Below are 531113 nucleotides of genomic sequence, written 5' to 3' on the forward strand. Positions count from 1 at the left end.
AAAGCCCTGTGTGAAACAATGGTGGTGTCAGGGTGTGTGGGCTAATAAATTAGATCTGTCTTTTTTTACCTTTCTATGTTCCTCATGCATTTTTGCAAATAAGGCAAATACTGTAGGATTTTCTACTGGTCTGTAACAGAAGATAAACCTGGCAGTGCTGCTCCTAGAACAAGGATGCAAACGTAATTTCTGAGCCCAATGTGAATTTATAGCACAGGCGACACCACCGGATGCATAAAATGCAATGATGTGTAGGCTTGCCAATCCCCAGGTCCCAGCGGGGGTTCTTCCACTTTCCCAGGCTCCTTCCCGCCCCCAGTCAGCTGGCCGGCAGAGGGAAGCCCTGCCCCCCACAACCACCATGTGACTTTTCACCTCCGGAGGCTTCAGTCTCCAATTGAAAGGCTTCCCCTTGGGATGGTGTGTCTATGTTCCTTTGAAGAAGTTGGCAGCAACTCGTGAGTAGAGACACCAATCCCTCACTTAAGAGTCGCCAGAAATGGGGGAGTAGGGGGAAGGGAAATGTCTGCTGGGCACTTCATTATTCCCTATGTGAAGATTGATTCTCATAGGGTATAATGGAGAATTGATCAGGAGGTATCGGGGGCTGTTTTTTGAGGTAGAGGCACCAAATTTTCCCTATAGTATCTAGTGCCTCTCCCCAAAATACCCCCCCCCAGTTTCAAAACAATTGGACCAGGGGGTCCAATTCTATGAGCCCCAAAAGAAGGTGCCCCTATCCTTCATTGTTTCCTATGGAAGGAAGGCGTTTAAAAGGTGTGCAGTCCCTGTAAATGTGATGGCCAGAACTCCCTTGGAGTTCAATTATGCTTGTCACACCCTTGCTCCTGGCTCCGCCCCCAAAGTCTCCTGGCTCCACCCCCAAAGTCCCCAGATATTTCTTGAATTGGACTTGGCAACCCTAATGATGTGGGTAATTTTTCTGAAAGACATTATTTCTGAAATGACTCAAAAGGGTCATATCATGGCAAAGGACTTGTAACAAGGCTACCCCCACCTCAGTACCCTGAATCTCCAGGTCTCCAGTGAGGAGTATCCAGGGCTGGCCCTAGACTGTCTGGCACCCTAGGCAAGGCTAGCTTCTGGCACCCCCTCTGCACTGCTAACGTCTCCGAGTCACATCTCCGAGCCAATCTGGGCACCCCCAGAAGGTCGGCACCCTAGGTAATTGCCCAGTTTGCCTAGTGGCAGGGCCAACTCTGGGTGTATCTATTCTTCACCCCTCAGAATTGGGTACTTTCTGAATTGTCAGCTTGGGAAAGCTGGAAGAATGTGACAATACATGGAAATTCTATTTAGATTATTAATTTAAAAATATACAAAGAAGACAAGTTAACAAAAAGAAATGGGTTGGAAATCATCAGACAGCTTCCGACACAGAGCTGATTGCTAATTATACTTGTCAGATTTAACTCCAGCAGTTTCCTGAAAAGGCTTTTATCGTTTGAATCAGGGCTGGGGGACTCTGTGGAAACAAAACATTTGATAAATCCAAGAGGGGTAGCAGTGTGAATTGGCTGGAATCCAACTAACATTGTCGTGGGCCCTATAATCATGTTCTACATGTGTTTGGCTCCTAGGACCAGGGCTTTCTTTGTAGCAGGAACCAATGTTCCCTCTAAACTGTGGAGTCTTGTGAGCAAAAATTCTGCTTTGTGAGCTACTAGAATTAAAGTGGTGAGTTACTGCATAAATTAGTTTGCTCTGGGGCCATCCTTCCTGAGCTAAGACAAAAATGTGTGAGCTGGAAGCCAAAAAATTGTGAGCTAGCTCACACTAACTCAGCTTAGAGGGAACACTGGTAGGAACTCATTTGCATCTTATGCCACACACCCCTGTACTAAGAGCCCTGTAAACTCTTGGGGGATTGGCTACATCAGGGGTGTGTGGCCTAATATGCAAAGGAGTTCCTGCTACAAAAAAAAGCCCTGGATCTCTAGATAATAAAAATCAGTTCCTCTGGAGAAAATGGCTGATTTAGAGGGTGGGCTCTATGGCATTAAAATCTGCTGAGGACTCTGCCTGAGTGTCATGGGTGCTGGGGACCCTGCAGAGGAAGTTGAGCCTGCAGAAGAAACTGTGCCCCTGCCACCTGCACCAGTGCCCCTGACTCCTGCTGGAGAAGATCCCAGCCCCCCTGCCTCGCCCTCTCGGGTGGCGCGTGTGCGTGACCGCCTCCGTCAGGACCTCAGGGATCGGAGGAGGGCGGCACGCTCACAAGCAAGACGCTCCCTGAGCCCTGAGTTTTGAGAGGATTCTGGCCCTTCTAAGAGCAAGGATGCTTGAGTTGCAACAGGATCCTGGCTGCCTCTCTGAGCCAGCAATTAACCCAAATGGGCAACAGCCAGCAGAGGGCTATATAGCTGTAGGCTTTGGGAGGAGGCTTTGGGAAGCAACTAGTCATCTCCCTGATGTTCTAGCATCCACTCCAGCTTGACTTTGGTTTCTGGACTCCCTGACTTTGGCTTGTGACTTCTGGACTCCCTGACCTCGGCTTCTGGACCTCGGACCTGCGATACTTGTACAGTGATTCGGATTTGGCGCCTCGGACCCTCCTGCTTACTGGCTACAGAACTCGGACTGCCCCTGGACTTTGCCTGACCCGGCCCCAGCTGTGACGGATTGCTTCCACCCGACAAACACCCACTCCACAGGATGGATGCTGAAGCAAGTGAAACCACAGGACTACTGGCTGCGCTCCAAGCCCAGGTACAGCAGCTAACACAGGCAGTGGTGCACTTGCAGCAACAACCTGCGGCCAGTGTTCCAGCCAAGTGCCCAGTTCTCCCACCTGACAGATTTGGGGGTGCCGTGGAAGAATTTCCTGCTTTCCTAGCACAGTGACGGCTGTACTTCGAACTGATAGCACGGGACTTCCTCAACGACAAAACGAAGGTGTGTTTCATCATCAGTCTGTTAAAGGGGCAGGCGGCCAAGTGGGCCACACCCTTGCTGGTTGCGTCCTCTCCCCTACTGACTGATTACCAGGGGTTTGAGGCCCACCTGTCTGCTGCCTTCTCAAACCCAGTCCAAGCAGCCACAGCCAACCGGAAGATCAGGGCGCTGAAACAAGGCAACTCCTCGGTGGCTCAATATGCCACTGAATTCAAGCCCCTGGCCCAAGACTTGGCGTGGAATGAGGCTGCCCAGATGGACCAGTTTACCGAGGGGTTGGCAGAGGAAGTCCTGGATGAACTGGCCAGGGTAGAGCAACCACCCACGCTCCAACAACTTATCACCCTCTGCCTCCGCATCGATGGCCGCCTGGAAAGTCGCCGCCAAGCCAAGACCAGAAGGCGCCAGCTCCCTGCGCCATGCCACTTGGCTCCTCGCCCATCCCCAACTGGTACCAGCACCGAGGATGAGCCTATGCGGCTTGGAGCTGCTCGACCCCGCCTGACCCCAGAGGAAAAGACCAGACGCCGCACGCAGAATCTGTGCCTCTACTGCGGCACGGCAGGCCACTATGCCTCTGGCTGCCCCGCTAAGCATCGGATACCCGGACATTCACTGCCACCGCCGCCAAAAGGGCAGCCCCAGGCGTAAGTGGACCCCCCAGCCTGGGGCGACTAGCTGGGTCCTCCGAACAGCGGGCTGATACCCCGGGGCCATTCCTGCTACCAGTTAAACTCCGTCTGCCAGACGAACGCTGGCTGTTCGTGTATGCCATGCTGGACTCGGGAGCGGCCCACTGTTTCATAGATGCCGCCTTCGTAAAGCAGCACCAGATCCCGGTGCAGACAAAAAAGATTCCGACGCTGGTGGAGGCTATCGATGGGCGCCTCCTTCGTTTTGGGCCCGTCACCCAGGAGACCTGTCCCATCACCTTCCACGTCCAGCAGCACCAAGAACAGCTGCAGTTTAATGTCGCCCGCATGCCTCGCTTCCCGCTGATTCTGGGCCTTTCCTGGCTGCAGCTGTACAACCCCATCGTGGACTGGGCCCAGCAGGAACTATGTTTCCGAGACCCATGTCCTCATCTGACTCCTCCCAACACTCTAGCAGCCAGCATCCCGAGTGGTGGTCCTCAGCTCCCTCAGAAGTATGCGGATTTCACCGATGTCTTCGAAGAGACGGGAGCGGATCAGCTTCCCCCTCACCGGCCCTATGACTGTGCCATTGACTTGGTACCTGGGGCACCACTCCCGGTGGGGCGTCTGTACCCTATGTCAGAGCCTGAGTTGGCAGCTCTGCGTGACTTCCTGGACAAGAACCTGAAACACGGATTCATCTGACCCTCGACCTCTCCCCTGTCTGCTCCAGTCCTCTTCGTGAAGAAGAAAAGTGGGGAGCTCCGGCTGTGCAATGATTACCGGGCCCTGAACAAGATCACCATCCGCGACCGGTACCCTCTACCACTGATCCCTGAACTCTTGGATCGCTTAAAGGGGGCCCAAATCTACACCAAGCTGGACCTCCGTGGAGCATACAATTTGGTGCGCATACGACCCGGAGATGAGTGGAAGACCGCGTTTGGGACCCGATACGGGCAGTACGAGCACCTGGTGATGCCCTTTGGATTGACCAACGCCCCCGCTGTCTTCCAGAGGTTCATGAATGACATCTTCCGGGACCTGCTCGACCGCTTCGCGATCATATACCTAGATGACAGCTTAATTTACTCCAGCGATCCTGCCCAGCACACCGAGCACGTCCGCCAGGTCCTGCAGCGCCTATGAACCCATGGCCTCTACGCCAAGCTGGAGAAGTGCAACTTCGACCTGCGCTCTGTCGAGTTCCTCGGTCACATTGTGTCACCGCAGGGGATCCTCATGGACCCGAAAAAAGTGGAAGCGGTCCTGACCTGGCAGGCTCCTCAGAATCGCAAAGACCTGCAGCGATTCCTGGGTTTTGCCAACTACTATCGGCAATTCATCCCGGCCTATGCATCCCTGACAACACCCCTGACTCAACTACTCCGCCCCAAAGAACCCTTCCGCTGGTCCCCAGAGGCCAATAACACCTTCTCCAACCTGAAGACCCGCTTTGCTACCGGGCCACTCCTGAGATACCCTGACCCCCAGCTTCCCTTTACGGTGGAAGCTGATGCCTCCAACGTGGCCCTGGGAGCAGTGCTGTCCCAGCGTGAGGAACCGTCTCAGCCACTCCAGCTCTGCGCCTATTACTCGCGCCAGCTTACTGCTGCGGAGAGGAACTATACCATCTGGGAGAGGGAGTTGCTCGTGATCAAGGCAGCTTTTGAGGTTTGGAGGCATTACCTCAAAGGGGCTCGCCACCCTGTTCAAGTGCTCACTGACCACCGGAACTTGGAGCACCTCCAGACCACTCGCCGTCTCAACCAGCGCCAGATCCAGTGGTCCCTCTTCTTCTCCCGCTTTGACTTCTGGATCTCCTACATCCCCCATACCCAGAACCGGAAAGCAGACGTGCTCTCCTGGAAACCGGAATACGCCCCTGCTTCAACTGAGACCGTGCCCGCTGCTCCCATACTGCCGCCCTCAGTGTTTGCAGCCACCTCCACTTCCCCCACACTCGTGGAGGACATTCGTGCTAGCCAGGCCAACGATCCCTGGGTCCAGCAACACCTCCAGGCACTCCAAGATGACTCGGCAGGCGAGTTCACGACTCGAGGCGGCCTCTTGCTACACCGCGAATGCCTCTATGTGCCGCCCGGGCCCTTGCGGGCAGAAGTGCTACGCCTGACCCATGACTCGTTACCCGCCAGGCACTTTGGACAGCATAAGACCACCCACTTGCTGACGCGAGAATTCTGGTGGCCACGAGTTCGCTCCGATGTTGCCCATTATGTCAGCTCCTGTGACGTCTGCCGACGGGCCAAAGACGTCCCGGCCAAACCCTCGGGGTTGTTACAGCCCTTGCCCACACCCTCAGGACCCTGGGATACCATCTCGATGGACTTCATCACGGAACTTCCACGATCCAAGGGTCAGACTTGCATCTTGGTGGTCGTTGACCTATTTACCAAGATGGCCCACTTCATTCCGTGCCCGAAACTTCCCACAGCTCAGGAGACAGCCCAGCTCTACCTGCAACACATCTTTCGTCTGCACAGACTCCCAGCCCACCTGATCTCAGACCGGGGCCCCCAGTTCTCTTCTCGGTTCTGGCAAGCCCTCCATTCCAGCCTGGGGACTCGAGTGCACCTGTCCTCAGCCTACCACCCACAGACAGATGGTCAGACAGAGCGCACCAATGCCACGCTAGAGCAATATCTCCGCTGCTACACCTGCTACCAGCAGGACGACTGGACCACTCTGTTGCCTCTAGCGGAATTTGCATACAACAACGCGGTCCATTCCTCCACCCAGATGACCCTGTTTGCTGCAACCTACGGATACCACCCTCGGTTCTTCCCGGCGATCCTGCCACCCACGAATGTCCCCGCCGTCGAGGCCTACCTGCAAGAACTCCGCGCCAGCCAAGACTTGCTCCGAGAGCAGCTACAGTGAGCCAAGGAAGCCTATATACTGGCTGCGGACCGGAAGAGGCAGGAAGGCCCCCCCCCCCAATCCAGTCGGGGGATCAGGTGTGGCTCTCAACTCGCTACCTGCGCCGGCCTGGTCAGTCTCACAAGCTGGATGCGCGGTTCATTGGACCCTACCCCGTCATAGAACAAATAAACCCTATCGCCTTCAGGCTCCAGTTGCCACCCCACCTCCGCATTCACCCCATGTTCCATCGCTCCCTCCTTGTTCCAGCTGCACCCCCTGACCCAGCTCGGCCTCCTTGCCCACTGCCGCCACCACCGGTGTTGGTGGATGATGAAGAAGAATACGAGGTGTGCCAGGTCCTGGACTCCCGGTACCATCGTGGAGGCCTCCAGTACCTTGTGGACTGGGAGGGATACGGCCCAGAAGACCGGTCTTGGGAGCCCGTGGACAATCTTCATGCCCCGGACTTGGTGCAACGGTTCCACAACGACCACCCCGACCTCCCAGGCCCCTCGACGGAGGGGGGCCCTGGGGGGGGATAGTGTCATGGGTGCTGGGGACCCTGCAGAGGAAGTTGAGCCTGCAGAAGAAACTGTGCTCCTGCCACCTGCACCAGTGCCCCTGACTCCTGCTGGAGAAGATCCCAGCCCCCCTGCCTCGCCCTCTCGGGTGGCGCGTGTGCGTGACCGCCTCCGTCAGGACCTTAGGGAGCAGAGGAGGGTGGCACGCTCACAAGCAAGACGCTCCCTGAGCCCTGAGTTTTGAGAGGATTCTGGCCCTTCTAAGAGCAAGGATGCTTGAGTTGCAACAGGATCCTGGCTGCCTCTCTGAGCCAGCAATTAGCCCAAATGGGCAACAGCCAGCAGAGGGCTATATAGCTGTAGGCTTTGGGAGGAGGCTTTGTGGAAGCAACTAGTCATCTCCCTGACGTTCTAGCATCCACTCCAGCTTGACTTTGGTTTCTGGACTCCCTGACTTTGGCTTGTGACTTCTGGACTCCCTGACCTCGGCTTCTGGACCTCGGACCTGCGATACTTGTACAGTAATTCGGATTTGGCGCCTCGGATCCTCCTGCTTACGGGCTACAGACCTCGGACTGCCCCTGGACTTTGCCTGACCCGGCCCCAGCCGTGACACTGTGCTTCCCAGGCTCCTTTCCCAAAACGTCCAAGTATTTTCCAACCCAGAGTTTGCAACCCTGGACTGTGGGCAGGCAACAGCAAGCAGAGCCTAAGACCAAGGACTGGTAAATGGAGATTCTAACATTTCAGTAAATGGAAGGGGCTCAGTGGCAGAGGGCTTGCTTTGGATACAAAAAATTCTGTCCCTAGCATCTCTAGTTAAAATATCTCAGATAACAGACCTTTCTCTGCCTGAGACACCAGACAGCTACTGCCAATCAGAATGAACAGAACTGAGCTGGACCAACCAATGATTCGGCTTCTTATAAGGCAACTTTGATGTATATTCATAACTCTAATATTCTACTACTGCTCTATTTACAGTGGAAGATGGTGCCTGCTATCAAGCTTTAATGTCACTTCACTGTATGTGGAAAGGAAGTGGAAAGGAAGTGGAAAGGACCAGACTTCAGCAGAGTGATCAGCAGATGAGACGCTCTCAAGGCACAGGGACGCTGCTGGCTTTGTAATCAGCTATTCCAATTGTCACAACATGAGATTCTATTTATGCAAACCCATCAGGACTGGGGAACAAGAGCAAATTCCATGTGACGCATCCTAACAACTTCCAGAGGCCTCTCTGAACTCTAAATCTTTACAAATCCAGCTGCCATGATTAATGAGCGTGAGAAACTACATTCCAATTCTGGAGGCCTAAAATAGAGAGTCTCTCAGGGGAAAAAAACCAAAAAACCCTCTGTATCAGCAAAATTTTCCACCTCCACTCCAAGTCATCTGTTAAGGAGTAGACAGACGGAGATGAATTTCTCTCTGCCAGTTTATCTCTTAAAATGTGAGCCAAAGCCCAAATGTTCCAAGTTTCTGAATCTGGGTGGCTGTCTGGCATTAGACCCTCAGGTCCATGCCTAATGCTTCAAACTCTTCCACCAGTTAGTCCCAAAGAGAGGCGGTGCCACGGAGTTCTAAGGATTCACTGTATTTTATCTACAAGAGTCTAAAGAGAGAATTTTGATCTGTTTACTGGTTTCTCCCCCTTCATCCTGGATGCTACGGGAGCAGGTTGTTAACTGACTTTCCAAGACATTGGACAGATTTCTCCCCTTCGACTCAGTTGTCAAATGAGGGGTTCCCCCCTCATGAGGGGTTCTCCCCCCTCCATATAATGTAAAGAACACCTAAAAGGAATGATGTCATGATCAGAATGACGCAGACTAGAAAATCCTAGTCTGGATTTAAGAAGGGACAGTGGCTCAGTGGCAGAGCATCTGCTTGGTAAGCAGAGGGTCCCAGGTTCAATCCCCAGCATCTCCAACTAAAAAGGGTCCAGGCAAATAGATGTGAAAAACCTCAGCTTGAGACTCTGGAGAGCTGCTGCCAGACTGAGTAGATAACACTGACTTTGATGGACCAAAGGTCTGATTCAGTATAAGGCAGCTTCATATGTTCATATATTCATCTCTTTATCATCGTCATTTGTCAACTCTGGGTGGGGAAATTCCTAGAGTGGAGCCCAGGGAGGGCAGAATTTGTAGGAGGGAGAGACTTCTGCCCCCTCTGCAAAGCAGCCATTTTATCCAGGGAAACTGATCACTGTAGTTTGAAGAGCAGTTGTAATTTTGGTAGAACTTCAGGACCCAACTGGAGGTTGGCAACCATAAACTGAGTCATTCTGATTAAACTGAGTCATTCTAATGCCTTCTCCCACCTCGATTTTGTAGCAAGTACCTGGTTAGTGGGTCTCATCTTTGTGGGGAGGCCTCAGCTAGAGAGCCCACTCCTCTGATGTCTGCCTTCTACAAGTTGGCAACCTACTACTGGTGGGAGGGAGTGACACCTTGTGAGGGAAGCCTGGCTCAAAGAAGCCAGACCAACTCCCTGCCCGGCTGCTTTCACCTTGAAGGTGAGAGCAGCCGGGCAGGGGGTGTTCTCCTCTGAGCCGGGCTTCCTTTATGAGGGAAGCACAGCTTGGAGGAAAGCACTTGCCAGTGTGCCTTCCTGCCGCTCCCAGCTTCATGAGTCTGTGACCTAGGAAGCCAAGAGCAGCGGGGTGGGGGTCAGGGGCACCCAGAGGCGAGGTGGCGCCTCAAGTGGCTGTCTACCTCACCTACTCTCACGTGCCATCCATGTAGGCAAGGGTACTAATTCTGTGAAGTCCTGTGCAGCCTTATTTTAGTCAAAACCAATTAATGGATTGCAGTTAGCATACATATGTGCCAAATTGCTAGCGTCTATTATATAAGAACCTGTCAGATTCTAGCATCAGTCTGGAGTCCAGGGCTGTCTCCTTCTCCAAAGTTCCTTTAGTAGGGCTTGCCCTTGGGGAAGAACCTAAGAAAAGAGCAGAAGGAGTTACAGCACCCACACTCATAGTTGCTCCCTAGTTGCTTTAGGTAAGTGCTAGCCCTACTTCTCTGATTCTCGCAGGGTGCATATTTTAAAGGACAGCCTGGGGTGCAACAAATCTGGTCTTACCCACTTCCTCTATCCTGGGGGGGGGGAGGCTATGGGAGTGGCAGGTCCTAGGCCCAATGGGCAGCTGCCTGCCTGGGCTCCTATTTCCCTTACCCCTCCCCCATGTGAAACCTTATAAGGCTTCTCCTCTGGCCCCTGCTGGCCTAAGCAGATCACTGCAGTTTGTTTCTTGCCCTGGCCTTCCTAGCACCCACAACAAATGAGGGAAGAGCCATTGCATGTGGTGGGTTTCTCCTGCTCCTTTGCCACCCCTTGTTGCCTCATACCCTTGCTGCTGGTCCCTGGGGGTTGGCTGCTGGCCAGCCCCTGGCCTCTCTGGCATTTCTGGGCTTTGTGGCAAATTGTAAAGCTGATCCTGCAGCATTATATTGAGCTTCTGCAGCCTTCCTTGAATGGTTCTCTTAGCACAGTCTGGAGGACCTCATCTCTCCTTGGACAGGGGCAGGATGTCGCACCCCGAACAGAATCCTTGGAGCTTCCTAAGTGACCTTGTGCACTGTCCAACCTCACAGGGTTATTGTGAGAATAAAATAAGAAAGGGACAGCCACATACAGCGTCCTGCATTTCTAGGAGTAAAGGTAAGATCGAAGTTTAATCAATAGATAGAATTGGGTCCTCAGATTGGAAGGGAAGCTATCCTAATATTCCCTCTTTCAAGCTCTTTGTCAGAAGAAGCAGACAACATATGCATGAACTTTCTGTGTGTGTTGCGCAGAGGTATATTTACAATTTTAATAACCAGTAAGTGAGACCTGAAAGCCTTCATAAAAAGAGATTATATTATAAATAAATGTCCCTTATTAGCAGCCTCCATTGCACGAGGCTTTCTATCAAACAGTGTTAAAAGAAAAAAATGGAAATGGCTTGCCGTTGTTGCTACTGATTCAGAAACGAGTGAAGGAGTTGAGAGAGGAAACTCTCCAAGAATTTGAATTTTTATGTGTGCACATAATCATTAAGAAGGTGCACAGAACTGCCAACGGTGCACTGTTGCTGGAACCAGTGTCCACTTTCCGCTCTTGATGACTCTTTAGCAGATTATGTGCAGAAATTGCTGAGAGGCGCAACTCGTCCAAACCTTCCCATTGTTTAGCAATGACCATGTCATGCCAAAAGGAGAGAGGCTGCATAATCTCATAGCAGAGCAATTTCGGCAGTCATACTTTTTTTTAAAAAGTGCCATGTTTGTTTGGACTTGCAATGACCCGAGCTTTCTCCAGATTAGCTTGTATACTGTTTGGAATCACACCTGTTTCGCACTCCACTGTGTTAACAAATTGCCAGCTGCAAGGAGAGAGATAAGTTCTTCTTTTAAAAAATTATGGACAGCAGATAAATCCTCAGTGAAAGAATTGCAAGACTGTCCCAAGCATGAGAGCTGGCGTGGATTTCTTCACCCAAAGGATAAATTAACACATGGAATTCACTGCTGCAGAAAGTGGCAGCAGCTACAAGCATAGGCAGTTCGAAAAGGGAATTGGGTAAAAATGTGGAGCAGAGGTTCATCAGTGGCTGTTAGCCACAGGGGACAGATGGAACACTCTGTCTGGGGCAGTGAGGCTCTGTATTCTTGGCGCTCGGGGGGGCAATAGTGGGAGGGCTTCCGGAGTTCTGGCCCTGCTACTGGACCTCTTGGTGGCACCTGGTTTTTGGCCACTGTGTGACCAAATGGGTTATTATATTGTATTGTGATATATTATAGCCATGGGATAAAGCAAGACAGTCAGGGTATCATAATGGGTTGACTCACTTGCATGAAGCAGCCCCCTCCCCCTCCATAAAAAGATGTGACCCAAATACCTGTTTGTAAACTGGTAAGTGTTTTGGAATCCATACGTAACTGTTTCCAACATTTGAGAATGGCCTGAAAACTTCTAACCTGATCGTTATTCTGTTGAAAATAGTCTATGAACCACCAGAAAAACTGGCTTTTTTTTTTAGTAGGAACACACAGGAACACCGTTCCAGCTGGCTTGACATCAGAGGGTGTGGCCTAATATGCAAATGAGTTCCTGTTGGGCTTTTACTACCCAAAAAAACAAAAGCTCTTGCAAAGAGGCATTTTATAGCTCTTGGTTAGCAAATTACCATCTGCACATCCCTAAGCAGCGGCAGGATATCAGAGAAGGTCCAATCGCTCCGCCACGACTGCCCTGTCAATTTAGATGCAGTACGTGAACTCGAGGCCCAATGCGTGTCTTCTGATTTAACTCTGGATTGCTTCGACCAGCTCAGCTTGGAGGAAGTCGACAGAATTCTTGGCACTGCTCGATCCACAACTTGCGATCTGGACCCATGTCCCTCCTGGCTAATTAAGGCCTGCCAGGAGGAACTAAGATGTCCTATACGGGACATCATAAATCGATCCCTTTCAGAGGGTGCTTTTCCAACACCCCTGAAAGAGGCAGTGGTCCGCCCTCTCCTGAAAAAAGCTACATCAGACCCGGACGAATTGGCACATTACTGACCGGTCTCAAATTTGCCCTTTTTGGGCAAAATTATTGAGAGGGCTGTGGCATTGCAGTTAAAGGACTTTTTGGAGGACGCTTCCACCCTGGACCCATGCCAGTCCGGCTTCCGCCCGGGCCATGAGACAGAAACAGTCTTGGTCGCCCTCATGGATGACCTCCGGCGACAACTGGACTGAGGCGGCTCGGCAGTACTGCTGCTGCTAGACCTATCGGCCGCGTTCGATATGGTCGATCATCGGCTGCTGACCCGCCGCCTCGCCGACGCAGGAATTCGGGGGCTAGCCTTACAGTGGCTCTCCTCCTTCCTTGAAGGTCGGGGACAAAGGGTGGCAATTGGGGGGGAACTGTCTCAGAGACACCCACTTTACTGTGGGGTGCCTCAGGGGGCAGTTCTCTCCCCGATGTTATTCAACATCTACATGCGCCCCCTTGCCCAGATTGCACGGAGGTACGGGCTTGGCTGTCATCAGTATGCTGATGATACCCAGCTCTATCTAATGATGGACGGCCGGACTGGCGATGTCCCTATAAATCTGGACCAGGTGTTACCAGCCGTGGCTGACTGGCTCAGGCTGAGCGGGCTGAAGTTGAATCTGGCAAAGACTGAGGTTCTTTGCGTGGGCCGCGGCGGACCAGGAGGGGAGATCACCCTACCGGCTTTTGACGGTGCGCCACTGATACCAGTGCGCAGAGTCAAGAGCCTGGGAGTGCTACTGGAATCCTCTTTATCAATGGAGGCCCAGATAGCCGCCACTACGAGATCCGCCTTCTTCCACCTTAAGAGGGCGAGGCGGTTGGCTCCCTTCTTGGAACGCAGCGACCTAGCAACTGTGATCCACGCAACGGTCACCTCGAGATTGGACTACTGCAATGCCCTCTACATGGGGCTGCCCTTGTACCGAACACAGAAACTCCAGTTAGTGCAGAACATGGTGGCCAGGCTGTTGGTGGGACTACCTCGGTGGGAACATATACAGCCTGGGCTGCGGGACCTGCACTGGCTGCCAGTTGTGTACCGTATTCGCTACAAGGTGCTGGTTATTACCTTTAAAGCCCTATATGGCCGAGGACCTGCCTACCTTAGGGACCGCCTCTCCCCATATGCTCCCCAGAGAGCACTGAGATCTAGCTCTCAAAATCTTTTAAAAACCCCTGGGCCAAGAGAGGCTAGATTGAAGACAACCAGGGAGCAAGCCTTTTCAGCAATGGCCCCTCGATGGTGGAACCAACTTCCAGAGATGGTGCGAGCCCTGCGGGACCTGAATCAATTCCGCAGGGCTTGCAAAACCTTTCTCTTTCAGCTTGCCTTTAAGTTAGAACCTGGCTAAACCGACCTGTAACCATCTAGTCATCTTATGCATGATTGTGATCTATAGCACCTTATAGTACCTGTTTTATCTATTTTAATTAACTTATGTAGTTGAATTGTATTTTTAAAACTCCTGTTTACATTGTATTTTATCCAAATCATGGTATTCCATGTCTGTGAGCCGCCCTGAGCCCGCCTTTGGCGGGGGAGGGCGGGATAGAAAAATAAATTTACTGTACTTACTTTACTTACTGTGGTCTGATCCCTGCAATTTTACAGAAATCAGGACCATAGTTAACAGCAAACTGAAACCCTAATCTCTCCAACCTAGAAAAACATATTATCTTCAAACTGAATAAATATGTAATGTAGATTTCAAAACTATTTAATTATGAGACACAACAACTGTTTAGAAAATAAAAGTGGAAGGAAAACATATCAGTGAAGATGCTAGGTTGGGTGCCCAGACTTTAAAGAATGGAAATAGGATATCGGCCAGCAATAAAGCAGATACCACCACCGCCATCATCACCCTGATCACTGAACGCTTATTGCAGAGTTGATCATGCAAAATAGTTTCATTCTGCTGGAAAATGAGCTGGGCTGTTGTGTTAAAGTAGGAAACAGAAAGAGTCTCTAAAAATATTCGAAGCCAAAGTTTATTACGTTTTTTTGGCTTGCTTATACTTGGGTGAGAGAGGGGAGGCAGCGTGCAGGGCCAGCCCTAGACTGTCTGGCACCCTAGACGAGGTAACTTCTGGTGCCCCCCCCCCCAATCGATAACATCACAGTCACATGGGGAGATGCCCAGTTCGGCACCCCCAGAAGGGGGTATGGCCCAGGGCCTTTTTTTGCATGAAAAGCCCAGCAGGAATTCATTTACATATTAGGCCACACCCCCTGACAGTACCATTGTTTTCACACAGGACTTGTCTGTAGAAAAAGCCCAGCAGGAACTCATTTTCATATTAGGCCATACCCCCTGACACCATGCCAGCCGGAACTGTGTTCCTGTGCATTCCTGCTCAAGAAAAGCCCTGGTATAGCCCAATCTTATCAGATCTCAGAAGCTAAGCATGATTAGTACTTGGAAGGGACACTACAAAAAAATAAAAAGACTCTGCAGAGGAAGGCAAGGGCAGACCACTTCCACTTCTCACTTGCCTTCAAAGCTCTGTGCTGGAGTTGCTGTAAGTCACCTGAGGCTTGATGGCAGCAAGGCTTTTTTCGTAGAAAAAAACCCAGCAGCATTCAGTTGCATATTAGACCATACCCCCTGATGTCACCATTGTTTTACACAGGGCTTTTTCTGTAGAAAAGTCTCAGCAGGAGCTCATTTACATATTAGACCTGACACCAAGCCAGCCGGAACTGCATTCCGGTGCATTTCTCCTCAAAAAAAGCTCAGGATGCAATATAATAGCTCATTTGGTCACACAGTGAGAGAAACACACATATCTGGGTGAAGAAATACAAAATAGAATACTTCTCAATCCTTTTATTTTGTTTTTTTAGCACCAGTCATTTTTTTTCTTCATTTGCTAACAAAGCAAAGTAGTGAGTAGGCAGACGCAACGATTGACAGAGGGTGATACAAACAAAAAACTGGCTGTCTGAAAATTTCCCTAAGAACTTTCAGCCTTAGAAATGCATGAGAATTGTTTCACTCTGAATATCAGATGGCAGAGACAGTCTGGTAGCTTACTACTTAGAGGGTGTGTTCTTTTCTTGTGTCCATTGGAGAAAGCTCATATTTGAAGGGATTTATGGAGACTAGGCAAAGAATCAGGGCTGCAGAGAGCTAACCTAACCCAGTTCCTAGGTCAAAATGTAGCCTTTGCTCCCTCCTGCACCCCTCGGTGCTGTCTGTGGGAAAATGGAACTTGCAAGACTTTGTATCAGCTAGGGTTGCCAATCCCCAGTTGGGGGCATGGGATTCCCTGGTTTGGAGGCCCTCTCTCTGCTTCAGAATGTGGAGGGGAGGGAATGTCTGCTGGGCACTCCATTATACCCTATGTAGATTGATTCCCATAGAGTATAATGGAAAATTGATCCATGGGTATCAGGGGGAGGGGGGTTTTGGAGATAGAGGCACCAAATTTTCAGCATAGCATCTGGTGCCTTCCTCGAGACACCCCCCCAAGTTTCAAAAAGATTGGAGCAAGGGATCCAATTCTATGAGCCCAAAAAGAAGGTGCCCCTATCCTCCAGTATTTCCAAATGGAGGGAAGGTATGTAAAAAGAGTGTGGTCCCTTTAAATGCCCAGAACTTCTTTTGGAGTTCAGTCGTGCTCGTCACATCCTTGCTCCTGGCTCCACCCCCAAAGACCCCAGATATTTATTGAGTCAGACTTGGCAACCCTAGTTTCAGCTCACATGGGAGTAAGAAATTCACTTAGTTGATCCAGATCTCCTGTCCAGCCAGGCTTCTGTCTCTGGACTCCCAACATCTGCACACACTCTCCCTCAGGGTATAGGGCTGCTGAGCTGCCACAGGGTGTGAAGGATCTCCTGTCTCCAGCAAGCTTCTTCTGCTGTCACTCAGCCAGGTAGCAGGGGAGGAATGAGAGGGAAATGGGGAGGTGGGAGGAAACTAGCACCCCAACATGCTGACATCACTTCCAGCATAATGTCAGCACAATGAGCGTTTTCGCACTGACCTTTTACTGGCGCGACCACCCTCTTGACACCGGAGGATCTGCCCGGATTTCGCACAAGAAGCGTCGGCGCACCCAAAAGAGCCGGCTACTTCCGTCGCGAAACCCGCTCAAACAGAAACCGCCAAGAAGCAGGAAAACGTTTGAGCGGGTTTCGCGACGGAAGTAGCCGGCTCTTTTGGGTGCGCCGGCGCTTCTTGTGCGAAATCCGGGCAGATCCTCCGGTGTCAAGAGGGTGGTCGCGCCAGTAAAAGGTCAGTGCGAAAACGGCCATGTTTTTCAGGTGCATCCCCACTCCAGTCTGTCTCTCCCCGCCCCCCTCCATGTGCCATTGCTGGACTGGCAACCCTATTAACCCACTGGAGAGGTGACACTTTGCCATGTTCTGAAAAGCATCCCAATTCAAGGTAAAAAAGGTAAAGGTAGTCCCCTGTGCAAGTACCAGTCGTTTTCAACTCTGGGGTGACGTTGCTTTCACAACGTTTTCACGGCAGACATTTTACGGGGTGGCTTGCCGTTGCCTTCCCCATTCATCTACCCTTTACCCCCAGCAAGCTGGGTACTCATTTGACCAACCTCGGAAGGATAGAAGACTGAGTCAACCTGGAACCGGCTACCTGAAAACCCAGCTTCCGCTGGGGATCAAACTCAGATTGTGAGCAGAGCTTAGGACTGCAGTACTGCAGCTTTACCACTCTGCACCACGGGGCTCTTATCAATTCAAGGTACCGTTTCCTAATAAATTAGTCCCACTGCTAAAACATCCAGAGCCGTTAAAGAACAGTTAAGTTCCAGGCACTTTAGGCCAAACCATATTGAGAAGCCCAGTTCACACTGATCAGACTTTCAGTCATAATTTACAGAGAAGACAGAAGCAGGCAGTATACAAAGATTTATTTGGAAATCCCTAAATCCTTTATATATTGAGACAGCAAGAATGAACTGCTGACAGGAAGCTGTATTAAGAGATAGAAGGCTTCATACACTTATGCACACCCCCAACGTATTTGCTAGGAGTGTGATTCTTCTTACAGTGAGTCTATATCTCTTTTCTTTTTGGACTGGACATCAGGACTGGCCAATCTCCCCATAAATATAATGGACCCTAAGCATAAGGAAGAAAAAAAGATGTTATTCAGATGTCAGTTTAACAATATAAGCATTGATTTACAACTTTTAGTGAAAGAAATGCCAGAAATTCTAAGCAAAAATATCCCCAACTAAATGGCTGTCTCTAGACTTTCAATAAGGGAGAGTTCTCTCCACTCCAGGTAACTGGTTCCATTGTCAGAGAGTGTTTACCTTTCAGTAGTTTCTTCTAATGTTCAGCAGAAATCTTTTTTTTTTTTTTTTGCTGTCAAGTCACAGCTGATCTAAGGCAACCCAATAGGGTTTCAAGGCAAGAGACATTCAGAGGTGGTTTGCCATTGCCTGCCTCTGTATAGCAACCCTGATCTTTCTTGGTGGTTTCCCATCCAAATACTAACCATGGTCTACCCTTAGCTTCTCAGATCTGACAAGATAGGGTTAGCCTGGGCTATCTAGGGCAGGAATCAGCAGAAATCTACTGTATCTGAAGAACTATATCTGAATCTGAAGAATCTGTACCTGAAGAAGTGAGCAATGACTCATGAAAGCTCATACCCTGCCACAATTTTTTAGTCTTTAAGGTGCCACTGGATTCCTGTTACATTAAGTCTAGAACTAGTCTTTCTTTCTGGAGCAGCAGAGAGGGTCTTTGTTTTTTTCTATGGGACATACCTTCAGGTATTTCAGATAAGAGACTGGGAGCGTTTTCGCACTTACCTTAAGCCGGAGTGACGTCCCTCTTCACCACACAGCGTCTGCGCGGATTTCGCACTAATTGCTCCGGAAGAGCCACAAAGTCCCGCGGCTTTTGCGTTGCAAATGTAAACTGGTTTTTGGCGGTTTACATTTGCAACGCAAAAGCCGCGGGACTTTGCGGCTCTTCCAGGTTCTGCGGAGCAATTAGTGCGAAATCCGTGCAGATGCTGCGCGGTGAAGAGGGACGTCGCTCCAGCTTAAGGTACGTGCGAAAACGCCCTCTGTTTATATCCTGCCTTTCACTACCCAAAGGAGTCTCAGAGCGGCTTACCATCACCTTCCCTTCTTCTCCCCACAGCAGATACTCCATGAGGTAGGTGGGCTGAGAGTTCTGAGAGAACTGTGATTGGCCCAACGTCACTTAGCAGGCTTCATGCGGAGGTGTGGGGAATCAAACCAAGTTCTCCAGAATAGAGTCCGCCACTCCTAACCAATGTTCCCTCTAAGCTGAAGAGTCTTGTGAGGAAAAATTCTACTTTTGAGCTACTGGCATTAAAGTTGTGAGCTACTGCATAAATTAGTATGCTCTGTGGTCATCCTTCCTGAGCTAAGACAAAAATGTGTGAGCTGGAGGCTAAAAATCTGTGAGTTAGCTCATGCTAACTCAGCTTAGAGGGAACACTGCTCCTAACTACACCACACTGGATCTTTGAAGAGTTTGAAGAGTACAATCATATCCCTGCTCATTTTTCTTCAGGAAACCCTGTTCCTTCAGCATTTTCTGAAAGACCAGTTCCTCAGACTTTGTTGCCCTTACTATTTGGTTGCAATCCTTAAAACAGGAGGGAACAAAACATGGTATAGCCCAGTTTTGTCAGATCTTGGAAGCTAAGCAGGGTTGGTTCTTGGATAGGGGAAGGCTCTATGGGGGAAGACACTGGCAAACCACCTCTCCTCAGTTGCCTTAAAACCCTTAGCCAGAGTCGTTATAAATTGGCTGTGAGTTGACAGCACTTACATACATATGTAATCCTGAAAACAACCCCGCATGAATGTCAGCTGAGATAGCTAAGGATGAGGGAGAGTAGTTTGCCTATATCCATCAGGTGAGCTCTGCTCAAAAGCAACCCCCCTCCCTTGTTTGGCTAGCATAAAATAGGGCAGGTAACACTTTAGTTCCCCAAGACAGGAATAAGACAATGTACCTATTTTCATTTTTTAATCTCTCTGTAACCTTTCCTTGTCATACACCTAATTATGCCAAAGAAATGTTTTGACATTACTGACATTCAGATGTCAAACGCTAGGATTATAATAAATTCTCTTCCATTACAGAACAAAAAAATCATTAAAATACATTTATATCCAGGTCAATGGATGTGCTACAGCAACTGTTTTATTGCTCAGGGTTGACTTAGAGCCCTTGGTTTGTTCTGTAGGAGTCTGTGCCTTTCACAACATCATAGTCCTTCCTTCTGAGGTTTATTCATGTAAAAAAAAACCCACCCTTGTTTCTGACTTTTGTATAATGAAAATGAATGGGAATAACAACCAATTAAATAGTTCATTCATTTTCATTAATTTATCTGGTGCCTGGCACTCTGGGTGACAGAGTTCAAGGACTGCCTGTGTACTGATGGGCTACATTTGTCCAGCAGAGCAAACAATGATTTCCTGGTGCCATTTCTGGTCACCAAAATAGTGTGTGACTCAGGGTGTTTTCGCACTCACGTTTTACTGGCGCCACGACCCTCCTGACGCCGGCGAATCTGCATGGATTTCGCAACAGAAGCGCCGGCGCTCCCAGAAGCGCCGGCGCTTTCCGTCGCTAAGCCAGCGCAAACGTTTTCCTGCATCTTTGCGATTTCCGTTTGCGCTGGCTTAGCGACGGAAGTAGCCGGCGCTTCTGGGAGCGCCGGAGCTTCTGGTGCGAAATCCATGCAGATTCGCCGGCGTCAGGATGGTCGTGGCGCCAGTAAAACGTGAGTGCGAAAACGGCCTCAGAGACAGACAGGTTAGACCCATAAACGATGTATTGCATCAGTCCTGTAGTGTCTGATAGTTTCCCAGCTCATGTCTCAAGACACCCCATTCTGATATTTGAAATTTAGCTGGGTTCTATGAGAAGCCTGTAAAGTTTTTTTTTTCTTTAAAAGGGCTGTTAGGTAGAAATTAAGAGGAAAAAATAGACTTCAATGTGGTGAAGTCCCCTAGAGGGGAGGAGTTGAAAGGGGAATACATAGACTTGCCAGCCTCCAGATCTCCCAGGATTACAACTGATCTCCAGGTGACAAAATTCCTAGGGCCCAAGTCAGCTTGAGGGCCCAATGAAGTTGGAATCATCCAATGCATTTCTGTTGTACTGCAGCCACCAGGGACACAAGCAAGGCAGAACAGAGCAAACAAACAGATGGTGTGGCTTCCTGGTGACATTTGTCTCCTCGTTTTAGCAGCTTTTAAAAAGAAAACTATGGCTGCAATTTTTTTATCTACAAGGCTGAGGCAAAAAAATTACCTACTCCGGCTGGTGAGTTAAAGCCTACTTAATAGCAGCATAGGAAATCTCTGTTCATAATTAACCATGTGTATATGTGTCAAGTTGTTGTTGTTGTTATTCATTTGCACAGCTGAGTTTGACTCTTCACGACCCCATGGACCACATCATGCCAGGCCCTCCTATCTTCCACCATCCTAAATTCACTCAAATTCATGTTTGTTGCATCGATAACACTGTTTAACCATATCATCCTTTTGCCATCTCCTTCTTCTTTTGCCTTCAGTCTTTCCCAGCATCAGGATCTTCTCCAGTGAGTGCTCCCTTCTCATTTGGTGGCCAAAAAGTACTGAGCTTCAGTTTCAGTATCTGACTTTCCAGGGAGTCTGGGTTGATTTCTCTTAGGACTGACTGATTTGATCTCCTTGCCATCCAAGAAACTCTCAAGAGTCTTTTCCATCAACACAGTTTGAAACCATCTATTCTTCAGTGCTCGGCCTTTCTTATGGTTCAACTCTCACAGCCATACATTCCTACTGGGAATACCATTACTTGGACTATAGCGACCCTTGTTGGCAGTGTGATGTCTCTACTTTTTATTATGCTGCCTAGGTTTGCCATAGCTTTCCTCCAAAGGAGCAGGTGTGTCAAGTTAATATTTCCCAAATATCAAAGTAGTGCAAGGGTGATTTCCCCCTCACACACACTTTACATGCATTGTTAATCCGCATTAGAGGTTATGACTGCGGAATACTGGTTGCCTTAGTTTCAGTTTATATCAAAACAAACAATACTGTAGCTTAAAGAGGCGACTGTAATTTGTATTTGTGGTTTTAAAATCCATTTGTTTTAGACTTAGTTAAAGCACATGTGAAGTCTGAGGTTAGAAGATAGAATGAGAAGCGTATCCTGTATTGGTAGACTCATGTGTGTGTGTGTGTGTGCGTGTGTGTGTGCACGCAAATATAAAATACAAAATCAGACACAAGGCCAAAGAGAGAAATATTGAGAGACAAGGATGTGCACATTCAGTAGCTGATACAGAGAATCCTCAGGGCTGATGATACAAAAGAGAACGGAAGATTTGAAAATCTGTAATAAGCAGAAGAGGAGGGCTTTTTTTTTTTTTTTGGCTGGGAAAAAGTGAGGAAAGCTGAGCATGCTTCTACTACACAATTATGAATGCTTCTATAGAAATATAAGCTCTGTAAATATAAAGGCTTATAAACTACTGAATGAGGTGAAGTAAAATCTATTCTTTAATAAACCTATTCCTTTTCCTGTAATATTTCCTACCTAATGAACAAATATTACTGTGTTCACGGTAAAAGAAAGCCAAGTGATTTGTTTCATTATATTTGTTTTGGATCAGGGCCAGATAGTGGCAGCCCTGGTTTTTTTTTTTTTTGTTTTGTACTCCAAACTAGAAGTGGGTGGCCTAACATGTGGCTCATTCACAAATATTGTGTGACTCTCGAAGCTCCCACTGCCTCATCACTGCCCTATCAGCCATTTCTCTCTTTAAATCACTTCTCCAAGCCTAGCCAGATGGAGGCTTGGAGAATGCATTTAAAGTTGCTTTCTTTCTACCTCCACCTCCCTCCCCATCTATCTTCCTTCCTTCCTTCCTTCCTTCCTTCCTTCCTTCCTTCCTTCCTTCCTTCCTTCCTTCCTTCCTTCCTTCCTTCCTTCCTTCCTTCCTTCCTTCCTTCCTTCCTTCCTTCCTTCCTTCCTTCCTTCCTTCCTTCCTTCCTTCCTTCCTTCCCTCCCTCCCTCCCTCCCTCCCTCCCTCCCTCCCTCCCTCAAACATCTGATCATATCTTGTGGCTCTCAAACATCTGAAGTATATTCTATGTGGCTCTTACATTAAGCAACTTTGGCAACCCCTGTGATGGACCATCCTTCAGTACCGTTCTCTGCTTCTGGATTTCTCTGTCTAAATTACGGTCTTGCTAAAGCATGGCTTTGTCATATAATTGGTATAAACTAGGGATGCCAGCATCCATGTGGGACCAGAGGAACCCCAGAATTACAGCTCATTTCCAGACTACAGAGAGCAGTTCCCTTGGAGAAAATGTATACTTTGGAAGATGGACACTATGGCACTGTACTTCACTGAGGTTTCTGTCTTTCCCAGGCTCTGTCTCCAAATCATCAGGAATTTCCCAACCGGGATCTAATCCTCATTCTGTGCAGATGAGCAGGAGGGACCTAGTGTGGAGAATTCTGAAAGGTGTGTGTGTAGGGAAGGGAAATCTCCCTTTCTGATAATATTGAATACCAGGGCTTTTCTTGTAGAAAAAGCCCAGCAGGGACTCATTTGCACATTAGGCCACACCCCCTGACACCAAGCCAGCCGGAATGTGTTCCTGTGTGTTCCTACTAAACAAAAAGCCCTGCTGAATTCAAGGGTTATCCAATGAAGGCAGTTGCCAGGAAATACACAACTAATTTGTGGACCACTCTCCAAAGATATGGTAATGGTCATTAGTTCGGGTTGTTTTTAAAGGATTAGTCAAATTCATAGAGAATAGATCTGTCATCAGCTGCTGATCGTGTCAGCTAGGTGAAAATTCTATCAACAGAAGTAATCTGAATATCCAGTGATGAGTGACAAGACAACCCTGTCTGTGGGCTTCAGGGTACTGCTTGTCTGGCTGGCTGATTGTTAGAATGCTGGACAAGAAGGACTTTGGTTTAGCCTACCAAGGAGGAAGCTATAGCTCCATGGTAGAGGATATACTTTGCATGTAGAACATCCAAGGTTCAATTCTTGGTACCTCCATAAACACATGATGCTGCCTTCTACTGAATCAGACCTTTGGTCCATCAGAGTCAGTATTATCTACTCAGACTGGCAATGGCTATCCAGGGTCTAAGGCAGAGGTTTTTCACATCACCTACTGCCACATCTTTTAACTGGAAATACTGAGGATTGAACCTGGGACCTTCTGCATGCCAAGCAGATGCTCTACCACAGAGCTACAGGTAGGAACAAACATGGTCTCCAGTAGTAAGTATTGGAAAGACCTGCCTGAGACCCTGGAGAGCACCTGCTGACCCCAGCCAGCAATACCGACATATAGGCCATTGGAAGAAAACTTATCATTTTCTGGGGGTTTTTTGGGGGGGGGCTACCTCTTAGATCTTGAGTTTCAGTCAGGACTATAAAACATTCTCCTGCTGATTAACTCATAGTTTTCCTCAAGTTGGTTTAACCATTACTTTGTGAGAGGAGCTCTCTCCAGCGTGCCAGAGACCACACCTTCTATAATGTGCCTTTTGCTTAATTCAGTACTAAAGTCTAGCCATTAATCTCCCAGGCACGTCAGCTTGTGACATTGCAAGTTGCATGAGATACACATAATGTGTTGTTGTTTACTTGGTTCTGACTTTCTCCCCCACTGCTTTCTAATTGCAGATAGCTCAGAGCATGTATCATATACTCAGAGGTAGTTTTGCGCAAGGCAGGCTTGGAGGGCTTTGTCTTTTACAGCGAGAGACTCTTGACCTTGCTTCAGGCGCAATTCCTTAATTTTTGTTTGTATGTGACTGCCTGCAGTTATCAAGGAACATTGGATTTCTTCGCTTCGATGCTCCAAGAGCACTGGGCAGAAATCACATTGGTATAGTGCTATTACAAGAAACCTGGGCAATAGATGAGGTAAACATTGATGGTCATTGTGCTGGCAAGGCCCTCCAATGGCAAAGTCAAAGCCAGTAAGCTGCTTAGCTTCTCCACATGCATCTCCCTTACTATATAGAGATCCATTGGTTATCGCAATACTGGTGCCATTTTAATACAAAAAGTTGGTCCTATTGATATTCCCCCTTCTATCTCCAGATCAGATAGCCAAGGGGCATTTCAGCTTGACCTTCACATTAACTGTGGCCCTTATAGAGTCTGTCAAACCAGGATTTGAAACCATTGTTTGAAGTTGGTTTGGTAGCCCAAATTAGTCTTAACCATTGTTTCAAGCAAGATGTAAATGCAAACATCTTGGTTTCACTGGCTTTTTTTCTGGCATCCACTCACATATTCGCTGGCCTCAGCCACAGCAGGTCAGAGCTAAGATGATGAAAATAGCATCTGTCAAGGCAACCCAGGATCTGAGTGTCATCCACAAGGAAAGTCCTTGTTTCACCAACAGTAGCTAAGAGAAACCATAGTTCTACATGACATCTCAAGCAAGCCAAACACTCCTGCTTGAAAACTATGGTGATGGGGAGGAACCCTCAATATAAATTCTAGCTTTCCCTTCCAGGTGTCAAAATGTACCAGAGAGCTTGCTTAAAATTAGGTCTAGCAACCTCCATATGAGGCCTGGAGATCTCCCATAATTACAACTGATCTCTAGACTATAGAGATAGATTCCCCTGGAGAAAATGGCTGCTGTGGAGGGCAGATTCTATGACACCCTGCTGACGTCCCTCCCCTCTTCAAACCCCACCATCTCCAAACCTCCCCCTCCATCCCCAAATCTCCAGGAATTTCCCAACCCAGAAATGGTAGCCCTAATCAGAATACAGATACAATATTAGCTCCTGAGTCCCCGATTTTATTACTTGCAGGTTACCAAGAGCTTTGCTAAGGTTTGTCTACCATTATGTCAAATTATCAGTAATTTGATGTGGAAGTTTCTGTAAGAAAAATACTGATTGTGTAATTGCTAAAAATAACAGTGATTTCCCCCTCTTTATTGCAGCCACTATTATTTCCTGAAAATGAGCTGTCACTCATCCTAATCCCCAATTTAAAGCAGCAGGTTAGTTTAGACAATTTGATTTTAGCAGGGATCATAAAACAGTAAAGCAGGGATTTTTTTTCTTTTTTGCACTAAGCACTGGTTGTTAAACGTTATAGAGTCAATAAAAAGGGATTTTCTTCCCTGTTTTCTTCAAGGATATTATGCCAACAGCAGCCACATGGTTGCAGGATCCATTTAAGTTCCACAGCTCCCTTTTCTTTACATAATATCCACAGAACCCATAAGTCTTCCAAAAATGGCAAATTTCTTGGGGGTCCACATCCCACCAGATGTTTCCTGGGGCGTTTGTGTCTATGGCACATATAGTTTTAAGCACTACATTTTAAATGGGTGCAGTGAGCAGAATCACATAGGTGGGCTGCATCCTGATATCCCCAGGATAAGTACCATAAGTATGCAATGTAGGGTCAATTTGTGTTAAATGACCATGACCATTATCTAATAATGTTTGTGATAGTAGTCCTACTACAGGTAGCAATAGGAAAATTGGTAGTAGCATCCTCCCTGTTCCATCTTGCTCCTAAATAATTTCCAGGAGTTGAGCTATGCCCTTCTCACTGAGATAGGGCTGCCAAGCCCCCAGGCTGGAGGTTCCCAACCCACATTGGGCTGGCGGGGGAAACCTCCCCCGACGTCACTGGTGTGATATCACCCATCGCTTGCCGGCAGCTCTAGGTGTTTCTGGGAAAACTCTATGGTTTTCCCGGATGCTCTAGCAATTTGAAAGGAAAAACTCTATGGTGCCGGAGGCCGTGGGGGACTTGGGAACCCTACACTGAGAACCCATATTCACACATTACATTTCTAGGTATAATAATTAATAATTAAGTGCTGTCAAGTTGCAGCCAAGTTATGGCAGTGGCTGATGGGGTTTTCAAGGCAGCAGATGAGCAGAAGTGGTTTACCATTAGCTGCCTCTGCATAGCAACCCCAGTCTTTCTTGGCAGTCTCCCATCCAAGTATTAACCATGGCTGACCCTGCTTAAGCTTACCAGCGCTGGCTAGTCAGGGCTATTTAGGCTACCATTTCTAAGTACTTGTCTTTTAAAAAGAAAAAATAACTATGAATGCCACAAAAATATCAGTGAACAGGCACTACTCCCTATGAAGTCTACTTGGTGACAAACCAAACTTCCACAGGGAAAAGGCAGTTGGTTTTTTTTATTTTGGGCATGGTGCAATCAAATGAACTGGCACAAAATGAACCACAAACTGGCCTGGTTCATGCTTGAGCTGTGGTTCCTTTTTAGGTTCATGCCCACCCCTACTTACTACATAAAGTGTGAAAGGGCCCTGAGGTAGATTTTTAGACCATGCACTTTGCCCTCTGCTTTCCAGTTATAAGTCTGCTTCTTGGACATCTTGTCTCCCTGACTTTAGCTCTTAACACATCCCTGTATAGTTAACAAGGGAGTAGAAATGAACAAGCTGGCCCTGCCCTTTTACCTAAATGTGGGCACAGCAGCCATGTATGTACAAGTTCCATTCTCATGATTGGGAACAACTGTTAAAGGTCACAGAGATGAAGAGACTGGGTTGAAATCCACCCAACTTGTTCAGTCAGTCTTACCCAATTCCCCTCCACACTACTGCCCGTATCCCACATGGCTTTTGTACATACCAAAATGGACACCCATGTCAGGACATTCAGGCCACGTATTTGATTCAAGCACTGCCTTCCTTCCCTTGCTTTATGTACTTCTCCATTACCTAATCTCAGGGAACTATGATTTATAGCAACATACCTGTTGAATTATGCTTCAGGATAAAGAGGAATGGCCGGTTAGCCACAAACTGGTTCTGTGCCATGCTCATGATCGCTGCCATATGCATTCCTGAAATATATAGAGTTGTTTTTTTAAAAAAAACAGTCATTTGCAAACAACATTGCCATATTAGCTTAACTGCAAAGCCTACATTTCTCTCTTACCCCAAATTATAACCTCTAATGATTTATTTTAAGCATTTATATTTTGCTTGCCTCATACACAGAGGATTCAGGGAGACTTACATACAAAAATGACAAACACACACACACACAATTAAAACAGATAGTAGAAACAGATACTTGGGGGTCTCTTCCAGCAAGTGTTAGGAAATGAAGTCACCCTGGGCTGATGCGGATTCTTTCAACAGGGCCTCTATAGGCAGCAAGCCTATAGATTGAAAGCCAAGGACAGATTGAAAGCCAAGGACCAAAAACACTTTGGCTCTTGCCCTTGGTCTTGTCCACCTTGGCCATGCACCAAAGGTGCCCTCCTTTGGATAAGCTCAGCCTCAAATTACCTGCAAAGCCAGCTCCCTACTGTTCACCATGTCTTTCATGCCTGCTTGAGGATCACATGACATGACATGAAGCTGCCTTATATCAAGTCACTCAGTGGTGTTCACAGACACATCACCTTTGTGTCTGCAGGGAGCACCCATTCAGAAACAGCTGCCTCTATCATAGGATCATTGGCTCCCAACATCTCAACAACTCGTAATTGGCCCTTGCATCCCATGGCAGCCGTCTTGTGGTGGCAACCACTCCCCCTTCTCAGAAGTGTCCATGGGCTCCACATGACAGGGGATCATTGAGCTAAGGAGATGTGGATGCAATGGCAGCAGAGGGATTTAAGAACATAAGAACAGCCCTGCTGGATCAGACCAGTGGTCCATCTTGTCTTGCGTCTTGTCTCACAGAATGGCTAACCTTTGGAGGCCCCAAAACAGGGCATGATGTTGCCTCCTGCCATGGTTTATGTGAGTTATTTGGGCAGTAGACAGCTGGACCAGAAGTAACAGGAATTAAGGCATAAGTTAAGATGACAGAGAAGACTGTGGTAGTCAAGGGGAAGGGAGAGGATTGGAGAATATACAGAAGTTGAGCTAGGAAATCCGTAGATGGATTTTACTATGCTGTACAGACAGCAGTAAGTCACGGTATGGTTTGACAACAGATTGAATGGGGAGAGCAGGAAAAGACTGAGAAATCAAAGATAAAATCAAAAGTTTCAAGAAGTTGGATGATGATGTTTCCTATGAATATGGAAAGCAACGGAGGAGGGGAAGATTTGGGAGGAAAAATGAGCAGTGAAGTCTTGGGCTTATAAACTCAAGTGATGATTTATAGTGAGCTGTGAATCTTTATGAATCCCATAGAATTTTACCGATCTAGGACTGTGTGTTTTATAGAACCAGGGTCGTTTTGAAATAAGCTACATTTTCTAAACTGTAAGCTACCTAAAAAGGAGAGTTTGAGCAGTGTTGCCTGAATACAGAACGTTTTTCAAGGGTGACAGCCCTGCCTGGCTAGGTGCAGTGCATAGAAACACTTTTGTTTTGTTTTTTACTGAAACATGGAATTTTGTACCACATCTCAAGTAACTGGAGGAACCAGTGATTGGGAGTGAGGGAGAAATAGTGCAGCCAGTGAAAGAGGTTCAGAAGAGAAGGCCATTCAAAATTTGGGTCGCCAGCTCTGAGTTTGGAAATTCCTGGAAATTTGGGAGTGGGGCCTGGGGAAGGTGGGGTTTTAGACAGGGAGGGACCTCAGTGGAGTCCACCCTCCAAAGCAGCCATTTTCTCCAGGAGAACTGATCTTGGTAGTCTGAAGATCAATTGTAATTCTGGGAGACCTCTAGGCTGCACCTGGAGTCTGCCAACACTATTCAAAACCTTCCTTCTTTATTTGGGATGCTTTTGTTAAAGAGTCCCCCCCCCCCTTCCCTCCCTCTAGCAACAGTGTGGGATTAGCTGATCACTTTAGGGTTGTCAAGTCCCCTTGCCATCACAACGGGGGGTGTGCTTGGGGGCTGTTCTGGGAGAGGGCAGGATGTTGTGTGTGATGTCCCTGATGCAATGACATCACCCGGAAGTGATATCATTGTATGAGCAATGTAACACATGCAATATGCTGGTTTGGGGGCAAAACTCTTATGGTTTTTTGTCTTCAAAACCATAGAGTTTGCCCCCAAACCAGTCACTGCACGGCATCTTTGTTTGGGGGTGAGGTTTCCCCCACTGGCTGCTGTCTGGCGGTGGATCAAATCCCTCCAAAGCAGGGATACACCCATTATGACCTGGGGGCTGGCAACCCTAGGTTTCAGTTCAGTTACCTTTACTGGCATAAAAACCCTAGGTTACCTCTAGCCTGAACATGAATTTCTATGGATTCCTGTATGATTGGTTGAAGATAATGAACCTTTTATCTCCTGCTTCACATTTATTGTTTCAGGCTTGGGTTATATAACCAGGCTTAATCCTGAGGGATTGATTAGGGCCTTAAATGGGGTTAGCATAAGGTTGTCAGCATGATTTTAGTTTTAGTTTAGTTTATTTATGATTTATACCCTGCCCTTCCCACCAAGTGGCTCAGGGCGGCTTACAGCATATAAAATCTAACATAAAAATATAAAAATTTAAACATTTTACACAATTTACACAGTTAAAACATTTAAAAAAACATACGGCGGTCTAATAAAACTACACTCAGTTTCGGGTGCCGGTTAGTTATAAGCCAGCCGGAAGAGGGCTGTCTTGCAGGCCCTGCGGAACTGGGCAAGGTCCCGCAGGGCCCTCACCTCTTCCGGCAGCTGGTTCCACCAGGAAGGGGCCATTACGGAGAAGGCCCTGTCCCTAGTAGATTTCAGGCGGGCTTCCTTTGGCCCGGGGACAACGATAAGATTTTGGGTTCCCGATCTCAGTACTCTCTGGGGAACATGTGGGGAGAGATGGTCCCTCAGGTAGGCAGGTCCTAGGCCATGAGGATTCCTTCAGTGGAGGAGGCAGTCTCCATTTCAGCCACTAATGGCTGAATGGTCCCAGAAAGTTGGGGAAGGGATTGATCCCGTGATGCTGTGCATCAGTATTTGAACTATATAGTGTATAGGGATGGGGCTCATGGGCAACATCCCTCTGCCCATGGGCAGGTGATAAAAAGTCAGCGTACTGTCAATGAAGAAACCAGAGTGGACATCATAGTTAAGAAAAACAGAACCACTTCATGCATATTACTTAGGCAGCAACCCTATCTGCACTTATCTGGGAGTAAGAAATAATGAAATAGCTAGGACTTACTTCTAAGTAAACACTTAGGGCGTTTTCGCACTTACCTTTTACTGGCGCGACCACCCTCCTCACGCCAGCGGATCTGCAGGGATTTCGCACCAGAAGCGCCGGCGCAGCCAAAAGAGCCGGCAACTTCCGTCGCAGAGCCAGCTCAAACGTTTTCCTGCTTCTTGGCGGTTTCCGTTTGAGCTGGCTCCGCGACGGAAGTTGCCGGCTCTTTTGGCTGCGCCGGCGCTTCTGGTGCGAAATCCCTGCAGATCCGCCGGCGTGAGGAGGGTGGTCGCGCCAGTAAAAGGTAAGTGCGAAAACGCCCTTATTTTAAGATATTTACTACAGCCTTCTTCCTAGAGGAAGATAGGGAGCTCTAACAAGACATGGTTCTCCATTTTATCCTCATAGAAAGTAGGAGAAAATGAAGTAAACCAAACTGAGAGAGGCCCAAGGTTAGCCAGTGAGTCCTTCATGGCAATTAAGTATTTCAACTACTGTCTCCGCAAGCACATTCCAACACATTCCACTCTAGCTCACACCACATCAGCCATTTGAATTATTGTCAAAGCCTTCTTCCATCCCAAGACAAGTTACTCCAATGGTAAAACTGTTTCACAGTCTAAATATTCACCCATCACATTTTTGCCCTGAACTGAATTCATTCCCAAAGGAACTCGGATGGCTGTGTAATAACGTAACTGAATTTGTCACTGATTAGTTTTGACTGTTTTTATATATATTTTATTAACCAAGGAGATTTCCTGTAATAGATCAGATCACAGCATGCCATCAGCTCAGTATCCAAAATATGACGTAGAAGAGAAACAGACGTTAAATCCTGTTAAATACCTTTCACTTTACAGATCACCAACTGTTCTCAACTGACTCTTAGCAAGTGGAAAATGAATTACGGCAGTCCTTTTTTTCTTCTTCTTCCTCTTTAGTTACAAATCATCAAAAGGCAATTGAGCCATTACTAGAAAATTCTCATACACCGTGTCGTTGTTTTATAATATGGTATTTTCTTTGGGGATTTAGCAAAAGCTATCAAGGATAATAACCTGCTAGAGATGCATTCGGCTGAAGAAGTCGAAATCTCAAGATGTGGCTCTCCATTTTGAAACTCGTTTCAAGGGCATATTTGTAACTACATTCACGGTTAACTATAGTTATTACCTTCCCCACAGGCATTTGTCAAGCAGAAAGTTGAAAATGGGCCACATAAACTCCAGAATGTGCTTGGGAAGAGTGGCTTAAATACATGGCCATGAGGAGAAGAAAAAAGATACAGTGACAGCAAATTGTGCTGTTAAAATAAAATCATTGAATTTCAAAGAAGAAGAAGAGTTGGATTTGTATCCCACCCTTCACTCGGAATCTCAGAACAGCTTACAGTCTCCTTCCCTTCCTCTCCCCACAACAGAGACTGTGAGGTGAGGCTGAGAGAGCTCTGAGAGAACTGTGACTGACCCAAGATCACCCAGATGGCTTTATATGGAAGAATGAAGACTCAAACCTGGTTCTCCAGATTAGAGTCCACTACTCTTATAACCAGTACACCAAACTGGCTCTTTTTGCTAAGTATGGGGATAATTTGTAATGAGGAATAATGCAAACTGTACGATGCCTGTGCCTCTTATATACAAAAGACACAATACAAATAGCCAGCAGCATATGTAAGTATCACATCCAAGGCCCATGTAGCCCCTTGAGGCAAATTCTGTCTTGAGAAGAGCCGGGGAATAGATATGTTTTCAATATTTGCAGTCTTGTAGCACTTGCTGTGCTGAATCAGTGAATTATAGGAATGGTGGTTCACATATGGATGTTCTTCATTACCAGATAGCCATGGCAAACAAAACTTGTGTGTTACCCAGTGGAGAGTCAGTGTATTTTTAGTGGCTAGAGAGGACTGGGGACTTAGGTTCAAATATCCTCACTCAGCCATGAAGTAACTTTGGCCCAGTCAACCTAACCTATTTTACAGAGTTAAGAACGTAAGAAAAGCCTTGCCATATCAGACCAGTGGTCCATCTAGAGCAGCATCCTGTCTCACACAGAGACAGCAACAGGGCATAGAGGCTGAGGCTTTCTCCCTCAGAGGTTGTCGGACATCTCTGTGGGTTATTCCTACTGTTCCTTCAGGGAGGCAGGAACACTTTTTTCACCTTCCTGTTGGCGCCTTCGGAATAACCCCGCCCTCAGTTTTGTTCCTGCCTCTACAGGGAGCAGCAGCACAAGGCTAGGCTCAGCCTTTTTTCTCTGTTTCTTCTTCTCATTTTCCCTTCCATATCTTCTCTTTTCCATATCTAATTTATCCCTCCCTTCCTTCTGCCTTTTGCTGGCCAAAGAAAACTGAGGGAACTTCTCTGGGTCGTTCAGAATGGCCTGTAGTAGGAACGGTTTCCTATCGGACGAGGAGGGAGAGTCGCGCGCCGCGCTTCTAGCAGCGCCGACTCACGTCGAAGGAGCCGACCTGCCTTCGCGGCTTGTTTGCGCCCTTCCCGACGCGGCCGCAGACGATTCAGCTGCCAGCGCCAAGAAACGGCGCGTAATGGAGGCCCCAGCTACATTCCTCGGGGTGGCAGCAAACAGCGGCGGCCATTTTGGAAGTGCGGAGCGTAGCTCCCAGACCTTCCAACCCCCAAGAGCAGGCACTCCGGAGACTCGGAACTACCTGCAACCACACATCGAAGGCTTCCAGGACGGGGGTAATGTACAAATGGGCAACCCTCTGAACCCAGAGACTATGCTTTTTATTAGAAGAGCTATGCAGGAGGAAATGGGCTCCTTTTGCGCCCGTATGGGGCTTCTCCCTCAAGGACCAACCTTTCCTTCAGATCCTCCCCGCCCTTTCTCCTGGCCCACCAAGGCAGCGCGAAAGGCCCCAGTGCAGTCTTCCCAGTCCTTATCCTTTGAGCCTGAGTCTGTAGCATCTGGCTCTGACCAGGAAGACAGGGAAGAGGGGGAATGTTTCTCTGAGGAGGAACAGGAGGAGGTTAAAATTCCTGAGTAGGCTAGTCGTTTCTTCCGTCAGGAAGTTTACCAGTTTCTCCTAGCCAAAACGCTTTCAGCATTAGAAATTGAGGAGGGGCCTATTGATGAGGAAGCCAAGGTAGCTAAATCTAAGAAGTTTAAGTCAAGAACAAGCGGAAATTCTGAGTTCTTGCCCAGGGGGGAAACTTCTGAACAAGTCTTCCCTTTTCCGGAATACTTTGAAAAGCAGGTTAGAGCAGAATGGGAAAAGCCAGCTTCCCTTAAGCAGTTTCCTCACTTAGTAAAGAAGTTATATGCACTGCCTGCCTATACCAATGAGTTGTTACAAGCTCCAACTGTGGACGGCCCAATAGCAGCTCTACAGTCCGCGGGACTGGTTTCAGAGGACGGCCAGGGTTCTCTTAGAGATCCCCTGGACAAAAAAGCTGAGGCGACCTTGAAAAGATTGTACGAATCCGTGGCCATGATACTCAAGGCATCCTCTGCGGCCTCCCTGGTCTCCAGGGCGTCCATTGTTTGGGTACGTAAGTTACTCCAGATGTTACCAGAGGACAACAGACGTATGTTAGAGGGCGCCTCACGCATCCTTAAGGCAGCGTCATTCACAGCTGACGCAACCTTAGATATGCTGACCTTTGCCTCCAAGGCAATGGCTTCCACTACTGTGGCCAGACGCCTTCTGTGGCTTAGGGCTTGGCAAGCTGACTTTCTCTCTAAGTCTACAGTGGCAGCTTACCCTTTTCAGGGGGATCGTCTCTTCGGGGACGCTTTGGACAAGATCCTAGTAGAGACTAGGGATAAAAAGAAGGCCATGCCCAAATCCATTTGGAGGAATGAAAAGAGGGGCCCCCAGTCCTTTCGGACCCAACATTCCTTGGCCAGATATCGTTCTGAATCAAAAAAGTTTAATTGGGAAACGCCAAAGAATTCCTTCAAAAGAGGTTCATTCGGCTCCAAATTCAATCGTAATAACTTCTCCAAAATGGACAAGTCTGACAGAGAGGCCAAGTCCAAGCAGGCATGACTACAATCACTTACCGGTGGGAGCTCGGCTACTCCACTTTGCAGAAACCTGGGAGGCCTCTCAGGCAGACCAATGGTCTTTAGAAATTGTACAAGAGGGGTATTCAATAGAGTTCCACCGCATTCCACCAGACAGATTTGTCAGATCACCTACCCCCAAGCAGGAGCACAAGCTTCTCATCACCACAAAAGCAATACAGCATCTTATCGACATTCGAGCAGTCGAACCGGTCCCAGGGTTGGAGAGGGGGAAAGGTGTGTATTCCATCCTTTTCACCATACCCAAGAAGAATGGCGACTGGAGGGCCATCTTGGATCTCAAGTTTCTAAATCGCTACGTCAAAGTACGTCACTTCAGAATGGAAACTTTGAGATTCATTATGGACTCTCTCTTGACAGGGGAGTACCTCACTTCCATAGACCTGACCAAAGCTTATCTTCACATACCTATCCACCCTTCTCACCGTCGATTTCTAAGGTTCGTGGTACTGAATCAACACTACCAATACAGGGCCTTACCTTTCGGCCTGTCAACAGCGCCCAGAGTTTTTTCCAAAATGTTAATACATCCGATAGCCCAGCTGAGGAAGCAGGGAATTCACATTCACCCCTATCTGGACGACCTCTTGGTCAGATCCAACAGCAAAGAGAAATCCCTTCGGGGTACAACTCTGGCTATTCAGTGTCTTCAGTCACACGGATTCCTGGTGAACACAGAAAAGAGTTCACTTCAGCCGAGCCAGAGGTTGGAACATCTAGGTGCAATGATCGACTCCACCTGCAATTCGCTATTTCTACCTCTGTCCAAGGCCAGGGCCATCAAGGATTTGGCTACCAGGGTCATCCAGAGCAAATCATCACCACTGATGTTGCTTGCCAAACTAATGGGACTTTTGATATCTACCATAGACATGGTTCAATGGGCCAGATTCCATTCCAGACCTCTTCAATTGTTCCTATGACCATTTCAACTTCAGATAATGGAGAGAAAGGTCATAAATCTGATAATTCCGCCAACAGTCAAGAGGAGTTTGCAATGGTGGACGGACTTGTCTCATCTTCGCCAGGGCAAATTATTCCATCCTCCCTCATCCCTAGAGCTGTTCACAGATGCCAGCCTGGGGGGCTGGGGGGCCTCTCTTCAGGACAAACCAGTCCAAGGCAGGTGGTCACAACCCGAAAGTCTGCTTCCCATCAATCTTCTGGAAATCAGAGCCATACGTCTAGCTCTGGTTGCCTTCAGGACCCAATTGCTCCAGAAGCATGTGCTCGTTAGAACGGACAACATCACAGCCAAGGCGTATCTGAACAACCAGGGGGGCTCCAGATCCTCGCAGTTGCACAGGGAAGCATCAAGGATTCTGACATGGGCAGAAAAGAATCTGGCCTCTCTAAGGGCGGAACACATCAGAGGCCAGGACAACATACAGGCAGACTGGTTAAGCAGACAGGAAATCTGCGAGGGCGAGTGGGCCCTCAGCTCAGACATATTCGATCTCATATGCCAGCGTTGGGGTCAACCAGAGGTGGATCTTTTTCGCTTCAGACACAAACTCACAGCTACCAAGGTACTTCACAAGGTTCTTCCATCCAGAAGCCGAACAGACAGATGCCTTCACAGCCATATGGCCTCCAGGTCTCTTGTATGCGTTTCCTCCGGTCCCTCTGGTTTCTCGAGTTCTGCGGAGGGTGAGAGTTCTACAGGCGGAAATCATCATGGTAGCTCCCTATTGGCCACGGTGTCCGTGGTTCTCAATGTTGACAGAGCTATCAATAGACCTTCCGATGTCGCTACCAGTTTCTCCCGACATGCTCCATCAGGGTCCGGTGTGGCACCCCAACCCGGAGTGGTTTCATCTGACCGCGTGGAGATTGAGCGGGAGACATTCAGAAGTCTAGGTTACTCCCCGGAGGTGACGGACACTATGCTAGCGTCAAGAAGACCCTCCACAGTTCGCATATACAACACTACCTGGAAGGCTTTTGTCCGATGGTGTCGTAGAAAAAAGGTTTTTTCGCTTAATCCCTCTGTGGTGGAGATACTAGCGTTCCTGCAGGAGGGCCTAGAGTCCAAGTTACAACCAGCTACGTTAAGAAGACAGATAGCTGCCCTGTCCACTGTCTTACCGGTCGTGGGAGGGTTCAGGCTGTCTCAACATCCACACATCCAGTTGTTTTTGCAGGGGGCAAACTTGAAGTCTCCTCCAACAGTCCATCGTTTTCCGTCTTGGCGGCTCCATACCGTTTTATCAGCGCTTACTAAGAAACCATTTGAGCCTCTTCGAGAGGTGGACTTAAAATGGGTGCAAATGAAAGCTCTCTTTTTAGTAGCCATCACATCTGCACGTCGAGTTTCGGAACTGGGGGCCTTATCAGTGAAGGCGGGTCTTTGCGTGTTCCACAAAGAAAAGGTTGTTCTGCGCATGGATCCCTCCTTCCTTCCTAAGGCTGCTTCTAGGTTCCACCGCTCACAAGAAATCTACTTACCCACTTTTTGTCCAGAACCCAAACACCCCAAGGAGGTAGTCTGGCATACGTTAGATGTGCGCAGAGCCTTGAAGATTTTCATTCTAAGATCAGAGTCAATTAGAAAAACTGACTACGTGTTCATCAACATCTCTCCTCCAAGAGCTGGAGACAAGATGTCTAATTCATCAATTAGTGCAGTTCTGAAGGCCTGTATCAGTGAAGCATATAGGGCATCAGGGTTACAGGTACCTGTAGGAATTACTGCACATTCACTTAGGAGTGCCTCCACAAACGCGGCACTGCTGAATAGGGCTTCAGTCGAAGAGGTGTGTAGAGCTGCTACTTGGTCCTCTCCGTCTACATTCATAAGGCATTATAAGATCCATTCCATGGCATCGGCAGATGCAGCATTTGGGAGAAAGGTATTGCAGCATGTTCTGGGGGAGGTCAGCGATGAAGACCCACCCGATTAAAGGGGACTGCTCTGGTAGGTCCCACAGAGATGTCCGACAACCTCTGAGGGAGAACGGCCCATTGGACTTACCGTGAGGGGTCCTTCTCAGAGGTTTGGAGGACATCTCGCCACTCCCAGATTCATTTTCATCGCTTAGGTTTCTTTCTACAGCCTATCTCCCTTGTACTGTGTTACTTTCAGTATTATTGGAGTTCAAGTTTACAGTTTGCATTTTAATACAAGTTGTTAGTTCTGTTTATAGTCCTTCTAGTTAGAGGGAAGACGATACTGCTTTCGGAGTCCCACAACTGAGGGCGGGGTTATTCCGAAGGCGCCAACAGGAAGGTGAAAAAAGTGTTCCTGCCTCCCTGAAGGAACAGTAGGAATAACCCACAGAGATGTCCTCCGAACCTCTGAGGAGAAGGACCCCTCATGGTAAGTCCAATGGGCCGTTCCCCTGCTTTTGCCCCATGGCACTGGTATTCTATGTTTAAAATGTGAAATCTGCTGCCAGAGGAGGTAGTGATGGCCACAGGCATAGATGGCCTGAAAAAGAGATTAGACAGATTCATGGAAGATAGGTCTATCAGTGGCTACTAGCCACAGTGACTAAAAGGAACCTTCACCCTCAGAGGCTACACCCTTCAAATACCAGTGCTGGCGGGGAGACAACAACAGGAAGAAGTGTTGGCCTCTATGCTCTTCCTTCATCCAGGAGAATAACTGGTTGGCCATTGTGTGAAATCAAATGCTGGACCATTGCTATGATCCAGCATGACTGCTGTTATATTCTTTTCTCAGTACAACTAACATAATTTTTGTACTCCTGTCTATTCATAGGGCATAATATTGCATCCCATATCCAGCCAACCAGTCTCATAAAAGCAATCTGCCTGTTCTTGTGCTGTTCTCATTAATTTTAATCTAACTGGAGAACTTCCCTGTGGATTGTGCTACTTCGGGGCAACTGCTAGACATTTCTTCGAAGATTCTGGAAACGAACTTCTCAAAAGATGGTGACTTAGAAGAATTGCATCCTACAGCTAGGAATGAGCAAATATTCTTTAATTTGCTTTTTAAAAATTGCTTCTTTTTATATTTGCTTATCTTTTTATCCACCATTTCAGTTCTCTGATTTTTTTTTTTTTTTGCTGTTGGTTTTGTAGATCTGTTTTGTATTCACGCACCCCACCCCCACATACTTATATGCAATTTAAACAATGTTTATATATACATCACATATACACAAGTAACATAAGTATAAATGCTGATGTTTTGATGTACAAATAGCGCTGGAAAATGCACACACTTGATGAGGAAAGCTCAGTGTGGGGAAATGGTATAGGAATAAAGAATTGTGGAAATGCTTTGTATATAGCAGATGCAGAAAATGTCAAAATGTGGGTTTTCAAGTCAAAACAACTAATTCAGAAAGCTCAAGATCAATTCTAAGTAGACGTCCTGCTGTGGGTGGTGGGGCTTACTCCCAAATAGCATTTATTTACTTCATTAACATTCCCCTTTCTCCCAGTGGGGGCTCCATGTTGGCTTATACAGGGCTTTATTTGTAGAAAAAGCCCAGCAGGAACTCATTTGCATTTTAAGCCACACCCCCTGATGCCAGGTCAGCCAGAACTGCATTCCTGTGTGTTCCTACTAAAAAAAACCCCCTGGGCTTATATCATTCTCCTTTGCCTCATTTTATTCTCAGAACAACCCTGTGAAGTAGGTTATGCTGAGAGCGAAGGATATGCCCAGGGTCACTCAGAGTGGGGATTCGAACTGCATTACCAAGATCCTAATCAACTACCCTAACCTCCATACCATTCTGGTTCTCAATGTATGCTCTCAATCTCTGTGTGTATATAGTGCCAGCTGTACAACATAGATATTCAGACAACATATTTTATGCTGTCCCAGACTGATGAGAAGCGCTAAACATAACGTGATGTGTCTGTATGGGTACAAAGTCATTAATTATCAAAATCCTTTTGCAAAAACAGCTCCCTCTGGGTCCTGACCCTTAGAACCTTTCAGTTTGGGGAGAATGTGTTCTGCCTTAAATGAACTGCTGATCAAAACAAGAAGGCTTCAGAAATTACATCAGTGATTGTCTCATCTTAAACAGGAACCCATTTCTCATATTAACATCATCCTGGAGTGAATTCTCTTCTCACTTCCTTTGGGACAAACCTTCCTTTTAAAGGTCAAATGGGCTACAGCTTGATTATCAAGCTCTTCCACTTAAAAGAAGAAGAAAAGTTGGTTTTTACAACCTGCTTTTCTCAACCTTAGGGAGTTGCAAAGTGGCTTCCTCTCTCCTCCAGAGGAATCTTGTGAGGTAGGTGGGGTTGAGAGGGTTCTGAAAGAACTGTGACTGGCCCAAGGTCACCCAGCAGCCTTCCTGTGGAAGACTGTAGAATCAAACCCAGTTCTCCAGATTAGAGTCCGCCACTCTTAACCACTACACCATACTGGCTTTCTTGAAAGAAGATTATTTGTTAAACATCAACTATCCAATGTGGCTGCTCTTCCACCTCTGAGCTAAATGCATGTGGGGGATTAGATTAGGGAAATGGTATAAAATGAAATCCCCATTTCATGGCCATTTCCCCAGTCTTCAATGCATTGTCGGTTTTTAAAATTCTTCCAAATCATATCTTGATTGGCCTAATACCCTTATCCAATATCTTCTTTGAGAGAAAGGTTTTTAAAATTCTTCCAAATCATATCTTGATTGGCCTAATACCCAAATCCAATATCTTCTTTGAGAGAAAGGTTATGCAGTGGCAAACCTCCTTTGCTCGCCTCTTGCCTTGAAAACAAGGGGTTGCTATAAGTCAGTTGTGACTTTGACAGCACTTTCCACCACCAGAGAGAACTAGGGATGCTTGAACACCCATTGGTTCAGCTCACGCTATTTTGCCAATTGTGAACAGGGAGCCGATTTTTTGTCTAACCACTCATTGTCCCATCTATGGCAAGGATCATCATTATATTATTTCTAAAAGCACAGCACAATGGGCTTTTTGCACATGTACCTTTTCATACAGCCTGATTGAGTAGGAAATTGTCTAAATAGTTTGCTCCCTCCCCACTCCCAGCAGCAGAAGACTTTTGTGTGTGTGTGTTTTTGTAATGGCACTTGCTATTTCATAGTAACATTCGTATGATCTATTTGTCATGATATGCTAGCTCATCTTAAATCTCAAGCCTTAATGCTTAAAATTGTCTAGCCCTTTACATTGTGGAGATAAAAAGGGAAGTGTTTACAGGAAGCCATGAGAGTACTGATACATGAGTGAGCTAGTTTTCCCTCCTTTCCTGAAGCAGTAGGTAAAGAGTTCTATTATTTTAACCAAAAAAATAGAGCCTTTATAAACTCTGAGCACATATGCCATCCCCAGTGCATACCTTACTTTACTCTGATGCTTTCAACACTTCTTTTCCCAGCTGGGAAAAAAATGCCTACAGCTATGAAGTTCAATATAGGGTGGCCAGTCTTTAGCTCCTCTTATCTGCTTGTTCTGGCTTGACTTAAAACACACACAAACATTTTTTACTTGTGAACACAAAGATACCTGGCTTTTCACCTTACCTGGTAGAAGGTTATTTGAAGGTGAAAAGAGGTTGGTGGTTTGCTAGCTAAACCTGAAAATCAAAGGAATTTAATCCTTATCACTGATCTCTCCTGTAGGCATGACACTAAACTCCACTCATGAACATGAGTTTCCAATTTTAGGATTTCTGGGTTTCTACTAAACTGTGAGGGTGGAGCTGTAAAACTTGCTGTATAAACTGGCTATATGATGCAACCCCTATTCTACCTGGTTCCTCTTTACAGTGCAGACAGCTCCCCTGCTAATTCAGCAATCTCCTAACAGGGCCTGGCCTTAGCCCTAACTACCCATTGGTTCCAGACAGCTTCCCTTCTTCTTTCTCACTAGCCGCATTGATTAGCATCAACCCTGATAGACTGAATAAGCACTCTGTCGTGGCCTTACCAGTCGATGCTGCTGCTTCACTCCCATTTTCGTTTACTTCGATGCAGACTTTCTGAATAGCCTGCGAAATGTGTACATCAGCAGCATCTGATGGATGAAATGAACAATGAAGAGTTGGTACGTGGCAGAAATGCAAGGATCCATTCAATTCTTTCCAACACAAACACCCTCAGTAAAACACTAATGGTTAAAAATGAGAGTCTCCTTCATTGTTCTCCAGTTCACCACAAAGAGTCCAAAAGAAAGAGGTGAACGCAGATTAGTACATGACAACATCATGTAGAATGGATTTCCACCACATGTATGCATGTGGAACAAGACCCTCAGCACATGCCCACATTAGATTAGGTTGGACTAGATGGACTGTACAGCCCCTTCCAACTCTATGATTACACCCTCCCATATCCTATTTCAATGCAGCTTTTGTTGTTTTTTCAAGACACAAGATATCAAGGGCTGTTGCCATGATCACTTTTGTACACAGTAGCCACAAGAAAAGCCTTCTTATCACTGATGGTTTACTCTTCCAACTGTGGGGCCAAACTAGATGCTATGGTGTGTTGGAATGAACCACACAACATGCATGTTGAGAAAATGCTTCTGTCTTGCCTCTCTGAGCAAGGGTTTATTTATCTCTGCATCAGTTGCGCCAGAAATAAACCAGCTTACAACGTCGAACAGACAAAAGCACTAACCGGAAGACATACCCCCCTTTACCATGAGGTCGTGTCTGCCTAGTCTACAGAAACTAATACCAGCTCAGCAGTTGTCAAGAATACATGTGTCAGCAAAAGGAAGCGTGAATACGAGTGTAAGATGTCTGCGCCCTTTTAGCCTTTCAGACACAACGTGGGCGGCTCAGGTTGATATGCCAAATGCGTGATCCACCCACATTTCTGTCTTCAGGCTTTGTGGGGTCTGGGGGCTCAAGCGCGTGAGGCCCACAGTGGTGTCCCCAGGGATGCCTTGATGCTATCAACATTTTACCTCAGAAACTGCAGACACCCATGAGGGCCTGATCTTACTCAAAACCACAGTATGGATTCCTATCCCCATCGCAACATTTCCAAGGTATTTGACAATGGTGGAGGAGGGACAGGAGCTCATCTCCCCCCCCCCCCCCCCCATGTTACAGTCCCAAGCATGATCAGACCTCTTCAGCATTTGTAAAGTGAGGGAATTCTTGCAGTAAAATGGCAGTGTTATCCCTGGGGACACAATAGTCTGTGAAACCTCCCTCAGAACTTTCATATTGATGCTGTTTGGTTTCGTTCAAAGTTCTTCAAAAGGGTTTCTTAAGGAGGAAGCCCCCATTTTGCCTTGAATTGTATCCAGTGACAACCTTGAGGTATGAAAGACATACTTGAGAAACAAAGCTAATCCTGAATGTACATTTCTTTGTTTCTCCCAGCTTCTTCAGATGAAGCCTAAGAAGGGAATGACATCCCAAATTTGGTCTGAATGTCACTTCAGAAAATAACAATGTACAGAATCCTGTGATGGTTTTCATTATTAAAATGGTTTGGTTTCTCTCAAAATTCTACCACCAATGAGGAGTCCACAAATTTTACTGAAAAATTCAGTGGTCATTGTATTCTGAACTCAGTTTATTTCCATATTTTAACTTGCAGTCTAAAAGAAGCAAAGATTCTAATGCAGACGAAAAAGCTGCACTGCACATTCACACATTATACACCCATAGACACGCATAAGGAAAAACACAGGGCTTTGCTATGCCCTTGAGCAAACGCTGAAACACACAGTTAAAAGTACATTATTATAGCAGGCAATGAGGACTGAAAACAGAGATAAAACTTTTACAATAGCAACATCAGCACAATGAATCAAAGCACCTGTTAATCCAGAAAGGTCACATCCATTATTAAATATCTCGATCACGCCGAGAGCTTGGAGAGTTTCTTTCAAATCCAGTTTTTGCTCTATTTTAAACCTAGAGGAATTGAAAATATAATATAGAAGGTGATTCCACAAGAAACCTGTTGGTCTGCCATGCTGTGGGCACGATCCAGCCAACATGAAGCACTCTGGAGGCCATCGACTTCAGTGGGAGGAAATCAAGCACAGGGTGGTTCATAATTTGTCACAAAAGGTATGGCATGCAATCAGTCATGTTTATCTCCAAATAGTCAGGTCTGCACACAATATAGTGTGTGAATTTGATGTTCGTGGATACTGTTGACATTAGGGTTGCCAAGTCCCCTGCAGGCTCCAGCAAGGGGCTTATTTCGCACATGCAATAGGTACCATAGAGTTTCCCCCTACCAAATCGCTAGAGCATCCAGGAAAAATATGTTTCCCCAGAAACGCCTAGGGCGGCCGGCGAGCAACGTCGCCTGCGCAATGACGTCACTTCCAGTTGACATTGCAACATCAGGGGAGGTTCCCCCTGCTGGCCTAATGTGGGTCGGTGGGTTGGGTAGCTCCAGGGTGGGAGAACCCCCACCCAGTCCGGGGATTTGGCAGCCCTAGTTGACATGCTGCTCACAGCAGGGTCCATGACTCCAGTCACAGTTGTAGAAGTTGTGCATATGTGCATATCTATTTTGTACATATCATATCCATGACTAAAGGAAGACAGTAGGGTTGCCAGCTCCAAATTGGAAAATACCTGGAGATTTTTTTGGGGGGGGGGGGTGGAGCCTGGGGAGAGGAGGGGCTTCAGTAGGGTGTAATGCCACAGAGTCCAAGGTGGCCATTTTCTCCAGGTAAACTGATCTCTGTTACTGGATGGTGCGTTCACACTACACTAGTGTGTTTTACATCCCGATTTTTGCTATTCTTACACAGTAAAAATCTGGATGTAAAACACATTGTTTAGCGTAGTGTGAATGCACCACCAGATGCAAATGGTGTGTGTAAGGATGAGTGGCATGTGTGGCAATGAGGTGTGGCAGCAGACCATGGCAGGTTACAGGGCCCATTCCTATCCAACTGCCACCTCCAAGTAGGCAATACTAACTGCTAATCAGTGATCTACCAAAAACACAGTGTAAAGTGTTTAAAGATCAGCTTATTTTTTTCTGTAGATAGATCCAAGTGGGCAGCCGTGTTGGTCTGAAGTAGTAGAACAAAATAGGAGTCAAGTTGCAGTGCAGTGAGCAGAGCCTACCAGCTATGTGTGGCTTTTCTCACTGTACTGGATTCCTCATCTGATGAAGTCTGCTTAGAGCACATGAAAGCTTACATTCTGAATAAAACTAAATTGGTCTTAAAGGTGCACTTGACTTCTATTTTGTTCTATTATTTTTTTCTGGTTATACTTTGGGTTGAATCTTGGATGATTTCTTTTGTTGAATTTTTTTTCTTTCTTTCTGTCTTTTTTTTTGGGGGGGGGGGAGCAGGTAATTATCCTGTTCTTATGGATTTCTTACTGGTCTGGGTCCTAAGACACTTCAGGGATCATTTCTTGGAATCGGTTCCCTTTGGAGGAGACAGTAGTGTAGATATGTAGCATTTTGAAGCCCAGAGTAGCCTGAGCTTGTTGGAGCCTGAAAGGAAAGCTGGGTAAGCCATAATTAGTAGTTGGATGGGAGACCACCAAGAAAGACCATGGTTGCTATGCAGAGAAAGGTAATGCAAATCACCTCTGCTTATCTCTCGTCTTGACAATCCCAAAGTTCAAGTCCAGTGACACCATAAGACCAACAAAGTTTAATTCTGGGTATAAAGATATGTTTGTACAGGGCAGTTACCACACAACAGATGCTGGAGAAAGAGATTATTATTGGGATCTAAATTTACCTCTAGCAGAAGGAATGGGGTAATTTTCACCCATTCCCTATCATCATCACCATTTGCCATTGTGTGTAGAACAGCCAGGACATCCTAATATTGTCTGGCAGTTAGAAGTTCTAGCTCTTTTAGCATTATGCACCAGTAGGGGGTGAGCTATACTTGTTTTTAAGGTAAAAGATGTCTCAGAGGTTGTTTGCCATTAACTGCTTCTGTGTCACAACCCTGGTATTCCTTGAAGGTCACCCTTCCAAACAATTCGTCAAGGCCAATCCTGCTTTAGCTTCCGAGATTGGGCTAGCCTGGACTATTCAGGTCAAATCACCCATCCCCTCTTCCTGATGCAGACCCTCCAATTTACCCCTCATGCTACTCCTAGGGGTCTCTTGTCCTCCAAGAGAAGCATGCCAAGGACATCAGAGGGCTGCAGTGGGATGGGAAGGGGGAGGCAGGGACGTTTTGTTCCACTGAGAATGCTGTGCATGAGCAGAACATTGAGTCTGGATCCCTGCCCCTCATTTCAGCCAATTCCCAACAATCGCTGCAGAATCTGAATTACTCTTTCTTCACAGAGGCATATATCTTCCTTTCCTATCACTCTTTAAAAAAACAACAACCAAGCTCTGATGGGTACTTCCTACAAACAAAATGTGAAGAACATCACTAGAGCCAGTACGGTGTAGTGGTTAAGTGTGTGGACTCTTATCTGGGAGAACCGGGTTTGATTCCCCACTCCTCCACTTGCACCTGCTAGCATAGCCTTGGGTCAGCCATAACTCTGGCAGAGGTTGTCCTTGCAAGGGCAGCTGCTGTGAGAGCCCTCTCCAGCCCCACCCACCTCACAGGGTGTCTGTTGTGGGGGAGGAAGGTAAAGGAGATTGTGAGCCGCTCTGAGACTCTTCGGAGTGGAGGGCGGGATATAAATCCAATATCATCATCTTATTATTATTCTTTTGTCAAAGGCTCTCCCCTCTCCTGGCAACTTGCCACTGAGGCCCAAACCCATTGGACACACCCTTTCACAGTCACCAAACTCACAGCCCGGTTGTCCATACAAAGGGGCTCAGATAGCTAGACACTTGGGCGAGCCATTGCTTTGTTTTTCTGTGACCAGAACCAGCCCATTAACGTCCTTGCGGAAAATATTTATGTAGGTCTATGGAAATTTTATGGCATTTTTAATGAAGTTCAGCTTTGGCAGCTCTAATGATGCTAAGCTGATTTACTATTATTGGACAAATTTGGATTTCCCCCTCCCCTTTTGTAAACATTATATGACAGAAAGGGACAGCCACAGTTTGTCAATTTCATTCAGAGCAATGTGTTGCCATAAATTGCCCTGACTGTGTGTGTAGACAATATTAATTGTTGTAGATCAGCATTGTTCCTCTGCTTATATTTTGAGTAATTTTTTTTTTTTGGGGGGGGAGAGTAGGATTGACAGGTTCAGGTTCCTGGATATTTGGAGGCAGAGCCTGAAGAAGGAAGGGAGTTCAGCAGCGATGTGATGCCATCCAGTCCACCCACCAAAGCTGTCATTTTCACTATTGCCTGGTGGTCAGTTGTAACTCTGGAAGAGCTCCAGCCCCCTCCTGGAGGTTCACAACCCCAGGGAGTTTAGTGTACCTACATAGAAGAAGAAGACTGCAGATTTATAACTAGCCCTTCTCTTTGAATCAGAGACTCAGAGCGGCTTACAATCTCCTATATCTTCTCCCCTCGCAACAGACACCCTGTGAGGTAGGTGGGGCTGAGAAGGCTCTCACAGCAGCTGCCCTTTCAAGGACAACCTCTGCGAGAGCTATGGCTAACCCAAGGCCATTCCAGCAGCTGCAAGTGGAGGAGTGGGGAATCAAACCCGGTTCTCTCAGATAAGAGTCCGCACACTTAACCATTACACCAAACTGAGACTTGTCCTGACCTTTGACTTTGGGTCTGATCATCAATAGTATTTCTCCAAGTCCTGTTTCCCATGTTTTAAAGACAAACGAATCCTTCAAAAACTGTAGCCTCACTTATGATGTTTCCATACTCCAACAATTCACAGTGAGAAACAGGGATATGGTTCTATTATCATAACAATTTTCATTTTATTCTAAGTGATCACAGTCTATATGCCTCAACGTTTCAACAGATTGACTTTTTTTTGGTTGATATATGAGAACCAGTCTATTAACATCCTCAACTAGGAGCCTTACTCTTCGATCAGAGCCACTGAGAACTAGACCTTCAGTCAATAATTCCCTCTGAGGGAAAGATTCCTTCTCCTTCTCAGATGCCACTTCTGAGCCTCTCTCATATTCATAAGAACATAAGAGAAGCCATGTTGGATCAGGCCAGTGGCCCATCCAGTCCAACACACTGTCACACAATGGCCAAAAAACCGGGCACCATCAGGAGGTCTGTCAGTGAGGCCAGAACACTAGAAGCCTTACCACTGTCCCCCCCCCCATAAATACATACACAATTTCCTGGGGCCCAGAACAAACTTGAAACACAGGTCCCCATTCCGAGTAGATCGAATTAGGAAAATGTCCCCAGAGTGCAGTTCAAAAAATCCATACAATATGGGACTATGTACAAATTGGACAGGTTTTTGTTACAAAACTGAGGGACCAGGTTTACAGAGAAATCTGAAAGGCAAAAAAAAAAGTGATGGGGAATATAAAAATCTTGAAGTTACAGGGGGAAAAGAGATATGATGATTCTGCATTACAAAATCTCAGCTGCCATCTTCTGAGTGGCCTAGTAATCCCCAAAATATATGAGCAGGACTGGAGGGAGAAGGGACCAACAATAGTCACTGGGAAGGAGAGAGAAGACAGATGGCAAAGAAGCTGGCTTTTGCCTTCAGCTTCCTTCCCTTTCCCACTGGGGTTGACAAACCAGCCAAAAGTGGTAATTTGGTATTCAGGTGTAATGCCAACCAACAAATACCAGGCATCTCAAATAATCAGGGTTTGGTCAAACCATGGTTTATTGTCATGTCTAAATATAGCCAAAACAAGGTTTCAGAAAAGAGGAGCTTCCAAACAGACAACAGGAATATATTTCTCATTTTCTGGAACCAGGGTGGCTACTCTAATTCTCCAGTTTCATCTAATTCTCCAGTTTCATAGTGTCCCTCAGCACAGAAATTGGTACCTGACAGCTCTAATATAGGTCTTCGCCTCACTGACACTCACTGGAGAAATTACTAAGCATAAACGGCCATTAGTTTAAATAAGTGCAAAGCTCCAAGGTCAGTAAATCTATTTGCCCTTTTCAGTGTCTTAATTCCCCAACTCTCCCACTAGTGGGATTTAAGATCAAAAGGGATAATGAGAAAACACAGAGCACCGACGAGTTCATTACACACCTAGGAAGGCTGATTTCTATTTCATCATCCTCTTCCATCTTGGCAAACCAGTCTTTTATCATCTCCACTGTAATGAGGTTTTCTACCTCTTTGATAGGCACGTCTTCTGCAGGAAGGATTAGAACTAAACTGAATTCCTCCCCTTTGTAGGGCAGCTCCAAAACCTGGTAGCTCACATTGCGGTCAGAAAAGTGGCCTGAAACAAAGGAGAAAGTATTAAGTCTCAGCTGGCAAACTTGAACTTATGTTTATATGCACGCATAGATGCAGCTTCTTCTGTATGTTTGAAGTAGCTGGCCAATTGATGAAAAGCAATACAATATTAAAAATAATTATAAAATCATAGTAGCAACAGCCTAAAAATTATTCTTGGTGTGATCCTGGACAGAGTGGTTGTTGGTAGAAAGTGCTGTCAAGTCACAGCTGACTAGCGGTGATTCCATAGGGTTTTCAAGGCAAGAGATGCTCAAAGGCAAGACATGCTTCTGCATCATGCCCCTGGTATTCCTTGGAGGTCTCCCATCCAAATTGCTTGTGAATGGTTCCTCAGCATCTTGGAGAGGAATGACAAGTGGAGTGCCTCAAGTGTCTGTCCTGGAACCTGTTTTGTTCAGCATCTTTATAAATGATTTGAATGAATGAATGGAGAGAATGCTTATTAAATTTGTGGATAATGTTTAATTGGGGGGGGGAGGGTCACAAATACAGTAGAAGACAGAGACAGGATACAGGACTATCTTGATAAGCTGGAAAACTGAACAAAACCAAATGAATTTTAATAGGGATAAATGTAAAGTTCTGCATTTAGGTAGGAAAAATCAAATGCATAATTATACGATGGGGGAGACTTGGCAGTAGTATGTGCAAAAAGGATCTAGGGGTCTTAGTAGACCATACACTGAACATGAGTCAGCAGTGGTAGCTAAAATGGCCAGTGCAATTTTGGGCTGTATCAACAGAAGTATAGTGTTCAGATCATGTGAAGTGATAGTATTGCTTTACTCTGTTCTGGTTAGACCTCACCTAGAGTATTGTGTTCAGTTTTGAGCACCACAGTTTAAGAAGAATATAGACAAGCTAGAACGTGTCCAAAGGAGGGCAACGAAGATGGTGAGGGGTCTGGAGACTCAATCCTACAAGAAAGACTGAAGGCACTTGGTATGTTTAGCCTGGAGAGGAGATGACTGTGATATGATCACCATCTTCAAGTACTTGAAGGGCTGTCAAATAGAGGATGGCGCCGAGTTGTTTTCTATTGCCAATGGGATGAAATTAAATCAGAAGAGTTTTCAGCTAAACATTAGAAAGAACTTCCTGACAGAACAGTTCTTCAGTGGAACAGGCTTCCTTGGGAGGTGATAGGCTCTCCTTCTTTGGAGGTTTTTAAACAGAGATTAGATGGCCATCTGACAGCAATGCCGATTCTGTGAATTTAGGCAGATCATGAGAGAAAGGGAAGGAAAGGTTGCATCAGTGCTTAGTTCTTGTGGCCCTTTCTTACATAATCAGGGAAATGATGATTGTCACTTTGAGATCAGGAAGCAATTTTCTCCAGGTCAGCTTAGCCAGGAATCCTGGAAGTTTTTTTACCATTTTCTGGGCTTGGAACAGGGGTCACTGGGAGTGTGGGGGGAAGATATTTGTAAATTTCCTGCATTGTGCATGGAATTGGTCTAGATGACCCTAGAGCAGGGGTGTCAAACTCATGAGGGACAGATCTGACATAAATGAGACCTTGTTGGGCTGGGCTGGGTCGTGTCGGGCTGGGTCATGTGTGTATCTATTTAAGATTAGGTAGCAGAGATACAAACTTTTTAAAGGACACAGACAAACACAATTAAAGATTTTTTAAAAAAAATTGTTAAAATGTGCTTTAAACATTAGCACTTGTTTTTCTTAAAGGGGCTTTCTTTGTATTTCTCTCATGGGATCCAGGGAACTGGGCAAAGGAAGCTCTCGCTCTTTCCCTCCTTCCCCAGGAGACCAGAAGGAGAAGCCTCAACCAATGGAGAAAAATGAGGTTTTGCTCTGTAGCTCCTGTTTGATTGAGCAAGTTGAGATGCAGAAGGAAGCAAGAGAGAGAGGAAGAAAGAAGCAGGGGGGCTTGATAGGAGCCTTCCGGGGGGCCTGATTCGGCCCCCGGGCCGCATGTGTGACACCCCTGCCCTTGAGGTCCCTTCCAATGCTATGCAATGCTGGCCAGGGCTGACTCTGCTTAGCAGCTGAGATCTGATGAGATCAGGCTAGCCTGGGCTATCCAGGTCAGGGTGATAGATTTAGAAGGGTATAACTCTGTTTAGGATTGCACTGTTAACCTATCAATACAAGAGCACTGTCTCAGCAACAAAATCAGATTAATGTTTTTGAAGTCTTTTGGATTTACAGTGTTTTAAACACTTTGTGAAATCTAAGCTGGAAAGAGACCCTATAGACTTTTGGGGGAAAGCAGCCATTGCAAAAAGCTGGTCCCCACCCCTCCCTCCACCACAGGCCATCTCACCACGGAGGAACAGCTTGTCTCATAAGCTAGAACTGAGTGGTTTAATAAACAGAAACCCACAATGGCCTCCTGATTGAGATTATTTTTAAAGTTCCATATACTTAGTGCCTTATTATTTCATACTTCTGGTTAGAGGCAGGGAAAAGAGAGAGGTGACAAGCTGAGATCTTGAGACATGGAAATTACTTGGCATGGATGGGAACAGGCAATTTAATTGGAATGTCACTGATATTGCATTACTATTTTGACAAAAGCACCATTGACGTATTTTGTCATTTAGGTTTTAAAATGATCTGTGTTTGCATGAAAAATTCCAACATAAAGTACATTTTAAACCTATCATGTCACATAAGATGTTCTGGTGATGGGGCTTATAATGGAAAGAGCTGTGCCACTAATGGATTAAAGTAAATGGAAAATAAAACTGAAAAAGGAAATTATAACATCTTACAGGAAGAAAGGGGTCACCTGTCACAGCAGAAAGAGGAGTTGTACAACAGTTTGTTTTTATACTGCACTTTTCACTACCCAAAGGAGTCTTGGAGTGGCTCACAATCACCTTCCCCTCAAGAAACACCCTGTGAAGCGGGTGGGGCTGAGAGAATTCTAAGAGATCTGTGACTGACCCAAAATCACCCAGCTGGCTTTATGTGGAAGGGTGGGGAATCAAACCTGGTTCCACTGCTCTTAACCACTGCACCACACTGGCTCTACATCAACAGGCTGTGAGTGACAATATCAGCTCTGGCACACCGGCAGAAAAGCCTCTTCAATCACTGGAAGACTGTTTATTTGTTTGCATTTCTATCTCGCCCTTCCCGAAAACAGGCTCAGGGTGGGTCAAAGCAATAAAACAATGATTACATGATTCTAAAACAACTAGCTAAAAACAAACAGACAATTTCCAAATTAACAAATTCAGATGACAGGCAAGTCAAAAACCTAAACCCTGGGTGACACAAAACAGATGACAGTAGTCAAGACCAGTTCCTGCTCTAAGTAGAGTTCACAAATGGCCCTGCATGCAGCAGGGAGGCCATGTTGGTGTTCAGTGGTGTTAGGGTTGCAAGGCCAATTCAAGAAATATCTGGGGACTTTGGGGGTGGAGCCAGGAGACATTGGGGATGGAGTCATGAGCAAGGTTGGAACAAGTACAATTGGACTCCAAAGGGAGTTCTGGCCATCAAATTGAAAGGGACTGCACACCTTTTCAATGCCTTCCCTCCATTAGAAATAATGAAGGATAGGGGCACCTTCTTTGAGGGCTCATAGAATTGGCTCCCCTGGTTCAATCCTTTTAAAACTTGGAGGGTGTTTTGAGGAAAGGCATCAGATGCTATGTTGCAAATTTGGTGCCTCTACCTCAAAGACCATCCCCCCAGAGCTCCAGATACCTGTGGATCAATCCCCCATTTTTCCCTATGGGAATCATTCTCCATAGGGAATAATAGAGTGCCCAGTAGACATTCCCCTCCTCCACCCCCGCTTTCTAAAGCAGGGGGAGCACCTCCAAACCGGGGAATCCCCTGCCCCCCCCCTCTCTCTCACATACACACACGCACTTACTGGGTCTGGTTCCTCCACAACTTGCTCTGAAAATGAAAGCAAAACAAATGGAGGGTCGAAACTGCTGCTAACCCTTCCTAGGGTTGCCAAGTCCAATTCAAGAAATATCTGGGAACTTTGGGGGTGGAGCCAGGAGACTTTGGGGGTGGAGCCAGGAGACTTTGGGGGTGGAGCCAGGAGCAAGGGTTTTTTGAGGCAGAGGCACCAAATTTGCAGTACAGCATCCGATGCCTCTCCCCAAAATACCCTCCAAGTTTCAAAAGGATTGGAGCAGGGGGTTCAATTCTTTGAGCCCCGAAAGAAGGTGGCCCAATCCATTATTTCCAATGGAGGGAAGGCATTTAAAAGGAGTGTGGTCCCTTTCAATGCGATGGCCAGATCAATGAAGCTTGTCACAGGGGGGTGAGGGGAAGCCTGTAAAACTGGGGGATCCCCTGATGGGACCTGGGGATTGAGAAGCCTAAGCGATGTCCATTATCTCAACTAAAGGCCTGGCAGAACAGCTCCATTTTACAGGCCCTGTAGAATTGCAACAGGCTCCACAGGGCTCAGATCTCCAATGGGAGCTAGTTCCACCAGGTAGGGGCCAAGAAAGAAAAAGCCCTGACCCTAGTTGAGACTAACATCAGAGGAATATACTGGCACCAATAGAATGGAATCCAAAGAGAGAAATATATATGAATTACCAAGTCTTGTTCTGAGCTGAAGATGCATCATGGGTATATTGATTACTGAGCCATCGCTCTTTGTGAAATCCATCAGACTCGTGCTCTCTGTTTTGAACTCGTGTTTCCAGTTTCCCTTGAAGTAAATGGCATTCACCAGAAGAAGTCGAGAGAGGGGACCAAGGTCTTCACTTGAAATGAAATTCTTTATCTGACCTAAATGGGAAAAGATCATCAGTGCATTCAGCTGCCTCCTTAATCAGTTAAGATATATTTGCTAAGAAGAGGTTGCGATATCAGATGCAAAAAAAATAATCTGCCTACAGGGTGCTAAAAAAACCCATCATGAGTGTAATGCTGAGGGCAGGACTTGGGGTTGGGAGGCTGGAGTCAAATCCTCTTATAGGCAAAGGCTAAGTGTTATAGCACATGGTCCGTGGCCACCAGAAGCAGCTGCCCCAAGTCTTCACCCTGTCTCTCTCCTACAAAATAATGATAGCCAAGAGACCCAAGGTTAACGTTCCCTCACACCATCCAGACCCAGCCCAAACATTGTAACAAAATAAATCCCATAATTTGTTGACTAAGAGTTTGTTCTCATCATGCCACCATATTTTTCCATTAGGTCCTTCCCCAAGGTACTCAGGTCAGTGTACATGTACCCCAGATTTCATGGCAGTGGAGACTGCTCTCAAGCTGCAGCCAATTTATGGCAAACCCATAGCTTTTTCGAGACGAGACATTCAGAGATGATTTGCCATTGCCTGCCTCTCCACAGCGACCCTGGACTCCCTCGTGGTCTCCCATTCCAAGGACTAGCCAGAGTTTGATGGACCAACAGTTTGAATCAGTATAAGACAGCTTCATATGTTTAAGTGTGTGTGTCCAAGTTTTCCCATCCTCCAGTTTACATGACTGACAGCTGCTTACAGGAGTGGAGAGACTCACAGCTTTGATAATGTCATGTCATGCATGGTTGAGGGCAGACAGGAAGAGGGGTTACAGCTTTTTCCTTGGATATGAAGGTATCTTATATTAAGTCAGCCCATTGGTCTTATCTATGGTATTGAACATATGAACATTCTATTCAGACTGGCAGCGGCTCTCCAGAGTCTCAAGCTGAGATTTTTCATGCCTATTTGCCTGGACCTTTTTGAGTTGGAGATGCCAGGGATTGAACCTGAGACCTTCCGCTTACCAAGCAGATGCTCTACCACTGAGCCACCATCCCTCCCCACAGTATTCTGACTGGCAGCAGGTCTCCATGATCTCAGGTGGAGGTCTTTCACATCACCTACTACGTGATCCCTTGTACTGGAGATACCAGGGACTGATCATCCTGCATACAATGCAGATGTTCTCCCACCAAGCCACAGCCCCTCCCTTTGTGTCTCTAGAGAAACATCATATTGGTAGATGATATTGGCAACATTAACTGACGTGCTTATATTGTTTATTGATATGTGTTGCCAAACAAAGATGAATTCTTTTTTTTTAATGTATCACATTAGCAATGATTTCCTGTGAATATGAAAAAAAAATGCAGCGATTTTATCTGACAGATTAAACATCCACCTCCTTTCTTCTTGGAAAGAATAGATATGCAACAACGATTTTCAGTGACAGAACAGAATAGGGCAGCTTTAGTGGTTTAAATCCTTAGAGGGGGACGTGAATATCAAGGAATGTCATGATTTTGTATATGGAGACTCTGCATCTTTAACAAGTTCCTGAGAGGCAGAAAATCATTAAGTGCAACTTACAGATCATAACAACAAAAAAGCAATTGGAGGAAGAGAACTAATATTATATTAGCACTAGCCATGCTCGATGGTGATGTTGTAACATTTACAGACCAGCTTGACATTATTTCCTTCACGAGTTTGGCAGAGGGACTTGTATCTATCCTGAGCCAGTGTGTTGTAGTGGTTAAGGGCAGTGGACTCCTCTTCCACATGAAGCCTTCCAGGATGACCTTGGGCCAGCCACAGTTCTCTCAGGACTCTCTCAGCCTCCCACAAGGGGCATCTTGTGGGGAGAGGAAGGGAAGGTGATCATAAGAAGAAGAAGACTGCAGATTTATATCCCGTCCTTATCTCTGAATCAGAGCCTCAGAGCGACTTACAATCTCCTTTATCTCCTTCGCCCACAAGACACGCTGTGAGGTGGGTGGGGCTGAGAGAGCTCTCACAGCAGCTAACCTTTCAAGGACAACTCTTGTGAGAAGCTATGGCTGACCCAAGGCCATTCCAGTAGCTGCAGGCAGAGGAGTGGGGAATCAAACCCGGCTCTCCCAGATAAGAGTCCGCACACTTAACCATTACACCAAACTGGCTACTTTGAGACCTTTGGGTACAGAAAAGTGGGGCATAAAAACCTACTCCTCTTCTGCTGCAGCTGCAAGTCACTGTGGAAGCTCATGTATAAAAACCAAAGATGAGTCTGATTCTGATCAGGACAGCAACTCTGGGAGGAGGGGCTTCTGCCTCCCTCCCTGGGCCATTTTTGGTTAATGAATCAGTAACACTGTAGCCCCAAGGTCATTTCAGCTGCCAAAAATGGCACGGGGGTGGGGAGGCATGAGGCCCTCATCAGTGCTGTTCTGTTCAGAATCAACGCTTTTTTCTTTTTTAAAAAAAGAACACAGTTCCAGCTGGTTGATGTCAGGGGGTGTGGCCTAAGATGCAAAAGAGTTCCTGCTGGGCTTTTTCTAAAAAAAAAACAACAATGGTGACATCAGGGGGTGCAGCTTAATATGCAAATGAGCATGTGCTGGGCTTTTTCTACCAAAAAAGTCCTGATTCAGAGTCATGCTCACTTGTGCTTTTTACACACAAGTTACTACAGTGCCCTGCAGCTACAGTGTGGCTGCAAATCCCTGTGGTGAAGTCATGGAAAAAATGATAGGTTTGGCTCTTAGGCACTTAGCTGCAAAGGAAGAGGGACAAGAAAGTGCCCATTTGGATGCAGAAAGTCCGGGTTCAGTTCCTGGCATCCCAATGAACAGATCTTGGAGAGCAGGCACAGAGAAAGAACTTTCGTCGCCTGGAATACTGGAGAGCCTCAGCCAGTTGCAGTAGACAAAACTGAGCTAGACAGACAGATGATCCAACTGAGTATAAGGCAGCTTCATGTTATACTTCAACACCCTTTATTTATTCCCTGTGGGAAACAGAAGAAAGCGCCCTGAAAGGGAAGGAATCTGTCTGGCCCAGCAGCAGTCATCCATAAGAGGGCTCAATGGGGAAACTGAGGAGGCTGGGCTCCACCTTTACTGGAAGTCCAAACAGCCCATTTGTCAACAGGCTTCTCGATCCCTACTGGAGGGAACGTGACTTTAAAAATGGCTTCCAGGGGATGGGCTGAAGAGAGAGTTGTGTATCGCTTGCAATGTGATATACTACTACTCCCCCCAGGGGGATACAATCAGTTCATACAGTGAAATGACTGTAGTTACGATGGAAGGTGCTTGAGAAATAACATTGAGAGAACACACAGAAATGCAGCAGTTTAGGAAGGGCAGCACCTAGATTCCCAGGAACTGACAAGTAGGTCAATAGTGTCAATACCAGAGAAAAGAGCTAACACAGCAGCATCCAGGATCTCTCTGAACTGATCTTGGAAAAGCTCTGCCTGATGATTATCCCGGTACCTGGGCCCCCGTTAAACATGCAGGCTTCATCTAACAGATGACAGCCAATACTGCCAACTCAGTCTCATCTTATACAAAATTCAAGACACCATGGGAGGCTCCGGGGCTTTTTTAATAGCAGGAACTCCATTACATATTAGGCCACACACCCCTGATGTAGCTAATCCTCCAATAGCTTACAGGGCTCTTAGTACAGGGCCTACTGTAAGCTCTTGGAGGATTGGCTACAGGGGTGTGTGGCCTAATATGCAAAGGAGTTCCTGCTACAAAAAAAGCCCTGGGAGGCTCTAACCTGAACAGAAAGCATGAGGGTGGCGAGTGATGCACCGCTACAGTCACAGGCCCTCTCAAAGGCCAGGGTACAACTGCCCATCAATGCCTACTCCTCGTGCCAGCCCTCTTTACAGAGATATAACCCCAAAGCGAAACTGTACCGGGTGAATGCACACCAGCCCAATGTTTTGTTTTTTTTCCGGTCAAATGCTCTCTTAGCTACCACCACCACTGGGCTTGGAAGAAAGCAACAAGACCGAACCATCCAGCGCGGCGAAGCAAACAATGAGAGAAAGCTGCAGCGAGAGTTCTTACCATCTGTTTTGTTTTCTACCCAAGTACTTATGGCCTCCGCGGAAGCTTTAGTATCTTGGAAATTCACCAGCTTTACAGCCGTCTGAAAGAATTCCTTGTTGCTATGGAGATACTGTTCTTTCACCATGAATCCTTCTTGAAGGTAAAGGGCATTGGCAAGATTAAATGTAAATTCTTTTCTTTCGGAGGTGATGGAGGAAAGTGTCTGGAGTGGAGTGAAGCCTTCACCTGCAGAAAATAAGTGTTAAGAGTGAATGTCTTTATTTGAAGAACACAAAAGCAGCTGGGTAATAGGTAGTTATCCAATGCAGCCATTTTTTTTTCCCCGTGAGCCCCCCTGGAGTCTTAGGTGCTCTCTGAAGTCAGGTTGCTTTGCAGAGGAGAGGTAGTTATTTCTGATGTATGTGTGATAACGGTGACCGTTATGTTTGGAGAAAGCACGAGAAAGAATATGAATGGCAGAATAAATTTCCCAGGGAACGGAAACTTGTGTGTTTAACGTGACACGCAAGACGACTGTGCAGCCTTGATAAAAATGGTAATGTCCCGAGCTTTAAGCTCTTTTCTAAGAACTGGGGGAGGCCTAACAAATTGAGATGCCTGGAGACCTCCACTTGAATCCTCCCTGGGACTTCAAAAAGGCAAGAGCGGCTCTGCAGAACCTTTTTCGGATGGGGGAGGGATTTACTGGCTGTAACCAACCTGGGGTCTACCAGCTCTCGTGTGTTTAGCTTTGGAAGAGAAGAAAGACAGGCACCTTCTATTTGTCTTGTCTTATTTTCCTTTTCAGTGCAGGGGATTTAAATTAAATGGAGGAAGAAAAAGGTGGGAGATTGACATGCCACAGTATTGTATCACTGTCGAAATATCCCCTAACCCTAATTAATTGGGGAGGCTGTGGTTCAGGGGTAGAGTATCTGCTTGGCATGCAGAAGGTCCCAGGTTCAATCCCCACCATCTCCAGTTCAAAGGACCAGGTTGTAGGTGAAGTGAAAGACCTCTGCCTGAAACCCTGGAGAGCCACTGCTAACCTGAGTAGACAATACTGATGGATCAAGGCAGCTTCATGAGAATTTGGGTGCTAAAGCATTTGTTCTCCCAATTAAGACATAGATCAGTCCTGCATTGAAGAGTTTGAGACAAATAGCCTTGAGATAGTATGTAATTCACTCCCAGCATGATCAGCACTGATGTTACTCACCCCCCACTCCACCCCATTGCACCCCACCCCCCAGTCTAATGTCAAAGCTTGTGCTTTCATGGTTGCACACACTGGTGCAGCAGCAGCCACTCAAGGCATTTTTTTGTAGCAGGAACTCCTTTGCATTTTTAGGTCACACACCGCTGATGTAGCTAGTCCTCCAAGAGCTTACAGTAGGCCCTATAACAACAGCCCTGTAAGCTCTTGGAGGACTGGCTGCATCAGGGGTGTGTGGCCTAATATGCAAAGGAGTTCCTGCTACCAAAAAAGCCCTGGATGTAACTGTACCAGAAAGGACTCTGCCATTCTTGTAAGGGCCTATTAATACAAATGAACTCAGGAAACTGCCTTTGACTGATTCAAACCTTTGGTCCATCAGGGTCATGACTATCTACTCTTATTGGCAGCAGCTCTCCAGGGTCTAGGGTGGAGATCTTTCACAAAGCCTTTCAACTGGAGATGTCACTCATTGAACCTGGGGACCTTCTCTACTACTTAGTAGCGTGTCCCCACTTAGAACCTATGCTCCTTTCAGGGAATGCATGTGCAGCTTTGAGTTGACGAGTTATGAATTCCCGCCTCTGTTTACCTATTCCCAGCCACTCCATGCGACTCTGTCATTGTTGTACTTTGAGGGTTGTTTTGCAGTCTAAATCTCTCTCTACAGAATATTTGTTGCTGGTCTTGACTGTCAATAAGTATTATTGGCCAAGCCTGCCCCCACCCCCGCCCCCATGCCCAGACTTGGCAAAATGCCTCCAGCGGCATGATTCAGCTCTTCCATTTGTAGCCCTGATTATGCCAGAGCCACAGCGGGACTCTGAGTAGAATGGCAGCATAGACTTCAGCGATGCTACGTGTACGTGCAAAGATTTCCTTTTTCATTGAAAAGTTTCCTTAGCAGTGCCGCGTTGAAAACCTCACATATGAGCGAACATCATCACATTTATCCTTTCCAATATATAATGGAAAACAGTCCAGTTTTCAATAACCATATTACTTTGCTGTCTTTTATGTGCTCTTAATAAAACGCTTCCAACTCGGGGAGTAAAAGCTATTGACCATATCCGCTGGTACCATTTAATTATTGCAAGCACCTTACTTCCATATTCGTAATAATCTTGAAAGTTTCCTCCTTTTTATTGCAGGATCAAGTTCCTCACACTTAGTAAAAGCACCTTTAAATTTATGTTCAAAGGTCATCTGGCTGTGTGCATAATCCATTTTTTCCCCTGTGTGAGGCTTGAAATTAGGGTTGCCGGGTCTGTGTTGGAAAAGACCTGGAGACTTTGCGGGTGGAACTGGGAGAGTGCAGGGTTTGGGGAGGGGAGGGGCCTCAGCAGGGTCCAATGCCATAGAGTCCACCCTTCAAAGCAGCCATTTTCTCCAGGGAAGCTGATCTCTGCCAGCTGGAGATCAGTTGTAAAAGCGGGAAATCTCCAGCCCCCACCTGGAGGCTGGCAACCCTACTTGAAACATGTGCATGCACAGGAACTCTTGAGGGGCCAAACAAGACTTGTTTATCACGTATTCTCCCCCAGGCCTAGTGACCTTAAGCCAGCTGTGGTCCCCATTAAGAACTCTCAAAAAGAACCACAAGACCCTAATTCTGGTTGGATCAATGATGCAGGTAAAGGAGGGGCTGATACCCACCCCCTCATTTCCCTGATCTGATATGGCACTGGGATGCATTATTTGCCCCATCCAGCAGCTGTCCTTGCATACACAGTGCCCAAGAGGGCAAATAATGTCTCCCAATGCTGTTTCATGTTTGGGAAATGGTGTGGGGGAAGGCAGGAGCACATTCGCGACCCATGTTGCAATGCTGGCCAAAACTGAGTCCCTACTGTGCTTTTAAAGACAATTCATGGGGTCCCGCAGCTGGTGTATGATTGTGTAGCACTTTAAGGGGGCAGGGGTCTTGAGATCACCAGCTCAGTCACTAATTCCTTGCGTGAGTTGTTTTGTTCACCAGTCCACCCACCTGAAGTTGTGGTTCACTTCATTCACCTCAGGGTTATGGAGGAGAAGAGCCCCAGCACTACAAAACACGTCCTGCATATTCTCCAGCCAGCTTCTTCCCACTTCCCCTTCCTCCCTTTGTGTAGCCACAACTTCCCACTTGGCCTTCGAGCTGAGCTCTGCCCTCCTTTTCTTTATTCCCTGCTCTCCAGCCACGCCATGCCTTAAAACACCTGGGTCTAGAGAGCCACTGTGCTCCTTCTCAGGATTGTTCACTGCCTCCACACAATTTGAGCTTCTCTGGGACAGATTGCCAGGGCTGCCCTGTTGCTTAGGCTGACTGCACCTTCCTACCCTTGTTCCTTGCATCATCTGGGTGAGCCTTCCTAATGGACCCAAGGGCTTGTCCTGCCCTGCCAGGCAGTTCATTGCTGGGTAGCCTGCCACAGGGTGCCAGTCTCTGTGGGGAACACGTGACAAACTTCACATCAGCCCTGAACATCAGCGGCAAAACTGAAGCTGATTTATTTTATTTCTTTATATCCTGCCTTTGTCCCCAGTGGTGACCCAAAGCAGCTTACGTCATTCTCCTCTCCTCTGTTTTATCCTCACAACAATCCTGTGAGGTAGGTTAGGCTGAGAAACTGTGACTAGCCCAAGGTCACCCAGCAAGCTTCCTTGGTGCAAGTTGGGGCTTGAACCAGAATTTCCCAAATCCTAGTCTGATACTTTAACCGCTACACCACACTGGCTCAAAGAGACAGAAGAAGCAAATGAGACTGAAAGGTCTTAGCCTTGTCCCCATAATAAAAACCAGGGCTTTTTGTTAGCCACCCTGTTAGCCGCCCTGAGCCCGCTTCGGCGGGGGAGGGCGGGATATAAAAATAAAGTTATTATTATTATATTATTATTATTATTATTATTTGTAGCAGGAACTCCTTTGCGTATTAGGCCACACACCCCTTATGTAGCCAATCCTCCAACAGCTACAGAGCTATTAGTACAGGGCCTACTGTAAACTCCAGGAGGACTGGCTACATCAAGAGGTGTGGCCTAATATGCAAAGGAGGTCCTGCTACAAAATAAACCCTGGTCAAAACCATTCGAAATGTAATTCATGTACATAAGCTGGTTGATTATTTAAAACAGATATGAGATGCAGACGGTGGTAGCAGCTCGCATGCAGTCAGATCTGAAAAACGTCATAGAAATAGCAAGAAGGTGGTTAGAATAACTTCCCAGATGAACAACCCAAAGTGGTAGGAAGGGTTCAAATGGTGCTTCAGTTATACCAGCAGACAGGGATGGAGACCAGAGAGGATGATGAGAACTTCAGCACAAACACCACTGGAAGCCAAACTTTCCTTGATCCAACTTCTCACTTGAGTGCCTTCACAGAGAAGTCTCAATACTGGTGTCTGATGAACAACTCCAAAGCTGTACCAAGCAACTTTGTGGCTACACAACAGTCACTTCTACTACAGAGCCATAGCTTGGTTGTGCCTTATTAGGAAATTTTTGTTTAATTCTGTGCTGCAGCTTGCAGCTGCTTTTATTCACTTGCGTGTTCAGGAAATTCCATCTTCTCAATCACTAGAGAAGATTTCAGGTATCCACTGGGATCCAGGTTGGGTCATCAGAGTGACATACTTTTCAAGCACTAGCTTACTCTCCGCATCTGTCAAAAAGAGACTTACAGCATGCCATGAGACACATCCCTTTTAGTAGTTAAAGTTTTCAAAATGAAGGGATATTTTTTGTAGTGGATGTGAAGGGAGGGAAAGGTGTGAAAATGCAGAAGCTTGAATTGATCTGGACAGCTCAGCAGCTATTAACAGCCTGCGAGTTACACTGTCATAATAAAAGACACGCTGCCACGTTTCAACACAAAATGTATAAAATCTTTTGCCTATTTTTAACCATGATAAATGGAAGTTGGGAGCACCAGATATGAGGAGGGGGGATGGCTGCTGTGAGAAAGCTCTCTCCCTCTACCTCATACTGCTTCTTAACTTATCCGTTCTAAGCAGATTACTAAAATATAGAAAAAGCTAGACCCCCATTTGAATGGCTGCAAAAATCTATCACAGATGCATAAAAATTTCACAGCTGAAAGAGTGATAGGATTGTTATTAAATTCTAATAAAAGAGGTAATGTCTCCATATGATCTATATTTTGGAGCAAAGGAAGAATTAAAAGATTTCTAGGCTTAAAAAAAATGATTGCATTCAAAGGTCATGTGATATTGGGTGTCTACACTACCTGCACCACAGTTGCATATGGTAGCTTAAGATATCTCCCTTGCAAAACTCTAGATGGTAGAGCATTAAGGCATGCCAACTTAAAGGCATGCCTATAGCAAGGGACAATCATATTTGAGCTGTAAGTGGGGAGCTCTCCAGGTGGAAGGATATCAACAAATTGAGTAGAACAAACATGTTGTGCTCTACAGATTCTAATGTTGTCATTGTACTTAGATTTTTCTGGCTCATTCTTATCGTTTCTAGCCTGGTAACTGAATAAAAGGAGACCAAGGAAATATTGAGGAACTGTAGTTGTTGCTCAACAAGTTTATCCCAGTGGGAAACATAAGAGTCCTTTCTGACTAAGCCAAGGTAGCCCTCTTGGATTTTGGAGAGTATAATTTTAAGAGGAAAAGCCTTCATCCAGGTTGGAACTTCAAGAGATGGTTGTCCCAATTCAGCTCAGGGGGCTACCCCCACTAGACAATTTGGAATTCTGCAGATGGAACATAGAAATTCAAGAAGAGTTGAATCAAAGGACTCCCTTTTTTGTCAATCCAGATACCAGCCCCAGATAAACTTTAAACTGCATGGCCACCTTGGGATCAAGCAGTTTGACGGCAGCTGGGACATACTAAGCCCCAGATGAATAAAAGAAATGACAAATAATATTTGATGTTGCTGTAGCCGATCTACTAATATGAGCAGCTTGCACTGACCAAGTTAATCCATGATCAAACCAGACCCCTAAGTATTTAAAACAGGGTACCTTGTCAATATAATTACCATGAATTTTCCACTTGTAGGGTACATGAGATTCCCCATACACGCACAAAAAAAAAAAATCCAATCTTGTAATTTTTTATAGTTAACTCAGGTGTTCTTCCAGACAGTAAGAGTCAAAAGCCTCTATCACTGAGGACAGTCCTGACATTGTTCTTGATAAGAGAACTACATCATCAGCAAAAAGTAGGATAGAAACTTTAATGTTAGCAATGGATGGAGAATAAAAGTCCTGGCCAGAGACAGCATAAATCATACTGTTCATATGGAAATTAAACAATAAAGGGGTCAGCATGCACCCCTGACACACTCCCTACTGCAGGGAAATTGCATTGGAAAGTTGGCCATTTAGCCATAGCGGACTTGTGCAGTGGATTAGAATACAGAATTTCAATTAAAGCCAACAGCCTCTGGTCCGTAGATGTTCCTTTTAGCTTGTGCCACTATCGGGCATGGGGTACAGTATCAAAAGCCGCCTTCACATCCATGACAGCAGCAGCAAGGATTCCCCGACTTTTGGTTGTATATTTATTAAGAACTGTAATGTCAGTGGATGATCATCCATACCAGCCTGTCACCTAAATCTGGCCTGTTCCCTTCCTAGGATTTTATTAGTCTCCAGGCAGTCCATGAATCGGTAATAAAGGGACAGAGTGTAAAGCTTCCCGGCCACTGATAAAAGGCTGATTGGCTTGTGGTTGGCTGGATCTGTTTTGTCTCCCTTCTAATAAGCTGGCATTATGATGGCATGTCTCCAAGCGAGTGGCATAACTCCTGTAGTGTTTATCCAACTGAATGCAGTTGTCAGTGTATCCTTCTACCGCGAGATATTGGCTTCGAAGAGTTCTGGGGGAATTGAATCTGCACCGAGGCCTTTCCCATTCTTCATTTGAGAAATTAGAAAACTAATTTCAGCTGGTCGAACAAGGGGCCAATCTGGTCGTTCAGCTCAGTTCCAATTACTCTGATAACCAGAGTTACTACAAAATGTAGTGATGATGTTAGCAAAGTGTTCTTCCCAGGTATGTGAGGAAATTATACTGTGAGAAAGCACATAACACAGCATGTGGGGGCATCTTTTGTTTGCGAGTAGACATGTCTGAGCTGTTTGGGTGCAAACAAACAGCCCTTTCTCGTGGCCTTTTCTTACACACCCAGGGAAATGCTGATTGCCACTTTGAGGTCAGGAAGCAATTTTTCTCCAGACCAGTTTGGCCAGGGATCCTAGATGTTTTTTGCCATCTTCTGGGCATGGAACAGGGGTCACTTTATGGGGGGGGAGGTAGTTGTGAATTTCCTGCAGTGTGCAGGGGGTTGGACTAGATGATCCTGGAGGTCCCTTCCAACTCAATGATTCTATGAATGTTCTGGTTCATCCCTGGAGGTCCCTTCCAACGCTACGATTCTATGAACGTTTTGGTTCACTACACATGGGGGAGATGCAAGCTGAACCACACAGCATCATGAGCATTCCGGATAGAAATTAGGATTGGAATCTGAAACAGGACAAAAAGTCCACTGTTTCCCTGCTTTCTTGGCCATCAAATTGCAGCTAACTTATAGAGACCCCATACGGTTTTCAAGACAAAGAAAATGTCCAGAAGTGGTTTGCCAATGCCTGCCTTTGCATAGCAACCCTTGACTTTCCTGATGGTCTCCCATCCACTAACAGGTGGACCCTGTTAAATTTCCAAGATCTGACAAGATCAGACCAGACCAGGCCATCTGCATCAGGGCTTCCAAATTTGAACTTCACCCTTGAGAACCAGGCCACAAAGCCTCTCCAGCACTGCTGTGCAACAGCTGCATAGGATCAAGGCTGAGGTATATACTGTTTTACAACCCACGGCATTTAAATTACTTATTGTTATACAGAGAGTACGATATTGGATTTCTGCATTGATGGAAGGTCCTAGGAGTTCCAGCAGGGATTCAAATGGACTTGAATAAAGGTAAAGCAAGTTCTGTTAAATGTAAAAAAAAAGAGAGAGAGACAGAGAGGCTGATTTGAGCATTGCTCTGATGACACAATGTTTGCTTTCAATGTGTTTCTCTGCATGTGGTTCAGAACTGGTAGTGCAGGACATAGGCTGGAGATAGTTCTTTAATTCACTCCAGGGTGTTTTAGCTCTCTTTATCCATCTCGAAAGTTATTTCATGTACAGAGCATAATGAGGGCCCTCCTGCTAAGGACAGAGACTTTTTAAAGCTACAACTTTATTGCTTTCTTATTTGCCTCTCCCTCTGCACCCCACCAACTTACTGGTGCCTAAATAATGTCTTGAAATAAGCTCCACAAATGTTTCATCTGTGCCTGACCACTTGGAGGATGGAACTGGCATGTAACCTTTGGTAAATAAATTCCCCAGAATGGGACAAGATGAATATAAAGTCAAATAGTTTTGTTACAACACATGATCAGAATACAAGAGATAACAGATAAAAACACCGAAACTAAAAAAACAAAAATAATATATAATACTATACATTGATATAGATTGGCAAATTCCATCCAAGGAAAAAGCTTCTAAAACTGAACTGGCTTTATAATATTTATACTAATAAAAAATCTACTAACCTCTAATCTCAGTTGGATAAATGTAAAATATGCACTGCTTTAACTAGAATAAAATCAAGATCCATTAAATGTAAAAAGAGTTCTTACTTTTAAGAGTTAAATCCCCTTTTACCAGGGTGGGTAATGTGTGCGACACGATTAGAAGAAGAAGACTGCAGATTTATACCCTGCCCTTCTCTCTGAATCAGAGACTCAGAGTGGCTTACAATCTCCTGTATCTTCTCCCCCCACAACAGACACCCTGTGAGTTGGGTGGGACAGAGGGCTCTCACAGCAGCTGCCCTTTCAAGGACAACTCCTATGAAAGCTATGGCTAACCCAAGGCCATTCCAGCAGGTGCAAGTGGAGGAGTGGGGAATCAAACCCGGTTCTCCCAAATAAGAGTCTGCACACTTAATCACTACACCAAACTGGTTTTTTCCAAGATTATTTAGGGAGGGGCTGTGGCTCAGCGGTAGAGCACCTTCTTGGCATGCAGAAGATTGCAGGTGTTCAATCCCTAGCATCTCCAGTTAAAGGATCTGGCAGTAGGTGATGTGAAAGGCCTCTGTCTGAGACCTTGGAGAGTTACTATCAGTCTGAGTAGACAATACTGACTCTGCAAGACCATGGGTCTGGTTTCGGATAAGGCAGCTTCATGTGTTTGTATGAGATGGTGGTGAAGCTTTCTCTTGGAAGCTGATTCTCCCCCCTCACTTTTCTCCCCATAGTTTTCCCAGACAGCAGGAGCTGGTGGAGAGAAAAGTGTTACTGGGGGAAACTGATTTTACTGTGATTTTATTATTTATGTTGTGCTCCACCCTGAGCCCCTATGAGAGAATGGGGAGAATATAAATAAACTAATAATAATAATAAATAGTAATAATAATAATAATAATTGGTAATGAAGGAGTTTGATATCCTGTCCCACCCAATGAATCTTGCAAATTCCCTGTGGTGTTAAGGTTAGGAAGCCAATAAAGGGTCAGGAACATATTACCAGGAGAGAAGGACAAAATTCTGGGCATTCATGGAATAGGAAAATCATGTGATTATAGGTTTTCCTACTGTGTTTTGGTTGGATCCAGGGAGAGTAAAGGGTTCAGAGAGAAACTTTGTGGTTCATGGCAGGTCTCAGAAGTCTTGCCTATTACAGTTTCATCCTCAGAGAATAACCTTGAGTGTAACACCTAAATATATCTCCCTACCAGCTTTTAGTATTGAAAGCAAAATCTAGTGGTGTTGATGTGCCCCTGCTGTATTTTGTTACCAAGATCTAGGGAAGGGGGGCAGTTAAATTCTGGTAGGAAATTCTGGTAGGTCATCTGAGCTTTCATTTTATGTTTTCATTTGAAAAGGTAGCTAGTGCTAGCCCAGAGGTGGCCAAACTTGTTTAATATAAGAGCCACATAGAATAAACATCAGATGTTTGAGGGTGGGATGAAGGAAGGAAGGAAGGAAGGAAGGAAGGAAGGAAGGAAGGAAGGAAGGAAGGAAGGAAGGAAGGAAGGAAGGAAGGAAGGAAGGAAGGAAGGAAGGAAGGAAGGAAGGAAGGAAGGAAATAGATCAGGAGAGAGAGGTAGCAGGAAAGCAACTTTAACTTTAAATAGATTCTCCAAGAGCTGCCAGCTGGCTTGCCTTTGAGAAGTGATATAAAGGGACAAATGCCTTCTCCAAGATGGCCAACAGGACAGTGAGGGCTTTGAGAGCCACACAATAATTTTTTAAAATTATTATTTACTTTAAATTTCTATCCCGCCCTCTCCACAAGCGGACTCAGGGTGGCTAACAACATTCATATTTACAAGTTAAAACTAATAAAACATAGTTACAATTTAAAACCATTTCACATTAAAAATGTGAAAGAGCCACACTCAATTTGGCCAGCTCTGGGCTAGCTCAAGGATTTTGGGGCCCCAAGCAACAAACCTCCCACCTCCCAAGTCTGCCACTTTTTATGGCTGTCCCTGATGCTGCAAGCTAGTAGGATGGGTAGCAGCAGGGCTGGTTGGCGCCCCTCCATCTCTGATGCCCTAGACAATCACCTAGGTGCACCTAGTAGACTGGTTGTTCCTGGAGGTAACATCATTTGCTAGTTTCTCTCTATGCAGCCTCATTTTGCAGCATATGTTTATTTATCCAGGATATTTTTATTCTGCCAGAATCCTGCTTGAGGCAGTTTGTAATTAAAATATTAAAAACAAGCTATTAAAAGCAAGGTTTTGGACATAAATAGCATAAAACTAACCATAAAGCAGAAGCATACCATTAAAAAGCTAGTAAGATTAAACTTCTGATTGAAAGCCCAGGGTTTGTTTGTTTTTTTTAAAGATGTATGATGGCTTGATAGCTAAACAAAAGTAAAGTCAGTGCCAGGGAAGCATCATGGGGAAGGGTGTTCCAGACAAAGGTGCCTCTGGGAAATTCCTTATTTTAAGTCACTGCCTGCCTCACTTCTGAAGGCAAGGGCACAGAGAAGAGAGCTTGAGAGGCAGGTCTTAACTGGTGGGCTGGACTGCATTTAAGAAGACACAGTCCTTCAGGTTTAGCCATTTAGGGCAGGGGTGGCCAAACTGAGGCTCGGGAGCCATATGTGGCTCTTTCACACATATTGTGTGGCTCTTGAAGCTGCCACCACTTCATTGGCCTGATTGGAGAAGGCATTTCTCTCTTTAAATCACTTCTCCGAGCCAAGCTAGCCGGCAGCTTGGAAAAGGCATTCAAAATTGCTTTCTTTCCACCTCTCCCTCCCTCCATTTTCCTCCTTCCCTCCCTCCAAATCTGATGTACATATCTTGCGGCTCTCAAACCTCTAATGTTTATTTTATGTGGCTTTTACATTAAGCAAGTTTGGCCACCCCTGGTTTAGGGCATTAAATGTAGGATTGCCAGCTCTGGGGGTGGAGCCTGAGGAGGGTGAAGTTTGGGGAGAGGAGGGACTTCAATGACATATAATGCTATATAGAGTCCGCCTTCCAAAGCAGCCATTTTCTCCAGGTGAACAGATCAGTTGTAATCCTAGAAGATTTCCAGCCACCTCCTGGAGTTTAGCACCCTTACTTAAAAGGTAAGAATGAGCACTTTGAATTGGGTCCAGTAACACATGAAAAAAAGCTATTATACTTGGATGGGTTAGTGGCAAAAGAAAACCAGGCCACCAAAGAACTCGGTGGCTAGACAGCATAAAAGTCGACACTAGCCAGAGCATGGAACAACGCAAAGGAACAGTACAAGATCAGAAAAGATGGAGAGAGCTGGCCCATAGAATCAACAAGAGTCGAACATGACTGAATGGTTAACAACAACAACTACAACAACACTTTTGGCACTGGGCTACTGCATTTGAGACAAGCTGGAGTTTCCAAACCATTTTCAAAGGTAGACCCACATCAAGCACCTTGCAGGGATCTAACATGGAACACTGATTACAGTGGCCGGATAACAGCTTTTTGAGGAATGTCATAGCTGATGAATCATCAAAAGCTGATAAAAGGTGCTATGTGTCATGGAGGAGACTTGTGCCTCTAGGATCCTGTAGCCAAGATCCTGTAGCATCCCCAAGTTATGAATATGCTCAGTCAGAGGGCGTGCAACCCCCTCCAGGACAGAATGACTCTGCAGTCCCTGAGCAGCTTCTCTGTTGACCAGCAGTACCTGAGTCTTGCCAGGACTGAGCTTCAATTTATTGGTCCTCATCCATCCCAGTACCTTCTCCCAGTGTTACCATCAACAGCATCTTTGGGAACACAATCAAACATGCTGTCCACATTGCCAGCTGAGTCTGTTGGCTCTGCTCTTTGCCTGCATGCATTAGTTCAAACACTACAGACTGCTCATGTATGTACAAACTGATTCCATCCTTGTGATTAGGAACATTTAAAAAGCTGAATTCCTGAACATAGGGACAAAGCCTATGAGCATACAATAAAAAGAATGTGCATGAGGACAGGACTATAATACTCATTTCTGTTTTCCCTCCTGTACTTGTTGACCCAATCATGTTTTTATATAGAATCCAACCCCCTCACTAAGCCTATGAGCCAGCAACATGTCTGGTGCAAACATCACATTAGAGGATCTGAACTATCAACACAATTTTCTCCTGTAGCAAGATTTGTGTGCAGCTCTGCTGACTGGAAATCCTCCCTGTCAGTTAAGTATCTACTGAGTCATCCTCTAGCTTTCTAGAACTCTTATCCAGAAAGACACTGGATCTGAACATTTCTGGATATTATCAGTTGTTAATATTTGGTTAGTGACAATTATTAATTAAGGCATTTATGATTCAGAATTTTGATTAATTAATATCTGAATGCATATCCCCAACTACAATTCTATTGAAAGACAGAAAGGTTGTCATACAACAGGTCTTTATACAGAAGGGACAACATCAGATAGAACACTGGGATGCAGTGATATCTGTAAAAAACTTCCTGAATGCTTTACTTCAGTGATAGAAAAAAGGCTTGGCTCTTTTGAAAGAGTTCTGCATGCTGTATGTTTGGTGTTCAGATTACTTCTTTTTCCATGAAAACTTTTGTTGCACAACATCCCAATGGAAACCACTAATCTAGCGCAAATGGAAAGTTTAGTGGGAGAAGGAGGGAGCTCTCTAGCAGAGACTACAGCGCATGGAAATCATTCATAAGAGAGAAGCCTCTGTTAATAGCATCAATGGAAGCTATTGGGGTGATAGAATGTACAATTTAAAAACCTTCCCTTCTGTTTTACAGTATTAAGAAACTGGTAATTTGTGAATGCACCCTAAGATCAAAAGACCTTTGCTTGTTTTAGAAAAGGCTTAGAGACTAATGTGCAAGATATGTTAGTTGCTGCTCATATCAACACTGTTTTAAGCCATTTCATATGGTGTCAGAAGTAGAAAATGGGAGAGGGCACTAGATTAAACTAGAAGTCTTTATCTGAGGACTCAAAAATATTCAGTTGGCAGCTATCTGCTGTCAAGCATGTTAAAATTCCAATGGTAATTAATTGTTTTAGGGTCCTCCATAAAACTGGTTTATGAAACATCATGGAGGACCGAAGTACTTTGGCTCTGTTATTCCTTCCCCCTCCCCCTTCTTGCTTTATTGCTTGTGAAGTAGAGTAGTGAGAAACGAAACTAGTAAGAGAAAGAATAATCAACACCTTCCCATACATTCCTGCCCGGGAGTGTAAGACATCTGGGGAAAGCAAGGACAAGATACTGATAACATTGTGAGAATGTAGACATTTATGAAAGTTTATGTGTTAGAGAGCATTCCTTGCCCCCTCCTTTGGGAATCCTTTGAAGTATGTCTTAAAAGAAGTGTATCAATGTATTTCTAGTATCACTCTCAAGGACCTGTACCAGGAGAGCATATCGATCTATCAATAAACGTAGTTTTGTATCCACTTGACTCATTCTTTAAAACCGCATGCTTGACATCTGCTTCTTTGAATGTGAATCAAGGCACAGGCAATTGGGAGTCAACAGTGGAGATAGATAAGAAATGGAGGGCTCTGCTTAATCATTGGCTGGTTCCAGAAGAAATGACCACAAAGAGCATTTTGGTTGTCGCTGACTTGTGCAGGAAACAAATCAGCAGGTGGTACCACGGATGCTGGCCACACAACATCTGTGACATTCAAAATATGACCCTATCAAGAAGAGTTGCCTCCAGGATAACAAATGGGAGTCTTCGAGACTGACCTCTTTTTCCCTCATGCCCCAAGCTCATCTTATTTCTTTCTTATATCATTGGGTGCTACATTTTTTTCCCAAACACAGTGCTAGGGAATGAATTAAGGAATAAGACTGCGAATGTCCACTGGAAGCCGCAATTGCACATACCCGACAGATGTTCCCAAGAACTTCCATCTTGCACGTGACCGACAGCGAGATTTGATGGAATTTTGAAAAGGCATTAGGAAAGAGAATGTCTTCCCTCTAAAGGGAAAATTGAACCATAATGGTAGGCAATCATCTGCTCGAACGGATGGATTTACATCATTTGTGAAAGGTCTGAAAAATGTGCTGCGAGAAAACTCCCATCTTTTTCTCTCGTTTGAAGACAAGGGATTTTAAAAAAAAAATAGCTCCCTCATTCTGTTTGTCTCCCTGTGTATGTGTGTGCATTATATAAGCACAAAAAACACATGGCACACTGTTGGATTTGTTCCTTGTACGTTCCCTTTGAGCAGCAGATTGCATTTTGTCCAGATTGCATTGGAATGGTGCATAATTATGTCAACTGCAGTTGAAAAGCAGCCTTCAATTACCTTCTCTTTTAGCTGTGTAAGAGGCAGCCTTTATAGCCACACACACACATATACACTGGTACACAAGATACAAAAATCAAAATATCATGTTACCAACAGACAGGAGATAATAGCTTTGTCTTCCTTGCTCTGCAAGGCATTCACAAAGAGAAGAATATCAAAACCAGCTTCCTTTAGAAATCTGCATTCGGCAGTAGCTGAGCAGACTTTCACAAAGCTCATGGCATCTGGAATAAGTAAACCCCAAAGCCACCAGAGTTCAGAATGATTTCAGAAAGTTCTAAACCATACTGAACAGCTCTGGTTGCCCGCAGCCTGCATGATATTTCTTTTGCAATTGCTCGCCCAGATGACTGGCTGGATCAGCGTCCACCAACATGGTACCATCAGTGTCCACCAATATGTTTCCTGGCTCCCACATGGTTCTTCCCCAAAGCAAAGAACCAATCTTGGCTTTCCCACCTACTTCACTGGAGTAGGAGGTGCTTTAGAAGAGCCCAGAGGGTGTCATTTTTTACAGCAGTCTCATCCTGGTGGGTGTGCTTGGCTTACAATCTCTTAATGCTATGTGGTGCCTCCCATTGTTTCCCACTGTCCCATGGCAGCATTTTGTGATGGCACCAAACTCCCTCTTCTCAAAACTCCAAAAGCACCCTCAAATTCAACAAGGGGACTTCTGGGCTAGGTAACTATTATTTTATTTAGTTATTTTAAACATGTTTATGCTACCATTTCCCTTGATCAATGCCCCCGAGTTTTGTGAGTAAAATTCTACTTTGTGAGCTATTTGCATTAAAGTTGCGAGCTACTGCATGAGTTAGATGCTCTGGGGCCATTTTTCCTGAGATAAGACAAAAATGTGTGAGCTAAAAAACTGTGAGCTAGCTCACACTAACTGAGCTTAGAGGGAACACGGCCCTGTAAAGATGCCAGCCTCCATGTGGGATCTGTGGATGCCCTGGAATTACAACTGATCTCCAGACTACAGAGATTAATGAAATTGGATGCTTTGGAGGGTGTACTCTATGGGATTGTACCCCACTGAGGCTCCACTCCCAAATCTCCAGGAGTTTCCCAACCTGGAGTTAGTGATCCTAGTTCCACTTCTTGCAGGTGGACAAGGGGGACTGGGCAACCCTTGGACCCCCAAAGCAATAACCAGAAAAACATTTGAACATTAAAACAGCATTTAAAATTATATATTAAAAATTCAATAAAAACATATAAACACATTTTTAAAAAACAGAGAGGAGGGCAAATAGTTATTGGGGGTGTGCCAAGCTTACCAAGTGTCAACCGCAGATACTTACGGGCATCGTTTTTCAGGTTCAAAAGCCGACTTATCTCCTTTTGCGCTTTCCCCTTTGTCCCCAGATGTGCCATTCCCAGAGCTGCCATTGCCCCAAGTGGGGAATAGAGAATGTTCTCACTTCTCTGGGATAGACGAAGAACTCGGTAGAGGTTCACAGCGAACTGTGTAGTTCCATCAGCCGCTGGGTTGGTGATGTGGCTGCTTGTCAAGCAAATCCTCGTCATGGCCAGGAGAAGTTGCAGAAAGGAAACCTTTCCCATTGTAGGAGCACGCTCAGTCGGTCCTTTTGCTGTCAAATGATTGGAAATGAAGTTGGCTAACACGGAGACAATTTTTTTTTTTCCTGAAAATTTATCATTTATTGAGGTTCAAAAAAAAACAACAATACAAACAAACAAGAAAACCAAAAAAAAACACCAACAAAAAATACAAGAAAGGAAAACAGAAGAACATATATCCCATACCCACCCATCTTCCACCACCACCTGTGAAAGGAGCTTTAGGAGCATATAAGGATATTAAGTCTACTGTCTCATATCATATCCCATACTTTTCGCCCATATATACACTGGTTCCCAAGTTTTTATACATTCTTGCCAGTTTCCATCTCTCAACCTTATAGTTAAAACATCCATTTCGGCAGACTCCAGTAATTTAAACAAAAATTCTTCTTTACACGGGGTTTGGGGGGATTTCCAATATTTTGCAAAGAGGATTCTGGCTGTTGTAATCATATATATTACCAGTTTTTTCTCACCCTGTGTTAAGTTTTCTCTACATACACTTAACAAATACAGTTCGGGTGAGTGTTTCAACCTTTTCTTTAAAATCTTTTGGATCCATATACTTATTTGTATCCAAAATTTTCTAGCAATCTCACAGTTCCACCAAATGTGGTAAAGTGTCCCTCTAGCTTTTTTACATTTCCAACATTTGTCGTTATAGGTTGGGTTCATTCTGGCTAATCTCGCTGGAGTCAGGTACCACCTATACATCATTTTATATAGGTTTTCTTTGAAAACTACTGATTTGGTCAATTTAATATTATATTTCCAAATCTTTTCCCATTCTTCTAATTCGATCGAATAGCCAAAGTCCTGTAACCACTTTATCCAGCTCTCTTTAACCGTTTCCGACTGCATTTCCATCTCCAATAACCAACTATAGATTTTTGAAATAAGATTTTTGGGTTCATGTATCATTGTGTCAAATTCGTTTACTTTGGCATCTTTAGGAAAGCCCACGCTTTTGTCAGATTGATATCTTGACGTAATTTGGCATCTGACCCACCAGTCCGGGATTATGTTTGTTTCCAGATTTAAATTGTTTTTACTGTCTAATAGGATTGAATAGTTTTGAGAATTTTCCCAGTCATATAAATTAGGGTGGGTAGTTGCTTCCACTGGTGAGACCCACAATGGAGTATATGTATAAATTTTCTTTTTAATCTCAAACCAAGTCTTGTAAAGTGCTTTTCGAACTTCATGTGCCTGGAAATTGGTGTTTTTTGGGGAGGTCTGATACCAAATGTATGCATGCCAGCCTTTAGTTAAGCCTGCTCCCTCTAAAACTAGTAACCTTTTGTTTTCTAACAGACACCAATCTCTGACCCAGGCTAAACAAGAGGCTTTATAATATAAATACCAGTTTGGTAAGGCCATGCCCCCTCTTAATTTGCTCTCTTGGAGAATTTTTAACTTAATCCTTGGCTTCTTGTTTTGCCATATAAAAGTCAAGATCATTTTATTGAGTTTTTGAAAGAACGAGTTGGGTAGTTGGACAGGGATCATCTGGAATAGGAATAGGATTCTGGGCAGAATGTTCATTTTTATTGTGGCTATTCTTCCCAAAAGGGAAATTTGCAAGTCTCGCCATTTCTCCAGATCTGTTTCAATTTCCTTTAAAATCTTTTCGTAATTGTCACAATAGAGAGATTTCACATCATTTGTTAAATAAATTCCCAAATATCTAATTTTCTTCTCTTTTTTAAAGCCCGATTTATCTTCTAATTGTTTAATTTGTTCTTTAGTCATATTTTTAGTTAGAAATTTGGTTTTCTGTGTATTCACCTTGAATCCAGAAACTTCTCCAAAGTGTTGCAAATTCATTTTTAGTTTATCAATCGAAGAGATAGGGTCCTCCAGAAAAAACAGCAGGTCGTCTGCAAATGCTTGAATCTTAAATTCTTCGTTCTTTACTTTCAGGCCTCTAATTTCAGTATCCTCTCTTATTTTTTGAATCAAAAATTCTATTGTAGTTACAAAAAGGAGAGGGGAGAGAGGACACCCTTGTCTGGTCCCCTGTTCTATTTCCACAAATCCAGAATTGTTTCCGTTTATGTTAATTCTTGCATTTTGCTTAGTGTATATGGCCTCAATCAGCTTCTTAAAATTTTTGCCACAACCAACAGCTTCCAATACTTTGCTCATGAAATTCCAGTTCACGTTATCGAACGCTTTTTCGGCATCCAATGAAATTCCTGCAAATTGTTTGTCCGGATGATCTTTATAGTATTCTAAGATGTTCAAAAAAATCTTAAGTTCTGCCGCATCATTCTTCCGGGTATGAAACCCGTTTGATCTTCTTGCACTATGTTGGTTACTGCTTTCTTGAATCTATTTGTCAATATCGTAGCGAAAATTTTATAGTCTGCATTTAGGAGAGAAATTGGCCTATAATTCTTGATTTCCTTAGACTCTGTTCCTTCTTTATGAATTAATGTAATCAACGCCTCTCTCCAGGATGTTGGAATTATTGCTGACTCCTGAATTTTCTCCAGCAATTTTTTGTAGGGAATTAAGAGTATATCTTCAAAGGTTTTGTATACTTCCACCGGAAGACCATCCAGACCGGGCGTTTTATTGGATTTCTGCTGCTTAATTGCTTCAATTATCTCGTGGATTGTGATAGAACTATCCAATGCATTCTGTTGTTCTTTCGTAATTTGTTTCACATTAATACTTTGAATATATTCATCTTGCCGTTGTTCTTCAATTTCCTGTTTTTTGTATAGATTTTGGTAAAAACTTTTGACTATTTGTTCCATTTGATCTTCCTTTGTAGTTTCTTCACCTTCTTGATTTATAAGTGATCTTATAATTTTTTTTTCCTTTTCCTTTTTGAGTTTGTAAGCTAGCCATCTGCTTGTTTTATTTGCATTTTCAAAAAGGTTTTGCTTGGTCCATTTCATTTTTCTTTCCAGTTCTTCTGTTAGCCATAAATTAATTCTGTGTTGCGTAGCTTGTATTTTTGCTTTTATCTCTTTCGTATTCTTAATTTTCTGTTGTCTCTCTTGCTCTTTTAAGTCTTTCACTAACTCATTAAATAATTTCATCCGTTCCCGATTTCTTTTTGCCGTGAAGCTAATAGCCATCCCCCTAAAAAAGGCCTTGAAAGTATCCCAAATATTTTGGATGCTGGTATCTTCTTCCACATTACGCTGAAAAAATTCTTTTATTTCTTTTTTCGCCTCTTCCAAGAAAGTTGTCTCTTTTAAAATTTGGGTGTTCAAAGTCCAGCGACTATTCCTTGATGGGCAATGTATCATCACTTGCAATGGATTATGGTCGGCAAATGTTTTCGGGAGAATATTGGCTTGCGTGACTTGCGGAATCAGGCCTATCATCATCCAGCACATGTCGATTCTGGACCAGCACCTGTGAGCTTGTGAAAAGTGTGTAAAATCTTCTGCTTGTGGGTTCTTAACCCTCCAGATATCAATAAGACTTAACTCCTCAACCATCTTGAAAAAAGCCTTTGGCAAGACACTACGTGATGGATTTTTCTTTAACTTTTCAAATTTTTTATCTTTATGAGCGTCAAATACAGCATTAAAATCTCCTATAATGCAACAGGCTTCCGTTTGTAATTCCACTAGTTTCTCATGCACTTTTTTATAGAAATTTTCTTGCTTGTCGTTCGGTGCATATATGTTTACAAGCAATATCTTTTTTTTGTTAATTGTTGTTTCTATTATCAGGATCCTTCCCATTTCATCTTTATAAATCAGTTTGGAATCTATATTTTGATGAACATATATGGCTACTCCTCTCCTCTTTCCTTCATCACACGAATAATATAACTGTCCCAATCTTTTATTTTGTAGAAACTTCTTATCACTTTCTTTTATATGCGTTTCCTGAAGGCAAATTATTTGGGCTTTGGTTTTCTGAAGTTGTAAAAAGGTTTTCCTTCTCTTCTTTGGTTCATTTAAGCCGTTCACATTTACCGATACGATCTGTAGTCCCGCCTTTTTATTCATCCTAATATCGTTTTACTTCCTTCTGTTGCTCTTTGGTCTCTTTTAGTAAATTGTCTTGTTCTGACTCCTTCTCTTCTAAACTTGCAGCTATCTTCTGCTTCCTTTCCACACAGATCTGTTTCTTCTTCTTGATCTTCCCCTATATCAGAACTCTGGTTACTTGAAGCTACAAAACTGCTCCAGAAGTCTTCCATTTTTTCCAGAGTAGTAATGTTATGTCTCTTGGCCTGGTACGTAAAAAAGATTCCTTCTGGTACCAGCCATCTAAATTGAATTGCCTGCTTCAATAGCCAGCTGGTCAACTTCTTATATCCTTGTCTTCTTTGGCGAATTGTCCATGGAACATCTTTCAAAGCTTTGATATTAATATTTTGCCAGGATAAGCCTTCGTCTCTTGCCTTTTTTTGGATCTTTTCACAAGTCGCTCTTCGAACAAACCTTACTAAAACTTCTCTTGGTAAGTTATGTCTTCTGGAATAGGAGGAAGATATTCTCCTTACCCAGTCAATCTCACTCTTTCCTCCCTCCAATAATTTCTCTTCCTCTGTATTTAGTATCTCCAGAATTTTGTCCTCCAAGTTCTCTCCCCTAGCTTCTGGGATATTCTGGAATCTTAGTACATATGCCGCCTTCTCCATTTCTAATTTCGCTACTTTGTCTTCCAACTCTACTAATTCATTTTGATTCTCTCGCACCGTCACTGTGGTGGCTTTATTTTGATCTTCCAGTCTTTCCACTTTAGCAACCAAGCTATGCACTTGCTGTGTGTTAGCTAATAGCTGTTTTTGAAAATCATCCATTTTGTCATTTGTTTTTTTGATCTCCCCCATCAGATCCATTTTCATCGCTTCCAGAGCTTCATGGCTTTGCTTAAAGCTTGCCACCATTATTGCTTGCAGCTTCTCTATAGCTTCCTGATTATCTGTTGATGGTAAAGTTCTTTGACCTCCTGGTGAGGTACCCTGGCCCACTTTTTTAATTTGGCCTCCATCTGTCTTTCTTTTTTTTCTTTATCTCCCATATCCTTAGTCTTTCTGGTCACTTAAACAACGTAGAGTAACTTTCTCCTGTCTTTATATTGCTTCTGTTCAATTGTTATTATTCACCGCACAAAGCACCAATCTTCTGTTACAATTATTGATCACAGCCCAAAGCAATTACTTCAGGATATTAGCATATATTGGCCATTCAGAAATTATGTGCCGTTTTGACTGCTACTAATAATTACTTAAATCAAACCCCCACCATTTCATTTTGTTGTGTCTCCCCCAAAATCAATAAATCAATTTCATTGGTAAATCAATTCCACCCTTCATCAATACCTAAACAAGTAATAAATTGTAAATCAGTATCTCTTCCCCCAGCCTTTCTTCACTTTAACAATTCATTATTTGGCATTAATATAATATTCAAAATTCATCAAACACAACTCACAATTCAGCAGCTAAGCAGTATGAACATTACAGCTAAGAACCACTGTTAATTTAAGGTCCAGTCTTATTAGTTTTACTTTATTTTCTTTCTTCTTTCTTCTTATTGTCTTCTTATCTTCCTCTTCCTTTCTTCTGTCTTCTTTCTCCCCTTTTATTCAACCGCTTACAGTCTACTTCAGGAGAGTTATTATATATAGTCTTAGTCTTAGTCTCTGTCTCAGTTTCTCCGGTTCTTATATCCTTTTATTTCTCACCCTTTCTTCAAGGGAGGGACAGCCGCAGAGTTCCCTGCTAAAAACTGTCTCTCCCTCACTTGATTAGTCCTTGATTCTATCTCTCCTTCTCTTTCTCTCTTTCTCTCCTTCTCTTTCTCTTTCGGTCTTATTAGCCGTTCTTCACTTTCCAGACACCTTCTATATTCTCATCACTAGTCTTTAACTCTTAGCCCGCTCTCCGCCACCGCTCTCTCTTTCACTCACCACTCTGCGCCATCTTCCACCATGCCGCCTCGCTCCACACCATACACCAGGCTGTTACTCCCCAACTCTCCGTTCACCACATCTGTTCAACAAACCCGTTGCTGTTCCTCCGCTTCACCGCTTCATCATTTCGCCGCCCGCTTTCGTATCTCCTCCCGTCCACTCGCCCCGACGCCCCGGCACCTTCTCCAAACTCTGCTCCGCCGTCTCCGCCTGCGTCAGGCCGCCGATGCCTCGGACTCTAGTAAATGTCTGATCCGCTCAGCCAGAGCTATTCAGCCGCCACCGCCGCTCTCGCCCGGTCAGACCTCTCGTACGGCCCCTTCCGCCTCTCCGTTGCCGCACCGCGCCGCCAGCCGCTTCCGATCCGCCTTTCGCTTCCCCACTTCTCCGCCGAACGGTACTTTTTATATTCTTCAGTAGACTCTCTTTTGATGTTTCGTTTGTGTTAATAATTAGCAGTTTTCCAATTTAGTCTTAGCTTAGGGCAGTTCGTCTGAGTTCGGTCGCCCCCTCCGCTCCTGTTCCGGAGGCCTGGTTGTTGCGCAACGCGTTAGAGAGCTCCAGGCGAGGGACAGGCTGGGGTAAAAGGGACGCCTCCGCGTTCCTCCTAAGCCCCCAACCAGCTCCCCCAAGCTTCGATGCGTCTTTCAGACGCTTCTTAAGAGACCCCCTGCGAAGAGGGACCTCTCTGGAGCGCTCCAAATCACAGTGCACGCCGGAGCTCAGCAATGCCCTGTGTCTCACCACGCCATCTTTCCGGAAGTCCAACACGGAGACAAATTACCTTCAATTTGGTGTGATTATTTTTCTGAAACATTTTTCCTTCATGTGACTTCAAAATATAATAGTGATTGTTGTTCTCATCGCAGAGATGAGACTAGAGATGTGAAAGCCTCCCCCTCAAAATCCCAGAACTATTGAGGAAAGGGGAATAACATTAAATCCCATAAAAATGCGAAATAGTACAATTTTTTGTGTTAAATAAGTTGCAAACAATGCGTTTTATGGTGTTATGTAGGAAAAACTAGTTTAGATTTGATAGAAAAGTAAGCATTGCATGCATTCCCCAAAATTTCTGTTAAGGGGGACTTTTTTCCATGTGGCTTCAAAGTTTCCAGAAACTTTTTATCTCTTTTTATATCTAATTTTAACTGTGCAATGATCCAAAGCAGATTCACACTGTTCTAACAGATTCCAGTCTGCTCTTCTTATCATTACAATTCCATATCCCTAGATATCATCATCACACCACAGCTCTCCCATGTTTCCTCATTTATTTCCCCCTTCCCTTTTCCCAGTGGACCTCCTCTACTATTCTGTTCACAGATCAAGGTACTCTTCGTAACACTGCAGTCCGTTCCCTTGTCAGCCTTTTTGCTGGGGGGGGGGAGGGGAATGGTGATAGAAGAGGAAACACACTGTGGTTGCCTAGCAACTAAAGGCAACCATTTTAAGGTTCACTCCTTCATCTAGATCAGCAGCAGAATGGTGATCCAGTAGTGAAAAATGAGATGGGGAGTACCAGGTCCCAAGCTATAGCAGAACTTCCCAGTATCCTGCTTTTTTGCCCACTAGCACCTCAGGGACTAGCAAGAGAAAATTGAGGAGGAATGTAGTATGCACTGGCATCACACGATTGCACTGTTGTCACTTGCAGTGGAAACCAGAAGTGACATCATGGATGTGCCTTAGCAGCTGCTTCCAGGGATTGTTAGCTGTAGCCTGGCTACCTGGTCAAATTTACATTTTTTCCTTTGGCCTATTTTATTTATGTTCTCCTCCCATCAAAACTGGTTTTTGTTTTCCGCCTGTTCCACTGATCCTATGGCTGTTGACTGTTTTTATTCTTTTATTTTTAAATTGTTTAATTACCATGAAAATATTTTTATATGGCTAGATTTTAGATGTTTAATATCCCAAGCACCTGATATCTGAAGGTCAGCATATAAATCGCAGAAGAGTAACTGAGTATTCCGTGGCTGGACTGGCCATAAATGGGGGCAGCAAGATTCGCCAGAAGTCTTGCATGACCAGAAGCACTAAGTGCTGGATGAATGTGTTCCACCACTCCCGTGGTGCAGCACAAAGAGAAGCAAGGTTTACGATCCAAGGCCTGGATTTCAGATTACATAATCTATTCTTGCAATCCTAAATACCTCTTGCTATGAGTGAAGCCCCATTGGGTTTTTTGTATGATTTACTTTGGCAGAGAAGATACCATTTATTTATCTTTGGAGTAATCACAGTCTCCCTCCAGGAAGTCCCGTGTTTCTCCGACGAAGCCCCTTCTTTCCTTTAAGAGAGCCAGCAGTGGTTAAGAGCAGGGACTCTAATCTGGGAGAACCAGCTTTGATTCTCCACTCCCCCCCCCCAAATGCACCTGCTGGAGTGACCTTGGGTCAGTCACAAGTTCTTTCAGAGCTGTTTCCTCAAGTTCTTTAAGAGCTGTTCTCACAGGGTGTCTGTTGTGGAGAGGGGGAGGGAAAGGAGATTGTAAACCACTCTGAGATACTGAGTGAAGGGCAGGATATAAATCTCCTCCTCCAGCTCTATCGCCACATGTCTTTATTGTATCCATAAATTAAAAACCCATTGAAAAGATGGGACCAGTCCAGACCTACTGGGCAATGTAAAACTGATTAAAGCAACTTCACATTCTCATGTACAGCTCTTCTATGCAATTGTTTACCATCAACAATTTTTATTTTGGTCATTAAAAAACCCCACTCTCCACCCCCCCCCCCAATTGATTGAAATTACCGGGCTGGAGTCCCTGACACTAATTATTGACTAGTGAAGGTTCATTGCTGGTAATTTACGGGTTTGTGGTAATTAATGGATGCAGCTGTGGAAAACCATTTTGCATCGGAAATGGAAAGTCTACTTCCCAGGGTCAATAAAACCAGCATTCCTGCACAACCTCTGCTGAAGGATATGGGACTCCTGTCACTTCAAGTATGGTATGGAAAAGGTGCAGATTTTTGCACAAGGCTGCAAAAGTGGTCCAAGGCACTTGAATGTGCAGCCTGGGCATGATCAGGGCCTTTATTTATCTCATTTATACCTCACATTTCTCTCCAATGGGGACCAGTGTTCCCTCTAAGATGAGTTAGTGTGAGCTAACTCACAGGTTTTTAGCCTTCAGCTCACACACTGGGGTCAGGAAGGATGGCCCCAGAACAAACTGATTTATACAGCAGCCAAACCACTCACTAACAACTAGGGATGGGCACAGACCAGAAAATGCTGGTTCGGTTCACGAACAGAACCGGACCAGTTCCTGGACCAGTTCGCAAACTGAACCACAGCTTGGTTCGCGAACCAGTTCGCAAACTGGTCCAGTTTTTAAAAAGCCCCCCACAGGGCTTCGAAATGGCAGGTTGTCTCCAGATCACTCTCCTCAATGTACCCACCAAGTTTGGTCCACATTGAACTTCGGGGGGCTGAGTTACAGACCCCCAAAAAAGGTCATTCAGTGCAATGCTTTTCAACAGGATGTCACCTCTCCTGGTTCAGGAGTGACAAAAACTGTCCTGGGTGAGCTAGAGGCCTTCAACACACACAATTCCTCCCTGGGGTGACCCTCCACATGGCCCACGTGTTACATGCATGTCAGATTTGGGGGGATCCAAGTAGCAGACCACCAAACCAGGGGCATCCAGGAAACTCTTTTTGGGGGAGTTGTCCAGCGTCAGTTTGAGACACTACAGTGTGAACCTGGTTAAGCTACAGGCATCAGACTCCCAGAGTACATCTCCAGGGATCACCCACATGGCTGCAGGTGGCTGTGTCTTCCTGGGACCAGCCACCCAGCCCTCGTGACATGATGACTGATTGGGGCCAAGCCTTCCATCCTACCTGGGAAGGTGACAAGGACAACCAAGCCTGGCAACTGGGATTCACTGCACAGATGTGGGAAGGGGCACTGGTGGACTAGTTAAGGGAATGTGTGGGAATATGTGGCAGAGGAGAAAGGATGCTTTTTTTGGAGGAGCAGCAAGGATACCCCACAGCCGGGGAAGAGGGCAGTCAAGCCCCTCAGAAATCTGTAGGTAGTTTGGGGGATACCCCCCAGGCAGAGACTCAAGCTATGCAGGAAGAAACAGGGTGCTTTTTGGAGGATCAGAAAGGGGACCCCACAGCCAGCATGCAGAGAAAAGGGCAGTTTTCAGAACTTGCAAAAGTGAACAGTCTATCCCCAAATCAAATCAAAAACATGTTTTGAATGAAAAAAAATCTATCCATGTTTCCCACTCCTCCCAGTAAAGAAAAAGACCGGGGGAGGGGGGGAGAGAGAAATGTAGCTCTGAATGCAAGGCAAGAAGAAAAAAGAGAGAGGTGATGCTTTTACTCTGACAGTTTGTATAAAGGCCAGGAAATTCAACAGGTTTCTCATTTGAGGAAGGGACGGTGGCTCAGTGGCAGAGCATCTGGTGGGAAGCAGAAGGTCCCAGTTTCAATCCCTGGCATCTCCACTAAAAAAGGGTCCAGGCAAATAAGCGTGAAAAACCTCGGCTTGAGACCTTTGAGAGCCGCTGCCAGTCTGAGAAGACAATACTGACTTTGATGGACCGAGGGTCTGATTCAGTATAAGGCAGCTTCATATGTTCATATGTCCACCCACCCCTGTAATTCCCCCCCCCCCAGTCCATCAAAAGATATTCTTTCACACGCAAAAAGAACAAGACTCACAAAAACCAGATGCAAACCGAGGACAGGAATGCACCTCCAGTGATTATATACATCCCCACCCCCACTCTCATCCTGAGGAAGACAGATCAATGCCTGGTATTGGAAATCAGACTTGCCTGTCATCTTCAGACTGTCACTACTGGTCCCTCGATGGCTGGAAATATCCCACTCATACCCACTTTTCAGTACAAAACTCCATGGGTGGAGTTTCTTTACCAAGAGTGCACAAGAGGTTCCAAACCGGGCAGAAAGTTCGAAGAATTCCTGGTCTGAACATGTGACTTTCGAAGCAAACTGTTCGAACCTCGAACAAGGTAAAGTCCGGGCCAGATTTTAGTTCGGGTTCGGGTCTGTGCCCATCCCTACTAACAACTTTAGTACCAGTAGCTCACTAAGTAGAATTTTTGCTCACATGACTCCACAGTTTAGAGGGAGCATTGATAGGGACCCCAAAGCACCTTACTTTACAACACCCCTGGGTGGTAAGTTTGGCTCAGAATGACTGGCCCAAAGTCACCAAGCAAGCTTCTCTGGCAAATGGAGGATTTGAATCTGGGTCTTTCAAGTTCTAGTCCAACAATCTAACCTGGAGGGAGGGGGCAGAGGAAATGCAGGCAGGGGGCAGCGTAGAATTTATAATAATGGGCAGAGAAGAGAAAAAAAATCACGCATACATATCTCACCACTTTTACTTGTCCCTCTCCCAAAGGTGCTTTTTCATGGAGTAAAAAGCCATCAGAGGTTACCCATAGCGGTGGAAAGTGCTGCCAAGTCACAGCCAGTTTATGGCGACTCCTTATGGTTTTCAAGGCAAGAGTCGTTCAGAGGTGGTTTGCCACTGCCCGCCTTTGTGTAGCAACCCTGGACATCCTTGGTGGCCTCCTATCCAAACAGTAACCAGGGCCAGCAAGGTTATAATTTGTATAATATCATTATCCATACATTGTGTATAATGTCAAACTAGGCCATTAGAGTACTCCTATAACTTTAAGTTATATAACCAGATATAGTAATATCATCTGTGGCTTTTCCCATCGAATGCCAAATTGATGCTCATCCTAACACTAAATGACATTAATTTAGCTCTGTGCAGTTTTCAGGCCACTGATCTTTGCAAAAGCAATTAGCCTTCTTCCTTCTACTTTTTCCTCCCTCTGCAGACAGATAAGATTGTCAGATACAGCAACTGAGAGGATTCTTCACATTTTTGTAATCAAGTCCTAATCCTGTTTACTCTGAAGTAAATTCTGTCAATTTCGGTAGGACTTACTTCCAAGTAAATATATTTGACCTAATCATTTATTTGCATTTTTAAAAATTCTTATCTCTTTCCCAATAAGGATTTAAGGTGGTTTACATGAGAAAAAGCCCTATACCTGACTTGGATAGCCTAGTCTAGCCTGATCTCACCAGATGTTGGAAGCAAAGCGGGGTTAGCCCTATTTTGTATTTGGGTGAGAGACCACCATGGGAGTCCAGGGTCACAAGCAGGGTTTGGGGTTTTTTTGTAGCAGGAACTCCTTTGCATATTAGGCTACACCCCACTGATATAGCCAATCCTTCAGGAGCTTACAGAGCTTACAAGTACATTGTGTCTTGAGAGCATTTTCTACCAACAAGTCCCACTGAGTTTGTGGAGCTTACTTCTGAGTAAACAAGCAGAGGCTTGGGCTATAGCAACTGCACAAAATGGAGAATACTGGCAGGTGCACATGAACATCTGGCACTGTCTTTTATCGAGTTAGATCATTGTCCATTCAGCTCATTATTTTCTACTCTGACTGGCAGAGAATCCAGGCATTTACTGCATTTTCTTGTATAGCCAAAAGTAAACCCAGGATGAAAAGAAAAGTATGATAAAACAACACCCAGTTATTTGTGGAGCCAATCTGGCATTAATTCCCCAGGGTCTCAAGCTATGAAAGGTCATCAGATGAGATTCATTTAGAAAACCCAGAATGCTGCTTGTGGCAGCTGGCAAGTAATTCAATAATGCAAACAGCATTAATTTATCAATATTTTTAAAAAGCCAAACGTAACAGGTATGGAACAGGAGACCACCTGCACACAAAAGACATGGTCTGCAAATGGCATTTGTTTATTTAGGGCTTGCCTCCAAAACAGCTCACAATCTTCTCCTCTCCTCCATTGTATGCTCACAACAACCTTGTAAGGTAGGTCTGTCTAAGAATAGTACAAGGTCACCCAGGAAGCTTCTAGAGCAGAGTGAGGATTTCAAAACTGGGTGTCCCAGAGCTTACTCTGCCACTCTAACCACTGCACTACACTGGATCTCACACTGGTTCATCCCCCAAAAGGCTATAGACAACTGCCTGAAGCAGAATATCTGTGGCTCAGGCACCAGGGATTCCAGCCTCCTAGGTGGGACCTGGGGATCTCCCAGAGTTACAGCTCATCTCTAGACTACAGAGATCAGTTCCCCTGGAGAAAATGAATGCTTTGGAGGGTGGGCTCTATGTAGAGGTGCCAAGTCTCCTGGTGGAACCTGGGGATCCCCTGGAATTACAGCTCATCTCCAGACTGCAGAGATCAGTTTCTCTGGAGAAAATAAATGTTTTGGAGGAAGGACTCTAAAGCATTGTACACCACTGAGATCCCTGTCCTCCTCAGACTCCATCCCCAAATCTCCAGAAGTTTCCCAACTGAATCTGGTAGGGCTGCCAGCCTCCAGGTAGGTTCTGGAGATCTCCCGCTTTTACAACTGATCTCCAGTTGGCAGAGATCAGCTCCCCTGAAGAAAATGGCTGCTTTGAAGGGTGGGCTCAATGGCCTTGTACCATACTGAGGCCCTTTCCCTCCCCAAACCCCACCCTCTCCCAGATCCAACCCCAAAGCCTCCAGTTATTTTCCAACACAGATCTGGCAATGGCAACTCTAAGATTTTGGCGAGCCTATCTGACCATCCCCTGCTGGTGGCCAGATACTCCCAATTAGAACCATACAACTCTAGCTCTATGGCATTGTACCCCGCCGGAGTCCCTATCCTGCCCAGCCTTCACCTTCCAGTCTCCAGGAGTTTCCTTCTTATCCTGGATCTGGCAACCCTACCCCTCCACACTCCCCACTGGTAGCCGGGAGATGGTGCTGGCAATCCTAGCATCACCAGAGCTGTTAAACATACACTCCTCTTCAGCACTGTACCTCATAAAATATATCCCCCTTCTATGCAATCTAAAAGGCAAAGAAGCTCTCTCTCGAGGTCTAAACCTGGCCAAACTACATGGTGTCATGTAGTTGACACCAAAACGCTGGTGTCAGTGCACATGATCATACAGTAATAACAGGGAATACAGTAATACAGGGGAATGATCATACAGTAATAACACTCCATAAATGCTAACACTGGTAAAGGACTGTGGAGCATTCAAAGCACTTCTCATAACACAGAACTGTGTAAGTACTGTTATTCTCATATAGCCGATCCAATGTCAGAGGCACAGACAGCCCACACCTTGAGCTAATAGGAAAGGACTGGAAGATACAGCAGCCCAGAGCCGGAAGTGCTTGGGAATGGATCAAGCATTATTGGGCTCCTGTTAGAGCTGAATGCATTGCGACCAAGTCTGGTCCTTAATCACTATAATTCTATGGTGAGCCAGTCCAGTTGCAGAGGTTAGAGGTTCAAATGGGAATATGAAAGGACCCAGGTTCAAATCCTAGCTCTTCCGTGGGTGCCTGTAGGCCACAAGCTCTAAACCTTATCTACCTTACAGGGTCATTTGGAGCTAAAGCGAAGGAAATTTGCCCAGAGCTCCTTCAGAGGGTGGGATAAAAATTAGAAATTTGCCCAGAGCTCCTTCAGAGGGTGGGATAAAAATTAGATACAAAATGCAGGCGGCAGTGAAAGGGGAAGAAAAAAGGCATTGCTAGCCTTCAACTCTTCTGTCTTCGTGGATGGAACTAAATTAGTCCACTCTTCAGAACAATCGCCTGCCTTCACTTCCTGGTTTTTATACACAAGGGAGGCCATTTAGATGCTTTGGGCAGAGCAAACAAACCCAGGGTCTTACAACGCTGGCTAGAACATCTTCATCACTTATTTAGGACAGGAGGCTCACGTGAATTCCTCAGGACTGAGATCACTTTCTGTGTGGTAAAGAGCAGATTAGAAAAGTACAGAATGAGAGGGCGACGCTGAGGTAAAAACGTTCTTTAGAAAGTCAGCTTGTTTGTGTAAATAGCTGTCACAAATCCATTTATTTCCCCCCACACACATGCTTTTTGATGCTTTATTAATGCATAGAAAAAGGGACATACCTGGGAAAAACAACATTGTCACCATTCAGCGCGGGGTCGTGTGCCTAGCTTAGGCTGTCTTGTAACTATAAAGGACAAGGGGAAGGCTATGGGTGTTTACTCAGTAGAATTTATCAGGAAGAACAGCTTGATTAATGCAACAGGCACATAACAGGTGGTCACCAAACTTTGTTGTGAGAGGCTGCTTTTTTTCTCACAGTCGTGGCAGAATTATATATGAACCCAGCGGCCTTGGCTTCAGAGAGGCTTTAATGGCCTAACATTTAAGAGTTCCGGCTGAGCAAGAAGGAAGAACCATGTAAATCAAATGAGAAACCACAGGGCCCATTCCGATTTGCTATTGCTTAACTAGGGCGCGTTGACTGAAAAAGTTATTTTTTATGAAGTGCTCCCAAAGCGAACACTGGGAAACAAATGGCCATCTTTGCCACTTGGTGACCGCTAGCAAATGGTTTCATAGTATCGGCTCACCGCCTTCAGTTCCTGGTTTTATTTCCAGGTTTTATTTCCAGGGCATTGCCAGCTTGAGTTGGGCTTTGAGAATCCATCCCTGGGTTTCTGTTGTAACATCAAGGAGTCCCATGACAGATTCATGGTGGCTGAAAATTAGGGTTGCCAATCCCCAGGTAATCCCTTGTAATATACAGCACAAGTGGAAGATACAATACCGATGAAGTGGGAAACACGAAACGTGTCTATTATATTATTAACTAGTTGTTTGTATGCTGTATCAGTTAATCACTATGGGCTCTGTTTATAAGGATTTGTTTTTTATGGTTATCAATGTGAACTTTTGTGTTAAACATACTAAGTATGAAGCAGTTTTATATTTAAAAAGTATGTAAACATATTTTAAAAGTATTAAAAAGTTTGGTAGTTTATTCAAATCACAGAGATTTTTTTGTTGTTTGCATAAACCCCAGGTAGAGGCAGGGGATCCCCAAATCTGGAGGCCCTCCCCTACTTCAGGGTCATCAGAAAGGCATGGGGGGGGGGAAATATCTACTGGGCATTCCATTATTCTCTATGGAGACAGTTCCCATAGGGCATAATGGATAATTGATCCACAGGTATATGGGGCTCTTGGAGGCTGTATTTTTGAGGTAAAGGCACCAAATTTGCAGTGTAGCATCCAGTGCCTCTCCTCAAAACATCCGTCAAGTTTCAAAAGTTTTGAACCAGGGGGTCCAATTTTATGAGCTCCAAAAGAGGGCACCCCTTTCATTATTTCTAATGGAGGGAAGGCATTTAAAAGGTGTGCGGTCCCTTTAAATATGATGGTCAGAACTCCCTTTGGAGTTCAATTGTACTTGTCACAACCTTGCTTCTGGTTCCACCCCCAATGTCTCCTGGCTCCACCCCCAAAGTCCCCAGATATTTCTTGATTTGGACCTGGCAACCCTACTGAAAATGCTGCCAAGTTGCAGAAAACTTAAGTCACCCCCATAGGGTTTTCAAGGCAAGAGATGAACAGAGGTGGACTGCCATTGCCTGCTTCTGTGTAGCAACCTCAGACTTTCTTGGACATCTCCCACCCAAATACTAACCAGTGTCCAAAGCTTCTGAGATCTGACAAGATCAGGCTAGCCTTGATTCCCCACTCCTCCACTTGCAGCTGCTGGAATGGCCTTGGGTCAGCCGTAGCTCTGGCAGAAGTTGTCCTTGAAAGGACAGTTGCTGTGAGAGGCCTCTCAGCCCCACCCACCTCGCAGGGTGTCTGTTGTGGCAGAGGAAGATAAAGGAGATTGTGAGCCACTCTGAGATTCTGAGATTCAGAGTGGAGGGCAGGATATAAATCCAATACCATCAACATCATCATCACCATCTAAGTCAGGACGACAGATTCATAGGGTGAATTCCTTGACCATAGGAAGTCTGAAAACCTCTGGTCTGTATAAAATCCAGAATGCCGAGATAAACTTTTAGAAGCTGTTGAGCCACAAGGAGTGATCGGATAACACTTATTTGAACTTAAAAAAAAATCTTTTCAGAATGGTTACATATTTACATCATTGGAGGAAGTACATAAATTGCTTTATTGAAGATGTCAGGTAAGGAAGATAACTTTAAAAATGACTTCTGAGTCTTGCACGTCAACTTTTTCTATGAGTACATAAGAGGTAGGATTCATGGGGCATTCAGCTCTACAGTGCCAATGTTCTTAATACAAATCCGGTAGTAGGTCAAATATTCCCAAATAGAAATATACAGTTATTTCTTTTAATAACAATATAAAATGGAAGAAAAGAAATGAAACTGCTACTGTAAGGCAACAATAGCTTCCTCCATGGTTCTGATTTAAGGTGCCCATGGTTGTCTGTGCGAATTCATGCCTTCTTCTATGGTTCCACTAACAAAGTGCAAAATCTTTCCCTAGAAAAGAAAAGAAAACACAACAAATATCGAATTAATGAGGATCCAACGTTCACGCTATGCAGCAGCTTCTCATTCTCACAAAATGAAATTATTCACTGTTGCATTTATGAGAGGGGTACCTAGGCTTTCCTGTAGCATCACAACTAGCTATGCAATCCCAGACGTGACCGAAATTCTTTTAAACTCACTGACTTCAGCGGCCCATTGCACTGTAAGAGACTTGGCGCTGTATGAAGATGGTGGGATGGATCTGAAGAGCAAATGAATACAGCTCCAGAGGTGGAACAGATCCTTTTCATCACTGTCTTCTGCACTACTGAAAAAGAGCTGCTTCTGAAAGAGGGAGGCCCCGAGGGCAGGATGTGAACTGCAATGCGGAAGGCTGCACCTTGAACAGAGAACTTTGCAAATCTCTTCTTTGCACAAGCCAAAGCACCTTCTGTTCTCAGCAGGGCACCTTCAGATAACCTCAGTTCATAGAATATGCCCTGCTTAACTCTCAGTGAAATCAATGAGAGTTGTAACCAACTCGTCACCTATATTCTAATGAGAGGAACGTTAGATGGACTCAGGTTTACTGTACCCCTTCATGCCGTTTGGTTGCCTGTGCAATTCATACTGGCAGCATCAAATTTGTGATAAGCCACAGCTGTTTTGACCCTCCTTGCATGGAGAGAAATATTGCATTCAAGATTTTGATAAATAAAGCAAATAGAGTGGGTGGGTGCACATGCTTTGCCTGCAAAAGACTCTAGATTCAATCCCTGGTATTAGCAGTTAAGACTCAATATACTCCAGCCTCCTATATTCAAATAATTGCTGTTCCAAGCTTTTTTCATGGTTCAGCCATGGCTCAATAGCGCTTTGCATGAAGAAAATTCCAGATTTGATTCCTGACCTCTCCAGTTAAAGAATCTAATGTCGCAACTGCTGATAAAGACCTCTCCCCCCTGCCACTGACCTATTGGAGGACAAATGACTCAGCCAGCATGCCTCGACATTGGTGTGGCACAATATTTCCCAATGCACTAAAACCACACTGTGTGGAAGTGTGATGCCTCTCTTCATCTAAGCTAGAAGCTTCTCTCTGACTCCAGTCTCTTCCTTTGCCTTTGGACTCTCGCCTCATGGTCTTATAGGAGGTAAGAGGCTACTGAAGATCTTTCCTGTACAAGCGATATAAGTTATATTGGAAGGATAGGGAGGGAAGGGTTGGAGGTGGGGTGGCTCTGTATGTCAGAGAGGGTATACAATCCAGTAAGACTAAGGTAAGAGAATTAGATTCCCTTCTAGAAATGCTTTGGGTCGAAATAGAGGGCCCAAAAGGAAATTTAACTATGGGAGTTTATCATCCACCAAATCAAAAGACAGAGGACTATTATAATATGATGGAAGGATTAAAGATAGTCGGGGGGGGGGTTGTAAGAGAATTGGCTACATCAGGGGTATGTGGCTTAATATGCAAAGCAGCTCCTGCTAGAATTCCACCCCTGCATCCCATCCAATGACTAACCAGGGCTGACCCCGCTTAACCTCCAAGATCTGACAAGATCAGGCTAGTGTGTACCATCCAGGTTAGGCACATTAACCAATAAAGATAAAGGTAGTCCCCCTGTGAAAGCTGCAGTCATTTCCGACTCTGGGGTGACATCACATCATGACGTTTTCATGGCAGACTTTTTTACAGGGTGGTTTGTCATTGCCTTTCCCAGTCATCTACACTTTACCCCCAGCAGGCTGGGTACTCATTTTACCGACCTTGGAGGGATGGAAGGCTGAGTCAACCTTGAGCCAGCTATCTGAATACAGCTTTCTCCAATACACATACCCAATACAACCACACCCTACACAGGCACTGCCGGCAAGGGTAGATGATATTGACCTAAATGCACCCAACAGTTTTACTCAGTATGATAGCTTCAAGCCCTGTTTCATATCAGTAGCACATATATATCCTCACTGAATGAAATTTGCTTCTGCTCTTCTGAGCTAGGAACTGGCAGCAGTCATGATCAGGAAAGGTGAGAGGAGTCCTTTATGCTAGGCAACAGACCCCCAATGTTCCTCTCTAGAACTTCCATATATTCCTTCTGACACTTGTAGTTGCTGCCCTGTGGGTTTATGTGAAAAATTCATGTTTAAAGTGCCACCCACAGTTCTCTTAAGTCCTGTCTCTATTAATAGAAGAGATCAGAAAGTCCAGACAGCAAAAGGATAATGACTGCTTTGAAGATTCATATACCCCCCAGGTCAAGCCAAAGTGGGCCAGAATGGGTATAAGTATGCCTTCTTTGAGGGGGAAAACAGAGAACCCAAAAAGGAAGGGAGTTGGGTTCAAAGGACAAGGGAGAGAAGAAGCCCTGGATCAGCACTCAGCCACGTCCATCCATCTGAAAAATGGAAGTCAAGATTCCCGTATTGTAAAATAATATTGTAGTAGGACAAAATGCAATATTAAAGGACTGAAGTGGAGGTTATGTATCATGTATTATTTAATGAATGGAAGATTCAGAGTTCCTTTGAGGCAGGTAGTATCTTTTTTACTTTAAGTGCTGGGGTGACAACATGCTGGCTATTTTAACACTCCTTCTCACATGCCCCTGTTGAGAAATGCCCTTCACTTGCAGTCAGATCCCAATATGGTCTAAAGCTTTGCAACCCCCCTACAGTTCTGAGAATCTTGCAGGAGGGTAGGGAGAGGGGTGGCTGCCCAGTGGTTGCTCGTGGGGGCAGAGCTTGGTATGGCGGCTTCCTCCACTGACCAGCTGACCACTGGCAGACTGGAGCCCCTGAAATCGGGGGATTCCCAGCTCCCACTTGGGGACTGGCATCCCTACAATAGAGTCTAGGAAAAATAGAAGTCCTTCTGCAGGTTCCACCCTCAAACCTCCAGGAATTTCCCAAAGAAGAGTTGGCAACAGTACTCTTGAGTATATGCAGAGCATTTCTCCATCATCTGTGAGCAACTGCAGTGTCCTGTCTCCTCACACAATTAGGGCTTACAGAGCAATGATATGTGAGCCATACTGGTTTAAGCCTCAACACCGTTCACTTCAGAAACTAAGCAGTGATTCCACTGCCAATGCCATTAAATGCATATGCTCCTCTCTGTGAACAAATTCTCTCTCTTCCCCCTTTGCAAAAGACCTTCACAAAAATTGTTTTTGCAGCCCTCCTCTCCAGCTACCATTACATTTCTTGTAATAGGGAAGTATGGTGAAATACCTTAAACCCCAGGATAAGTACCAAAATTCGCAATGTGAAAAGTGTGATCATTGTTTCTGCACTCTGCACAGGCTCATAGTTTATAAATACCTTTCACTGGCTGGCCAGCGGAAGAAGAAAAAGGAATGAGGAAAACTCCCCTCCCAAGTTTGGTGTAGTGGTTAAGTGCACAGACTCTTGTCTGGGAGAACTGGATTTGATTCCCCACTCCTCTGCTTGCAGCTGCCAGAATGGCCTTGGGTCAGCCATAGCTCTTGTAGGAGTTGTCCTTGAAAGGGCAGCTGCTGTAAGAGCTCTCTCAGCCCCACCTACCTCACAGGGTGTCTGTTGTGTGTGTGTGGGGGGGCAGTAAGGTAAAGAAGATTGTGACCACTCTGAGACTCTGAGATTCAGAATACAGGGCGGGATATAAATCCAATATCTCCTTCTTCTTCAAGTACAGAACCATTCAGTGCCACAGAAATGTAGATGGCCCAAACAAGAAGGGCAATAGGCCCATCTAATAGCATAGTCACAACTTGGCTATAGAGCTGCAGGAGAGAAAAGAATAGAGAAGGCTTTCCTACAACAGGAGGGCAAAAAGGCTCTGTGGGAGGAGGGCAGGAGAAGATAATAAAACCCTTGAGCACATCAAAGTTTTTTTTTTAGAGTTTAGCTTCTGTGGTTTGTAGCCATTTTTTTGCACCTGATGTCTTTGACCATTTTAAAGCCCCTGTTCAGTCCATGCATTACAAGAACAGAAGGGAGAGGGGACAGTAGTTACCCTACTCCCATAAACAGCAAAAGTAAGTAACCAGTGCAAAGGGAGAGGGAGAAAAAACACAGAGGAGAACCTATAACAGCAAAGCTGCAGAGGGTGCCTGGTGGAATGTACTCCAGTAATGGGCTTGATGGTAATAGCAACAGAGAGAGAGAGAGAAAAAATGAATGAATGAATGAATGAATGAATGAATGAATGAATGAATGAATGAATGAGTGGAGTGGAGTGGAGTGGAGTGGAGTGGAGTGGAGTGGAGTGGAGGTGAAAAAAGAGAGGCTTCACTGGGCAGTTAACGCAGGACACTTACATAACTTTCTCATTCCAAATGGGCAAAAAATGAGTGCTTGCAAGACCCATTTCTCCACAGCAAGCATCTTTTTTTCCTCCCAGACTTCATTTGGGACAGGACTAAACCCCAGAATCTGTTTGCCATGGCAGCACTGGACTATAAGAAGAAAAGTACCACTGCACATGTGCAGAAGGCATGCTTCTTTACTACTGAATAAGCTCTGTTTCAAAGTTTCCCTCACACTTAAGATTCAGCAGCAAGTTGCCAGACAGTGTTCATCACAAGGACTGAGCCCACAGACTGCTCTTTCTACCAAGGGAAACAAAATCAGTTCTTGGTCTCCTCTCTTCTCAACCTGCTTCCTTCCAGCAGACCCATCACACACAAAAATGAAGGTGCCCTTTAAAAAAAAAATGCCAGTACAATGGAAAAAGCCACTTTTGAATTTTTCATGTGTCAAATATGTGTGATTTCCTCCCTCAAAAAAGACAGTAAATTGTAAAAAAAAAATGAATAATTAAATAGCAATAAATTAGTAATATACAAATCAAGGGAGAAACGTGCATAAATGATAAAGGCAATGCTGTACAATTGCTTAATGACAGGAGTTAAATTAAATATTGGAATAGATCTATAATGTGCGAGTCCAATGTCGGAAGTCCTAGGGATTCTGTTTCCCAGAACTCACTGTCTCCCAGATGTTGTCAAGGCAACATTCGAGAGTCTTGAAGAAGCCTGAGAAAGGGGAGACAAGCCAATGTCAAGAGCCCCCTCCAGCACCTGGGCCGTCGATGCTGCTGTAGCCCCCGCAGGCAGATAGGTTTGTAGGTAGAGGTAGGAAGGGGGAAGCATTCTTCTCTGACTTTGATGTGAGCTGATGAGGTTCATATTCCAAGTTTCAAAACATGAAGAGCAGGAAGGAGGAGAGAGCTGGATGATTAGTCCATGTACAGGAATAGGAAATGGGCATCGTAAACCCAGCTCAGACTTCAAGGCCTCCACCTTCGGCTCTCCATCTTCAAGCCTAGCAAACTTGTGCTAAAACCACCAGATGTGGAGCTTCCATTCCTTTTCTCACTCTCAGGGCTTTTATTTTATAGCAAGAACTCTTTTGCATATTAGACTACACCCCCACACACACCTGCTGTAGCCAATCCTCCAAGAGCTTACAGGGCTCTCTTCTTATAGGGCCTACTGTAAGCTCTTGGAGGATTGGCTACATCAGGGGGGTGTAACCGAATATGCAAAGGAGTTCCTGCTACAAAAAAAAAGCCCTGCTCACTCTCTCCTCTTCACTCCCACCTTCCCCTTTTTCAGCAGGCATGAGGAAGCAGGACTATCTGGCCAATACTAATAGTATCTAATTAGCATTTGGTAGTAAATTATTAGGGATGAAAGCTGGAGTTGAGTGTTCAGTATTTATATTTTAAAATACAAGCTTGTCCGTTTCTTTGGTTTACACAATGGCACCAAATACAATAAACAGGATCACCATAAGACCAAAGACATCATGACTGAAAATGTTTATATATAAGAAGAAGACAGAAGATAGATATTGGATTTATATCCTGCCCTCCACTCCAAATCTCAGAGTGGCTCACAATCTCTTTTATCTTCCTCCCTCACAACAGACACCCTGTGAGGATACTGGATTTATATCCTGTCCTATACTCTGAATCTCAGAGCGGTCACAATCTCCTTTACCTTACTCCGCCCCCTCTACAGCAGACACCCTGTGAGGAAGGTGGGGCTGAGAGAGCTTACAGCAGCTGCCCTTTCAAGGACAACTCCTACAAGAGCTATGCCTGGCCCAAGGCCATTCCAGCAGTTGCAAGTGGAGGAGTGGGGAATCAGACCCATTTCTCCCAGATCAGAGTCTGTGCACTTAACCACTACATCAAACTGGCTCTCTTTATACATTTTATACATGAAGCTGTCTTATATTGAATTAACCAGTTGGTCCATCAGTGTCAATATTTTCTATTCAGACTGGCAGCAGCTTTCTAGGGTCACATCACCCACTGCATGATCCTTTTAACTGAAAATGCCAGGGTTGAGCTTGGGACCTGTATGCAAATCAGATGTTCCACCACTGAGCTATGACCTCTCCCCTAGCTTTGAAACTGAAGCTATGTCCTTAGCTAGGAGACATATATAGGATTAATAAAAACAAAACCTGTGGTTTTGAAATCAAGATGGGGGTGCTCTGAAAATTAAAGCCTTCCCAACTAAATTGGGACACCTGTAAATTAAAGCAATAGCATTCATGCTGCTAAAGGCAGAAGCAGCTGGCATGGCTGAGTTTTAAAGACTTGCCATAAGTTTTAAAGACTTGGGTATCTTTTCACAACTGGAGTGAGAGAGCAGCAACAATTTCTCACTACTGGTGTTTTGAGTCAAAAATCCCAGTCTGACTCATATTTCTCCACCATTTCTATTTCGACAGTCTTTCTGATAGGTACCACTATGTTGAAATTTTGCCTATATCTACCAAATATTACACAAACCAGTGTTATATTTAATATGTGGGGGACTTGCAAAGACTTCTGCAGGAGAGGGGGACATCATGTTCTCCTTACTATTGTATCTCACTTCCCCCCTCTGGCTTGGGCTCAGGTTTCCCTTCCTCTCTCCCATTGGTTCCATATCCAGGCCTCAGATTCGGCAGGAGCTCACAGGAGCATAGCTCCTGAACCTTTCTGAGGGTTCCCCCTCTTCCTCCCCACCTTGCCCATTGAATAATAGGTGCAGCTGCATAACAATCCCTGGATGAGCTCCACCACCTATTTTTCTACAAAGCGACCCCTGTCCATATCTATCATCTTCCCTGCCTGTAGCTGGGCTTTCCCCCTGCTTCCTGCTGCTGCTGGTGGTGGCGGCGGCTGCTGCAATGTCAGGTGCCATTTTAGGTTGCTAAGGCAACCCAAAAGGCTGCTCAGACTGCTGGGTTTTTGTTTTTCATGATATCTGTGCATCACTCTGAACACTGATTGTGTGTTGAGGGGTACTTTGAACTACACATCTGGGGGTTAAGAACATAAGAGAAGCCATGTTGGATCAGGGCAATGGCCCATCCAGTCCAGCACTCTGTGTCACAGAGTGGCCAAAAAAAAAAGGAGGTTCACAAGTGGGGCTAGAAGCCCTTCCACTTTGCTCCCCCCACACCCAGCAAGCACCAGGAATACAGAGCATCACTGTCCCAGCTGTGTTCCAATAATATGCTGTGGCTAATAGCCACTGATGGACCTTTGCTCCAGATTTTTATACAATCCCCTCTTGAAGCTGGCTATGCTTGCAGCTGCCACCACATCCTGTGGCAGTGAATTCCACATGTTAATCACCCTTTGAGTGAAGAAGTACTTCCTTTTATCTGTTCTAACCCTACTGCTCAGCAATTTCATCGAATGCCCACGAGTTCTTGTATTGTGAGAAAGGGAGAAAAGTACTTCTTTCTCTACTTTCTCCATCCCATGCATAATCTTGTAAACCTCTATCATGTCACCCCGCAGTCGATGTTTCTCCAAGCTAAAGAGTCCCAAGCGTTTTAACCTTTCTGCTAACCTAGGAGTTCCCAAATACAGAATAACCCAAAAACAGTCATTAATGGAGGGCAGCTATCATGCTAAGAGCCGCTGATGGATATTCAACGAAAGTAGATCTCTGAATACCAATTACCAGGACAACAACAGGAATTGCTATTGGATTCTGTGTTCCCAGTATGGGCAATCTGGGGCATTGGATAGATTGCTGAGTGAAACAAATAGATGAACTAGTGGGGCCACTGGTCCGATCCAGCACTAGTGTTCTTATTTTCTTAAAAATGAACAGACAACTTTTACCCATTCCCAAGGGAGAGAATAAAGCTTTTAATACTCCTCTAACATACTTGTCTCTACAGAAGCAAAGACCATAAACATCTGAGGTCTCTTCTCCCTGCCTTGTTCGCACACTCCTCAAGAAGTATTGATGTTTCCACCTGCCAAGATTTACATGTTTGAACTAGGCCCTATGGGCATGCCTTTAACCACAGTTTGATCTGTAGCAATTAACAAGTGACCATGTCTATTTCCATGCTGTGAACAGCCTTGCTTGCCTATTCCAGCAGATGCTGAGAATATTAGAGTAGGAAACCAAGTTGTTATTGCTGTTTTCCAATCAGTTGGCAACATTGTCCATCTCCCCCCCGCCCCCCTCCACAGCCCAGAGTTTGTCTGGGTCTCCATCATGGAGTCAAAGTTGCCAGATCAGCTTCCCATATTTTTAAAATAAATGCAAAATGTATGATATAGCTCAATCTAACAATGCAAGATGGGATCCATGATATCAGCTTTAATACCTTCCTTACCTGGAAATGCAAAAGAAAAACTGAGTGTGACAGCTGGAAAAAAAAAAAATTAAAACAGAGCACTTCGCATCTGATTAGATCTAAATACATAGTGATTACTTGCACAAAGTGGTTTGTGAGTCATAAAAACATGTAAAAGAAAACTCTGGTGCAAAATTCGTCTTTGTGTTGCTGTCAATTGGAAAACAGACAAGACTTCTTATGCTTTGTTAATGGTACATGAAGATTGCATTAGGGTCTCCCCCTTGCAATGTATTATTCCTTTAAAGAAAACAATTACATCCTTTTCTGGAGTAAATCAGCTAAGGAGCATGCAATCTGGGAACCATTTTCTTACAATCCCCACTTTCAGTAATTTAAAATAAGGCCAAATGAAGCATTAATTTGTATCTTATGAAAAGGAGTTTGGAAGGGAGAGGCAGATCTGGGGGTTACAAATAAGACTTTTCTGCTAAACTAGGAGCTCTCAATAGAAAATAATACAAAGATAGATGTTAATGGATGACAGCTATCATGCTAAGAGCCACTGATGGGCCAAAGTTCAGCCTCCACATTCAGAGAAAGTAGATCTCTGAATACCAATTTCCAGGGCAACAACAGGAATTGCTACTGGATTCTGTGCCCCCAAAATGGGGATTCTGGGGCATTGGATTGATTCCTGAGTGAAACAGAGTGAGGAACTAGTGGGCCCACTGATTTGATCCAGCACTAGTGATAGAGGTTTACAAGATAATGCATGGGATGGAGAAAGTAGAGAAAGAAGTACTTTTCTCCCTTTCTCACAATACGAGAACTCGTGGGCATTCGATGAAATTGCTGAGCAGACAGGTTAAAACGGATAAAAGGAAGTACTTCTTCACCCAAAGGGTGATTAACATGTGGAATTCACTGCCACAGGAGGTGGTGGCGGCCACAAGCATGGCCACCTTCAAGAGGGGGTTAGATAAAAATATGGAGCAGAGGTCCATCAGTGGCTATTAGCCACAGTGTGTATGTGTGTGTATATATATATATATATATATTTGGCCGCTGTGTGACACAGAATGTTGGACTGGATGGGCCATTGGCCTGATCTAACATGGCTTCTCTTATGTTCTTATGTTCTTATTATTTTCTTAAAAACAAACAGGAAACTTTTGCTCATTCCTAGGGGAAAATAAAGCTTTTAATACTCCTCTAACATACGTGTATCTACATAGAAGAATTGCAGATTTATACCCCGTCCTTCTCCCTAAATCAGAGACTCAGAGTGGCTTACAATCTCCTATGTCTTCTCCTCCCACAACAGACACTCTGTGAGGTGGGTGGAGCTGAGAGGGCTCTCACAGCAGCTGCCCTTTCAAGGACAACCTCTGCCAGAGCTATGGCTGACCCAAGGCCATTCCAGCAGCTGCAAGTGGAGGAGTGGGGAATCAAACCCGGTTCTCCCAGATAAGAGTCTACACACTTATCCACTACACCAAACTGGCACTGCACCAAACTGGTAGACGTGTATGTACCATAAACATTTGATGTCTCCTCTCCCTGGGTCTTTTAAACCCTATGGGTCTTTTAACCCCATAGGACCATTTCACATGTTACATAGTGGCAAACCTCTGTTTGCAAATGAAGAGCATGTTCCTCTGTGACTAGTGCACTTCTTTTTTTAAAAAGCCTTTTGTCAATTATCACAGTCATGTGTACTTACAACCCAGCATCCACATGTACTGAAACCCTTTTTGGTGATTACAGTCACGTGTACTTACAGCCTGGCATCCACGTGTGTTGGAAGTGTACTACATGCAATCTTCCGAGTATATGAGGGTCATTTTGTCTAAAAGTATTTTCAACTTCAGTACATGCAAACCAAAATCAAAGTTCTCCTGTAGCGAGGCTGATAATACAAGCGCAATTGTGTATATCGGGAAGACTGTGTATAGTATGGTTGTCAGGTCTGAAGGACAAGCTGGCGGGGGACACTTCGGGAGAGGGGAGATAAGAAGCACACCATGCTTGCGTCAACTCTGGGTGACGTAGGCATGTTGGGGATGTTGGGAAGGGACGGTGGCTCAGTGGTACAGCATCTGCTTGGGAAGCAGAAGGTCCCAGGTTCAATCCCTGGCATCTCCAAAAAAGGGTCCAGGCAAATAGGTGTGAAAAACCTCTGCTTGAGACCCTGGAGAGCCGCTGCCAGTCTGAGAAGACAATATGACTTTGATGGACTAAGGGTCTGATTCAGTATAAGGCAGTTTCATATGTTCATATGGAGGACCAAAAACCAGAGCATCCTCCCCTCCAGATGTCACTAACATGCCTGTGTCACTTTCAGGTGGTGTAGGCACATCATGTTATTTCTGGCTTCTTGCCCATTTGGGGAGTGGGAATTACCTGGTGGAAGGAGCACCTAGCAGCCATTTCCTCTCACTTTCTGATAGTCCTGAAGTAGGGGAGGGGCTCCAAACTGAGGATCTCTCACCCTCAACTGGGGACTGGCAACACTAGTGTATAGGGTACATGTGGTAAAATCTAACTTCTGAAATTGGCTCTTTTCAGATATCACTTTGTCACATTAGGTGTACACATGAAATATCTCAGATCTATAGCCTTGATCACTGTTCAAAGTAGACCTTTGTCTAATTTTTTGCCCCTAAGTATCTCATTCTGAAAACATACCAGGTGTTTCTGAATAGCAACAGGCAGGCGAGAAGAACAGGGAGATGAGGTCATGGCAGTCTATCCATCTATCAGTGTGCCTCTTCCAACAGTCTGCTAGTTTTGAATGTGTGCTCCTGAAGATGGGAGACTGGGATGGCTAGTGATTCTTCTGGTGCACCATTCACCCCACTGTCCAGCTGGTCTCTCTTCCTGAACTGGTCTTGGGTCTGCTGTTGGTCTTGGGTGAATAACATCCATGCCAATCCTAAACTATGTTTTTATATATATGTAAGCTGCCTTAATATTGAAAGCTACCTTGAGCTCCATAGGGGAAAAAGGCAGCTAACAAGTGTTTTAAATAAAATAAATACCTGTCTGGTGCTTATCCAGCTCCTTTTTTGTAGGAAATCAAGGAGGGACACTCCACAACTATCCTGGGTTTCTCCCACTGCTGAATCCCCCTAGCATTTTTGCTTCTGAAGCTTAGAAGCCTATATTCCCCACAACTTTAAAACCTCTACATCCAGTTATTGCATTTAAAACCTTAGCTTGTATCAGACCCGTAGCTACGAGGCACAGCCCCCCGACTTCTGAGCAAGGCCTCCTGACTCAGGACCCCCAACCAGCCCCCGAGGCTTCTGTCATGGTTCCTGGGGGGGGGAGAAGATGAGGAGGGGAAATGTTTATCCGACTACTGTGTGCTTCGGTGGAGGGGGGCAATTGCTCTGGTATTGCTCTGCAAAATCGTTTGAACTTGGGGCAGGGTGTGGTGTGTATGTGTGGGTTGTGAGCAACTGAGGATGGTTGGCCATGTTTCTGCTCATTCCTTAGTGTATCTGCTTCCTGCGCAGAGCCTCTTGTGCTGGGAAAGGGGAAAAGAAGTGCCAGTTTTTACCCCCCCTCAAAACTATATAGATCCGGCCCTGCTGCTTCTGCCCCTGGCCCGAAAGCAATTGGGGAGGGGGAGGGCAGCAGCAGAAAGGCAGGGAGGGAGGGCAGGGAAGTGACTAGAGGGAAGGTCATGTGGGGCATCAGTGCCCCCCGAAAAATGTAAATGCCCCCTGACCTTCCAAATCCTGGCTATGGACCTGGCTTGTAATAACCATATGCAAGAAAAAGGCTCAGATGGCCTTACAGGGATGATGCTGAATGGTAGGACATTCTTTCTATCATTAAACTGAGCAGTTTCCATATTATGCTCTAGGACACTGTGAGGTTCCTTGGGAGCTCATTAGGGGTTTGTCCATGAGAAAAATCAATAAAAACCGACAAGCAATCCAATCCTGAGAGACACAGCTTGCCCGTTACATCAATCTTCCACTGAAAGATACGGCCACAGGGAAATATTTTCTAGGACATGCTTTGGATTGGATCCTGCGGATCCATTCTGCAAATGCGGGAGCTTTTCTCCAGACCAAGGAAACTTCTCCTGATGCAAGAAGATGCTCCACCAGAAGATGACCTTTATACCAATGCATTATAACATTCCTTGCACTGGAGGTAGTCACTGCCACTGGCAGAATGGGCTTGCAGGATCCAGCATTTTCAGTTCACATGGGGCAACCATGGAAACAACTAGTCTTAGCCAGTCCTTGACTGGCAAGTCAATATTGTTGCATACACCATCAGTGCCAAGAGCTGAGTCCCCAGCCCAATTTAAGAGACTCAACAGCCAGAGATCCAAGTGAGTTGATCCAGAGATTCCTTTATTGCCACCAGTGACAGAAGGAAAAGCAACACACTCTCTCTGTACCAACATCCTTCCTGCGTTTTTCCTCAGAGCCATTTTCACAACGCCATAACATTTATATGTTTCTGATAACAAAGCAAGTCTAGTTGATTGTTCACAAAGTTCTCACTTCTGACCCTTTGTGGTATCTCACTGGTCAAATGAATCCCATCCCCCATTTTATAAATGAAAGATGAAGTGATACCTCATGGGGTCTTTTTAATCAAGACCCTCCCCCCCCCCCCAAAAAAAACCCCTTTACTTCCTAGTATTTTGCATTTGTGGTTTTCTGGGGATGTGCAGATGGCCAAGGGGTGTTTGTTCAGGTCCTTTGTCTTCTTTGTGTGGGCACTTGGCCTAATTCCAGAAAATGTGTAAGAGGCAAAACTTCTACCTTTGTGATATGTCTCTGGAAATAGGGAGAATGTTTACTTTCTCTTAGATGTTTACAGAACATGATGATAGCATATTCTTGCTAGCGAAAAGGGCTTTGTGATAATATGCTTTCTTTCTTTGTTCTCAAAGACTACTGTGGGCCTGTGTCATGTATATTAAGGCAAGTTCTGCAAATATAGTAGTTAAGGCAAATATGTTCTATGATTAGGATTAGTGCAAATCTATCTGGCACTCTGTGCATGTTCTAGTGCAAATCTAAATCTACATTCTACAATGTGGAGAGAGTTGCCTGAAGACTGGCAATAGGAAAACTGCTGATGTCATGGCAGGCCATTCCTGATAATGATCCATTCTTTTTCAATGGACCTTTGTTCTTTCTCTTCTTTTGGACTTTCTTTTTCCAGTAGTTGAAAACTGCCATCAATACCACTTTAAGCACAGTACACTGGGGATTTCTCCTAGACAAGCTACATGGAAATGTACATTGAGCTGTGCCCTGTTATCAGTCCCTTGAGTCCCTTTAGACAGGGAGGAGTCATGGTTCAGTGGCAAAGCATTGGCTTGGCCTGCAGAAGGTGCCTGGTTCAGCACCTCCGGTTAAATAAAGCACCAGGCTGCAAGCGATGCAAAAGATCTCTGCCTGAGTCCCTAGATGTCCTCTGCCAGTGACAATACTGTTTTGATGGACCAGTGGCCTGATTCAGTATTGGGCAGCTTGTTCTGTGTGTTCCTCATAAGATCTCTGAATCCTTTCTGTGTCCTCTGATCATTTCTCCATAGACGTAGGGGTGCAGTTAACCTCACAAAGTCCAGCTGAATTCTTGGTACATACCTTTTTTCGGAGGGTGGGAGCAGTGTTAGAATCATTTTCCTTTCGGCTTCCCCGGCTTCCTCCCATTTTTAATCCTGGCTTCATTGCTCATCTCTTCCCACAGCTGCCTTGATTTTTTTTCACGGTCCAGAATGTCTTTGGGGAACAGGTTCTTTTCAATGAATGGAGCTTTCAGAGCTATAGAATGAGAAGCAAATCTGTAGGGAACTGAGTCTATTTCCCTGGACCCAAAGGGACCAGTTAATCCCACCACTACCTTTCTGAAGAGTGATGCTCCCATTACAAAAGCCAGCATAGCACCAGATTTAAAATTGGCCAATTGCTGATTGGCCTGGAGCACACACAGCCATACACCAACCCAACCCATTTCCTAGCATAGCAGAAGCAAAAATGATCCCTGTACCATTCCAGAACCGTGATCAGGTTTCCTATTAGGTGGCATCTTTCACAGTGTTGCCACCATTTCTTATTGGCTACAGAAAGGCTGTCTTGGGTTTATATATGCAACATTCACACACACACCAAGCCAACATCTCATAACATCGACTTTTGTTTCTTTTAAGACTGATGTTTCACATTCCTAATGGCAATTTGCATGACTGATGTGTGTGAGAGACAAACAGAGAGAGACAGAGAGAATTTTCCAAAAAATGAGCTAGTCTGTGAGATTTATTCATATACATCAAGGATTGGTTCTAGTGTAAATCTGTCTGTTAATCTCCTTGTGTGTGACTGTGATTATCTGCAATACACAAAAATTCTAATCCCTTGTATGCTATCGCAGAGGATACATGCACAATCAAAGTGATTTCCACCAAGCAGTATTACTGTAGTGCTGATTTTCCATGAAGGACACAAAGACCCCAATTCTAAGAACACTTTCCTGGAAGTAAGCCTCACTGAATAAAATGACACTTACTTCTGAGTAGACTTGTTTATGGTTGCTCACATACTGTTCGAGCAATGCAGGTCTCTCTGCCTGATCCACCACACTATAACTGTATTCTTTGAGCTGCCAAACTCTATTTTACTTCCTAGACTGCCTAATGAAAGACTCTTTCTTTAGGGGGTGGGGGCAGAGAATGCTAAATCTCAGTCTGCTAGCATTGCCAATATCCAGCTGGAACCTGGAGTTCTCCCAGAATTACTACTGATACAAAAACTACAGTTCCCCTAGGAAAACATGGCAGCTTAAGAGGGTGGACTCTATAGTATCACTGGCTAACACAGTATCACATCCTGGCTAACCTCCCCCCTACCCAAACTTTGCCCTCACAGGCACCATGAAGGTTGCCATTTTACAGACTTGCCAGCCCCAGCCTGGCAACCAGCTGGAGACTGGAGGGATATTGGGGGGGAAGCCATCAGTGACAGTGTGATGTAGGTTTGCCAGACTCCCTGATGGAGGTGGTGGTCCCTCCATCACCAGCCCCCCCACCACCACTGAACAGCTGGCCAGTGGGGGGGGCTCACACGGAGAAAGAGGAGGCCCTATCAACATTAAAGAGATATGTCATCATCATGTCAGCAACATCAGGGATGATGCTCTTGTATTTGGGGAAAATCTCTATGGTAGAAGTCAAATTTACCATGGAGTTTTTGCCCAAGTTAACAGACCATCACCAGACATCACTGCATGATGATGTCACTTCGGAGTCATGTTGGAAATTATGTAGAAATATCAGTGCAACTTCAGCTGGGCCTCCATCCCATTCCCAATAAGTCCCTTCTCATTGCCTGCTGGTTGCCAAGAGGGACCCGGCTGCCCAAGTGTGACATCACATCTAGGGAAAAACTGGATATGATGCCATGATTTCCTAGAAATCACCAGAAGCTCTATGGTCAGTGCTGGGTTTTCCTTATAAATGGCATGAGTTCTCTCTAGTATCAATGGGGGAGGGGAGTTTCAGGCAATTCCTACAAAGGCATGATATCACTTCTGGGTTTTCCCCCAAAGTGACATCACACCATTAGCCTGACAGACATTTTCTAATTTTTTTTGTCTGCTGCCACTCCAAGCAAGTGTGGGAAACAGAAGGTGAGATTCTGAACCCTAAACCCACAAGGGGCTTGGTACCTCTAGATGCCAACCTCTGGGTAGGGCTTAGAGTTCTCTTAGAATTTCAACTGATCTCTAGACCAGTTCCCTTGGAGAAAAAAGGCAGCTTCAGAGGGAGGCCTGTATGGTGTGCCCTAGGTGAAATCCTTTCCCAAATCCCCCCACAGGCATTGCTTCCAGATCTCCAGGAATTTCCCAGGCAACCCCCAGGCCCTGCCTCCAAACCTCCTGAAATATCTCAAGCCAAAGTACTGGTATAATGTTTTTACCCCCACTGAAACAAGCAATGCAACAATGAAGCAAAAAGAAAAATGAACAGAACGCTTAAAAATGAAAGAGATGGCATTTCCTTCCTTGGGTATACTGACACCCCAAAGAGCAAAACCTCCCCAATATCTCTGACATGAGACAGTCTGGCTTTCCCTGATGCTGATTCTCCCAGACTGCATCCTTCCAGAGCAGTTGCAACAGAGTCCCTGGAGATTGACTGCATTCCCCCAGGACTCTCGAAATATATAAGCGTTCCAATCAGGCATTTTCCCCAAAAGGTATTTTGCTGGTTTTTAGCAGAAATTACTGTACATTATTTTGAACTAGCAAAAATGCTTGTCATTATTCTTTGCTTTTCAACCTGCCTTCGTGTTACACATGCAAACCCATTTGAGTATAAGAGCTTTATGTACACCATATAAATCTCACATCAGAAAGACCTGGGATCGAATTCCTGTTCAGCCCCAAAAGCTTACTGAATAACCTTTGGCCAGTTACATATTTGCTGCAAGAATAACCACTAGTGTGAATTATTATGTACTCATACTGTTTCCCAGAGAACCAGTGTGGTATAATGGTTACAATGTCAAACCAGAACTGGAGAGAACTGGAGAGAAATCCAACTTGACACAGGTTTAGAAGTATGAATGGGCACTAGCTGGCTTACAAACCTTTGTTTGTGACAAATTTGGGCCAGTTCATTGTTCATGAACTGCATCAAGCCATGAGAAAAAAGACAGTGAGTGGAGGTTTGTGGGGAGCAAATGCAAGCATTAAAACCCCTGCTTTCTCCTCTCCAAGAAAGCCACCAAAACAACTGAGCAGTGGGAGCAGGCTGCTTCCAGATCCTCAGCTGTTTAGATCAGAAACAGTTGACCAGTGGGGCAGCTTGCTCACACTGCTCAGCTACTTTGGGGTGTAAATGGATGAACATTCTCTCATGCTCAGCTGTTTAAAGGGGTTTCCTTGGACAGCCACACCCTGGGACTCACTGTCCAAAAAAGCATTTTTAAACTACTAAGCCATGTGGAGCAAACTTGTCAGTGTGACTCAGCTGTTTAAAGCGGCTTTTTTGGGTTCAGCTCTGACCCATTTAAACCAACTACTAGTGGAGAACTACTGATCAGCTGTTTGTTTTAAATGGGTCCAAGCTCTTTAAACTCTTACTTTCTGCTCCCTGCAAAAAGCAGTGGGGAGTAGAAAGCAGGGGTCACAAATCCATATGAACAGGTTCAGCTCATGAAACAACCTTCCAGTTTGTATAGGTTCATGGTTCAACCATAAACCATGAACCAAACCACAACAATGTAGTTCATGCCCATCTCTATTTAGGAAATGGCCAGGACTATCAGCCTCAGAGGTTTTTAGGGAAAACAGTATGGAAAAGGGATGTACCACATGACCCCTCCTCAAGCTCCTTGAAGGAAAGATCAGATAAAAATGTAATTAGGGTTCCCAGCCTCCAGTTGGGGCCTGGAGATCTCCCGCTTTTACAATTGATCTCCAGCTGGCAGAGATCAGCTTCCCTGGAGAAAATGGCAGCTTTGAAGGGAGGACTGTGTCATTATACCCTGCTGAGGCTCCTCCCCTCCCCAAACTCTGCCCTCTCTCAGATCCACCCCCAAAGTCTTCAGCTATTTTCCAACACAGACCCGGCAACCCTAAATGTAATGGAGAGAAATTTTCCCAGAGGCAACAATATATCTTATTTATGGTCACTAAGTTTTAAAATTATGTTACATATGGAAAACATCTCAGCGAATCAGTGTTTTATAATGCTTACAGTGTCTGACTAGAACTGGAGAGACCTGGGTTCAATCCTCACTTGTAGCCTCAGAAGTTCTTTGGAAAACAGAAAAGATGAGGGGCATTCCATTGGAATATCCTGAGCTCCTTGAAGGACAAGTGGCATAGAAACGTAACAGAGGAAAAAGAAAATAACTGATTTACACAGCAGGTGATTAAAATGTGGAATTCACTGCCAGAGGTTGTAGTGATAGCCACAGGCATAGAATGGGATTAGACAGATTCATGGAAGATAGAATGGGGTTAGACAGGCATAGAATGGGATTAGACAGATTCATGGAAGTGGCTACTAGCCATGGTGACTAATTTCTGAATCTCAGAGCCAGAAGGCAGCGTCAGGGGAAGGCCTCAGCCTCTATGCCCTGTTGTTCACTGTCCAGAGGAACTGATTGGCCACTGTGTGAGACAGAGTACTGGAATAATGGACTACTGGTCTGATCCAGCAGGGCTCTTATGTTCTTAACAGAGAGATCTTCTCCAGAGGAAACCGGAAATCTTCTTTACAATCATTACATTTTATGACAGTATTATACACAGGAGTGATCACTTATGTGTGGTAAGCAGCTCTTTAGCTAGCACCAAAAATCTAAATATAAAGACTACACTAGGGTTACCAATCCCTACTTGGTGGTGGGGATGTCTGCTGGGCATTCCATTATACCCCATGGAGACCAATTTCCATAGGGTATAATGGAGAATTGATCCATGGCTATCAGGGACTCTAGGGGGGCTGTTGTTTGAGGTAGAGGCACCAGATTTTCAGCATAACATCTAGTGCCTCTCCTCAAAACATCCTCCAAATTTAAAAAATATTGGACCAGTGGGTCCAATTCTATGAGCTTCCAAAAAGGTGCCCCTATCCTTCATTATTTCCAAATGGAAAGAAGGCCTTTAAAATGAGTGCGGCCTCTTTAAATGTGATTGCCAGCTATTTCTTGAGTCGGACCTGGAAACCCTATTCCCACCCCATGCTTGGCCTCCCCCCCAAAAAGTTATAAATGGACTGCTGCAAACATAATAGTCACATTTGCTTAGTTGCACAATGGGAGAGGAAGACTTCTGTATATTCACAGTGTGTGTAAATAACACTTCTCCATGCATAGCTGCGGGGAAACCAACACATGGAAGACCCCAGGTCAGATGCCACAGACCTTTCAGTTCCTTCTGCAGCACAACATAACAAGAAATGGAAGAGAGGAAGGCGAAAGGCGTGTGGGTTTTTGCTGCTTCGTTTAAGGCAGTCCTTTTAATTCATTTTAATTCCTTTTCCTCTGTTCACAGTCCACCAGCTCTTATCCTCAAATTGTTGCGTCAAGAAACAAGACAATTAGACTGTTACTGATTGAGTTTACAACTAAACAAAGATGCCGCTCAATTGCATACATCTACGATTACAACAGAAAGCCTCTTGAGAAAGATTCACAAGAACGATGCCTGTTCAGGTGTTGGCAGTAACAATAAAATCTTCCAAAAGCTTTTATTCCTTCTGTCATTTAATTGCATGCTTTTGTTAAAACTCAGAACTAGCATTTCTGCTTGAAGAGTATGTAGAGAATATATTGAAGCCCATGGTTACAATATATCACAGATAGAAAAATCTGTGCATGAGATAGTGGAGCTAGAGGAAGAGCTAGGCAGCCCCATGGTATGGCCTCATCAACAATGAAGGCAACACCATCCAGACTCTGGTGTATCACAAAGCAAAAGGAAAAACTAAAAGTGCTTGTCCTATCTCCTTATCCTGGACAATTAAGCCCTTTGGACATTCCTGAAAATAGTAGATTCAGGGGTGGAATTCTAGCAGGAACTCCTTTGCATATTAGGCCACACACCCCTGATGAAGCCAATCCTCCAAGAGCTTACAAAAAAGAGCCTTGTAAGCTCTTGGAGGATTGGCTACATCAGGGGTGTGTGGCCTAATATGCAAAGGAGCTCCTGCTAGAATTCCATCCCTGATAGGGTTGCCAAGTCCAATTCAAGAAATATCTAGGGACTTTGGGGGTGGAGCCAAGAGCAAAGTTGTGACAAGCACAATTGAACTCCAAAAAGAGTTCTGGCCATCACATTTAAAGGGACCACACATCTTTTAAATGCCTTCCTTCCATTGGAAATAATAAAGAATGGAGGCACCTTCTTTGGGCACTCATAGAGTTGGACCCCCTGGTCCAATCCTTTTGAAACTTGGAGGGTATTTTGGGGAGAGGCACTGGATGCTATACGGAAAATTTAGTGCCTCTATCTCAGAAAACAGCCTTCCCCCCCCCCCCAACTGAGCCCCAGATACCTGTGGATCAATTCTCCATTATCCTCTATAGGAATCGGTCTTCATTGGGAATAATGGAGTGCCCAGCAGCCATTTCCCTCCCCCTCCCACTTCCTGATGACCCTGAAGTGGGGGAGGGTCTCTAAACCAGGGGATCCCCTGCCCCCACCTGGGGATTGGCAACCCTAACCCCTGAGTAGAATCATTACACTACAACAACCATTCACAACTGGATCATCCTGTGCAGACACTCCAAGCCAGCTGCAAATGTTTGCTATAGCATAACAATTGTGCAATATCCAGCAGTGTGCAAAAGCGCAGGAACCACTTCTGTGTTCGGCACAGTGCCTTGAATCCCATTAGCAATGTGGTATTTGCAGTTAGGCCTCTCAAATATTTATTACTTAATCTCATAATACTAACATTTGTTATTGAATTGTCCTTGGAACTATCTTAGTTCTATGAAGGGAGCTCCCAGCGCCTCTTCCCCTTTAAAAATTAGCACCTGCGGGTGCCCAGTTCCACTTTGGATCAAGGTACATAGTAAAGGAGGGATTAAGATTCCCTTCCTGCACAGTTTCCCTTATCTGAAAGAGCCTCATGGAGTCCCATTTACCCCTCTAGGGTAGGGACGGCAGCCTCCAAGTGGAGATCTGGGGAGCCCCTGGAATTGCAGCTCATCTCCAGACACTGGAGGTCAGTTCCCCTGGAGATCCCCAGGTCCCACCTGGAGAAACTGGATGTTTGGAGGGTGGATTCTACGGCACTGTACCCCACTGGGGCCCCTGTCCTCTCCAGGCATCATCCCCAAATCCCTATTAATTTCCCATCTTGGAGCTAGAAGCCCTACCCTCTCCATTTCCCCTGCAGGTGGTCAGGAGGAACCTGGAAACTCTAGCACTCAATTAGAAGAAGACTGCAGATTTATACCCGGCCCTTCTCTCTGAATCAGAGACTCAGAGCAGCTTGCAATCTCCTATATCTTCTCCCCCCACAATGGACACCCTGTGAGGTAGGTGGGGCTGAGAGGGCTCTCACAGCAGCTGCCCTTTCAAGGACAACTCCTGTGATAGTCAGGGGTTGTTTTGGAGAAAAAGGGTGGTAGAGCTCATCCAGGGATTGTTATGCAGCTGCCCCTACTATTCAATAGAGAAGGTGGGAAGGAGGAGGTGGAACTGTCAGAAAGATTCAAGAGTTGTGCTCCTGTGAGCTCCCACTGAATCCGAGGCCTGGTGATAGCTATGGCTAACCCCAGGCCATTCCACCAGTGGAGGAGTGGGGAATCAAACCCGGTTCTACCAGGTAAGAGTCCGCACACTTAACCACTACACCAAACTGGCTCTTATTCAGGACCTGCGAGTTTGCCCTAGTGTGTAAAATAGCAGCTCTACTTAGCTATTTCCAGGGCTTTTTTTGTAGCAAGAACTTATTTGCATATTAGGCCACACACCCCTGATGTAGCCAATCCTCCAAGAGCTTACAGGGCTCTTAGCGGAGGGCTTATTTTAAGATCCAGGAGGACTGGCTATATCAGGGATATGTAGCCTAATATGCAAAGGAGTTCCTGCTAAAAAAAAAAAAAAAAGCCCTGAGTATTTCACATTGGGAAACTAGCCTGAGGAGGGGAAGACCTTATTCCTCCCCATCTTCCCTTGCATTTAAGCCCTGATTAATATTGCCCCCACCCCCCAACCTATATATTTAAACAGGGAGGAAATGGCATAGTCTCATGCAATTCCTCTCTGACTGTTAAAACAAGGGCCCTTTGAAATTTAAACATCTGCCAACTTCTTATGGAAAGAGTTAAAATGAAAGCTTACCTAGTGTATATCTTGTCCAATGTCCCAAATAGGAGTTTCAGGAAGATTAATGAGAAATTTCTGAAGTGCTTCATATAAATTTAATAATAGCATTTTATATCTAATGCTCCTGGGAAAGGAGGAGAGATCCAGCAGTCTGGCAAGATTAACGGCAGGGAAGGAAACAGGCATTATTGCCAACTGAGATCATGCACCTGGCTAGTCAGAAAAGCTCTCTGGGAATTGATCCGGCCTCAAAAAGGATTATATTTTAATTTTTTTAATTGCTTTTGGAGCCGTGTTGGGCTGTCATTTGGCAATGCTGAATCATCAGCGTAAGCTCCCCATTTAATTCTCTCTTTGTTTCTCAAGGGGTTTTCTGTCTAATTCTCAGTTCCCTTCTTGTTATCCAGCTCAGAAAAACGAAATGGCTGCCTGAATATCAAGTGAGAGATGGGCGGATGGCTTTGTGTGACACCAGCTTTACTGGGTTAGCCCAGTGTCTTTAGAACTTGGAAGCTGAGCAGGATCAGCCATGGTTATGATTGCGATGGGAGATATTCAAGGAAGTCCAGGCTGTCTATGCAGAGGTGGGCAATGACAAACCACCTTGGAAGGTCTTGTGCCCTGAAAACCCTAGGGGCCGCCATAAGCCAGCCACAGCTAGACAGCACTTTCTACCACTAGCTTCACCAACAGAGAAAGTCTTGGAAGGACATGAGGGAGGCTTTGGGCTAGATGACAAAGGTAACAACAGTATCTCATGAACACATGAAGCTGCCTTATACTGATTCAGACCCTTTGGTCCATCAAGATCAGCATAGTCTACTCAGACTGGCCATGGCTCTCTAGTATCTCAGGCAAGTTGTCTTTCATTTCACCTGCTACCTGATCCTTCACTGGAATGTCAGGGAGTAAGCCTGGGACCTTCTGGATTCCAAGCAGATGCTCTACCACTGAGCCACAACCTGTCCCGAGCCTGAAAGTGTGAAAAAAGTTGATAGAGGAGGAAGCAGTCCTTCACCTTCATGTCTTAATGTCATGTCTTCTTGACATTAGAACTGCAGCAGAGTGCTTAATGCTTTGATGGCAGGTCTTAACTGCATCTGCCTTCTTTGCCCAGTGGTTAGTTGTTGGGTCTTGAATGTGGGGCCTAAAGGTTTAAATCTAGCCTCTGTCTTTTTTCCTTTACTTTTCTAGAGAAAGGGCTAAGAGAAGGGATGGTTCTGTGTGGCCCACACTTTTGCTGCCAGTCAGATCCTTGCTGGAGAATAATGGTCCATCTACCATTTTCCCTGTGGGCTACTGGGGGGATGCTGTTTCAGTTTATTTCAGTTTATATCCCGCCCTTCCCACCGAAGCGGCTCAGGGCAGCTCACAACATAAGATCTAACATTTTGGTTTTAAAAATACATCAATTTACAACAATTAAAACAGTAAAATAATAAAACAAATAAACAGCAATCTGTCAGAATACTACACTACAACCTTCTATAAAGTTTCCAATGCCAGTTAGTTATAGGCCAGCCGGAAGAGGGCTGTCTTACAGGCCCTGCGGAACTGCTCAGGTCTCTGTTGGGGATTTGCTGTCACTGCTTCTTTCATCCCTCTCCTCTTCCACTCAAGGGAAGGGCTAGGTCTCCACTGGCCACCCCCACTGCAAGCTGCCATCCTGCCAGCCAGTGGGAGAAAAATAAACTAAAAAATCCTCATTGGAGCAATACTGTTACATCACTTCCAGTGAAAACCTGGAAGTGACACCATGCCACTCTAGGAACTGCCAGGAACTCTATGGTTTTCCACTAATGGTGCCCCCATGTCCCCTCCCAGATTCCTGCTGGTTGCCAGCCACTGGCAACCCTAGGTGTGGTGTTGGGGGACAGCTGCTGCATCAGAGACAGTGATTGGCTGCTCCTATGCATGCCACTTAGAAAAAAATCATTGGATGCCACTGCCTGATTGGTGGGTTGCTATGGACTCCAGCTTGCTTGGTATGCAGTCTGCATCTTTTGGAGGGTCTTCCCATGAAAAGCCCACAGGGATCCAACCAGCACCATTGCTACCACCACTATCATGGTCCTCAGGATTGGGCTGCATCTATAGGGGTACCCTAGGATGGATTTATTTAAACTTCTGGATCTATAGGGGTACCCTAGGATAGGTTTAGTTAAACTTCTGACATGCCATCACCTTGTGCAAAATAAAGACTTGGATTTGAGCCAGTTTATAGTACTCAGGGGAATTGTATCTAAGTTTGGACCTTCTAAATTTGGGGAGAATCAAGGGATGGAGATGTGATTGGCCTTGCTCTTCCACATGCTTATCCAAAGTTTTGCACTCTGCCTATGCTACTCTTGTAGGCTCTGTGCTATCATTTCAGAGCATACATGCATACAGCTTCTATGGGCACCAGCTCTATATGCACAACTTCAGAGAAGATGCGGGAGAAGGGCCAACATGCAAGGTCTGATCCCCCTTCCATGTGTTGATTCTGCCCAGATTTAGAACAAGACTAGTGCAAAAATTTGAAAGACCCTAAAATCAAACCCCGGGGTGGGGGGGGCGGTAGAATAGGATCCACACCCCTATCTTATGATTTACCTGCACACTGGAGAAAGAGAATAGGGAGAGAAAGCTCCCCATTCTTGTGGGAGTGGGGAAGCAGGCTGAATGTGTCCCACGTGCTTTGTTTTATCTACTCCTATCCTTGCCAAAACCCATTACACAGTAGAGTTGCCACCTGTTCATAATTTCTGTGAACTGTTTGCACTGCGGAAGGTTTGTCCATAATAAACAGAAAACTTATTATGGATGGAGTTTATCCTTATTTTCTCATATGAAACACAATCCCCCAAGGAGAAGAATAAATTTCACATGAACGGTGACTCACAGATGATGTATTCTGCATTTAAATAATACATCTTTAATTGGTACAGTACAACACAACATCGCCACCAACCTCATGCTGTCTTGATGCCGGATGGGAAATCTCCCTTGGCACAAAGAAAGTGGAGCACCAATTTGCACAAAGAGGACAAGATACGGTTTCAAGGGAGAAGGTTGCAAGGTGTGGCGATCTAGGGATCTATGAGACAAGCCCCCCCACCCAAATTCCTTCCCTGCGTATAAGCTGTTGAAACATATGTCAACTCTGGCAAGATCCAGAAAAATCCCAGGATGTAACCAGTTGGAAGGGCAACAGCAGAGGTGCAAATGATCAACCCAGTTCTTGATAGCCCTGTCTAGCCCAGTCTCATCAGAACTTCAAAACAAAGCAGGGTTGGCCATGGTTAGTACTTGGATGGGAGATGTTATGTATTGAACATAAGTTACCTGGCCGCATGGCGATCGCTACTGATGGCGACCCCCTGCGTCCCCGGATGGAGCTCGCCAGTCGCCCCGCCCATCCAGACCTGTGGCGGGAAGTTTGACCAACCAGGATTGGCCTGGTCGGATAAGGGGGCTGTTCCGGGTACTGTATATAAGCGGGACCCGGCCTGTGTGTTCTCTCTCTTGTAATGTGCTACTGAATAAACTATGATGCCTTCAAACCGTCCCGGTTCTCAGTACATTACAGGAGACCACCAAAGGCTGGGGTTGCCATGCAGAAGAAGGCAATAGCAAACCACCTCTGCACCTCTCTTGTCTTGAAAACTCTATGGTCCTGGGGTCACCATGAGTTGATTACAACTCGCCAGCACACTATTATTATTGAAACAAACAGCCTCTGGCATTGCTTCTTTCTTCAAGATGAGCTTTACAACAGCTCACTGCCCTACAGCTGAAAGGGTCAGAAGGGGATCTTCAGCAGAAAGTTAAGCTGCAGGAAAAAAATAAGCCAACATAACAATGCGGTTTCAAGATTTGAAGAAGTTATGAAAGCTGAGAGCACCTTTTGATATTCTTCTTCATTTGGAAGATGAATTCAAGTTCAATCATTGGCTACACCATTGATCCAAGGAAGCTGGGACTGCAGGGAGAGACTCCGGTGAAAGCCAGCTTAGCAAACCCAGGCTTTCTTTCTGGTTATTTCCTTGGGTGGAATCTGCATGCTATCTTGACTTCTAATCCAATTTGCTCATTTCGACCCCCCAGTTCTTTATCATGTTTTTTATTTAAAAACACCTGAATAAACTCTTTATTTTTCTTTAAAAAAACTGACAGAAGGGGCTACAGAGATTTGCTTCACCCTATACATCCTCTGAAACAGGTCTGCAAAGCAAGAGTTAATCTTTGGCTAGTTTTCTGTCTCTTGTTTTGTGCAGGCCTTGGGTGATACTCAGAATTCATCCCTTGGATTAGGGAGCAATGTCTTGCTTGGGGGCCTCTTTCCAAGGGTTGCAAATCCTCAGTAATGAGCAGGGGATCCCCCAGTTTGGAGGCCCTCCCCCTGCTACAGGATTATCAGAAAGCAGGAGGGGGAATGTCTGCTGGGCATTCCATTATACTCTATGGAGACTGGCTCCCATAGGGTATAAGGGAGAATCGATCTGTAAGTATCTGGGGCTCTGGGAAGCTTTTTGAGGTAGAGGCAGGCCTTGAATTCAGCAGGAGCTCACAGGAGCACAACTCCTGAACCTTTCTGGGCTTTCCCCTTCCTCCTCCCCACCTACCTACCTTGTTCATTGAATAGTAGGTGCAGCTGCATAGCAATCCCTGGATGAGCTCCACCACCTGTTTTTCTACAAAATGACCCCTGGGTAGAGGCACCAAATTTTCAGCATAGCATCTGGTGCCTCTCCTCAAAAAACACCCCAAATTTCAAAAAGATTGGATCAGGGGGTCCAATTCTTAGAGCCCCAAAAGAAGGTGCCCCTATCCTCCCATTATTTCCAGTGGAAGGAAGGAATGTAAAAGGAGTGTGGCCTCCTTAAATGTGATGGCCAGAACTCCCTTTGGAGTTCAGTCATGCTTGTCAGAACCTTGCTCCTGGCTCCACCCACAAAGTCTTCTGGCTTCACCCCCAAAGTTCCCAGATATTTCCTGAGTCAAAACTGGCAACCCTGTTCTTTCCCAAAAGGAATTTGCAGCATTTCCTTCTCTCCATTATCACTGAACTCGAAGTGGGGGGTACAGAATCCACCCCCTAGATCATCACACAGGGAGATAGGAGTCTATCTTTAATCCAGAACCCTATGCTAGTTTACAGAAACAAGGCAGATCCTATATGGAGCAATCTTATGTAGGACTACTCAGAAGTAAGTTCCATTGTATTCTGCTAGGCTTACTCCCAGGAAAGCATTCTTAGAATTGCAGGCTTAAGTTCTTTGTTGCCCCCATTTGTCTTGCCATCCTGATATAACAATAGTTAGACTGCTATAATAAAGTGGGTTCCACGCAATGAAGAGGCGAGGTAGTAGTGATCATAGCTCTTTTATTAGGTACAGCATAGTACAACACTGCACCCAAAAGACTGAAGACTGGGCCAATGGGGCCAACTATACATACACTCAAAGTTCCCACGCTAGCGTGCTACTGGACCATTCAAACCAGCAGGGGGCTCGTGATTTGAGCAGGGCAGCAGGGATTTGGATCCTGCTGCCTATTGTTCCTGAGTCCCCAAGCTCAGTGCTACAGGCTCCAATGAGCCAAACTAGGACTCTATATAATAGTCACGATTCAGAGCACATATACAACAACTGCCCAAATTTTGTCAGTTTAAAAGATGGCAACCTTATTGCCCAGAACAGGGTCCCTGACTTTCAAATATTCTCAACAGGTTAGCCAATTATTAGAAGTGGGCTGCATACAGATCGGCAGTTTAAGCTGCCCCATGTCAAGAGTGGCTCTTGCCATTATGTATTGTTCTGCCTGTATGACCTGTGTAGTAACCTAACGTCTTGCTTTTTGCCTGCTATCTCCCTGTGCAACATGCATAAGTATCTTCTGCCTGAGTACCAGATGGACCAAGATCAATCGTCTGGTTCTCAGTGATATGCTTGCACCTGGCTACAGGGGTCATTGGGTATGAACTTTGAGGGGAAGTACAGCCAGCTTTAGCACCTTTAGCTTTGAAATTGTAATGGTCATCATAAGGTATACGTAGAGGGGCATTTGTCTGCCAACCCCAGTTTTTGCAAGAAGCCTCTTGCCTAAAGCGTCTCAGTATTTCAATAAAGCTCTTTTCAATCAAGTTGGAGTGCATTGTTAACTGGGAACCCTGTGGGACCTGACACCCCAGGGATGGCAAGTGAGCGGATCTAAAAAGTGCAACCAAATGCACACATCTGCCTGCTGTCCCTGTCCCGCACTCACCCCATCCTCAGCCAGATGGGAGTCACTTTGGAAATTTCTGAGGTGGCTCCGAGGCACCTCCCCAACTGTCTGGATAGCCGGGAAGCACCCTAGGAGCATCTGGGGAGTGGCAGACGGGCCCATGAGCATTCTGGGTACTCCTCCAGGGCGCCCACAGCCTGTCCCTGTTCCAGGGGTGGGCCACACACATCTGGATGCTCCCAGGCACTCTTTTCCTGGATGGCTGACTTCTGGGGCAGCTTGATGCTGCCCTGAGCTGGCGGTATGTAAGCAGCCATTGAAACCCCTATTAAAAGAAAACTCCAATGGAGCATGCTAATCAACCACATCATTGACAAACAACATCAGCATATGACACTTTAGTTATCCACATGGTATCCCATGCTGATGTGGGACAAGGATATCTTCAATTTTAAGGCAGTGCAATGCAGGTTCTTGAAGGGAAGACAGCTTAGTATGGCCTGATCTTATATCTCAGCAGCTAAGTAGGATGGGAAACTTCTCATTTTCCTTGAAAACCCAGAAGTCACTGGTAGGTTGATTGCAACTTGACAAAATAAGTTGCCTGATCCCCCCTGGCAGGGGGGTAGAGTTGCCAACTATAGGTTGGAAAACTCCTGGAGATTTGGGGGTGGAGCCTGGAGAGGACAAATACCTCTGTGGGATACAATGCCCTCGAATCCACCCTCCAAAGCATCCATGAGCTTCAGGGGAACTGATTTCTGTAGTCTCGAGAGGAGCTGTAATTCCAGGAGATCCCCAAATCCCACCTGGAGGCTGACATCCCTAACTTACATATGAAAGTAAGAGTGGCCCAACAAGTCTGTGGGAAAGCTTGCTCTGAAATTCTGCTGTCAGAAGTAGCACATCCCTAATTTTCATTAATCTGTAGTTGTGGTGAACTCTTGAACTTGTGGCTTGTAGGAGCTCATTGCAACTGGATGGCCTAACTGTCTGCCCGTGACAAGCTATAAATGTAACATGGCAAACCTTGTTTACAACTTTGGAATGCTTGCTTCTTCTAACTTCAGGCTTTGCTACTTTTTCAAAGGGTCTGCTAGCAGCCAAGAAATAAATTCTACCATTTCCTATTACCTTTCCCTCCTTTTAACACCAATAAGCTAGTAACCTTTATTTGAGCCTCTCGATAGCAAGAGCTAGAGAAATGAGAATATAATGAAGGTCTGCTTACTTGCTGAAAGGGTAGGCAGCTTTAAATCTTCCGAACGTTTCTCCACTGACTTTTCCCCAAAGTATTTATCAGGGTGCAGGAGAAAGTCGAGCTTCTTCATTTCTGTCATCTCCTTCAGGGCTTCAATGTTTAATGACCTAAATACAACTTAAAAAAAAAAGATTTTTTTAAAAAAAACAAGACCAGAGGATTATTTTAGATGCAGAAAATTATTTCACATAACAGCGCAGTTGCAACCGAAGCAGAGTTAATTTTTCCTCGTCTAATCATGCTATTCCATTTGTGCATCTGAGAAACAGAGAGCTGAGTAAATACAGATATCTATGCAGAGAGACACTTGGATTTAAAAAAAAAATTCAGTACAACCCAGGAAAGAGCTCACAATCCTCTGCATTTTTTAAAAAAATCTTAATTTCAATTAAAAAGTAACTTTCCCAAGGAAATGTTGGAGAACCTGTTGCATACGTAAGTTAAACATGCCATTCAGGGTTGCCCGTTCCAGCGTGGGAAATTCCTCAAGGTTTGAGGATTATGCCTGGAGAGGTTAGAATTTGGAATGGGGCGGGTTGCCAGGTCCAACTCAAGATCAAGGGGAGCTGGAATGGAGTTTCATTTAACTGCTTTCAAAAGTGAATGCAACTGGAAAGAAAAATCAGAAATGTTCCCCTTTCTGAGGCCCATGAAATCTTTATTTTTATACCCCACCCTTTCTCCCCAACAGGGACTCAAAACAGCTTAAAGCATTCTCTTCATCTCTTCATCTCTTCATCATCATTTTTCATAAATGATTTAGAGTTGGGAGTGAGCAGTGAAGTGGCCAAATTTGCGGATGACACTAAATTGTTCAGGGTGGTGAGAACCAGAGAGGATTGTGAGGAACTCCAAAGGGATCTGTTGAGGCTGGGTGAGTGGGCGTCAACGTGGCAGATGCGGTTCAATGTGGCCAAGTGCAAAGTAATGCACATTGGGGCCAAGAATCCCAGCTACAAATACAAGTTGATGGGGTGTGAACTGGCAGAGACTGACCAAGAGAGAGATCTTGGGGTCGTGGTAGATAATTCACTGAAAATGTCAAGGCAGTGTGCGTTTGCAATAAAAAAGGCCAACGCCATGCTGGGAATTATTAGGAAGGGAATTGAAAACAAATCAGCCAGTATCATAATGTTAATGTTAGTAGTTTTATTGTTGATGTTTTATATTGTTGGATTTAAATGTTTTTATAATATCACTGTATGTTTTGTAATATGCTGTTAGCCGCCCTGAGCCCGCTAAGGTGGGGAGGGCGGGATAGAAATAAAATTTATTATTATTATTATTATTATAATGCCCCTGTATAAATGGATGGTGCGGTCTCATTTGGAGTACTGTGTGCAGTTCTGGTCACCGCACCTCAAAAAGGATATTATAGCATTGGAGAAAGTTCAGAAAAGGGCAACTAGAATGATTAAAGGGCTGGAACACCTTCCCTATGAAGAAAGGTTGAAACGCTTAGGACTCTTTAGCTTGGAGAAACGTCGACTGAGGGGTGACATGATAGAGGTTTACAAGATAATGCATGGGATGGAGAAAGTAGAGAAAGAAGTACTTTTCTCCCTTTCTCACAATACGAGAACTCGTGGGCATTCGATGAAATTGCTGAGCAGACAGGTTAAAACGGATAAAAGGAAGTACTTCTTCACCCAAAGGGTGATTAACATGTGGAATTCACTGCCACAGGAGGTGGTGGCGGCCACAAGCATGGCCACCTTCAAGAGGGGGTTAGATAAAAATATGGAGCAGAGGTCCATCAGTGGCTATTAGCCACAGTGTGTGTGTGTGTGTGTGTATATATATATATATATATATATATATATATATATATATATATATATATATATATATATATATATTTGGCCGCTGTGTGACACAGAATGTTGGACTGGATGGGCCATTGGCCTGATCTAACATGGCTTCTCTTATGTTCTTATGTTCTTATGTTCTATTTTATCCTCACAATCCTATGAGGTAGGTTAGGTTTACAAAGTTATGACTCATCCAAGGTCACCCAGCAAACTTTCACGGATGGTATGGGATTCGAATTTGGGTCTTTCCGATCCTAGTCTGAAATTCTAACCACTAGACTACACTGATTCACACTGTGATGCAGTGGTTAAAAGCAGCAGACTCTAGTATGGAGAACCAGGTTTGATTCCCCACTCCTCCGCTTGAAGCCTGCTGGGTGACCTTGAGCCAGTCACAGTTCTCAGAATTCTCTCAGCCCCACCTACCTCACAAGGTGCCTGTTGTGGAGAGAGGAAGGGAAGACCAGTGTAAGTCAGTTTGGATTCCTTAGCATAGAGAGAAGTGGGCTATAAAAACTCTTCTTCATCATCCCAGACTTGGTATCAGACATCTCATGTACCCTTGTTATGGCAGCTCCATTCATTTTTGAGGATCTTTGAATCCTCTTGATTGAAATGAATGAGAACGATCACATATTCAGGAGTTCCACGTGTACAAGAGGACACCTGTGAAGCTCTAGGCCACAACAACAAAATCTAAACATAACTGAATACATTGAAACCGTTGCATACCTGTTGGCTTTATCCTAGCTGTTTTATTGAAGAGGGTGTATTTTCTTCCTTTCTGGTCGTGCTTCTCTTTATACTTTTTACCCAATATTGTGTTCTCCCATATATTCACCCTAGATGGACATAAACAAAATGAAAGCTGACATTTCTGTGGTTTTGCTGAAAGATTCTTCCTTTAGTTGGAGATCTTCTCTTGTGTACAAAGGATCACAACTTTAAAAAAAACACACACACACATTCTGTGTTTACTGCTACTAGGATAATAGAGCAGCAGGCTCAGAAACCAAATGGAATATTTACCCTGAAGTGGAGTTCACTATCCATGCACTTCAATTGATTCATCTGGGCTGAACAAGACAGATGAATTAATCTACTGAAACAACTGAAGATAATACTCTAGAACACCACTTTTGACTGTTGTGAATTACTTCGTAAGGGCTAGTTAGACACCCTTGGGAAGTAGTGGTGAAGCATCCAGTATTGTATGATATCATGTCATAATTCACATTAAATATAGGAAAATCAAACTGCAGAATTATTAACTGCAGAAGTAGAAGTCTTTAACTGACATCATTAGTAGTGTGTGGTGCAATCCAGTGCTAAATTACTCCAATCTAAAGCCCATTTCAAATGGAATAAGTTTGCACAGCCAGTGTGTTGTACCGGTTAGAGGGTTGTCTAGAATCTGGGAGACTCAGGTTTGAATCACTGCTTGACCATGCGCATTTGAGGCCAGGTACATACTCTCAGCCTAACCTACCTTGCAGGTTTGTTAGGATGAAATGGAGAAAGGCAGATCCCCATTGAGGAGAAAAGTGGGTGTAAATGAAGTAAATGAAATATACAACATTGCATCATTCATCAAGGAAGGGGAGGGGACGATGAGCATCCAGAAAAATAATTGTTAAGAGGACACAGGCTTTGCAACTGCAAATCATCTGACTACTTGCTGTCTGTATGCAAACAAAATTTATGGTCCCGGTGTAGAGGCAACTGCTGCCATTGCCCTACTGCAGAAACCCTTGGGGGTAATTTTAATCTCTGAAGGCGACTGTCCATTGGCAGGCCTGCTAGTTAAGGGCACGCATGCATAATTTTGGTTCTAATCGCTGACTGAAATAAAGAATAAATACAATACAATAACCTTTATTGGCATGATATCGAACATGACAGGGAACCAATTAATCCATCAAATGCTAATTTGCAAACACCTCCTAGACGCTAGATATAAAAAATTTGCAACAGTTTCAATTACCAGTTGGTTCCGAGTTGACAACAAGAAGACAATTCTATATTTGTCGGGCTTTGCTGTTTGCTCAAACGGGTCAATGAGTATGGAGCACAGGTCAGAGTAAAAAGTACAGTTTAAGAACATATGCTATAAAGTTTCTATTTATTCCAGATCATAAAATAATGTTAAAGATGGCTTACCACTCTGACAGCAAGAGGTAGCTTTTATTTATTGGGCTTTACAGTTATATACTCTGCAAAGATGCTGGTCATGAGATTTTGATAATAGATTCAGGGTGTACATTTAACCAACCATTTAAAAGGTGCTGCATTAATTACGGTAACTAAAACATTCTATCATCATGTGGCTAGCCAAACTGTCTTTGAGAAGACATTTAAGCAGACGGCAGAATGACAGGACTAAACCAGAGAAGATACTCAGAATTCTACATATGAACGAGGCTTTTTTTGTAGAAAAAGCCCAGCAGTAACTTATTTGCATATTAGGCCACACACCCCTGATGCCAAACCAGCCAGAACTGCATTCCTGTGAGTTCCTGTTCAAAAAAACCCCTGCATATGGAGCTCCCTTTTAAACAGTTGGCTCACGGCGCCCCCCTATCGGCCTGCAAACATTCAACAGGATCCGAATTAAGGTTGCCAGCAAGAGGCTTGTGAATTGAGATAGTGGCTGTGGCACCACATCACTTCTGGTAAAAACACACACACACCCAGAAGTGACATGGGTAGCTCTAGGAATAACTAGAAGCTCGATGGTTTTTCAGCAATTCCTAGAGCTACCTTATGTCATTACTATATTTTTTACAGGAAGCAGGCCTTGAATTCCGCTCCTGAACCTTTCTGAGGGTTCCCCCTCCTCCTCCCCACCTACCTACCTTGTCCATTGAATACTAGGTGCAGCTGCATAGCAATCCCTGGATAAGCTCCACCACCTATTTTTCTACAAAATGACCTCTGACTGGAAGTAATGCAGTGCTGAATGTGAGACTGCAGGATTTGCTTTTCATTTTTCTCCTGCCACAGCTCAGAGAGATGGTGGGCAATGCGAATGTCTCACTCCTAATCTGTATATGTGTCCAATTGGGATTTTTGAGGTTTGGGGAAATGGTGAAGGATGGAAGGATTAGCCCCTCCCCCACACTCTCGTCCCAGTCAAACCAAGGTCCTATTCACAGGTTTTAAAAAATGCCAGGCACTCCATATATGGAACTCTGTACCATTTGAGCTCATTTGGCCCAAAATTGCATTAGCAAAGCACTGGTATATTGCAAGTGTGAAACAGTACAAATATATTTTACTTGAAATAGATTTAGTACCTTCTTATTTTACACTCAAGATAAAAATCAACTCATCTGTTCACGATATTTGACATATTTGCATATCTCTTTAGAGAGATTGTTGGAGGAAAAATAAAATCATGCCATATTGGAATGGGGCTGGAGCTATATTTGCCAGGTTTCCATTCGTTAATTTATTCCTATCCACACCTCAACCAGTCTCTGAAGTTTGAGGGCAGAGAAATGTAGTTTTAAATATTTTTTTTTTAAAAAAAGAGAGATCCGAACAGATGTACCCACCATATTCTGAGGATCAGCTCTTATTTTAGAGAAGTGGGGAGAAAAGCTAATGAGAATAGCAACTGAAAAAAACGATCTCTATCAAGGCCAACTATATGGAAAATATATGAAACAGGGGACCTTTTAAAACAGGTACAGCATAAATTTGTCAATGTCAGTGAGTGACATGGCCAAGCAGAACCTGTATTTTCAGAAGTAGATAAGGGTTGTCAGTTCTGGCAACCAGCAAGGGATGAGAGGGGCTTACCGGTAGTGGGAGGGAAGCCCTGGCAAATTTGCCGGTGATGTGGAACACACTGGAAGTGATGTCATCATACTGAGATGTTGCTGTGATGCTCTGGTATTTGATTAAAAGCTGTCTTCTGCTATAGAGTTTTTGCACAAATACTGGAAACCACAGAACTAGAATATGTCTGAATTCCAGCTGCTCGGTGCAGGCTGTGCCTTTTTGTGTTCTTGATCACAGATCATAGTGGGCATCATGTTAACCACTGTAGGAAACAAAATCCTATCCTAGATGGACTACTGGGCTGTCCGTGTATTATATTTCATCTGATCCAACAGGGCTCTTTATATGTTCTCATGAAAATGAGCCTTCATCATTAGGGTTGCCAGGGCTGTGTTGGAAAATACTTGGAGACTTTGGGGGTGGATCTGAAAGAGGGTGGGGTTTGCAGAGGGGAGGGGCCTCAGCATGGTACAATGCCATAGAGTCCATTCTTCAAAGTAGCCATTTTCTTCAGGGGAGCTGATCTCTGCCACCTGGAGATCAGAAGTGGGAGATCTCCAGGTCCCACCTGTAGGCTGGAAATCCTATTTGCCCAGGCAGAAGAATTGGTTAGATCTGACCCTTAAAGGTCTTTTGCCCTTGCCTGGTCAACAGAGCAGTATCTTCTCTTTGCTGTACTTGATCCTCATTCAAGCTAATATTTGGCCTTGTGGATCCTAACCTGGAGAATTAGGGTTGCCATCCTGCAGGTTGGGCCTGGAGTTCTCCCAGAATCACACCTGACTTCCAGTTTATGGGGATCAGTTCCCCTGGAGGAAATGGCAGCTTCAGAAAGTGGACTCTGTGGCATCATACCTCTGCTGAGCTTCCTGCTCAAACTCTGTCCTCCCCAGAAAGGGACAGTGGCTCAGTGGTAGAATATATCCTTGGCATGCAGGATGTTCCAAATTCAATCCCTGGCATCTCCAATTAAAAGGATAAGAACATAAGAGAAGCCATACTCTGTGTCACACAATGGCCAAAAGAACCAGGTGCCATCAGGAGATCCATCAGTGGGGACAGGACTCTAGAAGCCCTCCCACTGTGCCCCCTCCCCAGCACCAAAATCTGGTAGTAGGTGATATAAACGCCTCTAATACCCACTGCCAGTCTGGGTAGATAACACAAGAATACAAGAACTTTTGGACACTCAATGAAATTGCTAAGCAGTTGGGTTAGAACAGACCAAAGTAACACATGGAATTCACTGTCACAGGCAGTGTGGCAGCTATATGCACAGATGGCTTCAAGAGGAGTTTGGATAAACATATGGAGCAGAGGTCCATCAGTGGCTATTAGACACAGGGTATATATGCAGCTCTGTGACTGGGGCAGTGATGTTCTGTACTCTTGGTGCTTGGGAGGGGCAGCAGTGGGAGGGCTTCTAGTGTCCTGGCCCCTCTAGTGGACCTCCTGATGGCACCTGGTTTTTTGGCCACTGTGTGAAAGAGTGTTGGACTGGATGGGCCATTGGCCTGATCCAACATGGTTTCTGTTATGTTCTTACTGACCACAATGGATCAGGGGTCTGACTCAGTATAAGGCAGATTCTTATGTTCACCACCCTCAAATCTCCAGGAATTTCCAAACCAGAATTGGCAACTCTTTGGAGAACGTACCCCAGAGGTCAAGATTTGGGTATGGCAGCCCACAGCTCCTCTGAACCCTGACAGTAGCTTCCTCACATTCTTGGATTTGCTAGGATTCAGGTTAGAACTGATAAAAGGAAGTACTTCTTCACCCAAAGGGTGATTAACTCGTGGAATTCACTGCCACAGGAGGTGGCGGTGGCTACAAGCATAGACAGCTTCACGAGGGGATTGGATAAGCATATGGAGCAGAGGTCCATCAGTAGCTACTAGCCACAGCGTATTGTCAGAACTCTCTGTTCGGGGCAGTGATGCTCTGTATTCTCACTGCTTGGGGGTGGCACAGTGGGAGGGCTTCTAGCCCCACTGGTGGACCTCCTGTTGGCACTTGATTTTTTTGGCCACTGTGTGACACAGAGTGTTGGACTGGATGGGCCACCATCCTGATCCAACATGGCTTCTCTTATGTTCTTATGCTGCAAAACCAACATGGATTTGAAAAATCCATTGTTTCTGAATAATCCCCCAGATGTGTCAAGCAGTCCCTAGGATCTTGGAAGGCAGGGTGGGGCAATACCCAGAGCAAACACTGCTCCTGAAACTGGCCCGTGGTACCCAACCTGCATTGCGGGTCAGGCTAGATGTTTGCTCTGCCTAACTGCACCACAGTCGCTGCAGACGGGTCATCAGGATTATCCTTATGAGTGTGATGTCTGAGTGTGAAGGTTACATTCTGTTGGCCAAGGTTATTAAAAATGTTTAATAATACAAAAGCTTCATTATGTTACATCAAGGAAGTTATTTAAAACTGGGGAAGCACTTAGCCAGAGTTTAATTCTACTGTTTTTATGCTTGGGATAGTATATATTACAGAGACTCATGCAAGATTTATGCATTTTGCAATATATGAGCTCACTCAGAATCAGCCTCACACCTCTCACTTCTCGGTGTTGGAAGTGCAAAATTAGAACAATTTGTAATAAAATGTATTTATATCATGCTGCTGTGTTATGAGCAGCCCTGTAGCTTTCAGCTGTATTGCTAAAGAACTTATAACCTCTTTTCACATAGCTGGAAACCATGAGCCATTAAAAAAAAAAAAAAACGTGGAGGGGACCAGATATAATCCCATTTCCAACAAATTATCCCAGATAAATTATCCCAGTTCCCTCCCCCCTCCATCTGTGCATTATCTCAGTCAGCACCAAGCCAATGAATGCATGGAGTTAAGGAACCATGGGACAGAGGAGGAGGAAGAAGAAGAGGAGGAGGAAGATGAGGATAAGGATAAGGATGATGATGATGGTCACATCCAGTTTATGGCAAGCTCTCATGGGATTTTCAAAGCAAGGGATGAACGGGGATGATTTGCCACTGCCTGCCTTTGCACAGCAACCCTGGACTTCCTTGGTGGTCTCCCATCCAAGTCCTAACTGTGGCCGATTCTGCATAGCTCCCAAGCCCTGGCAAGCTGATCAGGGCTATTCAGGCTGCTGCAGCTACAAGCAGGGTTGTCATATTTTTAACTGATGGCAAAATTAGACCATACCATGTCCACAAGTCCACCACAGGGACACAGCATGATTTAAGAGTCTGGTTTTTAACTTTTCTAAACACCACAGGGGCCCAGTCTCGTCCCTGGACCCTTTCTAGGGTTGCCAATCCCCAGGTGGAGGCAGGGGATCCCCCGGTTTTGAGGCCCTCCCCCCGCTTCAAGGTCGTCAGAAAACGGGGGGAGGGGAGGGAAATGTCTGCTGGGAACTCTATTATTCCCTGTGGAGATTTATTCCCATAGAAAATCATGGAAAATTGATCCGTGGGTATCTGGGGCGCTGGGGGGGGCTATTTTTTGGGGTAGAGGCACCAAATTTTAAGTATAGCATCTAGTGCCTCTCCCCAAAATACCCCCCCAAGTTTCAAAAATATTGGACCAGGGGGTCCAATTCTATAAGCCACAAAAGAAGGTGCCCTTATCCTTCATTATTTCCTATGGAAGGAAGGAATTGAAAAGGTGTGCCGTCCTTTTAAATGTGATGGCCAGAACTCCCTTAGAGTTCAATTATGCTTGTCATAGCCTTGATATTGGCTCCACCCCTAATTTCTCCTTGCTCCGCCCCCCAAAGTCCCCAGATATTTCTTGAATTGGACTTGGCAACCCTAACCCTTTCATTGCCCTGTGCCACAGTCCCCTGGCGGAATCAGCCCCCAGCAGCACTTTGAAAAGTTAGCAAGGTTGCAAAGTGGTACCATGGCCCCATAACAGGCTCAGGGATGTGGTATCATCTAGTTTGACCCTGAACCTTCTCCGTTGTCCTGAACAGCCACTGCTGTACAGACATTTAGGAGGTGAGCTTTAACTGGCTTGAAGACAAGCAGTGAGGAAAGATTCATTGGCTGCCTTTCTCTGGACCAAGCTGGTACACATCAAGCAAAGTGGGAGGAGCAGTGTTTTTTAAAGATGGCATATGCATCCCATAAGGGGTGAAAGATGCCTTTTTGCAGGTAATATTCTTCCTTGAGCAATAAGGAGGCTCTGGGTTCAGGTAGCTGGCACAAGGTTGACTCAGCCTTCTATCCTTCTGAGGTCGGTAAAATAAGTACCCAACTTGCCGGAGGTAAAGTGTAGATGACTGGGGAAGGCAATGGCAAACCACCTCATAAAAAACATCATAATGTGACATTATCCCAGAGTCAGAAATGACTGGTGCTTGCACAGGGGGACTACCTTTACCTTTATTTTTAAAGAACTGTTTTCTTATAGGGAAAGAGGACTAGAGACTTTTGGTGTTTTTCTACTGTCAATTTACAAACTAAGCACAGGGAAGCATTTGGGTAGCAGCAGTTCGTTCCTCCTTAAGCAAATAAGCATTAGCACCTCCCATCTCAAGCAAAGATGCAGCTTGCCACCCAGCTATAAAAGTTCTGTTTCCTGCACCGGCAGGATGGGTTTCCCTGTGTTGTTGTGGTTGGAATGTTGCACTAAGATCCCAGTTCTTACTTAACCAAGGAATCCTGCTGAGTCACCCTGATCCAGTGAGATTCTCAGCCTAATCTACCTCAAAGGGTTGTTGTGAGAATTAAAATGAAGGACAGAAGACTGAGATAAACTATTCTGAGTTCCCAGTGAGCAGAAGGGCAGAGTACAAATGAAGAAAGCTCTGACTTGGGTGGCCCAGGCTAGCCCAGTCTCATCAGACCTTGGAAGCTAATCAGGATTGGCCATGATTCATATTTGGATGGGAAACCAGTAAGGAAGTTGAGGGTCACTATTCAAAGGTAGTTACTGATATAACATGAATTTGAGTGGACTTCAGAGGATGATGGAAGACAGGAGGGCCTGGTGTGACTTGGTCTATGGGGTCGCAAAGAGTCAGACTTGACTGTGTGACTGAACAATGACAACAACAACTCAAAGGTAGGCAATGGCAAACCACCTCTGTTTGGCTCCTGCCCTGAAAACCATGGGAGGGGGCAGTTTCAACATGACTTGACAGTACTTTCCACCACCAAATGAAGTAAACAAACTAACAATCTAAGCATGTGGATAGTATCAAGTAGCCAACAGGTAAAAATTTAAGCAAGTGTCTCCAAGCCCTTAATGCCCATCAAGAAAATATCTGGAGCTATGAACTAAACATGTGCTGAGAGAAGAGCACACCACCTCCTTTGACAAGCGCAGTGCTACCATGTCAAATCTTCTCCACCATCTTTTTTTTCTCCCTTCCGCTTTCTGATTCAGGACCTTTAAAAAGTGATGCCAGCATTTTTGTCATGACAAAAGATTCATTTCTTAGCCAGTCCCAGTTTTTAAAAGCCAGTGTGTTGTAGCAGTTAGAGATTTGGACTGGAAATAGACATATCACGATTTCATTCTGTGGTGAAATTCGTGAGGTGATTATGTCAGTTACCCTACCTCATCCGGTTGCTGTGAGAATGGAAGTGGAGAAGGGGAAACCACACCCTGCTCCGTGGATGACAAGTAGGGTTCCCGGCAACCTCGGGGGGGGGGGGGAATGCCTTGCCTGCTTAAAAGAGGCTGAATGTGTGAAAATGGGCAACTGAAGCTTTTCATGAGGTGAATAACATCATCTGGTAAATAATACCGCACTAAGCCATCATTAAAAGGGCAAGACTGTTTTTCTCCAGGTTGTTGGCAACCCTAAGGAAGGATAGGATTTTTTTTAAAAAAAATGTAAAATATTATTCCCAGAAAGAAAGCTAAAGATAATAACACTACTATGGCTCATACTTAATGGCCTACTCTCTCAAAAAGTGTCACAGTAAATCACCTTTTAGAGAAATTACTTACGTGTGTGAGAAGTCTTCTTTATCCTCTGTAACAGGTACATCTTGTTCCACTATATTAGGAGGTTTCTCTTCCTCCACAAAAGGCACAGAGACAGAGCTGTTCTCTTTTATGTCATTCTTCTCTTCTGCCTGGTCCTTGTTTTCACCTTTGGGGAAGGATGGGACATAATTTCCAATCCTCCAGTGTCCTTCCTTAAAAGGAACAGAGTATAAAGCCTATATGTTGCAGTGTCATGTACCCTTGAGGTAAGAGAATGAGTTGTAATCCAGAAAGTCCTGATTTCAGTTTTTTCTGACACAGTATCATTAGGGTCTGGCCACAGTGGCTTAATGGTAGAGCTTCTGCTTGGCATGCAGAAGGTCCCAGGTTCAATACCCACCATCTCCACTTAAAACGATCAGATAGGAGGTGAAGGGTGTGAAAATTTGACAGTGAAGGAAGCTGACTGGAACAAAACTGATTCCGCTCAAATGGGATGCTGGAGAAGAGTTTTATAGAGACTGTAGACTTTTGAAAGTCAAATCAAGTCAGAACTCTCCCTAGAAGCAACCCCCCCACACACCACCCTAAACTGAGGCTATTATGTTTGGGGAGGGGCTGTGGCTCAGTGGAAGAGCATCTGCTTGGAACACAGAAGGTTCCAGGTTCAGTCCCTGGCATCTCCAGTTTAAAAAATCTGGCAGTAGTGGATGTGAAAGACCCCTGTCTGAGACCCTGGAGAGCGGCTGCCAGCCTGAGTAGACAATACTTTGATAGACCAAGAGTCTGATTCCATAAAAGACAACTTTATGTGTTCAATAAGCAGTTCCATCCTAAGCAGAGTTGCACCATCTTGAATCCATCAAAGTCATTGGACTTATAAGGATGCTTAGAATGGCACTGTCAGTCACCCATCAGTAAAACTGGAATAGGACAAGCCTCCCTTACAGGGCTGTTGTCAGGACTGCTGTGATAATGTGTGCAAACTGCACTTAGAAGGCCATAAAATTGCTAAATACTATAATTATATCCACACCTTCCCTCTCTGGCCTCTCTCTGGCCATGTGTGTGCCTACCACTGCTACAAGGAGCTGTGGAAGAATTTTTTTAATGGTGGCATCACATGTGCCATGACATCACTTCCAGGGGAAACCCAGAAATAACATTGGGTAGCTCTAGAAATTGCTGAAAACTCTATGGTAAAACCAAAGTCAGAGTCAGAGGCCCACAGAATGGCAAGCAGATGATTGCTATTGCCAAGCTAGGACAGCAAAGAGGCTCACCAGAATTAGAGTGCCAAACAGTTGTTAGACAAAAAGAACATTTTATACTATGTACCAATAGAGTACTATTAGTCATCCTTTTTGTTTCAGCGTTGTAGACATATTTTATTACCTTGTCCTGAGCAAAAAAAAAAGGAGGGACTGATACATTTCAGGGGGGGAAATCAAATAAATAGAAACATTTCATGATATTGCAATATGCAATATACAAAGCATAACCTAGGGAACCAAGGGAGCTTATTAGTAGCTGTAAGAGGCAGGGTAATAGGTACTGTAGAGCAGGTGCTCTAGGGGAAAGCAAGAGGAGACAGAGGCATGCATTGGCAAATTTGGGGAAGCAGTTTCCTTCTATGCCACTGCCCTCACCTCACCCATGCTACCATCTTCCCCCAAGAAGCTGCAGTGCAATATATCATGTTCTTTCTCTTTTCATTCCTCAGGGATCTTTAATGTATCAAAGGCAAGCTGTACAATTATCTCTATATTAATTGTTGCCTCCTTCCCCTCTTCCCTTTTTAGTTGACCTGTTACTTTCATTTGTGTCATGAATCAGCCAGGATTCAGCAGCAGTGAGGACTCTTCAGGAGAGGAGGACACCTTAGGAGTCCCATTGTAGCCCATCTTGAGTTAACAGAAGCTGACCAGCAGGAAAATGAGCTACAGGCTGGTCAGGATTCACAGCCAACAGCTGATACAGAGCCACCAACACCCTCCAGCCCTGATTCAGCAGGTGAATGTCTGTTGGCCATTCCCAGCCCACCAGTATCACCTACATTCTTAGAGCACCACAGACTAAGGCTGAAATAGAGCTACGGACAAGACAGCAAAGTGCATGCATCCTGATCTGATGTCAGCTGTTTCCTAATAATGAATAGTTGCAGGATTACTTCCGAGTAACTGGTTGCAAGCATGACCCTTAGGCATGGGGCTATAAAATCAGCCAAGAGATGCTGTTAAGCATGGATGTACAATAGACACTATGCCACGGACTCGCCTAACTTCTGTACCCTTGACTTTGGACTGAAAGATTTCTGGCACCTGATACTTGGAGCTTGCAAGCCAGTACAATGTGTTTGGTATCATATACTTTTCCACATAAATATTTCTTGGCTACATCATTCTAGTGTCAGTGTTTGGAAAGCCTAAGGGTAGGGCTTGGCACAGTATTCCTCACATTATTCTGAAACATAATTAAAAGCCATTTAGTTGCTCTTGTGTATTCTCTGTGGGGCAGCCCTTGATGGCTGTTTGGAGAACAGAGCTGGTACAGTTGTGTGCTGTTCAACTCATGCTTCAGTATCAACAGAACTGTGGCTTTTGGTTGCCTGCTTTCTGCAATCCAAATAGCTCACATTGTTACCTAAAAAGTCAATGAAGAAACCAGTAGGAGCTTCTTCATGTTTTAGATGCTACAGATGTTCTCCATACTTTAGATAAGACTAGGAAGCATGCATGGAATGGATAGTAGCTGTGATTCAGGATTTCTTCCTCCAAAGCGACGTAACGTTTGTAGGAATTAAAGTAGCTGCAGTTAAGAATGAGGTTATTTCTGTGCTCTGTATGCTTGACATGTTTTATAACTGTTAGTACATGTCCTGAATGTGCCTATCTAGTATATTTTTACCCCACCCTTCCTCTAAGGATCTTAGAGCGGTAGGTGTAGTTCTTTCTTCCTCTGTTGTGTCCTCACCAAAACTCTGTGAGTTACGTTACACTGGGAAACAGAGAAAGTGATTGGTCCAAGTTCCACAAGGAGCTTCATAGCTGAGGGAGGATTTCTCCTAGTCTAACAGTCTGACCACTACACAGCACTGAGGCTGCCATCAGTGACTTTCTTGTGATCAGAACAGACTCCCATCCCCATGAAGAGGAAAGTCTGGGAGGTGAATGATTTCAGTGATGCCACATCCACTGATGTGTGGGTCCGTTGTAATTCCTCATGGAGATAAATGCAAAAAAGGAGCACAGAGCAAAAGGTGGGAATGTGGAGTCACCACCAGAGACAGAATCAACATAATCTCCATGTGAAACTCATTTGTCAAAGCTAAGTATAGGAGTGGGGACTGTTAATAAGTTCAAATAGGACACATATTTCTCTTCTATTGCATAGGAGGACACTTCAAATCTGCTGACATAGTAAGCTTCTGTAAAAGAAATGTCTTTGGTAACAAACTCATAATACAGCCGCTCCAAATTGGTCTATGAGGCCCTTATATATAACAATGTGAATTGTGTGTGTGTCACAGCCAATTTAAAAGCAAGAGATGCAAGAGGCATTGAGAGGTGTTTTGCCACTGCCTGCCTCTGTGTAGCAACCCTGAACTTCCCTGGTGGCCTTCCATCCAAATACTAACCAATCAACCAATGCTTCTGAGAGCTGACAAGCCAGGTTAGTCTCTGGGCTATCCAGGTCACGGCACTGAATAGCAATAATAATTGCTGCCTCTGCTCAGCCAAGATATGCATAAGGTCAAAGAGGCAGATATTAGATCAGCAGTATTTCACTTTCACCTTGACCTGGATGACCCAGGCTGGCCTGATTCCATCCAATCTCAAAAGCTAAGCAGGGTCATCCCTCAGATGGGAGACCACCAAGGAAGTTCTGGGTTGCTATGCAGAGGCAGGCAGTGGCAAAAGTACCTCATTTTTGTCTCTTGCCTTGAAGAAGAAGAAGACTGCAGATTTATACCCCGCCCTATGGGCCAGCTGCTAGTTGACAGCACTATATACACATGCGAACACCCATTTTGGATTCAAGTTTTGCAAGTCTGTTTACTTAGACAAATTATGGTCTTCACAATATTATTTCTTTGAGCTGTATGTCTGTGCTTTGAGGAAAGATTGTACCTCTCTGTGATTTTGAATGATGCCTCCAGCACATTCAAAGGGAGGATATGAGGGTAGTCACACACACATTTATGGACAAAGGACATGGCACCTTGTAATCATATTTCTCCCCTGGTGAAAAATTGCTGAAGGACAGCCATGACAAAAGGTTATTCTTAAATTATGATGAGAAAAGGAATGCAAATAAACAGGACACAACAGCAGCCTTCATACCTGTCCAAATGTCCCTAAAGGTACACCAGAAATGTCACTCAAAACAACGCTGCAGTCCGTCGAGGATGACAGGATGAAAAGGCAACCGTTTCGCGTGCAGGTTTCCAAATAAGTGATACAGTCTTCATGGGGCTGGAATGATCTTATGACAGGTGGCAACTGGGTTGTTACCATGTTTTCAGTAGAAGAAAGGCAATAGTCCTGGAGTGCAAAAGAGATAAGTCCTAAAGTTATCAGGGGAAAGAATGAGAGTTGGGAACCATTTTTTTTTTGTATGTGTCTAGGAGCCATGTTGCCACTCTAAAGCAGGCTGGTGAGTCACACACAGAGGGAAACAGCCAAACACAGAAACACACATACAGTGGAAACAGCCTATACCAATTAGCAGTGCCAACCTCCGGGTAGGAGAAAAAGCAACAACTGTGTATACAACCAATAAAGAATTTATAAACCAATATAGAAAAGTCTCTGTTTGTTCTTCAATGATACCTCATACACAGTACAAAATCCATTTCCAAAGGAAGTAGGTTCCAGAGTATGGGTATTTTCATCCAATTCTCTTAAAGATATTCCAATTCCTATGTAGAAAATTTCATTTGAAACATACAGTAACAGTCTTTTCCAGTTCCCTTAAAATACAGGCTCCAAAGGCTTCTTTCTTCTCCTTACATGCCTGTCGACCAATGGATCACATTTCACACAGAAGTGATTTTTCATAGAGCCATTCTGTTCTGTAATATCAATCAACTGATGTCAAGCTAAGACATCTTCATGTAATTCACATTAGGCACAAGCTCATCCTGAAATTGCAACCAACCTCCAGAAAACAAAGTTCAGATCCCCTGGAGAAATGGGAGCTTTTGGAAGGTGGGCTGCATGGTATTATACACCACTGAGGTCTCTCCCATCCCCACACTCCACCCTCCCTAGTCTCCATGCACTATAATCTCCAGAGCTTTTTTAAAAGCAGGAATGCACAGGAACACAGTTACAGCTGGCTTGGTGTCAGAGGGTGTGACCTAATATGCAAATGAGCTCCTGCTGGAATTTTTCTACCAAAAAAACCCTGATAATCTCCATTGCATATATCCATAGCTACACTCCCCTGTTGTCTGACAAGTCTGCAGTGTGTGTGCAAATTATGAGGGCAAGGTCACTTAGATTGCTCTTTCCTATTCAAATACTGCCTTCACAATGAGAAAGTGAATGGAAAAGACCTGGGTTATCAACCCCACCCACACATGACATGATATACAAGAAGAGCTCTGCTGGATCACACAGAGATCCATCCTGTTTCCCTCAGAGGCAAGCAAGATGCTTCCAGGAAGCCCACAAATAAGGCACAAAGACAACTGACTTCTCCTATTTTTAATCCAACAGCAATTCAGAGGCTGATTGTTCAAAGGAAGCCTCATAACCAAGAGCCGTTGACAAGCTATCCTCGATGACTATCATTTCAGAAAAGGAGTCATGCCAGTCTGTTACATCAGCATAAAACAGAAGTCTTGTGGCACCTTAAAGGCTAACAACATTTATTCCAGCATCAGCTTTTGGGATTTAGAGTTCTTTTCTTCAAAGAAATGCATCTGAAGAAAAGGTATGATTCACCACTGAGTAATGAGTATAAACACCACTGAGTTTATAATGGAGTAAATGTTGTTAGTCTTAAAGATGTCACTAGATTTCTGTTTTATTGTCCTCACTGAACAGGAAGTATCACCTTTGAACGACATTTACACACACGGCCATCACCATGTATCATGCAAATCCTGAACCTGAGAGACCGAATTATTCTGGTTCATCTAGACTAGTGGGCTCTGCCACGGTGCCCATCAACATCTTTCTTGCTGCCCACCAAGTATTTTTAGAAAGTGGGTGGGGGCTGGTGAGGCTTTTGTCCAGCGGGGCTTCTGACTGGCCACTGAAGATCTCAGCTGTTCAGATAAGCTGTGTGTATTCAAGAAAATATTAATAAACAATATCATTTTTAAAAGGATTGTGTTAAACAGAGCTTCTGGTTTTTATCTATCTTGCTTTTATTAATTTATGGTTTTAATTTTACTTGTAAGTGTTTTAAATTGTAGTATTTGAATTATCATGTTGTAAGCCGCCCTGAGACACTTCGGTGCGAAGGGCGGGGTATAAATCCCAATATAAATAAATAAATAAATAAATAATAAATGTTGAGAAGTTACTTTTAGCACTATGCCTGACTTCCTTCTCTGAGATTTTATGGGTGACTCTGCCTCTTGTGACAGACATTTTGTGGTTCAATCTGCCACTAGTGGCAGCCATGTCAGAATTCCAAAGGCGCTCACTGGCTGAAAAGGTTGCACACCCATCATCTGTACCATGCATTGGATCCAACCAGCTTTTCTGCTGATGAAAAAAGGAAAGAGGGTTCCCTTTTTGCCCACTAGCAAAGGATATGCTGGAAATCATGCGACTGGTGTAGGCAAAAGCCATGGAAGACAGAAACAGTAATAGTAAGGGGAATGGAACTGGACTAAACAAAAAGGATTTCGGGATCCAACCCCATTACTGCTAGTGACTGGAATTGACTGAGAACAGAATTTTCCTAGATCTGCTACCTACAACTCATTAATTGGAAATCTCTGAAGGTTTAAACCTTGAATCTTTTGCATATACACCAGCTCTGGCTCCTCCATTTTTTCCCCCAGCAGCATTTCAACATGAGTATTAGCAGGGGTAGAATTCTAGCAGAAGCTCCTTAGCATATTAGGCCACACACCCTCTGATGTAGCCATTCCTCCAAGAGCTTACAAGGCTCTTTTTTGTAAGCTCTTGGAGGATTGGCTACATCAGGGGTGTGTGGCCTAATATGCAAAAGAGTTCCTGCTAGAATTCCACCCCTGAGTATTAGTATGAAACCAAACGCTCACTGTTGGGCCATTATTTGAATCTCTGCTTTATCTCTTTTCAAATATATCCACTTACCTCTATGTTCCACACTTTCACCCATCCAGCCAGATCCCCTGTTATCAGGTATCTGCTTGTTTTATCAATTGTCATAATAATAGTTCCCATTCCACCATGAGCTTCAAACTCTCCCAGAAGTTGGCTTTTCTGTATATTCCAAAACCTAACATAACCAGCAGCTCCACAAGACACTAAATTTGCTCCTCCTAAGAAAAGAAAGGTGAATTAGTTTGGGTGACTTCCAGAGACATTTAATCTAAAACTGCAGGGGATGGGATCAAATTAAAATCAGTAGGACACTCTCTAACTTTCCCACTACCCTTAAGACAAATGCAGAAGGTAACTGGCTACAAAGTTTAGCATTACAGAATGCAAGGGAATGTAGAGAGGATTGATCAGGGTCTGCTGGTCAACTGCTGTTCAGTTGGCATAGACTGGGAAGAAGAAGAGGAGGAGAGGAGGAAGAGGAGATTGGATTTATATCTTGCCCTTTACTACCTGAAGGAGTCTCAAAGCAGCTTACAATCTTCATTCCCTTCCCCTCCCCACAACAGACACTCTGTGAGTTACATGGAGCTGAGACAGCCCTCCCATAACTACTCTTGAGCAGAACAGTTCTGAGAGAACATGTGGCAGACTCAAGGTCACTCAGCAGGTGTATGTGGAAAAGTGGGGAATCAAACCCAGTTCCAAGATAAGAGTTCACACACTTAACCACTACACCAAACTGGCTCTAACTCCCTTCCTCTCCCTTAATTCTAAAGGCATGAAGACACATTAAGCTGCTTTATACTGTCAGCCCATCATCAGTTTAGCAGGATCAGCATTGTCTTCTCTGCCTTGCAGTGGCTGTCCAAAGTGGAAGCCCCTTACATCATTTGATCCATTTACGAGGAAATGCTATGGACTGAACGCAGGACATTCCACATGCAAAGCAGATGTTCTGTTACTGAGCCACAGCCCCCATACATGGTATATGTATAGTGACAGAGGAATTAATTTCTTCCATTCCCCTGTGCTACAGCTGTAATCTGATCCACATACACACACCTATTATTAGCAATTTTTATAAAGAGTACAGAAGATCAAGTCACTTACCTCTTGATATCACTTAGCTGCACTCTGAAATTGAACAGTTTTCTAGTAATTTTGGATAATGATAGATTTACATCAGGGATATGTGGATTCAGTTCCTTATTCAGTCCTAAAGCTTATTGCATGGCCTTGGGTAAGGCACTATCTCTCAGCCTAACTTGCCTCAGAAGGTTGTTGCTCGGACAAAATGGACTGGGAAAAACGGTACATGCCTCTCTGAGCTCATTTGAGGAGGGGAAAGATAAAAAGATAAAGTAGTAGTTAGTGATGTGCATGAATGTCCTAAGTTAGCCCTAAGAGTTGGGAGGGGGGCACTTGAAGCTCTCTCGGCTTGTGCGTGCAGCACTATTCTCACACAGTTGTTGTGAGGACAAGAAACTAGGATGCTTCCTTCAACACCTAGAAGGCAGGATAGCACAGAAATAGGAGATGTAAATATATTTGATAGGAAGTGACTATGTGGAGAGAGCTCTGTTCGTGCATGTCAGTTTAGTGAGCCAGTCTGGTGAACTGGGGAGCCATTTTATTGCAGTGGTTAAGAGCAGCAGACTCTAAACTGCAGAATCGGATTTGGTTTCCCACTCCCTCCACATGCAGCCAGCTGGGTGACTCTGGGTCAGTCATTATTCTCTCTGAGCTGTTCTCTCAAGAGCAGTTCTCTCAGAGCTCTCTCAACCCCACCTACCTCACAGGGTGCCTGTTGTGAGGAGAGGAAGGGAAAGAGATTGTAAACCACTCTGAGACTAGGGGTGAAGAGCAGGGTATAAATCTACTCGAACTCCTACTCCTCTTCTTTGGTGTGGAGACCCCCTCTGCTTCTTGGCTCCCCACATTGCATCCATCAGTCCCAGTGGGGTCACAGATGTGCCTTATACAGATTCTCACACCAGCCAACAGATCCATGCTGGCTGGCCCTTTAAGAGTTAGGCGGCAACTGAGACTTGGCCTTTTGCCAGTGAGCTGCCTGACAATCAGCTGCTGGGAAGCTCCCCACTGGGGTTGGGGAAGGAGAGTGACAGGGCAAGAACTTCTCAGAAGATCCCTCACAGGCTTGGCCATGCCCCTAAAGGGGTTCTGCATAGAGGGAGGCCACTGGGCATGCCCCAGGCCTGGCTAGGGCCTTGAAAAGGCTGGAGGGAGGAGGCTGGTGAGGACAGACCAGCCCTGGCTCCCAGCTCAAATGGGAGTAGAGCCAGAGGAGGGGATGCGGAATAGAGTGGTGCTCCCATCCCTCTCTGAGGTGAAAGGAAGGCACTTTACCCAGGGCCTGGGATCCTTCAATGCAGAATAAGCATTGGCTTGTGTCCTCACAGAAATGCAGCATGCTTCCATTCTGCAGTGCAAAATGCAATTTGTATGTAGCATAACCCATAATCTAGTGGGACAAAGAAGATAGTGTGGGGTAAACCCACATCATTTTGACATCCTGCAGGGATGAAAGAATCAGTTTGGGATACATGTGGTTGGCAGCAGTGTTCCCTCTAAGCTGAGTTTGCGTGAGCTAGCTCACAGATTTTTAACCTCCAGCTCACACATTTTTGTCTTAGCTCAGGAAGGATGACCCCAGAGCACAATAATTTATGCAGTAGCTCACAACTTTAATGCCAGTAGCTCACAAAGTAGAAGTTTTGCTCAAAAGGCTCTGCAGCTTAGAGGGAACATTGGTTGGCAGGTGTCAGGTCGCCTAGTAGCAAAAACGATCAGCTCCACATGTCCTAGAGATGATGGAATCATGAACTTCCATTCTAATGTGCCCAATCCTACACATGTTGACTTGGAATTCACTGTATTCAACAGGACTTGTTCCCATGTAAATTCACAAAAGACTGCAGCCTTAATCCTGAATCTTGTAGCATGTCCTACACATGTGTGGTACAATTTGCGCTCTTTCCTTAGCTCATCTTGCAATGGTTCTAAGAGAATCAGAAGTGATTTCCCACTATGTGCGAACTCATGAGATAGTGCATTTCTTTATTTAACTTTAGAGTCCATACTGAATCTTTCCAATGGAGTAAAACATGATTCAGTCCATGAAGTCACCAAACTTACCAAAGTTCTAGAAATAAGAAAGTGGTTCATGGGAACCGGGGGATTTATGAGACTGTAAATCATTATGCAAATACCTGGCAAACCCAACATCTGCGTCAATTGTATGCACTTTATAAACAACAAACAATCCTGAATAAACCCTTCAGGGCAACAGATTTCCCAAAACCTAGAAGATATATCTGCAGAAAGATTCCAATTTGCCTTGGAGGAGGCAATAATTTCTTTCAGAAAAACATCTGGAAAAAGCAGCTGATAAATGATTTTATACACTCAGGATTAGCAGCTGTGAAACTCCCCAGCTGAACAAAATTTCACCATGACTTAACATCCCGCAGTGCCTTGCTAGCTCGCCCTGGATATAAATCAATACTCTGTTTGGCTTTCTGCATGTAAGCAGCCTTCCACTACAGTCTTGTTCATTTGGGTTATTGGAACTCGCTGTCAATATCGGACAAATTCAACTCAATCCTGCCCAAAATAAGAAAGGGCTCTTATTTGCTACAGGTCATACATCTTAAATGTCTCTACAGAGCCTGGATTTTTTCCCCCTGTTGAAAAAGATCTCAGCTACCAGCACGCAAGGAAAGCAAATTGCAGAAGCTCAGATGCATTTATTTTACCTTTGCTTTTGTTGTCCATTAAGTGGGGGTTCCCTCCAGCATACCAGTCACATGGGTTGACAACCAATATCAAAGCATACACATGCACAGATTTATTGCTGGAATCCCAAGAGAGGATACCAACCCATATTAACCTTGAGCATGCAATGGCAGGCTTCCCATAACCCCAACCACCATTTAGCCTGGCAAACTTTAGTTGTTCCAAAGTGCTGTTTGCACCTAGCTAAAATTGCATAGAAGATGTGAAAAAGGAGACCTACAGCGGCAAGAGATACCCTGATTTGGACCCATGACTGTAGGTGCCTGAAATCCATACAAAGATTGCTCTGGGCTAAATCAAAGTTGCTGGAAGGTGAAGCTATCTAGAATTTATCTATTTTACTGCCCAAGCAGAAGCTTTGGATCTCCCAAAACATATGGATCCAATATGGCCAGACTAAACCACTTCAGCAATGACATAATGGGACTTACCAGTTTAAGAAACCCCATTTGATAAAAATAATACCTGTGACTGACCTAAGGTCATGCCAGCTCCTACAAGTGGAGGAGTGAGGAATCAAATCTGGTTCTCCCAGATTAGAGTTCACGCTCTTAAACACTACACCAAACTGTCTCTCATATCCCTTTGTAAATGCTACTTTAATATCCCTTGGTAAATGCTACTTTGCTACTGTAGACACTAAGCTTCATGTTATAGGATAAATGACAATCTTTTTAGAAAATGTGTTAGTAAAGTCAGTCCCCAATGATCCCAGTACTTCTCAGCCAGCACCGCTACATAATTAATTTGCCCTTGCTTTTGTGTTAGGAAAATATATAAAAAGTAAACTTATTCTAACTGATTTGCTTACTAAAGATTTGTGTTATTAACTTTTTTGTGAACTGCAGCCCACTTCAGCAGATGTTAGAAGTGAGTCCTGTATTGGTACACATGTATATGTGTATACAAATATAACATTACAAATTTAGATGCATGATTTGGTTCAGGGTCATATGGGGAATCTTTGTCCAGAGGCCCGTGGTGGCTTGGCAGCCCTGAAGCTAAAGAATATTACCCATATCTGAGCAAGGTTCGAGGAGCACCTTAAAGACCAACCAGATTTCCAGGATGTAAGCTTTCAGGAGCCAAACTCCTTCTGTCAGAGGTGCGATCACAGACACCACATAATGCACTTTCAATCCACTTTCAATGCACTTTCCAACTGGATTTTGCTGTTTTTGAACTGGCAAAATCTAGTTGGAAAGTGCATTGGAAGTGCATTATTTATTGTGTGTGACTGCAGCAAGAGACTCTCAAAAGCTCATACCCTGGAAAACTTGTTGGTCTCTAAGGTGCTACTGGACTCAAAACTTGCTCTTTTAACACAGATCAATATGACTGCCCACCTGAAACTATCCCATACCTGTTACTGACATATTCTCCCGGGCCTTCAGAAAGAAGAGCCTGGTAACAGTGCAGCAGTTCTCTGAGCCAGAGGTGGAGTACCAGGAGGCAGATAAGGCGCGTCTTCTAGAGGACAGCCAGCCAGTAGAACTCCCTTTCTTTGAATCTACAGAGGAAATTCATGATTAGAGCCTGGAAAAGAAATACACTTTTTTTCATTATGCCAACAATGCCTACAATCTATAAGGATATGCAAGCTTCTCTTTCAGCAGCCGCTTCCCCAGAGGCCCAAATAAGCTTTTGTGCTCCTCTGCATTGAAAAACCTGTTCAGAGAGGTTAGCATACTGAATGGAAAACCCTGGGGAGAAAAACATATGTGTGCCACTGGCAATTTCCTTTTCAGTCAATTCCTTCCCTCAAAGGCAAATAAATACAGCCATGAGGACTGGGGACTTGCACAGTTTGTAATGGAATCTAAGACCTTCAAGAGCTAGATTTAAAAAAAAAAAAGATATGCACTGAATATGTTGTTCTAAATGAAAATGCTTGAGGCTTATTATTGTAGTAGTAGTAGACCTTTATTGGCATTGATATAAGAGTACAGTATACTTTAAAACTGACAGTAACACTATAAAATATAGTAAAACCTTAGAAAAACCAGCAAAAGTTAAATGACATAAAAATAGCTGAGGGCTATGCATGAGTAAAAGCCTCTCTGATTTGGATTGCAACCTGTAAAAAGCAAGCCACGTGAGTGGTGACAAAGTTGTGTTTCCCGTGGAGTAAAAAGCGAACTTTAGCATTGACAGAGAGGCCTTGATGGTCAAAGAGCAGAGCATCTAACTATCTTGCTCGTGGACTGCTATAGAAAGGGCAGTCCAAAAGAACATGAGAGACTGTTTCGATGACTCCTTGGCTACAAGGGCATCGTCTAAGATTGCCGGGGATTCTGTGGTATCTTCCGGAGAGGATGGCCGATGGTAGTGCATTAAATCTGGCCAGCATGAAAGCTCTTCTTTGGTGAGGATCAGTTAAACAGAGGAAATAGGGAGCTAAAAACCCACGAGTCAGGGATAAACTCAAATAGCTTGGGGAGCAAAATCAGTGGAAAGTAGGGTTGCCAAGTCCAAGTCAAGAAATATCTGGGGACTTTGGGGATGGAGCCAGGAGACTTTGGGGGTGGAGCCAGGAGACATTAGGGGTGGAGCCAAGATCAAGGCAGTGACAAGCATCATTGAACTCCAAAGGGAGTTCTGGCCGTCACATTTAAAGGGACGGCATACCTTTTCAATTCCTTCCTTCCATAGGAAATAATGAAGGATAGGGGCATCTTCTTTTGGGGCTCATAGAATTGGACCCCCTAGTCCAATCTTTTTGAAACTTGGGGGGTATTTTGGGGAGAGGCACTAGATGCTATACTGAAAATTTGGTGCCTCTACCCCAAAAAACAGCTCCCCCAGAGCCCCAGATACCCGCAGATCAATTCTCCATGATTTTCTATGAGAATAAATCTCCATAGGGAATAATAGAGTTCCCAGCAGACATTTCCCTCCCCTCCCGCTGCTTTCTGACGACCCTGAAGCGGGGGGAGGGCCTCCAACCCGGGGGATCCCCTGCCCCCACCTGGGGATTGGCAACCCTAGTGGAAAGTATTCCAATCATTGCATAAACCAAAATGAGTCTTGTGACATTCTAAAGAATAACACAGTTTTATTCTAGCATAACCTTTGATGGACCCAATATGTGCATTTTTGAGAAATATGGAAATTTTATGCACAAACCATTTGACCTTGAAAAAATATATAAAGAATTATTCAAAAATCTAAACACAAATTGAGATTAGTGGTTTATGCAAGGCATCTGTTTTTATAGCAGTGTCTATCTACAAATAAAATTTTCAAAGAGGAACAACGTGAAATGTGAAGCACATTTAGTTCACATAATGCACAAGCTCTCAGAATCTTTCATAAACTGTACATACAAAGTGACAGAAATCAAGGCATGCTTGGCGTTAAACAGTCAAAAGGACTATTAGCTAGTGTAAAGGGGCACATGATTTGGCCAAGATCTTGAATTTTCTTTCTGAGAGACACGGGAATGTTTTTTGGCTCTTGGCTGATGATAGTTTAAAAATGCTGAAACTGGTTTGAGAGAGGCATTGCTTCCCCTGCTGTGCAAACATTTCCTGCCCTACTGTTATTTCTGGTCAAACAGATCTTTGATATAACACCCCCCTCCCAAAAAACCCCCCACCCTTGCTTACCACAGAAAAAATGGGGCAAATATGTAACACAAACATCAGCTGCTCCAACTAGGGTGGCCAACCTCCAGGTGGGACCTGGAGATCCCCCAGAGTTCCAAGTGATCTCCTGACAACAGATATCAGTTGCTCTAGAAAAAATGGCTGCTTCAGAGGATGGAATCTTAGGCATTAAACCCCTCTGAGGTCCTTCCTGTCTCCAAACCCTGCTGTCTCCAAAGTCCACCCCCAAATCTCCAGGAATTTCCCAGCCTGCATCTGGCAATTCTTTCAACTCACCTTCATCCCTCTGAGGAAACTAGTGTCTATTTCAACATAGACAGACAAACAGGGAGGATGTATTTAAAAATATAAAGCTAGTTTTTGTCAGTATTCTCAACACAAGCTCCATTTAGAGAGCAAAGAAAGATGTGCATTAACTCAGCTGTGCCCAGGAATCCATTTCACTTCTCCTGACTTTTCCTGCAGATCCTGAGGAAGGAAGCCTGGTTTAAAACTAACCCCTAGTTACATTGCACTGATCTGGATGGCACAGGCTAGCCTGACTGCATTATGTCTCGGAAGCTCTTGACTTCATGAAACCCTTTACCTTACAACAATGCATCTATTATTTGGATAGGGACCATGTTAAGTCAGAGTGGGGAGGACAGAAATCAACATCCTATCCTTTACTTTAGTAGAAAGGTGATGGACAGAGAGCAACACCTGTCTGAGAGGGAATGTTTGGCAGGAGTGTGGGTCATAGGTAAGCTGAAACCATACCTATGGGGGAGGAAATTCACCTTGTGCACTGACCATTAAGCCACAGTGAAGAGTACAAACAGTAAACTGCTAAAATGGAGTTCAATTTTGACATAGCACACATGAAAAAGGAAGGAGAATGTCATTTCAGATGCACACTCCAGAATCACCTAAGGTTGTAGGTTGTTAAAACAGATTGTTAAAAGCATTTTATATGATGGTGTATAAACTAAACAAAAAGGTAACATGCACCCATGTGCTTCACCCATGGCTTGTGAGAATCTCCCCTGAAGCAATGAACTCAAAGTGTGGGGCATGTGAGAGACTACACTTTTAAAAGCTTAGAAGCATTTATTTGTTTGTTTGTTTATTCTATTTCTAAACCTCCCTCCCCCTATTTGGGGCTCATGGTGGTGTACCACATTCAAAAATACAATCATAAAAAGATTTTAAAAGTTAAAAACAGTAAAACAAATACAGTAACCATTCCAGATGGAGTCTAAAACCAAATTTATCCTTACCCTAAGGGGAGTGAAAGGAAGGACGGCCAGGCTAAATGTTGTATAAACAGATATAGGACTGTTAAGGGTTAATTCTTCACAGAAACGGAGAGCCTTGAGTGACAGGCTGCTTCAAGAAATCTGGCAAGTAAGAGTGGATGATTAGGCAAAGACTCCTGTTTGGGCCAAGGAAAGGGGACAGATCTTCTAGGGAGAGAAGGAATTTCTCTACCCAGTCCAAACAGAGAGGTAGCTCTGAAGAGAGGAAAGCAGAGTCAGCCCTGGCTAGAATTTGGATGGGAGACCTTCATGGAATACCAGAGTCATGTTGCAGATCCAGGCAATGGCAAACCACCTCTGAACATTTCTTGCCTTGAAAACCTCATGGGGTTCCTGATTGTCAGCTGTGACTTGATGCCACGTTCTGTCACCACCAACAGTTTTTTTGGTGTTCAGTTGCACAGTCAAGTCTGACTCTTTGTTACCCCATGGTCAAAGTCACGCCAGGCCCTCCTGTCTTCCACCATCCTCCGAAGCCTGCTCAAATCCGTGTTTGTTACATCAGTAACGCTGTCCAGACATCTCAACTTTTGCTGTCCCCTTCTTCTTTTGCCTTCTGTCTTTCCCAGCATCAGGATCTTCTCCAGGGAGTGCTCCCTTCTCATTTGGTGGCCAAAGTATTTCAGCTTCAGCTTCAGCATCTGACCTTCCAGGGAACTGTCTGGGTTGATTTCCCTTAGGACTGACTGATTTGATATTCTTGCAGACCAATGGACTCTCAAGATTCTTCTCCAGCACCACATCTCAAAAGCATCTATTCTTCTCTAGATATGCAAATATTGATAAAGTGAGTACTAGTCCACAAGAGACAACCATTGTAGCAACACTGTATGAATGCTGGCACACAGGTTAACTGGAATTAGCTTTGCTGCCTTCACCCCCCCTGCCCTCCCCCCCGACAGGATTTCCTCCTCACACTTTGAGTGGGGAGGAGTAAGGTGCATGCACACACCTGGCAACAAGCCAAATTCATGCACATCCTGGCTTCATGGCAGCTTGCAATGACAGCCAAAGACTGCAGCTGAAAAGAAATCTACATTGCAAAACATGATTTTGGTTTTAATCATTTGCATGTTGCTTAGATATTTCAGTTGTGGTTCCAGTTGCTTGTGCAGAATTCTGTTTTCATCTGTTCAGTCAGTTCCATTGCGGCTTATGGGTCAAACCAATAAATTTTATGATTGCCACTGCCTCATGAATCAGGATAAAAGCTTATGAAACATGGCCTTGTTAGAAGACAAATTAAACCGCCAGCTCTTCAGCCTTTTTTTTTTTTAAGGAGGCAAGTTTGTTTAGGATTCTTTAGGAGGCCTCTTCTGAAAAGGAATCTCTCAGACAAATCCATGAATTTTGCATGCACATGCCTCCCAGAAATAACAAATGGCTTCTCTTTTCTTTTTTACTTTTAAGCCTTTGACTTCTACTGTTTAGTAGCAGGAGATGCTTGGATTCTATCTGCAGCAATTTGACTGAGGACCATATTCTGCCACATGCGCTTGCATGTGCATTTCATGTTACGGCCAGGATTTAAAGAGTGCCTTTCAGCACTTCCAAGGGCTTGGGTGCACCTGGTGAAATCCTTTTACAAACAAGCAAACTGAAAACTGAACAGCAGACTCCCGTGCCCAGAAGCCTCCATTTCAAAAATGGTTGGCTATGCAGAAGGGGAGGGGAGCAGTTTGCAAAACGCATGCCCCCCAGCTCTCTTTGGTGGCACGAATACTTGCCCGGTTCTTTGGACTCCAGCCAGTGAGGATTACCAGCCCCACAAGTAAACACGCTGTCATCGTTTGGATGATGCAGAGTGCTAATTAATACACAGCCTGAGTGAGAAAGGAAGAAGAAGGAAGCCTTTTGAGATTTCTTGCTTATAAGCAAATAAACAGAAGGAGCAAAGATGAGACCGGCTTTAAAAAGATTAAAAAGATGAATTTCCTAAATCTGTTGAAGCATAACATTTGAATTCAAAATTCTGAAAGCCACCAAGGAAATTAATCCAAAATGAGGCACAATGGGAGTAGGATAGTTAATCTTGCTGGTCCCATATTCCATAGTGAGAGTAGAGGATTCCTGCCAAGTGTGACCTCTCTGTCACTCCCTTTCTTACCTTGTTGGTAGGGAAGGTAGCAAGCCAGGTGGAGCATGGGGACCTCCCGGAATTGCAGCTCATCTCCACACTACACAGATCAGTTCCCCTGGAGAAAACAGATGGTTTGGAGGGTAGACTCTATGGCAGGGGTGGCCAATGGTAGATCTCCAAATGTTTTTTTGCCTACAATTCCCATCAGCCCCAGCCAGTATGGCCAATGGCTGGGGCTGATGGGAGTTGTAGGCAAAAAACATCCGGAGAGCTACCGTTGGCCACCCCTTCTCTATGGCATTATACCCAGGGCTTTTTTTGAGCAGGAATGCACAGGAACACAGTTCTGGCTGGCTTGGTGTTAGGCAGGCCCGGTGCTAGGGATTCTGCTAGGGATTCTGCTGCACCCCCCAGCACCGCCCCCCAAACTACCTTAAGACAGGTCACTAGTGACATCATCGTGCAGGGCGGCAAGTGGGGGGAGAGAGCAACAGGCAGCGTACAAGAGCCTCCTGTGCCTCCTGGCTGCTTTCAAGCCAAAAGCGGCCCCCATGCTTTTTGGAGGCTTCTTTGGAAGCCTCCGAATAGCGTGGTGTTTTAGCAGCACCTGGCCGCTTTTGGGTTAAAAGCAGCCAAGCGGCTCCTTCATGGGGAAAACACTGCAAAGGAAGCCTCTGAATAGTGCAATGACCAAGCAGCACCTTCTGGGGAAGGGGCAAGGGGAGTAAGGCGGGTAGCACCCTAGGCAGCCGCCAACCCAGCCTACTCCCATTCACCAACCCTGGTGTCAGGGGTGTGTGGCCTAATATGCAAATGAGCTCCTGCTGGGCTTTTTCTAAGAAAAAAGCCTTGATTATACCTCACTGGGGTCCCTATCTTCCCCAGGAGTTTTCCAACCTAGAGCTGGCAACCCTACCCCTCCACCATCCCCCATCAGTAGCAATCCTAGTTGTGGTATAGTGGTAAATTTCTCAGACTAGAGTTTGAGATACTTCTAGATTCAGTTCAGATCATAGCTACTAGTTGATCTCAGCCTAATCTCTCTCTCCCTGACCTAGGGTTGCTAGGCCCAGGTTGGAAAATGCCTGGAGATTTTGGGGTGGAGCCTGATGAAGGAAGGGTTTGGGGAGGGGAGGAGCCTCAGTGGGATATAATGCCATAAAGCCCACTTTCCAAAGCTGCCATTTTGTCCACAGGAACTGCTCTCTGTTACCTGGGAATCACTTGTAATCCCAGGAGATCCCCAGTCACCAGAAGAGCTACCAACTGAAGCCATGGTTGCCACCTCTGGGCTGGGAAATACCTGGAGATTTGGGGGAGTGGAGCCTGGGGAGGATGGAGCTTGAGGAGAGGTGAGACCTTAGTGGGATATAATGATCTCTGTCACTTAGAGATCAGTTGTAATACCAGGAAATTTCTAGCCACCACCTGGGTGTTGACATCCCCAGTCTAACCTTTTTCACTGGATTGTTATGAGGATAAAATAGAGAAGGGGAGAACCACATACATTGCTAAGCTCCTTGGAGAAAGGGCAGTATAACAATGCGACAGAGAGATTTCCCCGCCCCTGTTCTCCACAGCATTATACTTTGAATTTTAGTCCTTTCCACTTTCAGAAATCTCTGCACAGCATCTCAGTCATGCCCATTAGAAGCTTTTTTGAGCACATCTAAATCTAGGGGTTATTTATCCAGTGAAAATTAGTCACCCTCCAATTTGTGACTTAAAAAAAAAAAATCTCCCTTCCCTGGGCTGGTGCGCAAGCAGTAGATCAAAATACCCCTTTTTCTTCTCTTTCTGCCTCCTGTTTTATAGACATTCTAGATAGCAGGATTCCAGAAGATTAAATATATGGTCCCTTTAAAACTTATCTTGGGGGAAAGCCTCAAGCAAGCTCCCTAAGAAACATAAAACCAGCTTGCCAAGCCCTTCTGCGAATATATTAAGTTATGTTTTTCCCCCCCTTGCCATAATATACCCTTTCTCCCCTCCCCACCTTATACACACCAGTATTTCTTCCGTAATGGAAGCGGCAGTTTGTAGAGTAGGGAACAATTACGAATTGCCTGCCGGCGTGGTGCTTAATATATGATAACCATTAGTGTGTGAAGACTCTCAACCAAATGAAATTTTTCAGGTTATGAACGGCCTCGAGAGGAGGCTCAGTGGTAGGAGGGCTGCCTGCCATTATTTATCACTCTGCGCCAAAACAAGGCAAAAATTAAGGGAATGCTCCCTGCTGAAGGTAATAATATATTTTTAAAAATGCTGATGCGCATCCGGGACAATAAACAGAAGCAATAGCCTTGAGAGCAAGGGAAGATTATCAAGGAAGACTGATACCCCCACTGGCCCTTTGTCACTCTGACAAGGGAAAGGCATAAACAACCCCCTAGCTGGAAACTCATTATTAGTAATTTCATAGATCAAAGTTTCCCTAGCCTCGTTGATCCCACAGAATGAGAGACAGAAGGAGCTGCTCGGGATAGCAAACAGCCAATCACCATGCAGAGACTTTTACTGGCAAGGGGGCTTTAGAACTGCCTAAGGCGCTAGTGGTCTGGAGATGTCCACCCACGTGACCCCTCCCTCCCCTTTGCTCCCCTGGATTTCTGATACGCTAAAATTAGCCTCACTCTGTGGGCAAACACTGCAGGCAGTCAGCTCCTTGTGCAAATAAAAAGCCCCATGGGGTGTGTGTGTGTGTGTGTGTGCTAAAATACATGTGATGCTGGGATTTCATTATTAGAAATGCAGAGGTGTATTGTGGCTCCCTAATGCAGTTGTAGGAAAAGGAAAATGTGGCTCAGATCTGCAGTTCTTGAAGAGTGAGGTCCTAATTCTTTCCAGCTTTCTTCTCAAATTGGAAATGCTCTCCAGATGCTATAGTTGTTCCCTACCACACACACCAATAGGGCTGCCAGGTTCCTGGTGAGGAATCCCTGGCTCCAGATCCTGTTGTATACCACCACTCCAAGTGGCAGTGGGGATTTTTTTTTTTTTAAAAAAAGAACCTTCATTCATATACTTAGAAGAAGATACAGGAAGTGACAAGGGTAGCTCTAGAACCACCCAAAACTCTGTGGATGTACCATAAAGTGTTGGGTGATTCCTAGAGCTACCTTCTGGGGTAGCTCTAGGAATTGCTGAAAACACTATAGTTTACCACAGAATTTGTCCTCTCCTGTGTGAACATCTGGTAAGTGCACAAAGCTGATTTTTTTGAAATCTTTCTCTTGCATCCCCCTGCTGGTTGCCATGCACTGCCTGTTACTTTGCTTACCAGGGTCTTGACACTGTCAGGGAGCATTTATTATTGGGAAAATAGGAAGAAGTTAACTGCTCACCTGCAGCTTCCTGAGGCTGAATTACACATCTGGCGGTGTTCTGATCATGGAACTCCAGCACTACCTATGTCCTCCCTGAGTGTGGCAACTTGCCCATTATATGATCTGTATTCTCCTAACTTCTGCCTCAAGTTAAAGCTGGTACCCCTTTGGATACCAGCCAGGTATCTAGAGTGGCATACTCCAGCCTCTCCCTGTCCTCCACCAGCTCAATTCTGCAAACAAGCATTAAGTAACCTTGAGAGATGCCTGAGGTATGTTACCACCACCACTCTATTGGCAGCCTTCTACTAGGGTGTGATCCTTTTATAGGTTGCCAATTAGAGTCTGCAGAGAGTACAGTGTGGAGGCAGGAGAGAGCTCAGTAAGGAGTTCACTTTCCAAAGTTGCCATTTCCCACTGGGGAACACAGGCCCAGCCCTGCCACTAGGCAAACTAGGCAATTACCTAGGGTGCCAGCCTTCTGGGGGCACCAAAGTGGGCACACCCCATGTGACTTGGTGACATTTTCAGTGTGGGGGAGGGGTTCTAGAAGTTAGCCTTGCCTAGGGTTCCAGATAGTCTAGGGCTGGCCCTGGGGGAACTGATCTTTTGTTGTCTGCAGACCAGTTGTAATTCCAAGGAGAACACCAGGCCCCACCTGATGTTTGGCAACCTTATTTTAACATGCCAACGCCCCAGGAAAATTCTTCAGTATCCTCCTGTGTCTGGGTGCTTTTCCTGTTTCTCCATAAAGCAAAGGAGTCCTCTGCTCTCTAACACACGTCCCCTGATGATTTACACTAACCTGAGCTGCATGTTACAGTTTTTCCTGGATTCAGATTCAGTTTAATGTAAGCATTTTCTGTACTGTTATTCCATACAACGATTTCACCACCGGAACTACCTGTATCAAATAAAAAGTCAACATGCTATTTAGGAGGGCTGTGTGCAAACATTTGACTTTGTATTACATATTTTCTTTTCTTTTCTTTTCTTCTCAAGGGGAAAGATGTTGCTGAAACACGCTTTGCTAGCTCCACAGAGGAATACAAATCAGTGCTGCTCGAACAGCTATAAAAACCAACCTCAGATGTAACAAAAAAAGTCTATCCTGGAAATTAGAAGAGAACTTAAGTCACACATCACAGTTTCTACAAAACTTACTGCCTGTGTTGTTCCTCTCCCCCCCTCCACACCATCTCCAAACTTCACGTCTACCAGAAGCCTACTCCCCCTAGGCAGCAAATACAGATTCAGCCACTGAATATCAATCAACTTCTTGTTAATTCACAAACAGATTCTGCAATAAAAACAGGTTAATTGACTCAGTAACTTAACCAGAATGTGCTGTGCCACTTCACATGGTAGGAGACATTCACTCAGTTTTTCACCTTCAAAACCAATCTCAAATCTCATTGGCTTTCGGGGGTACATCCTGAAGCTGTCAGTAAGGTTAATAAGAAAGAGAAAGAAAAAGTACATGCAATGGCCTCTCAGAGAGTCAACCCTAGAGCAAAGCACTATGTCAGCTTGCCAGCTGCAGGGTTTGGGATTACATAAACTTTAAGTATAGTTGAACAGATGCAGCTGAAAGATACAACCTGGGCACCCACACCCAGGGCTTAAATTCAGGGTAGGCTCCCTCCAGCTATCTCTTCCAGCAAAAAATGGAGAACTACCATTTCTGGTAGAACTGGATAGGCTAAACATTTATGATCAGCCATGCTGACTCTTGACACCAGCTTTAATAATACTTGTATGAAGAAACATTGGCTCTCTTGAACTTTCCCTATTCTAAGTCAAGTGCCCTAAAGGTTGGCCAACCTCAAAGTGAACCTGGGAGATTGCCTGGAAGTATAACTGATCTTTAGAGGCATTATACCTTTCTGATGTCCCACCCCCCTCCTGAGGTTCCACCCCCAAATCACTAGATATTTCTCAACCCAGAGCTAGTAATCGTAGTTCCACCAGGAAGCTCCCATGCTTGAGAGAAGAATCAAGCCCATAGTTTTATAACTCTCATTCCTATCGCAATCTTTCTTTTGTCTCCTTAAGAAACCCTAATTTGTCCATGTCTTGTAACTAATTCAGCTCTTCCAAGACCGTATTAGCTAAGCCTGCCCAGGCAGCAGTAGACCAAACCATGTATATAGATAATGAAGGCTCTACTTCCAATCTCAGGATGATGCAGTAGGCAATAAATGTCCTCCGCCCACCTGTAACTAGAGTTTGTGGAGGTAAAAATGCTGCACATAAGATGTCATCCTGGTGCTGAACTCCTCCTTTCCAGTCTGAGGGCTGAACAAGATTCTGTGTCAAGCTGCTCAGGTGGAAGACAGTAATCATCCTAAGAAGAGAGACAAGCACAAACACAATAGGAATCTCCTGTCATTTCTGACTCCCTTTGCAGACAATGCTTTATCAAACCTGTGGTCTATATATTCTATATATCTCAGATTCAGATCTCCGAAGGTCAAGATGTACTTCTGGGAATACTTTTGAGGAGGGATGGTGGCTCAGTGCTAGAGCATCTTCTCAGTAAGCAGAAGGTGCCAGGTTCAGTCCCTGGTATCTCCAACTAAAAAAGGATCCAGGCAAATAGGCATGAAAAATTTCAGTTTGAGACCCTGGAGAGCTGCTGCCAGTCTGAGTAGACAATAGTGACTTTGATGGACCGAGGGTCTGATTCAGTATAAAGCAGCTTCATATATTCGTATATGAATCTTTAAAATGTAATTGAATAAAAGTGAGGTTTTTAGCCCTCAACTGCATTGAGAAAAACGTTTTGAAGTGCATAGACAGTGAGATTTGGCTAGATCAGGTTTAACTGCTAGTCAGTGGAAATAGGATCTAACCCAATCCTACCACCTCTGCATTTCAGAACTTTATTCTCAGCATGTACATGTTTGTTTGGAAGGAGGAATAGGTGCACATGTGCATATCTGTCCATCTGTATCCCATATTACAGGTGGCATTTTTGGCAAGGCCAGCATAAGACTAGCAGTTTGCATGCCAAAAGAGCTCCATCAACTCTGCACACTCTTGAATTAATAGCCTGTAAAGTCATGAGAAGCACTAAGTCACGAGAAGCTGTCCTTCTGTATTGCATGTACACAATAATAGAGCATCTTCTGCCATGGATATTGTCAACAAAACTGGCATTCCATCAGAGCTCAGAACCAAAGAAAACTGAGTCCTGTGACCTGTACATATTACTCAAACAGAACAAATTTGCCTGCCCATAGGGAAAGGGGACAAAGCACTTCAGCACCCCCCTCCCCCCAATTCAAGCATTCATTTCTTATATGTATATTAGGGATGGGCATGAACCAGCTCACAAACGAAAGTTTTTTTGTTTATTTATTTATTACATTTGTATCCCACCCTCCCCTGACAGGCTCAGGGCAGCTAGCAATAATAAAAACAATATAGTGCTAAAATAAAATCACAATAAAATCATTAAACATTTCATATAATCTTGTACAATTTAAAACAATCCTTCCAATTTCAGCTTCATTCCCTAGAGTCCAAGATGGTGTGGTTAGTTCTTATTGAGCACCACATGTAATAATGATGTTAGGTGTTGTTTAGCACTCTACATTTATAATGGGATGGGTTCAAATACCAATGCTGTGGGATGGTGGAGTAGTGATCACCTCCCCATTAGATGTTAAATGCCAGCCTAAACAATTACGTCTTGCAGGTCCTGCGGAAAAGTTCATTATTCATTTTGGACGTTTGTGGTTCGTGAAGTGAGGTTCAAGTTTCCGTGAACTTTCAAGCTGTTTGTGATGGTTCATGAATGGATACATTTCCAGACAGACTGTCTCTACTCAATCTAAATGTATAGCAAAATTCAAAGGAACAAGGGGGCAGGACTTGGAGGGCATGTTGAGGTGTATCCAGGGGAGGTCCCCTGCAAGGTTGGTATCTCTAGCTTGCAGAGGATCTGTTCTATACACCCCTTAACCTCTTGAACCTGCCACTGTCATTTCCCCAGAAAGTACTTTCCTGGGGGCAGTTTCTTTGGAGTGCTGTAACACAGAGCCCATACATCCAATCCTCATCAAATTTGGAGGGCAGGTAGAGGAGAGTCATCTGGAGATCCCCTGTGAGTTTGGTGTCTCTGGCATGCTGGAGAGGGTGTTCTACTGTGTCACAAACCTCATGAACTGAACTGGTTAATTTGGTGACTGAAAGTTCCTGGTGGTTTGCAAACCAGGCACATCACAAACCTCAAATCACGAACCAACCCACATGTTCACAGTTTGTGCATGTGCATGCCATTCTTTTTCCAAAAAGCCAAGAGTAACATTGGAAAATCCTCCCCCCCCCCTCACCGCCCATAACAACCTTGTTAGGTTAGACCAAGGCAGAATTCCTTGCACAAGTCACAGACCATGTGGGACTCTGATTCCAGGTCTAACACATTAACTATTGCAGCTTCTCTACAGAGTATTCAGTCCTCACTCACATGAAGACTCCCCTAGAGCATGTTATTTATTCAGCCTTGCACCTTTGTTCAGTGCACATATTGCCCATTTGAGCCTCTTATGTATGTATGTATGTATGTATGTATGTATGTATGTATTTACATTAGACTTTTATCCCGCCCTCTCTGCAAGCAGACTCAGGGCGGCTTACAACAGTCATTTACACGATTTAAAACAATAAGTCAATAAAATCTATAAAACATTAATACAATTAAACTTTAAAAACTATTCCACAGTGCTGTACCATTACTATGTTGGCGGTTCTGCTTTTCAGATGGTTGGTCACCGGGAACTCTAGCTGATGTCAGGTGGCAGCTCTCGCTCAATTTAAGCATCGAAGGCCTGTCGAAACAATTTGGTCCTATAGGCCCTGCGGAATGTAAGAAGGTCCCACAGGGCCCTTATGGCCTCTGGGAGAGCATTCCATAACTCTGGTGCTGCCACCGAAAAGGCCCTGGCTCGTGTCAAACGCAACCTGGCCTCCTTTGGTCCAGGGGTGGACAGCAGATTTTTTATCCCTGAACGCAGTGCTCTCTGGGGGATATATGGGAAAATGCGGTTCCACAAATAAACAGATCCCTGACCATAAAGGGCTTTAAAGGTCAATACCAACACCTTGAAACAGATTCGGAACACAATAGGTAGCCAGTGCAGCTCTTTCAGCACTGGCTGAATGTGCTCCCATCGAGGGAGCCTCATGAACAGCCATGCTACAGCGTTCTGCACTAGCTGTAGTTTCCGAGTCAGTGTCAAGGGTAGCCCCATGTAGAGAGCATTACAGTGATCTATTCTTGAGGTGACCGTAGCATAGATCACCATTGCTAAGTCATTCTGCTCCAGAAAAGGAGCCAGCTGCCGCACCCGCCGAAGAGGGAAAAAAGCGGATCTAATAGTAGCTGCTACCTGGGCCTCCATTGTAAGGGAGGACTCAAGGAGCATGCCCAAGCTCTTGACCTAAGGGCCAGTATCAATGGCACCCCGTCTAGAGCCAGCAGCTGGACCCTCCCCTTGGACCACCCCAGCACACCACAAACTGATTAATTTATTTACTGATTTATTTGCTTACTTTATTTATATCCCACCTTTCATTCCAATGGGGACCCAAAGCAGCTTACATCATTCTTCTGTCCTCCATTTTATCCTCACAACAATCCTGTGAGATAGGTTAGTCTGAGAGTGTGTGACTGGCCCAAGGTCACCCAAAAGCTTCCATGGCACAAGTGGGGATTCAAAACCAAATCTCCCAGGTCCTGGTCCAGTTCTTTAACCGCTACACCATGCTGGCTCTCGTATGGAGAGATAGGGCTGCCAAGCCCCCGGGGGGGGCAGGGGTTCTCCCACCCTGGACATTCCCAAAACATTGGGGAACCGGCCCACACTGGGGAACCTCCTCCTCTGATGCCGGCACGATGACGTCACCTGGAAGTGACGTCATCATGCCGGTGACATCACTCACCGGCCCCTCTAGCGATTTGGGAGGGAAAACTCTATGGTACAGGGGACTTGGCAACCCTACGGAGAGATCTTGTAAATCTGTCCAATGTCACATACAGAGAGTAATGAAGGACTTCATGGATGGGTGTGAAGAGAAAGTCGGGAAGGAAGCAGACCATACTGTTGTTTGTAAAAAGAAAAGAAAAAACACAACAATTGGGATTTGCCAAATTCTAGTCCCATTTCTTTTTTGCATGAAACAGCAGACCATGCCTAATCCTGGCTGTTATTCCCAGCCTACTTGTCCTCTGGCCTTTTCTGGGCATAGCCTCTTTGTCAAAATAATGCAATATGTATGAAACCCCAAAGCAAGGAAACCCCAATGCAATATAAAATACAGCCTGGAGGAAGTTGACAGGATTCTCTCATCTGCACGCCCAACAACCTGTAATCTGGACCCTTGCCCCTCCTGGCTTATTAAATCTTGCCAGAGGGAGCTTAGATATCCTATACGGGATATCATAAATAGATCCCTGATGGAAGGGCATTTTCCAATGCCGCTCAAAGAGGCAGTGGTCCACCCCCTCTTAAAAAAACCAACTTTAGACCCGGCCCAAATGGCGCACTATCGGCCGGTCTCAAACTTGCCCTTTTTGGGCAAGCTTATTGAGAGAGCAGTGGCGATGCAGTTACAGACTTTCCTGGAGGATGCTTCCATCCTCGACCCACTCCAGTCCGGCTTTCGCCTGGGTCACAGGACGGAGACGGTGTTGGTCGCCCTGGTGGATGACCTCCAACGGCATCTGGATCGGGGCGGCTCGGCGGTGCTGATGTTGTTGGACCTGTCAGCTGCATTCGACACGGTCGACCATCGGTTACTGACCTGCCGCCTCGCCAACGTGGGGATTCAGGGGTTGGCTTTACAGTGGCTTTCCTATTTCCTCGAAGGTCAGGGACAAAGGGTCACGATTGGGGGTGAGCTATCCCAGAGGCGAACGCTTGATTGCAGAGTGCCTCAGGGGGCGGTTCTCTCCCCGATGTTATTCAACATCTATATGCATCCCCTTGCCCAGATTGCTCGAAGGTACGGGCTGGGTTGTCACCAGTATGCTGATGACACCCAGCTCTATCTACTTATGGACGGCCGACCAGTCTCCGCCCCAGAAAATCTAGACCGGGCATTACAGGAAGTGGCTGGGTGGCTCAGACTGAGCGGGCTGAGGCTAAATCCAGCGAAGACAGAGGTCCTCTGCTTGGGTCGTCGGGGCCCAGGGAGGGAAATCCCCCTACCAGCTTTTGAGGGTGCGCCGCTGATAGCGGCGGACAAGGTCAAAAGCCTGGGGGTACTATTGGAGCCCTCCTTAACGATGGAGGCTCAGATAGCAGCCACTGCCAAGTCCGCATTTTTTCACCTTAGGCGGGCAAGGCAGTTGGCCCCCTTCCTGGAACGTGACGATCTAGCAACAGTGATCCATGCCACGGTCACCTCGAGGTTGGACTACTGCAATGCTCTCTACATGGGGCTGCCTTTGTGCCGAACCCGAAAGCTGCAGCTAGTGCAGAATGCCGCGGCCCGGCTGTTGTTAGGGCTCCCAGGAAGGGAGCACATCCGGCCGGGGCTCTGGGACCTGCACTGGCTGCCGATAGCTTACCGAGTCCGGTACAAGGTGCTGGTTATTACCTTTAAAGCCCTATATGGCCTAGGACCTGCCTCCCTGAAGGACCGTCTCTCCCCGCATGTTCCCCAGAGAGTACTGAGATCGGGAACTCAAAATCTCCTAGTTATCCCCGGGCCAAAGGAAGCCCGCTTAAAATTGACAAGGGACCGGGCCTTTTCTATTATAGCCCCCTCCTGGTGGAACCAGCTGCCGGAAGAGGTGAGGGCCCTGCGGGACCTCACCCAGTTCCACAGGGCCTGTAAGACAACCCTCTTCCGGCTGGCCTATGACTAGCTGGTACAAGAAACTGAGCGTAGTTATACTGGATGTCTGCTGCCCCTAATGTTTTTTTCAATGTTTTAAATGCTTTAAATGTTTTAAATGTTTTAAATGGTTAATGTTTAAATTTAAATGCTTTATGTTTAACGCCTATTTATGTTAGATTCCTGTGTTGTAAGCTGCCCTGAGCCACTTGTTGGGAAGGGCGGGATAGAAGTCATAAAATAAATAAATAAATAAATAAATAAATAAATAAATAAATAAATAAATAAATATGAAACCCCAAAGGGCAAGAAAAGGAATAATGTTCAAGACTTGGGGGGTGGGTTCCCTTGGATCTGTTCCACTAGTAGTCGGTTTGGTGTGAGAGCCATTTTGGTGTAGTGGTTAAGTGCACAGACTCTTATCTGGAAGAACCAGGTTTGATCCCCCACTCCTCCACATACACCTGCTGATGTGACCTTGGCTCAGCCACAAGTTCTCTCAGGGCTGTTCTGCTCAAGAGCAGTTCTGGGAGAGCTCTCTCAGCCCCACCTATCTCACAGGGTGTCTGTTGTGGGGAGGGGAAGGGAAAGGAGATTTGTAAGGTGCTCTGAGACTCGTTTGGGCAGCAAAAGGCAGGGTATAAATCAAATCTCTTCTTCTTCTTCTTTCCTACACTGCAAAAGGGTCATTCCCTGATATACCTGAAGCAGAGGAAGGCTTATCACACAACATGAAAATGTTGCCAGTAGCATATTGCCAGATCCAGCCCACTGTTACTAATAGGAGTATTTGCAATATGAAGGGAAACGTTTTAAGGTTCACTCTTGTTCTTTTTTCCTTTCTTTATTGATTTTTTTTTTTTACACAGTCTATATTGCAAGTATCATTCTGGGACTTTTTCATCACCCATTGTTCCATTGTACTTCTTCGCTGCCAAAACATAATGGCAACTGTCTCTGTCGCAGCACACTTTGTTTCCTGCCATCCTAGAAAATGAGGGGGATAATTACTACACTCTTCTCCTCGCAGTGGTGTTATGATGAGTTGTGTAGGTGATTTTTTAGAAAAACAACAGCATATTTTTTTTAAAAGAAAAACCCAGATTTTAAAATGTGAGATACTTCAACAACCCAAGTTATATACTGGGATAAATAGAAGGTTTTTAACACCCCACTGGCATAAGTTTGAAAATGACAAATGCCCTGGATTTATGCATATGCTGGATTCTTGTGGTATTTACTCAATGGAAGTCCCCTAGAGAAAAGGTAAAGGGAAGTTGCAATTAGTGGTACATTATCTCTAACTTAATGAACTATCTGTAATCACTAGCAGCTGCTTAAAGATTTCCACCACCACCCCGCCCCCCGTTGGATCTCGGTTATTGGATTTCTCATGTTTTCATCCCAAACTTTCTCTTCAGGGTAGTGTACTTGATGTCTTGTCCCTCTTTTGTCCTAACAACAACCCTGAGAGAGCATGAATTGAAGGTAGGGTTACCAACCTTCAGGCGGAGTCTGGAGATCTCCTAGCTTTCTGAGGATTTTTCCAGGGAGAAAACACCTGCTTTGGAGAGTGGCCTGTATATATGTGTGTGTGTGTGTCTGCACTTAGCAGTCATGTCAACCCCTGGTGACTGACCCCTGCTGGGGGCTTGGAGGATATTCAGAGAGGTGGCTGAACAGAGCCTGCCCCCATCCCCCAACTGGATATTTCAAAGATGTTTCCCATCCATCAGTGGCTATTAGCCATAGGGTATAGATGGAATTTTCTGTCTGGGGCAGTGATGCTCTGTATTCTTGATGGGGTTTTTTTTTTGGGGGGGGGGACACTGCAAGGGCTTCTAGTGTTCTGGCCCTACTGGTGGACCTCCTGATGTTGTTGTTGTTGTTTTGGCCACTATGTGACACAGAGTGTTGGACTGGATAGGCTACTGGCCTGATCCAACATGGTGTCAAGCATGGTAGAATTCCATTGGTAATTGATTGTTTTAGGTCCCCCATAAAGCTGGTCTGTGAAATATCATGGAGGACCAAGGTCTGTTAACTCTGTTATTCTTTCCCCCTCCCCCTTCTTACTTTATTGCTTGCAAAGTAGAAGTAGAGAGAAACGAAACTAGCTTGAGAAAGAGTAATCAGTACCTTCCCATACATTCCTGTTAGGGAGTGTGCCACATCTGGGGAAAGCAAGGACAGAATCCTGATAACACCATGAGAAGGTAGACATTTATGATAGTTTATGTGTGAGAGTGCATCCCTCGCCCCCACCTTTTGGAATCCTTTTGAAGTATGCCTTAAAAGTATTGTATCAATGTATCTTTAGCATCACTCTCAAGAATCTGTTACACTGAAAGTATCGGTCTATCAATAAACGTAGTTTTGTATCAAACCTGACTTGTCATTGGAACCACATGCTTGACATTTTGAGAGTGATGCTAAAGATACATTGATACAATACTTTTAAGGCATACTTCAAAAGGATTCCAAAAGGTGGGGACTCCTTTTCCAAATAGGCGCACTTCATTCCTTGTGCGCAATTGCCGTCCGCTAAGAGGCTAGCTTATTTGTTTTTCCACCATATTGTGAAACTCCACTCATTCCCCGATAAGATCATTAGTGACAGAGGCCCACAGTTCGTTGCTAACTTCTGGTGGGAGTTTTGTAGACTGATGGGTATAGAACAGGGGTTGAGCTCAGCGTACCATCCACAGATGGACGGACAAACAGAACGGATGAACGCACTTTTAGAACAGTATTTATGGTGTTATGTGAACCACCAACAATCTAATTGGGTGGACCTCTTGCCGTTTGCCGAATATGGTTACAACAACAGTGTGCATTGCTCAACCAAAGCTTCTCCATTTCAGATTGTAAATGGATACAAAGGCAAGCCTATCCCGTTGTTGCCGGGGGGAGAGCGAGCCCGGGACCCCAACTCTTTCGAGCAATGGTGGGGCAAATTGGAGGGCAGCTGGAAGGGGATCCAAGAGAATCTAGAATTGGCCAAGGAAGCTTATAAAAAACAATAAAGTGGGTGATTCTGTGTTTGTGTCAACAAAAACCCTTCCGCTGAATCAGCCTTCAAAGAAGCTGGCTTATAGATTTTTGGGTCCATTCAAAATCAAAAGGGTAATCAATAAAGTGACAGTAGGACTGGAGTTACCCAAGATGTTTAGTAAAATACACCCTGTCTTTCATTGCAGTCTTTTGCGAAGAGACCCAGGTGATACTCCTTGGCACCCTCAACCACCAGCTCCACAACCTATCCAGATTGGGAATCAGAGTCATCATGAAGTAGAAGAAATTTTAGATGCTAAAGTGAAACGTGGAGTGTTGTATTATCTGATTAAGTGGAAACATTTCCCTGCCAGCCAAAATGAATGGGTAGCAGAACAAAATGTCTTAGCCCCTGATTTGGTAAATAAGTTTTATAAAGCATTCCCTCAAATACCCCGATGTTGATGTTAAGGGGGGCAGTATTGGTAATTGATTGTTTTAGGGTCCCCCATAAAGCTGGTCTGTGAAATATCACGGAGGACCAAAGTCTGTTAACTCTGTTATTCTTTCCCCCTCCCCGTTCTTACTTTATTGCTTGCAAAGCAGAAGTAGAGAGAAATGAAACTAGCTTGAGAAAGAGTAATCAGAACCTTCCCATACATTCCTGTTAGGGAGTGTGGCACATCTAGGGAAAGCAAGGATGAAGTTCTGATAACGCCATGAGAATGTAGACATTTATGATAGTTTATGTGTGAGAGCGCATCCCTCGCCCCCACCTTTTGGAATCCTTTTGAAGTATGCCTTAAAAGTATTGTATCAATGTATCTTTAGCATCACTCTCAAGAATCTGTTACACTGAAAGTATCGGTCTATCAATAAACGCAGTTTTGTATCAAACCTGACTCATTGAAACCGCATGCTTGACACATGGCTTCTCTTATGTTTTTACCAGAATCAACCCTGCTTAGCTTCCAAGATCTGATGAGAATGGGCTTGCCTGGGCTATTCAAGGTGGCCTGTATGGCATTAAATTTTGCTGAGCTCCCTCTCCTCCTGAAACCCAGCCCTCCCCAGGCTCAGCCCTCAAATCTCCAAGAATTGGCCGACCCAAAGCTGGCAACCCTAACTGCAAATCCTTCCTGTAAAATCTGAATGCATGTCTCTTGCCTATTTACCCTGAGTTTGTTATATCCAAAATGAGCCCTGAATATGTCTTTCTGAAAAATAAAACTTAGAGAAAAAAGAACCTTACTTTGAAGAGAAGAATTTTTATCAGCCTTCTGAGAGAACAGAAATTTCCAAAAGAGAGACTGAAGTCCTTCAGGCCTATCTAATCTATAGTTTATAAACTGCAACATTTATCCTGGCTAAAGCAGGCTTTGTGTAGTATCCAGTACAGGGACATTCATGTATTTACACTGATTTTCTATTTCTTGTGCCAATGAAATTTGTTCAAACATAAAAGACGAAGCATTGGTGGTAGCAGATGGGCAAAATCAGGCAGAAATAGGCCTGATGGAAGGAAACATTAACTTCTATATGGTTAGTGTCACTGTTTAACCCTGATTTAACCCTGATTCTAATGCTCAAAAATTTCAAGAATGGTATCCTCAGCCTCAGGCTTGCCAACATCCAGGTCAGGGCTGAAGATCTCCTGGGATCACAACTGATCTCCAGCCAACAGAGATGAGCTCCCTTGAAGAAAATGGCAGCTTCAAAGAAAAGAAGAAGAGGAGGAGGAGCAGGGGGAGCAAGAAGAGGAGGAGGAGAAGATTGGATTTATACCCCACCTTTTACTACCTTATAATATAGCGAGTTCTTAGGCATTGAAGAGGTGAGGTGGTAGTGAATAACAGCTCTTTATTTGGTAAAGCATTGTACATGGCTGCACAGTAAAGACTGAGAATTGGGCCAATGGGGCAAAACTTATATACAACTCCAGGTTTCCGTGCAAGCACGTTATTGGATCATTCAAACTGGCAGGGACTTGTGATTGGTGCAGGGCAGCAGAGATTTGGATCCTGCTGCCCATTGTTCCCAAGTCCCCAGGCTCAGTCCATATGGCTCCAATGAGCCAGGCAGGAACACTCATTAGTCTTCAATTGAGTCCACATACATAACAACCTGGAGGAGTCTCAAAGCAGTTTACAATCTCCTTTCCCTCCCCGTCCTGCAGTTGTGTTTCTAAAATATCAAATGGCTCCTTAATCTCTTAATAGTTGATAGTCTTATTTTATTTTGATTAAGAGCCAATTCCCATGTTTGTCATATGATAACTGTAACCACCACTTGATAAATGCTTAACACAGCCTATATCAAGCTAGCTGCTGTGAATACAGCTTTATTAAATGGAGACAGTATCCTTTAGCAGATACAAGTTTGAAGGATGAGCTTACATCTTCCATTTAAGCAGAGGCGATAGAATGCACTTGATAATCTTATCACCAGTTTGGCACCTATTGTAAAATAATCACACGGTACAATAAGAGGTAATGATCCATAGTAACTGGTAGTAGAAGGTTCACACATCCTGTTTATCAAAAGATATCTACAATTATCATGTGAATAAGATAATGCATAAAAGTAAGCTCTAAGTGTTTCTGATAATTACTACCTCATCAAATTTCACGAGGCAACCTTGACATTTTAAACTACATTGTTCCAAAATTTTGGTTATGTAAATAGCATTATCTGCTATAATTAATGAGGGTTTTTTTTATTACAGCAGTTCTTGTTCTGTAAAAAAAAAAAGCATTCAGGAGTTTCAAAGGAGAGGGAAACACACAAAAGCAATTTATTCCATCCTAATTTCCAACTCCTCAGCATAATTTTACAGTGAACAACAGGCAATGAAAATTACCTCTATAGAGGAAGCTATTTCTGTGTGTTGTCTACATTTTCAAATTTATGGACAGAAGGATTTCTAATTAAGTCTGCTATAATTTCTTCCTCAGCATCTGCAAAGCATCTCGGTGTAGAAAATACAAGTCCTTCTTTACAGAATCTCTAATGTTTTTAATGATTTTTCAGCTTCCAATAGCCTTTGGTTGAGGTGGCGGATGTCAAATAACATCAGCCTCCCTTGTTTTAAGTGCCCTATGGCACTATTTACATCTTGGGTGCCAGCAGCAACACAAGCTTCCATCAGAATGATTTGCCACCCCTTTCCTGGCATGAATTTACTGTGTGTTGGATTGAAATCACCGACATTATTAGGTAATTTAGATTAGTTATTTTAATTTTACTTATGTTAGAATATAATTCTATATTGATGTTTTAATGGATTATTCCTATGGAATTTATATAGTGTTTTTATGACATGAAGTAAGCTGCCCTGAGCCTGCTTGTGGGGTAGGGTGAGATTAAAAACCCTTCCTGTAGAATGGCTCAGGGCAAGTAACATCAAAGAAAAAGACAATCAACAGTTAAAACTCCACTTTGGATAGTGTAACATTGGGAGTAATGTCAAGGAGCAACTGGAATTGCTTTGGCCACAGTTTATAAGACTATAGCTAGACAGCCATTTTAGAAAAGCACAGTCCAAGGAGTACCCCTCAATACTATAGGAACTCTATTTTCCATAGAGATTTACCATATTGGAGTATTCCTAGAACATTGTGGGGAACAGTGATGTCACTTCTAGGTCTTCACCCAAAAGTGATGTCAGTGCATCAGTGATGCTTCCCCTTTCTAGACCCCATCTTCAGACAGACATCACAGGTATCACAGGGGAGGATCTGGAAGCTGTAAACCAAAGGACTGAATTTAGTGGACACTTGAAACAAAGAGGCTTCATGAGCAGTTGAGTAGCTATGCCTGGGCAAGTTAATCATCATGTGGTTTCACTTTAAAACCTCTGTCCTAATCAGATTCACAAACCACATAATTCTGGCCAATTAACAGAGGAGAGAAGCATTAAATGTGGTTTATCTACCTGCATAATTGGAAAGATATCCTGTTTGACCTTTAGATTTGCCACTAAATTTCATCTCAAGAGAAATTCAAGACAAATGTGTAGGGTCCTTTCCAGACAAAGAATGTGAGGAGTTTCAAGGGAAGGCAAAAGAAACTTGATATGATGAATGATGTCACTCAGGAGAGCTTTTTTGCCTTTTCAGAACTGCTGTCAAATTTTAGCCACAGTGAAACATGAGGTGAATTTGGAGGGTCCCATTCAAGGGAGAGATGTCTACAAAACTTGAAGTAAATTGAAATGATCTGAATAAGATAAATGAAATGTGTGTCATAGTAATATTAGGATGAGGCCATCTTTCAGTGGGGGGGGGGGGGGCAATATACCAAAGCTGAAGACACAATTCATTTATATTTTCTGCTTATTGTTCTGTTCATAGTACTCCTTTGTACCAACCCCTTCACTGACTGTCTCCTCATTTTTACCCAGTATTTTCAGACAAAAAGTCATGACATATACATTTCAAGCTCAGTTGGTAGCACCACTTCAGTGATGATAAAGTACAAAACAGCAACTGTAACATATAGCCCTACTATATGCTCATAAAATATAACTCTTCTATTTTTACAATTTAATCTTGAATCTATTACATCTTGCAAATAATCCTTCTGCCCTCTATACTGCATTCTAAAATGGTGGCCCTGATCAAGACAGATGAGATCCTTTCTTGCTACGCTGCACCTTTGAATAGCACATCCTTCCTTGAGGGACATCCCACCATTACTAAATCTTTTCTTAGATTCGGTTATCAAACAGCTCTTGAATTAGTCCGACAGCTTGGAAAGATAAGCATTAAAAGATTTTATCTCCAGGAAATGGAAGCAAGGAACACGCTTTCATAACTTACAAACTTCTGTAGACTGCAGTATAACATTTACAGTACCTGTCCCAGCCTACAACCAATATTGTTCGGCTTAGAACCAAGATCTGGGAAATTTCAACGGCTCGGTCTCTTCCAGCATTAAGTTGATGGTGACAGTGTCCATTAAAGTCCCAAATCTGTAATTCAAATTTTAAAAATCAGTAATAATAGCTAGGCCAGTCTTACCTAGTTATTAATATCTTGAAGTCTCATTTAATCTTTGACATTTTAAATTTGCAGATTTTAACCTTTAATTTACAACAAGTTTACAGAAACCAATACACAGATTTAAAAAATTAAGTTTCATTTTTTAAAAAAAAAAAATTAATAGGTAGACAGATGCGGTAGGGTTATCAGCCTCCAGGGGATGGGGGTGGAGATATCTGAGATATCCAGAGATCAGTTCCCCTGGAAACAAATGGCTGCTTTGGAGGGTGGACTCTCTGGTATTATACCCTGCTGAGGGCCCTTATCAGATTCCACCCCCAAATCTCAAGGAATTTCCCCAACCTGGAGCTGCCAACCCTAAAATACAAACACACACACACATTGTTAACAATACTACTGTTATTATCCACACATTTCTAGTTCTTGTGCCATATTGTAGTAGTCTAAATTATGACAGGTTGAGACTAATGGTTTCATATTATCTGTGGAAGCCAAATCTTCTTCTTGAGTTAGAATTCTACCCCTGACTTGTTGCTCTAATGCAAGAGTTAGCCTTGTTTTTTTTCTACAGCACTTTGGCACATAGCATAGTTCTGGTAGGTTCCTGGACTTTTCAGGGGTAGATTTAGAGAGAATAAAGCAGGGAGGGGAAACCAGTACAAACCATTTCTACGAACTCACTCCATTCATGAAAGCTTGGATGTAAACCACTGACAGAAAACAGATTAATTTCATTTAAGGCAGGTATGAAATGACAGGATTAGAAAAGAGTATATTTACAGGACCCAGTTCAGATAAAATTAATCAAGACTAAGTCCTGTTCAGAAATCAATGGAACGGATTAGTAGTCATGTCTGACTTAATAACTATTTCTTGATGCATGACAGTCAGAACTAATTTTAACTGGATTTGTGGCATTTTCATTCAATGCCAGTAATCCTAACCCAGAATAGTGGACCTATGGTATTGTTCCCCTCATCCTTTCTCTGTCCACTGTGGAGGATGTCTTCTGCTGTGGGGCTGGCTTCTTCTGCACAAGGTCAATGCTTTTTTAATTCAGCTTTGTTCATGCAAAAATGCTTATAACAAAGAATGTGAGTTCTCAGGCAGCCTCCACAAGAGAAATGTGAGGAGAATGATGTCACAGGATTCAGGCTACTTTGTGTGACACTGTGTTTGAACTTTATGCTCCACAGTGTCCATGCAAAACAGTGTCTGTAGGAACAACAAGTAGTCATCTAAAAATAAGAAGTAGGAAACATATTGGTCAACATCAAAATGTAGAATTACCAGTAATAAAACTTTGAGTGGGCAAATTCCATAGAAACTTAATTTTTTTCTGTTGTAGGTAAATATGTAATTTTTAAAAAATAAAGAAGTGAATGATGTAAGCTGCTTGGGAGAATAAGGAGTATAAATGAAGCAAATAAAACAAATTTAAGACAAAGCTCTATCAGGGGTGGGGGAAAGAAGCCAGTTGGATTTTAAGACTGAATACCATGACTCCAATCTGTCCTGGGGAAACTCTTGATAATCCTGTTATTGTGAACCTATAGTTGTTTTTTCATTTGTTTGTTGCTGGTTCATGAAATATCTCACCTCTAGACTCAACATCTTTTATTTACAGGCATACTTGATATCACATCAAATTAGCTCTGTGATATCATCAGCAAAATCATCTAGGGTTCAACAGTCAATCAGATTAAAGGACAATGAGAACAGAGATAGCATGAGTAAAGAAATGGGAAACATGAAAAACATCCCAGGGAAAAAAAATGACACAAAATGTTGGGTTGCCAACTCTAGGTTGGCAAATTCCTGAAGAATCTGGGGATAGAGCCTGGACAGGGTAGGGAAGGGGAGAGGAGGGACCTCAACGGGGTATAATGCCATACAGCGAACTCTCCAAAGCATTTTCACCAGGGAAGTGATTTCTATCATCAGATGATCAGTTGTAATTCTGGGAGATCTCCAGGCCCCACATGGACATTGGTGACCTTTTTAACAATATATCCATAAACAGAAAACTAGAATTAACAACACTACACTCCTGCCTTCAAAATATGACTTGTGTAAAAACTACCATGAGTTTGGGGCATATTTTATCTTCTTCATTCCAATAAATCCTGGGGGAGGGGGGGGGTTGCAACATTACAACTTGTAATTGCCTGCTAGAGTAGCTGACAATCTAGAAATAAATAACTGGCATTTATCGTTTGTTTAGATTTCTTTTTTTGGTCCTTTGCTAAGAGGGTGCATGAAATTACATCCCATACATAAACCTGTTTGAGCACTGGAACCCCGAGGTCTTTCTAATTGCATCCAATTAAAGCTGGAAAAGGTTTCTGAGCATCCGATGGAATTAAGTGCTGTATTAAGCAAAGCTTATCCAAATGCTTGAACTGCAGTTGTGCATCTGCATAGCTTTTAAGGCACTGTGAACCAGAGGTCAAAAAACATAAGACAAGAAAACACTACCTTTTGGGGATGCAGGTGGTTGGCTGCAGGACTGAATACACCTCCATAGCAAAAAAATAAAAACCCAAACCCATTGCTATTTGTGGATAATAAGCATCTTGGGTGAAAATTGCAACTTGGAGTAACCAGTTTGGTGTAGCAGAGAGAGTTGGGGGTGCCCAAGAGCTGGGGATGCCCAGATTCAAATTCCTGCTTTCTATCGAACTTACTGGGAGATGTGGGGGCAGTCATTTTCTCTTGGTCTAGCCTCTTCTGAAAGGACATGGAGGAGGGGTGAACCACATATGCCAGCTTGAGTTCCTGAGAGGAAGATCAAGCTTAAAAAATGTAAAATTCCCTCTGATGAGTCAACTCTCTTCATGCAGGGAGAGCCAGTTTGGTGTAGTGGTTAAGTATGCGGACTCTTATCTGGGAGAACCGGGTTTGATTCCCCACTCCTCCACTTGCACCTGCTAGCATGGCCTTGGGTCAGCCATAGCTCTGGCAGAGGTTGTCCTTGAAAGGGCAGCTGCTGTGAGAGCCCTCTTCAGCCCCACCCACCTCACAGGGTGTCTCTTGTGGGGGAGGAAGGTAAAGGAGATTGTGAGCCGCTCTGAGACTCTTCGGAGTGGAGGGCGGGATATAAATCCAATATCTTCTATCTTCTTCTTCTTCTTCTTAAAATGGTGGCCTTCAGGAACATAATCCCCTGTGGCATTCTGACAGTCTCAGAAGGTGCTGCCATGCATTTTATGTACTCTGTAGATTGGTTCATTATCTATGTCCTTCATTTATACACCACTTTCCTCCCCTCAAGCCGTTAACATCATTCTCTTATCCTCCATTTTATCCTTACAGCCCTGTGAGGTATGTTAGGTATGTGAGGTATGTTAAGATTCATGAGAGTGACTAGCCCAAAGCATGTTTTCATGGTAGAGCAGGGATCAGAACCTGCCCCCCGATCTTTGTTCGACACTGAGCACTACACCATGCTGGCTATCAATAACAGTTTATTTATATCCTGCTTTCCGCCCCCCCCCCCCATGGTGCACCAATGTAGCTTACATTATTCCCCCCTCCTCCAGTTTATCCTCACAACCCTGTAAATTTGGTTAGATGAAAGAAAATGACCCACCAAAGGTCACCCAGCAAGCTTCCATGGCAGAGTGGGGATTCGAACCTGGGTTTCCTAGATCCTAGTCTATCACTTTAATCATAATACCAAGCACAGTTTGTCCTTTTCCCACAGTTTTGCAATGCCAGCACCTGGTTGCTCTTGACTTTACTGAAGGGGAAACCCCCTGCCCCCCACAGCAGCCTGATGTACCCCCATCAAAATCATATCTTCTATGGTCAGTAGACCCTCAAGAATAGTATGAGGGGTGGAGCCACACATTGGAAGAGGAAACTGCTGATAATCGCTCTCCTCCCTTCAGCAGGCAGAGGTGCTTTCTGCAACCAAAAAAGAGGATAGGAGCCAAACCACAATACCTTCCGTGCCACTCCTGTGGCAGATACGCTTCCCACTGTGAACACATTGTCAAGCGCGCTTATTTATGTAACATGGTTGCGCTTATTTCTGTAACATGATTGTTTCTTAGATACTGACCAGCTCTCGACTGCACCCTCCTTATTTACAACCATTGGGCAAGTAATAAATCCATCTGGCCCAAGGATGTTTATGCTACAGCCTAGCTGGTACCTGTCCTGCCCGGCCCGGGCGAGTACTGCACGAGGGAGACCCCCCTATGCTCACTAGCCATTCCCCCCCATCGCCGCCCCGAGAGCTTCCCACACCTTTCCAAGCCACCGCGGCGGCTGCGCTGCTCACCTGGGCCGATGGAGCCCAGACGGCGGCCCGAGCAACGCCCCACAGCCAACGTGCTCGTCTCTGGGACCGAGGAGCGTGGCGAGAGTGAGACATTGGGGAGCAGGAGGGAGAAGCCAAGCCCAGCACCGGGCAAAGAGGAGGAGAGCCGCCTGACCCGCAGCTGCGAGAGACGCCACACCCCAGCACACTGCAGAGGCCCAGGATGCCCAAGGCACGCCCAGGCAGCCCAGCCCCGGCACGCCTCTCCCGGGCATCCGGGGCTTTGAAGGGGGGTGAAGCCAGGGAGGGGTGGAAGCCAGGAGGGAGGAAGGACTGGGACGGGAGGATAAAAGGGAGGGAGTCAGGAGGTCGGGAAGGAAGCTGGCCTGTGCTTATTGAGGCTGCCTCCAGAGAGAGAGGGACAGGAGCCAGAAGGGGAATGGGGGCCTGTGGTGAAGTAACCTGGCTCCCACCCCTGTTTCTGAGACCTCCAGGGAACACCCACAAAGTACCCGAGGGGGGCTGCCCAGGATAGAGGGATGGCAGCTGCACCAGGAGACCGGAAGGGGCGCCCAGGGTGCGACAGTACCACTTTCAAGTCGCCTCTCCCACAGGTTCACATAGACAACTCTTACCTTCTGCTATAGAAGTGTGAGAAAGGGAGATGTTTTTAATAGCCTAAATTCCTTAGTAATAAAAAAGATAGTGTTTAGCAATCTTTGAACCCGTGACTCAAGTATGCATCTGTAATGTAACCTTTGAAGATATCCTATATAGCAACTGTGTAACCCTGTATACGTCATTACTACCAAGGCTTGTGTCCTTAGTACAGTTTCTGAGATTCTAACAATAAAATAGCTTTGATTTAAAACAAAAGACTGCTTATTGAGAAATATCAGCGCTTGACATTTTGGGAGTAATCTCACTTGGGGACGTAACCGAATTGGAAACTTTCTACCCAAATGGCAGAGAGAGCTTCAGATAACAAAGAAGCCCCCAAAAACCCAGAACAACCACTTGGCAAAGATCAAGGACCCGACACAGCCCCGAAACAACCTTCATGTCACGTACTCGACGCCAGGAGGCTGGCAGGGTGAGGGTCTCCGCTGCACATACAGCGACTGTTTTTCACCCTGACAGATTGGGACCCCAGGAGGTTCATCAGCCTAATGGATGAAGCAACCGCTCTAAGAGAGGCAATCTTGGAGCTGCCCCCGCCACACACATGAATGGGAGATGACAGTGACCAGGGAACCTCGGAGGTGAGTGGGGGAGATGGTCGGGAAGAGCTATGCTCCAGTCCGATCCCAGATGAGGAGGAGGAACAAGACCCCGACCCAAGCGAGTGAGTGCCATTTAACGAAAGGGTAATGTTTTCACTTCTGTTTAAATCAAACAGCTTTGATTTAAAACAAAAGACTGCTTATTGAGAAATATCGGTGCTTGACACATATCTGTTGTGCAACACGGCGCCTCTGGTGCTCTGAAATGGCTCTTTTCCATACCTTCACTGTCCCATCAGTGCTCCCAGTGAAGAGTCTTGTCTCACTCTCATCCAGAGCCATGGTGCTAATTTCAGCATTCCCATGGCAACGTGTAAACTCTTTGGTTTTCTGCCCGGTATCAATCAGCCAGAAAATAACAGTTGACCCCGTATCGGAGGTGATTACCTAAGAAAAAGCAAACACACACATATACATAAAAGTTGCTAGCGAGCCGATTTGGCATAGTGGTTGGAGATTCAGATTAGGATCTGAGAGAAAGGCAAGGTATTAGTGAAATAAAAAAATAAATTGAAGTCCCATTTACTTCTCATTCCTTCATTACAACCACAGATGTATGTGCACTTCACTTATATAATTGCCCACAGCTGAAATGCAAATCCAAACCAGGAGCGGGAGGGAGGATGGACATTGATTTTCTCATCTTCTTTCTTTCAACTCATTAGAAGATTTATCTTCTTTCCCTATTAAAGTTTATGGGCTCGTTCTTATCCCATCTTTAAATACCTGCCTTCACAGCGAGCGCCATTTAACGAAAGAGTAATGTTTTCACTTCTGTTATCATTCAACAGAGGAGAGCCTTGGTCCCTCAAAAGATAATAATTGGGATTCAGAGGGGAACAAAGTGCCCTTCGCATTGAGAATGCAGTGCCTTTCCAACAGGTCTTTGGAGGGTGTGCTAGACAAACAGCTCTGCAGCCTGTGGCGAGATAAGCCATCCCCACTTATCTTAGCAAATCGATCCATTGAGTAATGGATCTTAAAAGATGATCTAGGGAATGCCTCAGAATCCATTAGTTTCAATTTGGATTTTACTCGTGTAGTCAGATACTATAAGTTGGCAAGAAGACCATCTGGACAGATTACGCAGTGTCCCTGCTGATGTCTATGGCATGTTTTGTTGCTCATGAAAGCACATTCCCTTCTTGCCATGTCTTGCATGATTTATTATGGTGCAATCAATTCCCACCAGCCATATCTGATAATTATTTATTCAAACATTATATTCCTGGGAAAAAAAGCCCCCAAAGTAGTTTACACTAGCACAGACAAGAACTATATAATCTGTAAGGACTGACTTGGACACTGGCACAGTTGCAAGAATGCTGCTTCCATGTGGTAGGGTCTGTGCCATTCTGCTAATATACATAAAGAACCACATCATAGTTCAGTGTGTATAAGTTCCTCTTTACTGATGTTTCAGGACAAGAATGGGAAAGCGGTTTTAAGGGCATCCATGGTGTTTTAAAAAAGAGTCTTCCATTCTTAAATTAATAGACTTCTTTCTTGGTCCATTTAACTAGGTCAGAGATAAGGGCTCCTATTCACTGAAGGCTATTTTTACATTTTTCAAAGATATTTGAGGGTTCGATTCAGATTCTATCAGAACCTTCCTTCAGCTTTTGCAAAGGCATTCTCAACCACCTTAAAATAAACCTTTGAGCTTATGTCTTACAAGATGATATTCAGCTGTATGTTTCTTTTTTTGGTATTTTTGTATTTTTTAAAATGTATGTGTATGTGTCTGTCTGCACCTGGAAGTCATGGCGACCATGGGTGATTGACCCCAACTGGGGGCATGAAAAATATTCAGAGAGGTGGCTGAATAAAGCCTGCCCCCAGCTCTGGTATTTCAAGGAGGTCTCCCATCCAAGTACTTGCCAGAGTCACCTCTGCTTAGCTTCCGAGATCTGACAAGATTGGGCTTGCCTGGGCTATCCAGGTCAGGGCAGCTCTAGGTTTCTTTAACAAGACTCAGGGCTGGCGCGTAGGCCAAGTAGGCGGCCACCTAGTGTGCCACCTGACTTAGGGGCACCATAAGGCACCCCCTCTCCGCACGCCCTCAGTGAAGTCAGGGGGTGTGGCAGCAAGCACGCTCAGAGCCTTCTGGACATTGCCAAGGCCTTCTGAGGCTCAAGAAGCCTCTGCGAAGGTTGGGGGGGTTGATGACATCATCGGGGCATGCTCGCTTTGCGCACACAAATCAAACACTGGTGGGGGGGGGGCGAAGGAGCGGCATTCGGCATGGGGCTCAGGAATCCCTAGCACCGGGCCTGAGTCAAGACCTCCTGATGTGGTTGCCTGTATTCTACATCAGTGTCCCAGCTACTATGGCTGAGAGCGAACAAGCTGAAATTGAATCCCATTAATACAGAGATTATACTAATAGGGAAGGAAGAGTCATTAGGTTAGATCTGTCCTTATAGGTGGAGTAAAGTTATCCTTGTCAGAGCCTGTTATGAGTTATGGGATGCATCATGACTTTGCCAGATCGTTGGAGATTCAAGGTGGTGCAGTGGCCAGAAGTGACATTGGCCACTCATAAATGGTCCTTAAAATGTTTCTCTGCCAATTTTGCCACAGTGATTCATGCATCTCTAAACTCTTCAGCTAGACTACTGTGGTGCTTCTGTTGAAATTATTACAGAAAATTCAATTAGTACAAAAGGCGGCAGGCTACTTTTTGTCAAGCATTTCATGTTGTGAGCACATTACGCCAGAGTTAAAAGAGCTTGACTACTTTAATATTTCTGAGCTCCATTCAAGGTGCTGGTTTTGACCTAGAATCAATGTATTGGAAGAGCAGTACCTTCTTGCTAGGGTTTTGTTTTGTTTTGTTTCCGTTGCAGCTGATGTACATTGATCCCATAGGGCTTTCTAGTCAAGAGACATTCAGAAATGTACATTGATCCCATAGGGCTTTCTAGTCAAGAGACATTCAGAAATGGTTTGCCATTGCTTGCCTCTGTAGAGCAACCCTGGTCTTCCCTGTTGGTCTCCCATCCAAATACTAACCAGGGCTGACCTTCCTTAGCTTCTGAGATATGATAGCTTGGGCTACCCCAGTTGCAGCTCTTGCTTGTTTAGATCAGCTCATAAAACTTTGTTGGTGGTTCCTTCAGGGAGAGCCTGATCTTTCTCCATTGTTATTCCAGCATTGTAGAATGTCCTTCCAGACGTCTGGAATGCTCTCTCATTATTCTAGATGGCATCCAAAACTGTACTTTTAATGGAACTTGTGTTACTTTGGGCTTTGATGGTGTTTTATGGGCTTTGAGGGTTTTTTTTATGATGCAGCAATGCTTTGTTTAATTTAATGGAATTGTGGCAAACCGCTCCGTCTTGGAGAAGCATACATTTTGAAATAAATTTGGACATCACAGGTCAAGTGCCCTTCCTTCCAAAACAGTGGCAAGTGTATAGAAACTGCTTGTCATCATAACAAGAGTTCTGACCCACACAATGGTGGTGGAAAATGTCATCAAGTTGCAACCAACTTATGGCAACCCCATGGGGTTTTCAAGGTAAGACAGAACATTTGCCATTGCCTGCCTCTGCATCCCATCCAAGTACTCCCATGCAAGTACTAACCAGTTCGGGGCTGACCCTGCTTGGCTTGTGAGATCTGCTGAGATTGGGGTAACCTAGGACACCCAGGTCAGGGTGACTGCACAATATCTGTGCTATCTTATATGGTACCTATGCTATCTATACTTACCATATTGGGTTGAATCCAGACTTTTTTTTCCACTCGATCACACCCAGTTCCCCTCTCTACGGACATGGCTTTGTCTATGCTGGTGTCATGATCCCCAGCATAGGGTTGTTTCTTTCCCCTTTCCCCCCTTTTATGTTGTAAGAAGGGACACCCTTCTTCCTTTTTTTACATGCTGAAAATCTAGTTGATCCAGACCATTCTAATATTGGGTTGAACCTCATAGATTCATTCTGCTAGAGATGACATTTTCCTCCAGTGCAAAGAACATTCCACTGATGCAAAAGGTTCTTTATAAGCCTCTTGTCAGGCAAAAATTCCTTGCGCAGGGGAAATGTGCCACCTCTGGTGGAGTAGCTGCCTTGGATCCAACCCGCTGCTCCAGAAGCAAGTTGGCAGGTTGCATTTGAGTGCTTTGATTTTTTACAACCTTGTGCTCTAAAGCCAACAGATATCACCTGAATGTAAAACTATAAAGAAACTATGGCAAGATAAGGAAAGGGGGTCAGCTGCCCTTCAACTTGGGTAATTAAATGAATCTGCCTTGCTAAGCAGCGATACACTGCATACTTATTGTGTTAAATTAGCTGTGCTCCTCTCAAGCCCTAAAAACATCATTACAAATGGTGCCCAAGTAGAATTTTAATTGCAACTCGAAGTGCTTTAAATAATAGAAGTATTACCAGTGGTCTCTTCTGTTATAGACTCTCCTTCAAAAGTGTAAGGAGACTGCGATGGAAGTGTATGCTGTTGCATCGCGGTAGCTGAAATTAGACTACCTGTGTTTTGCTCTTTTAAATGACTGAAAAGGACCAACCTGAAACTTGTACCAAAGGGTACCCTTCACTATGTGTCTGCTCAGGCCCAGCATGAAGGGCTTGTTCCTTTTGTTTTTAGAAGCCTTCTTTCTTCTTTTTCTGTCTGGATATTTAAAGTGGAAGGGAGACAGCACCACTTTTTTTAATAGATGGGGACGGGGAGCTTGGGAGAAATAGACAATGGTAGTTTGGAAAGCCAGAGAATATCTCAGCATTCAGTGTGCGTTGGTTAAAGAAGGCCCAGTAGACAGTATGCTCACCAACAGGGGTGGAATTCTAGCAGGAGCTCCTTTGTATATTAGGCCACACACTCCTGATGTGGCCAATTCTCCAAGAGCTTACAAAAAAGAGCCTTATAAGCTCTTGGAGGATTGGCTATATCAGGGGTGTTTGGCCTAATATGCAAAGGAGCTCTTGCTAGAATTCCACCCCTGCTCACCAAGTCTGAATTGTATTTTATGATAGGACTGTCTGTCCTTACAATTGTATCAGGTGGGTACCCATGTTGGTCATTAGCAGAAGAGCAGAATCAAGTGCAGAAGAGGAAGAAATTAGATTTATAGCCCACCCTTCACTTGAGTCTTAGAGCAGCTTACAATCTCCTTTCCCCTCCCCTCCCCACAATAGACACTTTGTGAGGTATGTGGGACTGAGAGAGCTCTTTCGAGAACTGCTCTTGAGAGAATGGCTCTGGGAGAACTTGCAATTGACTCAAGGTCACACCAGCAGTTGCATGTGAAGGAGTGCGAAATCAAACCCGATTCTCCCAGATTGGAGTCCGTGCCCTTAATAATAACCACTACACCAAACTGACTCTCCAATTGGACTTTACAGTTAACAAGATTTTACAGTTAACAATTACAGTTGCACTTTAAAGACTAACAGGTTTTCCAGGGTATAAGCTTACAAGAATCAAAGCTCTGTTAGTCAGATAGGTAGAGCTTTGACTCTTGAAAGCATATAACCTGGTAATTTTTGTTGGTTTTTAAGGTTCTCCTGAATTCAAATCTTGCTCATGATCAAACTTTTCTTTAAAGGAGAGGAAGAGGTTTTAGTGTCATGGGAATTATGCTTTCCTTTGTGGGAAGTATAAGGACTTCTTGGAGTTGTTTCCTATTTTATAGCACCCCTATACACTCCATTATAGACTCACCAATGCCCAAGCCTAAGCAATTTTCAGAAGTATTATGAGCATTTGGATAAACTTTACAGTTCAAGGATGAGTTGGAAAAAGGGGGGAGACATTTCATTTAATACAGTGAAATCTTATTCCACTACAATCATTTTGGATTTGTTACCATCTCTGAGCCATTTGAGATGGGACAGGATTGATACCTAAATACAGAAAGCACATGGAAATTACTTGAGAGGACATTGTTTTTTCCTGCTTCTTTGCCTTCCTCTTCTCATGGAGAACTTTTGACCTATACAAGGCACACATCTATTGTACGTACATACTCTCTCTATTTTGGCCATATACACTTCCTCCCTTATATAGCCAACCCCCGACACTCATTGCTTCTATTTCCAGTTTATGGCATTTGTGCTTTTTAGAGCCATGACCCTTTTGACTGCTGTACATTTCCTACTTCTCTTCTTCCTTCATTGTTTCCATCCTGTTCCGCTGTTGCTTCTTTAATGCTTCCAGTTGAAAGACGGCTCATTCACTGAGACTGACTGCATCAGCCAACCACTGGTACACCCGAAAAACATTTGATCACCTTTAAATGTCCTTTTTGCCAGTGAGTTGGTGGCTCTTTGCACATTAAGCAGAGGCAAAACCAAGTATAGCACAGAGCATGAGCTCAGCAAGGAGCTGTGGCAAATCACACCTCTCAGAATGTATGTAAAGTGCATGTTTGCAAATATTTGACCAGGCCTTGGATTCAGCAGGAGCTCACAGGAGCGCAGTTCCTGAACCTTTCTGAGAGTTCTACCTCCTCCTTCCTCCCTTGTCCATTGAATAGTAGGTGCAGCTGCATAACAATCCCTGGATGAGCTCCACCACCTATTTTTCTACAAACGACCCCTGTATTTGGCACATTTCACATGTTTCAGTCTATATTTAAAACATCATAGGTGTACACATAACATGTGAAGTGGCCCCTGGCTTTTATCTTTAGGCACACTCATAAAAATACCTGGGTGGTTTTTGTTTTTGCATTTTAGAAAATGTTATCCTGCCAGCAGCAAGCAAACTTTTTGCCTAAGAATCTGCAGCTTCATTTCATCTTTTGCTGTCATACTTATTCAGATGCCAGGTGCTTGATGCACACAAGTATACAGGATGAACTGTTATATGGAATTTCACACACACGCACCTGGCACTGGTTTTATTATACTGCCATTTTGAAGAGGGAGTTGGAGGAAGCATGTCAGATTTCTTAATTTATGTGTCTGTAAAGCCCTGTTAAGTCACAACTGATTTATGGTGACCCCAGCAAGAGATTTTCAAGGAAAGTTATTAAATAGAGGTGGTTTGCCGTTGCCTTCGTCTCCGAAGTCTTCCTTGGTGGTCTGCCATGCAAGTACTGCTTAGCTTACTACACCATTCCACAACACTTCTTAATTGATGTAGAATGCATGGAAAATGCAAGCAGACGAGGGACTGTAAAACATGGTTTGCATATGACGCTCAAGCGATCTACATAATAAGTTTTTTTTCCCTAGCAACTACAAGTACAGTGAGGACTTTCCCTGCACGCTCTTCGCCTAGAAGCCCTTTCTGATTCCTGAAATCATGGTGCTAGATTTTGTGAGACTCATGTGGACAAAAACCCACCTGACCTAATCTCACATGGACAAAAAGCCCAAACTCACACCATAATTTCATATTGGCCGTTTTCGCACTAGCGTTTACTCCGGCGTAGCACCCCATTTACCTCCGGATCTTTTCCTGGTTTTCGCACCTGTTGCTCCAGCGCTGTGGTTTGCTCCGGTGCTGCAGGGGTTTCACGCCGGAGTATCTTGATCCACCTGTTTCCGGAGTTTTTGAAAACCTCCGGATCCACTCCGCGGAGTTTGCTGTGGGAAATCCATCCACGCCGGATCGACTGCTTTGTGGGCGTCACCCTCTCCCTTTCCGTCCTCCCACCCCATCCACCCCCTTGGCCAATCATCAGCCCTTCGCGGCGCTTCCCAAAAGTGCCCGCACGGCCATTTTTTTTTTAACTTCATATTTCTTGCGTAATAGCGATATTATTGCTTTTCCGCTGTTGCGTTATTTCGTTAGTTCGTTAGGTCCCCATTGCAGCTGCAAGCGCCAGCTGGGGAGGGGGAAGAGCGCGGAGGAAATCCCAGCTTCGCCACCCGGGAGGGAGCGAGGCTGGGAAGGGAAGAACCTGCCACACACACACACACTAGTGCTGGGAGGCTTAAATGTAAAAGCTTTCTCCAGTTTGAACAACGTGTAGTGTGTCGCCATAACCATTTCGTTATAACGCAACCATTTCATTATGGCGCAACCATTTCGTTAGTTCATTAGGTCGCCGTTGCAGCTGCAAGCGCCAGCCGGGGAAAGGGCAGAGCGCGGAGGAAATCCCAGCTTCGCCACCCGGGAGGGAGCGAGGCTGGGAAGGGAAGAACCTGCCAAACACACACACACTAGTGCTGGGAGGCTTAAATGTAAAAGCTTTCTCCAGTTTGAACAACGTGTAGTGTGTCGCCATAACCATTTCGTTATAACGCAACCATTTCATTATGGCGCAACCATTTCGTTAGTTCGTTAGGTCGCCGTTGCAGCTGCAAGCGCCAGCCGGGGAAAGGGCAGAGCGCGGAGGAAATCCCAGCTTCGCCACCCGGGAGGGAGCGAGGCTGGGAAGGGAAGAACCTGCCAAACACACACACACTAGTGCTGGGAGGCTTAAACGTAAAAGCTTTCTCCAGTTTGAACAACGTGTAGTGTGTCGCCATAACCATTTCGTTATAACACAACCATTTCATTATGGTGCAACCATTTCATTAGTTCGTTAGGTCGCCGTTGCAGCTGCAAGCGTCAGCCGGGGAAAGGGCAGAGCGCAGAGGAAATCCCAGCTTCGCCACCCGGGAGGGAGCGAGGCTGGGAAGGGAAGAACCTGCCACACACACACACACTAGTGCTGGGAGGCTTAAATGTAAAAGCTTTCTCCAGTTTGAACAATGTGTAGTGTGTCGCCATAACCATTTCGTTATGGCGCAACCATTTCGTTATAATGAAATAGCGTTAGTCCACGCAGCCAGCGGAGGCGACTGGGGACACCCAGACGACTCCGCGGAGCGCGCTGAGCACCCGCCAATCACCATCAGTGGCGGGAAGTTGACATCCAGATTCTCCACTGTGAATGCTTCTGTTAACACATAAAGGGCTGTGGAGGATGCTACAGCTGCAGCCAATCCATAAGCAGAAGCGGCACACGTGACGCTCTTGTTACGTTGTTACGTATTTACGCAACCAGACTTGCGCTTAAAAAAAAATGATTGACAGGGCATCGAACTCAAGTCGATGCTAGTGCGAAAACGATTTGAGCCGGGGCTTCATGGAAAGCGACTCCACTAAAGAGGCAATGTGCGAAAACGAGAAAAATGATCCGGACATAATTGCGCCGCGGAATAAGGGGAGCAAACGCTAAGTGCGAAAACGACCATTGAATTTACAGCACTTTGTTGCTCCAGAAGGCCCCATGCCAGCGCTACAATTCAGTATCTGCTATTTCTGCAATATATGCTATATCTATCCAGTTTGGACACATCTCCAACTGGTTGTCCAATTCTCTTATCGACTTCCAAGCTATTTTGCCAATTACATAATTGAATAACATTGGCCCCTAAACTGATCTTTGTCTAAAATCGATTTCCGCATTTAATTTTTGGACCACTTGGACATTGTGCGTAATGAAGCAGGAGATCCATTCCAGATTCCATTTCTTTTATTAGTGGAATGTATTTCTTTAGTATTCCATCTGCTTGTAGGAAGCTATAAATTCTCTCTCTGCCTGGAAAAATCAAAAGAGCATGCTAAGCCTAGAAAAATGATGTATAGCATTTGCCCATATCTGATATACATTTTTACTAACCATATGTGACAGAATTTATTCCATCATAGAACTCCTTGCTTTTATGATATGGTATATTTTTACTTTAAAAAAATTAAGACATTTATTAGCTGGCTTTCTACCTTATATGAACTCAGGGTGGTTCAAAAGGCAGAGACTCAGTTCAAACATCATGTCAAACTATGGCTTGTCCCAAGGTCTTTTTTGTTGAAAAAGCCCAGCAGGAACTCATTTGCATATTACACCACATCCCTTGACATCACCATTGTTTCACTCAGGGCCTTTTTGTGTAGAAAAAGTCCAGCAGGAACTTATTTGCATGTTAGGCCACACCCCCTAATACTAAGCCAGCTGGAACTGTGTTCCTGTGCATTCCTGCTAAAAAAAAGCCCAGGCTTGTCCTACCATCAGTTGTATTTTACCAATTGCTATGGGAGAGAGCGGAGATGCTATGGTGGCTCAGTGATAATCTGCTTGGCATACACAGCATTCCACCTTCAATCCCCAGCATCTTTAGTTAAAAGAATCAGGTAATAAGAGATGTGAAAGACCTCCAGCTGAGAACCTGGAGAGCTGCCATCAGAATAGGCAATACTAAGCATGATAGTAGACATTCTGATATATCAGGTAATTTTTTAAATGTATTAATTCTGTCCTTTTATTATTTCAGGAGGTAGTCATGCCAGTCTTCAGCAGAAGAGCTAAGCTATAGCCCTGTAGACACCTACAAGATTTTCAGGGTGCAAGTTTTCAGATGTCAAAACTCCCTTCCTCAGACAGAAGTAGCTGCCTGCATCTGTCAAAGAGATCTTTGATTCTAGAAAACTTATGCCTTGAAATATCTTACGGGTCTCTAAGGCTACCGGACTCCAATGTAACTGTCCTTTTATTATGTGAACTTTTAGGTTCTGAATTGTATTTAGCTATGTATCGCACATTACTGAACATTTGTATTGGGCCTACCCTCTATAAGTCAAACAAACTGAGAATGAACTAAAGAGACAGATCAATTGTATAAGGCAACTTTAAGAGTTTCTGTGTACCCATTAACAAAAAGTCATGCAAGTTCAAGGCTGGAGTGTGAAGAAGGGATGTTGGGAGTACTTGCTCTCTCCTGTATCACTGGATTTTTTAGGTTCTATTGGCTGGAAGGAACAGTTGCATTCAATACTTCTTCCTTATTGTAGCCTTGAATGCAAGTGGCTTTTGTCCTGTGGGTCTTTCAAACTCTAGCAAGACCTTTTTTCAGGCATCAATAGCTGCTCCTGGAAGAATAAGAGTGCAAGAAAGAACCTCATTGTGCTGGCGAGTGCTAGGATAAAATCTTGTGTTTTAGATCTCAGCCCATTATTTGAGCCTCACATACTCACTACAGAGTTGCTTTTCTGCTTTTTTCCCCAACTTTCCAGCACTTGGCTTCGTAAGTTCCAAAATTTACTCCACTCTCTGGGAGCTAGAAGTCTTTGGATGTGGAGTAAGGGCCATCATAATGGTTGTCAATTTAGACATCACAGTAACCTATGGTTCCAAGTCTATTATTGTTGTGGTTGTTGTTGCCGCCACCGTTATCATCATCATCATTTTACCCAATCCCTGCTAATGTAGGGCTCTGGGCAATGTACAAAGAAGATGTACAAAGATTTTTTTAAAAAAAATGTGGCTTGCTAGACAATTATAACCTGTGGCTTATAACACCAGACAGCCTGACCTGGATGCCTAGACTTGCCTGATCTTGTCAGATCTTGGAAGCAACTCAGGATTAGTTTCAGATAGAATTTGGAAGGAAGACCACCAAGGAATATCAGGGACATGACCAGTGTTCCCTCTAAGCTGAGCTAGTGTGACCTAGCTCACCATTTTTTAGCAGCCAGCTCACACATTTTTGTCTCAGCTCAGGAAAAATGGCCCTAATTTATGCAGTAGCTCACAACTTTAATGCCAGTAGCTCACAAAGTAGATTTTTTGCTCACAAGCTTAGAAGGAACATTGCTCATGACACAGAGGCAGGCAAAGGCAAACCACCTCTGAAAGTCTCTTGCCTTGAAAACTCCATGAAGTCACCATAAGTCAGTTGCGACATGATGGCAAAACAAACAAACCCAGATATCACACCAAGCCTCATTAACCATGGCTCATTGTGATGATTGAAATGAGCCATAGAGTTCTTCTCTGTGCATACATCTCATACATCCTTTGCCCTAACCGCTGAGGATTTTAACACAATAACGTATTTGTGATTTAGATACATGTGACTCATCTACAATTGGCTGGACCCCTGATGCTGTCTTCCTTCTGTGGCATTGTGTAGGCTCAGCTGCCTACCTCCTTCCTGACCCAATTCAAAGTGCCATTATTGATCTTTAATGCTTTATGGGGCCAAGGTATACCTGTATGCTTTTTCAGGCAAGATAAATTGTAACTCAAGGACAAGGAGATTAAGGTTGGGGAGGAAGAGATGAATCCCACCCCCACCCCCCACCCCCGCTGTGCTCTCAATCCAGAGCAGCATCTCCTTTCTTCTGTGATGTCTTTTAGTCCCTTTAAAAAAACTGCAGGGGATCCTAATCACGGATCTCCTGGTTGGCATATAACTTGATCCTTAAGGAGAATCTTGTCTTATCTCCTCCATGTATTGATAAATTTCCATCCACCTTGGCTGAATGACTATCCAGGAACCACTGTCAAGCACTGATGCAGTTGCTGGAGTTTATCAGTCTTGGAACAGAAGAGGTTTAACACAACATTTGGTTTCTTCTCCTCCTTTCATGACTCACTAAGAGCGCAGAGCAGAGAATCCACTGGGGAAATCCTCCCTGGCTGTGCCTCCTTTGCTATCCAAAGCATCAGGGCCAACCATGCATGCTCTCCCTATTTAATGCCTCTAAGTCCTGCAAGTCCAATTAGTCTTGGAAAATGGGGTCTTTCCAGAACAGTCAAAGCCCTTGGTGCCTGCAGTGTGTACTGTAACAAGGGACACGGAATAAGCCCATTCTCTGTCATTGCGCAAAAAGAAATGTGCACTTAATGCACACAGGGCCCTCGTAAAATGTCTTCATTACCAGCTTGCTTGGTCCTTACATTTCCTGGGTTAATCTTGGTCTGTTCCTCCCTTGTGGACTCTGCATAAGGTTTTCTGTCTACCTCCCTCCATTGATTCCTTCACGGAGGACTCCCTCAGGGCTTCTCTGGTATCTCTATCAGAGACAATAACTCGCACCTTGGGATTCTCCTTTCTCTTCTGGTTTCACTGGCCACAAGCAGGCTGCAAAAACAGCTTGTGCTACGGTAGGTTTGATTGGTATATAAAATCAATCGCACCTCGATCTTTCCATCTAGAAGAATCCTCAGGGGATTTTCACAAAACTGGAATATAAAGAAGAGCTGGTCCCCCCCCCTCCCCTCTTCAACAAAAATGAAGGCACCACTTGTAGTGGAAACAAACAACAGGACTTGGGAGGTGGGGGATCTCACAGCGTCAGTATGCAGCAGGAAGGGGAAATACTCTGCCGCTGAAAGGCCCCGAGATAAATAGGCAGAAACAGATAAGTGGAGACAAAGCTAAGCAGAGAAAGACGGCTAAGTTAAGCAACATTTCTTCAAGAGATTCCATTAACTACTTAATGCTTGCGAGAAGATTAGGCTTTCTGCTTCGGCTCTTGCAAAAGCAGACTGTGTATGGTTGATTCTGAAGACTGTTGGGAAACCGGTGAAGAATACTGCAGCCCATTTTCTCACTGGGTTGAGATGCAAAGAACACGTTGCTTCCATTCTAGCTCAGCTGCCTACCATCTCCTTCCTGACTCAATTCAAAGTGCCATTATTGATCTTTAAAGCTTTATGGGGCCAATGTACACCTGTATGCTTTTCCAGGCAAGGTAAATTGTAACTCAAGGACGATGAGATTGAGGCTGAGGAGGGAGGGATAATTACACACACACACCCCATGCTGTGCTCTCAATCGAGATCAGCCCCTCCTTTCTTCTGTGACTGCTTTTAGTCCCTTAAAAAAACTGCAGGGGATCCTAATAACAGACCTCCTGGTTGGTGTATAACTTGATCCTTAAGGAGAATCTCTTCTTATCTTTAAGATATCGAACCACTTAAGAGACAGTCTGCAAGAGGGCTTTCTGAAGCACTAAAATAGCAATATGCCAATAAAATTATCATCCCAAATAAAGCAGCAGCATAGAATCCAATAAAAAGAACTGTATCAGCATAAATCACAGAACTAACTACTACAAAAAGTTCAGGAACAGAATGGTGGCTCTTAGAACCAAACTAAACGTGACAGAGACATTGTGGCTGCCACAAATTTGCCATCACCATGTTAAAGTGGTTAAAGGATTGGGCCCACATAAGAACTTAAGAGAAGCCATGTTGGATCAGGCCAACGGCCCATCCAGTCCAACACTCTGTGTCACACAGTGGCAAAAAAATTGTATATATACACACACACTGTGGCTAATAGCCACTGGTGGACCTGTGCTCCATATTTTTATCTAAACCCCTCTTGAAGGTGGCTATACTTGTGGCCACCACCACCTCCTGTGGCAGTGAATTCCACATGTTAATCACCCTTTGGGTGAAGAAGTACTTCCTTTTATCCGTTTTAACCTGTCTGCTCAGGAATTTCATCGAATGCCCACGAGTTCTTGTATTGTGAGAAACGGAGAAAAGGACTTCTTTCTCTGCTTTCTCCATCCCATGCATTATCTTGTAAACCTCTATCATGTCACCCCACAGTGGACGTTTCTCCAAGTTAAAGAGTCCCAAGCGTTTCAATCTTTCTTCATAGGGAAAGTGCTCCAGCCCTTTAATCATTCTAGTTGCCCTTCTCTGGACTTTTTCCAATGCTATAATATCCTTTTTGAGGTGCGGCAACCAGAACTGCACACAGTACTGGCCCACAGTTGAGAGCTCTTTCTGCTCCTTGTCACACCTTTTAAAAAGCCAAAATAGCTATGGGCAGCACAACTCACCACCAATGGCTGTAGCTGGCCGTTTGTCACCAAAGCCTATGGAGGTTCAGGAGGATCAAAAGGATCATAATCTGTGTTTTCCCACAGCAAAAGTTGTCAATCAGGGTGGAAAAACTTGCTTCATTTTTCCATTAAAAGACCTAACTATATGTTAAGTTTTAGAAGAAGAAGACGTACTTGAAGGGCTGTCATATAGAGGATGGTGTGGAATTCTGTTCTGCGGTCCCGGAAGGTAGGACCAAAACCAATGGGTAGAAATTAAATCAAAAGAGTTTCCGGCTCAACATTAGGAAGAACTTGACGGTTAGACCGATTCCTCAGTAGAACAGGCTTCCTCGGGAGGTGGTGGGCTCTCCTTCCTTGGAGGTTTTTAAACAGAGGCTAGAGGGCCACCTGACAGCAATGAAGATCCTGTGAATTTAGGGGGAAGTGTTTGTGAGTTTCCTGCATTGTGCAGGGGGTTGGAATAGATTCTATGAGTCTATGATTCTAAGAAGAAGAAGATAATGATGACTGCAGATTTATAGCCTGCCCTTCTCTCTGAATCAGAGACTCAGAGCAGCTTACAATCTCCTATATCTTCTCTCCTCACAACAGACACCCTGTGAACATATGAACATATGAAGGTGCCTTATACTGAATCAGACCCTGGGCCCATCAAAGTCAGTATTGTCTTCTCAGACTGGCAGCGGCTCTCCAGGGTCTCCAGCTCAGGTTTTTCACACCTATTTGCCTGGACCCTTTTTTGGAGATGCCAGGGATTGAACCTGGGACCTTCTGCTTCTCTACCACTGAGCCACCGTCCCTCCCCGTCCCTGTGAGGTGGGTGGGGCTGAGAAGGCTCTCACAGCAGCTGCCCTTTTAAGGACAACTGCTGTGATAGCTATGGCTAACCCAAGGCCATTCCAGAAGCTGTAAGTGGAGGAGTGAGGAATCAAACTCGGTTCTCCCAGATAAGAGTCCGCACACTTAACCACTACGCCAAACTCCTCCTAGATCTGCCCCAAAGTCCTCTGTCAGAGGTCAGGTGGGAGTTTCCCACAGAGAACTCAATTCCCAAAATGTGCAGGGGCCCAATTCAGATCAGGGCTGTGGTATGCAGGGTCTTCAGCCTCCCTCATTGTCCCAAATTGAAATGGTTCCAGAGGTGCTATACATTTAAGATTGCCAGCCTCCAGGTGTGCAGCAGGAAACAAGGTACAAACCTCCGCGAAAAACCAGCCTCAAATATATATATATTCTGAAGTTTTGCTCTATTGTAAAATGTGTGACGGTTTTCCAAAGCTTGTAGAAGCTTGTTAGTGAAACAGGGGACCAAGTATGACCCTGTCACATTTCTTGTGCCCTGCTGCACTGGATTATTTCATCTAAAAATCCATGAAGACGTCTTGGAGTGTTGGACTCCCTAGAAGAACCTACGTTTGCCACGACTTGAACTGCTTATCTTTTGGGCGTTAATTCGCTCATTAAGAGACTTGAGTGTGAATGCAGTCTTTGTTCATTTCATGATTAATTTCACTTTATATAACTTGTTTCTATTTTCTGGGTATTTATAAAACATTTGTGTATATATATATATATATATATATATATATATTTGAGGCTGGTTTTTCACGGAGGTTTGTACCTTGTTTCCTGCTCCATTTTTTCCACGATTCTCTATTGGTTACCTAACCTCCAGGTGTGGGCTGAAGATCTCCTGGAATTTCAACTGATCTCCAGACAACAGAGATCGGTTCCCTTTGGAAAAATGGCCAGTTTGGAGGGTGGACTCTATAGTATTTTTTTCTTTGTCTCTTTGCTCCTATTGGTGTGGCCCTTTTTGTAATAGGAACACCTTTGCATATAAGGCCACATACCCCCTGATGTAGCCAATCCTCCTGGAGCTTACAGTAGGCCCTGTACTAAGAGCCCTGCAAGCTCTTGGAGGATTGGCTATATCAGGGGTGTGGCCTAATAAGCAAAGGAGTTCCTGCTATGAAAAGTCCTGATGGTTACCAACCTCCTTGTGGGGCCTGGAGATCTCCAGAATTGCAACTGATCTCCAGACAGCAGAGATCAGTTTCCTTTGGAAAAATGGCCAGTTCAGAGGGTGGAGTCTATAGTATTTTTTCTTTGTCTCTTTGCTCCTATTGGTGTGGCCCTTCATTCCTTCCTTGTTCAACCCTCATCCTGTTAGGAGTCTGCTTGTGTACTGATGAGCTATACCTAGAACCCATGTGTCGCATAGCAACTCCAGGCAATATCACATCTATACAGTGGTGCCTACAGGAAGGCAGGAGCTCCTTCTCCCCATATGTCATGGTCCTGATCCAAACTGGGTCCCAAATTTAGTTGAAATTGAGTTTCCAGGTGACATGTCTAGGGTTGCCTGGCAACTGACAGAAAAGCCGGGGACCAGGACATGGGAGTGCACACAACATCTTCAGCATTGCTACATCACTTTCACTTTCAGCCCTTTTGGGAAGGGTGGGATAGAAATGTGAAATAATAAATAAATAAATAAATAAAACCCAGAAGTGACAATGGGTAGCTCTAAGGATTGCTGGATAAACATATGGAGCAGAGGTTCATCAGTGGCTATTAGCCACAGGGTATTAATGGAATTCTTTGTCTGGGGCAGTGATACTCTGTATTCTTGATGCTTTGAGGGGGCAACAGTGGGAGGGCTTCTAGTGTCCAAGCCCCACTGATGGAGCTCCTGAGGGCACCTGGGTTTTTTTGGCCATTGTGTGACACAGAGTGTTGGACTCGATGGACCATTGGCCTAATCCAACATGGTTTATGATGAGCCATGTTTGGTGTAGTGGTTAAGTGTGGACTCTTATCTGGGAGAACCAGGTTTGATTCCTCACTCCTCCACTTGCACCTCCTAGAATGGCCTTGGGTCAGCCATAGCTCTGGTGGAGGTTGTCCTTGAAAGGGCAGCTGCTGTGAGAGTCATCTCAGCCCCACTCACCTCACAGGGTGTAGGGGAGGAAGATAAAGGAGATTGTGAGCAGCTCTGAGATTTGGAGTGGAGAGCAGGATATAAATCCAATATCATCTTCTTCTTCTTCTTCTTCTGTTCTTATCCTATGGAAAACTACAGAGTTTCCAGCAATTTTAAAGCTATCCTATGTCACTTTCAGGTCCCACCCAGAAATGATGTAACAAAATTAGTGCCATTGCTTGTGTGTGTGGGGGGGGGAATGTTTTCTAATTTTCCTCTTTGGAGTGCTTGCTGATGGGAGGGGACTTGTCATAGTGGGAGCCCTGGCAAGCCTACATGTGACTAACTAAAAGTAAGTTTGGGGGAATCTAGACACAACCCTTGGAATTCCGTTATGTGTTATTCAACCTTAATTCTCACTCAGTTCAATGGCACTTATTCCCGACTGACCGTACACAGGACCGTAGCCAAAGCTAGGGCTTCATTTATTAATCTGTAGAGCTGTTTCCTTGACAGCATGCGATGAATCTATTACTGTGGTCCGACTGGCTTCAAGATTTCTGCACTCATCCGTACCAAATAAAAGATTACAGGGTTCTGTGTGTTTTTGTTTAGAAAAAGTTGATGATCTTCCATCTTGCCTTGCAGTGTGTGTTACGAAAGACATCTGCTTTGACGGAATCTCAATCCGGAGATTAAAAGATGCTACTTGGGCACAGCTAAAGGAGAAGTGGTGTGGGGGGTGGGGAGGGAAGAAATCAATCACACAAGCCTTTCCCTGTCTATCGAGGGTGGCTCTTCATTGAGATTCAGGTAATGCTCCGATCGCATAGGCCATAGTGCTGCGCAGACAAACAGCACTCCACTTGCATACCAAGTGGCGTTGCATTTAACCAACATGTTTTATTATAAAAATAAGTCATAGTGATCCTTGGCCACCATGCTGCAAAGTCACTTTAGGGAAAAGGTGCCTGCAAAAAAGGAGGCTCTGGCCTAGTTATGCTGCATGCCTATTTTCCAACTATATCCAGACAAGTGTCATCAGGTGGCTTCTCAGATAGTTTCCAAAGCCAGGTTCATTTGAACCTGTAAGTGAGAATCAAGGTGATCCTTTCATTAGAACTTGGGGGTGGGGGGGGCACAGGTTTAATCATAGAATTGTAAAGAGTTACAAACCTGCACTATGGTTACCAGGGCTTTTTTTTTTTTTGTAATAGGAACACCTTTGCATATTAGGCCACATACCCCCTGATGTAGCCAATCCTCCTGGAGCTTACAGTAGGCCCTGTACTAAGAGCCCTGCAAGCTCTTGGAGGATTGGCTATATCAGGGGTGTGGCCTAATAAGCAAAGGAGTTCCTGCTATGAAAAGTCCTGATGGTTACCAACCTCCAGGTGGGGCCTGGAGATCTCCAGAATTACAACTGATCTCCAGACAGCGGAGATCTTCCCCTGGAGAAAATGCATGCCTTGGAAGGCAGGCTGTATGGCATTATACCCCACAGAGTGCCCTCCCCTCACCAAACCCTGTCCTCCCCCATCGCTACCCCCAGCTATCTAGGAACTTCCCAAGTTGGAGCTGGCAACCCAGGCACTGAGGGAAAATATCAGCTATAACAAGAGCCAGGGTGGTAGTTTATGTATCTACTTCATTTATAAGCCAAAGGGACCCAATGTGGCTTCCTTCTCCAATGTTATCCTTACATCAGCCATGGTGTGAGGCAGGCAGGTGAGGCTCAGCATGAAAACTGGCCCTAGGTCACCCAGCCTCCAGGGGAGAGTGGGGATTCAACCAACATCAACCTCCCGGTGTCCAGTCTGACACTATAACCACAACACAAGCACACACATTTCCCAATGAGCATCTGGGCTACATAATATCATCAGGTGTAGCGTAGCAGCCATAAGCTGCTCTATATAGGAGAGCACAAGTTCAAATCTCACTCCTGCAACACATACCTTGGGCAAGCTTCAGACATCCCCGTCTGTGGTATGCAGGGCCAAGTCTTCCACTAGACAAACTAGGCAATTGCCTAGAGCACTGGCCTTCTGGGGGTGCCAAATTGGGCATCCCCCCATGTGACTCGGTGACATTATCAGTGTGGAGGGGCAGAAGTTAGCCTTGGCTAGGGTGCCAGACAGTCTAGGGCCAGCCCTGGTGGTATGGGGGTTGTGATACTAACTTACTTTATAGGGTTGTTGTAAAGATTTCTGAAACACTGCAAATACTATATAGAAGCAACATACTACTATTGCTCTGTCTGAATTATACACCAAGTAAACTGTACACCAGAAAGACTGATTTATGAATCTGAACAAATTGCTGTCAAATATGTGTTGGTTTACATTGCAAAGTATATCCTGTGCAGTCCTCAGTAGAGTTACACGCACCTAAGCTCATTGATTTTAATGGACTTGGAAGGATGTAACTCTGCATAGGATTGCACTGTCTCTCTGTTAATGATGAGGAAGCTATGGAAGAGTAAACACAACCACCTGCTACCTCTCCCATTTGGGGAGGGAAGGGCTCGTGGTCCTTCTTTCTTGCATTTTTGGCTTTATCTGTGTCATACATCAAGTGTCTTGATCTGAGCTGAAGTCAATTGACCAGAGATATATTGAATTCACTGACATTTGCCAGGGAAATAAAACTCTCGGGAATCCACAAAGCTCCCACTTCTTTCCAGCAAGTGCGCAGAAAGCCAATAATGAGTATACATCAGTACAAAATCATTTCTCATCCCAATTCAGTGCTTGCCGAAATCCCATTAAAGTGAATCGGATACTCAAACAGCTTATCTGACTAATGCAAAAAAGGTTTTCCTCTCTCTCTTTTTTTTTACCTGCTCAAAAACCGAATTGTAAAGAACACACGTAACAGCTTTCCTGTGACTCGCCACTCTGCTCTTGCCTGTCTCTGGCTCCATTTCCAGTAAAGTCAATTGGTTGTTAAATGAGATGAACAGACGCCCACGAGGTTCATCAAAGTAAAGCAGAGAATGGAAGTCTAGGCTTTTGGGGAAGGAACCGGCAATCCTCTGAAGGCAAAGCTGATGCTGAATATCCCAGATCCTTAACACCTGCACAGAACAAAAAAAAAAAGGAAAAAGGAAAAATAATCAGAACCAGGTTTCAGAATTGAGTGTCAAGAGGGTTTTTTTTTAATTCAAAGAGTGTAGAAAAGGATATTTGATAGAATCCAAATTCATTTTTTTTTTTATTGTGGTAAAGCAGCAATAATGCAGTACTGTGGTCTGAACTCTCTGCTCTCTGAGTTCGATTCCAGCGGAAGCTGGATTCCGGCCCAAGGTTAACTCAGCCTTCCATCCTTCCGAGGTTGGTAAAATGAGTATCCAGTTTGCTGGGGGGGAAAGTGTAAAAGACTGGGGAAAGCAATGGCAAATCAACCTGCAAAAAGTCTGCCGTGAAAATGTTGTGAAAGCAACATCACCCCAGAGTCAGAAACGACTGATGCTTGCACAGGGGACCTTTCCTTTTCCTTTCCAAGGAGTGTAACTGCTTTGGGGGATTGCTTTGAATTGAGTTTCCTGTCAAGGGGGAGGGTGTCACAAGGAGTTGCACTGACTTCCATGATGCAGCCATTGTTTCCTGTTGGGAGGGAGGCTGACAGCATGCAGGAGGGGAAAAGATAAATAGTGCAAAATCCTTGGAAATAGTTTATGGTGGGTCGCCATGTTGGTCTGCATTAGGCAGGGGTGGAATTCTAGCAGGAGCTTCTTTGCATATTAGGACACACCCTCCTGATGCAGCCAATCCTCCAAGAGCTTACAAAAAAGAGTCTTGTAAGCTCTTGGAAGATTGGCTGCATCAGGGGCGTATGGCCTAATATGCAAAGGAGCTCCTGATAGAATTCCACCCCTGTTGTAGGAGACCTAGATTCAAATAGATGAATCTGTCTGAGACAGTCAAAGCTCTCTGATGAAGACAACTTTGACTCTTGAAAGCTTATACCCCCATAGAGTTTTTATATATTTATTTACTACTTGGACTTATATCCGGTCCTTCCCTGCAAGCAGGGCTGAGGACAGCTCACAGTAAGTTTAAAAGGCAAGAGATGCTCAGAGGAGATTTGCCATTGCCTACCTCTGTGTATCAAACCTAGGCTTCCTTGGGGGTCTCCCATCCAAATACTAACCAGGGCTGATCCCTCTTTGCTTCCAGAGCTGAAGAGATTGGACTAGTTTGGGCTATCTGACCCATTTTTTTTTATATAGACCTACCTCCAACAAACCTCTGTACAGATACTGAGAAACTAATTGGTACTCTGGTGGCTCTGAGTAATCTACATATCTGTTTACATCCCTTGGACCACTGCTAGCTTTCCTGACTAGGCAAGATGGCAGTATCTCCAGGTAGAGCCAGATAGGGATGTCATCCTTCTCACGGGACCTGGGAATTCCTCAGAATTACAGCTCATCTCCAGACTAGAGATCAGTTCCCCTGGAGAACATGGATGCTTTGGAGGGTGGACTCTATGGCACTGTACCCCGCTGAGGTCCCTGTCATTCTCAGACTCCACCCCCAAATCTCTAGGAGTTCTCCAATCTGGAGCTGGCAACCCTTCTCCCCATCCCCCACCAGTGGCCAGGGGGACCTAGCAACCTTAGGGCCAGAGCGTCCCTTCCCTAACCAATATATAAAACTTGGCCAGATAGCTCCCAACCCTGGGACAGCTGCAGTTCACTATGCCTGTTTACGTCACCCTGTGTGTCTTTAAAACAATTTGCCATGCTCACAATTATAGTGGTAAGAGAGGGGGGGGGGGGAGTGTCTCAGATTTTTCTACTGTAAAAATAGAATCTTACTCCATAAATAGGAACAGTTGTGTTGCATAGTAAAAGCCTGTTTGTGTTTTACAAGACTCAGGGCTCAAAAAGATGTGATGCTGGGAGTTCTGTGGATAGAGCTCCACATGGGAAAAGGTTTCCCTCTTCAAATCAGGCATACAGGGGCCCAGCTGGTACCGAAACTGTGGTGCAAGAGGATCAGAAATTTAAGACTTCCCCTGCACAATTTTTCCAACCTGGAATGGCCCCAGGGAGCTAATATTTGCGCCACTGGCAAGGGTTTCCAGCCTTCAGATTCTTCTAGAATTACAATGGCTTAATGAGATTATTATTGTTGTTGTTGTTGTTATGAAAAAGCTTTGGCTGTCGATTCCCACATATGAAACTTCTATTAAAGGGCCAGGACATTTTCCTCCACCTTCATTGGCACCCCTATGTATGCTTCAAGGAAATTCTCATTTTTTAAAAAATCCTCAGACTGAGTAGGGACGTGTTCCCATTAATATAGATGGTCATTCTCTTTCCAACGAAGGCCTTACCAGACACAAAGAATCAGCCAATCACTAATTTATATACTACTGCTTCCCCCCGAGTTGTCAACTCAAGGCTTTTGAAAATGGAAGCCTTTTATCTTTCCGGTTTTCTTCCTTGTCCAACATGGCATTGCAATAGTAGACATTTGATTTGGCTTGGCTGGCAGTCATTTAGAGATTGCTCTAGCAGAGCAGAAGGGCATTGTATGCAAATACCTAAACTAGCTCAGGTGCCTGCTCATCCATCAAAGTGAAACAAATTCATGCTCATGCCAAGAACAACACAGGGCTGTTTGTTAAAAAAAGAAAAAAAGGCTGAGCAAACAAAGGTAAAACAATGTTAGTGAAGCTATTGAGAGTCCTAGCGGCCAGCTAATGCAATCTGTTCAGGTCAGAATGAAAAGATATTGTCTTGGTTCTTGGGATGTAATGTTGAAGTATCAGATGTGAATATAGAACAAGAAAGAGCAAGGGCGAGGGATGGGCGCCAACCAAACTACAAAGCAAAATTCATGATGGATTTTGCCCTGTTCATGGTTCGCAAACTGAAGTTTGTGATGGGTCTATTGTCACAAACTTCTAGTTTGTGGACAGAGCAGAAAGTCCCTCAGAGTCCCTTTAAACCCCTGCTTTCTGTTCCTTGAAAAAGGCACAAAAACAGCTAAGTGGTGGGGAGCAGTCTGCTACCTGCTGCTCAGCTGTGTCAGGCTGTCTTGTGCAGTCCCTTTAAACTTTCCACTGTTCAGCTGTTTTTTGGGCTTTCTTGTGCAGTCCCTTTAAAGGGACTGCACAAAACAGCCCAATAGCTGAGTGGTGTGGAGCAAACTGCTCCCTGCCGCTCAGATGTTTTTCAGACTTTCTGCAAACTCTGTTTAAAGGGACTGCAGTTCCTTTCATTGGGGTTTGTGGGGCCATAAACCACAAACTGGTTCATTTTGTGAATGAACCTCTGGGTTCGGTTTATGGTTCAGCCATGAACTGACACCAACCGCACTTTTCTGGTTTGTACCCATCCCTATGAAGGGGCTAAGCTTAAGGTTCCATTATGACCTTCTGCTGTGGTTTTAACAGCAGTCAGACATATAGATAAAGAGAGGGGCTATGGCTCATTTGTAAAGTATATACTTTGTATGCAGAAAGCCCTGTGTTCAATCCCTGGTATGATCTATGTATTTATTTAATTCATTCTTACCGTACATTTCCCACCAATGGGGACCAAGGCTGCTTACATCATTCTCCTCTCCTCCATTTTATCTGAACAATCCTGTGAAATAGGTTAGGTGGAAAGAGTGTGACTGGCCCAAGGTTACCCAGGCAGCTTCCCTGACAGGGGTGGAGATTTGAGCCAGGGCCTCCCAGATACTGGTCCAACAGTTTTAACCACTACACCTCACTGGGTCATAGACAGCAAGCACTGGGAAAGAGCTCCTTTCACTCAAACCAAATAGGCCTATGGTCTGACTATGGAAAGGGTAAGTTTCTCAAATAAAGCCTCAAATGAATCAAAGACTGAGAAAAGGCACTGCTTAAAGGACAAAAGCCTGCTGGTATAGGGAGATAAGGAAATTGTTCTTGAGATTCAGTACTTCTGTTCTTGCTGTGTGACCTACTGTACGGTTAGCCAAAGGACAGGTGGGACACACCAAAAAGCAAAGAAACATAACTACTGAATAAAACAGCTGTTGCTTAGGCTGCCAGCTTCAAGGCAGGTTTACATAAATATGTCCACATGTAGGGTAACCTAAGATCTTATTCAGTGCTAGTCTTCTGGAGGTGCAGCAGCTGTAACACACCTGGATCATGGCTTTAGAGAGATACCAACAACCTTCATTGCGCTCAAATGGTGTCAGTTGAATTTCCACTCTAAGGTTGTCAGCTCTGGCTTGGGAAATTCCTGGAGGTTTGGGGGTGGTGCCTTCAGGGGGTGAAGTTTGGGGAGGGGAGGGAGCTCAGCAGGCATGTGCTGTCACAAGCAGGTCAAAGGTCAGCTCCTCCAACCCTCCCCTTGCTGTGTAAATGTTCTGCCTTGTATTACTCAACCTGAAAAATACTTCCTAGTTAACTTCAGGTTTTTCTCAAGGTTAAAGAGACATTAATCCAATCTGAAAACCCAGAGGGGCCACCAGCAGCCCCATCACTGTCTTGATCACCATCCTCTAGCCTTTAATGTCTTTACAGGCAGCTATCACTCAGTTTTTCTGAGCTTCCAAGAGAAATGCAAGTCTTAGAGCATCCACTCTCTGTAGCCTCTCTAGGATTTCTATTTCTCCTAGAGTTTATGATTCATTCTGGAAAGCTGATCACTGAAGTTCAATTTTAATTCAGGGAGTTCTCCAAACCCAACCCAGTGGTTGGCAACCCCACCCTTTCCCCAGAAACAAAGAGCAAAATAAAGCATCTCTGGAAATTAGAATTGAAGCTGATTTAGAGTCAAGTCACTTTACAAAATCTTCATCCCTCCCCCTCTATATTCAGCCAACAGATATGGTTTGTGCTTAGAAATGATGTCTTAAGGGAGCACAGGCCTGTCTCCAGGGCTGCCAGCCTCCACATGGCAGCTGGAGATCTCCTGAGATTACAGTTTATCTCCAGGCAACAGAGATCAGCTCACCTGCAGAAAATGGTCACTTTGGAAGGTGATTCTATGGCATTATGTCCCATTGAAGATTGAAGTCTCTCCCCTCCCCAAACTCCAACCTCGTCAGGCTCCCCCTCCAAAATATCCAGGAATTCCCTAAATTGGAGCTGGCAACGCTGCATGTGAGGGAGGGGAGTTCATGCCTTTCTCTGGTGCCATTTTCCTCACCTAAAATAGCCCTGGGGGGCTGCTGTTTGCTGTCTTGGGGAATCTTACATGAACTGATGGCTACATGTAAGTTTTCCCAACAGGGAAAGAGCAGATCCCTGGGACTGTTCCAGGCTGGAGAAAAGGAGCACTGGGGAGTTCTTCCTGCACACCATAGTCTCAATCCCAATCAAGCACATTTATGCCTGGGAAGGGAATTAAGTTCCAAGCATGGAATTTCCACTGCACACCTGATTGAAAGTCTTTGTAGTAACCACATGGGGCACATAAGGAAGGACTTTGTAAAATGAATTGGTTCTGGTGGGACAGCTTAAATGGCATTTCTAAAGGATAGAGTGAAATTTAATACACTTAAATACTAGGATTTTTTTTTTTAAGTAGATTAAAATGCACTTCGATTGCCTCCATAGAGGTTTCATTTCACACGGAGGCTCCAAGTGAGTAATCAGTTCTGTTTGTATGATATAGATGTTGGCCAATTGAAGCCCTCTTGGTGTAGTGGTTAAGTGTGCGGACTCTTATCTGGGAGAACCAGGTTTGATTCCCCACTACTCCACTTGCACCTGCTGGAATGACCCTGGGTCAGCCATAGCTCTGGCAGCGGTTGTCCTTGAAAGGGCAGCTGCTGTGAGAGCCCTCTCAGCCCCACCCACCTCACAGGGTGTCTGTTGTGGGGGGAGAAGATATAGGAGATTGTAAGCTGCTCTGAGTCTCTGATTCAGAGAGAAGAGCAGGGTATAAATCTGCAGTCTTCTCTTTTTTTCATGAAAAATCACAAAGTGAGGCATTCCCAGTTACAGAGAGCAGAAACTATTTAGAAAGTTATATTATTGGATGGAGAAAAAAAAAGAGTTTTAAGATTCTAGCTACATGGCTGACAGGAAGGGGCAGGGCTAGGCTTCCCAATCTCCAGGTCCCAGCGGGGGATCCCCCGGTTTTACAGGCTTCCCCCCTCCCCCAGCCAGCTGGCCGGCGGGGGAAGCCCCTCCCCCACAGCCATTATGCACCTCCATGAACGATTCCCATAGGGAATGATGGGGAATTGATCCGTGGGTATCGGGAGCTCTGGGGGGGGGGCTGTTTTTTGAGCTAGAGGTGCCACATTTTCAGTATAGCATCTAGTGCCTCTCCCGAAAATACCTCCCAAGTTTCAAAAGGATTGGAGCAGGGGGTCCAATTCTATGAGCCCCAAAAGAAGGTGCCCCTATCCTTCATTATTTTCTATGGAAGGAAGGCATTTTAAAAGGTGTGCTGTCCCTTTAAATGTGATGACAAGAACTCCCTTGGAGTTCAATTCTGCTTGTCACACCCTTGATCCTGGCTCCGCCCCCAATGTCTCCTGGCTCCACCCCAAGGTCTCCTGGCTCCACCCCCAAAGTCCCCAGGTATTTCTTGAATTGGACTTGGCAACCCTAGGCAGGGCAAAAGAAGGAAGTCACCTGAGAGCTGCATTCTGGAACAAACAAAGAAATAGCATTTAGTGGAGCAGAAAGAAAGAAAGCACACATATCTCTATCTAACTAGGCTCACTCCTCTGCTGCACCCTGCAGGAGTGGACTTCTTTTGTACATCTGACTTAGTATATTCCATCCTGAGATTGAGAGCTGGTGTGGTGAACCGGTTAAAAAATGTCAGACTAGGATCTGGGAAACCCAGGTTCAAATCCCCACTCTGCTGTGGAACCTGGCTGGGCAATCTTGGGTCAGTCACACACTCTCAGCCTCACCTAACTCTTCACAGAGTTGTTGCAAGGATACAATGGAAGAGAGGAGAATGATGTAAGGTGCTTTGAGGAGAAAGGTGGGGAATAAATAAATGAAAACAATCAGGCAGGCTGCAAACTTCACCAGGAACGTGACTGACAGTCAAACTTACCAGATTTGCAGGTTTCAGTCATGCATTAATCCATCACCCAGTCTGTTAGGTTCATGCAAAACAGCCATAAATGCCTGCCCAAGAGCAGGGCTTTTTTGTGGCAGGAACTCCTTTGCATATTAGGCTACATTCTCCTGATGTAGCCAATCCTCCAAGAGCTTACAGTAGCCCCTTTAAGAAGAACCCTGTAAGCATTTGGTGGATTGGCTATGTCAGGGGGGGTGTAGCCTAATATGCAAAGGTGTTCCGTGCTACAAAAAAAGCCCTGTCCAAGAGGCTTCCACTATGTATGTTTTTCAACACTCCACATGTGCCAGACTCTGCCTTTAGAGTAGAAATGCCAGATCTCCTTCTACAGCAGAAAATCTAGCAGCCTAAACCTCCACCCATGCCACTTCCCAACAGAGTGGTGGGAGGAAAAATGGGGTGAAGGGTTTTGCTACTGAGCCAATGTGTGACATCCGTAAAACTGGAAGTGGCATCATTGTGTCAGCCCAGCACAATGAAATCATTTCCAGTTTCTGACAAGAAATGATGCCGCACACTGACGCTATGCCAAATAGCTTGTCCCTTGCTGAGAATTAAGTTCTCTTGCCAGGGTGCCAGTTTGGAGCTGGAAACCCTCCATTAGTGTCACTAGGGACTATATAGTTGAATGCAGGCAGGTAGGGTTTTATTAAAAGCCAGCATTTATTTATGACCGATTTATATGATTTGCAACTGTGTTGTCTATTATTTTTTTAAAAAAAAATGCCTGCTAAGCAGAGCCATTATGCAGCAAGGATGGGAGATAGTAATAGAACTCAGTCAGGCTGTGCGAGAAAGCTCAGGCACAGAAAGTCAATTGCAATGTGCTTGTGACTGAGAAGGAATACAGTGAAGAAGCCTGCCAAAAAGGCATAAACAGGTTGATGAACAGTTAAATCAATCAGCAGAAACCAGTCCCTTGTTCACAGCCAGTAAACAGGCTGTTGGGTTATCAAGCAGCCCTCGATTTAGTCTAAACCGCTGCAAAGTGGAACAGAACTGGGGAACTGCGGCCATTTGGGTTTCATTTTATTAGCCTTGCTTAGAGACCCAAAACTAACTGTCTCTGATTGGCTCCTACTCACCTTATCCTTTGCGAAGCTGAAAAGCAGTTTGCGCTCAGTCATGAACTGGACAGCTAGGACACTGTCTGAATGGCCTTCCAGGACTCCGGCGGATTTGGAGGTGACATAAGGGTTCCAAAGGCAAACACGGCGATTAATCCCTGCAGTTGCTGTTCAATTTCAAAGTCACACAATGTTACAAAAAAAAAAAAATTCTTACTAAACCAATAAATTAACCTCAGCTGTAGTAACTGCAAAAACAAAAATAGAATCTATCACATATATCCCACTTTGTTCCAAGGAGCATGCATAGTTCACTTCACATTAGAATCAATGTGAAGAATCAGGCATGGTTTTTCCACACATCTGTTCTCCCTCTGCATTTTTACTAGCGTGGAGTCAGTTTATTTTCTTTCGCACCTAATCAGGATTTTCAAGCGAGAGTGCTATAATCATCGGTGGCACCATCAGGGCTTTTCTTTTGTAGCAGGAACTCCTTTGCATATTAGGCCACACACCCTGATGTAGCCAGTCCTCCAAGCAGTGGCAGACTGGGTCTAAAAATATTGGTTGCCAGGAGACAAAGGAGGCCCCCCCACAACTATCAGGCTATCATTTAATTTTTATAAGAAATAAATAATTTTTTTCAAAAAATACATAAATGGAAAAAAGGTACAATTAAAACTTTTGCGAAATAAATGTGTATTATATATGTGTGTGTAATTACAGTGTACATATATTGTACATTTTAGTGGCAGTATGCAGTAGATATTAAATGTAAATACAGATTGCATTTTCTCCAGGGGATGTGATCTCTGCCGGCTGAAAAGCAGGAGATCCCCAGGCCCCACCTGGAGGCTGGCAACCCTAAATGCAATGTAAATTTTATTTGCATTAAGTAATAATACTGGAACTTCTATTATATTTTCAGGCTACTAAGAGGACATTAACATTTTTAACATATTGTCTAATGCAGGAATGGCCAAACTTACTTAATGTAAGAGCCATATAGAATACACATCAGATGTTTGAGAGCCGCAAGACGTGAACGTCAGATGTTTGAGAGCCACCAGGAAGAAAGGAAAATGGATGGGAGAAAGGTGGGAGAGTGGGGGGGGGAGCAACTTTAAATGTATTCTCCAAGCCATTAGCTGGCTTGGCTTGGGGAAATGATTTAAAGAGAGAAATGCCTTCTCCAAGATGGTCGATGGGGCAATGGGGGCTTCGAGAGCCAAATAATATGTGTGAAAGAGCCACATGTGGCTCCCGAGCCACAGTTCGGCCACTCCTGGTCTAATGTTTAAGGGGGCCCACTTCATCAAGGGCCCACTTGCCATTGGGCAAGATGACACCCTGGCCAGTCTGCCACTGCCTCCAAGAGTTTACAGGGCTCTTCTTACAGGGCCTACTATAAGCTCTTGGAGGACTGGCTACATCGGGGTGTGTGATCTATTATGCAAAGGAGTTCCAGCTACAATAAAAGCCCTGGGCACCATTGGTGGAATCACAGCACATACACACACCCTTTATTTTTGGAACATGCCTATATCAATATATCAATAACGTAGCTGCCTTTTAAAAATAGCACAAAAATATTGATATATCGATACAGCATTGTAATGATAGGCCAAGCAAATTCCCTGAATTCTCAGTCTTCTTCTTTTTTAGGAAAGTCTCTCTCCTTCCTCCTCCTTGTCTCTGTGAAGGAAGAGCATAGAGACTTCCTCTTTATTAAAAAATGAAATCTGGGAATTCAGAAACCCTGTTTGACCTGTCATTACAATGCTATATTGATATATCAGTATTTTAGTGTTGCAGCCATTCATCATCAGTGCAGACAGGGTGCTGGAGAAGAAGTGTTTTGACTATTTTGATAGGGCAGTCATCAAAAAGTGAGCTGTAGGTGGGCATGAAGAGTGAAACAAAGAAAACTGACAGAAACATTATGCATGAATGAAAAGAAAAAGATTGGGGCAAAAGTGGTCTCAAAAGGAATGGGGGGACAGTAAAAAAAATGATATGAAAACAAAAATATGTGCAGAAATCAAGGGATAAAATGAAGCAGCATGGGAACCAACAAAATAAGTGGAAAACCCCCCAACACAATTCAGCAAGCTTCACACAGTTGAGGACAGATTTGAACGTTGGTCTCCACAGTATGACACCCAAAGTACTACAACAGCTTTATTCCCTTCCAGATATGATCACGTATATTACAGGGCTTTTTTTGTAGAAGGAACTCCTTTGCATATTAGGCCACACAACCCTGATGAAGCCAATTCTCCAAAGAGCTTACAGGGCTTTTAGTACGGGGCCTACTGTAAGCTCCAGGAGGACTGGCTGCATCAGGGGAGTGCAGCCTAATATGCAAAGGAGTTCCTGCTACAAAAAAAGTCATATATATACAGAGAGAGAGAGATTGAATGTCCAAGGGGGTTATTTACTGTCATCCTAAAAACTGCTATTTTTGCAATAGTTGGTTTTGTTTAGAATAACCATGATCCATAGAAGAAAAACACACAAGACAGAGATTCAGATTCCATCTCCGTTAAGGAGTCAACTCTATCCCCTTTGAAAGTTGTTTCAGGTCCAGGTTTGGGAAAGTAGAATAATAATCATCATCTCACAGAGTTCAGAAAGAAAGTTCCAATAAAGATCTTGCAAATCAAAAGTACTGCATGGAAAGATACACAATATTTAATGCATTATTTAAATTGCTTCTTTGCCCTATTGCTTATTCATGTTTTTTTTAAACACCCTTAAAATGTAAAACCTATCTAAACTGAATCTCATTCTAATAAAGCATTTGGTCTGGGGTTTTTTTAAAATAAAACCTTGCTTTTTTGATGCTTACAACTGGCAAACCTCCAAAAGAAATCATTCTACAGTTAAGAAGCAACCACCAATGTTTCCCTGCCTCTCTGCCTCTCTGCCCTCTCTTTGCACATTTATACCATAGACCTAAAGTGATTCAATAGTCATTTGCTCATCCTTGGCTGATAACAGATGGGTAGTTTGGGATGAATGGGAGGCGTCCCAAATTGGGTGGGCTCAGAAAGAACCGTCCCAAAACATTCACATGCTCCATCACAAGGTGCCCTTATCCCGCCCGCAGGGCGCCTTGGCACGGTCAGACAGTTGTAGTGCCCCATTCCCTTGGTGTGGTTTGGTTTTCTTTTTTCCATACATTCTAGTGGTCATTCAAAAGTGGTAGCTTTCTGAGCCACTCTGAGGACACCAGAGGACAGAATGAGTATGCAATGGGGACGGGTGCCAGATGTTAGCGTTTGGAAGGATTTTTCATGTCGGTTTCTGATGTGTCTCTGTCAGCTCAAACTGTCCATCCGTTATCAGGGAAACAATAGGGTCAAGCAGCACAAGACACAAAGAGATCTGTGCCTGGAGCTCCCCAGTGGTTTTCATCGGCAGACATCCACCAAGAGCAGAATGATTTGGATCAGGACCACAGGAGGAGGGGAGTAATCCCTTCCCTACTGCAGCACGGAGTTGATATTGGTCACATTAGGGGAAACAATAGACAATTTGTACGTTTCTGCAGCAGGTCCAGTGGCGATTCCAAGGGCTACATCAAGTCAGGAAACTGGTGCAGCAAGCAAAGGGTTAGTCCGCTCACCATCTGCCATGTGCCAAGCCAGGCCTGACCTGACCCTGTAACTCTCTATCAGTTATAACCACTCAGAAATTAAAAAACCATTCATGAATCTCTCAGCCTTTCCTCCAGTCTTCCTCTATATTCTGTCAGTCAGGAGGGCATGAGATCTGTAATGAAAAAACCTCCCATCCTCACAAAAAATGCCAGGGTTTACACCGATTAAATTTGTTCACAATATGAGCATGTGGTGTAATAATTATCATATGTCAGGGTGTGTAGTATAGCCAGGAGATCCTAGGATTGTCTGGCAGTCAGAAGCTCCAGCTCTTTTGTGATGAGCTAGGCTTATGGTGGATTGAAAGAGCTCTGAGAGAACAGTGACTGACTCAAGGTCATTCAGCTGGCTTCAAATGGAGGTGTGGAGAATCAAGTTCTCCAGATTAGAGTCCACCGCTCTTAACCACTGCTCTTAACCACCGCTCTTAACCACTTAGCATTTATTGTGGCAGCCAATGAGAGGGGGGACAAAATTCCAAGGCACCTGGTCACCATGGGACTGTGAAGCTGAAGAAATCATTGTTTCCATGCAGTGGTCTCTTTGGTTCTTGTAATATCAGGGGGTTACAATTCTTAAATAATAATAATAAAAAGATTCCCTGAGCCTGTGAGATTCTGAACAGCCCTGAACTGCTTTAGTTCAGAAATTGATGTTAGACAGTTCTCCACTGTGCAAGCCTTTAAATGTTTGCATAGGGTCTACACCTCTATTCCCCCTTGCAATTTGCTCTTCTTGCTCTTCTTTCGACTTGCTCTTCAAAACTATCTTGAACTGTATAAGATGCTCTATACCAGATAAGCTTTCACACTTTGCAGCATCCTCTCCGATCCCTGGCAATATTTCTTTATTGGCTTTTCTATCCATGGTTCGTCAACACCCCATTCTGAGGCCCTCAGGCTCCCTTTGTTCCATTTTTCACCTGTCGTCCCCATTTCACATCTGAACTCCAACTCACGGTATGAGATTCTCTTTTTTTAGCGCTAAACTTAGATTCCTCCTGTCAGCAGGTGTTCCTCTCAACACGCTCTTACATTTGTATCTGACTCATGAAGGGCACCGCAGAGAGAGTTCCCTCTAGCCATTTCTGAGCTGCAGAGTCAGTGGTGAGAAAATAGGAGCAACAATTCACCCCTTAGCCCCAAAACTGGTGGCATTATGGTTTTTTGCCTCAGAAATATAGAGAACTGGGATTTTATGAAGGGAATAAGAATCCTCAGAGCCTCTGCAAGACAAAAGTTTGTAGAACTTCTCTAGGAAAGCCACAATAGTTATAAAAGGGGAAAGAAAGGCAGTCCCCTGTGCAAGCACCGAGTCATTACCATCCTGTGGGATGATGTCACATCACGATGCTTTCTTTGCAGACTTTTTATGGGGTGGCTTGCCATCACGTTCCCCAGACATCTACACTTTATCCCCAACAAGCTGGGTACTCATTTTATTGACCTCAGAAGGATGGAAGGCTGAGTCAACCTTGAGCCAGCTACCTGAACCCAGCTTCTGCCAGGATCGAACTCAGGTCGTGAGCAGAGCTTGGACTGCCAGTACTTCAGCTTACCACTCTGTGCCACGGGGTTATCTAAAAATCTACTCACATTTGTAGCACAGTAATGTTGTGCCATGTGATGTGGTGGTTAGAGTGCTGAGCTAGGGCTGGGCAACCATAGTGCCCAAAGAGATGAAGGCAGAAGTTAAGGAGATGATAGTCAATGTGGAGAAGCACTACTTAAAGCTAACTGAAAATAGTAACTTTGTAATGAAAGATCTCAAATGCCAGAACAGGGAAGCCGTTCAAAAGTTCAATTGAAAGCAAACTTTGAAATGTCTACCGGACTCTCTTCAGTGTTATCTTGAAACCTGAAATAAAAGATAACACCTTGTTTGTTTAACCCTGTAGGCTGGTTGTCTCAGGGAAAGAAAGACACACATGAGCAAAGATCTTGGTCTATTTATTTTAGGATATGAATAAATGGTGGCAGTGTGTGAATGAAGCAGTGCTTAAGTCCCTAATGCCAAAAGGCTCTGGGTGTCTGTGTGGAAGGCAATTATTAAAGGGGATTGGGCTACTGTGTCTGTTGATATCTGTGAGTAAGAGGGATGACCTGTTATGCAAAACAGGCATGCCTCTCTATATATTTTAAATGAGGCAAGATGAGTAGTGATGTGTGATTCCCTGACCTACCTGTTACCCTGAATCCTATGGGGGAGAGGTTGTGGAGGGTGTCAGGCACTCAATGAGTGAGAAAAAGGTTATCACACTAATGTAACTATCGGGTTTTGTTATGAGGAAAAAAATGAGTTTTGCTGCCATGAGCTCCTTGGAGGAAGGGTGACATAAACATGAAAGAGATATATAGATCTGCAGGCATTTAGAAAATTGAAGACCTGATCACTGCTAGGTAAATGGCGTATTTTATAACCTCACCACAATTTACTACAATTTGCTGTAGGAAATGCAGCCCTAGCAAATGACACCCTGATTTTATCACACTTACATTCTATATGAGAACCGCTCCAGTATTGCCACTTTCTTTGGACAGACCTACTGGGATTGTCTACCCCTTTTACAAAGAACACCAGTAAGCATCAGAAATCTGATCGGGTTGCCAACAGGCCTGGACAAAAATGTCCTGTTCTTTTAATAAAGGCTTAATGTATGGAAATAGGTAGCTGAAGGTTTTCATGGCAGAGTAGTAAATAAAATCACCTGGAAAATAACATCACATTAGGCCTCTATTCAAGGGAGAGGTCTGTATTTTTAACCAGGCATCCCTAGAGTCTGGTCACAGCTGGATTTAAATGCCTGGAAAAAATATCCATGCAGCCATTACCATTATTTTATGCATCTACAGTGACATTCTTAGCAGACTCATGCCCTTACAAACTGATTGACTTTAATGCACCTAGAAAAGCACAACACTGTTTAGGATTGTGCCACTGGTTTTTTTTTTATCTTACAGGTGTATAGTCAAGACCTGTATGATTACGGCTATTTATATACTGGTATCTACTTACGGTGGGAAATTTGGAAATATAACAACAGTGCTGTCTGGGCCCAGGATTTTTATTTTATGTCAACTGACTATATATATTTTGCTGATTCGTTTCAGAGCAATTTCTGATGCCCTGGTGATTGGCTCACAAATTCAATTGCACATTACAAGCAGCCTCATCAGGCTCTCAAAAAGTTCACATTTTCAAACACTCAAGACTGTTCTGCATAATTCCTTAAATGATTTTCACACATGCAGTCTTGTCCTGCTCACCCATGACTGTCCCTGTTACCCATTTGCCATCTTTCTAACCCACCTGATGCTGGGGAGCAGGAATCAACTAACAAAAGAAGGGCTTTCTTGGATTATCTTTGGGAAGGGCAATGCTACCTGGCTTCCCACTTTAATATTCCTAAATGTTGCTCACATTGCCTGCTCAGCTTCCAAAGCTGAGCATGACCATGTTAATCAAGGGTCAGAAACTGGACCACATTTTTGTGCTGCCACCAGCTTGGGAGTTGGCCAGAGGCTAAGAGAATAGGGAGGGAAAACTAAGGGAGCACCTTATTGTTAGGGTTGCCAATCCCCAGGTGGGGGCAGGAGATTCCCTGGGTTGGAGACCCTCTCCTACTTCAGAGTCTTCATAAAGCAAGGGGGATAATGTCTGCTGGGCACTCCATTATTCCCTATGGAGACCAATCCCCATAGGGTATAATGGAGAATTGATCTGCGGGTATCTGGGGCTCTGGGGGAGCTGTTTTTTTGAGGTAGAGGCACCAAATTTTCAGCATAGCATCCAGTGCCTCTCCTCAAATCACCCTTCAAGCTTCAAAAGAATTGGACCAGGGTGTCCAATTCTACAAGCTCCAAAAGAAGGTGTCCCTATCCTTTATTATTTCTAATGGAAGGAAGAAGAAGAAGAATTGCAGATTTATACCCCGCCCTTCTCTCTGAATCAGAGACTCAGAGCGGCTTACAATCTCCTATATCTTCTCCCCCCACAACAGACACCCTGTGAGGTGGGTGGGACTGAGAGGGCTCTCACAGCAGCTGCCCTTTCAAGGACAACCTCTGCCAGAGCTATGGCTAACCCAAGGCCATTCCAGCAGGTGCAAGTGGAGGAGTGGGGAATCAGACCTGGTTCTCCCAGATAAGAGTCCACGCACTAAACCACTACACCAAACTGGCTCCTATTTAAAGGCATTTAAAAAAGGTGTGCGGTTAGGATTGCGAATCCCTAGGGGCAGGGGATCCCCTGGTTTGGAGGCCCTCCCCCCGTTTCAGGGTCATCAGAAAGCGGGGGGGAGGGGATGGAAATGTCTGCTGGGAACTCTGTTGTCCCTATGGAGATTTATTCCCATAGAATATAATGGAGAATTGATCCACGGGTATCTGGGGCTCTGGGGGGGCTGTTTTTTGAGGTAGAGGTGCACCAAATTTTCAGTACAGCATCTAGTGCCTCTCCCCAAAATATCCCCCAAGTTTCAAAGCTATTGGACTAGGGGGTCCAATTCTATGAGCCCCAAAAGAAGGTGCCCCTATCCTTCATTATTTCCTATGGAAGGAAGGCATTGAAATGGTGTGCCATCCCTTTAAATGTGAGACCCAGAACTCCCTTTGGAGTTCAATTATGCTTGTCACAGCCTTGATCTTGGCTTCACCCTTAATGTCTCCTGGCTCCACCCCCAAAGTCCCCAGATATTTCTTAAATTGGACTTGGCAACCCTATGTGCAGTCCCTTTAAATGTGATGGCCAGAACTCCCTTTGGAGCTCAATTGTGCTTGTCACAACCTTGCTCCTGACTCCACCCCAATGTCTCCTGGCTCCACCCCCAATGTCTCCTGGCTCCACCCCCAAAGTCTCCAGATACTTCTTGAACTGGACTTGGCAACCCTAATTACTGCCGACACCTACATTACCAGCTGTGCTTTTTCTGCTCTTCCTGTCTTGACCATGGCCAGAGGCCTGAGCCCTTGGGCAGGAACTGAAGCATAGGAGCCAAAAGGCTCTTAGTCTATGAATAAGTTGAATCACTGGTTCAAGACAGACCTGAATTAGAGTTCATTATTTTCTGTTTGTTTTATTGAAATGCTCTGTGTGTGTTTCTGTTATATTTGCTATTGGAAACTGCCCTGCCCCCTCCCAGAATGCCTCCCAAATCCCCCCACCGGGAAGAAGATGGGACTTGGCAACCCCATTCTATGCCCACTGACTAAACCCTTCAGTGGACTTTGAAGGTGTCATGCTGCTTTGGATGGTGCTGCAAACATCATAGCTCCCCTCCAAAGAATCCTGGGAGTGATAGAGATTCCTACTCCACTCCTCCAATAAGTTGATATCTCAAAGGGTTCTCTGAAGAGAGGAAATGGCTGCTACCCTAACACATCTGATGTGTAGACATATCTTCAGACATGTCGTTGTCATATTAGATCTTATGATAAAGCAGAAATCATTAGTTACATACCTATTAAGTTGAGCTGGGAATGGAAGTCAAAAGCATTAACGCCTTGAGTGACATTAAAGGTTGTCATTGTAAGACGAAGACTTAATTTCTCTCTCCAGGCCAACACTAGAGTGTTCGTGCTACTTGTTGTAACAGAAATAAAGACATCTAAAGAGGAGCTGTATGCAACTGAAATTGGAGATGGGAAAGAGAGAACATCTGAATTAAATTTAACACAAAGTAAGAGATAGATCAGATATCATGAATCTTTTTTTAAGTGGATGCCTTCGTTTGAGAGGAAATTTTCCAAATTAAGATGCTAGATGCAGGTGTTTTTACTTGCTGATCTGGGCTGTTTCCATACAAACATTTTGCTCCACCTTGGCTTCCTTTTCTGGTGTTGTTTTGGGGAGTATCCACATGATCAGTCCTTTTTGTCCTGCTTTTGTGATCTTCCCCACTTTATTGTAATCTTTCCCAAACCTGGTTTGATATATGCATTTTAGGAAAGTTTGCCTTGGATGTTGTGTATTTCCATAACCCTCCCAGAATTGTGACATTTTCTTCCTTCAGTTAAGCCATACCTTCCATCAACAGAGGGCTTTTTCTTTAAAACAGTTAATAGCTGTATTGCTGTAGTGTCATAATACTGTTACAATCTAGTTGCAATAATGTATTAGTTCTCAGTGTTCATTTTTAAAATTAAGTCTCCAACCCTTTAAATTGCAGAATTATAAGGGGAGTGGGAAATTAGGCTGCATATTTCTCCATATAACTTTGCATCAAAAAGGGCCAGAGACTTACTTTTTCCCTTAAATGAAAGCTTAGAATTAGTTAAGTTGTTGCAATAGATTGTTATTATACAGCTATTACCATTAATAGCTATTAATAACATTTATATAGCTATTACCCTTTATTAAAAGCCTCTGTTGGCAGGTGGAAATGGCAGCCATGGAGCAATAAGGAAATGAAAATGTAGGGCAAAGTTCCATGTGGATGGTTCATTATCACTGCGCAAATGCTTATCCTGGATCTGAAGAAAAAGCAAAATGGAACTGTTACCAGTCATATTCCCAGATAGCCTCTCCCAACTCTTTCACATAGATGGGTGATGACAAAACTGAACATTAAGGAACTCCACAGAACAATTTGCAGAACAACACTGGGAACAACAGTCTCCCATGTCCCATCTTCTGGAATCTACCCTCTAGACAGGAGTGGAACCATTGCAAAGGACAGCTGTATTCTGAAGAAGGGAGCACTGACTCATGAAATCTCATACCCTGCCACACATTTTATTAGTGGACTCTTGCTGTCTTCTGCTTCAACTACACAAACAATCTAGAAGGGAACCACAGTAAACACCACTGAAAGCAGCTAAAAAGTCAAGGAGACTCCATAGAATCACTGGCCCTCTTCTACAGTAGGCTATAAACAAGGAACTGTATTTGGAACACACCTGAATCCAGATTCAGATAATCAAGTTCCTCATGAAATAGGATTGCTTAGTTGCCTGCTTTGGTCTGTTTTAGTGGAGGGGAACACCATCAGTTCCAACCTGGTAACTAGAAGTCATGTCACCACATTACCAGACACTTCAGGACGTGATATCATGACATTACAAAATGTGTTAGACTCCGCACCAGTCTCCTGAGAGTGACTGGCAACTGTATCCAATGTTGTTTGGCTCTTAGTGAATCAATTAGGTAAAGGTAAAGGTAATCCCCTTTGCAAGCACCAGTTGTTTCTGACTCTTGGGTGACATTGCATCATGACATTTTCACAGCAGACTTTTTTACGGGGTGGTTTGCCATTGCCTTCCCCAGTCATCTATACTCCCCCCCTCCCCAGCAAGCTGGGTACTCATTTTACCAACTTGGAAGGATGGAAGGCTGAGTCACCTTGAGTCAGCTACCTGAACCCAGCTTCCGTCGGGATCAAACTCAGGTCATGAGCAGAGAGCTTCAAGTGCAATACTGCAGCTTTACCACTCTGTGCCACGGGGCTGCTTAGCTGTGAATCAATTATCTTCTACTAAAATGGCAAAGTCAAAAATTATCCCAATCAGAAGAGCCAGGAGGTTACTATTTGCTTAGAAAAAAAAATATGTTAGCTCTCCAGGGAACATACCCAACATAGCTTACAAAAATATAACCTAACAAACACAAATTAAAAGCTGTTAATTAAAGTCAAGCATTAAAAAGTGAATTTGAATGGTGATTTGATTCAAAATGTAGTGGCCAGACTATTGTCAGTGGGTGGATACAAGGATCTTATCAACTTGGATGCTGAAAAATCTGCATTGGTACTCTTTTTCAGGCACATTTCAAAGTACTGTTTCCTATACCTATGGGTTATCATACATTACATTTTTCTGCATGCACGGACATGGTTTTATGCAGGGCTTTTTTTGTAGAAAAGGCCCAGTGGGAACTCATTTGCATATTAGGCCACACCCTCTGACATCACCATTGGTTCACACAGGACTTTTTTGTTTTAAAAGCCCAGCAGGAACTTACTTGTGTATTAAGCCACACCCCCAGACACCAAGCCAGCCGGAACTGCATTCCTGTGTGTCCTGCTCAAAAAAAGCCCTGGTTTTATGGACTTACCTTAAAATGTGTAATGTGTGCAAATGGCCCTAGATAAAGGAACGGTGAAATACAAAACTAGCTGTTATTCCTTCACAAACACCTGATAATCCTATACTAAATTACTCTTTTTTAAAAAAGCATAATTGTCTGGGAAATTGGTTATATTCTGTGGTAAATTTCGCTTTACAGTCCATCTGGAAAGACAGATTAGAATAGCTTTAAAAAACACCTCAGAGCCTTGCTTCATGACCAGACTCTTTTGGGCTGCAGGGACATTAATGAGAGAGAAATATTATGAGGTTTAGGAGCCAAGTAATCGTCACAGTTCGTAACAAAGACATAAAGTTGTTTCTGACTAAATTATATTGTAAGTCAAGCTTCTTGGAGGATGTCAGACTGAAAAAAAGAATGTTAGAGTAATTTCCGTATCAGGAAGATATATAACGAATTAAAGTGTTCTGTTGCATGAAGAAAATATGAAAAGAGTAGAAGAGTTGAAACAGAAATGGTCTGTTCATTTCTAACATTTAAAGAACGAAGCAAAAATTAAAACTAGCATGGGAAGGGGGGAGGGAATCTCAGCAGACGCCAGCAGTCAAAGCTTCATATGAACGAGGTCTCAAAAAGGTTTAAGTTCAAGAATGTGTTTCCAGATATTGATGGGATGTTCGAAGGAAATCAAAAGCCAGAGAGAACTGGTCCCCTTTACTTTTAAAAGATTGCAGTTCAGATTCCTGAGGGAACTGCAACTTCTCCTGGATTAAAATTGGAGCGCCCTCTCATACTCTGTTTGCTTTTTTCACCCAGGAAACTTTATTTTTAGAATGTACAATGGCTCACCCTCAATAAAACCAACCCACTGGGTTTCTGCATGAGTCAGTGTTTATAAGCATGGGTCCTCTTGATTGGAAGGAGGCAATGTCAGAGTAGAGTGATACAGCAATGCTATTGGCAGCCTTCTCAGAAAGCGGGGAATTCTGTTGCATTAGATGAGATTACAATAGAGGCTGACCGGAAGAAGAGAAGGCCATAAGAGAAATCATACAGACACAGCAGGCACCATTCACTATGATGGCTAAATGGAAGCTCCATTTTCAGAGGAAAGGTGCTTCTGAATACCAGATGCTGGAAGACCTCAACTTGGATCTATCTACTGGAGATGAACTGGAATTCCAGAGGGTCCCCAGGCCCCACCTGGAGTGTGATATTCCTCTTCCTCCCTTTACCAGCAGCCTTATTTTGAGAAATAAACATGATGCTTCTGCAGTGCCAACATTACAAAAAGCATGATCAGCTTCTAATACCTGCAAATGTAGCTGCTCTCAAAGGCAAAGGAACCAGTTTAAAAAGTTAGCAACCTTAATCACTTTTCTTATCTTGCATTTTGCTTTGACCTTTGAAAATCGGAACATAAGAATTCTAAAGCTTGTTGTTTTTAATCCCCTTCTCCTTTAAAAAAAATTACAAAGACCTTTCTTCCTTTGTTTTCATCCTTGTTGCAATTCTGCTACTTCTAGACTCTGCCAGCACTGTAATGTTTTGAAACTGTATTTGTTGACTATATTTTCTTCTGCCTCTCTGCCACATATCTGCAGTAGCTACCTCGCATATATTTGATGATCTTTAAACAGGTCTAATTGTTCATGAGCTTCCACTTGGTTGGTTTTTTAAAAAGACATTTGACAACACATTCAAGATCAAAACACTAAAAATTACTGGTTTTCAGTCTGAGAAAAAGAAATGACAATCTCTTTTCAGGGCTTTTTTTGAGCAGGAATGCACAGGAATGCAGTTCCAGCTGGCTTGGCATCGGGGTGTGTGGCCTAATATGCAAATGAGTTCCTGCTTCTTTTTATGGATTTGCTGTAGGCATGGAATCCGCTGATGGGTTTATCACTATGGCCTTCCTTACGTCAGAGATGTCCCTGCTTCTGTATTCTTGAGGCTACTGTACTCTCAAGATAGTAGGATGGGAAGAGCAGTAGGGCATTGGGTTGCCAGTAGCCTAGAGAAGGGGGAAATGATGCTGCTTTAACAGAGGTTTAATGTGTGGAAATGGGCAGTTGGAGCTTTTCATGGCATGGAGGTAAATAACATTACCTGGTAAAGAACATCCTATTAAGTTTCTATGAAAGGAGCAGGATCGTTTTTCTCCAAGTTGTTGTCACACTTAGGGAGGAACATCTATTTTGCCACCCAAGTTGATCCCTTCAATGAAACTGAACAAGTGTTCTATCCCCAATTTAATTAAAGCCTCTGAACCAAACTTGGAGCCAGAATAAAACTACTTCATGGGGCAGACCTGGGCCTAAAAGCTGCCAGTTGGATGTTCCCACCTTACATGAATTTGAAAAGGAGGAGACAACCACAACTCTCATATTGTTCAGCCTGCCAGTTAAGATCCTCTTCTAAACCCTTGCTGTCTGTCTCTTTCTCACACACACACTGCAAAGGTGAGGCAGGTTACAGGAGGGTTGCCAGATCTGAGTTGGGAAGTTAAGAAGAGAAGCTACGTTGGATCAGGCCAATGGCCCATTCAGTTCAAAACTCTGTCACACAGAAGACAAAACCCAGATGCCATCATGACCCACAATTCCGCAAGTCCACCCTCCAAAGCTGCCATTTCCTCTAGGTGAACCGGGGGATGAGTTGTAATTCCAGAAGTTTTCTAGGCCCCTGGAAGTTGGAAACCTTAGGCAGATGTTGACCAGAGATGAGACTTTTGCAGTGATGACACCTTGATTTGGGCTGCCATTCCTGTACAAGCTCACCTGATGTCTTCCTGGTTTTTTTAAAAATGTGCCACGCTAATGCATTAATTTTTATTTACGCTTTTACCAAAGGGGTTTTTATCCCCTTTAACTTGAGTGAAAGTATGGGTCAGGAAGGCCCTCATCCTTACCAGGTCATTAGTAATCTAGCTAGGAGCTCCTTTGCATATTAGGCCACACACCCCTGATGTAGCTAATCCTCCAAGACCAGATCTCTGGAGGGGTAGCATATACATTACCCACAAGGGTGGAATTCTAGCAGGAGCTTCTATGCATATTAAGTCACACACCCCTGATGTAGCCAATCCTCCAAGAGCTTACAAGGCTCTTTTTTGTAAGCTCTCAGAGGATTGACTATATCAGGGGTATGTGGCCTAATATGCAAAGGAGCTCCTGCTAGAATTCCACCCTTGGTTACCCAAATAAGTAAGTAAAGTGGACCAGGCAAAAAAATCATTTCCGGCTGTCTTGGCATCAGGAGGTGTGGCCTAATATGCATATGAGTTCCTGCTGGGCTTTTTCTTTTAAAAAGCCCTGTGGGAAACAATGGTGACATCAGGATGTGTGGCCTAATATGCAAACGAATCCCTGCTGGGCTTTTTCTACACACACAACCCCCCCCCCCCTATTTAGCACTCTGGCTTTGTTCCCCTCACAGATGCTCAGGATAGCAGCTTGAACTCTCAGGGTGTTCCACTAACTCACATGCTTTAAGGCTTCCTTTAAGACTGTTATGCTCATCAGCTTGTGAAAACTATTCCACCAGTAGAGTAGAGATGAGAGACAATAATTTGACACTAAGAGCTGAACTATGGTTTATGTTTAGCTCATAGTTATCTTCAATCTTCATTTTTTTTTAAATCGTTTATGAGGTAAATGTCCATCTTTCCAAAGCCACAGGGTTGTGGCTATACAATGGGATATAGTGGAAGAGCTGCCTTACTGCTACTATTCATTGCGATACTGCCAGACCTCCCTCCCCCTATAAGCCTCTGGGATGGGGATGCTAGGCACCTTGCAGCCTATCCTGGGCAAGATGCCAGCCAGCAGTCTTCCACTAAGTATGCTACTGACACCTCTTCTCCTTATACATACGCACTCACACGCCCTACATACTTGCCTGAGATCAGTGCCAGAAGGACTAACAGGAGCCAGAAATAGTTGCAACTCTCATAGCAAACTCCAGCTTGAAAAATTCCTGGAGCTTTGGGACAGAGCAGCAGGGATATGATGGGAATCAAGGACTGCCATTTCTCCTCGTGTTGTGTATGAGGACTAATGTTGCTATGGCCCATGTTCCTGCCTGGCTCATTGGAGCCTTTAGGACTAAGCTTGGGGACTCAGGAACAATGGGCAGTAGGATCCAAATCCCTGCTGCCCTCGTCCAATCCCAGGCCCCTTTCTGGTTCAAATGACCCAATGGTGTCCTAGTGTGGAAACCTTGAACTGTATATAGTTGGCCCCGTTGGCCCAGTCGAGCAGTCTTCTAGTTTACCCATTATCATGCAGTAACTAATAAAAAGAGCTGTGGTCACTGCAACCACATCTCCTCTCTGCATTGAACCCACTACATTATACCTAGACTCTCTCTTCAGAGTCTGATCTCTGAAGTTGCCATTTCCTCCCAAGGAACTGATCTTTGTAGTCTGGAGGCCCCACTCCACTGCTTTGCACCCTCCAACATCTCTCCAATCAGGAAATGAGAAATTGCGCTAGAGGTCCCTTCAACATCGTGACAGGACATGTCTTTGGGTTTCGAAGGTGTAGTCTTGTTTGTCTCTTGCAGCAAAACAAAGCAGCATTCCAGAAACACCATAAAGACTAACCACGCTTATTTCAATATGAGTTTTCATGAGTCACCATCACTGCTCGCTTCTGAAGATAAGTGGAAATTAAACTGGGAATCCCACTTTAAGGGAAAGATTACAAGAAGAGGAGGAGGGGTTAAGCCTGGAGAAGAAGAAGAGGAGGAAGAGGAGGAGTTGGTTTCCTACTTCACCCCTCAGTACATGAAGGAGTCTCGGAGCTGCTTACAAGCACCTTCCCTTCCTCTCCCCACAACAGACACCCTGTAACATAGGCGGGGCTGAGGGTTCTGAGAGAGCTGTGACTGGCCCAAAGTCACTCATCTGGCTTTATGTGGAGGAGTGGAGAATCAAAACCAGTTCTCCAGATTAGAGTCCGCCACTCTTAACCACTACACCAATCTGGCTTCTGCTATTAAATGTTATATAAGGCCAGAACACTGGTGTGCTAGGAAAGGGAGCTATTCTTTCCATCAGACTAAGAAGTCCATCAATTATTCAGACCTGAATAGTTAGAGGTATGCCATGCATGCAGAACACTTTATCATTTTTAAAATTAAGGAGCCAATCTTCATGAGACGCGACACGGCCTTAGCTCTCGGAACAATTGTGATGATCTTCTGCAGTTTTGATTTCAGAGTTTAAACTGCAGGGCAATGAGTTTGGGTATGAAAGAGACTCTAAATGAATGTGTTCTGTCTGCGTGGAGCCGAGCATTAAAGCCAGTACTTAGGCTTGGATCTTAATTAGCACAAGTGGAGTTACACTATTTCCATGCCTTCCCTTCTCACAGCATCCTTCTGTTCCAAGGTTGTATGAGTCTTGGGACTGCAGACATGAGGGGGCAGCATCCTATACTGCCAAGAACCACCATGGGGCCCCTGACAAAAATTGTGTCTGGTCCTGCCCCATGGCCCTGATCCATTGTATCTTTGAATACAATGGCAGAAAGGTGGCCTATAAAACTGTCCACAAAAGTAAATTGATGAGTGGTGCAGTGGTAGGAGTGCCCAACTACAATCTCGGATACCCAGGTTTCAAGCCCCACACTGCCATAGAAGCATTCTGGGCAAACTTGGGCCAGGCAAACCCTCTCAGCTTAGCCTACCTTACCAGTTTGGTGAGCCAGTCTGGTGTAGTGGCTAAGAGCATGGACTCTAATCTGGGAGAAACTGGTTGATTCCCCACTCCTCCACATAAAGCCAGCTGGGTCAGTCACATTTCTGTCAGAGCTGTTCTCTCAAGAGCAGTTCTCTGGGAACTATCTTAGCCCCACCTACCTCACAGGGTATCTGTTGTGGGGAAAGGAAGGGAAGGAGATTGTAAGCCGCTTTGAGTGAAGGGTGGGGTATAAATCCAATCTCTTCTTATGGGGTTGTTGTTGCAAGGATAACATGTCAAAGGGGGTAACAATATTATAAGCTGCTTTGAGTCCCCATTGGGAAGAAAAGCAGGGTATAAATACTGATAGTAAATAAATAAAACTCTGTTCATAGAAGTCACAGTGCCTGATTTGAATTATGAGCTGTTGGGGGAAAGAGTTCCAGAATCCAAGAATAACAGCAGGACATCCCTCGTTCTGATATGTTATCCAGTACCCACAATATACAACATAAGGCTGGTCTAGAGGTTTTAAAGCTCCCTCCCTGAATAGTTTCTCAGGTCCAGTACCTTGTCTAACCCATTCCTTGTCATGAAGTCTGTGCCTTAATACGTAGCAGCATCTGTGATATCCAGAGACCAGCTCTTGCCAATTAATTGTCATTGTCACATTTTCATCTTCATGGGAATTGGAAGGTCGTTCAAACAATGAGATCAGGGCAGTATTGAAGACAATTGCTTGAACCTGGGAGGGAAAGAATTATTATTTTTTTTTTAAAAAGAGCTGTATTTTTACCACTCTCGACATTTCAAAGCAACCTATTACTGAAGGCAATAACCAGACTTTTGGACAAAGCCTCTGCTTTGTTATAAATTCATAACGTGCAGGCATTTAAATTTCATAGCCACTGTGATGGCTATTTCTGTTAATGAGGCTGCCGGGATTTGCTTAGGAAGGGACAATGGACATCAGTTAAATAGGTATAGCTTGGCAATGTATATAGCTTGGCAAGGGTAGGAATTTGACAAAGAGGAGGGTGACCCAATCTAAAGGGAAATGAAGGGAGCAAAACCTTGGACAGCCAGAAATAGTTCTGTGGAATTCATGAATATGAATACAAGAAGTGAGATAACAATAGACTTTTATTTCAACAGGGAGAAGAAATCTTGACCAAACCAGACTTCTGACAGCCAAATGACAGAGGACACACACAGGGACTCTGGAAGAACATCCCCTAATATGTTCATTTCTAAAAAGAAGCAGCCACAGTTGGATCTGAATTGGAGCAAAGCTGCATCAGTGGTAGAATGGGGGTTAATCTCCTCATCGCAACACACTGTTTCTCCAATCTAAATATCAGCCCAAACTATTACCTCCACAGTGGGAAAACAAAGTCTGTTGGATTCTTGGAGAAATGTTGACTGAGGGGTGACATGATAGGGATTTACAAGGTTATGCGTGGGATAGAGAAGGTAGAGAAAGCAGTACTTTTCTCCCTTTCTCACAATACAAGAAGCCATAGACACTCAATGAAATTGCTGAGCAGTTGGGTTAGAATAGATAAAAGGAAGTACTTCTTCACCCAAAGGGTGGTTAACACATGGAATTCACTGCCACGGGGGGGGGGGGGGGGTGGCAGCTACATTCATAGACAGCTTCAAGAGGGGATTGTATAAACATGGAACAAAGGTCCATCAGTGGCTATTAGCCACTGGATATTGCTGGAACTCTCTGTTTGGGGCAATGATGCTCTGTATTCTTAGTGCTTTGGGGCGAGGGGCAACAGTGGGAGAGATTCTAGTGTCCTGGCCCCACTGATGGATTTCCTGATGGCACCTGGGTGTTTTCGGCCACTGTGGGACATAGAGTATTGGATTGGATGGGCCATTGGCCTGTTCCAGCATGGTTTCTCTTACATTCTTATTCTATGAATGATGAGCTGCTAGCATTTGAGCTCCAGATCTCTCACACATGCACATTCAGTAGTACCCTGAGATCTCCAAAAAGCTGATACTTGAAGTGATGGGCTGCCCATGGATCTAAATAAAAAGGGACATGAGGAACTGGTGGTGATCCCTGCACTTCCCTCTTGCAGAGACTGAGCCTTTTGGATTAGCAGAAACTCCACCAATGGAAGAAAAGTGTTGTTGAATTCCTTTTCCATACAGCCTCTTGGGTCTTATATAATTTTGTTCATAGCATCAACTTTTCAGATATCTCAGGAGGCTTCTGGGAGGAGAAAGAGGTGCAATAAGTCTATAGGTGGAGGTAGGCAGTAGGTGGAGATTTAGCATGCTGGATCCTAAGATTCCTTCCACTTTCAAAACCTCTCCAGACCTGGACTTCTGAGGGCCAAGAGATACACACAAGAAATATTTTCATTTCTTTAAAAAGGCAGTCAGAAGGAGTTCTGAGTTAGATCAACTCTGCAGTGTTGTGAAAGGGACATTTCGGCTCACACAAGATTTCTGCCAATTTCCACTCCCTCTTCAGGGCCTCTCAAACTGTTACCAAAGCTCTGCAGATATCCCCCCCCCCCCCCGCCAGCTGCATTTCAGCACAACAGGCTGTAGCAGGAAAGAGAAAGCGGGAAGGTTCCATTCTGCAAACACAGCACTGGCTGCGACACTTGGATCTTAGCAGGGAGAGAAAATTTAGACTGAGAAAATGGTGGGGTAGAAGGTTAACAGCTTCTGTTCCCACTACTGCTGCTCCATTCCAATTTGAAGCCATTCATGGCTGCTTTTCAGTTAGCATAAAAAATCAGGAGGCCTGATCAATGATCTCCCACGTCCCTTGTAAGTTTGAAAGCGTGTTCTACGATATACAGAAGAAGTTGGCTTATTTTGATTCAGGTCATTCCCTCTGAGTCAGTTTTGTCTCCTTTGAATGGCAATGGTTCTCCAGGTCCTCCGTCCAGGGATCTTTTTAGTTGGAAGGGTTGAGGTTCAAATGGGGCCTCCTGCTTTTAAACCACATTCTCTACCATTGAACAATGAGCAGTCCTTAAATTGCTCTGATAATACCATGTCCTTAAAATTTCTGTCTCCCTCTCAAAGAAAAAATATTGAAAAATTTGTCCCCCCTATGCCATGGCCTGAATCCAAACTGATACTCCCTGACTGGGTATAGATGGGCAGTTTGAGGCAACACAGGGATGGCCCCCAGACAGATTTTAAAAGAAAGTTTAGATGCAAACATCTGGAGACCATCCCACACCCGTGCTCACCCTGTCCTCCACCATTGCTGAAGCCTGAGCAGTCTGACTGCTCCTCCAGAGCATGCGCAGCCTGTACCTGTCCAAGCAGTGGGCTACTCACAGTCTGACCACCTCCAGGATGCTTTCTCCTCTACCAGCTTGCTTCAGGATGGGAAGCTGCCCCCACAAGCTGCCTGTCTGGACCCAGTCCCTGAGGTCCTTTTGGGCTTAAAAAAATCCCTAGAACAGGGGTGGCCAGACTGTGGCTTGGGAGCCACATGTGGCTCTTTCACACATATGTCTCTTGAAGCCCCCACCACCCTGCCAGCCAGCTTGGAGAAAGCATTTGTCTTTTTAAATCACTTCTCCAAGCCTAGCCAGCTGGCAGCTTGGAGAATGCATTTAAAGTTGCTTTCTTTCCACTTCTCAATCTGTTTTCCTTCCTTCCTTTCTGACATTCATGTCTTGTAGCTCTCAAACACCTGGTGTTTATTCTATGTGGCTCTTATATTAAGAAAGTTTGGCCACCCCTGCCCTAGGAGATCCTTATAATATTTTTTTGCATAGTACTTTACTTTTTTGTCTGAACTGGATGGGATGAACTTTTGTGCAGAATTTTTCATTGCCCAGCTTATCCAAGGCTTGTACAATGGAATGTTTCATTGCTGTATACTTATAAGCCCCAGTGGAGCAAAAATACAGTGTTTAATCTATGCATATTCTGGTTCAAGCCCCGCAGTGCTTTTTTGAGTGAAAGGACGATGGTTCAAAGGCAGAGCATAAGCTTTGCAAGCAGAAGATATAGGTTCAGTCCCCAGCATCTTCATATAGAGCTGAGATCCAATCTTGGTGAGCCTATTGAAACTTTTGGAATGTTGACAACAGGAAGTGGTTACCTTCACAAAATGGAGCTGGAGTGAATCACAAAATGGCTGCCGTAAAGTGCTGGGGCCAAGAGATAACGAGAGTAGCATCCTCCTATGATGAAAACAGCCCTTTCCAAATTAGTGTTCTCTGGAAATGCAAAGGTGATGCCTCCTGGATTTTCCTGAAGCTCCTCCTTGTGGAGGAAAGCCAGGAGTGGCTGTTTGCTTTGAGGAAGAACTACATGGGTGCCTGGAAACCCACTAGCAGACATAATGGGTGCTATGTTGGGCATTATGAATATAAATGATCCCAAGGAGCAGGTGTTAGGAAAGACTTGCCTTTGGAGAGTCACTGCAATCAAAGAAGACTAATGATCTAACTTGATATAAAGTAACAATTTCAATCATTGCTAGATTTTGTGCTGTACTTGCCTGCCCGCAGACATTCCCCAGTGTCAAAACGGCTTCATTTCCATCATGAGGATTGTACCAGTAGTTCATGCATATCACTGTTCCTTCCAGGCCTTGAAGTCTGTACTGACAAGAGAACCCTTGTTTGAAATTCAGCTCAGCAAAGTAAACTTCTTTGCTTGTAAATGCAACAGCTACCTATAAGAATGGAAGAAAGTTAAGGGGGGTGGGGGTGGGAGAACTCCTCCAACCTAAGTCACCCAAAGGTTTCTAAAAAGGCCTGTCCATTTCCCCATGATGCCCCTTCTGTTTCTGATCCCGTGGTATAACATCAACACAACATGGTATTTGTATATTTATGCAAAACTGGTAGACATCCAACTTATTAGTATGATGCCTTTATTAATAGTGCCTTGCTATATCTCATTATTCCCATGCTGAGTTGATCAGAACTCAGGTGTTATGACAGTGATTTCAAGGTAGTTGTGAAGATTCGGGAGCCCCACATGACTGGCAGATGTAGTATGGGCTGGACCAGACAATTCTAGTTCACACTTCCTCCTTTTCCTAGGATGGTATCATGCAGGGAAGAAGAGTGAATGCCATATTTGTTCTTCCTGCTAAGACCATGGATACATCCAACTTGGCCTACTGCAGCCCCTCTTGCAGCACACTAGCAATCCCCATGGCACCACACATTTTGGAAATTAATGCACAGAGCTGACACAAGAGCAAGACATCGGTAACTCCAAAGTGGAGAAAGGCAGTTCATGAGATTCCAGATAAGGATCCATGTCCTCCTATTCTGTATGAGTGGAGCAGCGATTGTAGAAGCAAACTTTTTGACCTCCTTTCCCTCTACCCTGAAGCTTGCTACAAACCCCAAAACCAGGCCCCTAGAAGTTGGTGGATCCCTGGGAACAGCATGGGGATGAAGTGGGGGTCTATCTCTGTGTGTAAGTTTAACTGTGTATAAGTTTAACTGATGTTTGTTGTAATGGTTAAGTGTGCGGACTCTTATCTGGGAGAACTGGGTTTGATTCCCCACTCCTCCACTTGCAGCTGCTGGAATGACCTTGGGTCAACCATAGCTCTCGTAGGAGTTGTCCTTGAAAGGGAAGCTGCTGTAAGAGCTCTCGCAGCCCCACCTACCTCAAAGGGTGTCTGTTGTGGGGGGGGAGGGGAGGTAAAGGAGATTGTGACTGTTCTGAGATTCAGAGTATAGGGTGGGATATAAATCCAACATCTTCTTCTTCTAAAGTGCCGTCAAGTCGCAGCTGACTTATGGTGACTCCAGTAAGGGGCATTCAAGGCAAGTGGGAAGAAGAGATGGTTTGCCATTGCCTTGAAGTTGGGGTCTACAGGGGGGAAATATTAGAAAAAAATTATTGCCCCACTTTTCTGCTGTGCCTTCTTCCTGTGGAAATCACCTAAGCCAAGCAGTGGAAAGTTCTTCTAACATTTCAGCAGCACTATCCTACTTTCATCAATACATCTACACACCTTGTTGACATTTGGTAGTGCGACAAGAGAAGTCACCCACAGGTCTTTTGGTTTGACAGCTTCTGTTGTGATCTGAAGAGTCTTCTGTAACGTTAAACTCTCTGACCAGATGCCAAGCAATCCACTCCTACTCACAGTCAGGTAATCATTAAGGCTTTTCAAAAAAGTTATGTTTTCAACAGTGTCTTTATGGATTGGTGGGATCAGACGAAGATCCTTCCACTGGGGGATGACAGATAACTTGGTTCGTTCGTCTCTTTCATACAGCTCAAGGAGTACAAAGGAGGTCAGTTTGTCCCAGTTGATAAGACCATCTCGGGCCAAATCTATCTTATCAAACAGGTCACCGTATTCTTCTTTGGTGCCTTGCCTAACCACTGTAGACATTTTCTCCATGAATTCTTCTCTAGTCATAACGATGTCCTCATTTAAGTCTGGGGACTTGAAAGAAGAAAACTGTGAAAACATGAGAGTCCACAAACTTGCTAAAGTTTCATTTCCCCTATATCACTCAGCAACTCTCAGCTGACTGTATGGACTACTTCCCTTGTGTCATGTCTGAGATAACCTGAAAGTTCTGTGGTTGCTGCTCCTTATGGAAAAATCATTCACCGTATGACAAACATATTTTTACCTCACAGTGCCTCCAAAGAGCTGGAACAGAGTACATAGACCTCCCCCCCACCCCCGCACATTTATTTTCACTACAGTCTTGAGAATGAGCCCCAAAAAGTGAGTCTTAGGGCCAAAGCCTGAGACCTGACAATCCCAGTCCAGATCTCCACACTTTTGTAGGAAAATAAATGTGTGAAATCTTAATGGCATGTATCCTATCACTCCAGGAGCAAACTTCATCCTCCAATTTCAGCAGTTCTTCCTCCTAAAAAAGAAGCACCCAAAGGTTTAAAAAAAAAAAAAAAAAAAAACCTTAGGCCTATTATGCACTGGTGTTTTTCCTCACTTCCACCATGCATGTCCATTGGATTTTCTTTGTCATTCTGCATCAATTTTCCTCCTTTCCATGCTCAGTTTGCTTTCTGACTACTGCTTCTCTGGGTTTTCTGGGAATGATTTTGTGCCAATTTCCCCCTTGTTTCACTTCCAAGCCAAAGCTAAATCAAAAGTATACAGATTCCCTAGGATTTCTCCCCTTTATTTTGCTACCTCTTGAAGGTCACTCCCCACTCATATTGAGGTTGTTCCACCCACTCAGCACCTCCTGCCATCCTCCCCCCTTCATAGCTGCACAAGTTCCATTCCCCCCATTTAAAAATATATATTTTTATCTTACAAGCAAGCATGAGTCTAGCAATATGAGACTATCACTACTCTTGGATCACTAAATAATACAATTAAAACACTGGTTGGTGGGGGGGAGGTTAAAAGGTGTGTGAGGTTTAGCCCCTGCTGGTGTTGACATGAAAGGAGGATTGGAGAGGAGGCAAACGGCAGCATCCCTAGTGCAAAAAAAAAAAGGGGGGGGAGGAATTTCAGTGCTCATGCAAACCAAATAAAGGGAGGTATAATATAGTGGGTTCAATGCAAGGAAGAGGCGAGGTGGAAGTAATCATAGCTCTTTATTCCAGCACAACATAGTATAGGGCTGCACTCTAAGACTGGAGAACTGGGCCAGTGGGCCAACTTGTATACACTTTAAGGTTCCCACACTAGCACACCATTAGATCATTCAAACCAGCAAGGGGCCTGTGACTGGTGAGTGCAACAGGTATTTGGATCCTGCTGCCCATCGTTCCTGAGTCCCCAAGCTTGGTCCTTATGGCTCCAATGAGCCAGGCAGGAACACACATAATAGTCTTCACATTGGTCTGCATACATAACAGGGGGGTTGTCAGCACAGAATGAAATTGACATGAGGTGTAAAGAGAGAGAGAGAGATTGGGATGGAAAGCCTAAAGCTTTGAAAACTTCTTCCCCTTTATTGCTTTAGTGAACAAAGTTTGAGGAGAACCATTTTGGCAGTCTCTGGAAGCCTAACATTAAAATGGCACCGGGGCCACATGGACCTTCTGCAAACCACCAAATTTAAGAGTAATTTGGAAACAGTATTTTTGGATAAAGAGTGCAATCTAAAAAACTGCCAAGATCATGACCAGCACACAGGATCAAAGTAGAGAATCACACAAATTAGAGAAAACCTTTCAAATTTGCAAGGAAGGACAGAAAATTAGGATTACTCTGCAGCTGTGCAAGGACATCAGTGAAAATACACCTTTTTTCATTTTAGTGGCACAAGACTAAAAAACCTCTCCAGAGCTTCTGCCAGAGGACTGCTCCCCCATGCAAATTGCAGACCTGTGCAAAGTGTGGTGGAGTTGCAGCCGACTTTGCACAGGTACACACACATCACCACCAATCACAATTTGCAATACCATTGTCAGTGAGTCTACCATGCATTCTGTACATCAACATGTTTCCCCATATTATATTGTGTGACTCTCCCATTTTTCACAGGGGCCAACAACACAGCAAAGAATCCCCTAATGCTTGGCAATATGGAAAAAGTGGCTTGGCAGCTGCTTGTCAGTTTCAGAAAAACTCTGGTCAATTTCAACAGTGGGTTTCCTTTCTTTGCTTGTGCCCATTTCTGTTCCCTTTCATTCAAGGAACTAATGCTAAACAAGGATTTAAATGGAAAATGCTTGCTGGATGCTACTGAGCAGCCGTGATAGGGCAATTGCATGTCATTGTTCTTTTTAAACCCATTGGATGTTCCACCCTGATTTTAAAAAAGTGTGTTTTTAAAATTGTAGCTGAAGAATAAATATGCTGGAGGAAAAAGAATGGTGCATAAGGCAGAATACAAAGTTATAATTAAAGGCTTACTGCTCTGAAAATCTACAGTAAAATGTGTGTGTGTGATGGGCAATAGACTGGAGGAACTTCCTCTATCCTCAAGTAGAATACTTGTCCTTTTTTTGAAGGTGAAGGAAGGATAGCATTAAGACAAATTCTATTCATTCATTTTTACTCCATTTTCCCCTGAGATCCAGCAGTCCATTTATTTTCCTCATTATAGGAATGTGGAGTCAGTTTCTAATCAATTCTGTTCTAATCTAAGAGATGTTTGAACAGCGATGAGGCAGCAAGAGAAGTTCTGCAACATTTCAGAATTTCACTCTATAGATGCTCAGAGCAAAGCAATATCTTCCTGAACCTTCTTGTATTCTTGCAAGACCATCACCTTGTGGTATGTAACATAAAACAACCGCTGGACAGTTACAAAAGGTTTACAAAAAAGGCGCATTGATTTCTCTACAAAAAGAAATGAAAAAGAAACCTCTCTTTTAAAAGAATAAAAGCGAGTATGAAGAATCAATGGCTAAATAAAACATATAACGACAATATCAACACTAATGGGGAGCAGTCTGAAAATGATGGAAGAGCAGCGGGACACAACTTTCTGACCAGAACAATTGTTGGAATGTTTGTACCTCTGTAATGCTGGGGAAGGGATAAGACATCCAAATGAGGAATAAATGGTGAGAGATCGCCAGTATGGACTTGTGCAATTTTCTATAGATGAGACAGAACGACTTTCCCCAAGCCTCTGGTTGAGTTTCGGGACCAAATGAAAATCTGAACCAAAGTGTGTTCATTTTGTGCTACATCTGAGAAATAGAAGCACTCCAAAAAGCTCCTGATTTTCAGTATGATCACTTGACTTTCTTGTTTTCGTTATATCTTCATTAAAGAGACTTAAACCAGATAACTGGTGGTTTCACATGCACTTTCAAAAGTACACAGATCCAAGTGGGCAGCTGGGTTGGTCTAAAGCAATAGAAAAAAGCAGTAGACAAGTATCACCTTTAAGACCAATTAAGTTTTATTCAGAATGTAAGCTTTTGTATGCTCTAAGCAGACTTCATCATGAAGTCTGCTTAGAGCATACGAAAGCTTACATTCTGAATAAAACTTAGTTGGTCTTAAAGTTTCAAAAGTACAGAGATGGCTAGAATAAAGCAAAGTATGTTGCTAGATTACTCAAACATAAGTAGTGCAATCAAAGCAGAACTCTGCAAAACTTTGTTGTAACCAGTGTCGGTTTCTGTGCTGCACTGCTGTCTGGATCTTATCCTAAATGAGTAATGGAAAGCTGGTTGTTTTGAATAGGAACTTAGAGTAGATTTCAATGGGATTGACTTGCTAATAAACAGAAGCAAGCAAGAGTCTATGTACACATTTATTTATTTGAATTTCATCCTACCCCTTCCTTCAGCAAATGCAGTATTGCATATGTGGCTTTCCTCTCAACTCTAATACCTATTTTATCTAGAAAACAGTCTGGGCCAGACTGAGTTAGTGACTGATCCAAGATCTGCCAGTGATCTCTATGGGCTTTGATAATAGGCATCTCCAGTCCTAGTTTGACACTCTACACCGCATTGGTTCTTGTGCTCAAGATCAAGGGTTCCAACCCCACCCCGCCCCCCCACACACACATGTTTACCATTATCCTTACAGCTTGATTTTATGCTCATTTATTTAGAACTAAGCTTCACTTACTCTGAAATAAGTATGCCTAGGATTGTAAATTCCCTCAAAAAAGCACTACCCTCCAGTCACACAAATGAATAAATGGTTTTGGATCATGCCAGCTTTTCTGCTGGAGCTATGAAGAAAGGGTGCTTTTTTGAGTTCCCAAAAGACTATTCCAGAGACTGCGGGACCCATGCGGGCAAAGAGGCATACAGAATGGAGCAGGAAGCATTTACTCATGGTTGTTGCTGTGGTTATTACCATGGGAGTTAATATGCCACCTCTCCAGAGCATTGCTCAATTTATTTATTTTAGATCTTTATAACCTGCTTTTCTCTCTAGGGGAGAGCCAAAGCAGCTCACAACATCATTTTGCCCTTCTCCATTGTACCCTAACAGCCACCCTAAGAGGTAAATTAGACTGAGAGAAAGTGACTGACCCAATGTCACCCAGAGAGCATGCATGACAGAGTGGGGATATAAACCTGCATTTCCAAGCTCCTGGCCTGACACTTGATCCCTACATTGGCTCTTGATGAGAGAAACTGGGTAATATGCCCTTTCTTCCCACTTGCATCAGCAGAAAAGTAAGCAGAACCCAACGCCCTTTTTTCCCATTATGGGTAGAACTCCCAAAATACGAGCTGTCTTTAAAACTTATAGACGTATGGCAATCTAAATTACAATCCTGTGTCCAAGTCAAGTAACTGCTGCCTTCCTTAAGCAAAATGCAATAATTAATAGCCTCCCTCCGCTTTGGTAGCTGATTATAAAGGACTTTTTGTTGATGCAAAGACCTGGGGCCACAAACTGATTTCATAAACTGTGGGAATAACGATTTTGGCTGGAAGCAAGACTCTTTATCCTGTTTAATAATCACCCTATCCATTTTTTCCTCGGGGCATTTTTTTATATAAAAGAAAACCTTCTTTACATTTTTTCATATTAAAAAAAATGAAAGCAGTTGGGGGAGGGGGGAGGGAAATGTTGCTATGTATAGAGCGTCTCATCTTGATCCGCTGTTGTAATTAGTTAACTGAATAGCAGACATTAAAAAGGCACTTCAGTTTTTATACTTAATGCAGAGAAGGGGGCGGAATCTAAAGTGTACCACCATGATAACTTTGCAGAAAATCAGGTTTAATTAATTTTCACATAAAAATCCCATTATTATTTCAACACTCTCTATATCCCACTGTTCCATATAGTACTTTAATGAAACAATGTCTTAGAATGAAAATCATGTTCTGACTCTTAAATTCTATTTTGGAGGTTTTTTGTTTTTTTTTAAAAAAAAGCAAGAAACAAGCATCTGTATCAAGTCAGTGTTAATTTTTACCTTTTAAAAATTACATTTTCGGGGTTGGAGCTAATCAGTTTTCTACTAGTGAACGGAGGAAGCAAAAGCTGCAAAAACAGGAGCAGGCCACAAAAACAGCCATGCTGGAAATCATGAGACCTTCATGGATGGGAGCTGCAGTGATGGATGTAGTCTGGAGATCAGTTGCAATTCCAGATCTCGAGCCCACACATGGGGGCTGGCAACTCTACCCCAAGTTACATTTTGGCCCACCACAAACCAAACCTTGGAAACATGATATTGGTGGAGTAAAATCTGTTGTTGTGAACTCGCTATCCAAGTACTATGAATAGATCTGTCTGTATGCATTCGTCGCAAGTGACACACCTGTTTGGAAATTCGTCCTATGACAAAATAATGTCATTTGTTTAAAAAACAAAACATTGTAATTGAAGTTTCCTCTACGGGTGCTCATGGTTAGGATGGCATCCAAATACCCACTAGAGTTTGGAGAAGGTGACCCCCCCCCCAACCCAAGCTGTAAAGCAGGTTCATGTGTGTATGTGTGCAAAATAGTAAAACAGCAGCAATTTTTACTTGGAAGCAGAGGAAGTGTTCCCCAAAGAGGCAATCTCCTATTTAATAGGGGGAATTAGCTTAAGAAGACAGAGTGACAGGTGGGTAAATGGGATCTCCACCAACGCATACCATGATTTTTCCCCTTTAAAAGAACTCTCAAATAAACCAGGCAGATGTTTAACTAGAAAGGTTTTTTTTTTACTAAAAGAGGAATAAAAGGGCAACATGCACACACAAACACATTTAAAACACACAAGATATCATAGCTAAGAGAAAAACAAGGAGAAGCGGGAATAGTTATGGGGGTAATGCCTATAATTACAAGAACTTGTAGAGGTCCATGGAAGTAGCAGCAAAATGAACAGCATTTCATGGGGAGAAGAGAAGAAATCTACAAAGCAGGGGTGCATGTTGTTGTTACCAGAAACACATACACACTGACATGGAGCAGCATGCTTACAATTATAGGGAAAACATTCTCTGGAGCAGTCTGACATGTTTGCCTGGAAAAGTAATTACTTGATTGTTTTTCTGAGGATGAACAATAATCTTGGAAAACTTTGATGATATCACCTAAACTGAACTATAGATGTTGATGTTTCTTGAAGACCCTGAATACCGGATGGAAAACTACCAAGATTTTGTGAATAGCGTTAAACGCAGAATAATTAGGGTAAATAGGTAAGGGGGAAGTGAGGCTGGGCATGTGATGGGATTAGTCCAAGATGAGGTGACCTATTGTGGAAGACCCATTGTCCTGGAATTATGCATCTACTCATAGTATGGAGACGGTCATTAGTCAGCCACCAACTTCTGACTCACCTTCACAAATATTTTCCCAGGTTTGTCTCTGGCTAGCATCCATTTTGTGTCATTTTGGGGACAGGCAGTGTACATTGACGATTTTTAAGGTGATATTATATGAAGGGTGTTTATGTTTTTTGTCTCTCACACAAATGACCCCGCTGTAGGAGGAGTTTGGCTGCTAACAGAAGTGAAGAGGAATCTGTAAACTGGATGATGGTAAAAATTTAACATGACACCTTCATGACTAACAAACTTTTGCAGACTAAAGCCTGCTTCATCAGATGCAAGTGTTGGGCATTTGTATGTGAGGTTATAAAGAAGAAAATTATAAACCCCATGGTCAAAGCACTTGGGGGTGCAGGTAAATAAAGCAACTATTACAAAAATTACATAAGATTCCAATGCTGTTTCTTCCATAGAAAGATTACAGTACTTATTCTTTATTTCTAGATATTCGGAATCTTTTTGAATTATCTTTCCTTTTTTGGTATTATGATATGCAGAATGTAATATTTTCATATTCATTTTTACTTTTCCATCCCCTCCCTACCCTCCGTACCTCCTTCCCCTTTATTGTAAACCTAATAAAACTTTTAAACATCAACATTAGCTCAGACAGCAAAGATCTCCTCTTTAGAATTTTTTTTTTTAAATTAGCTCCAGCAATGAAATCCCCTCTTCAGAAATATTAAAGGAAGAGAAGTCACATAAACTTTGGATACAATGATTAATTAAATTTGCTTTGCAAAACTCCATGTCCAAATTCAAAGGCACACATATCTATACATCAATTTGCCTTATATTGAGTCAGACTTTTGGTTAATCAAAATCAGGGTTGACAGGCCCTTTCTTGGAACTGAGGGACCCACACACACACACACACACCCTCTCATGATTCTGGGTTTTGTTTAGAACTATAAACCTTCTCCTCAGTTACAAGATGTTATTAGGATAGCAGCAACTGTAAAGGCTTTGGGTTCGCTGCCTTGAGATACGTTTTGTGGTGAGTGAGAGGAACATGGAGATCACTGAAGCAGGAGTTGTATGTAACAAAGAAGATTTATTTATTTACAATTTGTTTTTAAAGAGATCAGCCACACAGGTCTCCAGATAGTCAAAAGAGAACACCTTGCTAAAGCACGTAAGTTTAAGATAGTTTGGCTTCAGGCTGTGGTTTGAATTTTCTTTAATGCTTGCAGGTACAAACATGCTGTCATGACTAACCACTAGATTGGATCCTTTCACACACACACACACACACACACAGAGGGGGCGGGAATTCTACCCACACCAGCCTTCCCTTTTCAAAGAGTCAAACTAAATGGTACAAGGTCTGCTTATCACCAGAGACAAGCCTCACAACTGGGTACCCCTCCTAGAAGTAGAGTTAAACCACGCTGTAATGCTACTGGGCAGAGCTTTTCTTCACACTGTCTATTCTTTTCCTAAGGCAGTCCCAGACAATCACTGTCCTATCCCTGAGGCAGAACTGTCCTGAAATATCCCTATTGTGTTTCCCTCCAACATTCCATCCTCAGCTCTGAAAGGTGATTGGATGCTGGAACCATGCTCCCTCCCATAGGCTCAGGAATAAAACAGCTGAATGGCTGTTTTTCCTCTCAGGGACAAGACAGCCTTCTAGTCATCACATCAGTAAGTTTGACTTTGTGTAGCAGCTCTCCAGGGACATAGCCAGAGGTCTTTCACAGCACCTGCTGCCTGATCCTTTTGACTGGAGATACTGGAGACTGAAACTGGAACATTATGAATGCAAACCAGATGCTTTGCCACTGAGCCATAGGCTCTCAAATTAATTTTAGTAATGGTTGAAGCCAGGGCTTTTTTTAGAAAAAGCCCCACAGGAACTCACTTGCATATTAGGCCACACCCCCTGACATCACCATTTTTTCACACAGGGTTTTTTTTGTGGGAAAAGCCCAGCAAGAACTCATTTGCATATTAGGCCACACACCCTGACACCAATTCAGCCGGAACTGCATTCCGGCACGTTCCTGCTCCAAAAAAAAAAAAAGCTCTGGTTGAAGCATGATTACAGATTTCATCCTCTGGCATTTACGATTAAAAAATTCTCAGGACACAGAGCTGGGAGAGATGTCTCAGCTGCAGAGAGGCTAAAATAAGTTTCAGGCATTCCTTAAAGAAGGCAATTGACATTTTCTAGTTCATAAGCAGTAGCTTTTCTGTTACTATCAGAATGGCTGCCTTGATGGTTATGAGGTTTAAGCCATTACGGTTGTTGGCTGTGAGACAACTCTAGGCTGGATCTTAATTAAATCTTCCTCATTTGACCTTTCCACTGCAACCCAAATACCCCCTGGTCTTGGAAAATCAGAGAACAGCAATGAAGGCTTGCTACAAAAGGAGATAATTGGCAAATGCAGATCTTTTTTTGATGAGGTCCAGTGCTCTTTATCATAGCCAACATGACTGTCATTCTGATAACAACAGAAAATCTACCATCTGTGTATACTAAAGAAGGCAAGGGCTGAGGCTCAATGGCAGAGCATCTGCTTGGCATGCAGAAGGTCCCAGGGTTCAGTCCCCGGTATCCGCACTTAAAACGACCAGGCAGTAGGTGATGTAAAAGACCTCTGCCTGAGACCTTGGAGAGCCACTGCCAATCTGAGTGGACAATACTGACTTTGATGAACCTAGGGTATGATTCAGTATAAGGCAATTTAATGGGTTCAAAACAAACTTTGCTTCCTTATGGCTGAAACCGCCACAGCCGCCAAAGTAGCAGAAATCTTTCAGAGAAATATTAAACTCAATCCATTAAAGCAATCGGTTGAGCTGAGCCTACAAGAATCTTGCACAAAAGCAAACTTCTAAGCACTAAAACCAAGCAAGGGACTTCAGATGGTACAGAAGAAGTATGTGTAAAGAGCTGATGTGTGTCAAGTTGCTGATTTGTGATTATTTTTAAAAATGCTTCCTCATTGGGAAAGGTTTAGCTTCATATGGAGGTGGAACCTGGTAAGTTTGGAGGCAGGCCTGGGGAGAAGACCAGTGGTTTGGGATTGGTCATTGATGGAACCTGCCCTGCCCTGGATAGACCATGCTAGCCTAGTTGTGTCTGATCTTGGAAGTTAAGCAGGATTGGCTCTCATTAGTTTCTGGATGGGAGCAGGCCTGGCATGTCCCAGTAGGCCAGGTAGGCAGACATAGGGGTAGGGATAGGTGCCCCCTCCCCGCAAGTGTCTGCCTTCTCAGAGTCTGCCTTCCTCAGAGCCTACTCTCCTCAGAGTCTGCCTTCCGTTGCCAAGGAAGTCTTCCGTGGCAAGGTAGAGCAGGCTCCGAGTACACCATTGTCACCTTCCTGGGTCTGCACAGGAAGGAAGGTTCTGAGAAGCACGTGTGCCCCAACCCACCGCCCTCAACGTCCTGGGGGAGGAAGATCTGACTTTTTTTTCCTTCCAGCAACACCTCCTCATGACTGCTCTTGAGGATCTCCTCACTTTCAGGGGCCTGCAGGAGAAGGAAGCCTTTGGCATCAGAAAGTGGAGACCGAAAATCTCCAAAGCACACCAGTCTTTGGATCCTGGCCAAGATCTTTCACTGCTTCTTCCACTTGTCCAAACATCAGAAGAGACATAGCTACAAGCCTAAGAGATTTTTTTCCCTTCAGATTTTCCTCACTTTGTTATCTCTGCCTTTGAAATTTCAAGCTATCCTTCCTTGAACTTTTCAAAGACCTCCTTTTAAAAAATGATTTCTATTGTCCATCTGTTTAAAGCTGCCTGTTTGACAGATTTTGTAAGATCTACTCTACATTTTTCAAGCACCACAGACTCAATGTTCAATGAAGCTGGGACAGTGGCACTATTTCTAGTTCAAAGGCCTGATCTTCAAGATATTCAAGGCTGAGGATCGCTTTAAATGTAACCCTGGAGATGTTACATTTAACAGGCCCTTGAAAATAGGCCCTTGAGAGATTCCACATGGCCAGTGTCTCATTGAAGCTGGGTTTCCAGTACCCACACATGCAGAATTGCCCAGCTGTGTGACATGTTGCCTTTCTATAAGTGCAGGCTGAAAGAACCACTAACACACATGAAATGAGACACTGTTGTTCAAGTAAGCATAGGGTTTCAAGATCCAACTCAGGAAATATCTGGGGACTTTGGGAGTGAAGCCAGGAGATTCTGGGGGTGGAGCCAGGAGCAAGGTTGTGACAAGCATGACTGAACTCCAAAGGGAGTTTGGGCCATCACATTTAAAGGGACTGTGCTCCTTTAAAATGTCTTCCCTCAATTTGGAAATAATGGATAGGGGCACCTTCTTTTGGGGTTTATAGAATTGGACTGCCTGGTCCAATCTTTTTGAAACTTGGCAGGGTTTTTGAGGAGAGGCACCAAATGCTATATTGAAAATTTGGTGCTTCTGTCTCAAAAAACAGCCCCTCCAGAGCCTTAGATACCCACGTATCAATTCTTATATCCTTTGGAGTCTGGTCTCCTTAGGGAATATGGAGCATCCAGTGGACATTTCCCCTCCCTCCCCTGCTTTGTAATAACCCTGAAGTGGGGGAGACCCTCCAAAGTGGGGGATCCCCTGCCCCCAACTGGGGACTGGCAATCCTAAGTGGCTCATTTAAACCAGGCCTGAATTGAGCAACCTGTAGAAGAAAGTACTGAGGTAACTTTTTAATATCTCATTATATCCAGGATGTTATTTTTGAGAACTGATCTCATACTGCCTGAAGGACCAGGGTTTCCAGCTCCATGTTGGGGAATACCTGGAGATTTGATGTTGGAGTCTAGGTAGTAGAGTGGGGAGAGCAGAGACCTCAGTGGGGTATAATTCTCACCCTCCAAAGCAGCCATTTTCTCCAGGGGAGTCTGAAGTAACTCCAGGAGATCATCAGGCTTCACCTGGAGGTTGACAACCTTACCAATGGTGAAAAGACAACACCCAAATAAAAATAGGCCTCAGAAGTTGACAAAAGTCAAGTCTAATGGAATTGCTTTCCAGAACACAATAAAATAGTATTCCTAAAAGAAAAAGGGAAGGGCTATGGCTAGGGTTTCCAGCTTTGGTTGGGAAATATCTGGAGATTTTGGGTGTGGAGCTTGGGGCATGCTGGATTTGGGCAGGGGAGGAGCCTCAGCAAGATATAATGCCATAAATCCACTCTTCCATTCAGCCATTTTCTCCAGGGGAACTGATGTAATCTGGAAATCAATTGTAATAGGAGATATCCGGATGTCCCCTGGAGGGTGACAACCACAGCAGTGGCACAGTACCTGTTTGCATCCAGAAAGGCCCAAGGTCAGTCCCTGGTACCTCCAGTTTAAAGAAGCCTCTCCCACTGCATCCCACTGACCTGTGGTGTCATATCCTCCCAACAAGAACCCTGTGAGAGCCAGTTTGGTGTAGTGGTTCAGAGCAACAGACTCTAATCTGGAGAACCGGGCTTGATTCCCCCCAGTCCTCCACATGAGAGCTGCTGGGTGATCTTGGGCCAGTCACAAGTTCTCTCAGAGCTCTCTCAGCCCCACCTACCTCTGGAAGGTGACTGTAAGCCACTCTGAGACTCCTTTGGGTAGTGAAGAGCAGAGTATAAAACCAACTCTTCTCCTCCTCCTCCTCCTCAACCACCTTCCTTCTCCATGACTATGGTAGGGCTAGATGTGGGTCCACACAGGGAGGAGCCTCAGTCTTTTCGTAGTCGTAATTCCAATCAATCAGGCAGCTGCTAAATATTGGCAAGTGCAAATGTAACCCCATCGTTTAAGAATAAAATAAGGCAGAAAATATTCTCCTCGGCCTCCCTGCGGTCATTCCATCTGCAGAATCACACATTTACATACAAATGCAACACTAATCTGAGAGCTAATAGAGAACAGCTTCTCCCTCTGAACTTTTTTTTAGAATCCTCATCTAGATGAGATAGGGCTCTCTGGTGAACTGCCTTGCATTTAAACCATTTGTTCACTGGGCAGCAAAGTACTAAGAGGGCTACCTGCTGGAGTGGTTCTTGCACAAAGGAGACACAAGCCTGCTCTCAAGACAACTGAACTGCTTATGTATTTATCACACTGATACAGAAGGGAAGACATTTCTGGAGAAACTTACAGACACAAATCATTCATGGACTACAGTCTGGATAGCTGGGGGCAGCAGTGCACAGGCAGTCAAACAAAGCTCTTGGAGACTGGCATTACCACTGATGGAAATGCAAACCCCATGTTCAACTTATATAGGATTGCTGAGCCTGGCAACTAGTGAGAGGGCTGGGGAGGTACTCATCCCTTCCACTTAAACCCTTCTTTCATGGCTTTTCCTGGGGAGCTGAAAGCAGGGCTATTTAAATCCCTGACCGATTTCCCACTAGCCTTATGTCGTTCTCACTCTCCTCTTCTCTGGAGGGCTTCCATTGGATTTCACACTATCTGCCCCGGGGCTGCAACTTGCTCCACCTCTTTTGCGCAGCAAACAAGATCCTCTAAAAACCGGTTTCCGTTTGCTGCGTGAAAAAGGCTAAGCAAGTTGCAGCCCCGGAGCAGATAGTGTGAAATCCGATGGAAGCCTCGTAGTGAAGAGGAGTGTGAGAGTGGCATAAGGCTAGTGGGAAAACTGTCCCTGTTTTTCGCTCCTGGCAGATAGCCGTAGGGAGCAGAAAGCAGCAGTGGTTTAAATGGCTCTGAGCCATTTAAACCCTGCTTTCTGCTTGTGTGAAAAGCTGCAGGGAACTGAGCCATTTAAAGCAAACACCTGAGTAGTGAGGAGCTCCCAGTCTCTCAGCTGTTCCTTGTGAATAGCAGAAAGCAGGGTCTGCTCTTCATGAACCATCATGAACCACCACAAATTGTTCCAAAAATAATGGTAGTTTGTCCTGGTTCTTCAGTTCATGAATCCCATTTTGCTAACCCCAAACAGGGCAAAAATTGTGATGAATTCTGGTTTGTCACCTGTTTTGCTCACATCACTCCTCTCTCCTCATACTTCCTGGGGAGAAGGAAAGCCTGAAGGGGAACTAGAACTGACTAAAGAAAACCACAATGCTTACCAGTGCTCCAAGGGAAAACTTTGGATCTCCAATTATCCCACCCACTTTCTGAAAAACCTGGGGGGCAGGGTGCCAAGGGAAGTACTGGTAGGCACTATGATGCCCATAAGGAACCCTGAAGTAAATGAACACTTCCAAGAAGTGGCAGATTAGTCATTAGGGCCACCAATAAAAGTCTGGGCAGGTAATTACGTATGTAGCCTGACCCAGTCCTGTACTGGGCAGGGAAGAAGGAACACGACTGAGCCCTGCACAAGAAAGAAGACAAACAGCCAGGCCACACAGGGCTGGCTAGCTCTGACTGATTCTCACCAGTATTTGCTCCGCCCCTGCACTTCTCCTTGCATCGGCTCAAGCCATCGATTCCCCACCAGTTTCTCCACAGTGCCTCTTGCTTCGGGGCTCCTTCCCAATCCCATCACTGCAACCGGAATGCCAAAAAACCAGCATCCTGTAACTGTGATGGTAATGGGAAGGAGCCGCAACGCAAGAAGCATCTCCTGGGGGGGGGGGGGCTTTTCCCAGGCAGTTTTTTCCCCTCCAGTCCACCCCTCTCTGCCTCAGAACTGTGTTGCAAAGTTTTCTCCTTGGTGTGCTAGCTTACAATATACTGCAAGGTTTTGACATGGGGAAAACATTCAAAAATATGATACACCCAGTTCAGAAGTGGTAGTCTAGAATTCTGCTTTCTCACTCACCCACTCTAAATTAGCTTGGCTACAAGACTCTTGTCTGTGAAACTTTGAAATGTATCTAGATTTTTTTTGGTGGGGGGGGTGGGGGGTGGAGATCATGAATCAACCTGACATCTCAGTTTATGCTTTTGAAAGCTCAGCCCTGAAAATTGTTGCTCCCAGATGCAAGTCATTGCCAAATAGGAAAGTCATTTTAATTTGCATTTGGCTTAAAACACATCCTCTGTTCCATGAAGATACTGCTCAAAACTGTGCATTGGGGCTCAGACATATTTGCTTCTCAGCATGAACTATCTGTTATTCTACATTCATATGCCCTTTTATATTGCTTTTAGGCTCAAGAGCATGTGATGAGGCCTATCTATCTATCTATCTATCTATCTATCTATCTATCTATCTATCTATCTATCTATCTATCTATCTATCTATCTATCTATCTATCTATCCATCCATCCATCCATCCATCCATCCATCCATCCATCCATCCATCCATCATATCTCTCTCTCTCTGGTGTATTTTGATGTAATTTGATATATTTGGCCCTGACTTTTGATCAGATCAATCTAAAAGGTGGCTGACAATTTTTAAAAAATCCACAGTACTAATAAAACAAAGGCAACAATTGTTCAAATGTACAAAAGCATTGCACCCTCCTCCCCTCCTCCCAACCAAAGGTTTCTCAGGTGAATTCCATAAAGTTAATTAAAATGTTAATTAAATTTCAATTAAAATATTAATTAAACGCAATACAATAAATAAACACCATGAAAACCTTGCCAATTGACAAAAGTATGGTTTAGGACAACACACAAACAAGAGAAGGAAAAGCACACATCCACAATCCAACTAGCCAATCAAAATAGTTCCCAGGCCTAAATGAATAAAGAAATCTTTGACTGAATGCCCTGTTAACTGTGGGAAGGAAGTTCCACATCTGAGCCACCACCAAGAAAACCTTCTTTTGTGTAGCCAGCCACTGATCTCAAGTCAGATGATGGACTTTTCCAAAGAGCCTCTGTGGGACATCTGTGGGGAACACCAGCTTAGAGTTTTCTACTGATGGTTGATTGGATTGGTTGCAACCAGGGCTTTTTTTGTAGCAGTAACTCCTTTGCATATTAGGCCACACACCCCTGATGTAGCCAATCCTCCTGGAGCTTACAGTAGGCCATGTACTAAAACCTTTAAGCTCCAGGATTGGCTACATCAGGGGTGTGTGGCCTAATATGCAAGGGAGTTCCTGCTACAAAAAAAGCCCTGGTTGCAACCACCATCACTGCACATGTCATCTATGACATTTGGCCAGGCCAGGTGGGGCAAGGGCCCCAGACTATGGTTTCCAGACTCTCTGGGCAGTCAACGGGGAATGGGGAGTGGGCTTACCAAGAGCCAGGAGTCTCACCTGGTGTTTCAGCAACACGCCCATGTGTCTTCCAGTGTGACTTGGAAGCAATGTAGATGTCAAGTAACGAAGGTGTCAAGAAATGATTTTATATCAGCTAACCTCCAATGTTGATCTGGATAAATGTAACATGATTTGCCTTTTGTAATTCATTTTGCTGATCAGTTATGATTTTGCTTTGCCTAGCTTTGTTCACTGTTTAATACATGTAGCGCTACAGCCTCTCTTTTTCCCTGATCTTGAGAAACAGGCGCCTTTTCAGAACTGCTCGAAAGAATGGTTTGGAGTGTCATGTCCAAAGAAAAGTCACTTAGCAACTTGGCACATATATTTCAAATGCTTTGCCACCACTTTTTCACACTTTGGATTGCTTATGTTATGAACTGCCATGCCTAATGTATAAGTATCTGGCCCTATCCTATTAGGTCAGTTCTAACAAAAATGTCTTGCTGTAAGCATGTATCTCTTCAATAAACTCCTTATTTGATTCAAATCAAAGAGGCTGAGTTGATGAGAGCTGCACAGAACCTGACAGTAAGCACATCAGGGATGTCAGGGCAATGCTTGGTTTTGGGACAAAAACTGTGGTAGAATTAGCTTCTACCATAGAGCTTTTGCCTAAAAACCAGAGTGTTGCCTTGACATTCCCGATGTGCCTACCTCACTTCTGGGTCATGTTGAAGTCACATTGGAGTGTTGCTAAAACATCAAGTGTCCCTCTCTCTCTTTTTGCAGTAAATCCCCCTGTCAGCCAGCGGATTGGTGGTGGAGAAATGAGACCTGGAAGCGGGAGGCTCCCACCCTCACTAGAAGAAGAAGAATGTAGATTTATACCCCACCCTTCTCTCTGAATCTGAGTCTCAGAGCGGCTTACAATCTCCTTTATCTTCATCCCCCACAACAGACACCCTGTGAGGTAGGTGGGGCTGAGAGACCTCTCACAGAAGCTGCCCTTTCAAGGACAACTCTTGCGAGAGCTATGGCTGACCCAAGGCCATTCCAGCAGCTGGAAGTGGAGATCGGGGAATCAAACCCAGATAAGTCCGCACACTTAACCACAACACCAAACTGGCTCTCCCAGACTCATGGTGTCAGATCATGCCTGTCTGTACTTTTCCCTGCGGCCTTCAATGGCCAGTCTGCCCCTATTGCTATGAACAAAATGATCCACAAGGTAGGAAGGGAGGTAGAGCAAATGGGGGCAACAGATCTATCAAGGTAGTGCCAGGACTGCTTGCTCTTCCACCTGAAACCCCGGACCCCCAAACCCATCCAAATAACATTCCCATTCACTAGTTCCAAGGGGGAGGGCATTTCAAGTCAAACCTCATCTCTGTAGCGTCCTACCATTATTGGTGTCAATTTCTATTCGTTGGCTTGAATGACAGGCAGAAGGGCTACAGCTTCCCAAGGAAGAATTATGAGCCACTTCTTTCTGCAACTGTAAATATAGTGGAAAGTCTATGTACCGTAAATCAGACCTTTTGAGAAAACATTCTGCTCTCTGTTTCACTCTTGCTTGCAGCTACCGTTAGCGGCAAGGGAGCTGCTTTTGCATCCACCCATGAATTAACAGTGGGAGCTATTTTGTCCTGCCAGTAAGACTGTCTATCATATTCAGAAGCCACAGAATTCATCGGGCCAAGAGTGATCATTCTCCAAATGCAAGCCTGCTGAGACTTCACAGTTATAACCTTACAAGAATTGATTGAATAAGCAATCCCCCCCCCTCCCTTCCTGCCTGTGCAGAGAGGGGAAAGGAGATGGGGGAATGCTTTTTACTATAAGAACGGGGAGGGAAAGTCCCAACTGAAACAGTGTCCTAATAAAATGGAGCAGGCAGAATGATGCATTCCACCCTGAACTCCTTGGAGGAAGGGCAAGATTAAAATGTGAGACAGAATCCCAGCAGAGTTGCAGAACTCAGTTAGGACCAATTAAAAACCACAGCTTAACAGAAATCACAGTTTGACTGTGTGAAGAAATGCGTTTTAATTTGGAGATCTGGGGCGTACAAAACCTTCATATTTCATTTTTTTTAAGTGTTTCTCTTTCTAAAGAAGAGGACAGAAAGGAGAGGGCTCTCACAGCAGTTGCCCTTTCAAGGACAACTCCTACCAGAACTATGGCTGACCCAAGGCCATGCTAGCAGGTGCAAGTGGAGGAGTGAGGAATCAAACCCGGCTCTCCCAGATAAGAGTCCGCACACTTAACCACTACACCAAACCCTCCCATACCTTTTTCTTGAACCCAGGAAACTTTATTTTTAGAATGCACAATGGCTCACCCTCAATAAAACCCACCCACTGGGTTTCTGCATGAGTCAGTGTTTATAAGCATGGGTCCTCCTGATTGGAAGGAGGCAACGTCAGAATAGAGTGATACAGCAGTGCTATTGGCAGCCTCCTCAGGAAGTGGGGAATTCTGTTGCATCAGATGAGATTACAATAGAGTCTGACTGGAAGCAGCCCCATAGCTAGGGGGTGTGGGGGGAGGGGGCCATGGGGGTGCAATAAGGGAGGGGCTGCGGGGTGGAAGTAGGAAGCTGGAGAGTCCAGGGCTGTCCCTCTTCCTCTTGTATGATTTAAATCACATGGGAAGGGCTTGCAGGAGCACCCACCACCACTCGTACATAACTTAAATTGTGTAAGAGAGAGAAGATTTTATATTCCACTTTTCTCTACCTTTGGGTGTCTCAAAGCAGCTTACAATTGCCTTCCCTTCCTCTCTGCACAACAGACACCTTGTGAGGTAGGTGGGGCTGAGAGAGTTCAGAGAGAACCATGACTGGCTAAAGGTCACCCAGCTGGCTGCATGTGGAGGAATGGGGAATCAAGCTGACTGTCCAGATTAGAGTCCACTGCTCTTAACCACACCACCATCCTGCAGAAGCAGAGGAACCATTTGTTTCACCTTCTTTTGTATTCCTTGCTCCGTCTGTTGCTATGCTGAGACTATAGGAATGGACATTTTATTTTTAATAAATTCTTTACTACATTAAATGCTAGTAGTTGTTTTCCGTACCAGATAGACCTCCTGTGTTTGAACACACTCTGTAAAACAGGCACCAGGGAAGGGAGGTGATCAGTTGGTAAACTGTGAATTCCCTGGGAGTGTACAAGTGCAGTAAGATGTCCCCATGGTAAACAGTTGCCGGGTAGCAGGAGATGCAGGCCGAAGGTTGACCCTTAGAACAGCAATGTGGAAAGGAAAGCTGGGAACACCAGTCCTCTTGGTGGGTCATTCCTAAAATGGCCAGTTGGTGGCAGTGGTACTAAAAGAGGAAAAGAAAACTGCTCCAAGGGTTAGGCAAGCTGGGAGACTGGTGCATCACCAGGAGGTTTGGGTAGCAGCTGGTTCATAGATGCCTTAGAGGGCCAGACAGAGTGGTGCTCATGGATCAGTAGGGCTGTTCTACCATAGACCAAATGTTTTTCATGTTTTAACAGAAGAAATTAACAGGGACTGGTGGAGAAGATATTCCAACAGACTAAATAGACTAGGCCCAGCACAAAACACGGTTTGCACCACAGAAAAAGGTAAAGTAAAGGTAGTCCCCTGTGTAAGCACCAGTCATTTACGACTCTGGGGTGATGTCGCATCACGTTTTCATGGCAGACTTTTTATGGAGTGGGATAGTGGGATTTTGCCATTGCCTTCCCCAGTCATCTACACTTTCCTCCCAACAAGCTGGGTACTCGTTTTACCAACCTCAGAAGGATGGAAGGCTGAGTCAACCTTGAGCCAGCTACCTGAACCCAGCTTCCATCAGGATAAACTCAGGTCATGAGCAGAGAGCTCGGATTGCAGTACTGCAGCTTTACCACTCTGTGCCATGGGGCTGCTCTACAGAACCCTGGGATAAAGCAACAATGGGCACTCTCTCCCAAGAGCTGATGTGGCGCAGCAATTACAGCACTAGCCTAGCCAATGGGGGACCCAGGTTCGAATCCTCTTTCTGCTATGGAAGATTGCTGAGTGACTTTGGGTGAGAAATTCTCTCTCAACCTAACCTACTTCACAGCATGACTGTTTGAGGGGAGAGAACAAGGCTATAAGCTGCTTTGAATGTCCACTGGGGAGAACATGGAGTATATATTTTGTTTTCTATTGCAGGCCAGGTTTATTTTCTATTGCCACGCATCCCTGGTGTGAAAGGCGTCATCTGCTGCTTTCTCCTTGCACAGCAAAAGAGCTTTCATTAAAAAAATAACTTGTCCACCCTAATTCCCACTAAAGCATTCCATAATTAGCCATTTTGGGTGCCATTTTGGCAAAGCAGAGGTTTCATATTAGCCAACACACACGGCTGCTTCTGTCCCCACTGAAAAATTCTGTGACGGGAGCACTTGAACAAGAATTCGGCAGGTGATATGGCAGGGAGGAAATGACACTTTATTCGCTCTATTAAAGCTGAGAAACAAGGCCTCTTGTGGTCTATTAGTTTTCTCTTTGCTCTGCTGAAGAGGCTATCTTTGCTTTGCCCAAGAAAAAAGGTAGCCAGAAGATGAAGCCGATGTGGGAAGGGATCTGCACCTCCTTGACCCGGCTTTGTCCAGGGCTTCTGCTCAGCGAAGGATGCGAGCCATGTTCCCCTCATTTCCTGCCAAGACACAGTCCGTTATATCTGGATGCCGTCAGCTCCCATTAGCAGGCCAGCTCTCAGAGGGGAAAAGGGCAATTCGAGGAAGGGAAGCTATTGTGATGGCAATCATCTCAATTAGACCCAATTTAAACCACAGGCCTGACATGCTGCAGTAATTAGAGATCAAAAGTTATGTTTGCCCTGCTCATGTTCATTCTCTCTGTATCTTTCTCATCTCTCACTGAGGGGTAGGGTTAACATCTGAGGTCCTCTCGCTAGAGGATTACATCTGTGCTATGGCTGCAGAAAGGATCAGATCGAAGGACAGACACGCCTCCTTATACACAGTGGTACGGACTCGACTGTGCGGCAGAACAACAACAAAAACAGCTGCGTAATTCTAGAATGTGGCCTTCATGGTCTTATGTGGTCCCCCCTTATATCTTGCAATGGATACTCTGAATCAGTATTCCCTCTGAGTGTGAGCTAGCTCACAGTTTTTTAGCCTCCGGCTCACAAATATTTGTCTCGGCTCAGGGGAAGTTGCCCCAGAGCGAACTAATTCATGCAGTAGCTCACAATTTTAATGCCAGTAGCTCACAAAGAATTTTTGATTAGAAGACTCCACAACTTAGAGCAGGGTTGTCAAACATGTGGCCCGCAGGCAAAACCAGCCTGCCCATGGCTTCACTCAGGCCCACAGGGCTATCTTTCCCCCGCCCCCTCCCTCCTGTCTTCACCCTGTGAAGCTCCAAGGCTGCTGACATTCCCAGCTCCTTCTGTCTTCTCTTTGCAGAGACTAAAGCTGAAAGCAAAGCTGCAAAGAAGATGCGGAATGGATTTTCTTTCAGGCTTCTGGGCAGAGCAGATGTGAACAGAAAATCCACTCCAAGACAACTTCTTTTTTAAAAAAGAAAGAAAATCCACTCCATGTTTTCCTTGCAACTTTGTCTGTGTGTTTCAATGAAGAAGAACTCTAACTTCCCAGCATTCCTATCGCCAACTGAAGCTTCCTGGAGTTGTGTCACTGCAAATCAAGCACTGATGCTTTGAGCCAGCTTTATCTCTTCTCGACAGAGTGAGAATTAGTACCTAGTGAGTACTCTAACTTGGGAACCCACAGCCAAAGGGGGATATTACACTGGAGAGCCATTGCTAATCTGAGTAGATGGTGGGGGGGGGGGAGAGAGAAGCTTGCAATGCCTTGCCATTTCATGTTTTCCCAGGCTGAAAGCATTTTATTTTTTTAAGTTTCTGCTGTGATTCTTGTGCTTTTTCTTGACGTTTTATTTTTAAAATTGCATTGCAAAATCCCACTATCCTCTCCTTTCTGTTTTAAACAAAATATTGCAAGAGTTTTAAACATGTTTTTATTTTTAAGTTAAAAAATGATATCTTTTAATTGTGTTGACCTGTGTCCTCTATAAAGTCTATATCTCTATCATTTGCATTACATTTCAGGACATGCACGGCTAAGCCCCACAAAGGCCCATTTATGTCAGATCCGGCCCTCCTAACAAATGAGTTTGACACCCCTGCCTTAGAGGGAGTATTGCTCTGAATACAAAGCTACAGCTGGGTTTTGAGGAACCCTCTGCGGAGTCAATAACCCAGGCACTCAGATATCCTCCCCACAGTGGCTGTGGCAGCACCACCACTGCATGCAAACAGTGGCAGTCATCAACTCCTTGGTGGTGGTGAAAAGTACCATCAAGTTGTAGCCGACGTATTTTAGCCCCTTGGGGCTTTCAAGTCAAGAGGTGAAAAGAGGTGGTTGGCCATTGCCTGCCTCTGTGTATTAACCCTGGATTTCCTCGGTGGTCTCCCATCCAAGTACTAACCAGAGCCAACCCTGCTAAGTTGCCAAGATATGACTAGATCAAGCTAGCCTGGGCCATCCAGGTTGGGTCTGACTCTATGGTACACACTCCCAAAGCTTGGATTTTGCCAGTAACATTGTAATGCCTCATTTGTGTAAAAGTTACCTGTTGTACTCCTGTGCTACATAATAAAATATGGTCTGAAAGTGCATAATTCAATGGGCCTGTAAATCTAAGATGCGAGATTTCTTAGGAGCCGAACATACCTAGACTTTCACAAATGAGAGGTGGGACAGAAACATAATGATGGTAGACATTGACAAACATGTTAAATAGCTTGCTACAAGCTTTCCCACCTTCTGGGGGTATTGACTAGTTCAGTTTTCACACCTTGTGGGGCACTGACTATTTAATCGAAGTCTGCATTGCCTATTCAGACTGGCAGAGGCTCTCCAGGGTCTGAGGCAGAGGTTTTTCACATCACTTCCTGCCTGATTCTATAACTGGAAGTGCTGGGGATTGAACCTGAGATCTTCTGCATGCCATGCAGATGCTTCATCACTGAACCACAGTCCTTCCTGGACAGCTCAACAAGACTGTTGGTGTCTTAAAGGCTTCTTGCCAATGGCCTTGCAGATCCCGGATACAGTAGTGCTTGTTAAATAACAACTGTTATTCTAATGACAACCCAACCCTAGAAAATGGCTGACTGTAAGAGAGGGTGAGTAATTTAGGAAGTGGGCTAGCCCAATCTTCTTAAAGAAACACACTCTGTCCTGCTGCTCCCCTTGCAAGTCTTAGACATTTCCCTTCCTCTGCCATCCTTCAGCCCCCTTCCCTGTTACCTGTCTGGATTACTGGCCAAGCCCCACCACCTCTTGCCCCACGGAGTCCCCTTGTGAAGTTTTCTGGAAAGACTTCAGTGACATTTTCCTCCCTGGAGAGCCATGATTTGTGGCTAAATGCTAGATTTTCTTCTTGTTCCTGGGTGTCTAGTGAATTCTACTTTCTCCTTTTATCTCCTGTATTTTTTAAATTAGAAATCAGTGTGTGTGGTGCAGTGGTTACCGTTCAGTCTGTAGATGCCTCGGCTCTGACCTCCACTCTGCCATTAAATTTGCTGGGTGACCTTGGATCAGTCACACTCTATCAACCTAACTTACCTAACTAGATTGTTGGGAGGATTAAAAAATTGAAGAAGGGGAGGAGCGATGCATTTTTCACTGAACTCCTTGGAAGAAGGGTAGGATGAAAACAAGACAGAGTAGACACAGCAGCGTTCCCTGGTATTGTGGCAACTGCAGATTCCCAGTTCCCTAATGTATGTTTAGTGAATGAGTAACAGATGCCTAAGTTGGCTCCCCCACCCCACCACCCCCAAACTGGAAGAGTTGTGCACAAAACTTCCTCTAAGCTGTGGATGGAGTCTTGTGAGCAAAAATTCTACTTCATGAGCTACAGGCATTAAAGATGTGAGCTACTCTATAAATTAGCTTGCTCTGGTGCCTTTTAGGGGATAGAGGTGTAGAGAACCAGTTTGGTGTAGTGGTTAACTGCACAGACTCTTATCTGGGAGAACCGAGTTTGATTCCCCACTCCTCCACTTGCAGCCTTGAGTGAGCTACAGCTCTCACAGAGGTTGTTCTTGAAAGGGCAGCTGCTGTAAGGGCTCTCTCAGCCCCACCTACCGCACAGGTTGTCTGTTGTGGGTGGGGAGGTAAAGGAGATTGTGAGCAGCTCTGAGACACTGAGATTCAGAGTATAGGGCGGGATATAAATCCAATATTTTCTTCTTCTTTTCCTGAGCTAAGAGGAAAATGTGTGAGCCATAGGTTAAAAAACTGTGAGCCAGCTCACACTAACTCAGCTTAGAGGGAACACTGGTTGTGGATCTTTCCTGAATCCCTGTATCCCCTCCCTCAACAGTCTTTCCGATCTCTGAGAAAGGGTCAGAGGCTCACATGGGTTAAAAGCCACATGAGAAGATGAAGATGATATTGGATTTATATCCCGCCCTCCACTCCGAATCTCAGAGTCCCAGAGCAGCTTACAATCTCCTTTAGCTTTCTCCCCGACAACAAACACCCTGTGAGGTGGGTGGGGCTGAGAGAACTCTCACAGCAGCTGCCCTTTCAAGGATAACCTCTGCCAGAGCTATGGCTGACCCAAGGCCATTCCAGCAGGTGCAAGTGGAGGAGTGGGGAATTAAACCCAGTTCTCCCAGATAAGAGTCCACACACTTAACCACTACACCAAACTGGCTCTGGAGATGAGCTTGGAGATGAGCTTGAACAAGAGGCTGTGGATGGTGTTAGTTGCTCCCTTTTCTGATGGACGAGGCAAGGAGGAGGATTTCATCCACTTCCCCACTGCAATCTCCCAACCTGTATAATCCTCATGGATCCCACAAGGGGTGGAATTCCAGCAGGAGCTCCTTTGCATATTAGGCCACACACCCCTGATGTAGCCAATCCTCCAAGAGCTTACAAAAGAGAACCTTGTAAGCTCTTGGAGGATTGGCTACAACAGGGGTGTGTGGCCTAATATGCAAAGGAGCTCCTGCTAGAATTCCACCCCTGGTTCCCACCATTCCAGGAATAAACTTTTCTGGGTTTGGAAACGACTGCTGTTGGGAAGAGCATGCTGGAAATGTGTATGACCGTAAGCACTTTGCTCGGACAGACCGTAGAATCTAACCCCATGTTGCTTTCCAGGTAGCGTTGCTAGGTCCTTCTGGCCACTGGCAGAGGATGGAGATGTAGGGCTGTCAGGCCCAGGTTGAGAAACTCCTGGTGATTTGGGGATGGAGCCTGGGGAGGATAGGGACCTCAGTGGGGTAAATGGCCATAGAGTCTACCTTCCAAATTATCCACTTTCTCCAGGGGAACTGATCTATGTAGTCTGGAGATAAACTGTAATTCCAGGGAATACCCAGGTCCTGCCTGGAAGCTGTCATCCCTGTTTCCAGATCATCTCAGTATCTCCAGCAGGACTGAACTGTTTTTTGCTTGCTCCCTTTTCATTTGAAAAGAAGGGAAGCGTAGGACAGTCAGTAAAATAGCACCAGACAGCAAGATGGAGGCTGGAGTTTTACAGGTCGAGTCGGAATTTTACCCTCTTGGCTGATTGCCAGGATGAGAAGAGGCAAACCTGGACACATTTCCGTCACTCAGTCTGTTCAGAGACCCATTACTGAGTGCCTGCAAGTACAACGGCATCGCAGCTTTTCAATTCCACGGGCCGTAAAAGCTTCCTCTGAGGGCTGTTCTTGCTTTTAGAGCAAATGGCACCCATGGGCCCTCTGACGAGAGCATTCAGGGCAGAGCCCCCCCCCTCCATTTCCAGAGCACTGCTCTGTTAGTATCTATCTGCAGTTCTGTGTTGTGCAGCGATCTTTGCTTAGAGGCACACTTCAGATTTTTTTTTGGGGGGGGGGGGGCGGTTTGTTTCAGACCGTTCCGCTCCTCTGGCTTTTGCAACCCTTTAAAAATAGATGGATGCCATTTTTCTTCCTGGCACAAGACACAACCGAAAGCAGCCATTTATTTTCATTGGGGCAGCCGCTGGACTCTTATTGGGTGTGCTTAGATTACAAACTACAATCACCCACTCCTTTTAGGACTATCTGTCACTGTCCTCTGATCACTTGGGTTAAAAACTGACCTGGAAACCGTACCCTCTCACCTGGCATCTGTTCCTCATAACCTCAGATATGATATGGATAATCCTGCCCAGAGATTGCTTTTCTTATCAAGGTCCTTCATTTGCCCTGTCAGACATGAGGTCCACGGTCACAAGGGTCTTTTCGGTGACTGTCCCTTGGCTGAGGAATATCTTCCTTTTTGCTCTCTGCCTCACAATTGTTCCAGCTTTCCTTTGACTGATTTATGCCATGATAACTTCTGTTTGCTATTTCTTGCTTGGTGGGTGGCATCTAGGGCTGCCGACTCTGGACTGGGAAATTTCTGGATATTTGGGGGCAGTGCCTGTGGGGGAGTGGAATTTGTGGAGGGCTTTCACCTGGACACTTCCTCTCTGAAGCTGCCAATTTTTTGCCAGGGGAGCTGAACTCTGTAGGTTGGCAATTAGTTGTCATTCCAGGAGGCTGGCAAAACTTCCGCTTGTTTTCGTCTCTGGTTTTATTGTGTCGTAACTGGCATTAGTATTGGATTGATATTGTTATATTCATTGTTTGGGGGAGCGGGGTTCAGACTAACATTTGTTTGTTGGTATGTTTGCAGTTTGTTTTAAAATATATTTTTGTATTTTTATGTGCATGCGTATTCTTGTTGAGGGTGAAAAAGGAGACCACAAAAATAGGCTTGAAACTCAACATTAAAAAAAAAACTTAGCTCATGGCATCCGGCCCCATCACTCCTTGGTAAATATAAGGGGAAGACATGGAAGTAGTGACAGACTTCACATTCCTGAGATCTAAGATCACTGCAAATGGTGACTGTAGCCATGAAATTAAAAGACGTTTGCTCCTTAGGAGGACAGCTATGGTAAACCTAGGCAGTATAATAAAAAGTAGAGACATCACCCTGCCAACAAAAGTCCGTATAGTCAAAGCGATGGTATTCCCAGTGGTAATGTATGGTCATGAGAGTCGAACAATAAAGAAGGCTGAGCACAGAAAAATAGATGCTTTCGAGCTGTGGTGCTGGAGAAGAATCTTGGGAGTCCCTTGGACTGCAAAAAGATCAAACCAGTCAGTCCTAAAGAAAATCAACCCTGACTGTTCCCTCGAAGGTCAGATGCTGAAGCTGAATCTCAAATACTTTGGCCACCAAATGAGAAGGGAGCACTCACTGGAGAAGATCCTGATGCTGGGAAAGACAGAAGGCAAAAGAAGAAGGGAACGGCAAAAGATGAGATGGCTGGACAGCGTTACCGATGTAACAAACACAAATTTGAGCAGACTTTGGAGGATGGTGGAAGGCAGGAGGGCCTGGCATGATTTTGTCCATGGGGTTACAAAGAGTCAGACTCGACTGTGCGACTGAACAACAACAACAGTGCGTGTGCCTGGAAATCATGGCAACCTCTGGTGACTGACCCCTACAGGGGCCTGGAGGATATTCAGAGAGGTGACTGAATAAAGCCCCTGCCCTCCTGATATTCCAAGGATGTCTCCAATGCAAGTACTTCCCAGAGTTGACCCTGCTTAGCTTCTGAGATCTGATGAGATTGGACTTTCCTGGACTATCCAGGTCAGGGTAGTATATTTACAGTTTTATTGGGTTGGATTTGCAGCAATCCCCCCCCCCCCCGAAAGGAAACCTTTTCAAAGGCAAAAAGCAAAGTACAAAGCACAGAAGGCGGTGACACATAGGCATGTGACATTATCACACAAACTACCTGCATTCCCAAAACAATACTTAAGATTATGACTGTGCCATTTGCTGCCAATGATACAACAGTGCACCAGCATTCTATACACAATGCAAATGATGCATGATCTCCGACACAATATCTGAAAATGCATATTGAAAAGCAGCAGTGTGCCAAAGAACAAGATGGGGGCTGAAAAAGGGAGAAAAATTGTGTTATCCAAGCAGAATCCCTTGCATCCATAGATCCAAACCAATGATTGCATATTACCAGATGATGGATGGATAGAGGAGGGAGGGAGGAGATGACAGACAGACAGACAGATAGATAGATGTGCATTGTTTTAATTCTTTCTACTGCATATGAACATATGAAGCTGCCTTATACTGAATCAAACCCTCGGTCAATCAAAGTATGTCTACTCCGACTGGCAGTGATTCTTCAGGGTCTCAGGCAGAGGTCTTTCATGTCACCTATCACCTGATCCTTTTAACAGGAGATCCCAGGAGTTGAACCTGGAACCTTCTGCATGCCAAGCAGATGCTCTACCACCTCCTGAATTCACAATCCTTTCCCCTAATCCTAGGTGTATGAAGAGCTGGGGGTAACAGGGAGCTACTGTAGTCATTAATGGTGCAGGAAACACATTCCAATCATGCTCAATGAGATCAGCCACAGATCCCACACATCCCACATTGTTGGGTATTGGGCCATCCATGTGCTATCATTGCTCTATAGAAGAGCTAGATTTGAGTCCAGTAGTACCAATGTGAGATGGATGGGCTCCATCAAGGAAGACGCAGCCCTCAGTCTGAAAGACCTGAGCAAGTCAATTAACAACAAGGCATTTTGGAGATCATTTATTCACAGGGTTGCCACAAGTCAGGAGCAATTTGATGGCATTTAACACACACACACACACATGCTGTCTGAATTCTCACTTTCCCCATATGCAACAAAATACTAATTGTTGTGAGCCCCAAGTCAGTAATAGCTTTTTAGAGTATATCCATTTCTGACACATTGTCAGGTAAATGGATACGCTGACAGATAAGTATTTGTAAGTTTCCCAATAGGTACATACTCATTGATCTGCTTTTCCCCCTGTGAGTGGGAGGATGTGATCTTTCATAGAGTGACATTTCAAAAGCAATAAAAAAAATCCTTCCACTTTACTTGTAAACACACTCACCAGAAAAAGCTCTTGCATTTTCATAAAATCGTGAATCGTCAATCTGTCTTCAAGCTGTTCCATACTTCTCACAGAGCCTGCATCTTCAGTTGCATTCAGTGGTTGTTCCTCGGTAGTAACCATGGCTTTTCTTAGCACAAAAGGCATGTTTGTTGCTAAGGTCTAGTTGGCTTTTATGTACATCACTAAGTCTCCGAGTCGTCCTTTTGTATTGTTCCCAAAATCTTGTTTGGCACGACTGTTAATCCAAGTTATAGGATAAAGTCTCCGGAAGGTCAAAAGGGCTTTCACGGGAGAAAACAAACAGAAGAGCTAACTGCAAGTTTCAATCAGGATATTTTAATTCTTATTTAGTCTGGACTGTACACTGGATTTGAACCATGCTGTGTAAATTGGAGAAAGCAAGTGACTCACAGTAAAAGTAAGCAAAGAGAATCAAGCAAATTTATAATAATTTACTATTTGTTCCTGTAAATGAAATGGAAGCTTTTCGCCCATAGAAAATTCATTTTGCTTACCTTGTCACTACTAACTTGTTATTTACTCTGATGAAAATTCTATGTTCAGAACACACTTGATTAGCTCCAATGGTCCTTTTAACTTAACTACTAAAAAGTTTACACTCTGGGTATTCATGGGACTGTCTGAGGAGCTGGATTTCCTTTTCTTAGAGCTTGCAAGTGTTTCTTAGCAACCTGACACAACATAACCTCCTTCCCTTTCCCAGTCAGTGGTCAAAATAAAGAATGGGTTGCGCTATCCTTGGGGAGAATCTTGCAAAAGAACCCAGGAAAGGCAGACACATTGCAAATTAAAAGGCTTGAAGGCAGATCCTTCAAGAATAGGAGTTTCAGCACAATAAAGAGGGAGATCACATTTTGCACGGTTTTGCATGCATGCATGCACGCACACACACAACTTGGACTGGAAAAAGAAGAAGACTGCAGATTTATACTCCACTCTTCTCTCTGAATCAGAGACTCAGAGCAGCTTACAATCACCTATATCTTCTCCCCCCACACCCTGTGAGGTGGGTGGGGCTGAGAGGGCTCTCACAGCAGCTGCCCTTTCAAGAACAACGCCTGCAATAGCCATGGCTAATCCAAGGCCATTCCAGCAGCTGTAAGTGGAGGAGTGGAGAATCAAATCCGGTTCTCCCAGGTAAGAGTCCGTGCACTTAACCACTACACTAAACTGGCTCTCAATGGCTCAAACTGGCTAATGGAACTGGTTCCACTATAATTAATGGAACCATTGTGATTTTTTGATCTCTAGTGTAGGTGAATGGCACCATCGCAGATTAGTGTGCAGATCAGTAGCTCTGCATCAGCACAAACTTTTTAGACCTGTATGGTGTATCGTCCTCTTCCCTCCCTCGCGCACAAGATTTTTCTCCATTTTTTTCTTTCTTCCTGGCTGTATGAATGATTCATCTTTCATTCTTACCCAGGAGACAGACTACCTTGAGAGTGATTCAGGTATATCTCCAGGAAAGCTCCTTTATAATAATAATAGGGTTGTCTCTTTCCTGTTTCCAAGCATGGTGTTCCCGTGTGCATACACTTGATATAGGACATGGGTGTGTCTGTGTGTGTGCAAACGGGACACAAGTTGGTGTGGTTTCCTGAGGGTGCCAGAGGATAGTTAGGATTCAGTCAACCCCATTCTACCTTCCACTCTACAGAAGACATCTTGCCTGGGCTGTGAGTACACTGGGATTTTCATCTTGTGGCAGCTGCAGGAATTCATCTGCATGCTCATTCATCAAACTTTGTGATGCTCACCTGGATAAACATGGATTCTAGCACTGGACTGAGTGTTTTCAGGGAGAAGAAACAGGAGTTAAAAACAACTAAAAGTAGAATGTTTTCCACTTTCAGGTGTTTAAATTCAGACTCACTAGGGGCTGATCGTTCGCCAGAGGACCATGAGACTACATTGTGGTTTATATCCTCCCTTTCTGTCTGTTGTCCCCAAAATTCCCCAAGGTAAAACTGATCAATTTTTAAAATTCAAAATTCATATTAGAAAGGACAAAATATGTAGCATCAGCATGAAAGACGCAATTAAACCAAAAGTGTTCTTAACTTGTTCCCCAAATTTTTAGTCATTAAGGAGATTAGAGCTAAGCTTTGAAAGGGCAAGATGTGTGTGTGTTAAGTTATGATGTAACCCGCCCTGAGCCTGTTCTACGGGAAGGGCGGGCTAAAAATCGAATAAAATAAAGTGCCATCAAGTCAGCTCTGAATTATGGCATGCACCCCTATCAATTAATGGCCTCCAAAATATCCTATCATTAACAACTTTGCTCAGGTCTTGGCAATGTTAAGGAAGGTAAGCTATGCTTCCCTAAAATTACGTTACTTCTGTGGGTTAGAACAAAAGGTTACTCTCCATCCCTTCCTATAGACCTCAGTACCTCCTTATGCTTAATAGTGGTGCAGTCTAGTCTAACCCAATGACCACGCTGAAGATCCCTGGCCACAGTCAGTATGTCTATACATATAGGTGAAAATTAAACTAGAGAACAAGGATGCAAACAGGGTTGATGAACAGCGAGAATTTTCATAGAAGCATACAGTTGGAAGGGTCATCTACACACCAACCCCCTGCACAATGCAGGAAATTCACAAGTATCCCCTCCCATGACCCCCATTCCATGCCCAAAAGATAGCAAAAAACCCAACCCTCCAGGATTCCTGGCCAAACTGGCCTGGAGAAAAATTACTTCCTGACCCCAAAGTGGTGATCAGCATTTCCCTAGGCATGTAAGAAGAAAAGATTGGATTTATACTCTGCCCTTCCCGCGGAGTCTCAGAGTGGCTTACAATCTCCTTCCCCTCCCCACAACAGACACCCTGCTGTGAGGTAGGTGGGGCTGAGAGAGCTCTTTCCAGAACTACTGTTGAGAAAGCAGCTCTTTCAAGAACTGTGACTGACCCAAGGTCACTCCAGCAGTTGCATGTAGAGGAATCAAATGTATGCAGTGGGGAATCAAACCTGGTTCCCCCAGATTAGAGTCTGTGCACTTAACCAGTACGCCAAACTGGCTCTGGGCCGTGAGAACTAAGTCCTCATGCAGCCCTTCCTGCTCTCTTTCTTATGATCTGCCTGAGTTCACAGAATTTGCATTGCTGTCAGATGGCCATCTAGCCTCTCTTCTAAAACCTTCAAAGGAGAGCCCACTGCCTCCCAAGGAAGCCTGTTCCACCAAGGAAGCGCTCTAATTGTCAGGAAGTTCTTCCTACTGCTTAGCAGAAAACTCTTGTGCAATTTAGTTTCAACTTTTTGAGGTGCCTCTTCCGCTGGCTATTTAATCAAAATGTGAAAGTGCAGAAAAAAGGAACAAAAAGTATCAGATTGCTTGGTTTAAAAGAGAACAGGAGATTTCTCCAGCTGAGTTGAGATTAGGGATGGGCATGAACCGGCTCACCAACTATTGCCCTTGCTTTTCATGCTGTTTCCACCCACCCCCTCCATTGGAAAAAATGGAGGCACCTTCGTTTTGGGGGGGGGGCATAACTTGGACCCTGTAAATCTAATCGTCATCAAACTTGGAGGGCAGGTAAAGGAGAGTAAGGTGGAGATCCCCTGCAAGTTTGGTGTCTCCAGCATGCTGGAGGCTGTTCTACCACAACACAGTGAACTGGTTTGTTTAGCTCTTAAAGTTTGAGGAAGTTCCGTTTGCGAACTGGGCATCCCATGCATGAACCAAACTGCATTTTCCCAGTTCGTTCCCATCCCCTGAGATACATAATCAGTGCTTGCTCGATCAAGGCTGCAGTCCTATGTGAATATGGGGGCAAGGCTCAATGAAAGCAAGGGGACTTACTTTTGAACAAACAGGCATAGTTGTACATGTGCTTGGACACCTGAATATAGAAGCTCGGACAATACATTAGATGGCTTAAGTGAACATCCAATCTCATTAGTACTGTAAGAGGATCTTCCTAACTGCAGTAGCAATTTGACAAGGGAACCAATTTCCTTGGTTTGGTGAGGTCACTCTTTAAGCTGTAGAGAATGCTGTAGTTTTGGATTTCTTGGACTGAGCAAAGGGTTGGACTAGATAGTCTATATTTTCTATCTCACTGCTTCAAACTAGAAGGATGCAATGGCTCATCAGTCTCTGACGGCAACATTCAGACTTAAACAGAATACTTTGATCCTATCCTGCCCAGCACATCAGGAATCCAAATGATACTAAAAATACAGAGTCCCTTCATCATACTTGCCCTGTTCAAGATGGCCTTTAAAGGTTAATCCTTCTTCAGAAGTCTAGAGTGGGGATCAATTCCTGGCCTGATGCAGACAGCAATCCAGGGCTTTGTGGATGTTCAAAAACAAAACAGAAAAAAAAGCAATAGTCTCAAAAATCAAAGCTTTACACACAAAGCGAGGCTACTTAGGTCAGGATCTACGTCCCCGTGAACCCCAGCCTCCCCACACCAATCAATTTCATTCACAGCCAAAAGGGAAATTAGTCTTACTGCAGTTTGCTTTGATTCTGTTGGTAGGAGAGCAACAGATAATAAAAGGTTGACTCCTCCAACCCCATCAGGAGATGAATCCCTTCCACCTTTTAGGAGATGCTATCCAAAGCACAGGAAGAACATGAAAAAAACAAAACATTGTTTAGAAATAGATCTGAAGATCCTGTGACTCTTGAAGTTCCAGCATGCATCACAGCCTGTTGAAATCAAACCTCATAACACCAACATGGCTCCATAAAGCAGCACGGTATAGTGGTTAAAGTTCCAAACTTACACAGATCTGTCTCAGGTCAAGCTTCCATCCTCCTGCTGATGTTTGGGCCATGAACATTCAGACAAAGTTACCTCATAAGGTCTTTAAGAGATAGGAGAGGAACCACGCACACCTCCCTGAACAATTTGAATAGAATAAAACTTTTGGAGCCCATGAAAAAGATCCATGAATGCAAGGGAGGGGCAGTTTTTGCAATTTCCTCTTCCCACAACAGCCTTCTAACTCTCCATGCTGTTTCTAGGAGTCCCCCATCCTCCAGCAGCAACAATGGGGTACATGACACAAAGAAGGGGCAGGCAGAGAAGTTGCCCTTTCATGCACAGAAGATCTTCCATACATGGAAGATTTAAATGGAATCCAACCCATAGAGCACCCATTGGTGCTCATCTATATTCCCACTTCAAAATTTCCGGTATTCCCTGTACTAGTGGCAGTTTTCAGTGCGCAGGTCCTGTAAATTAAATTTGGGAGGGGTGAACATGAACCATCCTAAATCAGATTCACATCTACATTGCATTTGATTTTCAGTTCCTTCAACAGAATTTCCCCAAAGTAGATATCCCGGACTGGGCATTTACGGAGGAACTTTCTCACCTCTGGAAGGGTCCTCACCTAATAGCTGGTGGTGGTGGAGCAGGATGAGGTATTGTTGCAGTTGAAGGGTCTCAACCAATGGTAAAGAACTTGGTTAGGCTGTCTTCAGGAGTTAGTCTTGGTTATGCAGTCTTCTGCATCAAATTGTCTTAAGACCTTGGTTTGACTGCTGAGAGCTGTTCCCCTCATCCTATCCATTCTCTCCTGAAGAATAAATATGTTGCCTTGAGCAGAATTCATCGTAAGCTGCAAGTAAGGAATGTACTGAATTGTTGCCAGTATAGTCTTCATACTGTTCTGAGTACCCTGGTCCATAGACAGATAGTGGGATGATTCCAACCATCCTCACGCTAAAGGAAGGAGCCTTAGATTGAAGTGACTCTTCCTGCAACAGAAGAGCCACTTAAGTTGGAAGAAGGCTCATTAGGCTAGAGAATGGCTTCAAATTTTGCTCAGCGGAGTGGTAGGATCAGGGTAGAACATGTCTTAGGGGCATCAAGGAGCAGATTGGACTAGGCAGCATATAACAACCTTTCCAGTTCTGTGATCTTAACACAAACATAAATAGTGGAAAGCAGACCAATGCTCCTAAACAGCAGGCGCCTGTTTTATTGCAAGGGAAGGGTCCATTTTTCCTAGTCATAACCCTCTTGAACTGCTAAAGTTCACAGATCTTTTGGACCAAGCACAAGGCTGTATTCTGAGATCTCATACATCTAACATTAATTCAACAAGGCGCTGACAAACCAGTATTTGAAGGGCTTCATACATACAACCCTGTTGGAGTCTCTAATATGCTGCCCAGTTATCCCCATGTAGCACTTGAGATGAAATAGGATAGCTTGCTAAAGACCACATAGCAATTTTATGGCACAGATGAGATCTGAAGGTCTCCTAAACAATACTTTGCTCTTAGCTATTATGCTTCAACAGCCTTGAAATACCATCTCCAGAGTCCATATTTAGGGTGCTTTCACACCCAATGAATAATGCACTTTGCAACTGCGTTTTACAGTGCAAAACAGCAAAATCCACCGGCAGATTATCAAAGTGGATTGTGAGTACATTATTCAGATGTGAGTAAAATGAGGACACCCCTAAGACATCACAGCTCCGATACAGTAGATCCTTGAAAAAGGACGGTCCAGAATTTTTGTATACTTCCATGCAGAATTCACCATTCAAACATGGGGAAGAGATCTGTACTTGCAAAATGTAAGCACGGGAGCTTCAGAGAACAGAGCTTTGGATCAGGCTTTAATCACCTATTACCTCCCAAATTCTGTGCATCTGTCAGATCCGTGCAATCAGGGTTTTGCAAGGAGAGATAAGCATCTCCCCCGCTGCACCGGCAATCTAGTTTCTCAACTGCAATTGAGTATACGGAACATTTTGAAACTAGGTAGTTTACACACCATTGACTTTCAGGTGTTTCCGCAGTACTTCAGAGCAAGAAGAAATGCTTTTTAAAGCGAGTGCTAAAGGTAATACAAGTTGTTTACTGCCATAAGCAAGGGGGGGAAAAAGATTCTGAAGATGCCTGCTCAGGAAAGTAATCTCTGGATGTACGCACATGCAGAGAGAGGATAAATCTGTCCGTTGACTTTGATCTTCAGCCGCATTGTCGTAAAAGAAGTTTGCTCGATTTCTTACAACTTGCAATATTGTATCAAGGTGCATTTCTAGTAATGTAATATAGGCGGATAAGCTGTTTGTCATGGCTGATCAATCCTTCCTCTTCTGACTGTCCATATTTTAAGACTGTACACTCTTGGGGACAGGGACAAATTGCTTCACTAGCGTTACACTGTCAAGCACCATGTATGGTGATGGTGCTATCTATATGCAACAAAGCCAGTTACCAGGATTATATCACACAAAGAAACAGAACCCGGAGTAGTACTGTTCCACAGGGTTACCTTGTTACTCAATGGGTAGGGAGCATTAGCAACCTTCTAAACCAGGGGTGTCAAACTCATTTGTTATGAGGGTCGTATCTGACATAAACAAGACCTTGTTGGACCAGGCCATGTTGGGCCATGTGTGTACTTATTTAAGATTAGGGAGCAGAGATATAAACTTTTTAAAGAACACAGACAAACACGACAAAAGATTTGAAAAAACAACAAATAATACATGCTTAAAACATTAGCACTTGCTGGCTTTAAAGGTGCTTTCTTTGTATTTCCCCCATGGGATCCAGGGAACTGGGCAAAGGAAGTTCTCGCTCTTTCCCTCCCTCCCCAGGGGACCAGGAGGGAGAGGAGCCTCAACCAATGGAGAAAATCGAGGTTTTGCTCTGTAGCTCCTGTGCAATTGAGCAAGCCTTGAAAAGCAAGATGAGATGCAGAAGGAAGCAAGAGGGAAGGACGCAGACAAGAGCCAGTTGCTTTGGCCCCTGGGTCGCATGTTTGACACCCCTGTTCTAAACTATAATGGTGTTCAAGTAAAGCTATTTATTTATTTGCATTAGTCCCCCTTTCTCACTTGAATTCAAGGCAGGTTACACAGAGTGAGTCAATATAATCCACAGGATAGGACATTCAATGAACAGTACAATAGGAAACAGGAAGAGCTAACAAGCTCAGCACTGATGTTACCACCGGCAGCAACGTTCTTTCCCATCTGCTCTCCTTCCTTTAAGAAGCCTGACTTTCTGCAGCTGACCATCCTTAGGAGGAAAGACCAAAAGGCTTAGTAGCTACAGAAGACAGAGGGACATCCACTCTTTCCTCCGTGGTTTGAAAGGGAACAGATCACACAGATAATCTAACAGATGTAAACTATTTATTGAATATTTGCCACCAATATTATTAAATACATAATCTTGCAGTTTTTCGCTTTCAAGTTAAAATGTCAGAAACAGAACACCAAATATTTACAATTCTTATAAGGAATGTTACATAATGACACATTAAGGCGTAAATTCTTTTGGCTTATAATTCTGAAAAGAATGATAATAGCAAAAAAGTGATGCAAAATCTTCATCGTGAGATTATGATTAAGCTACAATGTTTTTACAAAAATATGGTGTAAGATGGCAATAAATCCCATTCAAAATCCTGCATTATGTCCCTCCAACAGGGACTGATAATTTATACAGTCAAAACTTTAAAGTTTACATATAAAGGTATCCTATCCACCATTGAAAAGTACAGCTCTTGACATATACAGTTTTTTTGTTTTGTTTTTTTCAGGCCACAGTTTTGAAGGTCTGGAGTATCAAGTTGGTTTGATGAATTAGTCGGTTGGCACTTATGAACACATTTATTGCCCTGTTGTAAGAAAACAAAGCATAATTCAGCAGCGAGACACAGACCATGAAACCATCAGTTGACTTTTGCATACATTCCATCATAAATCTAGACCAAAAGAGATGCAGGCAGTCTGACTCCACAATAAGCAAATGTGCCATGCCCCCAGGGGAATGAGACTTCTGCGGGTGAAGAAGAGGGGTAATTTTTGCAGCTTTCCCCCTCCCTATGGCAGACCCACACCACGACCTGGGTAGCCCCAGGCTAGCCAGACCTTGGAAGCCAAGCAAGATCAGCACTGACTAGTGCTAGGATATGAGACCACGAAGGAAGTCCAGGGTCACTACACAGAGGCAGGCAATGGCAAACCACCTCTGAAGTCTCTTGCCTTGAAAACCCTATGGGCTTGCCATAGGTCAGCTGCAACTTGATGACACCCTCCCCCCCCCCCCCACACATCTTTGTGCTTAAGAGACCACCTAGGATAATTTCAGGGGGATCAGTGAGCTGCAAAAGGAAGGGAGAGTCTGGGAAGTACCACTCCACCTGTTTTACTACACCAGTGGCGCTTGGGATCAAATGTGCTTCAGCCTCTTTCAGCTTGCAACTAACAACTGTCCTGCATTCAAGTAGAACAGTACTAGCATGAGAACAAGATTCAAGTCCTTTAGCATGAGGTTACAGAGTGACCCACTGAGCTATGACTTATGACAGATTATACCCTGGAAAATATTTTTGGTCTATAGTGCTACCAGAATTTTGTTCTACTACTACTGATCTGGATAGCCTAGACTACTCCAATCCCATCAAATCTCAGAAGCTAAACAGGGTCAGCCCTGGCTAGTATTGGATGGGAGACCACCAAGAATGCTAGTGCTACTAAGTAGGGGCAAGCAATGACAAACCACTTCTGAACATCTCTTGCCCTGAAAACCCTATAGATGTCACTGTAAGCCAGGAGGTGTCACTGGGACCTGACTGCACTTTCCACCATCAACACAGTCTAACATGGCTACACACCTGAAACAAGTATTGGCCTCAGAAACTTCCCCACAGCCTTTTCTTTTAAAACTAGTACTTCAAGCACAGGAGTGTTATCAAGTGATTACTGTGCCTCTTCTCTTCAGTGGTATCATCTTTACCGATTACTACTATTTTTAATGTTAGTTTCTTTATATATAAATCAACTGAATGGATTACATGTATGAACCGTGGGTACAAACACCACACACAATAGCAGACCTCTCAACACCCATGTCGCAGAGTGGTAAAGCTGCAGTACTGCAGTCCTAAGCTCTGTTCACGACCTGAGTTCGCTCCCTAGCGGAAGCTGGGTTTTCAAGTAGTTGGCTCGAGGTTGACTCAGCCTTCCATCCTTCCGAGGTCGGTAAAATGAACACCCAGCTTGCTGGGGGGAAAGTGTAGATGACTGGGGAAGGCAATGGCAAACCACCCTGTAAAAAGCCTGCCGTGAAAACGTTGTGAAAGCAACGTCACCCCAGAGTCAGAAACGACTGGTGCTTGCACAGGGGACCTTTCCTTTCCAACACCTGAGCCTCTGAAATAAGAGATTCTCATAGATGTGGAATGCAGAATGAGATTCTCCTCAAGGCGAGGGAGCAACAATGAATACTTTCCTCTTAAAAACAAATTCAGAAATATGGTGGCCTCACTGTGCAGCACTACCAGAGCGGAACGTACACCCTCCCATAAAAATAAAATCAAACACCTCCTTGCATTTATATTTACAGTACTCAAAAGCTACTTTTACAAGTCATATGCCATTTAAGCACCACAATCAGATAATTAGTCACCAAAACAGCAAATTATAAACCAGGCCGAAAATAAGCCAGTCAAATTCCTGCCAAAATAAGAAGTTGGGAGATTCTTAACACAAGATAGGCAGGGGCTTCTCCACATATCTAAAGTCATGTCATTCCGAAGTCTGAGAACAATCACAGCAAGAGCTCCATTTCTCATGGTCAATGTTCTCACTTCTTGCAAACGGGGGGGAATACAAAGCAAAGCAGAAAAATATATAACTGTTTGTTAAGCATGGGCTATACAGCACTTGAAATCTGGCTTGGACTAATCCAACACAATACAGGTGGAATATACAAGCACAAGGCTGCCTATAAGATGAGAAGCTTGATTTTGTACCTGCTGAATCAGCAGAGCAGTCTGCAAAGGACCTCCCCATGCACAGCATGCTGCAGTAATGCACACTACAATAATAGCTCCATAGCCAAACACAAAGCCTTTGATTCAGACAGCCATATTGGGCCAAGGGCTTGCTCCTGCTTATTAGACTTTCTGACCCTCAATAGCAATCCCCCCTCCACTTTTGAAGTGACCCTGAGGTTCACTTCCGGAGTTAAAGCTTCGTGAGCTGACCTGCTTCCCTGTGTGGAACAGACCAGGATCTTTGTTTTTGGACAGAAAAGGCTTTATAAAGCCTACTGTCTACTTTTTCCAGTAAAGGAAATTGTCTACGGCATGCATGTTTATTTCGAGGGGGATTCACTTTGGCTGACGAACGATCCCAGGAGGGGTTTTTTTCGGCTTTGAAGATTCCCCCGATGAAGAATTGCATTCTATCGCCTACAAAGAATCCTTGGAGTCATTAAATTGACATAAACTCACTAAGGCTTCAACTTCCTATGGACTATAACAACATCTGAGATAAAGTGGACGGTATTATGAGAGAGAATAGACGTCGTTAAATAAGGTAACGTTATCTACTACTCCGGGTTGAATTTAAGCTTGTTAAAAGGGAAGATCTGGGACCCAGAACTATTTTTCAAAGTGGAAAATCAAGGAGAAGTGGAAGGGGGTAGAAGTGGGTTTTTGGATTCAAAAGAAAGCAGAAAAGTGCAGAAAAATACTTGCTGTTTTGAATTCCTGTGGCTTCGGAAAAAAACCCCAGTCATAACAAAGCTTCAGTCTCTCTCCTCAAAACAGGAAGTGACGTTTTCTGCAATCATTGTAAGACTTCAATACTAGAGAGTCAGGAAGTAAGTGTGGACTGAAGAGGAGCATCCAAGTATCCGGATACTTGCAAGAGTCAGCAACCATAGAGAAACATTGGAGGCTAATTACAGAAAGGCCAAAATATTTTCACTAAATAACTTGAAAGTAGACTATAAAAGGGTTCAAAATATATATAAACAATCCCCTAAGGGCTAAATAACATGGACTGTGTGCTTGAAATTGGAAAACAAGCCCTAAAGGGTAAAAAGAAAACTTTTTAAAAAGAGAGGCTTGGAACTTTAAAAATTAATATCTTGAGCTAGGAAGCTCTGAGGACGGCGTTTTTAGGCTTGTTGAAAAGGGCATGCTCTGTTCTGTTAAATGCAACTATCAGATTGGGGATTGAAGATACCAATTAAAAGCCCATTATTTGTAATGGGCAATCAGTAATGTCTGAGAAGAAGTTGGAATCAAGAATTACAAGGTTAAGAGCTGCCTTAGTGAGAGAAGGTAAAATGTCTAAACAAGTTCATGAACAACTATGTGCTATGGAAACAAGAATATTGAAGGCAATGAGTGATTTAATAACTGGTAGTGAGAAGAAATTAACCAAGGAAATAAAATCCAGTGCTGAAGAGGTAAAGAAAGATTTTAAGAAGGAAACTGAGGACCTAAGGAAAGAGTCTCAAGCAATAGCTAAAAAGATTGTTGACACAGAAGTGAAAATTAGAGATCAAGATGCCACCATTAAGAAAATGCAAGAAAAAGCAAAACTACAAGACTGTAAGTTGATGGAGAATATGATTCGGCTAAGAAGAGTGCCTGAGAATGAGCATGAGGATGTGAAGACTCATATTGTCACAATTACAGTTGAATTTTTGGAAGAAGATCCCGAGGAGATGGAGCGTTTATGTGATTATGCATACAGAGTCAATTCAGAGCTTGCCAGAAAGCGTAAACTACCCAGGGATGTAGTGAAACAATTTTGGAGAATGATTCAACAGGAGATCTCGAAAATCTTGGGTTATAATATCAGAAGAGCACCAGATGTCTTTCTGGTGGGATTACAAATGGAAAGCTTTCCGAAGCAAGACAGAACATTGTTGTGGTATTTGCTTTCAGCCACGGGAACACTGTATGCGCAAATGTGGGAGCAAGATAGAATACCTGAGAAATGGGACTGGGCCTTAAAGGTTCTTAACTGGAGTGAAATGGACAAACTTACTAGAATCTTAAATGACAATAATTTGGAGAAGTTTAAAGAAGACTGGAGTAAATTCCAAAGTTACGTGGAAATATAATGGAGGGTGAAGAGTCACTTAGTCATCTATGACAACATTAATTGAACTTTAAATGATAAAGAAGAATTGTGATTATTGAGTTAGTAGGATATAGTTACATGGTAATTATATATATATGAGTTAAGATAAGAATAAGATAGCTGGAATTCCGGAGTTGATTTTATAACTATGAGTTTTGTGCATAAGGAATACCAAGCGAATTATAGAGAAAAGGTTATTGAAAAATTACTCTTTGTATGAAAAATTTATAATGGTGAAAAGATATTTAGGTGTGTTTGACAACATTAATTGAACTTTTAATGATAAAGAGGAAATGTGATATTGTGATAAAAGTATTAGTAGAACATGGTTATTTGGTAAGCATATGTATATGAGAGTTAAGATAAGACTAAGATAGGGGGAACTCTGGAACTGAATTAACAATTATGAGTGTTGTGTTTAATAAGTGCTAAGTGATTATTAGAAAATAGGTTAGTGAATGATAATTTTTTTTTTCTTTCTAAAGATTTTATAAGTGTGAATTTACCTTTAATATGCATTTAATTTGTTTTAAGTACCGGCGGAGGTCATGAATAAGAGTAGGGGGGGGGGAAATATGTAATGTATTGGAGAAATAGATTTGAATTTGTAGAGATGAATTTATTTCAATATATTGCAAAATAAAAAGTTTGGACACAAAATGAAGTGACCCTGAGGTTCAAAATTGATTTACCAAAATATGGTGGGGTCCTGTGTAAGGAACAAGAGCCCAGTTCTTACAACTGTTCTTTAAGTTATAGCAGCTGTTCTGATTATGCCAGACACATTAGGATTGTTTTCATTTACTTGGTAGAATCTCCAAACACCAGAAGCAGATATTAAAACACAGATATGATTAAACCACTAAGTATATATAAACACACTAAAATTTATGTACAAATGGCCTGTAAACTAAAACTGCAAGCATGAAATTTAGCTGGTGTGTTTTAAGTACTGCTAGAATCAAAACAGCAGCTCATATAGGGCAAATGCAAATCTGCAAACTGCTGCCTTAAGCTTCCCCACCCTTCATGTCTGTCACAGCAAGCAGCAGGACTGAACATCTATTTTGCTTTCAGCATTTTGCCCACTCTGCTAACACATTTCGCCCTTTCTGGTTTACGATTATCCTTGGTCAGAGCATATGTTAATTTTGTTTCTGTTGATTGCTCAAGTTCTGGGCTTCTCAGGGTTTAATCAGGAGACTGTCTTAACGTAACTTTAAATAAACTGCTCAGTGTGGAACTCTAGAAAGGTTTGTGTATTAGCACAGCTGGGTTAGCTTTAAGGACTATGAACCAGGTCAAGGAACAAATGGGATTACTTCCTCTTCACTTCTCAGAGTTAAAACTGCTGTTCACTGGCTTCTGTTACTGTTGCCTTTAGAAAAGTTGGAATAAGCCTAGTTCTGCATGCCAGTTCCACAAAAGCAAGTCATTGCTTATGGACCCCTTTCTCATGCTCACACAGTGGTATGGACCTGACAGGGTGATCCCAAGATGCTGGGGAGACATACGGCATTAAGCAGCCATTTAGGTGGGGGCCAAAGGCTACCTGGAGCACTGGTCAGGTGGGAAAGTCCTGCATGACTCTCTGCACCCGTGCATTTAATTCACATACACCCAGCAACATGGGGAATAATTCCACTTACAAGCATATCCTTCTTCACTGTATATATGTGTGAGAGAGAGAACAAAGAGGATATGTTAAAAAATGCTTTAATCTGGCCATAAGTGCTTTCTTGCTGAATCAGATGAAGTCCACTAACATTCCTTCCAGCAAAAGCTGGTAAGATGCTTTTAGGTACTCAACAAGAAGAATTTGACAGTGATAGTTTTTCTACTAGTTAGGATCGGGTATACAGAAGCACATTGCCTCTCTATATGGAGGTTCCACTTAGCTATCACAGCCGAAAGCTTGGCAGACTGTCACTTACTTGACCATGCATGGCAACAGATGCCAACCTCTTTGAGCCTGTGGGCACTTTCGGAAAATAAAACCAGGTAGTAGGTGCAACCATATAACGGCTGCCAGGGAAATGGGCAGAGCCAACCACAAAAGGTTGGGGACCAACCGCAAAAGGTTGGAAGGTTCTAGACTAAGCGTCATTCTAGATTCACCACTTCCCTTCTTCAATGCAATGCCACAACAGCACCTGACAATAAAGTTTCATACACGATTTCAGATTGGCCTATCAGTTTGCTTTCAAACTGTATGCTACGCACAGAAATAAGGCTCTGGATTCCTTAAGAGATTTAGGGGCAAACAAGCATGGTTACCGGGCATGCCAAAAGAAAAGCAACCACTTTACAAGCAGGATGACAATACCTCCCCGCCCCCCGCCCCCCACAGTTGCCCTAACTGATAGCAAACGAGCAATAACCAGTGCTATGGATAAACTTAGATGGCATGAAGCAGAAAAAAAGAAAAAAGAAGCAAAGCTGAACCAACTTCATTTCTTTAAAAAATACTTACTTTCCATCTTTAAAATAGGTTTTCAAAGTGTCGCTGAAACTTTTGGAGTATTTTACAAATTCTTTCTTTTGGTGCTCAAGTGCCTGAAAGATACATGTGTGAAAAGTAATTCAATCAAAATCTCATGCTGTACCTCCTCAAAACATCCTCCTTTAGCAAATACACACAAAAGGCTAAGGAGACAAACCAAGGAAATGATATTGTAATACCACAGCAGTGGAATTCATCCATTTAAGAAATAAGTTTCCTTGCATAGATGCTTCTGCAAACTTTGCGTACATATATAAAACTGTAGCATTCATATAATCAACACAGCATTTTAAAATTCTACTAAGCCCTAATGTAGCCATTGCAAATTAGTAAATCCACATATTCTAAACAGTCATAAAAACTATCAGCTTAGCGACAGAAGATTGATTTTCATTATATTTGCTTCTTCATCTGAAAAATTTGTCTCAGCTGCCAGTTATTAGTGTTGAAATGATATATTGCTCCCACTATCTAAGCAGAAAGACTGCAGAATCCTTAATATTTATAGTTAATACATTTATATTTTTGACAAGACAGCACCGTAGATAAGAGCGTAATTCACATACCCTCCGGTTCTGGTATTGATATTTCTTGAAGACGTTATTTACTGTGTCAAGAAGTTCCTTTATTGCACTGGCAATGTCCCTGTTTGGCAATGAAAAGATAATTGCAACATCTTTTAGAATGAGACTCACTCAATGCAGAATTTTAATCACTTTCAAAATTATGTCTGACATGTATTTTTTCTAAAGGATTGGCTGTTTTTACTGAATGAGTTTTAGATATGGTACAGCGAGACTGAACATTGAGAACTAATTAGATTATCTGGCACTTCAGAGTCCAAATTAGGTTTAATGCAGTCTTCGTATACAGAGAGCTGGCACCTGCCCAATATGGAAATCTATGCCATGCAGCACCATTAAACTGCAGAATCTCTTGCCCACTTTTACAATCAAATTCTTCTCTCAGAACAACCTTGAAAATTATACAAATGCACAGAAATGGCATTACACTGCCAAGAAAAAAAAATGACCCCTGATTTGCCTTGAACTGTTTTGTAAGCATCGATCTCATGATCTCTCATGTCCTAACTGAAGTCTCTAGACATTTAAATAAAGGTAAACCACCTGGAAGAAAACTGTCACAGCAAGTATCCTTGGAAGTAATTTGATGTCAGCCGTTTCCTCTTAGGAGCAATGGATGTAATTTTGTCTGGTTTTTAAGATAGAGGGATTTAAGGTCACTTTATAACAAGACAAAACAACTTTTAGTGAGCCAAAAGCGAAAGAAGTTAGGGAATGCCATATTCTTTGCATGCAACTCTGACTTTTCCCACAATTACAGTTAAACCATAAAAGCTCTGCCAAGAATCCCTTTCAAGATTAAACTTATAACAAAGACAAGATCCAAACAAGCATCCCCACATAAAATGGGATATTCCAAGAATCTTCAAGTGACCAAACATATTCAGACAAGAGATTCAACGTCAATTTTATTGCAATTCATGTTCTATTTCCAGATGGGGCCAATTAAGAAGCTGCATTAATTACCATGATGAATCCAACACCACACACAAAAAAACGACCAAGATTCTTTGATCAGCTTACAGCGACAAAACTTGGGAAGCTTTAAAATAGAAACCGACTCCAGTCTTGCCCAAATTTTCCAAATTTAACCGTCACAAGGAACCCCAATCAAGCTTTCAATTACAGTGACAAGAAATGCTCAAGGGATAGTTCCCTCCAAGCCATTCTGAGTGCAAAGCACAAAGCCAGCTCTGGTTGAGTTATACTGAGAACAATAAAATGCTGCCTACGCTGAAAAGTTATAAATACCGACTCTAAGCATCTCTGGGTTCTGCACGAGAAGAACGCTGAAGTGCTTCTAGAAGCTGAAAGTTCATAGTGTGTCAATGGAAGCAGTTAATACGCAACACAGATATACTGTTCCTAAGTGAGCAGGCACACCAAACTGTTTGGAGGCTTATTATCGAGGCAGCCTTCAATATTAATCTGAACCTTGAAAAAGACTGGCTGTAATCCCAGTACAGAATTACACACACTTAAACCACTGACCACAATAGGCTGGCAACTTTATACTGTGCTGTCGGGCAAATGAGATTTTCTACAAACACAGAGGCATAAAAAAAACTAATCCCCTGCTTGGAAATGCGAAAGCCTCAGCACCAGGGTGCTCCAACAGCTAATATCTCAAAGTGTTTTCAAGTTAATGTCACAAATCAGATGCTGAAGAACTGCATGTCATCGCAAGATATACTCTTAGACGATGACAAAGCTCCAAAGAAGGTATGAATGGAGACTGACGGGCACTACACCTGCCACCAGGGCTTTCTGAGGCGCTGCCAAAAGCAAGCTGTGCCATAACAACTTCAGAGAAAAACCTGACTGTGCACGTAGTTACTATCGACAAGTATAATTAGTCATTTGGTGTTGTGGACATTGTCACGATCTAGGATTATTACAAAGAGATTGTAAAATTTCAGCTCCTAAGATTAAGACCTCATACCGTACTCAAGACACCATTTCTTAGCTGAATTCTTTATTATTCCCTTAGCCGGAACAGAAGGATCCAAGATCCTGACAATCTGGAACACTTTTTATGCATCTCACAGTGTGCTAATAACACATTACAAAGTAACATAGTATTTTGCAACAGATGCCTATTTGAACACCTGCTTTGAATTTTCCCAGGACACTCACTAGTTATATTGCGTTATGGATCATTTGCAACAGAACTGTACATGCAGCCAAGGTTCTCTTGAGCCCTGAAACTTTGTGCTGGCATGAAGGCTGCCTTTTGGCCAATCAGAAGATCAACTACCCAATCATGTTCAATTCAATGGTCAAATATTGGTTGAGTATTCAAAGTATAATCTCATTAAAAAAAAGGCAGAAGCACTGTACAACACAGCATCTAAGAAAACCACCACACAGTCTTGTCAAACGTATCACGCAAAATGATAAAACCACCTTTACAGTCCTCTTATTAGAGTGAAGCTATAGGGGAGGCAATGTGTATGTAAGGGCAGTACTCTACAAGTACAGCAACTACCTCTATGTAAATTTGTGCTGCCAATGCCAGATTTGATAGCTGTGCATATTTGCTTCATGTTACCTCTAAAAACCCATGTTTTTGTTAAGAGGGGCCTGCAATTAGAAGAGCAGTAGAAGAGTTGGCTTTTATACCCTGCGTTTTTCTCTACCCAAAGGAGTCTCAAAGAGGCTTACAATCACATTCCCTTTCTCTCTCCACAACAGCTACCTTGAGTGGTGAGTGGGGCTGAAAGAGTTGTGAGAGAACTGTGACTGGCCCAAGGTCACACAGCAGGCTTCATGTGGATGAGTGAGGAATCAAACCCAGTTCTCCAGATTAAGAGTCTGCCACTCTTAACCACTACAGCACACAGGTTTAAACAAGCAGCCAATCATGTGGATTAACTGGGAGTAGAACTTGCAGGAGGAATTCCTTGCCGAAAGTGATAGGACAGGGGACTTCTCCTAAAGGAAGGGTGTGTGGATCCATGATTCCTGCAAGACTGGGAAGCAAAGGGCTTTCTTTCTTACCTATTACCCCAAGAGGGGAAAAAAAATTAGGTGCTCAGTGACCCAAGGACATTCAAGGAGCATTAGGCAATATTTGACCTGTTAATTGATCAGAATCCTCAACAGCAAATTCTGCAAACAATTAACTTTGATCAGCAAACGCTGATCAAATTGTGTTTATTTTTACTGTGTAAATTATTAATGTATTTTAATTCTTGATTTTATTGTTAGAATTCTGTGCTGCGAGCCGCCCTGAGCCCGCTTCGGTGGGGTAGGGTGGGATATAAATCGAAATAAATAAATAAATAAAAATAAAACAAACTGATTTAAGCAGAAGCACTTACTTGATTGTCTGAAGAAACCTCACTCTGTCATTGATTTCGTCTGGAATCTTACTGAGGATCTGTTTAAGTGCTCGTGCCTTTTCATTTAGATCTTGGAATTCTGGTTCTGGCCTTTCAATCATATATTCTGAAGGAGGAATAAAAGCACTAGTTTGAAGAAGATTTCAAAAGACACTAAAAAACTGGACAAACTCCATCAGTTCCAAGCATGCTCTAAGTGACTGGTACATAAAAACTGAGCTGTGAACTGATTCCAAGCTTGCACAGGAAAGGACTATGTATACAAGTGCAGTTCGAAAATTGCATTCTGACAATGGAATACCTTTGACTCATAAACTGCATAGTGCAAGGGATTTCACAGGGTGTAAGGGACACTTGAAAGTTAGTGAAGGCAATGCACAACATGGGTCTTAGGCTCAAGCCTCATCTCTATAATAGGCACACTCTATAGCCTTTGGGTGCAATTCTTTCAGTCTTAAAGTGTGAATTACATTTATCTGGAAAAATTTACTCTGCTTTTTTAAACAAAGATTTTCACTAGCACATCAGCCAGAGGCTTATCTTCCACCTTTTTTTCCCCAGCCACCACTGTATTACACAACCACCGTGGAAGATGGCTGCAAGCATTTAAGATTTGGGAGTTCTTACATAAACATTACTCACATAGCAAGTATGTAAGGGGAGGGGGCAATGGCAATTGGCAATCAGGGATTCACCACTACTTGCAGAAACAAAGCCTCCATATCTCTGATCAAAGATTTGGAACCTTGGTTTGGGAATAAAACACCACCAAGCAACAGATTTATAACCATAATGGGAATTACCTTCTACATCATCAGCTGCCATGCGCAAAAGAGACTCAGTAAAATTAACTTCAACACTTTTTTTCTCCAATATTTTTATGATGATGTCTTGCGTGAGACCTGGATTTTCCTTTTCAGCCTGCATTTCCAAAAACAGTTTATTTAGTGTGCAAATGGATATCCTGAAGGCAAATAAAAACAACCTAAACACAAGCCGTCATTTCAAGGCAACGATTTTACAAGACAATTTAACAATTACTTCACCAGAAGCCTGCCACGGCATTCTTTCTCAAATGGGAGACCCTTATTTCTTAGAAGACACCAATATTTTCATTGACAACTTTTGCTCCCAAAGGCATTTCACTCATTCTTCTGGGGCATACTGTGTACCCGACACAGCCGTTCCTTTTCAGTATTAATTGGAATTAAGGGAGCAGATTTATACATGTGTATTTAATACCTATACATTACAAACTCCACAGGATTAAGGACGCTCAGCTTGTCATCATAGTTTTATCTTTCAAGATACATGAGAATTACTTTTCCTATCACTAGCAAAACATTAATCTTTCAAGAAGAGATAATATACTCCATGAAGTGTCAAAGGGAGCTGCAAAACCTCGATTTTCCTACTTCCCATTTCACTCTTACATCTTGCACATTCTTCCAAGTGCTTTTATAGTATTGATTTTGTTCTCCCAAAAGCTAAAACACGTGAAGTACCAACATAACAGGAAGCACTAAAAGCCAACCACATTAGTAAAGGCTGTACTTCAGAGGAAGGATTAAGAGTCACATCTGCCCCTATTTAATTTTTATCCATCCAAAAGTAGGAAATTGCCCTCTTCATGTTATATACTTATTTCTCATCACAGAATTAGAGTGTGAAGGTCTTAGGTGGTGAATTGCATCAAAATCCTGCACTAGGCAGGATATTCTGCTCCAACAAAAGCCATTGATGCATCTCCAGAAGCTTAGCCACGGAAGGACCACCCCTCCAGGCTCAAGAAGTTGTCTCTTATCCTTGATTCAGCGCGGAGGGAAGGTGACCCAAGAAAGACTGGCCTCTCTCCACAAGGGGCTCTGCCAGCTCAGAAGTGACATCTCCCATAAGCCTATTAGCACCACTTTCTGACAAATTTGCCTGAGGCATCTGTGGTCAGCATACTTGAAACATCTCTGCCTGTTCTTTTTCCAACAACATAAAAGAAGATTCTTCTGGACAGCCAGTTCCTCAGCTTAATTGTTCTTTATGAGCCTCAGTCCAGAGATCCAGATGACTAGCTCCAAAGTAGCCAGCACAACTTGACATTAGCAGACCCTTTCCATTCACAGGAGATACATTCCCTGGATCACTGCAGATGGAAAAATCTGTGAACAGTGGCTGGTAGAATACTGTTGCCTTTCCACTAGCAAATTTTACTAGGTAATCATTCTGATGATGGCCAGTGGGAATAAACACAAGCTGGAGACTGCCTCATGTGACGGGACCCCAAGTAAGTGAAACTATGAACCACCAATGGCAAGGGTCTATTTGTACTGCACAAGAAGCCAACTGTCAACCCTCAACATTTCTCCTCCCTGCCTCCGGATAAACACAAGAGTAATTTTATTCAAGAGTTTCTCATATCTTTCACTTTAAGTCATTCTTGTTGACCTTTCTAACTTCACCCAAGCCTTTTCTTTTCAATTTATAGACATCCACCTACCTAGCCAGTATTTTAAAACCAATCCTGTAATTGTCAAATTGTAATCAAATTGTAATTTGATCCTGGAAGCCAAAGCCTAAAAACCACTGTACAGCTACCAACGGGGAAAAAAAAAATATTGGCTGACACTGCCTGTGATGGCATATTCATGCTCCAGTAATTCTAACTACCGACGTGACAGAATGTAGGACATCAAGTTTACCAAGTTATCCTCTCCCAACATTTTTTTTAAAAAAATGACAAACAAATCTAGATATACCCTGTTTTCCGTGTAATGCCATAAATGCAGCAACTTTTTATCCATAAGCAAAAGAAAGCCAACCTCCACTAGCTGATAAAATGTGCACCAGATTTATGCTAAGTACAAGTGTTGTGCGATATATAGCTATGAAGGCTACAGTTAAAAAGCAAAAGATTAACAAGGGAAGGGCACTGTAAACTTCTGAACTGTATAATACTAGGGTGGACCCTAAATAAGTGGAACAGCACTCATGGAGGCAAACACTACAGCTTCCTATGCCCTTGGCAGTTGACGGATCTCTGGGAACAGAAAAGGGTGGAAATTAGGGGATGATGGGGGAAGGAATCTGTGAAAATCCTATCCTCCCTGTACTGCCAGAATGAAAAATACGGTTGAGATTAAACATGTAAATTTGATAGCAGTTATTGTCACACAGCAGGAGACCAGGAAGGGCCTTCTACTGGCTGCCACCGCTCTGGTAAGGGTCTGTATGGGTGGGCTAGGAGCACTAACCACCCCTGTATCTTCCTTTTTAGCAAAACCGTTTAGCTGTGACTTAAGAGACTTGAGGACCCCTGGCAGTTTGACAACAACAACAACAAATTTATTATAAGTGTGTTGCAAAACTTCTTAGTGTACAGTGAACATAGAAACAGTGAAGGTTGGTATAAAGAAATAAATCGCCCTAACATGCCTAAATAAATGCTCCCTTTCTCTGATTCCAAAGACTCACCCTCCTTGAGTGAGGGAACCCTCCTGCTGCTTTCTCTCCTGCAGCCTTTCCCAGAGAGAACTTCCCTCTCAGGTCCCACCCCTCTGGGCTAGTTATCTCTCCAAAACTCTGCCACCCAATTAGAGGGACACAAGGGATCCTGGAAAACGTAGGCCCACTAGCAACTCCTACACAGGCTTCCCTTGAGCCTGCAGGCCATACTAGGCCTAAAATCATGACAACACCCAAGCAGCAATTGACTTGAAAGAAACAACAGCGGCACATCTCACCCCTCTTTCAACAATTCTAGCACTGTTGCCCAACGGAAGAAAAAGTTCTGAGGGGAAATGACAGCTGCATCTCTGATCTCTTATGAGGTGTAAGCCCTGCTAGTCCAAAGCAATCTCTCCATTTTAGGGGAGGGGCCGCTGCTCAGTGGCAGAGCCTCTGCTTTGCATGCAGAAGATCCCAGGTTCAATCCCTGCACCTCCAGTTCAAAGGATCAGGCAGCAGGTGATATGAAAGACCTCCGGCTGAGACCCTGGAGAGCCATAGCCAGTCTGAGTAGACAAGACTGACTTTGATAAAACTGATGGTCTGATTCAGTGTAAGGCAGCTTCGGCTTTCTTGGAGAAAGGGGACTTCTGGACTACTCCATCTGCCTCTTCAGGCTACACACACAAACTATGGGGTTAACTCTTCATGGCTCTCACCACTGCTTCAAAAGCTGGCTTTGAAGGTGACAGAAAGACCTAGGATGATCCTGCATGCCATTTCACTACAGAGCAGATAATAGAAGGTGTAATGCACAAGGGCAGCAAGGCTGGGATACCTTATCACTGCACAACACTGGGCAGACTTTTGTATGCACATATGAGCATTTAATATTTAATATATGAAGCTGCTTTATACTTCAGTAGACCACCGAGTTCAACATCATCCACTTTGACTGGAAGAGGTTCTCCAAGATCTCAGAAAAAAGTCTTCTTCAGTCATCTTACCCGATACCCTTTTAATAGCCAGGGATTTTGCCTGGGACCTGCATGCAAAGCATGTGCTCTGCCACTGAGCTATGGCTCCATGGTAGATGGGTTTCTGCTAGTCTCAATAAGTTGTTTGCTAATTAGAGTAGGAATTTTATTTAGGGTCTCGAGGAAGGAGGAAAGGAGAAGAAGTGGTGATGGATTCAGAACAGAAGAGCATGACCTGAATCCACTGCATTATTTAATCTATTTTTTACATTTTAGTTTTGTGTGAGCGTCATGCAGAGACACAATTGTAATTAATCTTACCTTAATAAAAGCTGCTCTCAACGTCTGAGCTGCAGATAAATTTACTCGTTCTAGCTGCAATTAAAAAAAAAAGTCACACTAAAAAACAAAGGATACAATCACTTTTTTTTTGTTCTGAGACAAAAAAAGTAATGTAGGGTCAATTCATGGCCACTTTCAAGGAAAAAAATCAGGCAGTGAATTTTCCACATGCTAAAATGGCTCTCCATAAATTATCCCAAGACTGACCACCATATTCTGCTGGAATTTAACATACTAAGTGCTAACAATGAATAGTCTTCACAACAGTGGATGCTTAGTCCCACACAGGGCTTTTTTTGTAGCAGGAACTCTTTTGCATATTAGGCCACACACCCCTGATGTAGCCAATCCTCCAAGAGCATACAGGGATCTTAGTACAGGGCCTACTGGAAGCTCTTGGAGGACTGGCTACATCAGGGGAGTGTAGCTTAATATGCAAAGGAGTTCCTGCTACAAAAAAGGCCTGGTCCCACACAAGCGTGACAATGTGATAGTACAATGATTCAGATGGAAGAAAGAGACAAAAGAGTGGAAAAGGTTAGAGAAATAATGGCTATTGGAATATGATTCTATATTTTGCAATTCTGAACAGATTGTCATATTATCAAGATGGTTATACATGCAAAGGGAACTTTTTCACACTTACATATGTTAATTTACCAGTATATGGCTTTCTGGGAAGATTACCAAAGACAGGCTGTTCCCCTCTATACTGACATTAATCAAATCCAAGTCCCAGTTTCCCATGTTGCCATTAGGCTTTGGCAAGGCTTTTTTTTTTTTTTTTTTAAAGCAGGAACGCACAGGAACGCAGTTCCGGCTGGCTTGGTGTCAGGGGGTGTAGCCTAATATGCAAATGAGTTTCTGCTGGGCTTTTTCTACAAGATTTCACAATGTTCAGTGGAGGTCACTGCTGTCAACCTGCAGTGTCCGCAAATGCACAACACAAGGAACTCTCACTTCTTAGTCTGTGGCTGCCTTAAACTGGGACACTAATTAAAACCTACCAAGTTTACATTACAGAAACTTGCTGAATGCTGGAAGCATCTTGCAAGCCTGTATTTTCGGAAAGCAAAGCCAGAATTAAGGAAGAAACTGGGGCAAACAAATAGTTAAAGGTTATAGATGTTACTTCCAGGGAGAAAAAAAGCTAAAGAGATATAACTCATTAGGGCTGTTTGAAGGCCAAGGAAGAAAACTTCAGCATATCACCATAAATGATGCATGCTGGGGTATTATTTGACATTCTGAAGGCAACCTTATGTTTCCCAACACTATAATGCGGAGAAATAAACTAGGAAGGCACATTACCTCATTAAAGACAGGATACATAATGGCATAGAGGGGCATGGAAACCATAGAAGTGGTCTCTGCTTCATTCTTCAGCTCTTCCATTGTCATCCTCATTCAAAGGCCCACTCTCGAGGAAAAAGGCTATCAAAGCAAAGGATTCCTCATTCACCGAAGGGCTTCTTTTTCCTCCTTGTGCCACAGAGTTTAGAGCATTTAAAAAAATATAAACCTGAAAGGTGAACAAAAGGCTGCATTAAAGCCAGTCCCTGTTTCAAGAAGTACTACCAAGATTTTAAGGTATTAAATTCAGAACTGCCTCCACTCAGTTTTCCCTCTAATCAGATCTGCTAGCTGATAATTTGTATGTAATTAAGGCAGCCCTTAAAAATTTATCACAAGTTCTTATTCATTCTTTTTTTTAAAGCTACGGAATGTGAGAAATAGTGTCTTTAAAATGCTAAAGGTCACAACTATTTTTATACTTAGCACAGGAATTATTCACCAATGCTAGTTAACTTCGTCTTTCATTTACAATTACTCTCTTGGAATATCAAATGACAAGAAATATGCTAGCTAAAAGTGTGAAGATTTTGCTCTTCGATCCTATACAGAAGTCTTTGACTTCTGGAATTGCTTTAAGTTTATAAAATACAGAATGATTCAAGCGTCTGTAACCAAAGTTGTTTTAAGAAATCAACAGTGGTCTAATGTTCCATTTCCATACAGGGTGTGCCAGCAAATGTTAGCTCAACAGCACACACAGCTCAAGTAACTGAATCTGGCTTGAGAGGTTCTCCACCCTGCCCAACCCATTAAGCTTAAAAAAATATTAAAAAGTGACTAGAATGTCTAGTATTGGCACGAAACATATCAGCAATTTATTTTTACAGAGCATCCGAGAAACTGGAGAAACTGCCATTCACTATTTTTGGTCCCAGGTGGAATTGGTGTTTTAAATTCACATGCTGATTCCTCACACATTTCTGATATTTTTCCAGCCCTTTGAGAAACCTGCAGAAGAGACAGCAGTTTGGAAGACATGGTATGTGTCTTCACATTCGCATAAAATAGCAGCTTAGAGATTCTCATCTGGTGAGTCAGGGCACGAAAAACACCGTACCCAACCTAAAGCAGATTGTTCAGGGGCAGGAGTCCCCAACCTTTTTAAGCTGCGGGGAAAACACCTTCTTACTTATTTTGCAACATACTGCATGGCAACCACACTGAATACATAAAACGGCCTTATTCAGAGTCTGGCCATTGGTCCATCAAAGTTAGTGTTATCTGTACTCTGGTTGGAAGCATGGTCCAGCCACTAGGAGGACAGTAAGCCTGAAGAAGAAAGAGGATAGGCCTCTACTGCTTAACACCCTTCATGCAACAGCCCAGGTCACTGGACTCTGGAACAAACCTCCCTCTGTTTTGGAAAGAAAGCTCAAGGCAATAGCAAGTGAGGCTTAAAATAGGAATGAAGCCACATACTGGCTAATGAAAGCCTAGAAAGCCCTCCTGATCTTCCAGTGACTGCTACAGCAGTCATGGAAAATGCTTTCACCTGTGGACAGCCAACAAAAAGCCCTGGCTTATAATAGCCCTGCCCACATTCTGAAATGCTCAGTGGGGAAGGAGTGCCAGGCACTGAGTTGGGAAACCCTGGTTCAGGGTTCTTGCTTTTGAGGATGGAGTAGTTAAGTGCTGGTCAAGGATCTGGGAGAGCCAGATTCAAACTCTCTCTCTGCTATGGAAGCCTGATGGCAAGTCGGCCCTGCTCTCTCTATCTCTTCCTCCCATAGTTGTTGTAAGGAAAAATGGAGGTGGAGAATACTCTAATACTGGAGAGCCAGTTTGGTGTAGTGGTTAAGTGTGCGGACTCTTATCTGGGAGAACTGGGTTTGATTCCCCACTCCTCCTCTTGCACCTGCTAGCATGGCCTTGGGTCAGCCATAGCTCTGGCAGAGGTTGTCCTTGAAAGGGCAGCTGCTGTGAGAGCCCTCTCCAGCCCCATCCACCTCACAGGGTGTTTGTTGTGGGGGAGGAAGGTAAAGCAGATTGTGAGCCGCTCTGAGACTCTTCGGAGTGGAGGGCGGGATATAAATCCAATATCTTCTTCTTCTAAACCAGGGGAGTCAAACATGTGGCCCGGGAGCCAAATCAGGCCCCTGGAAGGCTATCAGGCCTCCGAGCAACTGACTGTCATCTGCTTCCTTCTCCCTCTCTCTTCCTTCTACATAAGTTTGCTCCGCCAGACTTGCTCAATCACACAGGAGCTACAGAGCAAAACCTCTATTTTCTCCATTGGCTGAAGCTCCTCCATTGGAGAGAAAGGGAGGGAGGCAAAGTTTGCTTTGCCAGGCTCTCTCAATCACACAGCAGAGCTACTGAGCCAAGCTTCTCTTCCTTCAATTGGCTGAAGCTCCTCCCCCTCCCAGTCCCCTGGAGAAGGAAGGAAAGAGCCAGAGCTTCCTTTGCCCAGTTCCCTGGATCCCACGGGAGAGATACAAAGAAAGCACCTTGAAGACCAATGAGTGCTAATGTTTTAAGCATGTTTAAGAGGTTTTTTTTAAAAAAAATTACTTGTGTTTGTGTCCTTTATAAAGTTTGTATCTCTGCTACCTAATCTTAAATAGGTACACACATGGCCCAGCCCAACATGGTCCAGCAGACAACCCTCATGACAAATGAGTTTGACACCCCTGCTCTAAACTGCTTTGGAGGTAAAACAGAGTTAATAAATCAAAGTAAACAGAAAAAGGCAGCAAAGAAGGGGAGAAAAGGAGAGGGCAGAAATAAGGAGACAGATAGTGAGAGAATACTTAAAATTAGAATCAGGTCCCGTGTCTTAAGACTAAATGAGGGTCCTAGGTATGGAAAGAGACCACTATGCAGACTACTTCTCTAGTCTATTTCAAACCTTTGTACAGATTTAGCTAACACTGTTCAAATGTTGCCGCATTCAACAGCTTTAATTTGCTCCTTTTCTGTACACAACCTCTAGAATATCATGTCTACTTAATAAGATACTGAAAAATAGCGTTCATGAATAAACCTAAGTGCTACATTACAATTAGGAGTTCTATACAACCCCCCCCCTCCCCCAAACAACCCAACAATCTTCTAGCGCCAAGTCCTAAATATAAATGCAGATTAGGTTAAGTCCACAAGGCCTTAGTTCAGGAAGTGTAATCAACTTAAGTGTCTGGAGGCAAGACCAACAACACACAGCGTCACCCCTTGCCACAAGCTTCATGAGCTGGTTGGCCCAGTCTTAACTAAGCAGGAGATGTTTTACCGAAGTCATGTGGGAGTAGCAGTATTGTCGCCTCCACTCCAGTGAAAGATGAAAAGCAGCATCCCAGAAAAAAAGTCTTCACTCATCAAAAAGTCCCTCACAAATATTGGGTACTCCAGACTTCAAAGTTTTACCATTTACCACTAGAATCCAGGAGCAGTCATTGAATTCAAGGTCCAAATCACAATGCTCTGCATTGTTCTGCTTTATATTTCAGCAAAACCTTCAAAAGCTTCCTCAGGTGGTAGTACCCGCTATCTGCTCTTTCCCTGTTACTTTGCTTCAGTCAGTGCTTTGCTCTTACCTCTACTGCTTTTCCCAGTGTGTGAGACCATCAATGCCTTCACCTAGAGTGAGACATGGGAAATTTCCTCAGGCATTACCCACTTATAGCTAGGCAACTAAGACCTCATTTCAGAAAGAGGCTACACTGATGAACAGGGAAGACAGAAGACAAACAGGGAAAGCACAAAGCAATCCCTAGATCCTGCTCCACTCTTTATCAAGATTTCGAGTGCCGCATCACAGACAGCTAATAGGAAACCATCCATGTCCTTTCGCCCCTCACTAGCCAAACTTACAAGTTGGTTTTAATTAGTTGGAGTACTCTTGTGTGTTCTGGAGCAGAAAACATGCATAGCCTGCTCCACACAATTTCCAGAGAGGTGACAGAACCAGGGTAACAACAATGGTGGCAAACTTCCTACACGAAAAGAGCTTTTTATCCATTCTGAAGCTCCCTGAGGGTTTGCCTGGAATTAGTTTTGTTCCTGTATTTCCAGATGTAATTCCTATAAACACCAAGAAAAAGAAGAACCCGCACATGCTTGATCGCATTCTCCAAGTACTTCCGCTTAACTGCTATTTCACTTCTGAAGGGATACGAAAAAAAAGAATCTCTGCTCCTCTGTAACTCTAAGAGATGCTTTACTCAGGTCATCGACTACTCTTGTAATGCATGAACATGAAGGAACCCTGAAAAACCATTAACGTGTTGACCCAAGCTTGAACAAGCAAGCACACTTCATTTATTGAGAATGATGCGATTTTCAGAAGGTCTGTGGTGGGATGCAAAACTACACTTCCTTAGGCAGTAACTCAGGCAAACCATCTGTTACAAACTGGAAGCTGCCTCAAGAAAGAACAAAAAGGGACCACAAGAAGAACAGTGAAAAGCTCCAGTGTAACATGCATTCAAAATGCATGTTACAGTGTTCACACAGGTGTACTAGGCCAGTGGTCTCTTCAAAGCTTTCGTGGGACTTCCTGAGAAGTTTACTTGCAAGACACCACCATTCTTCTCCAGCAGGACAACAGGTTGCAGCAAGTCAGTGAGGCTTACCATGTGCCCCAAAACATATTGCAACAAAAAGGGGCTGCCTTGGCACAGAAATGAACAGAGAAAATATTCCCAGAAGGGCAAATGTTTGAACGTCACTTACTGTACAGTTAAATGCAAAGACAACTGATTTCTAGCTAGTGAAAGTATTTTATTTAAGTTGTACCAGCCCAAGGAGCATGTCACAAATCCAGTCTAAAATCTGAGTATGTGCAGTTCTCTAGCATATAAATGCAGCTCCTGCTACTTTGAAGTGGCTTAGCCACTAACGGAGGGAGCAGGCAGCAGTGCAAAGCTCAATGTCCCCACCCAGAGGGTAGACTTTTACCACCTGTGGCACATCTTGATTAAGTCAGATGCAATCTCAGAAGTTTTGAGGAGCATGCAGTAAAGTAAAAACAGTCTCATCCAACAACTGAATAAGAAGTCTGGTTCTCCCCTTCACAGTGAAGAGAGCCCAGAGGCAGCCCAGGCCTTCTCATTGCTTCCTACTGCCTCTTGCTGGTGGAAACTGCACTCAAGTCACAACTGACTTATGGTGACTCTGCGGGGTTTTTGAGGCAAGAGATGTTCAGGGGTGGTTTGCCATTGCCTGCCTCCTCATCATAACACTGCAATACCTTGGAGGTTTCCCATGCAAATACTAGCCAAGGCTAACCCTGCTTAGCTTCTGAGATATGATGAAATCAGGCTAGCCTAGGCTGTCAGGATAGCAGTGGTTCGGAGAGACAGAACAGGAGGGACTGGAAAAATGGGTGGGCAACCAGTATATCAAGTAAACGTTTGTTTGCAAGGCTGCTTTTAAATAACTTCAAATAGAATTCAGCATTTTTCCTATAGAAGAGAGATCAGATTTGGAAGACATATGTATGATCATAACAGTCTAGCTAAAGTAAAGGTAGTTCCCTGTGCAAGCACCAGTCATTTCTGACTCTGGGGTGACGTTGCTTTCACAACATTTTGTAGTCTAGCTACACAGCAGCAAATTCAGTGAACACCCTAAAGCTTATGGGAAGCCACAAGGTAATTAACACTGACCAATTTTCCAACACATTCAGCTCACTGGGCAAACCAAAGAGAAAAGCAAACAGAAGCAGGCAGCTGCGTATTTGGCTAAGGCACAAGCACACTGTTAAGCTGAGCTGGCACATACCATTTCTACAGCTAACTTTTGACAGTCTCTAGTCTGGAGTTCCGACTACAGGTATAGGTGGAATTCAAGGAAACATTTAAGCTAAAAAGATTGTGCTCCCTTCGGCTTCCAAGGAAGAGCATTTGAGCAGTGACTGACCTTCTATATTCACTATCATTGTCTTCTCAGAGTATCTTTAAGATCTAACCAAAGCAGCAATTGAAAAAACTATCAACATCTTCAACATAACACAGAACTATACAGCAAACCCTTTCTTCAGTAGTAAGGCTGAAACAGAAAGCAAGCTTTCCTAGGCAAATGAAAACAACATGTCTTACCTCTCCGCTGAGCAAGGTCTGAAGCTTTCTTCCAGCCTAAGGAACCCTTCCTCCAACTTAAGTGGCTCATCCTCCAATGGGGAGCCACTTAAGCTGGAGGAGGCTCCTTAGGCTGAAGGAACTTCCTCCTGCCTGATTACGTGCCAATGCCCACAATAATTATGAAACAAGATTGATATTTTGTTCCTATGTACCAGCTTAGAAGTTCCAGGTTCTCTGGAACTTTTCCAGTTCTACATTTGAAGTTTACAGCATAATATCAAGACGGCCAAGAGAGAAATACTCCGTTCACTGAGAATTCTTTGTTTCACACTTTATGAAGATGCAGCAGGCACTTGTAGGAAGGCAGAAAGAAAAATTCACAGGAAGGTTGCCAAGAATTTAAGTTCTAAACACACCACCCTACCTAGAAAGCATCTACACCAGCCCTGCGTCATAGCGTGTGAACAGAACAACTGCCAAATCTTGGCTAAAGCTCTTGTAAATCCCAACCTCTAAGCCTATTTGGCAGGGAGAAGGGAGAAGAGAGAGGCAGGAATGTTTTCAGTTCACCAAACGTAGCTTAGCATTGCTATAAAAACGATGCAGACATTATTACATGATATCAAGATGTGCAAGTTAATTTAAAAACCTGTATGAAACATGTGTTAAAGAGCTCATCATTGGACAGTGGAGTCTCTATCCAATGAGACTCCATTCAACAACCATGCTCCAAAATAACTGGAGATGGGTGCCACCAGCAGACATAAAGTATCACTGATGAAGCCTTATCCCACGACAACAGCATGTGTCTCTTGAAGCAACACATATTTCTACATAAGCAGTCAAACTACCTTAAGAAAATGCCAGTACAAAAAAACTATTTAACAACTTGCAAGTGTCTATGTCCAAAAGAAGAGTACGCAGTCCAATATTTAGATGAAGCCAGTGTTAAGTCTCCTTGATCTACAGTATAGCCAAAATTTAAAGGCAAGTCTAAGTATGAAATTGTTGCATATAAGAACAGTAGTTTTCCAAATGTAATCCAGGTATATACAAACTGAAAACACATGATGCACACAGTGACCAGGATCCAATTAGTTCCATGTCCCAAAAAGAGCACTGGACTTGTATTTCTTGAACTGCAGCCACCATGGCAAATGACTTTTTGAAACAAAAGAGCATTTCAAAGCCATGATGTAATATATAGCAGGGGTGGCCAACGGTAGCTCTCCGGATGTTTTTGCCTACAACTCCCATCAGCCCCAGCCATTGGCCATGCTGGCTGGGGCTGATGGGAGTTGTAGGGAAAAAAAAACATCCGGAGAGCTACCGTTGGCCACTCCTGATATATAGCATGAATGTCTGTTGTTCAAAATTAAATCAATGTTAGACTAAACAAGCCCTGTGTTAACTTAGGGCAAGTTCTGGATCCCAGCTACTACAGAACTATTTTTTAAAAAAGATAGCCCCCTGTGCAAGCACCAGTCGTTTTCGACTCTAGGGTGACATTGCTTTCACAACGTTTTCACAGCAGACTTTTTACAGGGTGGTTTGCCATTGCCTTCCCCAGTCATCTATACTTCCCCCCCCAGCAAGCTGGGTACTCATTTTACCGACCTTGGAAGGATGGAAGGCTGAGTCAACCTGAGCCAGCTTCCGCTGGGATCAAACTCAGGTCATGAGCAGAGGGCTCTGACTGCAGTACTGCAGCTTTACCACTCTGTGCCATGGAGCTCACTATAGAACTATTTAGCAGAATTCTAAACCCAGGATTGCCAGTTTAGCCTTTATCTTCTTCTTACTATTCTTCATAGAGGTAAAAAGTCCCAGGTACTTAAAATATTTTTAAAAGCTTTAGACAGAAATGGAATCTGAATATTGCATGTTAGTTCCAAGAAGTCAGAAGCAGTCTTCTACCTCAGGTACACGTACACACACAAAAAAAAACCTGAGTTCAAATAATTTTCAGGACCTCCCAGTTAGGATGCTTCCTTCTAGGCAAAAGAAATGAAGTTTACATGCCCAAGAACAACTCTTGTCACCATGTTTAGGGGAAGGGAAAAAGAGGAAGCAATATTTAAACAGGCCATAAGGAGGTCACTGTTACTCACAAAGATAGTACAGCTTGACTTGATCTATTCAGAAGTATCCTTGTAATAGGTGGAGTTTGCCACATTTGCCATCGTACAAAGCTATGGGTTGGCATTTAGATTTATTAATTCAAAGTTTGATCCTAGGCCTTATTCCACTCACATAAGCCAGTTATTCCCACTTCAAGATCTCCACTGATTCCATCCTCCAGCTATGAAACCCCCAGAAGGCTTCCCCAGTTTCCTAAGGTTCAGTAGTCCTCACAAGCAGAATTTTGGGGAGACACAACAGGAAGGAGATGGTGGGAAATGCCCATTCCATGAGCACAAGTGAACATGCAGTGCACAAGATTCCAACCTAAGGTGCTTCACCCAGCTCTATTAAACAGAATATAACTAAACAGAACAAACTAAATATAGCTAAATAGAAGCCCTTATTATAGTCCAAAAGAAAGTCAGGTCTTCTGTTTTTTTGTTGAATGTTATGGATACACCCTACTCCTGCTTGTGTACACAACTGCCTCTCTGCATAACAATTCATACACCAACCCCAGAAGTCATCTAGCCTTTATAATTACATCCACGATACTTAACATACTTCTGTAGTTATTCTTTGTGACCTAGTTTAGTTTAATGTGCTATTACCTGCTGTTAATGTAGTCCATGTGAAAACTCTCTCGCTAGAAGAAGGATTCCTGTTTTCCATCTGTCCCTCTACATGTCCACAGAGAAAGATGTTGGCTTAACATTTGACATAAACTGTGAATGTCTTCCCTTGACTTCTTTATGCAGTTCACTTTTCAGCCAAGAGAAATGCATTCCCATTTAAGTGTGATAGTTCATCTTATCAAGACAACTAAAGTGTTGGACTCATTGGGCTTTAACACCTGGGGCAGGTACTGCCAAAATGAATCAGATCACAACCCAGTCTCCTACTTCTGACAATGACCAATGACAGATACTTAGAAAGTGATACAGGAAGCAATGTCTCTAGTAGAACTTCCTCCTTCTCTGTAGTAGGGATGCTATCAGTTTAAAAAGCTAGCATAGTGCTAAAAGACAGCATGCTGAACAGGAAATTGGAAGGCTACAGCTGAAACTGCAGTGATTTTCCCTCATTCTGCCTGTATCTGTAACAGAAAAACAGTCATATCTAGGTAGAACTCCTATAAACAGAAACAGGAATTGATAGTGTAGATGCCAACACCAACAGACTGTTTCACCTTTATGTCAGATCTTATCAACTTGGCTAACAGGAAAGTGATTTAAACACTAAGCAAAAGTTCAGCAAAAGGGCTGCAAGGCTTTTGGCTCTTGGTAAAAGTAAAGACGTTGGTCTTAACTGCTACAGTGTGAGAAATCCCTTGATGAGACTGTTTCTCCAGTCAGCTATCTACAAGTACTCTTTGTTCCAAAATGTAACTCACTAATAAATTTTACTGAACACTAGAGCATGTTTTCCTGAAGTTTCACAAAGTCAGAGAATTTTTTAACAGTGATAAAAGTTTGCTCTTGCTGGCCTGACATAAGTTGGTTTAAAGATACATTTAGTGCTAAAGTTAAGAAAAAAACAAGTAACTAGATGGTACTTAACACATATATAAGGTTAAATTGTTTGTTTTTTTTAAAAAAAAACCTAGTCTAACTTTGGTCCATAAAATAGCCCAAAGAAATCTGCCAATATTTTACTTCTCTCTTTACCCACCATTCATTTCAAAATAATTCTGACAGGAAATAACAGCCATCCATTTATACCATCAACAAATGATTCCACAGCTAGGTTGGCATCAAAGGCAACAATAATAATTTTGTTGCTGTTGTTTTGGTTAACTCACATACAGGCACTGTTAATTTGTGGAACATCCAACCATGTCTCCTTTAAGGGTATCATTTATATTCCAAGACTTTGTGTTTTCCCTGTACATAAAATACCGTGACAGTACAGGTGTGCGATTCTTCCATTAATTAGTGCATCCCTTTGGGCATGCTGGATAGAATCTAACATCACAAAATTTCAGGGCCTACTGCTACATATCCCATTTTTTTGTGCAGCTTTATGGGTTTGGGGTTTTTTTTAACCAAGAAGCTGATGAACACCAATAAAACTAATTTCACTCTCAATAATTGCAGTGACCTTTACTTGTGGTGCAGTGGTCAGAGCACTTGACTAGAATCTGAGTTCTCCCAAGTTCAAACCCCCCTTCTTCCACACAACTGTGCTGGGTGACTGTGGGCCAGTCATACATACCTAACCCAACCTACCTCTCAGGGCTGTTGTGAGAAAAACAGAGCAGAATTATGTAAGCCGCTCCGGCTCTCCATTGTGGAGAGGGACAGAGTATAAACAAAGTAAATGAAAAACAAAATGAAATGCTTTCCTGAAAAAACAGGAAACAGATATGTCCTACCAGACATTTATTTGTTCAGATGCAGCAATATACACATATATGTGTATGTATGTATAGGACAGTATCAGTTTTGATCATTCAGCAGGACTAATACTAGTAATACTCTAAGAAAAAAAACCTACTGTCTGTAAAGGCCAGGCACCAGAAATAATCTCAAATAATAGATTACTTAGCATTTTAACTTTATTTCTTTAACCTTCCCTAGCAACTCCCCTGTTAACATAGTTTCCTTAAGTCTGATTAAATGAGGTCTGACTCATGAAAACACATATGCTGGAATAAATATTGTTTGTCTTTAAGGTGCCACTGGCTGTAGTGTTTTATTTTTTCTACTACAGTTGATGTGAAATAAAAAAGCAACCTGTCTCATTTTCTATTTTTTATTATTTATGTATTTATTATTATTTATTACATTAAGCTTATATCCTGCCATCTCTGCAAGCGGACTCAGGGCGGCTCACAACATTTTAAACACTCTGTGAGAACATTCCTGTAAGAATGAATGGACCAATACATGTGAGCTCATTAGATATCTGCAATTCAAAAAACCAGACAGAAACACAGACCCCTAATTTATTGGGGAAGAGAATGCTTCCTCCTGGACTTTCACTTTACCCCACTACTTGGGTTGCATCATCTGCACACAAAATAACAAACAAGAATTTTAAGAATCAAGTCCCACGTCTAGACTATTCAGTGGGAACTTTACTCATCCCTGCTATGAAGAGCTGTATCCAGGATACTGTCAACTGGTCAGAGGCTGGACAAGATGACCGAAGTGTTCATCTTCTGATAAGCTACCTTCCATGCTTAGCAATACATCGAGAAGGTATCTCCTATATCAATGAAAGTTTGAAAGTATGCAGCAAAGTTATTTTTCTGCTATAGACCTGAGCTGTTTTCTGAAGACATCCTTTAGAGCGGAGCAGTTCACCACATTCGCATGATAAGAAAAGACAGAGAAAATTCCTCCTCTTTACCTACCAGTAACATGGAAGCTCTCTTCTTTCTTCTCAAAATCTCAAACATCTTATTCATGAACTAGTAAGAATCACCAATAGAATTTGGCTCTTGTTTAGCATCAACAACCTGTTTTGAATCCCTAAAATCTGCTCCATGATTATTAGTTCCACTGTCCTTCTTGACCCCTTCTCACCAATTTCTATGGTTCTTCCTCACAATAATGATATCACAACTAATTCAACAGAATAATCAATCTACCTTTTCCCCCCATCCTGTTCACCTGTCTCCCTCTCTATAGCACTTCAATTTATAGGATTATAAGGTCTCCTATGGTGGATCACAGCAACCTACCTAAGACAGCAGTACTGATATCCTCTCCACCCCATGCTCTCATAAAATTTATGTTTGCATTTTATTCATTAACCCACTTCCCCTTCTCCACAAGCACATCTACCACCCTGGTTTGTAGACCTAGTCTACACAAACAATGGACAAGATGACAAAAAGACTTCCTGGCCTCTATCAGTACAACCTGCAGGATGGGAACTACGTGAGCGAGCATGTTGCCTTTACTATAAGAATTCCTTGTTCCTAGAAACCTAGATCAGAAAGAAAGACTGAGGTTTAGTCACCTCCTTGACATGCTAGCTTCCTGTGGACAATGGTTCTCTACCACCTCCTGGAACCCATCAACATTATCATGTGCAGTCAGGAAGACTTACGTTTCATCTGCGTAGACAAGGCCTGACTCAAGCCTGATCCTTTCCTGTTCTTCAGGCAAGAGAAATACACCCATTTTACTCCAACAGGGATAAGCTTCCACCCAATCCAACTTAAAAGGAGTCCAGTGGCACATTAAAGACTAACATGATATGCTCCTGCATAAACATTAATTCAGTTTATGTTAAACTTACAAAGGAGCAATTTTCATTAGCCTTCAAGGTCCCAGAGGACTTCTGCTTAATTCTGCTAGAACACAAAGTTACCCCCATAGAATCCATCCAACCCAGAAACCACAACCCTTCATCACCACTCATTCCTGGTCTTCCACCCCCATCTTTCCTCTTCCAAATGAAAGCTCTTGTGAGCCAGTTCTGTTGTCATAAGAACATAAGAGAAGCCATGCTGGATCAGGCCAATGGCCCATCCAGTCCAATACTGTGTCCCACAGTGGCCAAAAAAAACAGGTGCCATCAGGAGGTCCACCAATTGGGCCAGGACAATAGAAGCCCTCCCACTGTTGCCCCCCAAGCACCAAGAATACAGAGCATCACTGCCCTAGACAGAGTTCCATCATTTATGCTGTGGCTAATGGCCAATGATGGACCTCTGCTCCAGAGCATCACTGCCCCAGAGCTGGACTAGGACGCTGAATCCCCATATGCCAAACCCACTGCTGATCATGGAGCTCATTCTTTCATCTGTAACCGGGCAAAGGGAGAACCACTGAAGTCACCCCGAGCCCTCTGGAAGAACGGCAGAATACCAATGTGAAAGGTCGGTGCCATGTTGACCTAACTCCCCCCCCCCACTTCACTCCCAGCTCCACTTCACGCGGGAGGAGAGGAAGAAGCAATCGCTCTTCACGGCCTCCTCAAGGTGTGCCCCACAGCCATTCCCCCTCCACACGACGCGCTCTGGAAACCCCGGGAAAGCCGAGGCCCTTCCCCCTCAAGGCTACGGGGGGCAACCAGGAGACGCTGCTCCTGGGCGGCGCCAGGCCCTTCTCGGCCACCCCAGCCCGTCCCCTCCCAGACACTCGATTCTCGAAACCCTTCTGCGTCCCTGGGGCGGCGCAGGGCCCACGGTGCGACTAGGCCATTACGCCAATTGACTAGTGACCCCTGCGGCCATTACCCGGGCGACCCTGACGAACGGACCGCCGCCATCACCTTACCTTCCCCCTCCCTGCCCACCCGCCCCTGGAAGCCTTCGGGGCTCCCGAGCGGGATCCTCCGCCGTCGCCGCTGCCGGAAGTGCCCTCCGAAAAGGAAGCGTCCCCCTCTCCGCCGCCGCTGCCACTGTCGTTACCACACACCAGGCGTTGTCCGGAACTAGCCGGCGACCGCGCGGGCCCATGGGACGTGTAGTCCGCTGATCGGGAAAACTACAACCCCCAGGAAGGATTGCGCGATGGAACGACGTACGGAGAGAGCGATTGAGCGTGAAGGGAGGGGGAAAAAGGAGGAGGGACGGAATCGGAGGGAGGGGGAAGAGGGTGGGTGGGGAATAGCCCAATCAGAGCTCGAAGTTGGAGAACGGGGCGCGGCGATGCCCAAATAGGGAAGAGAGGGGCCGGGGATGGGCGGGGGAGAGAAAGTATTCCAGGCGCTGCAAGACGCAACAGAAACAATCCCCGAGGCGGTGCTCGCGCTTGCTGCTGTTTCTTTTTTACAGCGCCGGCCAAAGGAGCAGTCCCGGTGTGGAGCTAAGAGAGGGAGCGCAGCCAGTCACATCTGCATCTCCAGCATCACTCTTCCGCGGGGCTTGGGAGGCAGGTAAGCGCCCCTCAGTTACTTCTTCTGCAGTAGCGTAGCTTCAGCAGCCGCGGAAGGGAGGGGGGGAAAGTGAACAGCTCCACACCCAGTTTTTTTTTTCCTTAAAACGTGTGTCGTTTTATTTTCGTTAATGAGTTGCGGCGTTATAATACCCTTTGGGGGTTTTTTGTACATTTTTTTTTGTCTTGGTTGACAGATGTTCCAGAAAAACAATGAAAACGCTTCTTAGGGTTTCTTCCCCCAACCCTTTAAATCTTCCCTAGTTTAATAAAGAGGGTTCAACGAATCCCTTTCATACAGTTCGACACTGAGCATTCATTGTTTCTTTCTCCTGTTGCTAGATACGGGGGTACATTGTTACATCCTCCCCCCCCCCCCCTCCGATATTCCAAATCGGATCGATTTTCATTATGGAGATTTGGATTAAATGCGAGATCACTAAAAGAAAACAAATCCTTTTAACTGTGGGTGGGAAATCTGGGTTTCACCTGTTCCCATCCTGTGTAACCACGGCTCACGTGGTAGGACAATGCTGGGGGAGGGGGGCTTAAAAGATGGTCAGAACTTTACAAATACAAGCTCTTCAGGCTAAAAAAAAAATGCCATTTTGGGTTCAACTGGGTACCTCCTTTTTTAAAAGCTGGATGTGTTATTACTGTATCTTAAAGATAGGCAGGTACTTTATAATGCATGTTATTCGGTGTTATAGGCGCTACCAGAGTACCGCTTTAGGTGTATTTCATGTTACCGGTTTGGAGCGAAATGTCTGCTTTGCGAGCTGCTGTTGCGGTGCTAGGGCTTTTTTCCCTGAAATCTCCCCATTACAAACTTTTAAATTGAATGTCAGCCTAGTAAAATGATTGCTAAGCCTTTGGGCATTGTTTGTTTTTTGTAGAGGCTGAAAGCTTTCCATTGAATTTTGTCCCTGGCTCCCAAATGAACCACTGTTTAGTATTTATGCCTCTCTTTTATTTTAGAGGGGAATCTGAAACAATAGTGAATGATGTTGCAAGCCATATAAATTGGGGTAGCGGGTGGCCTTTCACAGGGGTACGCGCAGTGTGACAGAGGCTGTAACCCAGTGCACGCTTTCTTGGGAGTAAATCTTCTTGAATTCACTGGGTTTTACTTCTGAGTCATGCATAGATTGTCCACACGCAGTGGAATCCTAAACAGAGTTACACCCTTCTCAGTCTGTTGACTTTAACAGACGGAAGGGGGGGGGGGTAACTGGTTGGGATTCCACTGATGCTGAGGAAATCAGATAAATAACCAGTCCTGATAATCAGATAAATAACCAGCGCTTGCTTGGAAGTAGTCTGATAAACTGAATGGGCTTTTACTCTCAGGTAAATGTGCAAAGGTGCCTTATGTCAATGTACTCCTCTTTGTCTGTTGGGGGTTATCTGATCAGGTTGCCTGTGAATGTATGGTCAATTAGAATTGCTTATAAATATGGGATAATAACATATATAATACGATTGCTTATAAATACGTGATAACAACTTTGGAAGTTTTACACTTTATTTGGGATTGAGAAAACAGAAGCTGTCATTGTAAAGCAAAATCTGTTGCATATGAGTTCCGTTAGATGACAGAGCTATTGGTGATAACAAAGAGGGAAGCTGGACTGATGCCTCTGAAGACACCCCCCACCCCCACCCCGTGCTGTGGGAATTACATTTCAGATATAGGCAACAGTGGCATTATGTGCAACCATTCGGTTTTCACTTTGCTGCGGCGGAGCGGGGGGGGGGGGAGAAGCAAGAATGCCATGGGATGTATCTGTCCTCTTTTAAGAAAATGTGTATATTTTCAGCATGGTAGGCTTTATAATTTGCTACTCCCCATGTTCTGCTCATTAACGATGAAGGAGATCTCGAAATACTGTACTGTGGTGGCTAACCAGTGAAGTTGTAGCAGTTAAATAATGAAGAAAACACACAGGACTGCAGGCCTTTTCAGTTTTCTCAGTTGATTGTATTACATGTTTAGGAGCAATATAAAAAACCTAATTCAAAATGTTGTAGGGAATTGTCGTCGGATCTTTAGATGTCTGCGAAGAACAAGTGCTAGGAGTTTCTGAGATCTGGCATTTTACTTAATTTTAGATATTGTGAAAATAATCTTGTTTACGTGACCAGAGCATACTAATATGGAATAAAAGATTGGGGCTTTCTCTGAATGGAACTATTTATGAAAGAAGGTATCCCATAACCCACCTGGTTCAGTGGAACTTGCTCCCTAGTACATGTGTGTTTTAAGATGCAGTCAGATTCTAATGGAGGTTTAGCACTGCAGAAAAGGCACCCTTGTGCGTAACCCTACACACTAAGTGTTGCAGTTGATGGAATTACTTTGGGGTAACTGATTGGTGAATTGTAGTTCTTCTGTTGTACTTGCATGGACATATTTACTTGCTGCTGTGTGACAAGATACTTGGGTGGCCTCAGTGATCTGTGTGGTTGGTTCTAAGTATGCAAGTCCCAGTGTTGGAAGTTTTAGAGCCAGGAGAATGTCTTTTGCATCCCCACAGCATGGTGTTTTCTCTCTGTTAATATGGTGTATTCTCCACCATCCTTCATTCCATTGGACCCCCAATCAGCAACCCGAAACCATGCACGGAATTGATTTTTCCATATGAGAGTGCACTATACTGAATGTATGCAGAGTCCACTGCGCTCAGAAGAAATAATGTCTCAAGTAACCTATGTCTTCCCCCCCCCCCAAAAAAAGAAAAGAAAAAAAAAGTTTGGTCTGGTAAAGCAACCTATGTCTCTTTCCCCGACCCCACCCCCACCCCTTTGGTCTGATTTTTCTGCATTAACCATAAGAACGGTGGTGGGCACTTCCCCTTCTGCTGTTCCTTTGATCTGAGTGCACAGTGATGCTTGCGCTTTCTGGCACTTTGTGCATATGATAGAATAGCCTCTTTCTTACGAAAACTTTTGCTCCAGTGATCTAGGGCTGTCACCCAAATAATGAATCTCTTAACAAATGTATGATGCTTTAATCATCTGAGTCTACAGATTTCAGAACAAAACCTACCATTCGGTTTTTTTAACCCTGTAGGTAATAGAAAGTATGTGCTGATAGGTGCCATCTTAGAAGCACCGGAGGAAAGAAGGGGAGGATGGCTCTTCTAAATTGGCGCTCTACCATGATGGTTATATAAGTAGTGCTAAACTAAACTTTTTTTAAAAGACTGCCTGGTTTAAGGGACACCTTCACAATTGTTCAATAAGATCTTGATTGATGAATTTAGCTTTAAAATAAGTGAAGGTTTAAAGCCTATGTATACGTTTTATGGAGTAGAGGTTACTGGATTGCGGTAGGATTTGCTTTGCGTAAACATGGGTTGTTATTGGGTTGCATATATTTTACAGTTGCAATTCTGTGCATAGTTAATTAAGTCTAAGCTCACTGAAATCAATAGGTGTAGATTGGAGTGACACTGCATAAGATTGCGTGTCACCCCTACGGTCATCTTCTAAGTCTCTAGATTGCTACAGCACACTCTAGGTTTGCTTCTATGTACACACAGGTCTTCTGGAATTCTAAACTATAATTGCTTAACAGTAAAATATGGTTCTTAGCTGAGTTTTACAATTCCTTATCTTCCATTCCTATTTATAAGACATCCAGAGAACCACTTAAGCACACTGAAGCACTGGAACATGCGGCAGGTCTTCTGCAGTTTCTTGACTACAGTGTAAGGATGTTCTTGAAGGTTCCCCCACCCCAAGTTTTGACAGGTAAATGTTGTGTGGAATAAGAAGCCGCAGTCTAAGATGAGAGAAGGGTTTGGAAATTTTGCTGTGCCCTTGGCACCTTCTCATGTGTATGTTTGGTTTTAACCTGGTTCTTTTAATTTTCTTTCATTGCACAAACACACAAAAATGGAATTCCAATCCTTTGGGCTTCCTGATAGGTGATTAGTATGGCTAGAATAGTCTGCAGGTACGTGGTTCTGGGTCAGTTTTTGCTGATGCTACCTGTGAACTCATGCATGACCTTGAGAGCCTAAGTGGAAGAGCTGGTTATAGGGCCAGCAGGCAGCTCACTTCCCTCATTCTCCCTCACTGTCAGGGGTCTGGGCTCGGCCTGACCCTCTTTCTTCTTCCTTTGAACCTCACTTGACTGTGGAGGGAAGGTGAAAGGGTAGTGCTGATGTCATGCCACATTGTGTGGGGCAAGGAGAGTGGGCATTGCTGTGCTCCAGTGCTGGTGTTTGCACCACTATTGTGGAAGGAGGAGCATGAGACCCACCCTGCACAGGCTCTTATCTGGGAGAACTGGGTTTGATTCCCCACTTCTCCACTTGCAGCTGCTGGAATGGCCTTGGGTCAGCCATAGCTCCCACAGAGTTGTCCTTGAAAGGGCAGCTAGCGTGAGCCCCACCTTCCTCATGGGGTGTCTGTTGTGGGGGAGGAAGGTAAAGGAGATTGTAAGCCACTCTGAGATTCAGAGTGACGGATGGGGTATAAATCCAATGTCATAATTTTCTGGCACCTGGGGACGAGAAGGATGGGCAGCAGCTTCTTGCCACAGTTTGGGGGATGAGATCAGCGAGTGCCATCTTTCTTGCATCCTGGGGTGGAGAGGTGGATGGGAGCCGTGTTACCACCTCCTTGCAGGGTGGGCGCTGTCTTGCCTCCCTGCAGGGGGACAGCTTGGTTTGACCATGAATTGAACATTATAACAATATGCAATGGCTGCTTTGAATTCCCAGCTTTCATTTTTTTAAAAGTAAGCCTCTAGCATCCTTTCATTGTGGAGATATCATGGGAAAGGCACATCTCCCCAATGAAAGGCACTGAAGTCTTACACTTTTTAAATGAAAACTGTGAATTCAGAGAATTCGTGCATGCATACAAAAACTTGTGCCCAGAATTAAGCTTTGTTGGTCTTAAAGGTGCCACTGCACTCAGAACTTCGTTCTGTGACACACTGTGTTACAACATTATGTTCATATAACAATAACAGTTTCCAGTTTTTTTAAAAAGACAACTGAAAAGGCCCAGTGGTGTGGGGAAGAAGATGGCATCTTTTAGGGGACTGAAGCAGGAAAACGATGCCATGTGTAAGCCCCAGTGTTGGTATTCTACGCCACACATGCATGTCCTCAAGTGGAAAACATGGCACATTAAAAATGTGCTATTTAATGCAATAAATAGTTGGTTGTCACCTGCAGATTGAAGGCAGTGTGTTTTGTTATAAGTAATATACCCGTTAGAGTCTGCAGACCAAGAGCTGATCAACAATCACATAAAACTGAACTATATGTCCAGCCCTATATAGAATAAATCCAAGGAAATAACAGGTTTTTTAAAAAACAACAACTATGAAGCAGTGTGTGAAAATGCCAGTAAAGCTGAAGGATAAGCTCGACACTCAGTAACAACCTGTAGGTTCTGACCAAAGCCGTTAAAGCAGCAGCAGTTTTAATTCCCAAACGTGAAGGGTTGTTTCTAAAATTGCTTTCTACCAAATCTTTCACCACTTAGGTGAAAGAGGATTTAGCAGAAGGGGGAGCTAGGGTTGCCAGCCTCCAGGTGAGGCCTGGTGATTTCCCAGAATTAGATATACCCACAGAACGGTGATGAGTTTGCCTGGAGAAAATGACTGATTTGGAGGGTGAATTCTATGGCATGATACCCGAATGAGCTCCTTTTCTGAAAACTCCAGGAATTTCATATCCTGGAGTTGGCAAAGGGAGTTGTTGGATCCAACCCAGTAAAATGTGCAAAGACTAGACACACTCTTACTATGTATGGAACTAGTCCTTCCAAATGATAATGCAGTTTTAGGGAGTTCCTTAGACACATGGAATAGGTACTGGAGAGCCAGTTTGGTGTATTGGTTAAGTGTGCGGACTCTTATCTGGGAGAACCGGGTTTGATTCCCCTCTCCTCCATTTGCACCTGCTAGCATGGCCTTGGGTCAGCCATAGTTCTGGCAGAGGTTGTCCTTGAAAGGGCAGCTGCTGTGAGAACCCTCTCCAGCCCCACCCACCAGGGTGTCTGTTATGGGGGAGGAAGGTAAAGGAGATTGTGAGCCACTCTGAGACTCTTCGGAGTGGAGGGCAGGATATAAATCCAATATCTTCTTCTACTACTGAGGATTGTTCTCTACATGTTTTTACTATGGGACGTTAGATCAAGGGCAGGTGGAGTCAGTCTCCATCTATTTATCTTGCTCTTCCTCGTAGGAGGGTCACTTCAAGACTTTTGTCCTCTGTGTTATTCTCAGCACCTCTGCTGAGTAGGTTGACTGAGAGGCAGTGATTGCCTCACGAACACCCAGTGAGTTTCACGAATTTGTATCTGAGTTTTGGTTTGAATCTGAATCTCACTGACTTCCCATACCAGAATGGAACACAGCAGGTCAAGGAGAAAGCCAGGATCAAATCTGGCTCTTTGGAAATTGAGCCTGAAGGTGTTTGGCAGGTCAGGGAAAGCTAGGACAGAACTTGATGGGTTGGGAGAAGAGCCAGGGTGTTTGGCAGAACCAGGCAGGTGGGAGGAATCTGGTTGATTGACTTTTCAACAGTGTTTACCTCATTAAAAAAAAAATTGTCCCACGTTTCTCCCCAATGGGATTCAGAATGGTTTATATAATTCTTCTCTCCTCCATTTTATCGCCACAAGACCCCAGTGAGGTAGGTGAGGCTGAGAAACTGATTGACCCAAGGTCACCCAGCAAGAGGCCCAAGTGGGGATTCAAACCCAAATCTCCCAGAAAATGTTATTGTTAGAAATGTTAGAAAATGAACCCATATAATAACAAACATTTGACAACCGGATGCATGTGTTTGCACACACCCATGAAGCTTCCATCTACTGAATCGGACCATTGGTCTCTCAAGGTCAGTATTACCACATCAGACTGGCAGTGGCTCTCCAGAATCGCAGATGGGGATTTTTCACATTGCCTGCTGTGTGGTTTATCGGGGGGGTGGCAGGATTGAACCCAGGACCTTCTGTGTGCAAAGCAACTGCTGTACTGCTGAGCTGTAGTCTTTCCCCAAATGTATAATGGTAAACTCAAAACTATTCCTAGTGGAGCTTAGATATTGTGAAAGAAAGCGAGGGAGATGGGTCTTCTAACTGGGGATGCTGCAGATGAGGCTTGCTTGATGACTTCCTCTCTGTCTTTTAAACACCCAGCCTAAAAGTGTGTGTGTGATTTCTTTATCCAGTGGTTTCACTAAAGGGGATTGTCTTTTTTTCAACTGTTTTATGTTCTGCTTCTGACCCGAGGACTGTTTTATGGACTTTTAAAAGGCTGTTCGGTGTTTGCTTTATGCTTCTTTATACCCTTGGCTTGATTTTTAATGGCTTATTTTTAATCCTGCTAATTTATGTTTTTTAATGATTTTATGGTACTGTTTGTACTCATGAGCCACCTCGGGGTCTGGAGTGGCAAGATATATGTTCTGGAAACAAATGAAATAAATTTTGCTGCTCTAGTCTAAACCCCTTAGCTTCTTTTTTTGTGCCAAAGGAAATACAATTTGGGTGCCCCCTTCTCTTATCACCACTACTATGGATAAGAGTATTCTTGGAAAGGGAAAAACAGATGCTCATTTTTGGAATAAGAAGTCTTGGCTTAATGTCACCGCCCGTCTCTGAAAGCCCAGAATTAAGATTTTAAATGCTTCTTGATATGGGTGTCATGACAAGTGCATCAGCAGCCGTCGCATCCTCCTCCTGTTTGCAGCGTTGCCATTCTCGTTCCATTTGTTGGAATGAAGCGGAGAGGACATCTGCTGTTTGTTGCACTAATGGAACAACTAATGTAATGAAGTGAAGCTGTATGCTTAGCTGAATTGAAATAAATGGCTCAGCTAAATGAAATATGAGGGTTAGCAAATCGCCCCCTCTGATCTTTGCAGGGGGCTTGTTGACTTATCGTGCCCTTTCTCTGGGCGGCTTGGAGTAGCATATATGGGATCATTCCATTTATCCTCTCTTCAGAGGGAGTGTCTTGTCCAAGGCTATCCAAAGAACATCATGGCACAGCCTGGGCCTCTCTTTAAGGGTGTCCAGATAGATCTATGATTCTCCATTTGCAAGACTTGACCAAGACTGTTAATGATAGGACGTTTTGGAGGGCATTAATTCATAGGGTTGTCATGTCGGAAGTGACTAAATGGCACTTAACACACCTGTGGGGGGAGGCTTCTTTCTGATTTTCGATATTGTCATTGTGAGCTTCTTATGGTGATTTCCTAAACAGTGACCTTTCCTAAACTGATTCATTTCAATGGAATTTCAGTGGTGCTAGGAGGGCTTCTGGAGTTCTGGTTCCATTGATGGACCTCCTGATGACACCTGGGTTTTGGCCACTGGAATTCTGGTCCCATTGGTGCACCTCCTGATGACGCCTGGGTTTTGGCCACTGGAATTCTGGTCCCATTGATGGACTTTCTGATGATACCTGGGTTTTGGCCACTGGAATTCTGGTCCCATTGGTGGCCCTCCTGATGACACCTGGATTTTGACAACTGTGTGACAGAGTGTTGGACCAGTTGGGCCATTGGCCTGATCCAACTTGGCTTCACTCTCTCTTTAAAAAAAAAAAAAAACTTTGAAGAATGTAACACAGTTTACGGTGGCACCATTAAATTTCTGTCTCATTTTGAAAGGTTGATGTTCCTGTTGTGTGTGTTTCTTTTATCCTCCTATCTGATGCAAAAAAAAGTTAACATTGTGTAAGTTGACAGGGATGAGGAAGTATTCCACATGAGGAAACAGAAAATAGTGCAAGAGTGAATGTTCGTGGATTTATTTGCACAAGGAACAAGCAAAACAAGGATTTTCAAGTTGGAAAAGTGGGGGGATCTCAGTAGTACCCCAAGGTTTGGCTGCTTTCTACCCTGCTGCAGTGTGTATGCTCCTTTCCACCTCTTTTTTCCTTTAAAACAACATTTTCCTTTAAAACAACATTAGTGAACTATCATGCACAAAATATAAAAACTGAATTCTGGGTTTCGAGAGCACATTCTCCAAAAGATAGTACCTTTAAGATTTAATAACACGAAATGCAAGTTGCTTGGCTTTGCAGTTCCCAGTGAACGTCATTCATCTTACATTTTATTTTTGCATCGTGTGAAAATGATGTAATGAAACCTCTCCCTCTTTCAATCTGGGTGATACCAAATTGTAATCACTAAAATTTCATTAGGTAAGTAAAATATAAACTTTGCTGTAGAAAAGACCAAGAGTCCAGTAGCAGCTTAAAGCAGTGACTCACAAGATCTGTTACCCTGCTGCAAATTTTGTTAGTCTTTAAGGCAGGTGTGTCAAACATGTGGCCTAGGGGCCAAATAGGAGGGTTCCTATCAGCCCCCAAACAGCTAGTTGTCATCTGCTTCCTACTCCCTCTCTCTTGCTCTGTTCTGCATCACAGCTTGCTTTGACAGGCTTGCTCAGTTGCACAGGAGCTACGGAGCAATACCTCTATTTTCTTCATTGGCTGAGGCGCCTCCCTTGGGGAGGAAGGGGTGGGGAGGCAGAGCTTGCTTTGCCAGGCTCTCTCAATTGCACAGCAGAGCTACTGAACCAAGCCTCTCTTCCTTCAATTGGCTGAAGCTCCTCTCCCTCCTGGTCCCCTGGGGAAGGAAGGAAAGAGTCAGAGCTTCCTTTGCCCAGTTCCCTGGATCCCATGGGAGAAAGACAAAGAAAGTACCTTTAAGGCCTATGAGTGCTAATGTTTTAAGCATATTTTAAGGTGTTTTTATTTTTTTAAAAAAATCTTTAATTGTGTTTGTGTCTTTTATAAAGTTTATATCTCTGCTACCTAAACTTAAATAGAAACACACATGGCCCGGCCTGACAAGGTCTCATTTATGTCAGATACGGCCCTCATAACAACCGAGTTTGACACCCTTGCTTTAAGGTGCTTCTGGACTCCTGCTCTTTTCTATTGCTACAGACAGACTAACACAGCTACCCATCCTGTTTAGCTTTGCTGTAAGCCAAAGTAATGACACACTATTACTGCTTGTATACTCATGGCTCTCTTATGCCTGCATTGGCGAAATCAGTATGTCTATATTGCTGAGTTTTAAAATGAAGATTTTCTATTCTGCCTGGGTGGCGCAACACCCCCTCTTCTGAACACTTTCGCTAGAGCAGCATTCTTGTTATGCCAGTCTAATGGACTCTTTGCAAGAAAAACGTTGACCCTTCCATCATTACAACACTCTAAGAGGCCATCTGCACATTACACAAAAGCAGGATAATAAAATTCTGGATTGTGCCCCTTTCACCCAGCTAATGGAACATGTATTTTAAACAGTCTCTTCATGTAACTAGTTTTCTGTATACCGAGTGCTGCCCTTTTCTCTACGGTTATTTTACTACAAGCAGGGAGTTCACACAGGGAAACACTTAAAAAAAAAAAAACCCAGTGTTCACCCGCCACTGGAAGTGGTGCAGTCCAGAATTCCGTGACTGGGAAGCCTTTAACTAAACAATGCCCTTTCAATCCACTTTCATTGCAATTTCCAATTGGATTCTGCCAGTTCACACAGTAAAATCCAGTGGAAAAGTGCATTGAAAGTGGATTGAAAGTGCATTATTTAGTGTGTGAGATTGCAGCCCCAGTCTCAGGACTGATTCACGTGTTAGCAAGACAGGGCCTCAAGAATGCAACTATTTGACCTGTTTGGGAACCTTAATACATACTGAAGGCTTACGTGTAAATTTCCCCATCAGTACAAACAGTAATTCTCTGGGGCAATTTCAGGTCTGGGAAAATGGCACTGGGGGACAGCTTAGACTTCTCTCTCTCTCTCTCTCTTTTTGGCCTAGGAATTAAGTTCTCAGTGGGGAGTTCCCAATGCCCATGTCAAAGAATCGTATTTGGTGACGTTTGAATCAGACCCAAGGCTCAGTCTACGTGGACAAAGAGCTGAAAAGCTAGCAGTTATAGTAGCTGCAAGTGTGAATACTCCATCATGCTTAACTCCCTGTATATTGGGGGGGGGGGGCACCCTACAGCTCAGGAAGTGGTGTTGATACCTGATTGGGGTTTCCATTGATGGCAATGGGCACCCTTTGCCACTGACAGCCTCAGGAATATCAGCCTCAGGAATATCAGTGGTGAGGCACATCTCTTGGTAAATGAGAACACAGCATAATGAACTCTGACTTCAAACAATGCTAAAATAAGCTCTATGAACAAGCTGTGGAAATTCTGAGCACCTGGGAGGAGCCATGTTGCTTTAACAGCCCATCCACAGAAGGGGAGGATGCTGGAGCCTTCAGCAGGAAAACCACCACCTTGCCAGGCCCTGTCCACTCAAAAGGTATGGTACAGGACTCCTAGTGTCACATTCTCAGGGCGCAGGCAGGCACGAGTCCAAAGCCAGTCCAAGGTCAAAGTCCAGGAAGTCAAGCAGGAGCCAAGTCACCAATGTAGAATCACAAACCGGAATCAGAAGTCAATGTCCAAAAGCCAAAAGGTCAGGGTGCTAAGGAAATCAAGCAGGTCAGGATCAGGAATCAGGAAGGAACGTGGATGCAAGCCAGAGAACAGACTTGTTGCTTCCACAAGGTTACCAGGTCCTGGATGGGAGCTATATGGGAGTCTTAATCAGCCTTCTCCCTGGGTGGCAGTGACTCTGCTAGAACTCAGGGCTAAGAGATCTGAAGCATCGACATGCCTCATGTCTTCACTCTGAAAGTTCTTTCTGGAGCCTGCTTCAAACTCTTGAGATGGGAGGAGGAGAGCTTGGGGGAGATTGATCGTCAACAGCTGACACTGGTGCCTGGAGAGTGATTGATGGGCCAGATGCTGTTTGTTCAGCTGAGAAACTGGCTGGCAACTCTTCCAGGTCTGTTAACCCTTCCAGCTCCTCCTCATCAGGGCTCATGACACCTAGGCCCATGCAGATAAAGCCTTGTTCTTGAAAACTCCACCTGAGGAGGACCGGCCAGAGCTCTTACCAGTGGTTTATGAGGAGGCTTGGGAATTGAGAGGTAGGAGCTGGGGAGAAGCTAAACCTCCCAGACTTGTCAACATGCTGGGGCCTTCAACAAGAGATGTTGGAGAGTACACAGGAGCACGATCCCAAACCTATAGCCTCTGACAAAGTTGCAAGTTCTGTTTGCCTATGTCCTAGATGGTCATTTAATATGCCAGGGCAGTGGCTTAGTAATCAAAAACAGTGTCTTCCCCTTTGCAAACTGATTTCCGTGATCCTCCGTTTCCAAGGCTGACTTTTCCCTAGAAGCTAAAATGACTTAACTGAAGCTGTTGACTTAATTGAGGCTATCGACTTAACTGAGGCTGTTCAGGTGTTCAAAATGTAGTTAACCAGAAGCCTACGGGGCCTACCCCTCTGATACTTTGGGGGTAGCCCTCACTCCTCATCCCAGGGCTGCCCCTCTCCTTTCCCCCTGCGTGATTTCAGTTGCGCAAGAGGGGCACCCAGGAGCAGCCACTGCCCATCCCATGCCATTTAAAGGGCCCGCAAATCAGCTTATCGGTGGACCCTAAATCACACAGAAGAAGCAGCAGGAGCAGTCACCAGCCTCCTGCGCAATTTAAAGGACCCCCTCCCCGTGCGGCCTCTAGCTCAGCCCAACAATACTGAGCAAAGTTGCTGTTGTAAGTCTGGTTCCTCCAATCTGAAAACCCGCTGCTTTGTTCTCTCCCTGCATACAGAAGGCCTGGGAGGTAGAAACATAATAAACCTGCCTTCTCTGACCCTTACAAGGGAGTTTTGGGGCTGTCTGATTGCTGTGGTGCTGCAGTTACTGGAGGGGCGGGACTGAACTCTGTCTTTTGTCTCGAAGAGGCAAGTTTTATTTAAGCTACAAAAGCGATTAATGTAACTGTGAATTTTCAGCATCTAATCCTGGGATCCATGCCCAGCAAATTGTCCTGTCAGGCAGGGATGGTGGAAGCTGGCTCTGTGCCACTGGATGAGTTCTGTGCCAATGATAATTATAATTTATGTTAATTAGTCTTTTGGTTCTTAAAATTTCTATATAAGTTTTAGATATATTTGTGGTCCTTTGTGGACTATTCAGTTTCCTCTTGCATAACTATCAAATATCATCCGGCATATAGTGAAGAGTATATATAGTCAAGCAGTCTCTTTTGACACTCTCATTTTCTGGGCGAAAGGGATTGATGCTATCTGTTCTCTCTCTTGGTGTCTTTCCAGAGAGGAGACACAGTGCCTAACGAGGGCTAATATATTTTAATATTTAATTTAATTGGTTCAGTAAATCTGTTTCTCTGGAATACTTTCTCTCTATCCACGTTAAAGTAGGGTTTAAAACATGCAGTTGCTATGTGCTTCACGCAGCAATTCTGGACGTGTGCAGACTATTGTTCTTTTTGAGAATTCACAGTGATTCCCCCCACATGCGCACACATTTTGGCACACAACCCTAGCTTTCTAGCATCTTCAGAGCACATGTATACCTAAGAACATAAGAAGAGACCTGGTGAATAAAACCAGTAGGGCATCTAGTCTAGCATCCTGTCTCATACAGTAACCAACCAGTTTCACTAGAGGGCCAATAACGGGGCATAGTAGCCAAAGCCTGGCATTGCTTCCTGGCACTTGTATTTAAAAGCTGACTGCCTTTGAATGGGGAGGTTCCTTTTATTCACTATGGCTAGAAGGTGCTGATAAATCTATCTACTATGGCTCTGCCGCATCTATTTTTAAAACCGTCTGTTCCTGTGGCTGTCACTACATCCTCTGTCCCCATTCCCCCCGCCCCCGGTTGCAAAGACACACTCCAGCTGCTTCCGCCATCCATTCCAAATTTGTACAATACTTTTCTTCCCAAAGCAGCTTATATTATTCTCTCTCCTCCATTTTATCTTCACAACTCTGTGGAGTAGGTCAGACTGAGAGATGGCAACTGGGGAAAAGCCGTGGCTCAGTAGTAAAGCATCTGCTTGACACACAGAAGGTCCTGTGTTCAATCCCTGGCCTCTCCAGTAGTAAGGATCAGGTAGTAGGTGGTGTGAAAGAGTCCTGCACCTGAGATCTTGGACAGTCACTGCTAGTCAAATTAGACTGTAGTGACCTTGATTGACCAAGGATTTGATTCAGCATAAGATGGCCTCATATGTTCATATATCACTCAGGAAGCTTCCCTTGCAGAGTGGGGATTCAATCTTAGGCCAGTACTTTAAACATTACAGCACTATATTACTAAGATTTTGATTAAAACTGAAACCGTAATACTCTTTACAGCAGTGGTGTCAAACTCATTTGTTATGATGGCGAGATCTGACATGAATGAGATCTTGTTGGGCCAGGCCGTGTCAGGCTGGGCCATGTATGTACATATTTAAGATTAGGTAGCAGAAATATACATTTTATAAAGACCACAGACACACGCATGCACACATACATTTTTTAAAAAACTTAAAACATGCCTAAAACATTAGAACTCATTGGTCTTAAAGATGCTTTATATGTATTTCTCCCATGGGATCCAGGAAACTGGACAAAGGAAGCTCTGACTCATTCCTTCCTTCCCTAGGGGACTGAGGGGGGGGGGCTGCTCAGCCAGTAGAAGAAAGAGAGGCTGGGCTCAGTAGCTCTGCTGTGCGATTGAGTGAGCCTGGCAAAACAAGCTATTCCTCCCCCTTTCCTCCCCAAGGAAGGAACCTCAGCCAGTGGAGAAAATCGAGGTTTTGCTCTGTAGCTCCTGTGCAATTGAGCAAGCCTTGCAAAGCAAGTGAGATGCAGAAGAAAGCAAGAGATAGGGAGAAGGAAGCAGACAAGAGCCAGTTGCTCGGGGGCCTGATTTGGCCTCCAAATTGCATGTTTGACACCCCTGCTTTACAGGGCTGTTTTCCAGCTCCTGCCCCACATTTATGTATTCAAGTTTGTGGTGGTTCTGAATTTTCATAAGATGTTCATTAACTCACAGATAGATTCAGGCGGGTAGCCACATTGGTCTGGACCAGCAGAACTAAATTTGAGTCCGGTGCCACTTTTAAGACCAACAAAGTTTTAGTCAAGGTGTAAGCTTTTGTGCCACATGCACATGGGATTGGCCCTTTGAAGTAGCCCCTGATTGGGTTGTATAAAGACCATACGTAGCAAAACTGTGGTCAGCTCTCTTTAGGTAGGAAAAATATCTGAAAACTAGTGTGACAGCTTGTGCTTGTCTGCCTCTGAGGAGCAACTTCTGACCTGGGAACAGCCACCTTAAATGATCCCAGAGGGTAACAGGAAGTGAACAAAGGGAGGCACCCTATAAAGAGGAAGGGTCTGGTCAAAGGCAGGAGCCAAATAGGTTAAGGACTGTTTTTCCTCATACAAAGGCAGACCTAGAGATTAAGTCGGGCCTTGGAGAGGGAGAAGCTAGCAGCCAAAACTCTGGATTTTTGAGAGAGAATAGCTGTATAAAGTGGTGAGGAACTAGGTTGGGCCCTAATACTGTATTATTTGACCATGGTCTTATATAAAGGTCTTTGACCAGACATGAGGGGATCTTTGGTTTCTACCTTCAGGATAGGGTTGCCAATCCCCAGTTGGGGCATGGGATCTTCCAGTTTGGAGGCCCTCCCCCTGCTTCAGGGTCATCAGAAAGGGGGGGGGAATGTTTGCTGGGCACTCCGTTATACCCTACAGAGACCGATTCTCATAGGGTATAATGGAAAATTGATCCCTGAGTATGTGGGGCTGAGGGTTTTTTTAGATAGAGGCACCAAATTTTCCTCATAGCATCTGGTACCACTCTTCAAGACATCCTCCAAGTTTCAAAAAGATTGGATCAGGGGGTCCAGTTCTATGAGCCCCAAAAGAAGGTGCTCCTTCCAACTCTATGATTCTATGATTTACAAGCTGTTCTCCCTCCCCTTGAATTCCAAACTTTTTTTTAAAAGATAAATGGGGATAACTAATTCTTCACCAGGTTCCAGATTGCTCATTTGTATAATATATTTAGACACAAGGAATACAACTTTAATTCAAATCAGGCACAGTATAAGACATCCTTTTTTCTTTAGTATGACGTCTCATTAATCTCTAACTGTGACATGATATTCAACACAACATGCACCCCCCCCAAAATCTTAGCTTCTCTTTTTTGAGAAAAGCACTTAGTTTCTCCCTCCCCGCCCCCCTCTTTTGAGAGAAGCACTATGTTGAGATGGAAATGAGCAGCGGGCAGAGGGACAAGCCAAAATGTACAGATGCTTGTTTAATGCCCTGTTTGATTTATGCATAACAGAGATTACAGTTTCCAGACAGTGAAGAGGGAAAGTCATAGTCAAGACAAAGAGGCAGCACAGCCTGGCAGCGAAACCTGCCATCAAAGGATCAGGCAATATCCAGCAAAATGACAAATGAAGAATATAGCCCCAAAATCTCCAGGAATTTCCCAGCCCAGACTGGAGTTACTGTGCATGGGATTGCACTGTTAACACTCCAGCAACTAGCACGCACCTTTGGTAAACTTCAGGGTAGCCAACATGAATAACTATAGGAAAAGATGCACAGGAGACAAATGTTGAAGCAATCTGATGGAAATCTTATTTAATTTGGAGGCCTGGCAATTTTTATATGCCCTGCAGGTGATGACTAGTACTGACGGTCAGGAGGAGTTCTGTGATAGCACTTACAAGGAATACTAAAACACTAATCAAAATGCCAGGGAATCCAAAATGTGGGGAATCCAAAGAGCAAAACAGAACTGAAAACCTATGAAAGTGTCTGCCAATAGTATCACAAAGAAGAAAAGGAGGAGGAGGAGATTGAATTTATATCCCACCCTTCACTCGGGAGTCTCAGAGCAGCTTACAATTTCCTTTCCCTTCCTCTCCCCACAACTGACATCCTGTGAGGTAGGTGGGGCTGAGAAAGGTCTCAGAGAATTGCTCTTGAGAGAACAGTTCTGTAAGAACTGTGGCTGACCCAAGGTCACCCACATATGGCTCTTGAACCGCAGTTTGGCCACCCCTGGTATAGTTCATTTTTATCCCACCCTTCTTCCAAGGAGGTCAGATATGGTTCTGCCTTCCTCATTGTATCATCGTGACAACCCTGTGAAAGTGGATTAGGCTGAGAGAGAGTATCTAGCCCAAGATCACATAGCAGACTTTGAGAAAGAGTGAAGATCTGAGCTCCAGTCTCCCAGTTCTAAGTCCAGTACTCTGCCAGCTCTCTGCTATACTGACTCTCTGAGCTTCTGGAACCCTTATGAGGATGGCTATAATTCAACTGTGATTTCCATGTTCAGCACTTCGCACAGCTACAGGTGCTGTGTAAGCCGGCTGTTTGTAAAGGTTTCACAGTTGTGTTTGCTTTGAGAACGTACTGGAGGCTGAAATACAATTGTCACCCATGCAAAACTTGATTATATTGAGTTGGGACAGAGCAAGTCCAAGAGAATTAGGTTCCCATTCTCTGGAAGTAGGCAATTCCAGTCTTGCAACGTAGCAGAAACGCAATGAGACAGACAGAATTGGGTACAATTTGAATGGCTTCATCAAGCTTTGGTAGTACAGAGCTAAAGTCAATTTGCTGAATAAAACATTTTTAGTTTAAAAAAAAAGAAAAGAAAAGAAACCCTAATCTGATGTCCTTTTCCAGTTTGCTCAAGGCAGAATGCTATCTATCAGGCTCTTTTAACCCCCGAGCAGTGTTTTAAAAAACACAGAAGAGGACAGGTTAGGGTCAAACTAGTTATGATGCGAGGAGATTCTTGAATTGGTGAAAGAGCCACATATGGCTCTTGAGCCAACAGGGATAAATGTAAAGTTCTGCATTTAGGTAGGAAAATTCCAATGCATGGTTATAGGATGGGGGAGACTTGTCTTAGCAGTAGTATGTGCAAAAAGGAGCTAGGGGTCTTAGTGGATCATATGCTGAACATGAGTCAACAATGTGATGCGGTGGCTAAAAAGGCAAATGCAATTCTGGGCTGTATCAACAGAAGTATAGTGCCCAGATCACGTGATGTGATAGTATCGCTTTACTCTGCTCTGGTAAGACCTCACCTGGAGTATTGTGTTCAGTTTTGGGCACCACATTTTAAGAAGGATATAGACAAGCTGGAACGGGTCCAGAGGCGGGCGACGAAGATGGTGAGGGGTCTGGAGACCAAGTCCTATGAGGAAAAGTTGAAGGAGCTGGAGATGTTTATCCTGGAGAGGAGGCGGTAGAGAGGTGATATGATCACCATCTTCAAGTACTTGAAGAGCTGTCATATAGAGGATGGTGTGGAATTGTTTTCTGTGGCCCCAGAAGGTAGGACCAGAACCTGTGGTTCAGAAGGTAGGACCAGAACCTGTGTTCAGACGGTGGCTCAGTGGTAGAGCATCTGCTTGGAAAGCAGAAGGTCCCAGGTTCAATCCCTGGCATCTCCAAAAAGGGTCCAGGCAAGTAGGCGTGAAAATCTTCAGCTTGAGACCCTGGAGAGCCGCTGCCAGTCTGAGTAGACAATACTGATTTTGATGGACCAAGGGTCTGATTCAGTATAAGGTAGCTTTATATGTTCATATATATATGTTCACACAAATTCATATGTTCATATAACCAATGGGTTGAAATTAAATCAAAAGAGTTTCCGGCTCAACATTAGGAAGCACTTCCTGACCGTTAGAGCGATTCCTCAGTGGAACAAGCTTCCTCAGGAGGTGGTGGGCTCTCCTTCCTTGGAGGTTTTTAAACAGAGGCTAGATGGCCATCTGACAGCAATGTGGATCCTGTGAATTAGGAGGGAGATGTTTGTGAGTTTATTGCATTGTGCAAGGGGTTGGACTAGATGACCCTAGAGGTCCCTTCCAATTCTATGGATAACCTGGGCTTTTTAAATTGGTAAATACAGGATTGGCACAAGGCATTTTGTTGCCCTTAAAAAACAAGTATGCCCACTCCTCCGAAGCCCCATGGTACCTCCGACTAGGTCCAAGCCAAGCCTCTGTTGGGTTGGCAGAGGGGTTTGCTTTGGACTTGGTCGATGGTGTATCCTGCAAGGGGAAGGCAGCTGCTTCCTGTTCAGCTGATGGCTGAGAGCGAGCCGAGCATCTGCGGTATGTTGGCACCTTCCTAATTGTTCCAATCCAAGCATTCTCCTGGAGAACCAGTGCTGAATAAATAGTAGTTGTACAGGGACCTGATTCACCTCCAGGCTGCAGCACAGAGAGAATTTAGACCAAGCAAGGGCCATAGTCAAGCAGAGAATACTTGACACTGAGAGACAGAATGATATTGCCAAGGTTTCGATATTTTATATTCCATCCCATAGAAGGGCCTTTTCTATGGCCCGATGTAACACTTTTCCTTCTGCATTCTAGAGGGTCGCTATAAAAAGGTGCCCCATGGCTGAGCGTGTTTGTGTGGCACAGGTAAAGTAGAAACTATCGAACATACTCTGCTTGTGTGTAGTCTCTAAGAAGAAATACAAACCAAATCTATCCAACCTTTACTGGTGAAATTTATGGGCCTTCCAGATTCTGAATTAAGGAATATACTTCTGGCAGATTCTAACTCCCAAGTTACACTTGCTTGCTCCAGATTTTTGGCTGCAGCCTTTAGAATTCTTGAAGACTACACAAAGGAGTGATAAAAATGTTCCTTAGACTTTGCATTCTTCTTTCTTTATTTTCTCCCCCCTCCCCCCAGTCAAGAATGCTATAAGGTCCCCCCTCCCCTTAAATATCTTCTTCTTAAGTTCTTGTATATTATACTATAATACTCTCTTTGGCTGTGTACTTTCTGTAAAATGTTATGTAAATTAATTTGTTTTGATCTGGCCATAATCATGACAAACTGAAACTGAGAGAATTTAGTCCCAAGGATGAGTAGCCATTTTGACCCAAGTCACCCCCCTCCAAAAAAATGTCAGGCCTACCTATGAAGGTGTTGGTGGGGTGGCAAATAAAGGGTAGGGAGAGGTGAAGGCTGTGCTCAGCCAGACATTCTTGGAACAAGCCAGGCCCCACAGGTGCTTCCAGTATCACAGGGATTTGGCTGGGACCCAAATAGTGGCTGCAGGTGCCAGGAAAGGTGTTAGCAGGTGTATTAGAATTCCTTAACGGCCAATGAAATTTATTGTTGGCAGGTTCAGGGTAGGGCACAGAGGGAGCAGTCCTGATATACCTTTCCAGAGAGTAAGAACAGTTGAATAAAACAGGGCTTTCTTCTGAGTAGACTTACTTTGAGGTGCAATTCCAGAACATGCTGCTTCATTCCACTTACAATTAATTTATGGAATTCACGACCTTAAGACATGGTGGTTTAAATTAGACATTCATTCACATCTTTATGAAGAATCTATCTCAACCATCCACATTTCAATTACATTATTCATGGAGACCTTGGTTTTATTTATTAATGGCCTTCTATTAATTTAGCTGTTGTCACTTTCTGTTTCCTGCTGCTGCTTCTGTTTTATTGGTGCTGTTCAGTGTGATGGCTGCATTTAAAGCTTGTTGAGCATCCTTTTAATATCTATCAGAAGTACATTTTTTGTAAATAAAAGAAATGTAGGTTGATTTGTCACTTTTTGATTGCTCAACTGGAGAGCCAGTTTGGTATAGTGGTTAAGAGCAGGGGGCTCTGATTTAGAGAACTGGGTTCGATTCCCCAGTCCTCCACATGAAGCTGCTGGTGTGACAGTTCTCTCAGAGCTGTTCTCTCAAAAGCAGTTCTCTCAGAGCTCTCTCAGCCCCATCTACTTCACAGGGTGTCTTTTGTGGGGAGAGGAAGGGGAAGGAGATTGTAAACCGCTCCGAGACTCCAAATAAACGGTGGGTATAAATCCAACTCTTCTTTTTTTTGCAGAGGTCTATCAATAGGTGTTAGCTCAATGGAACCTCCATCTTCAGAGGCAGTATATCACTTCTAGGGAGAGGCATAGAATGGCCATCACTCCCAGACCCTGCTTTTGATCTCTGAAGGCATCTGAATAGAGTTGCCAATCTCTAGGTGAGTCCTGGAAATCTGGAATTACAAGTGATTTGTAGATTACCGAGATCAGTTTCCCTGGAGGAAATGACTGCTTTGTAGGGTTGATTCTGTGGCAGCCTACCCTGCTGAGGTCTTGCGTCTCTCCAAAAACCCATCCTTTCCAAGCCTCCACTTCCCCAAATCTCCAGGAATTTACCAACCTGAATTTGGCAACCCCACATCTAAGTCTGTTTTTCCCCCTGAATCTAGATGAATTTTCAGTCTGAAGTAGCAAGGGAATGAATGCATGTTCTTTTGAAGATTTTTTTTTTTCCCTCCAAGAAAAAAAAAGTTGACCCTCCTAAATCTTTTTCTGTGGTTTATCAGGTGGAAACACTTTTATTATTTAAGTTTCAGAGATGGTCTCCAAACTTGTGCAAAGTATAATTAATTGACACATGCTACATTTCACCCTCCCCCCTTAAAGTCAAAGCAGCTGGCCTGACTTGCATGAATAATCCATCACTGTGAATCATTAACTTACAAGACAGGCTACAGTAATTGATGTCTTCATGCAAGCTATAGAAGCACTGGGGGGGAATAATTTATTTCCCTCACTGGCAAATGTTTTAATTCATTTATATATTTATATGAACAGGCTTCGGGTGCTAAAAAGCATTGTGCCGGCAACCTGTGAATCAGACTTGCTTGAGGTTAAATGCTTCAATGGGGTGAAATAGCTTCAAAAACTGAATTAGCACCAGCTTTCCTTTAGAATAACTAAAGATGCTGAGTACAAGAGAAAGAAATGCATTTCTCTGTAAAGCTGGGCAAACCAGTGGGCTTTGATTCTGCATATGTACAATGTGCATTTTCTTCTTTGGGAATATCAAACTTCTCACCCCAGGGAGGATTGTGCAGCATAGTACTGATACCATTGATGTAAAATTATATTTGCCAGACTTCTGCTCTTACAGATGCTTTAATCCAGTGTTTCCCATTTGCAGGGTCATGACCCAGTACCGGGCCACGGAAGCCTCACTACCGGGTCACAAGAAAAGCCAAAGCTAGCCCTGCCCCCAGCAAAGCTAGCCCCGTCCAGTCTGTGTTGTGCAGAGAGGAACTGGGCTGCCTCTCCTTCCTTCTCCCCCGCTCCCAGTGTTTGAGAGAAAAGCTAGCATCCACTGGCACTTTAGACCCATGAAGTGTTCTTCAAGGTATGAGCTTTCATGTGCCTTGCAGGATGTTCTTTTGAGGAGATTTCCTCAGGAGGCCTGGCCGGCAAAGAAGGGTGTGTGTGTTTTTTCAGCCAGGAGGGGCGAGGAGTGGGCATTCCAGTAGCTATTTTTTTTACCAAATTTGGCAGAATTTTCCTTCCTTCCTTCCTTCCTTCCTTCCTTCCTTCCTTCCTTCCTTCCTTCCTTCCTTCCTTCCTTCCTTCCTTCCTTCCTTCCTTCCTTCCTTCCTTCCTTCCTTCCTTCCTTCCTTCCTTCCTTCCCCTGCAAGTGATGTTCTTTCTGTATTCTTGGTACTGGGAGGGGGGGAAGCAACAGTGGGAGGACTTCCAGTGTCCTGGCCCCACTGGTGGACATTCTGGTGCCTTTTGGGCATTGTATGAGGGATACATATTTATATGTGTCTTCATGTGAGTTGATATGACTCTTTTATGTTGATTTTATGTTGATTGTTATGACTCATATATTTATATGTGTCTTCATGTGAGTGTATGTTGATTGTTATGACTCTTTTATCTTTCACATGAAACAAACTCTGGGAAACCCAAAATCAAAGTATCCCTGTCTCTCTCCTCTTCAACATTCCAACATAATATGTTTTCAGGTGTTCAAAGCATTTTATGTACATTCTTGGTACACCTTACAATAACCCTATTAGTTCATGCAAGAACAGGCTTTTATACACACACACTGGGCTGTCAGCCATATCTATGTACTTTCTGGCTGTCATATCAGCTGTTTCATGTAATCTTAGATGTATATGTGACCAAGCAGGAACTATTAGTCGTCAGACCCTCCTGCAGAGGATGCAGTTTGCGTTTAGATAAATGACCTTCTGAGGTATCACCCCAAAATCATATGTAATGTGAGCCTGTCCTAGAAATGAAAATGACAACCTGGACACACATAATGGTTGCTGCCAAGCAAGAGCCTGGGAGCATATTTTTTGGAAAGTGAACCACAGTGGCTGACTCACTAATGACCTCTTCCCACCCTAAAGACAGGGGATCTCCAGAAATGCCCTGCCTCTCAATCTGGCATTTTGAAAACAGGCTGAAAAGTGACAAACATCTTCACCAGTAAAGCCAAGCAGAGATAAAATCATGGATTTTCCAAGAAAACATGTCACCTCACCTTGATTTAATCTTGTCCTCACTCCCTCCTGACAATTGTAACCCCTGAACAGAAGAACCATGGGATAGAACAACCACAAGCATATAACAGCCGTGATTTTGCTAGCACTAAATAATAAACCATTTATACAGAAGTTTGTTTATTTGTGTACTTGTAACAACTTCTAAAGTTATGATACTCTATAATAATTTTTCTCAGGTAAGGACTGTTAGTAATGGAACGCAAGATCAATAAGTATAATCTTTACTGATGTAGGTTTATGCCTGTGTTACTACAACATTCTTCTATAGTATCACCACCAATATATTTGTGAGTTGCTTCCATTAAATCTACATCAGTAAAGATTATACTCATCCACCTTTACTAACAATCTTTACCTAAGGAATAATATCTGAAATGAAGAGTTGAATAATCCAGAATCTTCATCTTGAATACTTTTTGGGGCTGTACTTTTGGACTTTGTAGTACTATATGTACTGGTTTAAATATCACATAGAAGTTTGTTAGCTCTTCTGGATTTTCTATTGTTATATTGGAGGAGTGTTGTTAATTATTATAGAGTATCATAACTTTAAAAGTTGCTACAAGTACACAAATAGATATATTGCTGTGTAAGTTATTTATTGTCTATTATTTAGTGCTACCAAATCAGTTATATTCTTGTGGTTTCTCACTTCCTCCTGACCTGTTTGCCTCAAGTTATCAATGATTAACATCCCCTGGATAAGTTTCCCATACTGTAATAAAAGCATCATCAAGTAATATTTATACCTGGAGTGCAATTCAAGAAGGGGCATCAAAGTTTCTCCTAAATGTTCATTTATTTTGGGGGACAGTCACTCAACATAGCCCCAGAAAACAATTTTCCTATAAGTATAGGTAGCTTACTGATCCATCACTGTGTCTGTATTCTCAATGTCAAACATCACACCTCTACTTGCATGTGAGACCTTCCGTGAAACGCTAGGCATTTCACACCTCTCTCCATGGACATCTTCATCTAGATTTGTAAATACAGACTCTCTAAACCCTATCTCCCTGCTCCTCCCTTTATTTCCTCTTAGTTGGCTTGTGTGCTTTAAGTGTGTTTGTAGGTATGTTTTGCTCTTTTCTTTCAATAAAAACCCTACCAGTTGAAAATCTGCCTGGTTTATTTAAGAGTTCTCTAAGGGGAAATCCTAGTATACATTGGTGGGGATCCCAAGTTAACTGCCTCTCATCTCCAATAAAGCTAATTTCCCCCACTTCTTAGGAGACTGCAGATTTGGGTAACAGAACTGTACCCTTCACAGAAAGGTGATTTCATGATCTGGTTGTGAATCACTCAAAATTATTCTTCAGTAAAGAATTCACTAAAGAATTCACTAAAGAATTGTCGTCCTTCCTCCCCAGGAAAATTGATCTCTTCCCCTCTATCATTGTCTTCCACCAGCCTGTGAAGACTTTTTTGTTTTGTCTGACATTCCCTCCCTTCTCTCCTGCTGCTGTATTGTGTCTTCTGTTATAATTGGCTTTTTAAATATATATATGTGTGTGTGTGTGTGTGTGTAGTGCCTAATCTTGTCAGAGGTTGGAAGCTTAGCAGGATCAGTACTTGGATGGAGCCCACCAAGGAACACTGGGGCTGTTATTCAGTGGAAAACAATCTCTGCTCTTCTGCCTTAAAAACCTTATCAGGTGGAACTTTATGGGTTAATAGTGAGAGCTCAGGATGGTGTGCGTAGTCTGTCCCTCCTGTTGTATCCTCACAGTATCTCTGTGAAGAAGATAGGCTGAAAAGTGACAGCAAGACCAAGGTCAGTTTAGCTTGGCTTTATGGCAGAGAGGGTATTTGGACCTGGATATCCCTGTTGCTAGTTCAGTGCTCACCATCATACGAGAGCCCTCAAACCATGTTCTGGAAGATCCAAACTCAGATCCTTGTTCTCCAGTGAATCTCAGTGGGTGACCTTGGGAATTGACTCTGTTGGCTTCATCTAGCTTACAGGTTGGTTGCAGGATATAATGGAGGAGAAGAAACTTAGGCCCACTGAGATTTGGGGCTGGGAGGATGAAATAAGGATTTACTGAATAAATCTCTCTTAAATTTATTCCTCTTCATTGGCTTGAGTATATAAGGATATGGCATAATATATATATGGATATATTAAGGGTATGGCCTTAGATAGGATTCAATGAATGGGGTTTGCTAGACTCTGTAGGCTGGGATATTTATTCCAGAAGCTGTAATGCCTCTGAAAATGAATAGTTGGTGTTCATTCCATTTAGGAGGTGAGAGTACTTCAGTCATTTGGATTTATTTTTAGAACAGGACCTGTCTAAAAAGAGCAAAATTAAATCTATAAATCAACGGTGTTCCTTATAAAATTGCTGAGGGCCAACTTGGGTTTTCAAGTGGGGTTTTTAAAAAATGATAAGGAAAGTAAAATGCACTAAATTGATATAGTTGATGTTGGGTATATGGACAGAGAACTGGCTTGTGCTCATGAGCAAATCTGCTCAGACCCCCCTCCTCCAACCTTCTCCTTTCCCCTTTTCTCTTTGTTGGCAAGTTCTCCTGTGTTTCCTCTGGACTTCTGAAACCCAACTGGAAGGTATCACTCTTGGCCACTTTTGGAGGTACCATGTCTTACTCCAGCACTGTTATGTCCAAACACATAATACAGTACAATATGTCCAAATTGTTAAGGCAAATACACTCTTGATTTGCCATGTAGCCAGTATTCATTGGCCAAGAGCTACCTGGCAAGCATACAGAGCTGATTTAAATCAATTTCTGATCTCAAACAAACATAATTCAAAGAAGACGAGGGAAATGGGATAAGGAAGAAGATGGTGACTACAGAAGGAACTGAAGGTTTGCTTGTGAGTCCTAAACTGAGCAGTACTTCTGCTAATGTTGGTAGAACCATCCGGGCATCTAAGTTAAAAAAGATGTAATCAGTACAACTCTGTAGGCAGTACAACTCTACATACAACTCTTCCTGTGTTGAGCATCAGTGTGGTGTAATGGTGAGTGTTCACCAGGATCTAGGAGACCCTGATTCAGATTCCACCTCTGCCATGGAAGGTTGCTGGGTGACCTTGAGCTAGTTACATGCTTTCTCAGTAACCTATCTCATTGAGGGGAAAATGGAGAAGAAGACTGCAAATTAATATCCCGCCCTTTTCTCTGAATCAGAGTCCCAGAGCAGTTTAAAATCTCCTATATCTTCTCCCCCCACAACAGATACCTTGTGAGGTGAGTGGGGCAGAAAGGGCTCTCACAGCAGCTGCCCTTTCAAGGACAACTCCTGCGTTTGTGGAGTTTGTGGTTGTTGGGGAACTGCTGTTTGTTTGGTCTGAGTGGGCTGAAGGTGATTGTTGCTGATTGATTAGGAGTGGCTGTGTTCCCCACCCTCTTTGCATTATTAAGCTGCACCTTGCCAGAGGCACAAGCCATTGGCGCGAGAGCTAAAGGGCGAGAGCTAAAGGGCTCTTGGCCTGTGGCTCTTAGCCTGGGGGCTCTGTAAGGACCAGGAACCCAGATCCCTATTTCCTTGTGTTCCCAATAAGGTAAGTAGACCCTCCAGAAAAAGAGCTACATAAACAAACAGGATTTAAAAGGGGACTGCATATTTTTGAAAAAAGCTATCATGAAGGTAGAATGCGAGCAGGGGGGTGGGGGCTTTCCAGTGTTTTGCACTGAGTGTCACATGTATGACTATTTGCCCACGGGACAGAAGTCTTGGGTATGTGCTCGATGCAAGGTGCTCCTGGTCCTCAGGGAACGAGTTCATACCTTTGAGGCCGAGGTGACTGACCTGGAGAAGCAGAGACAGTCAGTTAGGCACTCGGGGAAGACTCTCGGGGATGTATTAGATGAGCCCCACTCTAAACGTGGCAGCCCATTGCTGCCATGGAGCATGAGGGTCGAGAGGGAACAGGGCACTGGGCTGAGGACAAGGGGAATGCGCCCTCAGTAGGGACCTCTTCTTCAGTTGGTGAGCGGGTATTCTTTCGTGCCAAGGAACTATCCCTGAGCAGGGAGAGAGGGGGGGGTCTTGGTAGTTGGTGATTCGAGCCTTCGGCAAGTAGACAGCTGGGTGGCAAAACCGCTTACTGACCGTATGGTGACTTGCCTGCCTGGTGCAAAGGTAGCAGACATTACATGTGTTGTAGATAGGCTGATAGACAGTGCTGGGGAGGAGCCAGTGGTTGTGGTGCATGTTGGCACCAACAATGTGGGGAAATGCAGTCATGAGGTCCTGGAGGAAAAATTTAGGCTGCTAGGCAGGAGACAAGGCCAGGACCTTCAAGGTAGCCTTCTCAGAAGTGCTACCTGTTCCACGTGCAGGGCAGGAGAGACAGGCACAAATCTCAATGTGTGGATGAGATGATGGGATAGGGAGGAAGGGTTTAAGTTTTAGGCACTGGGATGGTTTCTGGAACAAGCGGGAGCTGCACAAAAGAAACAGTCTCCACTTGTCCCCAGATGGAACTAAGCTGCTGCCACTTAAAATCAAAAAGGTGGCAGAGCATTTTTTAAACTAAATCTTGGGGGAAAGCCAACAGGAGATGAAATGTTTCTGGTTCGGGAGGACTCATCTCAAAGAGATGAAGGGTTAGTTGTTACTTTTCTACCGGGTAATGGATCAGAGTTGTCCACTGAGATGGTGACAAACAGTATGGGCTGCCTGCCAAAGTCTCAAGGTAACAGGAGGAAAGTTGCGGGCCTAACTTGCCTGGGAAGTTATAGACATTTTTATACAAATGCTAGAAGTGTTCAAAGTAAAATTGGTGAGTTGGAATGTTTAGTGTTGGGGGAAAACATAGACATTGTGGGAATTTCAGAAACTTGGAATGAGGAGAATCAGTGGGACACAGTGATTCCTGGATATAAGTTATATCGGAAGGATAGGGAGGGAAGGGTTGGAGGTGGGGTGGCTCTGTATGTCAGAGGGTATACAGTCCAGTAAGACTGAGGTCAAAGAATTAGATTCCCTTCTAGAAATGCTTTCGGTTGAAATAGAGGGCCCAAAAGGAAATTTAACTATGGGAGTTTGTTATCGCCCACCAAATCAAAAAATAGAGGACGATTATAATATGATAGAAGGGTTAAAGGTAGCGGCTAAAAGTCAAAACTGTGTCGTAATAGGTTATTTTAACTACCCGCAGATTGATTGGGTCAATATGTGTTCAGGTCGAGAGAAAGAGATTGAGTTTCTAGGTGCTCTCAGTGACTGTGCTATGGAGCAGATGGTCACAGAACCTACCAGGGGTGGGGCGATCCTGGATTTGGTCCTAAGTAATGCCCAAGACTTGGTGAGAGATGTAAAAGTGATCGCACTGCTTGGGAGCAATGACCATAACGTTATTGATTTCACCATTTGTACAAATAGGGAGTTGCCCCAAAATACCAGCACAACCACATTTAATTTTAAAAGGGGTAAATTCTCTGAGATGAGGAGGCATGTGAAGAGAAAACTGAGAGGAAGGGTAAATACAGTCAAAACCCTTGGGGAAGCTTGGAGGCTATTTAAAACTATAACCCTAGAAGCTCAGATAAAATATATACCACAAGTTAGGAAAGGCACAAACAGGTATAAAAGAAGGCCTGCATGGTTAACAAAGCAATGGAAGCTGTAAAAGGTAAGAAGCGGTGGAAAGCTAGTCCAAGTGAGAGTAATAAAAGCGAACACAGGCTGTGGCAAATCAAATGCAAGACTGTGATCAGGCAGGCAAAAAGGGACTATTGAGGAGCATATTGCAAAAAAAATAAAGACCAACCATAAAAATTTCTTCAAATATATTAAAAGCAGGAAACCAGCCAGGGAGGCAGTGGGGCCCTTGGAGGACCAAGGGGTCAAAGGATTACTGAAGGAGGATAGGGAAATGGCTGAGAAGCTGAATGCATTTTTTGCCTCCGTCTTCACTGTGGAAGATGAGAAGTGTTTGTCTGCTTCAGAACCACTAATTTTGGAAGGGGTGTTGAAAGACCTGAGTCAGATTGAGGTGACAAGAGAGGAGGTCCTATAACGTCCTGATTGACGAATTAAAAACTAATAAGTCACCAGGTCCAGATGGCATACATCCAAGAGTTCTGAGAGAACTCAAAGTTGAACTTGTGGATCTCCTGACAAAAATATGTAATCTTTTATTGAAATCTGCCTCCGTTCCTGAGGACTGGAAGGTAGCAAATGTCACCCCCATCTTTAAAAAGGGTTCCAGAGGAGATCTGGGAAATTACAGGCCAGTCAGTCTGACTTCAATACTGGGAAAGTTGGTAGAAACCATTATCAAGGACAGAATGAGTAGGCACATTGATGAGCACAAGTTATTGAGGAAGACTCAGCATGGGTTCTGTAAGGGAAGATCTTGCCTCACTAGCCTGTTACAGTTCTTTGAGGGGGTAAGAAAACGTGTGGACAATAAATGTTGTTTACCTTGACTTCCAGAAAGCTTTTGATAAAGTTCCTCATCAAAGGCTCCTTAGTAAGCTTGAGAGTCATGGAGTAAAAAGACAGGTCCTCTTGTGGATCAAAAACTGGCTAATTAATAGGAAGCAGAGAGTGAGTATAAATGGACAGTCTTCGCAGTGGAAGATGGTAAGCAGTGGGGTGCCGCAGGGCTCAGTACTGGGTCCCATGCTCTTTAATTTGTTCTTTAATGATCTGGGGTTGGGAGTAAGCAGTGAAGTGGCCAAGTTTGCAGATGACACTAAATTGTTCAGGGTGGTGAGAACCAGAGAGGATTGTGAGGCACACCAAAGGGATCTGTTGAGGCTGGGTAAGTGGGCGTCAACGTGGCAGACGAGGTTCAATATGGCCAAGTGCAAAGTAATGCACATTGGGGCCAAGAATCTCAGCTACAAATACAAGTTGATGGGTTGTGAACTGGCAGAGACTGACCAAGAGAGATCTTGGGGTCATGGTACATAATTCACTGAAAACGTCAAGACAGTGTGCGATTTCAATAAAAAAGGCCAACGCCATGCTGGGAGTTATTAGGAAGGGAATTGAAAACAAATCAGCCAGTATCATAATGCCCCTGTAAAAATCGATGGTGCGGTCTCATTTGGAGTACTGTGTGCAATTCTGGTCACCACACCTCAAAAAGGATATTATAGCATTGGAAAAAGCGCAGAAAAGAGCAACTATTATGATTTAAAGGTTTGGAACACTTTCCCTATGAAGAAAGGTTAAAATGCTTAGGGCTCTTTAGCTTGGAGAAACGTCGACTGCGGGGTGACATGATAGAAGTTTACAAGATTATGCATGGGATGAAGAAAGTAGAGAAAGAAGTCCTTTTCTCACAGTACAAGAACTCGTGGGCATTCAATGAAATTGCTGAGCAGTCAGGTTAGAAGGGATAAAAGGAAGTACTTCTTCACCCAAAGACTGATTAACATGTGAAATTCACTGCCAAAGGAGGTAGTGGCATCTACAAGCATAGCCAGCTTCAAGAGGGAATTGGATAAAAATATGGAGCAGAGGTCCATCAGTGGCTATTAGCCACTGTGTGTGTATTGGCCACTCTGTGATACAGAGTGTTGGACTGGATGGGTCATTGGCTTGATCCAACATGGCTTCTCTTATGTTCTTATGATAGCTATGGCTGCCCCAAGACTATTCCAGCAACTGCAAGTGGAGGAGTGGGGAATCAAACCGGTTCTCCCAGATAAGAGTTCACACACTTAACCACTACACCAAACTGGCTCTCGAAAAGTTAGCAGTTTTGGATCCCCATTAGTGAGTAAGGCAGAGTATAAATGAAGTTAATAAATAAATACAAAGTCTGCTTCAAGCACTGAATGTGCCATCAAATTGCTCCCAGTTTATGGTGACCCCATTGGGTTTTTAAGCCAAAAGACAAATAGAGAAGGTTTGCCATTGCTTGCCTCTGCATAGTAACCCTGGACTTCCTTGGGGGTCTCCCATCTAAATACTAGCGTCTGAGAGCTGATGAGATCAGTCTAACGGACCATGCAGGTCAGACCCATTGAATAACAAAAGAATAATTACTCTAAAGCAGATGGGTCGTCATGTGGCTCTGCAGCAGCAGAATAAAAGAGAGGTCCAGTGGACCTTAAAAGCTAGCAAAACCTATTTCAGGATACATATTTCTGAGTCAGAACTCACTTTATCACATGCATGAGATGTACGTTCATGAGGCCAGTTTATATACACAGCATAAGTGGGGTGGAGATGTTAAAAAAGATTCAAAAGAAGATCTATTCCAAACAGTAATCGGTTGTGAGTGTCCTACACCCAGTCTTGTATGAAACAGCTGATTGCTCTTTGAATTGGGTCTCATTTTTGATTTGATTTATTTGATTTGTATCCCGCCCTCCCCACCTAAGCAGGCTCAGGGCGACACATTTTTAACTGTTTTGTGTGTTTGTTACATTTCTCCCTCTCCATCTTTCCAGATTGGTTTTCAGAATTGTGATTCAGCAGGTAGGAATAGCAGGCAAAAATAAAAATCAGTAGCACAAGAAGCGCTCACTAGCCAAACCGAGTGCATCTCTGCTCTGAGGGCCCAAATTTTTCACGCACCCGTTTTCCTAGCTCACTCATTTTGGGCAATAGCTATGAATTTAAACACTAGCATGCCATTCAAATAAAGACCCCAAGATTGGAGGTTCTGGAAGAACATCGGATTCCTCCTGAATGGATTTCCCCTTGGAACTGGGGAGCTGACTAGAATAAATAATGATGAATAAAGCATCAGCAGGGTTCCCAAGAAGTGGAGGGAATTTTTAAATGCCCAGCAGCGTCATCAGCATGATGGCCTCGCTTCTGAGGAAAGCCCATACTTTGCTGAGCAAAGTGGCTGGGTCCACCCCTCTAGTCCTTAAGTCCTAGTAGCTGAGAGGGATAAAGGAAGCTGAGTCTGCCTCTCAAATACCAAAGGCCCAGGCTTGAAAGGGATTACAAGCCTTTGAGCCTCTTGTCTGAAATGACTCTGAGAAGGTGAATTTGGAAACCTTTTACCCCCTTCCCTTAATAATCCTAAATATCCAAATAGCAAGGAACACCAGCCATCTGCAGTCGAGCTCTTATAATGACTGACAAGCAAACTAATCTGCATTGTTGAGAGGATATCATCCATCATGTTGATGAATGGTGGCTGACAGTTTCTCAGGATGCCATTCTGACTGCCAAATAAATAGATCATAAATGCTTTTGGAGCCTGAAATATTTATCGATGCCTGCTTGCTTGTGTGCCAAGCTAAGAAAGCAAAATTGGGGAGTGAGGGGAGTGAAGGGTGGAAGGGAAAAAAAAATCTTCTTTCTCTTGCCAAAATGTGTGTTCTTCAAACAATTGTATTTTGAAGATTAGATCCTGAAAATCTTGTTTGTATTGGCTCTTAGTACATTAATATCACAATGGGTTCCATTAATTTCTGCAGGAATTTCGGTGGTGTTTAAATTGGTTGAAAAGAGGGACACAGGAGCTGGCTGTCAGTGCGGTTTGTGTAATGACTGCATGGTCTAGGGCTGCCAGCTGGGCGACTTACCAGGAGCGGGAGGGAGATCCAGACTATGTCTCCGGTGATACAGCGATGTCACTTTCCATGTGTACTGGAAGTGACAACATCACACTGGGAAATCTCAGCGGTGCGCTGGCATTTGGACAAAACCTCTATGGTAAAAATGGTTTCTACCATAGAGTTTTTGCCCGAATACGAGAGTGTCACCTGGACATCATCTCCAACACTATTTTATTTTTAGCCTGCCTTTCCCATAAAACAGGCTCAGGGCGGGTTGCGTCATAAAAACAATCAACAGTTAAAAACAATTAAAATATATAAAATCTAAAATTACAGAATAGCAACAATGGAATAAAAGGGGGGGAGGTTGATAACAAGGATGTCCGCTGTCTCAGCTGATAGCCTGGCAAAAGAGCTGTTTTACAGGCCCTGCAGAATTGAAGTAAACCCCACAGGGCCCGGATCTCCAGGGGGAGCTCATTTCACCAGGCAGGCCAGACAGATGTCTCTAGGGCTTGGTATCACCAAAAGCTGTTGGGTCACTGATCACAAAGACCTACGGGGCTCATACGGGGAGAGGCAGTCCCAAAGGTATGCTGGCCTCTGGCCATATAGGGCTTTAAAGGTAAGTACCAGCACCTTGAACTGGATCTGGTACTCAATAGTTAGCCAGTGCCGTTTGCGTAGCACAGGATGGATCCATGCCCATACAGGTGACAACGTCAACTTCCATGCAGCAGCGTTCTGCACCAGCTGGAGTTTCCGCAGCACGGTCAAGGGCAGCCCCACATAGAGTTACAATAATACAATTAAGAGCTTGGGGGTATTCCTGGATGCCTCTCTGACAATGGAGGTACATGCTGGAAGTGACACTGCCATGTTGACGGTTGATGTAGCTTAGGCCTCCCTCCTCCTGGTAAGTTGCCAAGCAGCCAGCTGATCAATGATGGGGCAGGACCTGGGGATGGGAGTTCCCCCACCTCCAGTGGGGGTTTAGCAACCCTAGCTCGGTCACTTGCCCCAGGTTGTTTAAAGCTACTTTCAAGGTGACACATGCTGAGCTTGGATAGTTCAAAAGTCTTTATTGCTTTTAACCAAAAGCCATTGAACTGGATCTGAGCCAGTTTGGTGTAGTGGTTAAGTGTGCGGACTCTTACCTGGGAGAACCGGGTTTGATTCCCCACTCCTTCACTTGTACCTTCTAGCAGGGCATAGCTCTGGCAGAGATTGTCCTTGAAAGGGCAGCTGCTGTGAGAGCCCTCTCCAGCCTCACCCACCTCACAGGGTGTCTGTTGTGGGGGAGGAAGGTAAAGGAGATTGTGAGCCGCTCTGAGACTCTTCGGAGTGGAGGGCAGGATATAAATCCAATATCATCATCATCTTCTTTGTAAACTACCAAGTAGGAGAAAACAAGAGAGCATAAAATTCAAAGTTAAAAGTGATGTTTATTTAAAAAAAAATAATAATGCTGTTAAGACAGTAGAACCTGAACAGCTGATAATTTAAAAACAGTTTTTAAAAACGTGTCAGATTAGTGCATCACCATGGCAATCTGCTGCCAGGTCTAAAATGACTTTTCCCTCAGATTTTCATGGCTGCCAGAGCATATAACAAAAATGTATGAGTTACATACGGATGTGTATCACCGCCCCCCCCCCCCAAATAGAGCTTGAATTTAAATGAACTAGGATGGCAGCAAGAAGCGTATGATGGCTTTGATAGTCAGTGCAGGAATTGTGTGCAGCGGAAGGAGTTGCCCTTAAAGATTAGACAACAAATCAGACCACAACATGGTGGGGCGAAACCTACCTCAACCCTACCGTTCCAACGAGCAAAGTTCATTTATTAAAATCTTTACACCCCACTGTGGAAAAGGCATAATGCTTGGAAGAATTGTAGGCAGCAGAAAAAGAGGAAGACCTTTCATGAGATGGATCGACTCAACCAAGGAAGGGAGGGCCTTCGGTTTGTAAGACTTGAGCGAGGATGGCAATGACAGGATGTTTTAGAGGACATGAATTCATAAGGCTACCATAAGTTGGAAGCAACTTGATGGGAGTTAGAGGCTCAGGCACTTTCTCTCCAGACTTTCCAGTGAAATCTACTTTGTTAGGGGGCTGGGGCACAAAATTGACTCTTTACCCCTTGCAGCTCCCAGGTAGGGCGTTGGAACCTGTCTCCAATAGGCTTTTGGGTGCATCATGTGCCCACCTGACCAAACCAACAAACAGCAGCAACGTTTCACTTGTTCACATTCACATCAATCAATCCACCTATGACTCCAAACCTCAAGGGGAAGTTCCTTTTTCAGATCTTCTCTCACATGACCTTATAGGGCATTAGCAAATCTGGGTGCCAGATTCTATGGTTCAAGCCTGCCAGAACATGCCCCTCCAATTGGGAGGTGTTAGCATATCAAATACATGCCAAGGTTTTCCCTCTGAGTTGTGAAAACCCTCTTTATCTTGTGGAGTGGATTGATTTCTATACTCTGCCTGCCTTTGGGCTCCATTTCAATTTATCCTTCATCACAACTGTCACAGAATATCTGCCTTCTGCTCCTTATTCCACAACACCCATAAGAACATAAGAGAAGCCATGTTAGATCAGGCCAATGGCCCATCCAGTCCAACACTCTGTGTCACACAGTGCCCCCCCCCAAAAAAATAATATATATATATATATATATATATACACACACACACTGTGGCTAATAGCCACCTTTCCTTTGGGGTCAAGTTTTAATCTTTCTTTTCTCCAATCTAAGGATACTTCTTCCAGTTTAAGCAGTTCTTCTGTTGGAAGGAGAGTCAGTTACACTGGAGAAAGGCCACTTAAGAGGATGGTGGGAACCACCCTATTGTTAGTACGGGTGTTGCACTGAATCCTCTAATATACATGCTAACTGATAGGCTGAAAGAACCAAGACCTCATAGGACTGTGGAGTAGCTCTAGCCAGACTCTCAATGACTTGTATTATGGGAGTTCTAATGGAGGAGGCACCACTCATCAGTGGAACTGTTATCTGTCAATTGATTGCACATAACTTGACGATGGTCATATATGACCAGCTTTGCTATGAAGCCAGTTATGGTGGTACTTTTCAGGGAACAGCTTCACATTTTTGAGTGTGTTATTTAGGAGGCAAAGGGAAGATTGTCTCTCTCCCTCCCACACACACACACATACGCACAAGTTCAAGGCAACCCTGTAGCAGTGAGTATCTAAAGGGTAAACCTTGGCCTTCTGCCTACATAGAAGAAGAAAAGATTGGATTTATACCCTGCTCTTCACTACCTGAAGACCAGTTTACAATCTTCTTTCCCTTCCCCTCCCCACAACAGACATCCCGTGAGGCAGGTGGGGCTGTGAGAGCTCTCCCATAACTGCCCTTGAGCAGAAAAGCTCTCAAAGAACTTGTGGCCGACTCAAGGTCACATCAGCAGGTGCATGCGGAGGAGTGGGGAATCAAACCCAATTCTCCCAGACAAGAATCCACACACTTAACCACTATACCAGACTTAGCACAACTATATCATCCCATTTTTATACAGAGTGAGAGAGAGAGAGCTTTTTTGAGCAGGAACACACAGGAATGCAGTTCTGGCTGGCTTGGTGTCAGAGGGTGTGGCCTAATAAGCAAATGAGTTCCTGCTGGGCATTTTCTAACCCCCCTGAAAAAACAAAAAAAACCCAAGAGAGGCTGGTTCACACAGGTGCTGGGGAGAAGGTATTCTGGTCCCAATTCAAATTAGGCACCTCACATGTCGGTGAGGAACACTTGGAAATCTTGGCTAACTGTTACAAAGGATGGGGACCCTCGATCCAGCCTCTGTACTTAGTAATGTGTGAATAGGCCATTGAGGTATTGGAGACATTTGAGCTTCAAGAATAAATACTTGGTTTATTCCCAGTGACCAGTTTTGTGGTATTATAGAACCTGAAGACTTATGCCACACCTGGAACTCCCAGCATGCTTGGATGGGAAAGTATTACAAAGCAATTGTCCATCATCTGGTTTACAACCTAAAAACAAAAACAGATAGCATAAGTAACTGGAGCCAGACAGATTGCTGTGATACCATATTCTGCTCTTAATCGCAGTTGCAATTACTGCTAGCATTACTACCAAAGCAGATCTTTTTTTATCTTTTTACTTGGTGGCACTTTGTTTCTCAATAACATAGGACGTTGCAGAAAACAATGGAAACAGGTCTATCGTAGAGGGTAGAAATTGCTGGAAAGAGAGGCTGTGAAAAGAGCGATTTATCCCCTAAATGCTCATCTCTGAGGAGAAAAGAAAAGGATATCGATGCTGTTTTTCATGAAGTGCGACGGCCATGAGGAAAGCTGACCTCAAGGTGTCTGTCAATGTGATGGGTTTTGACACACATCCAAATTGCCTTTAAATAACTGAGAGGAAAACATCCTCCTTGATACTCATTGTGCTGCACAATAATGCTACAGATCTTTCAACACTAGCAATTTAGAGATTTCCTAATCCTTAGCAATGCATGTAAAACAAACTTAACATCCAGTGGGCACCTTTAAGACCAACAAAATTTTATTCAAGATATGAGCTTTCGTGTGCACATATGTTTCCTCAGTATGTAAAGCTGGTGAACTGCCAGGGGCATTTACTATGGTCTTAGGCGTGATAGGTTTGGGAGCCTTCTGTTAGTATTGCTTCACGCTCTTTGCTTTATTTTTATTTCCTTAGCCATTCCTAAGGGACTTCTGAGCTCAACTTTGTAGGTTGCCAGTCCCCAATTGGGCAACAACAGCAGAGCAACACTGTGTGTCAGTAATTACACAAAGCACTACCACTGTATTACCACCAGTATTGTTTCTTTACTTCAACATTAATCTAAATGTGGTGAGCACTTCAAAGACTATACCATTCAGTAAAGTATAACTCACTCTTCCAGTTGGGGCCAGGGAATCCCCTGGTTTGGAGGCCGTGCCCCAGCTTCAGGGTTATCTGAAAATGTGGGGCGGGGGGGGGGAATGTCTGCTGGGCACTCCATTATTCCCTATAGAGACTGGTTCCCGTAGGATATAATGGAGGAAGAGGCACTAAATTTTCAGCATAGCATCTGATGCCTCTCCTCAAAACATCCCCCAAGTCTCAAAAATATGGGACCAGGGATCCAGTTCTGTGAGCCCCAAAAGAAGGTTCCTCTATTCTTCATTATTTTCAAATGACGGGAAGTGCGGTCCCTTTAAATGTGATTGCCAGAACTTCCTTTGGAGTTCAATCATGCTTGTCACAACCTTGCTCCTGGCTCCACCCCTAAAGTCTCCTGGCTCCACCCCCAAAGTCCCCAGATTATTTTTTTAGTTGAACCTCTCCACCCTACTTTACAGAGTCAGCTGCCACTGGGAGATGAAAGTTTTTACTAGAGCCTGAGGAGGAAGTAACTTGCAAGAACCCCTGTAGGCAGTGCTACTTCGATTTCTGTTGACCCTGAGATGGCTTGGGCCGCATATCTGGGGGAAAATGCAGAAATAATTTGGGTTATCATGATCAGGTCCAAACTGTGCTTTTAGCTGTCCAGGCACAACAATGCTTTTAGTCAGATCAAAGTCCAAACAGGCTTTTTGGTCAGTTCCCGTGAAGGGAAATGGGTGTGATATTCCAAGCTGGCTTCAAAGGCAAAAGGCGTTATTGATTTTGTTTTGTATTTCTTTTATTGATTTAAAACATTTCTAGGCTACCTTTACACTCAGCTCAGGGTCCCCAAGGCCTAGCGTGGCCACGCAGTGCCTGACAAATGGCAGGAGGGTTGGGAGGTAGGGTTGCCAGCCTCCAGGTGGGGCCTGGAGATCTCCCACTTTTACAACTGATCTCCAGCTGGCAGAGATCAGCTCCCCTGGAGAAAAATGGCTGCTTTGAAGGGTGGGTTCTGTAGCATTGTACCATGTTGAAGCCCCTCCCCAAAGCCCACCCTCTCTAGATGCACCCCCAAAGTCGTCAGGTATTTTCCAGTCTAGACCTGGCAACCCTGGGGGGAGGGGCACAGCAATTTTAAAAATAAAATATAGCCTTGTACTCACTAGCTGTCAATGCAGGAAGTGACAAAGGTAGCTCTAGGATCACTAGAAACTATGGTTTCTCACAGTATTAACTTTTTATATCAACTTCCAGTAAGTACATGTTGTTGGGATTTTCCCTTTTATTTTCCCCTTGCTACTGTGCTTTGGGGGTGAACAACAGGACTTTGGTGTGTGGAATCCCCTCTGCCAGCAGTATGGGTGCCAGCCTCCAGGTGGTACTTGGAGATCTCCTGGGATTACAGTTTATTTCCAGGCAACAGAGATCAGTTCACCTGGAGAAAATGGCCCCTTTCTAAGGTGGACTGTATGGCCTCATACCCCAATGAAGTGCCTCTCCACCCCAAACAGCACCTTCTCAGACTCTACCCCCAAAATCTCCAGGTGTTTCCCAACCTGTATCTGGTAATTTACCTGATAGGGGCTTGGTAACCCTGCTAAAGCCCCTATTGGCCCATATTCCCCCCTCTTCATCTGAGCATATTATGTTAGAGAGAGTCACTTTCTATGATTTGTGTGTGTGTGCATTTTTTGTATGTGTGCCCATGCCTGGAAGTCATGGCACCCTTTGGCGACTCCTACGGGGGCTTGGAGGAGACTCAGAGAAGTGGCTTGATAGCCTGCCTCTGCCTCCCAACTCTGGTATTCCTGGGAGATCTCCCATCCAAATGCTTGCCAGGGTCAGCTCTGCTTAGCTTCCAAGATCTTGCCTGGGCTATCCAGGTCAGGGTACCACTTTGTATGTTGAGAGAGCTGGGGGAAGGATTCTGTAGGGGATTTCTGCAAATGGAGGGAGTATTTTGTCAACCTCCCACTGGAGACCTCCAGCTCCCCTTTCATTGTAGTTCTTGGAACCCCTCTGACCTCCAGGAGCAGCATTTGGCAGGGGGAATTCAAGGTAGCAGTGGAGAGGTGAGGAAAAATCCACTCCGCTGATAGGAATATGTAAATTATTTATAGAATCTAAACATAGGTTTACTGCTTTCCTGCTCAACCTCAACCTGTATTTTTTTTCTTATTAATCTTTTAATTATTCATCCTTCATTGGTAAAAATTGAGGGAAATCTATAGATTATACATGTTTCCCTGCTGCTGTGAGCCGGAATATCCAGAACTGCCCTTCATGACTGTTTCCACGCCTAAAGCGTATAGTTCTGGGCACCCCCTGAAAGAGACCTAAGCCACTCATTAATCTACTCTCTTTTCATACAGATAAGGTGTGCGATTTATTTTCTGTGACACAATTTTTGTTGTAACTTCCAAGTAACAACTTCTAAATATCAGGGCTTTATTGAGCAGGAACGCAGTTCTGGCTGGCTTGGTGTCAGGGGATGTGGCATAATATGCAAATGAGTACCTACTGGGCTTTCTCTACAAAATAAGTCCTGTGTGAAACACTGGTGACATCAGGGGGTGTGGCCTAATATGCAAATGAGTTCCTGATGGGCTCTTTCTATCCCAAATGCCCTGCTAAATATAGATATGTTGTCTACCAGTTGGTAAAATGTGAGCTTGACAGGGTAAAGAAGACCTGTGATCAGGGTCTTCCATGGGTCTTGTTCTACTCTTGCTGACAAGGGGGAAGAACTATGACTCAGTGGTAGAACATCTGCTTCGCATTCAGAAGGTATTAGGTTTAGTCTCATTAAATCAGTTAGCAGGAGATGTGAAAGACTTCTACCTTGGACTCCAGTGAGCTGCTTCCCATCTGGATAGACAGTACTAACCTTGATGGAGCAGTGGTCTGATATAGCAGGGATGGCCAACGATAGCTCTCCAAATATTTTTTTTTGCCTACAACTTCCATCGGCCCCAGCCAGCATGGCCAATGGCTGGGGCTGATGGGAGTTGTAGGCAAAAAACATCTGGAGAGCTACCGTTGACCACCCCTGTGATGTAGCATAAGGCAGCTTCATGCGTTACTTCTAATGAGAACAGCCATGTTCGACTTCTCTGTCCCAGAGGCATCTGGAACATCTTGATCTGGGGTCTGTAGCCACCACCATGTAATCTAAGACTACAACATCTCCTGGGCTTTTCTGCATCCCCCCCCCCGCACATTGATTGTGGCTCCATACTTCTTCAGTTTACCTCCCCCCCCCACCAAAAAAATAATAATTCTGTGCACATTTTTGTGCCATTGATTTTCATTTGGGTTTTTTTTTTTGTTATTCTTCCCTCTCCCCCCTTTTTTTTTGGCAGGGGGTCTTTTGAAACCACTTTTACCTCCATCTTTTTCTGGAAGCCAATTTTTAGTCAGCTTTTTCTTCATGCATAATATTTCTTTTGGTTTTCTTTGTCCCACCCACTACTACCCGCTTGTCAATTACTGGATTGTTGTCATCCTCAGACCACTCCCTCGCCTCCTCCCACCCTGAAGATGAGTCCAAGTCCAACTCAAAAAATATCTGGGACTCTGCAATGGAGCCAGGAGACCTTGGGGGTGGAGCCAGGAGCAAGGCTGTAACAAGCATGATTGAACTCCAACAGGAGTTCCGGCCATCACATTTAAAGGGACTGTGCTCCATTTAAATGCCTTTCCTCCATTTGGAAATAATGATGTATAGGACACCTTCTTTTGGGGTTCATAGAATTGGACCCCCTGGTCCAATCTTTTTGAGAAGAGGCACCAGATGCTATGCTGAAAATTTGGTGCCTCTACTTCAAAAAACAGCCCCCTTAGAGCCCCAGATACCCATGGATCGATTTTCCATTATACCCTATGGGAATCAGTCTCCACAGAGTATAATGGAGTGCCCAGCACACATTTCCCTCCCCCCGCTTTCAGATAACCCTGAAGTGGGGGAGGCCCTCCAAACCAGGGGACCCTTGTCCCCATCTGGAGATTGGCAACCCTAACTCACAGTGATGGGCACAACCAGAAGATGGGTGCAACCATGAAATAGCTGCCAATGGGAGGCAGAGCCCACCACAAAATGGCTGCCACAAGCGGCAGAACCAACCACAAAATCTTAGGGAGTGAAGTTATGTATAACTGTAATAGTAACTCTTTAACGTTTCAGGCAGAAGCTCTGTTTAACAGGATGCCTTGCAAAATGAACATATTGTTTAAAAATATTTTCTTGCATACGCACAGCTTTCCTTCAGTCACGCAGCGAAGTTCCTTCTGCTGGGGTGGCACCTGCTGCTAAAGCAATTATTTAATTTCTAAAAACACTTGGCGGGCACCAGGAAAGGTGTTGGCAGGTGCTGTGATGCCTTTAAATGTGATTGCCAGAACTCCCTTTGGAGTTCAGTCGTGCTTGTCACACCTTTGCTCCTGGCTCCACCCCCAAAGTCCCCAGATATTTCTTGAGTCAGACCTGGCAATCCTACTGCCAGATAGAATTTCAGAGGTGCCCCTCAGGCTCAAATGGTTGGGGATCCTTGCTCTGAAATATTCTCTCCTTCTTCTCCTTCTTTAGACAGTATAGAGTCTATTAAAGAGTTTTGTGGGACTTGAAAGCCAGCACTTATTATTTTACGATATTCTGGAATGTCCTAATAAGAAGAGATTACATTGCTGCCGTTTCAGAGAATTCCTCTGTGATATTTTTTGTTATTTTGTGATATTCTGGTACATGCTAATAAACAAAGCATTATATTGCTATTGTTCTAGGGAAGTTTTCTGTGGAACTACAGTGTTTTTCCTTTTTCACAGCAGTTGTGTAGGACTGATAATTTGATCATGGAAGCTGTCCAGGGAGAAGGGATAATGTGTAATTTTTTTTTCCTCTTCACTGAGCTGATATCCACTTCAGGGGTGTGCATAACTAAGACAATTAATGAGTTGGAGCACTTTCCCCGGAGCTTTCTAGTTTAGGGGGGAAAGTGACAGAAGGGGGTCGTGATGGAGGTTTATAAGAACATAAGAGAAGCCATGTTGGATCATACACACGCACACACACACACACACACTGTGGCTAATAGCCACTGATGGACCTTATCAATGGATTTTATCAAATCCCCTCTTGAAGCTGGCTGTGCTTGTAGCCGCCGCCACCTCCTGTGGCAGTGAATTCCACATGTTAATCACCCTTTGGGTGAAGAAGTATTTCCTTTTATCCGTTTTAACCTGACTGCTCAGCAATTTCAATAAATGCCCAGGAGTTCTTGTATTGTGAGAAAGGGAGAAAAGTACTTCTTTCTTTACTTTCTCCATCCCATGCATAATCTTGTAAACCTATATCATGTCAACCCCACAGTTGACGTTTCTCCAAGCTAAAGAGCCCCAAGCGTTTTAACCTTTCTTCATAGGGAAAGTGTTCCAACCCTTTAATCATTCTAGCTGCCCTTTTCTGGACTTTTTCCAATGCTATAATATCCTTTTTGAGGTGTGGTGACCAGAATTGCACATAGTACTCCAAATGAGACAGCACCATCGATTTATACAGGGGCATTATGATACTGGCTGATTTGTTTTCAATTCCCTTCCTAATAATTCCCAGCATGGCGTTGGCCTTTTTTATTGCAGTCTCACACTGTCTTGACATTTTCAGTGAGTTATGTACCACGACCCCAAGATCTCTCTCTTGGTCAGTCTCTGCCAGTTCACACCCCATCGACTTGTCTTTGTAGCTGGGATTCTTGGCCCCAATGTGCATTACTTTGCACTTGGCCACATTGAACCTCATCTGTCACGTTGATGCCCACTCACTCAGCCTCAACAGATCCCTTTGGAGTGCCTCACAATCCTCTCTGGTTCTCACCACCCTGAACAATTTAGTGTCATCTGCAAACTTTGCCACTTCACTGCTTACTCCCAACTCCAGATCATTGAAAATTATGCATGAGACTAAGAAAGTGGACCAAGAACTTTTTCTCCTTTTCTAATAACAGTAGATATCAGAGAGAGTGCCTGATAAGTTGATAGACAATAGATTCAAGCTGGACAAAAAGACACACTTCTTCACTCACTGATTTATTAACTGGTAGAATTTGCTGCCTGGAGATGTGGTGATTACCACTAGATGGCGCCAAAAGGGGAGCAAACAGATTAACGAAGGATAGGCCCATCAATGGTTACTAGCCGTGGTAAGTAAAAGGTACCTCTAGATGAAGCAGCAAACCTCTGAATACGTGCTAGGAGGCAACATCAGGCCCCTATGCCTTGTTTCTGTGTGAAACAGAATGCTGGACTAGGTGGACCACTGATCTGATCCGGGTAGGCTTGCCAGGTCTGTGTTGGAAAAGACCTGGAGTTTTGGGGGGTGGATCCAGCAGAGGGCGGGGTTTGGGGAGAGGAGGGGCCTCAGCATGGTACAATGCCATAGAGTCCACCCTTCAAAGCTGCTATTTTCTCCAGGGGTTGTTACACAGCAGCAGAACACAGTAGAACCAAAGCACAATAGAGAACCTTGTAGCAAATAACTTTCCAAAGGTCTCCAGGGGAGCTAATCTCTACCAGCTGAAGATCAGTTGTAAAAGTGGGAGATCAACATAAGAACATAAGAGAAGCCATGTTGGATCAGACCAATGGCCCATTCAGTCCAACGCTGTGCCAATACTGTGGCCAAAAAAACAGGTGCCATCAGGAGGTCCACCAGTGGGGCCAGGGCACTAGAAGTCCTCCCACTGCTGTCCCCCCAGGCACTTGGAAGCTGGCAACTTTAGATCCAGGCAAGTCTCTTCTTATGTTTTAAGATCAGGAAAAGGTGGGCCCACCACACTCCCAACACTCTTTTACCAACCAAATCAGCAGCTCCCTACGGATGCTTTGATATAGTAAACTGAAGGAGATGCTGATCACAGAATCTTAATCTAGTTTGGGTTTAATTTAGAAACTGGGAAGTACATGAGCATATTTAATTGTCTGATAATTTATTGCTTCAAAATTTCACCCTGGTTACTTCATTCTGTTATGCAAAAGGTATTGTTAAAGTGCTCCAAGTTAAATCTTCTTTCATGAGCTAGTCTCAGAACTTGCCAGCCGGAATCACTCTGTGAGCTGTTTATGCTTAAACGAGTGTTCAAAAGAACACCCTTTGGAAGCTCTAGTGTTGAGGGGGGAGGGAAAGAGTGAGGGGTGGCTTCAGATCCCCGGCCAGCACATCTCCATTAGCTGAATGGCTCTGAGATCAGCCTCGTTGCCAGTACAATCCCTTTATCTGAGTCCGGGGCCTTTGCCAGTCTACAAGCTGCCAAGAATGGCTGGGTCTTTGTTGGCCAGTTGATTATGTGTTTCGGAGTTGAAGCCGCTCCATTTTGAATACAGTTTTCCTTGGGTGGCTGTCAACCTTCTGGCGATTGTGACTGTCTGTTGATTCATGTGGCCTCTTCCAGGAGTAATTACAGCCTGACTGGGAGCTCAGCACTGACTGCTGTTGCCGTTTTTCATCTCCCCAGCTATAATTGGCTATAATGCTGAAAAACATTGGGAAAGCAACTGCCGTGAGTTAATAACAAATCCTTGATCGTGATAAATTGGCATTCCTCACCTCCTGAAATGGAACATCTTCTTCCTCCCCTAAAGCCACCGATGGAATGGATCGGTTTTCCTCATTACGGAACCCTTAGGAAATCAATAAGTTTAATGTCACCTGCATGATGGGGTTTCTTTTTGATCTACGTCTGTGCTATCATAAAATGATGTGCAGTTTTGTGGAGCCCAGTAGATGAATGCAGCAATTGTTCACCTGAATTTTCTGGAGAAAATAAAAAGGTACAACTTATGCATAGGCAAACACCATTCAATTTATAAAAATGAACATGTGTTTTCGGGCGGCCTTTGAAGTGGCAGATCTTTGGGTGTCTGTTGAAAGATCTTCTTCATCTCCTGAAATTCCTGAATTCTTTATTGATGAACAACTCCTAACAGTGGGCCTATTGTTTTTTTAAAAAAAAGAGAATACTGAACTTGAGGAAAAAACATTTTATAGAATGCTGTGAAATAGAACAAATAATATCTGGTTTGGGTTAAGTGGCCAAAGGACATTTCAGTGGGAGAAAGCCGAGTTGAGTAACCTGGGACTTACTTCTGAGTAGTTCTGCTTAAGGTTACTCCCTTTGAAACCTATTAATGCATCAACGCACAAGTTATCTATAAAATCTCAACACATCATTGCTTTCTCCAACATCTTATGTCAGAGATGTTCTCTTGGCCATGATGTTTTCAAAATTCATGGAAGGTTGGCTTTGGTCAAACAGAGTCAATCCTGCCCAGTTCATTCCTTCTCTAACATGTTTTGTGTTAAGCCAATTCATTCATTAGCATAGTCTGCTTTTGTGGGTTTTTGTTTTGTTTTTTTTAAGTACTGTCTCATGGAATGCAGTGCTGTGACTCCATGATTTCAAAGAGCCTAGAGTAATTCTGCATAGGAAGGCGCTCTCAGGGACTTTAAGTGAAGTCAGTATTGGGCCGCATTTGGTGTATTTTTAAAATTATTGCAAGCAAGGCGGCATTCCAGATTTTGTTTCACAATATTGCAATCCACACCTGGGCTACAAAAAGAGGAAATTATGAATTAACTTGACAAATGACCTCATTGGTAAATGGCAAGCCAGCATTCAAAATGAACAATCAGGTCCTACTTCAAACTGTCATACAGTAATTTTATGCTTTGTTTGCGCCAGGAGTTAGCAGGGCTCATCCCTAGCATCTGTTTTAATACCTGCCATGCTGGTCCACCTAGTCCAGAATCCTAATTCACGCACGTTGCCAACTAAACGCTCTTCCCAGAAGGTTGGTAAGCAGGGCATGGCAGCACAAGCCTCTCCCTGTTGCTCCTCAACACTGGTATTCAGAGGTTTTCTACCTCAAAACAAAATTTTTGCTGCAATTGTAAACAGGATTATATCCTTCTGAGCTCATCTAAATCAGTGGATTTAGAAGGGTGTAACTCTGTTAAGGATTATGCTTTTATCAAAGATAAAGTCACAGAACAACCAGTACATTCCACAGAACAATCAGCACAGTCAACAACCATCTTCCTTATCTTCACACCCCTTCCAACCCTCCCAGCAATTAACACAGAAAAATGGTCACATTCAACAGCCAGTTTCCTTATCACTACCCTTCCAGGAAGCCCCGCCAAACAATGGGCACATCCACAAACCAATTGCCCTTTCATCACACCCCCTCCAGCCTAGAAATAGCAGCTCTCCAGCAGCCCTGGCCCCACTCAATGCACAGCAGCCAAGAAGGTCAGAGCACCTGCTCCGGCTGCAACGCCTCTGAGGATGTTCTCCGCAGCTGAGAATGAAACGTCTGGAAGGAAAACTTTCTCCAGTAGAATACGGCACTTGAGCCCGAAAGATTCTACAAACCCTAATGATTATGCTTTTATTCTCGATCACCGGCCCTCATTGGTGGAACCAGCTGCCTGAAGAGGTCAGAGCCTTGCAGAACCTTGCCCAGTTCTGCAAGGCCTGCAAGATGATACTATTTCAGCTAGCTTTTAACCGAATGACGACCACCGCTGAGATTATTCGATCTAAATGGATGTTTAAGATCACTGAATGCCATCCTTAAACTGTCTGGAAATTAGCACCAAATTGTTTTAAATTGTCTTAATCTAATGCTTAATTTAACTGTTTTTATTGTTGTTCTATTATGTATTGCGAGCCGCCCTGAGCCTGCTTCGGTGGGGAGGGGAGGATACAAATCAAATAAACAAAATATCAACCAAATAAACAAAGCAAACTAGTTGATGCAGTCCATTTTTGACAATAAGGTGCCTGTGATCCCCCCCCCCACACACACACAGTTTTCAGTGTTAACTTCCCTGCAGTGCTAAGGATCAATCTTGGAACCACTAAGAATTGACAAAAGTGCCTCAAAACCCATACAGAGTTCATCTCCTTAGCGACATAACTGGACAGCATTCCTATGTGTTAGGGGTTGCGGGAAGGGCCTCCAGATCAGAGAATGTTATTTCAACAGAGACTTGAACCCCAGCGTGTCTCTCTTGAAAACTCAAGTTACTGTCAATTGTAATACATTTCTGCATCCAAAGGTCATAGCAACTGCTTCACAGAATCACAGTTATGGTTTTTAGTACCGCCAGTAGAATAGCTCTGGTAATAATTAAAGTCTCCAGTGCCTCCTCCTGCGTGAACATTTTTGGTGCCCTCTATCAAGCACCGCAGCAGAAGGCGTCGGTGTCAAATGCTGCAGTGTGACCACAAAGAGAGTCATAATAGGATTTAATGATACTAGGGGAAGTGTAATAATGTGGTAATTCCTCTATGATTTGGTCATGCATTGGAAAGAAGTAATGAGAAGCCTGTGGAAGCGAGAGCTTCTGTTCTCAGAGGCCTGTGGGAAGCTTAAAGTTGTACACGAATCCAAGAAGACTGAAGTCACGTGGACAAAAAAGGGGGGTTGTGATCCAGTTTGGTGTAGTGGTTAAGTGTGCAGACTCTTATCTGGGAGAACCGGGTTTGATTCCCCACTCCTCCACTTGCATCTGCTGGAATGGTCTTGGGTCAGCCATAGCTCTTGTAGTAGTTGTCCTTGAAAGGGCAGCCACTGTAAGAGCTCTCTCAGTCCCACCTACCTCACAGGGTGTCTGTTATGGGTGGGGGGAGGTAAAAGGAGATTATGATCGCTCTGAGATTCAGAGTATAGGGCGGGATATAAATCCAATATCGTCTTCTGTCTTCTTCTCTTGGAAAGAATTCTGGGATGCTTCAGAGTGGGAGACACGTACATGCTTAGGAATGTTTTCTTAATGTATGCTTGTGTGGTATGTGAATTAAAAATCTCTTCCTCTCCCTCACCTCCGCTGTTAAATGTGTTAATAAAATAAAACCAATGATAGCTTTTATAGCCCACTGATGCGCTAATATCATGAGGCATAATGGTGCTTTCTGCACCATAAGTGACAGCTTATAAAAGTACGCTTCAGTACGTGCAATAATGTCGCCCTTAGAATTGAACTGCAGCTTTTGCAGATGGCAGTCACATATGGTGAATCTCAGCTACTGCCCTTTTAATTAAATTATAACTGGGGAATAGCTTCTGGGACTCAGCACCAAGATTGCCAGATATCATAGTCAGATGCAGGATATGCAACTCCTGTGGTTGATGAGATGTGAAGATGTACCAAAAAAAGTCATGAGTTATAATAGCCCATCATATGAACTGATGGTGCAAGCACAATTAAAATACTAGTACGAGAGATACTGTTTGTCCCATCTCCCAAAAAGTTATTGTAGAACAGGTGAAGGGTCTGAACATGGCAGTGGAAATGAGCAAGGGGATGAAGCACTTAGCTGTTTTGGCTACTAAAGTCAGAGAAGAGCTCTACCAACAAAATATGTGCACTTGTGTGTGTGTGTGTAAAGTGCCCTCAAGTCCCAGCCAGCTTCTGGTGACCCCATAGGGTTTTCCAGGCAAGTGATTAATCAGAGGTGGTCGGCCATTGCTTCTTCTGCAAAGTCTTCCTTGGTGTCTCCCATCCAAGTAGCCACCCTGCTTCACTTCTGAGATCTGACAAGATCAGGCTACACAATACTATTCCATATTCCTACCAACAACTTACATTATTCTTTAAAGGAAACTAAACTAGTTTAGGGATGAAGGCCCAAAGACAGAAGAATATCTGCCTTTTCTTCAGAGGATACTAGGTTCAGGCCCTAACATTTCCAGTTAAAGAAAAAGGATCAGATAGTAGGTGATGTGAAAGGATAGACGACAATGACCTTGATAGAGAAGTGGTCTAAATATAAGGCAGATCCATGCATTGAGTTACCATCACCAGATGTTGTGGTAGTGAGCTTTTAATATTAATCCTGCCTTACTGAAGAAGTACTTCGTTTTGGCTAAATGATTTGGCTCAGACATAACACAAAACCGTAGTTTACTTCAGCTATGACATACGAAACAAGGATTTGGTTCTTAGATGATCTCTCACATCCTGATTTGCCTTAATAAATGCTGTTTTCATTGTCTTCTTTCTGACCAGGAATGTGCAAGGCCAATGTTGGTGAACAAGCCAGGATGTGCACATCCATTTGTAACACAAAACTATAGTTAAGTCTATGGGTCTTCAAACAATAGCTTCACATCCTGTTTTAGAGGACCCTGCCTAACCCTTCCATATTTAGTGAAGTGGTCTGTGTTCAAGCAGTTAAATTAAACCATGTTTCTTCTCATTATAGCCAGTATTCTTCTTTTGAAATACTGAAGAAAAAATGTATCCGTTCTTTCTTTTTCCATGTCGGTGGTAATTGTTAACTTTTATCATGCCCTCCTTAGTTAACTTTATCAAGTAAGAAGAACCCCAATCCTTCAGCCACTTCAGGCAATCATTTCCGTTGTCTTTTCCTGGATTTTCTCAGCTCTGCGACATCTTTGTTAAGATGGTCACTAGAATCTTTCTAATTGGGTTCCCAAGTGCTCTATAACAGGTGTCTTCAGCCTATGGGACATGAACTTCAGGTAGGTTGTAGGCACGGCCAGGTGAGTCTTTTGCCCAGCAAGGTTTCTGTTTGGCCACTGGAGATCTGATTGGCCATGCAGATTTAAAAAAAAAAAATGTTGCTTTGGCAGCAACTGCCAGCATAGCTGAAGGATCTTAATAGTGAGGCTGAGGGTAAGCTGTGGCTGGCTCTGCCTTCTGCAGCAGCTGCTTTGTGGCTGGACTCCCCATGCTGTGTGAGAATTCCAAAGGTGCTCACAGGCTCAAAAAAGTGGGGACATCTGCAGTATAGTATGCTTGCTTACAGAAAGCCTCTTGTTACCCTCTAAGCTGACTCACAGCTCAGTAGCCATGCTTGCAGTCTGCCATTAGAGTTGCCAGGTCTGTGTCGGAAAATACCTGGAGACTTTGGGGGTAGATCCAGGAGAATGTGGGGTTTGTGGATGGGAGGGGCCTCCTCAACATGGTACAATGCCATTGAGTCCACCCTTCAAGGCGGCCATTTTCTCCAGAGGAGCTAACTCTGCAAGCTGGAGAGCAGTTGTAAAATCAGGATATCTCGAGGCCCCACCTGGAGGCTGGCACAACCCTTCCTGCCGTGCATTTGACAGCCTCCTTGGAGTGGCAGATCCATGCAGGCATTAAAACGATGAGGTTTGTCATGTCCTTGGTAGGCTGCCACACGTGGACAGCCGGGTTTCGTTTGGTGTGGTTTGCAGTGCTGCCACAGCACCATACTCCCCAAAAAAGTCTTTCTCTTTTTGGAGAGCTCTGTGTAAGCAAGCGGTAATTACTTGCATAAAGAGCTGTCCCTTCCTAATCTCCGAGATGACATCTTTGCTGTCGCTTTATTTATCCTCCCAAATTGGACAGCGTGCTGCCAACAAAATGGAAATCGACGTCAAGGTTCCCTGGTTCCAGAAAACAAGCAAGTAGGTGAATCAACAGCTGGTGCTCAAATGCTGCACTTTGGGTTATTGGCACTCATTGCACGCGGAAACACGCATACGATTAAACATCACTAAGGGAAGCAGAGCAAAACTAGGAATGTGTAATGTGAGACATATGGCCATAAGGACACTGTGTGTGCCAAGGTCATAAGCTTGGATAGCTCTGTTCACCTCTCTGGGGCACTACAGACCAGGACAAAGTGTTCTTGCAAAGCATGGTAAGGCAAGCTGATGCAGAGTCCAAAGGGCACAGTCAAACAGCCTGCCATCCTTTTGTGCTAACTCTTTGGAAAATAAAGGTACAGACTTGGATCCCATCTAACATTTACGCGGATGGAAGGTTTCCATCCACAGAGTTTGACTTCCTGCCGCCTTCCTGCTGTGGCAGCCCCCAAAGCCTACTGAAATGCTGCTCGTGGGGACAGAGGTCCCCCCCCACCACCACACACAAATACTTTTGTGGGAGTTTGACGCCTGCTAAGGGAGGGGAGAAGTTGTGAAAATCACTCCCCCCCGCCTCCAAGCAGAGAAATACTATGTGGAATCCAACCCCTAATCTGAAAACTCAGACTTGTATTCAAAGAAAGTTGATCCAATCCCAAATGCTAATTTGGCCAAGTCAGCCAGCTATCTTTGATAAATTTATGCAAGCATGCAACTGAAACAAAATGAAACCTAACAAGTCAATGGAAAAATTCCAAACATAGCTCATGTTTGAAGCAATAATTTACAACTCAAGCAGTCCCAAATTATTCTGTCCTAGAACTCTACTCGGTCCAAGTGAGAGCTACCAAATGTTTTCATTTCCATCTTCATCAGTAGCTATTATGCAGCACACAGGAGTTCAGTTCAATGTATATTCATAAAAGAATCATTTATATATTTTTCTTTGCAAAAGGGCGGGGGTAATTCTCAAGACTCTTGGATGTTAAAATTCCAGGTAATGCCTTGCTGAACAAAATGGGATCCCCAAATTGCATTGTTCAAATAGCATGCATCTGTTTCCAGAAGGACAAATAGCTGAGAAAGAGCAAGCTAAAGGTGAACCCAGACCGGATAGACTTGGTCTGGGAATAGTGATTAATTTACTATTGATTTACTATGCTGATTGCCATCTCCCACTGAGTAAGAAGCCTGCATGTACTTTTGAACTCAATGCTGCTGTTACAGAAAAAGGTTGGTAGTAGGGTGCCAAAAGTGCCCTCTTCCATTTGCATGTGGATGGTAGATTATCTTCCCTCCTAGACTCATTTGACCTAGCCATGCTGATGCGTTTAAGTAGTGTGATTAGTTTATACGCTGCCTTTCAGCCACGTCTAGGGTGCCCCAGGTCACCTTCAAAAGTTTTAAAGCAATTTAAACTATTGATAACTAAACAAGAGAAGCGGAATCATAGAAGAAGTGTTCTTGGAACATTGTTGCACGTAGTACTGCCCCCTGAAGACTGTTCTAGAACTTCAGTTGGTACAGAATGTGGGAAATATACTCACACTATATCAAGAACAAATCAGTTGTCATTTTGCTTCTTCATTGAATATAAAGTGTTGGGTCTTACCTACAGATCCCTTTCTATCTCTCAAGGAGTGTAAGGGCCAGGAGCGTAAGGGCCCTGGGGAGGGACTTCACAACCATCTCTGTGAGCAGAAGTCTGCCACAACTGTCCATGCTCAAGCCTCTGGAGGACAGATGGCCTCCAACCCCACTCAGCTCAGTCAGTCTGGGGACATTCCACAAATCCTCCTGCAACCCTGAATCCAGGATGGAGCAGCAGCCTCATTTCCTCCTTCCTGGCACCATCTCAGCATCCACAAGTGTGTATGGAGTGTCTCTAAAGGCTGAAGTTGTATATGCCGCCATTTTCAAAAATAATTTCCTGTAGTCCTTGGAAGCATGTTACATGCTTGGAAAGGAAGGCATGGAGAGAAAGGGAGAATAAGGTGGGAGACAGAAGAAAATGGGAAGGTCCCTCTTGATTTTAGTGAAGCCCAAATCACAGATTTAAAAATAAAAGAAAGCAGGTCTGAGTGTGTGAACGGAGAAGGGCAGAGAGATCAAAGAGTGGTACAATGAAGTGGAAGAGAAGAGGCTGGCTCAATTGGGGTGATAACGATGTGCAAATTAATATATTTGTAGAACAAAGTTTGAGTCTGGTGTCACCCTTAAGACCTACAAAGTTTTACTCAAGTCCATATTAGGGATTCCCAGCAGTGCCTCAACAAGTGCTGAGAGATTTTGGAGGTGGTGCCTGTAGGAGGCGGTAGAGTTTGGGGAGGTTGCCACTTTTGGATGATGCTCTAGGATTCACCTAGTCTCTGTGATCTATGAGCCAATGCTGGCCCTGGTATTTCTTTGGCTGTGACTAAAATTCTGGCTGCATTGACTTCTGCTCAGGTATGGAAATTGAGGGTGGTGTTTGTAAGATTGGTTCTGTCCAAGAAATATGCTTCTCTTGTAATGCTGTTGTCATTCTGCGGGGCCTGAAAGACTTTTCAGTCTAGAAAAATATTTTAATTAATTGCTCAATGGTAGCTGGACAGTTGTCCGCTGAGCTTTGATGACTGTGTTTGGTTTGAAATTTCCTGCCTATTAATACTCTGTCAGTTTTTTCATCCCTCATAGAAATTTCCTGCCTATTAATTCTGTCAGGTTTTTTTTTTCTCATAGTGACTGAGAAGAAATGCATGGGGGGGTGTGTGTTAGAGATTTCACTGGAGTAAAACCTTCACCAGGAGGTTTTAAAAGGCTTCCCCCCCTCCACGCCTCTCTGAGCAGAGAACAGGCAGGAAGGAGAGAAATCAGTCCAATTGCTTTCCATACTTACTGCAGCCCACCTTCATACGAATGCTTATAGGTCTAGAGAATGGGATGATCAAACTCTCCCCACCTGCCCAAGAAGGGAACAGAGATTGGGAGGAATTAAGACTAGAGAGACTTCAGGAAGGAAGGAACTGGAGATCTCCAGGAAAAGCCTCTTTAACCTGTCCTGACTTGGTCAGTGGGTGGGGAAAAGAGAGGTGATAAAACAGTGACTGTTTAACTATCTTATATGCTACTTTAGATTTACAGGAAGTAGAGTTGCCAGGTCCAGTTTAGGAAATATCTGGGGACTTTGGGGTGGAGCCAAGAGACTTTGAGTGTGGAGCCTGGAGCAAGGTTGTGACAAGCACAATTGAACTCCAATGGTAGTTCTGGCCATCATATATCCTTTAAAAGCCTTCCTTCCATTGGAAATAATGGAGGATGGGGGCACTTTATTTTGGGGCTCAGAGAATTGGACCCCCTGGTCCAATCTTTTTGAAACTTTGGGGAGGGGGCATTTTGAGGAGAGGCACCAGATGCTATGCTAAAAATGTGGTACCTCTTCCTCAAAAAAACAGCCCCTCTAGAGCCCCAGATACCCGTGGATCAATTCTGTATTATATCCTAAGGAGACCAGTCTCCATAGGGAATAATGGAGTGCCCAGTGAATGTTTCCCCTCCCTCCCCCACTTTCTGATAACTCTGAAGCAGGGGGAGGACCTCTAAACTAGTGGTTGTCCTGCCCCCAACTAGGGATTGGCAACCCTAAAAGCTCATACATAAATATGCCCAAAAGAAAAAAAAATCTTCTCGGGGCTTTTGCCAAGATGATCTATTATACCATTGAGATTTGAAGAAGCCAGCCCTCCACAGTCCCTCACACTACCAAGAAACAGAAGCCAGGGTGGAATTAAGCTGACAGATCCAGGTTTGATCCTTATTGGCTGGGATACTAGTGATAGAGAGCACATTTAAGATCCAGAAGTGATCCAGAAGATCCCCAAGTGAATTCCTTCCAAATAAGATGATGGCTGACATAATTAGAAAACACTATATCTGGGGTAGCCCAGTGTACATTCCATACCACTATGAAACAAGATGACAGATTCTACAGATGACAGATATAAGAACATAAGAGAAGCCATGTTGGATCAGGCCAGTGGCCCATCCAGTCCAACACTCTGTCATACAATGGCCAAAAAAACCAGGTGCCATCAGGAGGTCCATCAGTGGGACCAGGGCACTAGAAGCCCTCCCACTGTGCCCCCCCAGCACCAAAAATACAGAGCATCACTGCCCCAGAAAGAGACTTCAAACAGTACACTGTGGCTAACAGCCATTGATGGACCTCTGCTCCATAAATTTATCCAATCCCCTCTTGAAGCTGTCTATGCTTGCAGCAGCCGCCACCTCCTGTGGCAGTGAATCCCATGTGTTAATCACCTTTTGGGTGAAGAACTACTTCCTTTTATCCATTGTAACTTGACTGCTCAGCATTGCCCTTGACCGTGAGTGGCCTTGTCAACGCAGTAGGGACATCATAATGGTATATTTATTATTTATCTCTACTCCAGTGGGGATTGTTCTTCCTTCCTTCCTTCAATTTGCTGTCCCATAACAGTCCTGTGAGACAAGCTGGGATGAGAGACACTGCCTAGTGCAAGGTCACTCAGCAAGCTTCCATGGCAGAATGGAAAATTTGAACTTAGATTGACCAGATCCTTGGGCTAACAGTCTGACTGCTGCATCATGCTTGTGATTTTCAACTTCTTTCTACTTTTCTTCCTGAGGATGGTTTACTGGGAAAGAGCTGTACATTGAAGGGGGACCTTTGCCCTCTCCTCCAGGTCTCGTTTGGGGTGAAGGAACATAGGTTCTCAGTTGAGAGGTAGTAAGTTTCCTTATCTTCTTCCCCATGTTCTGGAGCCATGTTTGTTTTGGGATTATTTGACAAGAAGACCTGGCCTCATGCCTTACTAACAGATCTGCCAACCCCCAGGTGGGACCTGGAGATTTCCCAGAATTACAGTTGATCTCCAGATGATAGCAATTATCTGGAGAAAATGGCTGCTTTGAAGGGTAGACTCCATGGCCATTATACCCAGCAGAGTTCCCGTCCCTAAACCCTGCCCTCCCCAGGCTCCACCCCCAAATCTCTAGAAATTTCCCAACCCTGAGCTGGCAGCCCTACTTATTAACCCCTTGACTGTTGCCTATCTGTCTCCCCACCTATCAGTTTTGATCAAATATTTGGTAGGTTTTTAGTAAACCCCAAGCAAGCTAAAGGTCCATAAGAAATTGTGTGGAGAAGATAAGCACTTTGAAATGTTTTCTTCCTCTCTAGAATTCTGCAAGCTGTCAGAGGCTCAAGACGGTCCTTTCTTCTGTTTTTCTGCACTTGTTTGCGTGGGGTTTTTTTCTCTTTAACTGACTCGACTGCTTTTGCGATTCCATACCTCCTGGAGCATACGCACCTCAGGTCATTTTCTGTTAGATACATTTTTTCAGTTTATTTACAAAGTCATGAAGTTAGGGTGTCCCTTGAGTATGTAGAGACACCTGCTCTGTTTGTGAACAGCCTATCTTTGCTACAGTTGTGATTAGCATAAACCGCAAGCCATTAGATAATAGTAATTTCATTGTATTTTGGCTGCTTGCTTGAATGAATCAACACTGTTGATTTTGCCGTTTTGTTCCAGAGTTAGAGGGAATGTAGTAACTGAGATGAACATAATCTTTCTGGTATCTGCCATGGCCCATGGCTGCTTGAGTAAAGAGGACATTATTTTGATCTGCTGAACTCTGCAAGGCGAGAACTATGGCAAGCCTCCCTTGACCTTGAAATAAGGAGAATGATTGAATTCTGTATCTTCAGATGTTGAAGGAGGCAGGGAGGGAGAAAAAAAAAATCCAGTGTTTCTCTGAATAGTTCTGTATACTCCCCTGGAGGAACTTTTCTCCTCACGGAGCATCAAATTAAAGATTTCTTGCAGCACAAAAAGTGTTTTGTTGGTTTTGCATTCCCAATCTGTCCCCTTGTTCACCTTCAAGTAAGATAACGGTATTCAGGCATTACATTGTTTTGTTTCCACTTGTCTTCTGCCTGATGTGTTATTTGGCAGGTTGGTATTGAAGGCAACTGACGGGGTCTCGGCCTTCCAGAGCGGCCTTGCGTGCACTGAACTAAGTGTAACTGTTTAGGTTTTTATTTTTAAAAACTGACAGCCTAGGTTATACCTGTTGGGTTCTGAGCCATTGGCATTAAGGGGAAAAGCTTTTTGTTCGTCCCCCCCACCCTTCAAATTTGATGTTTTGAAAGAAAACTAAGGGAAGAGAAGCCCTGGACTTCTATACCTGTCTGGGCACAGGAACCAAGTTTGGCTATTTATTTACTCAAGCTGCTTCCACACAGATCCCCCCCACATACACACACACCTTTGCTTACACACTGGAGCACTGTTTTCAGAAGAACCTCTGCACCATACACTTCTCCAGCCATCCCCATCCTCAGCACACACTTAGTCAAACTAGGTTTACTACAGTTTTTTTCTCTCCTGAAAGAATGTAGTCCAAGCAGGTGAACATGCCTCTGGACACAGAGGTGTCAACCCTATGAATCCCTGGAGATTTGGGGGAGAGCTTGGGGAGGGAAAGGACCCCAGTGAGGTGCCATGCCACAGAGTCCACCATCCACAGCAGCCATTTTCTCCTGCGAAACTGATTTCTGTAGTCTGATCACTTGGCATTCTAAGACCTCTCCAGGCCCCACCTGGAGGGAGGAAGGAAAGTGGAGAGGAAGGTGGGGAGAGAGAGGTGGAAAGAAAGCAACTTTAAATGCATTCTCAAGCCACCAGCTGGCTTGACTTGGAGAAGTATTTAAAGAAACAGATGCCTTCTCCAAGCTGGCTGACGGGGTGGTGGGGGCTTCAAGAGTGAAAGAGACACATGTGGCTCCCGAGCCACAGTTTGGTCATCCCTGCTGTAGGTCATCTGAGCTTTTTACTATTTTGCAGCTACTTTGAATGATGTCTGAAAACGTACAGGTACCCGCCAATGTTTCCTCTAAGCTGTGGAGTCTTGTGAGCAAAAGCTCTACTTCGTGAACTACTGCCATTAAAGTTGTGAGCTACTGCATAAATTAGCTTGCTCTAGGACCCTTTTTCCTGAGCTGAGACAAAAATGTATGAGCCAGTGACTAAAAAGACAACCAGTGACTGAAGACAACCAGGGAGCAAGCCTTTTCAGCAATGGCCCCTCGATGGTGGAACCAACTTCCAGAGATGGTGCGAGCCCTGCGGGACTTGAATCAGTTCCGCAGGGCTTGCAAAACCTTTCTCTTTCAGCTCGCATTTAAGTCAGGACCTGACCAAATTGACTAAATTGTTTTGTAGCCCTAACCATCTTATGCACAACTGTGACTGACAGTAATGATTGTATGACAGTATGTATAATTGTGATTGATAGTAGTTATAGCACCTGTTTTATCTATTTTAATTAATTTATGTAATTGAACTGTATTTTAAATCATTGTTTATCTTGTATTTTATCTAAATCATGGCATGCCATGTCTGTGAGCCGCCCTGAGCCCGCCTTTGGCGGGGGAGGGCGGGATATAAGAATAAAACTTACTTACTTACTTACTTACTTACTTACTTACAGTAACTCAGCAAAGAGGGAACACTGGTACCCTCTCTGTCCAGCAACCTGGGTTTTCTGTGTCCAGTCAAATTGGTAGACAGCTGGATTTTCTACTGTTCCAGATGTTCAGTTGTGTCTTCTTGTTCCATTGGAAGCAGCAGTGTGCTAAATGAAATCCTACTGCTTGGTGGTGGTAGTGGCAAGAGCTGTAAAGTCATAGCCAACTTCAAGCAACTCCATAGGGTTTTCAAGGTGAGAGACGAGCAGAGGTGTTTCACCATTGCCTGCCTCCACATAGCAGCCCTGGGCTTCACTGCTGGCCTCCCACCCGAGTATTAACCAGGGCCAGCCCTGTTTAGCTTCTGAGGTATGATGAGATCAGGCTAGCCGGGGCCACCTTGATCAGGACAGGTAGTCTGTATAAAGCAGGGGTCTGCAGCCTGTTACAATTAAAGAGCCCAGCTATGTCAAAATACAGAGCCAAAGATTGACGAAGAACCCCTGTGAGAAAGCCCATTTGTATAACTGGAACCATGCAACTGGTAAGTGACATGCTAATGAATAACCCAGCAAGTCTCTGCAAGTCAAATTCTGGTTGTTGTGCATCCTGTATTAAGAAGTGGCAACTGCAAGATCTCCCAATAAATAATAAAGGGAGCCATTTTAAGCAGGTCTGCTGAGAATCCTACTCATGTCTATTCAATGGGACTTACTCTTAGGCAAGTGTTCTTAGGATTGCACTGAAATATACACAAGGGCACCCTGCACAGAAGTTTTGATGCACTGGCATAAGTCTACACAAGTTTTATTTTTGGTTTACTGGCAACTGTTCACCTCCATCATTTCCTGTAAAAGAGCCAGCTTGGTGTAGTGGTTAAGTGTGCAGACTCTTATCTGGGAGAACCGGGTTTGATTCCCCGCTCCTCCACTTGCAGTACTGGAATGGCCTTGGGTCAGTCATAGCTCTCACAGAGCTGTCCGTGAAAGGGCAGCTTCTGGGAGAGCTCTCTCAGCCCCACCAACATCACAAGGTGTCTGTTGCAGAGGAGGAAGGTAAAGGAGATTGTAAGCCGCTCTGAGATTCAGAGTGAAGGGCAGGGTATAAATCCAATATCATCATCTTCTAAAGCTTATCTAAACAAGCCTATTATGTCCACGAGTGTTGTCAAGTTGCAATGAAATTATGGCATCACCACCAAAAGGGCTTTCAAGGCAAGTGAGATTCAGAGCTGCTTTGCTGTTTTCTTCCTCTGCAGAGACTTTCTTGGTGGTCTCTCATCCACGTACTCACCATACCTACCCTGTCGAGTTGACGAGATCAAGCTATACCAGGGGTGGCCAAACTGTGGCTCGGGAGCCACATCCACATCTTTCACACACATTGTCTGGCTCTCAAAGCCCCCACTACCCCTTAGACTGGCTTGGAGAAGGCATTTGTCTCTTTAAATCACTTCTCCAAGCCAGCAGGTGACTTGGAGAATGCATTTAAAGTTAAAGTTGCTTTCTTCCCACCTCTCCCTCCCCATCTATTTTCCTTCCTCCCTCCCTCCCTCAAACATCTGATGTTCACATCTCACAGCTCTCAAACGTGATATTTAGTCTATGTTGCTCTTACATTAAGTTTGGCCACCCTGGGCTAAACCATGCTGCCTTCCCTCCAGCAACAAGCCCATTGGTCCCATTTAAAAAGTTACCTGCCATTCCAGTAGCACACTGGTTATTAAAGCATCCCATCTACTCCTCCAATATACTTTAAGGGGGGGGATTATTTTCTCTTTTAGACAACCATGCTTGGTTCCATAGAACCATGTTACAGACTCCTTGTATGAAACCCTTGAAATAAATTGAGCTGTGTCTTTTCTATACTCATGAGCTAGGAATTCCCTCCTTTTACACAGCTATCTGATGACCGGCAACTCAGCACTTTTCTTTATAGAAATATTTTCGATTAACTGTGCTGCCTCTTCTCTTTTTAAAAATTTTAATAAAAATTCAACATTTTACATATATGCTGCCTCTTGTTTTTCTGCCATCGCGGTAGTTCTGGTTTCTCCTGTGTTCTTTTCTTGCCATTTGCCATGGGGGGTTGAAAAGAGCAGGGTTCCATTCAGTGTCTTCTGGTGAGGGTGGGTGGCTGGAATTAGTAATTACAACGGCTTCATTTTTCTGCCTGGCATGATCCTTCTGCTCTTTCTGGGGCTTCCCGTTGCTTCTTGAAATATCTCGAAATAAATAAGAGAATAAAAGCTGGGAAAGAGGAGCAGTCCATCAAACGCAGGACGCTTGACAGGTGCCACTGTCTATAAATAATTTCCTATTCCTGCCATTTTGAAAGTAGCTAACAAAGAATAGGTGGTTTCACAAATAAGGAACAAGATCAGTTCTCTCAGGAACCGCCTTATAAAGGTTAGGCAAAAAAGAGGCAAACAACGATGCTAAAAGATGATTGTGGATTGAGTCATCTTAATTTGTGGTACAAGCTTCCATCAGGGCTGATTTTTACAGGATGTTCCTGTATCTGCGACCCCCATTTTGAAGTCACGAATAAAATTTTTACAGTTTTATTTTGTTCTTTGTCGAACTGAATCTGTGGGGACAAAATGAACCGGGATGGAGACCTGAGGGAGAAAGGATAGAAGCAGAAAAGATAGGAGGAACGGCATTTCTACGGTTTTTAAAGCACGCGGAAGGAATCCCGTATCTCTTTAGCAGCTGAGGGTCTGATCTGGGCTGAGCAGAGTAAAAGGGCAAATCTAATGATTTTTAATTTCCGATGCAGCAACAACATCACAGCAGAGTCAGCAGGAGCCGGCAGAGACCTCCGACGTTCCTCAGGGCTTTCTGCTCAAATCCACAAAATGTGAAATTTGCATTTTTTAGGTTTTAAACACTTTGCATTTTCCCCCAGTGGGGCTTTTTTAATTGCCATATACTTTTGATAAATGCGAAGAGAAATGAAGACCGTCATTCGAAGTGATACCAGTGCGCCTTTATTGGGCCATTCACATTGGTAGGATGGGAGCTGAAGTGTCCCAGAGAGCTCTTCATTCAGGGGTTTAAAAAGTGTGGAGTTGGCTGTATGTGCATGAGAACTACCAGCTGGGGCTATGTAAGGAAGCAGGAGGCTGAGGATGAAACACCAGAAAACATGGTTATAGGCGTGCCATCATTTGTGCATGGCAGTATCCTTGAACTACTAGTCGTGGTTGGCTTTATCCACCACATTTTGCTTCCCTTTTTGTCCTGATTGGGGTGGGGCCGATCAGGCAGAGATCTTGGAAGGCAGGTGAGGAAGCTGGGAGGGTCTTCCTAGCAGCAGCTGAATACCATCTGGACTAAGTTGTTTCTCCTCTTCTTTCAGGTGCTTAGCCTGGCTGTGGCCAGAGGCGCACAAACCCTTGGCCGTGAGCCCAGAGACAATACCCAAAAGGCTCTTGTTTGTTTATTAAAATATTGATACCTTGCCTTTTCTTGTGGTTCAGTAGCTTTCCTTGCGGTTAATAGCTTTGCAAAAACCCCGATTAAAACCAGAATAAAAGAACTACATCTCTCTTTCCCTCACCCCCTCAAAAGATGCGTCTTGTAGGGACGCCAGTCTCCAGGTGGGACCTGGGGATCCCCCAGAATTACAGCTCCTCTCCAGACTGCAGAGATCAGTTCCCCCGGAGAAAATGGATGCTTTGGAAGGTGGACTCTGTGATATTGTACTGCACTGAGGTCCTTGTCCTCCCTAGCCTCCACCCCTCAAATTTCCAGGAGTTTCACAACCTGGATCTGGCAACCCTAATCCCCCCTCCACTGGTAGCCAGGGGGGACCTGGCAACCGTAGCCTCTTGACCCATGGCTCACAACTTGAGGCCTGTGTTAGGCAGGTGGGTGAACTGGAAGCAATGCCCAGGTTATTTGGGGTTTCCTATAAGTCGCTTCAGATTCCTTTGGGATAAATAAATAATGGAACGCCCAAAGCACACTTGAAAACCAGGGGTTATATGTTAACGTAGTCCGCTGATTTCCATGCTCTTGCATCCAGATCCTGCCCTGAACCACAAAGCCCTGATTGGCATCTTCTCCTAAGAAACTGCACACACACACACACACACACACAGCTAGTTTGGTGTAGTGGTTAAGTGTGCGGACTCTTATCTGGGAGAACCGGGTTTGATTCCCCACTCCTCCACTTGCACCTGCTGGAATGGCCTTGGGTCAGTCATAGCTTTGGCAGAGGTTGTCCTTGAAAGGGCAGCTGCTGTGAGAGCCCTCTCAGCCCCACCCACCTCACAGGGTGTCTGTTGTGGGGGAGGAAGATAAAGGAGATTGTGAGCCGCTCTGAGACTCTTCGGAGTGGAGGGCGGGATATAAATACAATATCTTCTTCTTCACTGCTGCAGGCATCTTTCTGGTACCTCACCAACTTAAGTATTCAGCCTGCACCTATTGCCATAGTATCCAAACCCTCTGTTAATTCTCCAGGTAAAAAGTCTATAAAATTAATAGTAGCAAGCTGGTGGGCAGTAGTGTATTTTCTTCAAACCAAAACTTGGTTCACAGTCTGCCTGCAAATTGCCATCTTCCCCAGGGTATTTGTCTTTTTATGTGCCACGATGAAATCTTTCCTGAAAACTACTTGTTGAAGAAATGCTAATCTTTGTTATGCAGAAGCATCATTTGTCACTGTATACTATAAGCAGGATCCACTCACTCAGGGGTGGAATTCTAGCAGGAGATCCTTTGCATATTAGGCCGCACATCCCTGGTGTAGCCAATCCTCCAAGAGCTTATAGGGCTCTTTTTTGTAAGATCTTGGAGGATTGGCTACATCAGCGGTGTGTGGCCTAATATGCAAAGGAGCTCCTGCTAGAATTCCACCCCTGCACTCGCTGTCTTTATCTGTATTGAGGACCCTACATGGCTAACATTGACCTCTTCCAGTTTATCCTCACCATGGCCAGCTCCAGACTGGGAGTGGGGGGGGGGCGGTGGATGGGCAGAGAGTGCCCAAGGCCCCCACGTTTCCTCTGCTCATGCCTCTCTTTGCACCCATCAACCCCTTATACCTGTGCATCATTTCCTCATCCCATCATGAGTCCTCTCACCACCCGTGTTCATAGGTGCCTGCGCCATCCACATGCCCTTTCCTATGCTGGGTAGTGTGTAGTGAGACCATGGATGGTGGAGTGCTTGCAAGCAGCAGGCAGGGTTAGGGCAGGAGATTCAACAGCAGTGCAGCTGCCCCACTTCAGGGTATACAAATACCATCCCTGATCCTCACAACAGCAAGCCTGTGAGTGGGGCTGGGCAGGTCTTCTGTTCTGGCAGAAGACCTGCCTCCCTCCTGGTCCCTCACCACTGCTTAGTAGGTCAGTGAGAGAAAATGGGATGGGGAAAATCACCATCACTATAATGTTACAATATCAGATCTTGATCAAACTGGAACTTGGTTTTACCATAGAGTTTCAGAGGAACCCTAGAGCATTGACCCAACTTGATACAGTCACTTCCAGGTTTGTGCTGAAAGTTCTGTTTGACTAAGAGCAATTTGCATGCTGAGCAGTTGGGTTAAAATGGATAAAAAGAAGTACTTCTTCACCCAAAGGGTGATTAACACATGGTATTCACTGCAACAGGAGGTAGTGGCAGCTACATGCATAGCTGGTTTCAAGAGGGGATTGAATATATAGAGCAGAGGTCTATCAGTGGCTATTAGGCACAAGGTATAGATGGAACTCTCTGTCTGGGGTAAGGGATGCTCTGTATTCTTGGTGCTTGGGGGGGGGGGCAATAGTGGGAGGCTTCTAGTGTCCTGGCCCCACTGGTGGACCTCCTGATGGCAGCTGGTTTCTTTGGCTACTGAGTGACAGAGCGTTGGATTGGATGGGCCACTGACCTGATCCAACATGGCTTCTCTTGTGTTCCTACCCTTCATTGTTTCCTGAGACAGGTTAGGTTGAGAAAGAATGACTGGTCCAAGGTCATCCAACAGATTTCCATGGCAGGAGGAATCAAAACCCGATTTGTCAAGATCCTAGGCCAACTAACTACTGCACCATGAAGTATTCCACAAATACTGCAAGTTTGTAGGAGGGATTTTAAGTACCTTCCCCCAACAGCCCCCTCTCGCTGCCCCCCAAAACATTCCTGTTGGTTGTGAATCTTCAAGAATCATGCAAAATGTTTGTTAGTGGACTCCTGGGGGCAGAGGAAACCACCAGAAATATCACCCCCTCATTTTTATGCAAGTGGAACAAGTTCCATGAACAAAACAAATATTCTTACCGGGGAAGGGAATTTCAGCCAATTTCTCCATCTTGCTGTAACCTCCTATGCTATATTACTATTCCTTGAGGTTCCCTGACTTTCAGAAGTGAATTTTCATTGGAGCAGTTGGAGGGGGGATACTTGTGTGGATTGTATCCCAAAATCATTTAGTTCAAAATTCTATGCACACTTACTTTGGAGTATGCATTCAATCTACTGTGCCTTTATTCCGGGTGAACATTCGTAGGCTCAGGTTAGTACGTCTGTTAAGAATGTGTGGGAGAGCTGACATTTCAGCCTTTGCAGAATTTCAGAAGTGCTAACCTGTTTCCTGACAGGTTGTTTTTACCTTGAGAAAGCTGCCAACATCTGTAAATGTTTTTTCAGTGTGTTACACAATCACATTCCCTTGCTGCATAACACAGCTCTGATAAATTCCACTCTTGGGGTATGGGGCCATATCTCAACGCACCAGTCACAGATGTAGCTCTAGTGCAGGTGGGTAAATATGTATCATCTGTTCAGGGACTAAGAAGCCCCCCAGTCTCTTATGCAGTGGTAGAATTTGTGAAGTGTCACACCAAAACGATATGGCTATTGCAGCAGCTTGTCACGCTCCAAATTTAGATGTCAAGAGTCACTCCATATTGTTCCTTTTGTCATGTGGATTCAATTGTACAATGCTATGCTGCGCTTGCTATGCCTTTGATATAACTGTAACGTGTTGCTTATCTGAAGGGAGGATGGCATGTCTGGGAATTGGCTAATTGCTAGGTAACCAAGGGCAAGAGCTGGAGGAGATGCGAATCATGAACTGATAGTGAGCACCTGCGGTGATGAGAGCTTTGCAAAAACCCCACGCAAACCCCCGCTTTTGCTTGGCACGCTTTGGCTTGAATTGTAACGGTCAGGGCAAAGGTTTATAAGATGGGGGAACTGACAGAGAGGTCAGTTTCGACAATGCATGTGTATGCCCATGAAGCTGAAATAAAGATCTTAAACTTCAGTCCAGGCAGCACAAATATCAGCAAAAATATCCTTTCTTCCAATATAATTTAAAAAGTCCACATGTTATGTAAGATTCCCCCAGAATTACAATTCATCTTCAGACTGCAGAGGTCAATTCATCTGGAGGAAATGGCTGCTTTGGAAGGTGGACTCTGTGGTGGATTCTATGATACCCTGCTGACATCCCTCCCCTCCCCAAACTGCATACTGTCTAGGCCCCATCCTCAAACCTTGCAGTGTAGGACTGCCAATCTTGGGTTGAGAAACTGCTGGAGATGTGGAGAGTGGAGCCTGGGTAAGGAGATTTGAGGAGAGGCCTTGGCAGAGTATAATTCCATAGGTCCCAAGCTCCAAAGCGGCTGTTTTCCCCAGAGGAACTGATTAGTTGTAATTCCAGGAGATCTCTAGGCCCTACCTGGAGGCTGGCAACCCTGACAAGGAGTCCATGGCAAAAGTAGGACTTTGATTCAAATCCCCTTAGAGTGTTCCCCCCCCCCCTCCAAGCACCCATTAAAGAATAAAACTGAAATGAGGCAAGGAATGAATAAGTGTTGGTATCTGTTTGTATTTGGATAAATTGTTTGCCTCGCAGCCCTTGAAAGAAATAATGACAGTCATACGTCAGAAAGCAGAAGATATTTCTCCCGCTCCTCTAGGAAAACGTTAAATCACTTTACAATGCTGCTAAAATAGGTACTTGAGCCCTCCATTAACATGCAAAGCCAACAGGGGTGAGGGCTTAGTCCATTTGTTTAATTTTCCTTACTCTCCCGCAGCAAAAAACGAGTCAAATAATAGGTAACTGGGTTTTCTTTCCTGATCCTTAGCATGTGCAGATATGCAGATTTTGTAAGCAGGTTACCATAGCTGTCCTCCTTCCAAAACGAAGGGGCACATGGTGGGAACAAAGCTCAGAAGCATTTCATAGGTGCACAAAGATTCCAAGAAGCCCTTGGAGCAACATGCGAATGCCATTCATGCTTGACTTCAACTCCCAGCCTGGGAGTCCCAGGGCATGCACGTGCACAGATATATGCAACCAGATTGCCATGTCGAGCCAGGTGTGCCTCTGTTTAACAGCACAAGGCACGGCAATGGAATGCTGTCTGCACCCCCAGAAAGACTTCCAGGTTGTATGACATCTCCTTACTGTTCTGCTGTGCTTCTTTGCATGGCTGGAGAGAAGCAGGAGGCACTCTCTGCCTATGCTTGCTTAGCAGCAGATCTTTCCAAAAAGATAACGACAGCAGTTCTGTAGAGGTTTACCAGTAGGCTGGCTGACCTCAAGATGAAGGCCTGGAGTTGTCTTAGACATCTCCTAGGCCCTCTGGAAATCTCCAGACTACAGAGATCAGTTCCCTGGAAGAAAAGGAAGTTCTGGAAAGTAGATTTTTTTTTTTTGTAGTTGTGTGAATGGGAGGCACAGTGGCTCAGTGGTAGAGCATCTGCTTGGTAAGCAGAAGGTCCCAGGTTCAATCCCCGGCATCTCCAACTAAAAAGGGTCCAGGCAAATAGGCATGAAAAACCTCAGCTTGACCCTGGAGAGCCGCTGCTAGTCTGAATAAACAATACTGACTTTGATGGACCGAAGGTCTGATTCAATATAAGGCAGTTCATATGTTCATATATATTCATGCATCCATGCCTGGAAGTCATGGCAACCTCTGGCAACCCCTGGTGGGCATGGAGGACATTTAGAAAAGTGGCTTAATAACCTGCCTCCAGTCCTGGTATTCCTTGGAGGTCTTCCATCCAAATCCTTGCCAGGGTCAACCCTGCTTCGTTTTTGAGACGTAAGATTGGATTAGCCTGGTCTGTACAGGTCAAGGCCTGGAAGGTGGATTCTATAGCATCACGTCCCTGCTGAGCTCCCTCTCCTCCCCAAATTCCACCTTCCCCAGGCACCGATCCTCCAGGATTTTCCCAAACCAAAGTTGGCATCAGCACTCAGAAATCACACGAGGGTTCCACCCCGTGTCTGAAGACTCCTGGTTTAGATGGTCCAGTGTACTTGTTGTAAGCCTGCCTTCTTATTCATTAATTTTAAAAGGTTATATGTAGCATGATTTTAATTGTCGCAGACAAACAGAGTTGTGTTGGTTCAACAAAACTGAACGTTGGAGTTAAAATGCTTGAAGTGGTGTGTGTCATGGTGAGCACAAAATTTGTGTGCATCCTGAGTTGCAACATGAGCTTCCAGAGAAAAGAGGAGTCTCTTGCTAAACAAAACAAGGAACACCTGTGAAGGAAGGAAAGGAAAGGTCCCTTGTGCAAGCCCCAGTCGTTTCCGACTCTGGAGTGATGTTGCTCTCACAATGTTTTCACGGCAGACTTTTGACGGGGTGGTTTGCCATTGCCTTCCCCAGTCATCTGCACTTTCCCCCCAGCAATCTGGGTACTCATTTTACCGACCTCGGAAGGATGGAAGGCTGAGTCAACCTTGGGCAGGCTACCTGAAAACCCAACTTCCACCAGGGATCGAACTCAGGTCATAAGCAGAGCTTAGGACTGCAGTACTGCAGCTTTAACACTGTGCCACGGGGCTCTTAACACTTGTGAAACCACAGTTTTAATACTAATGAAAGAATAGCTGGCAGTCCAGTGTAAATACGAACATTTTACAGTTGGTGTATCTCCATAACAGCCTTCTTGAAATGAACCCTAGTTCTTCTAAGAAAATGCTAAAGTCATAGGCTCCCAATCTGTTTACCTGCATAAAACTTGAACCACTTGTAGGGTTGCCAGACAACAACAACCAGTGGGAGAGGAAGGGGGGGGGGATGATGTTGTGCTGATGGTGCAGTGTCATTTCTGGGTATTTGCCAGAAGTGACGCTGCACCAACAGCACAACATCAGTCCCTCCTCCCCGTCCCGAGCACATCACTGGCTTGCCATCAATGTGATATTCTAGGGTTCAAACACAATATGGTTATACCATAGAGTTTTGCCTGAATCCTAAAGCGTGGCATTGGCTTCACACCAGCAGTATGCCAATAATGTGTTTATTTATTAAAACATTTATGTCCTGCCTTTCCTTGTGGTTCAAGGCAGCTTAATGAAATAACAGTGTGATGCTACTTAAAAAAAAAAACTTTTTCCCAAGGGGCAGCAGGGAGACTGAGATATGTCTCTAACATGTGCATGTTTCCCCTGTGATGTAGTAGTGGGGAGATTTGTGTTGGGAGAATGACACAGGGAGGAAAGGGTTTAAAAACCCTCCCATGCTGGGCCTCGATCCAAACTCTGCCCTCTCTGTTTTCAGCCTCCCAAGAAAGGCTGTGATCTGCTTCCTGCTGTCCTGTTGTTGTCCTTTAGCAGCTGAGAGAGCCAGCATGGTGCAGTGCTTGAGAGTGCGGGATTGAGATCTGAGAGGCAAGGGTTCGAAACCCCACTCTGCCAAAGAAGCTCACTGGCTGACCTTGGGCCAGTCACACCCTCTCAGCCTAACCTACCTCACAGAAGGAGAAAATGGAAGAGTTTCCATTGGGGAGAAAAGTGGGATATAAATAAACCATTTTTAAAAATTAACAAACCCGTTCCTAAACTACACACTTTTGGAATACTCCGAGATGATCTATTTAAAATAAACAACCTCTCCCCATACGAAAAACAAGATGTTGACAGGAACGCTTCTAGCCTAGCCTCCTCCTTCTGATGCTAGCTCTGTACTCGGCAGGCTCTGTTTTCATGGGAATCATTCAACCAAAGCCTTTCTCCCACCTGCGGTCTGAAATGTTATATTTCAGGAGCACCTCAACCATGCAAAGCTGGCCTTCAGTGCTGTTGCCAAAACACACAGAGCGGCCTATTACTCTGTGTTTCTTCATCTATAAAATGGGCTTAATAATATTTAATTATGCACCACTCTTGAGCTGTCACAACAGCTAATTGGATAATGTTTGCAGAGCACTGTGCTAATAACAGACACCATCTAAATGTTAAGTGTTATTATCTCGGAAGGTCACCACAAACAGGAACGCAAATGACCTATTAAACAGGCACAAATGAACCATGCCGTGGTCAAACAAGACACCAAGGCTGAACTTTTAGAGTGGGGCACTGAAGAGATTTATATACTTCTTGCGTAACGGGCGTTGTTTTTTCTGGCTTAATGGGGTTTTTTTGCTGCCAAAAGTCTCCCTGACAAAAGAATGTGATAGTTTACGGTATCTACGTAAATTTGAGACCCTTTGGAATGAATGTATTGATGTCGGACAAAGGGAATAATTCAGTCTGGAGGTGCTAGAAGGTTAAATGTGGCATGAAATCTGGCAAAGAACTACCGTTTTTTAAAGCAGAGAAAGTTGCCACTGGAGGGCCCAAACAGATTTTCCCCTATGCTGTTTTCATAACTGTAAATCCCTCAGAAAGAGGATATTTCCTCCTACTCAGGCCCAAGCTATTCGCAGGGGTGGCCAACAGTAGCTCTCCAGATGTTTTTTTGCCTACAGCTCCCATCAGCCCCAGCCACTGGCCATGCTGGCTGGGGCTGATGGGAGTTGTAGGCAAAAAGCATCTGGAGAGCTACCGTTGGCCACCCCTGCAATAGGGCTTTATTCCTAGGAAAGTGGATTTAGGACAGAAGCTAGGGTTGCCACCTCAAGGTTATGTTATACTTGGAGATTTGGGAGATGAAGCCTGGGAAGGGGGAGGGTATAATGCCATAAAGTCCACCCTCCAAACCAGCCATTTTCTCCAGGGGAACTTGGTTGTCTGGAGATCAGTTGTAAATAATGGGAGATCTCTAGATGCTACGTGGAGCTTGGTAACCTAGATTGCAGCCAACGTGTGTAAACCCACATGTTTCTTTCTGGGAATAAATTCTGATTCTAGGCATGGTGATTTCACTGGTGAAATAGGGAAAAGGAATAAACATTTGCTTCCTCCATACAATGGTCCTGTTCCAGACTGGGCCCCTAGAAGTTGCTTTTATTAGCATTTATCAGCTTTCTGCAGTTTGATTTCCTAGTTGGCCATTCAGCTCTTCTTCTGGGTCCTTTTCTTTCTTCCTTTTTTTAGCTGCTGTCCATCTTTCCATTGACCCAAGGGGCAAAAATAGACTTACTCTCCTTTGACAGAATTTGGACAAAGAAACTGCTGGAGGGATCTAATATGGATCAAAGCTATATTGGAAATGCCTTCCTGCAACTGAATTATGCACCACTGTGTGTGTGTGTGGGGGGGGGGAGACAGGGACCATAGGGATGCCTGACTCCCCCCCCCCCAACAAGGCTTAAAGCAGTGTGTGGGGGGGAAGCATTTCAATTGACAGGGGAGGGACGGTGGCTCAGTGGTAGAGCATCTGCTTGGGAAGCAGAAGGTCCCAGGTTCAATCCCCGGCATCTCCAAAAAAGGGTCCAGGCAAATAGGTGTGAAAAACCTCAGCTTGAGACCCTGGAGAGCCACTGCCAGTCTGAGAAGACAATACTGACTTTGATGGACCAAAGGTCTGATTCAGTATAAGGCAGCTTCATATATTCATTTTGGAGAGCCAGTTTGGTGTAGTGGTTAAGTGTGTGGACTCTTATCTGGGAGAACCGGGTTTGATTCCCCACTCCTCCACTTGCACCTGCTAGCATGGCCTTGGGTCAGCCATAGCTCTGGCAGAGGTTGTCCTTGAAAGGGCAGCTGCTGTGAGAGTTCTCTCAGCCCCACCCACCTCACAGGGTGTTTGTTGTGGGGGAGGAAGGTAAAGGGGATTGTGAGCCGCTCTGAGACTCTTCGGAGTGGAGGGCGGGATATAAATCCAATATCATCATCATCTTCTTCTTCTTCTTCTTCTTCTTCTTCTTCTTCTTCTTCTTCTTCTTTTTCTTCTTCTCCTCCTCCTCCTCCTCCTCCTCATATGTTCAATTGGTAAAATGGTGTGGTGGGAAGCGTTAAATCCCCCTTTTCCCTAGCACTGTGCTGTGTTCCATCTAACAGACTGGCCTTTTCCCATCTGAGGCAGGTCAGACAGTTGGTCCTGTATCTTGCCCACCACGACCTGGCCACAGTGACCAATGCGATGGTCTCTTCCAGGCTAGATTATTGTAACTCTCTCTACGTGGGGTTGCCCTTGACCCTCCTCTGGAAACTCCAGCTGGTGCAGAACACTGCTGTATGGATATTAACATTGTCACCTTTGTGGGCACGGATCCATCCTGTTCAAGGTGCTGGTATGTACTTTAAAGCCCTATACAGCCAGGGGCCAGCCCACCTCTCCCTGTATGAGCCCTGTAGGTCTTCATGATCAGCAACCCAACACCTTTTGGTGATACCTGGCCCCAGAGACACCCATATGACCTCAATGAGGGCAGGGGCCGAAAAGGACCTGCTTGGTGGAATGAGCTCCCCATGGAGATCCGGGCCCTGCAGGGAGACACATAGCATTCACCTGTGTATTCATTTCCTTCAAACCCACCTCAAAATTAGCTTTCTTTTTCTCTTGAAGCATTTGACACAGATCCTTGCCAAATCTAAACTGAATGAAGCCATAACAAATGTAGATTCTCCTTCTAATTCTTTCCACCTCCTTCTTCCCTGCCTTCCTCTGATATCTCCCTTGGGTCAAATTTAGCTCCTCTGGAGAGGGATCTGTCATCTTGTGCTCTACTCTGCCTGTTGATGGTGGTATATACACAAATAATAATTGTAATGCATTATTCTGATTTTGTGCCTGTTGTTTTTAATGATGTCCATTTTTGGAAACAATGACATCCCTAATTTTCATATATTGATTTAATAGCATTGAATGATCCCAGCTGTACAATGGAAGCTTCATTTGCCATCTCCTTATCTTGCCTTGCAGGTCAGAAACTCTTGCAACATGTTCCTCCTTGGACTGCTGTCCCTGTTAGTTTTGCAAAGCGAGGCCTTCAGCACCAGTTTCCCCGACGAAACCATTGCCGAATTTTCAGTGAACATTTACAATCAGCTGAGAGCCACAGGGGAAGATGAAAACATTATTTTCGCCCCACTGGGAATTGTAATTGCCATGGGAATGATGGAACTTGGAGCCCATGGTTCCACCCTGAAAGAAATCCGACACGCCATGGGATACGATGGCTTGAAAAACGGTAATGTGTGTTTAAATCTATCTGCGCTTCTTTGATAACATTATCTGGTTTCTATGCATCTTTGTTTGGAAGTGAGTCCCACTGAGATTAATGAGACATATTCTCAAATGGCTGTGTGAAGGACTGCATCTTCGGCCTCCCTAAGGATATAGGAAAATGTTGACCAAAAAAAAGGAAGGTCACTTAAACGCGAACAGATTGGAGGCATAACATTTGGTCAACCCACTTAATCAGATGCTTACAGCTAGTACTTGGCAGATGGATATACATGGGCATAGAGAAAAAAATGTAAACAGTGAAAAGGAAGAAGTGCCACAGGAAGTGGTGGTGGCAACAAGTACTGACGGCTTCAGGAGGGGTCTGGATAAACATAGAGCAGAGATCCATCAGTGGCTATTTGCCACAAGGTATATATGAAACACTATGTCTGGAGTAATGATGCTGCATGGTGCTTGGGGGGCCAGAGTGGGAGGCTTCTGGAGTTCTGGCCCCACTGGTGGACCTCCTGATGGCACCTGGGTTTCAGCCACTGTATTTACACAGTGTTGGACAGGATATGCCATCAGCCTGATTCTACATGGCTTCTCTTATGTTCTTAAGCAATTGCACGAAAGTAATGGATGTTCACACACTTCCTCAGCTACTGCTTCCCACTGTAATTGCAATCCTGAGCAAGCAGAGTTACATCTTACTAAACCCATTCGTTGTAGTGTGTTTAGAATGGTGTAATTCTGCTTAGAATGGAACTGTAAATCTGTTAAGTGTCACTAAAGTGTTGAATTTAGCATTTCAGGAATCTCTATCTGAAGTGCTATTGTTGAATGATGATGATTCAAATCAGATGCTAAGCTGGTAGTAAACCTCTGAGGTTCTAGGAGGCAACATCAAGGCCTTGGCCTCTATGCCCTGTTGTTGGACCTTCAAAATAACTGATTGGCCACTAGGAGGGGGGAGGAGGAAGAGGAGGTTGTATTTATACCCCACCCTTCACTACCTGAAGGCGTCTCAGAGTGGCTTGCAATCAAATTTCCCTTCCCCCCTCCCCAAAGCAGACACCCTGGGAGGTAGGTGGGACTGAAAGAGGTCTTTCAAGGACTGCTTTTGAGATAGCGGCTTTTTCAAGAACTGTGACTTGAACCATGATCACTCGGCAAGTGCATGTGGAGGAGCAGGGAATCACACCCAGTTCCCCCAGATTAGACTCCACACTTAACCACTACATCAGACTGGCTCTCCTAGAGTTTTAAGACAGGATGCTAGACTAGATGGACCACTGGTCTGATCCAGCAGGACTGTTCTTACGTTCTAAAGCAGCGTTTCCCATTTGCAGGGTTGCAACCTGGAACTGGGCCATGCAAGCCGCAATATCAGGTCACCAGGGACAGCCCAACAGCTCCCGCCCCCTCCCCTCTCTATTTATATTCGGCACTGCATTTGGCGCCGCACTCCAGCTCCTGCCCTCCACGCCGATGCCACCGACTGTAGCACTCTCCGAGCACTACAGAAACTGTGCTGGCCAGAAGCCCTCCCCCATCCCTCTCTGATGTTCAGAAACATCAGAGAGGGCGAGGAAAGCTCCTGGCCAGCACACAGTTTCTGTATCGTTCCCTGAACGTCCTGTGCCCGGACCACGGGGAAAAAACTGGGCCACAGGGGGAAAAGGTTTGGGAAATCCTGTTCTAAAGCATTCTGGGAGATTAACATATTCTTACACTGGTTTCTGGGCATTCTTGGCAAATATCAAATGTTGGATGATGCACAGGTGAATGTGTCCTTGAATCTATCCTCTTTGTTCAATAAAAAGAACATCAAAGAGTTCTGAATTAAATAGCTAGATTAAAATGTACTGAGGAATTTACTATTATCCGTTTAGATTTCAAATGTGACAACGACTCTCTCTTTTACAGCTGTTAAATTAGCTTAGCAGGACTAAAAAGACTGTACTATCATCTGTTTCCGCTGTTGTAGATAGTCACTGTGTTTCTACTGCATGCATTTGAATGTTGCAAATAATGTTGCAAAATACACATCTTGCATTTCACTTTTATAATCCCATTGCTTAGCAATAGTTTTTCTCTATTCCATCCTGCAATTGAAGAGCAAGTCCACAGTCTCTTATGCCATAATTAACTTACATTTTCCTTCAGTGAAGTGGGACTTCCTGAACTACCACTGCCGCTGAAAATGCCCCAACCAAAAATGCTGCTCCCTGGTGACAGGACTCCCCAGGAACAGCACGAGAGGAAAGGCAGTGTTCTGGGGGAATTCACAAAAAATCATCCCACCTTCTGTCTGTAAAAATTCTGCACAGGATTTAAGCCAGTGCTTTCTGTGTGTATGGTAGTTTCCCCTTTGGAATGTTTGACCTTGAAAATGTCAAGTGTTCTTCTTTATGAACTGCTAGTAAATCAGCAGCATGCTAGAGCTGACAACCTTTTTAAAGCTAAATTTTAATAGGGTAGTAAGACCTCATTCTCCTGAAGGGATGGTCTTCTGAAGTGAAAATGGGCCATCCCAAATTTTTAACATTTATTTTAATGACAGCCTTTAATTTATGGGTTAAGACAAAATGAATGCCTTCAGAAGAGTTGGGGCCATTTTGGAAGCACCCTCAGTGCATTCAAAGAAACCACTTTTCCTTTCCTGGACTGGGCTCTGGCAAATAGAATGTTTTATCAGGCTTTCAACAGCAGGGAACTGTCCATGGTACTGAACGGCTGCTATCCACGAGTCCACACATGCATACAATTTGCGGAGTAATTTTCTACTGCATTAACAAAAAATCCTTTTTTACTTATTACTGCTAAGATTATGATTTGGGGAATAAAGGCAAATGTGGTACTTACATAAGACCATATGAACAACTAGGCTGGATCAGACAAATGGCCCAAACTGTTCTTTCTAGTACCCAACTAGGTGCCCTAAGGAGACCTATGAACAGGGCATAGAGATCTGAGCTTACTGCCCCCTAGTAATGGTATTCAGTGGGTTCCTGCCTCTGAACATGAAAGTTCTGTTCAGTCTTCACAGCTAATAGCCAATGATGGAATTTATCTCCATGAACTTGTCTAATCGTCTTTTAAAGCCAATTAAATGAATGTCTGTCGGCACAGTCCCTGTCCTTGAAATACACATGCAATTCTTTGCTCTTTGAGTAAAGAAGTATTTCCTTTTGTCTGTCCTGAATCTATTGACAATCAACTTCATTGGGTTCCCTCGAATTCTAGCATTATGGGAGAAGATGAGAAAGTTCTCACTCTCTACGTTCTCAACCTAGTTCATAATTTAAAAAATGCACACAATGGAACTCTGTGGTAGTTGCCACAAAGCCACTGGGTTGTAATGGTTAGATTCAGACTATTGGGTGATCCAGGTTCAAATCCATACTCAGACATGAAGTTCTCTGTGTGACCTTTGACCAGTAATATAAATTGAATCTGCTTTATAGAGCTGTGATATAAAATGAGGATGAGAGTAGTCCAGTGTATGCCACTGGAACCTTTTTGGAGAAGATATTGGATTTATATCCCGCCCTCCACTCCGAATCTCAGAGCGGCTCACAATCTCCTTTATCTTCCTCCCCCACAACAGACACCCTGTGAGGTGGGTGGGGCTGAGAGGACTCTCACAGCAGCTGCCCTTTCAAGGACAACCTCTCCTAGAGCTATGGCTGACCAAGGCCATTCCAGCAGGTGCAAGTGGAGGAGTGGGGAATCAAACCTGGTTCTCCCAGAGTCTGCACACTTAACCACTACACCAAACTGGCTCTCAATTACAAGGAATTACAAGATTTTTAAAAAATGGTTTTGAGATTCAGTCTAGGCATTCAGAGTTGGTTCCATGAGTGTCATGTCTTCAGAAGTTAGCCAAAAGGGGTTTTCTGTGCCTGGATCACTTCCAAAAGCTGGGAAGAATGCACATATGAGCTCTGAGACTTGACCCAGGAATTTGGAGAACATATTGTAAGAATCTGGATTAAAAGTTCCCTCCCTGTCAGTGTTGCTGTCTTCTCTGACTGGAAGAGCAGGAGTCCAGTAGCACCTTAAAAACTAAGCTCATACCGTGACACAAATTATGTTAGTCTTTAAGGCGCTAGTGGACTCTTGCTGTTTTCTACTGCTACAGACAAACTGCCATGGCTACCCATCTTGATCTTTCTCAGATGAGAGAATGGGTAAAAATAAGGAGGGGGAAGCAAGGGGTGGACTGTTCCCTCTCCACTACCGGGGTTCTACTCAGTCAAAGTTTCTAAATTTTGGTGGAAGATCTTTATGTTGAAGCCTAGGGCATGGCAAAGGATCAGCCACTAAATGGGATAGAATGGTGAAAATCTTCTCATTCCTACATGCAGCTTCCAATTTAAACAAATTCTCAGGCTAAGTGTCCCCCTCTCCTGCAGTGAGCCAAAAAGTTCTCATTGAATTTACCCATTTCAGATACCAGCTTTTTTTCACTCTGCTGATTGAACCTCTGAAACATTTGGCAAATGTGGCAGAACAGTATGAAGCTAGAAGAATTAAAAATAAACATCCTTATTTTAGAGACAATGTGACAGGCCGATGGCATTTATAAGATGCAATAACATTTACAACAAGCTGAGATTTATTTATTTTTCCGTGCAAGTGGCACGCACTAATCCTATGTAAACATCATTAGTACATCTTTTTTGGGGGGAAATCTTTGAAGCAGCTCAATTGGAAATCTTTAGAATAATAGACCAAATTTTAAGCAGCTGGCATAGCAGTGTAAATATTTAGTGAAAATGGTTAGGAACCTCCCATTAAAATCAGAAACATACGGGCACATAATGTCTGTTTATTTTTTAAACCAGTTGATTGTCAGCTGAAGCATGCCATTTGAAAAGTCATGTCTGTATGGTAATAAATACATTCTGTGTAGGAAAAACTTGATTTGCCCCAGTCTCACATAGGGGTGCTTGAACATCTGTCAGTTTGTCTCACATTCTGTTCACCACTCACAGGCAAACGATTTTGGGGGGTGGACCATGTGTGGGCCTATTCGTGGCAATTCTGCGGGTTGTTTCAGCTATTTCTTCCTACTGCTACAATAAAGCACAGCTGGTATTCCGTACACATGGACCCTTGAAGGCATCTCTCAAACTTGCTATAATGCTATAGCCCCCCCAATTGAAGTAATACTGCTCCGCGTGTTTAAATAGTTGTTTAAATAGTAATGGATAATGTAAGCAAACTATGTGTTTGATTTTTCTTAATTTACCATTCATAGTTTGTCTCTGTAGTTCGTACCGAAGTTAATGGCTGCTGCTCTGGTTTAGGTGGGCAGCATTTCTATGCTGTGGGGTTTTCCATATTCAGGTCTCTGAAAGAGTCATACTATTTATAAAATATTTCATGGTGACCTTCTCAGTTGAGAGCCAAAATGCCCTTGTGATACTCTCCAGGGAAGACACAGGGATACTTTAAACCCTTGATATATTTACCTGCCCTGACAGATGTATTTTCTCTCTGATTTCAGGTGAAGAATTTTCTTTCTTAAAGGACCTTTCTGACATGGCGACCGCTGAGGACAGCCAGTACGTGATGAAGCTTGCCAATTCCCTTTATGTACAGAACGGATATCACATCAGTGACAAATTTCTGCAGCTGATGAAAAAGTACTTTAAAGCTGAAGTGGAAAATGTAGATTTCAGTCAAAACCTAGCTGTAGCCAGCCAAATCAATAGATGGGTGGAGAACCATACCAACAGTATGTTCTTGAATTTTAAAATTCCTCTTTTCACTGAACAGTTGTCATTTTACGTCTGTATTACCATTCCAGGCTGCTTGGGGGAGGGAGGCTTTTATTTCTAATATCCCTTCTTTTTTTCCACTGTCAAGCCATTCAGGCAGTGTTCAGTGCATTCAAATTCCTTGTAGCTGAAGTTTTACTTTCCCTGCCAAATTGCTTCATTTTGCTAATTCTGAGTGGCTTTATGTCAATGACATCTTCATCGAAAGACCTGAGGCAAATTGGCCATTTAGCTTACCTGGAGAAGTCCTGGTGGGCCACTACTCTGGAGGGTGGCTGACATCCAGAATCAAACCAAGTCTTAGCCTGACATATAGAGCTATAAGTTCTGCTCTTCTTTGACCTGTCTGGTGGTGAATGATGACAGCTTTAGGCTCTCGTGTCACCATCTTCTGCACTGTCCTCGGACAGGTCTAAACCCATGAGATGTAATCATATAATCATAGAGTTGGAGGGGCCATACAGACCATCTAGTCCAACCCCCTGCTCTATGCAGGATCAGCCTAAAGCACCTCTGATCATCCAGCCGTGTTTTGAAGACTGCCAATGAAGGGGAGCTCACCACCTTCCCAGGCAGTTGGTTCTACCTCTGAACTACTCTGACTGTAAAAGAAATATTTTCCTAATATCTAGCCGGTACCTTTCTGCTTGTAATTTGAGCCCATTGCTTTGGGTCCTATCCTTGGCTGCCAAGTGGAACAGCTCCTTGTCCTCCTCTAAATGACAGCCTTTCAAATATTTAAAGAGAGCAGTCATGTCCCCCCCCCCCCACCTCCTCTTCTCCAGACTGAACATTCCCAAGGTTCTCTTCCAATGAGTCACTTTGCTTGGACACAACCAGTGAAAGCAGCAGTGAGCTCAGGCTCTTGGTTTGCCTCCTTCTGTTCTTCTGCTGAGGACTGGGTCCAAGACAAGCAATCCCCACAGTATTGCCAGTGCCCTAGTGAAGAAGGCTCATCATCCCAGTCTTTCCTGTTAATAAATATTTGGGGTGACATATTTTGTAGAATTGCTGATGTGAACTTCTGTGCTACAGCATTGCAATTTGAAACATTATCCTGATTCTGTGACCGATGCTCCCTGTTCTAAGTTTGCATTTCTTTGAACGGCAAATCAGTGAGCCATTCTGCTGACGATCATCCTCAATACTTCGCCTCTAATTAGTTTTCAGATCAGTTGATTTTTGGAGCTGTTATTTCTTTTGGTTTTATTTGAAATGTTTGGATTAGGATATAGGCCTCTTTCACTGTCTTCGGATGGCCATGATCCATAGCTCACGAGAGGGAGTTATCCAGCTGCAGTAACCTCTGCGTTGGCTCTTAATACCATGTAGATTTGTTCAAATTTAAATAATGTATTTAAAATTAGTCAACTCACATTTCTGAACTGGTTTTACAGCCTTGGAGACAATGCTGTCTACAGACATATGATGTCATAAGTATATTCCCTCCAGTGCCTCAAATTCCGCCTTTCAAAGTGGCCATTTTGTCCAGGTGAACTGGTCTCTGTCACCTGGGGATCAGTTGTAATCCCAGGAGATCTCCAGCCAGAACCTGGAGGTTGGTAACTAACTGCCCCCAAAAACCTTTTATGACAGCTCCATTTATGTTGCTAACTGTAAAACATCTAGGCAAGGTTTTCATCTTACTTGGTGCTTGAAATTGTCTTCTCTTCCGTTTGAAAATGAACCCTTCTGTTCGCAGTCAAAGCCGGCAAATGTGGTCTGAAAGATAATCACAGAAATTTCCAACGCAGAAAAGGAAGAGGGGTTCTTAAAAGTGAGAAGCTGGCATTTGTTGTCTCTTGGTGCCGAGACCCTTGACTCTGTTCAAAGGGACATCTCTCTCAACAAAAAGAAGTTTAGCCAACGGCTGCTTAATGTTTTGCAACAATTGCAAAAATCCCATTAACTCCTCAGTGGAGCTGTGTTTGTGCATCAAAAGACATTTTCCGTGCACACTCTCTCTCTCCCCCCTCCCCAGTTTGTGTGTATATATTAGGAGAAAGAAAAGAAAACACTTGAGATGCAAGCATGATAAACCTTCAATAAAACAATTGTAGTCTGTGGCTCTTTGGTTTTCTCATGGCAGCTCCCTGAAGCTCCTTGTGGCCCCTGGGGGTTGAGAGACCCTCAGGAGCAGAGCAGAATGCAGAAATGGGGAGGGTTTGTGTGTGTGTAGTACTTTGGATCAGGACCTCTTTTTGGTTGGGATTCAGGATGTTTGCTTTGTGCCCAGCAAAACATTGGGACCCATCTGTAACCAACCATGAAATCTGGTGCTTTCATTCAATCCATCACTGTCTGTGCTGAATTCCAAACTCAAAATTGTTCTGCTGAAAGCAAGCCGTTCCCTGTTGGCAGCGCCAGGTAGTAGACAGTGCGGTTTGGAGTGTGGTGATTTATTTGGAAATGTGGGCACAGCAGCTGCCGTGCTTGGCTAACAAGCCTCTCATGACTTGAACAGATGTAAGATGTCTCTTTCCTTCCTTGAGCAAATGTCATTGGGCCCGATGCTGAAATGCTTACGCCATTTACTGCTCACATTACCCTTAAACTCTGTGCAATATTACTGGTGTAAGATTGACTAATAAGATGAGGCTATCAGGAATGATCAGCTTGTTTTGTGTCTAATTATGCTATCTTTTGAAAAAGGGGAGACTGCCAATAGAATAGAGGAGCAACTCTAAGCAGAGTTGCACCCTTCCAAGTCCACTGAAATCAGCGTGTTTAGAAGGGCATAATTCCACCTCGAATTGACTGAAAACCATTTCTGGTGTTCTTCACCCAAAGGGTGATTAACATATGGAATTCACTGCCACAGGAGGTGGTGGCAGCTACAAGCATAGACAGTTTCAAGAGGGGATTGGATAAAAATATCAGTGGCTATTAGCCACAAGGTATAGGTGGAACACTATGTCTGGGGCAGTGGTGCTCTGCATTCTTGGTGCTTGGGGGGAACAGTGGGAGGGCTTCTAGTGTCCAGGCCCTACTAGTGGACCTCCTGATGGTACCTGGGTGTTTTTTTTTTTGCGGGGGGGCTACTGTGTGACAGAGTTTTGGACTGGATGGGCCATTTGCATGATCCAACATGACTTGTCATGTTCTTATGGTGTTGTCTTTGATATCAGAGCTGTTGTATTTTGTGTTAAAGGTGTCCTTGTGCAGGGAAGCTGGAACTGGTGTTGCATGGATTTGCATTTGTGTTTTGAATAGACTGAGAGGTAGCCTGCATTCAGACATTATGCACAAACCAGAATTTAACCCCAGTTTAGAATTACAGCATTTAAGAAATAAAATTTGAGTCCAGTAGATAGGTTGGTATTATTATCTCCAGAAAGGGCCATGCTGAGAGAGTGGAGACAATTTGTGAACCTGTCTCACAACTAAGTCTCCTGGCCACTGCATTGGGCTAGACAAAGAGAGCTCTCAGCTGAGAGGTTCATAGGTATCGTGCCTGCCTGCTAAACAAGGGCTTTATGGAGACCTGATCTGACATGGATTCATGGCATCAGATATTGGATTTATATCCTGCCCTATATTCTGAATCTCAGAGTCTCAGAGAAGTCACCATCTCCTTTGCCACCCCCCACAACAGACACCCTGTGAGGTAGGTGGGGCTAAGAGAGCTCTTACAGCAGCTGCCCTTTCAAGGACAACTCCTACAAAAGCTATGGCTGACCCAAGGCCATTCCAGCAGGTTCAAGTGGAGGAGTGGGGAATCAAACCCGGTTCTCCCAAATAAAAGTCTGTGCACTTAACCACTGCACCAAACTGGCGTCAGCTACGCTTGTGCAAAGCTCTACTGCTAGCCCTGGATGCCTGCCATGCCATGCTCAGTCTTCATTGCTCCATGTGCCAGTTGAAACCAGTTCAAAAGGCATTGCGGTGGAGTCCTCACAATGTTGACAGGACAGCAGGAGAAATACCCTGTGCCTCTGCATCTTTGAATCTTCTTCCAAAAGAACTATCAAAAGTGATGTTTCTTCTCAGGTTCCTTAGATAAAGTAACTTTCCTCTTTCAATGGGCCTTTGAGACAGAGATCTGATTTTGTCTGCCAAAACAATATCGGGCATTGTTGGAAATGACATTTTGATTGCTTTTATGGCTTTACTTTATGTTCTAATGCTTCTGTAAATGGCCTTGAGCACAGAATAAAGTAGTATGAAATATTTACAATCAATAAAAAGAGGTATCTGCTCTTCCAGAGCATGATAAGCATTTCCACTTGTGCACAATGCTGCCGGAGTAGTAAGCACATGAATCCGCTGTGGCGGGAGGGATGAACACTCAGTAGAGATCACTACCTAATGGCCCATTCCCAAAGTTGGTGTCAGCATACCCTTCGGTGGAGTATCTACCAAGACCCAGGGCTTCTGACAGGGCCCACTGCCTTTGTCCCCACACATCTCCTGTGCCACATGCATGCATACCATTCTCTCATCCACTTGTTTTCAAGAGCTCCACCACCTGCGCTGTTAGCTACCTGGGCGGCCCATCACAGTCATGGAAATGTATGTGGATAGTGCCATTGAAGAAGGGACATGCAGGTAGCTGGGGGAAAAGTCATGTGCAGACAAGGGAAGGATGCACATGGGTGGGGCAGGAAGGGAGGATAAGTGGGGAGTTCTAATGGTAAGGGTAGCAGGAGAGGAGTGCCCTGAGCACTCTACCCAGGGCCAATCAGAATCTGGATCTGGCCCTGCCATCCTCATAGACCTCAGTTGTTGTACACGACTGCTAGTACCTACTTGGTTTTTTACTTAGCACCACCTTCTAAAGACCTTTCCCAGTAGGTTTATCATTGTGAACATCCCAAGTTGGATCAAACAAGATGCATGCTGTCTTGTTCGTGGATTAGGCAGCGCTCCAACAGAACTCCCAGAAGGAAGGGGTTAGAATAAAGGGAAGAGCGGTAACTCTTTGGTGGGTAGTTCTCTCTTATGCCTGGCTGCCATCTGTGATGAGGACAGAATCTTTTTTCATGTATCCACCTTGTGAGCAGGCCAGAAGGACCAAGAAGTGGTCATAGTTGGGGAGCTAGCAAAAAAGAAGGATGCAGACCAAGGTGGAGATGCTGTCATGAGTCAAAGAGGGAATCATTTATCTAAGTGGAGGGGTGTAAGGGAATAATTAATCCCCTTGCCAGTACAGGCAAAAGTCAAGGTGGTCCTTGGCTTGCCCCTCTTACACTCATTTGGTATAAGAGACAGAAGTCACTTCAACAGTACTTCAGCCTTTAAGGAGATGGAATGCATTTTCTCCATGCCTCAGGTCTCACCTCTACCACCTGCCTAATGGCCTATTCCTCTCCCCCTCCTCCCTCCCTGTTCTGCTTCAAGGAGTCTTATCTCCTCCTTTCTAGCAGGTAAAAGTCACAAGGTCTGAGCAGCACCTAAAGATTTGGCCCCACAATCAGTGTGAATTATGCATGTCCTTGGGGCATCCATGACTTTGCCATCAATCCAGCAAATTCTGGGTGTGAGTCAACAACATGGTGGTGTGTACCACCAATTACATGAATCCAAAAGCAGCACAAATACTCGAAATACACCTCCTTTTGAATTGCAGATGTATCAGCAATTTGCAAATGTTGTGAGGGGCTGCAGAGGGATCCTCCACTTTCAGTCAACTTCTGAATCCCAGTGCCAAGAGGCAACATTAGGGAAAGGCCTCGACCTCTATGCCCTGTTTCTTGGCCCTCCAGGTTGGCCGCAGTGTGAGACAGGATACTGGAAGAAATGGATCACTGGTCTGATCCAGCGGGGCTCCTCTTATGTTCTTATGAGCTTTTCAAGCAGAGGCAATGTAGCCTGTGAAATTTGCTAAGGTGGTGGCATTACTGTGAAGCACTCTTGGTTTCCTGTATCCCCACCCCCCCGCCCAAGCTGTGAAAAAGCCATAGAGGTGTCACTCAGAATTGTGAAATGACTGCGAAGTTTCCAGCTGGAAAGGTTTTCTCTTAATAAAATTTGGCGAGGAAGGAGTTGGCTCATTTGCATCCTGCACAACTCTGTGCCCTTCAAGATGAGGTCTGCTGACTTAGTTTCAGAGGGAGAGATTTTAAACAGTAATTACTGCTTTCGTTGATTAATCTACAAATTGAATTGGTTAGATATTTCTTTTCCATAGCGCTGTTTAATGCTGTTGCTTCACAACGGTAGATTAATTGTACAGGCTTATCTGCTTGCACTGAAGCTTTTAGATTTTTACCCCCAAAGACTTGACAGTTTAATTTGAGGATCCAAAAAGATATTTTGAATTGGAAATTGCATATTACTTCTGTTTGTTTTGTTGTCTTGCCTTCTAAAGACCGGGTAGGCTTTGATTTCGGTGTTCAATTAGACATGCTGATTGATGTGCTCCTTCTCTCCCCTTTTTTATCTGACAGACATGATCAAAGATTTTGTATCAGCGAGGGATTTCAGCGCTCTAACGCACTTGGCCCTCCTGAATGCCGTCTACTTTAAAGGAAACTGGAAATCTCAGTTCCGGCCAGAAAATACGAGGACATTCTCATTCACGAAAGATGATGAAAGCGAAGTGCAAATCCCGATGATGTATCAGCAAGGAGAATTTTATTACGGTAAGCAAGAGACCCTGAATTGTCTCTCTAGCTGTCCATCATCAGACTGGAATTCACCCATCACACTGTTAGAATTCACTTTCAAGCCAGTTCACATTCTCCTTTTTCCTCTCTCCCACTAACCTTACCCGGTTTTATTTCATCCTTCCTCTAAGGAACTCAGTTCTTCCCTTCTCCATTTTATCTTCACAACAATCCTTGTGAAAACAGGTTAATCTGAACAAGAGAAGGGGTCTGGCCCTAGGTCAGCCTGTGAACTTCAAGGCTGAATGATGAGCCCCCCAAGTCTACCAATTTGTTGTCAGGCCCAGTGATCTGCAACGTGGCACTTGGAGGTGCTGCGACACCCACTAATGTGTTTCCTACTACCCCCTTGCTTCTTGAGTCTAGGGAATAAAATCCAGAAGGTATTCAACAGAACAGAAGCATACAAGGATTTTGAAGGTGTCCCTGCCACCTGACTGACTAGCAAACATTAAGCTCATGCCAGGCAGTACTTATGGCCTCTCCTCAGCCCTAGACAAAAGCTTTGTTATGTCTGTGCTTGGAAACTTCCGCTTGTGGCAGTATTGTAGGGAGCAAAGCCTTCTTTTCCCTCTCAGTTCAATCCAAGCAACATCTCTTCCCCAAAGCAAAGAATTGAGGCCAACTTTCCTCCACATCATTTGTGCCAGCATTACTTTGGAGGAGCACTGGAACAAGAAGACCACCGCAGATTTAGACCCCGCCCTTCTCTCTGGATCAGAGTCTCAGAGTGGCTTACAATCTCCTTCCCCCACAACAGACACCCTGTGAGGTGGGTGGGGCTGAGAGAGCTCTCACAGCAGCTGCCCTTTCAAGGACAACTCCTATGTCCTTGACTATGACTAACTCAAGGCCATTCCAGCAGCTGCAAGTGGAGGAGTGGGGAATCAAACCCTGTTCTCCCAGATAAAAGTCCACGCACTTAACCACTACACCAAACTGGCTCTGTAAACAACTACACCAAATTGGAAGTATTGCCTTTAGCAGAGCTCCATTGGAAGCTGCCAAGCATTTAGCTTCTGGAAGCTCTGTTCCTAGGAGATCACAGGACATCCACCAACAATGGCTTGGGGTCTTTATTGCCCTTGTCGACCACCAACAGAAGTGCTGTGCTTCTAATATAAGTACCATTCTGTCAGCAAGAACCTTTGACTCCAAATCTGTATTTTTCATATTCTTCTTTGTTTTTCACAACAAAGGGGGCTCTGAAAGAAGTAGGAACAGCCATTGAAAAGAAAACCCAACTCATACACCATGGCAAGTATTAAAAATAGATATATCACAGAGCCATCAAAGAGACATAATTTGACAATACGATGCTATTATATGCTTGTATTGTCTCCTCGTAAGCAGTGCAGAAGAACAGTCCTTTGTCAAAAAGTAGTGTATCAATGAATTTAAAGAAGTGGAACGCATTTCAAAAGTCCAACGATACCATGTTTTTCTTCTAGGGGAGTTCAGTGATGGCTCCAATGAAGCAGGGGGCATCTATCAAGTTCTGGAAATACCCTACGAGGGGGATGAGATCAGCATGATGATTGTCCTTTCCAGGCAGGAAGTCCCCCTAGTCACCCTGGAGCCTCTGGTTAAAGCCCAGTTGATCGAGGAATGGGCAACCTCAGTGAAGAAACAAAAAGTGGAGGTCTATCTACCAAGGTGAGGTTGCTCGTTTTGGTTCTTACTGGAGAAAGTACAATACAGTGAATGGCTTGTTGGGTTGTGTGTGGATGAGAGAAAGGGGTAGTCAGAGGAATAGAGAGCGGGAGACAGATAGTGGGAGAGATTGAGATTGTTAATGTTGTGTACAAACACACGCAAAAGAAACAGGCAAAACCATGTTTTAGTCCAGTGGCACCTTTAAGACCAACCAAGTTTAATTCAAGTGCATGCACTCTTCTTCGGATATGTTGAAACAGGTTTTTTTCAAGCCTTACATATAGGTAGAGATGGTGGTGAGGTTAGCTGTCAGGAAGGGCACGTTAGAGGCAAGATGTATAAGTAACTGGGTGATAAGTATAGCTGAGATTGCCCTGAGGGAGCCAGTTTGGTGTGGTGGTTAAGTGCGCAGACTCTTACATGGGAGAACTGGGTTTGATTCCCTGCTCCTCCACCTGAAGCTGCTGGAGTGGCCTTGGGTCAGCCATAGCTTTTGTAGGGCAGCTGTTGTAAGAGCTCTCTCTGCTCCACCTACCTCACAGGGTGTCTGTTGTGGAGGGGGGGGAGGTAAAAGGAGATTGTGACTGCTCTGAGACTGAGATTCAGAGTATAGGGCAGGATATAAATTGAATATCTTTTTCTTCTTCCTGGCAACCTCCCCCACACACACCCCTATATATAAGGCTTGAGGAAACCTATTTCAGTATGACTGAAGTGCCTGCAAACAAAAGCTTATACCCAGAATTAAACTTGGTTGGTCTTAAAGGTGCCACTGGAGTCAAACTTGGTTCTGTTGTTTCAGACCAACATGGCCACCAACCTGAATCTTGGCAAACCATGATGGTTAATATATGAAGAATATTTGTTGTGGCCAAAGCAGTTTTTGGAAATTAAGATCAACCTAAATTTCTCCTTACACTTGTTCCAACATTTTATGTTTTCTTAAGAATGGTAAATGTTAATCTGTATGTGTATAACGTTTCAATTGTTGTTGCTGTTATTTATTTTGCTTGACTAGACAAAGAGCAAGAGCACGAGAGAGTGTCAGACAGAGGGGTAATTCTACTCAAAAGTTGTCAAGCGAGTACAAGATTTTACTTCTGTGATCAGCCGTTTCTATTTAAATAAGTCTTGTAAAATATTCCAAGAATGAATTGCCATGATTTATTTAGTTTCTTATTAGTGGACCCTTGTTTTCTAATTTATAGGCTCTTGAAACGGTTTGTATCTGTGCAGAAGCAAAGGCTCCTAGGATAAGAGGAAATCCTGATCAGTTTGCCCTGCTTGAGACCTTATCCCTGTAGAAGTGGAATCCACTTATTTTGCTACCTTGGGTTGATATAAAGAGGACTGCAGATACTTCATACTGCTAAGTTTATTTCAGTTAATTCAGACAGGTTAAGGACCCAGCTGGAAGAGCTATTTCTGTATTGGGCTTTGTGTTTGTGTGTAAAGCGCTGTCAAGTCCCAGCCAACTTATAGCAACCCCATAGGGTTCTTAAGGCAAGAAATGGGCAAAGGTGATTTTCTATTGGCTTCCTCTGCATAGCAATTCTGGGATTGCTTGGTAGTCTCCCTTAGATGAGATCTGACAAGATCAGGCTAGCCTGGGCCATCCAGGTCAGGACTTTACATTAAGGGACACTGTGTTTAAAGGAAAACCAGTACGGTTATGTGAGCAGTTGTCTTATCTGGTGCAATGCTCTGTTCTGGACAAGAGGGTGTTTTTGCTTCTGTTTAGGGATATTCATCTCCATCTTCCCACACTGAATCTTCGGGCACTCCCACCCACGCTAAGTAACGCACTTGCAGTGCACTTTGCAACTGGTTTGTACTGTGTGAAATGGCAAAATCCGCTTGCAAACAGTTGCCGAAGTGAACTGAAACAGCATTATTCAACCTGTGTGAAGGCACCCTCCATCTAGATCGGATATCCCCAATCCTGATGAATGTGCAGGAGCTACTGGAGTTTGGAAAATTGGAACCGGGTACCAACACAAAATTTCTGGATGTGAAGCTACAAAATGGTTGCCATGGGGAGTGGGGCTAATCAGAAAATGATGAGAGGTGCTTAAGCCAAGTGTCTTTCTGTGATTGAGGTGGCTGTTTCCAAGTGGGTGCTCTGGATAAACACAAAGGGGATGCCTTTGTGTTTATCCAGAGCACAAAGGGGATGCCTTCTTAATGCTTCTGAAGTACTTCTTGCTCCCAGGAGCTAGAGTAAAGGCACAACTAGCTCTTTGCTTTGGGGAGGAGAGAAGGAAATGGGTGACAGGAAACACATTGGTGGGCACTGTGGTGTCCCTGGGTGCTCGGCTGGGGATCACTGTTGTAGGTAATGCAAGCCCATGCAAAAACAAATCCAGTGCTCCCTCTAACCTGAGTTACTGTGAGTTCACAGTTTTTTTAGCCTCCAACTTACACATTTTTGTCTTCGCTCAGGAAAAATGACCCCAAAGCAAACTAATTTATGAAGTAGCTCACAACTCCGGCCATGGGACGGAGACGGTGCTGGTCGCCCTAGTAGATGACCTGCAACGGCATCTGGATCGGGGCGGCTCAGCGGTACTGATGCTGTTGGACCTATCGGCGGCGTTCGATACGGTCGACCATCGGCTGCTGGCCCGCCGTCTCGCCGACGCGGGGATTCAGGGGTTAGCCTTGCAATGGCTTTCCTCTTTCCTTGAAGGTCGGGGACAGAGGGTCGCTATTGGGGATGAGCTGTCCCACAGGCACACGCTTGATTGCGGGGTGCCTCAGGGTGCGGTTCTTTCCCCGATGTTAACATCTATATGCGTCCCCTCGCCCAGATTGCCCGAAGGTACGGGCTGGGTTGTCACCAGTATGCTGATTACACCCAGCTTTATCTGCTTATGGACAGCCAGCCGGTCTGCGCCCCACAAAATCTGGACCGGGCACTACAGGCTGTGGCTGGGTGGCTCAAGCAGAGTGGGCTGAGGCTAAATCTGGCGAAGACAGAGGTCCTTTGCTTGGGCCGTCGGGGTCCGGGAAGGGAAATACCCCTTCCGGTTTTTGACAGTGCGCCGCTGATTGCGACGCATAGAGTCAGGAGCCTGGGGGTACTTCTGGAGCCTTCCTTAACAATGGAGGCCCAGATAGCAGCCACTGCCAAGTCCGCATTCTTCCATCTTAGGCGAGCAAGGCAGCTGGCTCCCTTCCTGGAGCGCGACGATCTAGCAACGGTGATCCATGCTACGGTCACCTCGAGGTTGGACTACTGCAATGCCCTCTACATGGGGCTGCCCCTGTGCCGAACCCGGAAATTGCAGCTGGTGCAGAACGCCGCCGCCCGGTTGTTATTGGGGCTCCCAAGGTGGGAGCACATCCAGGCGGGACTTCGGGCTCTGCACTGGCTGCCAATATCCTACCGAGTTCGGTACAAGGTGCTGGTTATTACCTTTAAAGCCCTATATGGCCTAGGACCTGCCTACCTGAGGGACCGTCTCTTCCCACACGTTCCCCAGCGAGCACTGAGATCGGGAACTCAAAATCTCCTGGTTATCCCCGGGCCAAAAGAAGCCCATTTGAAAGCTACAAGGGACAGGGCCTTCTCCATAATGGCTCCATCTTGGTGGAACCAGCTGCCGGACGAGGTAAGAGCCCTGCGGGACCTTGCCCAATTCCGCAGGGCCTGTAAGACAGCCCTCTTCCGGCTGGCCCACAACTGACCGGCACTGAGTACTGAACACTGAACATCGAATTTGAATTGAGCATAACTTAAGACCGCTGAATGATTTTAATGTTTTATGTATATAACAAATGTTTAGATTTTTTAACTATAAATTATGTAATGTTAATTTTAATGCTTAATTTTATATTTTATGTTAGTTTTACATGTTGTAAGCCGCCCTGAGCCACCTAGTGGGAAGGGCGGGATATAAATCTCAGATAAATAAAATAAATAAAATAAAATAAATTAATGCTAGTAGCTCACGAAGTAGAATTTTTGCTCACAAGTCTCCACAGTTTAGAGGGAGTATTGGTTGGGATGATGGCCATTGCAGGTTAATTATACAGTGAACTGTCTCATTAAGCTGCCTTATGATGAATCAGACTTTTGGTTCATCAGAGTCAGTATTGTCTACTCAGATCAGCGGCTGTTCTCCAGAGTGTCAGACTGAGGTTTTTCACATCACCTACTACCTGCTCCTTTTAATGAAGGATGTCAGGGATTGAACCTGGAACCTTCTGTATGCCAAGCAGATGCTCTACCACTGAGCCACACCCCTTCCCACTCTCTCCCACTCCCAGAATACTGTAGTACATTAGCATAAGAAGAGCCATTCTGGATCAGACCAGCATCCCGCCTCACACTGTTGCTGACCAGTGTCTCAGGGCATAGAGGCTCAGGTCTTCTTATGTTTTCTACTGCCACTGGTATTCTGAGGTTTACTGCCTGTGAACATAGAGGTTCCCTTTTGGTTATCATGGCTAGGAGCCACTGATAGACCTCTCCTCCATGAATCTTTATCAAGCGTTATGTCAGCAGGTGTTCAAGGACTTTAATCAAGGCTGGCCCGAAAGTGCGCAGCACCCCAGGCAGACTTACTGCCTGTGCACTCCCAGGCCGACCCTCTTCTGTTTTTTCTGTGATGCCGCAATGCGGCGCCACACTCCGCTCCACCCCCCAGATGCTAGCCTCCTGCTTACCGGCTTCGGCTGGCATCGCAAGAGACCCTTCTGTTAATATCAAACAGGAAAAGGCTTCGCTCTCACCCCCACTTCCGGGGAAGCGAAGCCTTTTCTTGCTTGATATTAACAGAAGGGTCTCGTGCGATGCTGGCCGAAGCCGGTAAGCAGGAGGCTGGCATCTGAGCGCGCTGGGGATGGGACGGGTGGTGGCGAGGTGACCTGCCTGCACCAGAGGGGAAGGAGGTGGGCTGCAAGGGATGGGGAAGGAATCACTCTCCATAGGTGGAAATTCTTCCATCCATAGAAATGCTTGGGTGGCTCCAAGCCCATAATTGACTTGATGGGTCCACCTTTGTTTGATATAGTGATGGTTTTTAGTTAGAATTTTAAAACCAAACAAAAAGAGATAGACCAATTATTTCCTTACTGGGAGGGTTTCCAGAGGCTATTCCCCATCCCCCAATTAAGAAGATGATACTGGATTTACCGGTATATCCCACCCTCCATTCTGAATCTCAGAGTCTCAGAGTGGCTCACAATCTCCTTTATCTTCTTCCCCCACAACAGACATCCTGTGAGGTGGGTGGGGCTGGAGAGAGCTCTCACAGATGCTGCCCTTTCAAGGACAGTTTTGAGAGTGCTATGGCTGAGCCAAGGCCATTCCAGCAGGTGCAAGTGGAGGAGTGGGGAATCAAACCAGGTTCTCCCAGATAAGAGTCTGTACACTGAGCCACTACACCAAACTGATCAGTGGAGCAGCAGAGGAAAATGGAGGTGGGACAGAACCCAAAAGTGATATTGCTGCATTACTGCACAACACTCTAGGAATTTGCCTGATCTTTATGGTTTTCTTCATAGAGTAATGGGAAAACGCTAGGACATTGCGTGATGTGGTGATGTCGCTTCCAGTTGTGCAGCCAGAAGTGGTGGCACAGCATTGCTCAGTGCTCTTTCGCCCGGTCTCCACTCCATTAGTCTGCTACTGGTTGCCTGGCAGCCCTACCCACTAATGTGGCTTGGGACAGGCGGGAGTGTGCCTTGAAATATTAAACCACCGACTTGATGATCACTGGAGGAAGGGAGGCCCAGTGCAGCATTGATCTCACGTCTCTGTTAAATATATGGGCAGTTAGATCATGCCAAGGGAGACAGATATAGATTCCTTGACACAACCCACATTACAGCTGACAGCTGGGGAGGAATGCCGGCAGCATCATTGCAGCCAACAAGCACAGCTTCATCCCTGAGCCCAGACGGAGTAAAGGTGAAGTGGGACACCAGGAAGCAAAATAATTGCTTTCTTGCAGTTGGGAGTAAGATATATATCTATTATTTTGGAGAGCTGATTGACTTTTTTTTCCCCCTGCTGTCATCACAGCTGACTTGCACCGATCTCCGTAGGGTTTGTAGAATCTTTCGGGCTCAAGTGCCGTGTTCTACTGGAGAAAGTTTTCCTTCCAGACGTTTCGTTCTTAGCTGCGGAGAACATCCTCAGTGGCGTTGCAGCCGGAGCAGGCGCTCTGACCTTCTTGGCTGCTGTGCATTGAGTGGGGCCAGGGCTGCTGGAGAGCTGCTATTTCTAGGCTGGAGGGGGTGTGGTGAAAGGGCAATTGGTTTGTGGATGTGCCCACAAAACCCCGTAGGGTTTTCAAGGCAAGAAACTTAGCAGAAGTGGTTTGCCATTTCCTGCCTCTACATGGCAACCCTGATATTCCTTGGTGGTCTCCCATCCAAATACTAACCCGGGCCAACCTTGCTTAGCTTCCAAGATCTGACTAAAATTGGGCTAGCTTGGGCTGTCTAGGTCAGGGCCTGGTTGATGTGTGTATAAACACACACATAAAATTTTCAGCTGCAAGAGTGAAGTTAGTCTTAATGTTTGAACTGGAAAAAGAGCTCGTGTCTTTATGATCAGAAGTTTTTAGAAACTTTGGACTATTTCATTAGGTGGTTATATCTAGGGCTTTCTTTGAGCTGTCTTGGCATTAGGGGTGCAGCCTAATATGCAAATGAGTTCCTCTGGTTTTTTTCTACAAAAAAAAAGCCCTGTGTGAAACAATGGTGACTTCAGGGTGTGTGACCTTTTTAATTTTAGGGTGTGTAGCCTAATATGTAAATTAGTTCCTGCTGGGCTTTTTTCTACAAAAAAAGCCCTGGCTATTATATCTGAACCATGAATGTCCAGTGGAATCCCCAATTTCAGTAAGTGACATGTTATCACAAACTGACTTTGGAAGTCCCCTTCAGTTTCAAAAGTAGTTTCCTATGGGGCAAGGGCATCAGAGGTTTTAGGAACATGAACTCAAAAGTCCCCTTAAGCATACAAAACTAGCTACGATGTTGTTGTTGTTAATCATGGCCAATAACTAGTAGTCAGTTTGGTGTATCGGTTAAGTGAGTGGACTCTTATCTGGGAGAACCGGATTTGATTCCCCACTCCTCCACCTGCAGCTGCTGGAATGGCCTCGGGTTAGCCATAGCTCTGGCAGAGCTGTCCTTAAAAGGACAGCTGCTGTGAGAGCGTTCTCAGTCCCACCCACCTCACAGGGTGTCTGTTGTGGGAGGAGAAGATATAGGAGATTGTAAGCCTCTCTGAGTCAGAGAGAAGGGCGGGGTATAAATCTGCAATTCTTCTTCTTCTTCTAGTCATCTTCGATAGTTATGCAGCCATATTCTACCCCATACAATGCAGGGGGTATAAATGGATTAAACAGGAGTGTATGGTGAAGAGGGGGGGAAAGTCACATTTTCCGAGGCACATTTTTATCCTTTTGAAATCTGAGAATATTCTTGCTGCAAAGCAGTATTCCCTCTTACCTGAGTTAGCGTGAGCTAGCTCACAGATTTTTAACCTCCAGATCACACATACTTGTCGTAGCTCAGCAAGCATGACCCCAGAGCACAATAATTTATGCAGTATCACAGCTTTAATGCCAGTAGCTTACAACTTTAATACCAGTAGCTCACAAAGTAGAATTTTTGCTCACAAGACTCTGCAGCTTAGAGGGAACACTGCTCCAAAGTGGCACATTGAAGGAAAAATGTGCAATACATGTGCACGGGATGCTGCCATTTAATGTATTTGCAGTGCGCAAGGCAGCAAGACTCCACTGCAGAGTGCAATGATTCAAAAGGAGAATGCATCGGACTGGGTTACTGTTATTAGCTAGTATGTCTTCCTTTTTATGTTCTTCAACTAAATTATGCTTGGAAGACATTTTTGCAAATTAGTTTCATGGTCTGTTTCCCCGCTACACAAAAGTGGATTAAAAAATGTTGATCACTTTGGCTCAGAAACAATGATTTGAGAACGAAGCGAAGTATAATTTAACAATCCTGTACCATTTTCCAGTTTGCCATTAAGACGAGTAAACGGCCGTGTCGGTGGGACGCAGATAGCGCCGACAGAAAATTGGAAAATGTTGTGATTAACTTGGCCTGGCTTAGTCATTCAGACCCCTATTACAAAATGTAAAAGTTTAAAAAATGTTCACTTTATAATTGGATGGAATCTTTCAGAGCACTGGAAATTTAATTTAATTCTGCTGCTGTTTCTCAGTGCGTACAGCCTGCGGTCCACGCGGGCCACTCCCCTCCCCTTGCCTCTTCCTCCCCCTCCCCTCTTTTCTCACGCCATAAAATATTTATGAAGTATTTATTTGGTGCATTGATAACATCCAGCAGATCTACTTGAAATCCTCAGAGATGTTCACCCTGGAAATCTTCAATTAATCTCTGGAATTTAATAACAGAATTACAGTGTTCAGTACCACATTTCAGACTTGTGTTATCTTTCCCCCCCCCACCCTCCCTTCCAATTGCAAAAATATGCTGGAGAGGAATGGCATCTAATTTTATCCATTCTAGGTTCCGCTTTGCTCATTAATATTTACAAAAAGCCTTGTAAATGTTGGGCACAGAGCCTTAAAGGATATTGTAGGTATGTTTTTGAAAAACCCTGGAAGGTTTTGTCATGCGCTGGCTGTTTGCTCAGGCATGACCAAGAAGCAGAAGCACCCACAGCTAGACTGTGTAGGCAGAAGCAGGTTTTTACAGGGGACATCCAGAGAAGGAAGCATTCAGGGCAGCATAAATGGTTCTCTCGGGTTCAAATCCCCCCCTCTGCCATGCAAGCTTGCTGGGGCGATGCTGGACCAGACACGCACTCTCAGCCTATAACCTACTTCACCAAGTTATTATAAAATGGAGAAGTGGAGAACGACATAAGTCACATTGGGTCCCCCTTGAGGAGAAAGACGGGGACACAAATGAAATAGATAAACTAAATAAATCCCAAACGGTGAATAAGGCTTTCATTGTGTTCCCAGGTTTCTGGTTCTGGGTGTAAAACAGGACAGTTGACTAGAATAAATAAATCATGAAGGCTTTCTTTGATTTTAACATTGCTGCCCTCAAAATGGCCTCAGGGGTGGTGAGTCTCCCTGCCTAGCCAGAGTCTGGTAGATGCTGTGAGATTCCAAGGAAAGCCCTGAAGGAGTTTGAGAATCTAGTAAGCAGGGGATCTTTGGGGGCCAGACTCTGGCAGGCCCCAAACAGGGGTCACTCCCAGTGTCCTCTCTCCACCCCCTTCCCCATGCCTAGGTTCCCAGCTCCATGGTTTACCTTGGAAATGGATAATTTAAAGAGGGTGGGGAAATCTTGGGCACAGTCTCATAAAGCATGTTATAGAGAGCATTGGGAAGCCTTTGCTGCTACCACTGTGTCAAATGAACCACATCCTGCACTCTTTAGGGTAATTCAGCAGTTGACAGCTCCTAGAAATGAGTGCTGTGGTGACAGAGATTTGGTGTTCAGCTGTGTGTTGCTTTGCCAATAAAATCTCTCAGGTCCACCATGATTTGGATGCCAGGTTCAGTCATTCAGACTGTTGAGATATCTGTAGCACTGTCCAATCAAAGTTGCTTGAATCAATTCAGCTGGGGTCCTAACTAAATGTAATTGTGTCTTCCTGACTACCACAAGAACAGTGAACATATGAACATATGAAGCTGCCTTATACTGAATCAGACCCTCGGTCCATCAAAGTCAGTATTGTCTTCTCAGACTGGCAGTGGCTCTCCAGGGTCTCAAGCTGAGGTTCTTCACACCTATTTGCCTGGACCCTTTTTTGGAGATGCCAGGGATTGAACCTGGGACCTTCTGCTTCCCAAGCAGATGCTCTACCACTGAGCCACCGTCCCTCCCCACCGTCCTTTAAAATGATGCCATTTTAAAGACATGTTAAAATTCTGCAAAGACCTAATCATGATCAGTCCCATGGAGTAGCACTCTTGTTTCCCCCACACACCTTTTCAAGTGTTGAAACATCCGGGGGTGGGTGGACATGCACCCTTGTGGCATTTCAAAATGGCTGCAGCATCCTTGTGGTTGCCATAAGGACTCCATAATGTTTGGTTTGGCTCTCAGTCTTTCTGAACGATGTTAACAGGATCCTGTGACATGAGACGGCCATCACCCGTAGTTAGGGTTGCCAGCTCCAGATTGGGATGATTTGGGGAGTGGAGACTGAAGAGAGTGAGGTTTGGGAAGAGGAGGGACTTCAACAGGGTATAATGCCATACAGTCTATCTTCTACAGCGGCCATTTTCTCCAGGTAAATGATCTCTGTCACCTGGAGATCACAAGTAATCCCTGGAGGTTGGCAGCCATATCTGTGGTTGAGATTGATAAACCTCTTGGCTTGTGCAGGCGTGAAATTAGTCAGGTTGCCAGTACTTAAGACTGCAGTCCCCAGATTGTAGTGATTGTATGTTTTCTTCAGCAGAGGAGATGGCAGCTCTAGGGAGCCATTTGGGATGTGGGGAAGAATTAAAGATTCCTCCTGTACACTGTAATTGTGATCTACAGTTTGTTTGTTTTGTTTTGTTTTTTAAAAAAACACCTTGTAATTTGTGCCTTACTTAAAAAGTACACCTCAAAAAAGATATTGGAAAAAGTGCAGAAAAGGGCAAAGGGTTGGTTGAAACACTTCCCTATGAAGAAAGGTTAAAGCACTTGGGGCTCTTTAGCTTGGAGAAATGTCAACTGAGGGTGGTGACATGATAGAGGTTTACCAGATTAAGCATGGGACAGAGAAGATAAAGAAGTACTTTTCTCCCTTTCTCGCAATACAAGAACTTGTGGGCACTCAATGAACTGGCCTGAACCAACATGGCTTTCCTTGCATTTTTATGTTCTTAAAAAAGAAGTCTGAGAAGACATTTTTTTTCCCTGAGGGGACAATTCATTCATGGATGAGTCTCATCAGTGGCTATTAACCATGAAGCCTGACAGAAATTCTGTGTTCAGAGGCAAAAGCTCTCTGAATACCACTACTGGGGGACAATAACATAGAGGGGGTTTGGCCTTTCCACCCTGTTGTAGTTCTTGGGGAGCTTTGGCTTTCTTGTAGGTTCCTTTCTTGTAGGTTTTCTGGGGGCACCTGGTTGAACACTGTATAAAACAGGATGCTTGACCAAACATACCATCAGTCTCATCCGGCACAGCTGTTCTTACATTCTGCCCTTGCTCCAGGTAACTGGCAGAAATCACCATTTAAACCAGGAAATTGGAGGTGACATTAAGAAGGGCTTCTATTTGGATCAAATTAAATCCAAATAAATTGTCATCGTGTAGGTAATTGTAACAGGAAGGCTCCAAGGACTTCCCTGCCACAGCCAGAAATTATTCCTTCCCTGCTGAGCACACAAAAAAATCTCAGACTGTCAAAGAAATATAAAATGCTTAGTTTACGGTCATGGCAGCTTAACGCCTCTCCAGTGTTTTGCAGCTTCCCTCATGCCAAACAAATAGAAATGGGGTCAAAAGGGGGCTTCTTTCCCTCACCAACCTTTTTGGAGGTGTCAGGTTGGCTGATGCTGTTCTTCAGATGCATGGGCCTTTTACCGCACGGTCTCTAGTAAAGGAACCCGTCATCGTCCTCCTGCCTAGAAATGGACAATTGACAAGTGAAAATGCAGTTGATGGATTGGCACAGAAAGGAGTGCCTGCCACTCAAAGGCCTAAAATGCAAAAGGGGGGAGGGGAAAGTATAGCAGGTTATACTCTAGCCCAGGGGTAGCCAAACTTGCTTAACATAAGAGCCACATAGAATAAACATCAGTTCTTTGAGAGCCACAAGACATGAATGTCTGATGTTTCAAAACAGGAAGGGAGGAAGGAAGGAAGAAAGACAAGGGAAGGAGAGATGTAAAGAAAGCAGCTTTAACTTTAAATGCATTTTCCAAGCCAGCCAATCTGGCAGTGCAGGCTATGAGAGCTACACAATATATGTGAAAGAGCCACTTGTGGTTCCTGAGCCGCAGTTTGGCCACCCTGGCTCTAGCCTATAGCACACCCAAAGAAAGCTTTAAGGCTCCCAGCCTCTCAGTTCATTGCAAGAGAGCAACATGGGCCAAACTAAATGTGTTGCAGCTCCGGAGGGGCGGGAGAGGGGGGTGACACATGTGTGTGTGTGTGTGTGTGTGTGAGAGAGAGAGAGAGAGTGTGTGAAAGAAAATTGCTGCCTTATAGAGACCCAATTCAGATTGCATCCACCATTCACGAGAGGAGAGGCCCCCAATTGTTATTGTTTTGCTGCTGTCAATCGTGAGGGGCGGGGGGCACACCTTCCATACGGTTGTTTTCCCTTCTAGGGCCAACAGCAGGAGGACTGTCAAAGAGTTATATCCACCCACCCACCCCGCTCCATAGTATCAGCCCCAGTCAAGAAGCTGCTCAGGTATTGATCTCATTTGAATAATGCTGAGAAGATCAATTCTCAGATCTTCCAAACATTGGTTTGGGCCATATAGTCCATGGTTGCTGCAGCTACGGTTTCCAGATAACCTTGGCAACTGGCAGGGGATGGGGAAGGACTTACCAGCAGCGAGGGAGGCCTACAGTAGCATTTTCAGTGTTGTCGCTAGCGATGCTACCACAACACTTCCAGTGCATGCCAGAAGTGACATCATTGCATTGCCAGTGACGACACAGAGACGCTAGCATAGGCCTCCCCCATCCCTGGTAAACAGGGCTTTTCTTGTATCAGGAGCTCCTTTGCATATTAGGCCATACACCACTGATGCAGCCAGTCCTCCAAGAGTTTAAACTGAGTCAATCCATCACAATCACTATTGTCTATTCTAAACTGAGAGCAGCTCTCCAGGGTCTCAGACAGTACTCTTTCATATCACCGGCCACCTAATCCTTTGTAGCTGGAATGGCTGGGGATTGATCCTGGGATACTGTACATGCAAAGCAATACTTTTTAAGTGGAGATATTGGGAATGAATCAGGGACTATCTGCATGCTGAGCAGATGCTCTGCCCACTGAGCTCCAGCCCTTCCTGTACCCCATTTCCCCATGGAATTAGCAACAGGCAAAAATCAGCATTTCATGTCAAGATGAGGCCAAATTCACAGGGGAAAAATTGGACAGACACCAATAGCCTGTGGGTTTTGCACTGCATTACAAGGCAAATTCCAAAATATGTTTGTTTCACTGTCTTGCCCTTTCCTAAGGAAAGATGAATTCTGCCTTAGACTTGGCTTCCCCAAGGGGCTGAGAGTACTGAAGGAACATAGAGAAGCGAAAGTCAGTGGAGCGGCTGGGCCGGATTTCTTATTATTGATTCAAATTAACCAGCCCGTTAAGTTCTTTAGCTGCTGCTTTGTCTGTTTAATATCGCAAAAGTTTCTTCTGGCTTGAGCGCGCTCTAACTGACTTCGTAGCATGAGTTTTTCTTTTCGCATTTGAGGTCTCTCCTGAAAAGCGCTGACCCACTGAAAAATGGTTCAGAGTCCTTGTATGTTCGAGGATTTTTTTTAAAAAACAGAGACTTTCATTTTTAGAAGGCTCTTGCAGTTCATGAATGTTGCTGCAAAGTTGGAAAGTTCGGCCAGTGTTGTAGAGTGGCTGCAGTGCTGAAATGGGATCAGGGAGACTTGGGTTCAAATCCTTTCTCAGTCACAAACTTCACTGGGTAACTCTGAGCTAGTCATTCGCTCTTGGTTTAACCTACCCCAGAGGGTTGTTGTGAGGAGAAAATGAAGGAAGGGAGAAACATGCACACTGGTCTGAGCAAGGGATAAATATGTGAAAGGTGGATAATTCATTCCTTAATTTTTGCACTGTGCATGCAATGAATATGTACAGTTTTCACACTATGCTTGCTCACAAGTTTGGTCCTTTGAACGAGCGCTTTCCTCCTAAGCGCTTGCATATTCAAGGCAGAAGTTCATTCTAGCCCCTCTTCCTCAAAATATATCTGTCTTAAGCATAGCTACCCTCTTCTTTCCCTGGACTGAACTGACTTCTTTGAAATCAGTGGTATTTTGTTGCATATTTTATTTTGATTTTACTTCATTTATATTCCACCATTCTCCTCAATGGGGACCCGAAACAGCTTAAATCGTTCTCCTCTCCTCCACTTTGTCTAGTTCTTCCACCTCCCCGTAACATCTGCCTGTCTAGCGCATTTTATTCTGCCTCCAACAAACTGAGATAAAGACAATAGAAACTGTGCCCAACAAACTCCTCAGGGCTTGCATATATGCTTCTTCTCCCTTATACACACAACAACCCTGTGAGGTAGGTCAGGCAGTCCCCAGGTTTGATTCCCCATTCCTCCACATGAAGCCTGCTGGATGACCTTGGGTGAGTCTCAGTTCTTTCAGAGCTCTCTCAGCCCCACCTGCCTCACAAGGCGCTTATTGTGGGGAGAAGGGAAAGGTGATTGAAAGACACTTTGAGACTCCTAAAGACAGAGACAAGCAGGATATGAAAACTTACTCTTTTACTCTTCTTCAGCATTCCAGGGCTGTTTTTGTAGCAGGAACTCCTTTGCATATTAGGCCACGCACCCCTGATGTAGCCAATCCTCCAAGAGCTTACAGGGTTCTTTGTGCAAGGCCTACTGTAAGCTCCAGGAGGATTGGCTGCATCAGGGGTGTGTGGCCTAATATGCAAAGGAGTTCGTGCTACAAAAAAGCCCTAAGCAATAGAGAGAGAGAGGTGGAACTCACCTTTTTTGACTTCCCTGTGTGTCTATTTTTTGTATTTACCTGAATGCCTACTTTGGTCTTCCCTGCATGGAGGAGGAAAACCCAGCCTCCGCTCTTCTTCCAGGGCAAGGACTTCCTCCGGTCTCAGAGTCCCTTTTTGCAGACACAGCACTTTGTAGTCGGCGCCCACAGCCTCCGGCCATCTGGCTTTGTGAAGCACCATGCGAGGTGTGCTACGTGTTCTCCCGCTGCATTCCACAGCGCCTGACAGCACAGTGGAAATCCTTCATAATTAATGCTCCCGTCGTTCTAATAAAAGCCCTTAAGTTCCTCCAGTGTTTCCAAGCGATGGGGCTTTGTCTGGCCGCATGCCTCTGTGACATTGTTAATCTGGCTCCGGTTACCTTTTCTCACCGTTGCTTTCAGGCAAATGCCATTGTGATAGGAGTCCAGATGGCCAGGGCTCTTTGTTTGATTTTGTAGCACTAATGGCCCAAATCCCTGGTTGCCCTTCTTCCCATAAACAATTGCTGCTGAGCAGTAGATTCTGCTTGTCTGTTATCTCTATCCATAATGTATGGCGGGGAGGGGGGGGAGGGGAAGGTTCCAAAGTCATGATATAATAATATCTTCCAGGGCTTTTTTGCATATTAGGCCACACACCCCTGATGTAGCCAATCCTCCAAGAGCTTACAGGGTTCTTAGTGCAGAGCCTACTGTAAGCTCCAGGAGGATTGGCTACATCAGGGGTGTGTGGCCTAATACGCAAGGGAGTTCCTGCCACAAAAGAAGCCCTGATATCTTCAATGGTACCAATTTTATTTATAGCATGCGCCATCGATGCCATGGATTGGCTCCTGCCAAGCATTTCTGCAAGGGGCTGTGGCTCAGTGGTAGACAGTGGCGTCACTGGGGTGGGTTGCACCCTGGGGCCAAGTGCGTGGGTTGCACCCTGGGGCCAAGTCGGTTGCACCCTGGGGCCAAGTGTGCCGGACTCGGAGGGAAGAGCAGCAGTCCTCGTGCGCTGCCCAGAGGTGCTAAATCCCTCGCGTTCGAACAAAGGAAGCCTCCGCCTGGAGAAGCCGAAAGATTTGGGGACGGTAACCGTCCCGAAACTTGAGGAGAGGCGCTGCTCGTCCTGCAAACTACTTCTTCCATCAGTCCGTCCCTCCCAAGGCGCTGGCGGCGGCGCGGGCTTGTGCAAGACCAGTTGCTAGCCGAGAGCGGCGGCTGGGGGAGCTCAGCGCACCTGGCGAGAACCAGCGAGAAAGAAGCCCACTTCGGGTCCTCGTCGCCTGCCCCCTCCTCCCCCGCCGCCAGCAGCAGCGCCTGCGGTGCGGAGTCTTCAGCACTGGCGCTCATGCGCACTGCCGGCAATGCTCCTGCGCTACCCCTCACCCGCTCCTCCTCTTGCTGCTGCGAGCGCGGCCGATGCCGCCTGTTTTCCTCCTGCGTGAGGGACTCCCTCGCTCTCTGCCTGCCTGCCCCCTTCCCTTCCCTCCTGCGCCCCGCGCGTCTAAAGCCTCCTTTCCCTCGCTGGTTGGCTCGCAACGTCCTCCCTTCCCTGGTTTGCCTGCTCGCCCTCTGATGCCTGCCTGCGAAGAGCTGCGCTTTCCTCTTCCCTCCCGGCCTTCTCTCGCTTCGCCACTGCCTTGAAAGAGCCTCCCCGCGTCTCCCGCCAATAAAGACTGTGATTGCTTGCCGCCTGCTGCCTTCAAAGAGCCCTAGGAGGCCAATGAGAATGCTCTAGGGGGGGCCAATGGCCCCCTTGGCCCTGCCCTAGTGACGCCTCTGGTGGTAGAGTATCCGCTTGGCATGCAGAAGGTCCCAGGTTCAGGCTCCAACATCTCCAGTTAAGTGATCCAGCAGAAAGTGATATGAAAAACCTCTGCCTGAGACCAAGGAGAGCCATTGCCAGTCTGCATAGACAATACTGGTGTAAGACACCTTCCTGTGTTCGTGTGGAAGGGCAGCAACATTTGCTGCTTCCCTCTCCTGCTGCAGACCTCTGACTTCCCCCTGTCATGTTGGTCCCAAGGCTCCTAAAGAAAAGAGGGGAGGGTGACTTTGGACTGCAGAGGACTTTGGAGAAGGTGAGATAATCCTGGTCTGCTGATTGAAATCCATTCCATCAGAGGGATCCAAGCCCATATTCCAAGAAGATGATACATTTGCTTTTTCAACAGCTTTGAAGCAGACTAAACATGCTGCAGCTTCAGCTCTTCCAGCGTTTGAACAACAAGAAGACTGCAAGTTTATACCCCGCCCTTCTCTCTGAATCAGAGACTCGGAGCACCTTACAATCTCCTATATCTTCTCCCAACACAACAGACACCCTGTGAGGTGGGTGGGGTTGAGAGGGCTCTCACAGCAGCTGCCCTTAAAAAGACAACTCCAGTGATGGCTATGGCTAACCCAAGGCCGTTCGAGCAGCTGCAAGTGGGGGAGTGGGGAATCAAACCCGGTTCTCCCAGATAAGAGTCCGGACACTTAACCCCTACACCAAACTGGCTCCCTACGCTTAACCGCTACACCAAGCAAGGCCATCATGAAAGCAGCAGGGCTTTTTTTTGTAGCAGGAACTCCTTCGCATATTAGGCCACACACCCCTGATGTAGCCAATCCTCCAGGAGCTTACAGTAGGCCCTGTACTAAGAGCCCTGTAAGCTCCAGGAGGATTGGCTACATCAGGGGTGTGTGGCCTAATATGCCAAGGATTTTTTCCTACAAAAAAAGTCCTGGTGGCAGCCACTGAGCATGAGTAGTGGGAGGGCTTGTGAGTGGGAGAAGTTTGCATAGGCATGTGGGGGGATAGGAAGGGAGGCATGAGAGGGTCCCTGGTGATGGGCAGATGGGGGGCCCTAGAACTAGCCCTGAGTGGGTGTTCTCTTGCTGCTGTGAATGCCCCTGCATTGGTAACTGTGGAAGCAGCCTAAGAATGCTGTAGCTACCATGGTATGCACACCCACCCCTGTATCATTACAGGGCTGGATCCTACTCCTGTCCCACACTGAGCAAAGTTTGACCCTTTCTTCCAGTCGAAGGATACCTCCTCCAGCTTAATGAGCTTTAACTGGCTCTGCCAAAGGAGCAGACATTTAAGTTGAAGGAAGGGTTCTTAGGCTGGAGGAAGGCTCACTGGAATATGGCTGGAAAGCAGCCACCTGTCACGGCTGGGGCCGGGTCAGGCAAAGTCCAGAGGCAGTCCGAGGTCTGTAGCCAGTAAGCAGGAGGGTCCGAGGCGCCAAATCCGAATCACTGTAGAAGTATTGCAGGTCTGAGGTCCAGAAGCCGAGGTCAGGGAGTCCAGAAGTCCAAAGCCAAAGTCAGGGAGTCAGGAACCAAAGTCAAGCCGGAGTGGATGCTAGAATGTCAGGGAGATGACTAGTTGCTTCCACAAAGCTTCCTCCCAAAGCCCACAGCTATATAGCCCTCTGCTGGCTGTTGCCCGTTTGGGCTAATTGCTGGCTCAGGGAGGCAGCCAGGATCCTGTTACCACTCAAGCATCCTTGCTCTTAGAAGGGCCAGAATCCTCTCAGAACTCAGGGCTCAGGGAGCGTCTTGCTTGTGAGCGTGCCGCCCTCCTCCGATCCCTGAGGTCCTGCCGGAGGCGGTCACGCACACGAGCCACCCGAGAGGGCGAGGCAGGGGGGCTGGGATCTTCTCCAGCAGGAGGCAGGGGCACTGGTGCAGGTGGCAGGGGCACAGTTTCCTCATCAGACTCAACTTCCTCTGAAGGGTCCCCAGCACCCATGACACCACCAAAGAAATGGCACCAAAGCCCTGGGGCCACACATGCCTATGAAAGAAACCAAGTCTTAACCTGCTGTCAGAGCCCTATGAATAATGGAGCAGCCCTGAGGCACTAACATGCCTCTGGAGTCAGTGGGGAAATCTCTGGAGTAGGTGGAGAAGCCTAACTTGGACATATGGCCAGGTGTGCAACTCTCCAATTCCTGTCCAGCTGCGTCAGAAATCCCTGATGCCTCTTGTAACACAAACTAATCACCCTGTGCTACAGATCTGAGGTTGCCAATGAATTAGCTGTAGGCTTTGCCCCTCCTTTAGAAGAACCTTTTGGAGAAATCCACATGTATGCCTGGAAGAACAGTTTCAGAGGGTAGCCATGTTGGTCTGTAGTAGAACTTAGATCCGGGCGGGTGGTCTGAAGCAATAGAACAAAGTTCGAGTCCAGTGGCTCCCTTAAGACCAGCTAAGCTTAATTCTGGGTATAAGCTTTTGTGTGCAGGTACTCAAACTTTGTAGTAGAATAATTAGATTCGAGTCCAGGAGCACCTTAGAGACCAACAAGATTATTAGGGCATAAGCTTCCGATATTTATTAAAGCAACTTCCTGATGCGATAACATATCCTACCAATATTTTATGGAAACAATCATGCCCTTCCTAACTTACCAATGAACATAAGAGAAGCCATGTTGGATCAGGCCAATGGCCCATCCAGTCCAACACTCTGTCACACAGTGGCAAAAGGTCCATCAGTGGGGCCAGTGGCAAAAGGTCCATCAGGAGGTCCATCAGTGGGGCCAGGACACTAGAAGCCCTCACACTGTTGCCCCTCCAAACACCAAGAATACAGAGCATCACTGCCCCGGATAGAGAGTTCCAACAGTACGCTGTGGCTAATAGCCACTGATGGACCTCTGCTTTGTATGTTTATCCAATCCCCTTTTACTTACCAGTGCAGAGTTAAGACAGCCATTTTTGAAGTGTAACCCCCTGGTCATAAAGTGCTCGGGTAGTGGAACTGTTTCTTCATGCAGTTGGGTTTACTTTTCCCTGCTGTGTATTTATACCTTTTTTTGGACTGAGGCATCTGGAACCACTTGCTCTTGAAAGCACCATTCCCACAGTGCACCTGGTCACTGCCTGCAGCCCGGATTGCAGAAGTTGATTTGTGGGTGGCTCCTCCTGGTTCAGGACAGAAGGCTGGATTAGTTGACCATCTGGTCCCATCTTCCAGCTCTTTTCAAGGGTCTCCTGAGTTGTCCCCAGGAACACCAGGCTTCACTTCTGACTTCCTCTCAGAACATCCGATGAGAATGTCTTGGTTTGTCTATCTTATCAGAAAACGTTTTGTGATGGATTTGGCCTTTAATAAAAATAGTTTCTTAAAGTGGTGGTGGGGGGGTGTTTCTTATGAAGATTCGAACGAAGGCTGTTTTCATTGAAATGTCTGCTCTTTGCAACTTTCCTGCTTATAATGATAATAACAATTTTATTTCCTGTTCAGTCTTTAGCATGCATTCTCAGTTGATATTTAAACCTAACTACATTTCAGCTGCCTCTATAGGCAGCCGTTCCCCCCATCTGTTAACTCAGAGTCTTTTGCTAAAGCCTTTGGGGAGGATGGGGGTTGAACAAGCACGGAACAGTTAGTTTTAGGGTATTCCTGCAAATGAAACGATGCATAGCAATAAGCTGGTTATGAACGTCTGTTCAATAAATACAATTCATCTTGTTCCTAATTGCTATTCTCCGTGGTGAGCTACCAGCTCACCTTACTGACTGCTTCTATATTAATTCCATTTTTCCCCTCTTTCTCTCTCTCTGTTTCAGTAGTGACAACTTGCAAATATGATTTTTTTTCCAGAGTGTTTCATGTTTCATCCTTTTGTGCGCTCTCTAGGTTCACAATAGAACAGGAAATTGATATGAAGGATGTTTTGAAGGGCCTTGGAATCACAGAAGTATTCAGCCCAAGTGCTGATCTCACTGGAATGTCTGGTAAGAGGCATTTTACATTTATTCCATATTTTGGTTCCAAATTACTTTTTTGGGGGGAGGGAGGGGAGGGAATGTGCTGAAATGAGGTCAGGCAAAAGAGTTTTAAAAGATAAACAAGGTGAATTTAGGGTTTCCAGCTCTGGGTTGGGAAGTTTCTGGGGATTTGGAGATGGAGCCTGAGGAGGGACTTCTGCAGGTTATAATCCCATAAACAAAGCAGCCATTTTCTCCAGGGGAACTCTAATCTGTAGGCTGAAGATCAGTTGCAGGGCTTTTTTGTAGCAGGAACTCCTTTGCATATTAGGCCACACCCCCTGATGTAGCCAATCCTCCAGGAGCTTACAGGAAGCCCAGTAAGAAGACCCCTGTAAGCTCTTGGGGGATTGGCTACGTCAGGGGTGTGTAGCCTAATATGCAAAGGAGTTCCTGCTACAAAAAAAAGTCCTAATCATTTGTAATGCTCCATGCCCCACTTGGATGTTGGTAGCCTTAAGCAAATTGGCTTTTGTGACCCTGGGAGAACCTCCATGCCCCACTTGGAGGTTGGCAGTCTTAAGCAAATTGGCTTTTGTGACCCTGGGAGAACCTCCATGCCCCACTTGGAGGTTGGCAGTCTTAAGCAAATTGGCTTTTGTGACCCTGGGAGAAGCTTTAGTGGGCCAGTGGCCTGGCAGCCCATGTCTCCTGTGTCCCCTGCCCAAGTCCAGCCAGTATGGAGTAGAATGCTGGTCTGGCCCTGGCAAATTGCACTGGTGCCCATCCAGGTCCCTGAAATGTGCCACTGTCTGCGCTGGTCCAGCTGGCAAGTTGCATTTCCACTACTGAACCTGATATAGTCCTCCCTCCATCAGGAGAATTGGGGAGGCTTTCTCTAGAGGCATTTTGGTCTCACAATCTGCCCTGAATGGAAGCATGTGCGGCCCACATTCTTCTTGCACGTTTCCATGTGGCAGCTCCATTCTTCCCAACAAGGTCTGTTGTAAGCAGGGGTCATTTTGTAGAAAAATAGGTGGCGGATCTCATCCAGGGATTGTTATGCAGCTGCACATACTATTCAATGGACAAGGAGGTGGAACTCTCAGGAGGAGGAGGAGGAACTCTCAGAAAGGTTCAGGAGCTGCACTCCTGTGAGCTCCCACTGAATCTGAGGCCTGGTTGTAAGCACCATCTTGGCCTAAGGCACATTTTGCAAAGTCCCAGGCCCATGTTTTTCCAGTGGTTGCCCAATGCCTGAAGTCAAGAGAACTTCATTCATCCTGCCTTTCTAGCCATTTTGTAAAACAGAACTGATCTATAGAGATTTGGGGAAGCCTGATCCTGGGCAATGTCCTGCTAAAGGTAAAGGTAATCCCCCTGTGCAAGCACTAGTCGTTTCCGACTCAGGGGTGATGTCACATCACGACATTTTTCATGGCAGACTTTTTTACAGGGTGGTTTGCCATTGCCTTCCCCAGTCATCTACACTTTACCTCCAGCAAGCTGGATACTCATTTTGCTGACCTCGGAAGGATGGAAGGCTGAGTCAACCTTGAGCCAGCTACCTGAACCCAGCTTCCACCAGGATCAAACTCAGGTCATGAGAAGAGCTTGGACTGCAGTACTGCAGCTTACCACCCTGCACCACATTAGGACTACAGTATAAATAGAACTTGCATGTTCAGTGTTAGTGTATTTCTAAATACCATGTTCGGGGGGGGGGCGGGGGCAGCAAAAATTTATGAAGCACATTAGACAGATTCCTGGTGGATCAGTGGCCACTAGGCCTGATGCCTAAAGAGAACCTTCTCATCTAGAGACAGTAAATCTCAGGAAAGATGCCTCTAGAGACAGAATTCCAGGAAAACTCTAGAGTATCATGCAAAGTGGTGATGTTATTTCCGGTTACACAGCCAATTACGTTTTGCCAGGTCTCTACCCACCTAGGCTCCTGCTGGTTGTCAGTTCTGGGCTGGCAACCCTACCAATGCCAGAGTTCACAGGACTGTGAAAGCTCAAGTAAAAATAAATTCAATTCAATAAATAAACAAATAGACATGGTTGCATTAATAGTAAAGAAGCTGTATGAATGCCTCCTTTCAGTTTGCATTCAATGGGTCATTGCAGGGCTTTTTTTGCATATTAGAACTCCTTTGCATATCAGGCGTCACACTCTTGATGTAACCAGTCCTCCAAGAGCTTGCAGTAGGCCCTGTACTAAAAGCCCTGTAAGCTCTTGGAGGATTGGCTACATAAGAAGGGAAAGAGTTCCTGCTAATATGCGAAGGAGTTCCTGCTACAAAAAAAGCCCTGGGTCATTGGTTGTTATTACCACTAGCAAATATCCCTTCCAATCCCTATCAGTTTGCATATGGGGAAGGGGCAATTTTTTCTTCCCGTGCCTTCTAACTGGAGGGCCCTCTTACCTTGGAGGAGGATTTGGGGCCAGGAGGACAGAGAGAATGCTCAGAATCCTAACATGAAGGTGGAGCACCATACATGCACACCAGGTTCTGTCCTGATCAACTTATGTCGGTACGTTGAATTCAAAATACGTCTGTAAGTTATCTAACAGCGTAATGCCTTTTCATCTCAACTTTGCTGCATGGGGGGGACATACAATGTTCTCCCTTCCACATTTGAGCGTCCCCAACAACCCTGTGAGATAGGTGAAGCTGAGAGCAGTTGGCTCAAGAGCATTGAGTTTCTTGGGGGACTGGAATTTTTACCTATTTGGGCTGCCATTTTGAACACTATACCACACTGGCTTTCACTAAGGCAGCCATCCAGTACTGCTGATTGTGTCTCAGGGGTAGACTCTCCTCTTGCCTTGGGGACTTTTTACCCCCCATGCTGTCAGTTGTTATGCATTGCTTTTGGTTTGTTTTGCTGTTTAATTTTGTCCCAGCTTTTTGAGAAGTTTGGGCATTGGGATGGACCCTTTGAGGGGGAGGCAGTGCCTGCGTCCCCATCTCACATGGTTTGAGGATTCCCACAAGAGGTCTTGGAGATGGAACCTTCAGTGCATACCCAACTCAGGGGCTGCTGACTGGCTTTCACCACCAGATAGCAAGGGAACCACACAGTGGCTGGCAGCCAAATGGTTCCAGAGGCATGCCACTCCACTTGTTCCCCCCAGAGATGGGTTCATTGGACAGCAGGATCCATCCCCATGCTACTGCACTGTAGTCAGGGCTTTTTTTGTAGCAGGAACTCCTTTGCATATTAGGCCACACACCCCTGATGTAACCAATCCTCCTGGAGCTTACAGTACATATGAACATATGAAGCTGCCTTGTACTGAATCAGACCCGCAGTCCATCAAAGTCAGTATCATCTACTGAGACTGGCAGCAGCTCTCCAGGGTCTCAAGCTGAGGTTTTTCACGCCTATTTGCCCTGTGAGTACAGTACAGTAGGCCCTGTTAGAAGAGCCCTGCAATCTCTTGGAGGATTGGCTACATCAGGGGTGTGTGGCCTAATATGCAGAAGAGTTCCTGCTGGAAAAAAAACCCAAAACTCTGACTGTAGTCAATAAGGCTGTGGCCATTTATTTCCAAGCTGGTTGGTATCCTGTGTTTTCCTTCTGCATTTGATATCCCGCTCCCTCTACTTGCCCTTGGCCTGCAAGAGTTTCAGGGTATTGGCTTTCCAGAGTCAAAGCTCCCTTCGTCAGAACCTGAGACACACGGGCTTTTTGGCGCTGCTTTGGGATCAGAACCACAACAGATTATTGGAAAGGTTTCACACAGCTGTGTTTGTCCGTTCCCTTTCGTTTTGTTGTTTCCCCGTGCTTTCTCCCCGGCTTCTGGCTCCACCTTTGATCCAGGAGGAAGTCTCCTCCCAGTGTGCTGCTTGAACCTCTTTGTGCCTTTCATGTGAAAGGCATGCCACGCTTCCAAAGGTGCCACCCTTACCTCCCCCACCAGTTTCCATAGCGATTGTCATTCTTCTGCCATTGGAAAATTGGGCACTTTGCGCAAAGAAACAGGCACTTCACAAACCAGAAAGCAACAGAGTAAGGAGCACCATATTAAAACTCTGTTGCTGCCCTGCTTCAGCAATAACTGCAGCTGCAACCGCGGTAGCTGTGTGAAAGCTGCCTGGGAAATGTCCGAAGGCTGCTGATTTGCAGTGCAATCTCATACAGATTGTGTGGCCAAGATGGCACTATCGATTCTTAAACAGACAGAAAGTGAAACTGGTTTTTTTTAACTTGTGTAATGTTCTGCTATTAATAGTCTGTTTTTCTGAGAAACATTTGTAAGCCACTCTGGTAAGGGCAGGATGTAAATATTTGAATAAATAAATAGGAGGAAGGCAAAATTGGAACAGTTATGCTTCTTGGTGGTTGTACATGTATAGACCACTTTTGGATGTGACCTGGATAACCCAGCCTAGCCTGAATGCATCAGATCTCAGAAGTTAAGCATAGTCAGACCCGGTGAGTCTTAGGATGGGAGACCACCGAGCAGGCTTGTAGCCAGAAAATTTTAGGTGGGAGGGGGGAATAAAATTTCAGGTGAAGAGGTCCAGGAGCCCAAAATGAGTGACACACTTCAAAATGACATCACACACTTTAAAAAGTGGGGCAGCGGGGAGAGCGGGGGCTGCAAGAGCGGCAGGGAGAGCGGGGGTCACCAGAGCAGTGGTGGCAGAGAGAGTGGGGGCCACCAGAGTGGCAGGGAGATCGGAGCTGCCAGAGCGGAAGGGAGATCAGGAACTGCCAGAGAAAGGAGGGGCCATACAGGTGGAAGGGGGGGTTGGGTGGAGCAACTGGGCCCCCCATAGCTACAGGCCTGCCACCAAGGGATACTGAGGTTGCAGAGTAGAGACAGGCAACAGCAAACCATCTCTGACCATCCCTTGCCTTGATAACCTTACAAGGTCACCATGAGTTGACTGACTTGACGGTAAAGTTTAAAAAAAAAAAATTGCATCAAGAAGGACTCAGAGTGGTTTACCACAAAAATTAAAACTTTATCAGCAGTGACCATCCATTGCAGTTATGTTTTTATAAATTATTGTAACAACTGAGTAGCTTTTTGAAAAGTTCCCCAAGGGCATTAATGTGGTAAGAAAACTGTCATTCCTTTAGAGCGAGGACCTCTTTTTTATTTCCTGGAGTGAGTCCCATCCCTTCCAGAGCTGTTCTCGTTCCAGAAGAGTAGCTGTTACGGGAGCTCTCCATCTCAACGGCAGTCTGCCTATTCCGCCTCAACTTTTAACAAGGGATTAGTCATTCCTGTCTCTGGTTTCCAATTAGGACTGACTGTGATACTTGTTACTGTTCACATTTATGTATTTTTCCCCCCACCTTTTGTCCCCTTGCACTTCACACCTGACTTTGGACACCGGAGTATATTGGGGGATTCGAGTGAGCAGTAAGGTCACTGCTGGGAACTGGCTTAGAGCCAAGCGACAGCAGATAATTATACTGTCAGTGCCACGCTGGGACAGCCTTGCTTCTTCGACTGCAGCTACCAAGGTTTTGTGTCCTGTAGCGCACGCTCCAGAACTCCCCAGCTGGAGAGTAGACGTCTGATCTGTTTGCCAAAAGCCAGTGCCCTTGCCAGACTTCCAGTGCTCCTGCTACTTACTTTTCCAGTTGCTTCCTCCTCCATTCCTTTGAACATATGCCGCTGCCTTAGAATGAGTGAGACCAGGGCTTTTTTTGTAGTAGGAACTCCTTTGCATATTAGGCCATAGACCTCTGATGTAGCCAATCCTCCTGGCGCTTACAGTAAGCCCTGTACTAAGAGCCCTGTAAGCTCTTGGAGGATTGGCTATATCAAGGAGTTGTGGCCTACTATGCAAAGGCGTTCCTGCTACAAAAAAGCCCTGAGTCAGACCATTGATTCTTCAAGGGCAGTACTGTCTGCTCTGACTGACAGCCGTTCTCCAGGGTCCCAGGCAGAGGTCTTTCACTTCACCTATTACCTGAACCTTTTAAATGGGAAATGCCAGGGATCGAACCTGGGACCTTCTGTTTGCAAAGCAGATGCTCTGCCATGGTGCCATGCTCCCTTCCCTGACACTTGAGTCGCACAGGAGCTGATCTCTGTCAGGCTGGATCATAGGAAGAATGTCGCATCTTCACCTCAAAGAATTTTTTTTTTTTTTTTGGCCATCTAGTCACAACTGACTCACGGCAACCCTGGAGGGTTTTCAAGGCAAGACCTTCAGAGGTGGGTTGCTGTTGCCTGCCTCTGATCCTAGTATTCCTTGGCAGTCTCCCATTCACATACTAGCCAGGGCCAACCCTGCTTAGCTTCCAAGATCTGATGAGATCAGGCTAGCCTGGGCTATCCAGGTCAAGGCTGTAGAACACTGCAGTCATCCGTGCACCGCACAATTAAGAGACAGCAGAAGTGGAGTATAATCTGGGACTCCCTTCCATCTCTGTGTCTCACAATTACTGTGCTGACTGTTATTTCAGGGAAGTAGCATGTCTGCGGGCCCTAGCAATGAGTTCATTGAATTCCTCATGGAAAAACTCTCCTGGCTAATCCCAGTCAAGGCAGACTACTATTCATGGATCTTGGTTTCAGCCCAGTATTGATGTTGGGAGGCATTATGGCTCATTCTCTAGCATCTCCAGAGAAAAGGATTTGGTTACAGGTGATGTGGAAGACTGAAACCCCCAATAGCCACCACCAATCAGAGTAGATCACACTGGTCTGGATAACCCAGTGGTCTGATTCAGAATAAAGCTACCGTACTTCTCATGACCCATATGAAGAAGAAGAGGAGATTGGATTTATACCCCACCCTTAACTACCCGAAGGCGTCTCAGAGCAGCTTACAATCTCCTTCCCCTTCCCCTTCTCCACAACAGACGCCCTGTGAGGTAGGTGGGGCTGAGAGAGCTCTGAGAGAACTGCTTTTAAGAAAACAGCTCTGGGAGAATTTGTGACTGATTCAAGGTCACATGAGCAGTGCATGTGGAGGAGTGGGGAATCAAACCCAGTTCTCCCGGATAAGAGTCCGCACACTTAACCACTACACCATGCATGCTGTGCTCATGTGTTGAAATGTCTCCAGATACTCTGTGATCCTTTACATCAGGAGTGACTGACATGGCCAATGGCTGGGGCTGATGGGAGTTGTAGGCAAAAAACATCTGGAGAGCTACCGTTGGCCACCCCTGCTTTACATGATTGCAGTAGCCTTTGATGGCTATGACATCTAGTTTGGTGAGCAATGTCTGAGTAAGAAAAATTCTGTTCTCTCAAGTCAGCAAGTCCAGGTGAGAACAAATAGCGGTGTTTCTTTCCAGTTGCTTCAAGAGCCTTCTGCTTCTTTATCAATCCAGCTGCAGCCCCTGTTCTTTTCTTGCACTTTCCTCCCCTTTCTTCCAGTCCCATGCCTTACAGAAGTTTTGTTGTGTGCTGAACTTCCCAGAGGCTCTAAAGCTGTGGAGCAATTCTCAACGGAAGATCTCTGTCTAGGCCTTCTCTGCCTGTAATGAAAGAGATCTGAGATCTAAAAGATCCACATTTGGAGAAGAAGAAGACTGCAGATTTATACTCCGCCCTTCTCTCTGAATCAGAGACTCAGAGTGGCTTACAATCTCCTATATCTTCTCCCCCCACAACACACCCTGTGAGGTGGCTGGAGCTGAGAGGGCTCTCACAGCAGCTGCCCTTTCAAGCTATGATAGCTATGGCTGACCCAAGGCTATTCCAGCAACTGTAAGTGGAGGAGTGGGGGATCAAACCCGGTTCTCCCAGATAAGAAGTCTGCACACTTAACCACTACACCAAACACAATGGAGCCTAGTTTGAATGTTTGTATGCTCTGCACAGAAAAGAGGAAAGGAGGGGTACGCAGAAAACTGGGGCCTATTTCCACTGCTACCACATTGACTGTCCTCACCAGAAAACACAAGCTTTCATAATTTATGATAATGTGGGGTTTTTTGAGAACCCTTAAGCATCTCTGCGGATGACCTACATGCTCTGCCTGATCACTGTTTGTTTTCTTCTCTTCCACAAATTCATCTAGACCTTTTATTAGCCTGCTGCTGATTTATTATTTTGCAGGGCACCAAAAGGTTCCACATATCTTCTTGTCTACTGCATAAATGTGTATTTTCCTTTGTTTTTAAATCAAGTTTATGTCATTTTAATTCACCGCTGTGCAGCTCCAGCAGTATGTGTGAGGGAGAAGGATTGTCCGCTCAGTTCGTTTCTAGTCCACTCATCATTTTTATATACTTTGTTCTCATTCCCTCTCATGCAGCAATCCGGCGAACATCTTTGGCTTGGCTCAGCTGGTAATTTCTGCTGGCAGATCAGATATTGCTCCTGGTGAATAGGGACTCCCTAGGAATAGCATTAGGGGCCAGGAGTCAGTGGTCTACAACCAGTGATGAGAATCAGTGAAAACAACACATACATCCATTCATGGAAATCTTCTGTTAGACTCAAGTCATCTGGTAGATTCACGCCACCAGTTTACAAGTAGGGGGTTACTGCAATCAAATGGATTTAGGGTTGGTGTATTGATTCTGTCATGCACGCTGGGAAGGTCTAATCCAGGGGTGGCCAAACTGTGACTTGGGAGCCACATGTGGCTCTATCACACATATTGTTTAGCTCTTGACGCCCCCATCACCCCATCAGCCATCTTGGAAAAAGCCCTTCTCTCTTTAAATCTCCTCTCCAAGCCAAGCCAGTTGACAGCTTGGAGAATGTATTTAAAGTTAAAGTTGCTTTCTTTCCACCTCTTCTTTCCCCATCTGTTTGCCTGCCTGCCTGTTCTCAAACATCTGGTGTTTCTGTTTTGCAGCTATCAAACATCTGATATTTATTCTATGTGGCTCTTATGTTAAGCAAGTTTGGCCACTCCTGGTCTAATCCTTTTAGTTTCTTAGGGATGAACAATGTACTTTTAGTCCACTTTCAATGCACTTTAGTGATTGTTTGCAAGTGGATTTTGCTGTTTCACACAGTTAAACTCCCAATTGCAAAGTGCATTGTTCAGCATGTGTGAAAGTGTCTCTGTATCCACGATTAGACCTGTAGGTGTTGCTTCCAGTTGTTTCCCTGTTCAATACTACCCTTGTCAAGGTCAGTCAAAGAAGTACGTAGCACTCAAAGTGTGAGTGTTGCCATGGCATTTTTCCTCCTTTCCTCTCTTCCCACATGGGTGGGCTGTGGCTCAGTTACAGCACCCACTTGGCATGCAGATGGCCCCAGGTTCAAACCTCACTATTTCCAGATGAAAGGATCAGATTGCAGGGAATGTGAAAGACCTCATACTGAGACCTTGGAGAGCTGCTGCCAATCTGAGTTAACAATACTGATCTTGATGGACCTGTGGTCTGATTCTGCGAAAAGCACCTTTGCGTGTGTACATATGTACCACACTGAGGAGAAGTTTCCTTTGGTGTTCTCCCAAGTATGCAGCAACCTATCCCTAGTCTGTTTTTCTTACTTCCATGATTGGCATGGGTGCCAGCCTCACAAATAAATGGGCCCTCTATGTGCAGAGACAGTACACTGCTGAGCATCAGAGCCAATAACCTTCAAGCAGGAAGCTACTCAAGTGGGGAGTGGAATCTCAGTCTGTCAGTCAAAGTTTGTTGTCTAGGCCAATGAAACAGGCCAGAATGAAATCTCCATAGGTGCCAACAGAGCTCTATTGGCCTCTGCTTCCTATCTGTCTTATATTTTAATTCCTCTCTTCCTTCAAGCAGCGTACATCTTGGTATATCCACACAACCAGCCTGTGAGGGAGGTTAGGCTGAGAGAAAATCACTGGCCCAAGTCGCTCAGTGAGCTTCATGACCAAGTGGGGATTCAGCCCTTAGGGTGGCATAGTGATTACCATAGGGGTCTTGAGTAGGCAGTTCATGAGGCACCATTAGCTTACCATCTGCTGAAGAGTACTCTATGCTTCCCTTAGTATAGGTAAAAAGGTAGTCCCCTGTGCAAGCACCAGCCGTTTCTGACTCTGGGGTGACGTCGCATCACAACATTTTCACTGCAGACTTTTTAACAGGGTGGTTTGCCACTGCCTTCCCCAGTCATCTACATTTTACCCCCAGCAAATATAACCAGATAGTGATCCATCCTTCTGTTCCACCAGACTTCTGAGCTTATAACTATAATGTGCCCTTCAAACTACCTGTAGCAGTGGTGCGCAGATGCAGCAGAGAGATTTTATTCCTTTATGACAATATTTATACCCTGCTTTTCTTCCTAGTGGGGACCCAAAGCAGTTTTCAATGTCATTTCCCTTTCCTCCCCTTTTTTCTCACATGAGCAATCCTGGGATGCCAGTTGGGCTGAAAGGGAGTGGCTCAAGGTCACCAGAGAGCTTTCCTGTCAGACTGGGGATTTGAACCTTACTCTTCCAGATCTTGATGCACTTTCACACGTGCTGAATAATGCACTTCCAATGCACTTTGGCTATCATTTGCAAGTGGGTTTTGCCATTTCACACAGTAAGATCCAGTTGCCTTCCTCAAGCATCCTGCTGAGGTAGCAGAAATGTTTTACTGAGTTCAAAATTCCTGCCGCCCACTGCCAGCACTATATACAAAGCACCAGCTTTGAGGCAGATACCTCTGGCTGGTTGCTGCCTGAAGGAGGAGGCTGGCATTCAATCGATCGATCTGCTTGGGTCCAGCGACGCCATTCCTGTGTGCTGTGCTGCCTGCAAACCTTATTTTGCTCCAGCAGAGTGCTGACACAGCAAGTCCGTAGGACTGGGCCATAAAGCACAGAAACCGGCAGATGCGTGGAATTCGTTTTGCATTTCATCCGCAAGGCGAATGTTTTCCAGCAGATTTGTGTTTTATGCTCCTTTACTTTCTCCCCAACCCACAGAGAGCAGCCTTCCCACACACACACACACGCTCCTCCCCCCCCCCCTTACTTTTACATGCTCAAATTAACTCCTCTGCCATTTAAAGCTTAAGTTGTTTATGGAGGAACATCAGGCATTAAACATACGGAAGGAAGATGAATGGGCTCCACAGCAAAGCTCTTAATTTTTCTCCGCGAATAAAGGCGACGTCCCAGGTGGTGCTGGGAAAAGGTTGTTCACAGTTTGCTTTATTAAATTAAATACCCGGCAATGTTTTTGAAGCACCGCCTTTAAATAAACTGCCGTTCCGGCTGGAGGCACTGAATTTGGCGCTTGTTCGTTTATTTAATTTTTTTCTTACAAAGCTACTCTCCCTTTTCAGTGTTTAGACAATGAGAAATCAAAACAGAAGTGGAGAGCGGGGGTTGTCTGAGCAGGTGGGCAAAATAGGACTGTGTGAATTGACTTTCTGCATCTTCAAGTGTTGATGCCCCATTCAGGATCTGGTGCTTTGATGCAGCAGCCTTCAGCTGTGTGGACCAAATTGCCCAGAGATCTGATCCACCCAAAATGTAATTTACTGTGCAAACCTTTGCAGAGATACTGCAGTCTAAGTCCATTGAAATCAAAGCGTTTGGACTAAAGTAACACTGCATGGGATTGCACAGCCAGTTTCTCACCTGTGGGAAGGAGGTGGTCAGGTGATTCCAGTCAGGAACACTGTGCTGGGTAACCTTTGATTCGCCCACACGTACAGAGAACTTCTACCCCCACCCCACCCCAAAAATCAGGTATTTTAAGTATTTGAGGGAGAAGATCCAAGGGAAGAATTAAAACCTCACTCTCCCAGCTTATGCCACATGGGATGGGATAAAATGTGATAGGCTGTCACTAGGGTTGCCAGCTCTGGGTTGGAGGTTTGGGGGGTGGAGTCTGGGGAGGGCAGGGTTTGGGGAAGGAGGGACTTCCGTGGGCCAAATGTTATACTGTCCACCCTCCAAAGCAGCCGTTTCCCCCCCAGGATCTTTGTATTCTGGAGATCAGCTGTACTTCCAGGAGATCTCCAATCACTGCTCAGAGGTTGCCAGCCTAGCTGCCGTATCAAAGCTCAAGATAGGCATCATTTCACCAAGTTAGATGCAGTCAGTTTGGGAGCAAAGGAAAGCTTTTTGCTATGGGGTGTGGGTTGGCTCACTGTATCAAGAGGTCTGCCATGCAATCACCTATTCTGCTGTGCTTTCCTGCTCATCTTCAGGAACATTGTGATCAGGGGAAGGTTGGCACTGGTGGACAGATTATCTTGCCTTGTGGAAGAGGGTTGGACTAGAAAGCCATTAGGGAGATTTAGGTACTTCACCACTCTCTGGTTCTGTGCAATGTGTCTTGTAAAAAATTTCTTGAGACTTTTGCTCACGTGGTTCAGGTGGATATGAGTTTGCAGGTGGTTCCTCTGCATGGTATTCGCAGAGCAGATGTATCATTTCTGTCGTTACCTGTTCCTACCCTGAATCTCTGCCCATACAATGCAGTATAATAATGCCATTACAACAATATGGCTGTCTTTCTTTGGAAGCAAGTAGATTTGGTTAGAATGAACAATAAATGGGCCATAAAGTACAATTATAATGAATAATGATATAATTTGAAAATAAATAATGTATAATGACAGTAATAATCATTGTGTTGTATTTGATAGTTTGGGTTCAGCCAGTTTTTCCATTGGTGAAAAATATGGGAGGGGATTTCCTTTGCCCACCAAAAAGGCTATGTTAGCAATCATGGAACTTATATGGACAGAAGCCCTGGAGTAGTAGAATAGAGCAAGAGTTCAGTAACACCAGAAAGACTAACAAAATTTCTGGCAGAGTAAGAGGTTTCACAGTAGGAACTGGACTCTTGGCTCTTTTCTGCTTCTAGATGCAGACGAACATCTTGATCTGAAAGCCCTGGAGGATGAAGTCAGGCAGAGAACTGGACAGGGCTTTTTTTGTAGCAGGGACTCCATTGCATATTAGGCCACACACCTCTGATGTAGCCAATCCTCCAGGAGTTTACAGTAGGCCCTGTACAAACAGCCCTATAAGCTCTTGGAGGATTGGCTACATCAGGGGGTGTGGTTTAATATGCAAAGGGGTTCCTACTACAAAAAAAGCCCTGGAACTGGATGAGACTGAGTGAAAAACATGACTGGATCCAACCCAGCAACTAAATTTTTCCAAGTTGGACCAAAAGGTTCCCTTCCATTAAGATGTCCTCAAATGAAAAAGCCTGCCTCTGACAGAAGGATTCAACTTTGAAAGAAATCTTAGGATCTGATCAAAGAATCTGATCAGTTGTTGCCCTAGAATTGCCTTGGAGGTCATGCCCTGCACCTCTTTTCCTCTTAACATTCACCAGAGAAAATAATCAGCTCTTGGAAGAAATTCTAAAGTGACTAATTATCCTTTGCTTTCCTTTCTCCCCTTTTCTTTCTTTACAGACAACAAAGAACTTTACCTTTCCAAAGCAATCCACAAGGCTTTCCTAGAAGTTAATGAAGAAGGCTCTGAAGCGGCGGCTTCTTCAGGTTTGTATAGCAATATTAACAGCCAGCCTGGCATGGTCTACTGATGAAGAGCAGGAGCTATGACATAGAAGTCCCTGGTTCCAATTCCAGCTAAGTCATGCTTGGATTGAGGGTTCAGAGCTCAGTGGTAAAGCATCTGCCTAGCATGCAAAAGGTCCCTGGTTCTATCCCTGGCATCTTCAGTTTTGAAAGTCAGGCATCAGGTGTAGTGAAAGACCTCAACCTGAGACCCTAGAGGGCAGCTGCCAGTTGGGAAAAACAGTACTTACTTTGATAGACCAGTGGTTTGATCCAGTATAAGGCAGCTTCATGTGTTAAGAACATAAGAGAAGCCATGTTAGATCAGGCCAATGGCCCATCCAGTCCAACACTCTGTTTCACACAGTGGCCAAAAACACACACACACATATACACACTAATAGGCACTGATGGACCTCTGCTCCATATTTTTATCTAACCCCCTCTTGAAGGTGGCTATGCTTGTGGCCGCCACCACCTCCTGTGGCAGTGAATTCCACATGTTAATCACCCTTTGGGTGAAGAAGTATTTCCTATTATCCGTTTTAACCTGTCTGCTCAGCAATTTCATCGAATGCCCATGAGTTCTTGTATTGTGAGAAAGGGAGAAAAGTACTTCTTTCTCTACTTTCTCCATCCCATGCATTATCTTGTAAACCTCTATCATGTCACCCCACAGTCGACGTTTCTCCAAGCTAAAGAGCCCCAAGCGTTTCAACCTTTCTTCATAGGGAAAGTGTTCCAGCCCTTTAATTATTCTAGTTGCCCTTTTCTGGACTTTCTCCAATGCTATAATATCCTTTTTGAGGTGCGGCGACCAGAACTACACACAGTACTCCAAATGAGACCGCACCATCGATTTATACAGGGGCATTATGATACTGGCTGATTTGTTTTCAATTCTCTTCCTAATAATTCCCAGCATGGCGTTGGCCTTTTTTATTGCAAACGTACACTGTCTTGACATTTTCAGTGAGTTATCTACCACAACCCCAAGATCTCTCTCTTGGTCAGTGTTCAAATTCCAGCTTAGTTACTCACTGAGTTGCCTTAGGCAAGCTGTTAGAGACTTTAGCTTTCTATTCTGTTACATGGGTGAGGGCAGACAGCATATTCTTAATGCTGGTGTCAGTCAAATATCATTCAAGTGACTCCTAGGGCAAGGAATAAGGTTTTGTCTTGAACTGCAGTGCTGAAAAACTTGGGTTACTGGGTTTTTGGGGTTTTTTGCGCTGCTGAACTTCCTGGGAATTGGAAGCCAGATCCTATATCCTGTTGGTTTCTAGATTGTCTGTAGTCAGTGGACAGGTATGTGATTTAATGTATCTAATTTTTCAGCCAAGAAAACTCTGCAGCTAATTGTTTTATGCCAGTGCAGGGCAATGTTCCCTCTAAGTTGTAGAGTCTTGTGAGCAGAAATTCTACTTTGTGAGCTAATAAAATTAAAGTTGTGAGCTATTAGTATTAAAGTTGTGAGCGACTGCATAAATTAGTTTGCTCTGGGGCCATTTTTTGTGAGCTAAGTCAAAAATGTGTGAGCCAGAAGCTAAAAAAACTGTGAGCTAGCTCATACTAACTCAGCTTAGAGGGAACACTGGTGCAGGGTTAAATTAGGGGACTGCAATGTCAAAGAAAGTGGATGAAGAATCCCCTTGTGCCAGTATTAGAAGCTCCATATTGGATCTTTTCTACTGTTACAGTTATATAGCTTAACAGCATCAGATAGAAAGAGGTTTTCCCTCCTCTCCCGTAATACTAGAACCTCATTGCAGCCACCCAATGAAGTTGATGGGTCAAGTCAGGAAAAAGAAAAGGAAGAACTTCTTTAAAAAGGTAAAGGTAGTCCCCTGTGCAAGCACCAAGTTGTTACCGACCCCTGGGGTGACGTTACATTTTCTTTGCAGACTTTTTATGGGGTGGTTCACCATTTCCTTCCCCAGTCATCTACACTTTACCCCCAGCAAGCTGGGTACTCATTTTACCGACCTCAGAAGGATGGAAGGCTAAGTCAACCTGGAGCCAGCTACCTGAATCCAGCTTCTGCTGGGATTGAACTCAGGTCATGAGCAGAGCTTGGACTGCAGTACTGCAGCTCTACCACTCTACGCCACGGGGAACTTCTTTACTCAATGAATAATTAAGTTGTGGGATTCACTGCCGGCAATGCTCAACAATGTGGTGCTGTGAGAACCTATGGGAATTAGATTCATGAGGGAGGGAATTAGATTCATAGAGGTCCACCAATGACTACTAGCTATGCTGGGTAAAGGGAATCTTCATATAAAGAACCAGTAAACCTCTGGATTGGGGTGGCCAAACTTACTTAACATAAGAGCCACATAGAATAAACACCAGGTGTTTGAGAGCCGCAAGACATGAACATCAGATGTTTGAGAGAAAGAAGAAAGGAAGGCAATGGGGGAGGGAGAGATGGGAAGAAAGCAACTTTAAATGGATTCTTCCAAGCTGCTGGCTGGTTTGGTTTGGAAAAGTGATTTAAAGAGATAAATGCCTTTTCCACATCACCCAAAATGGTGGAGGGGGTTTCTAGAGCCACACAATATGTGTGAAAGAGCCACATGTGCCCATTATGGGAAAAGGCGGAATATAAACCTACTAAATAAAGAAGAAGAATTGCAGATTTAAACCCTGCCCTTCTCTCTGAATCAGAGACTCAGAGCGGCTTACAATCTCCTATATCTTCTTCCCCCACAACAGACACCCTGTGAGGTGGCTGGGGCTGAGAGGACTCTCACAGCAGCTGCCCTTTCAAGGACAGCTCCTGCGATAGTTATGGCTAACCCAAGGCCATTCCAGTAGTTTCAAGTGGAGAAGTGGGGAATCAAACCTGGTTCTCCCAGATAAGAGTCCCCACACTTAACTGCTACACCAAATGAGGCTCCCAAGCCACAGTTTGGCCACCCCTGCTCTGGATGCTTTAGCAGCATCAGAGGAAGGTCTCAGGCTCTATGCCCTGTTTCTTTGGCTCTCCAGGGTAACTGGTTGGCTGCTGTGTGAAACAGATTGCTGGACTAGATGGGCCACTGCCCTGACCCACTTCTCTAATCCAGCAGGGCTCTTTTTCTGTTCTCCTCAGATTAGGCTGTGAGAAACGGTTGTTTCCAAAAGGTCTGGAAATAGCACAGAGACACAGTTGCGTTTTGATAAGGGTGCATAAATATGTGCTGTAACAGAGAAAGGGGAAAAAAAGTTTCTAGTTGTGATGGAAGGACCAGATGGTAGAACCATTTGCTTCACGCATGCAAATATTGCTTTTTTCCCACCAGCAAATAAAGTGTTATTTTAAACTTGATTTGTATTGCAAACTGAGCCTCCCTCGTTACTGTTTTTCGGTTAAAAGAAAAGTAATAAGGTGGTGGGTCTTCTTGCTGCCCAAATTCTAGCTGGGAGACTGCATTTCCCAGTCTCTGCACAGATTAGATGCCTGCCTGGGCATGCTTAGCACGTTGGAGGGGGGGGGAGGGGGGCTGTAAAAATGCTGATGCAATAAAAACAAAAAATTAATAAAATACTTTGAAAAATAGAAACGTCTAAAGGGAAGCCATTAAAGATTTCCAAATTTAATTAAGAACAAGTCTTGCCTCTCTGCTAATATGTTTGGCCCACAGTAGTCCTTTGTACACCAGATATTAAATTTAAATCAGCTTAGGGTAGGATGGCTCAGTGACAGACACCTCGGGAATATAATGTGGTTCTCAATTCGGAAATCTGCTTAGTTCTGCCACTGGCTTGGATCCAGCGGAATATGACTTTCCTGTGTTTCCTGCCCTGAAGTGCCGCTCCAGGGGGGCAAGGGATCCCCCTGAGGACAGCATTCGGGGGATATTTTGAGCTGCTGGGGCAGGAGGGGGGGGGATGAAATCTTTCTGCCCCTGGAAAATGTCCACTGGACCAGAGCCTTTTTCTCCCCCTCCTTAGTCTCTGGTCCCTTCCAGTAGCACAGTAAGGAAGTTCTTAAGTCTAGAGATGGATGGAAGGGGGGGGCGGGTTAGGGCTTGGATTGTGACATATACATCCAGTATGAGTCCCAGTCCCAAAATCCTGTCCTCATTCCAGAATGGCCCATCTGAGCTAGGTTTGCCAGCTAAAAGCTGGCAGACTTTGGGGGTGGAGATGCATGGAATGCTGTCCTACAACATCATGACATAATTTCTGGTCGTGTGACTGAAACTGACACCACTGCATTGGCAACCATTTTGAGATGCACTCACAATTCTGTGATAAAACCATAGAGTTTGGGGTGAATGCTAGAGCATCTGGTGACACAGTGGCATCACAGTTATGCAGCCAGAAGTGATGTCAAGATGTCACAGAATGAAGTTTGCAAAAATTCCTTCTCATGCAGGAATGAATGGTGATATGACACTGGTGTCACACTTGTGCTCAGTGGTGCTTCAGGAGCATAGACATCCATTACACCGTATTCCCCTTTTTACTGACCCTCCTCATCAGCTGCTGTGAGCTTTTTCTATACACTTCCTTACACACATACACCAATAGAGTGTTGCCCTTTTAACTTGAATCTGTAGTCCCTTCCCTAGTTTTGGAGCTCTCTCACCCAGGGAGCAGTTCTGCCTGCTTTTGCTCTCAGCTGCCTGATCCTTTTGGTCACCAGGATCTAAGCTTTCCTTGAAAGCTGTCTCTGCTCCTCCCTTGAGTGAGAAGCCTGCAAATAAGGCTTCCTTTGGCCTTCTCTTGGTAGCTTTCTTTTCTGGTAGCCTCCTTTCCTTGAAGCCTTTCCTCCCCACCCTCAGCTGGGCCTGCCTTTTTATCAAATTCCAGTCAGGTTGCAGAAAAAGGAACTGCCCTGCCTGCTGCAGTCCTGCCCTCCCCTACATTGACTGTTTTAAAACTCAGGTGGGCTAGTAGCAGCACAGAGGTGCATCCTTCCTCAGAAATGGCTTGGATTAGGGTCACCATTTCCAAGGCTGGCTTGGGAGAACTCCCATCCCCTCATTGCCCTCCCACAATTTAGTGAGCAGCAGAGAGAAAATGTGGGGGCAAAAAGCATTCCTTGAGATCTTGACATCCCTTCTGACTGCATAACTGGAAGTGATTTCACTGTGTAACCAGGTGCTCTAGCCTCCATCCCAAACTCTTTATCATAGAATTTTGAGTGAATCCTAGAATGTTTGCGATTGTAATGATGTCACTTCCAGATACACAACCAGAAATTACGTTGTAATATTGTAGGACAGCATTCCGTATATCTCCACCCCCAAAGTCTCCCAGCTTTTAGCTGGCAAATCTAGCTTGGATCCAGACTATATTGATAATTTTCACCAATCCTTGCTGCTTCAAACCTGCCCCCCCCCCACCAATGTCATCCCTCAGCATCCCTTGTCCCCCAGGAGTAGCAGTTCATGGAAAGCAGTAGGTTGCTGTGGAAGGCAGGGAAGTTCCATTCTGCCAAAGGAGAATTTAGTCTGGATCCAACCCCCTCTGTCTGACCAATCAGAAGTAAGCTTCAGGATCATAACTGACCCCTTTCTGGATCAAATCCCCACTCTTTTCTCTATTATTTGGAGTTAAAGAGTTTGATGGCAATGAGTTGTGCGGGCAAGGAGAAGACTAGTGGCAGAATCATTAACAAAAGTTTTATTTGCCTGTCCTTCTTACAACCCCTATTCTACTGTCTCCTCCATTCCTCCCCTCCTACTATCCCTTTTTTAAAATTTCAGTCCCAAAAGGTCATATTACAACTGTTAAAACACAGCACAAAGTAGTTAGCTGTGACGAAGGCTAACTAGAGATTTTCTCAATCCAGGACCCAGTATTGCAATCTGAAGAGAGTTTCAGATCCCTGGTTGAGGAAAACCCTGATTTAGCCTCAGCTAAAGTCAGCGCTGCCAAAGCACTGGAGTTAAGTGGGAAGGGATGGTGGCTCATTGGTAGAGCATCTGCTTGGTAAGCAGATGGTCCCAGGTTCAATCCCCAGCATCTCCAACTAAAAAGGGTCCAGGCAAATAGGTGTGGAAAATCTCATCTTGAGACCCTGGAGAGCTGCTACCATTCTGAGTAGACAATACTGACTTTGATGGAACGAGGGTCTGATTCAGTATAAGGCAGCTTCATATGTTCATATGCTTCAGTGGGGATCACTTTCAGAGAGAGAGAGAGAAAATACCAATCAGATGGCTGCTTTCAGGGTATTAACAGCAAGCCAGTTTGAGATCTGTACCAGCCCCTGCATTTGGCCATGCTTGAGCCCCACCACAGCAATGGCACGCCAATCACACTGTCACCAGTGTGATCACATTTGTTGGAATTAGGGCTCCAAGATCTTCTCCTACAACAAGACCTCTCCTGCCCTGGGCCTTCAGTTCCCTGATGCCACTCAACAGCATGGTGGAGGGAGGATGTGGGATGATTGGCATACAACATAGCTTCCAGCACAAGCTGCAAGTGATGTCATTGCGTCAGTGTGACTCTTGTTCTACCCATGCTCCATTCCACCTTCATGTTGGAAGTGATGCCATGTGTCAGCGCAGCACTCAATTGCTTGTTCCCACCCTTGTAGTCTCCTGCCAGGGGCTAACACTGGATTAGCAAGCCTAGCTGGAAGTAGCCAGAAGAAATCAAGAAAGTTTTGTGTAATTCTACTCAAAGACAGATTGTAGAATTCTGAGAGCGCTCAAGATTATTATGATCAAGAACAACTGAAACTGTCTCACCAAATGCACTCATACTCCACCTAGCATAAATGAGTGGCCGCACTGTGAAATGAGACCCAGGAATGGCCCCTTTGTAACCTTCCGAGTTCTGCCCCTTTGTAAGTTATGAGCTGTTCCCCCAGCAGTGGAAATAAATTGCACACCTACCAGCCGTGAATCATTCCTGGAGCGTAACCCGGCACAGAGTTTCTGAGCAAGTTTGTCTTTGATTTAAGTTTCTAGCTGTGTGTCTTGTTGACAACCTCTGCAAGCACTGTTGGTTCTTAATTCTGGCTTGTGTGCTTCATGCGTACGATGCAGAAAAAGAGAGTGATTGTGTAGGAGAATGACTGTTGGGATGTTTCCGATGCAGCCTGTTTGTTTTCTCTTCTACCCCACCCCCGAACCACAGGAATGATAGCTATTAGTCGGATGGCAGTTCTGTACCCCCAGGTCATAGTGGATCATCCATTTTTCTTTGTGGTCAGAAACAGAAGATCAGGTGAGTAAGTGGGTCTTTTCCCTTCCATGTTTCTTGTTTTGTCTATTAAATCCTCACTAAAATCCTCTTCTGTTAGAAGTTGTTTATTGTCAAGTCCCCGGACTTTCAGCTATCACCACACTCAGTGATCATTGAATATTTTTATTGAAATACTGTGACCTCAGGGCAAGATGCTCCTTGCGAAAACTGACAATTCTGGGAACTGGTCCCTTCATATACCTTGGGTTAATTGTTACATTTCAAAGCAATAGGCACCAAGCACGCGATCCCTCCCCCCATAGTCAAGTTTCCATGTCCAGTGAGGAGGTGCAGACATAATCACTGAGAACCAGATGACTGACCTTGGCTCCCTCAGAGACTAGGCAGAATATTTGTGCTTGGTACTAACAGAGATAGTGATGGCAGGCAGAAGCAGTGTGAGCATAAGCAAGGCCTCAGGTTACTACAGGACCTTTCTGCAATACAATAAACAATGGCAAGAGGCCCTCGTGACATTTTTGTGGAACCAACTCATCAAATATACTCAAAAGTCAGTGAGTCCCATTCAGTTCAGTGGAGCTCACCTTCAAGTATGCATGCAGAAGATTGTGCCTCAGCTTCCTTTTCAGGCAAGAGGTTTCAGCTGGCAGCAAGCCTCTCTCCCACTATTTATGTTAACATAAGATTGGTGGTCATGGAGAAGATCAAGGTGTTGAGAGGCAGTTCTGATGAAGATGAACATTCTGACCAGCGTAAGCTTCACCACTCATCTTGGAAAGCAATTCTGAGCATGAGTCTCTTTCAACTTCGAGTGAAATTTAATCTCAGGAACAGCAGACCTGACTGTTCTATTCTTGCTACCTTTTTACAATCCCTTCTGCCTGTGGTTCACGTTGAGTGAGTCATTGTGTGGCTCATAACAGTTGAGTCTTCGAATTCATTCTCCAATAAGGAGAAAAGCTGTGGCAAATAGTACATGGCACAAAGTTACTATTGAACATTTATTTTTGTTATTGCGCATTTCAGCCTTCCAACTTGTGTGCATGCATCCAAACAGAGAGCTATGTTCTCGTGTAGGCAATGCTGAAGGAGATTCTCTCAGACACCTCCAATCGGGCCTGAGATAATGGGCACTTCCATTGGCATCCCTTTTGAGCATGATGCGATTATCTGACATTTAAAAATGATTTGGGGGAAACCCTTTTAATGCAGGATGGTGAGAGTGGCTGTAAAATTGTAGAGATGAACCATCGTTTTATGTCCTCCTCCACAGAAGTGTCCTGGTGTCCTCCTCTCATCTGTGCCCCTTACCTTTGATGCTGCAAGGATCAATCCTAGTCAATCTATCAGGTTGCCCCACCGAAGAAATTCTCCAAGAGCATCTAGTGGGATCCATTATTTATCTGCTGATCAAGATAAATGAGCAATGCTGTCTTAAAATAATGGATCTGACTAGCAAAGTTCTGTTAAGCTTTCTATCTGAAGGGCATATCTACAAATTTCACCAGTTGGGTGGGGGGTGGGAATCCCCTACTTTGGACTTCCTTAGAGGCCCGTTTAGGTAGGTGTTGCTGTGGTTTTCTCCACCAGTCCACCTTCTCACATGTAGACTTGTGAGTGAGTCTGTTTTTCCATTTGTTTGGCAGGAATTGGGTGAGGGGAGCTGAGTCTGGGATCTTCCCTGGTTTTACTATTGCTCTGCTCCTTAATAAGAATTATTTTTTTTCCTAGCTTGGCTTAGGCTCCAGCATTAAGCCAGACTGGAAGAAAACACTGATTTAAATTAATTAAGTGCTGTGAGATAAGGAGGAGGCAGGTTTCAGCTTCCTTCCCACACATTTTCTGCAAAAAGACAACACAACAAAACAAGATATACCACCCATTTCCTGATTTACATGCGAACAGGTGGACTGCCTCATCATGTTTAGACTAACGAGAGCTTTAGGGCCAGTTACAAGGAAGAACCATAAAACATTGCACTAGCTGGCTCTTTGCTCTGCAGTGAGTGGGGTGGAATTGTGGCATCCGATCCTAGATTTCTTGAACAGTCCTCTGTAATTATCCTTGTTTAGGATCATAGAGTTGGAAGGGGATCTCCAGGGTCATCTAGTCCAACCCCTGCACAATGCAGGAAACTCACAACTACCTCCCCCCCCACACACACACACACAGTGAACCCTGTTCCAAGCCCAGAAGATGGCAAAAAAAAAAATGCTTCAGACAGTGTGGTGTAGTTAGACTCAGTTCTGGGAGACCCAGGTTTGAATCCCCACTCTGCTGTGGAGGCTTGCTGGGTGACACAGGGCCAGGTTTGAATCCTCACCCTGCCGTGGAGGCTTGCTGGGTGATGCAGGGGGACACAGGGCCCACTCAGCCTCATCCACTTCACCGGGTGGTGGTTGTGGAGATAAAACACAGGAGGGGAGAACGATGTCAAAAGTTCCCATTGGGAAGCAAAGTGGAGTATAAAGAAATAAATTGCTGTGGGGATACAAGTCTTCTCTGTGAGTTATCCAATCTTGATAATCCAATGGTTGGAGTACTGTTCATTTTTGTACCACGAGGGAAACAAAAGACACCATCCCGTCTGTTCTCTCCTTCCTTCAGTCTTTCATGCTTGTGAATGGTTTCTTCCATTAAAATGTATACTCTGTCTCTCCAAGGTGGCTTACAATCAAATATATATATATATTCTCCTCACTCAATCAATCTCTCTCTCTCCCCCCCTCATCACTTTTTCTTTAGGCACCATCTTCTTCATAGGACGAGTGATGCACCCAGAAGCTATGAATACAAGCGCCCATGACTTTGAAGAACTTTAACCACCACAGGGGCACACAGAGTTCCAAACACAAAGGAAATAAGCACACTGAGTTTGCAGTCGATGTATTTAAGGGTTGCCGTGGGTTTTTTTTTCTTTTTTTGCAATGTTACCTTTGAGACACCATTTAAAAGAAGAAGAAGAAAATGTTCTGTTTACCGCCAGCTAGAAATTGCAGGCCATGGTTGTGGAAGAAATGCTTTCAGTATTCAAGTAACTATTGTTGTCCTTGTGAATTGCTGTATTGGTCCTTTCAATAAAAGCCCTTTCCCTGTCAACAGCTGTACTTCCTGATTCGGTGAATTCATGCACAGAACTCTCTTGATGCAGTCGTTTTCCAGTTACGCTCTGGATACACAGTGTGGCAGGAAGAAGAAACTGGTGGAGTAGCCGGGGCAAAATGTGGGGGAAAGCAGCATTACATGATGGCACAACATCACTTCTGCTAAGATGCCTGGAATTAAGAAGGAGGGCAAGAAGGGTTGCATCAGTGCTTAATACTCATGGCCCCTTCTTACATGCCCAAGGAAGTGCTGTTTGCCCCTTAGGGTTAGGCAGCAATTTTTGTCCAAGCCTGTTTGGCCAGGGATCCTGGAGAGGGGTTTTTTTTTGGTTTTGTTTTGTTTTTTGTTCTGGTTTCATTTTTTACCATCTTCTGGGCTTGGAGCAGGGGCACTAGGTGCATGGGGGAGATACTTGTGAATTTCCTGAATCGTGCAGGGGGTTGGACTAGATCAGGGGTGGCCAAGCTTGGTTAACATAAGAGCCACATAAAATAAATGTCAGATGTTTGAGAGCCACAATGAAGGGAGGGAGGGAGGAAGGAAATAGATGGGGAGTTATGGAAACAAAGCAACTTTAAATGCAATTTCCGCTTGATGGCTTGGCTTGAAGAAGTGAATTAAAGAGACAGATGCTTTCTCCCAGGTAGTGGGAGCATCGAGAGCCACACAATATGTGTGAAAGAGCCACAGTTTGGCCACCCCTGGACTAGATGATCATGGAGGTCCCTTCCAACTCTGATTCTAAGTGACATCACAGCAGCGCTCTAGGAATTTCCCAAATCTCTATGGTTTGTTTTGAAAATTCCTAGAGCAGTGCTGTGCTGTGACACTCTTTTGGGATATATAAGAAGAAGAGATGTAACAGTGTTGCAGCATCACTGTGCCCCACTCCCAAAACTCCCAACAGATGGCTGGCAGCCCTAGGCACTATGAGAAAGTTGGTCTTTAATCATGAACAAATATAGCATAATGTTCTGCTTTCTGAGGGATTCCTGCAACAGCCATCACCTTGAGTCTTGGTAAAGAAGGTGGGCTATAAATGGAGTCAATAAAACTCTGGATTTCCCTTCTGCTTGGCCGCACTCATGGCCAGATCAGCCATTTCAGCAGAGTCATAGGGATCAGCTTCTTTGAGAGCAAGTAGTTCTGATCTTCCCAGGTATAATCATCAGATTGCCTCCAGCTGTAACTCTGATCAAAATGGCTGACAGCCCAGTCTCTAATGTATAAAGGCAATACCATCTTGAAATTGGTGACTGTTGCAAATGGCACAGCTTCATAATCAATGGGGATAAGTGAATAATTTATCAGATTTTAATGTTTTCCTTCCTGCACAGATTACAGGAATGGGCATGCTCCTTCTGCAATACCTTCTGCAAAAAACAAAACCTAAACATCCCATAGAATAACAATTGCAATGGTACTCAAATTCAGTTATATCAAAAATCAAGACGGCCCTACAAAATTGGTGTAGTGGTTAAGTGCACGGACTCTTAACTAGGAGAACCAGGTTTGATTCCCCACTCCTCCACTTGCAGCTGCTGGAATGGCCTTTGGTCACCCAAAGCTCTCACAGAGTTGTCCTTGAAAGGGCAGCTTCTGTGAGAGCTCTCTCAGCCCCACCTATCCTACAGGGTGGGGGAAAGAAGGTAAAGGTGATTGTGAGCCACTCTAAGACTCTGAGATTCAAAGTGGAGGGTGGAATACAAATCCAACGTCATTGTTGTCATCTTCAACCTAGTTAAAGGGAAGCCCCACAAGAACATGAGAAGAATCCCTTCTAGATGAGACCAGTAGTCCAGGTTGTCAGACATCTTGTTTTATACAGTGGCCAAACAATTGCCCTGCATGGCAAACAAGGTGGGCTTGGAGTCCAAGACCTTTTGGTCTTTCAGTGGTTTGTTGCCTCTGGCTGGTTAGTTATCATAACTAGTAGCCACTGATGGACCTCTCCTCAATGACTCTGCGTAGCCCCCTTTAAAAGCCATCAGTGCTCATGAGTAGTATCATTATAACCACTGGCAGTAGGATTTAAGTTGGTTATTAACCTAGTCCATTGATTTCCACAGTGGTTCACTGGTTTTATATTTCCTTTCTTGGTAGTTTGTAGATTTTTGTTGCATGATTACTTATAACTTGGAAGAATAAAATGGAGACAGAAGATCAAGATAAAGTATATCAGGCAGAGCTTCCTGAATCTGTCTTGATCCTCATTCCAAAGCAGCTATATTAATGCTTTAGAGTGGATACAAGAAGCAAGCAGTACCCTCCTAAGAAGAACTGGATCCTTCTAAGCTTGTTGACATCAGAGGACATAGAAAGGCGTAACTCTGTTTAGGAATACACTGAAAAGTGTGGATGGCTTCAAGCCTAAGCCTTGCTTCTCCTTATACTGCATTGAAGGTGCAGCATTGTATTGTAGATCATATCCCTCTGATATTTGTGCAAGGCAATCCTGCACTGCAGATCATCTCTCTCTAGTGTTCATGCAAGCCCAGCTTCTTGAAGTGTGCCAAAATGTACCTGCCACCAGAGGGAAAGGCCCTTTCTGCCACCGATAAACAAGGATGCAACCAGGGCTCAGGATCCAGACCAAAGTCATATAAATAGTCCAATTATTATTATTTTTTCTTTCCAGTAATTGCCAGTCTCTGTGTGCTTCTGTCTTTCCGCCTTAATAGCTTTTCACTGAGCAGTAAGCATGGTTCTTAGGACCACTTGACTTTCAAATATAATTTCCTAGTGCTCAGAAAATGTGAAAGCAATGAGTGAACTGAAGGGGGGGAACGCTTAGTGTTCTACTTTTTAAAAGAATTATTTTTATTCCTGAGAACAACCAGCTGTAAATAACAGAATAGCTCTCACAATTGTTGAGGTCTTTGGGGGGATAACAGGGCCACCCCCTGCTCACAGGAGGGAGGACGAGGCTCATTAATACCTAAGCTCTGACATGAAATTACCGTTTCCGGGTGTTTTATTGGGTTTTTTTTTTATATAAAGGCTGCAGTGAAGTGATAAAGAAGGAGAAAATAAGAAGGGAGGATGAGAAACTTAATTTGATTTAATTTTTTTAAAGGCAAACAGACTTGAGGAATGAGACAGGTCATGATTCTACTGAAGTTAGTAGCAACATTCTTTAGATGGACGGATGGATGATAGGTAGGTAGGTAGGCAGGTAGAGAGATGAGAGGGATGGATGATGAATAGAGATAGATAGGTAGATGGATGGATGGATGGATGGATAGATAGATAGATAGATAGATAGATAGATAGATAGATAGATAGATAGATAGATAGATAGATAGACAGACAGACAGACAGACAGACAGACAGACAGACAGACAGACAGACAGACAGACAGACAGACAGACAGACAGACGTCAAGTCACAGCTGACTTCTGAAGACCCCATGGGGTTTTCAAGGCAAGAGACATTCAGAAGAGTTTTGCCATTGCCTGCCTCCACATCACAACCCTGGAACTTTTTAGTAGTCTCCCATCTAAATGCTAACCAAGGCCAACCCTGCTTAGCTTTTAAGATCTGATGAGATCGGACTAGCCTAGTCCATCCAGTAGCCACTAGAAGCCTATGTTTGAAGACTCAGCACTGATTTACATGAGATGATGTTTTGAGAATCCGGTTGGGGATCCCCCAATCAGACTCTTATACCATCAGTTGTTTGTTATGCTCCTGGGAAGTCACTTCCCAAGTATGCAGATCCCCAGTTGCATCCAGGATTGTGTTGAAGGAGTGAGATAAGGCTTCAGCTTTCTCCCCATTTTTCCGATTCAAAATGACCCCAGGTTTTGCTGTTTGCCCCACTGGGAAGCTGCTCATGTACTTATAGACTATATGTGCAAATAAGCGCCCCCTTAGGGTCATCCTCTTCTCCCCCCTTTCTGCAGTGGGGTTGCCAGCCTAGAATTACAGCTGATCTCCAGATCAGGTCCCCTAGAGAAAAGAGCTTCAGAGGGTGAACTCTAGCACCACATCACTGCAGAGCTCCCTTCCCTCCCCAAGTTCAGCCCTATTCAGGCTCCACCCCCAAATCGCCAGAAACTTCCCAGCCTGGGGTTGGCAGCCCTATGCTGTGACCCCACATGCTTGGGAACGAACTTTCAAGCAGCACAACACAGAGCCTAAAGGTAAAAGAGCTGTGTCATGGGCAACACTCCCTCTAAGCTGTGGAGTCTTGTGAGCAAAAATTCTACTTCATGAGCTACTGGCGTTAAAGTTGTGAGCTACTGCATAAATTAACTTGATCTAGGGCAGGGGTGGCCAACGGTAGCTCTCCAGATGTTTTTTGCCTACAACTCCCATCAGCCCCAGCCAGCATGGGGAGAGCTACTGTTGGCCACCCCTGCTCTAGGGCCATGTTTCCTGAACTAAGACAAAAAATGCGTGAGCTAGGGGTGAGAAGACTGGGAGCCAGCTTACATGAACTCAGCGTAGAGGAAACACTGATCAGGGGATGGTACAGTAATGTAAACACACTAAAATATGCATCTTGTAGTCCATGACTAGCTTTACATCATTGTTTATCCTAACATGAGGCAGATCAAGGCACCCTCATTTGTTCAAAGGCTCATTTCCTTCAGCAAAGCTCACCTTTACTTGGCCCTGCCTGGGATCGATGTGCTTTGCACCCTATGGCCTGCCACCATGACAGAACAAGCCCTGTCACTGGACTTTTGGCACCAGTTCCAAATGCAGGAAAATGAAGCAAAGCCCTCATTTCATGCACTGTGGGCCTGACAAAAGAAGCAAGACTGTTGCCCATAGAAAACTCCTTTTAAAATGATGCTCCGGTTATGCTCGAGTGCATGCACTCCCAGACGCCTTGGAGCAGACGAAGGTCTGAAGAATCGATTGAGGCTAGAAACACCGTAAAGGACAAAAGAGCCCAGGAAAACCTTCTCATCCACAGACAGGAACATATCCTATCATTCCAGATTCATTAACCTGGGGGGAAAAATGGACAAACTTTTGGCTGCAGACTTCTTGTTTCTAGCAGAGACTGGGAGCCGCTCTCTGCAGAGAAACTGTGTATTAAAACAGTGGGAAGAGAAGCTATCCTTTAACCTGGATTCATTATCCCCTAACCCCAGGGTGCGGATCCTATTGAATGGCTAAAGTAAGGAAAGAACTTTCAGCAATATTAAGTAAATCTTGGATTCTTGAATCCCGAAGAGCTCCAAAGAGGCTATTATTATTTACATGCTTCTACATGACAATTTACAGAACAACTTAAGCAATTAAAAAGGGTAAGTGTCTGTACAGAGGAGCTTACTTTGATGATAGGGAGGGAGGAAAGAAGGGGAGCGAGGGAGGGAAAATCTAAGGGGTGTCAATCATGTGGCCTGAGGGTAGAATCAGGCCCCCAAGCAACTGGCTGTCATCTGCCTCCTTCTCCCTCTCTCTTGCTTCCTTCTGCACAGGGCTAGTGTTAGGCTTTCTGGCACCCTAGGCAAATCACCCACTAGCGCCCCCCTCCTCAATTATTAAAAAATATAGGGAGAATGAAGAGTGCCAAACTTGAAACTTTTCACATTTTTAATTCACTGATTTCAAATTTTATTTTTTTTAAAAAATGTGATATGTTTTTTTTTTAAAAAATGTGAGAATAAGTGCTTGCTGGCCATGCCAGGGAGGAGGGTAGCAGGATAGGATGAGGTGGGAGACCAAGTCACACATTGGGGAGAGGGGGGTGGCTTGGCTTTGTTGAGGACAGCTCGGTGATGGGAGAAGACAAGGTGACAGTGGTCAGGAGCCAGAGTAATGCATCTGGGAGGGGGCACCCAGTGGTGCCCCTAAGCCAGGTGGCGCCCTAGGCAACTGCCTGCTTTGCCTACTCCCATGCACCGGCCCTGCTTCTGCGTCTCAGCTTACTTTGCCAGGCTTGCTTAATTGCACAGGAGCTACATAGCAAAGCCCTATTTTCTCCATTGGTTGAGGCTCTTCCCTTGGGGAGGAGAGAGGATTGGAGAGCTTGCTTTGCCAGGCTCTCTCAATCGCACAGCAGAGCGCCTGAGCCAAGCCTCTCTTCCTTCTATTGGCTGAGGATTCTCCCCCTCCTGGTCCCCTTGGAAAGGAAGTAAAGAGCCAGAGCTTCTTTTGCCCAGTTCTTTGGATTACACAGGAGAGATACAAAGAAAGCACCTTTAAGACCAACATGAGTGCTAATGTTTTAAGCATGCTTTAAGCAAGTGGGTTTTTTAAATTGTTAATTGTGTTTGTCTGTGAGTGTTATAAAATTTGTATCTGCTACCTGGCATTACATTTTATGACACATATGGCTTGGCCCCAACAAGGTCTCATTTATGTCAGATCTGGCCCTCGTAACAAATGAGTTGGACACCCCTGATCTACAAGCTCAGCCACCCTGACCTGGGTGATCTGGTTTAGCCTGATCTTGTCAGATCTCAAAAGCTAAGCAGGTTTAGCCCTGGTTAGTACTTGGATGGGAGACCACAAGGAAGTCCAGGATTGCTATGCAAAGACAGGCAACGGCAAATCATTTGAATGAAACCACAAGTGATGCTAACAGTGTGCTTTGCACCTCTGCAAATTGGTGTTAAATTGTCCCTTTCTCCAAAGCATCTTTGTCTTAGGCATTAACTAGTTTCACAAGCAGATGCACTGCAATCTAAAGTGGATAGTATTATCGTCACAACAACAGCCAGAGCGAATTGTGCAGAGGGAGTTTGATGCAGCTTTGTGAATCCCAAATATTTTATTAATTCCATCACAGAATAATCAAGTATTATTAATGCATGGCGCTTACTACTCTGGCATCTTTTTAAAAACAAATCTGCAAAGATGAAATCTCTGCACAAGAAGAGCTTAACATCCGGCATCTGGACCGCATTAAAAAAATGTCTTTGAAGAGAAATGCGTTCCTTATTATCAAAGTGTAAATAAATCAAGGAAATAATTATTCTTCCTTTGCAATCCCCATATTTATTTAGCTATTTATACCTCACTCCCCCCCCCCCAAGTAGTCTACATTACGATTCTCCCCTCTTCCTCCTAGGGCTGCCACTGGGAAATTCCTAGGATTTGAGGGTGGAACTGGGGGGTCAGGAGCAGAGTTCCCTCTAAGCTGAGTTAGTGTGAACTAGCTCACATTTGTTTAGCCTCCAGCTGATGCATTTTTGTCTCAGCTCAGGAAAGATGGCCCCAGAGCAAACTAATTTAGCAATAGCCAAATCACTCACTCACAACTTTAATGCCAGTAGCTCACAAAGTAGAATTTTTGCACACAAGACTCCACGGCTTAGAGGGAACATTGGTCAGGAGGGGAGGGACGACAGCCAGGTATGAAGATACAGAGTCCACTCATCAAAACAGCAATTTTCTCCATGGGAACTGATCTCTGAAGTCTGACGATCAGGTCTAATTCCAGTAGCTTTCTAGGCCCCATCTGGAGGTTGGCAACCCCACCTCCTCCATTTTATGCTAACAACAACTCCATGTGGTAGGTGGCCTAAAGGAGAATGGGTGGCCCAAGGTCACCTGGCCAGCTTCCATGGCAGAGGGGGGACTGAAACTGCATCTCCCAGAGTCTAGTCTGACCCTCCTGTACCACATCGGCTCTCTCACAGCTCCCAGAATATACAGAATTAATAACAAAATATCACTTACATAACGTGCACAATTGACGCCATTTATTCTTACAGAATTTAGCTCACAGAATTTGTGCAGAATCCTGAAGTGTTTAGTTTTCTCAGTTATACATTTTGGATTTAGAATTGCAACCAATCAGCACTACTTCAGAACATTTCGGTTTAAGGTGGACCCAATCAGGGCTTTTTTTGTAGCAGGAACTCCTTTGCATACTAGGCCACACACCCCTGTTGTAGCCAATCCACCAAGTGCTTACAGTAGGCCCGACCTTGTAAGCAGACTGCTGTAAACTCTTGGAGAATTGGCTATACCAGGGGTCTGCAATCTAACATGCAAAGGGGTTCCTGCTACAAAAAAAAAAAAAAGCCAACAAATGCAGATTTGGTAGTTTATCAAACCTTTTTTACAGGGCTTTTTTTTGTGGGAAAAGCCCTGCAAGGATTCATTTGCATATTAGGCCACACCCCTGCCAAGCCAGCCAGAACTGCGTTCCTGCTCAAAAAAAAAAAAAGCCTTGCTTTTTTTAAGTGAGAAAGAAACTGAGTTTGCCAAACACACACGAAATAAAGCATGAGAGTTGGGTTTATACCCCACCCTTCACTCAGAGTCTCAGAGCAGCTTACAATCTCCTTTCTTTTCCCCTCCCCGCAACAGATACCCTGTGAGGTAAGTGGAGCTGAGAGAGAGCACTGATAGAAACTGTTCTTAAGAGAACAGAACTGAAAGAACTGTGACTGACCAAAAGTCACCCAGCAGTCACATGTGGAGGAGCGAAGAATCAAATCCAGTTCTCCAGATTAGAATCCACTGCTCTTAACCACTATGCCAAATTGGCTCTCAACAAAAGGGAGGTGGCTCTGTATGCTGCAATATCGTGCACCTCTGGGATCTTTTCCCCTTACTATTATAACCTATTAAATTCTTGTCACATAGTAATTATGCCAAAGCAACAGATCACTTCTCCTCAACAAAGCCAAAACCAAGCACTAGATACAGGCGTGAGATTCCACAACCAACGAGAGGAGCTCCACGTGCATGCAGGATTTCAGCCCAGTTTCAGTAGAAGCTGCGGCACATGAAAGTTTTGATTCAGAAATTACTAAACTCCACTGCAGGCTATATAAATCAAGCATTGGTACCATTCAGTTGTTGCTGCCTTTGAATCTCCCAGAGAGAAATATTGCGCTGATTCAAATGCCTCGGGCAGATTCTGGAGAGTCTGGGATACACATCTTTGTAAACCAATAAATAAACTCTACTTTCCACCACCGTGTTCTGCTCCAATCAATTCCTCGAGGGGACAGGAGCTCCAACCTGTTTATTTATTTATTTGCATTCCTATATAGCCCACCTTTCTCATTGGGACAGAAGGCTGATTGCAGACTACAGATGCAATGCCTCTCTCTCTCTCTCTCTCTCTCGGCTTGGCTTCGCGAATGAAGATTTAAGAAGGGTGCAATAGTCCACGTTTGCTGCAGGCTCGCTGGTGGCTGACAAGACCAATGTGGGACAGGCAGGTCCGGCCACAGCGGCTGCAGGGAAAAGTCTGATTTAGGGTTGGTCCTGTAGCAGTGCGATTCTTCCTCAATCTCCTTTTGTCCTCAAGACCAGCTATGCGTGCGTTCTCAAAGGAAGAGACAGCCTGGTGGATGGTGTGCCTCCATGCTTTGCGATCTGACCATCCTATAAGCAATGCAACAGGAATAAGATTGCAAACAAATAAAATTAATCCATGCCATGCCATGCCATAAACAACACAGGGAATAAACTGCAAAACCAGAAGTCAATCCGGTAAAATACAAATCAGCCAGTATCATAATGCCCCTGTATAAATCGATGGTGCGGTCTCATTTGGAGTACCGTGTACAATTCTGGTCACCGCACCTCAAAAAGGATATTATAGCATTGGAAAAAGTCCAGAAAAGGGCAACTAGAATGATTAAAGGGTTGGAACACTTTCCCTATGAAGAAAGGTTAAAACGCTTGGGGCTCTTTAGCTTGGGGAAACGTCGGCTGCAGGGTGACATGATAGAGGTTTGCGAGATAATGCATGGGATGGAGAAAGTAGAGAAAGAAGTACTTTTCTCCCTTTCTCACAATACAAGAACTCCTGGGCATTTGATGAAATTGCTGAGCAGTCAGGTTAAAACAGATAAAAGGAAGTACTTCTTCACCCAAAGGGTGATTAACATGTGGAATTCACTGCCACAGGAGTTGGTGGCAGCTACAAACATAGACAACTTCAAGAGGGGGTTAGATAAAAATATGGAGCAGAGGTCCATCAGTGGCTATTAGCCACAATGTGTGTATATATATATATATATATATATATATATATATATATATATATATATATATGTGTGTGTGTGTGTGTGTGTGTGTGTGTGTGTGTGTGTGTGTGTGTGTGCGCGCGTATATATATAAATTTTGGCCACTGTGTGACACAGAGTGTTGGACTGGATGGGCCATTGGCCTGATCCAACATGGCTTCTCTTATGTTCTTAAGAATAAGGTAATACATACAATAAACAGTGCAATAGATTAGACTACAATCCTATTCCCTTGATTTAAAAACACCCCCTGAACCATTTCATTAGACTATACTCTGTTTGCTTTATACTTTATAGGCCACTGCTCCTGAACATTTTCTGATTTCCACATTCTGCAAAAGGAAGAAATGTTGGCACCTTCATGATCTCTTCAGCCAGGCCTTTTCACAAGGTGGGAAGCAGAACTGAAAATGCTCAAGTAGCTGCCAGTCTTACCAATTTGCAGGGTGGCACATGCAGAAGCCCTGATCTAGATGGCCCAGGCTAGCCTGAGCACATCTGATCTCAAAAGCTAAGCAGGGTCAGCCCTGGTTAGTACTTAGATGGGAGACTACCAAGAAAGCCCAGGATCACTATGCAGGGGCAGGCAAAGGCAACCTACCTTCAATCATCTCTTGCCTTGAAAACCCTAAAAAGGTAAAGATAGTTCCCTGTGCAAGCGCTGAGTCATTACCCATGGGGTCACATCAGGATGTTTTCATGGCAGACTTTTTACAGGGTGGTTTGCCATTGCCTTCCCCAGTCATCTTCAACTCCCCCCCCCCAGCAAGCTGGGTACTCATTTTACCAACCTCAGAAGGATGGAAGGCTGAATCAACCTTGAACCCAGCTTCCACCAGGATCGAACTCAGGTCATGAGCAGAGCTTAGACTGCAGTACTGCAGCTTACCACTTTGAGCTACAGAGTTGCCAAAAATCGGCTGCTACTTGAGGGCCCTTTCCACCACCAGCACCACTTTCAGAAGGCTTTGCTCAGATGAGTAAAACTCTTCTGATGGAGCATAGCAGACTCACTTTCAAAGGTTTCCCCTGTTAATGGCAAAAGAAAGCTTCATTTTGATGAAGGGATGTGTTTATAGAGGCCCTCTCTGTAGCTCATGTGCTAGAGCTCCATATTCACACAGAAGCACCCTCCCAGCTGTAGGTCAGTGCAGAACTTTCCATTCATGGTCTTCTCAATAATGTGAATGTGCAATCAAATGGTTTAGCATATGGTAATTACTTGGGTGGCAGTATTTTGGCAGATCTTCAAAGTCAGTAAATCCCACAATACCAACCATCGAGAAACCTCTGAAGCGGGGCGGGGGGGGGGAGCGGGTGGTGGAAATCTTCCTCTCCTGATTTGAAAGCAAACATTAGAAGCTGCAAAAGGCAATAAAAACAGGGTTGACAAACAGGGCATGATTCTCATTGACTCTAGAAAATGAATGCCTATCTTGATATATAAAATAAAGGCTTGTAAGACGACGAGTCATAAAATGACAGAAATGAGTAAGTGATCGTTTAGTTCAAATGTGTTCGGCTCGTATTTCTTCAGATGCTTTTTTCCCCCCCGCCAACATCTATCATGGAGACAGACTTGCTGAGTCACATCAAACCTTCACCAAAGAGGGATCGATGCATGTTATGCCTTTGTTAGAACATTGACGGCCGGATTAAATAAGCAATCCATAATAGCCATTATCAAATATGTATTTTCTTTAATATATTTACAGCATGACCAGAGGCAGAAGAGATGTAGGTTGTAATCTGTACTGAGCCTACAGGACAGGAAGGAATCCAAATATCTGAAACAATGGAGTCACGTCTAGGGTTGCTAGGTCTCCCCTGGCCACCAGACAGGGATGCTTGGAGCAGGGCCAGCCCTAGGGCACATGGTGCCCCAGGCAGACTCACTGCCCGCCACGCACCACCCCCCACGATCAGCTGATCGGCAGGTAAAACGCTGCCACTGCCACTACCCCCCACTCCCTCCCTAGTCCAGCATTCTGGTTCACACACTGGCCAACTAATTGCTCTGGAAAGCCAATGAATAGGGCATACAGGCCAAGGTGCATACTTTCCCCCTGATGTTGCATCCTAGCGCTGATATTCAGAGATTCAGTGAGGTTCAGTTCAAATGTGTTCCCTTTATTTATCAAGCAAATCACCATTATTTGAGCCCCTTTTAAAGCCATCCGCCCTCCTGGCCATCACTACAGCCTTTGGCAATGAATTCTGCAATATAATTACTCATTTAGCAAAGAAGTGTTTCCTTGTGTCTAAACCCATTGCCCATCAGTTTCATTGCCCAAGTTCTAAGAGAAGGAGAAAGAGAAGGGCTTTTTTTGTAGCAGGAAGTCCTTTACATATTAGGCCACACTCCCCTGATGTAGCCAATCCTCCAAGAGCTTATAAGGCTCTTCTTACGGGGCCTGTAGGCTCCAGGAGGATTGGCTACATCAGGGGTGTGTGGCCTAATACAATAAAAGTCTTGATTTTACAAGCCCACTTACTTATTACTCCATTTGTGTCTAAGCGATTGGAACTGGGCCACAAAGCAGATCCCAAAATTCTTCTGTGGGCACTGCTGGCGATGATTGTAATGGAATACTCATGCAAAGAGGTGGGCAGTTCCGTTCTTCATCTACTGCAGCTACCAGGCTTATTGGAACAGCAGCCCAACAGCCTGCGTATCAATCAGGTTATCAAAACACGAGTGATAGTGCTAAGATGTCGGATGTGTGGGAGGGAGAGACCAGGATCACATCTGCAATTATCCATCTCTCCACTTCTGTGTATTCTCCACTGCAATTTCTGTGTGTTCAGATGAAGCTCTGAATAGTGCCTGCACGTAATACAACTGAATGTGTTTTGTGAATTTTGCAGTTGTATGAAAAGGGCCCACTGGGGATATACAATCTGTACATATCATCCAGACCTCCAGCCAAATACACAGAAGTCAAGAGCATTCTGTGAATGAAGAGGGCTGCAGTTTTCGTCCTTCTGTAAGAGTTGCCAGGCCCAGCTTGGCAACCATCAAAAGACTGGGTGGGGTCAGGATATATATGGGAGATATCCACAGTGATGGCATGATGTCATTTCCTGAGAAACTCAGAAGTGATGTCACACCTCTCTAGGAATTGCAGGAAGTTCTATGTTTTTTTGAGGGGGCGGGGGTTGAAATAGAGTAGCTAAGTCCACCTTTGCCACTAGCAGGAGATAGGGTTGGGGTTGCCAGATCCAAGTTGAGGTTTAGAGATCTTACGACCCACCAGTGAACAGCACCCCCTGCCTCAAGCTGAACTGGAACCTCCCATGGCTGTTAATTGCAGTTTTAAAAGCAGTGGATTGGTTCACCAGTCTGCCATCCTCAGGTCTAGTTTAGTACTGATGCATAGGAAAACTGTCTGGGGTGCTCCATATATAGCCAAAAGGCAAGAGATTAATCCAAAAGTTAGAGGAAACTGAATCACATAAACAGAGTTGCTTTATTTATAGAGCTACTCTGGTGTGATGGTTCAAATGTTGACCTGAGATCAAATCTGTACTCATCCATGAAGCTTGCTGCTTCATCTCTCAGCCTCATCTGCCTCACAGGATTGTTGTGAGGATAAAATGGAGAAGAGAGAATCTTGCGTGCTTCTGGAAAATGCAAGTCCAAATTCAACAAATAAATATAATGAGGGTTCTTGGAGCTTTTGGAAAGGTTTTATGGAATCAGAACAATCTCACTGGCCGTTTTCGCACTAGCGTTTACTCCGGCGTAGCACCCCATTTACCTCCGGATCTTTTCCTGGTTTTCGCACCTGTTGCTCCGGCGCTGTGGTTTGCTCCGGTGCTGCAGGGGTTTCACGCCGGAGTATCTTGATCCACCTGCTTCCGGAGTTTTTGAAAACCTCCGGATCCACTCCGGATCCACTCCGCGGAGTTTGCTGTGGGAAATCCATCCACGCCGGATCGACTGCTTTGTGGGCGTCACCCTCTCCCTTTCCGTCCTCCCACCCCATCCACCCCCTTGGCCAATCATCAGCCCTTCGCGGCGCTTCCCAAAAGTGCCCGCACGGCCATTTTTTTTTTAAACTTCATATTTCTTGCATAATAGCGATATTATTGCTTTTCCGCTGTTGCGTTATTTCGTTAGTTCGTTAGGTCCCCGTTGCAGCTGCAAGCGCCAGCCGGGGAGGGGGAAGAGCGCGGAGGAAATCCCAGCTTCGCCACCCGGGAGGGAGCGAGGCTGGGAAGGGAAGAACCTGCCACACACACACACACTAGTGCTGGGAGGCTTAAATGTAAAAGCTTTCTCCAGTTTGAACAACGTGTAGTGTATCGCCATAACCATTTCGTTATAACGCAACCATTTCATTATGGCGCAACCATTTCGTTAGTTCGTTAGGTCGCCGTTGCAGCTGCAAGCGCCAGCTGGGGAAAGGGCAGAGCGCGGAGGAAATCCCAGCTTCGCCACCCGGGAGGGAGCGAGGCTGGGAAGGGAAGAACCTGCCAAACACACACACACTAGTGCTGGGAGGCTTAAATGTAAAAGCTTTCTCCAGTTTGAACAACGTGTAGTGTGTCGCCATAACCATTTCGTTATAACGCAACCATTTCATTATGGCGCAACTATTTCGTTAGTTCGTTAGGTCGCCGTTGCAGCTGCAAGCGCCAGCCGGGGAAAGGGCAGAGCGCGGAGGAAATCCCAGCTTCGCCACCTGGGAGGGAGCGAGGCTGGGAAGGGAAGAACCTGCCAAACACACACACACTAGTGCTGGGAGGCTTAAATGTAAAAGCTTTCTCCAGTTTGAACAACGTGTAGTGTGTCGCCATAACCATTTCATTATGGCGCAACCATTTCGTTATAACGAAATAGCGTTAGTCCACGCAGCCAGCGGAGGCGACTGGGGACACCCAGACGACTCCGCGGAGCGCGCTGAGCACCCGCCAATCACCATCAGTGGCGGGAAGTTGACATCCAGATTCTCCACTGTGAATGCTTCTGTTAACACATAAAGGGCTGTGGAGGATGCTACAGCTGCAGCCAATCCATAAGCAGAAGCGGCACACGTGACGCTCTTGTTACGTTGTTACGTAGTTACGCAACCAGACTTGCACTTAAAAAAAAAAAGATTGACAGGGCATCGAACTCAAGTCGATGCTAGTGCGAAAACGATTTGAGCCGGGGCTTCATGGAAAGCGACTCCACTAAAGAGGCAATGTGCGAAAACGAGAAAAATGATCCGGACATAATTGCGCCACGGAATAAGGGGAGCAAATGCTAAGTGCGAAAACGACCACTGTTATTGCGGGATGATTTTCAAGTTTCTCACCCCTGCTGCTTTAACCCTAGTTTGATTTCACTAATCTCTTGTATGAATCAAGCCTGAGATTATGATTGGACCAGTTTCTGTTTTCTTGCATGCTACTGTGTACATTTTCAACCGTATTTAAGTATTAGGAAATCAGAACTATAGATTTCCTGTATGAGATGCATATAAATAATGTAGAAACGGTGTACAAAAATCAGACAACACACATCAATAATGTAATAATACAAGCACATCTAGAAAACCAGTGGCAAAAGATGGCGGACCAAAAGAGCTCACAAAAATATAAGCAAATGCAAAAAGAAATAAGATGGTGAACTTTTACTCATCCCCTTTGCTAGCCAACAAATTCCTCCTTGGCACATCATGTAAGTTGTTGTAGCATTGGGACTAGGAGCTGCTGCGTCACTCCAGCACTTCTTAGTATTCCTGCTAACACAAAGCCAAATTCATTTTTCTCTCTCCTTCCCTTTCTTGGAGGTCACAGAGGGCACAATCTACAATAGGCTGATAAAGTGAATGCCATTGCTGGTTGTAATCTTAGGAGAAGTAGACCACCAGATGTCACTGTGCCCCAAGAAGCAAGAAGAAGTTTTTACAGGCTAGATTTTTAATGCTGTTCCAGGAGTTGGTTAATCACTGTAACCAGGATGATGTCTTTAACTACACAAGCCCTGTTCTGATGTAACTTCAGGCTGGACAATCCTGGACAGCAGCAAAATGAAAGGGAGCTACACTAAACAACAATGACAAAGGTGATGGCAAAGCCCAAAAAGGTGTGATAAAAATTTAGAGTCACAAACATGTAACACATATGTTTCGACTACCTTCCTCAGGGGTATCCATGGAAATGTGTAGCATCAAAGAAACACATTTTGTAAGGAAATGTAAAAACAAAGATAGGTTTCTAAAGCCAAATAAGGTGAGATAGCTGAGTCAGAATGCAATCAAAATTAAAAACAAGAGACAGACGGACAACAGACAGACAGACAGATAGACAGACTTTTAGTTTCTCAGGGCCTGTCCTATGGCATTTGAATCTGAAGGATTCTCAGACTGATTCCCCACTAGCCTTACCCCACTCTCATTCTCCTCTTCACCGGGCTTCTGTTGGATTTCGCACAAGCTGCCCCGGGGCTAAAGTTCGCTTTGCCTCTTTCGTACAGCAAACAGAAACCAGTTTTTAGGGGATATTGTTTGCTGCGCAAAAGAGACGGAGCAAGTCGCAGCCTTGGGGCAGCTTGTATGATATCCAACGGAAGCCCCACAGAGAAGAGGAGAGTGAGAGCAGCATAAGGCTAGTGGGGAATCAGTCTTGGTGTGGTTTCAAGCTCTCATACTTCTTCCTCACCCTTTTAGCATTCTTAGCCATTCTGTGTTTATTTGAACACGGGCTTATTGCTGTCCTCTCAGCCTGGTGATGCGTTGCAACATTGGGGAGCAATCCTAGGCTCCAATAAATTTGAGGTACTTAGACAAGGCAAAAGAGTCTGGAATAAGATTGTAACTAGCTGTGTCTTCTCCCAGCCATCACCCCATGGGCAGGAAGATGGGTGAACATCTGAAGTTCTCTGGCTAATGTTCTGCATGTCTACAAATCTAACCTGGATTCCAAATTTGTTCCCTAGAGATAGCTAGCAGTGACCAGTTCCCTACCACAGCCTGGGCAGAAGTGCTAACTACTGAAAAGTTCCAGAGGGATACCTGTGTATGTTGGCAGTGGCTAGAGGTTTACATCCTGCACTCTGCTCTGCTAATGGCAGAGCCTTTTGTCAGCATAAGGAGCCTTCTGCTGACATTCCATTGGTGGAAAACAACTTGTCCCAGCCAACAACTGATGTGAATGCGAGAAATGCAAATGTACGTAAATTACACAGGCTGCAAAACCAGGTTTTGTTGTTGCAGAATTCTATTCCCCCCTACCCTCATACACATTAATGCTGAATGCACGCTGCCTCTGGGTATGTAGGTGATTATTATCTCTTTGAATGCAGCTGGAATGAAAAAAGATGGCAATAAAAAAAAGATGGGAAGCATTGGAAAAGTTGCTGCCTTAGCATCAGTCTACATTTCCACCAGGAAAACAATACACTCAGATATGCAGTCGGCTTCCGCTGCTTATAGCCCAAGGGGAAGCCAACTGACATCTAGCCTTGCCTTTTAAAGATGCTGCTGACTGCTGGTTCCCCTCCAAGGACCCTCCCGCAAGTTGGAACAGTGATGATGGACACAAACAAATGGAAGAGTCTAGACTGCAGAGCTAACCCAGTCCCAAAGAGAGGGCATTAAATGCGTGTAAGCAATGAGCACAAACAGACATCGTGCATCAGCAGATAACTGCCTTGCTAAGCTCATGAATGGATTCTCCCCTTTGATTCAGCACTGGAGCTGTCGACCGCAGTCCAAAGTGACCTTGAAGATCTCATACGGCTCAAAACATACAGCCATGTTGTATGAGTTACAAAGACTATATTTGTAATATATATGTAAATGGTTTATCATGAAAGAGGATTGCTTTGTTCCCCTTTCAACCCGCTTGGGGAAAGCAGTGTAAATATTACACTGCCCTTCTGTGGAAGGAAAGCACATTGGAGACTTGTGATTAATTTTGGGGAGATGGAATGTGACGGGAATCAGATGTCAATAAAGGGCTCAAGCAAAATCAACAGAGGCCATGACCCAATGCCTTCAGCTGCTTTCGCAAGCATCTGACACAATGTCACCTTCTAGAATCTCACACAAGGGGGATCAATCCACCCTTCCCAAGCCCCCACCTGCATCTTTGTGGTCTGTTTCAATCAGATTCTTCTAGGGCTTTTTTTGTAGCAGGAACTCATTTTGCATATTAAGCCACACACCCTTGATGTAGCCAATCATCTTGGAGCTTACAGTAGACCCTGTACTAAGCGCTCTGTGAGATCTTGGAGGATTGGCTACATCAGGGGTGTGTGGTATGCAAAGGAGTTCCTGCTAGGAAAAAAAAGCCCTGGGCCCCTCCAATCCATTCAGCGCAATGTACTGGAAATGGTCCCTACTTAATATCTTCAGAAGTTCAAGGCGTTCCACCTTGCAGTTAGAGAGACAATAAAGATCACTGGACTTGCGTATTTCAGGGATTGCCTTCCACCTGCTAAATCAGGCCCTGCTGAGAATCCCAGCAAATAATTGGTGTTTTTAATATGTTCAAAGAAAGAGCTGACAATGCTTCTGTATCCCAATAGTTTCTGGTGCAGCCTATGATTGTTTGTTTGTTTATGTTCTTAGTGTGGCTAATCCTAAGGAAATCTGCATAATGCCTTTTCCACTCCACCTTATGACTATTGGAAATCCGCCCGCCCACCGACACCTTATAAGATTTTTAAAGTAATATCCACCTGAATAATAGTTCTCTTGAAGGATTGGCTACCTCAGGGGTGTGGCCTAATATGCAAAGGAGTTCCTGCTTCAAAAAAAAAGGCCTGCCCAAAACCCTCAGGAGCCGCATGGGGGTGGCAAAATGGGGTTCTGCAAAGCAAAGAGGGACTTGGCAAAACTCATGCCACCTCACTGCCAACAGAGGTACTGTTATGCTGGTGGAACAGAACCTCGGGATTTTATGTGACTGTCATAAAGATTCCCAGACTTATCGTAGAAGCTCACTGTGTGTCCCTGAGCCAGTTACATGGGGGGAGGGTGTTGTAATGATAAGGTGGAGGAAAGGAGAACAGTGTAAACGGCTTTGGGTCCCCACTGGGGAGAAAAGCAGGGTATAAATGAAGCAAATCGATTAAAAAATCTGCCTTTCCTCCAAGCTATCGAGAAAAGCACAAAGTTACATAAAATAATATACAGAAGTAAAATCTGCAAAAGGCAGCAGCACAGTCCTCCAACAGAACAGCATTTTTGTTTGCAGGAGAAAGGTTGGTGAAGTGGTCAGACTGGGTTCCGGGAGACCCAGGTTCAAATCTCAGCTTCACTATGAAGACTTGCTGCCTGACCTTGGCCGAGTGACACACGCTCTCAGACTAACCTACCTCACAGGGTTGTTTTGATGAGCGGAGAAAGACGTGAGTCCCACTGGGTCCCCACTGGGAAGAGAGGCAGGCTATAAACAAAGCAAATAAGTAATTAAATAAAGAAATCCCTGCCCTTTCTCCCCTTGTATTGCTCCCCCCCTCCCACTTTACCCTCTCTGTGGTTCCTGAGGATGCACTGACTCCCAGGCACAAGTTGTCATGGGTCTAAGTAAACTAAAGCAGTAAGTGGAAGAAGAAAGCAAAATCCCTCAAAGACTGGATACACCCTGTTAGCCACTTGCCGGTCCTATCATCTGGAATGTATTTTTTGCTATTGCACTTCCTCTGGCATAGGCCTCTAGTTCTTGAGAGTCTTTGTATCAGCGGAGAAAAAAAATCAACAGGGCTAAGGAAAAGGGCTATGAAAAGGGACTGCTTTCTAAACTTTCCTGGCTTTTGATATGATGGCATCCCTCGGAAGAGGGAAGGCAGGCTAGGGAAAACATCACTGCTGCCAGCTGCAACATCCAAGCTGTACTTTTGTTCTGCTCTTCCTGTCTCCAGGTATACACACAGGTGTGGCCAGAGGTGCGAGCCCTTGAGTGTGAGCTGAAGGACATGAGCCAAAGGACCATGGCTCATGCATTGGAATCGTAGGTTGCTTTGCATTTGTTTTAGTTAAAATGCATTTGTTTTCTTATTGTATTTATTAATGTTGTAAGCCGTTTTGGGTTCCCTCAGGGAGAAAAATGTCAAAGTAAATGAAGAAACGTGAACCTTCCTTCTGCTGAATCAGAACCTTGGTCTGTCAAAGTCAGAACTGCCTATTCTGTCTAGCAGCAACTCCCCAGTGTCTCTGGCAGAGATCTTTCACATCATCTCCTGTACTTTATTCTTTTAACTGGAGGCACTAAGAACTGAACCCAGGACTTTCTGCATGCAGAGCAGATGCTCTGCCACCGAGCTGTGGTTCCTCCCCTTGGGAGGCCATGCCAAAGGGTCTGAAATGGTAAAGTAAAATGAACATTCATGGAGAGCCAGAGGAAAGCATCGAATTTATACAATGTCTTTACAGCTTTTCAAAGCTGGTTTCCTTGCAAGGACTGAAAGCAGCTTGTAATAAATAATGCACCATAGTGCAAATGCAACGCTTTTTGCTAGTGGGCTTTTACAGTCCATCTGCCCCAGTCTGTCTCTGAAGGTTCAGACAGTCAGCAGATGCAGGTTGGACTGTCTTTCCTGAAATTTACCACATGTTGGGAAGCATTCAGTGTTACAGATACATAAAGCCCACCACAACTCAACACAGACATATGCAAAATCAAGGGCTTGCAGATAAATGTATATTGGGTTGCAGCCTGTCCACAAGGTACTGTAGTTTTGCAAATGAAACTAAAATTTTAAATACAACCAATCTTACTGCAAAGAAAACATTGCTTTAAAAAGTCTTAGGAGTTTCTACCTGCTTTCCTACCTGTGCAGAAGGTGGCAGGATCCAGAGATGTTTCAGAACTTCAGAAGACTATGCCCTACCAGTGGCTCCAAATCTTCCAATGAGATGCTTCCATTATTTGCTTCTCCCCCTTCAGAAGGCCAAGCATGCAAACTGACACAAGCACAATTTAAAATCTGTTTTCCTGCTCGACATTTTGCACAGGAGTAGGGTTGCCAGCTCTGTTTAGGTTTGCTTTGGCAAAAACTCTATGGTAAAACAGACTTCTACCACAGAGGTTTTGCCCAAATACCAGAACATCACCCGAACATTGATGGTGTGATGACATCACTTCCTGTGCAGCACAGGAGGCCTAGGCCGCCTTCTTCATCTTCCTCCTGGTAAGTCCTTCCCCGCCAACCAGCTGATCAGTGGCTGGAATAGGGCCTGGTGGTGGGGATCCCTGCCATCCCCTAGGGAATCTGGCAACCCTACCCTATACCCTGCCTTCCCCAGAGTTCACTCCAAATGTCCAGAAATTTCCTAACCCAGAGGTGGCATCCCTGTGCCTCACAAACAGTCCTTCCCTCAACTCTTCTCTGCCCCCCCACCCCCCAGTTGCTGCAACTGGAAAACAAGCCTGAAGGAAAGAAAAGAACAGGCTGCATCTTGGAACAATCTGAGTTTATTTACAAGCTAAGCCAAAATTCAGTGATTTTCGCCTCAGATCATAGCAGCTCATTATTTCCAAACGGAGGGAGTCATTTCCAAACCTACATAAACACACACAAGTTCCAAAACTATGTCACATCATTAGCACCATCCATGCTGTCACAGTCAGTGAGGAATTCTTAACCTTAGCAGATAGAGAAATTTGCTCCTCTTTTATGCTCTGCCTTGAGCTTTAATTATCTGGGGAAATGTGAGGATGTGCAAAGCTTTCAAAGACCGTTTTGCCCAATGCTATAATTAATGACTATTTTGAATGGGCCTGTATTTCGTGCAATCTGATTATGCCACCTTATTCTGGAATCTGACAGTAGCAGGGGCAGTGTAAGGCAGAGAAAGGGAACTGTACGTTCATCAGCCTTTCCCCCTAGTCTTTTATACTCTGACTTCAAAATTCAAGAGAACCCTTTCACCTGCAGCTCTCTCCTTCTGAGTTAGATCATGGAGCTGACAGCAGCAAAGATCTTTTGTGGCCTCTGCTACCTGATCCTTTGAACCTGAGATGACTAAGATTGAACCTGGGACTTTCTGCCTGCAAAACAGATGTTCTATCACTAAGCCATGGTAGCTCTCCAATAGGAATACCCTCAGGTAGGGCTGCCAATCCCCAGGTGGGGGCAGGGGATCCCCCGGTTTGGAGGCCCTCCCCATGCTTCAGGGTCATTAGAAAGTGGGGGAGGGGAGGGAAATGCCTGCTGCACACTCCATTATTTGAGGTGAAGACAGATTCCCATAGGGAATAATGGAGAATAGATACACAGGTATCTGGGGCTCTGGGGGGATTGTTTTTTGAGGTAGGTGAACCAACTTTTCAGCATAGCATCCTGTGTCTCCTCTCAAAACACCCTCCAAATTTCAAAAGGATTGGACCAGGGGTCCAATTCTATGAGTCCCAAAAGGAGGTGCCCCTATCCTTCATTATTTCTAATGGAGGGAAGGCCTTTAAAAGGTGTGTTGTCCCTTTAAATGTGATGGCCAGAACTCCCTTTGGAGTTCAATTATGCTTGTCACACCCTTACGCCTGGCTCCACCTCCAATGTCTCCTGGCTATAACCCCAAAGTCCCCAGATATTTCTTGAATTGGACTTGGCAACCCTACCCTCAGGGCATTTTTTTGAGCAGGAATGCACAGGAACGCAGTTCCAGCTGCCTTGGAGTCAGGGGGTGTGGTCTAATATGCAGATAGTTCCTGCTGGGCTTATTCTTTAAAAAAAACCCTCTGTGAAACAATGATGGTGTCAGGGGTATGGCCTAATATGCAAATGAGTTCCTGCTGGGCTTTTTCTACCAAAAAAGCCCTGAATACCCACACTTTTGAGCAAAACCTGGCATGATATGTTAGAAGGGATTTAAGAACGTCCCCACTTCCTGCATTTTATGGTCCATTCCAGGGTTTTGCTATCTGTCTGCAAGTTTTGAACAGGGCAACTCTGAGGGTTCTCAGCCTACTTCAGGATGCAGGGGGGAACCACTTAATTCCTGTTCTCAGAGAGGAGGCAAAAATCAAGTCATTTTTTGGGGGGGGCACATTCCTACTCATGCCTGTTGATGAGTACTATTCTGCCTCTTCCCCCCACACCTTACTTTATCTCTACAGCAGTTTTGAAACTACTTTTAAAATGATAGGGAATGTATATTTGAATTAGATGAATGCAGCTCCCCATAAATGCATCCATGGGTCTTTTGAAATTCCTAACAAAAAGTCTGCAGGCATGGATACCATTGCTGTGCCATCATTTACAGATCATTTTCTGCTGAGGAGGAAGCTCATTCCTAGGTCTACAGCTAAACCTACAGGATGCAGGTCTCAGACCAGAGCACCTGGTATCAAACTCCAAAACCTAACCCTGAGTGCAGGAAGGAGCCTAATACTGAGTCAGACAATTGACCTGCCAATTGTTATCTGTTTCAGCTGGTGGTAGTTTTCCAGGGTCTCAGGTGGAGGTCTTTCACATCACCTGCTACCAAATCCTTTTACCTGGAGATGCTGGGAAATGAACTTGGGAGATCTTGGAGTCATAGTAGATAACTCACTGAAAATGTTGGGACAGTGTGCAACTGCAATAAAACAAGCCAATGCTATGCTGCGGATTATTAGTCTGGAGATGAACTGTAGTTCTGGCAGGGTCCCCAGGTCCCACCTGGAGGTTGGCATTCTTTTAGTCTAGCCTATTCGACTGGGTTGTTATGAATGAAAATACGGGATAGCTCCAACACTGAGCTCCTTGGATAATGGATGGGCTATAATTGTGACCAGTGGAAATGAGAGAGAAATTAAAAATGCTGGAAATAAAGTGAGGACATCACAGATTTGTCCAGGTGATCGCCCTGTATCTCAAGAGTATCAGCAGCCTCTGACAAACTCCTAAGGAAAAGAGGGCCTTTCCCTATTGGCTAGAACAGCCACACAGGAAATCCTTTGAGGCACTTAAGAGATTGGTAACAATACCTTCTGAAGCGAACGCTGACAGACCGTCTCCCAGGTGATGCCGAATCCGTAGAGTTTCGGCCAAGACCCTGAAGGGGGTTCTGTGTTCTCAAAGGGATGCTGCTGAGCTGCCACCACAGAGGGAAGAAAAATGGAAAGAAATGCTTTTGCAGAAGGGAACTAACTCCATGGAAGCCTTGAAAACTTTGCCTCACTGCACGCCATGTCTGAAAGGTAGGAGAACAAAAGTAATTTTAGTCTTGGCACTATTGACTTGACACACTTTGCAAAACCGAGATAAGGTTACAGGATTGAGTATCTTTCTAAACATGCCGTTAGTGGCAACAGAATGGCGGAGACTGGCTCTCGTGCTTGGAAGGGAAAGAAGAAATATGTCACTTATTCATTACCGAATACAAATACCATCTCAGAAAAATGGATTATTTATGAAAAGTAGGCTCAAAACAGCCGGTTGAAGATGATACTAAGTAGGCAGCCATTATTGATAAGGCTGCTATGCCAGTAATATATCCACTGGCAATGGCTAATTGTACGTGATGTGGCTAATTATGTTAATTGTGCCTGAATTGCAAAGAAAGGAACATTTTCCACAGAGCAAGAAAATGAATACCCAAATGTTAGGACGATAATTCACCTCAGCCACACGTTAGAAGTGGGGGGGGGGCAGCGTGCATTAGGGAAATTGTTTCCAAATGGTTCTGTCATGATACTCAAAGGTTCTAATAAAACACAAAAGATATATTGTTGTGTATAAAGCTACAGGTGTGTATGTGGGGGGGTGGAAATAGTGCAAGTAGTGTTTAAAGTAAACGACCACCAGGTTCTTTGTGCTAGGTCTGTCTCCATCACCACAACAAACACGACTTCAGCCTGATTTTTAAACAGCACTTTGAAGCAGTCTGAGGTACTTGCTTCTTTATCATCATCATTTCTTTATTTATCTACTGCATTTTTCAACCTACCTTACGGCTAAGGCATTCTACAGTGGTTTACAGTTTGAAATGCTAAAATACAAAGATTAAATAATTGAAGAGCAGGATTCTTTCACGCTGTTGGTGGTTTCCTCAGGAGTTTTCGGGCTGGGGCTTCTCTAGCTTGGGCTTCTCCTGTCTAACTTTCCCCTCAGGGCTGGCAAGTATTTAAGAAATTGAGGGAATTTGGGAAGTATTTGGGGAAATGGAGAAGAAATCTCCTCTGCTAGATTCTCAGGCCTTTGGTGGGAACCTCAGTAGCTTTGGAACACATGACTCTGCCTTTTCCTAAGTCAGTATTGCCTAGTGACTGGCAATGGCTCCCCAGAGTCTCAGACAAAGGTTTTTCACATCACTTACTACCTGATCCTATTTTTAACTGGAGATGCCTGGGATTGAACTTTAAAATTTCTACATGCAAAGCAGATGCTCTAGTGCTGGGGTACAAACAGTTCTAATCCACCCTATTTCTTCACCATCGTTAGGATTGCCGACCAACCAGGGCCATAGTGGTCTGGTTATAATTTCAGTTTTCAGGCCAGTTGCCAGACAGGCCAAAAATATCTTTTACCAGTATGCCTTTGGTGAATATTTTCATTTTGCTCTGAGCTTCCCTCTTGGATCCAACCCAGACTCCTGAGATAGGGTTGCCAGGTCTGTGTTGAAAAATACCTGGAGATTTTGCGAGTGGATCTGGAGAAGGGAGGGGTTTGGGGAAGGAGGGGGCCTCAGCACGGTACAATGTCCTGGAGTCCACCCTTCAAAGCAGCCATTTTCTCCAGGGGAGCTCATCTCTGCCAGCTGGAGAGCAGTTGGAAAAATGGCAGATCTCCAGGTCCCACCTGGAGACTGGCAACTCTATGAGCTCTGCTAATTCTCTACCTGCCCAAAACCACTAGACCTCACCTTGAACCCTGCAAAAGACTTCTGAGCCTTGTCTGTAGCTTCAGACTCACTTTAGCCTCTACTCCCAGGTACCACATTTTGTTTCAAGAGTTGGCAACTCTACCTCACCACAGGTTTATCATGCATCTTGATAGGGTCATCAGGAACCTTCCTATCTACCCCTGCATAATGCGGGAGACTGTATACTCTGTCCCTAGGGTGGAATACAAATTTTTGGCAATGCGTTTTGTTTTTTTGTTTTTGGCCATAGAGATAAGAAATGACTGAAGTCACAAAGAGTCCTGCACTTCTAGCTATTGACTGAAATAACCCCTGTGTGGGATGGGAGAACCAGATAGCTAGCAAATGGGGTATCCCTCCTATTTTCTACAGTGCCCATCCCGGTTTTGTGCTATTGCTGGTTTCACACATGGGCTGGTGATCAGGGAGGAGGAGGAGGATTGGATTTATATGCTGCCCTTCGCTATCCAAAAGAGTCTCAGAGTAGTTTACAATGCCCTTTCCCTTCTCCTCCCCACAACAGACACTCTGTGAGGTAGGTGGGGCTGAGAGAGCTCTCCCAGAACTGCTCTTGAGCAGAACAGCCCTGAGAGAACTTGTGGCTGACACGGGTCATTGGCCTGATTCAACATGGCTTCTCTTATGATCTTATGTTCTTATGCTGACTGGGATCAAAAGACACACAGAGTTCTACCTAATTGCTACTCACATCTGACAAAGGGATCTTTGACTCTCGAAAACCCATACCCTGAAAATCTTGTTGGTCTCTAAGGTACTTCTGGACTCGAATCTAACTGTTCTATTGCTGACCAACATGGCTCCCATCTGAAACCAAGAACCAAGTTAGTTTTTATACCCTGCTTTTCACTACAGTCGCCTTCCCTTCCTCCCCCCACCACAGACACCCTGTGAGGTAGGTGGAGCTGAAAGAACTCCGAGAGAACTGTGACTGACCCAAGGTCACCCAGCTGGCTCCATGAAGGAGGAGTGGGGAATCAAACCCAGTGCTCCAGATTAGAGTCCACTGTTCTTAACCACTATACCACACTGGCTCTACTGATATATGATTATCTTATCACTGTACTTTTTTGCTGTCCAAGACTCCGGTCATAGGGTCTCAAATGACCTTCTGAAGTGCTTTCCCACACAACAAGGATAGCATGGAGGTATTTCTAGATGCACAGGGCATCTCTGCTTTCTCTTTGTTGTATTCAAATAAAATTGGAGACCAGTGGCACCTTAAAAGATAACACAATTCAATCTGGCATATTTTTTCCTATGCTTCCAGCAGATCCATGAAAGGTTCAACAGATGTGTTCATCTGCCTACTGGATGTTCACTTCATGCATATGATGAAGCTCACCCCAGATCCCAAAAACTTTATAAGGTGCCACTGGGCTCTTGTTCTATTTTGCCACTACAAATAATCATGGCTACCCATCAGAAATTAGCATCTTTGTTGTGTGAATATAGTCTTAAACTGAGCTTCCTTTGGTAATCTTGCTTTAGGAGCTGCCAGTACCAGACGCAGCCAAGATTCACCTAAAATGGCCAGATTGCAGCCTCAGGCTCTGGAGCAGTCTGGAGGAGGCTTTTCCTGCCCTTAACTGGCAAGGGTGGGAGCCATAGGCCACTACACTGGACAGCCCCACGTCATCTCAAGGCTGGCTCTGTTTGGCAGGCAAAGGTTTTAGTGGGCTCTACATATGGATTATGTTGTGCCCAGTCAACTCTAAACTGTGCAGTTTTTTATGGATCCTAGAGGCATCCTGCAGCTGCGAGTCCTCACTTGACTTTTTGGCTCAGATTCCTTCTTCGAGTTATCTCAGCTCTGCAGATCAGATTCTGTTTGGGCCTTCAGTGCTCATGGAGGCGCCCGTTCACCCCCTTCAGTTTTCGCTGGGTTATTTTGTCAGCAGTCTGGGTCAGTTCTCCTGGATCTTGTTGGCTGGTGGTCCCGAGGATCTGCAGTTTTTGGTACTGAAACCTTCCTGGTTTGCTGCTTTTTTTCCGGCTCACCTGAGGCTGCCAGCTGGGGTGGGTGCCTCGGTCCCAGAGCCTCATTGACTCACGGGACGCTCTTTGTTGGTGCCAGGGTTGGCCCTTCCACTAGGCTAATTAAGCATTTGCCTAGGGCGCTGGGCTGGGGGGCACCAAATTGCCCCACCTCCCAGTGCCCTAGGCAAATGCCAGCAGCAGCCTGGATTCACTTCACTTCCCTTCCACCGCACACCCTAGGGCCAGCCCTGGTTGGTGCCCAATCTTGGAGTGGGTTTCACACTCCTCTCCTGGTGAGTGAGTTTTTTTTCAATTAAGATTGTAGCATGCAATCAATAGCATTGTAGATTTAATATAGGTTTTTTTTTAAAAAAATAACAATTTGTTAAAGTATCTAGTAAAGCAAATAATTAATTGATCCAGTATATAGCATTTGTAGGATCACTTAATTGTAGTGGATGGGTATTTCAGAGTACTGTGCCTGAGGTTTGGCTATAGATGGTACATTTTGCTGCTGTTAGTCCTTCCTAATACTGGTTTTGTTGTTATAATTCTAACCCCCACTGCTGTCTACCCTCAGATTTTGCTTACCGAAAAACTTCAATAAGGTCAGTGGTGCTTTTTGGCCCCTGTGGTTTTTGTAGTAGATTTATAATTTATAGTTGCCACTTTGTTAATAGGTTCCTCTGTGTTCTAATTATGCCCTGTCTACAGCTACAGTAATTGGGTCAGCTTTTTCTAAGTGGTGAAATTTTCTACAAGCAGCTTAATTTAGTGTTCACAGACGGGGGGATATTTATTCTTAATTTTTTACTAGTTTGTTGTGAGCTTGTGGCGTAGTCATTTGGCAAGTTGCCTTCAAAGTGCTCTGTTCCCACCAGCAAACCCATCACAGCAGAGTCAGGGCTCCCCTGTGAAAAACTCGCCAGAAAAGGCAAGTGCACAGCCACCATGACTGTAACAAGACTGGCAAAAAGGTTGGCTAGGTCCCGCCTCCTACAAAACCCAGGCCCTCTTTGACCACAGTTTGCAGCAAGAAATTACTACAAGTCTGGGGGCAGCAACACTTGAACAGTCTCTGCCTCCGGCAAAGCCCCTGCCACAACCCCAGCATTGAAAATTCAGCCATCCCGCTAGCGGTTACACCGGCACTTTATCACCTATCAGAACACTTTGATCAAATGGGTGGGCAATCCTCATCAGCAATGCAGATCTAGGGTTGCCAGGTTCAACTCAGGAAACATCTGGAGACTTTGGGGATGGAGCTAGGAGACTTTAGGGATGGAGCCAGGAGCAAGAATATGACAAGCACGATTGAACTCTGAACAGACTTCTGACCATCCCATTTAAAGGGACCGTGCTCCTTTTAAACTGCCTTCCCTCCATTGGAAATAATGGAGGATGAAGGCACCTTCTTTTGTTGCTCATAGATTTGGACCTCCTGGTCCAATCTTTTTGAAACTTGGGAGGTTTATTGAGGAGAGGCACCAGAAAATCTATGCTATGCTGAAAATCTGGTGCCTCCATCTAAACACAGAGAGAGAGAGAGAGATTCTAACTCAGTATAAAGCAGATTCGTATGCTCTCACTCTCTTCATTGCAAGTAGGGTGGTGGGGTGGGGAGAAAACAGGTTCATTCATCCACTTTGTGTGACAGCAAATGGAGTGCAAAGGCATTTAACAACTGCTAATGCAAACGCATCTGTATGGAAACCTGTGAAGACTGAGTACTTCTTAGCAATAGTTCTGCAAGAGTGTCTGATCAGAAACTCCCCCTCTTCTTCACACTTAACTGTGAAGGCAGAAACAAGCAGTGCAATCCTAAACAGAGTTACATTCTCCTAAAACCATTCTTATTCCCAGCCTCCAAGAACCTCATGGTGGCATGCATTGTTCGTGACCCTTTCTTTGGAAAATTTGGTATAATTTCGAATGCATTTCACATTGTGTCGAGAATACCGAGTATGTATTTGGAATGTGTTTGAAATCATTTTGAATGTTCACAACTGGGGCTTGGATCCTATCCAGCATGAGCTAAAGCTGTAAGATGTAAGTGGTGGATAGCATTCCCCCCTCCCCAAGCTCTTTCCACTTTTTTTTTGCTAAGACTCCTATCTTAACTTGACACCCCAAATAGCTCCGCACAGGTCTATGGGACCCCCCAGAAACAGCAGAAGCATTAAGGAACTGCAATGGTATGGAATTTATTCACACTGCTGAACAAATCATCTGTGCAGGACCATAGCCAAGGTGTGGCTGGTGGATCTTCTCTTCCAGCCAGAATCATAAGTGGTCAACTTGACAACTTCCAGTTCAATAATGAAAGGCTGTTTTGTAGAATAGAAACTCTTAGCGGGGGGGGGGGGGGGCAAAATTGAGAAGGGAAGTTTTCCACTGGACTGCTTTTGCTTCAAACTCCACCCACCTGCTGCTGTTCCCTCTGGCTCAGGATGGATTTTCCAAGATAACAATCACGCCTTATGCTGAACTGATCCTGAAACGAATCCCTTTTTATCTGCCCTGGCTCTGAGAATGGCCTGCTGCCTGTAGGGAGCAGGAGGTAACTTAAGAATATGATTATTTATTTACACGAGGGGTTGTTAATGAGCAAGTAAACCCTTTGGGACTGTTCTTATTCAAGTTGTACATTTTTGACACCAACAATCCCATGATTTTGTGGTACACAGAGACACTTTGGGTCTCCTGACTGGGCTTGAAAGGTTTTGTTTCTTCATTCATTTCTTTGTTGGACTTAGCTCTGGGTTGGGAAATACCACAGGGCTGGCCCGAGACTGTCTGGCACCCTAGGCAAGGCTAACTTGTGGTGCCCCCCACCCCCACTGCACTGATAACATCACCAAGTCACATGGGGGTGCCCAATTTGGTGCTCCCAGAAGCTGGTATCTTAGGCAATTGCTTTGTTTGTCTAGTGGCAGGAGATTTTTTTTTGGGGGGGGGGGTATGGAGCCTGGGGAGGGAAGGGACTTCAGTGGGATATAATGGCATAGAGTCCACCCTTGAAATCAGCCATTTTCTCCAGGGGAACTGATCTTGGTCATCTAGAGATAAATCGTAATAGTGAGAGATCGCCAGGAACCACCTGGAGGTTAGCAACCCTAGGCCCACCTGAAAACAGCATTCTCACCTGGTATGAAAGGCTCAGTAGTGCCAAAGTCAGTGACTGAAGGACATGAATGTACACATTGGCCTAAAGATTATTGAGTTATCTATATTCCGACTTGTCCCCAGAGTCCTATTCCCAGGTAGCCTAAAATGCTAGCAACACCACCTGAAGAAAGACTTCTGTAACAAATTACAGTGGAAGAGGATGGAAAAGACCAAATACTATCAGTGTAGCAGATTTCTGTGAGACCATTAGTAAAATGAATTCTTCTCCAGAAGTAAGAACTGTGATTTATGATAACAACCTATTTCTCACTATAGGCAAAAGGAAGGAAATAATTCTGCCTAGGTAGACAGCATAATTTCATTTTTTCCCCTTAATGGCTGACCTAATCGTCTCCCAGTGGGGCCATACAAAGAGTCAGGCCAAGCCAATGGGCTTTCCAATTCCGGCATAAAGTTGGAATGCTTTAAAATACAGTAAGCTATAATTGTTTTAAATTGCATCCCATCTCTCCAGCCTCAATTAGTTTTCACTCACCCTAAAGAAGTAATAATAAAAGGAATCAGAGAAATAGAGCCGTCTAAGAGAACAAATCACCGTTCCTAGATTCCATTTTAAAATACTGTGACTGCATAGTTACAATCAATGCAAACCTAGCAAAAATATTGTTTCTTTTAAGGTAGGAAGTTATCTTATGCAGAAGTACAGACCACTGATCCATTTAGTCCAGTGATATAATAATAAGTATGTGACAGGAAGTCACATGTTATCAGAGTAACAGGAAGATGGTGATTCAGAATTAAGATCTCACCAGTGTCATGGTTAGGACTGTGAGCAGTAAACAAGGGGAAACAGGGATGAGAAACATAAGCCAAGCGTCATGAGGTGGACCATGAGGAGGAACAAGCCAGAGGTCAGAGCCATGGAAGAATCGCCATCATAAGAACATAAGAGAACATAAGAACATAAGAGAAGCCATGTTAGATCAGGCCAATGGCCCATCCAGTCCAACATTCTGTGTCACACAGCGGCCAAATATATATATATATATATATATATATATATATATATATATATATATATATACACACACACACACACACACACACACACTGTGGCTAATAGCCACTGATGGACCTCTGCTCCATATTTTTATCTAACCCCTTCTTGAAGGTGGCTATGCTTGTGGACGCCACCACCTCCTGTGGCAGTGAATTCCACATGTTAATCACCCTTTGGGTGAAAAAGTACTTCCTTTTATCCGTTTTAACCTGTCTGCTCAGCAATTTCATCGAATGCCCACGAGTTCTTGTATTGTGAGAAAGGGAGAAAAGTACTTCTTTCTCTACTTTCTCCATCCCATGCATTATCTTGTAAACTTCTATCATGTCACCCCTCAGTCGACGTTTCTCCAAGCTAAAGAGCCCTAAGCGTTTCAACCTTTCTTCATAGGGAAGGTGTTCCAGCCCTTTAATCATTTTAGTTGCCCTTTTCTGAACTTTCTCCAATGCTATAATATCCTTTTTGAGGTGCGGCGACCAGAACTGCACACAGTACTCCAAATGAGACCGCACCATCGATTTATACAGAGGCATTATGATACTGGCTGATTTGTTTTCAATTCCCTTCCTAATAATTCCCAGCATGGCGTTGGCCTTTTTTATTGCAAACGCACACTGTCTTGACATTTTCAGTGAATTATCTACCATGACCCCAAGATCTCTCTCTTGGTCTGTCTCTGCCAGTTCACACCCCATCAACTTGTATTTGTAGCTGGGATTCTTGGCCCCAATGTGCATTACTTTGCACTTGGCCACATTGAACCGCATCTGCCACGTTGACGCCCACTCACCCAGCCTCAACAGATCCCTTTGGAGTTCATCACAATCCTCTCTGGTTCTCACCACCCTGAACAATTTAGTGTCATCCGCAAATTTGGCCACTTCACTGCTCACTCCCAACTCTAAATCATTTATGAACAAGTTAAAGAGGATGGGACCCAGTACCGAGCCCTGCGGCACCCCACTGCTTACCGTCCTCCACTGCGAAGACTGCCCATTTATACTCACTCTCTGCTTCCTATTACTCAGCCAGTTTTTGATCCACAAGAGGACCTGTCCTTTTACTCCATGACTCTCAAGCTTTCTAAGGAGCCTTTGATGAGGAACTTTATCAAAAGCTTTCTGGAAGTCAAGGTAAACAACATCTATCGGGTCTCCTTTGTCCACATGTTTGTTCACCCCCTCAAAGAAATGTAACAGGTTAGTGAGGCAAGATCTTCCCTTGCAGAACCCATGCTGAGTCTTCCTCAATAACCCGTGTTCATCAATGTGCCTACTCATTCTGTCCTTGATAATGGTTTCTACCAACTTTCCCGGTATTGAAGTCAGACTGACTGGCCTGTAATTTCCCGGATCTCCTCTGGAACCCTTTTTAAAGATGGGGGTGACATTTGCTACCTTCCAGTCCTCAGGAACGGAGGCAGATTTCAATGAAAGATTACAGATTTTTGTTAGAAGATCCACAAGTTCAACTTTGAGTTCTTTCAGAACTCTCGGATGTATGCCATCCGGACCCGGTGACTTATTAGTTTTTAATTTGTCTATCAGTTGTAGGACCTCCTCTTTTGTCACCTCAATCTGACTCAGGTCTTTCAACACCCCTTCCAATATTAGTGGTTCTGGGGCGGGCAAACACTTCTCATCTTCCACGGTGAAGACGGAGGCAAAAAATGCGTTCAGCTTCTCAGCCATTTCCCCATCCTCCTTCAGTAATCCTTTTACCCCATGGTCATCCAAGGGCCCCACTGCTTCCCTGGCTGGTTTCCTACTTCTAATATATTTGAAGAAATTTTTATTGTTGGTCTTTATGTTTTTTGCAATATGCTCCTCATAGTCCCTTTTTGCCTGCCTGATCACAGTCTTGCATTTGATTTGCCACTGTCTGTGTTCCCTTTTATTAATCTCACTTGGACTGGTTTTCCACCGCTTAAAGGAGTCCTTCTTACCTTTTACAGCTTCCATTACTTTGTTTGTTAACCATGCTGGCCTCTTCTTATACCTGTTTGTGCCTTTCCTAACTTGTGGTATGTATTTTATCTGAGCTTCTAGGATTATAGTTTTAAATAGTCTCCAAGCTTCCCCAAGGGTTTTGACCGTATTTACCTTTCCTTTCAGTTTCCTCCTCACATGCCTCCTCATCTCAGAGAATTTACCCCTTTTACCCCTTTTAAAGGGGTAAGGATTTTGTCCTGCAGTGCTGAAGGATTTTGTCCTGCAATTCTGTTACTCCTCTCAGCATGCTACAAAAGAGAAGCAGATGTGGCACACCCATCCATTACACATTAGCAGCTGGCCCTGACAAAAAGCAGAAATATGTATATGGTGATTTTCATAAGTTTTTTCAACAAACAGGTGGATGGACATTCACACTACACACATACACAATTAGGGGACCCATAAGAAATTGTGTGAGGCATCTTTTTCCTCTTACTCCACTTCTGCTTCCCTGGCAGCCCCAATGGCCTCTCCCATGTCCCTGCTTCTTTTTCTTCTTCCTACCCACCAGCCAACCTACCTCTATATGTCCTCCTATCTTTAGCTTCCTCTCCTTCCATCTCCCTGGCTGCTTCTCCCTGGGAAAACTATGGCCACTGCTACCTGAACCAGGCCCAGTTACACAGTGGGGAACCTGTAGGGACTTGCAGAATGGACACCTCACTTTCCCCAGTGTCTTCTACCCACACTATTTCCTTTTTCTCTCCTTCTGGCAGCCTATACAGCCTATGCATCCTGTTTCCCTTGCTCCTTCCTAGCAACCCTACCCCAGACCCAACTCTGGCCAAAGATCACATCAAGCCTGAGTTCTGTTCTCAGGCACCTGTCTCATGAAGCAAGCTGATATGTCATACCAACTCAGCTTGGGTGACTGAGCTTTCACCAGCCTGCCTTGTAAGATGGGGATACCACATTTCAAAGAAATGTGTGGACAATCATGGATTTTATCATAAGCAACATGTTTCTACAACTCTTTGGCAAGCCAGCCTTGTCTACTGATGAGAGCATCAGACTAGTATCTGGAAATTTAAAAAAGGAAAAAAAGGTAAAGGTAGTCCCCTGTGCAAGCACCAGTCATTTCTGACTCTGGGGTGATGTCACATCACGACGTTTTCATGGCAAACTTTTTATGGGGTGGTTTGCCATTGCCTTCCCCAGTCATCTACGCTTTCCCCCCAGCAAGCTGGGTACTCAGGTCATGAGCAGAGAGCTCAGACTGCAGTACTGCAGCTTTACTACTCTGCGCCACTGGGCTGCTGCAGTATCTGGAAGACCCGAGGTCAAATCTCCACTCTGCCATGAAGCTTACTGTGCAATCTCATGCCTATCATTCTCTCTCTCTTTTTCTCACCCTACCTCACAGGAGTGTTGTGAGTTTAAAATGAAAGAAAAGATGAGCTGGGCTCCTTGGAGGAAGGGCAGGATAAAAATACACTAAATGAATCAATAATATCCAGGGGGCAGGTTTTTACAGTTAAAGTGCCTGTATGCATGGCTAGAGACAGAAATATATAAGGACATGCATTTTAAGCTCAGAAGCGCCTTCCTTAGATAAATAACTCCCTTATGTTACCTTTTACCTCCTGTCAAGCCGCTGGCCATGCTGAAGAGTCACAGCAGATAAAAGAGGATTTGTTTCAGGGTCACTGAAGCAGAACGTTGGTAATGTTCTTATAAAACCCGCCTTGCACCAGGAAGAATTGAAAGGGGGGCAAGCGTGGAGAAATTAGATGGATGGCATTTGGAGCACTACCCTTTTTGGAGGTCACTATCTTTTACTTTTTAAAAATGTTCCTATTCTGTGAATGAACTCTAGATCTTTAAATGAAGGTTGCCGTGTCACAAATTCTGCAGACGTGAAAAAGAAGACGACTGCAGATTTATACTCTGCCCTTCTCTCTGAATCAGAGACTCAGAGCGGCTTACAATCCCCTATATCTTCTCCCCTCACAACAGACACCCTGGGAGGTGGGTGGGGCTGAGAGGACTCTCACAGCAGCTGCCCTTTTAAGGCCAACTCCTGTGAAAGCTATGACTAACCCAAGGCCATTCCAGCAGCTGCAAGTGGAGGAGTGGTGAATCAAATCCAATTCTCCCAGATAAGAGTCCATGCACTTAACCACTTCACCAAATTGGCTCTCAGGCCCACATAACTCTGAGGCCCACATACTGTCATATATTTGCCAGTCCCCAAGTCCCAGCAGGGGATCTCACAGCTTTGCAGGCTCTTCCCTGCCTCCAGCCACCTGGCCAGTGGGGAGGAAGCCCTGCCCCAACAGCCACAATGTGCCTTTAAACCCTGGCAGGCTTAAAAGATACTTGCAACTTTTTGTGTTTGAGAACATGCATATGCCTTTAAATCTCAGTAGCAGGAAAGGAATGAGTGAGGTGAGCAGGCAGAGCTATGAGTGTGTGAAGCTGTGAGAAGACTACAGATTTATACTCCGCCCTTCTCTCTGAATCAGAGACTCCAAGCGGCTGTTAGCTGCCCTGAGTCCACTTGCGGAGAGGACGGGATAGAAATTTAAGGTAAATAAAAATAAATAAATAAATAAAAGAAGGGCAGAGAGCAGAGTCCCTCTGTTTTGCGTTCACTTCAGAAGTTGTTTCTATGGTAAAATGGATAGGAAAGAGTTAGCTAGAGCCTGATTATGGGACAGAGGAAAACTCCACCCCCTAGGCTGTTTTCCTTTCCTGTTCCTGGCTGAACAAGCTGGTTGACATACAGCAGATTGTTACATTCAACAGCTCCCATGAGTAAATTGCCCCAGTGAGATCACAAAAGTGTGGGCTTGCAAACTCTCTTTATTTTGGCTGCTTTGTGTGTGTGCATGTCCTTTAAAAAAAAACCCCATGCTTCCAAAGCCTGACAAAGGGACTTGTGGGGGTGGGGGGAGGGTATGACAAATTTCACTTTCATTTAGTGGAAGCACAGCGGCCAGGGTGGGCAAAAAAACGAAGAGGTTGAGGAAATGAAGACTGTATTCAGGGGAACTGCACTGCTGTGTTTTTTATTTATTTAGTGAATGAGAAAGTCTCCTGACTCCACCTCCAAAGTCCCCAGATATTCCCTGAGTCTAGGCTTCCCAACACCACCGCCCTGGTGGGGGACCCCTGAATTTGCAGCCTCCTCCCCCGCTCTCCAAAAATCCGAAAGCGGGGTGTGTGTAAGCCGAAATGCCCTCAAAACGAGGTTGGGGAATTAGTTAGGTGGGCACCTGGCTCACTAGGAATCTTTTTAACCGATATATACCAGGCTCAACCATCCAGAGGGTAATGCTCAATAAAAGGACTCTAATTTAATAAAAACCAATTGTAATTTATTTAGAATAATAGTTCTTCCACACAAGATAAAAATACAAAGCAATCACACATTCACACAGGTATAAGAAACACAGATAGATTGATAGGGGAACATATAAGGATAAACAGACAGGGTAATATTTACCTCTCGCAGACTTCAAGGAAGGCTCCGGTGGCGACAGTTGAGGGAATGGGGGAGGATCCGAAACTGATCAGGAATCGGGGATGGATCTATGCAGCGGAAGGTGGGTTGCTGATAGAAGCACACATGAGTGGAGTTGGGTCAGAGGTTAAATAGGCTCCCTTAGACCCCTTAGGGGAGGGGAGGTGACGGGGAGGAGGAAGGGGAGGCTCTGTGATGACCATGAAGGATGGACATTAGCAGAGCCAATGGCGAGCCCCTTGGTGACACCTAATTGGGTGTTTGCTTTGACCAATGAACTTCACCTTCGTCCTGGGCAACCTGGAAACTTCCAGGTTGCGACAAGGCCTGGGGCGGCTCCAAGGGTGTCAGTATGGAAATGGCAAGGTATTTGGGATTAAGTGGGCTTATTTGGGAAGATGACAATAGGGAATCAAATATTGACCTAGGTATCCCCGGTGTGGACAAAAGACTTAGTTGTGACAGGAGATGTTCTTCCTCTTTTCTCATCATCTTCTGAGCAGCCGTCTTTGTTCTGGGTTTCGTTAGACAAAAGGCTTGAGTGGTCTGGCAGGGTATGCTTGGATAAGCTTGATCGCCTTATGCAAAAGCTGAAGCAGATGCTGGAGATGGAATCAGGAAAGCAAGATGGATTCTTGTGGTGTTAGCCTTTGGTTCATGGAAACAGGCTGGAAACATGGTGGCCTGGCTTCTTCCACTGCAGCGGCCAAGACTGGGCACACGAGCAGAGTTCTGGCTAACACGCATCCAGAGGTGTAGAATGCAAAGCTGCTACATAAGCCTTAGAAGCTGTGGGCAAAGTCCACTTCTTAGAGCAGATGTGTGAGAGTCAAATCTCCAGGCACCCTGGCAACCATACTGGTGATCACGATGTCCATATGTATGAAAAGTAGGGGGCTTTCCTTACAGGGGAGGGGGAGAACATGCGTGTAGGCATCATATAGTTGTAGAGCTCCTGATCCGTTTGTAAAATGTGTGCCTTTAAGGCTGCGCAGGAAACAGGAAGGGCTTCATTGGAAAGGGTCAGTAATAGTTTCCATGGAGAACGGCCCCTCCCTTTCTTTTGCTTTCGTTTTCACGCAAGTAGAGTTCTGCAGGAAGAAGATCTAGTAAGTATTTGTGTGTGAGAGAGAGGGAGGGGGCAGGGGATTCCCTGGTTTGGAGGCCCTCCCCACCTTTAGAAAGTGTGGGGGGAGGGAAATGTCTACTGGGCACTCTATTATTCCCTATGGAGAACAATTCCCATAGGGAATAATAGGGAATTGATCTGTGGGTATTGGGGGCTCTGAGGGGGCTATTTTTTGAGGTAGAGGCACCAAATATTTAGTATAGCATTTAGTGCCTCTCCCCAAAATACCTCCCAAGTTTCAAAATGATTCAACCAGAAGGTCCAATTCTATGAGCCCCAAAAGATGGTGCCCCTATCCTTAATTATTTCCTATGGAAGAAAGGCATTTTAAAATGTGTGCTGTCCCTTTAAATGTGATGGCCAGAACTCCCTTGGAGTTCAATTATGCTTGTCACACCCTTGTTCCTGGCTCAACCCCCAATGTCTCCTGGCTCCACCCCCAAAGTCCCCAGATTTTTCTTTAATTGGACTTGGCAACCCTACCTGAATCAGACCTGGCCATCCTATATTGTTGTTCATTACAGTACCATACTAGAATGTGGGAGACCCAGGTCAGAATTCTCACTCTGCCAGGGAACATCACTGGGTGATCCTGGGCCTGCCACTCTTTCAGCCTGACCTGCCTCACCTCTGCACTGATCCTTAGTGCGTAAGATGACAACCCTAATCAAGATCCTCGTCATCTACTCTGCCAGTGCCTCTCCAGTGTCTCAGGAAGAGCTCTTTCATGTCATCTTGTGTCTGATTTTTTTAACTGGAGATGCTGTGAACTGAATTTAGGACTTTCTGCAGGCAAAGCCAATGTTCTACCACTGAGCCATGGCTCTGCTATGATGTGCCAGTGGTAATATGAAGACTGTAATATGAAGAAAAGTCATCACAAGGCACAAGTCAAAGAGAGTCCAGAGCATCACACAGCAGCAGTCCTCTGATGTGCCTATATGGATAGCAACAAAGCAGTAAATTTCATGCCTTTATTGACTTAATTATAGATGGATGTAAAAATAGTTTTCCAATCCAGTTGCAGAAGCCCTTCAACCCCCTCATAGTTTCATTGATTGATGTTCCCACACTGTTATTATTCCTGGAAAGGTTAAAAGACAGGAAGCCTCTCTTTCTCCTTTTTCCCTTTCATGATGTGTGGGTAGAGGGTTGATTGGTGAAATCATACAGGGGAGGCTAATTTTATTTTCTTTCTTCCACCAATCCAATCAAAGTCCTGCACCTATTTAAAAACGCAATTTTCAAATGATCAAATCACTGATCTCCCAATGTCATGTCTCATTTGTCTCTTTAATATTTCACAAGTCGTAGGCTGAATTCATATGTGACACTGATGAGGTCAAGGGATTCCCTGTGTGAATTTTAGGTTGCCAACTCCAAGTTGGAAAATTCCTGGTGATTTTTGGGGGGTGGAGCTTCGGGAAGGTAGGGTTTGGGAAGGGGAGGGAACTTAGCATGGTATAATCCCATGGAGTTCACCCAGCAAAGGATCCATTTTCTCCAGGGGAACTGATATCAGTCATCTGTTGTAATTCCAAGATATCTCTAGGCCCCACCTGGAGGGCCACAACTCTAGTGACTTTGCACAGGTTCAAGTAGGGTTGCTAAGTCCTCTTCATCCCCCAGCAGGGGACATTGTGCGCGCACTCTGCGACACAATGACGTGGCCCAGAAGTGATGTAATCAAAATGGCAGCGCCTGTGCGGGGTCGCTCTAGGCATTTCTGGGAAAACTCTATGGTTTTTACGAACACTCTAGCCACTTGAGAGGTTAAAACTCTATGGCACCTATTGCACCATCGAGTTTTACCTCCCAGATGGCTAGAGCATCTGGGAAAACCATAGAGTTTTCCTGGAAACACCTAGAGCGGCCCCGTGTCATGACCCGGACCTTCAGGTAGAGACGGGCGGCTGCTGTTGCCCTGGCAATCGGCCAGGACGCTGGCAGCCGGCTACGGTGCTTTCAAGGAGCAGCACAAGCGTTATCTAGCAGTCCTAATTAGTCCCTACCATAAATCAGTCCAGCCGAAGGGAGAAGCAGGGCGCGTCGTCACAGGAATGCAGTGGGTCAAAAGCCAGAGAAAGCAAGCCGAATATATTCAAAGTACCTAAGCCAGTCCACAGAGCAAAAGCAGAGTCCAGTTCCAAGTCCAAGATTCAAGCCGGGTCAGGAGCAAACGGGTTCTCTCAGCAGGCAAGAGGGTGCAGGGCGTGGTCACGTCCGAGGAGGATCGTTCGTTGCCAGCACAGTTTGCCCTAAGGCCAGGACTACAGATATACTGTGCTGGCTTGTTAACTCGTTAGTACTCCGGGCTTAGATCTCTCCTCCCACGCATGCGTGCTTCTTTCCGTCTGTCTTTGAACTCCTGCCGTCTCCTTTCACGGAGCCGGCTCACAGGTGGCGGGGATTCAGGAGGTGATGCACTAGGGCCCGGTGTGGCCTGATCAGTTTCAGGAGGGGATGAGCTAGGGCCTGGTGTGGCCTGATCAGTTTCAGGTGGCTCCTGCTCTGGGTTAGCAAGGGCTGGGTCTGGTGCAGGTATGACACCCCGCACAAGAGCCGCCATTTTGTTGACATCACTTCCAAGTGACGTCATCATGCCAGTGATGCGGAGAGAGGTTCCCCTCGCTGGCCCAATGTGGGCCGGCAGGTTGAGAACCTCCCGGGCGGGAGACTCCGGTTGAGAACCTCCCGGGTTGGCAGCCCTAGGTTCAAGTTATTGCTTAAACTGCTGACACCCATTCAAGAGTGCTTAAGGCTAAACTAGTTGACATTGGTGCCTCTGGGGACACCCCAAGGACCCACTACCATTCCTCACTCTGTGGGGGTCCCGACCAGATTCAGGCTCCATACTGCAGTTAAAAGGAATTCCCAGTGGGAACTCATTCCTAAAAAATAGTGGGGCATTTGGCAATCTCCCAGGTTCACTATATTGTTTAGTTAGGCCTTTAGTTAGTATGCCACAGATCTGTAGGCCCTGCAGGCAGGGGTCATTTTGTAGAAAAATAGATGGCAAAACTCATTAGCATAACTCATTAGCTTATGCCCCCCTAGTCGAAAGCAACCCGATGCCAGAAAGCAGGCCTTGCTCACCTGGGGCTCTCCTGGGCTGCCCCCCCCAGTCAAAAGGCCAGCAAGCCACCCACTGCCCAAAATCACATAAAAAGTGGAGAAATGGTGGTACGGGCTTCTCCAGGGGTTAATGAGGGCTGCTGGGGGTGTGGCAAAGCCCCTGGTGGCTGGCTTGCTGCCTGTTCTCCTAATCCAGGGATTGTTATGCAGCTGCACTTACTACTCGATGGACAAGATAGGTGGGGAGGAAGAGAGGGGACCATCAGAAAGATTCAGGAGTTGGACTCCTGTGAGCTCCTGCTGAATCTGAGGCCTGATTGCAGGTATCATCAATTATATTTTAAATATCACCTTAGAAGCTCAGGGCAGTGTATAAGGTTCTCCCCAACTATGTCCAACTCCTCACAACCCTGTTAGGCTGAGACTGATGTGGGCTAAGGTCACGCAATGAGAATGAGGATTTGAACTGAGGTCCTCCCAGTCTTAGCCTGACATTCTAACCCCTGAGCTGCATTGCGCTGGTGCACAAACTTAAGCATCTGTCATGATTTTGTACAAGTTGCAGCACTGTCTTCCTAATCGATTCATTAAGAAGGCTTTGAGCAGTGCCAGTATCATGTTTAAACAAGGATATATGCTCTTGCTTAGAGGGAAAACACCATTACCATCCTTATCAGAGCATTTTACAGTTCCCTCATGCACCTGTTATAATCATGTTTTGTGACAGATCATGGGGCTCGTACAATAACGGGAGTGTGGTATGCTACATCTGCTGTGCTAGTGAAGATCAAAATGAATATCCATCAAGGCATTCTTCAGCAGACGTCTCTGAATTTTAGAGATGTTCATTTGTTTGAAATCACAACATGGAATGTTGTACCATTTATGCAATAAAAAATAAATCTGTATTGATTCTCATGCCCACCAAAAAAATGAACTGTATAAGCTCATCGAGCACCTGTCCAAACTCTTATGGGTCAGATTTAGCTCCAGAAGAGAAGAGGAGAGATTGGACTGGACTGGACTGATTTATACCCCACCCTTTACTTGGAGTCTCAGAGCAGTTTACAATCTCCTTTCCCTTCCTCTCCCCCTCTTCACAACAGACACCCTGTGAGGTAGGTGGGTCTGAGTGAGCCCTTTTGAGAACAGCTCTTGAGAGAACACTTTGGGCGTTTTTGCACTCACCTTCAGCCGGCGCAACCCCCCTCTTCACCGCGCAGGATCTGCGCGGATTTCGCAAGTAAAGCCGCGGAGCAGCCGGAAGCGCCGGAAACTCCCGGCGCTTTTGCAGCGCAAACGTAAACCGCCAAAAAGCAGTTTCCGTTTGCGCAGCTTTTGTGCCGGGAGTTTCCGGCTCTTTCGGCTGCTCCGCGCAGATCCTGCGCGGTGAAGAGGGGCGTCGCGCCGGCTGAAGGTGAGTGCGAAAACGCTCATTGAGAAAACTTGTGACTGACTCAAGGTCACATCAGCAGATGCATTTAGAGGAGTGGAGAATCAAACCTAGTTCTCCCAGATTAGAGCCATTGCTCCTAATCACTAACCAAACTGGCCCTCAAGGTGCAATCTCATACACACCCTTCACCCAAAGGTGTTTATTTAACTAATGCGTTGAGTTCTGACTTTTTAGGAAAATAGATTTAGGTAATCTTCATTCCAAATTGGGATATCAGTCTGTTACTACTTATTAACCTCTAGGATGGAATTTGCAGTGGTTTCACTACTGGAACAGAGAGGCAACATTTTGATTGGGTTCTCTCTCACAACCCAAAGATCACTTTCCTAATCAGTCACTTCAAATTCAGACTAGAGTTTTAACATTTCTGGAAATTTTGACACCACTGGGGGAAAAACCTGTTTTATACTGTTGGTTTGTTTATTTAACTGGAAAATAAAAATTTAAACATGGGTGGGGGGGAGACTGAAATATATGTAATATATTGCTTTGTTAACAAACTTGCTTTAGCTACATTGTACTACTTGGCATTTTTATGGAATTTAAAAATTAAAGCTTTCAAGAAGCAAAATTATAAGTCTACCCAATATTTGAGCACAAGAGTGCATCTTCATATTATATATGACTAAAACCGTCTCTTTAAAATAATTCTACTCATTCTAAAATAGAAAATATTTCACAGGAATTTTTCCATTACTCCTCCATATTTCAAGTTTTCTCATTGGAAAGACTGAAGGGTGGGGGGAGTCCTCTTTTTCATTTCTCTAATTCAGACCCTGTCCAGTGCAGTTCACTGTTACAGGCAGAGCATGTGCATAGGTAGACTTTTACTCAGGTCAAGCATTAGTACCATCTTTGCAAAAGATAGTTTACTAAAAGCCACAATATAACTGTGCATTCCTCCAAGATCATTTTAGCACCACATTTCACAGTATCCTGTACTCCTCCACACACAACGTAACATCGGAGCATTAGGACCTCTCCTTGCTTTTTGGATGCTTAAAATGATTTCAGCAATTGTATAGCATTCACAAGACACAGGTGCCTGCCCTGGTGAGCAGGTCTGCTGTTGTATTAGGTTTACATTGGTGTAATCTCCTCCAAGGAGAAGCAGCCTAATGTTTCTGCATCTATACCCTGCAGTACTTCTTCAATACCACTTGGGGTGCTATGGATTCAGTCTTGGGGCTGCTTTAGGGAGCGAAGATTAGACTATCTAAGGGCCTAACTACAGGAAACATTGGGCGTTTTCGCACTCACCTTAATCAGCAGCGACCCCCCCCCTCTTCACCGCGCAGGATCTGCGCGGATTTCGCACTAATTGCCGCGGAGCACCCGGAAGAGCCGGAAAGTCCCGCGGCTTTTGCGGCGCAAATGGAAACTGGTTTTTGGCGGTTTCCGTTTGCGCCGCAAAAGCCGCGGGACTTTCCGGCTCTTCTGGGTGCTCCGCGGCAATTAGTGCGAAATCCGCGCAGATCCTGCGCGGTGAAGAGGGGGGTCGCTGCTGATTAAGGTGAGTGCGAAAACGCCCATTGTTTACACAGCTGGTCTAGGTTCTGCTGACCTGAAGTGCACTGGAAGTCCCATGCATAGAATTTAATTCCTGAGCATGCAGGGATTGCCTATGGTGCATGGAGAGAGGGGGATTGGGCCTCTGTTTTCCCAACCTGCTATTTTCACAGCATAAAAAAGACCCAGGGAGCTCCTGTTTGCCTTGTTGGAAGTCTACGTGTAGTCCACAACCACACATACATTTCCCCAGTGGGGCAAATAGTGTGCCTTCAGGCCCATTTCAGTTTGGAAAAACCGCACTGAAGAGGGAGGGCTCTAGCCCCCTCACCCTGTATTCTGGGGTCTGAATCTGAGCATGGAGAACCCAGTGTACATCTCTTAGACAGGACCTTGGGGTGGATCCCTAAATAATGTATTTTGTAACTAGACCCTACGAAGGAACATAAGTTGAGAATGGTTAAAAGATCTTTCTATATTATTCATTGGGAAAGAACAGTAAGAAAAATGGGTTCTAGTAGAAGCATAAATAAATAAGCATTTGCTGACTAGAAGGCCTGGATAAAACTGTGATTTAGGGCATTGGATCAAGTTAGAAGAATAAGAAGCACTATGTACATTTATGCAAATACAGTGAAATACTGATATGTTCTTTTGAAAATGCATTTCTATAAAAAATCTTGTAGGAGCAAGAATGGGGAGAGACAAAAGGAAAGATTGGGGTGTTCAATTAAGTATGGATGTGGTTATGAGAGAAGGTGGTTGGGTGGTGCACAACAAGTCCAACAATGTGGCTGTTGAAGCTCAACTATGGTTCCCTAGACCAATGATCACTGTGCTCCTTTAAAATGTTTACCTGCTTAGTTCCTCAGGTCTGAACACCAGCTGTCTTAGATTCAGTGCCTCCCATTCATCCCCCTGCTCTGATCTAAGTGATTCCGAAATCCCTTTGCCGGTGCTATCATCAAGGAACAGAGAGCTTCTCCAACACAGCCGTGATTCCGGCATTGCCTCTCCAGTAAGCATTCTGGTTCTGGGGTCCGTGAAAAGAAGCACAAATTGATGGTAACCTCATTACTAGCATCTCCTTCTGCGTCATGACAGTGCAATCATTCTCCCTGAGTTAGCCCTCCAAGGCAAGGGATTGGTTATTTATTGTGATGGTGGAACCAAAAGATGGGGGGGACCAAAACAGTGGGGAGCACCAAGTCCACCCAAGACATGGAATGGAAGAGGTCTCCCCATCTACCCATCTAGGACCAATTTCCATCTGACTCCTTCCCACACACAACTGCCTCCTGTGAAACGTTTGGTGTTTTGAACTGTCTTGTTTTCTTCTCCCTTTCTCATTACAGTCAGCCATTATTTTCAAGTGTAACCCACCTTGAGCACTTTGATAGAAAGATGGCATATAATTATAACAAAGCCATAAAGTACAGGTGTAACCAAGTAACTGCAAGGAGACCTGCTGCAAAACTCACTGAGACAGAACGAAGGCAGAGCCTAGGGTTGCCCAACCTTAGCTGGCAATCTCCAGGAGAGTAGGGAGGGGATGGAATCTAACTTGAATGGAGTCTAGCAACAGCACAACATCATTTCTGGTGATGTCACCATGTCACCGGCTACTCTAACATTTCTCTGAAACTCTGTGGATTCAGAAAAATGCTAGAGTGTCTGACAATGTGGTGACATCATTTCTATTTACACAGCTGGAAATGACATGGTAATGACATCACTGGGAAGCTTCCCCTCCATTTTCTCACACTGGTACATTGAATGCTGCTGGTGGGGAATGGTGGTGCTTTGGCAGGGGGTTGCCTGCCAAAACTGAGCAAATGTTGCCCAGAGAGGCCATGTGTGGCCAATGAGAATAAAAAAGAATCAGTATTATTCTGCATTCCAAAAAATCTACGTGGAATGTAGCCTAGGCGGAAGATGTGATGGTGGCACATGGTTTCAATATGTGTGTATTGATTGAACATGCACTGGAAATACTGGGGGAGGGGGAAGAGAGATGTATTGGTTAAATTATATTTGTCAGATGAGGAAATATACCCTTGTGTTGTTTCTCTGTTTTCAAGCTTCCATCAGATACATTCAAATATCTTACCTGGCATGAATTAGAAGAACATGATGTTCAAGGGAGTCAAATCCGTTGCCCCCGCGTGAGAGAAGGTACTGAAAATCATCTGTTTTGTAGCCTCCATGTTACGAATAACAGGGGAATGTAAGAAAAGAACTCCTGACTGTTGATAGAATTGTAGCCAGAAACTGTGCCCTGGAGCCCATATGGTACAGACCAAGTTCTGGGAGACCATTTCTACTCCCTACTCTGCCACAGAAGTTTACTAGATGACCTTGGGTCAGTCACATGCACAAGGCCTAACCAACCTCACAAGGTTGTTGTGAGGACAGGATGGAGAACGGGAGAATGTTGTAAGCTGCTGAGTCCATGATGTAGGGAAAAGCTGGGTATAAATAAAGTGAAATAAGTAAAGTAAAATAAGCCCATGTGTTCCCCAAACAGCATGTGCTACCAGTGAGATAGATAGCTTTCACTAATGTGCTATGTTATTTTAATTGAATCAATCTATTTGTTGAGTAGTTGGCTGAAAGGTAGCTTATTAGCTAATGAAAATTCATTGCTTGGTAGACTGTCTTAATTATAATGGTCAATGGGAGTTAAATAGCCTAACTCTGGAGAAGATCACAGTCAAGAAACACGACTGTTCCTGAGCTCCCAAAGGCTGAAGATAGCAGATGACAGAAAAGAACAAAACGATCAAAGCCTGATGCTATTGATAAGAGGTACTTAGAATGTGAATCAGTTCAAAAACTACTGGTTTGTTCTCCTGGAGACTGTTGCCATCCCTGAAAGCAATCTAGAAAGCAATACAGTGAGGCAGTCCATTATCTTAACAACACAGGCTTCCCTGATACGCCAAATTTGCTATCTAATGTGATGCTTTTGTTGTAGAGATAAGCTTTGCCAGATTTCGTTGAATTGATATTTAATTCCAGCTATTTACCAATGTAAACAACATGATACATGGGGAATTACAATCCATCCATACCAGAGGAATAGGAAAATGTTAAAAATATGCTGAATATATGTTGGAGACAATAATTATCATGACGAGTTGGGGCAGTAGTCCTGTCCAGTTGTTTTGTTTCCAGCACTCCCGCTATATGTAATGGGACAGCACACTATGTGTGATTGTCACAATATGCAAAACTGGCATTTTGTCTGGATAGGCAGAAACCCTGATTCCTTGGGGTATGCAGTGTACAGAAGCTAGAAAATATGCACATTGCCCACTTCAGACAAAATGGCAATCACTTGTATAAAAATTATCACAGGTAACATGTTCTCCTAAGCAATGTACCCTCTAAGCTGCGGAGTCTTGTGAGCAAAAATTGTACTTCATGAGCTACTGGGTGGGGGGGGAGCCAGTTTGGTATTGTGGTGAAGTGTGCGGACTCTTGTCTGGGAGAACCAGATTTGATTCCCCACTCCTCCACTTGCACCTGCTGGAATGGCCTTGGGTCAGCCATAGCTCTGGCAGAGGTTGTCTTTGAAAGGGCAGCTGCTGTGAGAGCCCTCTCCAGCCCCACCCACCTCACAGGGTGTCTGTTGTGTGGGAGGAAGATAAAGGAGATCGTGAGCCACTCTGAGATTCGGAGTGGAGGGCAGGATATAAATCCGATATCTTCTACTGGCATTCAAGTTGTGAGCTACTGCATAAATTAGTTGGCTCTGGGACAATTTTTCCTGAGCTAAGACAAAAATATGTGAGCCGGGGACTAAAAAACTAACTCACACTAACTCAGCTTAGAGGGAACACTGCTCCCACGTACACATGATAAGAGTGTCAGAAAGGTAGTGTCCAAGTTTGTGATGCAGCTCAGAGACACAACTGCATTGATTTTCCCCCCACCCCATCTTAAACACAGTATTGTTTGCTGGTCATTGGTCCACACACACACAAACACACCTTTAAGTCTTCTTGTCTTTTTATTTAGACTTCTGCAAAACTGGTCTGTAAAAAATTATGGGGAAAATCTTGAAGAGAAACCAGGAGAGCAACAAAAGTTTGAGGGAAGGGGGAGAAAATAGTGCAGTTAAGAAATCAAGATGCAAGCAAAAAAGTTGCAGAAAAGCCCAGAAAGATAGGAATCACTACTTATTCACAGGTTATGCAAGTTTTTATTGTATTAAAAAACTACAGAACCTGTTGGGCCATAGGCAACAGAGGAATTCAAAGAAATGTGTGCAATGCTGGAGAAGAGGCCTTTCTTAAATCACCTCTTACTTTCTTAAATCACCTCTAACAAGGCTTACCAAGGGCCACTACTGGCAGGCAAACTCCTGGTAATTATTGCCAGTGCCTTTGCCAGCTGGTCAGTGGATGGAAGAAGTCTGGCAAAACAAGGCATGTGGCAATCTTCCTCACAAGGTGATGATGTCATCTCCAGCATGACCCGAAAGTACCAGCATTCCATCATGGCAGCGCTTTATCACTTGCCTAGCAACCCCATAGAGTTTTGGATGAGTGTTACCCTGGTACGATATCAGTGTTTTTGAGTCATGCTGGAAGTGACATCATTGCTTGACAATGAAGATTGTCACCCTCCCCCCATACACAATAAGTACCCACCTCTCCCCACCTTCTGGTTACCATGCCTGAAACTCTACCTCTAACACTTTTTAAAATTCTGATTGTCTGCTGATGTGAGTCTATACTTGGTCTTTTAAATATTCCTACCCTTTGAAATGCTTGAGTAACAGACAAATTGTACCAGCAGGAATGCAGTGCTCAAATAAATATTGCTCTGTCTCTCTCCTGAACAGGGCCTTCTGCAGAAGACTGTTTTTTCAGAAGAAAACATCACATTCACTATGCGAGGAAGCATGTGACAGAAAAAGAGAAGTGGGAAAAAAGGTTGCAGGAGAACTGGGAAGACTGTACAGTGAGCTTTTTTTAAACTGAGATTTTCTAAGAGCTATTGTGGGGCGGGATGGGTGTGGCATCATAGAGCCAATCTTGTCAGATCCTGGGGGCTAAATAGGGTCAGTACGTGGAAGGAAAGCCACCATGGAAGGCTTTGCAGAGGAAGGCAATGACTTTGAAAGAGCCTTGCTGGGGTCGCCATAAGTCAGATGTAGCTTGAGCGCACTTTACACAAAGAGAGTTATTACTAGAAATACATCTTCCATTAGGATGTCCACAGATATTTTAATTGCATTCCTTCCGGTTTTTCAAAACTCACAGTTTATTTTCTTTACTTGAAATTTATTTTCTGTTTCATTTTCTTGAATTATTTTGTTTCTGTTTGTTATTCGTTTTCATCTGTTTCATGGGAAACACCTTCTCTTTGTCACACAATTGGGATGGTGTATCTCCATTACCCTTGGCATCCCCAGGCTGAATGTCAGTGATCTAAAGGGAGATGTGCCCGCATGAGAAGCACTCAGTGTCTCATTTCCACAGCACCCATTGGGAGGTGTGAATTGGCATGACAGTGAGCAGAGCTTTTTTTGAGCAAGAACACACAGGAACACAGTTCCAACGGGCTTGGTGTCTGGGAGTGTGCCCTAATATGCAAATGGGTTCCTCCTGGGCTGCTTCTACAAAAAAGCCTTCTCACTACATTGAGTCAGGGGATGTCTGCAGCCTTCCCCTTCCATGCCTTATTTCACTACATTGCAAAACCATTTTTTCCTCCCAACTTGTCTGATGCCTGGAATCAGAATCCAGCTAGAAGAAAATAGCTACCAAACACTGCTATTAATAGCAATCAAACTGTTTATATTAACTATGTTAGAGAAGGGATGGGATTTGGGTTGGGCTGTTATGAGTTACTATCCAGTTGCATATCCTATCCCTTTAGCAGACTCTGCACTGACAAGTGGAACCAGTTAAGATGGTTGCTTAAGTGGCCACTGTATTTGCAGTGCAACCCTAAGATGAATAGGATAAACACAGGGCTTTTTTTGAGCAAGAATGCACAGGAACACAGTTCCGACAGGCTTGGTGTCAGAGGGTGTGGCCTAATATGCAAATGAATTTTGCTGGACTTTTTCTACAAAAAGTCCTGTGTGAAACAATGGTGGTGTTAGGGGTGTGTGGCCTAATATGCAAATGAGTTCCAGCTGGGCTTTTTCTGCCAAAAAAAGCTCTGGATAAACAAATGGCGCATAATCAGCAGCTATTAGCCACAAATAATAGAACACTTTGTCTGGGGTAGTGACGCTCTCTATTCTTGCTGCTTAGAGGACAACAATGGGAGGCTCCCTCTGCTGGACCTCTTGATGGCACCTGGGTTTGGGCTATTATGTGACACAGAGTGTTGGACTGTCAAGGCGGGAGGTCTCCAGACCCCACCTGAAGAGAGAGGGCGGCACACCCTCGGAGGTGGGGGGAAACTTGTCTTCTTGTGCCGCAAGGGGCCAAATGGTCCCTGAGGGGTGGTGTGGCTTCTTTTACATTCTTCTTAAGGCCACCCTGTAGGGTTTTCAAACAAGAGAGGTTCAGAGGTAGTTTACCATTGCCTGCTTCTGTAGTGACCCTGGTATTCCTTGGTTGCCTCCCATCCAAATACTAACCAGGGCTAACCTTACCTAGCTTCTGAGATCTGAGGAGATGGGGCTAGCCTGGGCTACTCAGATCAGGGCTAATTAGTAGGGTGGCCAGACCGTCCCGGTCTCCCGGGACTTTCCCGGATCTGGCCCCCAATTCCCGGCTCCCGGGCTGGGTATACCGGGACCATTTTGAGGTCCCGGTTTAGCCAGCCAGAGAGCCGGGGGCCGCGCGCCTCCGGGCGGGGAAGGCGGCGAGTGAGGGAGGGAGCGACCCTGCGCTGTGCGCAGATCGCCCTGCGCACGCGCAGGGACGCTCCCTCCCTCACTCGCCGCCTTCCCCGCCCGCGCACGGGGCCCGGCGGTGGCGGCGGAGGCCCGGGAGGGCGTCGGAAAGGCCCGCGGGAGTCGCTGGAGGCCCTCCAGCGACCCCCGCAGCCTTTCCGACGCTTCCCCGGGGCTCTCAACCCCCACCCCCCGTCCTCCTCCCCCGGGAGAGCGTCGGAAAGGCCCGCGGGGGTCGCTGGAGGCCCTCCAGCGACCCCCGCGGGCCTTTCCGACGCTTCCGGGGGCTCGCTTCGCCCACCCCCCGTCCTCCTTCCCCCGGGAGGGCGTCGGAAAGGCCCGCGGGGGTCGCTGGAGGCCCTCCAGCGACCCCCGCGGGCCTTTCCGACGCTTCCCGGGGCTCGCTTCGCCCACCCCCCGTCCTCCTCCCCCCGGGAGGGCGTCGGAAAGGCCCGCGGGGGTCGCTGGAGGGCCTCCAGCGACCCCCGCGGGCCTTTTCCGACGCTTCCCGGGGCTCGCTTCGCCCACCCCCCGTCCTCCTCCCCCCGGGAGGGCGTCGGAAAGGCCCGCGGGGGTCGCTGGAGGGCCTCCAGCGACCCCCGCGGACCTTTCCGACGCTTCCCGGGGCTCGCTTCGCCCACCCCCCGTCCTCCTCCCCCCGGGAGGGCGTCGGAAAGGCCCGCGGGGGTCGCTGGAGGGCCTCCAGCGACCCCCGCGGGCCTTTCCGACGCTTCCCGGGGCTCGCTTCGCCCACCCCCCGTCCTCCTCCCCCCGGGAGGGCGTCGGAAAGGCCCGCGGGGGTCGCTGGAGGGCCTCCAGCGACCCCCGCGGGCCTTTCCGACGGTTCCCGGGGCTCGCTTCGCCCACCCCCCGTCCTCCTCCCCCCGGGAGGGCGTCGGAAAGGCCCGCGGGGGTCGCTGGAGGGCCTCCAGCGACCCCCGCGGGCCTTTCCGACGCTTCCCGGGGCTCGCTTCGCCCACCCCCCGTCCTCCTCCCCCCGGGAGGGCGTCGGAAAGGCCCGCGGGGGTCGCTGGAGGGCCTCCAGCGACCCCCGCGGGCCTTTCCGACGCTTCCCGGGGCTCGCTTCGCCCACCCCCCGTCCTCCTCCCCCCGGGAGGGCGTCGGAAAGGCCCGCGGGGGTCGCTGGAGGCCCTCCAGCGACCCCCGCGGGCCTTTCCGACGCTTCCCGGGGCTCGCTTCGCCCACCCCCCGTCCTCCTCCCCCCGGGAGGGCGTCGGAAAGGCCCGCGGGGGTCGCTGGAGGCCCTCCAGCGACCCCCGCGGGCCTTTCCGACGCTTCCCGGGGCTCGCTTCGCCCACCCCCCGTCCTCCTCCCCCCGGGAGGGCGTCGGAAAGGCCCGCGGGGGTCGCTGGAGGCCCTCCAGCGACCCCCGCGGGCCTTTCCGACGCTTCCCGGGGCTCGCTTCGCCCACCCCCCCGTCCTCCTCCCCCCGGGAGGGCGTCGGAAAGGCCCGCGGGGGTCGCTGGAGGCCCTCCAGCGACCCCCGCGGGCCTTTCCGACGCTTCCCGGGGCTCGCTTCGCCCACCCCCCGTCCTCCTCCCCCCGGGAGGGCGTCGGAAAGGCCCGCGGGGGTCGCTGGAGGCCCTCCAGCGACCCCCGCGGGCCTTTCCGACGCTTCCCGGGGCTCGCTTCGCCCACCCCCCGTCCTCCTCCCCCCGGGAGGGCGTCGGAAAGGCCCGCGGGGGTCGCTGGAGGGCCTCCAGCGACCCCCGCGGGCCTTTCCGACGCTTCCCAGGGCTCGCTTCGCCCACCCCCCGTCCTCCTGCCCCCGGGAGGGCGTCGGAAAGGCCCGCGGGGGTCGCTGGAGGGCCTCCAGCGACCCCCGCGGGCCTTTCCGACGCTTCCCGGGGCTCGCTTCGCCCACCCCCCGTCCTCCTGCCCCCGGGAGGGCGTCGGAAAGGCCAGCGGGGGTCGCTGGAGGGCCTCCAGCGACCCCCGCGGGCCTTTCCGACGCTTCCCGGGGCTCGCTTCCCCCACCCCCCCGTCCTCCTGCCCCCGGGAGGGTGTCGGAAAGGCCCGCGAGGGCCTCCAGCGACCACCGCGGGCCTTTCCGACGCTTCCCCGGCCTCTACCACCCCCCCCCCCCCCGTGCTGGCGGAGGCCCGGGAGGGCATTGGAAAGACCTCTCCGCTGCCGCCGCCGGACTCGCCGCCGCCGCTGGACTCGCCGCCGCCGTAGGTAAGGGGGCCGAAAGCGGGGGGGGGCTGGCGGTTGGGGGTGGCCTTCCTTTCTTCCCTCCCTCCTTCCTTTCTTCCTTCCTTCCTTCCTTCCTTCCTTCCTTCCTTCCTTCCTTCCTTCCTTCCTTCCTTCCTTCCTTCCTTCCTTCCTTCCTTCCTTCCTTCCCTCCTTCCTTTCTTTCTTCCCTTCTTCCCTCCCTCCCTTTCTCCTTCCCTTTCTCCCTCCCTCCCTCCCTCCCTCCCTCCCTTCCTTCCTTCCTTCCTTCCTTCCTTCCTTCCTTCCTTCCTTCCTTCCTTCCTTCCTTCCTTCCTTCCTTCCTTCCTTCCTTCCTTCCTTCCTTCCTTCCTTCCTTATGTTCTTAACTTCTTATGTGACACAGAGTGTTGGACTGGATGGGCCACTGGCCTGATCCAACAGGGCTTCTCTTATGTTCTTATGTGACGCAGAGTGTTGGACTGGATGGGCCACTGGCCTGATCCAACAGGGCTTCTCTTATGTTCTTAAGTGTGACACAGAGTGTTGGACTGGATGGGCCACTGGCCTGATCCAACAGGGCTTCTCCTATGTTCTTATGTGACGCAGAGTGTTGGACTAGATGGGCCACTGGCCTGATCCAACAGGGCTTCTCTTATGTTCTTATGTGACGCAGAGAGTTGGGCTGGATGGGCCACTGGCCTGATCCAACAGGGCTTCTCTTATGTTCTTAAGTGTGACACAGAGTGTTGGACTGGATGGGCCACTGGCCTGATCCAACAGGGCTTCTCCTATGTTCTTATGTGACGCAGAGTGTTGGACTGGATGGGCCACTGGCCTGATCCAACAGGGCTTCTCTTATGTTCTTAAGTGTGACACAGAGTGTTGGACTGGATGGGCCACTGGCCTGATCCAACAGGGCTTCTCCTATGTTCTTATGTGACGCAGAGTGTTGGACTGGATGGGCCACTGGCCTGATCCAACAGGGCTTCTCTTATGTTCTTATGTGACGCAGAGAGTTGGACTGGATGGGCCACTGGCCTGATCCAACAGGGCTTCTCTTATGTTCTTAAGTGTGACACAGAGTGTTGGACTGGATGGGCCACTGGCCTGATCCAACAGGGCTTCTCCTATGTTCTTATGTGACGCAGAGTGTTGGACTGGATGGGCCACTGGCCTGATCCAACAGGGCTTCTCTTATGTTCTTAAGTGTGACACAGAGTGTTGGACTGGATGGGCCACTGGCCTGATCCAACAGGGCTTCTCCTATGTTCTTATGTGACGCAGAGTGTTGGACTGGATGGGCCACTGGCCTGATCCAACAGGGCTTCTCTTATGTTCTTATGTGACGCAGAGAGTTGGACTGGATGGGCCACTGGCCTGATCCAACAGGGCTTCTCCTATGTTCTTATGTGACGCAGAGTGTTGGACTGGATGGGCCACTGGCCTGATCCAACAGGGCTTCTCTTATGTGACAATACTGACTTTGGTGGACCCAAGCACTGATTCAGTGTAAGGGAGCTTTGTGTTTGTGTCTTCTAGTGCAATTTTGTTCTCAGATCCTGTATTTACTTCATCAGTATATGGGATAAGGCACTTTCTCAACTGTGCTGCATAAATCAGCCTATTTATTTTGTCCTGTTTGCTCTGTTGGCTCTATCTGCGCCACCTTCATCACTTTCGGGGTGTGGATCCCCCAGTGGAGTGGTCTCCCGACTCCCTCCGCCGGCTGTTTCTGATAGCCCTGCGCCCCCTCTTTCATTTGATATGTGTCCCGTGCGGGTGCCACCCTCCCGCCGGGAGATGCCGCAAAATGAGCCCCCTTGAGGCTTATGGCGGCAGGGCTCGGGGGAAGCGAGCTAGACTGCTGTTCTTTTGAGGGGTTATAGAGTGTTTCGAGCCCGTCCCTGTGGCATCGGTCCCATCATTGTGGGGCCCAGGGGGCCGGCGCAGCGGCACGCTGAAGCAGCCTGTCGGTCACTTCCAGGTTCCTGTCCTGCATCTCGACCTGTGTTATTAGTGACAGGCTGCTTCGGCGTGCCGCTGCGCCGGCCCCCTGGGTCCCACAACGATGGGACCGATGCCACAGGGTCGGGCTCGAAACACTCTATAACCCCTCAAAAGAACAGCAGTCTAGCTCGCTTCCCCCGAGCCCTGCCGCCATAAGCCTCAAGGGGGCTCATTTTGCGGCATCTCCCGGCGGGAGGGTGGCACCCGCACGGGACACATATCAAATGAAAGAGGGGGCGCAGGGCTATCAGAAACAGCCGGCGGAGGGAGTCGGGAGACCACCCCACTGGGGGATCCACACCCCGAAAGTGATGAAGGTGGCGCAGATAGAGCCAACAGAGCAAACAGGACAAAATAAATAGGCTGCATTATGCAGCACAGTTGAGAAAGTGCCTTATCCCATATACTGATGAAGTATATACAGGATTTCAGAACAAAATTGTTTCCGGCGGTGATATTTGGGGGATTTTTGGGGATGTCACAGGAAGTGCTGTGAAGTCACTTCCTGTTTCCGGCAGTGGCATTTGGGGGAAATGATGTCACAGGAAGTGATGTCACTTCCCATTCCCGGCAGGTGACGCGGGGAAATGATGTCACAGGAAGTGATGTCACTTCCTGTTTCCTGTGGTGGCATGCCGTCACCGGAAGTGACGTCACCGGAAGTGATGTCACTTCCTGTTTCCGGCGGCGCGGGCGCTTCGCGCGCGCACACCCTCCCCCCCCCCCCAACGTGTCCCTGGCTGGCCTTCAGACATTATGGTCACCCTACTAATTAGAGTACACCCTTCTTAGTCCATTAAAGTCAGCAAGGGTATAGCTCCACTGAGGACTTCATTAGAAATCTCCAACATGGCATAGTGGTTGGACTAGGGAACAAGGCTTGAATCTTCACTCTGCCATGGAAGCTGTCCAGGAGACCTTGGACCTTTCACAATTCATCAACTCAACCTAACTCATGAATTTCTTGTTGTGAGGTTAAGGTGGAGGAAGGGAGAACAATGTGTGAAGCCACTTTGCTTCCCAATGAGGGAGAAAAATGGATGAATTATTTATTATGGTTAAAGACCAGCACAAAAATAGATGCAGGACCAAAAGTGCTTACATGGACAATATATATATATATATATTTTAAAAAACCCAAATTAATACTTGTAGCCAATGTTTCCTCTAAGTCATGGAGTCTTGTGAGCAAAAATTCTTTGTGAGTTACTGGCATTCAAGTTGTGAGCCACTGCATTAATTAGTTTGCTCTGGGACTATTTTTCCTGAACTAAGACAAAAATGTGTGAGCCAGAGGCCAAAAATCTGTGAGCTAGCTCACACTAACTCAGCTTAGAGGGAACACTGCTTGTGGCATAATATCACTTCCTCATTCTACTTTGTGGCTCAGAATGTACAGATGTAATATGGGGTTAGATTTTACCAGGTCAAAACAGAAGACTCATAGCCAAGACAGACTTTTTTGGAGGTGGACCTCAACATATTTTTTGGAGGTGGACCTCAACAAATATCACTTCCTCATTCTACTTTGTGGCTCAGAATGTACAGATGTAATATGGGGTTAGATTTTACCAGGTCAAAACAGAAGACTCATAGCCAAGACAGACTTTTTTGGAGGTGGACCTCAACATATTTATCTACACAACATCTTGAAACAACTTTATATCTATTTGGGAAACAGACAAATATCTGAGAGCCAGTTTTGTGAAGTGGTTAAGAGGCCAGGATATAAATCTGATTAAATAGATAAATAAATAATCTGGAGATTCGGGTTTGATTCCCCACTCATCCACATGCAGCCAGCTAGGTGACCTTGGGCCAAGTACAAGTTCTCTCTGAGCAGTTCTCTCAAGAGCAGTTCTCTCAAAGCTTTCTCAGCCCCACCTACCTCACAGGATGTCTGTTGTGAAAAGAGGAAAGGATGGATATTATAAACCACTCTGAGTGAAGGGTAGGGTAGAAATCCAATCTCCTCCTCCTCCTCCTAATTTAGCAGTCACCATCAGCTACTAGTTGATGTGTGAGGTGAGCCCTTCAAAAACCCCACGTCTCAGATCAGATCCATTTTTCTGAGCTCTGGATGCTTTTATTAATCTTGTCCATCATCTTCCAGATGGCAAATTCTTCTTTGGCTGTGGATAAATGGCATTTATTTATTTATTCAAAGCCTTTTCATCCCACCTTCCTCTATGTAACAGACTCCATACAGAAGATCAGTAAACAGTTGTTATGATTAAAAATAGATCAAATCACAGTGTACTGTGCTTCAAAATGTCCAGGGAATTGGAAAGCTATTTCTGTCATTAGGAGTATCTTGTTTGAAATCATTTCAGCAATTAGTTCTTCAGATATGGAAATACTTCTTTCAGATGCCACAAAGAAACCAAAGTTTATTCCTGTTGAGAATCAGCAGAGTCTCAGGCTTGTACAATCCTGGTTAAGAGCAGTGTCTTCTAACCTGGAGGATTGGGCTTGTTTCCTCATTCCTCCATATGAAGCCTCCTGAGTGACCTTGGGCCAGCCACAGTTCTCTCAGAACTTTTTCGGCTCCACCTGCCACACAAGGTGCCTGCTGTGGGGTAAGGAAGGGAAGGTGATTGTAAACTGTTTTGAGACTCCTTATGGTAGAGAAAGGCAGAGTATAAAAGCCTTCTTTATCTTCCTATTCCATATGGAGTCATGATTGAAGACTCCCTGATTTAATGAGTCTTCAATACAACTGAAGATCAAGATGGGTAGCCCTGTTAGTTTGTCTGTAAAAGTAGAAAAAGAGCAAGAGTCCGGTAGCACTAACAGGGTATGAGCTTTCATGAGTCACTATTCACCTCTTCAATATCTGAAGAAGTGGGCAATGACTCACGAAAGCTCAGACCGTGCCACATATTTTGTTAGTCTTTAAGCTGCTACTGGACTCTTGCTGTTTTCTAATGCAACTCCAGTTTGTCATAATGTCAAAATATGAGTGCCTGAATAGGTTGGTGCCAGTTTCTTTCCCAGTGATTGGAATTCTATACCATAGTTTTATCCTGCTTTAGAATTCCCGCCACTAGAAAGGAGCAATCTCTGATCTGTTAAAGGATCTGAATATGGTCAAAAATATTAGGAAGATCTTAACTAGGAAGACAAGGGAAAGAGGATTTGTACGACTATTTACTCAGACTCATTCTTATTAAGAAACTTTGGTTTATTCTTAACATTTATATGCAAACCAGCTGCCTCCACCATGACATGTAGAGTGAATGTCAATTAAAAGTGGCAACAAAGTTATCACTTCATTTGAGTTAAAACTGGAGTCCTCAACTGTTTTCAGTTGGGTGGAACAGAACCTGACCTGAATTGGACGGCTCATGCTAGCCTAATCTTGGCAGATCTTGGACGCTAAGAAGGGTTGGCCATGGTTAGTACTTAGACATAAGAACATAAGGAGAGCCCTGCTGGATCAGATCAGTGGTCCATCTAGTCCAGCATCCTGTCTCACACAATGACCAATCAGTTCCTCTGGGGGGCCAATAGCAGGGCATAGAGGCCTTCCTCTGATGTTGTCTCCTGGCTCTGGGATTCAGAGGTTTCATGCCTCTGAATGTGAAGAAGAAGACTGCAGATTTATACCCCGCCCTTCTCTTTGAATCAGAGACTCAGAGTGGCTTACAATCTCTTTTATCTTCTCCCCCCACAACAGACACCCTGTGAGGTGGGTTGGGCTGAGCGGGCTCTCACAGCACCTGCCCTTTCAAGGACAACTCCTGAGATAGCTATGGCTAACCCAAGGCCATTCCAGCAGCTGTAAGTGGAGGAGTGGGGAAATCAAACCCAGTTCTCCCAAATATGAGTCTGCACACTTAACCACTACACTAAACTGGCTCTCTGTATGTGGTGGTTCCCCTCAGTTCCTATGGTTAGGAGCTACTGGTAGACCTATCCTCCATGAATCTATATAATCCACTTTTAAAGCTGTTTATTCTTGTGGCCATCACTACATCCTCTGGCAGAGAATTCCACATTTTAAGATGGGAAACCACCAAGGAAGTCCAAGGTTGTTAGGCCATGGCAAACCACATCTGAATGTCTCTTGCACTGAAAATCCTATGTGGCCACCATCAGTCAGCTGCGACTTCACAGCGCTTTCCACCATCAACACAACAGAAGGCCCACATACAAAAGCAACCTATCCCAGGGTGAGCTGACTTAACCCTGGGTAACTTATTTTGTTTCTTACATTGAGAACAAGGCCTTATCTTGCATATCAGTGCAGCAGTGTAGTCAATTCCATGGTAAAATGAATGTCTGTACAGCTTCTGTGTCATAAAGAAACTAGTAGTGCAACCTGGAGCCGAGTTATACCCAGAGCTTTTTTGGCCACTGTGTGACAGAGTGTTGGACTAGATGGGCCATTGACCTGATCCAACATGGTTTCTCTTATGTTCTTACAGGGTTTTTTTGTAGAAAAAGCCTAGCAGCAACTCTTATTCATATTAGGCCTCACCCCCTGACATCACCATTGTTTTGCAGAGGGGTTTTTTGTAGAAAAAGCCCAGCTGGAACTGCATTCCTGCTCAAAAAAAGCCCTGGTAATACCCATCTAAATCTTTTGATAATGGACTCAGAAAGATGTAACCCTGCATAGGATTGCACAGTAAGAAATTCTAAAACAGGTCTACTTGGAAGGATGTTCCATTTTATTCCATGGTGTTTACTTTCAGGAAAGTGTTCTCATGATTGAAGAGCCTAATTCATACTGTGAAATGGAAAGAAAACTAAATAGAAGTAATATGTTTGTGTGCTCTTTTCCTTCCTTCAGAGCTTAAACCTTTCATATCAGGATCTGGGTGATCTTTACCAGGTGGAAAATTTTAAAAGGATTCTCCGGCGATTGATTCGAGTGGAGAGGCTTTGGTTGGTAGACAACTCATTGACGGATCTGAGTGCCATATGCTTGCCAAGGTAGATGGGATTCTTTCACAATCATCTTGTCTTTTTTGAATATTAGTTAATGACAGCAATATTCCAGGTATCCATAATCACACCTGCAAACATTATTGTTAGAGTGAATGTCCATTACAGGATCTAAGTGATTTCAGCATTTAAGACTTCATCTGACCTAGCAAAAGACAACTGACAATATGTCAGTCATGTGTCTCTCTAAAAATGAGTCCAGAGTAGATGAAGCCCTGAAAGTTCCATAGTTAGAACTTCCATTATTTTTTTCTCAATCTACAGCAGCTGTATGAGGCAAATGGCTTCAACACATAGGCAATATATATGTGCTGTATTTCTTTCTGACAAGGCAAATAGCAGCTTCATTGGGCCAATTTAGACAGTGGCACAGAGGGAAGAAATAAAACCTTTACTCTGTGCCATCAGTGATCTACTCCAGTGCTCTTTACAAAGAAAAAATGCTTAGAAGGGTCAAACATAGAAATTCCAGTGTAGTTTGGCCCCCTGGGCTAATTCATACACATGTATATGAGATGCTGAGGTGAACTTTAACCTCTTCTGTTTTCACATGAAAATGCATTTGACTGAAAAGTCCTCAAGTGAAAAGTATGGAATCAGCCTTGCCAGAGAGGGTCCCTTCTGGTAGGGGAATTAGCCACTGATTCGCCAATTTTTGCCATAAAGGAAGCACTAGAAGCCATAAGCCAAGTGATGCAAGTAATTAGAGATGAGCACAAATCAGGAAAATTCAGTTTGGTTAGGTTTGCGGTTCGTGGTGTGCCTAGATCATGAGCCACGAACCGTCATGAACTTTTTCATGCCAAATGGACTGGTGAGGTTTGTGAATGATAGAACAGCCCTCCAGCATGCTAGAACCACCAAACTCACAGAGGATCTCCAGCTGACTCTTCTCTACTTGTCCTCCATGTTTGGTGAGGATTGGATTTACGGGGTCCAAAGAAGGTGTTCCCGGGGAAAGTGATTTCTGGGGAAATGACAAGTGCAGGTTCCGGAATGCATAGAATAGACCCTATGCAAGCTAGAGTCATCAAACTCTCAGGGGACTTCTCCTTGATGCCCCTCTATATGCCTTCCAAATTATGTGCAGATTAGATGTAGAGGATTTGAGTAATGGCCCCCCAAAGAAGATGCCCCCAAGAAAATGCTTTTGGGTGATATGTCAGGCTCAAGTTCAAAAGTGTTTAGAATGAACCCCCTGCAAGCTACATAAACCAAATGCACAGACTAGAGAATTACACCTCCCCTGTTGCTTTGAAGTTTGGTAAAGAGGGGACAGTCTGGAAATGTATCCATTCATGAACCACCACAAAGAACTTGAATGTTTGTGGAAAGTTAGTACTAGTTGACCTGCCATGAACTTCAGTTTATGAACTGAAAAATCATCATGAACTTTAGTTCATGAAGCAGTTCATGCCGATTGCTACAAATAATCAAGAGGGTTCCCTCCCATATCAGTCTCGCCACAGTTTCTGGAACCCAAAGGATCAAGTAGTGATGCAAGAAGGCATTTAGTTTCACAGGTGGCCCAAAACCATAGACCTACTATCACAAAAGGCCCCAGGTTTTTAAGAATATTTTGTATGATTTACATTTTATTTATTTATTTGAGAGATCTGTATACTACCACAGCCACCTGCTTGAGGTGGCACACAAGTTAAAAGCCATAAAAAACATAACAATCATTAAAATTAACAAACCAGCCAATAAACCCCAAAAGCATAAAAGCACATCAAAGCCCAGAAGCATAAAAGTACCAAAGCACATAAAAGCTCAGAGCATAACATTCCATAATTTTATATGATATGAGCTTCAGCCAAATGCCTCCCTAAATGAAACAAAGCTAATATAGTTCTGTGTGTTGCAAATAGGACTTAACTGAGCATAATTGCTGTCGTACATGAGATGTATTGCCACTGGTACTGATGCAATGCCATTGTTTTCTGAGAGGCTGCACCTGTGTAAATATCTACTAAATTGCTTCCTAAGGAACAAATTCATCTTTTTAAAAATGACATTTGTAAGCTGAAATTTCTTCTTCCGTATATATGATAGTTCATGTTTTTATATGTTTTGCAGATGCAAAGAACTGAAACTCAACAAAAATCATTTTACATCCTTCAAACAGCTGCCAAAGATACCTGAGATTCAACACCTGTCCCTAGAAGAAAACAATATTGAAAGTCTACATGGGTTGTCAGGCCTAAGAGGCACTCCACTAGAATCTCTTGTTCTCAGGAGGAACCCCTGTGAGTTTCATGAAAACTACAGGCAGCTGTAAGTTTTAGCATACTGCTGAAGTGTGATGAGCAATGAGAAAATAATGGGTTAGATCCTATGACACCGACCTATCAAAGTCATCTTTCCCTTAACAATGCAAGACTTTTATCCATCTGAGGAAGCCTTTCTTCATCAGGCAAAGTAACTCTTCATTGTAGAAAGTCTTTCTCTTTGGAAGTGGAATAGTATCATAAGATTCCTTCTTATGATGGTCCCCAATGAAGCTTTGGTGCTTGTAGGCCCAATGATTGCTAGAAAAGCATTTTGTTGGTGATCAAAGGGGTTGCCTTCTCCTCTTTTTCACCATAGAAAAACTGGATGATTCCAACCCTATGGGGTCCCAGTAAGTCAGCTGCACGATGATGAAGCTTTTCACTACCACCATTGTACTTGGTCAGTTCTTCCACACTATAGGTCATTGGTTTTAAAACTTTGCTCTGAGGCTCTATAGCTTCTCAAGGATACCTCAATGAGAAAATTAATTATATCAAACCACTTTCCTCCCCCTTCCCACTACCACATTGTATAATGTGCAATTGGAGGACAGTGTGTATATTCTTTGTTTGGTGGGCTCTCCTTCCTGGGAGGTTTTTAAGCAGATGCTAGATAGCCATCTGACAGCAAGGCTGATTCTGTGACTTAGGCAGGTCATGAGAGGTGAGGGCAGGAAGGGTTGCATCAGTGCTTAGTTCTTGTGGCCCTTTCTTTACATGCTCAGAAATGCTGATTGACACTTTGGGGGCAGTCAGCTATTTTTCTCCACCAGTTTGGCAAGGCATCCCAGAAGTTTTTGCCATCTTCTGGGCATGGAGCAGGGGTCACCGCTGGGGATGTATGTGGGGGGGGGGAGGTATTTGTGCATTTCCTGCATTGTGTGGAGGGCTGGATTAGATAACCCTGGAGGTCCCTTCCAACTCTATGATTCTATGTTATACTCTTAGTTCAATCAACATGTTGAGATTCTGTGTCAAATATGCTGGCACAGCCATTGCTTGGGTCACAAAGCAATGTATAAAGCATTTCATAGAATTAGATGATTCTATATTGGGGTAGGAAACTTTTATTGCCCAAGTGTCCAATGAAGTGTAATGTCTACTAGCATCTACTCTCAACATCTAATTCTAGTGTGTTGGCACAGGAGGGTGAAGATTGTGCTGGCCACCTGCCTAAGGGAGGATATTATCAGTAATGGCTTCTGCTCAACAGAGAGGTGGCAGCCCTGCACATGGTAGCTGAGAAGCTCCTGCATCCGTTTCATAGCTGAAGGACACTTATCAGCAATGGGGCATATTTATACAATGCAGCATGTACCAAAAAAGCCCAGCAGGAACTTATTTGGAGAGCCGGTTTGGTGTAGTGGTTAAGTGTGCGGACTCTTATCTGGGAGAACCGGGTTTGATTCCCCACTCCTCCACTTGCACCTGCTGGAATGGCCTTGGGTCAGCCATAGTTATCACAGAGGTTGTCCTTGAAAGGGCAGCTGCTGTGAGAGCCCTCTCCAGCCCCACCCACCTCACAGGGTGACTGTTGTGGGGGAGGAAGGTAAAGGAGATTGTGAGCCGCTCTGAGACTCTTCGGAGTGGAGGGCGGGATATAAATCCAATATCTTCTTCTTCTTCTGCATATTAGGTCACACCTCTGACATCACCATTGTTTCACACAGGGCTTTGTTGTAGAAAAAAAGCATAGCAGGAACTCATTTGCATATTAGGCCATACCCCCTGACATCAGCATTGTTTCACACAGGGCTTTGTTGTAGGAGAAACCTAGCAGAAATTTATTTGCATATTAGGCCTCACACCCCTGACACCAAGTCAGCCAGAACTGTGTTCCTGTGTGTTCCTGCTCAAAAAAACCCCTGAGCATAACCATTGGTTTAGGGCTACAGGCACTTACCAGAGTGGGGCTTAAACTGTTCTATATCTTTTTGGATCTCCACTGACTCCTTTCCAACTTATGTGCATCTTTTTTAACTGAGGTGTCACCACCTGGGACTATTTCCCTGTTTCTTGTAAAGCCTATGTGAATGCATTTTTAATGCCATCGAAGTTACCCTTAACTGCATCCTTGGAAAAAGTCAGCTGATTTTTCAGACTGTGGTTCAGTATCTGGTGATATGTTGACACATTCACAAGAAAACTTTCTTTTGAAGAAGAATGCAAAGAACAGAAAGTCACCATATGGTGACTTTTTTTTTTTGTAATTAATTACCATAGAAATTAATTCAACTATAAAGGCTGCGCTGCTTATCCAGCTGCAGCATAAGGATACAACAGTAAAAAATACACTACACCTGGCTAACAACAGGATGTGTGAAAAGCATTAATTTTCTCCTACATTTTGTTCTCTCAGCATGTTCTCCAAATTGCCAAACCTGAAGATGCTGGATGGGATTCCCAAACTGCCAGAGGACTGTCCTTCAACACAAACCAGTTTTCTGTCTAAAATATGCACCATACTATAGCATTGCATTATGTGATGAAATTGAAGGACTTGTCATGATTAATGGAATAAATCTTATGAATGCAAAGAAGTCTCCCTTCCTGTTCATGATCAGGCCTGGTCACCAACTAAGTTTCCAAATCTGCACCGAGGGAAGCCATTGGGTGGAAACAATGAAAGGCCATCCCCTGACCACTACATGTAGAATTTTGTTTGGCACTCAGAGAGGCAGTCATTTTTACATCATCATCAATACCCCATAATGGGATGTGGACAACCCTGTGCACGATGACTACATTTTAAAGTAAATCTTCCTTTAACTATCACATAACTAAAATGAAGCTCAGAAACTCTTTATTAACAAAAAATGCCTATGAAATCTAGACGGAAATCTAAGACAGGGGCGGCCAAACTTGCTTAACATAAGAGCCACACAGAAGAAATGTCAGATGTTTGAGAGCTGCAGGACATGAACATTAGATGTTTGAGAGCCACAGGACAGGACAGGAAGGAAGGAAGGAAGGAAGGAAGGAAGGAAGGAAGGAAGGAAGGAAGGAAGGAAGGGGAAGAGAGAGGTGGAAAGAAAGCAGCTTTAAATGCCTTCTCCAAGCTGCTGACTGGCTTAACTTGGAGAAGTGATTTAAAGAGAGAAATGCCTTCTCCAAGCCAGCCAATGGGGCAGTAGGGGCATCGAGAGCCATACATTATTGAAGAGCCACATGTAGCTCCCAAACCACAGTTTGGCCACCCCTGATCTAAGACAATGCAAAACTATTTCCAACATTTTTTTAAAATTCAAGATTGTCCTTTGAGGGTACACCACAGCTGACAACCTTCAGGAGCAACAGGAGGGAGCTGGCATACTGGCATCACTTCCATAGAGGTTTTTGCAAATCCTAGAACATCCATGATGGTTCCAGTTTTCACCAAAAGTGACATCAGCATGCTGTTCACTTACCATCCAACACTGGTCGTCTTGGTGGAAAAAGTGTTGGTGGGGAGAATTGTGTCCAAACCTGGAAGTGATGGACTGCAATCTAGGAATCCCCAGTCAGAATCTCAATGTTTTTTACCACCGAGATTTGGAGGATTTCTAGAGTGTTGACTGGTACAAAATGCAACCCCCTTGCTACTTTCTCCTGCTGCAACCGAAAGCAATTTGTTTCTTGTCTGAATCTTAGTACTGCAAAACTGCTGTAAAGCTGCCATAAAATACAGTAAGACACAACAGTTAGGTCTTTTTATTAAATGCTGAATTTCTGTGAGTCAGTGGGCTCATCGAAATGCCTTTGTATGATTTTATGCTGGCACAAGCACATGCCAAGCCAAACTAGAGGGTACCTTTAAATGCTATAAGAAGCGCCATGTCTATAGGCACAAAAGGGGATTCATTCAAATGAACTGATGTGGCTTCCTGTATCAGTAGTTTTTCCTCAGAGAGCAAGCAGCAACTGGGATTGCAAATCAGATTTGGGAAAGTATATGGGAGAAAAAGTTTAAATACCTTCCGCTCTGGAGTGACTGGTCCCAACTAAACCATGGGCCCTTGGGTGACTTTTAAGTAACCATTACGGATTAGATTGGCAAATTTTACTGATCATGTATTCAGGTGAGTAGCCGTGTTGGTCTGAAATAGCTGAACAAAATTCAAGTTCAATGGCACCTTTAAGACCAACAAAATTTTACTCAACAAATATAAATAAATTTTTATTGAATAAAACTTTGTTGGTCTTGTTAACCACCTTGGGCAAAAGAAATGTGGGATACAATCATTTAAAAATAGCATGAATACACTGGGGAGATGCAATTATGCATGACTCCTTGACTTAAGCTGCTTTGTTAAAGGATGAGACATTTTTGTGCTGGCAGATCTATTACCAATTGTTAGCCATGAGAGCTAACTAAAATCTCCGCATTCAAAAGTCATAAATACCCAGTTTCTGAGTAATCTCTGAGTTTGAACTAAACACAGCCTAGCACTGTTGCGTCTACAATACTATCTTCTTGGAATGTGAGCTTTGTCCCTGGATTGACTATACACAAGTTCCTATAATAATTGGTACTGCCAGATTGGGCATAAGGGTGTCTAGGTACAGCGCAAAGAAGCAGCCAGTTGCAAAAGAACACCATAGCCCCCTAATACTTTAGTCCAGAGATGCACCCTGGCCTTTCACAACTGTATTGCTACAGAGGATAATGGAACCATTTGTTTTCTGCCTTCTCCCTCCTCAACTGATTAAAATCAAATCCCTTTCATCCATTATAAAGCAACTTTCATTTTGCCATGGATTCAGCCATCCACAAAATGGAGAGCCACACCGAGCCTTTGGCGAGCATCCCTCAGCTATCGGCACTAAAAGAGAAAAATGAATTTAATGCACACGCTGATTGATGCTTTGATCAATTTGGATACATGTATAAAGCACACAGGGGTGCACTTGTGGGAACTATAGTCAGAAGCAAGCTATTAAGTTGTTTCAGAGCCATCATTTTTCATTTGTGATCTCCGTCCAGGATATATATGTATTTTTCAGGCTGCGTGCACTCTGCCATGCTTAATAATTGGAAGTGCTGACGATAAGGAATGGGGGTTCACATGCAGCATATGCCAGGGATCAAAGGAATAGGATAAATAAATGTAATCAGTTTGGGAAGAAAGCTGCAGGCAAGGACGGTGATGAATTAGCAATGACCACTGCACTCATGAATAGTCAAGGCACAAAGAAGCTGGAAGCGACCGAAAATAACAAGATTCTTTAAAAACAGAAACCCAATTGATACAGAAGATGGTGCCAGTCACCCTAGCACAGTGGTTCTCGGAAGGCAAGAGGAGGGCAACAAAGATGGTGAGGGGTCTGGAGACCAAGTCCTCTGAGGAAAGGTTGAAGGAGCTAGGCATGTTTAGCCTGGAGAGGAGATGGCTGAGAGGTGATACGATCACCATCTTCAAGAACTTGAAGGGCTGTCATATAGAGGATGGTGTTGAATTGTTTTCTGTGGCCCCAGAAGGTAGGACCAGAACCAGTGGGTTGAAATTAAATCAGAAGAGTTTCCGGCTCAACATTAGGAAGAACTTCCTGACAGAGCGGTTCCTCAGTAGAACAGGCTTCTTCGGGAGGTGGTAGGCTCTCCTTCCTTGGAGATTTTTAAACAGAGGGTAGATGGCCATCTGACAGCAAAGTGGAGCCTGTGAATTTAGGGGGAGGTATTTGTGAATTTCCTGCATTGTGCAGAGGATTGGACTAAATGACCCTGGGGATCCCTTCCAACTCTATGGTTCTAAGGTGGCAGTCCCTAGACATGATAACAAAGGGTGACTGTGTGACAGTGACTTCAAAACTGCCTACTGGTAGGCCTGACCTGGATAGCTCGGGGAAGCCTGATCTCATCAAATCTCAGAAGCTAAGCAAGGCCAACCCTGGCAAGTACCAGGATAGGAGACCTCCAAGGAATACCAGGGCCGGGATGCGGAGGCAGGCAATAGCAAGGTACTTCTCTGAACATCCAAGCCCCACTAAGGGTCACCAGAAGTTGACCATGACTTCCAGGCATGCACACAAACACTCACTCACCTCCCCCCCCCCCAAAAAAAATAAACTGCCTAGTGGAACTCATGTGTGGTATACATGAAGATTCCACCACAGGGACTGAAATCAGAGCTGCCATTTTGGATGCATCCCCCACCTTATGCTCCTCTGAATGGGAAGATTCCCTGCCATTCAGATTCCCTCTTTCTCCACCGATATATCTGTGGAGACATCATCCAAAGGCATGAAGTAACAAAGCAATGGAATACCATATGCAGTCTGCATTGCAACTGTGGACAGAATCCTAGAAGCACCGCTGTTTCTTCCAAAGCATGATACCCTCTCTGAGTTCTGACTGAGGAATAAGGGGCAGAGACCTAAGTGATATTTACTAAGCCTTCTCACAATAGCCTGGAGAACACCTGTGCATACAGTTAGTCAGGGGTCGCTTTGTAGAAAAATAGGTGGTGGAGTTTAAAAAAAAATGTGGTGGATTGTTATGCAGCTGCACCTACTATTCAATGGACAAGGTGGGGAAGAGGAGGGGGAACCCTCAGAAAGGTTCAGGAGCCCTGTTCTGCGTTATGTCGCCTTGAGCTCAGTGGGGGTCTGTGGAGCTTGTCTCTAGTGGCTCCCCTGAATCAGACAGTTGGACAGGTGACACAGACATGGCATCTCCTGGGAGACCCTGAAGGGGTTTCCTTTTGGCATGGGTCTTTGCAAGAAGCCAGGGGCATTGCAGCAGCTGTTCCTGTCCTTCTTGTATACCTCAAAGCTCTGCTGTCATGATCGCCAACCACTTGCTCTTTTTTCTCTTAACAATCTTCTGATGCATCACTTTCCTACCTACGGCAATTTTACTCGGCAAGTAAGTTTGTTTTCAATACCACTGGCTAATGAGTTGTTTTACATAACGACAAACAGGACAGTTCAAAGGAAGGGAAAGAGGCAAATTCCGCCCCCCCCCCACTTTCCCATGAATGAGGCTTTGAAAAGACAAAGAACAACTTTGAGCATTGGCAACAATTTGAATTAGACTGAATATAGATACTCAAATCGACCTGGCTTATAATTGAATATGTGTTAATGAGACTATTATCTGGCTATAATATGGTCTAAACGAAAACGCGATGTATTATAGAGAGATTTGTCTTTGCCGCCTGAGTGCAACTGAAATCCAAACACACAGCTGGAGGAGATTTGGAGAGACAGACTAACTGGGTCTCTGAGTTACTTTTCAACTTGGTAGAGAAAAATGGCATTACCAAGCAAAATGTTTTATAAAAAAGATATAATGGATACTATAACTTCTCTAAAGCAAGACCTTGATTCATTAACAGAGTTGATAAAAAAGCAAATGGGAGCTTTTATGTTGCAAGCTAGCGAAATCTCAAATCTACATGAGCAGAGTATTAAAGAGATTTCAGTGATGTCTGTGGAATTGGAAATGGAGAGTGATCCGCTGGGAAGTGAACGGAAGAAAACCAAAATGGAACCTTATTGCGCAGTTAAAAAGAAGGACCAGAAATTGAGACTGATTGAAGTTTTTTCGAGAGGAACGTGGCGTGGGATCCTTACTATTTTTATCAAGAGGGATGACTGCACTAAGGAGAGAGAAAGTATATCTCAGCAAAAAAAATCAAGACGTGGAAAATTTTTAGGAAGAAGGATTTTTAAACTGTTTCTCTCTGGGTAATTGGATATGGAACTCTCAACAAGAACTGACATGCGATTTTAAAAGACCAAGTGAGATGTTTGGGACATATTAAGTTGTTCCTCCTAGAGCAATATGGATATAAGAGTTAAAGGATTGAAAAGTTTTGAAAAGAATTTTATATAAATAAATAGTTAACTTGGATTAATTTTTAAGAAGGCAGACAACACAATTATTCTGTAATCTGGTAGATCTGCTCTTAATATGTTTGTTTGGAGAAATTATTTATACTGAGACAGATAAATTACTGTTTTTTTTCTGCTTATCACTTTTTTTATCTCTCTAAGTTTTATGATATTTTAAATCTGATTTCTTTTTCTTTCCATTTGAAATAAGTAAGTTAGAAGGATAAAGATATTTGTTTCTTATGCTCATTTTAATGACGATATTGTTAAAATAACAAGTTAGTCTGTATTTGCATTTTTCTTTGTTTCTGGTCTCCCACTCTGTATCCATCCTTCCCCCTCTTTAATGCTTCTGTATCTATGCTTATGCTTTTCCTTTTTATAGTTAAAATCAATAAAAATTATAAAATCTCAGAAAGGTTCAAGAGCTGTGCTCCTGTGAGCTCCTGCTGAATCCGAGGTCTTCAGTTAGTCCAGAAAAAGGTTGTACCCAAGTGTCAACGACTTGCAAAGCATTGTTCTATCATGCACAAAAGTATAAGGGGTTATAAGTTTGGAAAGATGTGTAAAACGTATTCACTGAATCACCTGTTAGTCACTAATATACTCCTCCAGGGAGTAATGACAGATCCAAGGGGGCTCCGCACTTCACAGAGTGATCAAATAGGAATGTAAGGGTGGATCCAACCAGTTTTCCCACTTCTCCCATGAGAAACTATTTAAAAAAGAAGTGCTTAAACGAGGCCTAAAGGGGAGTCTTGCGGTACAAAATGTAAAAACTAAGATACTGCAAATAATTGTGTTTACTCAAAATGAAGACTAAGGTTTTTTTTCAGGTGTGCCATCAAGAAAAAGAGGAGATTGCATGCAAGTTACAAATATGCACACTAATTAAAAAAAAACATGTTAAATATAGCGTTTGAGGGAGCATACATAAAACTGTCTTTTACTGAATCAGACCCTCTCTCCATCAAAGTCAGTGTTGTCTACTCAGAATGGAGCAGCTCTCCAAGGTCTCAGGCAGAGATTTTTCACATCATGTATTTTATTTATTTATTTATTTACTTTATATTTATATCCCACCCATTCCATACAGACTCAAGGTGGCTAACAGCATAAAACAGACAGTAAACAAAACAATATTAAACCAATAAAACAATCAGATAAATAACAATGGTGCTACTTCAGGCAGATCATATAATATGTACTGCTAGATCCCTTAACTGGAGATGCTGAGGATTGAATCTGGGACCTTCTGCATGCCAAGCAGATGCTCTACCACTGAGCCACAGATTGTTCTTCTTTCATGTATATAAAATAATTTTGTCACAACACTAGACTATGCTGCCTTATAGGTTTATTTCTCTAACATTTAAAAAAAAACTTTGCTGACATGAACCCATTGGAAATGTTTAAGGTAAAACACGTCCTGTTTGGGGGCTCAAAGATTCCTCTAGATGATCCCTCCAAATCCTGGCAGGTCTATAATTCTTTCCCCTACTCGACTCTCCAGTACACATCATCCATCACTGCAATCAGCATGTTCAACATTAGCAGGTTGGCCAACGCTATGTAGCCCACGTAGATGGCATAAATCACAGGTGGAGCAGGTGCATCTCCAGGAACAGGCCAATCAATCAGGCCACTCATCAATTCTAATGTTGTACACAGAGTCCTTGGGTAGTCTTTAAAAGGCAAGCACTTCTTCCAGCCCACTGCCTGAAATAGGTTATAAAAATGCTAGGGGGGAAATAGCAATAATAATAAAAAAACGTGCATCAGGGTTCCAAACACCTAACAGGTTAAGCAGGATGTGGACAAAAATGGGAAAATTGAGTTTTACAAGTAATGGGATGAACAAAACTATTACAGAAAGAAATAAATGGCTTTTTTTTCTGGGGCAATGCAGCAGAATAGAGTTCCAGAATCCCTTTATGTAAACAAAATTCTCATTAAATCTTTAAGAGTTCATGAAGGACACCCATGGGTTTCTCCCTCATTTCTCTCTTAAGAGTTCCGGCACCTCTTTTCCCTGAAAAAAAAAAAAGCCCTGGAGAGAAACCTGGGTCAAAAATGGCCCAGGCATAGACAGCCATTAGTATATATTTCCCCACAAATTAAAAAGGGTATGCAGCATTCACATAGTGGTGCTCATACAGGTGAAGATTAATTTTTTGAAGGATTTATTTCAGCTACTCAGTGAATAAGCAGACTAGGGATGCTGCAACAAAGACAGACGAGCCCTACATCCCTTTAACCTGGCGGATGACCTGCATCACCACCTTGTTTGGACCAAGTGTAGAACAAACAAGATGGCTGAAACATGAAATATATAGGGCTGTATCCTACAACCCTGTTCAGTTTAGTTTGAGGCCTTCTTCCAGTCTAAGATGTCCTCCAGTTTAAGAGGTTCCTTCTCCAGAAGTAAAGTCACTGAATTATGGAATCAGAGTTGGAAGGGACCTCCAGGGTCATCTAGTCCAACCCCCTGCACAATGCAGGAAACCCAAAAATACCTACTCCAAGTTGAAGTTGGTGGAAGACTTTAAACTTTGCTGGGTAGAGTGGGAGGATATATAACTCACAGATTTCTGACTGAGAAATAATCACATAAAATATGAAACTTAAATAAAAAAGGGAAAGCCCCCCCACCCAGTTGTTGGGTTTCCCACTGACATGTTCAGCTTCTTATTCCTGAGAGCCAGTTTGGTGTAGTGTTTAGGAGCGTGGACTCTAATCTGGGAGAACAGGGTTTGATTCTCCACTCCTCCACATGCACCTGCTGAGTGATCTTGGGTCAGTTACAGTTCTCTCAGAGTTGTTTTCTCAAGAGCAGTCCTTGAAAGAGCTCTCTTAGCCCCACCTACCTCACAGGGTGTTGGTTGTAGGGATAGGAAGGGAAAGGAGATTGTAAGCCACTCTGAGTGAAGGGCAGGTTATAAATCTAACTCTTCTTCTTCTTCAAGAAAAAGCATCAGAAATAACTGTCACTGTAACATCATGTCACTCTAGGAATTACCAGAATCTCTATGGTTTTATCACAGAGTTTCCAGCAATTCCTAGAGCTGTGTGACATCACTCGCAGGTTTACCCTGGAAGTGACATCATGCTGCCACAGTACCTATGTCCTTTGCCCACCCCCCCATCTCTCATTGTATGCCAACCATTGACGAGCAACTCTACGTTGCTTCCTCATCTCCCTAACCAGGGCTTTTTTTGTAGCAGGAACTTCTTTGCTTATTAGGCCACACGTTCCTGATGTAGCCAATCCTGTAGCTTATAGTAGGCCCTGTACTAATTGCCATGTAAGCTCTTGGAGGACTGGCTACCTCAGGAGCCACTTCGGTGGGAAGGGCGAGATACAAATCAAAATATAAGAACATAAGAGAAGCCATGTTAGATCAGGCCAATGGCCCCATCCAGTCCAACATTCTGTGTCACACAGCGGCCAAATATATATATACACACACACACACTGTGGCTAATAGCCACTGATGGACCTCTGCTCCATATTTTTATCTAAACCCCTCTTGAAGGTGGCCATGCTTGTGGCCGCCACCACCTCCTGTGGCAGTGAATTCCACATGTTAATCACCCTTTGGGTGAAGAAGTACTTCCTTTTATCCATTTTAACCTGTCTGCTCAGCAATTTCATCGAATGCCCACGAGTTCTTGTATTGTGAGAAAGGGAGAAAAGTACTTCTTTCTCTACTTTCTCCATCCCATGCATTATCTTGTAAACCTCTATCATGTCACCCCTCAGTCGACATAAATAAACGAGTGTGTGGCCTAATATGCAAAAGAGTTTCTGCTACAAAAATAGGCCTATCCCTAACCTACAGCTCAAAAGATAAAAGGAATTTTAAATTAATCTGTCTTCGAATTCATTAAATTTCAATATATTGGCATATTGCCACAAACTCTTCAAGATTTTTTCCCCAGAGACTGAAGAAAGGGTAAGATAATTTAACAAACTGATTTAAAATTTAAAATCCCTACAGGAACTGGGCCTGTGTATTACTGACATCATAAGCCCTCCTTGTTCAGAGCAGCATATAGCAAAAGGGCCTTCTCTGTGGCAGTTCCATACTAGTGGAATGAACTTCCTGAGAATGTTAGGGCCCTGCAGGATCATTCTCAGTTCCACAGGGCCTATAAGACTATGCTCTTCCACTAAGCCTTTGACTGTTAAGATTGGAGACTGCTACATTGAACAAAGAGAACTGACCACCTTGAAGCACAGACCTGGATCTTATGTTTCTATGGATCTTATGTTTCTATGTAATAACAATGAAGATATGAAATAGATATGCTGTTTTTTTTCCACCACCACCAAATATACCAACATATTCAGATCATTTTGATATAGCATCTGTACTGTTTTAATGTTTTTATTGTTTTAATGTCGGTATCTGTTTTAATTGGTTTTTGTAATTGTCTTCTTACCTGTGACCTACCCCGAGCCTGCTTCAGCAGGAATGGCGGAATATAAATCTAAGGAATGAATAAATGAATGAATGAATGAATGAACGAATGAATGAATTCAGATCAAACACTCGTTTATTTGTTTACTTCATTAACCCCCACCTTTCTCTTCAATGGGGATCTACATTGGCTTATACCAATTTCCTCTCCTCCATTTTATTGATAGGTAAACAACTGTTCCTGTATGTAGTAATGAAGGAGTGATACAAATTTCCTCTTTTAACATTTAAAGAATAGAATGTAATGTCCTCTGCTAGTTTTTCCCCTTTAAAAGAAGCTTATTTATGATTGAAAGCATTTACAAAGCAATTAAAATCATGAAAAGAACATAAAGTACATGTAGAACATAAGTATAGTATATCTGTGCATAATGGTAACCAGTTGATCTAAGCAAACTAATATGCTATACAAATTAAAATTCCTGTGAGGAACTGTCATGTGGCAAGTAAAGTGGTGTGATTTTACCTGGAGATTTGCAGGGGGGTGGTGTGGAGCCTGGGGAAGATGGGGTTTAGGAAGGGGACAGACTTCAGCAGGGTACATTGCCATAGAGTCCACCCTCCAAAATAGGGTTGCCAAGGCCTCTTCATGTCTATTGTACTATAGAGTTTTACCTCCCAAATGGCTAGAGTGTCCAAGAAAACCATAAAGTTTTCCCAGAAATGCCTAGAGCAGCCTGTGTGTGCACCGCCATTTTGATGACATCACTTCCAGGTGACATCATTGTGCCAGCGATGTGGGTATCTGTTTTAATTGGTTTAACTGGCCCAATGTGGGCTGGCGGGTTGCGAACCTCCCAGGCGGGGGATTCCCCATCCGGGCTGGGGGCTTGGCAGCCCTACTCCAAAGCAACCATTTCATCCAGGGGAACTGATCTCTGTAGTCTGGAGATCAATTGTAATAATGGGAGATCTTCAGGTGCTACCTGGAGGTTGGCAACCCTAGCTGAGAAGGCAGACTCCACCGCTTTTATCCCTACCTTCTGGGTTCTAATTGAAAACTGCCTCTGCATTTTACATTTTCTGGCAAGGAGAAATGGACTCATGCCATCCAATAAACAGCAGCTGCAGAAAGAGGGAAAGCTCCCTGATCGTGAGCAATGGACCACAGAATAACTGTCTGGGACATGAAAGTGAAATAGATCATCCTCCGCAAAATAAATGCAATATTGAGAAGGTCTCCTCGAGCTCTACAAGCATTTGGTGGGGGCTGGGGAGATGGGGCTTCGAATGAAATGCCAGCTAAATGCCACATTCTAATCTACAATTTCACTATTTCAGTGTTTGGGTCATTCCTATTAAACAATGTGCTGGAAATGTTTCTCCACTAATAGTGTATTAAATTCCAAAAGCCAGTTCTCCAGCCTGCGCAGCCTTTTGAAAAGCAGCTTGGAAGCAGACAATAGGCCTTAAAAGCAGGCCTTACACCTCCTTTTCGCTTGCGAACGTCTTCTGGTTCTTCTGGAGCTAGGCACTTTCTGTCTCCTCGAAAGACATTGAATCTTGCGTGAGTTCCTAATGCCAGAGGAACATGCTCCATTGCAGAGAAATGCCTCCAAAATGGATGAAGTGGTGCGCAAAAAGAAACAAGGCATAGGATCCCAGACCATGCTTTTCTCACTCTTTTCTCATTCTCGGTCCCCCACAGAATTGTAATGCCCAGTAGGTTAAAGAATTCTGGAGAACTTGGAAGGTTGCTTATTGTTTCATGATGTTTTAGTTGGTCCTATTACCAATATATACATGGACACACACCCTTTATGGAAATTCTGCAAAACTGCAAATTAATTTTTTTGAACCTCAGAAATAATATATCAGAATAATATAACCTCAGAATAATATCTTAACTGTGGGTGGTATACTACCTTAGGCCAGACGAAAGAGCTTTTCTGCAACCATTTACATTGGTAGAACAAAGTAGGAGTCCAGTAGCACCTTTACGACCAACAAAGTATTATTGAGAATGTAAGCTTTCATATGCATGCATACTTCATATGATGTATGTCTGATGATGTATGTCTGATGAAGTATGCATGCATACAAAAGCTTACATTCTCAATAAAACTTTGTTGGTCTTAAGGTGCTACTGGACTCCTACTTTATTCTGCGGCTTCAGACCAACACGGCTGCCCACCTGGATCCATTTACACTGAGGAAAGGCTCTGTAGTCTAGAGGAAGTCATCCAGCTTTGCTTGGCAGAGTGGTAAGATTCAGGTCCTCATGATGATTCCTAAGTACCAATTTTATAGTAATTTCAGTGCTCAGATTTCGGTGCAATGCTAATTTCACTTATTTTCACAAACAGCCTGGGAAGATCATTTTGGTTGGGAGAAATTTGTTCACATAAGTCACCCTTGTTGTTATGCAAATCAGCTTTTGTATGGGGCCAGACACACCAGAGCATCTCCTACCCATGTACAAAGCACTTGTGCAATCTAGAGCTAATTGGAATGTCTGTCTGTTATATATAGAACTTCCCATTTGGACACAACAATTCCCAGAGCAATGAGAGAAGAGGGGAAACAAGACACTTAGCCAGCAAGTAACTTCATTGTCCTAAGAAACAGTGAGTCAATGAACAAAACAGAAATTGGTGGGGTTTGTGTTATTGAAACCAAAGAAGGCGATCAGTTTTACCCAGTCCTTGTGTGTAGTTGTGTTATTTTAAACTAAACTCCTGATCAACGTTACCTTTAGATTCAAATAATGTCCTTCCCAATTGGCTAGTATAGAGCAAGCCAGCTTTGAGACAAGAGACAGGTGACAGGCTGCCTTTCATGTCTGAATTTACCTGCTGCGTTTTGATCAAGGGTATGGGAACAGAAATATGAGTTTCCCCTCACTCTGACTTCCTATGGCCAGAAATGTCTGAAGCAGCCCCACCCCCGACAGTCATTACAGTGGTGCTAAAATAGAAGAAGAAATCTCCACTGCATATATCTAACATATGTACGAGGAAATTGTTCAGAACAGCCTTTTTTTTGTAAAGGAAATAGAGTTAAAATGAATGTCTGTAAATTTTCATGGCTTTGTTTGTTGTATGTGCCATATTGTTGCACTGTCTATTTTTGTAATCCCATTTGTTTCATTGTTTCCTATATGTATTGCACCATTTTGGTGTATGTGGGCTACCGTTTCCATGTGCAGTTTGATTTTGTAACCCAACATCATTGTATTGTTGATTGCATGTACTACATTGCTCAGAGGGCATTGTTTTTTTAACTGTGTCATTCTCCTGGAATCTTGGGAAGAAAGGTAGTCTGTAAATAAGCTAGCAAATAAACAAATAAATGTAACTTTATTCTCTCTTCTCTTGTTAGGTCCATGCCAAACTTCAGTGCAGTGGAATCTGAAACACAGAAACAAAGATCTGGAAGGTACCCCAAGGGTCATCTAGTCCAACCCTCAGCACACTGCAGGAAATGTATAGCTACCTTCCCCCCCCCCCACTGCCCTGGTGACCCCGTGCTTTAGCCCAGTGGAAGGCAAAAAAACTCCAGGATCCCTGACTTGATCCTGGCTTGATCTTGAACCCTGACTTGATCCTGACCCCAAACTGGCAATCAACATTATCCTACAGGGAAGTTTGCTGTAACTGCAAGTTTCACAGCAGCTTCAATTCCTGGCCGATTTCATCTTCGGACTTGAGGGGTTGCAAATAAATAGCAATGAAAATACATAGAGCAGCTACCCATCTTAACCTAGCAGCAAGCTACCCATTTTAATCTTCCCTCTAAGAGAGAGCGCTGGCATATCTTCTTGCCTTCCCTCTCACAATCTGCCTAAATTCATGATGAGTAACAGCCGGGATGGAATTCTAACAGGAACTCCTTTGCATATCAGACCACACACCCTTGATGTAGCCAATCCTCCAAGAGTTTACAAAAAAGAGCCTTGTAAGGTCTTGGAGAATTGGCTACATCAGGGGAGGGGAGGCCTAATATGCAGTGATGCTCCTGCTAGAATTCCACCCCTGAGTAACAGAATCGGCATTGCTGTCAGAGGGCCATCTAGCCTCTGTTTAGAAACCTCCAAAGAAGGAAAGCCCACCATCTCCCGAGGAAGCCTGTTCCACTGAAGAACTGCTCTAACCATTAGGAAGTTCTTCCTAATCTGAATCTGAACTCCCTAATCTTAGACTGAATTTCCCTACAGGGGAGTTTGCTGTAACTGCAAATTTTGCAGCGGCTTGAAATCCTGGGTTGATTTTATCTTGGAACTTTAGGAGTTTCATATAAGTAGCCATGAAAATACATAGAGCAGCTACCCCTCTTAATCTAGCAGCAAAACATCCCTCTAATTTACAGCCTCCCTTGTTGTGCCTTGTTAAATTAAATGGCCTCCAGAGGGCTGAGGCAGAATTTAATCCTGCCTCCTTTATACAGACCTATAAAAAAGGTCTTTGTGTTGCTGGCGCATTGGTCCCAGAATGAGCCGGTTCCTGATTTTTTTTTATAGCAGAGCATGAGGCTGTCTTTCAGGTCTTGTATAGATAACATTTCTCTAGTCTTATAGATTTTAACTGTGAAGAAATCAGGGTTGGCTGGAGGATTTAAACTTCTGTAAAACAATGAATATTGCCATGAGGTGGAGGTGGTACTTGTGCTTTCAGTGGTGGCATACCAGCTGGAAATGCAATATTTTACTCTTGAGCCCATTCACAGGAATCATCACCTCCCCTGATGTAGCCAATTCTCCAAGATCTTACAAGGCTAAGAATCAAATCCTTTATTAAATATTTTTATCCTACTTTTCTTCCAAAAAAGCTTAGGGCAAGCATCATCCCTGACTCCGTTTTGTCCCACAACACCTTTGTGGGGTAGGTTAGACTGAGTAATTGGTCCAAGACCACTCAGTTTAGTTCATAGCCAAGTAAGGATTTGAATAAGGGTCTCCACAATCTCATTCTGCTGCACTGTCTTCTATACCACACTGGCTCTAGAGATTTCCACATAACATTTTCCTGTGCTGAGGAAAGCTGTACCTGTCATATTTTTTGTGAAATGAAGGCACAGCAACTGTTCCAGGAAAAAACAGAGAAAAAACCTTACTCAATCTGAAATGCTTTTGCTAGAACATGCAGCTCTGTCTCAGATAAATAAGAGAAACACTGCAGCAAGGAGGGTTGGTAACAGGTAGGAGTTTTCTTTTTAATCCCAGTGTGTATGCTAGACACAGAGGATGTTGGCTTGGTCTACTCGGGCTCTCCAGTTAAAAATTTCCACTGAGGACTTTTCAAGGAGATGAGGTAGATCCACAACTGAGCAGGTGAGGTGTTCCAAACCCTCAGGGCTTTTTTTTTTAGAAAAAGCCCAGCAGGAACTCATTTGCATATTAGGCCACACACCTTGATGCCAAACCAGTCAGAACTAAATTCCTGCTCAAAAAAGTCCTGCAAACCATTATAGGCTCCAGGAGTCCTAGCAGTACCACAAGGCCTGGACAGCATTGGCTCAGGTTGGTTATAAGCTATGTCTAGTGTCATCTGATAGGAAGGCAAGCTCCAGTGGCTTACCTTGGACTCCACCAGTAGCAGTACAGACCTAGGAGATGATGATGTGCAGAAGAAATGTCAGTCACCTCTTCCAGTGTTCACCATGGCCCTATTAGATTATTGTATCCCAGTCAGCTGTTGGAGGGTCATTGGGCCCTGGACTGGCCTTGGCTATAGCTTGATTCCATAGCTTGTGCTTGTTGGGAATCCCTGGAGACTTTTGAGGAGGGTCCAGATGTGATATAAGCACTTCAGGTGACACTCTGGTCATCCTCGAAAATTTCAAGGTACACACCATGGTGTTTTAGGAGATGGCCAGCATGTTGTCCCATGCACTTAGGCCACATCCAGGTTTTTGGTCGGATGTGATGTCATGCATTGCACAATGTCATTTCCACCCCCGGATCTGTCTACTTGCCAAGTGGACTTGGATAGGAATTCCTATGAATGGATACCTATCAGAAGAAGAATGGGATATATTATACTATCATAGTGGCTGATAGTGTGAGCTGTAAACCAGGAAGTGCTCAGATAAAATCTGCCTTTAGCGGTGAACTCATTAGACAGCATTAGGCAAGCCTCTCTCCCCCTGTCTATTGCATTTCTCCCCATGTCCTTCCTCCAAAGAGCTTGTGGCAGTACACAAGGCTTTCCTTATTCCTTTTGCCTTCACAACATTCCTGTGAAGTTGATTATGCTGAGGGAATATGACTGGACCAACGTCACTCAGTGAATTTCATGGGCAAGTGATGTCCCCCAGTCTTAGTCTGGCACTGTAACCACTGCATAAAGCTGCCTCGCTTAGTTTCAAACTTAGCTCACTATCTGCAGTTCAGAAATAATAATAATAATACCAGCCTATATTACAGGGCAGTTGCTTGTGAAATGCTTTAGGAACATAAGACAAGCCATGTTGGATCAGGCTAATGGCCCATCCAGTCCAACACTCCGTGTCACACAGTGGCCAAAAAAACCCAAGTGCCATCAAGAGGTCCACCAGTGGGGCTAGATGCCCTCCCACTGTGCCCCCCCAAGCACCAAGAATACAGAGCATCACTGCCCCAGATAGAGAGCTTCAACAATAAGCTGTTTCTAATAGCCATTGATGGACCTCTGCTCCATATGTTTATACAATCCCCTCTTGAAGCTGTCTATGCTTGCAGCTGACACCACCTCATGTGGCAGTGAATTCCACTTGTTAATCACCCTTTGGGTGAAGAAGTACTTCCTTTCATCAGTTCTAACCCGACTGCTCAGCAATTTCATTTAATGCCCACAAGTTCTTGTATTGTGAGAAACGTGGAAAAATACTTCTTTCTCTACCTTCTCTATCCCATGCATAATCTTGTAAATCTCTATCATGTCACCCCGCAGTCAACGTTTCTCCAAGCTAAAGAGCCCCAAGCATTTTAGCCTTTCTTCATAGGGAAAATGTTCCAACTCTTTAATCATTCTAGTTGCCCTTTTCTGCCCTTTTTCCAGTTCTATAATATCTTTTTTGAGGTGCGGTAACCAGAATTGTACGCAGTATTCAAAATGAGACTGCACCATCGATTTATACAGGGGCATTATGATACTGGCTGATTTATTTTCAGTTCCCTTCGCAATAATTCCCAGCATGGTGTTGGCCTTTTTTATTGCAATCACACACTGTTTTTGTTTAAAACAATTTTATTTAGTAATAATGGTAACAATGTCTATTTCTTGCATCATTAATAACTTCTTTTTATCTATCCCATAAATTACTTTCTAACCACCCCTCTCCCAGTTACTTGACTCCCGCCGGTGTTATTTACTTAAAATACTAACATTTAAAGGTACCCTTAACTAATAAAAACAAAGATTAATATTCTTCTTCCTTCTAAGACTTAATCATTATCAAAAATTGTCCAATGTCCTTTTATTTTCCACTCTTTTTCTACATATCTTCTAAACTTCTTCCACTCCATTTTAAAAACTTCTAAGTTATAGTCTCTTAAAATTCTTGTTAATTTGTCCATTTCACTCCATATCATAACTTTTACAATCCAATCCCATTGTTCTTGTATTTTTTCTTGCTTCCACAACTGCGCATAGTGTCCTAGCAGCTGAAAGCAAGTACCAGATTATAGTTCCATCTTCTTTTGGAAATTTTTCAATTTGTAATCCCAACAGAAAAGTCTCTGCAACTTTCTTAAATTCGTATCCCAAGATCCTAGAAATTTCTTGTTGAATCATCTGCCAATATTTTTTTGCTTTTTCACAAGTCCACCACATATGGTAGAAAGAACCTTCATGTTTTTTACATTTCCAACATCTATCTGGCATCTTATTGTTCATCTTTGCCAACTTTTTAGGAGTCATATACCATCTGTACATCATTTTAAAACAGTTCTCTTTAATACTATGACACATTGAAAGCTTTATAGAATTCTTCCACAAATATTCCCAAGTTTCCATCTGTATTTCTTTATTTACATTAATTGCCCACTTAATCATTTGAGATTTCACTACTTCATCTTCCGTAGACCATTTAAAAGTAATTTATATAATTTTGAAATTAATTTTTCATTGGCTCTAAGCAGAACTTTTTCCATTTCTGTTTGCTCTCTTCTTATTCCTTCAGTTTTAATATCACTTTCCACCAAGCTCTTTATTTGTTGCATTTGGAACCAATCATATTTATTATTCAACTCTTCAGCAGTTTTCAATTCTATTTTGCCACTTTGTATTTTTAATAGTTGGCAACCACTTTTCTTCACCCGTCTCAGCTGTTATTTTTATTACTTCTGCTGGCACTATCCATAATGGTTTTCTCTCATCCCTATACTTCTTATATTTCATCCAAGTATTTAGCAAATTATTTCTTATATAATGGTGAGAGAAAAAAACATCCATCTGTTTTTTTCCCATAGTACATATAAGTGTGCCAGCCAAATTTATTTCCATGACCTTCCAACGCTAAAAGTTTTTTGTTTAACAGCGTCACCCATTCTTTTATCCACACTAGACAAACTGCTTCATGATATAATTTTAAATCTGATAATTGGAATCTTCCTCTCTCTTTTGCATCTATTAAGATTTTCATTTTGATCCTTGGTTTCTTCCCAGCCCACACAAACTCTGAAATTTTCCTTTGCCATTTATTAAATTGTTTACTGTCTTTCAAAATTGGAATAGTTTGAAACAAATACATTATTCTTGGCAAAATATTCGTCTTAATTGCAGCTATTTTGCCAAGCAATGACAAGTTTATTCCATTTTATCATATCTTCATCCATTTTACACCATAGCTTCTCATAATTGTTTTTAAACAAGTCAATATTCTTCGTTGTTATCTCTACACCCAAATATTTTACCTTAGAGGTAACTTCACATCCCGTTATCTTCTGCAGCTCCTTTTGTTTGTTTACTTGCATATTTTTACATAAAAGTTTTGATTTTTCTTTATTAATACACAGTCCCACCAGTTCCCCATATTCTTGTATTTTAGCTAACAACAAAGGTGTAATTTGTATGGGATTTTCATTTATAAACATTATATCATCTGCAAATGCTCTATATTTGTAAGTAAATCCTTTTACTTTTAATCCTTCTATTTCTTTATCTTGGATTTGCATCAGTAAGATTTCAAGAGTCATTATAAACAACAGTGGGGAAAGCGGACAGCCTTGTCTTGTACCTTTGCTAATTATCATGTCTTCTGTAAGATCTGCATTTATACATAACCTTGCACGTTGTTCAGTATATATTGCTTTTATCAATCGCACACTGTTTTGCATTTTCAGTGAGTTATCTACAACGACCCCAAGGTCTCTCTCTTGGTCAGTCTCTGCCAGTTCACAACCTATCAACTTGTATTTATAGCTAGGATTTTTGGCCCCAATGTTCATTACTTTGGACTTAGCCACAGTGAACCTCATCTGCCACGTTGACGCCCACTCCCCCAGCCTCAACAGATCCTTTTGGAGTGCCTCACACAATCCTCTCTGGTTCTCACCACCCTGAACAATTTAGTGTCATCTGCCAACTTAGCCACTTCACTTCTTACTCCCAACTCCAAATCATTAATGAACAAGTTAAAGAGCATGGGTACTCAGACCCAGTAATGAGCACTGCGGCACCCCACTGCTTACCATCTTCCACTGCAAAAATTGCCAAATTAAACTCACTCTCTGTTTCCTATTAATTAGCTTTCCAAAATGCTACATACAGGGCCTTTTCTGAGCAGGAACATAGTTCCAGCTGGCTTGGCATCGGGGGGGGGGGGGTATGGCCTAATATGCAAATGAGTTCCTGCTGGGCTTTTTCTACAAAAAAAGCCCTGGTGGTCAGACATCAGTCAGCCTGAGTCAACCCACTGGTCCTTTTATCCAGTACAAATGTCTCTGATTTATAGCCTCTTTGGTTCTAAGTTAAAGGATCCCATTGATCTGAGATAAAGTTTAATGCTGTAACTCCTTTTTTGTCATTGTTGTCGTCCTCCTCCTCATCATCATCAACATTAAAGACAGTAACTGTTGTGGACCTGGGTCCCATAGAACAGACCAACTATTGTTCATGTATGTTGGTGTGAGAACGTGCAAGTGCTGGTGTTACATAGATGTTTTTAGAGAATGGGAAAAGGAGAGAATTTATAGAGGAATAGTCAGCTTAGTTCCTAAGTGAGACAAAAAATGTATATTTTAATGTCAGTCCAATGGAGGGATAGGATAAGGCTGCTTTACATGACCAGTGAGCATCAGTACTTAAAAAAAAAAAAAGAGGAGGAGGATATTTAACAACTTCTATCACATTTCGGTAGGATTTCCTTACGTTCCTGGACATAGTATCTTCAGAGATAGCTAGAAAGGACTAGAAAGGCAATCTGCTATTACTAATACAATATTAAAATCCTGTCACACAAGCTTTTTCCTACTTCACCCTATAATTAAGTATTGAGTTCTACTTGTAAAATGAATTTGCTGCCTAAGCACACTCATTAGAGTGGCAAAAATGAAATTGAGGAATTAGGACAGGACTACATATGAAGCTGTTCTATCACTTGGATCCCAGCTGCAGATTGAAGGATTCTCGTTTGTGGAAGTACAACTTTCCTGTCTCTCCCCAGTCCAAAATTCTTCTCCAGGGAAGGTGACATCCCTTCTCAGGAACAACTGGTGTGTGTGGAGGGAGGGTTTGGAAGTGTCCTGCATGAGGGTGGAATAACAGAAAAGTTCCCCCTGCCCTGAGGGCTTTTTTTTTTAGCAGGAACACACAGGAACACAGTTCTGACTGGCTTGGCATCAGGGGTGTGGCCTAATATGCAAATGAGTTCCTGCTGGGCTTTTTCTATGAAAAAAGTCCTGCTGGCCCTGCAAAATTTTACGCAGGATCTGACCTGGTGGCTGGAACTCCCAAGTAGGAATGATTTGGTGTTCAGAAAACAGGTATCTGAAAACTGAGCTTGTCTGTTCACAGTGCATGTTAATTGCTCAGAACCTTATATGGTCACCTCAGTGATCTTCTTGCAATTCAAAATGAAGAGAATTCTAATTTTTTTAAATTAAAAAATATCTGCACAATGCTTGGTGCTGTTGATGCGTGCTCCCAGTATTGGCTTGCTTGGACGACATATGATGTAGGGTCATCATGGGAAGTTCATGCATCATCTAAATCAAATAGGTTTGCATGCACTGCTTTCATGCCTTTCCATAGGTTATAATTGTATGGCTCAGGCCACTCTTCCCAGGTGGCACTATGAGAACACAAAGTATTGAAAAATCAGCCCCACTGAAGTCTATATGCTTCTTTCATGCAGGCACCGTTGTGGAAAATCATCAGTCAGTAGCATTATCCATCATACAATCACGTGCTCAGAATCTACTGGAGCAAACTACAGTTCCCAGGTGGCCATGTGACAACACACAAATCCAATTAATACACATGAATGCAGATAGTCTGTTTTGGGAATCAAAATGGGCAATGCAGAAGCATGCTATGACTATGCATTCTTACCTCACCAGGATGAAAATAAGCAAGAATGTGGGTAGTGATTTAAGGTTGTGATCAGTGGTTGGGCCAATGGCCCATCCAGTCCAATACTCTGTGTCACACAGTGGCCAAAACAAAATTCTATATATATAAAAGGCCAACACCATGCTGGGAATTATTAGGAAGGGAGTTAGCTTATTAGTAAGCTGAGTTAGCATGAACTAGCTCACAGATTTTTAGCCTCCAGCTCACAGATTTTTGCTTAGCTCAGGAAGGATGACCCCCAAAGCACAATAATTTATGCAATAGCTCACAACCAGTAGCTCACAAAGTAGAATTTTTGCCCACAAGACTCTGCAGCTTAGAGGGGACATTGTTTGTGATGCTAGGGAAATGAAACTTTAACTCTTGCCCTCATACTGTGTTGCTCTGACCTGGTCCAGGCTAGCTGGATCTCATCAGATCTTGAAAAGCTAAGCAGGGCCAGCCATGGTTAAGTACTTGGATGGGAGACCCCCAAGGAAGTCAGGGGTTACTACTCAGAAGAACACAATGGCAAACCATCTCTGTTAGTCTTTTACCTTGAAAACTTTTTGGGTTTGTCATAAGTTGGCTGGGACTTGACAGCACTTCACGTGCACGCGCCCACATGCTATTTTCCAAATCCAAAATTGCTCTGCTGGGCTGTTTTAAGCCCCATTAGGGAAAAAGACTGGCATAATGCAAATGTCTTGGCTTTTTGCCTATTGGCGTTGAAAGCAGTCTGGAACAACCGTGTTCAATGAGAGAAATAGCATTGTGGGAGACCATTAAACTCCCTTTTGCTTCTATGGCAGCTTCAGTAAATATCCTCTCCTCTATCTCAGCTAGGGCTGCCAATCCCCAGTTCGGGGCAGGGAATCCCCCAATTTGGAGGTGCTCCCCCACCTGCTTCAAGGCTATCAGAAAGCAGGTGGAATAGGGGTCCCAACCCTCCCGCCCTAGCAGGGGACCCCCGGGTTTGCACCCTCCTCCCCCGCTGTCCCCAAAAATGGAAGCGGGGGGGGGAGGGAATAGGGGAACGGCGCAAAGGCCGGGAGCTCTTTCGCGGTCCTCGAGTCGCATATAGGGCGGAGCGCCGGCAGGCTCGGATTCGGGCCCCAGGATGGTCTCGGTCCCAGGACCACGCCCCAGCGCGCTCGAGCCGGCCCGGGCTTCCCCTCTCAGCCCCCCAAAGCCGCAGCCTCCAACTGCCCCGCCGCGCCGACTTGCGCACTCCCGCTTTGTCCCCGCCCCCTCTAGCGACTCACCGAAGTACGTGGCGCCCCCGTCACAGGGGAAGTAGGTGGGGGAGGAGGGATTGGGCCGGGCGAGAGCCGCGCGTCGCCCCCACGTCAGCGGTGATGCCGCTGCGCTGTCACCGCGGGAGGTGCCGAGGAAATGGCGCCCGGCGCCGCAGCCGCACCTTCCGGGCTCACCTAGCTTCCTCGGGACCTGCCCAGCTAGGCCCAACGGCAGGAGCTTGCGCCAACCGCCGCGCCACCCTGATTGGTCAGGCCGGGAGGGGGCGGGGACTGTGCGTGTGGGTTCTGTTTACTTTGCGGACTCGCTGGGCGAAGCGAGGATGAGCCGGTTTCGAGCCTTGTAACGTCGGGGTCCTACACCCGAGTAGGAAAGAGAGTGGAAATCAGCGGGCCTCAAATGAATTCTCACTAGAGCGGCCGGGTTTTTTTTTCCCCCTAATGAGACGTTCTTCCACTAGGCTTCCCAATCCCCAGGTCCCTTGCTCTCGGCTCCGCCCCAAGTGTCTCCTGGCTCCACCCCCAAAGACTCCTGGCTCCACCCCCAAAGTCCCCAGATATTTCTTAAATTGGACTTGGCAACCCTAAGGTGGAATGTCTGCTGGGCACTCCATTGTATACCCTATGGAGACTGATTCCCATAGGGTATAATGGAGAATTGATCTGTGGGTATCTGGAGCTCTGCCCCCCCCCCTGTTTTTTGAGGTAGAGGCACCAAATTTTCAGCATAGCATCTGGTGCCTATCATCAAAACACCCCCAAGTTTCAAAAAGATTGGTCCGGGAGGTCTAATTCTATGAGCCCCAAAGAAGGTGCCCCAATCCCAAAATCTGGAGCAGAGGTCCATCAGTGGCTATTAGCCACATTGTGTGTATATGTGTGTGTGTGTGTGTGTGTATATATATAAAAATTGTGCCACTGTGTGACACAGAGTGTTGGACTGGATGGGCCATTGGCCTGATCTAACATGGCTTCTCTTATGTTCTTATATATATACACACACTGTGGCTAATAGCCACTGATGGACCTCTGCTCCATATTTTTATCTAAACCCCTCTTGAAGGTGGCTATGCTTGTGGCCACCGCCACCTCCTGTGGCAGTGAATTCCACATGTTAATCACCCTTTGGGTGAAAAAATACTTCCTTTTATCCGTTTTAACCTGTCCGCTCAGCAATTTCATCGAATGCCCACGAGTTCTTGTATTGTGAGAAAGGGAGAAAAGTACTTCTTTCTCTACTTTCTCCATCCCATGCATTATCTTGTAAACCTCTATCATGTCACCCCGCAATCGACGTTTCTCCAAGCTAAAGAGTCCCAAGCATTTCAACCTTTCTTCATAGAGAAAGTGTTCCAGCCCTTTAATCATTCTAGTTGCCCTTTTCTGGACTTTCTCCAATGCTATAATATCCTTTTTGAGGTGTGGCGACCAGAACTGCACACAGTACTCCAAATGAGACCGCACCATTGATTTATACAGGGGCATTATGATACTGGCTGATTTGTTTTCAATTCCCTTCCTAATAATTCCCAGCATGGCGTTGGCCTTTTTTATTGCAAATGCACACGGTCTTGACATTTTCAGTGAGTTATCTACCACGACCCCAAGATCTCTCTCTTGGTCAGTCTCTGCCAGTTCACACCCCATCATCTTGTATTTGTAGCTGGAATTCTTGGCCCCAATGTGCATTACTTTGCACTTGGCCACATTGAACCGCATCTGCCATGTTGACGCCCACTCACCCAGCTTCAACAGATCCCTTTGGAGTTCCTCAGAATCCTCTCTGGTTCTCACCACCCTGAACTATTTAGTGTCATCCGCAAACTCGGCCACTTCACTGCTCACTCCCAACTCTAAATCATGCTTCAATCATGTTCAATCATGCTTGTCACACCCTTGCTCCTGGCTCCATTCCCCAGGTATTTCTTATGTCAGACATGGGAACCCTAATCTCAATTGTCATTTTAGGTTCAAGTGAGACACTGAGGCTGTGATCCTATAGACACTTTCCTGGGAGAAAGCCCTATTGAATAAAATGAGGTTTACTTCCAAGTATGCTTGCTCAAAATGGTTCCCTGTAAGTTGCAGAGATGGAAAGCTAACACTGTGCATAGTTTCACCTGCAAGACCAATGGCTCATGATGTGATATAAATCCAGCTGTCCGTGACATGGCAGGTTTGTAAATCACAGCTTTCCTGCTCACCTGTGTCAAGTGAAAACTGCTTCCAGATGAACAGAAAAGGAAGACTTTTGTAGACTGATTCAGGCCATCAATCTGCCACATATTACTTCCATGCAGGTGGGCTGCATTTTGTTTTGTGGGCTGTTAACTTTTGTGAATCAGCAATGATTAAATAAGAGTTTACATCATTGGCAAATGGCTGCAGCCTTTGGTTTCACCCTGAAAGCAACACTGTAGAATTATAAAATTACAATATTGATTTTCAGACTGGTTTGATGGTTGTTTACCAACAAGCTAAATATACGATCACCATTTGTGGCCAGCTGCCCTTTGCAGTTCTAATAAGCAATATAACAATTGCCATTTTTCTCTAAATTTGCTGCAAGGCTGTCCTTAGTTATTATTCAGAACGAGGGATTAGCTATGACAATTATAATATTAAAGTTAACCCAGTATGTGCATTGATCAGAGCTGACAAACGCCATTAAAGTGCCCTTAAATTTAGCAGAAAAAAACAGCCAGAATCCAGTAGCACCTTAAAGACTAACAAAATTTCTTGCAAGGTATGAGCTTTCATTAGTCACTGCTCGCTTCTTCAGATATGCACACCTTGCCACAAATTTTGTAGTTTTTCAGACGCTACTGGACTCTTCCTCTTTTCTTCGGCTACAAACAGACTAACACTTAAATCTTGACATAAATTTATTGCCAACTTATTGCATAGCTAGAATCTGTGTGTGTGTATGTATACACACACACACACACACATACTTCATCAGAGGCATGAAGTGAGCTCTTACATAAGTTTATGTTGAAATAAATTCTGTTAGTCTCTAAATGTCATTTTGCTCTTTGTTTATTAAGTCTAAATTCCTTTTTGAGTGTAATGCACTATCTGGTCATTATTAATTTCAATTAAATCTGAAAAAAACATGCTGGGAATTAAGTCCTATTTATCTGACTGGAACACAGTTCTAACTTGGTTTGCTTAGGACTGCCACCTCAAAACAACCTGTGCTGTACATAGAATCCTTAAAAACACCTGGGGCCTAGATCTATGCTCTATGTCCCAGGAAATTTGCCAACTCTGGGTTGGGAAATTTCTGGAGATTTGGGAATGGAGCCTGGAAGGGTGGGGTTTGGGGAGAGGCGGGACCACAGCAGAGATATGATGCCATAGAGACCAGCCTCCAAGGCAGCCATTTTCTCCAAGGGGAACTGACTATTGCAGTCTGGAGATCTCCAGGCCCCACTTGGGGTCTGGCAACCCTATTTCATAGGGTTGCCAAGTCCAATTCAAGAAATATCTGGGGACTTTTGGGGTGGAGACAGGAGACTTTGGGGGTGGAGACAGGAGACATTGGGGTGGAGCCAGCAGCAAGGGTGTGATAAGCATATTTGAACTCCAAAGGAAGTTCTTGCCATCATATTTAAAGGAACTGCATACCTTTTAAATGCCTTCCCTCCTTTGGAAATAATGAAAGCTAGGGGCACCTTCTTTTGGGGTCATAGAATTGGACCCCCTGGTCCAATCATTTTGGACTTTTCAGCCTTTTCAGCTGCGGCTCCTGCACTGTGGAACCAGCTTCCAGAGGAAGTGCGGGCCCTGCGGAACCTTGACCAGTTCTGCAGGGCCTGCAAGACCGTCCTTTTCAGACAAGCTTACATTGATATCGACTGCTGAGTTGCTAGGGATAAAGGAACCGCCATCTATAATACTATTATGGAACTATTTAAGCTGGCAGAACCAGCGCCAGAATATTTTTATTGCTGCCAGATACATTTAACTTAACTTAAATTATGTATTTTAATTCTATTAACGGGTTTTTATGTTTAATTTTTTAATTGTTAAATTTAAAGTTTTACCTATCTATGTAAATGTATGAAATGTTGTTAGCCGCCCTGAGCCGCCTAGGCAGGGAGGGCGGGATACAAATAAAATCTATTATTATTATTATTATTGTTGTTGTTGTTATTATCATCATCATTTTGAAACTTGGAGGGTATTTTGGGAAGAGGCACTGGATGCTATGATACAAATTTGGTTCCTCTATCTCAAAAAACAGCCCCCCAGAGCCCTGATACCCACAGATCAATTATCCATTATTCTATGGGAATTGATCTTCATAGGGAATAATGGAGTGGCCAGCAGACATTTCCACCCCCCCTTCTGCTTTCTGATGACCCTGAAGTGGGGGAAGGGCCTCCAAATCAGGGGATCCCCTGTCTTTACCTGGGGATTGGCAACCCTAAGCTCAGAAGGCAAGTTCACCCAGTAACACTGCTTACAACAGCAGCCTTAATTCAGCATGTGTACTTCAAAGAGCACTCCCAAATCAGCGTGCACAAGGTTGGGGCAGCTCTCTTCAGCAGGAAACAGAGGCACTGCGATCTTTCTTGCGCCTAGTAGGGAGTAAGCTCAGCTGAAACACTGGGATTTGCTTCCAAGTAAATGTGCAAAAAGAAGAAGATTATGAAGAAGTGGGATGACGGAAGCCTGTGGAATGCAAAGCAGCTGCAAATTGATCCCAGCAGGTTCTCTTTGTAAACGCCGGGATTGGGAAGTGAAAGAGGAGCCAGAAAGCCGGGGGGGGGGGCGGCAATCCTACAAGGGCTAGGCAGTATGCAGTTAGCTTACCACTCCCCCCCCCCGTCCCGCTCCAGGAGGCCCTTTTACCTTTGTGTGCGTGACTGCAACCAAAGTTCCCTTCAGAAGATCAGACGAAGGGGGCTTTGAATCTTGAAAGCTGTTTATAACCCTAAAAATCTTGGTGGTCTCTTAAGGTGTTCCTGGACTCGGCTTGGCTCTTCTCGTGCAGAGGAACTGAGCTCTCCACCTTAAGCAACTGCTCACAACAGAATCGCTCCCAGACGCCATACCCCCCACCCCGCTTCAGATTTTTGGAAAGCGGGAGAGAAGGGGGCTAAACCTGGGGTCCCCCGCCAGGGCGGGAGGTTTGGGAAGCCTACTATTTCACAGTGGAATAAGACTGATAATAAGAGTCCTCTCACCAGCACAACAGATGATAATGCACTTTGCTGATGAAGGAAGACCTTAGCCCTAGCTTCCCTATTTGTGAGTCATTGGTTACTATGGTTACTATGCCTGGTGTGAACCATAGAGTTGGAGGTAAACATGATGTTGCTTTAGACAGAGTCAGACTCTTGGCCTATCAAGGTCAATGTTGTCTACTCTGACTGGCAGTTGCCCTCCAGGGTCATCAGTGGAGATCTTCCACATCACCTTTCAACTGGGACCTTCTTCATGCAATCCATGCAAAGCCATTTCCCCTCCCCTCATACACAAGACTCCCCCCGCCCAGTATTGGAGTAGTTTGATGCTATCCAGCCATTAAAGAGAACTATATTCAGATTATCTGACTATTAAAATATAAATCTATCCAAATTTGAAAGTCTTTTTTTTTTTTTTGGTAAGCCAGTCCAAACCACACACAGCGGTATTAAACGGTTGTGCAGATGGGACGCTAATTAGTGGCTGAAAGATCAGTAAACAGAGATGTGTGCAGAAAGCTCGATAGAATCTTGCGGAAATTAGAGTTGGCAATCATCCAGAAACAAATCATTCCAATGAAACCACTGCAAGAGAACAGGAAAAAAAAAACCCTCCAGAGCTCACTATTCAAATAAGGAATTAAGCTTTCAAGTCTGACCTCAGGACTGCTGCTGACAATTTTTAACTAGGCGGCAATACTTTTGCTGTACAATAGCCTCCGTGCAATTACCTGTGTTCAGAGCCAATAACATAGATTAGAAGCTCTGTTTACTTATAAGCATACACTGAAAGAATGGAGGGAAACACATTCTTTTATCAGGGATGCTTGATCCTGAAAAATTGTTATTTTTTTTTTAATGTTCAAAATGAGATAAACACTGTTCTAGACATGTTTGTTCTGACATGGTTTTTCCCTGCTTTATAATTTTTATTGATTTTAACTACAAAGAGAAGAGGCACAAGCATAGATACATTAAAAAGGGGAAGGGGTGGATACAAAGTGGGGAAAACAGAAACAAAGGAAAATTCAAATGTCAGTTATAATTCTACCTCCAAATGAAATACCCAGTTCTTTCTACCTGCAAGTATGAGGTTCTCCCCATATATTTTACCATCTTTATCTTTCATTATAGATTTTTTTTTTACTAAACCATTACTTAAAATACAAGTCTAAACAATTTGCAACTGAATGGTGGGTGTGGTTATGGAGGTTCATTTTCATTTGCACTGCAGCCTCCTTTGCACTTGTGCAGTAGATGAAATTAGTTCCCCTCCACTGGGGCACATGGGGGAGTGATGGAATTAAATGATGCTGGGGAGGGAGATAACTCCCATAAGGCTGTGACAACTTGTATCCACTAAATGATGTCAATTCTTTCTAAATAGTGGTTACAGGGCAAAGTTTGGGCCCACTAGTACCTGTAAGATCAACAAAGTTCTCTTCTGGGTATAAGCTTTCGTATTCATGCCCACTTCTTCAAGGGCTGTAGCTCAGTAACAGAGCACCTGCTTGGCATGCAGAAGGTCCCAGGTTCACTTCCCGGCATCTCTAGTTAAAAGGATCAGGCAGTAGGTGACGTGAAAGACTTGAGGCCTTGGAGACTTGCTACCAGCTTGAGTAGACAATACTGACCCTTATGGACTGATGGACTGACTTCAGTACAAGGCAACTTCATGCATTCAACTGTTATAGATGCTATTTATTTTAAAAACGGACTTTTCGTTTAAACAATTACCAGGGAGTCATATGCATTGGTGACAAATATGTGGTGAAGGTAAACTAGGACTCTGGCTGTCTGAGTATACATGTGCATGATATGCGACTGATTGATCTATACTGTGAAATACTGTGTGCTCATACACAGCTGCTGAACAGCCCAATGAAAACTTGGCTTCTTGCTTGTGACTGGCAAGTGCAACAAGTGTTTGAGCATATCTACCCAACTTACATGAGAGATGAGACCGTAAGAGAAGTCATGTTGGATCAGACCAGTGGCCCGCCAATCTAACACTCTGTGTCACACAGTGGACAAAACCCAGGTGCCATCAGGAGGTCCACCAGCAGAGCAAGAACTCAGAAGCCCTCCCACTGTCATTGAGGAAGGGTATGTGTGTGATGGAGTTCTTGGTGATAATGGCAGTAGCACTCCCAAGGGCATACGCTGAGCAGTGCAATCAGGGAAAAGGTGTGAAGAAGGTGGAGGCCAGGGCTCTTTTTGTAGCAGGAACTCCTTTACATATTAGGCCACTCACCCCTGCTGTAAGTAGGCCCTGTAAAAAGAGGCCCTGTAAGCTCTTGGAAGATTGGCTACAACAAGGGGGTATATAATATGCAAAGGAGTTCCTGCTACAAAAAAAGCCCTGGTGGAGGCCACTGAGCATGAACAGTGGAAGGCTTGTGAGTAGTGTTCCCTCTAAGCTAAGTTAGCATGAGCTAGCTCACAGATATTTAGCCTCCAGCTCACACATTGACCCCAGAGCACACTAATTTATGCAGTAGCTCACAACTTTAATGGCAGTAGCTCACAAAGCAGAATTTTTGCTCACAAGACTCTGCAGCTTAGAGGGAATAATGCTTGTGAGTGGGAAAAGGTTGCACAGGGGAAATAGGAAGGGAGGCATGAGAGGGGCCTTGGTGATGGGAGGATAGGGTCCCTGGAACCAGCCTTGGGTGGATGTTCTCTTGCTACTGTGAATCCCTCTGCATTGGTAATTGTGTGGAAGCAACCCAAGAGAGCTGTTGCCAGGGCTTTTTTTAGCAGGAACTCCTTTGCATATTAGGCCACACACCCCTGATATTGCCGATCCTCCAAGAGCTTACAGGGCTCTTGGTACAGGGCCTACTGTCAGCGCCAGGAGGACTGGCTACATCAGAGGTGTGGGAACTAATATGTAAAGTTCCTGCTACAAAAAAAGCACTGGCTGTAGTTACCATGGTATGCACACACACACACACACACACAGACACACAGACACACACACACATCTCATTACAGGGATGGATCCTATTCAATGTCCCCTCTAAGCTGTGGAGTCTTCTGAGCAAAAATTCTTTGTGAGTTACTGTCATTAAAGTTGTGAGCTACTGCATAAATTAGTTTGCTCTAGAGCCATTTTTCGTGAGCTGAGAAAAAAACGTGTGAGCTGGAGGCTAAAAAATTGTGAGCTAGCTAGGGTTGCCAAGTCCAATTCAAGAAATATCTGGGGACTTTGGGGTGGAGCCAGGAGACTTTGGGGGTGGAGCCAGGAGACATTGGGGTGGAGCCAGGAGCCAGGGTGTGACAAGCATAATTGAACTCCGAAGGGAGCTCTGGCCATCACATTTAAAGGGACAGCACACCTTTTCAATTCCTTCCTTCCATAGGAAATCATGAAGGATAGGGGCACCTTCTTTTGGGGCTCATAGAATTGGACCCCCTGGTCCAAACTTTTTGAAACTTGGAGAGTATTTTGGGGAGAGGCACTAGATGCTATACTGAAAATTTGGTGCCTCTACCCCAAAAAACAGCCTCCCCAGAGCTCCAGATACCCGCGGATCAATTCTCCATGATTTTCTATGGGAATAAATCCCCATAGGGAATAACAGAGTTCCCAGCAGACATTTCCCTCCCCTCCCCCCGCTTTCTGACGACCCTGAAGTGGGGGGAGGGCCTCCAAACCAGGGGATCCCCTGCACCCACCTGGGGATTGGCAACCCTAGAGCTAGCTCACACTAACTCAGCTTAGAGGGAACACTGATGCTACTCCTGGCCTATAACTCCACAGAGCAAAGTTTGAGCCTTTTTTCAGGTCTAAGGATACCTCCTCCAGCCAAATGAGCTTTCTTCCAGTTTAAACTGGCTTTTCTGAAGGAGCAGACATTTAATTTGAAGGAAGGGTTCTTAGGCTGGAGAAAGGCTCGCTGGAATATGGCTGGATTCACCCCAGGGTCTCTGGCCATGCAGGTTTTACAGGAAGCCCTTCAAAAACCTGGGGGGGGGGAAGCTGTTTGACGAGAGGTCTGAGTTCAAGAAATGAGCATTTACGCCATAGGCAAAGGAGGTTCTGTTAGACCACCTTCAGCTCCGATGCTTTTAAAATTTGTCTCCACCCAAAGTGAACACAGCTGACAGGGTGAAATGCAGCATTTAGAGCAGGGGTCCTCAAACTATGGCCCGCGGGCCAGATGCGGCCCGCTGAGGACGTTTAGGCGGCCCGCCGGGTTATGGCAAATTCAGACCGGAAGTGATGTTCGACCTAAACTCGCGTTAGCAACGCACACTTCCGGCACTGGGCTGAGGCGGTGGAGACAGAGTGTGAGGTGATACCGAGGTGAGGTGAGTTCCCAGGCCGGGGTCTGTGGTGTGGGGAAGGGAGAGAGATGCAGAAGATGAAGAACTGACGGCCCGTGACCTTGTACAGTAACGGCAGTCCGGCCCTCCAACAGTCTGAGGGACAGTGAACTGGCCCCCTATTTAAAAAGTTTGAGGACCCCTGATTTAGAGCATTGATGTCCGCAAAAACACACATTTGCATTCTTTCCATCTGTATCTTCCCTAATGGCTGTAAGACTGCAACCATAAGCATAACTTACCTTAGAGCAAGCCCTAGTGAACATAGCAGGGCTTCTTTCTAAGTAGGCATGCATAGATGAGTATCTTTCTGTTCCAGGCAGCTGGCAAAAAATGTGCATTTAATATGACACACACTAGCACCTTTTTAATATTCCAAGATTCAGCTATGACTTCATGATGGCATTTAAATTCCAATAAAAATGTAAGCGTGAATTCTGAGTTCGTTTGGCAGGCACACATATTTTTGTTCCCTCTGTGTTTTTTTTTTAAAAAATGGCTGATGACTGAGAAAATAATGCATAACCCTAAAACTGAGCCAACATAAAATATTGAATTTCTTCCCCAAAGTCAAAATGATACGTTGCGCATATTAAGGGGAATATTTTATCTTGCTATTTTTCAGCAGCTTTGGGTGCGTGGTGCCTGACATTCTGCCACTATTTTCAGTTGCTAAAATATAAATGTTGCTATTTAAACGTAATAATTCAGGATAAAAAAAAATTCCTGAAAGTCTTTGGAGAAACCACTAGGCTGTGACCTGATACAGAAAATGATTAGATACAAGAAATTGTCCTCTGTGCAAACATTTGGCTGACTGCTCTAAGTATGAGAAAAAACAGCTTCCATTGCCTGTTTTTCTTCCCTTTCAGTGCTCCTAGGAAAATCCTTCTGTCCCTTGCATCTGATCGTCTCCCCCTGGCCCCATTTTCTCTCTTGCCTTCTCAATATGCTCCCAAAATCCCATTTCTGTATAGCATGCAAATTTGTGTCTGTGTAACCCAAGACTATGCCTCTACAGCTGCTGGTTCTGGGTTGGAAAATCCCTAGTTATGAAGGTGGAGTCTGGGGAGTGTGGGGCTTGGAGGTGGGAGGGGTGGGACATTAGTGGGGTGTAATATCATTACAGTAGATGCGGCGGGCATCTACCCAATAGATTGGTTGGCCTCCCCTACTGTACTATCTTGCTGTGCTGATTTGCTGCACTGTCCTTTTGCACCATCTCATCATATTGTTCTGCCAGGCTATTTTGTTCTATTGAATACTGAAATTGACTTTAATTATTATATGCTTTTATTGTGATTTTATTATTATGTTCTGCTCCGCCCTGAGCCCCTATGGGGGAATGGGTGGAATATAAATAATGCTTCTCTGGGGTGCTTCTCTTTCTGCTGGCTTAATTCCGGAATGGGAGTCTGCCAGCCCAATGCTGGCCATCTGTATGCCACCTTTGACTCCATCCTCCAAGCCCAGAATAGCCCAATCTTGTCAGATCTCAGAAAGTAAGCAGGGTCAGTATTTGGATGGGAGACCACCAAGTAAGTCTAGGGTCACTGTGCAGGGAGGCAATGGAAAACCATCTCTGAACATCTCTTGCCTTGAATATCCTATGGGGTCACCATAAGTCAGCTGTGACTTGATAACACTTTCCACCACCATCCCACAAGGCTCTTATTTTCTTCAGGAGAACTGATCTCAGTCTGGCATTTAGTTATAATATTGGGAGACCTCTAGGCCCTACCTAGAGATTGGCATCCCCACCCCCATACACTTCCTATCAGATACCAAACTCTCACATCTGGCCTCCCTTCAGTATACAGCCCATTGTGTGGGCGTAGGACCCAAGTTGGATTTTTCCTCTTGTTCCCTGCTACACAAAGAAAGTGACCATTCACTGCCTTAGAGAGCAGATACATAGGTTCGACGTGTTTCATGAGCATCACATGTTGCTCGTCAGCACTCAAGAATGTTCATCAACACTCAGAATGTTCAAACACATCACTTCAGTTGAGCCATTTCGAAGAATCAAAAGATGCACAACAAAGTTGGGTTCTACATGAGGAAAGATGGAAGGAGCTGGATTTGATGAGCTTGAAACTCACACATAGGAGCCTTGAGAACAGCCCTCAAATTCAGGAAAGGTTGACTTACTGCATAACTCAAAACAGTTGGGCCAGAAACTGATCTTTATTGGAACTAAGTGGGCCACCATGAGGAAATGACACCACCAGGTCTTCTCCCATGACTCCACACCTTTAAGATTCCAGGGAACCTGGCAACATTAAACATGAGAATATCTGTTATTATAGTCATATATCCAGCTGCTTAGCTGTTTCTTGACCAGAAAAAAGGAAGACAAGTTCAATTCCTCCTCAGCCTCCTAAACCAGGAGCCATTAATCCCCATAGCAGGGTATGCAAATTAGTCCTCACCTACCCCATCTATCACGATCCTAGAAAATGTCCATAAGATACCCTCCTCCATTTTATCTCACTGAGAAAGGTGGCCACTCAGCATCCAAGGCTAGGAAAGCTGGCTGGGATGAATCTGGGAGGCAATTAAGGGTGCAAAGGAGTTGAAGTTGGGGGGGGGGGACCAGATGGAAGGTGGGCCACATGGTACACTCTCCATGGATCCCCCCCCCCCAATACCGAAAGAGTTTAGAAAGTTCTCTCTCTCTTACTCCTCTTGAATTCCTGATTTACAGGGGGAAGTTCAAAAATTAATTCCAGATCTTGCGGTTTTCTAAGCTCTCCATTCATTTAGATTGTCTCATTCTACATTACCAGTGTGCCTACACACATTGAAAAAATGCTGCAAAAACCTATCATGGTATGATTGTAAATGATGGATTGCATCAAGATCCTTTTGTGCAGTGTTTACTGATCTGTGTGCAAGCAGAATCTTAATGCAATTATAAAGAAGACTGCATTATGACATATTTTAGGGGGATAGAGTTTTATGAATACACATGAGTAAGGATGAGGAATTTAAGATAAGAAAAAACTGAAGGTCTGAATTTTAAACAACTTGACTCAATGGCAAGCAAAAATGCTACTTTGTGAGCTACTGGCATTAAAGTTGTGAGTTACTGTATAAATTAGTGTGCTCTGCAGCCATTTTTCCTGAGCTAAGACAAAAATGTGTGAGCTGGAGGCTAAAAATCTATGAGCTAGTTCATGCCTGACTCAGTTTAGAGGGAACACTGGTCATTGGAGATCTCCCAGTGCACTGGTGTGCCTTTTAAAAAAAAATCCAGAGAAATTCTAACTGAAAATTCAAGGACAAATTTGGAGAAGGCAAATCTTAGAAACTTCCCCACTTAGAGGATACCAAAGATATTAGCCAATCAGGTCTATGTGTCCAGCCGATAATGTGCAAAGCATCCTTTCCACATGCATCACCAGGTCAACTATTTGGGGATCAAACAATTTCGCATATACCTGGGTCCCAGTTTAGTACAGCACTCTGAGTTAGAAAGGATGTGTATGTGGGTGTTTGTGTGTGTGGGAGAGGGAGAGAGAGAGAATCTCAAAAAAGCATATTTATTTCCCTAAAAAGATACAGGTTAGAAAGATAAAATGCAAGGGAAAGCAAAACATGAAACAACCATACATTTCAATAACACATTTCTAGTGTTGGTTGATGCTTGATTAGGGTGAATGAAACTCTAAGCGGGTATGGAGCATGAAAAGAAAACCATATGTTGCCTTTGTCTTGCAGAGTTTGTAGGGCTGTGATCAAGGACAGAGGAGAAGGGAAGCTGGTCTGGGGCAAAGCAAAAATCTGAACTGCAACCATCAATGAAGCTGTGGATCCAAAATGAGGGATTCAGTGATTCAGCAAAAGGGCCAATGGACCACAAAGTTGTGGAAGCAGGCTCAGGTACAAAACCAGCTACAGTGTTAGGGATCTAAGCATGGAATTTGGTGTAGTGGTTAAGTGTGCAGACTCTTATCTGGGAGAACCGGGTTTGATTCCCCACTCATCCACTTGCAGCTGCTGGAATGGCCTTGGGTCAGCCATAGCTCTGGCAGAGGTTGTCCTTGAAAGCGCAGCTGCTGTGAGAGTCCTCTCAGCCCCACCCACCTCGCAGGGTGTCTGTTGTGGAGGAGGAAGATAAAGGAGATTGTGAGCCGCTCTGAGACTCTGAGATTCGGAGTGGAGGGTGGGATTAAATCCAATATCATCTTCTTCTAAAGGCCCAGGGCCCAAAACAGGTGGGGGTCAGCAATTCAACATAACAACTGCGAAGGGGGAAGAACGCTCTGGTGTAAACTCAAGCACAACGTTGGAGGGGCTTGAGATACACTTTTTAAATGGAATTTAAAGTAGCTAGACTTCAACAGGGAATTCTGTTCTCGGCTCAGTTCTGTGCAGTTTAGGATCCACAGCAGGATTGGATCAAGGGTGCAATGTCTGATTTCCCATTGGCGTATGTGAATTGTGGGTGCTGAACTTAGAAAGGAGATGTGCAAGCACTGAACTCAAGACGGCAGGATGTGAAAAGTCCAAATAGGGTTATGCCAGTTGAAGCAAAGGGGTCTGACAGGGTGATCTGGGCGGGGTCATTGAGTTTCCAGAGCAGTAGGTTGATTGAGGCCTGTTTGACAAAGGCTGGTGAGTGGCTTGATGCTGATGTTCCCAGGGCCTGTGATTAAGATGCTGGGTAAGGCTGCCTTGTGAACCAGGCCCTCAGCACTCAGGTTATTCTCCAGCAAACTTAGAGTCAATTATTCCTGGCCAGAGGTGTGCAGGAGCTCTGGAGGCTTCTGCCAAAACACCATCAATCAGCACGCTCCTCGGAGCATTCCAGCAATTCGAACTGCTTCACGTGGGAGCGTCCAAGGAAACTTCTGCTGGTGCAGGGACCTCATCTTTGGATAATTTTATCTAAGCCTCTGGCAGCCACATCAAAGGCTCTTTTGCATTGCACAAATATTGAGGTCCCTGCGGGAAGGGCAGCCTCGCTAGCAAGGAGGCACAGCATCCATCATGAAGACAACACAGGAAAGGGCTCATAACACGAATCAAAAAAAGATGCAGGCTGAGCCTTAGGTGTAACATCTTGAATAACAGCATTCCCTTGGAAATGGCAGAACCTCCCTTAGAGGAGATTTTCAAGAACAGGTCAGACAAGCATCTGTTTGGATAAGCCGATTCAATCCCAAAGGCAGGAAGATTGAGTAATGGGCCCCGGACCCCACTGGCCTCCGTCTGTGCGCATCCAGCTATGCAAGGTATGACGACAAACGGCTCCAGAAGGGGAAATGCATCCCAAGTCACATTGCAAGCAATTTCCAGTCAGGTAGCTCAATGGGGCCCAGGAGCACCCCGCAGTGTAGCTGGGGATAAGCAGCCAGATGTGCATTTGCATCAACACAAGCTGTAAAAGCTAAATCTAACTTCCGCATATCGGATCTGTTTTGCTAAACTGGGGCATGTGTGTAGAGAGGTGCCCATAAATGAATGTGATTGTACATTGGAGGGAAGAGGAGTAGACTGGAAGGAAAAGATTGGAGAGTTGTTCTCCCCACCCCCCCCACAAAAACTTCCAGCTCTATGACATTTGCCATTCCATTTAGAGATCTTGCTACCTCTCTGCAGTGAATTTTATCTAAAACCTGCCTTTCTTCCTGCTTTGGGGACCTGAGTCAGGTAACAGCACAGGATAACCCCCCACTACAAAATAATAACAACCACCAGGAACGATACGGCCCCAAACAACGGTTCCCTTCAAATGGCAACTGGTTTATTTATTCCTTGCCTTTCCCCCTCAAAGCAGCTTAACAATAGCAGAAATAAATTTCAATAAAACAAACACAAGTTTTCTTAGACTGGTCCTCGATGTGGTAGGCCAGCTTATCCAAGGTCACGGGAATAAGCCAAGGGTCAAAAGCTCATCCCAGTTGTTACAGCAGGCAGCAATGACATTCCTCGTAATCTTCCCTCGGCCCAGGGGTCATTTTATAGAAAAAGGGGTGCTGGAGCTCATTAGCACAACTCATTTGCATATGCCACACACCCCTGACATCACCGCAAGGTGTACTAAATTCTATCAGCTCAGCATCTACCTTAAAATGCTTCTTAATTATAATTGCCATAATAAAACCTTACTCCCATTAAAAAGGTAAAAATAGTTTTCTGTGCAAGCACCAGTCATTTCCAACTCTGAGGTGATGTCACATCATGACAGACTTTCTACAGGGTGGTTTGCCATTGCCTTCCCCAGTCATCTACACTTTCCCCCCAGCAAGCTGGGTACTCATTTTACCAACCTCGGAAGGATGGAAGGCTGAGTCAACCTTGAGCTGGCTACCTGAACCCAGCTTCCCCCCAGGATCGAACTCAGGTCGTGAGCAGAGAGCTTCGACTGCAATACTTCAGCTTTACCACTCTGCACCACGGGGCTCTAATGACTCCCATTACTTTCTCCTATGTGGCCACAGTGGCATGAGGAAGATTTCCATCTGTCTGCTTTATATGTCTTGGTTATTTTCCCATTTTTTTGTGGGGGAAAATATTAGAAAGTTTGTCAAACCTTA

General features: G+C 44.7%; 5 protein-coding genes and 1 non-coding gene across 14 annotated transcripts; 3 read left to right on the forward strand and 3 right to left on the reverse strand.

Moving 5' to 3' along the window:
* Positions 1–17366: 17366 nt before the first annotated feature.
* SERPINI2 (serpin family I member 2) lies at positions 17367–89171 on the reverse strand. Of its 2 annotated transcripts, XM_060242442.1 has the most exons (9): positions 89073–89170; positions 73925–74215; positions 57607–57834; positions 53388–53582; positions 48636–48831; positions 43378–43475; positions 41525–41611; positions 27280–27369; positions 17367–17591 (listed from the first exon to the last, which is right to left on the reverse strand). In XM_060242442.1, exons 1-9 carry the CDS (start codon positions 89095–89097, stop codon positions 17515–17517), a joined length of 1287 nt encoding a protein of 428 aa, XP_060098425.1. In that variant the 5' UTR covers positions 89098–89170; the 3' UTR covers positions 17367–17514. The 2 variants fall into 2 exon arrangements, with proteins under 2 accessions (XP_060098425.1, XP_060098426.1); XM_060242443.1 differs by lacking the exon at positions 53388–53582 and having other exon boundaries at positions 89073–89171.
* A 2209-nt stretch (positions 89172–91380) lies between these two features.
* Positions 91381–257068, reverse strand: WDR49 (WD repeat domain 49). 2 transcript variants are annotated; one of them, XM_060242446.1, is made up of 18 exons: positions 256830–257068; positions 227585–228025; positions 226103–226279; positions 222175–222349; positions 213355–213522; positions 204250–204398; positions 195959–196195; positions 175865–176029; positions 169946–170061; positions 156464–156594; positions 155053–155151; positions 145296–145442; positions 140147–140334; positions 137189–137389; positions 132867–133057; positions 123876–123985; positions 121303–121449; positions 105677–105835 (listed from the first exon to the last, which is right to left on the reverse strand). In XM_060242446.1, exons 1-18 carry the CDS (start codon positions 256974–256976, stop codon positions 105690–105692), a joined length of 3135 nt encoding a protein of 1044 aa, XP_060098429.1. In that variant the 5' UTR covers positions 256977–257068; the 3' UTR covers positions 105677–105689. The 2 variants fall into 2 exon arrangements, with proteins under 2 accessions (XP_060098428.1, XP_060098429.1); XM_060242445.1 differs by lacking the exons at positions 105677–105835; positions 226103–226279; positions 227585–228025; positions 256830–257068 and adding an exon at positions 91381–91445 and having other exon boundaries at positions 222175–222346.
* Positions 257069–264960: 7892 nt separating this feature from the next.
* Positions 264961–295963, reverse strand: PDCD10 (programmed cell death 10). 2 transcript variants are annotated; one of them, XM_060242449.1, is made up of 8 exons: positions 295796–295963; positions 282235–282445; positions 280903–280956; positions 276970–277087; positions 276146–276272; positions 272805–272883; positions 272209–272291; positions 264961–265465 (listed from the first exon to the last, which is right to left on the reverse strand). In XM_060242449.1, the coding sequence occupies exons 2-8, from the start codon at positions 282328–282330 to the stop codon at positions 265384–265386; spliced, it is 639 nt and encodes a 212-aa protein (XP_060098432.1). In that variant the 5' UTR covers positions 282331–282445; positions 295796–295963; the 3' UTR covers positions 264961–265383. The 2 variants fall into 2 exon arrangements, with proteins under 2 accessions (XP_060098432.1, XP_060098431.1); XM_060242448.1 differs by having other exon boundaries at positions 295655–295944.
* Positions 295936–427182, forward strand: SERPINI1 (serpin family I member 1). Its single transcript, XM_060242447.1, has 9 exons — positions 295936–296255; positions 368845–369112; positions 374609–374839; positions 381272–381466; positions 382942–383146; positions 403454–403551; positions 416824–416910; positions 424015–424104; positions 426829–427182. Exons 2-9 carry the CDS (start codon positions 368863–368865, stop codon positions 426903–426905), a joined length of 1233 nt encoding a protein of 410 aa, XP_060098430.1. The 5' UTR covers positions 295936–296255; positions 368845–368862; the 3' UTR covers positions 426906–427182.
* TRNAS-GGA (transfer RNA serine (anticodon GGA)) lies at positions 314552–314618 on the forward strand. Its single transcript has one exon. It is a non-coding gene; the product is annotated as a tRNA-Ser (tRNA).
* A 23441-nt stretch (positions 427183–450623) lies between the features above and the next one.
* LOC132574195 (probable U2 small nuclear ribonucleoprotein A') lies at positions 450624–492552 on the forward strand. Of its 6 annotated transcripts, none has more exons than XM_060242451.1 (7): positions 450624–451262; positions 472607–472760; positions 473824–473917; positions 476595–476713; positions 487588–487730; positions 489822–490019; positions 492375–492552. In XM_060242451.1, exons 1-7 carry the CDS (start codon positions 451252–451254, stop codon positions 492484–492486), a joined length of 831 nt encoding a protein of 276 aa, XP_060098434.1. In that variant the 5' UTR covers positions 450624–451251; the 3' UTR covers positions 492487–492552. The 6 variants fall into 6 exon arrangements, with proteins under 6 accessions (XP_060098434.1, XP_060098433.1, XP_060098439.1 ...); XM_060242450.1 differs by having other exon boundaries at positions 450968–451262; positions 472615–472760; XM_060242456.1 differs by having other exon boundaries at positions 450997–451262; positions 472607–472807.
* Positions 492553–531113: the final 38561 nt, after the last annotated feature.

The sequence above is a fragment of the Heteronotia binoei genome, chromosome 6, assembly GCF_032191835.1.
Source record: "Heteronotia binoei isolate CCM8104 ecotype False Entrance Well chromosome 6, APGP_CSIRO_Hbin_v1, whole genome shotgun sequence".
Taxonomy (NCBI): domain Eukaryota; kingdom Metazoa; phylum Chordata; class Lepidosauria; order Squamata; family Gekkonidae; genus Heteronotia; species Heteronotia binoei.

What these genes read in the sequence shown, in the direction of transcription:
- SERPINI2 (XM_060242442.1), bottom strand. Translation starts at nt 89,097, where the DNA reads ATGGTGACAATGTTGTTTTTCCCAG. An exon ending in ATAGAAATCAGCCTTCCTAG is followed by an intron (nt 43,476 to 48,635) that starts GTGTGTAATGAA and finishes CAATTCCTCTAG; the next exon opens with GTTTAAAATAGAGCAAAAAC. An exon ending in CCTGAAGCATAATTCAACAG is followed by an intron (nt 17,592 to 27,279) that starts GTATGTTGCTAT and finishes CCTTATGCTTAG; the next exon opens with GGTCCATTATATTTATGGGG.
- WDR49 (XM_060242446.1), bottom strand. Translation starts at nt 256,976, where the DNA reads ATGCCTTTTGTGCTAAGAAAAGCCATGGTTACTACCGAGGAACAACCA. An exon ending in CACTACCAAATGTCAACAAG is followed by an intron (nt 226,280 to 227,584) that starts GTGTGTAGATGT and finishes CCATTCTTATAG; the next exon opens with GTAGCTGTTGCATTTACAAG. An exon ending in TCCACAAACTCTAGTTACAG is followed by an intron (nt 155,152 to 156,463) that starts GTGGGCGGAGGA and finishes TATTTGATACAG; the next exon opens with GTAGTTCCGGTGGTGAAATC.
- PDCD10 (XM_060242449.1), bottom strand. Translation starts at nt 282,330, where the DNA reads ATGAGGATGACAATGGAAGAGCTGAAGAATGAAGCAGAGACCACTTCT. An exon ending in AGGTTTCTTCAGACAATCAA is followed by an intron (nt 272,884 to 276,145) that starts GTAAGTGCTTCT and finishes ATTGCCAAACAG; the next exon opens with GGACATTGCCAGTGCAATAA. An exon ending in ATCAATACCAGAACCGGAGG is followed by an intron (nt 272,292 to 272,804) that starts GTATGTGAATTA and finishes TGTATCTTTCAG; the next exon opens with GCACTTGAGCACCAAAAGAA.
- SERPINI1 (XM_060242447.1), top strand. Translation starts at nt 368,863, where the DNA reads ATGTTCCTCCTTGGACTGCTGTCCCTGTTAGTTTTGCAAAGCGAGGCC. An exon ending in GGTGGAGAACCATACCAACA is followed by an intron (nt 374,840 to 381,271) that starts GTATGTTCTTGA and finishes TTTATCTGACAG; the next exon opens with ACATGATCAAAGATTTTGTA. An exon ending in GTGGAGGTCTATCTACCAAG is followed by an intron (nt 383,147 to 403,453) that starts GTGAGGTTGCTC and finishes TGCGCTCTCTAG; the next exon opens with GTTCACAATAGAACAGGAAA.
- LOC132574195 (XM_060242450.1), top strand. Translation starts at nt 451,190, where the DNA reads ATGCTTTTGCAGAAGGGAACTAACTCCATGGAAGCCTTGAAAACTTTG. An exon ending in CTGCACGCCATGTCTGAAAG is followed by an intron (nt 451,263 to 472,614) that starts GTAGGAGAACAA and finishes TTAGTTCCTCAG; the next exon opens with GTCTGAACACCAGCTGTCTT. An exon ending in TTGCCCCCGCGTGAGAGAAG is followed by an intron (nt 473,918 to 476,594) that starts GTACTGAAAATC and finishes TCTCCTGAACAG; the next exon opens with GGCCTTCTGCAGAAGACTGT.